This window comes from Pleurodeles waltl, chromosome 2_1 (genome assembly GCF_031143425.1).
Source record: "Pleurodeles waltl isolate 20211129_DDA chromosome 2_1, aPleWal1.hap1.20221129, whole genome shotgun sequence".
NCBI classification, from domain to species: domain Eukaryota; kingdom Metazoa; phylum Chordata; class Amphibia; order Caudata; family Salamandridae; genus Pleurodeles; species Pleurodeles waltl.
The window spans coordinates 724,960,379-725,537,094 of NC_090438.1; positions in this window are offsets into that span (position 1 = coordinate 724,960,379).

The window sequence follows — 576,716 nt, forward strand, 5'->3', positions numbered from 1 at the left end:
CACCACTTTATCACTGACCTTTGCTCTGGTAGATTTGTGTATGTGGCTGTATTCTGTCGGATTGGTGTGTGTGTTGGCGGCCGTCAGCATGGCAGTAAGCGGGATTTACAGCAAAAGTCATAATGAGCGCCATAATCCTTTAGGTACACTGCAAGTATCTACCATCACAACAGTTCCCTACTGATCAAATCTTTTCCAGCAAAGAGAATGACATTTGGGTATTTTAGCGTGTTCCATCACAATATCAAAGTTTTAATATCAACCTGTTCTTCTATCGACTACCAGCTTACTGAGGTAGAAAGCAGATGTGGAGTCAATATTGTTAAAAGTAATGGTAAAGGTATGCTTTCTTATGTGCATTAACTTGACAATATGTTAGAAGTCAATATTGTGGATGCAATTAATGTGCAGGTCGATATTATGGACCTCCATATTAGGACATACAACCCTATTTGGATTACACCACAAATGGCTTTCCTGATCATTCAAAGCACGCTTTGTTTATTTTATGCTATTGGCAATGAGTCACTGAAGAATGCTGGAGACGGACATGCAGAGTACAAATCCTGTGAACCAGAAAACATTTAATAAAAATGATAACTGCTGGTATAGGTGTATATACAAATGGGAGAGGAGAAAAAATTGTAAGAATGTAGCACACCTCTGTAAATAAAAAATTAGGTTGTTGGTTTATGAGCAGACACTGTGTGAGTGATGTGATGTGTGAGCCATGTCACGGTTTCATGTGTAGTGATTGTATGTTTTGCGCATCACTACCCAAAAAATGTTGAACACTGAATCTGTGATTAGGTCTCTGAAAATACATTACACTCAGTTTATATTCAAATTTCTAAGCCAGTGTTTGATCGTGAAATTTGATAGCTGCCGTGGTAAATACTTAGAGAGGGACTAGGCATCAATTAAAACAAACACTGGCACCACCAATCTGCCTTAACTTGCCAATGCTCAGAGCTTACGACTACTGGCTCTGCAATGCCGAATGCTTATAACATTACAATAGCACTGGCAAAGCCAGTAGCTGTTGCTGGTTTTGTTGGGTTTGTATTTGGTGTACTTCAAATATGGATTATACACGCTATTTGATACCCCTCCTGGAAGCATTTTTAATACAATTCCAAGATGGCCGCATATGGGTGTTGGCTTTGCCATTGCAATGAAATTTCAAAAGCATCCAACACTGGAAAAGCTAATGGCAGCAAGTAGCAGGCGATGGGCAGCAGTAGAGGGGTGGTGGCAGAAGAGCAAAAATGTGTTCCTACAGCCAGCAAGCGGCATCATATGTAGGAATGGCTGGATTAAAAAAAACTGGACAGTTGCGCAAAGCAATTTTGTCAAATCGTAAAATACCCAGGCTTCTAAAATGAGACATGATTCAGGATGCATGTCACACACAACACCATCTGGCATCAACTGAGCCTGCATTGCACCGTGATACATTTCCTTCCACAAAATTATTTTAGAAGAGTAATCCAGGAGCTGAGCATGTTCACAGCAACACTGTCTTGCTCGATGTCCCTGCAAAAGCGCCTGGTCCTTAATAAGTAAACTTACAAGGGGACGCGTATAGGCCGATGAACCTTTTGGATCGCATGGAGTATCCTAGTCATGTAGTGACCAGAGTCATCAATGTAATCAAATGATAACCAGAGAATCATTAGTCAATCGGTAATTATAATAAACAATTCATGAATAACCACAACTCGATAAAGAGTTCAACAATTTTTATTTCCCTATTAGTTACAATTCTAATGCATAAGGTTAATTCAAACTTTATTCATTCTGTTCAGAATTAGGGCCAGATGTAGCAAAAATAAAAATTGCGACTCGCATTCTGCGAGTTGATGCGACTCGCAAAATGCGAGTCGCAAATTGGAATGCCAGAAAAAAAAGCGATCCGATTTTGCGACTCGCAGCCGGACTCGCAACGCTGTGTGCGAGTCCGCAGTTTGCGAGGTCGCTGTTTGCGAGTGTGCAAAAACGAACTCGCAATTAGCGAGTGGGTGTCGCAAATTGCGAATACCTTCAAAATTGCTTGCAGATGCAGCAGAACACTCCAGAAAGCATACCAGAACACTCTGGAAACACTTCCTGGCACATGATGATGGCATCACAGCCAGGAAGTTAACAAATACACCTGGGAGGAGGGCTCAACAGTGAGCAGTGTCTCTGCCACTCACAGTAGGGTGCTGAGGAGTGGTAGGCACAGCACCATGGACGCAGCAGGGACCAGCCAGGCTGGCAGGAGGGGCATGAGATCATAGATAACAGCCAGGACAGATTCATGTGGCACATGGCGTTAATGTGCCACATGACTGGTTGGCATTTTCCTGCCCATGGACAATTTCAACTTGTATATAGTTTCTTCATGACATTAATAAAACAGTTATTTTTGTTCCACTTAACAAATGGTTAATAGGTGAGTATGGTGGGAGTTGACACATACCGTCCAAAATATTGCGTTGCAATGTGGTCCCGTCTCAGTCTGCCTTGATTAGCTAGACTCCTATCCCCATGATGGCGATGTGGTCGTTCTTGCTCTTCATCATCAGGATCTGGGTCTGCAGGGGTGAGAGGTAGCCCACGTCGGGTGGCTATGTTGTGGAGGATGGCGCATGCGACCACAATTTTGAAAGCGGTAATGGGGGTGTATTGGAGGGCGCCTCCACTGCGGTGGAGGCATCTGAATCTTGCCTTCAGCAGTCCGAAGGTGCGCTCGATCAGGTTCCTGGTCCTCTTATGCGCACTGTTGTATTGCCTCTCCGATTCAGTTCTGGGTGTTAAAAACTGAATCATGATCCAAGGCCTGAGAGCATATGCACTGTGACCTGTTGGGCACAAAAGTACACGGTCAGGAAGTCCAGATTGTCGTGCACAGTGACCTGTGTGTATGTCTGCAAGTGTCTGTGGCTCTACCTAGGAGGTAACCGTCTCCAAATTCCCCACGTTCCAGGCGTTGATGTATCCCACTATGCCTAAAAATGTATGAGTCATGGGTACTGCCAGGAAACTTAGCTACGATGTCCGTGATGACATAATGGGCATCACAAACAACCTGTATGTTGAGTGAGTGGGTACACTTTCTGTTGCGGAAAATGTGTTCCAGATTAGCAGGGGGGCATATTTGAATGTGTGTCCCATCTACACACCCTATGACATGAGGAAAGAGGACAATGCGGTAAAAGTCCAGCTTGGTGCTGTTAATTTCTGCCTCATTCCTTGGTAAGTATATGAAGTGAGACATGTGCGTGACTAAGGCATCTAGGAATGCCCTGAGGAACCTTGACACTGCACTTTGGGATACCCCACCTGCCACGGCAATGACCCCCTGATAGCTCCCTGAGGCCAAGAGGTGCAGTGCGCATAGCACTTGCACATGCGTAGGGATGGCGCAGCCACGCAGAGTCTTGTGTTCTAGCTGTGGTTTCAGTAAATCTATTAATTCTAGAATGGCTGCGCTGCTAAGGCGGTATTTGTCATAGATCTCCTCTTCAGTTTGCTGAAAAAGAGTCTGCCTGGTTCTATATATCTTCTCCTGTCTGTGGCCCCTCCTCCTCCTCTGCTGGGCTGCGTAGACTCTCCTCCTCACTGCTATCAGGTATATCTCCGCCATCTTGAGTAAGCCAGATGCCTTCTGGGTCCCCTTTTATACTTTGGTAATGGTTACCACCTGCTCTGAGTTAGTGGTAAATGCGACTTGCAAACTGGGCTTTTTGCGACTAGTCGCAATTTGCGAGTTGCAATTGCATAAGGTTTGCGACTCGCAAATTGTGACTTGCAATTTGCGGGTCGCAAAATGGGGTCGCAACGGATGCGACTCGCAAACGGGTCCCATCGCTTTTTGCGAGTCGGAAATGGGCTTTTTGCATCCCATTTCCGATTTTGCACTGTCGCAAATTGCGAATCGGCCCGTTTGCGAGTCGCAAACGTTTGCTACATCTGGCCCTTAGTTTATTAGCGACCACCAATAACACAATCTAATCAGAACTTGAGAAAATATGTGATCAAAAGTTTCAGCGTAAGTCAACAAAGATGAATATATTGCCATTAATAGCACAATTCAGCAATCAGTTTGTCAATCATTTGTCACTGTCAACGTCACCTTTAGGAACCCTACCTAACCCAGGTTAGCATCAGCATGTGGGACTTCATGCAAAAACAATTTAGAAACATGAATTTGGAAAAACATCTAGCTAAGAGAAAATGTTTATAAACAGCACAGTTGGTACCTAGAAAGAAAGGCACAAAGTTAATCAGTCACATTGTCATAGCTACCTATCCACGGAATGGATCAGCAACAAAGTCAGTCTTCATCTTCAGTTCATCAATAGATCAGCAACGCATCAGGCTCTCAAGAGCATGAGCCCAATGACAGAATCTCGAACTGCGTCTCCTGACTTCAGCATCTCGGCCCTCTCATCTGATGTTTTTAGCCCCTTGTCATGACTTTTTATTAGAGTTTTTCAGTCCATCCCCCTAATTCCTAATTGGTCAATTAGTCCTCCATATGTGAGGTTACCCAATACATTTTATTCTACATATCTTTGAGTTCTAATATTTCGTCTTTCTCAGTTCATGGATTGGTCCACTGTACGATGTCTTCATCATCCAGCTCTTCAGGTATCGATAATGTTGCATGTTCCTCTTCAGTCAGTGCTTCTGTTGTTCAGGTCCTGGGAAAGTACATTCAGCCTACTCTACACATAATTGTATCAAATTGACTTCATAATCTCTTGTTGTTCGGTACATTGCAGAAAATTCTAGTTAAGCACACAGTTCACGGTCAGTTCATATGCACCAGTAACTTCTGCATTGTGCGTTTATTAATTCTGCTTCTGCATGAGGCCTGGCAAGTAGGCCACGACTTCGACTAAGTTGGCTTCTACGATATAATGCAAAATATAGGTTATACATCTCATTATGGCACATTACTAGATTATTATTACAAATTTCTATTATTTCACGCATTTTTTAAAATCATTTTAGTATAAATTTGTATAAGTGCCTGAAATACCCCGGTGGGCACATTTTCAAACATGCACATTATTTTCTCTACAATTAATTTCTCTACAAACATTTTGTTAACCAAAACATATAAATATTCATTACTAATTTCTAATTAGCATATCTGCTTTAACAGTCCCTACTCTGATGACTAAATATGTCATCACATCTTTCATTTACCAACATTTCATAATTCTGCTTCAGCTGTATTTTGTTTCCTTCTCAAATCTTCCCTATAAATTCTTTCCCTGTTTCGTTCTTCCCTCCTCAGATTATTTTTTAGATTTTATAAAGTTTAACTTTTGATATAATTTACATATACCCCATAATCCTAATATGCAAGCAATCACAATTAATATTCCCTGTATGATTTTTAATAATATCCCATTCCAAATGTTACTAAGCCAATTTCCCACTGAAGCAAATCCTTTACCAACTTTCTCCCAAACACCTGGTTCCTTCAATTCCTTCAAACCCTTACTTGAGTTAGTCAGATTAATGAGTAGGGGCCAGATGTATCAAGCCTTTTTGCATTCGCAAAAGGTGCGAATGCCCGTTTGCGAATGCAAAAATGCCTTTCAGTATTTATGAAAGGCATTCGCAATGCAAATTTAAGGAATCGCTAAAATAGCGATTCCTTCAATTTGCGAGCCTGTTTAGAAAATCACAAATTGCGATTCTCTAAATAAGAAATCGCAAATAAGGAATCCTTATTTGCGATTTCTAAACCACATATAACAAGCAATTCCTTAATGCGAATTGGGCATTAAGGAATCGCTATTACCACCAGGTTGAACTTGGTGGTAACCATGTGCAAAATTGAAAAATGCATTAAAAACGCATTTTTTAAATTGACATGTAACGCACACAATGCCCCTTTGGCATGTGTGCGCCTTACATGTCCTACATTATTTTTTTGGGGTGCAGCAGAGGGGGCCTTAGGTACCCAGCACCCTGGGGTTTGCATTTCCCAAATTGAAAATTCCAGTTAGGAATTTGCAATTTGTGAAATGCAAAAAATTCACCAATATGGGCCTCCGGGCCCATAGGTGCAAATGGGGTCAGAATCGCTATTTGCGATTCGGTAATAGCATTTGCGATTTTTAAGAAATCGCTATTACCGAATCGCAAATATGATACATACCGTTTTGCGACTCAGAAATAGCGATTTCTTAAAAATCGCTATTAGAGAATCGCAAAGTGGATTCTTCATACATCGGACCCTAAGTCTTTTATCTCTCTATCGTTGTTCAGAATATACGAACAACAATGCCTAGCATTAATCATCCTACAGATTCTGCTGTCTTTCGCTAAAAGAATGTCTAAAGCAAGCCAATTTTGAAGTGTCACAGCTCTATCTGGGGCTAATTCAGTATCTATCAGGAGTATTGCCCCTGTAAAGTTTGCCAGCATGTTATTCACAATTGTAAACAATTTTCGTATCTTGATCGAATTCAGAATGACTCCCACTGAAGGAATCACTGCACCAAAGATATCTCCCACAATTGCAGAAGAGGTTTCCCTCCTCTGTCACTTATGATGCAATTCAGTCAATTTCGGAAACTTTTGTAATTCATCTATCTGGTAAATTTTAGGGAAAACTATCCCCAAATAACATGTCTCATACCATCCTCTTGGAAGACGGTAATAAGCATTAAGTCCACAAATAAAATAGATCCCATGAATTGCAGGGTCCTGACCATTCAACATAAAAGTCAATTTACTTTGAAACAAAAACACATGCCTACATTCACTTGTTCCCACAAATAAAGTGTCAGTGCATGATTTTGGCCTATATGTACAAAGCTTCCATACATGTAATGCATCTAATGCTAATTGTCCTTGCGTCTTAATAGCAGTGTAAGCATAATCGTTCTTGTATGTCCCTTTCTCTAGACCTTTTTCTAATTTTTCATTTTATGCTTTTCTCCTATCATCAGTGTGCCCTATAAAGCTCTTCTTCGAAGGTGTAAGCAAGCACGTTAGGTTGTTTTTCTGTGCATATGCAGCTCCAAATGTTAGTGTTGGCTCAAAGAGTCCTCTAACTAGCACTATATCATGCTCTCTAGCTACTTTACTCAGATATCTAATAAAAGAAACAAACAAATAACACCCTGTCATAATTGGAATAAAAATACTGCATATAGTCTTGATTATAGAATCTTGTTAGTAGCAAACTACAGCTTACTCTTTATGTTAGTGGAAGACTATGGTACATAACCCCTTCTTATACTGATGAAGGAATTTGCGTACACACAAGACAATTCCTCGCATCCATTGTTTCAACATACTCACTCAACAGGCGATAGAAAACATTAGAAGAAAGCTCTCCTTGAGCATTAGAATAGTCATGCAAGTACTTCTCATCTAGCTTTAACTTCTCTAAAGCTGTTAGTGTGGTAGTTTCAGGAGCAGAAGTAATAGTAGCTCTTTTCATATCATGAACAGTCATTCCCACAATCATCACTATAAACATTACTCCACACATAATTGCCAATCCAACACTCATGTATCTACAGCGCCTAGCAATTCTATCTTGATTATTTCGCTCAAATTGTCAAATCAGGTTATCATTTCAGTTTTTATTTTCAAAACAGTCTCTTAGTTAGGTTTTCCAGATTAGCTCAACAATTCAGCTTCCTGATCACCTTCAGGTTACATCAAAATACTGACTCAGAACTTCTCTATCAAAACAAAAAGACATAAACTCGTGTTGCCATTCATTGGTAGTTGCATACACCCATTCAGTACCTGCGTAGCGTTGACTTGCTATTCTCTTTCTTTTCAATCTTCGGTCACCACTTAATTCTCCTTCACTTAAATCTTCCTTTCTCGTAGAGTCCGCTTCTTCCTCTATTGTTTCATTTATGACTAGTTCTTTTTTCTTCCCAATCTGCGCTTCAGGCCAATTATCTCCCTTTCCAGTTCCTTCTGTCAATATTCTTCTCAGGATTGGACTCTTCTCCTTCTCTTTTTCTATGGTGTTTCTCTTGATGGACCTGCAACGGGTTCCGGAGGAGTCAGATCACTTTGGCTTTGATCTGTCTCCACTCTTTCACCCTCTTGGTCTGGTACTTGCTCTGTCTGCTTTTCAGCCCCGTCTGTTTCTAGAAGAACCTCTGCTGAGCTAGGCTCTCCTGCTGTATCCAGTGAGATTGGTTCTTGCACACTCTCCTGTAATTCTTCACTCTTGTCTCTTACAGGGGTAATGGAACCATCTTCCACCAGCTCTGGTTCAACTTCAGGCTCTGCTGGCTCTTTTTCTGGCTCAGGTGCAGGGACCTGTTTACCTGTTGTTGGTGCCCTCAACAACACTTCTTCATGATCTGGTGGACATACCACTCTCTTTGTCTGACTCACGTGCATCCAGTTCAGGAGTCCTGCACACTTCACAGCTGTCGTAGTTGTTAACACCACCTGGTAAGGGCCCCTCCAACGCAGCTCCAAACAAGTCTTGCGAACATGCTTTCTGACAACGACCCAGTCACCGGCTCTAAGGTTGTGCCCTGGATCGTGGATGGGTGACAGGGTTGTGGCCTGCACCTGCTGAGAGAAAGAGCGAACCACATCAGCCAGACCCTTGCAGTAGTCCAACACCATATCATCTGTAATGTTTACAAGTGCATTGGCTGGAACTGCTGGTAATCTCATTGCTCTGCCCATGAGGATCTCATGGGGCGACAGCCCTGTCTTCCTGTCAGGTTTGTTTCTCATCGACATCAACACCAAAGGCAACACATCTGGCCATTTCAGATTTGTGGCTGCACACATCTTTTCAATTCTTAATTTCAAGGTACCATTCATCGATTCCACCAGTCCTGATGCTTCAGGGCGATAGCTACAATGCAACTTTTGCTCTACGTTTAGTGCTGCACATAAGAATTTAATCACCTTGTTATTGAAGTGAGTTCCCTTATCTGATTCTAAAGAGATCAGAAACCGAAACGTGGTAGCAACTACCTTTGCAACAGCTTTGCTACTGTGAGACTGTCATTCCCCCTTGTAGGGTATGCTTCAACCCAGGGACAAAAAACACACACAATCACCAACACGTACTTCAAACCGCCACACGGAGGCATTTCAATGAAATCCAGTTGCATTCTGCTGAATGGACCTCCTGCTCTTCCGATGTGGCTCAAATTCACCACTGTCCCTTTTCCCTTTAGTTGCTGACAAACTATACAGCAATGACATACTGCCTCTGCTGCCTGTCTGAACTTAGGGTTAAACCAGTCAATCTTGAACAATCTAACCATGGCATCCCTTCCAATGTGCGCCTGGCCTTGATAATAACAGGCCATTTGCAACAATAAACTATTGGGCAGGACCATCTGACCCTCGTCAGAAACCCAAATCTCATCAGGACGTTGAACACATTTCAATTTAGCCCAGAGACGTTTCTCTTCTTTGTCAGCATTACTTTGCAAGGTTTTCAACTCTTCTAGAGTATTGATCACTTTCATTGCAAAACTTGTACATGTGTTGTCTTCTTCTGTCATCAGTTCCCATTTGTCTTTGAACGATATACAGTTAAATGCGCAAAATCTTGCGACTTGATCGCATATCCATTTCCCAGTGATATGTAATCTTGGGCCTTTTGATGTTCACTACATTTTACCACAGCAATTTCTTCAGGTATCTGTATTGCATACAACAACTCTTTTATCTTGTCGCCATTTCTCACTGGTGTACCAGTAGAGGTTAGGAAACCTCTTTGCGACCACAATTGACCAAAATCATGAACAATTCCAAATCCATATTGACTGTCAGTATAGATTGTGACTCTCAGTCTCGCAGAAACATGGCATGCTTGAGTAAGAGCTACCAATTCTGCCACTTGTGCAGAATATACACCTCGAAGCCAGGAAGCGTCTAATGTACCTGTGATCCTGCATACAGCATATCCTGCCCCTACTATCCCTGTACCATCTCTGAGACATGAGCCATCAACAAAGACAATTTGATCATTCTCTTCCAATGGGGTATCTCTGATATGAGGCCTTGGTTTTGTACACAGTTCAGTTACCTCAAGACAATTATGCTCAATGTCTTCCTCTTTTTCAATTTCAACAGTATCGATTGGAAGTAATGTTGCCGGGTTCAACACTGTACATCTTTTCAATGTTACATTTGGAGCACCTAATATGCTCGTCTCATACCTTGTCAGTCTTGCACAAGTGAAATACTGTGTTTTCGTTCATGTCAGTAAAATCTCAACAGAGTGAGTTACCATTACCGTCAAAGGGTATCCCATCACTACTCCCTCACATTGAGAAAGGCTTTGACCAACTGCGGCAACTGCACGCACACAATCTGGTAAAGCTGCTGTGACTGGGTCCAAGGTAGCTGAAAAATACGCTACTGTGCGATAAGCACCTCCATGGACATGTGTCAAAACAGACAATGAACAAGCATCACGTTCATGACAAAACAATGTGAAGGGCTTTGTGTAATCAGGCATTCCCAACGCTGGAGCTCTGCACAAACTCTCTCTCAACTCAGTGAATGCTTTCATTTGATCCTCATCTAAAGTAATGGGGTCCGTAACCTCCTTATGTGTCAGTTGCTGCAATGGTTTGGCAACCTCAGCAACATTTGGAATCCACTGATGACAATAGCCTACCATTCCTGGAAACATTCTGACATCTCTCTGTGAAGTCAGAGGACTTCTCTGCAGAATCATTGTAATCCTCTCTCTGGAAATTCTCCCTGACCCTTTCTCAATCTGGTGTCCCAAGTATTTTACTGACTTCTGACAATACTGCAATTTCAAAGGTGACACTTTATGTCCAGACTTTCCCAAATGATTCAACAGCGCAATCGAGTCATACTTACACTCGTCCCTTGTCCTGGATGCAATCAGCAAATCATCAATGTACTGCACTAGAGTCGATTGGTACGGTAGTTCCAATTACTCCAAAGTCTTTTTCAGGATCTGATTAAACAGAGACAGTGACTCCGTATACCCTTGAGGAAGTCTGCACCGGCTGTAGACTCTGTCTAGGAATTTGAAACTAGAAAGAAACTGACTATCCACATGAAGAAGCACAGAAAAGAAAGCTTGTGACAAGTCAACCACTGTGAACCACTCTGCATCGCATGGAATCTGAAACAGTATCACTGCTGGGTTTGGCACTACAGGGCAACACTTGACCACCATGTCATTCACTTTTCGCAAGTCTTGCACAATGCGTACTTTCCCACACGGCTTCTTCAAGCCCATTATCAGTGAATTACATGGACTGCTCAACACTTCTTTCAGAACCCCTTGTTTCAGAAAATCTCCAATTACCTGCGCCCCTTTCATCAGAACATTTTGTTTTATACTGTGGAAGCTGCGGAAACACTACGGGCCATATTTATACTCCGTTTGCGCCGAAATTGCGTCGTTTTTTTTGACGCAATTTCGACGCAAAACTAACGCCAACTAACGCCATATTTATACTATGGCGTTAGAGGCGAATAGCGCCAAAGTTCCCGGAATGTGCGTCATTTTTTAGCGTGAACCCCTTCCTTGCGTTAATGATATGCAAGGGAGGCGTTCCCGTCTAAAAAATGACTCCCAGGCCTTTACGTGGTATTTATACTCCCGGGCAAAAGAGACGCCCGGGAGTGGGCGTGGCTAAAAACGGCGCATTTGCGCCGCTTTTTAACGCCTGGGTCAGGCATGGCGTTAAGGGACAAGTGGGCTCAAAATGAGCCCAGAGTGCCCTCCCCTGCCCCCAGGGACCCCCCCTGCCACCCTTGCCCACCCCAGGAGGACACCCAAGGCTGGAGGGACCCACCCCAGGGACATTCAGGTAAGTATTTTTTTTATTTTTTTTAAATAATTTTTTGTGGCATAGGGGGGCCTGATTTGTGCCCCCCTACATGCCACTATGCCCAATGACCATGCCCAGGGGACAGAAGTCCCCTGGGCATGGCCATTGGGCAAGGGGGCATGACTCCTATCTTTACAATGATAGGAGTCATGTTGATGGGGGATGGGCGTCGAAAATAAATGGCGCAAGTCGGGTTACGACGATTTTTTCGACGTAACCTGACTTGCCCCATTTTAAGACGCCCATGCGCCATTTTCCCCCTACGCCGGCGCTGCCTGGTGTACGTGGTTTTTCTCGCGCACACCAGGCAGCGCCGGTCTGCTTGCGCCGGCTAACGCCATTCCATAAATACGGCGCCCGCATGGCGCTTCAGAATGGCGTTAGCCGGCGCAAAACTTTTTGACGCTAAACTGCGTTAGCGCAGTTTAGCGTCAAAAAGTATAAATATGGGCCTACATTCGGCTCCAGAATAATCTTAATTGGCTCTACTCCTTTGATCAAACCCACTCTTTTACCTGTCAGGTCCCACACATTTTCCTGTACTGGTCCCTGTAAATCTGCATGCAATTCTTTCACAGTAAACATCGGGAAAAAATCAATCAACGGGTACCCTTCATTCGCATTAGCATTTGCAGTTTCAAATGTCTGTTCTTCCTCATCATCACTATTAGTCTGAACCTCTATTCCTGAATTTGAGAAACTATTGGAACATTTGGTCTTACATAACAAATCCCTTCCCAGTAGAGATACTGGGCTTGAGTCGCAAATTACAAATGTATATAGTCCCTGGAAGTTGATAATCTCAACCCGCACTGGATCTGTGATCGGATTTGTCAAATGTCTGTTTGCTACTCCCACATCTTGAACTGTTCTGCCTGAGAGAGGTAAGTTCGGAACTTCTGCACTTCTCACTGTAGAGCGTGTAGCTCCCGTGTCCACTAGAAATTAAACTCTGTGTCCCATCACCTTTCCCTTCACAAATGGTCCTCTCTGATCTACCTCCAAAGACGCTTCAAGCATATATGGCTCTTAATCAGAACTAATACTCATCCATTCATCGTTTAATTCATTCTCACTATGTAATGGGAATTGGTGCACTGTGTCATTACTTCTGTCTTGTCTCTGACCTGTGACCCGCTGAGTAAGCATCATCTGATGCTGTTCCATCTGGGCTTGAGGTATCTGCATTTACTATCTAGGTACCATGGAAACCTTCTGCTGCATTGGTTGTAACTGTGTCACTTGTGCACCCGGCACTTGCACCTGCTGCATGGGTTGGAGACTCTGCACTTGATTGTGAACATTCGGATTAGGTCCTCTCACTCTAGGGACTTTCACAGTTTGAAATGTATTGACATCACCACCTTGCTGAACAACACCATCCTGCACCATCAATGGACACTCCCGCTTCCAGTGTCCCACGTTTCCACACAGAGGACATGGTAATATATTTTTTATCCCTTGCATATCATTCTGAACCACCACAGTACTCAAATCCGGACCACGAGTAATATTGACTCCACGACCCCTACCTCTCATCTGAGGTTGGAACATGACATTTCCCTGCTGCTGCGGCATCTGTTGTATTAAAGCTCTTTGCGCTCCTCTCTGAACTGCCTTTATCTGCATCACCATTGCTTTCTCCTTCAAATTTCTCAGCTTCAACTCAATCTCATAACTACAGTATTTTGCATCCTGCAACACCTCATCAATTGGCTTTGCTTGCCAGCAAATCAAGTGACTCTTAATCATCTGCCCTATTTCAGGTCTCAGCCCTTCAATGAACCTGAACACAAAGTGCAACATTTCTTTCAGCTCAATTGTTTCTTTACCACTGTTCTCCTTAAACGCTTTCAGCAATCTCTCATAATAGGTATGTATCGACTCTTTCACCTCCTGCACTGTCCTGTTAATCCTCTGCCAGTCAATATTTTTAGGAGAAATTCTCGTCTTCAGGAACTCAATTACCTTATAGTAATGCTTCATCACTTCAGGTGATGGTGCACCTGTAACTCTATCTCTTTCTGGTTCACTTGTCGGCAAATCCACTGCTCTTTTGCACTCAACCCACAAATCAGCTGGAACCACTTTTTCCAACAAGGTATTCAAGTCTTCCCACAGACATTTAGAAAGCTTTACAAATCTATCTTTCTGCTGATGCTACTCAACCGGTTTCTCTCTCAGCTTTGGGTAATCATTTGTGAATGACAGTATATCACTCCTGTGCCATAGGACATGAACAAACTGCCCTCCTGGAATTTCCCTGATCTGTAAAATCTTTACTGGGTCCTTTTCTTTCTGAACACTTTCAGACCCTTCTTGTGAATCGTGTTTCAGTTTATCCTTCTTTTTGCCCATCTAGCGTCCCATTTTTCTAATGCTCCCCAAATCTGAGCATTCTGCAATAAATCTTTTAGATGCGCCTTTATCCCTGCTGACCTCATACGCTCGAAATCTTTTGCCTCAAAATCTAACCTGTAACTCCTTTGTCTGCCAGATCTGCCAATTTCTGATGTATCTTGCTCACTTCCCTTGTAATCCTTGGACAACAAGTACCTCAGCTCTTCTGTGTAGGATTCTAACCTATTCACTCCCATCATTCCTTCAACTAACTCAGTAATTTCTGTGGCCAATCTTACACGGTTGATCTGCTCTTCACCCTTAGATGTATTTCAAGGAGTATTCAAACTATCCAACCATTCGCTCAATTGCTGTGCCGTTAATTCCTGCAATGAGATATTACTTGCATTTGGTAATGGCACCTGCTGTACCACAACACCTGGAGTTTGCTGTGTCAACAGCTTCAAGCTCTGACTTGCACTCGGGCCATTTACCACATCTGGAAGCACAACAAATGGACTAAGATCCATTAACGGTCTAGATCAATTAAAGGTCTGACCCATAGACAATATCATCTGCACATCATCATTCACTCCCCTCCCCACGAGGCTCTGTGACATCTCAGCCTGTTCTCCTGCATTTGATTTCTTCTGCGCAAACAATGGTACCACTGGACCAACTGTAATCGGCAATGATATTGCATCTGGTGCTGTTCTGACACTCGCATTTTGTGGAAGGGCTACTCCCATACTCTGATTCATCACTTGTGTCACATCTGACTGTGTCCATGTCATTGGCGTAAACTGCAGCAAACCCTGTGACTGTGCCTGAGGCAACAACATTGGAGTCGGATCAGTCTGAACTAGCATTGGCCTTGAGAGCACTTGCCCTGACGGCACCACTAAGTTCGAAGTTGTCTCAAAAACTGGTACATCTGGATAAATTATCTGTATCAATGGTGGGTGCATCTGCACTTGGACCACCGAAGTAGTCACTGCATTAGAAGTAATCTGCACTACCCCTTGTACCTGTCCATTATCGGCCTGCACTGGTCCCACTACTTGAGCTGGAGCAGTTGGAGCAGAACTAGTGCTTGGACCCCCTTAATGTGCTGCATATGGCAGAGGTGGATCCCTCAATATCTGTGTAATAAGATCCTCAACATCTGAATCTTCTTCGTCTACATAAGTCTTTTTCTTCTTTTTATTCCCTGAACTCTTGTCACCTTTGTCAGTATCCTCGCTTTCTTCTGACTCATCTTCTTTTGCAATAGCGGGAAACAATCTAACACCTTGTAACGTTGTCATTCTCCACTTCTTGTGTTCCCAATCCCATCTTGCCTCTGCCAAAGACTTCTCTACCTTCCTTACTCTCCTCTGAAATTTCATCTCTTGCTGCTGTCTGGCTACAAGTTCCCAAACCGCTAAAGCCTCAATCTGTGCTGGTCTCGGAAGTTGCTTAGTCTCATATAATGTCACTCGCAACTGATCCAAAATTCTCAAATTAAACGTTCCATGCTCTGGAAATGCCAAAGCTCCCTGTTTCTCTGTCAATTTGCACCACTGCTTTAACCAATGACATGGTGCGACACCTCAATCTTCCATCACAATATATGCCGGAGAATTTTCCAGTGGGGTAGGCTCCTCTATAGTTGCCTTAATGTAAGAATTACCCTTCATGGCACTTCTGAACGCTTTGAAAAACTTCATTTTCGCTATCTTTTGTGTATTTGATTCAATAAGGAAAGTAATTTTACTCCCAAGATTCCTTTCATCCGCTTACTCAACAAATTGCCTCCTGCGGACGGCTGCCAATCCACTCGTGACTCTTCTTACTAACCACCTATCCCAGTGCGGCTCACTCTGACGTCACACTAACACACTGCGGCTGACAAAGTCTTGCAGCTTGTCCTCCTAATCTTCGACTCACATGAAACGAATGCAAATTTATTGCGAGCACTAACCAAAAAACAATATCCAAAACAAACCTTCTGGTTTATTACAGGAGGGTACACAATCGCTTCAGAGACCTTATGGATTTTCACTGATGGCACTTGCGCTCATGCAGCTATTCCTCCTTCCCAGTCCCCCACATTTGCAAGTGAAAATCGACATGCAAATTTCACTCTTAACTGATCAATTGGTCCGTCCTGGTGCACATAGGACTCACCAAATCTCAGTCCAAAACTTTCTGTTACTCGCTTAACTCACATACCGACTTGTTGACCACAGCTGATAAACCTACTAAACCAGACCGATGATTACAACATATAACCAAGTGTCTTCTACACTTGTCAATATACTCCGGAGCCTTAGACCACGAAGGGTCCATGCATCACCAATAACCGCGTGGACAATTTTTGAGCACCCAGCGCCTCACACATATGAAGTTCAACGACTTACCTACTCTCATACTGCGGGGTACGCACACTCCTACTAAACTTCAACTGGAGTACACAAACTCCCTACTTTACCTCTCATACGTCACAATTCACCTGCAATTTGCTTAAGCCTTTTCAAGCGCAACCTACCACTTTCATACTATCACAAGAACGTTGAGAACATACCCATCTTTACTAGCGGGATCCAGGAACTGGAAAAGTCATTTCTGGGCTTAAGGGGACATCATCTTTGCTACAATTGCCATTTCAGAAAACAAAATTCATACCTCATAAAAAAATAAACAACTAACCCTAACTTAAACTACCACCATAACCACTAATCACCACATAAGTAGTTCTCCAAGAAAACTAACCATCAAGCTGCTACCAAAACTGCAAACGCGCCTGGTCCTTAATAAGTAAACTTACAAGGGGACGCGTATAAGCCGATGAACCTTTTGGATCGCATCGAGTATCCAAGTCACGAAGTAACCAGTGTCATCAATGATCAATATAATCAAGCAATAACCACTAAGAGAATCATTAGTCAATAGGTAATTATAATTAACAATTCATGAATAACCACAACTTGATAAAGCGTTCAAAAATTTTTATTTCCCTATTAGTTACAATTCTAATGCATAAGGTTAATTCAAACTTTATTCATTCCGTTCAGAATTAGTTTATTAGCGTCCACCAATAAAACAATCTAATCAGAACTTGAGAAAACATGTGATCAAAAGCTTCAGCGTAAGCCAACAAAGATTAATATATCAACAATAATAGCAGAGTTCTGCAATCAGTTTGTCAATCATTTGTCACTGTCAATGTCACCTTTAGGAACCCTACCTAACCCAGGTTAGCATCAGCATGTAAGACTTCATGCAAAAACAATCTAGAAACATGAATTTAGAAAAACCTCTAGCTAAGAGAAAAAGTTTATAAACAGCGCAGTTGGTACCTAGAAAGAAAGGCACAAAGTTAATCAGTCACATTGTCATAGCTATCTATCCATGGAATGGATCAGCAACAAAGTCAGTCTTCGTCTTAGGTCATCAATAGATCAGCAACGCATCAGGCTCTCAAGAGCATGAGCCCAATGACAGAATCTCGAACCGCGTCTCCTGACGTCAGCATCTCACCCTTCACATCTGAAGTTTTTAGCCCCTTGTCATGAATTTTTATTGGAGTTTTTCAGTCCATTCCCCTAATTCCTAATTGGTCTTCCATATGTTGCATTACCCAATATTTTTTTATTCTACATATCTATCAGTTCTAATATTTTGTCTTTCTCAGTTCATGGATTGGTCCACTGTATGATGTCTTCATCATCCGGCTCTTCAGGTATTGAAAATGTTGCATGTTCCTCTTCAGTCAGTGCTTCTATTGTTCAGGTCCTGGGGAAGTACATTCAGCCTACTCTACACATAATTGTATCAAATTGACTTCATCATCTCCTGTCCGTCTGTACATTGCAGAAAATTCTAGCTAAGCACACAGTTCACGGTCAGTTCATATGCACCAGTAACTTCTACATCATGCGTTTATTAATTCTGCTTCTGCATGAGGCCTGGCAAGTAGGCCACGACTTTGGCTAAGTTAGCTTCTATGATCTAATGCAAAACGTAGGTTATACATCTCATTATGGCACATTACTACATTACTATTACACATTTCTATTATTTCACGCATTTTTTAAAAACATTTTAGTATAAATTCGTATAAGTGGCTGACATACCTCGTGGGCACATTTTCAAACGTGCAAATTATTTTCTCTACAATTAATTTCTCTATGAACTTTTTGTTAATTAAAACACACAAACATTCATTAATAATTTCTAATTAGCAGATCTGCTTCAACATCCCCATCTGACCGCAGAGAGTCATTCTTCATTAAAGATCTCAGAAAACTTAGAGGACTCTTGTGTCTGTTTATATCATGTTCTAGGGCTGCTACACTCTCCAAAGAGCAAACAACAGCACCTCTGAATACCTGTCCTCGGCGTGCACCAGTATAGCCAGACAAGAATTTCAAGACACACAGGGAGGAAAAGCTCAGGGGGCATATTTATACTCCGTTTGCGCCGAATTTGCGTCGTTTTTTTCGACGCAAATTCGACGCAAAACTAACTCCATATTTATACTTTGGCGTTAGACGCGTCTAGCGCCAAAGTTCATGGAGTTAGCGTCATTTTTTTGCGTGAACACCTTCCTTGCGTTAATGATATGCAAGGTATGGCGTTCCCGTCTTAAAAAATGACTCCGATGCATATGCGTCGTATTTATACTCCCGGGCAAAAATGACGCCCGGGAGTGGGCGGGTCTAAAAAACCCGCATTAGCGCCGGATTTTAACGCCTGGGTCAGGGCAGGCGTTAAGGGACCTGTGGGCTCAGAATGAGCCCAGAGGTGCCCTCCCCTGCCCCCAGGGACACCCCCTGCCACCCTTGCCCACCCCAGGAGGACACCCAAGGATGGAGGGACCCACCCCAAGGACTTAAGGTAAGTTCAGGGAAGTATTTTTTTTTTTTTTTTGTGGCATAGGGGGGCCTGATTTGTGCCCCCCTACATGCCACTATGCCCAATGACCATGCCCAGGGGACAGAAGTCCCCTGGGCATGGCCATTGGGCAAGGGGGCATGACTCCTGTCTTTGCTAAGGCAGGAGTCATTTCAATGGGGGTTGGGAGTGAAAAAAAATGGCGCAAATCGGGTTGAGGCGATTTTTTTGCCTCAGCCTGACTTGCACCATTTTTGGACGCCCATACTCTATTTTCCCCCTACGCCGGCGCTGCCTGGTGTACGTCGTTTTTTTTAACGCACACCAGACAGCGCCGGCGGCTAACGCCGGCTAACGTCATTCAATAAATACGGCACCCGCATGGCGCTTCAGAATGGCGTTAGCCGGCGCTAATTTTTTGGACGCAAAACTGCGTTAGCGCAGTTTTGCGTCAAAAAGTATAAATATGGGCCCAGATGTCTTGACATTTCCTACCATGCTATGCAAGTGCTACCATCCATTATTTATTTTAAAAAAGAGTTCCAACAGCACTTCATCTGCTTCTGCAGACTACCAGTGCTATCAACCATTTGCAATGTTATGCCCCACCTCTTGAAGCACCACTTGAAGCAAAACTTCCTATCCATGCCACCCTGTCTCTCCATCTTGCTACATGCTGCCCTACTCGTCATCACGCCTACGCGCTTCTGTTACTTTGAAGCTCTCTTTTGTTCAGATCTCTTTATTAGTTTTGTATACAGTCATTCATTACATAACCCTCATCTATCCATTACTGCACAGAGTATGCATGGCACAGTTCATTCTTAAAGATCTTTCACCTACTCATTAAAATAACAACATTCAACGCTTTGGCATTGCATTTGTATACAGTATTGTTTGTATCTGCTGGTGCTGTGTACATTGAAAGCCTAGTACACGTAATTACTATATAATATAGTAATTACGTACATTATTTAAATAGTTTATTTTGTCTTGGAGGTCTTGAAGGTAGGTCACCTTCCTTTGTAAACTAGAGTAGCACTGCACCCCATAGGTGTGACCGACCTTCTGATATGGTTCTCATAGTCTTGGTGTGGATAGTGAACCCTTTATGTTAGGAAGCCAGGCAGCTTTCCAAGCAAGGCAATTTGTCTCTTAGCTATAAGCATAAACAAGTCTGTAAACTTAAATTCTACTGATGTAGATCTAGGATGAGGATAAATCCCAGTAAACAATGTATTGAGCTACTCAGTCCCCCTTTACCCGTTACATCACCTACTAGTGTAGTGACCTAACCAATAGGTCTATAGCTCTGAACAGCCCAATCCCATATGAAACAGATCAGGAATATTCTGTCTGACATATAGGGCAGCAGTCCTGCACACTCAGGTACAGTTTATGCAGCCAAATGTCGAATGCCATGAGTTTCCAGGCTTCGTACAGTTGACCCACATGAGTAACTCTCTGTAAGTACCAATGGTTCCTTGACAAAAAATCTTTGGGTTTGCATCAGATTTGGAAGAGCATCACAGAGGCAGCTCCGATGTATAAGCTAGTATCAGTGAGCCCAAATCTTTTTGGCAATGATAACGCGCCGGTCCTTAACCCCTTCGCTGCCAGGCCTTTTCCCCTTCTGTGCCGAGCCTTTTTTTGCCTATTTGGGGCAGTTCGCGCTTAGGCCCTCATAACTTTTTGTTCACATAAGCTACCCACACCAAATTTGTGTCCTTTTTTCCAACATCCTAGGGATTCTAGAGGTACCCAGACTTTGTGGATTCCCCTGAAGGAGACCAAGAAATTAGCCAAAATACAGCAAAAACTTCGTTTTTTTAAATAAAATGGGAAAAAAGGGCTGCAGAAGAAGGCTTGTGTTTTTTCCCCTGAAAATGGCATCAACAAATGGTGTGTGGTGGTAAAATCACCATCTTCCCAGCTTTCAGGAACAGGTAGACTTGAATTAGAAAACCCAATTTTTCAACACAATTCTGACATTTTACTAGGACATACCCCATTTTTACTATTTTTTGTGCTTTCAGCCTCCTTCCAGTTAGTGACAGAAATGGGTGAGAAACCAATGCTGGATCCCAGAAAGCAAAACATTTCTACAAAGTAGATAAAATTCGGAATTCAGGAAGGTGTAATTTGTGTAGATCCTACAAGTGTTTCCTACAGAAAATAACAGCTGAAATAAAAGAATATTGAAATTGAGGTGAAAAGAACAGCCATTTTTCTGCACGTTTTACTCTGTAACTTTTTCCTGCGATGTCAGATTTTTTTAAATAATATACCGTTACATCAGCTGGACTCTTCTGGTTGCGGGGATATATAGGACTTGTAGGTTCATCAAGAACTCTAGGTACCCAGAGCCAATAAATGAGCTGCACCTTACAATCGGTTTTCATTCTATACCGGGTGTACAGCAATTAATTTGCTGAAATATAAAAAGTGAAAAATAGGTATCAAGAAAACCTTTGTATTTCCAAAATGGCCACAAGATAAGGTGTTGAGAAGCAGTGGTTATTTGCACATCTCTGAATTCCGGGGTGCCCATACTAGAATGTGAATTACAGGGCATTTCTCAAATAGTCGTCTTTTTTACACACTGTCTTACATTTGGAAGGAACAAATGTAGAGAAAGACAAGGGGCAATAACACTTGTTTTGCTATTCTGTGTTCCCCCATGTCTCCCGATAAAAATGGTAACTCACTTGCGTGGGTTGGACTAGCGCCCACGACAGGAACTGCCCCAAAACACAACATGGACACATCACATTTTCACAAAAAAAGAGCTGTTTTTTGCAAAGTGCCTAGCTGTGGATTTTGGCCTCTAGCTCAGCCGGCACCTAGAGAAACCTAGCAAACCTGTGCAGTTTTGAGAACTGGACAACTAGGGGAATCTAAGATGGGGTGACTTGTGGGGCTCTGACCAGGTTCTGTTACCCAGAATCCTTTGCAAACCTCAAAATTTGGCCAAAAAAAACACTTTTTTCTCTCATTTCGGTGACAGAAAGTTCTGGAATCAGAGAGGAGCCACAAATTTCCTTCCAGCCAGTGTTTCCCCAAGTCTCCTGATAACAATGGTACCTCACTTGTGGGGGTTGGCCTAGGGCCCGCGACAGCAAAAGCTCCAAAGCACAACGTGGACACATCACATTTTCACAAAGAAAACAGAGCTGTTTTTTGCAAAGTGCCTAGTTGTGGATTTTGGCTTCTAGCTCAGTTGGCACCTAGGGAAACCTAGGAAAGCTGCACAGGTTTGAAAACTAGACACCTAGGGGAATCCAGGATGGGGTGACTTGTGGGGCTCTGACCAGGTTCTGTTACCCAGAATCCTTTGCAAACCTCAGAATTTGGCCAAAAAAACACTTTTTCCTCTCATTTTGGTGACAGAAAGTTCTGGAATCAGAGAGGAGCCACAAATTTCTTTCCACCCAGCGTTTCCCCAAGTCTCCCGATAAAAATGGTACCTCACTTGTGGGGGTAGCCTAGCGCCCGCGACAGCAAGAGCCCCAAAAAACAACGTGGACACATCACATTTTCACAAAGAAATCAGATGTTTTTTGCAAAGTGGCTAGCTGTGGATTTTGGACTCTAGCTCAGCCGGCACCTAGAGAAACCTAGCAAACCTGTGCAGTTTTGAAAACTGGACAACTAGGGGAATCTAAGATGGGGTGACTTGTGGGGCTCTGACCAGGTTCTGCTACCCAGAATCCTTTGCAAACCTCAAGATTTGGCCAAAAAAACACTTTTTTCTCTCATTTCGGTGACAGAAAGTTCTGGAATCAGAGAGGAGCCACAAATTTCCTTCCACCCAGTGTTTCCCCAAGTCTCCTGATAACAATGGTACCTCACTTGTGGGGGTAGGCCTAGGGCCCGCAACAGCAAAAGCTCCAAAACACAACGTGGACACATCACATTTTCACAAAGAAAACAGAGCTGTTTTTTGCAAAGTGCCTAGCTGTGGATTTTGGCTTCTAGCTCAGCTGGCACCTAGGGAAACCTAGCAAAGCTGCACAGGTTTGAAAACTAGACACCTAGGGGAATCCAGGATGGGGTGACTTGTGGGTCTCTGACCAGGTTCTGTTACCCAGAATCCTTTGCAAACCTCAGAATTTGGCCAAAAAAACACTTTTTCCTCTCATTTTGGTGACAGAAAGTTCTGGAATCAGAGAGGAGCCACAAATTTATTTCCACCCAGTGTTTCCCCAAGTCTCCCGATACAAATGGTACCTCACTTGCGGGGATAGCCCTAGCGCCCGCGACAGCAAGAGCCCCAAAAAACAACGTGGACACATCACATTTTCACAAAGAAATCAGATGTTTTTTGCAAAGTGGCTAGCTGTGGATTTAGGACTCTAGCTCAGCCGGCACCTAGGGAAACCTAGCAAACCTACGCAGTTTTGAAAACTAGACACCTCGGGGAATCCAAGATGGGGTGACATGTCGGGCTCTGACCAGGTTCTGTTAGTTACCCAGAATCCTTTGCAAACCTCAAAATTTGGGCAAAAAAACACTTTTTCCTCTCATTTCGGTGAGAGAAAGTTCTGGAATTAGAGAGGAGCCACAAATTTCCTTCCACCCAGTGTTTCCCCAAGTCTCCTGATAACAATGGTACCTCACTTGTGGGGGTAGGCCTAGGGCCCGCAACAGCAAAAGCTCCAAAACACAACGTGGACACATCACATTTTCACAAAGAAAACAGAGCTGTTTTTTGCAAAGTGCCTAGCTGTGGATTTTGGCTTCTAGCTCAGCTGGCACCTAGGGAAACCTAGCAAACCTGTGCAGTTTTGAAAACTAGACACCTCGGGGAATCCAAGATGGGGTGACTTGTGGGGCTTGCACCAGGTTCTGTTACCCAGAATCCTTTGCAAACCTCAAAATTTGGCCAAAAAGACACTTTTTTCTCTCATTTCAGTGACAGAAAGTTCTGGAATCAGAAAGGAGCAACAAATTTCCTTCCACCCAGGGTTTCCCCAAGTCTCCTGATAACAATGGTACCTCACTTGTGGGGGTAGGCCTAGGGCCCGCGACAGCAAAAGCTCCAAAACACAACGTGGACACATCACATTTTCACAAAGAAAACAGAGCTGTTTTTTGCAAAGTGCCTAGCTGTGGATTTTGGTCTCTAGCTCAGTCAGCACCTAGGGAAACCTAGCAAACCTGTGCAGTTTTGAAAACTAGACACCTAGGGGAATCCAAGATGGGGTGACTTGTGGGGCTTGCACCAGGTTCTGTTACCCAGAATCCTTTTCAAACCTCAAAATTTGGCCAAAAAAAACACCTTTTTTTCTCATTTCGGTGACAGAAAGTTCTGGAATCAGAGAGGAGCCACAAATTTCCTTCCACCCAGCGTTCCCCCAAGTCTCCCGATAAAAATGGTACCTCACTTGTGGGGGTAGGCCTAACGCCTGCGACAGCAAGAGCCCCAAAACACAGCTTGGACACATCACATTTTCACAAAGAAAACAGCATTTTTTTGCAAAGTGGCTAGCTGTGGATTTTGGACTCTAGCTCAGGCGGCACCTAGGGAAGCCTAGCAAACCTGCGCAGTTTTGAAAACTAGACACCTAGGGGAATCCAAGAAGGGGTGACTTGTTGGGCTTTCACCAGGTTCTTTTACCCAGAACCCTTTGCAAACCTCAAACTTTGGCCCAAAAAACACTTTTCCCTCTCATTTCGGTGAGAGAAAGTTCTGGAATCAGAGAGGAGCCACAAATTTCCTGTCACCCAGCGTCCCCCCAAGTCTCCCGATAAAAATGGTACCTCACTTGTGGCGGTAGGCCTAGCACCCGCAACAGGAAAAGCCCCAAAACACAACGTGGACACATCACATTTTCACACAAAAAAGAGCTGTTTTTTGGAAAGTGCCTAGCTGTGGATTTTGGCCTCTAGCTCAGCCGGCACCTAGAGAAATCTAGCAAACCTGTGCAGTTTTGAAAACTGGACAACTAGGGGAATCTAAGATGGGGTGACTTGTGGGGCTCTGACCAGGTTCTGTTACCCAGAATCCTTTGCAAACCTCAAGATTTGGACAAAAAAACACTTTTTTTCTCTCATTTCGGTGACAGAAAGTTCTGGAATCAAAGAGGAGCCACACATTTACTTCCACCCAGTGTTTCCCCAAGTCTCCTGATAACAATGGTACCTCACTTGTGGGGGTAGGCCTAGGGCCCGTGACAGCAAAAGCTCCAAAACACAACGTGGACACATCACATTTTCACAAAGAAAACAGAGCTGTTTTTTGCAAAGTGCCTAGCTGTGGATTTTGGCTTCTAGCTCAGCTGGCACCTAGGGAAACCTAGCAAAGCTGCACAGGTTTGAAAACTAGACACCTAGGGGAATCCAGGATAGGGTGACTTGTGGGGCTCTGACCAGGTTCTGTTACCCAGAATCCTTTGCAAACCTCAAAATTTGGGCAAAAAAACACTTTTTCCTCTCATTTCGGTGAGAGAAAGTTCTGGAATTAGAGAAGAGCCACAAATTTCCTGCCACCCAGCGTCCCCGCCAAGTCTCCTGATAAAAATGGTACCTCACTTGTGGGGGTAGGCCTAGCGCCAGTGACAGGAAAAGCCCCAAAACAAAAAGTTGACACATCACATTTTCACAAAGAAAACAGAGCTGTTTTTTGCAAAGTGCCTAGCTGTGGATTTTGGTCTCTAGCTCAGCCGGCACCTAGGAAAACCTAGCAAACCTGTGCAGTTTTGAAAACTAGACACCTAGCGGAATCCAAGATGGGGTGACTTGTGGGGCTTGCACCAGGTACTGTTACCCAGAATCCTTTGCAAACCTCAAAATTTGGCCAAAAAGACACTTTTTTCTCTCATTTCAGTGACAGAAAGTTCTGGAATCAGAAAGGAGCAACAAATTTCCTTCCACCCAGGGTTTCCCCAAGTCTCCTGATAACAATGGTACCTCACTTGTGGGGGTAGGCCTAGGGCCCGCGACAGCAAAAGCTCCAAAACACAACGTGGACACATCACATTTTCACAAAGAAAACACAGCTGTTTTTTGCAAAGTGCCTAGCTGTGGATTTTGGTCTCTAGCTCAGCCAGCACCTAGGGAAACCTAGCAAACCTGTGAAGTTTTGAAAACTAGACACCTAGGGGAATCCAAGATGGGGTGACTTGTGGGGCTTGCACCAGGTTCTGTTACCCAGAATCCTTTTCAAACCTCAAAATTTGGCCAAAAAAAACACTTTTTTTTCTCATTTCGGTGACAGAAAGTTCTGGAATCAGAGAGGAGCCACAAATTTCCTTCCACCCAGCGTTCCCCCAAGTCTCCCGATAAAAATGGTACCTCACTTGTGGGGGTAGGCCTAACGCCTGCGACAGCAAGAGCCCCAAAACACAGCTTGGACACATCACATTTTCACAAAGAAAACAGCATTTTTTTGCAAAGTGGCTAGCTGTGGATTTTGGACTCTAGCTCAGGCGGCCCCTAGGGAAACCTAGTAAACCTGCGCAGTTTTGAAAACTAGACACCTAGGGGAATCCAAGAAGGGGTGACTTGTTGGGCTTTCACCAGGTTCTTTTACCCAGAACCCTTTGCAAACCTCAAACTTTGGCCCAAAAAACACTTTTCCCTCTCATTTCGGTGAGAGAAAGTTCTGGAATCAGAGAGGAGCCACAAATTTCCTGTCACCCAGCGTCCCCCCAAGTCTCCCGATAAAAATGGTACCTCACTTGTGGCGGTAGGCCTAGCACCCGCAACAGGAAAAGCCCCAAAACACAACGTGGACACATCACATTTTCACACAAAAAAGAGCTGTTTTTTGCAAAGTGCCTAGCTGTGGATTTTGGCCTCTAGCTCAGCCGGCACCTAGAGAAACCTAGCAAACCTGTGCAGTTTTGAAAACTGGACAACTAGGGGAATCTAAGATGGGGTGACTTGTGGGGATCTGACCAGGTTCTGTTACCCAGAATCCTTTGCAAACCTCAAGATTTGGACAAAAAAACACTTTTTTTCTCTCATTTCGGTGACAGAAAGTTCTGGAATCAAAGAGGAGCCACACATTTACTTCCACCCAGTGTTTCCCCAAGTCTCCTGATAACAATGGTACCTCACTTGTGGCGGTAGGCCTAAGCCTGCGACAGCAAGAGTCCCAAAACACAGCGTGGACACATCACATTTTCACAAAGAAAACAGAGCTGTTTTTTGCAAAGTGCCTAGCTGTGGATTTTGGTCTCTAGCTCAGCCGGCACCTAGGAAAACCTAGCAAACCTGTGCAGTTTTGAAAACTAGACACCTAGGGGAATCCAAGATGGGGTGACTTGTGGGGCTTGCACCAGGTTCTGTTACCCAGAATCCTTTGCAAACCTCAAAATTTGGCCCAAAAAACACTTTTTTTCTCTCATTTCGGTGACAGAAAGTTCTGGAATCAGAGAGGAGCCACAAATTTCCTTCCACCCAGCGTTCCCCCAAGTCTCCCGATATAAATGGTACCTCACTTGTGGGGTTAGGCCTAAGCCTGCGACAGCAAGAGTCCCAAAACACAGCGTGGACACATCACATTTTCACAAAGAAAACAGCAGTTTTTTGCAAAGTGGCTAGCTGTGGATTTTGGACTCTAGCTCAGGCGGCACCTAGGAAAACCTAGCAAACCTGTGCAGTTTTGAAAACTAGACACCTAGGGGAATCCAAGATGGGGTGACTTGTGGGGCTTGCACCAGGTTCTGTTACCCAGAATCCTTTGCAAACCTCAAAATTTGGCCCAAAAAACACTTTTTTTCCTCTCATTTTGGTGACAGAAAGTTCTGGAATCAGAGAGGAGCCACAAATTTATTTCCACCCAGTGTTTCCCCAAGTCTCCCGATAAAAATGGTACCTCACTTGTGGGGATAGGCCTAGCGCCCGCGACAGCAAGAGCCCCAAAAAACAACGTGGACACATCACATTTTCACAAAGAAATCAGATGTTTTTTGCAAAGTGGCTAGCTGTGGATTTTGGACTCTAGCTCAGCCGGCACCTAGGGAAACCTAGCAAACCTACGCAGTTTTGAAAACTAGACACCTAGGGGAATCCAAGATGGGGTGACATGTCGGGCTCTGACCAGGTTCTGTTAGTTACCCAGAATCCTTTGCAAACCTCAAAATTTGGGCAAAAAAACACTTTTTCCTCTCATTTCGGTGAGAGAAAGTTCTGGAATTAGAGAGGAGCCACAAATGTCCTGCCACCCAGCGTCCCCCCAAGTCTCCTGATAAAAATGGTACCTCACTTGTGGGGGTAGGCCTAGCGCCAGTGACAGGAAAAGCCCCAAAACACAACGTGGACACATCAAATTTTCACAAAGAAAACAGAGCTGTTTTTTGCAAAGTGCCTAGCTGTGGATTTTGGTCTCTAGCTCAGCAGGCACCTAGGGAAACCTAGCAAACCTGTGCAGTTTTGAAAACTAGACACCTCGGGGAATCCAAGATGGGGTGACTTGTGGGGCTTGCACCAGGTTCTGTTACCCAGAATCCTTTGCAAACCTCAAAATTTGGCCAAAAAGACACTTTTTTCTCTCATTTCAGTGACAGAAAGTTCTGGAATCAGAAAGGAGCAACAAATTTCCTTCCACCCAGTGTTTCCCCAAGTCTCCTGATAACAATGGTACCTCACTTGTGGGGGTAGGCCTAGGGCCCGCGACAGCAAAAGCTCCAAAACACAACGTGGACACATCACATTTTCACAAAGAAAACAGAGCTGTTTTTTGCAAAGTGCCTAGCTGTGGATTTTGCTCTCTAGCTCAGCCAGCACCTAGGGAAACCTAGCAAACCTGTGCAGTTTTGAAAACTAGACACCTAGGGGAATCCAAGATGGGTGACTTGTGGGGCTTGCACCAGGTTCTGTTACCCAGAATCCTTTTCAAACCTCAAAATTTGACCAAAAAAACCACTTTTTTTTTCTCATTTCGGTGACAGAAAGTTCTGGAATCAGAGAGGAGCCACAAATTTCCGTCCACCCAGCGTTCCCCCAAGTCTCCCGATAAAAATGGTACCTCACTTGTGGGGGTAGGCCTAACGCCTGCGACAGCAAGAGCCCCAAAACACAGCGTGGACACATCACATTTTCACAAAGAAAACAGCATTTTTTTGCAAAGTGGCTAGCTGTGGATTTTGGATTCTAGCTCAGGCGGCACCTAGGGAAGCCTAGCAAACCTGTGCAGTTTTGAAAACTAGACACCTAGGGGAATCCAAGAAGGGGTGACTTGTTGGGCTTTCACCAGGTTCTTTTACCAAGAACCCTTTGCAAACCTAAAAGTTTGGCCAAAAAAACACTTTTTCCTCTCATTTCGGTGAGAGAAAGTTCTTGAATCAGAGAGGAGCCACAAATTTCCTGTCACCCAGCGTCCCCCCAAGTCTCCCGATAAAAATGGTACCTCACTTGTGGCGGTAGGCCTAGCACCCGCAACAGGAAAAGCCCCAAAACACAACGTGGACACATCACATTTTCACACAAAAAAGAGCTGTTTTTTGCAAAGTGGCTAGCTGTGGGTTTTGGCCTCTAGCTCAGCCGGCACCTAGGGAAACCTAGCAAACCTGTGCAGTTTTGAAAACTAGACACCTAGGGGAATCCAAGATGGGGTGACTTGTCGGGCTTTCACCAGGTTCTGTTACTCAGAACCCTTTGCAAACCTCAACATCTGGCCAAAAAAACACTTTTTTCTCTCATTTCGGTGACAGAAAGTTCTGGAATCAGAGAGGAGCCACAAATTTCCTTCCACCCAGCGTTCCCCCAAGTCTCCCGATAAAAATAGTACCTCACTTGTGGGGGTAGGCCTAGGGCCCGCAACAGCAAAAGCTCCAAAACACAACGTGGACACATCACATTTTCACAAAGAAAACAGTGCTGTTTTTTGCAAAGTGCCTAGCTGTGGATTTTGGCTTCTAGCTCAGCTGGCACCTAGGGAAACCTAGGAAACCTGTGCAGTTTTGAAAACTAGACACCTCGGGGAATCCAAGATGGGGTGACTTGTGGGGCTTGCACCAGGTTCTGTTACCCAGAATCCTTTGCAAACCTCAAAATTTGGCCAAAAAGACACTTTTTTCTCTCATTTCAGTGACAGAAAGTTCTGGAATCAGAAAGGAGCAACAAATTTCCTTCCACCCAGGGTTTCCCCAAGTCTCCTGATAACAATGGTACCTCACTTGTGGGGGTAGGCCTAGGGCCCGCGACAGCAAAAGCTCCAAAACACAACGTGGACACATCACATTTTCACAAAGAAAACAGAGCTGTTTTTTGCAAAGTGCCTAGCTGTGGATTTTGGTCTCTAGCTCAGCCAGCACCTAGGGAAACCTAGCAAACCTGTGCAGTTTTGAAAACTAGACACCTAGGGGAATCCAAGATGGGGTGACTTGTGGGGCTTGCACCAGGTTCTGTTACCCAGAATCCTTTTCAAACCTCAAAATTTGGCCAAAAAAAACACTTTTTCTTCTCATTTCGGTGACAGAAAGTTCTGGAATCAGAGAGGAGCCACAAATTTCCTTCCACCCAGCGTTCCCCCAAGTCTCCCGATAAAAATTGTACCTCACTTGTGGGGGTAGGCCTAACGCCTGCGACAGCAAGAGCCCCAAAACACAGCTTGGACACATCACATTTTCACAAAGAAAACAGCATTTTTTTGCAAAGTGGCTAGCTGTGGATTTTGGACTCTAGCTCAGGCGGCACCTAGGGAAGCCTAGCAAACCTGCGCAGTTTTGAAAACTAGACACCTAGGGGAATCCAAGAAGGGGTGACTTGTTGGGCTTTCACCAGGTTCTTTTACCCAGAACCCTTTGCAAACCTCAAACTTTGGCCCAAAAAACACTTTTCCCTCTCATTTCGGTGAGAGAAAGATCTGGAATCAGAGAGGAGCCACAAATTTCCTGTCACCCAGCGTCCCCCCAAGTCTCCTGATAAAAATGGTACCTCACTTGTGGCGGTAGGCCTAGCACCCGCAACAGGAAAAGCCCCAAAACACAACGTGGACACATCACATTTTCACACAAAAAAGAGCTGTTTTTTGGAAAGTGCCTAGCTGTGGATTTTGGCCTCTAGCTCAGCCGGCACCTAGAGAAATCTAGCAAACCTGTGCAGTTTTGAAAACTGGACAACTAGGGGAATCTAAGATGGGGTGACTTGTGGGGCTCTGACCAGGTTCTGTTACCCAGAATCCTTTGCAAACCTCAAGATTTGGACAAAAAAACACTTTTTTTCTCTCATTTCGGTGACAGAAAGTTCTGGAATCAAAGAGGAGCCACACATTTCCTTCCACCCAGTGTTTCCCCAAGTCTCCTGATAACAATGGTACCTCACTTGTGGGGGTAGGCCTAGGGCCCGTGACAGCAAAAGCTCCAAAACACAACGTGGACACATCACATTTTCAAAAAGAAAACAGAGCTGTTTTTTGCAAAGTGCCTAGCTGTGGATTTTGGCTTCTAGCTCAGCTGGCACCTAGGGAAACCTAGCAAAGCTGCACAGGTTTGAAAACTAGACACCTAGGGGAATCCAGGATAGGGTGACTTGTGGGGCTCTGACCAGGTTCTGTTACCCAGAATCCTTTGCAAACCTCAAAATTTGGGCAAAAAAACACTTTTTCCTCTCATTTCGGTGAGAGAAAGTTCTGGAATTAGAGAAGAGCCACAAATTTCCTGCCACCCAGCGTCCCCGCCAAGTCTCCTGATAAAAATGGTACCTCACTTGTGGGGGTAGGCCTAGCGCCAGTGACAGGAAAAGCCCCAAAACAAAAAGTGGACACATCACATTTTCACAAAGAAAACAGAGCTGTTTTTTGCAAAGTGCCTAGCTGTGGATTTTGGTCTCTAGCTCAGCCGGCACCTAGGAAAACCTAGCAAACCTGTGCAGTTTTGAAAACTAGACACCTAGGGGAATCCAAGATGGGGTGACTTGTGGGGCTTGCACCAGTTTCTGTTACCCAGAATCCTTTGCAAACCTCAAAATTTGGCCAAAAAGACACTTTTTTCTCTCATTTCAGTGACAGAAAGTTCTGGAATCAGAAAGGAGCAACAAATTTCCTTCCACCCAGGGTTTCCCCAAGTCTCCTGATAACAATGGTACCTCACTTGTGGGGGTAGGCCTAGGGCCCGCGACAGCAAAAGCTCCAAAACACAACGTGGACACATCACATTTTCACAAAGAAAACACAGCTGTTTTTTGCAAAGTGCCTAGCTGTGGATTTTGGTCTCTAGCTCAGCCAGCACCTAGGGAAACCTAGCAAACCTGTGCAGTTTTGAAAACTAGACACCTAGGGGAATCCAAGATGGGGTGACTTGTGGGGCTTGCACCAGGTTCTGTTACCCAGAATCCTTTTCAAACCTCAAAATTTGGCCAAAAAAAACACTTTTTTTTCTCATTTCGGTGACAGAAAGTTCTGGAATCAGAGAGGAGCCACAAATTTCCTTCCACCCAGCGTTCCCCCAAGTCTCCCGATAAAAATGGTACCTCACTTGTGGGGGTAGGCCTAACGCCTGCGACAGCAAGAGCCCCAAAACACAGCTTGGACACATCACATTTTCACAAAGAAAACAGCATTTTTTTGCAAAGTGGCTAGCTGTGGATTTTGGACTCTAGCTCAGGCGGCCCCTAGGGAAACCTAGTAAACCTGCGCAGTTTTGAAAACTAGACACCTAGGGGAATCCAAGAAGGGGTGACTTGTTGGGCTTTCACCAGGTTCTTTTACCCAGAACCCTTTGCAAACCTCAAACTTTGGCCCAAAAAACACTTTTCCCTCTCATTTCGGTGAGAGAAAGTTCTGGAATCAGAGAGGAGCCACAAATTTCCTGTCACCCAGCGTCCCCCCAAGTCTCCCGATAAAAATGGTACCTCACTTGTGGCGGTAGGCCTAGCACCCGCAACAGGAAAAGCCCCAAAACACAACGTGGACACATCACATTTTCACACAAAAAAGAGCTGTTTTTTGCAAAGTGCCTAGCTGTGGATTTTGGCCTCTAGCTCAGCCGGCACCTAGAGAAACCTAGCAAACCTGTGCAGTTTTGAAAACTGGACAACTAGGGGAATCTAAGATGGGGTGACTTGTGGGGCTCTGACCAGGTTCTGTTACCCAGAATCCTTTGCAAACCTCAAGATTTGGACAAAAAAACACTTTTTTTCTCTCATTTCGGTGACAGAAAGTTCTGGAATCAAAGAGGAGCCACACATTTACTTCCACCCAGTGTTTCCCCAAGTCTCCTGATAACAATGGTACCTCACTTGTGGGGGTAGGCCTAGCGCCAGTGACAGGAAAAGCCCCAAAACACAAAGTGGACACATCACATTTTCACAAAGAAAACAGAGCTGTTTTTTGCAAAGTGCCTAGCTGTGGATTTTGGTCTCTAGCTCAGCCGGCACCTAGGAAAACCTAGCAAACCTGTGCAGTTTTGAAAACTAGACACCTAGGGGAATCCAAGATGGGGTGACTTGTGGGGCTTGCACCAGGTTCTGTTACCCAGAATCCTTTGCAAACCTCAAAATTTGGCCCAAAAAACACTTTTTTTCTCTCATTTCGGTGACAGAAAGTTCTGGAATCAGAGAGGAGCCACAAATTTCCTTCCACCCACCGTTCCCCCAAGTCTCCTGATATAAATGGTACCTCACTTGTGGGGTTAGGCCTAAGCCTGCGACAGCAAGAGTCCCAAAACACAGCGTGGACACATCACATTTTCACAAAGAAAACAGCAGTTTTTTGCAAAGTGGCTAGCTGTGGATTTTGGACTCTAGCTCAGGCGGCACCTAGGAAAACCTAGCAAACCTGTGCAGTTTTGAAAACTAGACACCTAGGGGAATCCAAGATGGGGTGACTTGTGGGGCTTGCACCAGGTTCTGTTACCCAGAATCCTTTGCAAACCTCAAAATTTGGCCCAAAAAACACTTTTTTTCCTCTCATTTTGGTGACAGAAAGTTCTGGAATCAGAGAGGAGCCACAAATTTATTTCCACCCAGTGTTTCCCCAAGTCTCCCGATAAAAATGGTACCTCACTTGTGGGGATAGGCCTAGCGCCCGCGACAGCAAGAGCCCCAAAAAACAACGTGGACACATCACATTTTCACAAAGAAATCAGATGTTTTTTGCAAAGTGGCTAGCTGTGGATTTTGGACTCTAGCTCAGCCGGCACCTAGGGAAACCTAGCAAACCTACGCAGTTTTGAAAACTAGACACCTAGGGGAATCCAAGATGGGGTGACATGTCGGGCTCTGACCAGGTTCTGTTAGTTACCCAGAATCCTTTGCAAACCTCAAAATTTGGGCAAAAAAACACTTTTTCCTCTCATTTCGGTGAGAGAAAGTTCTGGAATTAGAGAGGAGCCACAAATGTCCTGCCACCCAGCGTCCCCCCAAGTCTCCTGATAAAAATGGTACCTCACTTGTGGGGGTAGGCCTAGCGCCAGTGACAGGAAAAGCCCCAAAACACAACGTGGACACATCAAATTTTCACAAAGAAAACAGAGCTGTTTTTTGCAAAGTGCCTAGCTGTGGATTTTGGTCTCTAGCTCAGCCGGCACCTAGGGAAACCTAGCAAACCTGTGCAGTTTTGAAAACTAGACACCTCGGGGAATCCAAGATGGGGTGACTTGTGGGGCTTGCACCAGGTTCTGTTACCCAGAATCCTTTGCAAACCTCAAAATTTGGCCAAAAAGACACTTTTTTCTCTCATTTCAGTGACAGAAAGTTCTGGAATCAGAAAGGAGCAACAAATTTCCTTCCACCCAGTGTTTCCCCAAGTCTCCTGATAACAATGGTACCTCACTTGTGGGGGTAGGCCTAGGGCCCGCGACAGCAAAAGCTCCAAAACACAACGTGGACACATCACATTTTCACAAAGAAAACAGAGCTGTTTTTTGCAAAGTGCCTAGCTGTGGATTTTGCTCTCTAGCTCAGCCAGCACCTAGGGAAACCTAGCAAACCTGTGCAGTTTTGAAAACTAGACACCTAGGGGAATCCAAGATGGGTGACTTGTGGGGCTTGCACCAGGTTCTGTTACCCAGAATCCTTTTCAAACCTCAAAATTTGACCAAAAAAACCACTTTTTTTCTCATTTCGGTGACAGAAAGTTCTGGAATCAGAGAGGAGCCACAAATTTCCGTCCACCCAGCGTTCCCCCAAGTCTCCCGATAAAAATGGTACCTCACTTGTGGGGGTAGGCCTAACGCCTGCGACAGCAAGAGCCCCAAAACACAGCGTGGACACATCACATTTTCACAAAGAAAACAGCATTTTTTTGCAAAGTGGCTAGCTGTGGATTTTGGACTCTAGCTCAGGCGGCACCTAGGGAAGCCTAGCAAACCTGTGCAGTTTTGAAAACTAGACACCTAGGGGAATCCAAGAAGGGGTGACTTGTTGGGCTTTCACCAGGTTCTTTTACCAAGAACCCTTTGCAAACCTCAAAGTTTGGCCAAAAAAACACTTTTTCCTCTCATTTCGGTGAGAGAAAGTTCTTGAATCAGAGAGGAGCCACAAATTTCCTGTCACCCAGCGTCCCCCCAAGTCTCCCGATAAAAATGGTACCTCACTTGTGGCGGTAGGCCTAGCACCCGCAACAGGAAAAGCCCCAAAACACAACGTGGACACATCACATTTTCACACAAAAAAGAGCTGTTTTTTGCAAAGTGGCTAGCTGTGGGTTTTGGCCTCTAGCTCAGCCGGCACCTAGGGAAACCTAGCAAACCTGTGCAGTTTTGAAAACTAGACACCTAGGGGAATCCAAGATGGGGTGACTTGTCGGGCTTTCACCAGGTTCTGTTACTCAGAACCCTTTGCAAACCTCAACATCTGGCCAAAAAAACACTTTTTTCTCTCATTTCGATGACAGAAAGTTCTGGAATCAGAGAGGAGCCACAAATTTCCTTCCACCCAGCGTTCCCCCAAGTCTCCCGATAAAAATAGTACCTCACTTGTGGTGGTAGGCCTAGCGCCCGCAACAGCAAGAGCCCCAAAACACAGCGTGGACACATCACATTTTCACAAAGAAAACAGCTGTTTTTTGAAAAGTGGCTAGCTGTGGATTTTGGACTCTAGCTCAGGTGGCACCTAGGGAATCCTAGCAAACCTGCGCAGTTTTGAAAACTAGACACCTAGGGGAATCCAAGATGGGGTGACTTGTCGGGCTTTCACCAGGTTCTGTTACCCAGAACCCTTTGCAAACCTCAAAATCTGGCCAAAAAAACACTTTTTTCTCTCATTTCAGTGACAGAAAGTTCTGGAATCAGAGAGGAGCCACAAATTTCCTACCACCTACCAATAAAAATGGTACCTCACTTGTGGCGGTAGGCCTAGCACCTGCAACAGGAAAAGCCCCAAAACACAACGTGGACACATCACATTTTCACAAAGAAAACAGCTGTTCTTTGTAAAGTGGCTAGCTGTGGATTTTGGCCTCTAGCTCAGCCGGCACCTAGGGAAACCTAGCAAACCTGTGCAGTTTTGAAAACTAGACACCTAGGGGAATCCAATATGGGGTGACTTGTCGAGCTTTCACCAGGTTCTGTTACCCAGAACCCTTTGCAAACCTCAAAATCTGGCGAAAAAAACACTTTTTTCTCTCATTTCAGTGACAGAAAGTTCTGGAATCAGAGAGGAACCACAAGTTTCCTTCCACCCAGCGTTCCCCAAGTCTCCCAATAAAAATGGTTCCTCACTTTTGTGGGTGGGCCTACTCCCCGCGAAATGAAATGCCCCAAAACACTATCTGGACACATCAAAATGATCAAATACAAAACTCCCTGTTTTTGCGGGGGCACCTGCGTTTTTGGTCCTGGGCCCAGCAGCCTTCTAGGGAAACCTACCAAACCCAGACAGTTCTGAAAACTAGACACCCAAGGGAGTCCAGTGAGGTGTGACTTGCGTGGATCCCCCAATGTTTTCTTACCCATAATCCTCAGCAAACCTCAAATTTTGCACAAAAAATAAAAAATTTCCCACATTTCTGTGTGGGATCACCACACTGGGACAAATTTCATACCACCCAATGTTCCCCTCAGTCTCCCAGTAAAAATGATACCTCATTTATGTAGGTGGGCAATGTGCTTGTGAAAGGGAAGAGCCAAAAACATGTTGATATTGAGGAGGAACCAAAGGAGGTCCAAAAGGGCAGTTTGCAAAAAAACATTTTTAGGCTGGCAAGTGCAGCAGAATTTTTATCGGTATAGATGAGACAATGCTGGGTGATAGGAATTTCGTGGATTCCTGCAGATTCCGGAAGGTTCCATCACAAAAACGTAAAAAAATGTGTGATTTCCAACAAAGTTGGAGGTTTGCAGGGCATTGTGGGTACAAAAAATGGCACGGAGTGCATGTGAAACACCACCCTGGAATCACCCAGATGTTTAGTTTTCAGATGTGTTTAGGTCTTGTGGATTTTTCTACATGGCAGGGTCCCAAAGTCCATAAAGTGTTGCCCTCACCATTCCAAGTGGGACGATTTTGAGAGTTAGCCAAGCTCTCATGGCCCAAATGTAAAACCAAAACCCCAAATAATCAACTGTCTTCTTACTTGCTGTGGGATAAGATGTTTTAGAGTGCGGGGGAGAGCTGAAAGACTGTTACCCCCTTCAGTTGGGGTGGGGGCATAACCAGGCCCATACTGGTTGGTAGCCACCAACCCAATATATATATATATATATATATATATATATATATATATATATATATATATATATATATATATTTTTTTTTAATTCCCTGGCATCTAGTAGACTTTCTGCCACCCTGGGGTGTGGATCAGGGGTAATTGCCCTATATGCCCACTGGTGGGCAGAACAACTTTGGCCCCATTTATTTGGGGTGGGGGTATGGCCATACCCCCACCCTCTTATTTTGGAAGACAAAACTTCCCTGCTCTCTGGCTGACTTTCTGCCCCCCTTAGGGGCAAATGGGCCTTCCAAAAATAGGCCCATCTGCCACCAAGGGGGGCAGATATGGCCAGCAGTAATGTGCCCCCATGGGGAGTGACCCTTACCCAAGGGGCTGCCCCCTAAAGAAAACACACGTATACACACACACCAATCCCTGGTGTCTAAGTGATCCCCAGTGCCTAGTGGTTTCTGCCCCCCTTGGGGCAGATTGGCCTAACAAAAATCGGCCCATCTGCCCCCAAGGGGGCAGAAATGGTCTAAATACAATGTGTCTCCAGGGGAGTGACCCTTGGCTAAGGCTAAGGGGCTTTGCATTTCTCTTCCGATCGCGCTGGAATCTGAGCTTCCAGCGCGATGGGGAAGAGGCCTCTGATGAGGTGAGCGCGCAAATGTGCGCTGACATCATCAGACGTCAATGGGGGGGTCAGCGGGGCTCAGAGATTGAAGGGGAAGGGCTTCCCCTTCCATCCCTGCCTTGGGGGGGATGGGAGGGAAGCCCACGGAGGGAGCGCTAGCGCTTTATTTATTTAATATTTATATTTTTCAATATAATGAAAATTACAAGGAAAAGAGAGAGGATTAACGAAGAATCATTCAAGAACTAAAAGTTGTTTGAACTTATTTTCTTCCTGATAATCTTTTATTTTCTAACGGTTTTCTTTCTCCACGCAACTGTCATTGCATTATGCAGTATGTCACGGCTCCTCCATTCTTCTTGGCTCATCCAGGTGAACCTCCTATAAAGTGGGCAAGATGGAAAAAGGTATTTGAGAGATATTCAAGGGTTTGTGGCACCTCGTTGAGTGCAGAAAGGAGGACAGCTCTTTTGCTTCACTGTCTTGGAGCTGAGGGTCAAGAAGTGTTTGATAATCTCCCAGATGTACCTGATACCGAAGCGGTGAACTTGAATGAATATGAAATATGCATGAGGAATTTGGACTTGCATTACTTGCCTAAAGTAAGTACCATTTTAGAAAGGTACTATTTTGGAAAGAGAGTTCAATGTGAGGATAAATCAATAGAAAGTTATATTACTGATTTACGACGCCTATCTTCTTCTTGTAAATTTGGCAACCTGACTGACAAGAGACTAAGGGATCAATTTATGCTTGGTTGCAGTATTTAAAAGGTTTGTGATGAACTTTGGTTAAGAGATGAACCATAGTTAGAGGAGGTTCTTAATGTTGCCAGAAAGGTTTAACATTCATTAAAATGTGTGGAGATAATGAGGAATTCTTCTGATAAAATGGGGAAGGAGCCTAACCAGGAGGTGTTGGCAGTCAAACAGGAAAAGAAGAAAGATCAAAAATTCTTCGCCTTGCCGGACAAAAAAGGGAGCGGCGAAGTGGTGTTTCAGGTGTGACAGGGAAGGACATTTTGCCAACAACAAGTGTTGTCCTGCCTTGAAAGCGATTTGTTTGTTTTGTAAAAAGAAAGGTAATTTTTTAGCTGCCTGCAGGGTAAAGAAAACGAGGCAGGCAGTGAATGAGGTCTCTGTACATGACAGTGAGCGGGAGGATGACACTGAACTTGGTTACGGGCAAATAATTTTGCAAGTGGGGACTGGGAAAGGTCCTTGTGATTTTATTGAAGAGGAAGGGAAGAAAACAAATGTTCTGTTTGACTCTGGCACAAGTATTATTATCATTGCAAACAAGTTTTATCAAGATCAGTTGAAAGGGAAGGTCAACTAAATGAAGCCAGACATTAGGCCCTGTGCTTATGACAGAGAGCCTATTGAACTCCGTGGCTACTTCATAGGCCTTATTGAGTATGAGAGACGTTATACCACAGGGAAGGTCTATGTATCAAAAAAAGGGGATAGCATAATAAGCTGGATGCATCAGAAGGATTTTAGTGTAATGTTAGATCCCAATAGCTCTCCGCCTATCATATTGAAATAGAGGCTTGATGTTAAATTGTTGAAAGATGGGGAGGATGATGTGTCTCTGCGGGACAGATTAAAGGCAGAGTTTCCTGATATTTTTAGCAATAAGCTAGGCTGTTTGAAAGGCTATAAATATAGGATTAAGTTATTCCAGCATGTTCAACCTGTATGTAGTAAAGTGCAGAATATTCCCTTAGCGGTTAGGCAAGAAGTGAAATCTGAGTTGGAGAAACTCAAGGATAAAGGGGTCATTGAGAAAGTGGAGGGTACACAGTGGTTGGCTCCAATCGTTGTTGCCAGGAAAGCGAATGTGAGTGTGAGGTTGTGTGTTGACCTCAGGCAACTTAACAAATGTGTGGTTGGTGATAAGTATCCTCTACCTAATATTTAGGAAATATTGATGACGTTGGGTGGGGCGAAAGTTTTTACCCCTATTGATCTTGCCTCGGCCTACCACCAGATTCAGTTGGAAGAATCCTCAAAAGATCTCACTGCCTTTGTCACTCCGTTTGGTACTTTCAGATATAGCAGGCTACCTCATGGGTTAGTTTCAGCAGCTTCAGTTTTTCAGCGTGTCATGGAAAACCTGCTTGGTGAAATAAGTGGCATAGGGGTGTACTAGGATGACATACTGGTACACAGTAAGAATGAGGTGGAGCATGTGGAAAGAGTAAGGATAGACCTTGGGAGGTTGCAAGAGTACAACCTCACTGTTAAGATTGATAAGTGTAAGTTTGGTAGTCACACTATTGATTACTTGGGCCACACATTAACAGGGGGTGGACTGATGCCCAAAGCAGAGTTGGTGGGTACTATTCAGAACTTGGTGCCTCCTGTAAACAAAGAGGAACTTATGAGGTTTTTGGGAATGGCAGAGTATTACCGTAAGTGAATCAGGAATTTTGCTGATGTTACTGTAAATTTACGACGTTTGTTGAAGAAAGGGGTTGAGTTTGAGTGGGATGTGGATTGTGAGGAGTTTGTGGAACTGAAGAGCAGATTGTCGCTGGCTCCCAAGTTGAAAGACTTTGATTTTAGGAAATGCTCAATATTGACCACAGATGCAAGTTTGAAGGGACTGGGGGCAGTGCTCCAACAAGAAGATGGGAAGGTTGAGAATACAATCATGTTTATTTCTAGGAGTTTGAAAGGGGCTGAAGTGCGTTATTCGGTCTAAGAAAGGGAGGCTTTGGTGGTTTACTGGGCCATCAGAAAACTCAAGAAATTTTTGTGGAGTAGGTCGTTTGTGGTACGGATGGATCATAAACCGTTATGTGAGGTATTTAAATCTAAAGGAATTGATGCTGTGTCCAGTAGAATTACTCGATGGATTGTTGCTTTGCAGGAATATGATTTTGAGGTGAGGTATACAGTATTCCGGGGGTGGAAAATGTTTCTGCTAATACTCTGTCTATGTTGGTGTCCTCTGAATGTATTGACACTCAGGAATGTTGTGATGAGTCTGATCAGGAGGAGTGTGTTTGTGAAGTTGGATTTGAGTGTATATCTGAACAACGTTGGTGAGATGAACTTACTTCTGATAAAACCATATGCGCTGTGAGGGGTTTGCTTGAGTCTGGGTGGAAATACAAGGGCCAGGGTGGTTTGGAATATAAAGACTTTTGGCTGGTTGAAGATCAACTGGCGTTTGAGAAGGATTTATTCTTCAGGGTTACCAGACTGATCCCTCCCACTAGTTTAAGGGGGAATTGTTAGAACAAGCACATAAATCTCATTCAGGTATTTCGAAAACTAAGGAAAGGTTGTGAATGTTGTATTGGTGGCCTGGTATGGATAGCCAGACTGAAAGGTTGGTAAGGAACTGTGTGCAGTGTTTTCTGAGCGATAAGTCTTTGAGGGCTAGAGTCCAACCCATGGTGTTGAGGAAACATTGGGGGTCATTACGACCCTGGCGGCCGGCGGTAAGTTGGCGGTAACACCGCCAACAGGCTGGCGGTGTTCCGCCAGCTATTATGACCGTGGCGCAATAGCCACGGCCATACCGCCGGCCCCTCCACTATACCGCCAGGCTTCCTCCTCGCGGTCATAATCCCCAGGGCAGCGGTGCAAGCATCGCTGCCCTGGGGATTATGAGTCCCCGACCGCCAGCCTGTCCATGGCGGTAAACACCGCCATGGAAAGGCTGGCTGTAAGGGGACTTGGGGTGCCCCTGGGGGTCCCTGCACTGCCCATGCACTTGGCATGGGCAGTGCAGGAGTCCCCAGGCATAGCCCTGTCGCGCATTTCACTGCCCGAATTTCGGGCAGTGAAATGCGCGATGGGTGCTACTGCACCCGCTGCACATCAGCATTGCCGCCGGCTCTATTACGAGCCGGCAGCAATGTTGATGTGACTTTTCCGCTGGCCCAGCAGAAAAGTCATAATAGGGAGCCAGGAATACCGCCGGCAATGGCAGTATTCTGGCTCCCACAGCCTCGGCGGTCTTTTTAAAAGACCGCCGAGGTTGTAATGACCCCCATTGTGTTGATCCTTGGCAGGATATAGCCTTAGACATTGTAGGGCCAATATGTAGTGGTAATTCTCAAGATTATATGATTGTGGAAATGGATATCTATTCCAGATGGCTGGAAGTACATTTTGTGGGAGGTGTTGAAACTAAGGCTGTCATAAAATTCTTGAAAAACTTATTTTCAAGGGAAGGGATTCCTGAAACGTTGTTGATGGATAATGGTGTGCAATTGGTATCAAGGGAGATGGAAGAATTTTTGGGTGGCTGTGGACTTGTTCACAAAAAGTGTGCATTATATCATCCTGAGACCAATGGCACAGTGGAAAGGGTCAATCATGTTGTGAAATAAACTATATCTCTGGCTAAGGATAATCACATGCCTTGGAAGGAAGAGGTGTTGGGAAAGGTGTGTGAGTACAGGTTTACGCCCCATACGGTCACAAAAGAAACTCCATTTGCTCTGTTTAGGGGTAGGCAACCCAATACCATTTTGGAACCATCTTGGGTTAATAGATACTTGAGTAATAGAGGGAAGAAGGTGATCTCAAAGGATTGGTGTGCCAAGGAGGAAGCTGTCAGAGAAGCTGGAAAGAGGTATTTTGATAAAAAGACAGACTGTCAAGGTGACAGAGGTTAATGTAGGTGATTGAGTTAAGATAAAATTACCAGGTGTGAAGGAAAGGGTGAGTAAGTGGTCGAGATGTATGAGAGTGATTAAAATGTTCAAAAATGCTGTGAAAACAGAAGATCATCACATCTGGAATTTGAACAGATTTGTGAATTGCAGCAGTTTGATGGGTCGAAAGAAAGATGGACTGTTGCCGGAGCGAAGCATCTCTCAGGAGAAAGGACTGGAGATCGTCAAAAGGTGCTCTGGAAGGATCAGTGGAAAGCCAGCTCATCTTATGGACTATATTTTAACATAGTAGTTTGATAGTCTTAAAGTTTCCTTTCAGTAATTTATGTACAGTTCTTTTTATTGAAATTATATTTCTTATTGTCTGGGTTGAGTGTTATGGAAGGGAGGTGTGTGGTAGTCTCCAAAGCCCTGGAAATAAAGAGGGCTACGGCACGTGAGAGTGGAAGGGATAGACGCGTGTGGTTGCCATGGTTTGCGGGGTTCGAGAATGTGAAGACGGGTGGTGGATCTGGATGGGTGACACGTTTGTACGGCGTTTCCTCGTCAAGAAAATAAACCGTCTTTATTTATACAACTTACTTGGATTTGGAGTCATGCATTTTGGATTTTACACTTGTATCACAATACATTCTAGAGCATTAGTGCAGCTTGATAATAAAGTCAGCTTCAATTTTTCAACACTGTCCATAAAGTTCAGCAAAACAGTCTGTCAAACATTTGTCTCTGTAATCTGTCAATCGTCAAGTAGGGAACCCTCATCTAACCCAGATTAGCATTAGCATGTGGGGCTTCATGCAAAACAATTTAGAACATGAATTTTGAAATCATCTAGCTAAGAAAAACTAACTAAGACGGCGCAGTTGGTACCTAGAAGGGAAAGGCACAAAAATACATTTCAGTCATATTGTCATATCTACCTATCAACGGTATGGGTCAGCAAACAGAATCACTCTTCGTCCTCAGGTCATCAGTCGATCAGCATCACATCAGGCTCTCAGTCAGAGAGTAATGAGCCCAATGACAGAATCTCAAATCTCTTCTTCTTCTTCTCAATATCGCATCACAAAATCGGAAGAAGGTCTGAGGTCTTTTCCCTCTGTCACGTTGTTATTTCAAAGTTACCCAAACTATCCCCTAATTTTCAATTGGTCAATTAATCGTACGTTATTACTCTATCCACTGAATTAACTGTCCCAAATCTATGAATTCTAATATTTCTTCTTTCTCATGTTGTTGATTGGTTTGCCTTACGGTGGTCTCGTCATCCGGCTCGTCAGGTATCAATTTTGTTGCATTTTCCTCTCCAGTCAGTGTCTTCATTGTTAGTGTCCTGGGAAAGTACAGCTAGCACATATTACCCACAGTATGTTGCATTTCTAGAAACATCATCTCCTGTCCGTCGGTTCCCATAGAAAGCTTCAGTTAAGCATTTTATTAAAACAATGTGCATTTCATAGCTAGTTTACTCTGTCAGTATTTTCTAATAAATGCTAAGAAATACAGCTTCTGCATGAGGCCTGGCAAAACTAGGCCAAGACACTCGCTAAGTTAAGACCTACAATTAATAAGCAAGAACATATTTCATAACTCTCAATATGACATATTACTACACTAATCTAATACATTTTCAATATTTCATATGTTTTTGTCATTTATTTAGTACATTTTGTGAACACTGGTGGCCATTCTCCGAGGTCTCAATTTCAAATGTGCACATTATTTTTCTACGTTATTTATTTTCTACATAAGTCATTTTTTAAAATACATAAACACTCATTAAACATTTCTAAATAAGACATCTGCGTTAGCAGGCACATCTACCAGGCATGACTAATGGTTCCTCCTGGCTTTTTAAAACAATAATGGGAGTAATACTCCCTGCCTCAGCAGTCTCTGGTACCATTTTGCCACTCATTGAAGCTGGGCAGCTAGAATGCAGTTCTCCATGTCAGGCACTAATAGGTCTCCTTCCTAAATCGCATGCGTAATGTTCACTCGATCAACTGTCGTCTTCCTCTCATTCCTCGATATGTGTAAACAGAAGCAAATCTACTTTGCAAAAAGACACATTAGACAGCCATAAGTTTATGTTTGCAAAGTAATATAGCAGTCTGGGTAAAACTATCATTTTGATCAAGGCCAGCCTATACATTATAGAAGAGATATGGAGCGTATTCCGTAGTGTGCTAAACCAGAGCCCATCTATGGTTACCATCAATCACATTCTCTATCAAACTATACATTCTAACATACAAATATTTAAACATCTGTGAAGGCCATTAAACCCCACTGGAAGTGAGGAGTTGTTCAATTTCTCTAATGGAAACAATAAGGATTTTTCTTTATTCATTTTTAGGCCTAAGCAATAATCACATTTGTGAAACATCATCATACTTTTGGTGAGCTCTCTATCTGTGGATCTGACATATACTGGAGTATATCATGTGCATATAAGAATATCTTTTGTGTTGGTGTTGTTTCATTAATCTTAAGACCACTGCAGTCAGGTTCCATTGAAGTGGAAACTTAGGGCACTCCTGAGAAGTGCCCCCTTAAATCTCCCAGCTGTGTGATATGGTTCCCCCAATCCTTACTCTTGCTGACATTACAGTGTACAACAATTTCACCTATTTAAAAAACTGGTCCCCAAGAGTCATGTGTTTCAGGGTATATCTAATAGTTTTAAGTGATTTTACTCTGTCTATTGAAGCTACCTTAAAGTGCTGCTCATCTCTGGAGACATTCTGAAAGACATGGAAAGTTTACGCAGTTTGTGTGAGGTACTTCAATTAAGAATGAACTCCGAGTGGTCAAGATAGGCCAGGCTAAGGAGAACCAATGTGAGTCTAGTAGGCAACCATGCTCAGTGTTTGTTGTTGGTGTTTAAAACTAGCAAAGGACAGTGCAAGATCTCCAGTGCCTCTCTGTCTGGTTTTGGGGTAACACTATCAGTGCCTCTCTGATGGAGTCTGGTAAAGTACCTCTATCACATGAAGCATTATAAAGTTCCAATAAATATGGAGTAAGCATTCCTGTACCTAAGGACCAGGACTCAGCCGGTAAGCCATCCATGCCTGGGGTTCTCAGAATGCTCAGTGAGACTATAGCAACTGGTTTTCCGTCTCCCTATTGTTGAGGGACAGAGATGGTGGACTCCTCTCTTCATGAAACCTTGCAGGTGTTCCGGGCAGTGTGTCATAGGGGAAGCCTATGAAGGCACTCAACAATCTACACTAATCTTATTTATTTCCATTTGTACCTTCTGTCACGGATAACGGTGCCCCATTCCTTTCCTGCTTTATCAGGTGTGTCAGTATAAATGCAACTTGCCACGGTCTGCATGTAAGTGATAAGTGTGTTCATAATAATTAAGGGCACTGTACCTTTTCTGCACCAGTGAACATTTTCTTTGATTGCCAGCAGATCACTGTCACAGGAGGAATCGTGTGTCATCCTTTTCTCATTTTTTTCTTAAAGCTGTCTCCTCAGATACCACTTCTTCAAAGAACACCATCCTTACCCCACACACTTTCCTCGCACATACCTCATACCACCATCTTCAAAGCCTTCAAAAATACTCTCTAATCCAAACAAACATCGTACATAAGGTTGTTAATTATAGCCTTTTTGACTGTAAGTAACCTCCAGGGTGGCATATTAGACTGCTCTCTAGCCCATGTTACAGTATATAATAGTGGGGAGTGATTTGACATTGTCAATCCCAGGTATTCAATATTGGCTGTCTGTCCAGCTAGATGTTTTCATTGCTAAATATGTAAATTCTAGTATGTTGGGAATGTAGGTGAGTGGTAATATGAGTATACCAAAGTGAGCAAGTGTGCATCGATCCAGGTATCTCAGGTGCCCAATGAATCCTCTTATTGGAGAAGTGTTTTGCCAGCTCGATGCTAGGTGCCCCTAAATAGGAGCGAGAAATCTGTCATAATATGGTCGGCAAACAGGTGAATTCCTCTCCTCATCTGAGTCTTTTCTTGTCATCCATGGTCAAGCCGAACAAGAGTTGTTTCGAAATATTACTAGAACTAACTTTGGGGAATATAAATATCAGCAATGTGAGAGGAGACCAACCTAGTATGCCTCACAGAAGGAGACATCTGTCTTTGGAGTCCACCATACCGTTGGTGCAATCAAAGCTGACTCCCTTCTAACCCGTATCAACACCCCTCTGCAAAATGCTAAGGGCCATATTTACAAGCATCTTGTGCCCCTGGTGTGTAACTTTTTTTGACATACTGACGGCTCAGGCTGCAGGCCCATATCTACAAGGCCACGCAAAGCAAATTTGCGTGGCATTTATTGGCCTTGTAAATATGTAGTAAGGCAATGCAGCACAAGTCACTGTGTTGCCTTACTCTTTGTCAAAGAGGCATTCCAATGGTGTTATGGAGGGTGTTTCCACGCAACACCCATGGATTTTGATGCATTTCCACATTTACAAGGATGTGTAAACCAGGGAATGCGTCAAAAGCCTATGCCTTGCAGGTTAGGTGTAAGAAAGGCACAACGAAGAAAAATACCTTTATTTCTCCTTGTTTTTTCTTTTTTTCTATGAGTGCTGCATTCTGCAGCACACATTGAAAGAGGAAAATACCTCTTATGATTGTTTTTGTAAAGAAAGATGTCCCTTGCTGCACAAAAACAATCATCCCCCCAACACAAACACCCTTGCGCCATGGTGCAAGGGTGCCTCCATTGGCACATGGCCGCCCATTGTGTGCCAGCACTGAGGAAAAGGACAGGAATGCGCTGTATCTTGTAGAGTTGGTACATGATGCATGGCAGTGCTTCCAGAAGGCTTGCGGCACTGCCCTTTGTCAAAAGATTGTAAATATGCCCCTCAGTATTTATTGCTACATAATTCTGTATTTTCAGTCCCTCTTTTGCAGTTATGTGGTTTTCCTGACGAATAGCAATGAGCTATGTGTCTCTTGGCTGAGCTTACCATACCTCTGGAGTTTCAGGCTAATAGCATGTACTTAGCCACTAGCCAGCTTATAAAGTGGAGATCAGACAGGAACAGATTCTGTTTTTGCATTTGTCGCCCCAAGTAGGAAGGGTATGCCCAGACGTGGGTCCCGTGCTTGCTATGCCACCATTTTCAAACTAGCCTGGCTGATGAAGGGTATTACCCTGAAACCGGTCCCAGGATGCTTGTTTGTGGTCCAGGGACGACTTGGCCTGGCAGTTCGGGCTGGACTGTTCCTAGGGGAGCAGGGTCAAGACTGATTTGGATATGGCTGTGTCTGAACTGGAATGACATGTCAAGCAAAAAAACTGATGGATTAAACCCAGATCTGTGACTGGGGGTGAATGTTTGATTTGTTCTGTATTCTGTCCATCTTCTGTTGTTTTTGCCTAAGTATTTAGTGCCACATAATTCTGTGGTTCCAGTCCCTCTTCTCCAGTTATGTGGTTTTTCTGAAGAATAGCAATGAGCTATGTGTCTCTTGGCTGGCCCTACCCCTGGAGTTCCAGGCTAATAGCATGTGCTTAGACAAAAGCCATCTTATAAAGTGGAGATCAGACAGGATATTCATTAGTATGGCTCACGAAAATGTTCATCGAAATGAGTTAGGCCCCAGTTTCTGCAGCAGTGCCAACACATAACGATCACCAAAAATCCTTGAGCAGAGTCAGGTATTGCCCCACTCATATGATATAGAACTGAAATAATAAAAAAAACTAAAGTTGATTAAGGGTAGTGCTAGCTGTTGTGGCACGAGGACTAATAAAAATATAGGGGCAGCTAAAAAGGGGTGTAAACAACAAGGTGTGCCTTATATTTTGTAAGGACCATAACAATATATCAGCCACATTGTTCCTTCAAATCTACTTCAAAGGGGGTATTACTAATCATGAACTTAATAAGATTACACATTCTGTAGTAATTGGCGTAATGATAAGTCCACCACGCCTGCTTTCCTGAGATGCAACAGTGCAAGCATTTGATTCAGCATTAGAGGAAATGTTATGTTATGTTAAGGACATTTGATATAGCACACAACTCACCCCCAAAAGGGTATCACAGCGCTGGAGCGCAGTCCAGAAGGCGCAAGCGATCCCTAGAAAAGCCATGTTTTAAGGTGCTTTTTGAAGTGCACCAGATCCGGACAAGCTTGAAAATGCAGGGGAAGTTTATTCCAGAGGTGTGGGCTGAGTTAAGAAAAGGCCCAACCTCCACATTTCATCACCCGCACCATCTGAGGGCACAGCAGAAACTGATTTTTACAACATAAATTTCTAACTGGACACTAGGTAACTAGCTTTTGTCGACCGTAGGTGGGGCCTATCCCAGAATAGGACTTAAATACAACACATAAGAGTTTAAAGATGGCTAGTTTTTAATGGGAAGCAAGTGGAGTGATCTTAAAGTGTGTTCCAATGGAGTCCGAGGGGGAAGGTTGCAGACCATATGGGCTGCAGTGTTCTGCACCACTGCAGTTTGGCTAAGATAGATTGATTTCCCGCTACCAAGATGACATTGCCATAATCCAGGTGACTGACTACCAATGCCTGAAGAGGGGTCTTTTTTGTGTGAAGTGGAAGCCACAGAAGGAGTGCTATGCTGCTCTGCTGCAAGAAGGACTGCTACTCTGCTGCCATGCTGCCTTGGTGAAAAGGATTGTACCTGCAACTTTAAACAAGGACCACCAGAGTGACACCCAGGGCTAGTTGTCTGGCCTTCTGATCAGAGCCTTAAACCCAGCACCTGGACTCTGTCTGCTGTGATCCTTGCACCCCAGTCCTGGGCCCTTGGAAGTGGGCCTGGAGGTCCTCTGCCAGACCAGATGTGGCTTTTTGGGCAGAACAGATGAAGTGAGTTGCATCTCCTTGCAGCTCTGCATCGGAATCGCTGCTGTGCAATGCATCTCTGATTCATTACACCGCATCGCAGCCTGCAGCTCCTTGGAACCGCCACTTCACGATGCATCGTTGACACATCTTCCTCACATCTTCAATGCTGGACTTCACATCACAAGTCCACGTCAACGGCAATCTCAATGATGTTGCAGAATATTGCATTGCAGCTTGCAGCTCCTTGGAACCGCTGCTTGCAATTCATCCTTGACGCAGATTTCCCATTGCAAGCTTCCATCGACAGCATCCCAAACATTGTCATAGGACCTTGCATTGCAGCCCCGCAACATCTTCATAACTATTGCAGCGTGCCGCATCCTTGATGCAGGATCTCGCAAAACTCTGGAACCAGGATTTAAGGTAATTTGTTGGGTGGGCCTAACTTGCTCCCTGTAACCGGCGCACGCTCCATTACAGTTGGCATGAACTTGTGGCTTTGCTCCAGTACGGTGTGGCCAGAAAGCCACAGTTAAACACTTTCAGGTTTTAGGTACTACTTTCACTTAAATCTTTAAATTGCATATCTCCGATTATACCAATTTGATTTTTGTCATTTTGGTCTCATGTAACTTATTGCATTTTACTCTATTTTTCTAAACTGGTGTGGGATTTTTCTCATGTTAAGTTTAACTGTATTACTGCTTGAAGTGGTGCATGAATAGTTTGCACATTGCCTCTAAGTTAAGCCTGACTGCTTTCTGCTAAGCTACCAGGGGGCTGAGCAGCGGTTAATTTGGGGTCTGCTTGTGTTGCACCCTGACAAGAATTGTGCTTGCTGCTTGAATAGGGTTTCACCTCCTCAATCAGAAACCAAATTTCCCACACCAATTAGGGCCCAACTGAGTGGGAACGGCATTCAGTTTCAAACGCACTTGCACCTCTGCCCGTTCTGCACCTTTCTTTGCATTGTAAAAAAAATAGGGCTTGTCTGTGATATAGCACCTTGAGCTTTGCATGACATAATAACCTAGTTTAGTCACATTTCTTGCCAGGCTTGTTGTGCCTCCAGATTCAAGCTTCATAACTAGTAGGGTGACAATGCTAGAGAGGGATGCCCCTAAAGTGAGGCCTCGATGCCCATTTGAAGGAAGTCGATGGAGATGAAGCATGTTAACCAACCATGTAAGAGTTTAATTATTCCCCTGGTTATTTTATTCGTATCCACTGGGAAACGCAAGTCCACCAAGGAGCAGTTTTAACAATTTCCCTCCCTTCTGCATTTAGAAATTATCCCCACACCAGTTGATTGAGTTACCATCATTTACAGTAGCTGTTCTCCTGCTTTCCATCTTTAAGAGCTCACCTGTCCATTTAGGGTGCAGCCCACATTAGTGTTTTTGTCCTGTCAATGTGAGGAGGTGCCCCATTATGAAACATGTCACCTCTAGGTGGATGAAGGCTCTCATCTATAAGCACTGACTGTCTTCTTCACTATTTCATGAGGTCCAGCTACCATTTCATGCATAAGGCATTATTTGTTTTTATCTACTATTGGACTACATTGAAGTGAGCTCCTGACAATTGACAATGCCAATGATTGTTTCTAAAGTCCTGAGAATTCCCAGGATGCCTGGAAATCCTCAATGCCAACAGAAGGAGATGGTCTCACAGAGTCAATATGTGCGGGTTCCCTGCTGTGTCCGAGAGCAATCTGTGAAAAAGGGATCATTCTCGGCAAATCCATTTTAAGCTAGAGACGAAAAGGGAAACATACTGAGGCTGGCTAGGAAGTGGTCTTCCCCACTAAGAAAGTCCAGAACCAAGTTGAGAGAATCATCTATAGAGGAGGAACATATGACTAGGACTCCGGGTTTTATGGCATTTACGTCTTTGACATTTCCATCTGTTTTTATCTATCTTTATTTTTTTCATAATTATAAATGTATTTATCTGTATTTATTTTTTGTTTTGTGAAAATATTCAGCTGAAACTAGTATATTTCCACACTTACGTAACCAATAAATGTGCACTTATACTTGAACACCTGACAGGTATCAATGACATGAATACCCATGTATGATAAATAAATCCACTGGTATGAAAGCATTTACATTTTAGTATCAACTGTGTACACATCTAGAGCTGTTCAAGCATCACTAAGAAACTTTTTCTCTTTTTTTACTCCATTACCTGTCAATCCGCACAGCTGCTATTTAGAAGTCATGACTGAAGGCATTCAGAATCACTCAAAAAACGATTTTCTGTTTTTATTAATTTTTAAATATGAATACAGACAAGAAAATCAACCGTTTTCTGTCTATATATATCTGTAAATGTCAGTAGAAACTGAAAACTCGGAGCCTTACATATAACCCACTGTCCTACTGAGACTAGAGCAACACGTTCAAAGTCACTGCTTCCGTATCCGACTGCCAACTGAAGAAATGTAGGAGCTTGAAATTGAGAATGTAGGCAAACAGACATAATTAAACAAGACCTCAAGAATGGTCAAGAAGAAACAGACCTGCTTCGGAGCCCAGGAACCCTTGTCCTGAAGGATTATGGAGTTTCAATATGCTATTGGATTTTGATAGCCCGGAGAGATATTTTACTTGGCTCATAATACATGTGTCTGGAAAAAATAGCTAGAAATCTCTTGCTAGCTCTTCAAGCCTCTTTAATCCAAATTTCCCTAACTTGCTTTTATTTGTTACTGCCAACATACTGTCCTTATGTAAGCAGCCACAACAATTTATATCTGTCCCTCAGCAAAGGACATTACAAACAGTTACACATTAGTTATATTTAACTGACTTTTATTGGCTAACATCTTGCCCTCTTGCCTCCTGTGGGGAACTCTGTACACATTTTCCCCTTATTGTTTATTGACCTTGCTGGTGTCAAGACTAAGGAGTTGATTTAGATATTGGCGGATGAGTTACTCCATTACAAGGGTGACGGGTACCCATTCCACCAAAATCTAAATCCCATTATGTCCTATGGGATTTAGATTTTGCTGGACGGAATATCCGTCACCATTGTGATGGAGTAACTCGTCCACCAATATCAATATCAGGCCCTTAGTACTTTGATGTATCAATATGGGTGACCAACCAAACCAACTCCTGCAATGCATGTTGAAAAAGAAAAACTGGCAGTGAGTTTTCCGAGATTTTTAGCTGTAAACCACTGAAGTGCATGGAAATATATCCGGAATGTATCCAGATAGCTTTTTCATAACCTTGCTTAAGCTCCTGAGCGGAAAAATGAAAGTTTGAAAACAGAGTGAATCTGTTTTTCAATCATCTTACAGTTTTCTCCCTAAAGATGAATTGACATTTCCACCAGCTCTTCCAACAAACATAGAAATTGAGCATTTTTTGAGTTGGATGAAGCACTGACCTATTTGTAATTGTGGGTGGAAAAAGAAAAACCGGTAGTGAGTTTTCTGAGATTTATAGCTGTTTACCACTAAAGTGCATGGAAATATATCCCGGAATGTATCCAGATAGCTTTTTCATAATCTTGCTTAAGCTCCTGAGGGGAAAATTTTTAAAACAGAATGACTCCGTTTTTCAATCATCTTACAGTTTTCTCTCTAAAGATGAAGTGACATTTCCACTAGCTATTCCAACAAACATAGAAATTGAGCATTTTTTGAGTTGGATGAAGCACTGACCTCTTTGTAGTTAGTGCAAACTGTAGTTCTTGGTGGATTGACATATCCCTTTCAACTTGTTGCACCAAAATTCATACGCTCTGAGAACTAAGTTGTGGACTAGATAAATTATCATCCTGATCTCCTGCGATCTGAAAAATGCAAAGATTGGCTTTTTTTTATTTTGGTGATTAACTACGTGACTGAAGACTGCTTGAACTAAAGTGTATCAATCTGATATTTTGCCTGGTCCTACACAAACAACAGATAATACCTATCAATTGTATAAATCAAAACATGTAGTGGGCAACTTTGACATCTACTTTTACCATTCAGTTTGGTAGAAGCAGGAAGTCCTTGAGAGAATGAATCCTTTTTATCTGAAAATGTTTGGACAGGACAAACACATTTAGAAGCTGAAATATACCATGCAGCAAAACATTTCCTCCCATGTCCTGATGAGAATTAGATTGCTGACAAAACAGAGGTAGAACACAAGTTCTGTTGATTGCCCCTTTTTCTAACTACTTCTAAACATCTTGCTGAAATAACCCCACACTTGTCTGTAGACAAAACTTCAGTATGGAGATGCAAACTGAATTGGTTGTGAATAACTCTACGCCAATAGACTTGGTGACATCATTTTGCAATGCCTTAGAAAATAGCTAAGCCAGTCACCCAACCTTCTCTGGGAACAAAAGTTTAATTGAAAACAAATCTACCATTTTTATGGAGGGATTGGCATTATGCTTCCATCACATCCACGCCTTTGCTTTCTGTATAACAATCGAGCCCTTGTGAACATCTTAGAGCTGAAAACTCTTCCAAGGTTTTCTTCAGTGTTGTTTAAAGCTGTGAAATTATAACTGGAATGTACATTTTCTAGATCCTTTCCCCTGTTTTAATCAGGCATATCCATTACTTTTGAGTCAGTGTGCAGGTAGACTTTTGTTTTCTACCCCTTTAATATCGTATGAGTAACAGGCAGGCCTACACAACTGCCTCATCTGTTATTTTAAGAATCAAAGGACTTGGAGTAGCAAGGAGCTTGTTCTGACATGATTTTTATCAATGCCCTTTGTTTGGGGCCATCTCTTTCTGGACGAGGAAAACCCCTAATGATTGATTCAATTTCCATATATCTGCCATTTTAACTGTGGAGGTGAGTATTTGCAGTTTATTTTTCCCACTGTAGAGACAGTGGGAAAAGTATCAGAATTTGGCTCATTAGGAAAGGAGGGAGCAATAATAGCACATAATTGGTAGTGGGGCAACGGATTACAGATTGTCAATGTTGTTATCTTCATTGAACCTCCAATGCCTCTTCAATGTAATGTATTTTAATTACATTTTTTTCAATTTTGTTATATTCTTAAAATGTATGGTTTTCTGTCTATCCTTTAAAAATTGTTACTTGAAATGTAAGTGTATTTTATTATGATTTTAATATATGTTTTGAGTGAGAGTAGCACATTTGTACGACTCCAAAGTCCAATATTTTCCCATAGGTTATTAAGTTTAGATTTGGAATAGCAAATCTGACCCCATCCAAGCAGTCCAAAGTGTTTCGCAGTGTGGTTAGATTTGAGTGGGAAGAGTAGATCTGGCCCCCAAAGTCCAACACTTACCTTAATGTAATTAAATTTAGAGTTGGAATAGTAAACCTGACACACATGATAGACTTCTGAAGTTCTGACTTGCTATTCAGTCCAAGAAAGGGAGCCTTTTGTGAGATGTGTGGATTAGAGAGTTGTAGCTGTGCCCTGAATATTGGCTGCACTACTAACACACCCAATATTGCCATGCACGAAAGGAAATAACAAACATTGGCAAAGCCAAAATGTCTCGCTTTAATGCTCCAATGCTTGTAAACATACCCATTCAGAAATGCTGTTTACATATGTTGGGTGCACAAATTGTGCTTTTCACATTAAAGCTAGCCCTCCTGGCTTTGTAAGTGTTGTGAAAAGCAGCACAGAATTATTATTTTATGTAAATATTGCACACACAAGAGAAATACTTGCATTTGAAAACTACATTTGAAAAACAGTATAGTAATCGAGTGTGCTTTTCATACGTAAAATAGTTCCTTGTGCATTATAACAAAATCGATTTCTAGCAGCTCATAGAAATGAGGTGGATGAAGGCGATATTCCTCTGGGTGGAGCTAAGATCCATTTCAAAGCATTGGTAGCAATGGCTCGTCCAGATGCTGACTGTAAAGCCAGACCTCAAAAACACACCCTTGCACACAAAAGGCCTTGCCAGAAGGGGCAAGGAAATGGCTGGCATGTACAAGCAAAGGATAAGCAAATATCACTGCACCTTAAATAAGAAAATGCAATCATAAAGCTATACAAAAAAATGAAACAATATGTCAAAATAGGTCCTGAGCAACACACAGCAATTTATCTAATCTGAGCAACAAAATAGAGGAAGTGACATAGTTAGCAAGGAGTTTCATAGACGAGCCTGCATGCTCATAGGTGGATCGTTCATTGTTTTTGGACTTTAAAAAAATCTATAAAAAGAGAAGCCCTTTTCTTGTGCATTCATTTTTTTGCCTGTTTTTTTCTTAACTTATGCTGATCACTAAAGTGATTATGAAATAACTGAGCCCCTTTTTTCTTCCAACACAATATCTGATTCAGAAGGACTCCAAAGATGGCATGCGTGAGAAAATAAAGCAGGGACACATTGCAGTATTTTATTGTTGTGTGTTAGCGAATGATGTAAATTGACTGCTGGATTCCCAGTGACAATAGATTATTGTATAAGGGCAAAAGGTGAATAAGTGGATTGCCAAACCATATTGGTAACTATATATATTACACAGTAAGATCATAAAACAGTTTATATGTGTGAAAGTATTTTAATAAAGAAAGTGTAGTCTTTTAATGCTTTTAAAAGTAAATAAAACTGACTTTGCACTGATTGTTGCATACGAATTGAGGCCCATATTTATACTTTTTGACGCAAAAATGCGCTAACGCAGTTTTGCGTCAAAAAAATTTGCGCCGGCTAACGCCATTCTGAAGCGCTATGCAGGCGCCGTATTTAATCAATGACGTTAGCCGGCGTTAGCCGCCGGCGCTGCCTGGTGTGCGTTGAAAAAAACGACGTACACCAGGCAGCGCCGGCGTAGGGGGATATGGAGCTTGGGCGTGAAAAAATGGGGCAAGTCAGGCTGAGGCAAATGTTTCACCTCAACCCGATTTGCGCCATTTTTTTCGACTCCCAACCCCCATAGAAATGACTCCTGTCTTAGCAAAGACAGGAGTCATGCCCCCTTGCCCAATGGCCATGCCCAGGGGACTTCTATCCCCTGGGCATGGTCATTGGGCATAGTGGCATGTAGGGGGGCACAAATCAGGCCCCCCTATGCCAATTTTTTTTTTTTTAAAAAAAACACTTACCTGAACTTACCTTAATGTCCCTGGGATGGGTCCCTCCAGCCTTGGGTGTCCTCCTGGGGTGGGCAAGGGTGACAGGGGGTGTCCCTGGGGGCATGGGAGGGCACCTCTGGGCTCCTTCCGAGCCCACAGGTCCCTTAACGCCTGCCTTTTACAGGCGCTAAAAAATGGCGCAAAAGCGGCCGTACGTCATTTTTTTTTACCTGCCCACTCCCGGGCGTGAATTTTGCCTGGGAGTGTAAATACAGCGCACATGCCGCGGAGTCAATTTTTTAGACGGGAACGCCTACCTTGCATATAATTAACGCAAAGTAGGTGTCCACGCTAAAAAATGACGCTAACTCCATGGACTTTGGCGCTAGACGCGTCTAACGCCAAAGTATAAATATGGAGTTAGTTTTGCGTCGGAATTGCGTAAAAAAAAACGACGCAATTCCGGCACAAACGGAGTATAAATATGCCCCTGAATAACCAACAAATTGACAGTCCCTCAAATTGAGAACCATCTTTCACATCTGAAAAATAGACAAAATGTATTATATGGCTTACCAATCACCAGCATACAGCAAGAAAGGGTAACATTATTTAATCTATTTTTGCCATGGTTCAAGGCTTTAGTTTAGAGCAAATCCTTTTCCTCTGTTCCACAGCACATTTATCAAAGAAACGGTGCAAATTAATGTGCCTTTTTTGCAGCAGCAGTGCACTTTTCTAGTGTGGCTGCAAGAGTGCTTCTGAGTCCTCCAATGCACAGTGAGATTAAGTGTCACTTCATCAAGGACGGTACATGTTTTGCAGTGCTATACAACAAATAACCCCGCTAGACGAACAATTATTCTCCTATTCAGCAATGTGTTAATGTTGCTGCTTTGCTGAACTCTGGTTTTCCAAAGAGGCGAGGCAGGCAATGATTATTAGGCCTCATTGACTCCGAGCCCCCCTGCCCCTGTGCACACATGCTGCGGAGTGTGGGAGCATCGCAGGTGGCTGACCCTGGAGACTCACGCTGAAAGGATGGCAGCTGAAGGCGGCCGAGGCCCAGCTGGAAAGGGGCAAAACATCCGCAACTAGCCGCAGATGAAATGGTGTATGAATTCTGGGCACGGTTGCCCTGCCTGTAGCATCCCGGAACAGGCCGCTTTGAACAGAAAAACACAGAATCTGTGGGGTGACAGCATCATACGAGTTAATAGTCTGATTGTCATGGAGTCGTGGGCTTCAGCTGCATGTTAGTTATCTTTATGAAATGGCTGCTGCTCGTCGTGAGTCTGACGGCTGCCCTTCATGCTGGGCGCATACAAATGACTAGATGTGCTGCAGAGATTGAAATATGCTGTAGTACTGTAAAGGCCCACCTGACTCTTTGTGGTTTCCAAAAAGCTCGAAGGATGGCACGCTGGAGTGAATGGATAAATAGGGGTCAAATGAGCAGTGTAAAACACATAAATTTCCACAGTCGGGTAGCGAAGATGTCTTGGACCTGGTGCAAGCTATGAAAATGGCCCCTTTGACTGCTTTTAAGGTACTAAAAAATAGCATTGTCAGGGTTCTATTGTCCCCGGTACCACTGCACCTGCTGCACTAGTGGTAGCTGTGCCCCTGTTTGCAAATACTGGCCTCTTTGGCAGCTTCCGGGTCTGAGCTAGTGGGTCACAACAGACGTTTTGCCCTCGAGCAGACAGGCAAGCAGAAAAACAGTCAGGCAGTGATGGACAGACAGACGGGCAGTCTGTCATGCAAGCAGGAAGCAGAACAAACAGACAAGCAAGCACAGAGACAAGCAGGGCGACATGTAGACAAACAGCTATTCAGGCAGAGATAGTGGAGTAACAAAGGCCCCCACAGCCCTTGCAGTGCAGGGTGGAAGGGTGGGTCCAGGGGGGCCCCTCAGCACAGCACCTGTCCTGAGTGAGTGCGGATGGGGGGGCCCCTTCATGTTCTTTGCAGGGGGTGGGGGGCTCCAGTTTCGTTACACAACTGGGTAGATGCAGAGGCAGTCATACTATAAGACAAGTAGAAGAGAAATGAGTGAAGGATGAAAAACACTTCCACAACTTTCTGAAATAACAACTCCCATGGAGAAGGGTTTTCCAGCTTCTGTTTGAAATTCAGAGAGAGACCAAACTCCTTTGCTTTATGAAACACCAAACCACAGACCTCTTAACTTGAACGCCCAGTTGCAACCAAAGCAAGAATCTACTGAATACTTATTTCCATCTCTTTCTTATGAATAACACGACCGCAAGACCCCAAAACCTGTTTAAATGGTAATCGAATCACATACATTGTGTTCGCTCCACTACTTGTGTTCTGTTTTATTTATGTTACTCTCTGGAGTGACAACTGTGCTTTTTAAATAGCCCTAGTAAAAGTAATATAGATCAGCAGACCACAGAAAGGCATGCAGAGAGCAGGCAAGAAGCACTGGACAGACATATGAACTTTTGGATGTCTTTTGGACAGAGCACCACCCCAATCGGGGTAGTGTGGCGTTTAAGACCCGGGGCCACTGTGGCCCGGTCCTTGGCGCCATTCTGGTGTCACGCTGGTCAGGCAGCTTTCAGCCCCATCACCTCACAAGACAAGGGGGCGGAAGGAAGTAGGGAGTCGCGTGGAGGCGCGTCACTTCCGTCCATCGCCGCCTGGCCAGTAGTGGTATTTAGGTGCCCCCTCTGCTAGCCTCTGCCTTTCTTGCAGGGTCTACGGCAATGGCTGGCGTAGACGATCAGCGTCACCCACTCTCCCATCCCTATCTTGAAGTGGGTTTTCAACTACTAAATTCATCCCTAGGCAGCGGAGGGGCCCCTCAAAGCAGGGTACCCTGGACAACACCAAGGGAAGGGTCCAGGGCACCGGGCTTCAGCTGGTGGCCACCTCAGCTCAACCCCTATGGCAGCTTGGTGTTTAGGGGGCAGAGCCTTTGGCATGGTGACAAGGGACAGAGAGGTGGGGACTGCCCACCATGGATGCAGGTGAGTGGTCTCGCCTGTGTGGTCCAATGGAATATAGGAATGCAGGAGGTGCCTGGTGCTGTCAGGGGTATGGTATGTTCGGTCTGATTTATTCTCCTGTCTGATGTTGCTCTCACTGATTTATTTACTTATCTGTTTTATTAATTATGTTCTTTACAATATTTAGCTATAGTTGACTCAATTGCTTCACATACGATAATGTTTATTTCATTTGTTCAATAAAATGTTCCACTCACAATCATGGTATACGTTGTCAGTGTTTCGTTGGGGTTGTGCTATGGCTAGGGGCAAAATCAGGGGCATCTGGGTCCTATGTTCTTTCCACCAAGGCAGTGGTGTAACACAAAATGGTAGAGTCCCCCTGCAGAATGTGATGGCCACCAAGTCTCTCATTTCTCCTAGATATTCTTTGGCCTTGGTCTGAATGGGGCCCCTTTTGAAGGGTTGGGGGCTGCAGGGACTTGTGTTACACCCCTGCACCATGGGTGGGCAAAGATGCCCTTGTGGGGAGGCATTCTTGATGACACGTTCTGATATATAGTTATTCTTTACTATTGGGATTTCCACAACATATGCTGGTGCTTACGAAGGCAACAGTGTCAGAGTCCATAACAACGTGAGTGCCAGAAAGACCTGTTCATGTACAAATACTGGATATCTTCTTCATCCAAGGATATTTTAAACTGATTGCGGCTCATCATCATTTAAGGATGATGACAACAGGCGTGTCTCTAAATATGTGTTAGCAACAGGAGTAGAATTGAAGAACAATTACTATTGTGTGGGTCATAGATAAGGCCCTGACTATCTCACTGTGATGTTCCCATACCAGCAGGCAGAACCCCTGCCATCATCATAATAGACAAACAGAATTCAGGGTGATACCCAAAAGTGAAACAGATCTCAATAAAGATGGTAAGCACAAACACAAGCATAATTAGCTCTCACTCTCCTTTGTTCCACTCAGCTCATTAGCACTGCTACAGACTGGCAGTTATGTCCATGCCACCAAAGCACTTCCCTCATAGACACACTACATTTACACATTTTTTTCCAGCAAAAAACTATATTTTACATTCCTAAACATCCTATCTCTTACACGTGTCTCTTTACTATGCACAAAGACACAGGAACAAAAACATAATAAGACCACAGCCCTGGTCCTCACAAGAAGCATTAAAACCAGGTGACAGGCCACACGACAGACAAACAATTTTCCACTCTTGCACAGTAATGTTCTAGACCACCCCAAATGAGCTTCAGTGTCTTCTCAAATATATAAATTAAACTCCAATTCTTTAACTGTTCCATTTTATTTGAACCCATGACGCATCCTAAAATTATTTCCCAGATACTGTATGGTGGGGCTGCCTTTTTGGGGGGACTCAGACCTGCAGTGGTTTTAAAGGGGGAGAGAAGCAGATGTCCCACAAATAAACATAAAACTATAAAAAGTCAGTAAGCATTCCTAGTGCCACTCTGGATTGGTGACTTTCTCCACAATCTCTCAGCATTGCAGTTTTAAAGGCCTTCATCACAGCAGGTTACTGTATGTTCTGTGCCATGTACCAACCACATTCCAACTAGCCTGGCCGATCTTCAGGTTTATCCACAGTGGAAACTAAATAAAGGTAACACTGGGAAACTGGGCAGTAAAACAGCAACAGTGGCCAATCATGTTAGAAATCACTGTCCACTGGTTTCGCAGTGGACATCAACCTTCAAGTCTAGTGTCATTAGAACTCGGAGACCACCAGCAGGCCCTCACCCCAACACCGGATATACGCAGACCGACAAACTTATTTGTTGGAAGAAGTTTTATTTTAAGTTTTAACTTGTTACTTTCATAACACACATTTTAGCCGGCTGGAACCAGATCGGCGGTCCTAGCCGCAACGTTCCCCTCCTACAATTACTTCCACCCCCACACTTCGGGAGGTGTGAGGGCGGAAGTACCTGGCCAGCCTGACCCACAACTAGTGCAAAGGGGTTAGGGCCACGGCGGCCCCGATTCTTAAGGGGCCGCGTTCCCCCGTATTGGGTGGGGGGCGCTTTCCCCTTCTTGGCAGTCTCCAATGGCCAGTGCTATTGGGCCTCCATATACTTGGAGACACACAAACCAATTTATGTTTCCAGCTACAAATTGAAATGAAGCTAACTATATAAGTAAGAATAATGTATACCAATGTACAGTACCTCGAACACCTTGCAAGCTACAGCCCTCTAAATGGGAAAATCTGTGAAACGGAATGATAAACAGAGATTTCTTTCCTGTTTTATTCGCCTTCGATGACGAGTCTCCGTGCCCCATTCCTTACCACGTGAGGATGTGTTATGCAGCGTAATCGGCCTATAAACACTGCAATTCCCTGGTCCATTTATTCTTTAAGTAAGGTACGCGAAAGTCTACACTTTATGGCCCAATGTATTTCCATATTACTTATTATCATTTAGTTAGTCGACATCTCTGAACGTCTGTGAGCAAACTGCCAAATCACAACACTATGGCAACAGTATCCCCCGTGAAGCGGTTTGGATGCTTATCGTCATACTAACTGCTACAGACGAAGCAGCTCGAGGGCACGCTTTGATTTTGTGCCAGTGTGGGTACCACCACCCAGCCCTGCATCCCCATTCTCCGAGGAGTCAGGCAGGGTGTTTATCCTGGCTCCCCGAGGACGCCTGCATGTATTGATGTGTGTGTGCCTGCGTGCATCTGTGGCAGCCCTTCCTTTCTCTGCCGCGACCATGCAGCCTTCTGCATAATAGGGACAGGGACGAGGCGAGCGTGCCCATGTAACAGATGCAAGGTTCCCGTGCCCCGGTTCAGCTGGAACTGCACGCTTTAATGCAGAAATAAATCACACAGAACTTGCTGTCACTTTTCGGGCTCTACCTTCGCGGCAAAGTCCTCAGACGCTGACGCATGACTGGCTCGCGCTGCCGTAGCTTTTAAATGAAATCTGGAAGACTGGCATGTAAAGCGCTGCCTAATTTTTAGCTAATACCTCGGTGGCTTCAGCGTTCGCATCTGGCCGGCGCGCTCCCGCTGAGCATGATTATAACAGGGCCGCCGCTTTTTCGCGAGCAGGAAACAGGGCCACCGCCTCTGACAGACTAAACAGGGGCCTGTTCCAAACACAACAGCACATTGCAGCCAGCCAAGGGGTCCGCGGGAGCGGGGCTTCTCCCAAGGCAGGAAAACAGAAATGTGTTAACAGTGCTAACGGTGCCAAGTAATATGCTTCGTTAAAAATTTAATCACCTGCAAGTGCAAAACAAGTGCAAAGCAATCATGTTGTAATTAGCACAGCAATTAACACCTCCATTTCCGATAGCACTTGCATCCTATGAAGTGCGCAACTGAAAGTGTTTCAGATTTTGGCATAGGAAGTTTCCTGTAGAGAGGGGGATTGCTTTTATAGATAGCATTTTGGCATTCAGTTATGAGTTTATGAAACCACAGAGCCAGCTGCCATGTTGGAGTTTATGTCAAAGGCGGGTGACTATACAGCGTCACTGACAACTTGACTAGGCCTCTGTTTGCATGTAACAGGAACACTGTTAGGGTTCGTTTGTTTAACTGTATGCGCAGCAGAAATGGTCAAGCCAAACGAGCAAGGTGACTTATGCAGTAATGGTCGAAATGTCTTAAGCGTACATTAATAACGTGCATTTCTAGAATGGACATTTACAAAGAGAGCATGGTAGAGAAGAAAATTAAACGTATGCACTAAGAAATGAAAAAAATATTTTTGGGGAGATCGTTTGCCTTCTTAGACACCCATAATAGGAAATCTAGTTGACCAGTTACAAATGGTTTCAGGACTACAGAGGTCCAACAGCAAACAAAGGAAAATCATACTTGCTTAATTAAAACAGCAGCATAATCGAATAAACACTATTAAACACACAATTAAAAGATGCAGCTAAATCAAACTTATTTTTTTCCTGTTGAAGTTCAATAGATGTCTAAAATCTATATGCAGCTACTGAATTCTGAAGAAACCATTTGTATCCGCTGAGATGTAATTTGTAACTGATCTGGAATTAACCAGAGGGTGTTAAGTGTGCTTAGCTGAATGTTTTGGAAAATTACCAGATATTCAATTTCTTCTCGGATGTGAGAGCATTTCCATTGTCTCCAAGGCATGAAGTTTACCAAATCTTCCCAACACCTTACACACAAATAGGATGGACAACATGGATTTATAAAGGTATCTGATTTATGGGGTCAGTGTTTATTTCTTGTTTTTGTTTTTGATGTACATTCCGACCGGTAGGTGTCATTCAAGCCTCTAATTAGGGATTGTATATTGAGCCAGATAGATGGATCGTCGATGGCAAATGTGAGTTTTTTTTAATTTGAGTGAAATAAGTGTTGGCCTTTGGATTTCTAACCTATATTTTAATTTTTAACTTGTAACCCAACATGAATGAAAGCACTATCTTCCCCTGCAAATTGAGCTTTTGGTTATTTTTGTGTGCAGTCATTTTTATTGGCAGTTTAGATTGTGCCAATATTAATATCTTACTGAATCATACAGTGAAATCCAGACATCATTCCACAGATTTAGCTTTCCAGAATCGATTTGGCAGATTTTCTTAGGTGCAGTATATTAAAGTCGAATAAAAAGCATAACTTTTTTGAAATTCTGTCTGATCCGGCGCTCTATAAGATAATATCTGTACATTAGGGGCCATATTTATACTTTTTGACGCAAAACTGCGCTAACGCAGTTTTGCGCCAAAAAAATTAGCGCCGGCTAACGCCATTCTGAAGCGCCATGCGGGCGCCGTATTTATTGAATGGCGTTAGCCGGCGTTAGCCGACCGGCGCTGCCTGGTGTGCGTGAAAAAAAAACACGTACACCAGGCAGCGCCGGCGTAGGGAAAAATGGCGTTTGGGCGTCCAAAAATGGGGCAAGTCAGGCTGAGGCAAAAAAATCGTCTTAACCCGATCTGCGCCATTTGTTTTTGGCGCCCAGACGCCATTAACATGACTCCTGTCTTAGCAAAGACAGGAGTCATGCCCCCTTGCCCAATGGCCACGCCCAGGGGACTTCTGTCCCCTGGGCATGGTCATTGGGCATAGTGGCATGTAGGGGGGCACAAATCAGGCCCCCCTATGCCACAAAAAAAAATAAAAAAAAATACTTACCACAACTTACCTTTTCTTCCCTGGGATGGGTCCCTCCATCCTTGGGTGTCCTCCTGGGGTGAGCAAGGGTGGCAGGGGGTGTCCCTGGGGGCAGGGGAGGGCACCTCTGGGCTCATTCTGAGCCCACAGGTCCCTTAACGCCTGCCCTGACCCAGGCGTTAAAAAGAGGCGCAAATGCGGGGTTTTTTGCCCCGCCCACTCCCGGGCATCATTTTTGCCCGGGAGTATAAATACCACGCACATGCCTGGGAGTAATTTTTTAAGACGGGAACGCCTACCTTGCATCTCATTAACGCAAGGAAGGTGTTCACGCAAAAAAATGACGCTAACTCCATGAACTTTGGCGCTAGACGCGTCTAACGCCAAAGTATAAATATGGAGTTAGTTTTGCGTCGAATTTGCGTCGAAAAAAACGACGCAAATTCGGCGCAAACGGAGTATAAATATGCCCCTAGATTTTTGAGATAATGGCCTACCAGAAACTTAGTAGTGCAGCAGTCCATACTGGGATTTCAGTAGTCATTAGAAATACAATTCATACTAGCTTTCTCAATTTTACGGTGAATTCTCGGTGTATCACAGGTTCTTGGAGGGGAGCTAAGAAGAAGATGCTTTGTAACAAGAGATAGAAAAATAACTTAACCTCTCACAGACCAATTACATTATAGAACTTTACCGTTAAGAAGTCTTCTAATTTGGCCTTGGTCAAATTAAAAGATTGGGTGGATGAGAATGTAATTTATTTGAGATAATGTAAGAGTTTCTGTCTTTGCCCTAGTGCAGTACACCAGGCATTTGCACCATGGGAACTGTTTACGAATTTGATAACCTGTGTGCTTTGTCAAGACCAGGACTGCGGTTGACTTGCTTTATTTCTAACTTTGTAGAAAATGATTGAATTGTGGCTGTCCCCGGGTCTTTTATCAATTCATAACTATCTGCACAGTAGAAATACAACTCATTCCCAATTGTGGGTGGATGTCATGTGTACCTTCAAAAATCCCTACTGGTAATATTTTAAAGCAGAATTTAATTTTACATTACTACTTTATAGATTACTATTAACTACTTTATCTGCTTAACTGATTACATTGAAGGGGTTTCAATCAAAGGTTGGGAGTTTTCCTATAAAACTTTAACATACTTACATGATGTAATACCGTTTGATAAAACTTTATTTGGCAACCAGTGGCAGTCTACGAGCAATATATGCCTATCAATACCAAAAGACACAGGTGTTTGTCTTTAGGAAAAAAAAAATGGATATGCCTGGTGGCTATGTGGGAAACAAATGACTTGTCTGCTCACAGAATACCTTTTTCTCTGTGTAAATTTCAGCAATCTATGGGTTACACACATTTAAACATAGAGATAAGTGGTCCTCCGTTGTGTCGAATTGTAAGGTTTATTTTAGGCCTGGACGAAATGCGCAGAGTCACGCTACGCGGGACTCCGCAGAGTGGCAAAAAAACTGTTGCGCTAAGAGGAGTTCCGCGGTTGGACGGAGTTCCTTGTTGCACCTGTTCGCATTGCGTTTTACATGAAATACAATGCAAAGTATGCAATCATTTTCAAAATCACAATCCAACTGCACCACTTGGTTCGCAGGGGAGCGACCATATTGTTTTTCACTCTGTTTGTGGTGCTGGGCCTGTTTTTTTCATCCCTTAATAATCTTTTCAGTACTCCACCCTCCTACTTAATCTACCCCTCATTTTTATTTTTTATATTAGTGTGTCTTTTTGTGCCTGTGTATTTTTATGTTTTTTTCATTTTTTAGTGTTTTTTTCATTTTTATTTTTCTCTGTTCTTCCTTTGGTATTTATTCCTTTCTTTTCCTCATTCAATGGCAGAGCAGGACTGTGCCGGCGAACAGGGGTGTGGCAGCACCAGAGCCCCCCGGACAGGCAGCACCAACCGCCTACCTTGTGGGCCACAGCGCCACCAATGGGTGCAGCTCTGGCCCGCCATTTTGTGAGGAGAAGGGGGCAGCACAGGTTTTCTGCATGCAGCGCCACCTCCCATTCCTGTTGGCAGCTGGTGGCAGGCCTGGAAGTGGTTACCCCCTTCAAGATCGTTGGCTGCGTTGGGCTACGGTGCGCAAGTATGTTCAGGCACCACCCAGGTCCAGCGCACCACCCACTAGCTGATGCACCACTGGGTGGATACCATCGACCATGAGCAGGACCTGCTTGATCTGCTAGGCATGGAGATTCCAGAGGCTCGTTGAGTTTTAACTATATTATTGTGTTTGTGTTCTACACTGCTAACTTTTTTATTTCCTGAATAACATGCTGCTCACATTCAGAGGTAAGTTACATTTAGTTTACATTAAGAATATTATTTATTATGTGATCCAGCTAGAGCTTGACAGGTGCTCTGTGCTACATCATCATTCTAGTAGGCAATCACTTTGGCTGAATATTCAAGAAGCCATTGCAATGCAGACTCTTCTTTCCTCCTGTCACCACAGAGAATTAGTGATATCAGTGAGTTAGCGTTCTCTGTGACTTTCTTTATGTAGCTCGTACAGTCCCAAGCAATTTCACAGCAATGTGTAGTACTAATATGCATCTATGCAATGCAAAAAAGGGAGTCTGAGTTGGTCCATTAAGGGGGTTGAGAGACGCGACTAGAAACAAAGATCATTCATTGCAATTCATTAGTTCCAAATGTAGCTTTCGTTCAGGAAATTTGGAATAGGGATTTTAGGAGTATAGCCAACTCAACAATAATCAATCATACTAGAACCATAGGAGATCTCATTTAAGTTCAGTGTTACTGCATTTGCCTGCCATATATTAATTCTGTGGAGATAAACTATAACACTAATCTAATCTATTTTTTATCTTCTTGATTTCTTACATCAGCACCAAGGGGCAAGAAGAGGGGCACCACAGAGGCCGGTCTAGCAGGAGCTGGGGAGGTACCGACCACCAGCGCCAAAGTTGAGGGCTGTGCTCATCCCAATGAGTCCTATTATTTAATAGTCTTATTCTTTACCTAACTTTGACTTTTGCCCACTATTATACTACTTTGAATTTTACCTTGTTTACTTTTCATACTGCCTCCTTTTTTCCAACTCCCCATATCTAATTTTTGTTTAATTCCTGTTATACATGCATTATCTTTTTTCTGTTTTTCATTGACCATTTTAATTCCACCCCTTCACTGCGCTTCTATGATTCTGAGTAATCATCATAGGCTATAGCTCTGCCCCTCCATTATGCAAAATATTTGGTTGGCCTGACTACCTGGCTTTTTCTAACATTGTGAAGCAAAATGCCCAGAGTGATATTTTTGCTAGAAGATACTACAGTGCTTACTGAACTCTAACAATGTCTTGCGGTAAAAATAAAAGATGATGGATGGAATGCAGAGCAAATCAAACATTCACCCCCAGTCACAAAGATCTGGGTTTAATCCATCGTTTTTTTGCTCACCACGCCACCCCAGTTTGGACCCAGCCATATGCAAATCAGTCTTGACTCTGTTCCTCAAGGTAACAGTCCAGCCCGAACTGCCAAGCAAGGCCCTGCCTGGACCAGAAACAAGCATCCTAGGTCCGGTTTCAGGGTATCACCCTTCATCAGCTAGGCTAGCTTGAATCCAGTGGCGCAGTGAGCACGGGCCACGTCTGGGCATACCCTACCCACTTGGGGCGACAAAGGCAAAAAAAGAACAGATGATGGACGGAATGCAGAGCAAATCAAACATTCACCCCCAGTCACAAAGATATGGGTTTAATCCATTGTTTTTTTGCTTACCACGCCACCCCAGTTTGGACCCAGCCATATGCAAATCAGTCTTGACCCTGTTCCTCATGGGAACAGTCCAGCCCGAACTGTCAAGCCAGGTCCTCCCTGGATTGGAAACAAGCATCCTAGGACCGGTTTCAGGGTATCACCCTTCATCAGCTAGAATAGCTTGAATCCAGTGGTGCAGTGAGCACGGGACCGACGTCTGGGCATACCCTTCCCACTTCGGGTGACAAAGGCAAAAAAGAACAGATGATGGATGGAATGCAGAGCAAATCAAACATTCACCCCCTGTCTGGGTTTAATCCATCGTTTTTTTGCTCATCATGCCACCCCAGGGTCAAGACTGATTTGCATATAGCTGGGTCCAAACTGGAATGGCATGGGTGGCAAAAAAACTATGGATTTAGGCACAGATCTCTGTACTGGGGGTGAATGTTTGACATTGTTCAGCATTCCGTCCATCACTTGTTCTTTTTGCATTTGTTGCCCCACGTGGGAAGTGTATGCCCAGACGTGGGTCCCGTGCTTCCCATGCCACTGGAATCAAGCTAGCCTGGCTGATGAAGGGTGATACCCTGAAACCAGTCCTAGGATGCTTGTTTCCAGTCCAGGGAGGACCTGGCTTGGCAGTTCAGGCTGGACTGTTCCCATGGGAACAGGGTCAAGACTGATTTGCATATACCTGGGTCCAAACTGGAATGGCATGGGTGGCAAAAAAACAATGGATTTATGCCCAGATCTCTGTACTGGGGGTGAATGTTTGGCATTGTTCAGCATTCCGTCCATCACTTGTTCTTTTTACAATGTCTTGCGGTTTCATTATTTTTATTAAAAAATGAAGGGGAGGTGTACTTGGCATCTAAAATTGTTTAATTTTTTCTCGCCACATCGACCACCAGTGGAGCCAGCTTAAGTTCCACTGCAGGAGCAGATGGAGAAGGGGGAGAAACGGCGGCAGGGACGGACGGTGGTAAGTCACATCGCTTTCTTATTGGTAATTACTATTACTCACTAGCTACAAGAGCATCGTTGTGATCGTGACTCAACCCTACTTATTACAGCTACAGCAGTGGTTGGGTTAATTATGGTGCCTTCTATATGCAACTCAGCAAAAGCACACATAATGTACACTAAAAAATAAATGATGGCTTTATGGAAATGGTAAAGAATGGAAGGTTAAAAGAAATGAATGAAAGGAAAGGATGGATGGGTGGATGGAAGGATGCATGGGTGAGTATTGGGGAAATGGGTGAAAGGATGATTGAAAGAAAGGGTGGATAGTGGATACTAAATGGATGGATAATGGATTGTGAATTTTGGTGAAAGACTGGATGAGATGAAGTAAAGTTTAAATCATGGTGGCTATGGGTGAATAGAGTAGGAAGAATGAAAGAATGACTGAATAATTGCTTGGATAGGTAAACAAGGGAGCTCTTCAGTAGAGAGGCATTCTTGGCATGTGCCACAGTTTTATGGCTACGTGAAGTGTTTCCAAAAATATAGTTCATAATTTCCCATAACAGATTTATGATACGCCTCTTGTATTTTGGAACATCCCTTTCAGAAAAAGGAATGAAAGGAAAGAATTGTTTTGTAGCGTGGATGAAGTAGTGTGGCACAGGTGTACTCTTTTGACTTGATAATGTCATTTTGCAGCCTTGCATTACAAGTTAAGTAACAGCTTAGGCAATCAACCAAGGCATGAGCTTCTGGGTTTTTGTTCACACCTCTGAGTGTGAACCTTTGAGGCACCATCTATAGTTGGTCCAGTATCAGATTCAACAACATGATAGCTTGACCCATCGTCCTGTCCTCTTTGCTAACTTATTGTCTGAAAACCTCAAAAGGGAGCAGCAGGCATTTGACTATGCCCCATTTGTCTGCAAAATGGTCATAGCTTTCCCAATTGCTTCCCATTCTTAGAATGACAGTCATTGATCTGTCTGTACTGCTCAAACAGATGTTATAACATAAAGTAGGTTGCGTTCCAACGTGTTGGCCCCTTCTTTACCAGGGCTTTAACTGGTACTCTGTAACCTACCTGAATAATCCACAACTGTTTCTGGGCTTTAAAAGAGTGGCTGAAATGAGTGCAGATTTGACTGCGGGGTGGTCAGTATGTTGCTGACTATGTCTTCATTTTTTAGAAAGTCTTGCACAACCAGGTTAATGCAGTGAGCCAAACACAGGACTCTGAAATAGCCACCATCTGCCAAGGCCTTGACTATGTTACTGCCATTATCCGTGGCAATAAATCCAATTTGGATGCCTCTGGGTCGCAGCCATTCAGCCACCTTTTTATTAAATTTGTCCAAGGTGTTACCAGTTGTGTGTGATTTCTCCATGGCAACCATGGCCACAGTTGCATGCCTCCAAACACTCTTAAAACTTCCTTCAGAGCCATGATCCATAGATAGCTTTTGTTTTACCCCCCCAAAAGAGATCCAGTGTGCAGTGATGCACATGTAATCAGTCACCTGACAACGTGTCCACATGTCTGTCGTCAGGTGGATAGTGTGGACAACACTTAATTGCAAAGCCTGTCCAACCAGTTGAGCACATCATGATGCAGCACTGGAACAGCAACTCTGGCAAAATAAGTTTGACTCAGAACCTTTCATTTCAGGCAGATGGCTGTCACAAACTGAAGAGAAAAAGAGATGAGGTCCAGCGATAACATTTTTGTCAGCTTCCCATTTGTCATTGGGTGGTTGCGGTTGTAGGGCCTCTCCTGCCTAAACATTCCCCTAATTGTAGCCTGGATTTTCTTCTTTTGTGGGGCCACTGACGCAGGTGACTTTTGAGATGTAGATAGTGGTAGACTCAATGTCCATTGTGGTGCAGTCAACGTATGCCGTGGTGTCTCTATCTGACACTGAGTCTTCCTGTGCCATTGTGAGGTCATTGAGGTAGGTGATTTTGGTAAATTGCTAGGGACAGGGCTGCTTTGTGTGTGGATGTCAATCTCTTTTTCCTCACCTTCCAACATGATTTGACCAGTTGTAGCTGATGTTTCCTGGCTTTCCTCACCTTCACCACTGCAACCATGTTCAGCCATTTTTTAAGGTGTTCATCCTATTGGATTGCATGATGTGTTTTCATATGGGTCATCTGGCCTCCTTTACCATATTGGGAACAAGGCTTACCTCGACAAATACTTATGTGGAAAATGGAGCACATCACAATGTTCTCCTCCTGTTTTCTAAACAAGAAAAAGTCCCCAAGAGCTGGAGGTAGATGCGTGTGTCGATTGCCTCTCTGCAGTGCATACTTCTACTGAGGCATGGGTTGCTGCAGTTCTCTGCTTGGGCCCTACAAATATGGGAGCTGGTGGTGCTGCCTGTGCCACATCACTCAGAGCAGGTTGGACAGTAATGTCGGACTCCTCTGTGCCAGCTTCCACAATGATTGGCTCATCATCATCATCCTCCTCATCATCATCCCCTTCCATGATTCTTAGGCTTTCTGGAACTTTTCTTTTCCCTTACCTCTCCTGCGATCTCCTGAACTCTGCCAGGGTCCACTCCATATCCCTATCATCAACATCAGTAGTGGTGCTTGGAGAACAAGATGGAGTTGTACATTTCCTTTTTCTTGATGGGCATCTGGGAGCCACTGATTATGAAAGAGGAGGCGCTTGCTTGGCAGGAAGCTTGTTCTCCTGTTCTGCTACAACTTTGGGAAGATATACTAATGCTGGCTGCAGCTGCTGTCCACTTTGCTCTGTTTCCTGAAACGATTGGGCACTACTTTACGAGAGGGACAAATCCAATTCAACATCACTGCTCGTCGGCTTCACTATGATTGCAGTGGCTGCCTCACTTATGGACATGGTCTTGGGCTTACTTTGGGGTGGTGCAGTTGATGCAGTTATGATACTCCCAGGATCCCGGTGTGACAGGCACACGTCTCCTGAAAATTTGTTGCGGTTGGCACATCACTGGTAGAACGCTGCTTCTTCTCACTGACCACATTCTTGGGAGCAACTTTGTTTGGGGTTATCTTACGCTCCAAGTTGGCAGCGGCACTAAGACGCACAAGCGTAAGAGTTTGGAGGACCGAAGTAACTGTAAGGACTTCTCTTTGGCAGTACTGCGGGTGATGTGAGGTCTCTTCTCTTGTGCACCTCAAAGCAACCAAGCAAGTAAAATCTGAAATTAGTGAAATGTGGTATTGTTGCAGGTTGAAATAGTATAGACAAATGCAATCTTAGTGTGGTTGGTTACTTATTTAATAAATATCAATTTAATCAAACATTGTAAAGTCAAACCATACCACCACACCACAAAATTTCATTTTAAATCAGGCAGCACAACAAGCATAGGTTTTTGCTTTATCTCCTTCTGTTCTAGAGGAGACACCTGGAGTAGTCAGATAGAGGTGCATGAGTAAATGGAAAAATCCTTTAAAAACCCTTTAGCGGCAAGGTGGTCCAGGGGAAATGGAATGATCATTAAAAAAATAATTATGCTGCTGATCTATCTGTATGCGCCACAGGCAGGGTGTACAGGAGGTAATGAAATTATTGTACACCTAAAGAAACTGAATACTGTAGTGCTGCTGAGCGCCTTTTGTGGATGGATAGATGGAGGAATGGATGTGAATGGATGGATGGAGAAAGGCAAAATGCTGAATGAAATAAAATGAAATAAAAAAATTAAAAACATTAAAAAAATCTAAAAAATGTTTTAAAACAAAAATTAAAATGAAAATAAAAAAAACAAGAAATTAAAAAATTAAAACTAAAAAAGAAACTAAAAGAATCAAAATAAAAAATAAACAATTAAAATAAAACATTGAAATGAAACCTAAAGTAAAATATATAAAAAAAAATAGAATAAAAAAAATAAAAATAGAAAAAAATAAAAATTTAAATGTAAACTTTAAATGAACAAATGATCAATAATTAACAATATTTGTATGTAAGCCTATGGCAAAGACACACTGGGTGGATACACAAAATGGCTGACAGCCACACAGTAAAACAACAACCAGGAGCAAGGAGACTTGGCAAACAAAGAAGACAGGCAAAGGAACACTGGCTGCCTGTACAAAATGTCCACCAGCCACATGGTTAAACTACAACAACAAGCAGCAAGCAGGCATGGCAAACAAAGAGCACATCAAAGCCTATGCTAAAGGAACACTGGCTGAATGCATGAAATTGCTGCTAGTCACTTGGTCAAACAGCAACAACAAGGAGCAAGATGGCATGGCAAACAAAGAACACATGCAGGCCATGCAAAGTGACACTGGCTGGATGGAAAAAATGGCTGCCAGCCACATGGTCAAACAGCAACAAGGAGCAAGGAGGCATGGGGAACTTAGAAAGAACAGATGCAAGCCTTTGGCAAAAGAACACTGGCCGCATGTACAAAAATGGCCACCAGTCATATGGTCAAACAACAGAAATAAGGAGCAAGGAGGCATTGGAAACAAAGAAAGAACACATGCAAGCCTTCGGCAAAGGAACACTGGCTGCAATATTGAAATATTGGTGCGTGCCCAAGCAAACATACAACACCCTTATTCAATGGTTTTGGAACTTACTTGTGTGATTTCACAAAAACAAAGCCCTTAAATCTAAAGGTATATCCAGGAGTGTTCCTTCCACATCGAAATCCAAATGAAAAGTGACAAGGAGATGGACAAAGCCCTGGAAGGAGCCTGCTGGACAGGAACAGGGAGCTGACATTTCTGGCGCACTTCCTTCCTGTTTGAAAAAAAATGGCTTATCAATCTAAAAACAACTTGAAGGGTCCATTGGAGAAGAAAATCAACTCAAAAACACTTTTTGACTTGTGCCTGAATTCTGCAGACTCTGCCGGGGTAGCTGATTTCTACACCCGGGCCTAGTTTACTTATGTAAGTTTGTCCAAGTTGCATATTATGGAACCCAAGTCTATTTTTTTTTGGCAACAACCCACAATTTAACAAAATGGAAACTGTTGGGACAGAAAAGTCTCTTGCAGGGTAGTAAATATGAACACATGCTCTGAGTGCCACAGCTGTTGTGTATCTGTCTCACTGGTAACAAATCTGTGGTATGGAGTGAACACAGATCATGCACGTATGCCGTGACCTAGACCTGTCTCATGGACTGCAGTCTCATTAGACCGGTAGGGGTGCACCACATGCTCCACTCATAGCATGGGAGGTTTAACACCCTTACCGGGTGTTGAGTAACACAAGTATAGTGGTGGCAGCATACCATTTTCATAGAGAGTAATATGACCAGACCTTTTTTCCTGTGTCGTGGGAGTAGGACCTACTTGCCAACTCTTTGAAAACTTTGCTGCTATGTGCTCAGTTCAACCTTGGCCTACATCAGGATAGCAAATAACACATATATGTTTGAGTGCACCGCAGTGATGTGTACGTGAGCCAGGGTGTGCTACATTACCTGGAAGAAGGGCATGGATGTTGAAGGGCAGCACGTGAGCAAGAGGTGTATGTGAGCAAGTGAGTGCTACAGCACAAAGATTCAGTGCATGCATGTTTATAGATATCACACTGGAATGCATGTTTGCCAGGAAGTGTTAAAGTACATACTGTATGTAAAGGGCTACAAGACTGCTTGTGTGTAGCACTAAGGATTCGTAAGTGGCTGTGACTGGTACAGTGCACAAAGGCCTGAGGATCCTATATTTGGAACCCCAGGGCTTGCTGGAGAAAACACATGGAGGTGAAGGAGCCCCGCAGACAGATTTGTTGATTTCTGCATTCCTGAGAAATAGGTGGGATACACACTGTGGGAAGGAAGAGCCAGGCTCTTCAATACTCTTTGAAAGGACTCTTTGATTCTGAAAGACTGTTCAAAGGGGCCTGGCAACATCTCAGGAAGGAGATGGGGCATATATGTGAATCAAAAATAGTAGGTCTCTGGCCTTTGAAATCTTTCCATGCTCAGAACCTCCCTATGCCAGGTGAGGGCCATGGTGAAGTGTAGAGCTATTTCGAGATGAGAGACGTTGCTCAGGGCAGTGTCATAATCTGGAAGCAGCCGTCACACTGTGTGCCTGTTACAATTCCCATAAGTCAGGACGGGGCCAAGGTGAAGTGCAAGGGCCAGCGCTCTGAACCATCATGAAACCATGAAGAAGTGGGTTGTGACCCATAAAGTAAAGAGCAATGATGCAACTCCCCAAATATGGGAGTACCCAAGACCTGACAAGGGGCACAGATAGAGACTGACACATGACTGGAGAAACGCCATGGACATCTTTGGCCTCCACAACAGCATCCCAACTTGTGCTCAATTCATAGATGCCACTACGAGAGTGGGTAAGGCTAACTACTGGGCCATCATGCCCTGGGGGTGTTTGCTCTGATTGATGCCCTATGGCATGGGAAATTTTACCTTTGCAAACCCTTCAAAGCTCTTCTAAGAATTGAACTTACCAATAGGGCCTAGCTTGGATGTCACTGCTCATGAAGGGGGAATAACATGATCCATAAAAGGGGAAGTGGGATTCAAAAGCTGACCCAGGTAACGCTAGCATGCCTGCCTTATGAAGACTTTTTATATTGAATGTGATGTTCCATATCGTACTTTGTGTTAGTAGATAAATACTTTTCATAAATGCAAATATTGGACCAAACAGTCATGTATTGGGGTTGCTGGTTATATTCTGGGTTGTGAGCCTTTGTTTGCCCTACACCTACCTTTTCTCTAAGAAGCCTTGGACTGCTTGACCCATGCTAATCATGGGAATTGGGTGCTGAAGAGGTACTGGCCCAATTATTGAGAGCCCATAGTAGCTGACGCTCCGGGATATCAGGGATTAAAAGCCTCAGCTATCAGGTTGGACACAGTAATGCCTCTTTGCATCGTGGTCTTGAAAGTTGCTTTGGGGATCCTTAAATGTTTGGTAGCGCATGACTTTAGTTTAAAGCTAGTGATGTGTTCCTTGGAGAGCGAGGCAAAGATTTCTTCTCTCAAGATTCTGGAGAAAGCAGAGTGGCAGCCTTCAGTCTGAATTACAAGAGTATGCTGGCATTAGTTGAAAACAGGAAACCGAATTGGAGCTTTCAAGAAGATGTAAAAATTGCTGCCCTTTGCACTAAGTTTTATTCCTAGTTTTAAACATTTGGAGGCAGATTTGGGGAACGTGGTGCTGCACCCAGTGCACTCTCCCCTTAGTGTCCCCTACCACCACGATGTGTGTGCCATATTTATGTTGCAGGGTTGGGGCTATAGCGTCATTGTTTTTACGCTATTGATATACTCTGCAAGAGTAGCGCCAAAATGTTGGTGCTACTCCTGCAGAGTAAATAGAGGCCCATTATAAATAATGGTATGTCCCCTTTTAACACCTGATCTGAGCAGGCATTAAAAGTGCCCAAATAATTGGCCCAAGTAAATCTCTTAGATTTCCTTGCTCCATTTTTCGACCCCCCTAATGGGAGAAATGCTCCTCTTGCATGCATTATGCCTGGTGCAGGCATTATGTGGCGCAAGGGTTTAGAAAGTGGCGCAGTGCATGAATTGCACCACTTTGTAAATATGGCACAGGGAAATGGCACTTTAATGTCACCTTAACGCAAAAAAAAGTACGCTATGGAGGTACTTAGGGGCTCTTAAATCTGCTGCGTGGTGCTCTCTAATCCAATGGTCTTCCCTCTAGTAGGTCCATGTCACTCCAAGCTAGACAGGCCTAGGTCAGGATATTCTAGACAAGTGAAGAAAATGTTTTCTGCCTTGAGGGTCCCAAAGCATGGACAACATAAACAACTAGACCTTCAGGAATAGAAGCAACATCACAGACTCCACACCAAGTTCTTTCGGTTGATCAACACCTTGGATTTCTTGGACAAAACAAGGATAGACCTGGGAATAACAGCCACATCTTTCAATAAAATAAGGCTCCATAAAAGCTCACTGCATGTCAACTCCTGTCTCTTACATAAAGCGGTTTGAGAATGCAAGTTAACTATACATCAATTGGAAAAACACTTGATTGCTATCTATCTTGTTTGTGCGATACATACGAAATTGCAAATACATACTTCCAAAATAAGATCATTCAACTTGTGGGGACTATCCTGGCAAACGATTCATAACAACCATGCCAAAATTTAATCCAAATAAGATTCCCTAAGGGTATGTTGCAGCTCACTTGCTAAAATTGTAGCATACCTGGCCAATTGCTCAAATAATTTGCAAACCATAAAATAGTTGTAAAAATATTTGTGAGTGTGAAAATGACAAGTGACAATGTACTAAAAATGCTAATCGATAGGTCTGCAAATAACAAAAATAAAGTGATTTGCTAATTACAAATTACAAACTGAATATTCAAAATATTTAGAAATTGTGAATATACATAAAACCAGCCAAAAACAGAAAATAATGAATTAATCTCTCACGTAGTGATAACAATACACAACCTTCAAAAAGGACACAGACATTCAAAATGGGAGCCCTTCATTCTATGTTATGTGGGATGAGGATGTAAATCACATAGGAAATGATGGGAGAACACGGGAGAAGATTTTAGGCAAATAGCACATCTCTCGTAGAACAGGAGGAGGAGGCAAATTGCTGCTATAGACACTGCAGGCAAGTATTAGGTTTACTGAAAGAGCTGGATCCTTTCCTACGAGAAGACACGCTGCAGTGTTGTGCAAACAAATCAAAGGCAGTCGATCCTCAGCAATCCTCATTTAGTTAAAACACACACACACTCCCTGAAATCAAGACGCTTTACCCTTAGAGTATTCATAGATCCTATGTGTTCCACCTTGGAGCACTTCATATACACCTCTATTGAAGTGAACTTAGAGGTGAGTGGTTATCAAGTGACACTTCACCACACTCCCCATTCTACACCACTGTGCATATTCCTTGCAGCACAGACCATATTAAGTTTGTCTAAATATAAAAGTAGCTGTGCCATTTGTGGCTAGACCCCAGTGCTCAACTTGTAAAATAATGAATGCCTGTACCCCAAGTGCTGCTCAAAAACCAGGCCGGCATGACTAAGGGCCTGATTACGAGTTCAGCGGATGGGATTGCCCATCTGCCAAACTTCTGGCGGGGAGGCTGCCGTCATACTTGCTACCTCCCCATCGGACCCATTACAACTTTCCTGCTGCGTTGACGGGCAAAAACCTTCCATCCGTCAGCCCAGTGGAAAAGTGGCAGCAGCATTGTCACCGGCTCGTAATCGAGCCATCAGCGATGCTGCCGCCCACTGAGGGGACCAGCACCCTCGCAATGCTCACTGTCTGCACAGCAGACAGTGAGCATTGGGAGGGTGCTGGGCAGGGCGATCCCTGCACTGCCCATGCCAAGTGCATGAGCAGTGCAGGGCCCCCTCTGTGGCCCCCTCCACCTGTTCTCTGCCAGCCTTTTAATGCCAGTTAAACACCATGAAAAAGATGGCGGAGAGCCATGTCCTAATCAGCAGGGTGACGCTAACTTCAGCGTCGCTCTGACTTATTCCGGCCACCGTCACTTGTTGGGTTCGGAGATCCCGGCGGAGACGGTGGTAGGTTGGCGGGGCAGCCCGCCAACTACGTAATGTGTTGGTCGGACCGCCACAACTGCAATGGTCTGACAGCCACCGGGAATGTGGCAGTCCGAAGACCACCACACTTGTAATCAGGCACAATATGTCAAGGCGACAAATATGAAGCTGAGGAGTCCTGAATCCACCTCAGGCTTCTTTATTCCTTCGTCAGACACTGCGTGCCCCTATATTTCTCTCTTTAAGGATCCTGCTTTCTTCGTTTGTGACTTTTTTCAGTTTTTCAGTGGCTCCTTCTTTTCCCTTCGGTGTTTTCCCTCTCTTGCTGTCGGAAATGTCCGATGAGGAAAAATAAGTGCCAGTCCTCAAAAAGTAGTGCCAGAGGCCCACACTGGCACCCACCAGCTCAAATTAAGCACTGCTAGACCCCCACAGACTATAGTAACCCCCAGGCAAAACATATATATAACACATCATATTTAGTCTGTGGTTGAGAAAACACTTGGCATAATAAAATGAGATCAGATGCCTGCATAAGAGGGGAGGGGTAATGCTGTAAGTATTTAACTCCTTGCCTGTAATGCTGAATATTTTAATTTGGAAGGATCCTAGTGTCGAAATGAAAGACAACATCTCATATACTGAGCCCACTTCCTCCTCTGCAGACAAGAAAGTGTGTGAGCCCGAAAGGGAAAAGTTTGTTGTGACAATGACAAAAACAGCTACTTAATTTTCATATAACAATTTAGTAAAGTGCTAATATATTCAATACCTAAATATAATTGGCAATCATAATAAAATTATCATTGTAACAATTACACAACAGTTTTAAATAATTTTAAATGTAGTGGGATGGGAGAACTGCTACAAAGTGGCAATTCTTCTGCCACACCTAATTTGCAGCCCCTTGGCATCATTGAGAGCTAGGCAATTCTTGACTGACTGCAGATGAAATCAAATAGGTCAATACAAAGCAGAAATACATTCACCACAGGGTTGACACTGGTTGTTCATTGGGAGTCTACCCCTTTTAGAACGGTCTTTAATTTTTTGAGTTTCCCTTCATGGGTCTGCAATGCCATAGCAGACCTAGGCAGCAAATAATGGACCCAAAAGCAGGGCGGAATCTACCTGCACTTGAAGGCCAATATGTTTGTCACAAGCTTCCACTTTGAAATTACTATCACAAATATGATCATCAGCTATTCCTAAATTATTTCAGAGGATTGGTAAATTTATTTCTGAATCTGCTTGGGTGTGTATATACCGTAAAACTTGTAAGTCTGTTGCTGAAGCTCTGTTGAGGCAAATCTGTTTTTAGACGTGATGGATTTCTGCCACATCTACACACATCTCTATGTAAATTCTCAAAATGATGACTCCGGAAAGGACAATAATCAAATTCCTTGTGCAATGCATTTATTTTCGTGTTAGTCAAACACTTGTCGGATAAATTACTTATCACGCTTTTATAAGGGATGGTCATTGTATGATTTTTTTTTTTCCAACTTACTTGCATTTCCTTACACATAAGGGGTAGGATTTATTATGTTTGCTTTGTTTTTGCCTGAGTTCACATTTGTACTACGGTTTTTACATTTGTTTCCCTCCTAAATGGGTCTTTCAGTCCGAATTTAAGAAAAGCGGCGTTGCTTCCAATGCAGCAACACTTATCTTGCAGCCCCCTGCCCTCCCCTAATGCTACCATGTGTGCACCATATTTATGATACTGTGCACCAAGGCAGTATTAGGAACAATAGTGTAAAAATGTTTTATGCTAATGTGGCACTTTGCTTCACTAGCGTCCAAAATGTTGACGCTAGTAGAGGAAAGTGCAAGAAGGCCCATTGCTTACAATGGGTGGATCCTTTTAATGCCAATGATGGCAAAAATGGTGCAATGAAATCTTGTAGATTTTATTGTGGCATTTTTGCGGGCCTCCTTGTGCCGTACCACCCCCTTTGCATACATTATGTATGGTGCATGCATAATGTGGTGCAAAGTGTTACAAAGTGGAGCAACGCATGCATTGTGTCACTTTGTGACTATGGTGTGGGCAAAGGCTACCGTAGAGCCACTTAGCATCAAAAAAATTACGCTAAAGAGGTGCTAAATTGGTGCAAGGGGCTCTTGAATTTGCCCCTTCGTATCTTAGCACCTGTTATTTTTTCCTATAATTAATCTCTTCACCTCTTCTAAAGAAAAAGCTATACTAAGACTATGCGACAACTACTGTTCCTTAGGGAAGTGAAGTGCCTATTACAGGTGACCCACAAGCTCCATTTTGAAAACTGTTGTATGTATAAGCCCTATATGCTTGAAAGGCAGCATGCAATGTGTAATAATGTTTGTTGATAATATAAAAAAAGAAAGCTGGTTTAAAAGAACAACTTTCCCAAACACAATTTGTATGAAAAACTGTGCTTAGATGAACAAAAACGCATTTTTGTCTACCTTTCAGTCCCTGCAGAAGGAGCTAGGGTCTGTGTATTTGGAGTTGTCTTCTTGACTTAGTTTGCAGCAAGGAATGAAATACATTAAGTTCCTGATTTACATATTGTCCATTTATGGATACTCCGTCAAAACAGCAATGGAATATCCATACCACCAAGACTGTGGTCCGCCCACCAGATTTATATGCAGGCGAATCTTTGGTTTAATCATGGTGGAGACTACTCCGTCTCCCCTGTGATAAAACCCTTGCAATGGCCTTACAGAGTAAGGGCTGTCAGAGGCACATCTCCACCTAATTTATATGGGCGACATTAGAGGTCAGTTTTCACTGCCAATCACCCCTAGGGAAACCTGGGAGGTAATGAGCACAGAAAACTACAGAATGCCCCCTTGCCATGAGATATAGCTCCTATGGCGAGATTAGCTTTTTCTTTTGTATTTTCAAAACCAAAATCCCTCTTTGGGCCTTTCTTTTTGAAAATAAAAAATAAAACAGTTTAATGGACAGCTCCATCATGCTGATGGAGCTGTGCACTAAATTTTAAAAAGCATTGATAGGAACTGCTGTGACAGTGGTTTCTGCCAATGCTTTAGAAATGAATGTCAGTTTGGCGGTCATTTCTAAATTTGGCAGGCAGAGATCTCTTGGCCTTGTCGATGTTACGTCCTCTACCAGGCAAATGGAGATTACTCCTTCCTCTAAATTATAAATTAGGCCCTAAAGCTCCTTGTGTCACACAAGCCCCGTTTCACGGTAAGCTGTGAAAAATGCCCCAAGGGGCATATTTAAGAGCCCCTAGCACTAACTTAGTGGCGCAATTTTTTTACCCTAAGGCGGAGCTATTTTAACCACAGCTTATTTACAAAGGGGCGCAATACGTGCATTGTGCCACTTTGTAAACCCTTGCGTCACATAATGCCTGCACCAGGTATAATGTATGCAATGTGGGTGTTCCCCCTTTAAGGGGACTGAAACAATGGCACAAGGAAATCTGACAGATTTCCTTATGCCATTTTTTTCGCCACTTTTAACACCTACTCAGAGCAGGTGTTAAAAGGGGGTATCTCATTATTTATAATGGGCCCCTATGTACTCTACAGAAGTAGCCCCAAAATTTGGTGCTGCTCCTGTAGAGTATATCAGTCGCGCCAGAAACAATTACGCTATTGCCCCCTACTCAGTGCCATGGTGCGCTGTATTTTAAGGGCCTTATTTATACTTTTTGGTGCAAAACTGCACTAAGGCAGTTTTACCCCAAAAAGTTTTGCACCGGCTTGCACCATTTTTTAGCACCAGCTGGGCACCATATTTATGGAATGGTGCAAGCCGGTGCAAAGGGTAGGCTAGCTTAAAAAAAAATGACGTTAGGCAGTTTTGAGTCAAAATAAATGATTATGACCAGATTAGCATCATTTTTTGACGCTAAGGGACATATTTATACTCTGTTTTCACTGAATTAGCGTAATTTTGTTTTTACTCTAATTCAGTGCAAAACTAACTCCATATTTATACTTTGGTGCTAGACCCGTCTAGCACCAAATTTATGGAGTTAAAGTCATTTTTTGGAAGTGGAAACCTACCTTGCCTTAATGAGATGCAAGGTAGGCGTTCCCGTGCAAAAAAATGACTCTATGGCCTTAACACCATATTTATACTCCCATGTAAAAATGGTGCAAGGGAGGGAGGAGGGGTCAAAAAATGGTGCAAAGCTTGCTTTGCCCCATTTTTTAAGACCAGGGTCAGGGCAGGCGTTAGGGGACCTGTGGCCCTATTTCCATGGTGGAACACCATAGAATAAGCCCAGAGGTGCCCTCCCTAGGCCCTAGGGGCACCCCCACCCACACTAGAGGGACTGCGAGGATGGGGGACCCCATCCCAGGTAAGTACAGGTAAGTGCATTTTATTTTTTAAAGTGCCATATGGGGCCCCGAAATGGGCCCCCATACATGGCACAGGGTGCAATGGCCATGCCCAGGGGACCCCTGTCCTCTGTGCTGGCCACTGGGGTAGTAGGCATGACTCCTGCCTTTTCTAAGGCAAGAGTCATGTGGCATGGTAGGTTTAGCACCATAAAATGACGCTAATCTGGTTAGAGTCATTTTTTTTTACTCTAACCTGCCTAAAGCCATTTTTTGGTGCTAAACCCTCTTCTTCTATACTGCCAGCCCCACCCGACTAAAGTCATTTTTTTAAACTCTAGCCTACCCTGTGCACCGACTTGCACCATTCCATAAATATGGTGCCCGGCTGGTGCACAGAAATGGTGCAAGCCGGTGCTAAACTTTTTGGTGCAAAACTGAGTTAGTGCAGTTTTGCAGCAAAAAGTATAAATAAGGGCCAATATTTTGTAAGTTTGCGCCACTTTTGCGTCATAAAATGACGTTAATGCGGTGCAAAAAAAGTTTAAATCAGGGCCATGGTGCTAGATGGGTCTAGCACCAAAGTATAAATATGGAGTTAGTTTTGCACCGAATTACAGTAAAAAAAAAATTACACTAATTCGGTGCAAACAGAGTATAAATATGTTGCAGAGTATAAATATGCCCCTAAATATGGCGTTAAGGCCATAGAGTCATTTTTTGCACGGGAACGCCTACCTTGCATTTCATTAAGGCAAAGTAGGTCTCCACTTTCAAAAAATGACTTTAACTCCATAAATTTGGTGCTAGAGGGGTCTAGCACCAAAGTATAAATATGGAGTTAGTTTTGCACCGAATTAGAGTTAAAAAAAATGACACTAATTCGGTGCAAACAGAGTATAAATATGCCCCTAAATACGGCACACACATGGTGGTGGTAGAGGGCCCCAAGGGGTGCAAGAAAAGTGATGCTGCACTGTGCAGCACCAATTTCCTCAAATATGGCCCCAAGTTTCTTGAGACTGGCTAAGGCCTCATAATCTAATTTTTAAGAAACTACAGGAACTCTCTCTTTTTTTCTAATCTGTATGAATATGCATAATCACTGCACTAATCCTACTTTTGGTAGAGAACAAAGAAAAGAAGGTCTTTTCACAAGGAAACCTAAACCTCACGCCATGACCTTAGTTTATACACACTTAAGCAAGACCCCAGCTTCAAAAAAGGTACCACGTGACACGAGGGTTAAGCAGTTCATTAAAAAAACATTCATGCCCATTAATGGGTTGATTGCAATGCATTAAAGGGACTCCTTTCTCTACCACTTTTCTTTTCTCCCCTTTTTTGTCACTCAACCTTCATTACTTTTCCTCCTTCAAACCTTTCTCTCAAATGTGATCCACCTACACTCACCTTCTATCTTTCAGTTTACCCTAGCCATCCCTTTTAATATAAATTATGCCCATCACCCACCTCATTGTCTCCTATCTATTCTACTTTCGCTCAATTATGCCCACATTACTCACTGCTTACCTTTCATTAGCAATCCATTTTGTCTCTTTGCTTTCCTTCTCCTCTCACCTCCTACCTCCTTCATCCTATCTCTCTCTTTTCTTCTCCCTTCCTTCGTTTATCATGTCTATTTCCTCCAGTCTCCCCTACACTGATGTATAATCTTTCCTCCACCCCTTCAAAAATCCCCTACTTTCTCTCATCTCTCGTACTCTTTCAGTCCATACCCTACGCTTCTTCCTCTCTCCGTTCTTTTCTCCCCCTCATTTCCATTTCATCTTCGTTATCTCTTTCCCTCCCCATCCCACTAATATCGTCAACTCCCTCTTTCTGTCCTAACCACTTTCTTCCTCTGTCTCCTTCTCTCTCTATAATCCATTTGCCTTGACCATATTCTTCTTCTAACCTATTATCATCTCCCCAGCCCTCACTTTCAACCACATTTCCACTTATCACTGTTACTAAAAAAAATTATCTTTTTATTATTTCTCCTCCTCCTTTGCTACTTCCTTATCCTTTCCTACTTTTACATTCTCACTTCTCAACAATCTGCATCTACCTAACCATGCTTCCCCACATACTTTCTCAGTCCTTTTGACTGCTCCCTTGCTCCCTTGGACCCTATCCTGTGTCCACCATTTGGTCCACCACCCACAATCTGACTCTCCTCTCAATCCACAACTTATTTAGATGCCTATCACCTCTCTTACATCTGACTCTCCCACACTTCTCCAGTAATGTCTCAATTCCCCACTTACCACCAGACACTTCACACTTCACAACTTAAGTCAACCACAGGTGCACTCCATCCAGCTTGCAATCTCTTTTCAAGTCCCTCAACAGTTTAGTGTGACTGTGTTAACATCGCTGTACTTATCAGTGCTAAATCATTCTCTAAAATGGTCTCATTATGCTGCTCATGGAACACTGCACCACAGATGTTTCTTGCTCCTTCGTATAGTTTGGCTTTTTTTCCCCTTCTCCTCTGACCAGTTAATTAGGAACAGTGTGCACTCTCTTCTAGCCTATCACCGACTGCAGCAGGAAAGACTGACATCAAGATGCAAAGCCATGAATCTTCTGTTGAATGCTCCTCACAGATCTGAGTTAACACTGAACTCTCACAAGACCTGGAAATATTATGAGAGCACAAAACACAGGACAACAATCTGCAACTAAGCATGACTAGATAGTCAGACTTATGGAAACATGAGCACTCTGCAGCATGACTTCAATAGATGTGACTTGATGGTGCTTCTTTTCTACTGTAGCACCTTTTCTGAACAGCTAAATCTCCCGCTTGACGTTCCAGCTAAGTGTGTGATTGGTGGGTTTGGGGTCCTAAGTAACCAGGCTAGTGTGTATCTACATGAGAGAGTATATTCTTGAATGAGGGGTTGTAGCTGGTTGGAATATTGGGAATATTGAGTGGTGTCAACAGTGCATTGTGAACAGTGACATTCTCTGCTGGAAGCAAGGCAGTGGCTCCCTCAACTCAGCGGAGTTCTGCATATGCCAGCGAGCCAGATCATGAATCGAGGTCACGGAGCAAGGCACTGCAACCTTTTGGTGGAGGTTGGGGTGGTATTGGCTGGCCGGAGCATACCATCTGAAAGCACTGGCGTGCGTCCAGGGTCATTCCCAGCAATGCAGCGTCCTTGCCCTTTAAAAGGTGCCATGAGGTGGCGAGCAGGTCTCTTATCCCGCTCAACAACATGAAGGACACTTGGAAAGATCCCCCTTCTCAGTACTCCTGCATTGTTTCTGTTTCATTTTATTTGCAGGAATCCAGAACACTCCTCTATGATCTCTGAAACCACAGCTCCCAGCAGGTGCGTCAGGGAGCTGCACAGGTTTGAGAGCTTTCTCACCCAACCTGAGCTGCATTGTTGGTTCCCTGCACTCATTGTCCACTCTGTGGGGTGTTCAAGGGCTGTGGGGGTGAAGGAGGTCCAGGGGGGTCTGGCGTGTGGGGTTTTCTAAGCTCTATAAAGTTTGGAGATTGTACTTTGTTGTACTGGGCTTTTGCTTGCTATCCCTTAAGGTCAGGGGATTTGTTTGTCACTTGGGCCTTTGTGAGCTGAAGTTTTATTGGGTACTTGCTTCAAAAGAATAGTCTGTGAACTTTTTCATTTGTTTGGTCAAGTTGGGGCACATGCTTTGGGCCTTCTCTCAGTGCTTCAGACATTGAAGGGTCTTTTTTCTGTGCTCTGCGTGCTGGGAGTTGATGTGCTGTGGTGGGAACTTTAGGTTTGCGGCAGCTATGCATGTATTTAGCCTAACCTGAAGTGTATTTGGTGCCTGTTTTGGGGGCTTTTGGCTTGTGCTGAATTCCTATAGGCAGGTCACTTGTAGTGCCTTGTTGTGATATTGATTGGGCTGAGTTACAGACTGAGGCAGAGGACTGTGTGCAGCTCAAGTTTTCTCTGGTGCCCTGGGCATTGTTACCTTATAGGTTTGCATCCAGCCTTGACAGCCAGGGGCGAGGTGTGCAAAGGTACGTGGTATGGTTTGTAATCTAGGTCCTGTAGAAGGATGCCGGGTGGCACGAAGAAGGGTTCCAAGCAAGCACGGGCAGATGTTGATATAGAGAGTGCGTGAGATGGATTAAATTGATGAGATTTGGCCCTGTTGCACTCACAGGCCCCAGGAGGCAAACTAGTGAACTGGTGGTGCTGACAGTGAGGCTGAGAAGACCAACGGAGCACCTAGAGTGGCATTCCCTTAGTCATGAAATGGGTAGAAGTCAGGGACCTCGTAGGAAAGAAAGTATGAGTACTGGTTTCCCCCCGCAGGTGGCGTCAGTGGGCAATGCCAGCGATGTGGTTGCGCATGGTGGTGTTTTTGCTGGGATGGTGCCAGCATGAGTGGTAGCATTGATCAAAACTGAAACAATAGAATGGTGATTATGGTTACACCTGTGGGGGCGTTAGTCAGCCTGATTTGGTTGCTAATTTAGCCAGTGTTTTGCCTTGGCTTTCTAAAGTTGGGATGTTGTCTTCTCCTTTAATGGGTGGCCCACTGGCTGGCATTGCTGACGATGATAATGTTGAGAGGGCCAGGAGGTTACTGGCCCACCTGGATGGTTCAGGGGGACAGGAGGTGCCAGCAGAGGTGCAGGCAGACTGCGCTTGTGTGCCAGAGTCCACTGAGGCATTCCACAATAGTCCTGCGGTGCAGGGGACTGCAAGTCCTGGTACCTTGCTCATCAGCTGTGTGTCCCTCACGATGCTAGCAACAGCAGGGACTACACTCCCTCCTCAGGAGGTATGGGGGCATCATTGTCGGGCAGTGGTTAGGGGGATGTGCATTCTTAGCATGATCAGTTGGAAAGACACGTTTCACTGGATGTAAAGGAGAAATTTCAGAAAGGAAGTTATGTTCATATATGCAAATTGATTGTGGATAGGCTTAAAAGGGATGAGGACAAGCAGTGCAAGGAGTGCTCCCATTCTAGGGATTGCATCCATTGGCCTTACAAAAAGAGTGCTGAGAAGGCATTGTTGAACTGGGTAAAATGTTTTATGATTTTCCAAGCAATCATAGTGAAGCGTTTTCCAAGCTTGTGGGCTCAACTGACATGCGATAAGAATTGAATAGTGTGCGCTCATGATGAGTTTGTGGGCTTGTTATGGAGGGACTATGACAAAGAGTTTAGAGGGATTAGGGCCAATAGACCCAAGATGGCTTGGGATTAGATTGATGTGAACACCTAACTATGCTTTATCAAGCCTCAGTGGTGTGAAGCTACCCCCAGTCAGCCCATTGAAGAAGGCACAGGTCAAGCAGCAGGCCGGGAAGCAGTGAGGGAAAGGGGTCATGTTGGTATTTCAATAGAAGATCCTGTACCATTCCTCCTGTGACATGCAAATTCAAGCTTTGCTGTTCCTTCTGCGACCTGCCATCACACTTAGAGGCAAAGGGTTTAAAAAAGGCTAAGGACGGAGGCGCCAAAAATAAGGAGTGATTCCCCCTTCTGATCAAGGCCCTCTCCCTGACTAACTGGCAGGCAATGGTGTCATTTTTCAGTGTCTATATTAAGCCCATAGCAGCACAAGCACTGTATGAAGGTTTTAAAGAGGGTTTTAGAATCCAGGGTGTGTACGTGTCCGATAATGAAAAAATCAACAGTAACTCAGACCTAATCATAGCATCGCTGGGGCTTAGATGCTCAAGGAAAGGAACCTTGAGAGGGTGGCAGGTCCCTTTGATTCTATCCCACCTGAGAACCTTTTCAGTTCCCTCTGGGGGTAGTCTCCAAAACAACAGAGCCTGGATAGTACAAGTTGATTCACAACCTATCAGCACCTAAGGGTTAGTCTCTGAAGAAGCTATTGACAGGTCTTTATGCTCAGTCAAGTGTGCCTGTCTTGATCAAGTGATCAGGATGCTTCAGGAACTTGGGCCTGGGACTCTGCTAGCAAAGTCAGACATGCAATCTGTCGTCTGGTTCCTTCCAGTGCACCCGAATGATTTCCACCTGCTGGGTTTCCAGTTTCAGGGCTCATTTTACTTTGAGAAGTGCGAACCCATGGACTGCCGTTCTCCTGTGTCTATTTCAAGAAATTCAGCACTTTCCTTGAATGGGTGTTCAGGCAGAGATCAGGGTACTGGTGGCTGTTGCGCTACCTGGATGACTTCCTAATTCTGCCCCTCCCGAGCAGGTAGTGTGCAGGGGCCTTACAGTTTTTCAGGTACTGATGGGGATCTTCTGAGTACCCCTGGAGCAGGTGGGCCAGCTACAACTATTGAGTTCATAGGAATTGAGGTGTACTCAGTGGGGGTGTATCTAGCTGCCCCCTGGAGAAAGTTAACGCTTATTTCCAAGCTATGTAGGTATATCTGATGGCTAGGAGGGTGACCGTATATCAGTTGTGGGTGGTGTTTGGGCAGTCAGTTGAATTTCACTCTTCTCATCATTCCCATGGGCTGGACATTTTCCCAGTCAAGTGCACAAGCCATATCTGGCTTGAAGGCGAAGCACCACCATACCAGGTTGTCATGTAAAGTCCACCAAGATATGAGGAGCTGGGAGGCATTTCTGAGGGATTTCAATGGGACAGTAGTGTGGCCCAGCCCAGCCAGGGCCAATGAAAAGATATGATTCTGTGGTCTAGTCCCATATTGTGTACTCAGCGGTGGCCAAAGGAGTGGGTGGAGTTGGGATTGGTGACAAATATTTGCTTTCTCAAACTCTTTCCCATTCTAGTGGCCCTCATGGTTTGGCCAGAGCAGTTCCGCAACCAGTCAGTAATATTCTGTTCAGACAGCATGACTGTGGTGGATGCATTATCCAACAAGCAACAAAGTGCAGGATGATCCTTAGACTGTTGGAAGAGATTATATTACTGTGTTCAAAGTTGAATGTTATTTTTAAATCTAGACATGTGCCTGGATACTTTATCTTGTTTTAAGATGCAGTCCTTCAGGTACCATCACCCAAGAGCAGCAGAGTTCCCTCATCCATTCCCGGAGCAACTGTAGTTTACCAGTCATTGTGGCAGCCAGTTTAGCACCCAGGATGAGGATTGCCTATGAGGGGGCATTTTGTACATATTACACGTTTCGGGGGCACACTGGTGTGGGGGACTGGTTCATTTCTGAGTCAGTCATAGCATTTCTGGGGTCCCTAAGAGATGAGGGACGAACAGTAGTTACCATATAGCTGCTATGCAGTTCTTTGCAAAGATGCTGGGGCACATGGATGGGACAAAAGCTTTCCTGTTCCAGAGGGCATTGAAGCGTTGGCAGCATTGGTAGGGGGTCTAGTCGGATTCTAGGCACCCCATTGACACCGTTAAGCTACCCACTATACCCACTATCATGTCAAACCTGGGGAGCATTTACAGATCACAGGAGAAGGTCTGTCTCTTCAGGGCAGCCTTTGCCCTTGCATTTTATGGGGCACTAAACATAAGGAAGCTAGTGGCCAAAAACAAAAGAGATACAAATGGGGGGTTGCAGTGTGCTGACATTCAGAGGCCAAATGGCTCCCTCGCAATCACTATTACCTGTTCAAATATTGACCAGATGGGTAGAGACAATCACATTCTGCTTCATAGGGCTCCTGTAAATGACTGTTGTCCCCTGGGGAATTTGGAGGCGTTTCTGGCCTACCAATCTGGGGAGACTGTTGGCACCCTGTTTGGTGCATAAAGATGGGATACCACACACTAGTTTTCAGTTCCATAGCATGCTTAGCAGTGCCCTGAGGATATGAGGTTTGGACCCTACTGGGTATGGCTCACATTCCTTTAAAATTGGGGCTGCTACCACTGCAGCAGGCTTTGGGCTAGCAGGGTCAGTAGTGCAAAGAATTGGCAGGTGGCAATCTGACTGCTACAAGCGCTATGTGAGATTGAACCTGTTGTAGGAATCGGCCTCCATTTTCTTTTGTTCTTTTGTATTCTCCTGTTGATGCAGGTGGACGGCATGAGGATTTGAAATACCCACTGGATACTGTAGTGCCTTGTGTCAACGCGGGAGGGAAGGGGGTTAGGGAGGTGTTCGTCCACTCATACATGAGACGTGTAAAGGTTTTCTATTCCACAGATGGCTGTGCAGCAAAGGCATAGGAAGCACAATATCGGCCTACTTTTTGTGTTCAAGGAGGGCTGCATTTGGCCCATTTGAGAACTGCATAGAGCAAACTATTTCCCCAGGGGTATACACGCCTCAGGGATTATTATTGTACATAATAACAATAATAAGCAATGACTTATGTACATAAGGATTATTGTACATAATAATAACAAGCAATGACTAATGTACATAATAACAATTGTAAGCAATAACTTAACAGAAATCAGAAGAAAAGACTTGTTTGATTTGGTAATCCCAGAGATTATTTGGCTTGTGAAGAAGTTTCCTGAAACTGTGACAGCATTGCCAAACAATGTCCCCAGGTTGAATGGCAGAGGTGGTAAGTGGATCAGAGCCATCAATAACTCTCTGTCAAGGGTGAACAACAAGATTAGTAAGTTGTTTAGGTCAGCTAGGTTGTCATCTATACCTCATGGTTGCATCAAGGGCAAGTGTTATTTCATTCAGAATGGGATCTACTTGTCTAAGGAAGGTAATGAACTGTTTCTTGAGAATTTGTTGGCATGGTTAGTTTATCACCAGCTCTATTGTCCAGAGGAAGGGCAGATGGTATGTGAACTATGTTGGCCTGTGTTGGGTGAGCTCATGATTGGTGGGACAGTTTGGGTCCATGTAAGGCATCCTTAAATGACAGCGGCATCATGGAACCCTCCAAGGTGTGCTAGCAGCAAGTCAAAAGGAGATCGCAAGGGTGGGGGCAGTCACTGACACGCGGTCCTTACTTGGTAACTGCTCACACAGGCGTAATAGGCACAAGCTAGTACAGGCCTTTGGGGGGAGGAAGAGGGGTGTAGAGGGTGCCTGAGGTAGGTGTCCTAGGGGGCAGACACGACCCTTGCACAGGAACATCCTGGTATGGGAGGTCAGTGGGTGGGGTCCTCCCATAAGGAGGGCCCCATCTATGTCCATTTTATTGGGCAGGGGATTTTAAGAGGAAGGGACACTGGAATCACTCATATTCTCACTCGAAAAAGTATGTTTTGAATGATGCATAAACAATCTTAGCTGTGTTTAGTTAACTCCTATGTACTAGCATCTCTGTTAAGGCTAGGCCTTAATTTCTGTAGGCGAAACTGAAAAATTGTGGGTTACTGTGCATAAAGTGATGACAGTCTGTTTTGTATATATGTGTAAATAAATGCGTCCAAGTGTCTTTCGACCTCTAGTCCAAAGAACTTGATTGGTTTTCTTGTCAGTGACATGGGTGTTTTGGGGTGGTTGTGGGTGGAGGGTTTGTCCAAGGGAAATCGGTGATTACCTGGCCATATATTCTGGCAAGTCGAAATGGTACTTCAACTATGCGATTGTCTTGTACTTTTATTATAGGTGAACCTTAATGAGCCTTCCATTTTGACCATGTGCTGAACATTGATGACCGAACCTGGTTGATGAATGTGCACCCACTCCCTTGTCTGAATTTGCCCGACCATGTAAGCGTGATTCTAGAATTCAGAGCTCACAGCATGTACGAAAGTTTGCCTAACTTATGACTCTGAGGCACGAGAAGCAATCATAGGGGTCTGGTGATTCGGGGTTCTAATACGTCCAGTCAAGAAATCTGTGCTTGACTTTGTGGTCAGAAGTTCAAGTTCAAGTGGGCCCAATCATCTTCTTGAGGTTACGAAAATGAGATCCATTGAATGAGATATCAACATCTGTTATTCAACACTAAGAAGCCTTAAAGTTTTCATGTCTGCTTTGCATGCAGGTGTTACGTGACTGTGGCACAATTAAGCGGACTTACGCATCAGTCACGAAGGCTTTCAATGTGAAATTGTTATTACTTTACCCTGGAAATTACAGTGTCATTTTCTGCTGACAGAGAATGTGCTCCTTTGGTTTTTTTTTCAGATGATGTTCTTGATGAGTTCTCTGCATGAATCTTTTTCCTGTGTCTCATCACCTTGACTTGATGTTTAGCATGTCGCAGTTTCATTTAAGAGTCTGTGGAATTTGAGCTCTTTCCCTCTACTCCATAGTCCATAATGCTGTCTGTCGTACCAGCTGGGTGTTGTCTTCTGCAGCCACTTATTTTTTTTAGCAATGGGTGTGACTTTGTGGATTCTTTCTTTTGTGAGCCCGCTGCTTCACAAGTGTACGTCTTTATCAGTCGTGCCTACTGCAGCATATTTGCTCTATACTTCGCTAACATATGATTCGGTATTGTATTGTAACATATATATAACCCTTACTACCCATGTAACCACGGGCCCTGAAGTGCTTGGCTGTGTGACTAGTATGCTACACTGTGTAACCGGTGTGTGGTTGGAAAGGAGATGCCTTTTTACACTAAGGGGCATATTTATACTCAGTTTGCGCCGAATTTGCGTCGTTTTTTTCGACGCAAATTCGACGCAAAACTAACTCCATATTTATACTTTGGCGTTAGACGCGTCTAGCGCCAAAGTTCATGGAGTTAGCGTCATTTTTTGGCGTGAACACCTTACTTGCGTTAATGAGATGCAAGGTAGGCGTTCCCGTCTTAAAAAATGACTCCCAGGCATGTGCGTGGTATTTATACTCCCGGGCAAAAATGACGCCCGGGAGTGGGCGGGGCAAAAAACCCCGCATTTGCGCCTCTTTTTAACGCCTGGGTCAGGGCAGGCGTTAAGGGACCTGTGGGCTCAGAATGAGCCCAGAGGTGCCCTCCCCTGCCCCCAGGGACACCCCCTGCCACCCTTGCCCACCCCAGGAGGACACCCAAGGATGGAGGGACCCATCCCAGGGAAGAAAAGGTAAGTTGTGGTAAGTATTTTTTTTAATTTTTTATTGTGGCATAGGGGGGCCTGATTTGTGCCCCCCTACATGCCACTATGCCCAATGACCATGCCCAGGGGACAGAAGTCCCCTGGGCATGGCCATTGGGCAAGGGGGCATGACTCCTGTCTTTGCTAAGACAGGAGTCATGTTAATGGCTTCTGGGCGCCAAAAAAAAATGGCGCAAATCGGGTTAAGACGATTTTTTTGCCTCAGCCTGACTTGCCCCATTTTTGGACGCCCAAACGCCTTTTTTCCCTACGCCGGCGCTGCCTGGTGTACGTAGTTTTTTTTCACGCACACCAGGCAGCGCCGGTCGGCTAACGCCGGCTAACGCCATTCAATAAACTGTAAATTATGTTCCTTATGTTGAATGTTTCAGTTTAGCGATTTTAAATGGTGGTGGGTAAGGTTGATTCGTTTGGCTAATTTTGCAAGAGATTATAGTGTTTTTTTTTTGTACTGTGTCTGGTTGGTCTAGTCTCCAATCTTAATAGTTTCCTATTACGCTTTCGCGCGATTGAACTAGTCATGTTCACATCGGTGCTTTTTTGCACTATTCGCAGAAGTGCATCAGGCATTGGTGTGTACTCACCGGGAAGCATGGTCACATTGCACACACAAAAATATTAGCTAGGGCAGTTTCTATGTAGCGGCCATGGAAACGGAATGCTAATTATGCTGCTACCGACAAAGTAGAAGTTTTTCAGAAATATGTAGGGATGCCCTTCCGATACTTACCTAAGCATGTAAATTACACCTGTTCGTGTTATGGTATAAAAAGGGTAGGAATAGAGGGCATTCTTGCCAACCAGTCCTTTTGTTTTCAGTATGTAAGTAATAAGGGATTCCATTTAGGAAATTTCTTTTTTACAGGAAGGGCATTTGAAATCAACATTTTTACTACTCAAGGCTGAAACGAGGAAAACTTGATCACACAAAGTCACATACTGAACTTGAATGACGTTAATATACACATGTACATTAAATCATGCCAAGATAAGAAATCAGTAGCACAAAATATGCTAAAACCGCAAAAACTGTAGTAAAGAATGCTGCCTTTGTCAATCTGGTTCTCGGAATTCTTAATGGATGTAATTTAAACTAACGAATTTAATTGCTTAATACTAGGCATTTGAACAACTGGTAAAATATCTATTTCAGCAATTTGGTTGGAAAAGCGTCAGGAAAAGGAGACAATAACTTACACAAAAAAAACACGGTCCTAACTATAACTACCTAGTGGGGGCCGCCACTAGGGAATATACATATGTGTGAGTGTGTGCATATACATATACATCTTCACAACATTTTCCCCAAAAAGTTCCCCAGTGATTCTTGTTGTGCATGGAAAGTTTTGGGGTGATCCATTAAGTGGGAGCTGAGAAAAAGGGGGGGGTCAAAAAAGATGTTTCCCATGTTAATTCCCATAGGACCTTTAGACATGACTACCGCCCAAACCGTTCAACAGAATGACATCAAATTTGGCAGAAAGCTAGGTTTCGGTACGCAGATTGTGCTTTTGCTTCTTTGGTTTAAATCCATTCAGTAGTTTTTGAGAAATTAAAGGGGGAAAAGAATGTAGACATCTCTGTCCGCAGCTACTTTGTGAGTATTTTGTGAATATTTCATGAAAATTCGTAAAGTTTCATGAATGCGCACGTAAAAGGTAGCACTGTAATTGGCTGACCGCAACCTAACTAGAAAGTTGCAGCCACCATTTTATTTCATAGGACATGGTCCACAGGGGTGAAAACCCTAAATGAAAGTGGCATTAGGGGTCAGGGTGAAGATACCCTGACCCCAGGGTTGTGATATAGGTGTGTTTTAGTGGCAAATTAAGGGTTACAATAATTTTGCATCACCATGCATGATATTCATGAAAATTCATGAATGTTCACGAATTTTCACAAATTATTTGCAAAATATTTGAAAGAAACACGAAACACATTCATACACTATTTAACTCATTCATACATTCACTCATAGACTCATGCGGCCACTCACACACCAACTCAGACACTCATGCGCCCACTCAGACCCACTCATAGACACACACACACTTTCAGACCCACTCAGACACTCACACACCCACTCACAGATACACTGAGAGAGACAGGCCCTGTGGCCAACCTGCGCTGCGCACGGCCAAAGACTGTGCGTGGCGTGGGTTTGGGAGGTTATAAGGGCTTGGCTGCAAGGACTGGCTACAGGCCAGGCCTTGCGACCAATCCCTGCCTCGCAAGCCTTTGGGCTGGAATAACGTATGGTAATTAAAATTACTTTATGTTAAAAAACTGGGAAATTCACTGAATAAAACAAAGGTTACATGGACATTATAGTTAGGTTCTGAATGTACTCGTACAAAACCATAGAAATTCAGCAGTTATAGCTAGAGTTATTACAAGTAACTATAACTCGTGCCCTAAGGTAACTATAACCTGTGCCCTTGTCATGAATAGTTTTCTTATCAATAGTTTTATTGTAAATGTTGCAGTGATAATATCAAAGATGCCATATAATATCTCATCAGTGATGTAATAAGTGGAGTAATTAGCTGTGCAATGCAAAGGCATGAGTTATAGATACCTTAGGGTGCAAGTTATAGTTACTTGAAAGAACGCTAATATGAAATTATGCATATATATATATATATATATATATATATATATATATATATATATATATATATATATATATATTCATATTCACCGGCTAAAACAAAGGTTACAGGGACGATATAGTTAGGAAATAGAATTTTTAAAAAACATAGAAATTCACTGACAAAACCAAAGGTTAAAGGGCCGTTATAGTTAGTATCACATTTTAAATGTACAAAACCATAGAAATTTACTTGTAATCATTAGAGTTATCTCAAGTAACCATAACTTGTGCTCTAAGGTAACGATAACTCGCGCCCGCACCATGCACAGTTTTTCATCAAAGATTTAACTGCAATATTACGTTTTTATTATTAATGATGTTATAAAAATTTAATGAGTGCAGTAATTTGTGAAGTAATTAGCAGTGCACGGGGAGGGCATGATTAACCCTGTAACTTTTGTTTAAAAAAAAATTAATTTCTATGTTTTTTTAAATTGTATTTGCTAACTATAATGTCCCAGTAACCTTTGTTTTTTCAGTGAATTTCTATGTTTTTTTGATGCAAAATATTTTCATTTCTGTTTGTTAATCCAACCACTACCGTGCATGGCCTTCAGCAGAAGGCCCCCACAGTCCCAGCCAGCTCCCCTCATCCTGTGGGAGCAGGCATTTTTATCACAGAGAGGAAGCTGCTTAACATGCTCCCTCTCTGTGAGATCAATGGTTTCCTCTTTTTCCCTGCTTCCATCTCTCCTTGCAGTGAAACAGATAAAACCTGCCAGCAAGTGAGAGCTGTTTGACAGCTCACACTTGCTGTGAGCAGAGTGTTTGCTCTGACTTGGTTGGAGATGTCAAAGCTCCTGTCAAGTCAGAGTGAACAGAATTCTCCTGGGGAAGGACACCTTGGGACAATCCCAGAGCTCGTGCTGGCTGTCCCCAGGGCATCTATGACTCCTCAAGAGGGAGTGTGGGACCCCCTCCCCTGCAACTTAAACAGCCCTGGGTAGGCAGTGGTCTCTGGGAGTCCATGGCAGACCCCTTTGATTCTTTAAATTCAGCCCGGGGAGGTGGTGGTCCCTGGGGATCTGGGAGGGGCGGGGCGAGCAGCCCCAGGCATACAATTCTATTTTTGCCCCAGGGAGATGGCGGTCCCCAGGGCTGTGAGCAGGCCACCTGGTCCCCTGCATACCATTTTCTCTTTTCCCCAGGGAGGCGGTAGTCCCCAGGGCTGCGGGGGGCTGTGGAGGGCTGCATGGCCCCCTGCATACATTTCAAAATTTCCCCTTGGGAGGTGGCAGCTCCAGGGGCCTCAGGGGGTGTAGTGTGCCCCCACATACAATTCTATCTTTTCTCTGGGGAGGTGATGGTGCCTGGGGCAATGGGAGGCTGCCTGGGCCCCCTGCATACAATTCTATCTTTGCGCTGGGGAAGTGGCAGTCCCTGGAGCTCTAGGGAAGGCCATAGCCCCTCCCCCATGTAAAAACATTGTTTTGTCCTGGGGAGGTGGCGGTCCAGTTCCCTGGAATATTACAAGCCATAGAGAGGGGCACCATGCAACCCCCTCCTTTTACAATGCCCCTGGTACCTAGCCTACCCAAGGGCTGTTTACAAAACAAGCGCAGAAGAATGCTCTTAAAAAAAAAAGAAATTGACTGGATCCGTGGATTATTTGTGATTCTTGGTGAACATTTTTTAAAAATGCTTTATTGCTTTGGGACGGCCCTCTGGAACCCCAGCACTAGAGCTAAGGGGTCAGGGTGTCCTTACCCTGGCCCCTTTTCTTCTTATCTATCTTTTTTGTGGGACTCAGCTGAAGGTGAGTCCCAAGATGGCTGTCAACACTTCCTTGTTGAAGTGTTGGCAGCCAATCAGATCTCAGCACGCGATCGGGACGGTTCGCAGAACCTTTTTCTTTCCTATATAAACAAAGTTTTTTTTTTTTTTATTTCTAAAAATACTAATGAGTGGATTTACACAAAAGAAAAGGGCACTTTCTGGATCAAGAGCTACCTTCCTGCCAACGTTGGTGTAAATCAGTACTGTGGTTTGGCAGCAATTACTGTTCAAAAGACCAAAGGAAAAATGCATGGGGAAAAAGCTTTTTGTGCCCCCCCTTTTTCTATGCCCCTGCTTGACGGATCACCCCAAAATGTTCCAGACGGCAGCTGACGTGAGCATCAAATGTTTTGGGAAAACGTTGTGAAGATTCATTAAATGGCGCCAAAGTTATTAGCAAAGCAAAAAAAAAAACTTTTTCTATAGAAACTGGGTCCTAACTATAACTAGCTACTATATATATATATTTCCTAATGGCAGTTGCCAGTAGGTAGTTGTAGTTAGGACCTAGTTTCCATAGGAAAAGCATTTTTTATTTTGCGAATAACATTAACTTTGACACCAGTCGAAGAATCTTCACTAAATTTTCAAAATTAGTATGCCACTCACTTAAACTACTTTTTTGAACGTTTCAGGGTGATTCATCAAGAAGGGGCTGAGAAAAAGGGGGGATCCCAAAATACTGTTTCCCCAGGCATTTTTCCATTGGGTCTTTGGACTACAGCCTGAACCACTGAACGGAATTACACCATATTTGAATCAATTTGTACTTAACTCCAATCTACCCCACTCCATTCTATGTTATTCCACTTAATGCCACTCTACTCTATGCCACTCCACTGTACGGTATTGCACTGTATGCTACTCCACTGTAAGGTACTCCATTCTACACCACTCCTCTCTACCCAGCTCCACTCCTTGCACACTCCACTATGCTCTGCTCAATGGCACTCCACTCCACTCAACACCAGTCTTTGCTCCACTACTGTAACACACTGTATTCCACTGTACAACAATGTACTCCTCTGTACGGCACTGTATAACACTATACAGCACTCTTACTTTACTGTAGGTCACTTTACAACACTCTACTCCACCCTATGACACTCTATGCAACTTCCTCTATGCTGCTCCACGTCAGTTAATGTACTCTATTCTATGAGACATTATCCCACTGTACTCCACTGTGCTCCATTGTACTCCACTACTGCACTCTACAACACCCACTGTTTGCTGCTCTATGCCACTCTATGCCACTCCACTCTACAGCAGTCTATACCACACCACTCTACCATGGTGTACCACACTCAACTCTACTACACTCCAATTCACTGTACAACATTTTAATCCACTCTGTGACACTTTACTCTACTCCACTCTATGACACTTCACAACATTCGTTGTCGGGAGGCGGTCTCCGAGGGTAGGTCCGAATACAGGACCAGTGACTGAAAATTGTCACCATGAGTCCTAGAGACGCCTTACCCATGGAACCTGTTCTCGAGTAGGGGGTGGGTACCTGTACTACCAGTCAACTTAAGTAAGTGACCGGTTTCCATGTATTTTTAAAGAGGTCTGTTTACTTAGTTACGTAGGTCCTGATGAAGCGTCAGTGGATCTGTATAGACCAATAGACGCGAAACATGTAGACCATAACATAGAGGTGCCTTATAATTTTAGGTCTCTCTAATATATTTATTTTTTGAAAGCTGTATGAGCATAATCCTCAACCTTACTTTCAATTGTTTTTAACCTTGGTCTTCATCCTTGTTACATTTGACCGATTAAATGATGAAGTTTATGGATGAATAACCAATTTTAAATCTTCTTTTTTCCTCTTTTTTGTCTTTGACGGTGACTTATAGCACCCTTGTTTTGCACTATTGAATTTTTTAGTCACCATCTCAGAATTCGGCTGAGAGCCCCCATTCCGGGGTGCCCACTAGGCATTGCAGCGCCAGCCTAGTGAGGAGCGATTCCCGATGATGATGATGCTAGTCGTCCAGAGTGATGCTTGAGGGCTCTTGCTCCTGAGATTATAGGTCTTCCCTGTTTTCAATTTCTCCTTTTTTCTACTTTTGGAACAGTGTACCTGTATATAGTTACTATTAGAGGGAGATTGTACACTGGACCAGCAACACTCCCAGTCCCTCCTTTTGTGTTAGCACTTCACAACATTCTACAGCACACCAGCCCACGCTACTGCACCACACACCACTCCACTGTACAATGTTCTACTCCACTGTATACTACGCCACTCCCCTCTACTCAACTCCGTACCACTGTACTGTAGAGCACGCAACTCCACTCTTTGCAACACCACTCCACTGGACTTCATTACACTTTACTCCACAGCACAATACTTTACCGAACTCTATCACACTGTAAAAAACGACGTACCCTACTGTAGCACACTCTACTCCACTTTATGCAACTCCACTCTTCAACACTCTACTACACTCTGTGCCACTTAACACTGTACTCCACCCTAACCCCCTACACTGCACTTTACTGCCCTCTACTCTGTTCTATGCCTCATTACCCCAGTCTATAACACTCTACTCCACTTTTCATCACTTACAAAAATTCTACAATATAGCAGTCTACTTGATTGTATTGACTGAAATGTATAACAATTTACTCAACTCTACACTATGCCTGTCTACTCCAGTGCACTCCATGCCACTGCACTTTAAAATATGCCACTAACCATAGAACAATGACTCCATTGTATGCTAGGCCACTCCACTGTACTCCACTACACATCACTCTACTCAACACTACTCTATTCCACTCCACTCTACACCACTCCACTCCACTGTACCCCACTTCACTGTACACCACTTCACTCTACTCCACTGTACACCACTCCACTGTACGCCACTCGACTGCATCACATTCCACTCCACTCCACTCCATTCTATTCCACTCTATGTCACTATCCTCAACCACAGTGCACTGTGCAACACTCTCCTCCACTCTATTGTACCACACTCCACTTGATGACACTCCACTCAATGGCAACCAACTCCAAGTTTTAAAACACATTTTATTAAATGTAAAAATTGATATTCAATGAAAAACCCAAAGGTTAATTCTGTTACAGTTAGTTAAACTTTGTTTATTCTTTCTATAGAAACCAAACTTAAAATACACAAACATTACAATTTCTTCAGTTATAGTTATAACTTAAATTTATAATTTTCACACCACCTTTATATTAATATCACTATATTTATTCTTTGCCTACAAACCAAACTTAAACTACACAAAAATGTAAATATCAAAACGTAGACCTATAATGTACAATTTATACAACACCTTTAAATTATTATAACCAGCGCACACCTCCGCGCACAGTGTATTCAGCTTGGTAGCCACATTACATTAACTATAACTCGAACCTTATCCACGCTCTGCTTATATCTTTTTATAGTATCTCACTTATATCATGTAAAATGATATTATTTACAAGATCAGTTATGACATCACAAATCAAATATTTTGTGAGAAAACAATGCATGGTAGAGTGATGAGTTATAGTTAGTATAGTGTGGCTACTGAGTTGAATACACTGGGTATGGAGGTGCATGTGTTTTAATAATTTGAAGGTGTTGCATAAATTATGAATTAAAGGAATAAAAATAGGTTTAGAATTGTATATGCATAGAAACAATTTTAAACTTTACCTTTTATTATATATATATATATATATATACATATATATATATATATATATATACATTCACATACGTATGTGTGTGTGTGTGTGTGCACGCATGTGTGTCAATAGAAGGATGGGCAAAGATAGAGCTATCTACAACGTGCCACCTGATTGGATTAATAAAATCTTTTTTTTAAAACAGGCAGTGTAATAAGAAGAGGACATAAGACAAAATAAAATTTTCTCCAATAGCACCACTGAAATGCCCTTCAGGTTTGCCCAGAACCTTTCACAAAATGGATGGAAAGTGGGGAGCTGAAGCTTAAACATCTCAATAAAAAAATGACAGGAAAAGGAAAAGATTAAAGGTTTACAAACATGGGTGAAATAATTCCACTTCAACCCTCTGGCTGAAATCCAATATATTGAACTGTGTTGCCTTATTATGAAGAAGAATGTTTGCGGAGGGAAGGTGAAAACACATCTAAATCTGCTTTGTGCATGGTCCAAAATAAGAACAAAAATATAAAAGTATATATAGTTTTCTGAATGTGGTGAACCATAGGATTTGAATGTGCTGGACATGGATATTTTCAATCTTTATGCCATGTATAAAAGGAGTTGTAGATCACAATGTGAAAACAAAATATTTGCTTTAAGTGCGATATTTGAAATGATATAACAAGACAATATGAAGTCCTGAAATCAGCGTGAGTGCGTTGCATTTATGGCACTTCCTGGATAAAAAAAAATGTTAGAAACAAACAGATTCTTTAAAAAAGCCCGCCTTCCAAATCCCCAAACATGTAAACAAAACCTAAGGTTAGCGTGATGGACATAGCATCAGTCAATTCCCACTCTGCTTCCAAATATATATTTGCATTTCACAACCTACTGGAGAAAGAGGAACATCACACCCCCGAGCTGGCAGAGATTTGCTTTTCTGTTATAAATGTATTCATATTCAATTAACTCTTTCAGATGGGCTACAAAATCCTCCATGAAAACGAAACTCTAGAGCAGTAATGTGGCAAGTGGCAGTGATTCATGCAATGGGTCTATGCAAAAATCACAGTGTTCCAGTTAGCTACTTGCAAATGCTTGATAACTCCATACTAAACTACTTCAATCCCCTTCTTTCTCCGAGTTGCATTCCTTAATGACAGGATACAAGCCACATCTTTCCAGAGGCATTTCTAAATATGGCCTTGTTTCTGGAAAACCATTGCCAGTTTGTGTGCGTAATGAGCAATTTCAGTCTATAGGTGTTTTCACCTGGTAACAACCAAGCTGCAGAGTTATTTGTAAATTACCTATACATGGCGTTCTTGCTCTGCTAATTCCACCCACCACCAATAACATTATACATACAAAGAATCTACGAGAAATCTGACGCATCGGCTCAGATGCGTTACATTTCTTGTGCTGCCCTACAGCCCACTAATGATGCCATGGATGCAGTGTTTACAATACAGAGCTCCAAGGTGCATGTTTCCACAGATGCATCAGAAATTCTTCCACATCTATGGTGCTAAACTCACGCATTGCTGGACTAGCATCCAAAAAATGATGCTACTCCAACAGTGCCTGGAGGCCCCCATTGAGAAAAGCCCTGTGTCACTTTTACGCCTGCTTTGAGCAGGCGGTAACATTCTGAAGCAGTGAAGTCACAGAATGACACAAAGAAATGTAAATTTCACTGTGTCAGTTCTGATTGGCTTTTCCAGTAGGAGCGCCTACCTTAAATACATTCCACCTGGCACTGGCATCATGTGACATAAAGTTTTACAAACTGACGCATTGGGCCCACTGCGTCCGTTTGTAAATGTGGAGCAGTGTAGACCACTGCTAGAGCCACCATTGCATAAAAAAAATGTACAACAGTGCTGCAAAGGCCTTGTAAATGAGACCCCGAGTTTTTACACAGGATATTGAGATAGTCAAATCGGAAATCAACCCCTAAACGTAGTTGTTTTATCTCATTTGATCTAACCAGAGCAAAGGAAATAAAAGCTTTTAACTAAAGTTCACAAAAATTAGTAATTGTAAAAAGTAACTTCAAATGAGAATTACAGTACCTATGGTTCCCTATACTTGCCCTTTTTCCAATAACCTATGGATGTTGGATATAATATTATGAATAGACCTAGGCCTTTGTCTTATTTCTAGTCTGGATAGTGGGGGTTATTGCTGGGTTACTCATGTGATAGGATTGCCTTGAATATATGGAATGGAGGAAAAAAAAATTGGGATGACTTTTTGGCATATTACACAGTCTTGTTTCTTCAGGACAGTCAGCCAGCTACTCCCTTCCGGAATGACACCAGAATATAGGGGGTCATTACAACCCTGGCGGACGGTGTTAAAGCGGTGGTAAGACCGCCAACAGGCCGGCGGTAAAAAATGTGGAATTACGACCGTGGCGGAAACGGCCAACAAAGACAGACACTTTAACACTCCGACCGCCACGGCGGTACAGACAAAAAAGCGGCGGTAACGCCAACAGACAGGCGGGAGACAATGTACCGCCCACAGTATCACAACCTACCAATCCGCCACCTTTTCCGGGGCGGATTCACAGCGGATAAAAACACGGCAGAAACAGCCATTTCAAAGGGAAACCGCTCACCTCTACACACCCCACGAGGAAGGAGGGCACCATGGAGCCAGAACTCCATATCCTGCCAGCGCTAGTCTTCCTGCTCCTATACGAGGATCATCAACGCCGGCGGCGAAGACCACGGTGAGTACTGCACCTACGACATAGGGGAGGGGGGAGGCAAAAACACAGGGACACACACAGCCAACATCCCAACCCCCACCCCGACCCTCACCCACTACAACACACACACCAATGCATATCTATACATTACAGTAACACCCCCTAAACCCCCCGGAAGAATGCAAAGACAAAAGGAAATGAGTTGAACCATTGTAATATATCAAAATACAGGAAGCAAATATATATATACACAATAAACAAAATATACACCATGATTAGTAGTGCAGGTATTGCACCATTCATAGTCTGTGGACCACTGGGCCCAAAATGCATGGGCGAGGCCCACACTCAATACCCAATCAAAACGGAGAGAACACTGCAGGGGCATCAGATCGAAATACAACAGGCACCTCAGGGGGAAGGGAAAGGGGGGCACCTCAGCCGGATGAGTGCACCACGCCAGATCCACGAGGGGGCTCCATACCCGTTGATGTTTCCTGGGGAGTGCAAAGCCACAGTCTCTCAAGTCTCTACAGTGGGTGGTTTGCCCACTGTTCAATCCTGGGGAGTGCAAAGCCACAGTCTCTCAAGTATCTACAGTGGGTGGGTTGCCCACTGCTATATCCTGGGGAGTGCAAAGCCACAGTCTCTCAAGTCTCTACAGTGGGTGGGTTGCCCACTGCTTTATCCTGGGGAGTGCAAAGCCACAGTCTCTCAAGTCTCTACAGTGGGTGGGTTGCCCACTGCTTTATCCTGGGGAGTGCAAAGCCACAGTCTCTCAAGTGGATGCCTTTCTCCACTGGTTCTGGAGGGGGACTGGTGCCCAGAGTGCTTCATCCTGCCAAGGACAGACGGAGTGGATGCTGTTCTCCACTGGTTCTGGAGGGGGACTGGTGCCCAGAGTGCTTCATCCTGCCAAGGACAGATGGAGTGGATGCTGTTCTCCATTGGTTCTTGAGGGGGACTGGTGCCCAGAGTGCAGCACACACCCCGTGACGTTCCCAGTTGCGTCACTGCCCCTGCCGCAAATGGGCTAGCGGTGCATTCCATGGCGGTCTTTGCCCTGTTCAGCGGTCCTTGGCCTGTTCAGCGGTGCTTGAGTTGCCAGTGTCAGACCTGTTCAGCGGTGCATTCCATGGCGGTCTTTGCCCTGTTCAGCGGTGCTTGAGTTGCCAGTGTCAGACCTGTTCAGCGGTGCATTCCATGGCGGTCTTTGCCCTGTTCAGCGGTCCTTGGCCTGTTCAGCGGTGCTTGAGTTGCCAGTGTCAGACCTGTTCAGCGTGTATTCCATGGTGGTCTTTGCCCTGTTCAGCGGTCCTTGGCCTGTTCAGCGGTCCTTGGCAAGGCGGTCCTTCAATGCCCAGCAGGCCTGTGGCTGGCGGTCCTTCATGGGTCAGCTGGGCTGTGGCTGGCGGTGGCTTCCTGGGCAGTGACTCTGGCAGTGGCCTCCTGGCCAATGACGATGGGGCTGGCGGTGGCCTCCTGGGCAGTGACGATGGGGCTGGCGGGGGCCTCCTGGGCAGTGACTCTGGGGCTGGTGGGGGCCTCCTGGGCAGTGACTCTGGGGCTGGCGGGGGCCTCCTGGGCAGTGACGATGGGGCTGGCGGGGGCCTCCTGGGCAGTGACTCTGGGGCTGGCGGGGCCCTCCTGGGCAGTGACTCTGGTGGTGGCCTCCTGGCCAGTGACGATGGGGCTGGCGGTGGCCTCCTGGGCAGCGGGGATGATGGCGGTCTTCTCCGCCGTGCTGCTCCTCCCAGACTTTGGAGATTTCTTCTGCCTCTTCCCCACCTTGGGAGGAGTCACAGCTGAGTGGGGGGGACTGGCTGTGCTGTGGCTCCATGCCACACTGGCTGGCCTGGTGGCCGGTGCACTCCACATTCCTGTAACAACAGGCACCACTGGTCCCGGAGATTTTTTGGCTGAGGTGCTAGTACGGGACCTATGAGTTGGAGGGGGGGGGGGGTTGGGGGTGAAATAGGTTAAGGCTGGACAGGAAAAGTTTTTGGGAGACACTAGGACGGGTAGCTGGAGGGGGTTTGGGAGTGGAGGAAGAGGTGATGGTTGTTGGAGGAGTAACTTTTGTGGATTTGGGTGCAGGTGCATGGGCTGGAGGCTGTTGTGAGGTGGATGGCTGTTGGGTGGGTGTGTGCCTGTGTTTGTGAATCTTCGGAGGGGGCGTCACAGACACACTGGGAGAGGACACAGGGGACGTGGAAATGGTAGTGGGGGTGGTGACTGCACGTGAGCGGGGTTTGGTGGTGGGTGTGCTGGTGCAGGACGTAGTGGCTGTAGTGGCAGTGCATGCAGGTGTGAGTGTAGACGAGACTGGGAGGGAGGAGGGAGACGAAGAGGAGGGGGACACAGTGGAGGCAGTGGATGTTGGTGTGACTGTATGTGTGTGATGCTTGCGTGAGTGCCTGTGGGATGTGTGGTGCTTATGTTTGCCTGAGCTTCCCTTGTGTGGTAAGGTGTGTGCAGGCTGGTCTGATGGTGTGCTTGGGATAGGCTGGGGTACAGGGGATTGGGTCTGGGTGAAGGAAGTTGGAGGGGGGAGGCTAGACACAGGGACAATGGCTGCCATCAGTGCTGAGGCCAGAGTTTGCAGGGTTCGATGAAAGGCAGCCTGACCAGAATGAATGCCCTCCAGGAATGCATTTGTGTGTTGCAATTCCCTTTCTACACCCTGGATGGCATTCAAAATGGTAGACTGCCCAACAGTGAGGAACCTGAGGAGGTCAATGGCCTCCTCACTGAGGGCAGCAGAGGTGACAGGGGCAGGGGCTGAGGTGCCTGGGTTGAAGGTGATGCCCACCCTCCTGGGTGAGCTGGCACGGGGCGAAGGCTGAGGGGCTGCTGGGAGGGCGGTGCTGGTAGGGGGGTTGGCAGCTGTACCTGTAGAAGTGGGGGGCACAGATTTTTCCGCCACCACAAGGGAGCTCCCATCGGAGGATGAGTCTGTGTCGCTGGTTGCAGATCCTGTGACCGCCGTGGTGCTCCCCTCGCCCTCCGTCCCACTGGTGTATTCTGAGTCCGTGGTGTGGCCCTCCATGGCCATGGGGGATGCAGCTCCCTCGTGCTCCCGTGCCACTGTACCTCCGCCTGATGATGCTAATGCACACAAGAACAGGGAGACCACAAAAAGCGGGGGGACGACAGAAGAAAGACAGGTTGAGTGCATGGCTTACCGCTACCGTTGGTGGAAAATACAGACACAGCAGCCCCCTGCACTACGTCGCACTGTTGGGCTCTACAGATGCAATTCCTGGGATATGGGCTACATGGCTATGGACGACATTTGCACACATAGATGACACAGGGGCATTGATACCTGTACTTGGCACGCTACAGAGGTGGGGTGGGGTGCCACATGGCTGCATTACGGAGGGGCCTAGCCTACGGAACTCGCCCTGGCCTAGGGAAACCCACAGCCCTCCTCCCCCACCCAGAAACCTTCACTGTGCGCAAAGTCCGCTGAATGATGTTGTACTCACCCCCTTGTGTCTGCTGTGATGCCCTCAAGCGCCCATCCAACTCAGGGTAGGCCACAGCCAGGATCCGGAACATCAGGGGGGTCATGGTTCGACGGGCACCCCTCCCACATTGGGAGGCCATCCCCAGCTGAGCCTCCGCCGTCTTCTTGCTCCAGCAGCGAATGTCCTCCCACCTTTTCTGGCAGTGGGTGCTCCGTCTGTGGTGGACCCCCAGGGTCCGGACGTCCTTGGCGATGGCACGCCAAATATCCTTCTTCTGGTGGCCACTTACCTACATGACATGTACAGGGGAAGAAGAGAATTCATTACCAACTGCACCGTCTAAGTGAGTGACCCACATCCCTACCCTTGCCATGTGGCACATGCATTCACAGTCCTTCAAGCACGCAGAACTGTGCCCCCTTCATTCGTACAACCAGCCCTCTCCACACAGGCATAGCAACATGCTCCTCTGTACTTAACTGTTGGTCTGGAGGACCGTAGAGTAGCGTGTACTGGGGAAGGACCCCGTCGACGAGCTTCTCCAACTCCTCTGCAGTGAAGGCAGGGGCCCTTTCCCCAGACGCACGAGCCATTGTCTCTTCCAGACCGAGGTCACAGCAGCACTTGCAGTGTAGGTCCTCTCCTGTCGAAGATCAGGTATCGAGTGATTAAACAGTTAGAAAATGGCGGTCACGTCCGCGGCGGTGCGTACCATCACCGCCGGCGTACATCGTCATTGGCTCCTGGGACCCATAGGGTCCAATGTTAACCAATGCAGCATTGCACCGCGGTCTTCGACCGCCTACCGCGACGGTGTACAACGCCAGCGCAGTTACCTCACATCCCATTGTCCCAGTTTAGAGGTCAGGCAGCCGCCATTTCAGGGGCCCACATGGCCTAATTACCAACTGTATCACACATACTTAGGCCTTGTCTCACAACACAAATAAGGCCACATTTTGTGTATGAATGGTGTTCTGTGTAGACTGTGGGTACATACCTCTGAGTTGTTTGACTCTGTGGTCTCTGTTGTCCTTCCTAGGCACCGTCCGCTGGGACATGTGAGGAGATGGCGGAATCCTCCGGTGTACCGACCGCTGGTGGACCTGTCGACAATGGAGGAAAGAAGTTTGATCATCACCTAAAGGTTTGACCGTGCCACAATCCAGGAACTGTGTACTCAATTGGAGCCTGACCTGATGTCAGCAATCCGCAATCCCACAGAAATCCCCCCTCAAGTGCAGGTGCTATCAGTGCTCCATTTCCTGGCAAGTGGGTCATTTCAAACAACAGTGGCCATGGCATCAGGGATGTCCCAGCCTATGTTTTCCAACGTGTTGTCCAAAGTGTTGTCTGCCTTTCTGAAACACATGCAGAGCTATATCGTTTTCCCTCAGGTGGAGGACTTGCCTACAGTGAAAGGTGACTTCTATGCCCTTGGACATATCCCCAACATCATAGGTGCCATTGATGGGACCCATGTAGCTCTGGTCCCCCCCACAGGAGTGAACAGGTGTACAGGAACCGGAAGAGTTAACATTCCATGAATGTACAGATGGTATGTTTGGCAGACCAGTACATCTCCCAGGTAAATGCCATGTTCCCTAGCTCAGTGCATGACGCCTACATCCTGCGGAATAGCAGCATCCCTTATGTGATGGGTCAACTCCAGAGGCACCGGGTGTGGCTATTAGGGGACTCTGGTTACCCCAACCTGTCATGGCTACTGACCCTAGTGAGGAATCCCAGGACCAGGGCAGAGGAACGCTATAATGAGGCACATGGGCGGACTAGGAGGGTGATCGAACGCACCTTCGGCCTCCTGAAGGCCAGGTTCAGGTGCCTCCTTATGACAGGTGGTTCCCTATTCTACTCACCAAAGAAGGTGTGCCAGATCATCGTGGCCTGCTGTATGCTTCACAACTTGGCTTTGCGACGACAGGTGCACTTTCTGCAGGAGGATGGTTCAGATGGCGGTGTTGTGGCAGCTGTGGAGCCTGTGGACAGTGATGAGGAGGAAGCAGAGGAAGAAGACATTGACAACAGGTACTCAGTTATCCAGCAATATTTCCAGTGACACACAGGTGAGAAAACATTCCTGCCTACTATAAGTACTTTAACACTTCTACCTCTATCCTGTCTGTCGATTTCAACCACTATATGGTCACTGAGTAGTACATTTCCCTTACGGTTTCACAGGTGTGGTTTCCAACGTGTGTCATCTGCTTAGATTCCTCATGGACTTGAGATGTGTGACATAGGTATGTTGCCATTACATTTGAAAAAGCATTTTGTCACTGTCATTGCTAATATACATTATCGAAATCACAGACTGACTCCAGATTGTTTTGTGCTTCAAGGGTGTTTATTGAAGTGCTCAATATTGGAGGGGGTTGTAAAATGTTGAGGGGTGATGGTGGAGAAATGTCCATGGCAGAGTCCAGTCTATTAGTCTCACAGGTGCATTGCCCATATGGGCATAGAAAGTGGAGCTGGGGCAGTTCCAATATGGACAGGGTTACAAAGTGGGACAGTGGTTTGACAATCAGGGTGGTCTCATTTCTTGGCGGGGGTCTTGGCATCGTGCTCTGTCTTGTTCCTGGATCTCAGGGACCGCTTGCGGGGTGGTTCTCCGTCTGCAGGGGTTGGGGTGCTGGTGTGGTGGTCCTGTGGTGGTGCCTCCTGTCCACTAGCGCTGGCGGAGGTGGTGGGCAGTTCATCGTCTATGCTAGTGTCAGGGGCCCCTTGGAGTGCCACAGTGTCCCTCCTGGTGTGAAGTATTTCCTTCAGCACCCCTACGATGGTGCCCAGGGCGGAGCTGATGGTTCTGAGTTCCTCCCTTAACCCCAAATACTGTTCCTCCTGCATGCGCTGGGTCTCCTGAAACTTGGCCAGGACCGTTGCCATCGTCTCCTGGGAGTGGTGGTATGCCCCCATGATGGAGGAGAGGGCCTTGTGGAGAGTGGGTTCCCTTGGCCTGTCCGCCCCCTGTCGCACAGCAGCCCTCCCAGTTCCCCTGTGTTCCTGTGCCTCCGTCCCCTGGACCGTGTGCCCACTGCCACTGCCCCCAGGTCCCTGTTGTTGTTGGGGTGGTGGGTTATCCTGGGTTCCCTGTAGTGGTGGACACACAGCTGATTGGGCCCGCTGGGTGGGTGCTGTGCTGGTGTTACCAGAGGGTGGAAGGTCTGTGGTGGGCTGTGCCTGTGTGAGGGGAACCGACTGTCCCGAGGCACACGATGGTCCGGGCTGGTCATCTGGATCCAGTTGGACAGAGCTGCTGTCATCACTGTGGGCCTCTTCTGTGGGTGGGGTGGAGATTTCTGGACCCTCCTGTCTGGTGACGTTGGGTAGTGGTTCAGCAGGGGTGTAAAAGCATGATTATTGCATCTGTGTGTGTCATGGTGTGCAATGGGTGGGTGACTGTGTACCCCAGTGCTAGCATTCCTGTGTGTGGGCTTGTGTGATGATGGTTGAGGGGGGATGTTATGGGTATGTGCAGGGGGCATGCTTTAGTGATGGGTGTCCATGCTTTGTTGTGTCATGCAGGGCTTGGTGTTGGGATGTGTGGTTTGTGTTATTAGTACATTTGTGAGGAGTTGGAGTGATAGGGGAGGGGCGAGGGTGCGGGTCTGTGATAGCATGCAGGTAGGGTGGGGGATATGATAGTTAAAGGTTTGACTTACCAGAGTCCATTCCTCCACCGACTCCTGCAAGGCCCTCCAGATGCAGAATCGCCAAGACGAGGCGAGGAGGTGGGGGTCCGCCGCCAGTCCGCTGTACAGCCAGGTGGTGTCTGGAGACCACGGAACGCACCTTCCCCCGTAGGTCGTTCCACCTCTTCCTGATGTCCTCACGATTTCTTGGGTGCTGTCCCACTGCGTTGACCCCGTCGACTATTCTTCGCCATAGCTCCATCTTCCTTGCTATGGAGGTGTGCTGCACCTGTGCTCCAAATAGCTGTGGCTCTACCCGGATGATTTCCTCCACCATGACCCTGAGCTCCTCCTCCGAGAACCTCAGGTGTCTTTGCCGTGCCATGGGGTGGTGTAGGTTATGTGTGGGGTGGTGTGTGTGGTGATAAGTGTGGTGATATGTAGTGGTGTGTGGTGTTTTGTGCGTGGAAGTTGTGTGGGTGATGGTGTTGAGTGCCTGTGGCTGCTAGTTTGTGGAGGTGGTGTCTCTCTATGGCCTTCTTTCGAAAAAAAAATGGTGGTAGGGGTTTGTGGGTGATGTGGGTGTGTGTTTTATATTGTAATGGGTGTGTGGGAGTGGTGTGTGTATATGAATCAGGTGTGTGTCTTTCGAATTGTCCAATGTGGCAGTGTTTTGTATGTGTGTGTGTATTTTGAGCGCGGCGGTGTGTACCGCTAATGGAATACCGCGGTTGAAAGACCACTGCGTGGATTCGTGGGTCGTGATAGCATGGGCGTATTTCTGTTGGCGTGACGGTATAGGTTTTGTTTTCGCCAGTTTATCACTGACCTTTGGTGTGGCGGACTTGTGTGGGTGTCTGAATTTTGTCAGATTCCGAGATGTGGGTCTTAATAGCTGTGGCGGAATTCCGTGGCCACCGCGGTGTGTTGGCGGTCTTCTGCACGGCGGTAAGCGGCTTTTACCGCCAATGTTGTAATGACCACCATAGTTGCCTAAATATTTCCTGACGAAAATATTGTCTTCTAAATATCGTTTACAAAAATATCGCCTCTTTGGAGTCAATAACAAAAAGTGTACATGGAATGGAGTGATATTCTTGCAATCAATATTTAATTAATAATATTTATATTAACAATATTTGTGTTATTGATATTCAGACATACAGCTCTCCACAGCATCCGAATGACTATTTCTCTTTTAGTACTAATGTCAGAATATCACTAAGAGGTTGTTCCCCTAGGTGTGTAGTGACTTATTTAAGCCTTATTGAATGACAATGTTACATCACTGATAAGTATAAAGAGTAAAGAATCTGACGGTTAAGAACAAAAAGGAATGTTTGACATAATATTGTTAAACATATATTGGAGGCCTTTATATTTAAGGACAAAAACATAGCAGTTGGAGGATATTTTGAACAAGACATCCTTACTCCTTGATCCATTTTCCAGTGTACGATCTTAATAGTGGGTAAAATTTAATGCTAAAAAGTTTAAAGGATCATCTTGATGAGGATGAGGACAGTTGTATTGGTGAAGTCTTTGGAATTCTTATAGCTAGGTTTTATATACCTAAAAATTAGCATGGGAAACGGCAGTCATTATGAGCCTCCATGAAACTAGATTATGGGCCTCATTAGGACTTTGGCGGTCTTTGCGGAAGACCGCCACTGTGGCTGCTGCCAAAAAGCCACCATATTGGTGGTAATTAGACCCCATGTAAGAGTCACACACTGGAGACCGCCACTAAACAGCCACAATTCCAGCACCGCCAAGACACAGGTGGGCGGGAAAGAGGCGGTTCCACCATCAGCACCACCAGCCCAACACAATTCTACCCACCAGATTACGAGCCACAAATCACCACAGCGGTTCTACTATGGTGGCAAAGCACTGGCGGTGTGAACCGCCGCTCTCACAAACCCACTTCAGACAGAACACAACACCACATTGGTCAGTTCAAATACCCCACACCTGACACTTTGCAACTAAAATGACAATCGCATTCACCGAGAGCAGGCAAAAATTGACATATACCACCATTATACAAGAGGCACACATACATGTCTCACTCAGCACATACCATACAACTGCACAAACAACACAATACACACATAACAAATACACGCAAACACCACAACCAACCTTTAAATACTACTAAACACCCCCACTCCACCAAGCACCCACAAAACCCACCCCCACCCACAACACAACCACCACCATGTCCCTTCAAAAGCACCCACGCTTAACAGACGATGAGTTGAGAGTCATGGTCAATGAAATTGTCTGGGTAGAGCCACAACTGTTGGAAGCACAGGGCCAGCAAACATCCATTGCCAGGAAAATAGAGTTATGGCAGAGAATTGTTGACAGGGTAAACTCAGTAGGCAACCATCCACACACAAGGGAGGACATCAGGAAGCAGTGTAATGACCTTAGGGGGAAGGTGCATTACATGAATTCACAACACCAGATTGCCATCCAGAAAGCTGATGGTGGGCCCCCACCTCCTCCCCCTGAGTTCACATTGTGGGATGAGGTCTTGGACATCCTGTACCCAGAGGGTCTGACTGGAATACCGGAGGACTGGACTCTGGTACGTAACTACCAGTTCCCTGGCACACATTTGTCCTGTCGAGAATGCTTCCAAACCACCCAAACACTCCCCAATACACTCTATCTCCCACTACACCTCCAACCTAATCACCTATTGTCTCTCTCCTGCATGCCACACCACCACCCAATGCCCACACAGTCCCTGGCAAGTGCATGGATAGCCTTGCCAAGAACAATCATTATAACTCCCATAATGCACTAGCCTATCAACAACAAAACCTGCAATGTGCACTTCACAGCACATCTCTTTCATGTATGACTGTTGCACTAGCTACACCAACTTTATGCATCGACCAAGGACAACTACATGGCAATGAGAGTAATGCAATGGCACCACACAATGGCAAACAAGGGCAAACACAGCCACAGCACTGTCACCAAACCTAATGGCCACTTATCCAGATCAACAACCCTGAAATGGGCTGATCATGGGCTTGAACGTAAGAAGTAATACTCCATGCACCAAATGCACAGACAGGACAAGCTACCATGCATAGGACAAGCTACCATGCATACAAACATACCCTCCTCCCACTTGGACACCATGCTGCAATGTACAGCCAACCTCACTCACCTGATTTGCCACGAGCTACCATGGCACACCTGCCATGTAAACCATCATACAGGGCCTGAATCCACCCACCAAGCATAAGTTACCTAGCCTGATTGACACCTACCTCAATGGAGCATGGTACACATGCCACAATCCACTATCCGCAAACAATGTTTGCAGTGCTGCATCTGTCATTGCCATTGCTGGGAATCATGTCAAACCACTGTATGCATCAGACAAAGAGATAAACAATCACATGTCCACAACTTAACCATCTCTCATTCCATCCACAGATACCCCTGCCTCTGCTACCATGGAGAGGATATCAGAGATGGACAGCCCTCCTCAGGGTGAAGGCCCCAGTGAGGACGACGCCTCTGGATGTCTGGACATTGACAACTTACCTGGCACATCTGGGACACCTGGTCAGTCCACCACTCCATTCCTCACCCTGATCTCATCAATCCCCCCACCCTGTGGCATCAACATCACAAACCTAAACCTGTGTCCCAAGGACAGTAGTGTGTCCCACAGTACAGGGACCTGAGGCAACCCCTCACACTTAAGACAATGAAGGTCCTGGTAACACTGGGGGAGGCACAGACACATGGGGGGGAGGGGGCGTGGGAGGGAACCTGTGGGCCAGAGGATGGGGTACCCAAGGGAGTCAATTGACAAGTAAACCATCTCCCAAGTCCTGGGAGCATAACAACAACCCCAGGACAGGACTTGGGCCACATCATTACAGTGTTGGGGGAAATCCAAAGTCTGCAAAGGAAATAGCACCAGGAGGTCATGCAGCAGTGGCAGGCCCACAATGCCACCATGGCCTGCATTGCAGGGGTGCTTAGGGACACCAACACCACCATGCATGCTTCCCCCACCCTCCAGCAGACCCTTTCCACTAGGCACATCACATCAGAGCCTTCCACATCTGCGCAGCCAGTGGAATGGAACCCCTAGACCTCTGACACCCCTCCATCTGTAGCTGATGAACCCCCTCTCAAAAACATGGACATCCATCCAGACATTTGGCTGGAGCAGATGCCAAGACCAAACCCACTGCCAGGAAGTGATACTATCCTGATTTCACTCCCTTCTGTGCCACTGAGACAGCCTGTTGACTGTTCAGTTAGATGACTCAATATTCCCATGGCCCTTGGACACTGGATCTATGCTACCTACAGCTTTGCACCTACTCTGATAAACTACCATGACTCCACTCGTCACCTGTTTGTCACTGTACGCACCATAGATTTTATTTTTCCTCTGTATGCCCAAGAAAGACTATTCATCACAGCAGTAGCATATATGTGTTTATTTGAACAAATACAAATGTTGTGTATGCAAAATGTTATACAGGTATGGCCCCCTAAACCAACAGGCAGTGTAATTGACAGTAGAGGGAGACATCTGTTGCAGGAGACACAGTACAACAGATATATCCCAGGGCAGATGTAAGGTAGTCACTATTCCAGGTACACACTTCAGTGTATGCACTCATCCAACCTCCAAAAGAGACCATGATAGAGCGTTACATCAGTGTAGAAGGCATGGTGCCACACAAAGCAAATATGTAGTACATAGTTGTCCAGCCCAATGTAGATTGCCATCGAAGCAAGGCAAAACAGAGAACATTTCTACATCCCCTGTCACAGGAAATACATTACAATACACTGTAGCTGACATCTGTCATGTGCAGAACTCTGTTCTGTAAACAGTTAGCAAAGGCTAAAGAGTATGAATGCCTCAAGCCATAGGTATCAGCTTTTCAGTCAGTCAGTTGGTGGAATTACATGAGAACAAGAGAACACAGGGCACATAGCTCAGCACACGTCTGACCGTAGGAGATGTGAAACTAGCAACCTGCAGTGAGTACATATGTAAGACAAAATACTTGTAAAGTCTGCACCTTACATTCAAGCAGTCACCTCCCCAAAACACATAGGGATAGGAACACATTATATTACCACTGATGATTCTAATCAGGAGGACCATTGTCACCAATCAATGTGGATATACATGACTTGCAAATACAGTTAGCATTCCTGTATGTTGCTGGAAATTCTGATTAATGAGCTCAGTCCTAGAGTCAGCTGCACCATCCTCATCTGCTTCCTCATTACCTTTCCATGTCTGCATCACCAGCACTAGTCTAGCTGCCTCATCATCATCAGCTAGCAGCTAGCAATAGTATCTGACATCTCAGGACAAGATTGTGGAGCATGTAGCAATCAACTATGATCTGGCATAACTTTTGGGGAATGTAGAGACGTACCTGGCTTTCAGAAAGCTAAATGTCCTTTCGATTACACACCTCATCCTGCCATGGGCCTCATTGAAATGGAGTTCCCTTCCGTGGCAAGGTTCCTTACTGGTGTCAAGAGCCAGGGAAGGCTAGCCAGAGTCACCTGAGTGCATAAAGGTAGGAACTGTTACAATACAGTTACAGCCACAGTAAAGAATTTGATGACAGGTGCCATAACAGATGCATACAAACCAATGAGCCAAGCCCTCTGTGTGTGAAGTTGTATCATCATTTGTGGGACATTGCTGTTCCTCAGAATGTAGGAGTCATGCACAGATCCAGAAAACATGGCTGTCACCTGTGCGATATACTGGTCTGCTAGACACACCACCTGAACATTGATTGAGTGGTAGTTTTTCCTGTTCCTATACACCTGTTCATTGGCACTGGGATGGACCAAGGCTATACGGGTGCCATCTATGGCCCCTATCACATGAGGGATGTGTCCCATAACAGAGAAGTCTGCCTTCACATAGGCCAAATCTGCACGTTGGGAGAACTTGATGTAGCTGTCCAGGTGTTTCAATAATGCACACAGTACATCCTTCAATACAAGACTGAACATGGGCTGTGACATCCCTGCTGTCAAGCCCACTGTAGTCTGAAAGGACCCAGTGGTAAGAAAGTGTAGCATTGACACGACTTGTACTGTGGGAGGGATGGCATAGGGATTAGATCAGACTTCATCTGGGCACATAAATCCATGATGGTCTGATGATTCAGGTGCTAGGTCTGGATGATAAGCCTGTTCTTCATGGTTGCAAGGACAACTAGTTGTGGGTACACTGGTTCATGTCTCAATCTCCTCATGACAGGGTACCTAGGATAGAGAGAAGAAAATGTACTAAGTGATAAGTACTTCAGACATGTAAGCAGAACATGTCATCATCGCACACACCTAACACTGTATACATGTGTCGCACTGCTGATATACCATTATGGGCATGCAGAAGTGTCACTGTTACAAGCATGTCACATGTATTATCTAAACTATGATGTCACAACATAGACCTACTCCTCAGTTTGTAAATAAATGTTTATGATGCACTAACTTAGGGACAGCAAGGCATGATATGTGCATAATATGGCAGCCGTCTGGCCTGCTGCACAGGACAATTGGAAGTGATCTAAGTCCGCCGGCGTACGTCATCATGACGGTAGGCAGTCACAACCGCCGTGGAACTTCTCATTGGTTAACCTTGCTGCCTATGGGCAATTGGAGCCAATGACAATCACCGCCGGCGGTGACGGTCCTATACGCATCTGCCTGCTTTGCACATTTGACTCCTGACACTCTTGCAAGCAAAACCTCCATGATGTGAGCTGCTGTGTACTGTCCATAGGAGCCATCATGCCACATCCTGCAGGTGATAGGGCCCCGGCCCTCACCCCAGAAGAGCTGGTGAAGCTTGTGGGTGGGGTCCTACCCCTGTATGGACAGCTGTATGGGGCACCAGAGGAACAGGTGAGCCCAGTGCCATTGTTATGTGTGATAGGGGTGTGTGTGATGGTGTATTGGGTAAGTGTACTGGGGAGAGAGTACATGCACGCAGGCGGCTTGGAGTTGAGGCATGTGAGCCGAGAGAAAGGTCATGTGTGGGCACTTGGTGAGTCAGATGTGTATTGTTCAATGCTGTCGGAATGGGACATGTCTACCTGTCTTTCTCCTTTTGTTTGTATCATCCATGCAGGTGAACGCCCATCAGAAGAAAGGGATCTGGCTTGCTATCAGCAAGCAAGTGCGGACCACAGTCGGTGGAGCACCCATTGCAGAAAGCGGTGGGATGACCAGAGACGTTGGGCCTGGAAGACCGCTGAGGCCCAGTTGGGATGTCCTCCCAATGAGGGAGGAGTGCCCATCGGACCCTGACCCCTCTAATGGGCAGCATTTTGGCAGTGGCCTACTGTGAGGTAGATGGGCATTTGAGGACAGCACAGCAGCCACAAGGGCATGAGTACTGACTGTATCCTGGCACTTGGCTGGGCTTAATGGGGATTAGGTGCCTCACTGCAGGCAAAGTGCCATTGTTGTAATTATATCCTGTGTTTTGTCTGTTGGAAATGGGTATTATGCACCCTGACTGAGCATAAATGGTGAACGTGTCGGCATGGTTTTCTGTCAGTGGATGTACATCTCCCATTCCTAGACCTCTCCATGTCTGGAATGTGGAGATGGTCTAATGACATAGGCACATGTGTGAGACTGTCCTGCCTATGCAATGGATGTGAGTATTAGTATCACCCTAAGCATTGACTATGACAAGCTCCATCCATCTGCATTTGTGGCTCTGAGGTGGCAGCCCACTCCCATCTGTGTAGTAAACCTGTATAAGCTACTGTGTGATTCTAGTTTTATCATAGGGACTAAATAGATCATGTACTGGTAATGGAAGTGATAATGTGTGGCTGCCATTACAGTTCCACAACAGATATGGCCTTCATGGGACTGGGTTATTGATCTGATAGCTGTATTGCCACATATAGGTGATCTGCTGACTGTAGGGTATTTGAAGTTAGGCAAACTGGGATACTGATACATGTACAATTGGTGAGGTCTGGTTGCAGATATCATTTATTTCTAGGTACTATACTTGTGGGGATGTAACCGTTAAACCAATGGTATGGTACTATAGGTGGTAAGTTCCTTAGCCAGATCTCTTATATGTCACCTTTGCATGTATATGGGATGTATGAGAATGACCTCACTATGGATATGCTACAGTGAAAAGTTGCTGCCTACATCATGCCCTAATGGAAAGTTGGGGGGCACATGTAATGTACTGGGACTTTTCTGCTTGCCTTGGCCAAGCTGAAGTGGCAGATTAGGAGAGATTGGCCTATTGAATGACACATGGCATGTAGATGTGAATCTATTGTTGCATTTAGTCTCCCCAGGCTACCATCTGTAGTAGTGGGATGTGTAAGTGGTGTACAGGAAGTGGTGTTGGTCCATGTGTGCCCAATGCATCCGAACATTAATCGTTTGAGATGTGTGTTGTCTGAGCTGTGTGACAGGTATTATAATTTCTGGAATGATGTGTGAAGGTGGTGTCATGTTGTGCAGTCTAACAGGTGTAACCGCATGTGTTGTGGCATTGCAAGTGGACTATGATGTAATATATGTGTACCTGAAGTACATCTGTTGTGAAACTGCACTAAGTGATTGAGCATGGATGTGTTATGTGTGATATATGGGCCTTTGTAGATGCAACTAGCAGTATGATCAGTTGTGATATGTGTGTTTGGTGTCTGTTCATCTGGCTCTATGATTGGGTCAGACTATTCAAATGGCTATAACACAGACTCATTTTTTACACCTATGATGTCAACTGTTTGGGCGTCTGACTTGTAATGGCAAAATCAGTGTTGATTTCTATATAGGCATTGCTGTACAGAGTGTTTGGTCTGGCATGTAATGTGACAGGCAGGTGCTGTGTGCCCTGTGAGTGGAGTTGTCTTCAATGTAATGTATATGTTGTAGAGGGAATTGTCTGATTGGGTATTGTAACTGTAGTAGCCAGAAGTATTTTGTTCAATCAGCTGGATATCCAATGGGTGATAGGGGCATGGAGAGGTATGATGTGTATTCAGGCATACAATTGATACTGCATCCAGGGTATGCTGTGCCAGCAGAAATGGCTTTGGTAGTCAACATGTGGATGACTCCAGTTGTGCTGTCCAACTAAGATATTGATGTAGGTGTGAGGGTTGGCATACAGGTGTGGGTAGTAGTGACTTGTTGTGACATGATGTAGGTAATGTGTATTGACACCTGCGATAGCCTAGCCAGGATAGGTATTGTAACAGATGTGCTTGTTAACCAGTGTGTATGGGAGCTATATGAAAACCCATTTTTGTCTGATCGCTCTCTCTCTCTCGCCCTCTTGTATGCATCAGCATCATCAGGAGAAGGAGAATGGGCAAAGGAAAGTCGGGAAGCAGCAGCCCACGGAACCCAGGAAGCTGTAACCAGCAAGGGACCCAGTGGGATGGAGGGCGAGGGGAGTGCCACAGGGGAGACCGGATCTAATGCCTTTTCTTCTGCATCTTTCTCCAGTGAACACTCCCTGGCGGTGGCAGACCCATCTGGGACCACCTCAGCGCCATCTTTTTCCACAACCCCCTTACTAGCACAGCCCTCCTTGTAGCTCCCCACCCAGCTGTCTGTGCCTGCCCACCCAGGAGGGAGGGCATCTCCTTCACCGCAGGCACCTCTGCTGCTGCCCCAGTCAGCCCTGCTGCCCTCAGTGAGGAGGCTATTGACCCCCTGAGGTTCATCTCTGTGGGTCAGTCCACCATCGTAAATGCCATCCAGGGACTGGCAGCTGAGGTCTAACAGAGCTTTGCCTGCCCTAGCTGGCTTCCAGAGATCCTTTCAGGCTCTGGCCTCCTAACTGATGGCAGCCAGTCTCCCTTTGTCTACCGTCCCCCCTCCACCTACCTCTTCCCAATCCCAAACCCCTCTCCCCAAACCCATCCAAAGCACAAATACACACAGGCATGCATTCACCTCAATAGACAAGGGTACCACTGGCAAGCACAAGCACCACAAGACCCATCAACTGCATGCATACAAATAACATCCACCTGCAGACACAACAACATCTGCTATCTACACTGACTCCCCCATTACCCCCTCCACTACACCAGATACACCTGCATCTACCACAACATAATTTGTGGATCCAGCCACAACACCTGTCTTACCCACAGTCACCACAATATCAGACCCGCTGACATCTACCCCAGTCACCACATCCACACCCGCCACAAACACTGACACCCCCACATGCAGCACATTTCCCATACCTGCACACACTACCCCAACAGACAGTCACCCATCCGGCATGGCATCTCCCTGCACCTCCTCCTCCCCACCTCCCAAGACACCTGAATGCCCGTACTCACCCACCCCACACACACCCAGCACCCACAAGCATTCCACGCATGCACTTGCACCCAAGACATCCACACGGATACATCTTACAACCACTCCAGTTCCCTCCACTACCAAACCCTTTTGCCATGACCGCCACCTTGTGTCTAAGAAGCATTTCCTCTCAGAGTTACCCTTGTTCCCTACTCCTCTCCTACCCCAAAGTGTTCTTTGTCCCTCGCCAAGTCCAGACCTTACACCTCAAAGTCCTTCCCTGCCCTTCCTGCTGTGCCATTGCCCCTCTCCCTGCCAAGAAGACTGCCCCTTCCAAGCCTAGGCCCAAGGGCCCCCTCCCAAACCCAAACCCAAGCCCAAAGACCACACTCCCTAATCCATGAGGTGCCTGTCTGCCCCCTTGATGCCCTACCCTGTGGAGGTCATTTTGCAGTCAGTAGTCAAGTTGAGGCACTCTAAGGTGCCTATGGCACTTTGGACTGGCCATTGGCCATTTATTTGTTAATATATTTGTTTTTACATATTTTTCTTACCTAATACATCTGGCCCAACATGTTGTTGGATTCAATGTTGTCATACTTGTCCTGCCTTTCTTTCAACATGGCTTTTTAGTGTTTGTGGGCTTTGGTTTGTGCATTTGTGATGTGTGTGTGTTGGTAGTGCCAGCTGTTGTGCCTGGGCTGCATGTGTGGGTGTGGCCCTGCCATTTGACCCACTGTCATTGCTGTGTTAAGTATGTAAGATATGTTTGAGTTTGTCACATGCATGTATTTTACAAAACTGTGTTGTGTTTGTCTAGAGATGTGTTATGGTGGTGTTGTGTGCCCTTGTGCGGTTGTTGTGTGTGCGTCCATGTGTGTGGTGATGGCTATGTCATATGCGTTGTGTGTGGTGTGACGTATGCTTCGTTGTGTGGCCGTGTGATTGTGTATGTTGGTTGTCTGGTGTTGTTACGTGTTGTTGTTAGTATGTGTTATCATGGGGAGGTGTTCAATTACATTGCTTGGCGAAGCGTTTGTAAAGTTGCGGTTGTGATGTTTTTGAGTGCATCTGTGCTGTTGTGGATGGTTGTGTTAAACAGTGCCGGTGGTCTGTGTCTGCAGGTTGGTGTGTATGGCAAGTATGTGTTGGCTGTGGTGTGTGGTATGGGCCCTGGTATGTATAGTATTGGTCCACTGTGTGTATGTGGGTTTGTGTATGTGCATATGGGTGTGTGGTTACGTGTGTGTGTCGCCATCGCAAGCAGTGTCGGATGTGTTTGTTGTGTGTGCGAGTATTGTGTGGGTTTTCCCTACAGTGTCAGGTAGGTGTGTGTACTCATGGTTGTTGTCTTCTTCGCTGGCTCCAGAGTTGTTGTGCAAGCAGGAGCAGTGTGAGGACTTCCAGTTCAGGTTCCATAGCATCTCCAGGCAGGTATGTGTTCAAGAAGGTGGGTGTTTCCTTTTATAGAGTTGGTTTCCGTCAGAGGTTTCGGGGTGGTGCGACCACTGCAAAAACCTTGGCAGTTTGCAGCCTCGTAATATGTCCAGCGGGAATATGGCCTCTGCCGGCCTGAAGGTGCCTACCGCCATCCGTGGAGGCATGTCTGCACTGGCGGTACTGGTGGTTGTTTGGCTGTGTTCTGTTGGGAAGACGGTCATGGACATAATTTGGCTGTCTTTACTACTGGCCCATTGGTGATATGACTTCGGCTGCCAACATGGCGGTCCTAGGACCACCAAACTCGCTATGACACCTATGTCTGGTGAGTGGTGTATGAGGAAAGGATCTCAAGCATTTTGCATTTATATTCATGACTGAAACATGGTTGCTATTGATTATTTTTTCATTAACACTGAAAATTATTCTGTGACTAGAAATTGATTTTAAAGTGCTGCTTCAAGAGGAGGGAGATAATGTACCTGTTTTTGTGTAAATGTTGATCTTTCCCTCTGCCACACATAATGCATAAGTTAAATTATTTGAACTTTAATCAGAAATTACAAATTTGCTATGATATGATCATCTCAGAAATATCCTCAATATTGAAAATGAAAGTCATACGAATCATCTTGTTTTTGAGGAAGGACGTAGTGCTTACACTGAGCTGACATACTGTTCAATATTATTTCTCACCCATTGAGATCTAATCCTGAAACAATAACCATCTGTGGTTTAAAGAACTGTTAGTCCTGACAGCCTTAGTGTGGCCTTCCCCCAAAGTTTTGCCTACCTATCTCTATTTTTTCTGAACTATATTTTTGCTGGTTTTAGGACTCTGAGCATTTTACCATTGCTGACCGGTGCTAAAGTGTTTGTGCTTTCTCCCCTAAACATAGTAACATTGACTCATACCCAATTGGCCTATTTAGTTTACCTATCAGTCCCTAGTAAAGTGCACTGGATGTGCCGGGTCTGTAAATTAAATGTTGCTAGTGGGCCTGCAGCACAGATTGTGCCACCCACAAATGTAGTCCCTTAGCAATGTCTCAGGTCTGGCATTAACAGGCCTGTATGCAGTTTCACTGCCACTTCGACTTGGCATTTAAAACTACTTGCCAATCCTTACATTTCCATTTTCCTACATATGTCACCCTTAATGTAGGCCCTATGTAACCCATAGGGCAGGGTGCTATGTAAGTAAAAGGCAGGGCATGTACTTGTAAGTTTTACATGTCCTGTGAAGCCTGCTCCTCTCATAGGCCAGCAATAGAAATTCCCTTATATACTTTTAAGTGGTAAGTATGGTTGGACTTGTAGTGAGAAATCCTACTTACTGGTGAATTTGGTTTCTACATTACTATTTCAGAAATTACACTTTTAGAAAAAAATGCATTTTTTCTGCATGTACTGCTATCTTTGCCTTACAATCCACATCTGGTCTATGTGGTTGACAGCTCGCCTTGTGCATTCTACCCTGACAACTATAAACACAGGACACTCAGCTTCATCTGCATTCATCTGCATACTGATGGGCCTTCCTGGGCAGGAAGGGTGAAGGGTCTTTCACTTACACTTCAAAGGCCAGTGGCCTTCCCTCACACAAAGGACTGATAACCCCCCACAAGGCTCCTGGCAGACAGGGCTGGGTTGAAAGGGGAACGTAAACACTTCAAAAACACTCTTTCAAGTTTCTTCCACTTCAAAGGCAGTTGTGGGTATACATATTGGGTCTGTTACCACATCAAATCAGACAGTTCTGGCCCTACAACTGGAATCTGTCAGAGGGACTTCCTGGCTGCCCAAAGGTCACATCTGGACTGATTTGCTGGAAGGATTAATAGCCTTATTGTTGCCTTGCTGCCTGCTGACCGCTGACTCTGCTGGCAGGACTCTACCTTCCAACACAAGTGCTCTCCAAGGGCTTGAATTGAGTTTGCCTCCTGTTCTGAGGTGTTAGGGCTATCAAAGTCTTCACCAAAGAGAAGAAAATCCAGAGCACTGGAAAATCTATGCAACTGCTGCAAAATTTGATGCAATGCCTGCCAGGTCAACACAGCGCCTGTTGCCTCTTCTCAACGTGTTCTGGATTTTCCACACATCGTCCCTGGGTGTCAAAATATCCCGGCATCACAGTGAGGTACAAAGGCTGTTTTCTGGGACACTGATGCATTGCCTTGCACTCTTGTGAAGAAATAATGCATCACCTTTGTTGTGCTGGAAAAATGAACACATCACTTTACTTTTCAACGTAGCTCCTCCTCTGCGGCCCTCTGTGTCGTTATTTTTGGTGCATCCCAGGTACTGTGTGTTAAAAGGATACAACCACTGATTCTTAAGGATTGAGACTCATGTAAACCTTTAAAAAGTGATATCTTGACTGGTGCTTATTGGATTTTTGTCGCTTTGGTCTTAGTTTAGTCAGATAAATATTATCTATTTTTCTAAACTGGCGTGGAGTACTTTGTGTGGTGTTTTTACTGTGTTACTGTATGAGTTATTGCACCAACGCATTGCCTTCTAAGTTAAGCCTGCCTGCTCTGTGCCAAGCTACGAGAGGGTGTGCACAGGATAATTTAGGTTGTGTTGTGATTTACCCGGACTAGGATTGTGGTCCCTACTTGGGCAGGGTGCATACCTCTGCCAACTAGAGACCCAATTTATAAGAAGAACAATATGTAAAGATTCCCAGGTTGCAAGAAAACTATTGAGGCTCTGTACTCAGACTCATGCAGAAAAGAATCTAATGGAATATAATAATCAAATCAAGCCTTCAAAAACTGTTGAGATAAGGGCATAGGGACTGGTTGGGCATTGATTGGGAAAGTCACTTGGGAAGGGGATTCAAAGCACTTTTGGCTATTAGTAGTCAAATGCTCTATTGCCTTCTCTTTTATTTGAATCTTCATGATTTGAATATTTCAGAGGGAGTCTGGATTTCACACTCTACAAGGTTTTATAATCAGCAAGGTGAGGGTTTGGATTATCCAGGACAAAAAGCTAAAGCTAGCACCTTCAGGAAGGACTTTTCAGATTCCAAACTGTGAAAATAAGAACACTACTTCAAAAAAGCCAGGCCAAGGGCATGGATGGTATTCCATATTAGGTAATTAAGAAAGCCCTCTAGTATTCGGCTAAACTCTATTGCCCATTATTTCAATTTGTATGCAAGTCCACCTTTTTCCTGGAAAGACTCTACTATAAAACAGAGCTTTAAAAAAGGAGATAGAGGTGTAAGCTTAAACACCTTTGCCAGTATTTTGCTGATTTTGCTACATCACCTAAAGGATTGGGTATGTCATAAAACAAACAGAGTTTAGGCCCAAAATGAGAATGCTGAGCCATGTATTTGCCTTTAAACATTGGCCCGGAACACAAAAACGTATACTAAGATAGCACCACTCAAAAATGTCTTGTAATCCACCCCATAATACCTATCTGTTGCAAGGGTGTGTGATATTTGAAGAGATTGAAGTTAAAAACATTGAGTCACCGTGAAAGTTCTCTTGTCTGTTCAAGTGCCTATTTTTCTTTTTTCACTACACTACTGGGAACAAGAGGTGTAAGGATTTCTCAATAAATTTCTGTATTTCAGAGGTTTTCTTTAGTCCGTTTGACATAGTCTTAATATTCAAAATCAGTATAAAATCTCTCTCAAGTGGTGTTCTTTCTACACTTCCTCATCTTGTTTCTTAGCCAGTACTATTCCTTTCAGTTCTTCCTGTGTATGTTTCTGTTGAAGAAAATGGTTGACCATCAGTGCCATTGTTACCTTACTCCTGATATTGATGTTTTGTTATATAGCTCTTTTTTTCTCTTCTGCGGTGTGTTTTTCTTCGAGTCGAGTAGATTGTAAATCTTGGAAGCCTAATTGCGACTGTATTGTAAGGCGACGTTTCTCCCAAAAAGATTTGTTTAATTATGCTAATTTTATTATTTTATTGCACAACAGAACATGGGCAGATGAGTAAACATAGCATAATTCAGATCTCAGCCTCATTGGGTGGCTCACAGTGCACCTTAAAATGAAGATATAAAACATTAGAACCAGTGGACTCAACAGAATTCTCCAATTACACTCTTTTCTTTAAGAGGCAACCAACTACATAATATTTGGCGGGTGTAGGATAGTAGCTCTTTTGAGATGGTTAGCCCCCACATTTTGCCTGCTATTTCATGTGGTTTCAAAGTTGTTAGTGCCCTGGGCCCCTGCTAAACAGGTTCCCGGGGCCACATCTCTTTCTCAAAACTGTTGTGATGCATTGGTACTATTAGAAACATCTTTAGATTCCCCTATAAATCCCTAGTAAATGGTACTAAGGTACACATGGCATGAGGTACTAAGGGTAGGCCCCTGAGAGCAGCAACACAGCTTGTGCCACCCTCGGGGACCATGCATCCAAGTTCACCAAGTCCTGGCATTGCAGGCTAAGTGGTCTGGTGCAATCCTAAATTGCAAAAATTACATGGCACACAACATGTGTCCACTACACACTGCATGCAATATAGGTAAGTCATGCCTCTGGCAGGCCTTCCAGCCCTACGGCAGGGTGCATGTTCCTGCATGTGTGGGCATAGATGCATGAGCATTATGCCCAAACTGTGTCCCTGCCAAACCTGGGGCATAGTAGGTGAACTGAGCAGCCATTTCACATGCATGTGCTAGACACTAATTACAACGAGTTTCACAGCAACATGATGGCCACTTTGCACCCTCAGTTGTTTGGTATCAAACAACGCAGAATGATAAAACCAAACTGGTACCAGTATTGGATTTATGGTAAATTGTACCCAAGGGTCACCTTAGACATGCTCCGTGCAAAAGCTAACTATCCTGACATGGTTGCTGGCCAGTCACAAATACCCTGCCATTACCAGAGAGGATTCTGGAACCCTGGAGTGAGAGCTTGTGCTCTCTAGGTCCAGAGAACAAAGCCCTTCCTGGGCAGAGGTATTACACCTCCGCTTGAGGAATGTGCACAGTCCTACCTGCAAACTCCAAAGGGCTTACCGCCCTCGAAACTTGACCCCCAGCCCTGCTGCTAACAGCTGATGGCTGCCCCCACTGCGAACCCACACTTTTGGTGGAAGCAAGGGAGGGAAAATGCATAAAGGACAGGAGGAGTAGCCACCCCCAGTTTGCAGCACCCGTAAGGTGTTGCATGCGAGGTAACCTCTCCATTTTAGTTCCCCCCACCTTTCATGGAAGGAAAATAGACTATTAAGGATAGGGAAGTGACCTCTGCCCACAGGAAGTGGTCACATAGTGGGGGAAGCCACCGCAAGGTAGATCCCATTGGTAACTACTAGGTACTCCCCAAAACATCAACTAAATGCAATATTTAGTGGGACACCTACACCTGCAGATAGAATTTCAAAAACACAAGAAGACCAGCAACTAAGAAGACCCAAGGCTCGAGAACTGCATTCCTGCTGCACAAAGAAAAGGCGCCAAACCCTGCCTGCTGCACCCAGCACTTGACAATCACCACTGAGGAGTTGTTCAGAAAATGGGCAGACTCTAAAAATCCCCAGAGGACCTCCACTCTTCTGAAAATTGCCAATGATCTCTCTCCAGAGTGAAGGCATCACTCTTTTGCATCAAATACCAAAAGAACAGTGAAGTTCAGTTCAAGGATCCAGATGCTGCAGCTGGACCAAATACCACCTGACGGACCGTGAGGACAAATCCTGCAAGTGTGCTAAGTTTGGTGGCACTGCAACTTCCAGTGGCTGAACCGTGCAATAACCCATAGTATTGGTCACTCAACAACAGACACCAAAAAGAAAAGTCCATTCTGGACTCCAAAAGAACCAGGAGGAAGCCCCAGTCAAAAGGCTTCAAAAGCCACCAGAACCACCCACCAGAGTGGCCCTGCTGACCTGCAAGCAACCCTCAAAGTGATCTACCTCCTTCTTCCAAGGGCACCTTTGTGCACAACTCTTGGCTCATCTATCTGCCCTGCATTCGGCCTCCCTGTGCTTTGCACCAGAGAACCAGCTCTGTTCTAAGGGTCCTCCACCCCTTGAGACCTCTACATTCCAAGGGCACCCACTGACTCACTGGAAGTCCACCTGTGCTTTGTTTGTCCAAGTGGTCCCCCGCAGTGATCCAAGGGCTTTTCAGCAGCTGGACCTGCCAAAACCTGGAACCACCTGAACTCCTCCAGCTGGCCCACAGGACTTCTTGATGACCTCGACCTATATGCAAAAGGAGATATTGGTAAACGCATTGCCTGATTTTATATGCATTTTAAAACATTTCTCCCACTGATTCCTATGGTGCGTAATTGCGCACTGAAACACATTTTATAAACTTTGAAAAATCATAACTTAAAAAGTACTTACCCAATGTAGATTTTAATGATCTTTTGCCAATTTTTTTTTATAACAATCTGAAGTATTTTTCTAAATTGGTCTGAAGTTATTCTTTTGAGCGTGTGTCTTGCTTTATTGATTCTCTAAGTACAAAAATGCTTTGCACTTCTCCAAGATTGGCCTAACTGTTCAACCAAGCTACCATAAACATTAGAGCATTAGGTGGTCTAGTGTTTACCTCTGTAAACCAATGTGTGGTTGCCCAGACTCTCTGGACAGTGTTCCTGGTTTTGCACACTACATAGAGAGCCAGCCTCCTACAGCAGGCCAGTAGCAGCATGATTATACCTAAAGAAGAAAGAAGAATTATGCACAAATATGGACTCAAAGCAGGTATTGGTGTCTGGGATTGCCTCTTCAACCACACACTGCAATCTGTATGGGTTGCCAGTGGGAGCAGCCCAAGCAGGGAAAGTAAATGTGAGATTCCTTATATACCACGCCTAGAGGCATATTTAGAAGCCTCTAACACCACTGGAGCATCACTTTTTTTTATGCTCCGGTACCGTAGTGTGCTAGCCCATATTTACAAGGCTACGCAAAGCCACCTTGCATGGCTGTTTATGGCCTTGTAAATATGACCCACTTTAATGCATTACTCTGCGTGAAAGGGGCGTTCCATGGGTGTTGCCAATTAACCCCCATGAAATCTGATGCATTCCCAGATTTACAAGGCTTGAAATGTGTCAGATTCCTATGCCACCCCAAGGGTACTGTAAAAGTAGCACAGCAAAGAAATAAAGTAGTCGGGTAGTACCAACATCTTAGATATCGACACACATCCCAACAGGGACAGTGGCAAAGATGTCCAGAAGGGAAGGCATTTGTGGACCGTGGCCGGGGCGCCCTATCAATATTGCCCTCTCTAAGGTCATTTGTTGCATGGTTAATTTGGCTGGCCAGGTATTTAGATGTAGTGTAAAACCACTGATTTCGATATCCCATTAAGGTCCCCCACTCATGTTCAGAGACCGGGGCGAGTGGGAACAGGCACGACTTAGCCCAGTTCACCCTGAGGCTGGACATCTCTCCAAAGTCTTCCAGGGTCGGGAGCAAGGGAGTCACATCCCCCAAATACACTAGCGCATCAACCACATATAGGGATAAAATGTGGTGGTCATTATGTGCTGGTGTCCCCCATTGTCACGCACGCCACTGCAAACTACAGGCCAGAGGTCTCAAGGCCAGGGCATAGATTAAAGTGGATAGGGGACAACCCAGCCTGGTAGCCCTCTAGATAGCAAAGCTATCAGTGATTATCAGTCCTGTTCAAATCGCACTGTCAGATTCTTGTGGAAGGCACGGATCCAACCAGAGTAATTCAGTGCCATACCCTCCACAGAAGCTAGTGAGTAATTCCACCACAGGGTATCAACTGCCCTTTCAATGTCCAACAACACCGCAGCCTGTCTGTGGGTGCTGAGTGGGGTAATCCCCACCATGCAGAGCAGCCTGTGAATATTCAGGAAGGTGCTGCCCTCAGGTGTAAGCTCAGACTGGTCTTCATACACCAGGGCACAGATAACAGGGAGTAGCCTGTTGGTCAACATCTTCTCCAGTATCTTATAATCTATTTTAAGATAATGGGTGGTAAGAATGAATGTCTAGGGGCTCAGGTTCTGGTTTGGGAAGTACCATGATTAGCACTTCCCAGAGAGATTCCAGAAGCTGGCCTAGCTGCCTGGTCTCATTAAATACCTCTAAAAATTTTTGAGAAAGGTGTATGCCAAATGTGGTGTAATATTCCCTCAGGAGCCCTTTTGTTCCTGAAATTGTATCCTAGGCAATCTGGTTTATGGTAGTCTGTATCTCCTCCAGTGTGAGGGGCAAGTCCAGGTCAGCTCATTGCAACAGCAGCAGTCTGAGTAGTGTTAGATACCATAGGAATCCCATATTTGAACAAGAATGGGGCATTTTCTGCCATATATAGAGACCTGTAATACTCCTTAAAAGCAGCATTAATGGCAGCTGGAGTATTCACTCCAGTGCCATCAGCCAGTTAAATGGCTCCCATCAATGGGTGGTGTTGATCTTCTTTCACCAGCCAGGCCAAGAGTCTGCCCGATCAGCCTCCATTTGCATGCAAAAGGGCAATTTGACATTTATAGTTGTGTCCCTCCAATCATGATTTGGACTTTCTATGCTCCTTACACAAGGTACTGAGTCATTCTAGTTCAGCAGGTCATTGGGCCATCTTGGATTCGAGCACCCGCATCTTTCATTCCAAGATGAGCAACTCTTCATTAAAAACCCATTGGATCCCCCACATCATAGTCAAGCAATGTCCTCATATGATCACCTTGTGGGCATCCCACTCCAGTACTCTGGTTTGGGTGGTGTCTTTATTCAGATCAACATAGCTAGCAATATGTGTCACTAAGGCTTCCCTAAAGGAGGGATTCAACAAGGTCTCAGTTTGAAGTCACCAGGTAGGTATCCAGGGGTGCGATCTTCCCCATTTGAGTGTTAGCAACAAGGGACAGTGATCAGACAAGGTGCATGCCAAGTACTCTGATCCTGCACTCTGCACACCTAATGAGTTGTTAAAGAGAAAATGTCCCAACCCATCCATTTCTGCGAGGTGCTGTGAGGTGTGAACACAGGAGGCACCCGGAAGGGGAGGGGGGCAGAACAGTCCCTGTTCACATCTGGTACACAGTTAAAGTCACTGCCCCATTACCCAGGTGCCCGCGTATCCCGAGAAGCACCTGACCTAGAGTGTCAAGAAAGGCTGACTGATTAAAGTTGGAGGCATAAAGGCCCACCACCTTTGGGGGTGATCCATCACAGTGGCCCACCAACATCACATATCTGCCTTTCTCATCAATCCTATGAAAATCTGTCATGAACAGAACACTTGGGGCAATCCAGATCAGCACCCTCCTTTCATAGGCCAAGGATATGGTACCATACACCTGCCCTCTCCACTTCGTACACACCTTGTCTCGCTCCCCCTGTGTGGGATGTTTCTCAGTTAAAATCGTGTTATGTGCGTGGTGACATTTTAGATAATAATTTTTCTGCTAATGTTTAGCAAGGCTGGCCACACCCAGCACATTCCATGTCAGTAACATATATTGCACGACTGGGTCCTGCATTGGAGTGCCCATGATTTATTGTGTAGTGTAAGAATCAACAGCCTCCCCACCACAGGTGCCTGGCATCCTTTTAATGTGCGGGAATGGCCCATGTCCGTCAGAACCCTCCCTTCACAGTGTATGCATATGACTCCACAGACAATACATTGAAAAAAGAAACATAACACACTCAACCTCTCAGGGCAGGTAAACAGCATTTCTCCGGCCATACCTAGTCAAACAAATACCCTCATTGATAACAGAAAAAATACCACAAAACAAACAATGTCTTTATTTGAAATCTTAAGGGTCTTGGCCCACAAGCAGCTGGAGTTCTCCATCTGTTGGGCCTGCTGTAGTTCCCGTATAGTCTGGCCCTTACTCAGCAGGAGCAACAGTCAGTTCAGCATAACCTGAGCAGCAAACTCTGTCCATTGCCCAGGAAAAAGAACACCCAAGACCCTCACAGGAGATCATATCCAATCCTGGTGTCAGGCCTGGACCCTTGACTCTTGGCCATCTCCTCTGACATATTTTGCGAGCTCCCTGTGTCTGAGCTTGTGTCTGATGACTGGTCCAGCCGTAATGTCTCAAATGGGTTCTTGTCAAGGTGCAGAGCCTCTGCTACCACTGGTGCCTGCTCCCTCAAAACCTGCTCCTGATTGGGGTGATTTCCAGTCCCCTTCCACCTCCTGGGCTCAATTTGTGGGGTAAGCCATTTGCTAGTCCTCTGCTCTATGTTGACATTTTTCACTAGACCCTTGATATGGAGCCATGTTTACACTTCCTCAGGGTAAGAGATAAATGAGTGTTACCACCTTCAATTACCTTAAGCTGTGCTGAGTAGAGCAGCACTTATTTGTTATTTGAAGGCCAGTTCTTGAAGTCGTTGCTTAACCACAGTGTGGGAGTTGCATTGTTGTTGCACTTCTGCTGTGAAGCCTGGATAGGCCACACAAACCTCCAGGGGCTCTTTCGATCTGAAAAACTGTAATTTCAAGTCTCTGTCTCGATAGTTCAAGAACAGGGCAATAACTGGCCATGAACAGGATCTCGGAGGGAGTGGTCTGCCTGCTATTGAATGTGCCCGCTCCACAGAAAAAAATGTGGTACCTTACCCCAGCACCGTTTTTATCAGCCAATCTTCCAAAAAAAGTTCCATGTTTGGACCTTCAGAGCATTCGTGAAGCCAAGGAAACATTCATTGTTTTGTCGCGATCAGCCCTGGGTGTCCTCTGCTTGACAGGGAAGGAAGGTGAATTTCTCCCAGAAATCTCACAACTGAGTCTGTAGGTCTTGCAGTGTGGGCCACATGATGTAAGAGTGGACTCAGCATCTTTCACCCGCACTGTCAGCTTCCGATGATCCACACGGAGCAGCCCTTCATCAAGGGAGTTTGTTTCAATTTTGGTTTCCAGCATGGTTTTTGTGATGAAAATAGCCTACGGCCCTTTTTCAAATTGATCGGAATGGCTGTGTAGGGTGGCTTCCAAATGAGTCAATGTGTCTAGATTAAGATTCAGTGGATCGTCAGAGTTGCGACACCTGTGGGTCTGACCTTTGGCAGGTTTGAGTTTCACCATCACGATGCCTGTGATGTCTGAAGCCTGCAGGAGATCCAGGACCCCTCCAAAAGTGGACTGAAGGTCCCTCGATAGAGTCTATAGATGACCAAGGGCCACTATCCACTACCCAACGGTAAGATGCTTGTGGCCCCCAGACAACTAATGTTGTGTAAGGCCAGCAAAATGAACATCACCTCGGGGTATGAGACTCAAGGCAAACAACAGTCAATGGGGCAGAGAGGGCTGGCCACTTGAAATGAAGAAGTGGCTACAGTAGGAAGAGAATAGCACTCCGAGGAAGCCAAAGACGGTCCCCACACCACTCCCTCTGCATCAACATCGCGCACATGCACTCTAACCAGGGAGGGTGAGCCTCTATGGTCTGTCTCTGCCATCCCTCCAATACAAGGTCACTGAAATAGACACCGTAGACTTACCACGTGGTCCAGCAATATTCCAGGCCACAGCGCAGGCAGGACATGAATGATGCCACCTCCTCAAGGCTCTGGAGGCTGCTCCGAGCAGTTCATGACATTTACGGGCAGTCTACTCTTTACAAGAGAGTTTATTACGGAGTCCCCCTCCTTGAGGTCCCAGTGCTTTCATTTTCTGTGGTGGTCCCAGGCTAAGTATTACTCACTCATTGCAGCCTGCATCATGTAGTCTCCAATAATGGGCTTCTTTTCTTCTATAGGCCTTGTTGGTGTACAACCGGGCTCCGCCAGGGCAGAGGGGTCAGCCCAGCGCTCCACCGGTCGCACCGCTCTGCAGCTTCTTGTCCTGCTGGACCCCAAAAAGTCTGTTGATGTGCTGCTCCCCTTCTCTCTGTGAGCCAGGCAGTCTCAGGAGTGTGGCACCAATGTCGATGTGCTTTGCCACCTACATGTGCACTGCAGCAGCCACTGCATCTCTTAGGCCCAGACGGCATCAGTTTTCACTTCAGTGGTGTCCCTGGCCACGTCCCTCACACATTACAGAGCAATTTCGGGCTGGATCATGTGGATAATGAAGGATGATTAGCGGGCCCTGGACATAGCTCACAGGATCACGATGTAGTTGCAATCTTGGCCACAGCCCCTTCTCCAGTAAGGATAAAGTAATAAAACAGAAAAAATTGATTCCACCCAAATAGTCTTGGAGGCAATCTACCCTTTGGGAAGGTTCTTAGAATAAGGCAGAACAATTCCCATAAGAAAGAAAACATTGATAATTTGGATGTCCAATTGAAAAACGCAAAAGACACTGGTTAACACAAGAAGCTATTGAAGAATGCATGCAAGAGAGCCAGGTTCATGCTGAGAGACAAATTGTTAAAGCGAAAGGAAAGTTGTCTAGAAAATTGAATGCATGTGTCACACCATATAGCACAAGTGATGTCTAGCAAAAGCACCAACAACTTTAAGAGAGTCATAAAGACCACCCAGAAATCTTTGATTGGACAAGAGTTGTTTTCTGTGTGCACATTTAGAAAAGAAAAGTCACTTTAACTTGTGTACATTATACCCTTAGCTGATTCAAGTACTGTAGATCATTAGCTCTGCATCAAATTTTGATTTTTGTGGGCAAAGTACTATGTTAAAAAGGTATCATGTTATTTGAGGGGAACAAAGTACTTGGATTTGGTGAATTTGTGCAAGTGCTACAGATTTACCCAGTGATACATGTGTAACCTCACCTCACTGTATTAACATGTTATACCTTTATCACCCCATTTAAAGGTAACAAGGTCAAAATGGGAACTAATGGGTGAATAATGATTTACTGTATCCAAAAGCTGCATTTCTGCGCTTTACTGACCTGCTGTCTAAAAGGTAATTGAAGAATTTTGACAGGAAAAAAACAGAGGAGCACATTTACAAGGAAGTTGCACTGACGCAGTGTCATTTATGTTGATGCAGCAGCGGTGCATTCAGAGTTCCATATTTACAAAGTGATGTTAGAGGCCTCTAGCTTCACTTTTCTCACTATTGCAGCAATTTTTACTATCCCTATATCTGGCTGCATCAGATAATGGCAAAGATATGAAAGGTAGGTGTCCCCTCTTAAAAAACTTGCAGAATTGACTCAGACATAGCTACAAGGAAATCTCCAAATGTTGCTTCTTCTACAAAAGATGCGCAGTCTCAATAGCATAACAAAATTAATGCATTGTCATACGTGGCGTTAAATGATGCATTTGCACTGGTACATAAGGAGAACATCCCCAAAACACCATGGCCCTACTCCTACTTCACCTTGGAGCCCAAAAAGACCACCATCACCACCACCACCTCCACCATCACCACCATTATCACCACCATCTGCACTACGGATGCAGCACAGGAGAAAAAAGCGAACATGCCGGCAGAGAATTACTCTCATTGGCCTCAGGGAGGAGGAGGTCATTGCCCATTACAGGCTCCGGAGGGAGTCCATTGTCCAGCTCCTGCATCAGATTGCACCAAGGCTGGGCACAACATTACAGCGGTGCACCAACAACCCTCTGTAGACCAAGCAACTGGCTGTACTACACATGTTGATGTCTGGTACATTCCAACCCACCACAGCCAGAATGGCAGGAGTATCCCAGTCATCCTTCTCAGCATTCCTCCCCTCTGTTCTGGATGCCGTCATAAGCCTCACGCCCAGTACCTCATCTTCCCCAACACACTGCAGAAACAACAGGAAAACAACCAAGGCTTTTATGCCATTGCAGGATTCCACATGTGTTGGGAGCAATGGACTGCACCCATGTGCAACTGGTGCCTCCTACAGCTACAGCCCACCTGTACAGCAATCAGAAGCACACACATCCTATGAATATACAGGCAATCATGTAGACCATCAGGGCCTCTTCATCAATGTCCTTGCAAAGTACCTGGGCACTGCTCATGATTCCGTCATCTTTTCAGATTCCATCATAAATGAGCAATTCCAGAATGGGAGATATGGGAATGATCTACTGGTAGGTAAGTACATTTGAAGTACATGACTGACCTAATAACAGTAAATAATGTATAATAAAATAGCTATCTCTGTTTTTGGTGACTGAGACAGGGCATGCGTAGCAGGTGTGGGCCTACGAACTTGCACCATACTACATGGCACATGTGCAACACAATCTAATAAGTCATACACGTTGAGACTTCCTACACCACTGTGGGCCACATTCACAAGTGGATGGCGTGGCTAGAGTATCAATGTCCATTACTCTCTGGTGGAGCACGTCCCCAATATGAGCCAATGCTAAATCAGCCTGCATGCCCTTGCATGGCCTCATAGATATGGGGTGAGGCAAGCCAGACCAAAGTGCAGAGATGCGTCACCCTACATCAAGGATGTATTTCACGGCCTGCGGTGGGTTTTCCCATTCAACACCAATGATGATCTTACACATTTTCACAGAACCAATGATCTGTGACCCTGGGACTGTTTGCAATTAGTGTGCCTCCCAAGGGGAGTTGTAATGAGGACATGTCTCCTTACCATTACTAATTTCTATGTTTGCTGCATTCTGTGGGACACATAGAATGAGGAAATTGCATAGCTTGTTAGTTTTTGGTGCAGGAAACTGTCCCATAAAACAAAAATTATTCAAGGGCACAATGCTGACAGAGGTGCACCATGGTGCAATGGTGTGCGTTTAGCGATAGTCACCAATATGGGGTGGTGCGTATGCAGACGGACCATGGGTGTGCTGAGTGTCAGTAATATGTGTAATACTATACATTTGGAAATTAAGCACAGAGCCCATTGCGTCTCTATGTTACATTGACTCTTACAGTTGTCACTTGAGGAAGCGATGTCCCTTGTATAAAATACTTTGACCCCCTGGTCCCTAAGTACCCGTGGGTTTCTCTTGTCTCTTTAAATATATATGTATGTCATTAATATGGCATAGTTCAGCCCTTCTCTTTGTATAAAGGGCAGCACAGCTAAGTGACATCCTGTGTTGACCTGTGGCAACAACTGGTAAATGAGGCCCTGTGTGTGCATCCAAATGTTTCAAAGATCCTCACTAATGCTGCACTTTGTGAAATAGTGTTCCCAAACACTGTGTTGAATGAAGGGACTCCCTTTCTATTCTCTGTGTGTTCACAAATAACTCTCATGGTACTGAGGCATGTCATGAAACTGAGAAATATAGTCCTATTGTAACCTCTCAAGATCATGTGTATCATGCAAAATTACATTTGTCATCATATACACACATCCCATCCAATGTGCTCACAATTTTGTGGCACATAATCCACTCTATCAGTCCTCCAAGGCTTCAGACTGTGAAACAAGGTATAGCCTCATGCACTAAGTGCATCTCACTGGACAGGCAGCCACACAGTCACCTTGGGAATAATGTGCCTGTCTTGGAGCAATGCTGCACATTGCCTGACAGTGCATGCAGCAAACCTGGGACACTGAATCATGTGGAAAATATGTCCTATACTGTCCGCAATCAGTGTGACAGTGTAGTGTGGTTTGTGTACCAGTTGCACTGTAAAAAGGACAGTTGATGGACGGAATGTAGACCAAATCAAACATTCACCCCAGTCACAGATCTGGGTTTAATCTATCAGTTTTTACTGCTCACCATGCCATTCCAGTTTGGACCCATCCATATGCAAATCAGTCTTGACCCTGTTTCCCATGGAACAGTCTAACCTGAACTGCCAGGCCAGGTCCTCGCTGGACCAGAAACAAGTATCCTGGGACCAGTTTCGGGCTATCACCCCTCTTCAGCAAGGCTAGCTTGAATCTGGTGGTGGGGTGAACATGGGACCCATGTCTGGGCATACCCTTCCCACTTGGGGCAACAAATGCAAAAAGAACAGTTGATGGACGGAATGTAGACCAAATCAAATATTCACCCCCAGTCATAGATCTGGGTTTAATCCATCAGTTATTTTTGCTCACCATGCCATTCCAGTTTGGACCCAGCCATATGCAAATCAGTCTTGACCCTGTTCCCCAGTTGCGCTGTACAGCACAAGACTCCCACATATCTCAAACTCGTTGTGTACTGTCAACATATTAGACATAGTTGCACTGCCATGGGTACACTAGCATCCAACCACGGCCCTCCCCATGGCAGTAGCTATTGAACAACAGTGACTCCAACTCTCGCTGCCAAATATGTGTGAATGAGGTACCCAACATCACCAGACCCAGCTACAGGTAGAAAATTCTGTCCAGAAATGTCAACTGTAGTCATAAACAGAGACAATAGATGAGTGTGAGAGATTTGTCTCCCCAGTGGCTAATTGGCTCACCTTACTGGTGACAAATCATCACCTTTGTGGCATTGGCACTGTGGAACTCACAAGTATGACAAATAGCAAGTGTACTACAGAGGACAATATACCTGTATGTGTAGTAGAGTGTCAGTCAGTTCTAAATTCAACTTGCGTGTATTCCAAACAAGGTCACAGCAAGTCTCATACTGTTGGCGCAGTGTATGAGCCAATCAGGACAAATAACAGAATGTATAAGAATTACCTGTTGTGAGTATTTACAAATTTTACCCCTACTTTCTTTGCAGCTGACCTGGGCGTTGACTCCTTATAAACACCCCCAAAGGGAAGCCCGGCGGACCTTTAATCATCCCCTAAGCAGGACCAGGTACAAAGTAGAACAGACTTTCGGAGTCCTCAATTCCCCCTTCATGGCTCTGGATATGTCTGGGGGGGCGAGTGCTCTACTCACCACCAATGGTATGCAAAATCAAACTCTTGTGCAGCACATTGCACAATATTTGTGTGTGGACAAATGTACCATGGGCTGATGCCAGTGAGGAGCAGGAAGTGCCAGACAATGAGGATGAGGAAGATGAGGAGCAACAGCAAAAAGTCCCATCAGTAGCAGCAACATGGCAGAGGGACAATATAGTGCAAAATTATTGCACCAATGAATGAGTGACTTTCACAATGTCACCGAATTATGATCAGATGAAATGTTGTACATGTATGAAAATAAATATATGCGCACTACCAGAGTGTAAGCAAGTTAACTTCATAGTCACAGTAAAGATCTGAACACACATCACATCTGCTAGTAATTGCCACACAAAAAACCTTATGTAGCTATATGTGACAAACAGCCCAGAGCAGCATCTGGTACATCCAAAATAGTGTGCATGGGAACAACCAGTACCAAATAGTCCTCTATTGCCAACCACAATGCATGAAGTATTAATGTAGATAGTGTGCTCTTACTGTGTGTGTCTCTTGTACTGCTAGCCATTTGTAGCATTCTTGTGGAGGATAGTATGATGACTGTGAAGTGATCCATATAGTATATGCATGAGACCACGGTCCAGCCCCTACATACTACCTATGAAACATACACACATGCAAACACATATTATATCCATTAGGAGGCCTCATATCACACATAGAAAGGCTAAATACTATACTTTGCCAGTGCAAGAGTGTCTACCTAGTAACAATATGCCCACATTTGCCCCACAAGGCCAATATGCCAATGGAAAAAGCAGTGAAGTAGCCTACCATGTTGGTGTGTTCCATTCACATACAAACAATGGCTTCACTCCCACGAGTACAGTCTTTAGTGTGAATGATATGAAGACACAACACCAAGAATCTGAGCATGAACCATCAGAAATCGCAAAAAGCAAGATTCATCCAACCAAGGTGCCAGGCACTGATGCATTCCAAGATATAGTGGTTAAATGTGGCTTGAAATTCACAGGTGAACATCATGTTTAAATGCATACCCATCACCCAACCCCAATCAATCACACTTATAGGCACATGTTGTTACAGGTTCAATGGTAAACACATATATGATTGGACTTCACCTGACTAGTTATGTCTAGACAAGCTGGCCTTGTGATCCACAAATTATAGAGTAAGCCTGTGGGCAAAGACAAGGAGCTGTTGCAATGTGAATGTGCAACACATATTCTCCAAAACATAAGGCCATACAGACAGTGTTTGTGTAGTTCAACATATTATGGTGTGTGTTTCTGAAGGCTTTATGGTAACCGTTGGTAAGCTCATATCAACGTGGGTCATTAATGCCACCACACATGCATAGCAGATGTAGAAAACCAGTTTGTCTTGTGCATGCCACTTACACTGTAGAGTGGGTGAAACACACAATGTCAGTAGTTAACTGAGAGGGTATACTGCAACCATAGGCACCCTAGGATAACAAGTTAGACACATATGGGCATAGGTACCACAGGCCTGTGATGCTAGTGTCACACCACTCTTGGCCCATCTGATGGCACAAGCCTCTCAACAATATTCATGAGGCTATGCAAAGTCCATCCATGTAGCCCATCCTGGACTCATAACTATGGAGAAAACAAAGGCACCCCAAGAGGCTCCCTAGTGTTACTCTGTGGAATGGGTGTATTGCAGGGGCATGGGCGGTGCGTTATTGCTGGACAACCCCCATGAATAACCAGGATGACTCATGTAAACTTATGGATGCCAACATGGGGCCCATATCTCCACCCAATCTTCTTGCAACTTGCATTACAGTTCTCTCAACACTTCCTTGCACATAAACCATTCATGGACTGGTCCTACATGGCCAATGTGAGCAACAGATGCAGGACACATGGAAACAGATGAGCCAAGTTCACATCAGTTTATACATCCTTGTTCAGGCTCTACTGGGGATGTCTGACAAGTTTGGAACCGTGCCAGGTCCGCGTGAGTCTCATTACCTGTCACAGTGTCAAACTACATAGGTGTTGCATATGAAAACCCATTGCTATGCACAAGCAAACCACCTTGATACAGAGTGTAGTAATGGTGTGATGTGCGCTGCATTGCTGTACCCAATATTTCGAAGGTCACACCAAGGCATACATGGTGGTCTAGTAGTGCACCATCGGCATGAGTGAGGATCATGTGCCCCCCTAAAATTATGAAAATGTGACAATTCTGGGCACCTTCACATGCTAGCCAAATTGAAAATGGCAGTTAAAGTGCCACAGTATTAACACGTGGTGCTGTTTGGTAGAAGTGTTGCAGGTGCACAATGGGCTTTTGCACACACTTTGTGTTCCCTCAGGGTCCCTAGATATGCCTGCAGGTGCTTCACATGCTTGTGCCAATATTCATGACAAAGCTGTGGTGCAGGGACACTTATACTTGCTGTGGCATCAGCAGAGGGTGCACCCTCTTGTACAGAGGTGCGTGGGCCCATGCTAATGTGAGAATCACTGTGATTTAGACCCTACGCCATATGTAAGATGCGGGGCCAGAAGCAAAGTCAGTCTCCGTAGGTGCACAGGTAGTTCACCCCCTGATAGGAGCACCCTGGAGGGTGGAATGGGGCTATGTGGCCCCATCCATACATCCCCTTCCAGGTGGGTCCAGCCAATCACAGCACTTGCCTGCAAGGGAAACTGTAGCCCCTCCCTCCCCCCAAGTTGCCCGACAGCCTGCTGCCTGCACTGTGGTACAAAGCACAGATTGGCAAAAGGCTGCACTGTCTTAGATGAGGGTGCCCTGGCCCCATGCCAGTGCAAGTTTGCGATATCCCTGGGGGTATGTCAAGCAATGTAATTGGGTGGCAATACTTATTTGGCACACAGGGCACCTCTTGTAAGGTGTGCCTTAGCGCTAAAAAAGTGATTGGGCCCTATGCATCGTATGATCCCAGTAATGCATGCACTCTCACATATGTATACTGTCAACACACACATTACACAGTTGCAAAGACAGTAAGCAGTTCACCTCAATTATTCACAGGCAGCCCAGCAATCCCTGTAAATGCTTACATGCATTGCATATCACGCTATACAGAAAAAGACACATTTGCACCATTGCATCAAAAATAAAGACGCATTAGCCTAATGCGTGTTCTTTACAGCCATCGTGTCAGTCGAAAATGACACTTCCCACCGGACACATCTGACTTAGTGCATGGTGCTTTGTCAGGGCTTATGTGAAATCCGCACGTTGGCTGGAAGTGTCAAAAACATTTATGCATCAGCTCAGAACATGACGTATCCACACAATAAGTGATACAATGGATCAGCCATGCTGCACATCTGGAACTATGAAGTTACTTTCATTTTCACTTTTACTCACAGTCCACCCATCTCTACTTGTGAGAGGGTGTGCTTTGGTTGTGCTGGAGAGAAAAGTGGTGTTTTCGAAGATTGCTGTACTGTCTGCTATCCCTGTATTGTTCCTAATGTGTAAATTGTCCTTTGTAATTGCCTATTGTACTGTTTTGTGCTTTGTTTTGTCAGGTGTATGTCTTTAGGGGTATCATTGTTGTTAGGGGTAGTTGTGGGTATTCAGGGGGTTTTTGGGTTTGTTTTGTATTAGATTGTGTTTGGGGAGGGACATGTCGGGGAAGGGAAGGGAAGGGAAGGGCCTGCCCCAGAACATCTGCTAACTTGCAATGCCATGGGGTACGTGCTTTTTGTGGAGCTGTTCTAATTTATTACACATCAGTTGTTCATGTTTCATTTAAATGAGGGCCAGTATATATCCATAGGTCTGACAGGCAGAATTTTACACATCTGAAGATATCTCATAAATGATGGTGTTCAATTTCCAAAGAGTAACCTTTGGGAATGCACAGGACATCTATGGTCAATGTCTAGAACTATGTAGCACTCACAGATTCTGATCTCTGTTAAATGAAGGAACAAGGAAGCCTAGTGTGTGATGTATATATGTGGTCTGTCAGTTATTAAGGTGCAGAGAGTCATGAATGTCTATTACCTTTGTGAAATGTTGGAGTAGTGAGTTGTTTTAACTGGTTCTGCAATGTGCCCACCTGATCCATGATTTGGCTCATCTATGTGTGTACACATCAGCCTGCCTTACCACTATGTATTATTGAGACATGTCACATGAGTCATTTAATTCGTTACAACTAGAAGTATTACGTAGCCAACTGCTATTTAAACGTACTGTGCTACACTTGACCACAGTGTATGTGTTCTACAATCAAAGTGCAATGTATCATGTTATGAATTGTAGGTGGACCTGAGCCTTACACAGCCAGAGAGATGGAGAGCTTCAAGGATACGGAGGTTACCAGTAAGTATTATCCAGAATGCTTACTGTGTAGGTTAAGGATTGTGTGTGATGTTGGAAGCTCTGTGCAATGCCATGTTTAATGTGCATCCCTTACACTAAAAAACATATCTAACATAAACATTTGGACAGAAATGTAGATCTTAATTGTTGGATGTGCACTCACCTCTGACTAATGTCAAGGTGGATATATTTGCTATCACTGAGGGACCACATGATTGATGGTCTGACCGAAGAGCAATGACCACAATGCCATAGTCTGTGAACATTTATGGTAGTGGATTCATAGGTGAACAAGGCTGGGGATGGCAAACCTAACAAATGCATTTCAGATGCACAGATCTAATCCACACAGGAGTGGGGGGAGGGGTTCACACTACAGTAATGATAGAAAGACTATGGCCCTCAAGACCGCCAAGTGTTAATTTGGCAGTGTCACCGCCAACAGGCTGGTGGTGTATACCGCCACATTGAGGATTGCTAACCCGCCACATCTCCACTCATATCGCAATGGTGGTATGAGCCACTGGGCCGGAGATGTTCATCTCTGCCCCGGCGGTCCAGAGAAGACCACCGGCGGCATTATAAGCCAGCCTACTGCCATGCTTTCCACGGCAGTAGCACAGCTATAAACCATGGTGGTAGGGCTATCGGTGACAGAGAATCCCCTCCCTGTCACCTGTAGATGCCTCCCCCCCAGCAAGCACCTGATCCCCCACCCTACAGTCACAGGGCCCTATCCCCTCTACTCACATGTCACCCCCTACACACCTAGTGCCCGCCAACCTCCCTCCCTGCCTACAGACACACGCACCACGCATACACCCATTCACTTCCACTTTCAGACACTCATCCACTCACACTCATTCATACATGCATTCACTCGCACTCATCCATACACGCATTCACTCACACATACTCAAATGCATTCACTCACATGCATTCACTCACGCATACTCACACTCATACACAATGACATGCAGACACGCACTCACTGCAACATCAATACATGCATTCACTCACACGCATACAACCACGCATACACCACAACAGTCATAAGATGCATTCACACATGCACACACATTCATACACACAGGCAGATGCCACACACAACACCCTCCTCTCCTGTCGGACACCCGACTTACCTTGTCCAGCAAGGAGGATATCCAGCAGGGAGCGGAAGGGGTGCTGCTACTGTCCTCAGCGCCCCGCCAGCAGGACACTGCCAGGCTGTATTAATGGTCTTAATATGGCAGGCAGTGTCCTTATGGCGGGGCGGTGCAGGTGATAGCACCTCCCAGGTACCTACGACCACCAGCATGGATACTGCCGGATTTCCACCCACAGTGTGGCGGAAATCCAGCAGTACCCATTATATGGTGGGCGGAAGAGCGCCAGCACTGGCGGTCTTCTGGCACCCTTGCCTTCGGTGGTTTTAAGAGAAGATTGCCAAAGTCATAATGAGGGTCTATGAGCCATATTCACATGGTCACAACAAGCATGCAGGGTGGCTTCATGTAGTCTTTTAAATATGGCCCTGATGTGAGCACCACATGACCCCCCCAAAAAAGTGAGGGTCTGCTGGGACTGGGGGACTTGTGAATGAGCCCCTAAGTGAAGCAAAGAAAGATGTAAACATTCCACACATGATATTGCATTTGAAGGGCTCACTCATGTTGTGTAATGTCCCACACTCTATGGTAGACACATCAACATTCCTATCCCCTGTCATCTTCCCAGGTGTGGCAATGTGTGTTAGACTGGAGGGATGTCTACACAGCATAGTCATCTAACATGACAAAGCCTAATCCATGTTCACATTGTCTGGGCCATGATGGTTTCCAAATTTCATCACAAGCAGGACCACGCTTTGGACAGCAATAGCTATTCACATTGAAAGATACCTGTGCCTATGAGATGTAGGGCATGCACCCATCATGTGGATATTCTGAGTGCTGGTGTGCAGCAAGGTGACATTAATATCTGGCATGCAGGGACAGACACTAGACTGTGTACTGGGACACATGCTACCACACTGGGAGTATGTAAAGAGTTGTAGCAAATCAAATCAAATCTGGATTTACAGAGCGCAACTACTCACCCGTCAGGGTCTCAAGGTGCTGAGGGGTTTGTCCTCTGTTCTTCAGTTGAAGAGCCATGGTTTTAAGGTCCTTCCTAAATTTAGGTAACAATTGTGACTGTCTGAGGTACAGGGTGTTCCAGCTTTTTGCTGCGAGGTGGGCAAAGGATCTGCCTCCAGCCGAGGTCTTCCATATGCAGGGTACGGTGGCTAGTGCTTGTTGGGAGGAGTGGAGAGGTCAGTGGGGGAGTAGAAGGTCATGCAGTGGTTGCGGTAGGCAGGTCCTAGGTCATGCGTGGACGAGGAGTTTGAAGTTAATTATTTTCTCTATAGGAAGCCAGTGGAGGTCTCTTAGGTGATTGGTGATGTGTTGGCGGCGGCAATGTCCAGGATGAGTCTGGCAGAGACATTTTGGATCTGCTGTAGTTTCTTCAGGTTCTTTTGGGTGGGTCTGGCGTAGAGGGAGTTGCCATAGACAAGTCTGCTGGTAACCAGGGCATGGGTTACAGTTCTGTGGCAGTCCTTCGGGATCCATCTGTAGATCTTCCGGAGAAGTCGGGATGTATGAAAACAGGAGGATGCGACTGAGTTGACTTGGTGGGTCATGATGAATGATAATCCAGGTTGAAGCTGAGGTTGCGTGGTCTGTTGGGATGGGAGTGGGTGCAGAGGGTGGATGGCCACCAGGAGTTTTGTGGAGGTCACCAGGATGAAGATCTTGGTCTTGTCAGAGTTGAGCTTGAGGCAGCTGTCCTTCATCCAGGCGGCAACGGCTTCCATCGCATTGTGGAAATTGTTCTTGCTAGTTGTGGAGTTTTCAGGCAGTGAGATGTTAAGCTGGGTGTTGTCTGCGCAGGAGATGATGTCCAGCCCGTGGTTGCTGACGATCGACGTGGGTGGAGGCTCAGGGAGAAGCCCTGTGGAACTCTGCAGCTGATCTCCATAGGTTCTGACAGGTAAGGCGGGAGTCTGACTCTCTGTGGCATGGTCCACCATCAACTTACAGGAGTTCATATACAAAATGTTTCATACATCTCTGTGTGATGAGAGTGAGCTATCCACCCTCCATTGTTACATCTAATACCTGGCACATGCTAAGTCTAGGTAGCAATGTATCCAGATATGTGTCCTTGCATATCAGGCACCCAATATTGTGACACAATGCATGCACTTTGCAGACCATGATCATCTTAATTTGGCTAATTCCAATGGAATCAAGGCCATTGCAGGATGCAGAAAGGACACTAATGATCAGTAAAACATGAAATGTTTACCATCTCATGGTTACAAAACAGCATTGTTTCTAAGCATTCTCAATACTCACATTGTCCTGCCTAGATGTGGCAAGATGGTGCATTTGTGTTAAGCAACATTTTCTTAGCCTTGGTACTTAAACTATAGTAAATTAGGAGTTGATAGATATGAGGCAGATGTATGCTCACTTTGAACTTCAAGAAAGTTTTGGGGTATAAGAAGTGCAACATATGATGTTTATAGATAGATTTAATGGATCATGATTATTGTACCAGTTCCTACTTACCCTTTGTTTTCTTTCTGATTAAACAGACAACATGATCCCGGAGCAGAAGAGGCAGCACTTTATCCGGGAGGAAAGGTACCACCACTTCCATCTTGTCAACAAAGGCCATCGGGCAATGAACAGCAAATTTGAAGTAGAGAAGGCATCAGGCAAATGGTGTGACTTCCCGCAGGGAGAACGTACAGTGGGAAGGCCTACAAAAAGTAAGATGGTTGCAGTAAACCAGGGTGGTTCTGCAGAACTGGTTCTGAGCACATCCACCAGCAAACACACAGGACAACACATATTCCATGCTCCACACACAGGACCCACTGGCACCTTTGAGAAGGATATGTGGAAAGAAATGTCAGATCTTAAGATGGACAGTGTGATTCTGCTACTCATTAAAATCAAGCAGGCTGTGGAAAGACAATCACACCCCAAACGAGCCACAGGGATCGTTTCTTCCCTTCCCCTTGCATATAGTTTTTCAGTATAAGATATTTTTATAGCTTAGTTTAGGCTAATTGCTGTAGAATAGGGTAGGCATAGTAGTTTATAGGTTTTAGGAGGGTGGGTACAATTTTAGGGAGCATTTAGCTTTTTTGTGACTTGGGGCCAGATGTAGCAAAGGTTTGCGAGTCGCAAATGGCCCGAATCGCTATTTGCGACTGCGCAAAATCGGAAATGGGATGCAAAAATCCAATTTCCGACTCGCAAAAAGCGATGCGAGCCGTTACCGACTCGCAAAATGTGCGACCCCATTTTGCGACCCGCAAATAGGAAGTCGCAATTTGCGAGTCGCAAACCATATGCAATTGCAACTCGCAAATTGCGACTAATCGCAAAAAGCCCAGTTTGCATGTCCCATTTGCCACTAACTCAGAGCAGGTGGTAATCATTACCAAAGTATAAAAGGAGACCCAGAAGGCATCTGGGTTACTCAAGATGGCGGAGATATACCTGATAGCAGTGAGGAGGAGAGTCCACGCAGCCCAGCAGAGGAGGAGGATGAGCCAGATACAGGAGAAGATTTACAGAACAAGGCAGACTCTTTTTCAGCAAACTGAGGAAGAGATCTACGACAAATACAGACTTAGCAGCGCAGCTATACTAGAATTAATTGAATTACTCAAACCACAGCTAGAACGCCAGACTCTGCGCGGCTGCATCATCCCTGCGCATGTGCAAGTGCTATGCTCACTGCACCTCTTGGCCTCTGGGAGCTATCAGGGGGTCATTGCTGTGGCAGGTGGGGTATCTCAAAGTGCACTATCAAGGTTCCTCAGGGCATTCCTAGATGCCATACTCACACGTCTCACTACATATACCTACCCAGGAATGAGGCAGAAATTAACAGCACCAAGTTGGACTTTTACCGGATTGCCAACTTTCCCCATGTCATAGGGTGTGTAGATGGGACACATATTCAAATATGCCCTCCTGCAAACCTGGAATATCTGTTCCGCAACAGAAAGTGTACCCACTCACTCAATATTCAGGTTGTTTGTGACGCCCATTATGTCATCAATGACATTTTAGCGAAATTTCCAGGCAGTACTCATGACTCATACATTTTTAGGCAGAGTAGGATACACCAACGCCTGGAACGTGGGGAGTTTGGAGACGAATACCTCCTAGGTAGAGCTGCATACACCTTGTAGACATACACACAGATCAATGTGCACACCAAGCAGGACTTTCTAACAGTGTACTGTTTGTGCCCAACAGGTGACAGTGCATATTTACTACGCCCATGGATAATGACTCCGTACTTAACACCCAGCAATGAATGTGAGAGATGATACAACAGTGCACATAAGAGGACCCGGAACCTGATTGAACGCACCTTCGGATTGCTGAAAGCACGGTTCAGATGCCTCCATCGAAGTGGAGGTGCCCTCCAGTATACCCCCATTACGGCATTCAAAATTGTTGTCGCATGCGCTATCCTGCACAATATTGCCACCCGACGTGGGCTACCTCTCACCCCTGCAGACCCAGATTCTGAGGATGAAGAGCAAGAGCAACCACATCGCCATCATGGGGATCATCGCAAATCAAGGCAGACTGAGACGGCAACACATCGCAACCCAATACTTTGGAAGGTACGTGTCAACTTCAACCATACTCACCTATTGACCAAAAACTCCATTTGTTAAGTGGAACAAAAAAACTATTTAATATGTGCAGAAATTGAACTATTTACAATGACAAACTGTGCAGGGAGTTCAGAAAGCCAACCATGCATGGGGCACATTGCCGTCATATGCCCCAACATCAGGGACAGTGTTTAGTTTATGACCTACGGTGGTCTCTGCCAGCCTGGCTGGTCCCAGGTTGTTCAGCAGTGCTCTGCCTCGTACTCCCACTCCGGAGCACCCTGGTGTCACCAGCAGAGACACTGCTCACAGTGGAGCCCTCTTCGCTGTCCTGTGGGGTGTCCCCTGTACCCCTGGACACATGCCGTGCCTCCATTAGATCGATCACATGGGTGATCCGGCCCAGGCCTCTTGCCACATCCCCTGCAAAGTGGCCCATTTCCACCTGGAGGCCGACTGTCCTTCTTGACAGCCCAGTGGTGTTGACTGCCAGTCTGCTAATTGATGAGGCCATCCTGTCTAGCCTCTGGAGCAGCTGGCGGTCCCTGCGCAGCCCACCCTCGCTCTGTGACAGCAGTCCAGCCACCAGTTCCCGCATGGACAGGGCTAGATCCCCAGTGTTGTTGCCTATGACGTCCAATTGTGCATGGAGCTGCTGCATGCTGTTCTCATTGCTCCTTACAAAGCGGTGCAGAACCCCACTAATCCTCCCTAACATTTGGTTCTGCAAGCGCTGACCACGTAGCAGTTGTGCCTCGGTCATGGTGGTGGATGGACGTCCGGACTCTGCCTGCAGCCCTGCTCTCCTCAACCTGCGTCGCCTGCGCAGCGGTGGATGCCCTGTGAGATGTACCGTGGCACTCCTGGCTGTTGCTGGTGCAGCCTCCGGAACCACTGTTGCAGCTGGTGTTGTCATCAAGGGGATGGTGTTGGTGGTGCAGGTGGGAGTGGTGGCAGCTCCTGTGCTTTCCTCATGGGGCTGGCTGACTGTCGGCACCTGGCTGCTGTGGCTGGTGGTGGGGTCTTGTGGGAGACCTGTGGGACATGGGGAACAGACTGTCAGTGTCTACTATCTGTTACACACTTCCTAATAGACATTTGCCTATTGACTGCCTACTTGACTACATTGCCCATAATGCATCATTCTGGTGTTTGCTACCCTGAAATGGAGATATCTTGGTTGTGCATGCCCCTGTGTACATGGTGGGTGGGGGTATGGCATTGATGGGGGTACAGGCATATCACATGGTACTCACCGGTTGATGTTGTGGGCTCAGAGGTGTCCAGATCTCCGAATCCTGTAACAGCCTCCTGCTCCAGGGTCTCCTCCACCCTTTCCTCCAGGGGTGCGGGTGGTGGTATGGATGATGGTCCCCCTTCTGTGCCTCTCATCTCCCGGAGCCTTTCTGCCACCCTCTCCTTGGTCCGGGAGCGGAGGTCATACCACCTCTTCTTTATTTCATCCACACTCCTGTGGCTGACCCCCAGGGAGTTCACCTTTTCCTGAATATCCAGCCAAATTTGTTTTTTAGTTGAGTCTGGCACATTGAGGGCTGCCTTCTCAAAAAGATCATCATAGTGCTGACAGCATTCCTCTGTCAGCACCTCCAGCTCCTCAGAAAATGTTAATTTCCTCTTTCTGGGAGTGTCTGCCATTGTTGCTGTAGCTCTGTTTGCAGTTCTGATGTTAAAAAGGGTGTGGTCCCAGGTGTATTAGTAAACTTCCTGGCTGTGATGTCATCATCATGTGCCAGGAAGTGTTTCCAGAGTGTTCTGGAGTGGTTTCTGAAGTGTTCTGCAGCACCTGCAATCAATTTACATGTTAATCGCAATTTGCGACACCCACTCGCAAATTGCATGTCCGTTTTTTGCGCGGTTGCAAAAAGCGACCTCGCAGACAGCGGACTCGCTATCTGCGTTGCAACTCCGGGTGCGAGTCGCAATTTGTCCCCGGATATTGTACCTGCATTCCATGCTTGCAAATTGCGAGTCACTAATTTTTTTGTACCTACATCTGGCCCTTGATGTGTAGTACATGTTTTTATAAAAAGAAATACAAAAAAATAACACTTAAAAAAAAATCATTACAAAATATATTTGTTTAGGACTATGGGGGTGATTCTGACCCCGGCGGTTCCTTACCGCCGGGGCCAGGGTCGGCGGGAGCACCGCCTACAGGCTGGCGGTGCCCCGCAGGGCATTCTGACCGCAGCGGTTTTGCCGCGGTCATAATTGGAAAACCGGCGGTCTCCCGCCGGTTTTCAGCTGCCCTGGGAATCCCCCATGGGGGCGCAGCTTGCTGCGCCCCCATGGGGGATTCTGACAGCCCATACCGCCATCCTGTTCCTGTCGGTTCTCCCGCCAGGAACAGGATGGCGGTATGGGTTGTCGTGGGGCCCCTGGGGGCCACACATTGTATTTCAGTGTCTGCATTGCAGACACTGAAATACGCGACGGGTGCCACTGCACCCGTCGCACCTTCCCACTCCGCCGGCTCAAATCTGAGCCGGCGTCCTCGTGGGAAGGCTCTTTTGCACTGGGCTGGCGGGCGGCCTTTTGGCGGCCGCCCGCCAGCCCAGTGCAAAAGCCAGAATCACTGCAGCGGTCTTATGACCGCGGAGCGGTGTTCTGGAGGGGGGAACTCTGGCGGGCGGCCTCCGCCGCCCGTCAGGGTCAGAATGACCCCCTATATGTGTAGATAGTTGATGGATAGATGTAGTTTCTGTTGTCTTTACAGATGTGTTTTAAGGGGGTGGGGGGTGATGTTTATCATGTTGTGCTAAATGTCTAGAGTAAGGTAGGTACAGTTACGGTAGTTGTAGATAGTATTTAGCATAAGGCACAGTTGGTTAGGTTAGGTTATGTTAGAATAGTTAGGTTTTGTAGGTTAGGTACTTTTAGTCATATGAATTTTTAAGGTCTCATTAAATATCACTGTTTGCTACATACAAGTGTACATCATGATTTACTGTGCAGGAGTGAGCATCCCTGCTCAGGTAACGTTAAGTACATGCCTTTGGCTTTCCTAGCAGTTTTTTGCAACATGTGTGACTAAGGGGGTCATTCTGACCCCGGCGGTCATGGACCGCCAGGGCCAGGGTTGGCGGGAGCACCGCCAACAGGCTGGCGGTGCCACGCAGGGCATTCTGACCGTGGCGGTTTGGCCCCGGTCAGATGCGGAAAACCGGCGGTCTCCCGCCGGTTTTCCGCTGCCCATTAGAATCCTCCAGCTCGCTGCGCCGCCATGGGGATTCTGACAGCCCATACCGCCATTCTGTTCCTGGCGGTTCTCCCGCCAGGAACAGGATGGCGGTATGGGTTGTCGTGGGGCCCCTTGGGGCCCCTGCAGTGCCCATGCCAATGGCATGGGCACTGCAGGGGCCCCCGTAAGAGGGCCCCACTTTGTATTTCAGTGTCTGCTTTGCAGACACTGAAATACGCGACGGGTGCCACTGCACCCGTCGCACCTTCCCACTCCGCCGGCTCAATTCTGAGCCGGCGTCCTCGTGGGAAGGGTGGTTTGCACTGGGCTGGCGGGCAGCCTTTTGGCGGTCGCCCGCCAGCCCAGTGCAAAAGCCAAAATACCCTCAGCGGTCTTTCGACCGCGGAGCGGTATTTTGGAGGGGGGAACTCTGGCGGGCGGCCTCCGCCACCCGCCAGGGTGAGAATCACCCCCTAAGTGTTTTATCTATGGACAGGTACCTGTCAGGTTGGCCATGGAATCACATGAGCTATCTACAAACATTGTTGAGCAGTGTACATGGCAATCTGGATGTGAATAGATACACATCCCAACACAGGTATTCACATACAGTGGTGGGTAAGTCATGTGACATGCATTGGAGGGATGTTGTTTTTAAAGCATTCTTTCTACTCCAAGGATTTTTAACTCACACGCTGTTGCCTGCCCCTTACACAGTCACACTTGCATCATTTGCTTGTCACAGCAATGTTGTTTGGTTGCTGTTATCCATGGGTAGACCAGTCACCTGTGAGGTGACTTAATTCACCCTTAACATTGACTGCACGACACCTGTTGCAAGCTTGAGTTAATGCTTGCCAGTCAACATAAGCATCATGTAACCAAATTTGTTTCACTCTGTCTGTGTAGCTTTATCCCCAGCCCCAATTCACACATGTCCCTTTGGCAAGTAGTTGGCGTATTTGCCTCACACAATGCACCATGTTCAACTTAGTGCTGACTCAAACACACATACAACACACAGGTTGTACTAAGTGCTTTTATTGACATGCAAATAATTAGGAGGTTCACAGGAACAGTTCACAGGACAAAAACCCCAAAAGTTGTATAGAGCCAGTGACTGCCCATACAAAGTCCATGGGGGAACATGTCATGGGACATGTGGAGGAGAGGAGTACTTCAGTGGGGAGGAGGACCACATTTCCATTAGGATAGAATGGCCACATTGACAGTCCACAAATGTGTGAGGTCAACAGTGGGAGAATGATATTGAGGACAATGCCAGTTGATTTACACTAGCATGTTCATGAGCATAGGGCAAAGGAGAAACTGGGTATGTAGCAAAGAGAAATGGTACCGGATGCTTTTGAGGGTGAAAGAGGTGCAGTCCATATCTTCCTCCTCTGATGTGTGTGGGGCCACCTGTGAGAGGGGTGTTGTTGATACTGGAGTTGAGGTAGGCACACACATGCATCAGGGGTGGAAGCTGTGGATCCTGGGTCCACATCAGCATTTCTCTGTGGCAACACATAAGACAGCATAGCAGCACGGATGATCCACTGGTTTTGCAACACAGCAGCAATGTCACTGTGGTAGGCAGCCATGGTAGGAATGAAGGAGTCCTGCTTCCGCTCCATGGACTCCAAGATGGTTCTGATTGCCCCCAGCTGGTTGGAAACCTCGCTGGTGCCACTTTGGCAGCGCATTTACTCATGCCTCTGCCTCATGATACCAACAATGTCAGCCAGGGACTGCAGGAGGTCATGGAGCGGAGAGTAGGTGCATTTTATGGCTGCAGAGTTGTCCTTATTTGGACTGAGACACATATGGACTGCCTCTAGGGTGCCTGCCATGGTCTCCATCCCTGCCCGTACCGGATCTGCCAGCTATAGCTGGACTCCTACCGCAGTCTGTTAGAGTGGTATTTGTGGGTCCTTGGAGTACAGGACTCTGAGTGGGGTGGAAGGTTGTGTCTGCTCGATGGTAGGCAGATCATCTGGAGACCCCACAATGTTGTTGAGCCACCCCGCGACCGGAGATGTTGTTTGTATGGAGCCCAGAATTTGGTGGAGGGTGTCTGTGTTTAGGGTTTGCAGCTCGTCATCCACATTATCACTGAAATCTGGGACATTCTGCTGGTCAAGAGGTATGGGTTCATCTTCTGCAATGAGATAGAGAAATGGTAATAGTGATTTCTGTCAGATGTTGACGTGAGTAATCAGGTTGACAATCAAGGTTTCAGATTTAGTACTTTACAGTTCAACAGAGATGCAGAGGACACCTGTTATGCATGGGTATTGATGGGAAATAGCACTATAGTTCCCTTACAGATGTCAGTATCTCTGCATTGTTCTTGCAAGCACTGTGTGCCTGATCTGAGGGAATGGCCCTCTCCTACTGGGTAGATTAAAACCACTGACATTTACCCCATTTCATCATGATCAGAGTTGGTTATCTGCAGAGTGTCACACGTCATGTGATTCAGTCTCACACCATTGTATGTGTACATGTCTCCATTGATTGCCCACTTTTGGGCCCTGGGGCACGTTTTAGTGCCACACAGTGATGCTACCCAGATCATACATTCACTCTCATATGTCTACAACACATAGATTAGGCATGACCATATCCAATGGAGCTACATGTTGGGTTGTTATTGAGGGCTATGAGTCAGACATCAACCCACATGGAAGAAGTGTGGGAAATAGTGTCAAGTACCTACCTATGTTTCCCACATAACTAGGCCCACCCACTTCAGCATGGGACCTCCCATGACTCTTGTCATTTGTGGTGGCTAAGTAGTCCTTACTATCCCTTTTCAGGTCCTTGTTTGACATCCTCCAACTTATACATGTTGGGCCTTGAGACAATGTTGCATCAGACTTCCTTTTGGCATGCACTACATTTTCTCCCAGGTTCACATGACATGTAAGATGCAGAAACCCCAATGGGCTGTTCTCAGCCATCCCTACCCAGCTGTGACACAAGTGTAGCATAGTCAGACACAACAGTGCTTGGGTATTGGTGAGGCTACCTTGCAGTATACATGGCCATTCCCATCTCCCTGGGTGCACAGTCTCCCCAATCAGACCTAGTGGCAGTTTTACGTGCACAATGTCTACAATGCACAGAACTAGCAGGAGCCCACCAGGCCCACACATTATCATTAGTTCGGACACACATGATCCTCTGGTGTGCATCTCCTGCATCTCGTCCCACACCCAGTCCGATTTAGTAGATGAGAGCAGTTCAGGTAGTCCCATCCATGGCAGCTGACACCTGTGTGCTCTCATCCTGCACGCCAGTCCAGCTGGGTGCAATATAGTTTTACACAGGATACTATAGACATGTCTCTTGCCATGTCCCTATGTGTAGATACTTCCCATGGCCCACACCTGACCACCCTCCTCTGTACTCCTCTGACACACCCAGTCCATTCTGAGGATTTATGATCTAGATTAGTGTTTATAGGCCCAAGTGAGACTGAGTGGTGCAAAATGGCCTGCATTGTCACAGTCAGGTTGTTCAGGGTAGCAGTGTGCATGCATGACGTATTGTTCCAGTCCATGTTTTTGCTTAGCATTCGGGGGCTTGTAGTTTTGGTGAGTGATGTTGTACATTTGAGTGCAAGTACCAGTATACTGATGCTGGACTTCACGAACTGAAAAGACGAAGCTGGACTGAGCTGTGCAAATTGTAACTGGTTGGTGCGAATTACATTTATTAGATGTTTAACCATAGATGACCCAGCATACTACCCTTTGGCCTGCAGACATTGAGATGGAGCGCTGGGATATAGCTGCCTGCACCTTACAACATTACCTAGTTGCCACATTGCCCCTCATTGCAACTTACCATGTGGGTCTTGATATTCATCATAGGCAGCACTGTCATGTCCCGGACTCCTGCCACCAACTCCTCTGGGATGACAGCTGCCACCATCACCCCAAACTCAACCAGCTGCTCCTGGGGTGCCGGACTTCCACCTCTGGTCTGCAATGCTGCCTTGGGGTTGCTGGCCAGTTTCTCCTTTGTCCTGTGCTTGCAATCTTGCCAGTGCTTCTTACAGTCAGTCACTGTTATTTTGATTTCTACCACACTGTTGACTTTGTCCACAATGGACTGCCATATGACCAATTTCCTCCCTAATAGCAATTTTGAGGTGACAAAGAGCTAGGGTTGGTGCTCTGTCACCTCAGTGATAAAGATGTTATTCTCCTCCTCACTAGACTTGCACTTCCTCTTCCTTTTCCCATACCCCGGGGAGTCCGTCTGGACATCCTGTCTGGTACTGGGGTTGCTGGGGTTGTCCTGAAACCTGTTGTGCGTTTTATCCTCCATGACTGCTTTAGAACAGTGTTCCTTTTTTCTAAAGCCCAATGAGGAGATTTTAACCTCTTTTTGATGCATTTGTCACTCAAAAGTGATGCGATCAGCCTAGCATCACTTTTGCAGCAGTAGCATCACATTTCCTAAAAACGAGGTGCATCACTTTTTTTGAAGCAGCCAGGAACCTTACACCAAGGTGTGCCGTATTATAAATACAGGGAGTGCAGAATTATTAGGCAAATTAGTATTTTGACCACATCATCCTCTTTATGCATGTTGTCTTACTCCAAGCTGTATAGGCTCGAAAGCCTACTACCAATTAAGCATATTAGGTGATGTGCATCTCTGTAATGAGAAGGGGTGTGGTCTAATGACATCAACACCCTATATCAGGTGTGCATAATTATTAGGCAACTTCCTTTCCTTTGGCAAAATGGGTCAAAAGAAGGACTTGACAGGCTCAGAAAAGTCAAAAATAGTGAGATATCTTGCAGAGGGATGCAGCACTCTTAAAACTGCAAAGCTTCTGAAGCGTGATCATCGAACAATCAAGCGTTTCATTCAAAATAGTCAACAGGGTCGCAAGAAGCGTGTGGAAAAACCAAGGCGCAAAATAACTGCCCATGAACTGAGAAAAGTCAAGCGTGCAGCTGCCACGATGCCACTTGCCACCAGTTTGGCCATATTTCAGAGCTGCAACATCACTGGAGTGCCCAAAAGCACAAGGTGTGCAATAATCAGAGACATGGCCAAGGTAAGAAAGGCTGAAAGACGACCACCACTGAACAAGACACACAAGCTGAAACGTCAAGACTGGGCCAAGAAATATCTCAAGACTGATTTTTCTAAGGTTTTATGGACTGATGAAATGAGAGTGAGTCTTGATGGGCCAGATGGATGGGCCCGTGGCTGGATTGGTAAAGGGCAGAGAGCTCCAGTCCGACTCAGACGCCAGCAAGGTGGAGGTGGAGTACTGGTATGGGCTGGTATCATCAAAGATGAGCTTGTGGGGCCTTTTCGGGTTGAGGATGGAGTCAAGCTCAACTCCCAGTCCTACTGCCAGTTCCTGGAAGACACCTTCTTCAAGCAGTGGTACAGGAAGAAGTCTGCATCCTTCAAGAAAAACATGATTTTCATGCAGGACAATGCTCCATCACACGCGTCCAAGTACTCCACAGCGTGGCTGGCAAGAAAGGGTATAAAAGAAGGAAATCTAATGACATGGCCTCCTTGTTCACCTGATCTGAACCCCATTGAGAACCTGTGGTCCATCATCAAATGTGAGATTTACAAGGAGGGAAAACAGTACACCTCTCTGAACAGTGTCTGGGAGGCTGTGGTTGCTGCTGCATGCAATGTTGATGGTGAACAGATCAAAACACTGACAGAATCCATGGATGGCAGGCTTTTGAGTGTCCTTGCAAAGAAAGGTGGCTATATTGGTCACTGATTTGTTTTTGTTTTGTTTTTGAATGTCAGAAATGTATATTTGTGAATGTTGAGATGTTATATTGGTTTCACTGGTAATGAAAAATAATTGAAATGGGTATATATTTTTTTTTGTTAAGTTGCCTAATAATTATGCACAGTGATAGTCACCTGCACACACAGATATCCCCCTAACATAGCTAAAACTAAAAACAAACTAAAAACTACTTCCAAAAATATTCAGTTTTGATATTATTGAGTTTTTTGGGTTCATTGAGAACATGGTTGTTGTTCAATAATAAAATTAATCCTCAAAAATACAACTTGCCTAATAATTCTGCACTCCCTGTACAGTGCATAAGAATCTGTTGTACCGCGTCACAAATTGTTTTCACGCATTGCTGCATTGCACCAGTGATTGGTCATTTCTTGTAAATATGCTCCAGAGTTTGTAATGTTTTACAACTTGGGGGCATATTTATACGTTTTGATGCAAAACTCCACTAACACAGTTTTGCATCAAAATGTTTAGCACTGGCTTGCGCCATCCCTCAGCGCCAGCCAGGCTCCATATTTATGGAATGGCACAAGCTGGTGCAAAGGGTGGGCTAGCATTTAAAAAAATGACGTTAGCCGGGTGGGGGTGGCGGTATGGGAGAAGGGGGTTTTGCTCCAAAAAATTACGTTAGGCTAGTTAGGGGCAAAAAAAAAAGGCCTCTAACCAACCTAGCGTCATTTTCTGACTCAAAACCATCCATACCACATGACTCCTGTCTTAGAAAAGACAGGAGTTGTGCCCACTACCGCAATGGCCAGCACAGGGGACCAGTGTCCCCTGGGCATGGCCACTGCACCCAATGCCATGCAGGGAGCCCCAAGTTCGGGCCCCAATGGCACTTTAAATTAAAAATAAAATTCTCACCTGTACTTACCCTACTTACCTGGGATGTGGTTCCCCATTCTTCAGTGTCACTCTGGTGTGGGTGGGGGTGTTCCTGGGGCTTAAGGAGGATGCCTGTGGACTCATTCCATGGTGTTTAATCATGGAAATGGGTCCACAGGTCCACTGGGTCCACTGGTTTGACCCAGGCGTTAAATAATGGTGCAAAGCAAGCTTTGCACCATTATTTAGCCCCACCCGTGCGTCATAAATATGGGGCTATGGGGTTAGCACCATTTTTTAGATGGAAATGCCTACCTTGCATCTCATTGACACAAGGCAGGTTCACGCATCTAAAAAATGGTGCAAATCCCAATATTTTGACGTTCGACGGGTCTAACTTCAAACTATAAATATGGAATTCGTTTTGCACCAAATTTGGGTAAAAAAAGTGATGCAAATTTGGCATAAATGGAGTTTAAATATGCCCCTCGGAATCTAATATATGGTGCAAATCCCAACACTTGTATGGATGGAAATGTCAATGAAACACACCAACGAATGTTACACAAGCTGCAAATAAAGGCATTTTTAAGTGTGTCAGACAGAGCACAAGTTTCAAAGCTGTAGTTGTGACAAACGACTCACCTTGGACTCTAATGGCTGTAGTTACAGGTATTGAATTATCGCATTGAAATCCCACCTGATAATTACCAATATTGCAAAGTTTGGTAGCTAGGCACTCCATTATGGATCCTGGTTTTGACCCTTCGAGCCATACCTTTGGAATTGGTGCACATTGATTTGTGCAGTTTAGCTCCTCATTCAGACACTTTTCTCCATAAACCTTGTAATCCAGATTTGAGTAGAATGTCCCACTTGCGCACAGATTCAGAAGTACGAGGGTCTTGTAACCAAGTCTTAACTAGTGAAATACCACTGTTTCTGTTCCCTCATACTATAGTAGTAAATCAAAATACAGGACCACCTAGTCGAAACATCTGTAAACCTAATTCCAAACACTGCCAAAAGTATTGTCAAGGCTCTTTTATAGCACCCCAGTAGGCTGAGACTGTGAGACCGGAGGACTAATTGTGCTGCAGGCAGAGAATGTCGTAAAATTCCTTGTCCTGGATTTTGAAAACGAATCCTTTTTATAAGCCCTGATAACTACGTTTATGGTATTATTATGGAAATAAATGGCTTTGCTTATGATAATAACGGATAACACGGAATTTTGCGTGTTTTTCAGTTCTGAGAGCAGAACAGAAAACAGAGCAGATAGAGGGATTTGTAAGGTCTCCTTCTGGTCATGGAAAGTGTCCGGATAGATTCGGAGACTCAAGCGCTTTACGCCTCTCAAGTTGTATGGAAAGAGCTACTTAAATGCCCTGTTCCATGGAAGTAATTGGATTGATTTCATTCCTCATATTTTTGGATATTTGTTGCCGTTTTCTGGTCTTGAAACGTCGAAAATGGGCTAAAAGCTGAAGCACTGAAGCAAACACAACTTGATACAAGCCTGCTACAAGCCTCTGATCGAACCCCAACTGTAATCGCTGGATCCCCATTAAATGACCAGACCCTTTTTCTGTGCAGGGCCGCAGTAGCATTGACTGGGACACACTTCGGGTTGTGAAGTCTTTATTAGTCCGAAGAGCCAGCAATTGAGGAAAAACACTCCAAGTCATCCTCTGCTCTCTTTCGATTGCTCACCACGCACGTTCAAAAAGAATACTCGCAGTAACATTCTAAAATGGCATGAGGCACATCAGGGATCTGAGTAGAAATATATCACAATAATTCACAATGACGATGACCCAACAAATACATCATCCCAAAATTCCATAGATCCCCCCTTTACAAAAACTCACTTGGAGAAAAGAAAAGAATTGGGCAAATATGAACAAGAATGGGGATACTGGGGAATATGCCTAAAGAGAAGCAAAACAAATTATTACACACTGTGGCCCTCATTTGGACTTTGGCAGTCAATTTCCCTGACCACCAAAGTCCAACCCGTCTGTGTTAATGAATGCGAGTGAGTGGGTGTGTCTGAGTGCATGTATGTATATGCTGAATGGGTGTGTATGTGAATTCATGCGTGCGTGAAAGGGTGTGGGGGGTATGTGCTTATGTGTGGATGGGTGGGGGGATGTGCACATGTGTGCAGACATGTGTGTATGTGTGTGCTGGTGACAGGAATGACCACCGGGTGCGTGACCGCCAGGGTTTTCATGGCGGGAGGCTGCCACGGAAAGGCTGGCAGTCTGCAGCCTCGTAATCCGGACAGCAGACTAGGGCCTGCCGCTGGGTTGGAGGTGCTCCCCGCCGGCTGCGGCCGTACAACCGCACCGGCGGCCCAGGCGGAGTTGTGGAGGCTTGGCATCTGCCAAGCCTCACAACTCGTAATGTGGTGGTCCTTACCGCCGGCTCTCCGGGTGGTAAGACAGCCACAGCAAGGCTGGCGGTCTCATGACCTCCAGCCTCGTAATGAGTGCCTGAGTCTAGACTCAGAGGAAAAGAGAACAACAGCACCTAATATGGACATATCAATCTCTTTTGGACAATATAACCTAGGGTTGTCAGGAAGCCTAATTATCCTGTTAGATTCTCTAACTTTGTCAAGATAAAGTATTGTGAACCCACTGGAGTCACACTAGAACCTCCATCATTTGTAAATGTAAATGTATTTATTAATTATCAATTACTTAAAATCAACATTACAAGTAAGCATCAAAACACAGCAATTTCTTGTACACCGTAATAGTAAGGGTTTAAAATTGCTTAAAAATTACGATCTATAAAAATTACTTCAAAAAGTAGCAGCATTAAATAGCCTTAAAATTCCTGCTCGTGTTCCAGTGCACTTGGGTCATCAGTACCAGGCTGACATTGCTTTTGTCCCTTTGGATGTTCGAGCTGAGTCTAGGACCCCGGGAAGGGGAGAAGAAGATGCCCACAAGGTGGGCGTTCACTCCCAATTGGTATGTTGGGGTATGGATCAAATACAGTCTGTAGGTTTCACTAGCTTTGCAGAAATCCAAAGTGCATTGGCAGGGAAGTGCCGGCTGGGAAGTGCAGTTGTCACCCCGTTTGGATGCTAAGGATTGCGGATCGAATAGTGTCAGTGAATTTCCACAACCTGTGAAGGGTTTGGGGTGAATTGGTAGTGAAGCACAGATCCGAGACTTCTCCACAGTGTCTGATGACGTTAGCCCAGCATAAAGGAGCTAGCAGACGGTGTTGACCACTGGCGAGTAAGGGACAACAGCACAGCAAGTGAAGCCCGGATTCTCTGTGAAAGTTACATAAACTGCAAAAAATTGCCTCATCATGCCGCATCCAGGCTGGGTATAAGTCGGCAATCGGCAGGGTAACAAGCCTCATGTGAATAATTTTCCTTCATGTCTGGGCTGAGAGGGATTTCTGAAAGTAAGGCTGGGCATTCCCCAGGTTACAAAAGGCGTCCAGTGTCGCAAGGATGTTTCTATGGCAGAGGCTTTTCATAGCCCGTTCAAATGAGATTTTCGTAACCTGCCCATTCACTGCTCTTTTCCAGGCTGAGAATGGTATGTCCCGATTCTGCAAACTGGTGGGCTCAGTTTTCAAACAGCTGGTTGCCACTGCAAGCTGTGAATGCTATGAGGTGCCCTCCTCTTCAAAGATTGTTTTAATTTGTGCTGTGAGGGTAGACTCGGGGCCCAAAGGGTCCTGATGTAGTATTTGACTAGGTTCCCGAGTTACATGAGATCCAGGCTCCTGAGGTCTAGCTCTAGTCTAAGCATTGCTCTTCTGTCCTGCAGAGAAGAATAAAATATTTTTTTAAATGCTGAGATTTGAAAGTTCATAGGGGCTGTGCCCGGTGTGCCAGGGAAGGTTAAGCAATCATAGTTCAGAGCTGGAATCCGCTTTGCACTTAGGACTTTTAACATTGGTTCCGTTGTTGGGCTGCATAGAAGGTGATTTAAGCATTTCCAGCTGTAGATGACCGCAGCAGCCTTGCTTCTAAGATGTTTAAGATGAGCCCCTGTTTTAGCCCCTTCTGTAATCCAGACACCTAAGTAATTGTATTCTGTGGTTGTTGTTATGTTTAGGTCTTCTAGATGCCATTGAGTTAATTGAGTTAATTTCTTGCGTGGGTTATTGCCAAAAATGATGATTTTGGTCTTTCCCTCTTTCTCCAAGAGTTAGTTAATTTGGTTGCAATTGTGAAGAGCATTAAGGGCTTTCTGTAAACCTACTCTGGAGTGATCCATTGTTTGTGGTTCTACCACTATTGCTTCATTTGTCTGAAGTCAATCAGGAGAATCAGTCACTAAATTGCAAGAATCATCTGGAAGAGAACTGTTCAGCTCCAGAGGCAGTCAAGTTCTCATCATCAAGTCAACAGAATGACTTCCAATTGTCATATATATCCTTCCACTGCTATGCCCATTAATCAGTTCTATTCACGTGCTACTTTTCTCATAACTTGCTTTCCTTAGGTTAACTCGAATTATGCTCTCACTTGGATACTTTGCTGCCATGCTACACCAAGACCCACTTTTAAACACATACTTGCACACACCCCTTGCACTGTGTTGGCCATCACAATAAGTTTTACATTTCAATAGTGAAGCTTTAATGTTTTTCTTTACGTGTGAAATTCACGGTACGATTCTACTGCTCTTCATCCAACCTGGAATATTCTTAGAATATGGAATGTATCCTCTCATTACTGCAAATGGGTTTTCACACATAAAGTCTAGATTAGTTAATCAGTGTACCTTTAAACGTTTTTTCTACCTCAGACATACAGTCCTTTCCAGCACCTCTTGCCATTTCGATGGTACCCTTTAGAAAGTAGCTGACTCCCTCCACAGCACCATTACCAGTTGAAAGATATCATGGGATTCATCTGTGTTTTATCGATAAAAAACCTCTAAAACCTCATTTATTTAATAAGGTGTGAACTGTTCTTCATTATCAGTCAAGATAGATGCAGGGAAATCTTCTTGTGCGAAGATCCCATTTAGAACATTGTCAAAATTGCCACACACTTGGAGTCAACGTTATCACCCGTCTTCATTTCAATCCATTTTGAAAACAAATTAATAAGAACAATTATGTATTTGTGTGAACAATATTCCTACGCTATTGGTCCCTTTACATCCAAAGACACATGCTCCCATGGCACTGTTGGCCACTCTTTAGGACACAAGGGTGGTCTTAGTTTCTTGATGCTAATCAGCCCTTAGACACCCTACACAACCTCTTACCAGGAGCATAGCTTTAGGGGGCTTCCCCCTCCTAATAATTGCGCTGCCATTTTTGAGCCAGCATATTCCGTTCTGCCGCCGGTAATCATGTGTTTATTAAGATTACCAGGACAAGGAGAAAGTAGTATATTCAAGGACCCTGAGCTCAAAGCACACATTTGCCAGAGCAGTGCTCCGCTCCCTGTCTGACACTCACTTCACTATGCTGCTGGTGCTGGGGCGACCCCTCATTAACCTAACTATAACTCATCCCTTTGCGCATTTGTCAGGGTGTGTGATAGCATTGGGGGGCCAGTGCTTGATTAGCATCGTAACATATATGATCTGCATGCCAGTAATTGTATCTGCAATTGGAATGGTGTGTGTGTTCAGGGAGGGCTGTGCTCACTCATGAGAAGGCAGGTGGGGGATACGGACTCTGTTTAAGTGTGCATTTTTAACATTTTTGTCTACCACAGGCCCCATGTGCACCTGCCATGTATATGTACTCAGCTTGTTCGGAAACTGCAAGATAGCCAACCCAAAATGTAGGTTTTAAATCGCAAGTTTGAATTTCTTAAGGCCATTCACTCTTAAAATATACTCCCTACTAGTAGAGATAACATGTCATCCCTACACCTTGTAATCCTTATTGTTTTACATTTGCTGCAGACTGATTTACACACGTATTATTCTCTGTATCTTTACAGTTTATGTGTGATGTAAAGTGCACTGACACCCCACACTTCTATGAATAGCATACAAAACAAATTAAGGCCCTCATTACAACCCTGGCAGTCGGTGTTAAAGTGGTGGCAATACCGCCAGCAGGCCGGCGGTAACAAAAATTAAATCATGACCACGGCAGAAACCGCCAAAACAGAGAGCCACTTTAACACTCCGACCACCACGACGGTAGCAACAAACACTGCGGCAGTAACCGCCAACAGCCAGGCGGAAGACAATGTACCGCCCACTCCATTACAACCCGCCTATCCGCCAGCTTTTCAAGGGCGGTACCAATGCAATCAACATGGTGAGTACTGCACCTAGCACAAAAGGGGGGGGGAGAGTGACACACACACACAACACGCAACGCCCCCACCCACACCCCTATGACCATACACACAAACACATGCAACAACATTTCATATACACCCCGTAACCCTCAGGAATAACACAAGGACAAAAGGAATTGAGTCAAATGAGTGTAATATTAGAAATACTTTGAAATACTTACATAAATAAATGAACAGTATGTACAATAAATACAAAAATAAATACAAAAATAGTCTGTGGCCCAATGGGCCATAACACATAGGCCAAGCCCACACACGACTCCTGCCTCAAAACAGAGAGAACACTGCAGGGGCATCAGGTCAAAAACACACAGGCACCTCAGGGGGACAGTGAAGGGGGGCACCTCAGCCAGAAGATGGTACTACGCCACTGCTCCTGGAGGGTATTCCATGCCCACTGCTTGGTCCTGGGGAGTGCAAGGCCACAGTATCTCAAGTGGGTGGTTTGCCAACTGCTTGGTCCTGGGGAGTGCAAAGCTACAGTCTCTCAAGTGGGTGGTATGCCCACTGCTTGGTCCAGGGGAGTGCAAGGCCACAGTCTCTCAAGTGGGTGGTTTGCCCACTGCTTGGTCCTGGGAGTGCAAGGCCACAGTCTCTCAAGTGGGCGGCTTCTCCACCGGTTCTGGTGGGGGCTTTGTGACCAGTGTGCTTCATCCTGCCAAGGATAGGGTGAGTGGATGCCTTTTTCCACTGGTTCTGGAGGGGGCTTTGTGCCGAGTGTGCTTCATCCTGCCAAGGATAGGGTGAGTGGATGCCTTCGTCCACTGGTTCTGGAGGGGGCTTTGTGCCCAGTGTGCTTCATCCTACCAAGGATAGGGTGAGTGGATACCTCTTTCCACTGGTTCTGGAGAGGGCTTTGTGCCCAGTGATGCAGCACTTGGGGAGTGCCAGGTCACAGTCCCTCACCTGGGTGTCAGAGCCACGAGATTTGCAGTGGCCAGGATGCATGAGACTCCATGGAGGCAGGCTACAGCTGCACAGTGGTGGTAGTGCTGGTGCTGGTGGGGGTGCTGCCAGTGGTGGGGGAGGCTTCAGCCCTTCCCCTGCAGCCTCAGATGGCTGCCCATTGGGGCTGCTGCTGCTGGCAGTGGTGCTACTTTCAGCAGTGACGGCTGCCCACTGGGGCTGTTGCTGCTGACAGTAGTGGTGCTTGCGGCGGTGCAGGTGGCGGTGCTGGCCACAGTGCAGGTGGCGGTGATGGCGGTTGTGCTGGTAGCCACGAGGCCTTCACTTGCAGGCTCGGATGGCTGAAGTGCCTTGGCCGGTGTTCTGTGCCCTTTCCTGCCCTTGGCAGATGGTGGTGCCTCCTTGGGTCTGCCAGCTGGAGTCTTTGACGTGGCCTTGCTGGGCGGGTGTGGCTCCTTCTCCTTGCTGGAGGCTGTCCCCTTCTTGACCTTGCCAGGTGGCGGAAACTTCTTGGCCTTGGCAGGGGTTGGTGGCACACTGGCTGGGCTGATGGGTGCCCCCTTAGAGCCTCTGACAGCTGCAGAAACCACAGCGGATGTGGACTTGGTGGCTGAGGTGGTGGGCTGGGTTCTGGTCACCCTGGCCCGAGATGAAGGACGGGGGAGGGGTAGGGAAGAGGTCAATGTTGGCTAGGAAAAGCTTCTTAGGGACATTGGGGTGGGAGGATGGAGAAGGTATGGGAGTGGAGGAAGAGGGAGTGGTTGTACGAGATGTCAGTCTGCTGTGTTTGGGTGCAGGTGCATGAGCTGGATGCTGTTGTGAGGTGGATGGCTGTTGGGTGGGTGTGTGCTTGCGTTTGTGTACTTTGGGAGGAGGGGTCTCAGACACAGTGGGAGAGGACACAGGGGACCTATGCATGGATGTGGGGGTGGTGACTGCCAGTGAGTGGCGTGTGATGATAGGCGTACTGGTGATGGAGGTAGCGGATGAGGATGCAGTGCATGCAGGTGTGAGTGGAGACGCTACTGGGAGGGGGTGGACGAGGAGGAGGAGGGGGACACAGTGGAGGCAGTGGATGTTGGTGTGTCTGAATGGGGATGGTGCTTGTGTGAGTGCCTGTGAGATGAAGAGTGGTGCTTGTGTTTGCCTGAGCCACTTCTGTGTATTGATTTGGGTGAATGCTGGTTTGAAGGAGTGCTTGGGATAGGCTGGGGTTGAAGGGATTGGGACTGGGTAGAGGAAGTTGGAGGGGGGAGGCGGGAGACAGGGACAATGGATGCCATCAGCGTGGAGGCCAGAGCCTGAAATGCTCTCTATTGGGCCGCCACGCCAGAGTGAATGCCCTCCAAGTATGCATTTGTTTGTTGCAAATGCCTTTTGACACCCTGGATGGCATTCAGTATGGTTGACTGCCCAACAGTGAGGGATCTCAGGAGGTCAATAGCCTCCTGAGGGCAGCAGGGCTGACTGGGGCAGAGACTGAGGTGCCTGGGGCAAAGGAGATGCCCACCTTCCTTGGTGAAGGGGCATGGGAAACACGCTGAGGGGCTGCTGAGAGGGCGGTTCTGGTACGGGGGTGGTGGCTGTACCTGTTGTTGGGGTGGGCACAGAGGTGTCCGCCAGGGAGCTTCCATCGGAGGTGGAGTCGCTGTCTGTAGTGTTCCCTCCAGTCTCCGTGTGGTGCTCCCCACGCCTTCCATCCCACTGGTGCCCTCATCGTCGGTGGATTCGGCCTCCAGGGCCCATTTGGGATGTAGCTCCCTCCGTTGCAGGTGCCTCTGCTCCTCTGCCAGATGATGCTAATGCACACAAGGACAGGGTGACAAAACAAAAAGGGGGGGAGAGACAGAGGATACACTTGGTCAATGCCACCAACAACACTACTGTTGGCGTACACAACACACAGGGAGCAGCTATTTGCACTAGGCCATGCAATACCAGTTACAAAGCTAGTCACCAGCCCATGGGGTACATATCATAATGCCATCAGCTGCACACCTGAAACAAACAGGACCCTGCCCAGTAGTAGAGGTCCACTAACACTATTGGGGTCGGAGTGCTTCAGAGCCTGACCAACAAGGGACCTACCCCTGCCATGTTCGCCCTGGCCTAGGGGCACCCACAGCCCACAACCCCCACCCAGGTAAAACCTTCACGTGCGCAAAGTCATGATTCTGATTCTGTACTCACCCCCTTGTGGCTGCTGTGATGCCTTCAAGCACCCATCCAACTCCGGATAGGCCACCGTCAGGATGCAGAACATCAGAGGAGTCAGGGTACGATGGGCACCCCTTCCTCGTCGGGAGGCCAGCCCCTGCTGGGCCTCTGCTGTCTTCCTTGCCCAGTGGCGCAGGTCCTCCCACCGTTTACGGCAGTGGGTGCTCTGCCTGTCAAAGACCCCCAGGGTCCGCACCTCCTTGGCGATGGCACACCAAATACCCTTTTTCTGATGGGCTCTGACCTGCGGGAAAGAGACAGCAGAAAAAGGATTAGTCGTACAGCCTGGACTGTCATACTCATGGCCCACCATATCCCTCCCATCCACTTACGCTCATACATTGACCACCATACATGCAGCACTCTGCCTAGGACCCCTCATCCCCCCCTACATGAGGCTGACACACACAGCACTCCAAACATTCATGGCCCACGCATCATGCTCACAGTGTACTCACATGTTTGTCTGGAGGACCATAGAGTAAAGTGTACTGGGGTAGGACCCCATCCACCAGTCTTTCCAACTCCTCCGAAGTGAAGGCAGGGGCCCTTTCCCCAGACACTTGAGCCATTGTCTCTTCCAGACACAGGTCACAGCAGCACTTGGAGTGTAGGTCCTCTCCTGTTGAAGGTCAGGTAGCAAGTAAGTGAACAGATAGAAAATGTCGGTCACATCCGCAGCGGTGCGTACCGTCACCACCAGCGTACATCACCATTGGCTCCTGGAACCCATAGGGCCTAATGTTAGCCAATGTGAAGTTGCGCAGCAGTCGACGACCGCTACAGTGCACATCGCCAGCACAATTTCTTCATTTCCTCAGAGGTCAGGCAGCTGCCATTTCAGGGGGTACAGGCATGGCACCTTTCTGCATCACAGCAGACATTGGCACACCAACTGACTCTCGAATTCACATAGGCCCTCATTCTGACCTTGGCGGTCTTTTCGCAAGACCGCCGAGTTACCGCCGCGGTGAAGACCGCCGACCGCGGCGGTATGCCGCTGTGCGCATTCTGACCGCTGGGAGCGTTCCGCCGGAAAACCGCCAGCAGCCACACTGGCGGTCGGCGGGAAAGTGGAGACTGGTCAACCTCCACCGCCACGCCAGCAGAACACCGCCCACAGAATTACGACCCACATTTCTGTGTGGCGGTCTTCTGTTGGCGCTCTTCTGTTGGCGGTCACCTCCCCATGGCTCCCGTCGCCTCCCGGAGGACCAACGCACAAGGTAAGTTGACCGTCCGTGAGGGGAGGGGGTGGGGGGGTGTTGTGTGATGTGGGCGTGCATGGGGGTGTGCGTGTGAGTGTGTAGAGGGGGTGTGTGAGTGCGTGTATGCGGGCGGGGGGTGCTGCTGTGTCTATGGGTAATGTGTGCTGTTCGGCAGGTGCGCATGTCTGCATGTATGTGTGCGGGTATGTGTCCCCGTTGTGTATGTGTGTAGGGGGTGTGTATATGTGCATGTTGGGGGTGTGTGCATGTCGGGGTGGGGGTGGGGAGGGGGTTCGTACCACCTCTGGGGGGCGGCAGGGGGGTGGAGGGTGTGGGGGGAGGACTCGGGTGGGTAGTGGGGGGTGGGGGAGACCCCTATCAGTGCCAGGGAAGGAATTCCCTGGCCCCGATAGTGCTTACCGCCATGGTTCGCACGGCGGTTCCCGCCCGCAAGAAACCGCGGCGGTAGGCAGGGTCATAATACCCTTGGCGGTCTTGGGACGACCGCCGGGCCGGAGTGCGCAAACTCCAGCCCCGCGGTCATGACCGCCGTGGCGGTCGGAGTGGAGAAGTGGCGGTCGGTCGCGGCGGGGACCGCCGCGGTCAGAATGCCATTTTTAATACCGCCGGTCTGTTCGCGGTCCGACCGCCGTCTCTCCGCCGACCGCCAGGGTCAGAATGAGGGCCATAATGTTTCTGTAAAGGAAGAAATGCATCATTATTTCAACAGATGTGTGAATATGACCCTCTGCTCACTGTTTTTCTCGCTAAACTTCAACCGCTGAGGATGAATATGAGATGGAGACATCCTCCCGTGTACAGACCCCTGGGGGACCTGGTGACAATGGAGAACAGACTCAGGCCCTCATTCTGACCCTGGCGGTCGGCGGAGAGACGGCGGTCGGACCGCGAACAGACCGGCGGTATTAAAAATGGCATTCTGACCGCGGCGGTCCCCGCCGCGACCGACCGCCACTTCTCCACTCCGACCGCCACGGCGGTCATGACCGCGGGGCTGGAGTTTGCGCACTCCGGCGGTCGTCCCAAGACCGCCAAGGGTATTATGACCCTGCCTACCGCCGCGGTTTCTTGCGGGCGGGAACCGCCGTGCGAACCATGGCGGTAAGCACTATCGGGGCCAGGGAATTCCTTCCCTGGCACTGATAGGGGTCTCCCCCACCCCCCACTACCCACCCGAGTCCTCCCCCCACACCCTCCACCCCCCTGCCACCCCCCAGAGGTGGTACGAACCCCCTCCCCACCCCCACCCCGACATGCACATACATGCACCCCGACATGCACACACCCCCAACATGCACATATACACACCCCCTACACACACATACACAACGGGGACACATACCCGCACACATACATGCAGACATGCGCACCTGCCGAACAGCACACATTACCCATAGACACAGCAGCACCCCCCGCCCGCATACACGCACTCACACACCCCCTCTACACACTCACACGCACACCCCCATGCACGCCCACATCACACAACACCCCCCCACCCCCTCCCCTCACGGACGGTCAACTTACCTTGTGCGTTGGTCCTCCGGGAGGCGACGGGAGCCATGGGGAGGTGACCGCCAACAGAAGAGCGCCAACAGAAGACCGCCACACAGAAATGTGGGTCGTAATTCTGTGGGCGGTGTTCTGCTGGCATGGCGGTGGAGGTTGACCAGTCTCCACTTTCCCGCCGACCGCCAGTGTGGCTGCTGGCGGTTTTCCGGCGGAACGCTCCCAGCGGTCAGAATGCGCACAGCGGCATACCGCCGCGGTCGGCGGTCTTCACCGCGGCGGTAACTCGGCGGTCTTGCGAAAAGACCACCAAGGTCAGAATGAGGGCCTCATTCTCCTAACCTACAGACTTGATCGGGCCACATTCCAAGACCTGTGTGCCCAATTGGAGCCGGACCTGATTTCAGCTATCCGCCAGCCCACAGGTATCCCCCATCTTGCGCAGGTCCTGTCAGTGCTCCATTTCCTGGCAAGTGGTTCATTCCAAGCGACAGTGGCCATGGCATCAGGGATGTCACAGCCTATATTCTCAAATGTGTTGACCAGAGTGTTGTCTGCCCTGCTGAAACACATGCGCAGCTACATCGTATTCCCCCAGGTGGAGGATTTGGCCACAGTGAAAGCTGACTTCTATGCCCTGGGACATATCCCCAACATCTTTGGTGCCATTGATGGCACACATGTAGCATTTGTCCCCCCCCCCCCGGAGGAATAGAAAAAGCTATCACTCTCTGAATGTGCAGATGGTGTGTTTGGCAGGCCAGTACATCTCCCTTGTGAATGCCAAGTATACTAGCTCTGTGCATGATGCCTTCATCTTGAGTAATAGCAGCATTCCATTTGTGATGTCTCAACTCCAGAGGCACCAGGTGTGTCTAATAGGTGAGCCCATGGTCCCCGCCCAGTTGATGTAGGTATATGGGTGTGGGGTTGTCCCTAAGGGTGAGTGTGTGGCTAACAGGTATCCCTCGATATTTACAGGTGACTCTGGTTACCCCAACCTCTCATGGCTACTGATCCCAGTGAGGAATGCCAGGACAAGGTCAGGGGAACGTTACAATGAGGCACATAGGCGAACAAGGAGGATAATTGAAAGAACCTTTGGCCACCTGAAAGCCAGATTCCGGTGCCTCCATCTGACAGGTGGATCCCTGTACTACTCACCCAAGAAGGTGTGCCATATCATCTTTGCATGTTGCATGTTGCATGTTGCACAACCTGGCCTTGAGACGCCAGGTGTCTTTTCTGCAGTAAGATGAGCCTGGAGATGGTCTTGTGGCAGCAGTGGAGGCTGTGGACAGTGAGGAAGAGGAGGCAGAGGATGAAGATGCGGACAACAGAAGATCACTCATACAACAGTACTTCCAGTGACACACAGGTAAGACACTGTAACTTCACTTTCCATTGCAGTTTTGTGTTGGACATTGTACATGGCAGCCTGATTTTCCATATTGTATGGCCACTTACTGTGCCCTTTGGCATCTCTATTTTCAGATCAGTGTGCTCCTGGTGTGTTCCCTGCTGCCCACTACAGGTCATACCTATTTATACATTACTGTACAGTTAAATTGCAATGTTTACAGCTTGTTAAACAAATACATATTTTAATCAATTGACATACTCCATACTTGTATTAGTTCCAAGGGTGTTTATTTATGTGCAAATAAGTGGAGGGGGTATTGCAATGGGATGGGTTGATGATGGAGGAAAGTCCAGAGTAGAGTCCAGTCTTTTGCCATCACAGGTGCATTGTCCAATGAGGCATAGGAAGGGGAGCAATAGCAGTTCAAGGTGGACAGAGTAACAGAGTGGGGCACAAGGGTGACAATCAGAAGAGTCTTATTTCCTGGTGGGGGTCTGGGCAATGTTCTCTGGCTTCAGCCTGGATAGCAGGGACCATTTGTGGGGTGGTTCTTCTTCTGCAGGGGGTGGGGTGCTGGTGGCCTGTTGGTCCTGTGGTGGGGCCTCCTGTCCACTAGCGCCGGCAGAGGTGGAGGGCTGTTCTTCGGTGTGGCTAGTGTCAGGGGCCCGTTGGTGTGCCACTGTCTCCCTCATGGTGTTGGCCATGTCAGCCCGCACCCCTGCAATGGTGACCAGGATGGTGTGGATGTATTTGAGAACCTCCCTGATGCCCAGGTACTGTCCCTCCTGCATCCGCTGGGTCTCCTGCAGCTTGTACAGTATCTGGCCTAATGTCTCCTGGGAATGGTAGTATGCTCCCAGGATCCCTGCAAGTGCCTCGTGGAGAGTGGGTTTCCTGGGCCTGTCCTCCCCTTGTCGCACAGCAGTCCTCCCAGCTTCCCTGTTGTCCTGTGCCTCAGTCCCCTGAACCGTGTGCCCACTGCCACTGACCCCAGGTCCCTGATTGTCTTGGGTTTGTGGGGTTGCCTGGGGTCCCTGTAGTGGTGGACACACTGCTGATTGACGTGTCGTGGGGACAGAGGGATGGGCCCGCTGGGTGGGTGCTGTGTTGGTGTTTCCTGAGGGGGGAGCCTCTGTGGTGGTATGGGACTGTGGCAGGGTAACCGACTGTCCAGAGTTCCCTGATGGGCCAGGTTGGTCATCCTGATCCAGGCGTGCAGAGCTGCTGTCATCACTGTGGGCCTCTTCTGGGGGGGGCTGGATGTTGGTGGCACCTCCTCTCTAGTGACATTGAGTGGGGGTCCTGTGGGGATGAAATGCAGTGTTATTGTATCTGCGTGTGCCATCTTGTGCATGGGTATGTTTCCCTCTATGGTTGTTATTGGCAAGGCAGCTTTGGCTTGTGTGAGTTGTGATTCAGTTGGCTAAGTGATGGTCCCTAGTGTGCATGCAGTGGTGATGGGTGTCTATGCAGGTCTGTGATGGGTGTCCATGCATTGTTGTTGCATTCAGGGCCTGGTACTGGGATGTGTGGGTTGTGATGGTGGGGTATATTTGAGGTGGTGGAGTGATGGGGGTGAGGGTAGGTTTGGGAGTTAGTGTTGGCATGCAGCTAGGGTGGGGGGATAAAGTAGTAAAGATTTGACTTACCAGATTCCAGTCCTCCTGCTACTCCTGCAAGGCCCTTAGGACGCATGATCGCCAAGACCTCCCATGTTGTTAGTTGTGGGGGAGGACGTGGGAGTCCACCGCCAGTCCTTTGTACAGCTACCTGTGTCTTGATACCACGGAACTCACCTTCCCCCGTAGGTAATTCCACCTCTTACTGATGTCATCGCTTGTTCTGGGGTGCTGCCCCACAGCGTAGACCCTGTCCACGACTCTCCGCCATAGCTCCATCTTCCTTGCAATGGATGTCTGCTGCACCTGTGATCCGAATAGCTGTGTCTCTACCCGGGTGATTTCCTCCACAATGACCCTCAGCTCTTCCTCTGAAAACCTGGGGTGTCTTTGTGGTGCCATGGGTGTAGTGTGAGTGGTATGTGTGAGGGTGTGTGGGGTGATGTGTTGGGGTGTGTGGTGTGAGGTGCGTGGATGGTGTATGGATGATGGTGTAACGTGTGGGTTTTGGCACCGCCAATTTATCACTGACCTTTGGGCTGGCGGACTAGTGTGGGTGTCTGTATAGTGGCAGATTTCTCTGTGTGGGTCATAATACCCGTAACGGTATACCGCCATGGTCACGGTATCTTGGCGGCCGTCGGCACGGCGGTTGGTGGCATTTACCACCAGGGTTGTAATGAGGGCCTAAATGCATTTGTGAGAGGGACTATGGAGAGATGAAGGGCAATGTTGGAAGTTTGTAGTGAGTAAATCTGTGGAGAAGGAGGCAATTGGGGCTGGGAGAGCCAAAAAAGATTGTTGCATCAGTCACCACCTGCGCTAAAGCTGTCCCTGGCATCGGAATAAGTTCCATAAACAAGAGACAATTAAAAAAAAGAGAGAATCACCCATTTTAAACTGTTTGTTTTTTAATTTGAAAATGTTGTTCTTTTGTGAAGCAGTGACAGGGGCGTGTCATCAAGGGGTTGTATGTGGTGGAACACTCCCCCACTCATTCTTCAGAATTGTATTAAGGAGGCCCTCATTGGATTTGTGAGGTGATGATCGAGTCCTTTCCTTCCCATCACTTCACTGTCAAAAGCAAGCTTTGGGAGGGTGAGCATTTGTCAGATAACTAGGGTACAAGTGCATGCATGTTCTGCAGTGGTCAGGGATAGGAATGCATTTGCTTTAAAATTGTGTACCCGCACAACAAACCGCTGCCTGTAACTTTCTCTGTATGGATGTCTTCAGTGTGATCTGATGAGCAAGGGCTAATGGCAGTGCGGGAGCTGTGTGCAATGCTTTGATTTCAGGCCACTTCTCTGCACAGCAGCCACTTGTGGAGTAGGATCTGATTTCACTCAGTGCACTTTGAAACTGCCTTGGTTCATCCCTAGACTACTGGGTCTACGTGCCAGTGATCATTGGTGACACCTGAGGTCGGGACATAATCAACGAGTCACAAAACACCTATGCTCTGGGTTTTCAAGCATTTACGCAGCATGTTGTGTCACTCATCCTTTCTGTATGTGAGGTTGTGCAGGGGCTCAGCATAGCCCATTCCTTAAATCACTTTCACCCTATCTAGGGAAAGGTATTTTGTAATCCTAAATCATTACTCTATGAATAATTAATTTAGATAGTGGTGCCTCATGCAGCAGTGACATTTGGAGGATCTGTAGATAAGGAAGATTTCTCATGCTTAACATATCTCAGTTGGTTAATGTGTCTATTACCAGTGCAGGTGTATTGAATATAAGGTTAGGTCAGATATTTGTATTCTTGGTTGGTTGCTGCTTTTAGTGCTGACTGACAACTTTTAGATAACAAGTTAGAGTCCAATTAAAATACCTCATGAGTTATGCACACTCTACAAGCAGCTGCATGTAACATGCAAGACAGAAGTTTGTATCCTTGCAGATTTATACTGACTTGATTCAGTTGGGTACCAACAAACACCATTCAGACACTTTATACAAGTTTACCATAGCAGTATTTCAGGGGGATAGCACTCTGGGCAATTACATGATCTTCCATGTTTCAGTCTGAAATTTTACCTGCAAATATTGGATCCTGTAATCTCAAGCCCTTAGAAACTGGACCCGAACCTGATAGAGATGTTATTGAGGCTGTGGGCAACTGCAGCACCTTGGCCTCTTACTCAAACAAGAGGGAGCACAAAATGCCTCCCCCGGATCTTTCTTCTACCGATGATCTTCCCTCCGCCCCATACTATCTTCTACCTCCATCATGAGGCAAAACAAACTCCACATCCATTTATCACCTGCTTAAACTGGTAAATGGATGTAGATGTGGGCTCATTTTTTTAAGGAATGGGGAAAACACACACAGAGTAGGACCCAGTATTCCTGTGTATATGCGTTATTTCCATTTTCTGGGGAAAAACACATAATCCTGCATTTTAGAGCATTTTAGAGTTGGCAAGGCCAGTTCTCAGTATGCCTGCAACAAAATACCAGGAACCCAATTTAAGGGCGTAAATACCAAAAAGTCAGTTTGTATTGTACTATATAAAAGGTTATTATTAGTGTATAGCACATAAGCATGTTTCTATTGACTGCATCCAGTTCCTCGCCCCACCTGTCTCCTCCATTTGCATGTGGTCCCTAAGTGAACTCCATCTAACGTCTAAACCTAGGGAGTGGGAGGTGAGGCTGATCACACTGCCATGGTATTAGGGTAGGCCTGCTCCTTGTTTAACCAGCTGTTGCTTATATATTTGAGCAGCAGGGTGAGGATCTGTGGTCTACAGTCTGACTTATCCTGTTGGAGGTAGCATGAATGGGTGTTTCTCCTGCTCTGTGGCACCGACTGAACTGAAGTTCCTTTCCTTAGTTTTGTCCTCTTCCTCCTCTTGCCATATGATTGTCACCCTCCAGCGCATGCTCTTATGAACAACAACCAAGGCTTCCCATCAGCATTTGAAATGGAAACTAAAAAACCTGGTGAGGGAGGATTGGTGTCAGGTGGGGTGGAGTCATGAGGAGTGAACCACAAGGATCTGAATCAGCGACATGCGATGGTCTTTCAGGACATATGTATTAATTGCACACACTCTGCCCCGAAATAAATTGAGGAAGAAAATGTGGTAGTTAATCTGTTTTGCCTTGCTCAATGAATAACAAACTCAGTTTTAAGATACCTTAGTGGCTTAAAGAGCCTATTGCAGATCCCTATATGTAGCCAGAAGTTTCAGTTTATAATAGTTGTAACATAGCTCAAGTGCGTGATGCACTAAATAGTGAAATCTACGTGTACACAGAATAAATACGATTATTGTGTCTACTACAGAGTATTGTATGCTACATGCAGATTACATATTTACACTAGGTGTAATAGTTCAGTAGATTAATGCGGTTGTTGCAGAGATCCCTGTGCATCCAGCAGGAGACCAGTCATAAAAGTAATAAAGCAGCTCAGGGTGGTTTAGCTATCTGCAAACAATTGCATTTAATATTCAAAATAATGTAATGTTTTGTATTCATAAGGATGTTAAAATTAGTTCAGCTGAGTGGTATTAACTTATTAAAGTTTGTAAGCTGGTGCCTTGGTTTGACCAGCTGAACACGTGATCAAGAAACATGCAGTGATCTCCAGTTATCAATGTCAAAGACATTCCATCCTTCTGAGGTCGAGACTGGTTTACTATCTAATATCTAGTTCAATTGCTTGCCCATTAACAGGATAATAATGACAACTCTCATCTACAGCGGTTAGAAATGCAACGGGTGTACTATATTAAAAATAAAAGTGCCCATCTATTTGTTTCTTACAATGTATGTGCTGACAGTGTATTTTTGTACTGCCTGGGGGAATTATGAGAATCCAGTTTGACTCTCAAGTTTCACCTCTAAGACTTGCTGTCAGCCCAGGAACACCCTTGATAAAGAGAAATGTGATTTCCCATGACGATGGGCATTTGCATCCTTGTCATGACAGAGGTAAAAATGGACCTCTCTGCTCCCTGCAGGCTGCTTCTCCATACAATAGAGATACATTCTATGTGCGGACACAGCCGAATGACACTCTTCAGACAAGAATCAGGACTGTCTCCATCTTCACCAACACTGCTTCCTGTCACATGCGCAACCCCTGTTCTTCTGAATTGGATGCGCCATAGTGCTTGTTGGGAAATCTTAGACTCACAACCCACCTCCAGCAATATTGATTAAGCTGCGCCCCAGCCTCTTACAATCCTCTACATTTCTAAATCAATTCCAGGCTACCAACTTCTTGATTCTTCTTTTTATCGTAACAATTCCCAAATGGGCTTCATGGCATATAGCAATGATCTTCTCCCTTAATTTGGCAGCAAGAATAACTCTATTTCCCTCAATAAAATTGTGCACCCTTGCGACTCATTTCAAACATCCCAAAGTATTTTCAGACAGGAGTCAGATTTACAATTTGTGTCCCATCTAACAATGAAACATCTCACATCCATTAATGTATCATTAGACTCATATGCTACACACCACTCTTGTTAAAAAATTGCTTGCTTACAATCCGGAAAGTCAGATACTCATCTAATACAGAACTCATTCCAACCTTCGGCATCTACTTCTACATAGACATCATGGCAAGAAAATCAGCTGCAACATTTTGTACTCCTGGCAACCACTGAATATGAACTTTATACAAGTAATCCTGAAGGTACAACCTAGCAATCTGGGCAGAAGGCGGCTTGGAATGTTTTTCCCCGATTTTCTGGCTAAATGGATTAATGAAAACTTCACAACTGGAACTGCGTCCAAGTCCACACTATGAGCACCTGACCTGTTGGTTTTGCTAATACCTGTTTGAATATACTTTCACTTGTAATTTTTGTATCCACACAGATATGTACTGTATATGTGTTAAACTATTTGCATACATCAATTTGCTTATTATGACCTGAGTTTAGAATAACAAGTAAAATAAGGAGTAACCCACATTGCTGTACTGTGTGAAAGGGAAAGGACAAGAATGCACTGTATTTAACATTATAAGGCGCATTCATGTCTTTTCCCAGCACTGGCGCACAATGTGCTGCCTAGCGCCAACCGTGATGCAAGTGTGCCTGCTTTGCAGGCAGGATTGTTTTTTTGCAGGACGGGACACTTTCCTACACAGGAACAATCCCCTAAGGTATTTTCCTCTTTCTATGGGTACAGCAGAAAGCAGCATACATAGAAAGAGGAAAAAACTAGGAGAAATAAACATATTTCTCCTCCTGACGCATCACCTAGTGAGGCGTACCAGTTTGGGTGCATTTCCAGGTCTACCACTTCTGGTAAATTTGGGAATGTGTCAAAATCCATGTGCGTTGCTTCTGAACACCCACACACCACCCATGGAATGTCTCCCTGGGGCAGAGTAATGGAATGCAACAATTTGCGCTGCATTGCGTTATTCTGGACTTATCAAGCCACTCAGGGCTCCGCAAGGTGGCTTTGCGTGGCTTGTTAAATCAAACTTGAGGGTTGCGTTGCTTTTGCACCCTATTGCATGGCACAAAATCAACACAAACCTTTCATAAATCTGCCCCAAAATATTTAAAATCATGGTATTTTAGGTACTTTTCCATTACAGTTTACCCTGAAAAGAGTGCTTTGTATAGAGCAATTTAATATTTTCCAACACTACAGGCATCAAAATTTATCAAATACAATATGAAGTACCCAGTTTCAATAACTTCCTGATAAGTGGGGCTTAACAGGTAGAGCCACCATTTCCCATTATCTAACTGGTCTTTCCACCTGGTAGATTTTAGCAAGTTTCGCAAGCCAAAATTTTCCTGAGGAAAACTAGAGTGGGGCGGTGTGGTGCTTACTTCACAAAGCAGAATTGTTATAAGTGTGATAACAAGAATTAATACACATATCAGAATTAATTGGGTTAACAGTAATTGGTTCCAACATCTTTATTTATTTATTAATATATTTGTTACAATGTGTGAAGAGTGCGGCCTAACCAAGTAACACATTTCCCCTAGTAGGCATGAGATTCTTCAGACATCCGTACAATTCTACCAACCCTAGCAGTATTGCTATGGGAGAGGAGTTCCCACTTTTTACCTCTGGCCTTTGTGAACTGGGGATCACGAAAGAAATTCATAAAATCTGTAGACTCAGAACTGGGTTTATGATTGCTCAGCAATCACTTCAGCAGGTTTGATGTGCTACAGTTCGAGAGGCCAGAATATAAACTTCTAAACAATTGCTGTGAGTTCTGGATTTTAAATAGTGGATCACCTAGGTAAGTGTTCCTCACTGTGGTATGCTTCACCACCTTCTGTGCATCCACATGTTGCTATCTGATTATCTGATGTGATAATGCCTGGTAACCCAGCTACCATGCATATTTATGACTAAGCTGCAATAAACTATTTCTATATGTTACTAGGAGCTTCACTGAAATAAAATATTACCATACATTACCAGGAAGTGTGCTGTCATACTCAGTGCCTGGGCAGCCACCCTCTCCACTTCCCAAGCCTCTTAGGGAGGCCAGTTGACGCCCTGGAAGAGTGCAGAATTGCTGCCTTCACTCCAAGTTCATAATGTCAGTGATAGCGCGCCTGGTCCTTAATAAGTAAACCTACAAGGAGACGCGCATAGGTCGATGAACCTTTTGATTCGCATTGAGTGTTCTAGCTACGATGTGACCAATGTTACTCATTAATTAATGCACAAAATTAACTACCATTAATCAAGTTATTAATCATCAATTAATAACTATCACACCGTGACCTTCCAGCCATGAATAACCCTAACTCAATATACGTTTTAGTAATTTTATTCCCTATTAGTTACAATACTAAGTTATGAGATTATTTCAAACTTTATTCAATTTCATTAATACATTAGTAACCGCCAATAACATAACCTAATCAAAACTTTCATCAGAATTAATTCTAAAACATTAGCATAAGTCAACAAATGCATCAAAGGTGAATAAGTCAACATAAGTAGCAGAGTTCAGCAGATCAGTCCGTCAATCATTTGTCTCTGTGATTGTCAATGTCATAGGGTAGGAACCTCATCTAACCCAGATTAGCATTAGCATGTGGGACTTCATGGGAAAAACAGTTTAGAATATGACTTTGGAAAACATCTAGCTAAGAGAAAAAGTATTATACAGCGCAGTTGGTACCTAAAAAGGAAAGGCACAAAAGGTAATTCAATCACATTTTCATAGCTACCTATCCTCGGTATGGATCAGCAGCAAAGTCAGTCTTCATCTTCAGGTCAGCAATTGATCAGCATCACATCAGAATCTCCTCGAGAGAGAGAGTATGAGCCCAATGACAGAATCTCGAATCACCTCTATGGTCTCACATCTAACATTTCTCCATCAGATCTGAAGTCTTCCCCCTTTGTCATGTTGTTATATCAAAGTCACGCAGACTATTCCCCAATTCCTGATTGGTCAATTAATCACACGATTTTACTTTATCCAATAATTTTCGTAACTCAAATCTATGAATTCTAATATTACACAGTTCTGAGGTTGTTGATTGGTTCACGGTACAATGTCCTCATCTCCCGGCTTGTCAGGTATCGAAAATGTTACATCTTCTTCTCCAGTCAGTGTCTCTATTGTTCAAGTCCTGGGAAAGTACACTCAGAGCACTTTACACACTATTTGCTACATTCCAGTTCCATCATCTCCTTTCCGTTGTTTCATGCAAAGGTTTCAGCTAAGTAAATGTTATCAAACAATGAGCAGTTCACGGTTAGTTCAATTTGTCAGCATCTTTTCATTGAATATTAATATTCAGCTTCTGCAAGAGGCCTGTCAAAATTAGGCCACGACTTTAGCTAAGTTAAGCTTACAATATGTGTAAGCAAGCATGTGAGAATGTTTTTATGTGCATATGTGGCTCCAGATGTTAGTGTAGGCTCAAAGAATCCTCTAACCAATACTATGGGTCGACCGCAAATATTTGACTGCCAGTCGGCCGCCTATGCAGCCAGGAACCCGCCGGCCGCATTTGGACATCCCTGCTGGGCCGGCGGGCGGAAACATAGTTTCTGCACGCCAGCCCGGCGGGGAGCAGGGCCATAACATTGCTGCCAGCTCCTAATGGAGCCAGCGGCAATGTGGGCGTGCGGCGGGTGCAGCAGCGGATTGCGCGATGGGGCTGTGCCTGGGGGCCCCTGCACTGCCCAATGCCAAGTGCATGGGCAGTGCAGGGGCCCCCAGGGGCACTCCGAGTCCCCTTACTGCCAACCTTTCCATAGCTGTGTTCACCGCCATGGAAAGGCTGGCGGTAAGGGGAGTCGAAATCCCCAGGGCGGAGCTGCCCTGGCGGATTAGGACCACAGGGACCACCATGGTGGTATTCTGTCGGTCCCGGCAGTATGACCGTCAAAATACGCAATGTAGTACCGCCAGCCTGTTGGCGGTACTACCGTCACATTTCCCCTGGCGGTCACCGACCGCCAGGGTTGAAATGAGGACCTATATCATGATCCTTAGCTACTCTACTCAAATACTTAATGATAGAAACAAATGAAAACACTACATCATAATTAGAGTAAAAATATTGGATATACTCTTGGTCATAGAACCTTGTTCATAGTAGTCTACAACTTATTCCGTAGGTTAGTGGAAGACTGTGGTACATAACTCCTTCCTCTACTGACGAAGGAATTTGCGTACACACAAGAAAATCCCTTGCATCCATTGTCTCAACATACTCACTCAACAAGCGATAGAAAACGTTAGAAGAAAGTTCTCCTTGAGTATTAGTATAGTCAAACTATTATTTCTCATCTAACTTAAACTTCTCTAAGGCCGTTAATGTAGTAGTCTCAGAAGCAGAGGTACGATTGGCTTCTTTCACATCAAGGACAGACATTCCCACAATCACCACTATAAACAATATCCCACACATGATTGCTAATCCAACGTTTATTTATTTACAACGCCTAGTATTCCTAACTTGATTACTTAACTCAGCCATGATCTGTAAAGAATCAGAAAGCAGAAGTAACTCTTATAAAATGCAGCAAAAATCAAAAATGAAATGTTTCTTCTTTCACAGTTCAGCCTCGCATCAAGGAACCCCTTTTTCCTTTGTCAAAATCGATTAACAGCTTGTCATATCCGGTTTTCAATGTCAAATCAGGTTTAATGTCTCTTCCAGTTTATTTTCAACAGTCTCTTTTCTCAAAATTATTTTCAGATTGGTCTGACAGTTCAGCTCCTTAATCACCTTCATGTAACATCAAAATACTGACTCGGAACCTCTTAATCAAAACAAAAAGACATAAACATGTGTTGCCATTCATTAGTAGTTGCATGCGCCCATTCAGGACCTGCGTATATTCGACTAGCTATTTTCTTCCTCTTTAACTTTCGATCACCACTCAATTCTCCTTCACTCAATTCTTCCTTTCTTGCAGTATCTACTTTTTTCTCTATTATTTCATTTATAACCACTTCCTTTCTTTGCTCTACTTGCGATTCAGGCCAATTATCTCCTTTTCTCGATCCTTCTGGCAATATTCTTTTCAAGAATGGACTCTTCTCTTTCTCTTTGGTGTTTTCTCTTGATGGACCTGCAACAGGCTCAGGAGGAGTCAGATCACTTTGACTTTGATCCGTCTCAACTCCTTTCCCTTCTTGGTCTGACACTTGCTCTGTTTACTTCTCAACATTGTCTGCTTCTGGGAGAACCCCTGCTGAACTAGTCTCTCCTGCTGTATCCGTTGAGATTGATTCTTCCGCACCCTGTAATTCTTCACTTTCGTCTCTTACAGGGGTGTAGAACCATCTTCCACAGGCTCTTGTTCGATTTCAGGCTCTCTTTGTTCTTTTTCTGGTTCAGATGCGGCAATCTGTTTAGCTGTTGTTGGTGCTCTCAACAGCACTTGTTCATGATCCAGTGGACATGCCACTTTCTTCGTGTGACTCGCGTGAATCCAGTTCGGGAGTCCTTCACACTTCACAGCTGTCGTAGTTGTTAGAATCACCTGGTAAAGCCCTCTCCAACGTGACTCCAAACACGTCTTGGGAACATGTTTACAGACAACAATCCAGTCGCTGGCTCTCAGGTTGTGCCCTGGATCGTGAATTGGTGGCAGTGTAGTGGCCTCCACCTGCTGAGAGAAAGAGCAAACCACATCAGCCAGACCCTTGCAGTAGTCCAACACCATATCATCTGTAATATTCACAAGTGCATTGACTGGAACTGCTGGCAATCTCATTGCTCTGCCCATAAGAATCTCGTAGGGCGATAATCCTGTCTTCCTGTCAGGTGTATTTCTCATTGGCATTGATACCAAAAGCAATGCATCTGGCCATTTCAGATTCGTAGCTCCACACATCTTAGCAATTCTTGATTTCAAGGTACCATTCATCTGTTTCACTAGTCCTGATTCATCTGTTCCACTAGTCCTGATGCTTCTGGGCAGTAGCTACAATGCAACTTCTGCTTAATGTTTAGTGCTGCACACAAAAGTTTGGTCACTTCGTTATTGAAGTGAGTTCCCCTATCTGATTCTAAAGAGATCGGAAATCCAAAACGTTGTATCAGCTCTCTAAGTAACAACTTCACTAATGTGAGGCTATCAATTCTTTTTGTGCGGTATACTTCAATCCAGTGACTAAAAATAGACACAATCACCAACACATATTTCAAACCTCCACACGCAGGCATCTCAATGAAATCCAGTTGCATTCTGCTGAATGGACCTCCTGCTCTTCCAATGTGGCTTAAATTTACCACTGTCCCTTTTCCCGCATTCAATCGTTGACAAATAATGCAACGATGGAGGCTACTTCTGCTGCCTGTCTAAACTTGGGATTAAACCAATCTATTTTGAACATCCCTCCCAATATGTGCCTGACCATGATAGCATCTCACCATTTGTGACAATGAACTATTTGGCAAAACTATTTGACCCTCTTCTGATACCCATAGCTTATCCTGCCTCTGGACGCACTTCATCTTCAACCACAATTTCTTTTCCTCCCTGTTGACATTAATTTGCAATGTTTTCAATTCCTCCACTGTGTCAATCACCCTTAATGCAATCCCTATACATGTAGTGTCTTCCTCAGACATGAACTCCCATTTATCCTTGAACGATATACAGTTCAATGCGCAAAACCTTGCGACTTGATCTGCATATCCATTTCCCAGTGACACGTAGTCCTGTGATTTTAGATGTGCACTGCATTTTACCACAGCAATTTCTTCAGGCAACTGTATTGCATACAGCAATTCTTTTATTCTGTCGCCATTTCTTACTGGTTAACCAGTAGAGGTGAGGAACCCTCTCTGCAACCACAATTGACCAAAATCATGAACAATTCCAAATCCATATTGGCTATCTGTGTAGATAGTGACTCACAATCTAGCAGATACATGGCATGCTCTAGTAAGAGCTACCAATTCTGCTACTTGTGCAGAATATACGCCTTGAAGTCAAGAAGCTTCTAATGTACCTGTAATTGTGCACACAGCATAGCCTGCTCTCTGTGTCCCTGTACCGTCTCTGAAACATGAACCATCAACAAAGACAATTTGGTCGTTTTCTTCAAATCGTGTGTCTCTGATATCAGGTCTTGGTTTTGTGCACAACTCTGTTACCTCCAGACAATCATGCTCAATGTCTTCTTCTTTTTCAAATTCAACAGTATCACTTGGAAGTAATGTTGCCGGGTTCAGCACTGTACCTCTTTTCAATGTTACATTTGGAGCACCTAAAATGCTTGTCTCATACCTTGTCAATCTGGCACCAGTCAAATATTGTGTTTTCATCCTTGTCAGTAAGATCTCAACCGAGTGAGGCACCATTACCGTCAGAGGGTATCCCATCACTACTCCCTCACATTGTAAAAGGCTTTGACCAACTGCGGCAACTGCACGCAAACAACCCAGTAAGGCTGCTACAACTGGGTCCTAGGTAGCTAAAAAATAGGATACTGGGCGATAAGCACCTCCATGGACCTGTGTCAAGACAGACAAAGAACAAGCATCACGTTCATGACAAAACAATGTGAATGACTTTGTGTAATCAGGCATTCTCAACGCTGGAGCTCTGCACAAACTCTCAACTCAGTAAACGCTTTCATCTGGTCCTGGTCTAATGCAATTGGATCTGTAACCTCCTTATTTGTCAGCTGCTGCAATGGTTTGGCAATTTCTGCAAAATTTGGAATCCACTGACAACAATAACTTACCATTCCCAGAAACATTCTGACATCTCTCTGTGAAGTCAGGGGACTTCTTTGCAATATCACTGTAATCCTTTCTCTGGAAATCTCCTTGACTGTTTCTCAATTTGATGTCCCAGATATTTCACTGACTTCTGACAATACTGCAATTTTAAAGGGGACACCTTATGTCCAAATTTCCCCAAATGATTCGACATGGTAATCGAGTCATATTTACACTCGTCCCTTGTTTTGGATGCAATCAGTAAGTCATCAATGTACTGCACCAGAGTCGATTGATACAGTAGTTCTAATGACTCCTGGGGCCAGATGTAGGTACGTTGGGTTTTGCAACTCTCAAATTGCGAGTCAGAGCGACTCGCAATTTGCGAGTCACAAAACCTTATGCACAGCAGTGTCCCTGACACTGTTTGCGACTCCCCTTGAGAATCGCCGCACTCACAGGGATGGTGGCCTATTTTGCGATTTGGTAACCAGGTTACCGAATTGCAAAACGGGGTTTGAGCTCTGCGATGTGCTTTTTGCACATCGCAAACAGCAGAATTCGCTGTTTGCGACGTGCAAAAAGTTTAGTACATCTGGCCCCAAATTCTTTTTCAAAATCTGATTGAACAAAGACGGAGACTCCGTGAACCCTTGAGGAAGCCTGCACCAGCTGTAGACTCTGTCTAGGAATTTGAAACTAAAGAGAAACGGACTATCCTCATGAAGAGGCACAGAAAAGAAAGCTTGTGACAAATCAACCACTGTGAACCATTCTGCATCGCATGGAATCTGGAACATTATTATTGCTGGGTTTGGCACCACGGGACAACACTTGATTACCATGTCATTCACCTTTCGCAAATCCTGTACAAGTTGCACTTTCCCTCAAGGTTTCTTCAAGCCCATTATTGGTGAATTACATGGACTACTCAGCACTTCTTTCAAAACCCCTTGTTTCAAGAAATCTCCAATTATCTGTTCCACTTTCATCAGAACATCTTGTGCCATGTTGTACTGTGGAAGCTGTGGAAACACTACATTCGGCTTCAGAGTGACATTAATTGGCTCCACTCCCTTGATCAGACCCACTTCTTTACCTGTCAGGTCCCACACATTTTCTGTACTGTTCCCTGCAAATCTGCATGCAGCTCTTTTACAGTAAACATCAGGAAAAACTCAATCAACGGGTACTCCTCACTGGTAGTTTCATTCTCAGTTTCTGGAGTTAGTAATCGAACATTTGGTCTTGCACAGTAAGTCCCTTCCCATTAAGGATACTGGGCTTGAATCACAGACTACAAACTTATGCAGTCCCTGGATGTTGCCAATCTCAACCTGTACTGGATCTGTGATCAGATTTGTCAAAAGCTTATTCGCTACCCCCACTACCTGAACTGTTCTTCCAGAAAGAGGTAAATTTGGAACTTCTGCAATCCTTACTGTAGAGCGTGTAGCTCCTGAGCCCACTAAAAATGAGACCTTATGACCCATCACGTTCCCTCTCACAAAAGGTCCTCGCTGATCTACCTCTAATGATGCTGCAAGTATACATGGCTCCTCATCCAAACTATCACTCATCCATTCACCATTTATTTAATTTTCGCTATGTAATGGGAATTGGTGCACTGTGTCACTACTTCTGTATTGTCTCTGACCTGTGACCTGAGTATGCATCATCTGTTGCTGTTCCATCAGGGCTTGAGGTATCTGCATTTGCTGTCTAGGTACCGTAGGAACCTGCTGCTGCATTGGTTGCAACTGTGTCATTTGTGCACAAGGCATTTGCACCTACTGCATGGGTTGCAAAATCTGCACCTGATTCATGTTATTCTGAAATTTTGAATTGAGACCTCTCTCTGGAATTTTCACACTTTGGAATGTATTGACGTCACCACTTTGCTGAACAACACCTTCCTGTACCATCATCGGACACTCCCGCTTCCAATGCCCCACGGCTCCGCAAATGTGACACGGTAACATCTTCTCCATCCCTTGCACATCATTCTGAACTACTACAGTACTCAAATCCAGTGTGTGATTCATATTGATTCCACGTCCTCTCACCTCAGGTTGGAACATAACAGTTCCCTGCTGCTGCGGTATCTGCTGCACAAAAGCTCCCTGCACTCCTGTTTGAGCTGCCTTAATCTGCATGACCATTGCTTTCTCCTTCAACTTCTTCTGCTTCAACTCAATCTCATCACTACAGTATTTCGCAAACTGCAACACCTTATCAATCGGCTTCGCTTGCCAACAAATCAATTTACTCTTAATCATCGGGCTTATTTCGGGTGTCAGTCCTTCCACAAACCTGAACACAAAGTGTAACATGTCTTTCGGCTCAATTGCTTCTTTGTCATTGTACTTCTTGAACGCTTACAACAATCTCTCATAGTATGCATGTATCGACTCCTTTACCTCCTGCACTGTCCTGTCAGTTCTCTGCCAGTCAATATTTTTAAGTGAAATTCTTGTCTTCAGGAACTCAATCACCTTATGATAATGTTTCATTACTTCAGGTGATGGTGCACCTGTAGTCCTATCCATTTCTGGTTCACTTGTTGGCCAATCTACTGCCTTTGTACATTCAACCCACGAATCAACTGGAACCCCTATCTCCAACAGAGTATTCAGGTTTTCCCACCAACATATTTAAAGCTTTACAAATCTGTCTGTATGCTGATACCATTCAACCGGTTTCTCCCTCAGCTTCGGATGATAATTTGTGAATGACAGAATATCACTCCTGTGCCAAGGAACATGAACAAACTGCCCTCCTGGAATTTCTCTCATTGGCAAAATTTTCACCAGATCCTTTTCTTTCTGCACACTTCGGGAACCTTCTTGTGAATCTCATTTCCATTTATCCTTCTTCTTCACCCACCTGCCTTCCCACTGCCCTAATTCTCCCCAAATCTGGGCACTCTACAATAGTTCCTTGAGATGTGCCTTCATTCCAGCTGATCTCATGTGTTCAAACTTGTTTGCTTAAAAATCTAACCTATAGCTCCTTTTCAGATGCTTTGTTTTCTAAATTTCTATGTCATGTTTCTCTGTCAAGTCTGCTAACCTCTGATGTATTTTACCCACTTCTCTTGTGATTCTCGGACATAAGTATCTCAGTTCTTCGTCAGTATAGGATTCTAATCTATTTACTCCCATTGATCCCTCGACTAGTTCAGTTATTTCTGCAGCCAGCCTCACACGATCAATCTGCTCTCCACCCTCGGTGCATTCTGTGGGGTATTCAGACTATCTACCCACTCATTTAACTGCTGTGCTGTCATTCCCTGTAATGAAATATTACTTGTGCTTCTCAATGGCACCTGTTGTACCATTGCACCTGGAGTTTGCGGTGTCAAAAGCTTCAAGTTCTGACTTACACTCGGGCCATTCACAACATCTGGAAGTGCAACAAGTGGACTAGGATCCATTAATGACCTAGATCCATCATAAGTCTGACCCATAGATGAAACTACCTGAACATGTTCTCTTACCCCCCCCCCATAAGAGGCTCTGTGACATTTCACTCTGTTCTCCTGTGATCGGCTTCTTTTGCGCAAATGATGGTACCACTGGACCAACAGTAATCAGCAGCGATTTTGCATCTGGTGCTGCTCTGACACCCGCATTCCGTGGAAGGACTACTCCCATGCTGTGATTCATCACTGGAGTTACATCTGATTGTATCCCTGTCATTGGTGGAAACGTCTGCAACCCTGTGTCTGTGCCTGAGGCATCAACATCAGAGTCGGCTCAGTCTGGACTAACAATGGTCTCAGAACCACTTGCTCCGTAAGAACCACTAAATTTGAAGTAGTCTCAAGAATTGGTATCTCTGGATAAATCCTCTGTACTGGTGGTGGGTGCATCTGTGCTTGGACTACCGAAGTAGTCACCGCATTAGGAGTACTCCGCACTACCCCTTGTACCTGTCCATTATCTACTTGTGCTGGTCCCACTGTCCCCGACACTTGTGCTGGGGCAGTTGGAGCACAACTAGTACTCAGAGCCCCCTCATGCACTGCATGGTGGAGGTTGGTTCCTCAGCACCTGAGTAATAACATCCTCAATATCTGAATCTTCTTCTTCTATGCAGGCCTTTTTCTTATTTTTACTCCCTGACGAACTCTTATCACTTTTGCTAATATCCTTCTTCCCTTCTGACTCATCTTCCTCTGTGATAGCAGGAAACAACTTAAGATCCTGCAATGTCATTGTTCTCCACTTCTTCTGTTCCCAATCCCATCTCACTTCTGCTAAAGATTTCTCCACCTTTCTTATTCTCCTTTGAAACTTTATCTCTTGCTGCTGTCTCGCTATTAGCTCCCAAATTGCTAATGCCTCAATCTGTGCTGGTCTCGGAAGAGGCTTTGTCTCATACAACGTCATCCGTAACTGATCCAAAATTCTCATATTAAACGTTCCAAGCTCTGGAAACACTAAAGCCCTGTCAATTTGTACCACTGTTTAAACAAAGACATGGCGCAACACCTCGATCCTATAAGATAAGCCAGAGAATTTTCCGGTGGGGTAGGCTCCCCCACTGTCGCTTTAATGTATGTATCTCACTTCATGGCGCTATTAAAAGCTTTGAAAAATGTAATCTTTTCTATCTTTTGTGTATTCGAATCAAATCAGGAAATGACTTTTACTCCCAGAATTCCCTTCACCCCCTTTCTCAACCAATTGCCTCTCACAGACGGCTGCCAATCCGTTCACGACTCTTCTCACTAACCAACCTATCCCAGTGTGGCTCTAATGATGTCACAGTCACACACACTGCAGCTGACAAAGTCTTGCGGCTCGTCCTCCTAAACTCTAATTCACACAAATCTAATATAAATTATTGCGAGCACTAACCAAAAACCAATCCAAAAAACAAACCTGCTGGTTTACTACAGGAAGGTAACACAATTGCTTCAGAGACCTTACGGATTTTCACTGATGGCCCTTTTGCTCATGCAGCCATTCCTCTTTCTCAGTCTCCCACATTCGCAAGCAAAATTCGACCTGCAAATTTTACTCTCAACTGATCAATGGGTCTGTCCTGGTGCACATAGGAGTCACCAAATCTCAGTCGAAAAATTTATCTTACTCATTTAACTCGCACACTGATTTGTTGACCACGCCTGATCAACCTACTAAACCAGACAGATTACAACATATAACCAAGTGCCTCCTACATTTGCCAATATACTCTGGAGTCTTAGACCACCCAGGGTCCGTACATCATCAACAACCACATGGACAGTTTTTTAGCACAAAGCGTCACACATGTGAAGTTCGACAACTTCCCTACTCTCATACTGCAGAGTACACACACTCCTACCAAAACTTCATCTGGAGTACACAAACTCCCTACTTCCCTCACATACGTCACAATTCACGTACGATTTGCATAAGCTTATGCAAGCGCAACCTACCACTTTCACACTATTCATTAGAACGCTGAGAACATACCCAACTCTACTACCAGGATCTAGGATCTGGGAAAGTCATTTCTGGGCTTAAGGAGACATCATTCTTGCTACAATTGTCATTGCGAAAAACAAAATCCAAATCACAATAATAAAAATGAACAACTAACTTAACTCAAACTACCACCATAACCATCGGTCACCACATAACCAGCTCTCCAAGGAAACTAACCATCAAGTTGCAACCAAAAACTGATAGCGCTCCTGGTCCTTAATAAGTAAACCTAAAAGGAGACACGCATAGGTCGAGGAACCTTTTGATTCACATGGGAGTATTCTAGCTACGATGTGACCAATGTTTCTCATTAATTAATGCACAAAATGAATTACCATTAATCAAGTTATTAATCATCAATTAATAACTATCACACCTTGACCTTCCAGCCATGAATAACCACAACTCAATATATGATTTAGTAATTTTATTCCCTATTAGTTACAATACTATGTCATGAGATTATTTCAAACTTTATTCAGTTCAAGCAATTCTTCATTAATACATTAGTAACCACCAATAGCATAACCTAATCAAAACTTTCATAACAATGAATTCTAAAACATTAAGATAAGTCAACAAATGCATTAAAGGTGAATAAGTCAACATAAGTAGCAGAGTTCAGCAAATCAGTTTGTCAATCGTTTGTCTCTGTGATTGTCAATGCCATAGGGTAGGAACCTCATCTAACCCAGATTAGCATTAGCATGTGGGACTTCATGCAAAAAACTGTTTAGAACATGAATTTTGAAAACATCTAGCTAAGAGAAAAACTATTATGCAGCGCAGTTGGTACCTAGAAAGGAAAGGCACAAAAGGTAATTCAATCACATTTCCATAGCTACCTATCCTCGGTAAGGATCAGCAACAAAGTCAGTCTTCGTCTTCAGGTCAGCAATTGATCAGCATCACATCAGACTCTATAACTAACACTGTTGCGTCAACCGAGCCCTGAGCCCTGTGGTATCAAGTGTTCCATCTTGCACATCTCTCATACTACATCCATGTCTCCCAAATTGGATATCCTTATTCTGTGTTGGAGTCTCCTTCCCGTTTCCAACCTCACCCCCACCCCACCCTTCTTCCCACTCCCCCCCTTACGTGGTGACCTGCTCGGGGCCAAAATAAACAGAAGCACAGGAGCCTACGCTTCAATTTAAAAAAAAACGTTTTGCAGATGCTTCAAGCCTCTAGAACCCCTCTGGGACCCCACCACCTGCACCCTGGCTTCTTTTCTTGTTTTTACATCTTTTTTCTGGGACTAGACTACCGAGTCCCAAGATGGCTGACAACACTTCCTGGGTGAAGTGTTGACAGGCAATCAGATCTATGCACAAGATTGGGAGGTGTTGCGAATCCTTTGCGGCCTTATATGCACATTTATTTTCCCCTTAATTTCCCCAAAACTACTGAACAGAATTACACCAAAACAAAAAAGTTTGCTTACTGGAGCAGGACCTACCTTTCTGCCAAATTTGGTGCAATTCTGTCCAGTAGTTTCAGTACTATCGCAGTTCGCAATCCCTAGGGAAAAATAAATGGCTAAAATGTTTTTTGGGACCTCCCTTTTTCTCAGCACCCTCCTCCCCCTGGATGGATCACCCCAATACTTTTCAGACTGCCAGCTGGCGTGACTGGAAAATTGTTTTGGAAAGTTTCATGAAAATTTGTTAAGCGGCATCAAAGATATAGGCAAGTAGGTCTTTGGGGTAGACTTGGGGTAGACTTGGGGTAATTTGTCAAGTAAGGGCAGAGCAAAAGGGGGTCCCAAAACACTTTTTCCCTGTGCAATTTTCATAGAGATTTTTAGACACGACTACAGCCTGAAACTGTGAGCGCGCCTAGGCTTATCTGTTTAGTTATAGTAACTTTTAAGCAGATGAGCCCTAAGGCCACTGAACCTTTTGACTTGTTTAAGATGATCGTACTCTATGCAGCTTTATCACATTGTTCTAATGAAACTAGAATGCTAATATTCTGAATTTATGCCAAAAATGGGGCATATCTGAATGCAATCTTGATGGAATTGGAATGGAAAATTGAAAGCATTTTCAACTGAGGATACTGCAGTAAGTGAGGAAATTAGGGAGCTTCAGAACCAATTAGCCTCCCGAGATGGCCACCAGTGAAAAAGAGCCCAAATGTAGCATAAATATCACCCGAATGCAGCCCAAGTGTAGCTCAATGACAGAAGGGTGCAAAACACAAATAATTTTTTTTTTTTTGCAGTTTTATAGAGCCCCAACTTGACCCGATGTTCTTGGAGTGACTTGCATGAGTATCAGTTACATTACACAAGGACACATTCATTTTGGTTTTAGGCATGGGGAGATTAAGCGATTTGCCCAGATTCACAGGATATCACGTTGACGCTGAAACTCAATCCTGGTTTCGCAGTTGCACAGTCTACAGCTTTTGCCATAGCACCACATCCTCTTCCCTAAGTGTGATATATAATCAAGTGATAAACTGGATAAAAAAACATAAAGATAGCAAATAATTTAAAAGTGCTTTGTCATTATTTTAGAACTCAGAAAATATGTCCTCATTTTAGTTTTTTAGAGCACTACCCATAGTTTCTATGGGAATAAGACACTCTCATTTTTTAATGTCTAAAGGAAATGCTTTAGATATTACAGGTTTGATTACCTCAAGATGATGTCAGGTGTGCTACACTTTTGTAATAAATATAGAATGTTAGAAATCTAGTTTTTCATTAAATTACAGTGGGGAGGCTGAGGCCAGGGGCACGGACTCAGATAATTGAGGGCAAGGAGGTGGGTGCAGAGGCAACAAGTTGAACACGCTGGGCAGGCGCGAGGGGCAGTGGCAGCACAACGGACCATGGAGGGCAGGGAAAAAGGTGGCAGGGGCAGCAAACCAACCATGCAGGACAGGCAAGAGAGGATGTGGAAATATAACAGACCAATGTGGCGCAGAAGGAAGAGGCAGTGGCAGCACACCTATATATACCAACAGACCAGATTCATACAGGAGACTCTCAATGTTTTAAGTCCAAATGGCCTTTTTTATATCTGTCTCCTGCCTAAAATCCTGTCTTTTTCAATGGAAGTCAAGGGGACAACCAAATCCCCAGGTTCTTTTTTTAAAATCTTCCTCTTACCAAGTTCAAAATGTTAGCAAGTATGGATTAGGGAGGGTAGGAGGAATTGGGTAGGGACATGTATTCTGATAACAGACGGCAGGAGGAAGATAGGTAGGGGGGCACCTCACTGATCCTACAGGCTAGGTGTCCGGGGTTGCAACAACACAATAAACCACACAGGGCAAGCGGGACGGCAGTGCAGCACAATGGACCATAGAAAGCAATGGGGGGTTCAGGAGCAGGCACATGGACAACAGAGAGCAGAAGGGAACAAGGCAAGGGCAGCAAGCTCACCACATCGGACAGACAGGAGGGACAGTGCCAGCTTAACCACGAAGGGCAGGAGACAGGGGGCAGGGACACGACACCGGCCCAGACTAGGCAGGAGGGAGGGAATAGGGGCCTGGAAATGGTAAACAGAGGGCAGGAGGCAAAGTGTCAGGGCAGGAGCAGCAAGCTGACAATGGAGGGCAGGCAGGATGTGCACTGAAAGCACAACACACCATGGAGGTCAAGAGTGAGACTATAATGGCATAGACATAGACAAAGGAGGGAAGATGGGGGAGGGTCAGGGGCAGCAAAGCTGACCACACAGGTCAGGTCAGGTGGGAGGGGCATCACAGAAGACCATTAATGGCATGCAGGAGGATTAGTGGCAGAACAACGGTCATGGTGGGCAAAAGGGAGGGGACAGGCATGCACAAAAGACCATGGAGGACAGAAGAGAAGGGCAGGTGCTGAACACAGACAAGAGAGGGCAGGGGAAGGGCATTCACAACAAACCATGCAGGGCAGGCAGGAGGAGCATTTGAGGCACAACAGAGTATGGAGGGTAGCAGGGAGTGGCAACAAAATGGATCATGGAGGACGGGAGGGATAGGGTGGGGCATGGAACCTGGACAGGAAAGTTGGAGGTGGCAGGGACAGGTGCCAGCCATCTGACCATGCTAGTTAGGTGGGAAGGGCAGTGGCAGCTACACAGAGTAGACAGGAGGGACAGTTGCAAATCCATGGAACATGGTGGGCAAAAAGGAGGGAGCGGGGCATGCACACAGACAGCAGAGTGAAGGGGAAAGGAGGGTAGGGGCAGCATGCTAAGTACAGAGGTTAAATAGGAGGGCAATGATGGGGCATAGAACTGGACAATAGATTGCATGAGGAGTGGGCAGGGGCATCAAGCTAAATGGAGGGAAGTGGTAGCACATCGGACCATGCAGGACAGGCAGGAGGGTGCTTGTGAATGGACTAGGACAACAGAAGGTAGGAAGAAGGTGGATGGGGAGGCAAGCTAACTGTTCAGGGCAGACGGGAAGGGCAGAGGCAGAACAATGGCCATACAGGGCAGTAATGAGGGATCAGTGGCATGGACGTGGACAATAGATGGCAGGGAAGAAGGTGGGGCAGCACAATGCCAGGCCAGGCCCTACATTCAACCACCATATGCATTGTATTTGTCATTTAACTTAATGTTAAAAAAAACCTTAGAAAGTCACTGAAAAATCTAAAGGTTACAAGGAAGTTATAGTTATTAGTTTTCTCAACAATTATTGTACTACACGTGTTACAGTGGTATTATCGATGATGTCATAGAAGATATCATGAGTGATGTAATATCTGGGGTAAATAGCAGTGCATGGCAAGGGCATGAGTCTAGTAACCTTAGGTCACAAGCTATAGTTACTTGAAATATCTCTTACTATATCAGTTGAGTTTCGATGGTTTTGTGCATGCAAAATTTGAACCTAAATATAATGTTCCTGTAACCTTGGTTTTTTTAATGTATGTATGTATATATATATATATATATATATATATATATGTATTATATATGTATATCTATCTACATCTATCTCTCTCTCTCTCTCTCTCTCTATATATATATATATATATATATATATATATAATATATATATAAAGATATATTACCTACTGGCGGTTCCCAGCAGGTAGTTATAGTTAGGACTTAGGCCCATATTTAAGAGGACCTGGAGCCATCTAATGAAACATCAGCGTAGTTTTTTTACGCTAATGTGGCATTAGATGGCCAAAAACACTGTGCCATATTTACAAAGTGGTGAAATGCATGCATTGTGCCACTTTGTAACCCCATGCGCCACATTATGCCTGCGCCATGGATAATGAATGCATGGGGGCTTTCCCCCATAGGGGGGGGGCGCAAAAATGGTGCAAAGAAATCTGAGCGATTTCTTTGCATCATTTGTTCCTGCATGTTAATGCCTGCTCTGAGCAAGTGTTAAAAGAGGGCACACCATTATTTATAATGGGCCCCTATGTACTGTTCAGCGTTAGCGCCACAAAACCACTGAAATTCACCAGTTATAGTTATGTCAAGTAACTTTAACTGTCATGGAGCTGACACCTGGTGGAGAATCTTTGGCTATGGATTGGACCTGATACCTAGATCTTCATGGTTCTTGGCTGCCAGAGATATAGTGCACTCCCCTCCAGTAGCCACATTGTTGTCAACCCAAAGGTGCCTAGGCAGAAAAGTGTCTTTAGGAATTGGCCCCAGTGGGTGAGGAAAAAGCCTGAGTGCAAAATTCTTCCAAGATGACTTTAAGGTGCTGAACAAACTTCAAACCTGGATTGAGGGCCGCTATAGGGAACAGAGGATGGAGAAGGATCCAGACCAACAGTAGACAACAGGGAAGCAGTGAGAAATTCAGGAAAGAAAGCAGCCACGTCTCAGAGAAAACCCAAGAAATGACTGAAGTGCTGGATCACACCACAGGAAACCTGAAAGCATTGAGACACATGGACTGAGCAGACAACCCCTCCATACATAGGTAGAAAACAGGAATACCTCACTAGAAATAAGGCCACTAAGGCTATATGGATAGGTTCCATTGGAATCAATGTGGGAACCCCCTTGCTTGGATTGGGCAGTATAACCTATCCCAGGAATCCTCTCAAGAGAATTCTGGAAAGAAGGCCCTCTATGGAGATGCCACAGACATGATAGGAGTCCCCAGAAGTAAGACAGGTGCCCCAGAATACATCCGCAGGCTGACCACCTTGAGGTAAGTGTACTGAGGGACTGTGGCAGCCAGTTCCCAAAGGAACACTTGCACTGCCTACAAGTCATGGCCTCGGCTGCAGGCCCCGGGCAGGTCAAAATAGTATGTCCCCCCTCCTTCAGAAGCTTCAGGTTTATCCGAGAACTGATTGAAGAAGCAGCAGACCAATACACAGGCATAAATTGAAGTAGCAGGCTCCCAGGACCGTTCACTAGCAGGGTGACCTTTCATACGGATCAAAAATTGCAATTATCTATGAAAAATCTGCGAATCACAAATCTCCTTAACCTTGTATTCCGATACATCATTGACCAAAGTAGGAGAAGGCAAGGAAAACAAATGCTGAAAAAGATCAACTCAGTATGGCTTCAATTGAGAGTGTTGAAATGCAGGGTGGGTCTTCCAATGAAGAGGTCATTGTACTTCGTAGGCAACTGGATTGATAATCTGTACACCCTTAACAGGCTTATAGAATCAGTGTTTGAATTTATTGTAGGAGAGATGAGTAGGTAAATACTTTAGAGGTGAGCCAGACTTTCTCCCTGATTTTGTAGGAAGGAGAAGAGATGTGGCAGGTCTGAGTGTAAACCTTCATTTGTTTCTTCGAAAACTAAAGATCATGTGAAATATTCCATCAAACAGTTTATACCTGTTGGATAAAGCTGGAAGCCGCAGGCACCATAACAAAACTCGGAAACCTAGAAGAAAATGTTCAAGAATGCAGACCTTGGAGGCAGAATAATGGGGGTCAACTGGATAACACTATGGACTGAATTGTTAGAGTAACATTCAGCTAAGGCCAAAAAGGAAGACCATTCACTTTGGGTAGAGTTACAGAAACATCTGAGATATTGTTCCAGCCCTTGGTTCAATCTTTTGGTCTGACCCATTGTCTGGTGGTGAAAACCAGAAGATAAGGCCACATCAGTCTGAAGAGATTTGCTAAATGATTTCAAGAAATGGGAGATGTACTCCTGGCCTTGATCAGAAACAGTAAACTGGTGCAAACCATGTAAACAAAAAAAATCCTGTACAAAGATTTGGCCCAAATATTTAGCAGAAGGTAATTTTGTGAGGGTTGTAAAATGTGACATTTTTTAGTAAGAGTCAATGGTGGCCATAAGGACCGAATTCCCTTCGGAAGGAGGCAGAGCAACCATGAAGTCTGTAGAGATGGTGTGGCATTGTTGTGGTAGTACAGGTAAAGGTTGCAAGAGTTATGAGGGAGAGGAAGGTGCAGATTTACCATTAGCGCAGAGAGGACAGGCCCCAAAATACAGCATAGTATCACCCCAAACAGATGGCCCCCAAAAGGATCAAAGAATGAATTCCAAAGTGGACTTCATTCCCCTATGACCAGTTATAGGAGAATTGTGACATATCTTGAAGTCTTCTGCTCGAAGGTCTTTGGATGGGATGAAAAGGGCTTTTCCATTAAAGACAAGAGTGTCCTTTTTATGTATAGACACAGGCATGTCTTCCCACTCTTTCCTAGTGACTCTAGAATAACTGCCTCAAACCTTTACAAGGAATGATTGAGCAACTCCTACAATCCTCTGTGGTGGTGTCACGAGCCACTCACCTGAATTTCCCAGTTTGTTCCGATGGGGTGAGTCTGGCCCCAACTCCCTCTAGGGCCTGGCCGTGATTCCAATGATCCTTTTAGTTAAGCGCTGCACAAGATGAGGTCCCAAAGGGAAGGGAGGTTTGGAGAAGAAAGAGAGAAAAAAATGAACCACTCAGGTCTCAGCACTCCTTCTTATCGAGGCAGGTACGGGTGGCTAGGATGTGTTGTGATGGGCACCAGGCCTCATTGGTTAGCTGGATTCAAGCATGGGAACAGGTCTGTAAAAAGAGGCACAATCAGTTTACTAGCATGTACGCTTTTCTGAACACAGCTTTAATTTTATGCCACAAAATATAACATTTCAAAGGACGCACAGGTTAGAGTACCTGAAAAAGTACCTAAAATAGAACAAACAAAGTTCTCAAAGACAATATACGTTAGTCTTTCACCAAATCTTGGCTCCTGTTTCTTCACAGCAGCCAAGAAAGTATTGGTTACCGATAGTGATCAATTACTTTTTGAAACTTATAAAATCAGGAATTTTTCAAGAGTCAATTGTTTGCAAGCAACATAAAACAGCAAATTGAAGTGCTCTGGGTTTCTGGTACTACTCAGTCTTTCTTGCAAGAACTTCACCAAAAATTATTGCTTGTTATGCAGTGGATAATTTTCCTAAAAAGGACCAAACAAGCCATAATTGTTTGTGTTGGGTAGTTGTTCATCAAATCGCCCACAATGTGAGTCCACATATTTGTTACAACTGAGTTGTTGTACCTTTTCCTTTTTCCTGCAGATCGGGAGGCGTGTCGGTAGAAGCTTCGCCCAGGGAACCAATGCTGAAGAGGGATGCCAGTTGAAGGAGAAAAAGTCTGTTGGCAGGCTACAGGAGGCTGGAGATTCAGGTAAGGAGTAGCAATGAGGCCAAGCACAGTCACAATGAAGCACTTGGTTTAAATTGTCTTGTTGGGGGCGTGAGTCCTAGGGATGAGTCATTATTTTTTTGCAATATGTACATAACACGTGGTGGTGATTAATCAAGGATGAGTCATGTTTTATTCCACTTGCTGTGATTAATCAAGGATGAGTCATGTTTCTTCCACTTTGCTGCGGTGTACCTAGGGATGAGTCATCATGCCATGTGCTCATTGTGCTTGGTGATTACTTAGAAAACAAAACAAAGTTCTTTCACATCATTTGGTTCAACCGACTGTGCATTGACATCTCGAACAAAGTGAACCATAAATACTCACACCCTAGTGCAAAAGGGCACCATGGAGAAACACAATGTCATGACTCCATCAAATGCATGCACACCTTAATTCGTGAACATCACAAGCACATCCCATTGTACAGCAGCATTGTGCGTGAGTGTGCTATAACAGGATGGAGTAGGGTTGCAGCAGGTGGAAGGACATAATGACCAAAATTTGCTGAAGTTTATGGATATCTTTATGAGAGGGTATCAGCCAGGATAGTATTAGGACTAAGCTTCTGAGTAATAATGAAGTCAAATTGGTTGAAAAAGTAAGCCTGGGCAAGTTTGTGACTATTCCTGCATTGCATGTTCCTGATACATTGGAAGTTGCAATGGTCAGTGTGAACTTCAAACAGTTCTGGTGCTTCCATTAAGATTTTTCTCCATTCCAGGCAAGCCTTATTCATGGCTAGTAGTTCTCTTTCCAGGACTGAATATTTCCTCACAGAATTTGACAGAAAATTAGAGAGATAGAAGACTGAATGCTCCAAACCACCTTCTTCTTGAAGTTGTACAAGGACTGCTCCAATAGCTTGGTTGGAGGCATCAGTGGCAACAATAAACTTTGTAGTTGCATCAGGTAAAAATGGAGTTTGAGTAAAGGTATGCTTAAGTGCCCAAAAGTCTTGCTCAGCTAGAATCACATTTAAAGTCAAGGTTGATCATATCTCTGTTAAGTACAGAGGTGATGTTGCAGGTTATCAATGAACTTGCCCATACCAAGGAAGCCTTGTGTCTCTTTGATGCTAGAAGGAGAGGGCCAATTAAAAATGGCTGACACGTTAGTTAATTATGCTAATTATTACGTTATTACATTTTTCAAGCTTGCAATAGAGTTACAGCGGAGTCTGGTTAATATTTGACTGACATGCTTGTGGTGTAACAGGGGATCTTTGGTGCTTTCCAATTTATTGTTGAAGTATGCAATGACAAATTGATTCAGCAAGTCAGACATTTTGTGATCCATATAGCACTGAAAAATGGGGTGTGCATTACAGAGGCCAAAAGGCATTACATGGCATTCAAAGTGGCCCAACAGTGTTCAAAAGATGGTCTTCCATTCTTCACCCACTTTTATTCGGCAGGCTCCAAGAAGAACTAATTTGATTAATATTTGGCAACGGTAAACAGCGTCTGGCTACGGGGACAGAGTCCGGCTCCGGGGAATTCCGTGGAGTTGAAAAAAACTGGAGTGTAATTCCGCAGAGGAGGAGTTCCGTGACCGGTGCAGTCCTCTTGAATGCGCCCATCTCAGAAGCGCTAAGTAGGGTTGGGCCTGGTCAACCAGGCCTGACCCTGCTTAGTGCTTCCAAGATCTGGCACATTCAGGAGGGCCGTAGGCAGTGAAAGCTGTCATTTCAGGCCTCTTGTGCATCGGCCTGTCCCGTGTGTAGTACAGTCGTCTGTCAGCGATGAGTCTTCAGCGGCTGCTTCCCTCGGGCATCTGCTCCTGTGCACACTGTAGCCCAGTTATGGGCTGCACAGCGCAAGCGCAGACTGTCTGCTCTTGCACTATGCAGCCCATACTGGGCTGCAGTGCGCACAGGGTGAGCTTCACTCTGCTGGCTGGGCTAGCAGAGTTTTTTTGTATCACTCCATGCTCCAAGCGAAATGCAGAGTTTCAAAAACTCCATTAGGTTCGCTAGAGGAGCGTAGCTGCCCACACATGCCTAACTTCTTGTTGACTCTAAAATATCCTTCATTAAAGGTAGAGGATATGTGTCAATTATAGTGACCTTATTTAATCCTCTAAAGCATATCCAGGGCCTTAACTCCTTAGATTTCTTCGAAATAAAAACAGTGATGCTCTGGTGTGAGGGGTAGACCATTTTATTAGGCTGATTTGCAGATGCTTTTACATATATTCCATTGGATCTTCTCCTTGGACTCTGACAGAAAATATACTCTTCCAGAAGGCGCAGTACCTCTGGGTTCGATAGGGATAGCACAAGCAAACTCTCAGTGAGAAGGTAAGGATATTTCTTGTGCTTTCTCAAAAAGGTCAGAAAAAGAACGATATTGAGTCACAACTTCCTGGAGAAGATTTATCACACTCAAATCTTGTACTGAAATAGTTTATTTTGGAGTCCAATAGTCCTCTGAAGAATAGCAATGTTTATGGCAAAATTGGGAAGAATAGAAGATGGCTGTAGTTTCCCAGCTGATGTATGGATTATGCTGAGTTAGCCAAGGAATGCCCAGAATAGCTGTATGATTAGATGAGGATATGAGAATAAAAGAAACTGTTTCCTGATGTTCAACCAGCATCATTCTCATAGACATGGTCATTTCTGTGACTGGCCTCAAATTTAAGGGTGTACTATTGACGGTCTGCACTTGTTCTGGAGATACCTTTGTAATCCTTGGCAATTTATTTTTTCTAGCCAGCTCTCATTAATGTACAAGCCACTTGCTCCACAATCTAATAATGCCAGGATTCTTTCTCTCTTTCCATTAGGAAAATCGAAAAACACTGGTAAAAGAAAAAGTGAAACCAGAGCATCACCTGATATCCCAATGAAAGGTGACTCTCCATCTTCTTTCTACAAAGGACATGATCTGGCTCCTCCCGAAGGCCTTTGAGGGCAGATCCTGCAACCTGGATCAGATGTTTGGGGCTCTATATTACATATATAGGCCTTTTTTTTCTCTTTTGGACACAGAAAAAGAGCCCCGAACTAAGTCTATTTGCATTGCTTTCTTCATTGGGGGTTGAGATAGGGTCTTCAAGAAGAACTTCTGTCTTCTGATATGGAAGACTGGACCCACCAAGGCCCGAAGAAGGATGGACCCTTCGTCTTTCTGCTTGGCTCTCTCGTAGGTGATGTTCAATCTGTAGAACATAATCTATTAAGGTGGAGAAAGATTCTGATTGGCTGAATGGAAAAGCTCATCCCTAACTTCTTCCTTGAAACCTCTACAGAAAAGAGTTCATTCTACATGACGTCTCAGCTGACAGAAGTGAGTTATATATGTCAAGACATCTTGATTACCCTGCTGGATTTCACACAGAGATTCTCCTGCAGAATATTCCAGATCTGGTCTTTCGAACATTTGTTTAAAGGCAGTCAAGAACATTACATAATTAGTAAGAGTGGAAACATCCTCAGCCACTAAAGGGATCATCCCTAGCTAACGCTTGTCTAGATAACACACTGATTACATTTCCCACATTGGCAGGGTAAAGGCAAAGAAGACCATCAAAGAGTCAATGAAGTCCATTAATTTATTTGGATTCCCCTGAGAGCCTTTGGGTGTTTGGAAATACCATCAGAACATCAGAAACTCTGGACGCTCAATTGTTATAATTAAAGCATCTGCTGCTCAACAGTCTGAACTAGGGCCTGTACTCCTTGGAGCAGAACTGGGTCTGGTGTCATGTTTTCCAGACCTGGACTGGAGTTAGGGCATCACAAACTGTCACAGAGCTGATGTCTGGTGGAGAGTCCTTGGCTTCAGGTTGGACCTGATGCCCAGGTCTTCACAGTTCTTGATTGCCAGAGATAGAGTAGCCACTTTGCTACCAGCACAGAAGCACCTAGGCAGAAAGTGCCTACAGGAATTGGCCTCAACTGGGAGGAAAAAGCCTGAGGGGGAAAAAAAAACAAGATGACTTCAAGGCGCTGGGTGAACTTCAAGCAAGGATTCAGGACAGCTATGGGGAATAGAGGATGCAGATGGATCTTAGCCAACAGGAGACCACAAGAAAACTACGAAATTCAGGAAAGAAAACAGCCAAATCCCTGGGGAACCCCAAGAAAGTAATGGAGCACTAAAACATGTTGCAGGAAAGCTGGAAGCATTGGGACGCAAGGATTGAGCAGGAAACCCCATCTTAAATAGGTAGAAAACAGGCAATACCTCACAAGGAATTAGGCCTCCATGTTGGATTGGGACGGTTCTATGCAGTATGCAGTTCCTAAAAGAATCGAAAAAGGAAACAGAGCGAGCGGTAGGTTGGGATGGGGCTGAGCAAGCAGGTCGGGGATATCTGATTGCTGAGAAGCAAGAGCACTCACACACCTGGATCGGTGTCATGTTTCATCATCGGCAGCTCCTCGTTAGGCTGGCGCTGCAATGCCCCAAAGGCCCCTCAAGGGTGCTTTTTGCCAGAGGTCTTTTAGCATAGGACTCCGTGATGAAGAGCAAGTGGGGGTGCTGTGTGTGTGGATTGGTGTAAGTATGGTATAAAAATAACTAAGAGAGGCCCTGAAAGTTTTAATACATGGGACCTATTCTTATAAATAAAAACAAAAGGTGGCTGTGTTGGAGACAATGATCTGGTACATCTCACAAAAAAATGACAATTCTGGTCAACATGTTTCGTGGCATGTACAGTCCCTGAGGATCTCGGCATTTCGTCAGGATCATATAACCTAATCTATCAATGATTAGGGTTATAGTAATGGTAATTAGCAACAATACTCAATCTCAAAAACCACCCTCAAAGCTTAGAGTATACTTTATGATATCTAAAATCAGACACGTAATGGAAAGGAGACATGTAGAGAGCGAGAATCAAAAAGGGTATTCAGCTGGTCATACCCTATTGTCACATAGCAATGCATCAGGCAATTGTAGAAAAAAAAAATGCCATAAGCGGGATCACGTTTGTCAGTGAAGGTGCAAATACATATAAACAAACAGATAAGTCAACAAGCAGGTGATAAGCATGTGACATTTAACACACACACATATAAGCCCTAGGAACCACATAAATGAGTGTGGATAACCATTATTGTAGCCAAGCTGGTAGGCCCAAATGCAGTAAAATCTCACATACGCTGTAGATCTTGCCCAATTTGAGCAAGTAAATGGCCCCTTATACCCCTTAGGTGATGCAGGGACTGGCCTAGCTGCGGAGTGAAACTAATAGAGAGAAGTAACAGTCAGTACTGGAATAGTGGAGAACAGTACATAAAGAAAGAACTATTCAAAGTACTCACATCATCCAACACCCTAGGAAATCTGTGACCTATCCATCTCTGCCATCCTAGAGGAAATGAGGGAGCAGAGGAGATGGTATATCTGCTGAAGCGAATGATAATTATCACTCACAGGTGTGATGAAGAGTGTGGGCTTTCAGTGCCAAGCTAGATCATAAGTTTGATGCGCAATGCTCCAAGTATGCAGCCATCTTGGGGAGATCATGATTGAAATTTCACAGTGGCTCTTAATAGTAAAATGCATGAAGGTTCCTATTCAATGGTCAGCGGGTGCTGCGCGGCCTCTCAGTCTCCTCGTCCCTGCCAGGTGCTTAGGGGAAGGAAGACATCATCAGTTCCCGTCATAAAGTAAGCGGTGTGTATTACTAACTAAGAGTAAGCCCTGCAACAGGGGCAGCCATATTGGAATGGTCTCTGTGGGGAAGAATGAAACAGAGCCATATTTGAAATCAAAATCGAAAGAACACCATAGAGGTCATCTCTTTGATAAAAGAAGCTGAGATCCAAAAAATTGAAAGGATCCTTATATTCAAAATGAACACAATTAGGACATAATAGGACAGGTTGGTCCTGTATAGAAATTGTTAACAGAAGTGTGTGGGTTGGGGAATATCGACAAAAAACGGGGGGGATGCAAACAAGTGTAGTTCCTCAGTATATATACATATTTGAAGGTGCTGGCTTGGAATTCTAGCAATTATCTAGAGAGAGAATATGGCCTCCGTACTCTAGTCAGTGGTTGGTAGTATGGGTCCACCGCAAAAAAATGGTTCCCAAGATCAAATGATAACAGGGCTCAGGATTTAAAGAGCCTATGGTGATATGGCAAATGTAAATAAAGGAAGGATCTTGGAGGCAAGCCATATATGCAGTAATAATGTACGTGAAGTACAGGTGCATATGTATGGGACCACATATATGTATGGGACTGACAAAAGATTAAAAAACACATCAACATGTATTTAGGTGTTTCTTTGAATCTTTTTCAGGCCTCAAAGTGCAACCATAGAACCCACCACAAAGGGGCCCTGCACTTCAACTGAAAAGCATAAACCAGCTCAGAGTACTTTAAAAAATATATAATAAGCTCTCCTGGGGGTCATGCATTTAATGACCCAGGAGACTTTGTTTTTGATGCTGGGGGGGGCTGCGCTCTCTGCAACTGCCTACAGCATAAAAAAAAAATCCTTGGTAGTCCCCTGCTCTTTCTAGGGACACCACAAGGATCCAAAAATATAAGCAAATAGCCCTTACAGTGACTTACAGGGCGTTCTTTGTCTGGAGCAGTGAAAAATAAATAAGGTGCTGACAGGAGCTGGCTCAGTGACTTGCTCCAGCTCTGGAGGGAGCAGTTTCTTTGTCTCTGTGTCTCCTCCTGCCTGGCCTGGAGCAGAGTTGTGTTTCTTGCCTAGGAGAGTGGCGGCAAGGTATGCCAGCCGTATGCTGAGCAGGAAACTGCAGTGTCCATGGGGATGGGGTTCCAGGGACGCTGCTTGGATCTGACCCCTGGGATGGGGTCCTCAGGATTATCCACAGCTCAGGGAGGAAAGCCTGACACCCCTCCCCTGTAAATAACTGGCCCCAGGGGATGGGGTCACAAGTGATTCAATGATTCTAGGGCAGAGAGCTGCATGCTCCCGCCCCTAAGCATCAGGATTAGAACCCAGGGGATGGGGTCCAGAAGACTAACTAAGGCTAAGGGAGGGAAGCCACATGCCTTCCCCCCTAAATTGTGTATTCAGTCCCAGGGTATGGGGTCCCCATGGCCTCAGTGAAGATTGTGGAGGGGGGACACATCTCCCCTCCCATACTTATAAAAGACTGTCCTGGGGATGAGGTCCCGGGGTCCTGACTAAGGCTCAGAGAGGGGTGCTACATGAGCAAGGGGAATGCGAATGAGATGAAAAAGCCATGAACCCATATGTCTCATTAATGTTTTGGAAATAGTCATGAATAATTTGATAGTACAATTTAAAAACCTATAGATGAAGGAAAGTAATATGATTTCACACTTGCAGGTTGTTTTAGAAACAGCCAAGGTGTGGGTAAGCAAGTCTCCTGGCTGCAGGTTATCATTATGACTATGTTAGAAATAGTCCTTTTGTATGTAGTATTGTTGATCTCCAAACCCTCATTACGATTTGGCCAGAATTTAGTGAGGGGAAACCAGGGGGCGGGACTCTTTGATTTTGGCCAGTACCCAGTGGGAACCACAATTCCAGAAGAGGGAAGTCGGGAACAATGAAAGTGGAACAATGCTTTTGTTAACCACGACTCCGTTCTTCTGAGCCTTTACCATGTATGTGCGCACATGCGTGGTTAAGGCACAGAAGAAAGAAGTCGACTTCTGAGGAGGACGCAGTCAGGTAAGTGGGGCTGGGGCCATTTTAGGGAAAGGGTGGGGGTATTTTTAGTTTTTAGGGGTGGGGTGGGGGGTCGGTGTAGTTTAGGTTTTTAGGAGGGTTGGGGGTCGTGGTAGTTTTAGGGGCTGGGTGGTGGGTCAGGGTATTATTAGTTTTTAGGGGCAGGGGTGGGGGGTCAGGGTATATTTAGTTTTTAGGGGCGGGTGAGGGTTTGGGATAGTTTAGGTTTTAGGGGGTTGGGGGTCACAGTAGTTTTAGGGGATGGGGTGGGGAGTCGGGGTAGTTTAGGTTTTAGAGGGATTGCTATAGATTTAGGGGTGGGGTGGGGGGTCAGGTATTTTTAGTTCTTAGGGGCAGGGTGAGGGGGTCGGGTAGTATAGGTTTTAGGGGGTGGGGTGGCAGGTTAGTCTATTTTTAGTTTTTAGGGGTAGTTTTAGGGGTAGGAGTGGGGGTCGGGGTAGTTTAGGTTTTAGGGGTGTGGGGGGGTCACAGTAGTCTTAGAGGCGGGGTGGGGGTTGGGGTATTTTTAGTTTTTTAGGGGTGGGGGATCGGGGGAGTTTAGGTTTTAGGGGGTCACAGTAGTTTTAGGGGCAGGGTGAGGGGTTGTGGTATTTTTAGTTTTCAGTGGGGAGGAGGGTCTCGGTAGTTGTAGGGATGGGGTAGTTTAAGTTTTAGGGGTGGGGTCAGGGTAGTGGTTTAGGGGTAGAAATGTTTTTAAGGGTGGGATGCGGGTTGGGGTACGATTGTTTTAGGTGTGGGGGACTGGGGTGGGGGGAGTCGCATGCTGGAACCACGCATGCCATTTCACGCATGTCTTTACCAGGAATGCCTTTACAATGAAAAATTGTTGTTAAGGCATTCGTGGTAACAACGCGGTCATTGTTCCGACAGCATCGTTTAGGCATGCGTGGTTCCAGCATTCATGCTTCCGACTTATAATGGTATCCAGCACAATGCTCCACCTATTCCAAGGAATTTCTCCAGAATGGGGAATAACTGCTCAAACGGAGAGATATCAATTCCTTTATCTGGCAATGAGAAGGCCTTCATACAGTGAAGAGTTTAGAGAAGACTGGGTGGCTTTCTGTATGGGTGGGTGAAGCATTGTCTGCTCTCATGTAATGCTGCAGAGGTCGAGCATGAGGCAATCTGTGCTGCTGCCTTCAGCCCTGCAACAGCAAAATCAGGTCTAGTTTCTCCAGTACTAAATGATCAGGGCTGAAGTTTCTGAACCAGATAATTCTGGGCACTGAGCAACCTGAAAATGTATAATTGTCCAGAGTGGTATCCCCCCGGGAATACTTCTCAAGGAAAGTCATAATGAGGGCCTAAGTGTCTTTTGACAAGGTTTATTAAGGAAACTTTGTTTAGTCATGGAATGAATGAGAAAGGACAAGGGCTTGTTAAAAGTGATTAAATACCTACTCCAGGGCAAACCTGTAGGGGTCAGATATGCTAAGAAGGTCGAGTGCTGGAACAACTTTGCGATGAGCCAGGGGTTCCATAAGAGTTGTGTGCCAGTGCCTCTTTTATTTAGTGTATTCATAAGTGGTGCGACAGAGAAGGTTAAGTCATTGGGTAAGGTTTTCTTTAGATTATCTGTGAGAGAAACATTGATCGTGTAAGTTGCAGGTGATACTGCACTATTTTTTGGAGCAGCACACGTTGTTAAATGCTTTTGAAGACGTATGTTTTCCGCTGTGGTGTTTTACCAACCTACAGAAAATAAAGCTTATGTATGTAATTACACTGGGTAGGGTTAAAGTTGGTTGAATTATTTTAGGCATTTACACCACAGGTATTTGCTTTTCAGATGGATCTGATTGTCTCCGCAAATACTCAGTTTAGCAAAGCACTGGCAGGACTACATAACATGAACACTAGAAAAATGTAGAGTGCAGGCACTCTTATCCGCCTTGGATGTGATAGCCTAAAGTGAAAATATATTTTCAGAAAGATTCCACTGGTCCATCTTCTATGAAAACTGGGTCAAACTGATATCACATTTGCACCTGAATTCGGGGCACATATGTGTATCTACTATGAAACTTTAAAGAGTAGTTGTCAAATACTTTATTTGGATTCACATGAACATAAAAATTCAAATTCAATTTTAAATTCAATGCCATTAGAGGAGCACCTGGTTATGCCAGTTTCCTATTGTTCAAAATGCCATAAATATGTTCAAATCAATTTTCCATCATACTGATGAAACCAAGTCTGTTACCAAGTGAAGGTAACACTGTACTAAAGAGATCTATTGGAATCAGGTTTGAGTCAGTATATTGAACGTTTTGGTTTGTTCAAGCTTAAAGACTAATTATGTGACTGTGAAGTCAGAAGATAGAATTGAGAGCTACCTAGATATTATAAAAGAAGATTATTCCTAGATTCAGTTTGGGCATTTACTTTCTGCTATAATTCACCTGTGCCTGAGGTGGGTTCTGAGAGTCAGCTAGGGAACTTAGGGCCAGATGTAGCAACTGACGAATTTGCGAGTTGCAAAGTGCGAGTCCATGCGACTCGCAATTTGCAAATTCGTATGCAGTACGGTGTCTCAGACACCGACTGCAATCGCTATGGGGTCGCAATGACCCACCTCATGAATATTCATGAGGTGGGTCGCAAATTGCGGCCCCATAGCGAGTATAGGCACTCGCTAACATGGAGGCCTGCTGACGTCAGCAGACCTCCATGTTCGTGACCTGCTTTTAAATAAAGCAGTTTTTTTTTTTTTAAGTGTAGCCCGTTTTCCTTACAGGAAAACGAGCTGCACTTAAAAAAAAAAACGAAACCTTTAGTTTCGGTATTTTTTCAGGGCAGGGAGTGGTCCCTTGGACCACTCCCTGCCCTGAAAAAATATTTTTGGGTCCAGTCACAAACTGGAAGGGGTCCCCTTCCAATTTGCGAGTGGGTTACCATCCACTTGAAGTGGATGGTAACTGAGATGCCATTTGCGACTGCGTACGCGGTCGCAAATGGTATTGCATCCCACTGCGAATCGCAAATAGGAAGGGAACACCCCTTCCTATTTGCGAGTCGGAAATGCATATTGCGGTAACGACTCGCAATATACATTTCTGCATAGCAAACCCACGTTTGCGACTCGCAAACGGCGATTTTCGCCGTTTGTGAGTCGCAAATGGTTTGCTACATCTGGCCCTAAGACTCTTACCCATGATATCAAGGGCACAAATATTGACAGGTAAGTATGTATAGATTTTCTATAGCTAACACCACATATATGTAGCTTGATGGTATGTAAAACAAGCATTTGCAATACAATGGGTCTTGCCTTTTTTCGCGTAAACGCTATAAGCGCTGTAAACTCCTAACCGGACTTTCCTTGCCACATAAACAAAACATAAAACTGTTTCACATAAGTGAGCCGACGGCCGCCATGAGCGCAAAGTGAACACACAAAAGGAAACAGAAGTTCGCTCGGAGTGAAAGGTATTGGCAAAAGTGCAATTATCCATGTAACCAGCAAAAGTGCAAATATCCATGTAACTGGGTCTATGTCATGCAAAACGCACGACGACCGCCCAGCGAGATCGTGCTGCCTTCGAAATAAAGAGAAAAAGTAGTCCATAAACCATACGGAAAACATGGAGCCTTCTATGTTTTCAGTAGCTGGACGGTGCGCTCGAGGCGGCTAAACACCAGAAAAGGCATGACGCATGCATGCCTTTCACTAATAAAATGAAGTGAATTTTAAAAGGCAAGCCCACGAACCAACCAAAGTGACGGGCCTGACATGGGCGTGGTTACAAGCCTGTGGCGAGATAAGAATAGGGACAGAGCGCTTTGCGCTCAACCCTAATAATGAAGGTACCCAGATGCGGAGTTAGGAATAGTATATCTATTGCACTGTATTGTATTGTAATCGTATTTATATAGCGCTTACTACCCCTGATGAGGCATCAAAGTGCTTTTCGGTGAGTAGCACGCTACTCTGGAACCCAATAAAAATTAGTGATGGATTAGTATCGGGAAATAATGAGTACAGTTTTAGTATTATTATGTGTTAATTTGAGCCGCGGATATGAGAGTTTGTTAGTTAGATTGACTGGAGTAATGGAGGGGTGGAGGAGGAAAGAAATCCAGAAGTGTTAATTGGGAGTACATCCTTAATTTACTCAACCCAAAGGCTTGGGATGAGTAAAGGGGGATGGAGGAGGGAAGAGTATATGGAAGGGTAAGGGAGGGCATAGTAGCAGGGTGAGATAAATGCGGGAGAATTTAGTAGGGTTGTGTGGGAGGTCACGGTAGTAGAGTGAGGTTTGGTGAGTTAGATGTGGAAGTGGAGGGAAGAGCTTAGGCAGAGTTATTTAGGAGATGAAAGTAGTAGAAAGGATTTGGGATGAGTCAGAGTGAGAATGGAGGATAGTTTGATAGAGACATGACATATGATGCTGGGTAGATAAGTGTGATAAGATGAGAGCAGGAATTCATAGATATCTAGGCCCATTTTTATACTTTTTGACGCAAAACTGCGCTAACGCAGTTTTGTGCCAAAAACATTAGCGCCGGCTAACGCCATTCTGAAGCGCCATGCGGGTGCCGTATTTATTGAATGGCGTTAGCCGGCGTTAGCCGACCGGCGCTGCCTGGTGTGCGTGAAAAAAAACCACGTACACCAGGCAGCGCCGGCGTAGGGAAAAATGGCGTTTGGGCGTCTAAAAATGGGGCAAGTCAGGCTGAGGCAAAAAAATCGTCTTAACCCGATTTGCGCCATTTTTTTACGACGCCCATCCCCCATTGAAATGACTCCTGTCTTAGCAAAGACAGGAGTCATGCCCCCTTGCCCAATGGCCATGCCCAGGGGACTTCTGTCCCCTGGGCATGGTCATTGGGCATAGTGGCATGTAGGGGGGCACAAATCAGGCCCCCCTATGCCACAAAAAAAAAAAAAAAAATACTTACCTGGACTTACCTTTTCTTCCCTGGGGTGGGTCCCTCCATCCTTGGGTGTCCTCCTGGGGTGGGCAAGGGTGGCAGGGGGTGTCCCTGGGGGCAGGGGAGGGCACCTCTGGGCTCATTCTGAGCCCACAGGTCCCTTAACGCCTGCCCTGACCCAGGCGCTAAAATCCGGCGCAAATGCTGGTTTTTTAGACCCGCCCACTCCCGGGCGTCATTTTTGCCCGGGAGTATAAATACGACGCAATAGCATCAGAGTCATTTTTTAAGACGGGAACGCCTACCTTGCATATCATTAACGCAAGGAAGGTGTTCACGCAAAAAAATTACGCTAATTCCAGGTACTTTGGCGCTAGACGCGTCTAACGCCAAAGTATAAATATGGAGTTAGTTTTGCGTCGAATTTGCGTCGAAAAAAACGACGCAAATTCGGCGCAAACGGAGTATAAATATGCCCCTTAGTATATAAAAACCCACCCAGGAGCCATGCAATGACCCACAAACATGCCAAGCACAGAAACAACATATACACATACATACATACATATGTATATATATATATATACACATACACACACACATGAATACACACACATATGCACATACAATACATAATTAGAACCATGGGTAAAACATACTTAGTCAAACAGATTTAAAGAGTGTGTGTGTATTTTATTGTTATGACATAGTAGCGATACATATATTCTAAAGAAACTATACATAACTAGAAATATACACATAATCTGAAAAAAATATTTATCAACATAGGCATATGCAGTTCATAGTTGTTTGAATATGCTGGTTATGAAGGAAAGAGCCAACTCTTGAGTAGTTTTCTGAAGACAAGAAAGTTATCTGTGGCTCTTATAGTTGGGGGTAATGAATTCCATAGTTTGGCTGCTTGAACGGAGAAGGATGTACCACCTATTGTCTTTTTCTTGTATGGTGGTGTTCCAAGGCGGGGTGCCAATCTTGAGCGGAGGTTTCTTTGTTGGATGTTTTTGGTTATTTTGTTTCTGATAAAAAGTGGTCCTGTTCCATGTATAGCTTTGTGGGTGATACAAAGCAGCTTGAAAGTGCATCTTCTGGCAACAGGTAAACAGTGTAGTGCTCTCAAGGCAGGGGAGATGTGGGCTTGCGGCTTTACATGTAATAGTAGCCTGGCTGCAGAATTCTGGATACGTTGTAGTTTTTTCATTACAGATAGAGATGATCCATGGTATAATATCTATTTTTCACTACATACACTTACCTTTCAATATTTTTGTCCTCAATATTTGGCAATGCTAGTACGGTATAATGATGTCCCCTACTCACTTTTTTTAAAACATAACCATGCCTGGGACCTGCCAGAAGTAACTATATCAACTTGAAATATTTATAAAGACATAATTGAGCCTTTTCATTCATTCAGCCACTTATGTAAATCTCTGCGATTCGTCTAGATAAAGTCTGTTCCTTGTAATTACTATATCAAAGGAAATGAGAGTAGGCGGTATGGACCGCGGATACACCTGTATTTAAAATGCTGCGTGCCTACTGGACCCAGTGATATTTATAATAATGATTGGGTGCATTTCTTAGATGCAAAGGAATATTTTGTGGACAGCAAGTAACAAATCGGCAGAGGTTTTAGCCCTTTTAGCCATGTCTGTTGAACTCGTGAATTTGTATTCTGTAGTCCCGATAAAGTAAATTCACCAAACTGCCAGGGGTAGTGGAATGGAAGTGACATCGCACGCACATCACGTGCCCTTTGCCCTTACATTTCACTCACACACGTGCTTCCACACAAACTCACACCTACATACATTCTCTCATGTGAACACGCACCCACCTGCAACCACGCACACAACATACATTTAAAAGCATTTTTTTAAATGTGAGCTGCCACTGTGTTCCAGGCATTGACTTTGCCACTTTTGAGACCAGGGGTCGCAAATGCAGGGTTAGGGGTCGCAAGGGCAGCCAGGGGTCGCAGATGCGACCCCTGGCGACCCCTAAATGACGACTATGTAATAGTCCATAGGAAACATTAGACAAGAGTGAAGATTTTTCTTTAGGTTATTCAACTTTTGTCTACCATTTTAAGCTAGTGTTATATTTTTTAAATAAACAATTTTCATAGTTCATCGAGTTCGAAATTAAATATACATTACCATGAAAGAAAAACATTTAAAGAAAAACAAGAACGTAAAGAAACAGAAAACAAAGCAAGGCAAAAATGAAAATATGACATGGAAATATAAATGGCTCAGTTGTTAACAGGAACTTTGATGCTGCAAATTTACAATTAGCACAGATTACCTCTGTACCAACACTAAAACACTCACTTTACTTGCTGGCTGGATTTGCTGAGTCGTCAATTCTCCTTTTCTAATAGTGACCCTAGAGCCCAGATTTACAAAGTCCTTGTGTTGGCTTTGCATCACGAAAGGCGGCAAAAGACAATGCAAGGGCTTCAGTGAGATTTACTAAACTATGCAAAGCCACCTTGCGTGGCTCTGTGTGGGTTGGTAAATCTGAAGTACCACACGGAAGCTTAAATCACTGCCTTGCCTTACTCTGCCCTGGAAAGGCACTCCATGGGTGGAACGTGAGTGTTTGCATGCATTCACCCATGTATTTTGGCACATTCCCAGTTTTTCAAGACTAGTAAACCGGGCAATGCACCAAAATGTGTTCCTTCCCAGGTGAGGCGTAACATATGCTTATTTCTCCTTGTTTGTTCCTCTTTCTACATGTGCTGCTTCTTGCAGCACACATAGAAAGAGGAAAAAGCCTCAGAGGCTTGATGGCCTCTGATGGATCCTAGGCATCGCAGTACCAGACACAGTACTGTCTCGGAACCCACAACAAGAGGTGCCAACGAGACCACTGAGCCCTCAAGTGGAGTACGCGGACGTAGAAAGTAATTTTGAGAGGTACAGGGGACTTGCATATCATGTAGCAATGCAGTGATACTATGATGCTAATAGTGTGACACTGTAACTAGTACCTGTTTTTTTACAGTGCTTACCTATGTCCTAATCACACATATTACCTGAAATCAAGGCAATAAAGATGCTACATAAAGGTTAACCTGGTGTTGTCATTACTTACATCATAAATAGTTGCACATCTTTGTCTGCCCTCTGCTGCACTGGTTCTGTCTGCTGGCTGAAGGGGTGGCAAGGGATCGTCATTCTCATCAGAGTCAGGCTATGTGGGTTCCACCGGTATGCCCCTCGTTGTTGCAATGTTGTGCAACATGGGACATATAACCGCGCTTTTGCAGGTGTTTTCGGGGCTGTGTTGCAGTGCACCACCACTCTTGTGCAGGCATCTGAAACAGCTCTTCAGCAGCCCGAAGGTCCTCTCTACAACAATGCGTGTTGTCCTGTGTGCTGCATTGTAACAACACCTAAAACCTACTGGTATAAAAATGTGATCCATTGGTCCTTGAAGTTAGGGTAAGTCTGCATGTCAAATACCTAATAAAACAGTTTCTACCTTACATACCAACACAGACAGACAAACGCACACAGACACATTGTGCAGTAGGTGCCTTATCCCTCTAGGTCATTATGCTGCCATTTGAACCTATAACCTAAAATCTGTTGCACTCAGACCACAGCAGCAGACACTCAACCCAGTGAAGTAGCAGGGGTGGTGTCAGGGTGGTGTCTCTGGCCAAAATGCTTCCCTTCCTCAATGTCGCATTGCCTTTGATGATGTGTACTGCATCTTGCAGCACACATTAAAATGCCATCTCAGCAAAAATAGCTTGTACATGTGCAGGACGGGACACCTCCGGACACATGAACAAATCATCACTTCATAGCAGGCACCTCATCATCATGCTGCAACAAAGCCTGTGTTGGTGTAGGGAGTATGAATCTGTGCAGGCGCAGGGGGAATTGCAGGGCTGAACTGTATTCAAGTAAATATGGCACATCGCTGCGTATCTAAACTACTGCAGTGTACTGCAACACATCTTGCAGCTGCCCTGAGCCATACCAAATGAGAAAAATCTGCCCTAAAGCTTGCAGCTTGGGGAACACAACCTACACAGGACGATCCCACAGCAACCCACACACAACGATATGCGTCATATGGGAATGGCCACAAAATTAAATGCATACAACACATTGTGCATGTATGTGAACATCATGTGTGCAGCTGTAAAAGTGGCTGCCATCTCACCATTTGACAAGATGGAGGACCAGAAAATGATGGTGCGTGCTGCTGTGCAAAAATAGGCAGCATCACGCAACGTCATTTTCCAAACGCAGAGATGCACCATATACATAAGAATACACCACACCCTTGTGTACCCCCCTGCGCAAGTGGAAGTCAGATGTTTTGCACCAATGCAGCTAGCCTTGCACCATAGTGCAAGGATGACTGCGTTGAGGGGGAGAATGTTTATATGCAGGATGGAACACAGTCTTGCACAACAACAAACTTAAAGTGTAATTTTTTCTTAATCTGTGTGCAGCAGACTGCAGCACACATAGTAAATGCAAGAAATCCAGTAGAAATTTAAGCATTACTCCTAGATTTTTCTATGCTAAACACATCCCTGAGCTGGTGTCAGATATTGGCCCAGCGAACGGTATACAAATAGTCCAAATTCTGAGGCAGTGTCAAAATGCAATTGGTGTTGCTGTGGCATGCCCACAGCAACACCCATTGCACACACCTTCCACGCAAAGTGCTGGGTGTGAAGAGGCCAAATATACAAGTTGGCATCAAGGCACTAAAAGTGCCTTAATGTCACCTAGTACATATGGGGCAGGGCATTGTGCCTCCTGAGCCCCATCAAAAGTGACACTCAGGTGGCACTTGAGGCACCTACATATGCCCCAAAGTACCTAGGGGCATATTTATGAGCCCCAAGTGCCATTGGTGCATCACTTTTCGTGATGCACTGGTGGCACAATGCCCTGTGCCGTATTTACAGGTGGCGTTAAGCCACTTTTTGTGGCTTAACACCACCTTGTAAATACGGCACCTTCACACGAAGCCCTTTGCGTGGGATGGGCGTGCAATGGGTGTTGTTGTGGGCGTACCAAAGCAACACCCATTGCATTTTGACACTACCTCAGATTTACGGGTTTTAATAAACTTGAGGCAGCACCTAAATCTAACGCCACCCCAGGGGTGGTGTTTGCAAGGAGCAAAAAGGAGGTATATTTTTATTCCTCCTTGTTTTTTGCTTTCTCTATGTGTGCTGCATTCCGCAGCAGGCATAGAAAGAGCAAAATACCCGACATGATTGTCAATGTGTGAGAAGGTAGCCCTTCCTGCAAATAAAATATCATTTAAAAATTACACTTTGGCACTACTTTGTGGGCCAAATCGCCAGTAGTGATTATATATGAGCAGGAAGGGACACCATCCCACACATAAACAATCAAACCTTTCAATGCAGACATCCTTGCACGATGGTGCAAGGATGCCTGTGTTGGCACTAGGCAGCTCAATTTAGCACCAGCACAGGGGACAACACAAGGGTGTGCTGTATATAAATAAATAAGGCACATCCCTGCATTGTGAAAATAACGCATCAGGTCGCTGTCACTTTTAGCGCAGCATTGCGCTCTGTCATTTTGCGTTACTAGTGAGTTTGGCCCATGTGTGACGCACAATGCTACACATAAGTACAACCACAACCTTGTGTCAGTGACATGTCACTGAGCCTCCAGTGGCAAATACATGATTTCCCATGTCAACAGCTAATGCAATTGAATATTGATTTTACACTATCTCATTACAGAGGATGATGGCTTACCTCCTGCCGACCTGCATGTCCTGGATTTTTCTGATGACATGGATGACCAGCTGCCAACCATCAATAAAGAGACTCTCCAGGATGTCCTATGATCACTCCATAAACCACCTCCAGTCACAGGGAGGAAACACAGTGTTGAGGGGTCTCCACATGAACCACTCAGTCACCAACACACGCCACCAGCCAGTACTCACACAGCCCTGGACTCCAAGGACCAGAGATCATTTTTCCAAAGACAGTGGTAGGAGTCCTGAGGGAGTTAGCCAAGTGGGTGCATGTGGGGATGGAGACCATGACAGGCAGCCTAGAGGGAGTGCAGACATGCCTCAGTCCAAATAAGTACAACTCAGCTGCCATCAGAGGCACCCACTCCCCGTTACATGGACTCTAGCAGTCTCTGGTGGACATAGCATGAAGGAGAGGCTACAAATATTGCCCTCCCTAACTGCCAGCAGCATGCAGAATACTCTGGAGTCCACACAGTGGGAAGTGGCCTCCCTCAGGGAAAACATGGCTGCCTATCACTGTGATGTTGCTGCAGTGTTGAAAAATCAGCAGTTCCTCCTTGCAGCAGTGATGCCTTATGTGTTGCCACAAGTGGCAGCTGCTGGGACCTTTGACTCACATCTCTATCCCCTGAAGTGTGTGTGGCCCCATCTACCTCTACAACAGCATCAGCCAAGGCACAGGAGACACCACACACATCAGATGAAGATGTGGAAGGAATCACATTCACAAGGAAAAGCGCCTGGTAGCACCAGTCTGTGCCACATGGACAGTTTCTCCTTAGTTCTAGGCTTAAGATCAGATCATGCTAGTGTTGTGACAGTAGGAAATGTGCCCGCTTCACCTAACCGCTGTTGAATTGTCTGATATGTGCTCTCATTGTCTCTTCCGTACTAATTGGCAATTTTTTTAACTCCTCACTAACACACACTACTCCTAACCATGTCTCATGACATGTCCCTCAACTATGCACTCCGATTGTGCTACATATTGCTAATGTTCACTCATGGGGTCTGTGAAGTGGATATTGTATAGAGATCACTATTACAATTGCCCCTGTAAATAAAGCACCTTGTACACATGTCGTATTTCTACATTTACTGTGATCCATCTTCTCAGCTAAATGTGTACAGAATATCATGTGTGCATGAGTGCATGCCTGTCAGACACTAATCCACACACTAGAATCCTAACATGAGAAAGCTGAATGATAGTGTTGTCGGCTACAACCAACTTGCAGTGTAAACTATATGATTTTGAACCAACATCCTTTGAAGTAGACATAGTGCATGCATGGCTCTAAACCAAATCAAAGGTAATTTACACAGATGGTAATACCAGTACCAGTACCAACCAATACCAGTACAAATACCAACTTGTTTGTGTGGAACAGGAAACGCTAACCTTATCAGTAATGGCCACCTGTCAGTGTTGTAGGATACAGTTCCAAATTTGCCTGTTGTCAGATGTACCAAACTTGCCAACAATGAAATTGCAGGACCCCACCAATGACAGGTGAAGTACGATATTTACCTGTACAAGTTAAAGTATACATACACATTGTGAATGGCTGGAACATTGGAGGGCAAATGTATGCACTAGAAGACAGTATGTAGCAGCCATTCTGACAGCTATGTGGTCATAGGGGATGCACATGGGAAACCTGGGAAATCAAGACAGTAAGCATACCCTAGGCCATTTCCCCAACTTGTCCAGTGCACTCATGAGAACCCCCAGACACTCAATCAAATTACAACATTTTTAGGCTAAGATGAACAGGATTTATTTTAAAACCATATACCAAAGGAATACCTAAAACCTACCCTATGCTAAACTAACCTATACAAATTATGCTTAATTAACAACTACACCTATCTAACCTAGACTACACTTATATTACACATGTAACACCACACTGTAAACATTGCCCCCCCCACCCCTCCTAAGAGACAAGATACAAGTAGGACAACATAAACTATGAATACATGTACTAACCTAACCTATGGCCTAAACAAATATATATTCTTTTGGTATTTTTAAATGTTTATATATATATATATTTTTTTTTTATACACAAATACCCCAACATAACCCCACACCCAACCCACAACAAAATAACATGTAGAAAAACCCACCCTCCCACTATACTTAATCTAATCTATGCCTACCTTACACTAACCTAAAACTACCCATCTAAAACCCATTTTAACACTATGTAAAACAGTAAAACGGGGGATAAGGAACTGGGAGGTTGCACAACACAAAAAAGTTAATTTCCTGCTTTTCTTCATCTTCTTGATGTATCGCAACATCCTACGTTTCTCTGCTGATTCCTCCTCCAATTTTTTAAGTCTGGCTAAAATCTTGCCAATGTCTCTTCTCATGTCTTGTTCAAACTGGCTCAGGACAACTGCAGCAGGTGACTGATCTGGTGGATGGGTTATGACTGGTGCAGCTGACATGGAGGACCTTGGTCCGGCTGTGGCCCCCTGCACCCCTGATGATTTTGCTCCAGTGTCCTTGTGTGGCTGCTAAGGAGGTCTACCATGTGCAAATGCTCGACATTCCCCTGATGCTTTCTTACTGCGGAACCTCCTTCCCATTCAGCGTTATCCGGTCTCAACCTCCAATAAGTGACTTTAGCGTCCGGCTCTCTTGTGGAAAGCTCACCTCTGATCTTGTGTCATGTTGGCAGCTGAAATATGAGGAGAAGCAAGCATCAGTATCAGCATTGGGAGGAGGTTGTACAGCCATATTATGTACACTGCAACTGCAGATAACACATACAGTCCAACACACATTCCTCAACAATGACTTACTCCTCAACTATAACTATTTCCTACCAGTCATCAATAATATCATGTACAAGTCACTGGGATGATGGCAATCCAACAGGGCCCAGAGCTGATTGGACAAAATTGTCCATGATCAAAATGTGTGTCATCTAACTTGTTAGGATCACTTGCCACATCAAGTCTGTATTTCCTAAGTTCCTAAGTCCCTGTGCATAAGGGGGGCTGTGCATGCAATCCATCACCTCGACACCCCTAGTGAAACATCAAGGCTTGCTTAGTCATCATGGAGGCAAGGTGAGGGCCATATGATAGAGGGTCTGGTAACTTTCCACCTGCTACGCTAAGGTTTGGTAAATCAACATTCATGTGTCCTGGTGTAAGACCTGGCTTGAGTATATGTTACAAGGGGGCACACCAATGCTCATGATGTGCCCACATGTACAACTGATGCAATGTTCCCAGAAAGTTGAGCTGCACATCAAAGTTGTCAACACATTACAGAACGTAATCCCCCTACCTGTGCTATGTTGTGCTACATCTGTTAAACAGCACACACATGGTGGCTGTACGGGTGCCGTTAGGCCCATAGTGAGTTTGGCACTGCACTGGGTGCTGCAACAGTATCCTGATACAGTGTACATCATTTGCCCATGCATGTCATACATCATCAAAGTACCAGGTACGCACACAGCATTCACATTCATCATGGTGGCAGGACCATGTTGTGAAAACTGCTGAGATCTGGCATGGGAAGAATCATAGATTTTTCCCACAACCATCTGGAGCTGAGTTGTCTACTTATTGTGTACACTACTGACTGTTGTGCAGCACAATGTGGCTCCTTGCAGAACTACCAACTCATTATCTCTGAAAGGTACTAAGGCACCTGTGGTGTATATGTCTACTACATAAGTCCCCTATAGACCTCTGTAGATATAACCCACATCTGTACCGTCTTGTCAGTAAGTATAAGCTATGGGTGGCATATAGTACTGACAATAGTGCTGTGACAAAGTGGTTGTCAACAGGCATGCATGGACATAAGCAGCTTCCCTGAGACCTATTATGGTAGACATCAATTAATAAGTGGCCAGCCATTGCAATTCCTATTTCACACAATTCCGTGCCATTGCACGTTGCCTCTTGAACTACAAGCAAGCCATTCTCATTGCACAACATTCCAACATACATGAAATCACTATCCAGTCTCCAATGATATCACATCATTGGTCAGGCAAAACGATCTTTCATAACATTCCACACTTCAGACTGACTCACACCAAACCCTGGATTAGCCCACATGATGCACAAGATGACACTTACTGGATGCATCAGGGTCTTCAAATCGTACAACCTCTCCTACGATGTTGGGCGCAGGTCAACCTTCAAGGCATGAATGGAAAACATTGCTTTGTGTAATTTGTACATATCAGTTAATGGACAACATTGCTCACTGTCAACTTGTTAGGCTGAGTGAGCAAGTCATTCAAGTGGTAGATCAGAGCGCCTGACAAACATCTACGATCAGTCTATCACACATAATATCAGATAATGTAGACCCATGCACCTACAAACTATCACTGACCCTGACACTTATGTGGTGCTTCTCACTGCACCATTTATGCATGACATTTGCATGCAGGTGCCTCTTAGCTCTACACCTCCATGACCATATGGGACTGCTTGACACTATAAAATGCATCTGAGGGGTATGCAATGGTTGTTGCAGTGGTTGTCCCATTGTGACACCCATAGGATTTGAGCCTGCCTCAGATGCTGTAGACATCTACCTCATTGTCACAGCAAACTGACAAACTACTGCCCAGGGACTGTGTGGGTATTCTAAGGTGTTGAGAAATGCTGTGACACATCCTTCAGTGAAGTAAGTAATATGTGTGTGCCATCACAAACTTCACAAACAAAATAATAATGTTATAGGAGTTTACTCATGTGAAGATAGTTGTGCCTACCTGCACATTGACTGATTGAAATCATGGATGTATTGCCAATAGTGTGGGTCTAGCCATTGTTGCTATGGTATACCATTATTTGTCCAGGGAGGGATGAGAACATGGGCATAGAAATATGCCTCAAAACAGACACACCTGCTCTGTGGTCCAAGGATGCATTTGTTGATGCAGGTTACTGAGTAATGTGCCAGTGATTGAGCAGATGCAGGACAGCCCCATACTGCCAGCGAGAAGCGGCAGGCCTGTGGAACTGACTCTGCACATGTGTGTGGTAATGAACATAGTATGGGATGTAAGTGATAGACAATGAACTGGAACAGGGAAGTGCTAGTAGTCTGGACCCAGTGTATGGTCAAGCTCACTTACATGGCCTCGTCCAATGACACAAAGGGGCCGATAGAACAACAGTGGTGCAGCACCAATTGCATCAATACAGTCTTTGTGGCCCTCATTGCACCCTTTACACCCACCATGTGTGCGTCTATTGAGAATTAAGGCACAGCATGAAGTAGGTCCAACTGCATCTTTTATGTGTAGGTAAATGATGTACTCAGCAGGAGTTGCAACAAATCATCACGACTTCTGCTGAGTACATGGAGGCCCGTCTCATACAATTATATGCCCCAATATCACACCTGCTATCAGCAGCTGTTCAGAGTGCATGAAAAATTGAAATAAGGGATTTCTCATTTTTCCCAGTGGCTTATACATTTGCCTCCCAAACAGGTTTTGGGACACTCTTCCATACATGATGCATTGTGCAGGTCTCATTTGGTGCTGCTCATTACCGAGTTTCCCTATGCATGCATCACAACACTTTGTGATGGTTGTGCAGGGAAAATGGTAAATCTGCCCTGCATTGGCGTCATTATTATACATTTGAATTGCAGGTGGCATTGGGACTCTTCATACTGGTAGCATACGACATGTCTAGATCCACAACCATTACATGTAGCAGTCAACCGTTTCTGCAACTGTCATGCACATGCTAAAGAAAAGACTTAGGCCCTCATTATGACTTCAGCGGTCGACAACGTAGACTGCCGAAGTCCTGCCAGCCACAAGACCGCCATATTATGACTGCTGGCGGTTCTCCTCCATAAACTGGGTGGAGAGCTGCCAGGAGCCATGCTGGTGGTTGGCGGTGCAGTGGAGGTTGCTCCGCTGGCACCGCCACATCAACACAACACTGCCATGCCTAATATGACTTAGTAATAGGTGTGGCGGGGATGGGGCACTTGTGGCAGAGGCGGCGCCATTGACCCCGTTCCCTCCTGGATGACCACCGCAACCACCAGGTAAGGTGATCGACCGACGGGGGGGTTGAGTGTTGTGTGCATGAATGGAGGTGTGTGTTTGTGTGAATGGAGGGTGGGTGAGGGGTGCTGTGTGTCTTTGTATGCATGTGTATGCAAGTGTATGTGTGCCTGTGTGAATGTGTGTATGTGGGAGGTGGGGGTTTCGTAACTGTGTGCATGTGTATGTGAATGAGTGTGCATGTATGTATGTATGTGTGATGTGTGCCTGCGTGGATGTATGAGGGTGGGGTTCGGAATGGGGACCACGGGCGGAGGTGTCACTGCTTCAGGGGTGGAGGGCTTCTAATGGGGTCAGGGGATGGGGAGGGTCCTTCATGGAGGGGGGAATTGGGGAGTCTTGCAGTGGTGACAGGAATGAGATTCCTGTCGCCAGTATCGTTATCGCCAGGGATTTCATGGCAGGGCTGCTGCCAAGGAATCCCTGGCGGTAAGGATGCTCAAAATACCATGGGTGGTGTTAGGTGGACAGCCGAGGAGAAGGTGGTCAACCTTCAGCCAGGCGGTCCTACTCCCTTGGCAGTATAGGCGGTGAACTGGCTGCAATACAGCCAGTTCACTTCCGTTGTCATAATTTGGCCATCCTGCACCACCGTGCTGTTGGAGGTCTGCCCACCACCGCTGGCGTGGCAAAGCAGGACCGCCAGGGTCATAATGACCCCCACAGTATGGAAATGGGAGTCTTACCAACTGCTCCACCAATCTCTATGCCCAGATGATCCAGCAGAACTTGCTCCCTTGTAACGAGGTCTGCCCAACGGTATTTGAGTTGGTGGTCGTTCCTTCCTATCCCAAAGATCCATGTTAAGTGGTGGAGCACCTTGCCCCACTGCAGCCTCCTTGCCTCTGTCGGGTAGTCAAGAATGACACGGGCACCCAGTTGCAGCATCATGGGGAGGTAGTACTGAACCAGCCATATAAAACCCCCCAGCTTATTGGCCAACATCCACGCCATCCTCCCTTTCCCAGACATACTGGATTGCAAATGCAGTTCACCCAAAACAAAAAATAAATATACCTAACACCTAATCCAATTACCCCCAACAACTATACTACCCCAGACAAACACCCCACAATACACAGACAGAAACAGTACACTTACAATACAAAAGACAAGTCTGAAGGCAAATAAAACACAACACCTACAGGATACAGCACAATAAACACTGCATACACACAAAACTCCTCCAGCACCAGCTCCACACCCCCTCACACAGTCACAGACAATGAGACTATGAAGTGAAACTGAACTCACTGTACCATGTTTGCAGGCAGGATGTCATGTTTCATCACTTTCTGGGTGTGTGCGTCATGTTTCCAGTCATGCGCTGTCTTTTTTGAAGCATGAAGGTCATGAGTCATTTTTCTCACTTTTTGCGTGAAATTGCCTGTGGACATGCAATAGACGTTCAGGGGCTAGGCGTCTTTTACCTTAGGGGAATTGTATGCTATATGCATATGCATGAAAAATTTTGATGCATGATTGTTGTGGTTTGATTTTTCACCATGGTGAGTAAAAAGGCGTGTGAACATGTGATCGCTGTTCAGGGCCCAGATGTCATTTTACTTACATTTCAGTGTGAAGATAATGGGCTAGCGTCATTTTTTTTACGCATGACGGAATTGCGTGGATTTGTGCATTGTAGGCCTTGAGTGCACCCTAATTCATTCAACATGTCACATGGGCTGTGCTACAATGTTGTATATGTGGTATAGCTAAATGTGCGTGACTTTCCAGTAATGTCATTACAGTGACATTGGTATGTCAAATTCATAGGTTTGTCTATAAGTCTGTTACATGCAATTACTCATACCTTGTGCATATGTGCATGTGTAGCTACACTGTGTCCACACACATGTGGGAACATGTGTGTTATGTGTGTACATATGTGTAAGAAAACTAATTTTTGGGTAGGCTACATTGTTATGTCTGATGTACAAATGTACACATAACTACTGCACAATATATATGATGGCCTATGTCCAACACATGGTAAGGCATGTGACAACAATGACAATTTGCACTCAGAATATTCAGTGGACTTGGACTGCATAGACATCACGTTACCCCTGGCAATTTGCGTGTGCATGTGTGTCCAGTCTGTGGTATGTTGTTGGATTTTACTTCATGATGCTCTGCTACACGTGTGCCATTTGGTTCCCCTTGCCTCCTATTGCAGGAGATGTTATGTACACGTGTTAGTGAAGGGTGATATATGCCGTGTGTGTAAAGACATGTGCAGTGTAATTTCTGTAACATATGACAACAGTGGTGTGTTCATGGGACGTGGCACCTTACATTACTATCTTCCTGCATGGATACATGTTGGCATTTTACAAATCCATGTGTAGCCACATCAGTGCCGCCTATGTTTCAATATGTCGGAATACATATGAAGGTAATTTCTTTCAGTCACTGATCTTGTGATACCTATGCCCTTATTTTTGTGCTAAGTTGCCTTTTATTCAGAATCCATACACATTACCATGCCTGAGCCATTATAGTGATACATGTGTGCTACGAAATGTGGTATATGTGTGCATGCTTCCATCTGGGCACTCACATTTGCCAACATCATGTTTGTTATGTCTGTCACATACAATGGCATACCACTGAGTAGCAGTGTTGCAGTCTGGCATAGATGCCAGCCTACTCATCATCACACTGTGGGAGTTTGTATGGCAACACAAACCCATGGTTGCATGTGAATAGGCAGGTTAATGATGCGCCAGTTTACTCAGCCCCCTGTGCACATGTATCAGGCCCCTGACAATGTCATACGTTAATGTAGCCAGAGCAGCGGTGTGTGGGCATATTGAGCGGGGATCTAGACTCTTCATGATTGCTACTCAGCAGAACTATGCATACTCCCTAGCAGACAGACACATGCACAATTGTGGTCATAGAGACTAGGATATCACATTTTCCTCTGCAGTAGGTACTTGATGTCAGCCTTCCCCTCTCATGTGCAGAGCTCGGGTACTTGCACATGTAGGACATGTCTCATTATTTGATGTCCTTAGTTGCACATGTAGGAAATGTCTCATTATTTGATGTTCTTATTTGATGTCCATGGGCAGCTTGTTTAGGGGTTGTATATCTGTTGTGACTTCAATATTGGAAACGTGCCAGGGTGTAGATGGTGTTGTCTGTCACTGCCTCCTGTCATGGTGGCATGCGATGGGCAAATACAATGGTATGCCAGTGGCCAACATGACTGGGATATGTACTGGCCTGGCCAACCTCTCTGTACATGTGTTAAATGTTGACATGTAGACATTGATGTGTTGTTCAGTCAGTTCAGTATTGGTCTATGTGTGTCCCTTCTCCATGTTTTCCTGCCTTACTGGTAAGGTATGTATTGTCTCCTACATTCTATAGGCTGATTGCACCTTGTGCTCATCTTCTACAGCAACATTGTCTGTCATACATGGACATGCTGCAACATGTGACATGTGTAATTTGTAGATGTACACATCTCCTACTACTGGCTACTTGATAGTTACAGTTCTATTGACGGTGATAAGTGCCACGCACACATGATATTACACCTGCCACTGCACTTGTATTGTCTCCAAGTGACATCATGTGTTGTATTTGAAAGTATCTGTGGGTGTCTCGAAGCTGTTCATCCACATCCTCAGTTGAACATGGGTATGCATTTCTTCCAGCATGCCACAACCTAGGTAACTCTTACCATGACTGAATGATGTTGAGATGTGAAATCATCTCAGTGCTGTACTTTTCATTAGCCAAATGCCACATAAATGGCTAGGTCTACTCTCACTCAGTTTAATGTTGTGTCTCTGACATTATTAAACAATGCTGGACATAGTAGCACATACCACACCTGATTGCGATGTTGGATCCCAAAATATGTATGGGATAAATTGTTACTGTTGTTACCATGCACTTGTTCTGTCATATGAGTGACAATAAGTGGTGTGTATTGCTATGTGCTGTGTGATGTTGTTATACAGAGCATTCTAGGTAAACATGCTGACACATGTCAAGCATTGTTGATCCTGTTGACATACACCCGTACATCAGTCTTCACATGTTTATCTGGATTTGCTCTAGGCATGTGTCAAGACAGAAGATTTGTGTGACAAGTGTGCAGCTCATGTACATAGTGAGAGTAAGACACTCTGCCTACATTCGACCGAGACAATTATTTGGTGGTGCATTGTCCTATTAAATTCTTAGATTCTGACAATGGGTCATGAGTTTGGATAGTGATTCTGCACCCATAGCTGCTTATTTTGTCTGGCAACCCATTGCGCACTCCACAGCCAATGTGTGTGTGCCATGCGTGAGGTACAGTCCACCATGTGTCAGGGTTGTGCCCAATGGCAGTGCCAGGACATTATCCCATGGATATACTGTGCAGGCTCAGCATCAGAAATTGGTTCCAATCCCTGGACAATTACTGGAGGTCCATAGTTACCAATGATGTCTCACCCTTGTCACACATGTACCATGCAAGCAAAACTGCAATCACAGTGAGTTGTGACAGTGTTCTGTTCCTACAGTACTTAATATCCATTTGTTGACAGCCCCTACCTTATGTGTGCCCCTCTTGCATACATCCTTATAGGCATGGTGTTGTTGTGGTGAATGGGCTAGGTATTAGCACCTTGACCACTTGAAGGCACAATAAATGTAGTGGTGAATGGATCTAGGCCTTCAGGAGTCACATGTCTGTGGATTGCATGAACTGATATGTGAGATGGAGGCAGAAGACCCTCTTACATCATAAATGATGTTGCTACCATACTTCTCACCTTTGTGTTTCTTACCTGCTCCCTGAGGTTTGAGTCACAATCCAATGGTATATGTAGTGGAGAATGAGTAGACCAAGGAGAATCGGGTGCAAAGTATTTTATTTGTGCTATTTACAATGTGATGTTGTTAGTCCAGTGATTATGTGTAGGAGTTCTCAACAATGTGGAGTCTCCTGCGTACTCCTGCAGCAGTGTTCTGTTGTTCACCCTCAAATGATCATCATCCTCCTCGTTGGGTACATCAACCTGATCATCCCACAGGACATTTGTTCTGACCCAGATGTTGTGGAGGATTGCACATATCAGAATTATTTTGCAAATGAGTGGTGGAACATACAAGAGGCTTCCTCCTGTCAGGGCCAGGCACCTGAACCTTGATTTCAGGAGCCCAAATGTCCTCACCACCACATTGCATGCTTTCCTGTGCCTCTCATTGTAGGCCTGCTATTCCACCAGTGTGGGATTGGAAAATTGAGTCATCCCCCACAGCTGTATGATGTACCCTTGATCAGCTGCAAAGGAAAGAGAGAAGATGTATTGGTAAAGCTTGATAGTGGTTTGGAACACACTATGGTAGTTGTTAGTTTTAGTTGGAGTGGTGACTTATACTTGCTTATGGCATAATGTATTTTCCTGTTCTTGTGAAATGGTTTCATTGGACTGTGTTGATGGACATGACAATCTTGGGTAGTGGCTCAAGGCCCTGGGAATTGTAATGTTGATCCCAAAATGATGGCTATAATTTATGAAAATGTGTTGTGTAGTCCATATTTGAAGAAGTGCTCTATTGTTAAATGGAACCTACCACTTCCTTGCACCACAATGGTGTCAGACGGTGATACACCATAGTTGCCCTACAAAGCCAGGCTGTGCTGTCCATGTTACCATGTGGCACTAAGCATGCAGTGTGACACTCTCAGACCCTTTGTGGCAGATGATTCTTGTGGCGGCCATCAAGTGTACCAGGGTGTGTATCATACATTAGTAGGATGATGTAATTTGGTGTAGTAGTATCTCCTAGCTTCCAGCACATGATTTCTCACAGATACTTTCTACACATGCACAGCGCAGGTTTTGGGAGGGGGCACAGCTATTTTACATATGGGTCCCTTAGTAAGGTGCATGATAGGTCAGGTATGTCCTCTATACTCCTACTGAGTCCTCCTATGACATCCATGATTGTTACAGTTTTTTCACAAACTCTGCACCATGGTAGACCATTACTGGTATACGGAACAGACATGGTGTTGTTAAAGGGCACTAGGGGAGCATGTGAGGTGGCACTTGAGTAGGTGATGTCCCATTTCTCATGATTCTGCCCTATTGTCTTTAATGGCAGATAATTTTGTATTAGCATGTGTTTCAACACAATGCAGCAGACAGGTGTATGTGCATGTGGTAAGTGTAGATGAAATGTAGTTGGTTATGGCATCACTTGGTGGCATTCGATTTAGGTTCTGCCAGAGCCTTGCACACCATGATTTACGTGGGACTGTGCCTATGTGTGACTTTTTTCAAAATTACCATGGCCTATGCCATTGACATGCCTGGGCGCTTCTTTATTTGGTGTAATGTGTGTGTGATCTATATTTAATTGTCAACCTGTGGACACTTGTAGTGGTTTGTGTGCAGCTTCTGTATACAAAGTGGACTTAGATGCACCTATCCAGGTGGTGTGCCAGTCAGGGTGTGGCTGTGTTATGTACATGTGGGTAAATGTGTTTGTGAAGTTCATTGTACGCAGTGTAGTGTGGCTTGTTGCATATGTGTTGTTTCCTGTACATCTATGTAACCCTGCCCATGTATATTTAGTGTGGTGTTTTTCTTGTTTGTCCTAGATGGTCGGTGTGTTGTGTGTGTGTTATGATTGGTATGGTGGCTTACCTATGAGTAGACCATTGCCATATTGGACATCCTGGAACCGCTCGTTGATGGTGCAATGGCGAAATATGTATGCATCATGGAGGCTGCAGGGATATTTCAGAAGGATGTTGGTGAAGAGCCCACGGTGGTCCACAATGGCCTGCACATAGATTGAATGTGTGTGCTTGCAGTTCCTATATAGGTGTTCCGTTGCTGCAGGTGGCACCAGTTGCCCATGGGTGCAGTCCATTGCATCCAGCTCATGTGGAAACCCAGCAATTTAATAGAAATCTTGCTTGGTCTCCTGCTGCAAATGCTGGGTGTTTGGGAAGCAGATGTGGAGGGGTGTGAGGTGTATGATAGCGTTCAGGACCTTAGATAGGAGGAACTAGAAAGATGGCTGCAAGATACCAGCCACTTGTGCATCCATTATCTAAAAAGATCCAGACTCCAGCATATGGAGGACAGTGAGGAGTTTAGTCATGAGTGGAATGTTAGTGGGAGTTTGGACCCTTGTTGCAATGTGTGGCGCAATATGGTGCAGCAGGCATACAATGGACTCCCGGTTCAGTCTCTACATCAGGATCACATCTTGTTCCCTGATTTAAAGGATGGTTGTGTGCTGTCTGAGGAGCCTCACCCACCTTGTTTGCTGCCTTTGTGGCTGGTGTGGTGGTGTTTGGGGTTGCTGTGGTGGTGGAGGGACCTGCTGTCTTCGCTGACGTCTGCGGCGTGTGCCAAGCAGGAGCAGTAGCACTTCCATGTTGTCATGGAGGTATCAAAAGCTCCTTCTGTGTGTTTCCCTTGAGTGGTGGTGTGTAGGCCTCTTTTTAATACCTGGTCTGAGAAGGTATTAAAATTTGATGCTTATCGGACTTAGCAACATTTTTTAAGTCTGCTTCCTTGGTTTGCGTCGCTAGAGGGCTAGCGTAATTTTTTGGGGAGGGAACGCCTACCTTGCATCTCATTGTCGCATGCTAAAATTTTAATCAATCCAGTAAGTAAATACTTTATGATATAAATAAAAAAAATATGTTTTACTGCCCTTGTAAACTAACAAATAGTTTTTTTGTTGCAGGTTTCTGAAATTGTGAAAAGATAATTTGCTGTCAGTGAGTAAAAATGTCTACTGAAAAAAGATGTGAATTTGTAAATATTAATGAAGAGTTTATATCTAGTACACAAACTGTTGGAACTGAGATTGATTGGGATCTGTGTTTATTGTGTCAACAAGACTTGCCAGATGTTTTAGTATCTCCAGCTAATAGTAAACGTTTGATAAAGAAATTGAGTACAATAGTTTGCTTGATGATCTGCTAGCTTTTGCTGAAATAAAAGGACTTCCATCAATCATCAAGACAAAATTGTTAAAAAATCATGATGCAGTTGAACAACTGTTAAATGAAAACTGTGGAAAATTCAATAAAATATGTAGAAACAAATTTGGCAAACACAAAATTGCAAGGTTATCGAAAAATCCTAAACTAGATTAAGACAGTTTTCAAGAGAGTACTTCAAGGAGTATGTGTGCTTCATTTATAGTTGGTGAATTGAAGGATATGGTTTTCTTCTGTGACGAAGAGTCAGGGACAGAGCTTATAAATGTGCGTACACTTGAATTAAGTAATCAAGTTCGAGATGCTGCAGTTGCATTAAGTGACTCAAAAGTACTTGCCAAGTTACGCGGTGGTGATACGGCTGTGAATTAAGCAAAAAACTTTCTTGTTCATTTTTATAATTGGCTTTGGCAAATACAGAACAAAGAAAAAAGCAAAGACAACAAATTGCCATTAATCTGTGTCATGGTATTAGGTGAAATTGTAAACTATCCTGAAGATACATTTCAAAATTTTGAAGTATCATCAGAATGTATTTTATCTAACAACAAATCACTGGTAGTTCATCGTATGACAGAAGTAGGTGTAGAAAATACAGACAAATATGTACAGAGCACACAATTGAAAGAAATGATTCTTGGATTCATACCAGAACTTACAGCTGAAGAAAAAGGTAGAGATATTCTTCTAATAGGCTAAAACGTTATAGGAGAAAATATATTCAGTATCTGTAAACAAAATGCTCTTTAGGATGGTGTCTGCCTAGCCAATGCAGCTGCTATTATTAAACAAGCATTTGCAATGCAATGGGTCTCACATTTGGTCGTGTTAGAGTTCTTAGCGTTGTAAACTCCTAATCCGACGTTTCTTGCCACATAAATTGAAAATGAAAAGTAAAACACTTTCACATAAGTGAGCCGATTCAAAGCACCACGCCATGAGTGTGAAGGAGACACACAAAATAAAAAAGAAGTTCGCTTGCAGTCAAACGTATCAGCAAAAGTGCAATTAGCCATGTAACAGGGTCGATGTCCAAGGCGGTAACCAAACCGCCCCAAGGAGGGACAAGTGTAAAGTATTTACCAATGATAACAAAGAATATTTGAAGGGCAAGCCCATAAACTAGCGATAGTGATGGGTGTGAGGTAGGCGTGGTTAAAAGCCCAAATAGATAACAACACGTCGGAAAAGCAGCGCTTCGCACTGCGATGGTCAACCTAAAAATGCTCTCTTGGTCTCAAAAAGCTATTTTACAGCAGCGTAACATCTGTTTGCCTACTAGCTAGCTGTTTTCACCCAAACATTGGTCACCAATTACTTCAGCTGCTGAGACTACTTTAGAGAAAAAAGATATGGGCTCTGGTCAATTCTTCCAATCAGCAAATCAGAATGCAGCAAAGGGTAAATTTCCTTTCTATACCCAATAAGTAGTCAAACAGTATCTAGTTAATAATCTTTAATTTAGTTAATAGGCAATCACACTAAAGGAAAGGTGGGCTCAACCTTAAAGGATGATAGATTTATTCTAAAAACCTAATAGTCAGTCAGTCAATGGATGATCACACATACGTTTTCATGTACGAATTTTGGTGTGTGTTTTCTGTTGTTCCCAGATGAATACAAAACTACCCCACATGGATGCATGAGATATAAAAGCAGGACATTTTTGTCCCATTGGTTCAATCGTCTTAGTTATTCTGATAATATATAAGGGGGAAGTATCAGATGAAAGCCAAGAATTTATCTCAGTGAAATGGACAGACAGATGTGCATGAATTCACTAAAACTGACTTTATGTAATGGTGCATCAAGATTTACCACTACTGCTACAACCATTTACATAATCTAACCTTTGTTTAAAAGAGAAGGTCTTGAATATGTAAATTAGTTAGTCCTCTATCATATGGTAATTGCATTTAAACCACTGAAATCAGTAGCAAAGGCCACCTTATCCAGCATAGGCAAACAAGAGTACATTTGTGTGTAATCTGTCGCTTTTGACTAAAATGAACACTATTCGTAAATTATGGAATGAATATGTATTGTAAAGTATCGTAACATTTATTTAAGAATGATGTGTTACAGTTTTGACGTTGTTTCGACTGTTTTTTGGAGGTCCAGATGCTTTCAAATAAAAGTTCAAACCAATCAACACACCCAAAGCTGTGCGAATTATAATATAGTGATAAGGCTTTTCCAGTCAGGTGTTCTGCAACTGCAAGGTTTGTGATGGCCCGCACTGGACTGCTTGCAAGGTGCCCTACAACATTTTTGTTTTAGATTAGGAATCTGCACTACAATAAATGCTGATTTCCGTCATGCAGATGATTTGAAGATATTTCACTGTACAATTGCATGTCATCACAGGAACGGGTTCATAAGAGGCAGAAGGGCTGTGTGGATATTAATGAAAAAGTTCACGCACAATGCCAAATTCACATTGCATACATTTCTTGGATTCAGAAACTGAAAATTGGTGTCATACCTTGGTGGACGTTTTGGCATAAAATTGTAAAAAATCAGGGAAGACTGAAGAATTGTTCCAGCTGTATATTTACATTTAACATGTACATTTAACATGAAGAGAGTGAGTTCTCAGTGAGTGTGTCCTAAATAATAATTAATCAATAAGAAAAATAAAAGACTAGGTCCATTTTTAGTACTGACTTCTAAGATCTAAAACACTGCACTGACCTACTCATGTACTCACCTATTCATGAGTGAGTCATTTTTTTAAACCATTTGTTGAACGCAAACAGGTACTGCGAAAGTAGTGTTCCGGTGCTTCTGAGAAAACGTAGTCGGAAAAAGCTCTCCAATTCTAAAAGAAACTAGGGCAATTGCGCTATGTAAAACACAGCGCGAATGTGCTGTGTGGAAAATAAAAAGATAAAGTAGTCCGGAAATCATGCTGAAAACATGGAGCCTCGTATGTATTCCATAGTTGGTCAGTGCGCTCGAGGAGGGCAAAAACACCAGAAAAGGCATGACGTATGAATGCCTTTTACTAATGAAATCAAGCGGATTTTAAAAGGCAAGCCCACAAACCAATAATACTGACATGCATGACATGGACGTGGTTAAAACCCGAAAGAGAGATTACAACAGGGACAGAGCGCTTGTGCGCTCGACCCTAAAAAAAAATGTTTCAACTTGCAGTAGATCCATTTAGTGGACAGTTTGAGTAAAATTGCCAAGAAAAGTCAATAGGCACTGCTATGCTAAATCTAATATGAATGTTAATGGAAGTTTTTACCATTTCGAATGACAGCACTTTAAATGATAAGAGGAGTGCAGCTTTGTCAGTCTCACAGCTTGCTTTCTAGTGTAGGTAGGCAAATCTTAAAGGAAACATCCGCCACAAAAAAGATAATGAAACTCCACAACCTCTTTATATTTGATTAATGGTGCATGCTAAACAATGGGAATTAGTTGACAAACTGCACAAATTGGGCATATGCGTGTCATATGAGCGTGTTTGAGAAGTGTCAGCAACAATAACTACCAAACAATGTAAGCAGTTCTGCAATGTCGGGCTTATTTAATACACATACTTCACAAATTGAAATGAGTAGACTTAGTATTTGACTGTTACATAAAAGGGGTCTTTAAAAAAGGAACAAAGAAATAGGTGAGGTTTTGGTGCACGCTATTATGTAAAAGATTCAACAAAAATACCAAAAAACTGTACGACTTTTCTACAAAATGAAGATAATAAAAATTATTTGTTCCAATTCTTGACTTCTAACTTTTTGGCTCTTGAGATACCAGAGGGTAAAATAGTAGTACTGACAAAGGATGATCGCGTGGTGAATATTCCAGAAAATCTGAATGTATCTGAACTCAGACCATGTTATCAAGAATAAGCTGATACCAGAATACTATTAAATGCAAAACATGCTAGTAAAAGTTGCCAGAAGTCTATAACTATATGTACTGTTAATTCCAATGTAGCAGTTATTCCTCTCTATGCATTTAGCAGCTTAAATCTTTTAAATTTGGGAATTGATTTTGGTATTTGGAAACATCAAAGGCTACTGCCTATCCATGAGAATGCTAATAAACTTGGCAAAAGTGTTTGTGATGGTATTTTATTTTTCCATGCATTTAAAGGTTGCAACACTGTATCTGCATTTGCAGGTCGTGATAAGAAAACGAGTTAGAAAACATGGCAACATTTTCAGGCTGTCACAGAAACATTTATTGAGCTCTCTCATTGCCCACCAGATATTTCAAATAACAGTTTCAGTCAGCTTCAGCAATTTGTAATTAGATTATACAATAAGAACATTAAAATAGAATCTGTTAACCAGTTTCGAAGGATGATGGTGACCAAACTTAATCGCTTTCTAGAAAATGTGCTACTAAGTGAGGCTGCTTTTTACAGCACAGCAAGAGAGCTTTTTTCCAAGTGGGTCATGTGTGGTCTCAGTGGTGGAATGTTTGTTCTGATATACCTGATCCAGTTCAGTGGGGATGGAAGAGGGTAGATTCTGGATATGAACCTCTGTGGTAACTTTTGCCCAAAATACTGCAAGGAACTTGTTAAGTGTGGATGTAAAACATTGTGCATCCATGCATATAAATGTGAACAATTGTCTTGTCCATATACTAGTCTTTGTGTTTGTGATGGACAATGCAATCAGGAGGACATGTTTTAGATGACTGACCAAATGATAACCTTTAAAAAACTGTTGACTAAAATAACAATAAACATTAATAACAAAATAATTTGTATCTTCATTCTGTTACTAAATACGTTTTTATATTATAACCACAAATATAGCAAAAATATGTGACAACATAAACAAGAATTTTTTTGATGGACCATGATGTTTGTTTGAAATTTCTATCTTTAGCTGTTCAAAAGGTATGAGGGGTGAGCAAGTTATGCGGAAAACGCTGTATATCTACCTTATATCTACATACTTATCATAGGGGATTATGAGTCAATTAAATTGCAACATTCTTTAAATCCTTGGTTAAAAAACCATAACAATTATGTGCTTCAAGACTAATATTACATTTATGATTATTTACTGACCCTTGTGGCGGCAATTTTGTATTATTACATCACATGCCTAAAATGGGGGGGGCGATTTTTGGGATCTATATAAAAAATCAATGTCATATGACTACCTAACACTGTGCCAAGTGCCATATTAGTATCACATTTTGCACGATTCTACTGGTTTTTTACTCTAAGCTACCTCACTATTTAAAATATTTGGCAGAGGCATTAAGCACACATCTAATCAGAAGCCAGAACCAGGTACAGTTTGGCACAAGGCAAATAAGACTCAAGAAGCATTTGACATAAGGGCAGCTCAGTAAAAGCAGGACAGAAGAAACATGGCAATTATTCTAAGTTCTAATTGATAAGCAGGCTAACATGGGCACTGCTCTCAAAAAGGGTCAAAAGAAAAATCTCTGGAAATAATCCAAAGCACTAAGTAATAAATGCTTGATGTAAGGTCTCCCTCTAAGGTAAGAAAGGGAAAATCATGGCTTGATTTCCAAATGGGGAGGTTTTATACACTTTTAGGCAAAGATACTGTGCAACCACTGATGTTTGATGAAGAAAGTAACATTGAGCAATCCAGTAGTAAAACAGAAAACACATCACGTGGTTTAATGACAGTTACTTTACATCTAATCAATAATGCTGTATTATGTCTTGCAAAGAAACCAATACCACATTCAAAAATATAAACAACGCCTAGGTTCAGTCACATAAGCAACACCTAGGAGCAAGCAAGACTGTCAAACAAACTGAGTTTCCTATAATTAATCAAGGTCACATTTGAGTTCTCCTCTTGCACAAACAGAAGGGAGAAAACAAGTTAGTTAGTGCTAGACACAGCACTTCTCATGCATTAAAATGTACAATTTGAAAACATGAGTAGACAGATTAATTGTCAAGCTTAAAATGCTTGTAATATCTAACAAAGTTAAAACATTGCATTTGCTACTCTCTGGTATAACTAAATGCACAGAATTAATTATTGTGCACTCTGCTTCAGGACTTATAATCATGCGGGTGGGTTTATTGCATACAAACATGCAGTGGTTCTGCTTTGCTTAACTAATAAAGAGGGAATGAAATGAAAGGGAAAAGACTACCTGTAGTGAAAAGCTGCTTTTGTAGCAGTGGAAAAATAAGAGTCAATGTCATGTTTCCTCACATCATTCCCACGCAGGTTGTGGGCACCTTTTTAAAATGGTTCTTCTGTCCAGTCAAAAGAACCCTACGATGATTTAAGGCTCAGCACAATGAAAAGGGCAGCCATGATATAACAGACACCAGCTATTCTCCTTGGCAAAGAATTTGCTGTATGATTGATAGACTCTGCATACACTTAGTAGCATAAGATAATATAATTAGAGAAATTAATATAAACAATAAGGGAAAATAAGTGGGAAAATAACAGATAATTCCTCTCCCATGGACTGTGGAATATTTTTTCCCCTTGCTTTAAGAACTATGGCCCTCATTACAACCCTGGCGGTTGGTGTTGAAGTGTCGGTAATACTGCCAACAGGCTGGCGGTAGCTACCGCCAAATTATGACCATGGCGGAAAGATCTCCGAAAGACAGCCAATGTACCACACCGACCACCAAGGCGGAAACAACAGCCACCACGGCGGAAGCCGCCTACAGCCAGGCGGAAGTCAATGTTCCACCCACCATATTATGACCATGCAAACCGCCACCTTTTCCGGGGCGGTCCCAACGACATCAAAAGCCTGGCGGAACCAGAACACAAAAATCAAAGGACTCACCATTGGAGATACAGGGAACAACCACGCCACCAAGGAGCCTGAACTGCATGTCTTCCCCATGATCTTCTACGTTCTGCTCCACTACGAACACCAACGCCGGTGAAGACGGTGAGTACAGCCGCCTAGACCACAAGGGAGGGAGGGAGGTAAACAAGAGTGACACACACACGCACAACACACACACCCCCAACACCATACACACAATCAGCTGCATTACTAAAACAATTTTACCCCGTAACTCAGATGAATAATGCACGGACAAAACAATTTTGCAAAAGTTAAAGTAATCAGATCAACAGAGCATAAAAAATAAGTTAGGCAAGATAATAGATATATACATATGTACAGAAAAAGGGAAACAGCCCAGTCCACTATTTGCATAGTCCACATGGCCACAGGCTAAAGTCCAAGGCCACACATGTCACCTGCTTCAACACGGAGAGAACTCTGCAGGGGCATCAGTTGGTAGATAGGCAGGCACCTCAGGGGGACGAGGGGCACCTCAGCGGGGAGATGAAACAAGACCACTGGTTCTGTAGGGGGCAACATGTCCTGTGCTTCGTCATTGGGAGCGCAAGGTCACAGTTTCTCAGGTGGGTGTCTCACCCACTGGTTCTGGAGGGGGCATTGTGCCCTGTGCTCTTGGTCCTGGGGAGTGATGGGCATGGGTATCTTGCCCACTGGTTCTGAAGGGGACATCGTGCCCTGTGCTCTTGATCCAGGGGAGTGATGGGCATGTGGGTGTCTTGCCCACTGGTTCTGGAGGGGGCAGCATGCCCTGTGCTCTTGATCCTGGGGAGTGTTGGGCATGTGGGTGTCTTACCCATTGGTTCTGGAGGGGGTATCATGCCCTGTGCTCTTGGTCCTGGGGAGTGATGGGCCATAGTCTCTCAAGTGGGTGTCTTGCCCTCTGGTTCTGGAGGGGGCAACCTGCCCTGTGCTGTTGGTCCTGGGGATTGCAAGGCCACAGTCTCTCAGGTGGGTGTCATACCCACTGGATTTGATGGGGGCAGGCCACACAGCAGCCCATGGAGGCAGGATTACATACCATCCGCCGGCGGTGACGGCTTCACAGTGGTAGTGCTGCTGCTGGTGGGAGGAGGCTCCTGCCCATCCCCTTCAACCTCAGACGGCTGCTCAGTGGTGGTGCTGCTGCTGGTGGGGGGAGGCTCCTGCCCATCCCCTGCAACCTCGGACAGCTGCTCAGTGGTGGTGCTGCTGCTGGGGTGGGTAGGCTCCGGCCCATCCCCTGCAACATTGGACAGCTGCACAACCATGGTTGGTGGTGGGGGCTCCATCATAGTTCCTGCCCCAGGCCCCTTGGTCTTCCTGCCTGCTGGTGCAGGCTCCTTACTCTTCCTGGCAGCTAGGGTGGGCTCCTTTCCCTTCTTGCCTGCTAGTGCAGGCTCCTTTGTCTTCCTGGCAGCTGGGGCAGGCTTCTTTCCCTTCTTGCCTGCTGGGGCAGGATTCTTTGTCTTCCTGGTAGCTGGGGCAGGCTCTTTTCCCTTGAGGCTGCCTGGTGCAGGCTCCTTCACATTCAGTACATGTGGCCTGGATCCTTTTCCACCACGAGTGGGTGTGGTGACGACTGGGCCCATGGACTGTGTGGCTGAGGTGTTTGGCTGGGTTCTTCCTACCCTCCCCATACATGCAGGACAGGGGTAGGGGTAGGGAAGAGGTCAATGGTGGATAGAAACCGTTTTTTAGGGACATTGGGGTGGGAAGAGGGAGAAGGAATGGGAGTGGAGGATCAGGGGGTGGTTGGTGGAGGTGTCTGTCTGCTGCTTTTGGGTGCAGGTGCATGGGCTGTATGCTGTTGTGAGGTGGATGGCTATTGGGTGTCTGAGTGCTTGTGTTTGTGTACCTTAGGAGGGGACACACACACAGTGGGAGAGGACACAGGGGAAGTGTGCATGGCTGTTGTGGAGGTGTCTGCCAATGAGGTGTGTGTTCTGCTTGGTGTGGTGATGATGCTGGTAGTGGATGATGGTGTAGTGCATGCAGGTGTGAGTGTGGATGGAAATGTGAGGGAGGTGAAGGAGGAGGGGGGAGACAGTCGAAATAGTGGATGTTTTGTGTGTCTGCATCTGGATGGTGTTTGTGTGAGTGCCTGTGGGATGACGTGTGGTGATTTAGTTTGCCTGTACCACTCTTGTGTGTTGTCTTGGGTGCATGCTCATCTGGCTCTGTGCTTGGGATGGGTTGGGGTTGAGGAGAATGGGACTGGGCAGTGGGAGTTGGAGGTTGGAGGGTAGAAACAGGGTCAATGGCTGCCATCAGAGAGGAGGCCAGAGCCTGGATCGATCTATGTTGAGCCGCCAATCCAGTTTAAATGCACTCCAGAAATGCATTAGTCTATTGCATCTGGGCTGCCAGCCCCTGGATGGCATTCAAAATGGTTGACTGCCCTACAGAGATGGAACTCAAGAGGTCAATAGCCTCCTCACTCAGGACAGAAGGCAAACTGGGGCAGGGCCTGAGGTGCCTGGGGCGAAGGAGATGCCCACCTTCCTGGGTGAGCGGGCACGGGCAACTCGATGCGGGGCTGCTGGGAGGGCGGTGCTGGTACAGGGGGTGGCAGTTCTACCTGTAGCTGGGGTGGTCACAGAAGTCTCTGCTACCACCAGGGAGCTTCCATCAGAGGAGGTAGCTGTGTCAGAACTGTCCCCTCCAGTCTCTGCCGTGGTGCTCCCCTCGCCCTCTGTCCCACTGGTGCTCTCAGCGTCAGTGGACTCTGCCTCCTGGGTCCTGTGGAATGCAGCTCCCTCTGTCGCCGGTGCCTCTGCTCCTCCACCAGTTGATGCTAATGCATATAAGGACAGGATGACAAAACCAAAAGGGGGGGAAGAGAGAAAGGATACACTGGGTCAATGGCTGCACCAACACCACCGTTGGCATACACAACACCCTCACACACAGGGAACATGCCTACTCAATATGCCATGGCAGAGAAATAGTTAACATCCAAGGCATGGGGAGGGGCACACACCGCCAAATGCAGAACACCTGGCACCCACGAAGCCCTGACCAGTTGTGGATGCCTATGAGCTAGGTAGCAAGATTTTCCCTTTGAACCCTAGCCACCAGGGGATCTGAGCTGCAATGTCAGGCCTGGCCTAGGGGCACCCACTGACACACATCCCCACCCGGATACCACCCTACCATGCATAAGTTGTAATGATGGGCATTGTACTCACCCTCTTGTGGCTGCTGTAATGCCCTCAAGTGACCATCCAGCTCAGGATAGGCCACCGCTAGTATGTGGGCCATCAGGGGGGTCAGGGTTCGACGGGTACCCCTTTCTCGTTGGGAGGGCATCCCAAGCTAGGCCTCCGCCGTCTTCCATGCCCAGCATCTCGGGTCCTCCCACCGTTTGCAACAGTGGGTGCTCGGCCTGCCATAGACCCCCAGGGTTCGTACCTTCTTGCCGATGACACACCATATATCCTTCTTTTGATGAGCGCTGACCTGCAGAGGCAATACACACAGGAAAATAGAATTAGACAAACAGTCCTGCCTGTTACACTTATGGCCTGCCACACCCCTTCATATCACCATTTACACATACATGGCCCAGCGCACAACCTATACACCACCCAGAGGACATCCACCCACCCCTCTTATATGAGGCCTTCACACATACCACTCCATGCATTCCTGACACATGCATCATACCCACACTGTACTCACCTGTTGGTCTGGAGGCCCATACAGCAGTCCGTACTGGGGTAGGACCCCATCCACCAGTCTCTCTAACTCCTTGGAAGTGAAGGCTGGGGCCCTTTCCCCAGTCACACGGGCCATGTAGGTTCCAGACACAGGTCACAGCAGCACATGCAGTGTAGGTCCTCTCCTGTGGAAGATCAGCTTGCAAGTGAGGGATCAGATAGAAAATGGCAGTCACGTCCATGGCGGTGCATACTGTCACCGCCGGCGTAGATCACCATTGGCCACTGTACCCCATACAGCATAATGTTAACCAAAGAGGAGTTGCATGGCGATTCCCGACCGCCTCCCGCAACGGAGCACAACGTCAGCGGAATTACCTCACTTCCACCTGTCCCTCCACACAGGAGGGAGGGGAGGCATTGGAAAATTGCTCTGTCACCAGTGAAATTAGGAGATACTGGACATATCACACTGACCCATTACAAGTTAACAGCATGCACAGTTCTGTTGTAGCTCCATTGTTCAGTTTGTGACTGACTCCTCACACTTTTGCCCCATAGATTCCAACCACTGTGGATGAATAGGAGATGGAGACATACCCCTGTGTACAGACCCCTGGTGGACTTGGCAACACTGGGGGACAGGCACATAACACTCACCCATAGACTTGACAGGGCCACAATCACAGAGCTGTGTGCCCAATTGGAGCCTGACCTGATATCTGCTATCCCTTACCCCACTGGGATCCCCCTCTTGTGCAAGTTCTATCAGTGCTCCATTTCCTGGCAACTGGTTCTTTCCAAGTTACAGTGGGCTTGGCAGCAGGAATGTCACAGCCAATGTTCTCAATAGTGCTGACAAGAGTGTTGTCTGCCCTGATTAAACACATGTGCAGCTACATCGTTTTTCCCCAGGTTGAAGATTTGGCCACAGTGAAGGCCGAGTTCTATGCAATAGGAAATATCCCCAACATAATTGGGGTGATGATGGAACACATATTGCATTTGTCCCCCCCTGTCTGAATGAACAGGTGTTCAGATATCAGAAGAGTTTCCATTCTATGAATGTTCCGATGGTGTGCTTTGCGGACCAGTACATCTCCCACGTCAATGCTAAGTATCCTGGGTCGGTGCATGAAGCCTTTGTCCTGAGGAATAGCAGCATCCCAAATGTGATGGGCCGACTCCAGAGGTACAGGGTGTGGCTAATAGGTAACCCTGGTTCCCACCCAGTAGATGTTGGTGTATGGGTATGGTATGGGCCATATGGGATAGTGTGTGGCTAAATGTTGTCCCTCAATATTTGCAGGTGACTCTGGTTACCCAAACCTATCATGGCTGCTGACCCCTGTGAGGAATGCCAGGACAAGGGCAGAGGAACGTTATAATGAGGCCCATGGGTGAACCGGAAGCATAATTGAAAGGACCTTTGGCCTCCTGAAGGCCAGGCTCCGTTGCCTCCATCTGACAGGTGGATCCCTGTGCTACTCACCCAAGAAGGTCTGCCAGATAGTGGTGGCATGCTGCATGTTGCATAACCTGGCCCTCAGATGCCATGTCCCATTCCTGCAGGAGGAGGGGGCTGGAGATGCCCGTGTACCAGCAGTGGACCCTATGGACAGTGACGATGAGGAGGCAAAGGATGAGGATGAGGATAACAGAACATCAGTGATCAGACAATACTTCCAATGACACACAGGTAGGACAGTGTTACTTCACATTTCAATTACATTTATTTGAATTTCTGTGGCACTGGCATGCTAATATTTTCCACTTCTATTCCCAATTATTGTTCCCTCTAGCAATTCATTTTGCAGATGTTGGTGACCTCACATATACTCCTGGTGTGATCACTGCAGCCAGCTGCAGATCATTAATCTATGCTCATTTTCTCTACAGTTGAATTGCAATGTTTGTACCTGTTTCAATGAATACATAATTGATAAACATGACATACTCCACATGTTTTTTTTCTTCCCAAGGGTGTTTATTGAAGTGCTAAAATATAGAGGGGCAAGTGCAATGGGATGGGGTGATGATGGAGGAAAGTCCAGGGTATTGTTCCAGTCTGTTTGGAGCACAGGTGCATTCTCCAAGGGGACATAGGAAGGGGACCAATGGCAGTTCAAGGTGGACAGGGTGACAAAGTGGGACACAAGGGTGACAATCAGGAGAGTCTCATTTCCTGGCGGGGTCTTGGCAAGTGTCTCTGACTTCTGTCTGGATTGTAGGAAATGGCGGGGTGGTTCACCTTCTGTAGGGGGAGAGGTGCTGGTGGCCTGTGAGTCCTGTGGCGGGGCCTCCTGGCCACTAGGGCAGCATAGGGGGAAGGCTGTTCAGATGTCTGGCTAGTGGCAGGGGCCACCTGTTGTGTGACTGCCTCCCTCATAATATTGGCCATGTCTGACAGCACCCTGCTGTAGAGATCAGGGTGTTGTTGATGGCCTGCAAGTCCTCCCTGATCCCCTGGTACAGCCCCTCCTGCAGCCACCTGTTCTCCTGCACATTGGCCAGGATCTGGCCCATCATGACCTGGGAATATTGATAGGCTCCCATGATCTCTGCAAGTGCCTCCTGGAGAGTCAGTTCCCTGGGCCTGTCCTCCCCCCTGGCACACAGCACTCCTCCCAGTTTTCCTGTTAGCCTGTGCCTCTGTCCCCTGAACCGTGTGCCCACTGCCAATGACCTCAGGTCCCTGATTGTCTTGGGTATGAGGTGTGGCCTGGGGTCCTTGTAGAAACAGACACACTGCTGATTGACGTGTCCTGGGGACAGAGGTTTGGGTACGCTGGGTGGGTGCTGTGGTGATGTTTCCTGATGGGGGAGGCTCTGTGGTGGTGTGTGACTTGCCCTGGGTAACCGGCTGCCCAAAGGTCCCTAATGGGCCAGGTTGGTCATCCAGATCCTGAAGACCAGAGTTGCTGTCATCACAGTGGGCCTCTTCAGTTGGTGACTGGATTTTGCTGGCACCTCCTCTCCTCTCCGCTGACATTGGCTGGGGTACCTGTGGGGATGTAAATGATGTGTTATGGTTTCTGTGCCTGACATATTGTGAATCAGTGGCTTGCCCTCTTTGGTTGTCTTTGCCCTGGCAGCTTTCACATGTGTATGTTAATTTATGGCTGGATTGTTAGTTTTCTCTGATGTGCATGCTTTAGTGAAGAGTGTCCATGCAGGGCTGTGAGGGGTGTGCATGCATTAGTAGAGCATGCAGGGCTTGGCATTGAGATGAGTGAGTTGTGATGGTGGGATGTGTGGGAAGTGGTGGAGTGATGGGAGTGAGGGTGAGGGTGGGGTATATGATGGCATGTAGGTAGGGGGGTGATAGAAGTAGAGAGTTGACTTACCAGAGCCCAGTCCTCTGCTTACTCCGGCCAGGCCCTCAGGATGCAGGATTGACAAGAAATGCTCCTCCCAAGCTGTAAGTTGTGGGGGAGGAGGTGGGGGTCCACAGCCAGTCCTCTGTACAGCAAGCTGGTGTCTTGCTGCAATGGAACGTACCTTCCCCCATAGGTCGTTCCACCTCTTCCTGATGTCATCCCTAGTTCTTGGGTGCTGTCCCACGGCGTTGACCCTGTCCACGTTTCTCCACCATAGCTCCATTTCCCTAGCTTTTGATATCTGCTGCACCTGTGCTCCAAATAGCTGTTGCCCTACCCTGATGATTTCCTCCACCATGACCCTTAGCTCCTCCTCTGTGAAACAGGGGTGTCTTTGTGGTGCCATGGGTGTTTTGTGAGGTGTGTAGGTGAGGGTGTGTTCGGTAATGTGTTGGGGTGTGTGATGTGGGGTGCGTTTGTGGTGTAAAGGTATGTATCGTGTGTGGCTCTGGTTGTGTTGGTGGTCTTGATGTCTCTCTGTTGGCAATTCTTAGTATTCGTAAAGGGCTGTGGTTAGTGTGAGTGTGTGTTTTATAGTGGTGTGGGTGTGTGGGTGTGGTATGTGTATGAGTGTCAGGTGTGTGTTGTTTTATTTGTGTGTGTCCATTTTGAGCGTAGCGGTATGTACCGCCAATGGTTTACCGCCATAGAATGTCCGCCATGGTTATTCGTGGGTCATAATGTGTTCTGTGTAATGAGTTCTGTTGGCATAACGGTGTGGGTTTTGATACCGCCAGTTTATTACTGAAGTTAGGTGTGGCGTATTTGTGTATTTAACTATATACTGACAGATTGGTGTGTATGTATCATAATATGGTGAACGGATATCTGCTGCGGTGGCAGTCAGTGTGGCGGTAAGGGGGATTTACCACCAATGTCATAATGAGGGCATGTAGGGAGTTGTCTCTGTGTATACTATCTCAAAGTGAGAGATAGTGTGCACAGAGTCCAAGGGTTCCCCTTAGAGGTTGATAGTGGCAAAATTAGATAATACTAATGCTCTATTTTGTGGTAGTGTGGTCGAGCAGTAGGCTTATCAGAGGGTAGTGTTAAGCATTTGTTGTACACACACAGGCAATAAATGAGAACACACAGTCAAAGACTAAACTCCAGGACAATAGATTTTTATATAGAAAAATATTATTTTCTTAATTTATTTTAGAACCACAAGATTCAGAATGTAGGTAAGTACATAAATTGTAAGGTACTTCACACAGGTAAGTATGGAACTTTGAATTAAAACAGTAGTACACACAGTTTTGGCAAAAATGGCAATAACCTATTTTAAAAGTGGACACTGTAAAAATCAACAGTTCCTGGGGAGGTAAGTAATAGTCAGTTTCTCAGGTAAGTAAAGCACTTACAAGTTCAATCTCCTGGGCATAGGCAGCCCACCACTGGGGGTTCAAGGCAACAGCAAAGCCACCGCTCCAGCAACACAGGGACGGTCAGGTGCAGAGGTCAAATGAGGGCCCAAATAACATAGATGCCTATGGTGAACAGGGGTGCTTCGGTTCCAGTCTGCTAGCAGGTAAGTACCTGCGTCCTTGGGGAGCAGACCAGGGGGGTTTTGTAGAGCACTGGGACACACATACACACAGGCACACAAAACACACCCTCAGTGTCACAGAGGCGGCCGGGTGCAGTGTGCAAGGAAGGTGTCGGATTTGTCATTGAAAACAATGGAGGGACCTGGGTGTCACTCTGGCGGTGCAGGTAGGGCACAGGGGGGCTTCTTGGGCCAGCCACTGACTGGGCTAGGATGAGGGATGCCTGCTGGTCACTCCTGCACTGGTAGGTGATTCCTCTCGGTCCTGGGGGCTGAGGGTCCAGTGCTTGGTTCAGGCATCGGGTTCCTTTGTTACCAGGCAGTCGCGGTCAGGGGGAGCCTCTGGATCCTCTCTGCAGGCATCGCTGTGGGGGTGCAGGGAGGTCGACTCAGAGTATCCACATCAATGGAATTGCCTGGAAGTCCTCTCTGCAATGTTGGTTGTCCTGAACTCGAGCCAGGGGGCGTTGGGTGCAGACTGGGAAGACTCATGCTTCGGGAGGGAAGAAGGAGTCTCTTTAAAGTTGCTTTCTTTGCTGTTGTTTCAGGACAGAGCCACTGTCCTCTGGAGGTTCTTGGTTCTTTAGGTGCAAGCCAGTCCTCTGAGTCCTCAGAGGTCACTGATCCCACTGGATGAGTCGCTGTGCAGGTTCTTTGAGTCTGGAGACAGGCCAGTAGGGCTGGGACCAAGTCAGTTCATCTCTGCGGGGCTTTCAGGTCAGCAGTCCTTCTTCTTTCTTCAGGATGCAGGAATCTGATTTCCTGGGTTCATGGTCACCCCTAAATACTCAATTTAGGGTTATGTTCAGGTCTGGGGGGCAGTAGTCAATGGCTACTGTCCAGGAGGGTGGCTACACCCTCTTTGTGCCTCTTCCCTGAGGGGAGGGGGGCACATCCCTATTCCTATTGGGGGAATCCTCCAAAAACAAGATGGAGGATTTCTTAAAGCAAAGGCCACCTCAGCTCAGGACACCTTAGGGTCTCTCCTGACTGGTGGGTGACTCCTCCTTGTTTTTCTCATTATCTCCTCCGGACTTGCTGCCAAAAGTGGGGGCTGTGTCCAGAGGGGCGGGCATCTCCACTAACTGGGATGCACTGGGGCGCTGTAACAACAGGCATGAGCCTTTGAGGCTCACCGCCAGGTGTTACAGTTCCTGCAGGGAGAGGTGAGAAGCACCTCCACCCAGTGCAGGCTTTGTTCCTGGCCCCAGAGTGACAATGGCACTCATCCCATGTGGCCAGAAACCCATCTAGTTGTGGCAGGCTGGCAGGAACTGGTCAGCCTAACACTGGTGTTTGGACTGGTATACAGGTGGCATCTCTAAGATGCCCTCTGTGTGCATTTTTCAATACATCCCACTCTGGCATCAGTGTGGATTTATTGTGCTGAGAAGTTTGATACCAAACTTCCCAGATTTCAGTGTCGCCATTATGGAACTGTTGAGTTTGTGTTTGACAAACTCCCAGACCATATACACTTTATGGCAACCCTGCACTTACAATGTCTACGATTTGGCTTAGACACTGTAGGGGCATAGTGCTCATGCAACTATGCCCTCACCTGTGGTATAGTGCTCCCTGCCTTAGGGCTGTAAGGCCTGCTAGAGGGGTGGCTTACCTATGTCACATGCAGTGGGTTGAGGGCACGGCACTCGGAGAGGAGTGTCATTTTCTCCCCATCAGCATACACAAGCTGTGAGGCACTGTGCACATGCTGAATTAGGGGTCGCCATGGTGGCATAATACATGTTGTAGCCCTTAGAGACCTTCTCTGGCCACAGGGCCCTTTGTTCCAGGGGTACCAATTACAAGGGACTTATCTGTGTGCCAGGTCTGTGCCAATTGTGGGAACAAAGTTACAGTTTAGGAAAAGAACACTAGTGCTGGGGCTTGGTTAGCAGGATCCCAGCACACTTTCAATCATAACTAGCATCAACAAAAGGCAAAATGTTAGGGGGTAACCATGCTATGAGAGGCATTTTCCTACAGAGGGCCTATGTGATATGTCTTTACTTTCATGAACCAGTTAAAAACCTGTATCCAACCTTATTCCTGGCTCTGCAATTGCCTTATCATGCTTTGTGCCCTGAACACTACACCCTACAAATCACCTTAAATAGAACCAAATACAACCATAAACATAAAGAAACAAAACTATTCATATTGTGGACATATTTGATGTGGGGCACTTTTGGTGCTTTTCAGAGCCAAACGTCAACAACATGAAGCCTTAGTCATCTGGCTGGATTCTCCCACTGCAGCTGACCCCCACACTAGTCCCTGATAACCCCACCAACTATTGGATCATCACTTGCCTACCCTTCATCAACAAAGGTAATTGAAAAAGCAGTCTACAGACAATTCCAAGTCACATCAATGCCCATCTTCTGCATGACTACCAATCCCGTTTCAGATTTCACTGCTGCATAAAGACAGCTACATTATAATCATAGACAATGCCTTCCTGACCATGGGCAAAGGTAACCCCTGCCTATTGAAATTCCTAGACTTCTCAGCAGCCTTTGACACGGTTGATCTCCACACCCTGAAGACTCAATTGTGATTCACTAGCAATATACTTCATTTGTTTTTCTTCTCCTATCTAAACAACATTCACATGGGCACCCCAGGTCACAGACAATCCCCATTCCCTGCAGAGTCCCTGAGGATTCCATCTGTTCCCTTGTCAGACTCAGCCTTTACTGGCTCCACTTGCCAGCTCCCTACTACATTCCCATCTGTAGCAGGTCTCCATCAACCAGAAACATAGAAGGACAAAAAAGAAAAAAAGAGGTTATGGCACTTATTTACTCCATTTTTGTGCTCATGATCTGGAATGACATTCCTGTATCCAACAGGAACACTCCAATCCTCCTTCAATTTAGGAAAGAGTTGATGACACACCGCTTTACAGAGGGCTACATTACATCAATATCCAATATCCAATATCCACTCTTAAAACCCCACTTCCTTTCCAATCAATCATTGACTGCATCTTTGCCTTTGAGCCAGTACAACACTGTGCAGTCCTTTAGCTAGCTACATACGATACAAACATTATCTACATACATGAATATACCTGAGAGGAAATGCTGTTCTTTTGAACCAGCTTACTAAAAAAAAAAGGCAAAGCTAGTGACCTCCTGCAGCATTTACAGAAAGCAACAAATACAGTCACAGTTGTCTGCGTGGACATCCTTTTTATGGTAGTCATCCAGTTCATGTCATGAAGCATCACTGCATCTAGCCATATCAACATCCAGGCCACAAGAAAACTGAAAAATGAAAAGATATTAATTATGAACCATCACAATTCCATGCAAGGGGGCAGCATAATAGGACACATTTTAGAAAACTACTTCACCAAGCATTAAGGGGTAATTTAGGAGGGCGTTAGAGGGAAAAGAAAGAGGTTCCTATTCATGTTTTATACTAAATCTCCAAAGTCATTCTGCTGCTGAAGTCACAAATGGCAGTGTAATGATCCCAATTGCCAAAATCGTTCTCTTTCTCGCTATGGTGTAAACATTGTTCAAAGCACCCATTATTCTGAGCATGCTCATATGGGAAGCATGTGAGGAAAATTGGCTTTCTCCTATTCATTATATATCTGTGAAAACTGTGCACTCCCGGATATGCCAGGGAGTTTACCAGGAGCGGTTTCAGAGCAGAAATCCCGTTCTATTGCTCATTTGCAGAGAGAAGCACAAACTATTGTGCCTAATGCATCTCTCTCTCATCGGCAGTCTTGAACAAACTCAAGGCAGCACCTCCCGGTTTTCCTTCAGCATTCCAGAGGAGACTAGGAGCACCACATCTCTCTTTTTCCTTATGGTAGCCCTATACAGACCTGGGGGAGTAGCTTTGCATGCCTGGTATAGAAATGTCCTTTGTACGCAAAGCAGACACTGTACATCACTGCTCATGAACTGCACGACCATGTTGCGGCCGTGGTGTCTCAGTCTTCTGGATGTCCGAGAGCACTGGTACTTTGCGTAGTTCTGCAGCTCACGGGCATCATAAAGTACTGCAAGAGGTATTGTAAACACAGGCTGTGGGTCTCACTTACCACGGGGCTGCCTTCTCTCATACTCCCGGTCTCCTGGTTACTGCCCCTCTAACTCCAAAATGGCAATCACCTGTTTGAGCGTTTGCAGCTGCCTTTTCAAGCACTTCTGTAGCTAGTCCAGTTTAAGTTCTCATTCTCTTTTCTTTTCTTTTTTTTTCATCATAGCTCACTCTTCCTTTATTTCTTCCTAAATTTCCCAATCCATTATGGTTGTGTTGTGTTGTTTGATGTCATTTACTTTTCCCTTGCTTGTTTCCTCTAGCCCTGCACTTACTGATTCTGACTGCTCCGTAAGAAATTGTCTGTTTAAGTCCTCAATTCTGGTTCCCTTCAGTCCTTTGAAGTCTTCATCCAGCAAGGAGGATTTTTATGCATATGGACTTTTCCTCCAGAAAAAGTAGCAGCTTCTCAAGGGCAAATGCCTACCACATAATATACTGTGTGGTGACATTGTTGATTCAGGATGAAGACACCCCTACCTCGGACAGCAGAAGACCCAGTTCTGGATTGCAGATAGAAGTTCAGACGTGTAGAGACTACTGGAGTACAGATTAACAATACCACCCCTAATTTAGGGTTGTAAATGTATAGCTAAATTTTAGCATTTACAAGTAAGCATCAGTTAGATCCCTCAGTGAGTGAGCTTGCTAACATCAGCATGCCCCATCACTATGCCCACATTACTCACAGGAACCAATGAATGACAGAGCATTAGGCACACACCCACTTCTTTGCTATGGGAGGGCTAGGAAAGAACTGCAAACACATCTCCATTTGCTGTCTAGCATTTCTCCACCCATCTGGTCTCTATTCTGAATGAGGACCAGCAGGCTTCAAAAGTGTTGGTACAAATGTGTGAGAGGCATATTGCTGTTGGCACATATGCAGTCCCAGCTTCGTGAATTGAGACCCAGTGCTTTTCCCCATTTTCACTCCCTGGAACTTGATTCTAAATATACTCATCAGACCCTTTATTCTGCAGGTGGCAATTCCGAAGGAGGTTGCTCATGACTGTAAATTAGGAGTTTAGACGGTGTACTCCTTCATGCTACCTAAAGGAGGGCATGGTAGAATTATGTTTCTCAATCAACCCCCTTGATTACAGAAGCTACTATTACTGGGTTCACTCCGATGTTGTCAATCTAATTACAAATGTAATCACAGAAGATTATCACACAAAGTATACTTTCTTTCCTAGGTGTGCTGAAGCATAAACCCTGCCGCTCTTCTTTTATAGACTTTTTTTTACCACATTGGTCTGCATTGTACCTCTCATTTTGGCCATACTGCTATCATTAGCTGTGCCGTAATAATTGTTTCTGAAGAAAAGTTAAGAAATGTGCAAAGTGTTTGGTAGCAAAATTAAATGCTGTTTTAACTAACAGTTAATAGTGCTTACTGCTGTGTGATTGCAATTTTAATTTTTTTACTGTAGCTAATGGCTTTTTGATGGCTCGAATTCTCCATAGGGATACTAAATCATTACAATAAGGATGAGTGGTTTTATTGCACAATGACTGATTGGTACAATATAACATGTCACACGCTCATGTTTAATCTCTAAATTAAATCTCAGAGCACAAATTGGGGAGTGAAAACTGGGATCTGTGCGATTGCGCTCTGCATAATCATTGTATACATCCATGTAGAAATGCTAAAAAAAATGCAAGGTCTCAAAGCTAGGCGTGGGCCCTTTAAACATTACATAAAGTTATGTACTATCTCTATATTTTTGTTGCACTTCCCCCAGTGTACTGATCGCTAGATAATACGTATATATACCATGTTGAAGAGATAGGAGGAGCAAACCAAAAAGGTTTTTTTTCTTCTGGTTTTCAGATATTTTTATGGCATATTGTGTTACCACATAACCTGCCTACACATCTTCCCCATTCAATTGGGGGATCTTAAATACTAAGGGCTTGATTTACTTTGGATAGTAATAGAAACCCCATTGAGTTTCGGAAGAAATGATAAATCCATGGGTAAATCCACAGGCTGGATTTCCTGCACCATAAGGGAAATTGGATAGAGGAACAACATCTGGGGAATTCTTCTCAGCATTTAGTATGCCTCAAGAAGTCAAAATAGGGTAGTGGTTTCTGTTACCATTAAACTTTGAAAGATGTGCAGAATTTACACTGCAAGATAACATTTGCTTCTACTAATTTAAGATATGCCCGTAATGGGACATTTATCTCTCAGACAGGGATGTGGATGTCGAGGTCTTACAGATTTTATTACAAGACAGGAGGCTCACATTGTGCCTTACTTTTCTTACTTTGTTGAACAGCAGCCAAGAACTACAAATCCCAGAATCCCTGGGAAAGAAACTACAAAAATGCATCACAATGGGGCTAACCAATCACACAACGAGCCCCTTGATAACAGTCTTGACTGAGAGCACCAAGCCCTCTTTTCTTGCTGCTCGCAGTCAAGAAAAGTGCCCTGCTCGCATTTCATACATATTGTCTAGTTGTTTGGGTTTAATTATATGTTTTATTATATGTTTTAGGTTTCACTGTGCTTATATTTATTCATATTTATTGCGCTTATTATCGCGCTCTGTTATTTCTGTATGCGCGTTTGCGCACCCTGTTTTATGCGCTCTCTCGCACGTGCTGCCCATTTAGAACGTTGTCAAACCTTCATTCTGAGTCGCCTGAGGTCTTACCTCGCATTCCCCGTTTGTTATTTTCCTCGAGAAGCGGTTCTTGCATTCTGCTTCAGCACAACGGGCGATTTGTATGCTCTCTCTGCCTGGCGGTGAGGGATTTCCAGGAATCTCCTTCCTCGTCTTGCCTTCCACACTCATAACACACCCCCGGCCAGCCCCTGTAGAGGCGGACACTACCCCTCTCTCCCACCCTCAGATTTTAACCCTTTTTATTCTGGTTTTCTCACGTTTGACAGGTTCTTGCCTGTTATTTGACATTTAAATATTTTTTCTCCCCTTTTTTCTAGTTAATTCTAACTTTTGCTTCTCATTATGTCAGAGGATGACCAGACTCAGTCCATTAACGACAATTTGAAAAATTTGAAATCCTTTATCAAGGATTCAGTCCAACATGATGTTTCAGTGTCTATCTTGGATATATCAAAAAACTTAGAAGCCTCCATATCAAAGATGACTCAGAAACCTAAGGTTAATCCTCCTTTGAGAGGAAGGAAATGCGTAGCCCATCCTCATGAGCTTTCCAAAGGCGTTTCTTCCAAGTTTGGGCCTCCAACCCCAGAGAGGCGAATTCTTTGGGGCTCCCTTCCTCCCCCCGTAATATTTTACATTTACGGGACACAGACAGTGATAGGGATGATGTCTTACAAGACACTTTTAATGATGACTTATATGATGGGCCTCCGGTGAAAAGGCGTAAAATGTATCCTCATGACAGTTCCCCCCACTTAGTGCTCGAAGATCTGGTCGATCCAGATGGTGATCTCATGTTTGACCCCACATCTATTCACCATCCCAATTCCTCCGAATGGTTTCCCTCCGACCATGTTTCAGACTATGGGGGTCATTCCAACTTTGGCGGGCGGCGGAGGCCGCCTGCCAAAGTTCCGCCGCCAGAAGACTGCACCGCGGTCAAAAGACCGCGGCGGTCATTCTGGCTTTCCCGCTGGGCTGGCGGGCAACCGCCAAAAGGCCGCCCGCCCGCCCAGCGGGAAAGCACCAGCAACGAGGATGCCGGCTCCGAATGGAGCCGGCGGAGTTGCTGGTGTGCGACGGGTGCAGTTGCACCCGTCGCGATTTTCAGTGTCTGCCAAGCAGACACTGAAAATCAATGTGGGGCCCTGTTAGGGGGCCCCTGAATTGCCCATGCCAGTGGCCTGGGGACTGCAGGGGCCCCCAGGGGCCCCACGACACCCGTTCCCGCCAGCCTGGTTCTGGCGGTGAAAACTGCCAGAACCAGGCTGGCGGGAAGGGGGTCGGAATCCCCATGGCGGCGCTGCTTGCATGTCCATGACCGCCAGGGTCGGAATGACCCCCTATGTCTCCTTTTATCTTAGACATGCTCTTGATAAGTCATCCAGAAGCAAGCTGAAGTTCGAATGCCCCAGGCCCTCCCTTCCTTTTAAGGTGGCTGATACCCCTGCCATTGACCCTAATATGTTATTCTTTTTCACCAAATTTGTGAAAGATCCCAAAAAAGGGGTTGATCGTGCCTGGTCAAACTGTCAAGATAGACTTCTGGACCTTGTTGGACCCCTCACTAGAATCTTTGATCTTGCTGAAGAAGCGAAAATGGAAGGTTCACAAGTTGATCCGGAGATGCTTTCTAACTGGGCTCAACAGGCGATTTGTATGCTGGGTAATGCCAATGCTTACATTACGCAAGAGCGACATAAGAGCCTTCTTCTTAGGATCGATCCAAAACTCAGCTCATTAGCCTCCAACAAGGAAGACCCCAATGCCGATGGCCTCCTTTTTGGTGACTCTTTTATTGAAGAGATGAGCTAATACGTCTCTACTTTCAACTCCTTGAACAAAGCCCATTCCTCTATGTAGAGAATTTTTTCCAATCGAGGTTTTGGAAGGGCTGGTAAAGGAAGGAGTTGTTTTGCCAGCCGCTTCTCAGCAAGAAGGCAATCCCTCAACAGAGGCTCCTACTCCCAAGGCAATCAGCTCGATGTCTACCAGGGGTACAAACCCCAGTTCCATCCCCACTGGTTCCGACGAGACCGCAACAGGGGATACAGAACCCAAGGAGAACAAATTGCAGGGAAGAACTTTCGGTTCTGGCCTTCCTCCTGTAGGAGGCAGACTAGGTTTATGTTTAAACGCTTGGCTTTCTATAACCTCCGATACTTGGATAATTCAGACTGTTCAAGGTTATTGCATAGACCTATACCAAGCTCCTCATCAGTCCTTTCTTCCTCATCCTCTCCTTTTTTCTCGCAATTAGTTTCGCCTCGTTGATGACGAAGTACAATCCTTATTGTCAAAGCAGGCTATCAAGGAAGTGGTTTTCGACCCTTCCGGATTTCTCAGCAACATCTTTTTAGTTGAAAAGAAGAACAAAACACATCGTCCAGTCATAAACCTAAAAGAGTTCAACAATTTCGTAGTTTATCATCATTTCAAGATGGAAACTATCCTTCATCTCAGAGATCTCCTCCTTCACAATGACTGGTTGGTCCTCATAGATCTTCAGGACGCCTATCATTCAGTACCTGTCCATCCTTCTTTCAGGAAGTTTCTTCATTTCCAGTGGGAAGATTCTTTCTTTCAGTTCAAAACTCTTCCCTTCGGTCTTTCATTGGCCCCTTGGTGTTTCACCAAGATCCTCAAACCAGTGGTGGCCTTCCTCAGAGCTCAAGGGATAAGGCTCATTGTTTATCTCGACCACTTCCTTATCATGGCTCAGGACAAATATTCCCTTGTGACACAACTAAACCTTTGTTGAGACCTTCTGTCTCGGCTGGGCTTCCTCATAAATCTTCAAAAATCTGCTTTAATTCCTTCCCAATGTCTCGAGTTCCTGGGGTTCCTAGTCAACACTTCCAGTCGCTTCTTCAGCTTCCACAACACAAGGTTTCCTTGATAAAGAAGGAGATTCGTCATGCCTTATCTCTCCCTTGTTCTTCTCTCAGAGTTCTAGCTTGTCTCGTAGGCCTTCTTTCTTCCTCCATTCAAGCCATTATTCCGGGGCCCCTTCATTACAGAGCCCTCCAGAGGTTGAAAATCCGTCACATTCAGAAAGGTCTCGCCTATTCGGATCAGGTTATCCTAGATTCGGAGTCCAGGGAAGAACTTACATGGTGGATGAGTCATTTAGACGCCTGGAACGGGAGAAGAATTTTCTCTGCCGCCCCAGATCTTGTCTTAGAGTCTGATGCAAGTCTGACAGTTTGGGGCGTAAGATGTGGTCCACTCTCGACAGGGGGTCCATGGTCCGTTCAAGAGTCGTCACTGCACATAAACTGTTTAGAGATGCTTGCAGGTTCCTTTGTCATCCAGTCTTTTACAAAAGACAGGGTAAAGTGCTCCATTCTTCTGAGAATGGACAACCTATCGGCTGTAACGTACATAAATCGCCTGGGCGGAATAAGATCCAAACCTTTGGCGCTCTTGGCCAAGAGTCTCTGGGAGTTGTGTCTCCTCAAAAACAATCTGAACGTAGTGGCCGATTGGTTCTCAAGACATTCCCAAGATTCAAGCGATTGGCATCTTCACCCTTCCATATTCAAACTCCTTTCTTCCATCTTCGAAACTATGTCCATAGACCTTTTTGCCTCATGGCTCAATTCTCAACTCCAAACTTTCTTCAGTTGGAGACCAGATCATTTAGCCTTGGCTACCAATGCTTTCCTTCAAGTTTGGCCTCCTTCTCTCCTGTACGCCTTTCCCCCCTTCCTATTTATTGCTCGAATCCTTGCTCACGCCCTCAGACAACATTCTTCTCCAGTTCTCATCACTCCATTCTGGCAGTCTCAACCTTGGTATCTGACCCTCTCAGAACTCTCTTCAGATCTTCCAGTCCTGATTCCTCCCTTCTCAGATCTTCTCTTGAACCCTCAGGGTCTTTCCTCACAACCTCATATTACAAGGTTCCCTGTATCTCATAGCCTGGAGGATTTCGGGGCTTCCTGGAGAACCCCAGGAATTTCGGAGGTAGCTGTCCAATTCGCCCAACAATCCTGGGCTCCGGGTACTTCAAGAGCCTACCGCTCCGCTTGGTAGTTACCGTGTAGCTGGTGTGTGGACAGGAATTTCAATCCCGCTTCAGCAGATGTTACCTTAGTGGTAAATTTCCTAGCTTCCCTGGCTTCTCAAGGTAAGGCGTACCGTACTGTCAATACCTATAGATCTGCAATCTCTTCAGAACACGTCAGGCTGGATGGTAGACCAGTGGGAGAACACTCTTTGGTTTGCCGTCTTTTAAAAGGAGTACGTTTTTCTAAACCTCCAGCTCCCAAATACAATACCATGTGGGATGTGAACTCCGTCCTTCGTCTTCTTATCTCATGGCCCAACAATGCTGATCTATCCTTGAAACATTTGTCTGCTAAATTGACCATGCTCCTCTGTCTAGTATCTATCAAACGTGTTTCAGATGTTAAGGCTCTGGATGTTTCTCCTTTCATTTTTCCGCTTTAGGTGTGTGTTTTAATGTCTTTAGACGTACCAAGACCAATTTGTCTTCTGTCCTTTATCACCTTTTTCCCTCTCAACCTAAACTGTGTGTGACTTACGTTTCACGAATTGCAGATCTCAGGGTTCCTTCCTCATCTCTGTTACTTATTTCTTTCCAGAAGCCCCACAAACCTGTTTCAACCCCCATCTTGGCTCGTTGGGTGAAGTGGCTGATGTCTTTGGCTGGGGTTCCTACCACCTCTTATGACACCCATTCCGTTAGAGGAGCTACGGCTTCTCGTGCTTTTTGGGCTGGAGCTAGTTTACATCATATCCTCAGATCTGCAGATTGGTCAAACGTTAGTACGTTTAGAACCTTCTATTGTAAACCTGTCGATCATCCTTTACAAACTGTTATTTCATTGCTTTAAACAAGCATAATATGAGCCTTCTGTCTTGTAATATAATTTAGATTTTCCGAGCCTTGGTGTCAGAAAGGCTAGATTTTATTAATGACACGGAGGCGAGTATTATCGCTCCTCATCTAACCCTCCCTGTTCTTTTTTGCAGTTGCCTCAACTTCAACCAATACCACAGCTTCTGGCTGATCGACTCTCAGCTACACCTGGTTTGGGATCTTCATATGAATCCTCCTGTTCTTCTATGGTTTCTTATCCATTCGTTAAGGACTTCTGCAAGGACTTCCTCGCTGCCTTTTTGACTCTTTATTGATTATTATGGTTCTTTTCGAATTACTCTTTTGACTGATTTCCACAATAAAAGAGGGCTTGGTGCTCTCAGTCAAGATTGTTATCAAGGGGCTCATTGTGTGATTGGTTGGCCCCATTGTGATGCATTTTTGTAGTTTCTTTCCCAGGGATTCTGGGATTTGTAGTTCTTGGCTGCTGTTCAATAAAGTAAGAAACGTAAAGCATAATACTCGCCTCCTTGTCTTTAATAAAATGTAGCCTTTCTGACACCAAGGCTAGGAAAATCTCAATTATGGAGTAGGTCTTCATTCTGATCCTCACCTCAAGAGGTGACCAGTGTAAATTGATTAGCTGGTGATGATGCGGCCAGGCATTTTTACAGCAGTAAATGTAGTTTGGGTATCTGATGGTTTACGCTTGTTCAGCACCTTTTGTGTCCTGAGGAGCTGTTGCTGAAAGGAGGTCCTGTGTACAAATAATGCTCACCTGATCAGCTTCAAAGCTGTGGACCTTGTGTCATGTCAGCTGCCGATCAGGGAAATGCTTTAATGGCGATACATATAGGTGATTTTGGAACACCAGCCACTGTGCCATAGTCATGTACTTTTTTTAAAGTATCATAGTATGAGTAGAAGATCAGAAATGATTATTCAAGGTTTTGGGTTTCAGTTTCCAATAATTGTGAAAGACAGGTTGTAATCCCAGCAATGTGTTGTTATGTCCAGGCGATGAGGTGTTATGTCGGATGTTGTTCATGGTGCATCTCAAGGATCTTACATTTGGGACAAAAGAATGAGAGATTCCACGTGGTGAGAACTCTATAGCAAGGGCTGAACTGGTGAGGTTTGTTTTTCAAATATAGAAAGAGTAAATCAGTTTTAGATAGGTTCACTTTAACAGGGTTTATCTTGTTTATCAGAGGCTATATAAGATTTAGTTTCTCAGGTACAGACCGTGCTGACCAAGGGAGTACCAGAAAATTAACACAGCCTCTACTGTGAGCCATACCCCTAATGCCACTGACAGAGTGAAACCTAACCCTCCATAAAAAAATAATTTTCATCTAATCATCTATGCATCTATCCATTCATTTATTATCTTTTCACCCATTTACCCCTTCACCCTCCTATCTAAGCCTACCATTCATCTTTTTACCCCTTCTACTGACCACCCATCTATCCGCACTTCTATCCATCCTTTCGCCTTTCCACCATCCACCCATTATTTCATTATTATTCCCTTCTCTCAATCCATCAATATCAATATTTCCATCCATCCACCATCCATTAATCATCCATTGTATCACCCATCCATCCTTTCACGTTTCTGTCCACTAACCCATCCATCCGTTTACTCTCGCTCCACCCATCATTTAATTCATTCATCCATTCACACATCCATCCATCCACCCTCTCTTTCCATCGATTCATTCATCCAACATCTATCCGTCTGTCGATCCATCCTTTTCCCTCTCCATCTTTTTACCTTGACATCCTCCCTTTCACCCTTTCATCCATCAATACTTTCACGCATTCATCTATCAATCTATTTACCAAATCATTCTTTCATCTTTACAACTTTCTTGGTAACCCTCCCTCCTTTCACCTATTTATCCATCCGTTCACCCTTTTATCTTTCTAGTTCACATTTTGACACACTTTAGCTGCTGCTCAGTTTGTTAGTAAGAAGAGATGGTATGGTGGGTTGCGTTTCATTTCTACTACCTCAGTTTCTTTCTTCTGAAGTCCCTTGGCCATTTTCGTCCGATATTCATTGGCCAGCTTTTGCTCCTGGAGGAGATTAACTACCGCTTTTCTGAGTCTCGTATCATAAACGTGTAGACACAGGATACCTGAGAGAAAGCTAAAGTTTTTTCAAAGTTTTCTTGAAATTTCCCCCTTCTCCATGTATTCATCGACAGGCAATCAAGTTCTGAATTAAAAGCATGCGTGGTGGTCCTGCTTTGGACCCGATTACTTTTTTTCCAGATCGGCTGGCATCTGGTCTCGATATTCCCGTGCTTTGTACTGCAAGTTGCTTCCAACTGATTTTTTCTAAAATGGCGATATTTCAACATGTTATGTGCGTAACATTTTCCAGTCAAAAAATGTCTTTTTGGAAGAATTATTGCTATCCCGAGGTCATAATTTAGATATTTTTTGGTTGATTTTGATTTCCTTAACATTTCAGTAGCAAGCCATTCAGTCCAGAAGTAAAGTGCACTGCCACCTCTCCACTGTACGGTCGAATTGCCAACCTTTAAAACGACAGCCAGCTCCACCTTAATATTTGTCAGGTATCGCACCTCAGGGCTACTTTAAAATTTGGTAATGTGGTCAGGAGTCACCCTCGCCATCCTCTTCTTTCCAACTTTTCTGAAGGCATGTGAAATAACAAAAGGCAGATTAAATCAACAAACGTGTTTTTAAGTTATGTATTGATGGATGTTTAACTTGCCATGAGGAGCGTAGAAATTACGTGTATCACAGTATGTTAACACGTGCACATATAACACGCTATTTGTATTAATGATTGCGATTTTGTTTTTGTACCTGTGGAAGTTCGCTGAAGGTTTTGCTTTATTGCACGTTTACATGTAATTTAATCTACTGACATTTTGTTATCCTGATCGCAGCCTCGTTCTTATGTTGGCACATCAAAGCTAGGCTTGAAAAAGCATTAGTGTCAGCATTTTACTCCAAAAAATTGCAGCAGTCTTCCAAAGGCTTCTCGCATTCTTCTCACTAGTGTCTGTCTGTAGGTTTCTGTCTGTCACTGTTACTGCTCCCAGTCACTTCTACTGAGAAAAAACGTATGAATATAGCTAGTTGCTGCTCACTACGCGGTGAAGGGGCGGGGCGGGGCGGTGGGCAGTAGGGTAGGAACAACAAAATAAATAAAACAATTAAATTAAAAAGATAAATAAAGTTACCTGACTCCCGAGTCCACGCAGCAACACCGGTTTTCAGGCTGCACTGCAGGCACAGACTTCCAGCCTGCCCTGTGGCCAATCCTAACGATGCTCTCATGCTGCTGGCAGCATGAGATCAGTGTTAGGATTGGCCAGAGCGCCCTGACTTGGTGCACCCAGGCAGACTGGGAGCCTCTGCCTGCTCTCTCCAACCCAGGAACACAGTTGAAGAGAGCTCAGTGCTTATGTGTGTTTGCCATCCTGAGACGGCCGGCCAAACACACATGCGCACTGAAGGGAGCGCACACCACTCTCCCTCCGTGCTCGTCATCCCCATGGCCCCTCCTGTTAAAAAAAAAGGTAATAAACATTGTTTATTATCATTTTATGTTTAAAGATTTGCAACTGCTGCTGGCGGGGGGTTGCTCTTCGCCATAGCGGAGGAGCTGCCGCTGAATATAGCAAATGTATAGATTTTAGCATTATATGCTCCAACTAAGCAGAGGGCGAACCTCTGGCCTCTTGATTTGCCATTTTTGTCTTTGCTTATTTTAAGCTTGCTGGCTATTTTGTTTCAAACATGTTAGACAGCTATGCGCTATCTCGAGTGCATGTGTTCTCTTACACTATGCTCCACACATTAAGTTATGTATCCTAAAAATAAGATGAGTTAAAAACTGATAGAAAATATGGTAACAGTTGAGCATGTAAAAAAAATAATAATAAACACTAAGGTTCAAAGAGATCAGAGATTTCGGGATCATTTTTTGAAATGTATATGTTCCAGTTAAGTTCAAGTATTACTATCAGAATGTGCTACTTTGATTGAGATAGGTTATGTGTTTTCTTCCATAACATGATTTCGACTGATTTATCAGGTTTCTGAATAGCAATTTTCTGCATTACGCATAGCAGGAGCTCAGATTTTCACCAGGTGGCTCAGAAGCCTGAACTTCATTTGGCAGAAAACTAAGGTCTGCTATGTTTAGATCACATTTCTTTGGTGTAACTAATTGATCTGAGATGTGTTACATATAAATAATATCATATGCTTGAACCATATGCTGAGCTGAGTTGCGCTTTGAAATCTGAAACAAATCCATCTAGGAGAGCAGGATAAATTCTTGATTTTGCAGTGATCGTTACCTGCCTTAAGGGAAAGTGGAAGCTCTTTGCAAGTTTTCATTTGGCAATGAGCTCTACAAATTACAATAACAAAAGAACAGGAAATTGTAGATTGATCCCACCATGGTAACAGTTTTTTTTTTACTGTGTAAAGCTATTGTGCACGAAACTATATGCTCTGTTGTGTCCTAGCTACATAAATAGAAATTAAAATGATAATATATGTAATTTGGAAGTTACATGCTAGTTCTTTTACCACTGTGAAAAAATAAAATTTCACGTAAATATCGGTATTGGAATAATAAGGTAAAAATCAATTGATTCGTGCAATGTATCATGTAAGTAACTTCAAAGAAATTCCAAAGTTGGATAGGAAGCACATGCATGGGCCCTAGAGCATGGATCATATGTGCTAAACTGATAACATCAAGGACAGGCCTTGACACTAAATCTGCTCCTTCTGCAGTAATTTGACAGGAAAGTGTAGAAGATCAATATATGTTTTATTTGTCAAGCCTTGATAACGCAGTCACGCTAATCAATTTTTTTCTTCCTGGTTAGAACATATGTTTAGCAAGTATTGGAGAAGCCGATAGGTCTGCATTGTTTGTCAGCTACTTGGCAATCCTTGTTTGGATTTGTCATGTTTTTTAAAAAACTTTATTGTTTGGGAAACTGCCAGGTATTCCTCAATCTAAAAAATAAAATAAAGGCACTACTATTTTTTGTCTAAAAAAACAACCATTACCATAGTACTGCCTGGCATTGAAGGGAACTACTTTGTGTGTGGATGTGCTCCTTGTGAAAGGGCAGCATGCAGTAACTCACAGTTAAGTTAATCAGTGACTGAAGCAAGCTGACGCACTGCCCCTTCATGAATGCTCAAGTGGGTGGGAGAAAAATGTGATTGACACAACCTCAGACAAATGGATGAAGTGTGGCTGAGAAGTAACTATGTCATACACATAATTTTAGTGAAATCAAGTGGTCTTGGCTAACACAGGCCTAAAACATCCACTCACTCTGCCATTGGGTGCCAGTCATTTGTCATTGAGAATGAAGGAAAGAAAGAAAGAGAGAAAGAAAGAAAGAAAGAAAGAAAGAAAGAAAGAAAGAAAGAAAGAAAGAAAGAAAGAAAGAAAGCAAAGAAGAAAGAAAAAAAAGAATTATAAGCACTGCAAATGAAACCGGATAAAGGCTGATTTTCATCCTGAGCCAAGTTTATTTAACAACCATTGGTGACATTGAGTCAAGAATAAGTGTGTGTTCTGAAGCTTTCCCTTTGCATACTGCATGCAAAGTAAAAAGAGGATAACAATACAGAACAGTTTCAAATTAACGCAATCTGTTATGCTGTGAAATACAAGCAATCTCAGAAAGAAAGGACAATCCAAAATTAATTTACAGCAGTATTGGCAGGAAACAGGAACTGATAAAGGGCAGAATGTGGCCTGTGCCTACATCTGGTAGAAAGCATCCGGCTTTAACCTCATACTCTAAAGTCAAAAGCAACATTCAAGTAATTATAAAGCTAAAACAAAAACACTGGCGCTGAAAGGAACTGCCTTGTGTGGATGTGCTTATTGTGATAGAGCAGCACGCAGTCACTCAAAGTGAAGTCAACCAGTAGCTGAAGTAGGCTGACCCATTGCCCCATGCTATCTGTTGTAGTGAGTAGAAGCAAAATGTGAGTGACGGTACTCCCTTTAAGTCACAATATTATACATATAATCTTAGTAAAATCAAAAGGTCTTGGCTGACAACAAACCTGAAAAGGGACATAGTGATACTTCAGCAATTTGAAAGTTGTCTATAACACGGCATTGATTTAAAGTTCTATTTACAGTGTTGCATCAAGGATTACTTTATTACTCAAGGATATGGACATTGACAAAGAAGCTCCCAGGACTCATTGGGCAGTCTCGGCAATTATCTCTCATTTGTAACCATTGTTTTTTAGATTGGCTTCTATCCTGGCATTGATCTGTAGCTGGCACTCAGTAAGAATGAACCTTTGAGAGCCACCTTGACCAAAGCAAAGTGAAACTGAGTATCAGTGGCACAAGTGAGGAAGTGGAGATGGTGGTTGTGATTAATATTATTTGGTGGAGACAGCTAAAAAAGTAACCAGAGTTATTGTCACTAGCTATGGGAGATAAAATAACCTACTCTGATTCCCATTATTGTCTACAATTCACCACCCAAGTCTGTCACCCATGTAATTAAATCCTAGAGTATTCGCTAAGGAATGCAGGATGTAATAGGGGAGAGAGGAGGTTATCGGGTTCCTTTGTCACCACATTTGATAAAAACATTTACATAGAGCAGTATACACCATTGAGCCTCTAAGCACTGTAGAATTCACAGACAATGAAAAAACAGGAATTGTAAGTCTAGTGCAGCTAGATCCCTGGTGTCTAGCTTAGGGATCCTGGTAAAGTTCAGATGTCCACAAGAAAAATCCCTTCCTCCAAAACAAATTTTCCTGAAAATCAGTATTTCAAAAGGTCAGGTGTCAGATGAGCAGAGCATCATAGGGCCTGATTTAGAGTTTGGCATATAGGTGCCGGATATCCCATTGGCCGTATTACAATTCCATTATCTTCTATGGACATCGTAATACGGCAAGCACGATATCCATCACGTTTGTGACGAAGTACCCTGTCTGCCAAACCCTAAATCAGTCCCTATGAGGCCAAAATCGGTGTGCCAGATTTACAAAGTAGCACAATGCATGCATTTCGCCCTTTTGTAACCCTTTCTGCGCCAGGCTAACAGATTTCTTTGCATCATTTTTTTCAGCATTTTTAATGCCTGCTCAGAGCAGGTGTAAAAAGGGGATATGCCATTATTTTCAATGGGCCCCTAAAAAATGTTCAGGGTTAGCACCAACATTTTAGCGCTAATCTTGAACAGTACATCAAAAGCATCAGATATTTTGATGCTATTGCCCCCTACCCTGCGCCATGGTGTGCCGTATTTTAAATATAGCGCACACATGGTGGCGGTAGTGGGGCGCTAAGGGGCGGAAGGAAAGTGGCGCCAGACCAGGTGCAGTGCCACTTTTCTTAAATCTGCCCCTTAGATTGTTAGTTCACGCTGGATGGACACTATACACCTGCACAGATGCAATGGGAAGATTGACTAGGCCTTCTGGTTCTTATCAAGTGAACAGTTCAACAAGTGTGAAGTAATCATCTGCTTTACTGATATCAAAAATATCACAGACCTTTGCTATTCGGACTTATTTTACATTTCTTTACCATTAATGGTGACACCCTCCTGAGCGGGATGTATAGAAAAAAACATGCAAGACCTCATATGTCATATTGTTTTACCTACAATGTCATTTTAAATGGCCAAAACCCAGTCATCTGTGCTACATGTTGCACGCCCAACTCATCTGCAATAATGCATAACAGTATTACAGGGCTCTTCTCTGTGGCACAAACTGTACATTTTGACTGCCTGGCAGCCATTTGTTGGCCTCTCTTGCATTCTTTTGATATACATTTTTAGAAGAGGGTCAGTATTGTTGAAATGTAATCCTTCCCATTGCTGTAGAATGAAGTTAAATATATCCTTTGATGGTTTGTAGTCTGTGTCTAAATTCTCTTAATTTTTTATATTTCCACACATCAATCAACACCTGGAATCAGCATGTTTTGGAGAGCGTACCACCAGAACTATATGTTCTTTTACACGGACTGGGAACCCATCTGATTAAGTACAAAAAGATATATCCAAATCCTGCTGCTACCCTCTGTATTCCAGGTGACCAGTTTTCTGGGCATCCATCTTGTTTGGTAAGATCGGGTCTACTAAGCACAATCCCCTGGTGGCACAGCTCTTTGGTCTCTGTTGAGCTCTTTCACCAGCCATACGTGTACGCCTGTTAGACCTGTCAGCCTTAGGGTGGTATTTCCCCAAACGTTTTGCCTGCTTGCCTTGAATTTTGCAGAATTATTTTTTGTTGGCTTTAGGATTTTGTGCACTTTACCACTGCTAATCAGTGCTAAAGTGCCTGTGCTTTCTCCATAAAACATGCTCTGGTTGTTATATATCTAATTGGCATTTTAATATACTTATAAGTCTCTAGTAAAGTGCAGTACATGTCCCCATGGCCTGTAAATTAAATGCTACAAGTGGGACTGAAGCACTGCTTGTGCCCCCCAATTAAGTCGCACTTTAAAACATGTCCCAGCCCTGCCATTGAAGAATGATTGCAGTGTTACACTACCATGTCAACTTGGCATTTAAAATCCCTTGCAAAGCCTTAAACTCCCCTTTTATTACATATAAGTCCCCCCTAAGGTAGGTCCTGGGTAGCCCATGGGGCAGTATGCTGTGTAAATAAAAGGTAGGTCATATATGTTTAAGTTTTACATGACCTGGTAGTGAAAACCCCCCAAGTTCGTTTTTCACTACTGTGAGGCCTATCTGTCACATAGGATAACATTGGGGATTCTATATTACGTTTAATAAGCTATGATTCCTAATTGAGAAGGAGTGTATATGTCATGATTAGTACCTATGGAATTGTAATAATACATCTTTAATGGTAAAGTCAGATTGTTTGTTACAATTTTGAAAATGCAGCTTTAAGAAAGTTGGTATTTTTCTGCTATTAGCCCTGTGTGCCTGCACCCTGTTTCCAACACACTTTTCGGGTGGGTGACAGCTTGGCTTTGTGCATTCCCCCTAGACAACCACAAAGGGAGCTTAGGTGTGACTGATGGGCCATCCACATCCTGATGGGCCAACCTGGGCAGGATGGGAGGGAGGAGTTGGGTACAGACTCACACTTATGCCTGAATAGGCTGGGTCCTGTCCCCACACAAACAAATGCTTAACCACCTGCAGTGAGTTTGGAGCCAGGGCAGAAATGGAGGACCTCTGTGCACTTCAACGTTCTTATTTAAAGTCTCCCGCACTTCAAAGGCACCACTGAGTATAAGAACAGGACCTCTGACCCTAGAAACTCAGTACACTTCTGGACCTGTGGATACTGTGCCAGGAAGAAGGACTGTTGTGCCTCTACAAGGACTGCCATTCTGCTGGGCTGCTGCTGTAGAAGAACTGCTTTCTTTCAGTGCTGACCTTCTGCCCTCCTTACCCAGGTGAGAAGGAGTGGAACCACATCAATTGAACCCAACACCCATGGTGACTCCAAGGGTCAGTTGACTGGTCTCCTGTTTTCTGAAGTCTCAGGAACACGAAAGGCTTCCAACTTTCCTACTACAGCACCTGTACTCTGCTATCTGTGAGTCTTGTCCTGCCAAACGGTGCCAATCCAGCCCTGAGCCCTTGGAAGTGGGTATAAAGTGCGGCTTCAACCAGAATACCCACATCAATGCAGTTGCGCCACTCAGAACCGGCACATCTCTATCGGCGCTGACACATCGCTGCTGCTGCAAGGATCGAGTACAATGCATCATGACTGTGCAGTGCAACACTGCCCTTTCTGATGCATCTCCAACTTTGAACAGTTCAAAGCTGATGCATCGCCTCCATCCCAAGAATTGACTATGACGCATTGCCTCCTCTGCTCCTCACATCTACCTCAGCGTCAACACAAACAAAGTACTTTTGTAGCGGGCCCATCTTGGTCCCTGTATCCATCCTGCAATCCAATTTCAGATTTGGTCCAGTATAGTGCATTCAGATAGCCTCGGTTTGGCACTTTATGCTTTTAAGCACTACAATTCAGTTTATTTTAAAAAAATTCATATCCCAAGTTTTACTTATTGACTATTTGTTATTTTGGTGCTTGTTTTGTTCATTAAATTAAGCTCTATTTTTCCACACCTGGTATTTGTGTGGTTTTGTCACTGTTTTACTGTTTGAAGTGTTGCACAAATACTTAACATGTTGCCTCTTCGTTAACCCTGGCTGCTCTGTGCCAAGCTACAAGGGGGTGAGCGCAGGTTAATTTAGGGTGTGTTTGTGGCTTACCCTGAATAGGATTGTGGTTCCTGCTTGGACAGGGTGCACATCTCTGCCAACCAGAAACCCAATGTCTAGTAAGAAATTGTTGGACTATGGATAAAAACATCTACGTAAGTGTGCTTCTGGATAATTCCACAGTGTTTCAAAAATATATTGCAGTCCAAAACATTTGTATCATTCAGCATGAGACTTTAATTTTTTGTTTCAAATTTTGTCTGAGTGATATTTCTGTTTACAGTGGCATGATCTTGTGTCACTTTGGAAATGTCATGTTATGCTTATGCAAAATTCCCCAAATTATGCCATTATGTCATATGGTGTAGTTATGGAACCTTTATGGTAAAAATTTAGAACAGGAGCAATGTGAATGACCATAAAGCAAGTGAATGTTATTCACAGAACTAGTGATTTTTTTTTTTTTACAAAATGAGTCCTCACATTTAAAATTGACACAAGGACATATTACACACTAAAATATAGAGATAAATGCTGGCATTGCATTTTACGTAATTTCACATAAATCTTGCAAGCGTTCACATATCTATACAAAAACCAAACTATGCAAAATTTCAGACACCCCTAAACTATTACTGATCGTGGTATTATTAAGAATACTTAAGCTTATAAAATTATATCTTATTCAAAGTAGTGGAAGTTTACTGTATAACAGAAAATAAGTTGCACACATGCATTTTAAGAATAACCCTGACTTTAAATGATAATGTAGGAGTTGTTGTGGGCCCTGGGAACTTTTAACCTATTGGCTAGGAAGGGGCCAGAAGTCACCTCCACCCACAGGCGTGTACCAGGCAAACATGTGGCACCACAATACCCTCCTCAAAACACTTTCTAGACCTGTGAAAGAACAGTAGAGGACTCCACCCACACTATGTAATTTGTGGAGATCCTGAATATTGGACCTGCACTCCTTTTTGCCTCCAGTGCAAAAAAGTGGACTCTAAGGGTCATTAGGCTATTCTGTTTGGTCTACAGGAAGACAACATGTTACAAGAGGCCTGCAACCAACCAGCTGACCAATTCTAATTGAACCTGCCCTGGACACTGATGCTGGCTTCTGCTGGAGTGAGTCTTGATCCTCAAGTGCTGTTCCCAAGATCCTGAATCCTTAGCTAGTGCCAAAGTGTACATCTCCTAACTTCTCCAGGGACTTAGGACATAAATGCTTGTTGGTGTCAAAGACCTCAGAAGAGCTGGGATTAACCTGCCAAACCAGTCAGATAAAAGGGTGTGGCTGCTGGGTGAAAGATTCAGCTTGCTTCCACTCAGAGCTCTTCGGCAGCAGCAAACTCTATTTAGCAGGAGCTCAGGGAGAATGTATCCAGCCTAGTGGAACCCTCTTTGGCTACAGCCTGAAGCCTTTCCCAGTTGAAAGAATCTGTGCTCCAACTCCCAAAATGTGGCTTCAGTCTGAAGGTAGACATCATTACTTGGCAAGGGCATGAAAAGTATCTGCCTGGCAAGGGACCTTCTCAGGGCACAACATTTTAATTTCTCCTGCCAGAGCTCTCCTGCCAAAAGTCAACTGCTTCACTGGGACCTTGTCCAGGAGCTGTATAATGATGTGGAGCCTTCTTTGCCCAGAGCCTTCTACCTTGCCACGCTGCAGATTTTTAAATTTCTTTTCAGAGGTAAGTCTGAAGGTAAAACTGTAGACCAGGTTGAACCTGGGCCCTTACCCGACCATCGCTCTATTGCAGTAGGCCTTGACTTGTGCCTAGGTACTGGTCAAGGGCAACCAGATGACCACAATTGGTGTTTAATGTTTATTATTAATACATATGGATTCACAGACATATTGAGCCAACATATCCATAGAAGAAACATATTGGAATGTATATGTGGAAATATTTCCAAATACACATATATTCACATGGAAGACATTTCTCTTAAACCTAATTGTCTGTATGTTCTGTACATTGCACAACAATCTGCATGTGTAGTGATAATACAATTTTTCTGCTTATGTATATGATATATTTTGTTAGGACTCGCACTCACACATGCACGCTTCTTGCTGCACCCTCACAAAATAAATAAGCATGTATGAAGAACAATGAAACATGTCATGAACGTGTTCACAGCACAGCACTTCTCTGTAACTTGTGAGGAAAACTACACTGCATGTTTGTTTATATTGATAAAAGCAAGTGTTCTGTTTGTGAACTGTGCACCAAGTGGTTTATGGAAACATCGAATTCCTTCATATAAATCATCAGAGGTGTTTGATGACTCATCACCAGCATGTGTCTGATGACTCATCACCAGTCTATAAATAGAACTGCTAAGGTGTTTCTTGTGCGTGGCTTTGAGTTTTCTCTCGCTCGCAGGTGTTCCCGGTTCAGATGGAGTTTCCGTGATTCTTTCTGGAGTCGTCATTTCAGTGCGAGGCTTCATCGGAGCTTCCCTCTCTGGAGCGGATTACTTTCTCAGCGGCTGGAGAATTTACAAACAGTATTCTATCTCTCTCAAATAACCAAAAAAAATCCAGGAGAAGTTGGTTTGTGAGTAATCTCCCTCTCGGTCCCCTGTTTTCAACCTCCTCAAGGTTAGTGACCTTTTGGTGCACTGTGAAAAACATTTGTCGGTGCTGAGAAACCTGTGATACAAAGCTATTTTCCAAAGACAGCTTGAGAAGTATTTTTAAAGGTAGCATTGAAGTTAAGTGTTGTGAACTCCTGAAAGCATAGCTCGATATCTTTGCAAAATTAGACGTTTATTCTGATTATTTCTGGAGCGGGTCTATTGTGTGAAAACAAATAACAAAAGACAAATTCATAAGTTTTATTTTATAACAATTTTGTTGTGAGTTACAAAAGCGTGTTTAATAGTTGAGCATTCAAGTGCTAATAATTATTGTGATTTTGCTGAAAGGCTTGGTGATTGCTCAATCGAATGATAATAATTATTGTTATTTTGCTGAAAGACTCCGTGATATTTGTAGTTCTTTTGTTTTTGGTCTTAGAAATTTCGGCACCAAACCCTGAGGCAACTTTCTTAGAACAACAGTGACGCTCCTTTGTGAACCAGTGTGTTTGTTTCTCTTCCCTTCCCGAATCCCTGTTCCCTATTCCCTTTCCCCCAGAGATTATTTGATTGTTCCCTGTTTTTTCAGATACCAGAGAATAGTGTTTAGGGGTGAGGGTTTTTTTCTCTTCACTCCAGCGGAACCTGGAATTCAGGTGAGTGGACATGGTCTTGTCATATTTCTACATACATATATATACAGGGAGTGCAGAATTATTAGGCAAATGAGTATTTTGACCACATCATCCTCTTTATGCATGTTGTCTTACTCCAAGCTGTATAGGCTCGAAAGCCTACTACCAATTAAGCATATTAGGTGATGTGCATCTCTGTAATGAGAAGGGGTGTGGTCTAATGACATCAACACCCTATATCAGGTGTGCATAATTATTAGGCAACTTCCTTTCCTTTGGCAAAATGGGTCAAAAGAAGGACTTGACAGGCTCAGAAAAGTCAAAAATAGTGAGATATCTTGCAGAGGGATGCAGCACTCTTAAAATTGCAAAGCTTCTGAAGCATGATCATCGAACAATCAAGCGTTTCATTCAAAATAGTCAACAGGGTCGCAAGAAGCGTGTGGAAAAACCAAGGCGCAAAATAACTGCCCATGAACTGAGAAAAGTCAAGCGTGCAGCTGCCACGATGCCACTTGCCACCAGTTTGGCCATATTTCAGAGCTGCAACATCACTGGAGTGTCCAAAAGCACAAGGTGTGCAATACTCAGGGACATGGCCAAGGTAAGAAAGGCTGAAAGACGACCACCACTGAACAAGACACACAAGCTGAAACGTCAAGACTGGGCCAATAAATATCTCAAGACTGATTTTTCTAAGGTTTTATGGACTGATGAAATGAGAGTGAGTCTTGATGGGCCAGATAGATGGGCCCGTGGCTGGATTGGTAAAGGGCAGAGAGCTCCAGTCCGACTCAGACGCCAGCAAGGTGGAGGTGGAGTACTGGTTTGGGCTGGTATCATCAAAGATGAGCTTGTGGGGCCTTTTCGGGTTGAGGATGGAGTCAAGCTCAACTCCCAGTCCTACTGCCAGTTCCTGGAAGACACCTTCTTCAAGCAGTGGTACAGGAAGAAGTCTGCATCCTTCAAGAAAAACATGATTTTCATGCAGGACAATGCTCCATCACACGCGTCCAAGTACTCCACAGTGTGGCTGGCAAGAAAGGGTATACAAGAAGGAAATCTAATGACATGGCCTCCTTGTTCACCTGATCTGAACCCCATTGAGAACCTGTGGTCCATCATCAAATGTGAGATTTACAAGGAGGGAAAACAGTACACCTCTCTGAACAGTGTCTGGGAGGCTGTGGTTGCTGCTGCATGCAATGTTGATGGTGAACAGATCAAAACACTGACAGAATCCATGGATGGCAGGCTTTTGAGTGTCCTTGCAAAGAAAGGTGGCTATATTGGTCACTGATTTGTTTTTGTTTTGTTTTTGAATGTCAGAAATGTATATTTGTGAATGTTGAGATGTTATATTGGTTTCACTGGTAATAATAAATAATTGAAATGGGTATATATTTTTTTTTTGTTAAGTTGCCTAATAATTATGCACAGTAATAGTCACCTGCACACACAGCTATCCCCCTAACATAGCTAAAACTAAAAACAAACTAAAAACTACTTCCAAAAATATTCAGCTTTGATATTAATGAGTTTTTTGGGTTCATTGAGAACATGGTTGTTGTTCAATAATAAAATTAATCCTCAAAAATACAACTTGCCTAATAATTCTGCACTCCCTGTATATATATGAGCACTCGTCCGGCGTGGTCGAGTGCTCTTACTTTTGCCGCTCCGCCCCCGCTTGTTGATTAGTAAGCTAAAGATGTACTGCCCAGGCATCGTGTGGACCCGCTGTTGAGTCGGAGGACCCAGGAGTAGGGAAGATCGAGACCAAAGGTAAGCACAAGTACATTTATTTGCAACCATAAAAGAATTTACATCAGAGACTAATGGATGTGTAAAAGTGGCACAAGAGCGTTGGAATTGCAGTTTATTTCATCATTTTGAAACAAAGAAGATAATGGCGAACAAAATTCATGGTTTATGTGATGATAGAAAGCAGAGAGACTAAATGTTTTTTTCTAAATCTATGAATAATATGAAAATATTCAAACATCTGAATAAGAACAAGGCAGCACAGACATCTACAGTTTATTTAGAGATCTGGAGAGACTCAAGAAAAAAGAACTAAATAATGGTGGGAGAGTGAATCCTTACAAAGATATCTTGATGCGGAAAGAACCCAGAGAGGTTTAAAAATTATGATTACACCAAAATATGAAGATCCTAATCCTGAAAAGTTAAAAGAATGGGCTATTCATAATGCGCAGAGCTCAGCCAATATGATGAAAATTTCGATTAAGTATGCAAAAATAGATAGAGATAAAATTATTGAAAATATTGAAACAGTAACCACCAAAATTGATTCAGCTCTGATACAGATGGAGACGAATCTATGAGGATGAAATTGCATACCACTCTACAGGAAGAATTTGATTTTTTACGGAGAGACTGAAAGACCAACCACAGACCATGGCGAGGCATGGGCAGGTCAAGAGGAAGAGGCAAAGGAAGAAGAGAAGAGGTAGTAAGAGAAAAATAATTTCACAGAGACGAGCAAGAGAAAGAGACTCACAGCACCAGGCTTTACTAATAGAAAACAAAACAGTATGTAATTTATCGCACTTAGAGCTGAATGAAGAAGACATAAAAAATCTTTCATTGGGCCTGTCGTACTGTGAAGCAAATTTTAGTAGGATAGATCTCTTTCTCTTCGTGAGGAATCTCAAATTGATGAAAATCCATAAAATTAAAAAGAATAAGCTAGTCAGAGGAATAGAAAATGTGAAAGAGAGCGATCATGATCATCTATTAATTGAAGACATTTTTTTTTTATGAAAGAACTTTGGGAATTAGAAGAAACTGCTGTAGAAGCCATTGATGAAGCCAAAGTAGTTGAGAGATTACAGGCAGAAGGAATACAATTGGATGAAGAAGGAGGTTCACATTTAAAACCCAGATCCACAACTATTCCTGCATATTGTGGAGATTTGATTGACCAATTTGCGGAGACAGTGATAAAAGATCTAAAAAATTTAAGGTGTAAAGAAATGAAGAAAGAGACAGAGTTAAATAAGAGTTATAGAAAAACATTAGAAAAATTGGCAAATAACTCAGATTTGGTAATTAGAAGTTCGGACAAAGAAGGCAATATTGTAATTTGGCCATTAAATGATTATATGGAGGAGGAATACAAGCAATTAAATGATAGAGTTTGCTACAAAAGAGTCAGTATGGAATATGTTGAGAATGTAAGAACAGAATTTGTTCAAGCATTATTAACATGGAAAGATCAAGGTTTAAACAGTGAGGAAGAATACGGTATATGAAGGTAGATCATCCTAAACTACCAGTGTTCTATATGATTCCTAAGATACATAAAAGTGCTGAAAAAACTCCAGGAAGACCCATAATCGCAGCATGAGGAAGTTTGTTTGAATTTGTGTCACAATATATAGATACATTCCTGAATCCTTTGGTGGGTAATTTGCCTTCATATCTGAAAGATACTACAGAATTTTTACAATGAGTATTTGATGTGAGCTGGGAGCCAGATATGTTACTTATGACAGGAGACGTTACAGCATTATACACAAGTATTCCCCATGAAGCTGGAGCAAGATCAGAGGAACATTTTTTGAGAGCTAGACCTATAAGATTTTAAAACCATAGTGTTATATTGATCATTATGATCAGTTGGTGTCTTGAACATAATATTTTCTTATTTAACAACAAGATCTTTGAACAACAGTGTGGGACTGCTATGGGTACATGTTTTGCTCACAGCTGTGCTAATCTGTATATGGGCTGGTGAGAGGAGCAGGTCCTAAATAGTCCACCTTTAGATGTTTGGAATGATCATATTGAAATGTGGCTGCGGTATATAGATCACATCTTTGTGACTTGGGAAGGAAATTTGGAGCGTGCCAGAAAGTTTATAAATGACATTAATGACAATGATTTGAACTTGGAATTCACTGGTAACATCAGTACTCAAGAAAATGAGTTCTTGGATGTTAAGGTTACAATAGAAAAAGATAAGTTACAGACCACGCTACATAGGAAACCCACAGCAGGTAACGGTCTATTGCACACAGCTAGTTTTCACCCCAAACCATTGAAAGAGAGCATCCAATATGGGGAGTTATTATGAGCAAAAATAATCTGCAGCACTGAGAGTAATTTTGCTGAGGTCCAAAAGGATATGATGAAAAGATTAAAAGAGAGAGGATCTTCTAATATGACATTAACAGATGCTAGTAGGAAGATAGGTCACCGTTCGAGAGAAAGTATTTTGTTTGATACATCAGAGAGCAAGATGAGAAAATCAGATAAACAGCAAACCTGTCGCTTCATAACCGACAGGTCGCTATGGCACACACACAAGTAAGAATGATGTTACAAAATCACTGGCACATGTTGAGAAGTGATCCTATTAGAGGAGGAGATATAAAGAAAAATCCACAAATCACTTACCGGAAAGGGAAATCTATGCAGGATGTGTTAGTAGGGAGTAATATCAAGCAGAGTGATAAGAATAAGACTTGGATAAATCAGAAAAATGTTTTTTTTAAATGTGTGAAATGTAAGGCATGTAAGAATGGTGAAAGTATTAAAACAATTGGAATAAAAGGTAAAGCTATACATATGATCAAGGGAGTATACACTTGCAAAAGAGATTATGTAATATATACTTTGAAATGCAGTTGTCCCAAAATGTATATAGTGAGTACCAAATCAGAAGTCCATAAACGCATCCTACAACATATAAGAGCAGTTCAAAATAGAGATGACACTTATACAGTAGCCAGACATATTCAGGAGACACATGGTGGAGATGTGAAGGACCTCAAACACAGTGTAATAGATGGAATACAGAAGGATTCAAGAGGAGGAGATAGAGAGAAAAAGTTGAGGATCCTAGAGTCGAGATACATAATAACATTTGATCCGAAGGAACCAAATGGATTGAATAGCAGTGAGGAATTATATATACATTTGAAAAGTTAAAATGATTCATAATAATATGTTAAAGAATATAAGAAATTATATTATTCTACAATCTAACAGTGAAGTATATGCAATAATTCATGCAAATTAAGGGAATAAATTTCATGTAGTTAATGCCAATTGGAATAGAAATATTGTCAGATTATGAAATCTTGGTTGATGTGGCCAGTTGATGAAAAAAATATTATAAATATGAAATTATGTTATTTCTCAAACCAAACATAAATAGGTTTAGTATGTGCAATAAGTTACTGTAATTATGGAAAGTATAGGTATTTATCAGAATATGAATATATCAATATTTATTTCAGGAATCATGTATTCAGAACTCTGATGAATGAATAACGAATTTATTGGCATACATTAGACGTTGATTATATTGGGTAGCTTATGCGTTTAATTAATTAAAGAGTAGGAACTCTTTAGTTTAAGAGGTTATTTATATCTGTTTTAGTAAAAATGAATGAAGAATGAGTATATTGTCACTAATTAGCTGTTAGGTATATTCTGAAGGTATCAGCATCACTAGGATTCTTTTAGAAGTGGTTGCGAGCACAGATTTTTCATATTGATAATGATTTGGTGAATGAATAACGAGTATATTTGCACAAACGATTGGTTGTTTTTGTTTGTATTGTGAAGCTTTCATTGTCATTTTGACCTTTTCAGATGTATTTACGAACGATGATTTTTAACTTTGATAAAATTTAAATGAATACTCATAACATAAACACAATGATAAATGTAACCAAATGTCGCCAATTTTGTTTGAAATTGAATTAGAGAAATGCTATTTCATTGAAAATGCCTAATGATACGATCATGTGATAGGTATAAAATGTAAACAAACATGGCGTCCTACAGGCCGATGATGGCGGAGATGCCGAAAAGTGCTGATACTCTTTGTAGAAGCAGGGGGAAAGTGTTTAAATATATATACACACTGTTAGACTTTTCATCCTTGGCGTGGTCTCCCTTAACATTTTGCCTCTGTTTCCCAGGTTGTTGATGTTTGCTGGACTCTGTTTTTGCTGTTATTGTTACTCTGGGCACTTTACCACTGCTAACCAGTGCTAATGTGCAAGTGCTCCTGTACAAAATGTGTATGTAATTGGTTTATCCATGATTGGCATATTTGATTTATTAGTAAGTCCCTAGTACAGTGCACTAGAGGTGCCCAGGGCCTGTAAATCAAATGCTACTAGTGGGCCTGCAGCACTGGTTGTTCCACCCACATTAGTAGCTCTGTAATCATGTCTCAGACCTGCCGCTGCAGTGTCTGTGTGTGCAGTTTTACCTGTAAATTCGACTTGGCAAGTGTACCCACTTGCCAAGCCTAAACCTTTCCTTTTCTTACATGTAAGGCACCCCTAAGGTAGGCCCTAAGTAGCCCCAAAGGGACGGGTGCAGTGTATGGTTAAGGTAGGACATATGGGTACTCATTACAACCTCAGCAGTCTTTCCTAAAGCCCGCCGAGGCTGTGGGCGCCAGAATACCGCCACTGCTGGTGGTATGTCTGGCTCCCTATTACGACTTTTCCGCTGGTCCAGCGGACGGTAACAGTGTTACCGTCCGCTGGCCCAGCGGAAAAGTCACATCAACATTGCTGCTGGCTCGTAATAGAGCCTGCGGCAATGCTGATGTGCAGCGGGTGCAGTAGCACCAGTCACGCATTTCACTACCCAAAGTTCGGGCAGTGAAATGCGCGATGGGGATATGCCTGGGGGCCCCCAGGGGGACCCCGAGTCCCCTTCCCACCAGCCTTTCCATGGTGGTTTCTACTGCCATGGACAGGCTGGCAGTAAGGGGAGTCGAAAACCCCAGCAGCGCTGCCCTGGTGGATTATGACCGCCGGGACCGCCATGGTGGTATACCGCCGCGGTCAAAATAAGGTGACTAGTACCGCCAGCCTGTTCTCACCGACCGCCAGGGTTATAATGAGGGCCATAGCACTGTGTTTCATATGTCCTGACAGTGAAATATTGCTAAATTTGTTTTTCACTGTTGCAATGCCTGTCCCTCCCATAGGTTAACATGGGGGCTACCTTTAAACCTGATTAAAGTGTATATTCCCTTTGGGAGTGGATGGGCATGTGGAGTTTGGGGTCTCTGAGCTCACAATTAAGAAATATATCTTTTAGTAAAGTTGATTTTAAGATTGTGTGTTTGAAAATGCCACTTTTAGAAAGTGAGCATTTTCTTGCTTATACCATTTCTGAGACTCTGCCTGTTTGTGGATTCCCTGTCTGGGTCAGTTTGACAGGTGGGCTGGTTGCACCTCACCCTAGACAGTGACACAAAGGGAGCTGGGGTGTAGTCTGTATTTCCTGATGAGCCATCTGTGCTAGGAGGGAGGGGAAGAGTGGTCACTCACACCTGAAAGGGCTGAGCCTGCCCTCACACAATGCAGTCTCCAACCCCCTGGTGAGTGTCTGGGGCCTGGCCTGGGCAAGGCAGGATTTCACAATCAAGAGAGACTTGACTTTGAAGTAGGCTTACTTCAAAGGAGAAAATGGGTATAAGAAGGGCACCCAAAACCACAGACTTTAGAACACTTCTGGAAACCAAGAGGAACCTCTGCCTGGAGAAGAGCTGAGGAAGAAGAGCCACCCCGCCTGTGACTGTGCTTTGTGGAGCTATCCTGCTTCTGCCTGTGCTAGAGAGCAAAGTCTGAACTTTGTGTGCCTTCCATCTTGTGAAGAACTCTCCAAGGGCTTGATTTAGAGGTTGCCTCCTGTTATTTGAAGTCTCAGGGATAGCAAAGACTTTTCTCTGCACGCACCTGGAGTCTCTAGAGAGACTCCTACTCTGCCAAGTGACGCCCATCCAGTTCCTGGAGCCCTGAAAGGAGAAGATGGCAGCCCAAGAGTGAGAAATCCAAACACAGAATGCTGTGCGGGGAAAAGATCGAAGCAACTCTGATCTGCGGCTGAAAAACTTACTCGCTGCTGGCTTTGCGGCTGAAAATCGACACTTGCCTGCAACATGACCTGAAGATCCATGCCCGGAGCTGGAGAAACGACGCACGGCATCGCTGATGGAGGCTGGTGAGATCGCAACCCGTGCTGCGTGGTTTTTGGATCATCGTGCGGCTGGATTTCCGATGCAAACACTGCTGGGCATGTAAAAATGACGCAAGGCCTGCCCGGACCTGAGAGTGCTGACCGGATCGACGCATCGCTCTCCTGCAGAGAGAAGAAACGACGCACACCGACCTGACGAAAGGAGAAATGATGCAAGGTCTCACTCGTGAGTGAAATCGATGCATCGCAAGCCCTTTTTGATGCACACTCGCCCGAGCTGGGTTATTTTTGATGCGCCTAAGGTACATTTTCATGCTAACAGCATTACTGTGTGTTTAAAATCACATGAACATTCTTTTTGCATTTTTAGTGATGACTTTTGTATTGTGGATTTTTTTTGTTTTGGTCTTGTTTTGTTACGACAAATATTTCTATTTTTCTAAACCTGTGTTGTGTCATTTTGTAGTGTTTTCATTAAGTTACTGTGTGTGTTGGTACAAATAGTTTACACCTAGCACTCTGAAGTTAAGCCTTCTGCTCATGCCGAGCTACCAAGGGGGTAAGCAGGGTTTAGCTGAGGGTGATTCTCTATTACCCTGACTAGAGTGAGGGTCCTTGCTTGGACAGGGGTAACCTGACTGTCAACCAAAGACCCCATTTCTAACACACACCTATATACAGACACCTATGTTCACATACATATATACAGACACACCTATATATCTTTCTCTCTCTCTATATATATATATATATTTTACATATATATATATATATATATATATATGCAAAAAAGAATAGAGAACTCTGGGTAGTTCCCAAGTTTAGGTGGAGAGCAGCTCGAGTAAGGAGCACCCTGCAACACCAGAGACACCCTAGATTTGCTTACCTCAAATGTCTGTTTATCTAGCAAAGTTTTTAAGCACATTCTATTCTTTTTTGCATAATTTATGCGTCACTCTAACCCTGAAAGGCATTTGTTTTATATATATATATATATATATATATATATATATATATATATATATATATATATATATATGTCATTGGCGCTCCAATATGTGATGTCATAAACAGGGGTCCAAGTTAGCGGTAGCGCAGTGAGTTATAACTGAAGAATTGCATGTTTTTATTTGTTTTTTTTTATATTTATATATATATATATATATATATATATATATATATATATATATATATATATATATACATACATACACTGAAAAAACAAAAGTTAGAGATTTTATAGTTAGGTTCTGAATTTCCTCGCACAAAACCATGGAAATTGAGCCATGAATTTCCACCCGCGTAAATGGCGTCATAGGCAAAAGTGGCAGGTAGCGGGACTCGAGACAGTTTTACAGCTGAGCCAATCACTGTGTGCCTTCCTGCCAATGCAAATGTGGCGGATAAACCTGAGTTGGTGGATTGGGAGAGAAAAAAGGATGAAACATGCCGTCTTTCTGAGTTTTCTCATTTCCTATCATCATGAACCCGGTCGTACAAGTCCTGAGATCGCTGCTGCTCATGGACCACTAAGAAAATCAACCACATCGTCGCCGGAGCACAAGGAAAATCACTGCATTACCTTTTATCCTATGAATAGTCATTGTGCATTAGCTCTGGACTTGTACATGTTTAATAAATACTTGCAAGCAATAGTACAAATATGTACAATGCATATGCCTGCAGTATCATAGTTAGGAAAATGCTTAAAAAGATACCTCAATATATCAGAAACTCACCATTCTTGTACTAACGGCCTTCATGGTAATGGACACCTATGCAAAAATTCACATCAATCCCAACTCAAAATATGTCCATACAGGTGTGTGCAATAATTTTCCATAAACTATTATATCATATACATAAACAGTATACCCAATAGGAGATACATAACTCAATAATAATGAAGCAATTGCACTGAAAGTGCTACAAGTGAGTGTACAATTTTCCCTCTAAACTGCAAACATGTCAGAGATATATGAAGGTTACATATCCCCTTGGTTTGTGCAATTTATGACAAACATTAGATATCATTTAACTTTAAGGTGTCAGGTTCCCTGTGTAATGCATATGTGTATATTATTGACTCATCATGTTAAAATAAACACACATGTTTTCCCCAGTCATAAAAACAGAAACACGTATAATTTTGGTGTGTGTGTCCAGTAACATGATGAATGTTTGCACCAAAATTAACATGTCCATCACAAATGTACAACACTTATGTATGCATTCTAAAATTATCTAAACAAAATAAAACCTGTGTTTGTCACTTTCACATATGAGAGTAAGTACATGGCATACACATTAGCAGAATAACATTATATGAAAACAATTAGTAACAATAAAAAAATAAGGCCAAGACAAAGGCATTGACAAAGAAAAATATATTTTTTATGAAAATGAGATAATTCTCTCAAAATTAAATTTCATAAGAAATGTAACAACAAAGGGTCAAAACCCAAATGTCCCAAGCCTGGGATGCATGCCTAGAACTTGCCTCCTATTTGCACTGCCACATTCAACCTCCTCCTCAAGGGGCATCTATTGGGCAGAGAGCACGCACCTTAATGATCTTACTTTGGGGGGTGTAGTGCTTTCCTCTTATTTAGTTTCTAAGCACTAACATAACACAACAGAAATGCACTTCTGAGGTCAAAGAAGACTTTTATTGTTATTTTATTCTTCCCCAACCACAATGTTTATGAATGAATGACGAATTAGTAGCTTTCAAGTCCGCGTTAATCAAACAAAATATATCAGTTTGCAATATACACAGCAGGTTATATTTATAAGATATTGTATGCAAAGCAAAACAAATACTTCACCGTGTGGGAACTATTCACAGCTTCATCTTTCTAAGGTCTGCAAGCTGAGGACCCCTGTCAACCGCGAGAAAGAGAGATTCATCTACCCACACGGGATTGCTGGCAGCCTGCGCCAAGCTCCAGCACGAGGTCCGGCAGATTCGAATCTGACTCTCTGCAGCCTGTTACATTCGTTACAAAGGTGTGCCCCCTCCTCTCAGACCTGGGAAACTGAGCAAGCCTTTTTGGAGACTGGCCAGGTCTCCAAGACTACTCCTGTTCCCAAGCTCAAGGGAAGAGAAACGACGCCCATGTACTCTCTCTTATCAGGTCTAGTCTACTGTGAGAGCAAAACATCTTGGTTCTCTGGTGCAAAAACACAGCTTGGAAAAATACAGAACTCCACGTTAAAGGCAATGGGCAGCTAACCTAAATATCAAATGCAATGTCATGTTAAAGGCAATAGGCAGCTAACCTAAATATCAAATGCAATGTCTAGTGTCATGTCAAAGCCAATAGGCATCTAAGCTGAATACAAAATACAATGTCTTATATCATGTCAAAGCCCATAGGCAGCTGAGCTGAATACAAAATGCAATGTATAATATCATGTCAAAGCCAATAGGCAGCGGAGCTGAATACAAAGTGTAATGTTTAATATCATGTCAAAGCCAATAGGCAGCGGAGCTGAATATCATGTCAAAGCCAATAGGCAGTTAAGCTGAATACAAAGTGTAATATATGATATCATGTCAAAGCCAATAGGCAGCGGAGCTGAATACAAAATGTAATATATGATATCATGTCAAAGCCAATAGGCAGAATATCTAATAGCATGTCAAAGTCAATAGGCAGCTAAACTGAATACATCATGTCAAAGTCAATAGGCATGCAATGTCAAAGCCAATAGGCGGCTAGACTGGATACAGCATGTCAAAGCCAATAGGCAGAATACAGAATGTAATGGCTAATGCAATGTCAAAGCCCATAGGCGGCTCAACTGAATACAGAAAGTAATGGCTAATGCCATGTCAAAGCCAATAGGCACAATACAGAATGTAATGACTAATGCAATGTCAAAGCCCATAGGCGGCTAAACTGAACAAAACATACCATGTGCTACTGGTGAACATTGAGCAACTAATATGCGCAGTGGTGAAACACAAAGTCATTGGTCAAAACAAAACTTTATCAAATGGCAGGACATTCCGCCCTTTGACCAATGAATTTTTGTTTCACATATCTCATATTTCAAACAAAAAAAAAAAAAAACATCAGCACAAAAAAACATTATGATCAAAGCAATTCCTGTAAAGCAATAGAAGTGAATTAACACATTGATTTCATAACCTTTCACATCAGATACATCTACATAGAAAAGACTGGGCAATTTTTTTTTTTTTTTTTTTCTGAATGAGTCTCTAATTCAACAGTGTTAGCAATTTGATGTGGCATGAGTTCTACTCATGTAAAGATGCACGGTCCACCTGAAAGGTTTTCTGGAAGGTAAGCAAAAGTCAGAGTTCCAAACGAGAGGCAAAAAAAAAAAAAAAAAAACACAGCAAACAAGTTGAACTTGAACTGAAGGCGCAGTTTGCGCAAAATGGATCCATGGTGCTGGCACTTTACTCAGCCAGGTTCAGGTTGGGGATTCGGTCCCTTCCCCGACCCCACACGCACACACCGGAAGGGGGACCACACAGCGCACTCAGGGACAGTGGCGAAACGTGGTCGGATCTGCAAAAGAAACAAGTATGACTTTTCTTGCAAATAACATTTTTCATTTAAACTGCACCCTTCCTCTTTCTTTCCCTGTTTTATAATCAGCAGGACGTTTTTGGGGCCCTTTGTTATATTTTCTGCAGGTTCTGGAGGGTCACTTGGGGCTTCAGCCCACACATCAGTACTGAGGTTTTTATCTGCTGCGCCACAGCTTCCTTTTTCTTGCACTGTCAGAAGGGCTGGGGCAGACTCATTCTTTACCAAACCTCCATTCACTGCACTTTTGTCAATTTGGGCCATTCTGTCTCCAATTTGTATGAATGAATCAGATTCTTTTCTAGGTATCAGCATAATTTCGATTTTTCCTTGGTAATTTGCAGCAATCACTCTCCCTAAAACCTGATCAATTTGCCATTTCTGTTCTGGTAACTTTCCTCTCCCCAACTGCTCTGTGACTGCTTGCATGACAGATTGCTTTTGTGCGTGCTGCACAGTTTTTATCAAATCTAGGGGAATGTGCATCTCTCTCATCTCTGCCCACCTGTAAGTGGCCTTTTCACATTTCTGGGGCACCCACATAGCTATCCCCACTAAGGCAGAATTCTGGGTGAACACTTCTCTCTCTGCATTTTTCTCATTAACATCTGCAAGGTAATTGAACCAGTTAGGTGCAAGCCATGTGGCTAAAACATTATCAAAGAACCAAAAATCAGCATAAAAATGACACATCTCATGTAGCTCTTGCTTTAAAATCTGACACACATTATACAACGCTGTTCCTTCTACTGTGCCAGAAAACAACATTTCAGTCAATGAATCATTAGTAAAACAAACATGCTTTTTATCTTCAGTGGACACGAATTCAAATGGTGCACACAATTTCATTGATAATTCTTTTATCTGTGGTACTCTAGCCCTGTCTTGCAAGTACCAGATCCATTGTATGATTCTAGCTAGGGGCACTATTTTCTTTCCTTGTTCATGATTTAAATGTACATCAGTTTTTCCTTCTTGCACTGCGCAGAAACCTAAAGTCTGCATTATTTCATTTGCCAAATCACAACCGCGCAGCTGCATATTATTTTTCACAGTGACCATGTACAAAAGTGTTAGGATTTCTCTCAAATGAGGGCTATTCTTTTTCCAAAAATCAAACAAGCTAATGAAACTCGGGGTGTCTTGCTCTAAAATCTTTCGTTTTACTTGTGCATTTTGCAACGGTAACTCGTAAATCACATTCTGGTCTCTCTCCTCCGTGTTATCAGTTAAGGAATGCATTTTGGCTGCCAAAAACCCTGGCTCACACGGAAACTCAGTGCAGCTCGGAGCTGTCTTAACCCCCTCATTACTGGAATGGGACAAGAAAGATTCTTCATTTTTATAACTTTCAGCATTATTTTGAATTATTGTATCCTGGCTAATTTGCTCACGTAAATTCCTATTTTCATGTTCCAACTTCCTACATTTCTCCTGCATTTCTCTGTAAGCAGATAAAGGTATCCAGACCTTTCTGTCATCATTACTTCCAAAACACACGTTTTCTACATATATACAACGGGAATTATTTCTCAAAACAACATCAGGCATTTTATCTACACATGTATTTTCTTCTGTAATTCCCCAAACAGAAAACAATTCACAGTTTTTCTTAGCACCATCAGGCAGTTCATCAACACATGTATTCTCAGACATGGTCTGCCGTGCTACTGTGATTCTCCAAACAGAAACCAATTTCTGTAATTCTCCAAACAACAAAAAACAATTACACTTTTAAAGTGTGCACTTAGAAATCTACTAACTCGTCAAACCCCTTTAATCACTTCTTAATGACCGACCCCACTTCTGGTACCAATTGTAGTGCTTTCCTCTTATTTAGTTTCTAAGCACTAACATAACACAACAGAAATGCACTTCTGAGGTCAAAGAAGACTTTTATTGTTATTTTATTCTTCCCCAACCACAATGTTTATGAATGAATGACGAATTAGTAGCTTTCAAGTCCGCGTTAATCAAACAAAATATATCAGTTTGCAATATACACAGCAGGTTATATTTATAAGATATTGTATGCAAAGCAAAACAAATACTTCACCGTGTGGGAACTATTCACAGCTTCATCTTTCTAAGGTCTGCAAGCTGAGGACCCCTGTCAACCGCGAGAAAGAGAGATTCATCTACCCACACGGGATTGCTGGCAGCCTGCGCCAAGCTCCAGCACGAGGTCCGGCAGATTCGAATCTGACTCTCTGCAGCCTGTTACATTCGTTACAAAGGTGTGCCCCCTCCTCTCAGACCTGGGAAACTGAGCAAGCCTTTTTGGAGACTGGCCAGGTCTCCAAGACTACTCCTGTTCCCAAGCTCAAGGGAAGAGAAACGACGCCCATGTACTCTCTCTTATCAGGTCTAGTCTACTGTGAGAGCAAAACATCTTGGTTCTCTGGTGCAAAAACACAGCTTGGAAAAATACAGAACTCCACGTTAAAGGCAATGGGCAGCTAACCTAAATATCAAATGCAATGTCATGTTAAAGGCAATAGGCAGCTAATCTAAATATCAAATGCAATGTCTAGTGTCATGTCAAAGCCAATAGGCATCTAAGCTGAATACAAAATACAATGTCTTATATCATGTCAAAGCCCATAGGCAGCTGAGCTGAATACAAAATGCAATGTATAATATCATGTCAAAGCCAATAGGCAGCGGAGCTGAATACAAAGTGTAATGTATAATATCATGTCAAAGCCAATAGGCAGCGGAGCTGAATATCATGTCAAAGCCAATAGGCAGTTAAGCTGAATACAAAGTGTAATATATGATATCATGTCAAAGCCAATAGGCAGCGGAGCTGAATACAAAATGTAATATATGATATCATGTCAAAGCCAATAGGCAGAATATCTAATAGCATGTCAAAGTCAATAGGCAGCTAAACTGAATACATCATGTCAAAGTCAATAGGCATGCAATGTCAAAGCCAATAGGCGGCTAGACTGGATACAGCATGTCAAAGCCAATAGGCAGAATACAGAATGTAATGGCTAATGCAATGTCAAAGCCCATAGGCGGCTCAACTGAATACAGAAAGTAATGGCTAATGCCATGTCAAAGCCAATAGGCACAATACAGAATGTAATGACTAATGCAATGTCAAAGCCCATAGGCGGCTAAAATGAACAAAACATACCATGTGCTACTGGTGAACATTGAGCAACTAATATGCGCAGTGGTGAAACACAAAGTCATTGGTCAAAACAAAACTTTATCAAATGGCAGGACATTCCGCCCTTTGACCAATGAATTTTTGTTTCACATATCTCATATTTCAAACAAAAAAAAAAAAAAACATCAGCACAAAAAAACATTATGATCAAAGCAATTCCTGTAAAGCAATAGAAGTGAATTAACACATTGATTTCATAACCTTTCACATCAGATACATCTACATAGAAAAGACTGGGCAATTTTTTTTTTTTTTTTTTTCTGAATGAGTCTCTAATTCAACAGTGTTAGCAATTTGATGTGGCATGAGTTCTACTCATGTAAAGATGCACGGTCCACCTGAAAGGTTTTCTGGAAGGTAAGCAAAAGTCAGAGTTCCAAACGAGAGGCAAAAAAAAAACACAGCAAACAAGTTGAACTTGAACTGAAGGCGCAGTTTGCGCAAAATGGATCCATGGTGCTGGCACTTTACTCAGCCAGGTTCAGGTTGGGGATTCGGTCCCTTCCCCGACCCCACACGCACACACCGGAAGGGGGACCACACAGCGCACTCAGGGACAGTGGCGAAACGTGGTCGGATCTGCAAAAGAAACAAGTATGACTTTTCTTGCAAATAACATTTTTCATTTAAACTGCACCCTTCCTCTTTCTTTCCCTGTTTTATAATCAGCAGGACGTTTTTGGGGCCCTTTGTTATATTTTCTGCAGGTTCTGGAGGGTCACTTGGGGCTTCAGCCCACACATCAGTACTGAGGTTTTTATCTGCTGCGCCACAGCTTCCTTTTTCTTGCACTGTCAGAAGGGCTGGGGCAGACTCATTCTTTACCAAACCTCCATTCACTGCACTTTTGTCAATTTGGGCCATTCTGTCTCCAATTTGTATGAATGAATCAGATTCTTTTCTAGGTATCAGCATAATTTCGATTTTTCCTTGGTAATTTGCAGCAATCACTCTCCCTAAAACCTGATCAATTTGCCATTTCTGTTCTGGTAACTTTCCTCTCCCCAACTGCTCTGTGACTGCTTGCATGACAGATTGCTTTTGTGCGTGCTGCACAGTTTTTATCAAATCTAGGGGAATGTGCATCTCTCTCATCTCTGCCCACCTGTAAGTGGCCTTTTCACATTTCTGGGGCACCCACATAGCTATCCCCACTAAGGCAGAATTCTGGGTGAACACTTCTCTCTCTGCATTTTTCTCATTAACATCTGCAAGGTAATTGAACCAGTTAGGTGCAAGCCATGTGGCTAAAACATTATCAAAGAACCAAAAATCAGCATAAAAATGACACATCTCATGTAGCTCTTGCTTTAAAATCTGACACACATTATACAACGCTGTTCCTTCTACTGTGCCAGAAAACAACATTTCAGTCAATGAATCATTAGTAAAACAAACATGCTTTTTATCTTCAGTGGACACGAATTCAAATGGTGCACACAATTTCATTGATAATTCTTTTATCTGTGGTACTCTAGCCCTGTCTTGCAAGTACCAGATCCATTGTATGATTCTAGCTAGGGGCACTATTTTCTTTCCTTGTTCATGATTTAAATGTACATCAGTTTTTCCTTCTTGCACTGCGCAGAAACCTAAAGTCTGCATTATTTCATTTGCCAAATCACAACCGCGCAGCTGCATATTATTTTTCACAGTGACCATGTACAAAAGTGTTAGGATTTCTCTCAAATGAGGGCTATTCTTTTTCCAAAAATCAAACAAGCTAATGAAACTCGGGGTGTCTTGCTCTAAAATCTTTCGTTTTACTTGTGCATTTTGCAACGGTAACTCGTAAATCACATTCTGGTCTCTCTCCTCCGTGTTATCAGTTAAGGAATGCATTTTGGCTGCCAAAAACCCTGGCTCACACGGAAACTCAGTGCAGCTCGGAGCTGTCTTAACCCCCTCATTACTGGAATGGGACAAGAAAGATTCTTCATTTTTATAACTTTCAGCATTATTTTGAATTATTGTATCCTGGCTAATTTGCTCACGTAAATTCCTATTTTCATGTTCCAACTTCCTACATTTCTCCTGCATTTCTCTGTAAGCAGATAAAGGTATCCAGACCTTTCTGTCATCATTACTTCCAAAACACACGTTTTCTACATATATACAACGGGAATTATTTCTCAAAACAACATCAGGCATTTTATCTACACATGTATTTTCTTCTGTAATTCCCCAAACAGAAAACAATTCACAGTTTTTCTTAGCACCATCAGGCAGTTCATCAACACATGTATTCTCAGACATGGTCTGCCGTGCTACTGTGATTCTCCAAACAGAAACCAATTTCTGTAATTCTCCAAACAACAAAAAACAATTACACTTTTAAAGTGTGCACTTAGAAATCTACTAACTCGTCAAACCCCTTTAATCACTTCTTAATGACCGACCCCACTTCTGGTACCAATTGTAGTGCTTTCCTCTTATTTAGTTTCTAAGCACTAACATAACACAACAGAAATGCACTTCTGAGGTCAAAGAAGACTTTTATTGTTATTTTATTCTTCCCCAACCACAATGTTTATGAATGAATGACGAATTAGTAGCTTTCAAGTCCGCGTTAATCAAACAAAATATATCAGTTTGCAATATACACAGCAGGTTATATTTATAAGATATTGTATGCAAAGCAAAACAAATACTTCACCGTGTGGGAACTATTCACAGCTTCATCTTTCTAAGGTCTGCAAGCTGAGGACCCCTGTCAACCGCGAGAAAGAGAGATTCATCTACCCACACGGGATTGCTGGCAGCCTGCGCCAAGCTCCAGCACGAGGTCCGGCAGATTCGAATCTGACTCTCTGCAGCCTGTTACATTCGTTACAAAGGTGTGCCCCCTCCTCTCAGACCTGGGAAACTGAGCAAGCCTTTTTGGAGACTGGCCAGGTCTCCAAGACTACTCCTGTTCCCAAGCTCAAGGGAAGAGAAACGACGCCCATGTACTCTCTCTTATCAGGTCTAGTCTACTGTGAGAGCAAAACATCTTGGTTCTCTGGTGCAAAAACACAGCTTGGAAAAATACAGAACTCCACGTTAAAGGCAATGGGCAGCTAACCTAAATATCAAATGCAATGTCATGTTAAAGGCAATAGGCAGCTAACCTAAATATCAAATGCAATGTCTAGTGTCATGTCAAAGCCAATAGGCATCTAAGCTGAATACAAAATACAATGTCTTATATCATGTCAAAGCCCATAGGCAGCTGAGCTGAATACAAAATGCAATGTATAATATCATGTCAAAGCCAATAGGCAGCGGAGCTGAATACAAAGTGTAATGTATAATATCATGTCAAAGCCAATAGGCAGCGGAGCTGAATATCATGTCAAAGCCAATAGGCAGTTAAGCTGAATACAAAGTGTAATATATGATATCATGTCAAAGCCAATAGGCAGCGGAGCTGAATACAAAATGTAATATATGATATCATGTCAAAGCCAATAGGCAGAATATCTAATAGCATGTCAAAGTCAATAGGCAGCTAAACTGAATACATCATGTCAAAGTCAATAGGCATGCAATGTCAAAGCCAATAGGCGGCTAGACTGGATACAGCATGTCAAAGCCAATAGGCAGAATACAGAATGTAATGGCTAATGCAATGTCAAAGCCCATAGGCGGCTCAACTGAATACAGAAAGTAATGGCTAATGCCATGTCAAAGCCAATAGGCACAATACAGAATGTAATGACTAATGCAATGTCAAAGCCCATAGGCGGCTAAACTGAACAAAACATACCATGTGCTACTGGTGAACATTGAGCAACTAATATGCGCAGTGGTGAAACACAAAGTCATTGGTCAAAACAAAACTTTATCAAATGGCAGGACAGGGGGCCCTTGAGCTTGGGAGGAGTGTGTTTGGGTTCGGGAGGGGTGGGTTTGGACTTGGGAGGGGTGAGTTTGGGTTTGGAAGGGGTGGGTTAGGATGTGGAAGGGGTGGATGGGGTGTGGAAGGGGTGGCAAGATGTTTGGGAGGGGTGGAGCTATGTTTGGGAGGGGTGGTTTGAGATATGGAAGGGGTTGGCTCTGTTGTGAAAGGAGTGGAAAGATGTTTGGGAGAGGTAGATTTACATTTAGGAGGGGTGTTTGGGGTGTGGAAGGGGTAGGATGGGGTGTGGAAAGGGTGGCATGATATTTGGGGGGGTGAATCTATGCTTGGGAGGGGTGGTTTGGTGTGTGGAAGGGGTTAGGACCAGGGCAAACGAAAGGTCATCTCGTGGAAAAGGGGTATGATTAGTGGCAGGGATTTGGGCTTGGGAGGTAGAGAGAGTGGTAGTGTCTGATGTGCATGTATCTGTTGATGGTGCCGGTATCTGTGGGTCTGGTGTATGTGATATACATGTTGGTTTGTGTCTTTTACTGGATATCTGTTGTTTGTGTGAGAATGGGCATTTGTGTACAGTGTGTGTAATGTGCAATGTTTGTTTGTTTGTTGATGGGTGTGCTCTGGATTTGATGCGTGTGGTTGTAGTGCCTGTGGATGTCCTGGAGCATGTGTGTGTGGTGGTGGGCGTGGATGTTTGTGTCATGGTGGGTGTGGCGTCTGCAGGTGTGGTGGTGGTGATGGATTTGGATATTTGAGTCATGGTGGGTGTTGTGTCTGTGGGTATGCTTATGGTGGGTGGAGTGATATCTATCTGTTTGTGTGCGTGTCTATGTTTCTTGCTCTGTTTGTGTGTATGTGTGATGCGCTGCTGGTTTGTGTTTGAGTAGGTGCATGCAAAGCAGTGAGTGTGCTTCTATAGGGATGAGAAGAGGGATTTGGTATGGGGAAATGGAGGGAGATGGTGCAGGAGGTTGGGATGAGTAGGAGAGTGCGGTCACTGAGGATGCCATACTCTGGAATGATCTCTGTAGGCCAGACACGGCACTGTGAATGCCATTTAGGTAAGCTAGCATCTGTGTCATCTGACCACTAGTCCACTGGATGGCATTCAGTAGTGCAGACTGGCTTCCAGACATAGGCTCTCATTACGACCTTGGCGGTCAGAGATAATGTGGTGTTAATACCGCCAACAGGCTGGCGGTAACTATTGCCAAATTATGACCATGGCGGAAAGATCTCTGAAAGACAGCCAATGTACCACACCGACCGCCAGGGCAGAAACAACAGGCACCAACGCGGTAGCCGCCTACAGCCAGGCGTTGGTCAAAGTTCCACCCACCATATAATGACAAGACAATCCACCACCTTTTCCGGGGCCGTACCAATGACATCAAAAGCCTGGTGGAAACACTGCACAGAAGTGAAAGGACTCACCATTGGAGACACAGGGAAGAACCACGCCGCCATGGAACCAGAACTGCAAGTGTTCCCGATGATATTCTACGTCCTACTCCACCATGAACACCAACGCCGGTGAAGATAACGACGGGAAGTACAGCCACCTAGTACACAAGGGAGGGGGGGAGGAAAACGATAGTGACACACACATGCACCATACACACCCCAGACACATACACCGCACACACAACCAGCTGCCCAAGAAAACAAGTAAATTCCCCGTAAATGGGCTGAATAATTCAAGGACAAAAGGAATTGACTAAAGTGATTGTAAAAAGATCAACCCAGTATAAATAATAATTTTGCCAATGCAACAGATATGTATAAATGTACAGAAAAGGGACACTGCCCAGTCCTCAGTTCACGTGGGCCACATGGCCAAAGGGCAAAGTCCACGGCCCGCTTGTACCCTGCATCAATACGGAGAGAACACTGCAGGGGCATCAGTTGGCAAATAGGCAGGCACCTAAGGGGGAGGAGGGGCATCTCAGCTGGATGCGGAAACAAGACCACTGGTTCTGGAGGGGGCAACATGCCCTGTGCTTGGTCCTGGGGAGTGGAAGGCCACAATCTCTCGGTGGGTGTCATCACCACTGGTTCTGGAGGGGGCAGCATGCCCTGTGATTGATCCTGGGGAGTGCAAGGCCACATTTTCTCAAGTGGATGAATACCTCACTGGTTCTGGAGGGGGCAACATGCCCTGTGCTTTGTCCTGGGGAGTGCTAGGCCACAGTCTCTCGGGTGGGTGTCTTCCCCACTGGTTCTGGAGGGGACAGGCCACACAGCAGTCCATAGAGGCTAGATCACATTGCGTACGCCGGCTCCTGCTCAGCCCCTGCACCCTGCGATGTCTGCACTGTGGTGGTGGTGGAGGTAGTGGGAGGCTCCTGCTCAGCCGCTGCACCCTGCGATGCCTGCACTGTGGTGGTGGTGGAGGTAGTGGGAGTCTCCTGCTCAGCCCATGCACCCTGCGATGGCTGCACTGTGGTGGTGGTGGAGGTTGTGGGAGGCTCCTGCTCAGCCCCTGCACCCTGCGATGGCTGCACTGTGGTGGTGGTGGGGGTAGTGGGAGGCTCCTGCTCAGCCCTGGCACCCTGCAATGGCTGAACTGTGCTGGTGGTGGAGGTAGTGGGAGGCTCCTGCTCAGCACCTGCACTCAATGAAGGCTGCACAATCACGGTTGGGGGTGGGGGCTCTGTGACAGCTGCTGCTGCAGGCTCCTTCCCCTTCTTGCTTGCCGGTGCAGGCTCCTTCCCCTTTCTGCTGGCTGGTGCAGGCTCCTTCCCTTTCTGCTGGCTGTTGCAGGTGCATTCCCCTTTCTGCTGGCAAGTGCAGGCTCCTTCCCCTTTCTGCTGGCTGGTGCAGGCTCCATCCCCATTCTGCTGGCTGTTGCAGGCTCTTTCCCTTTTCTGCTGGCTGTTGCAGGCTCCTTCACCTTTCTGCTGGCTGGTGCAGGCTCCTTACCCTTTCCGTTGGCTGGTGCAGGCTCCTTCCCCTTCAGGATTTGTAGCCTGAAATACTTTCACCACGAATAGGTGTGGATGGAAGTGGGCCCATGGACTGTGTGGCTGAGGTGCTTGGCTGCGTTCTTGATACGCTGGCCATACGTGCAGGACAGGGGTAGGGAAGAGGTCAGTGGTAGAAAGGAAAAGCTTTTTAGTGATTTGGGGTGGGAAGAGAGAGAAGTAATGGGAGTGGAGGATGAGGGTGTGGTTGTTGGAGGTGTTTGTCTACTGGATTTGGGTGCAGGTGCACGAGCTGTATGCTGTTGTGAAGTGGATGGCTATTGGGTGTCTGAGTGCTTGCATTTGTGTACTTTAGGAGGGGTGGGGACAGACACGGTGGGAGAGGACACAGGGGACGTGTGCATGGCTGTTGTGGAAGTGTCTGCCAGTGAGGTGGGTGTTCTGCTTGGTGTGTTGATTATGCAGGTAGTGGATGATGATGTGATGATGTAGTGAATGCAGGTGTGAGTGTGGATGTAACTGGGTGGGACATGGAGGAGGAGGAAGAGAGGGAGACAGTGGAAGTAGTGGATGTTGTTGTGTCTGCAACTGAATGGTGTTTGTGTGAGTGCCTGTGGGATGACGTGTGGTGCTTGTGTGTGCCTGTGACACTCTTGGATGTTGTCCTGTGTGCATGTTCGTCTGGCTGTGTGCTTGGGACAGGTTGGGGTTGAGGAGCATGGCACTGGAAAGTGGAGGTTGAAGGGGGGATGGTAGAAACAGGGACAATGGCTGCCATCAGAGAGGAAGCCAGAGCCAGAATCAATCTCTGTTGGGCCATTCCAGTGTGAATGCCCTCCAGGAATGCATTAGATTGTTGCATCTGGGCTGCCAGCCCCTGGATGGCATTCACAATGGTTGACTGCCCTACAGAGATGGATCTCAGGAGGTCAATAGCCTCCTCACTCAGGGCAGCAGGACTCACTGGGACAGAACCTGAGGTTCCTGGGGTGAAGGAGATTCCCACCCTCTTGGGTGAGCGGGCACAGGAAACTCGCTGAGGGGCTGCTGGAAGGGCAGTGCTGGTACCGGCGTGGCGGCTGTACCTGTAGCTGGGTTGGTCACAGAGGTGTCCACCACCACCAGGGAGCACCCATCGGAGGAGGTATCAGAGTCTGTATTGACCCCTCCAGTCTCTGCCGTGGTGCTCCCTTTGCCCTCCGTCCCACTGGTGCCCTCAGCGTTGGTGGACTCTGCCTCTTGGCTCCTGCTGGATGCAGCTCCCTCCATCGCCGGTGCCTCTGCTCCTCCCCCAGATGATGCTAATGCACATAGGTACAGGATGACAAAACAAGAAAGGGAGGAAAGAGACAAAGGATACAATGGGTCAATGACTGCACCAACACCACCGTTGGCATACACAGCACCCTTACACACAGGGAACAGGCCTATGCACTATGCATTGCACCACCAGGGATATTTCTAGCCACCAAGGCATGAGGAGGAGCACACACCACCAACTGCAGCATACCTGGGACCCACGCAGCCCTGCCCAGTAGTGGATGCTAACAAGCTAGGTAGGCAGTAATTCCCCTTTAGACCCTTAGCCACCAGATGACCTACAATGCTATGTCTGGCCTGGCCTATGGGCACCCCAGGACACACATCCACCATCCGGATACCATAACACCAGGTGTAAGCTGTGATGATACCCACTGTACTCACCCCCTTGTGGCTGCTGTGTTGCCCTCAAGCGCCCATCTAGCTCTGGATAGTCCACTTCCAGGATGCAGGCCATCAGGGAGTTCAGGGTCCGACGGGCACCCCTTCCTCATTGGGAGGCCATCCCTAGCTGGACTTCCGCGGTCTTCCATGCCCAGCATCTCAGGTCTCCCACCGTTTGCGACAGTGGGTGCTCTGCCTGCATAGACCCCCAGGGTCCGCACCTTTTTGGCGATCACACGCATGTACCCTTTTTTTGATGGGCGCTGACCTGCAGAGGCAATACATACAGGAGAACACCATTAGACAAACAGTCCAGCCTGTCATACACGTGGCCCACCATAACCCTTTCTATCACCATTGGCTCATACATAGCCCAGCTCACAGCATGTACACCGCCAACAGATAATCCCCCCTTACACAATGCCTTCACCCACATCTCCATACATCCATGCCACATGCATCGTGCCACAATGTACTCACCTGTTGGTCTGGAGGCCCATACAGCAGTCCGTATTGGGGTAGGGCCCCATCCACCAGTCGCTCCAACTCCTCTGAAGTGAAGGCTGGGGTCCTTTCTCTGGTCACACGGGCCATGGTAGGTTCCAGATGCAGGTCACAACAGCACTTGCAGTGTAGGTCCTCTCCATAGCAAGTGAGGAATATGATAGAACATGGCAGTCACATCCGCAGCGGTGCATACTGCCACCGCCGGTGTAGATCACCATTGGCCACTGTAACCCATAGGGCCCAATATTAACCAATGAGGATTTGCACAGCGGTTCCCGACCGCCTCCCGCCACCGCGCACAACATCAGAGGGATTACCTTACTTCCACCTGTCTCTCCACACAGGACAGGCAGATGCCATTTCAGGGGGGTGAGCCCTATGGAATAAGGCTGCGTCACAGGAGAAATAGGCCATACTGGCCAAATCACACGGACCCATTACATGGTCACAGAATGCAAACAACTATTGTGGCTCCGTTGTTCAGTTTGTGACAGGCTCCTCACTACTTTGTCCCATAGATTCCTACCAATGCGGATGAATAGGAGATGGAGACATACCCCAGTGTACAGACCCCTGGTAGACTTGGCTACACTGGAGGACAGGCACATAATACTCACCTATAGACAGGACAGGGACACAATCACAGAGCTGTGTGCCCAATTGGATCCTGACCTGATATCTTCTATCCATCACCCCACTAGGATCCCCCCTCTTGTGCAAGTGTTATCAGTACTCCATTTTCTGGCAACTGGTTCTTTCCAAGTGACAATGGGCTTGGCAGCAGGAATGTCACAGCCAATGTTCTCAATAGTGCTGACAAGAGTGTTGTCTGCCCTGATAAAACACATGTGCAGCTACATTGCATTCCCCCAGGTTGAGGATTTGGCCACTGTGAAGGCCGAGTTTTATACAATGGGACATATTGCATTGGTGCCCTGCCACCAGAATGAACAGGTGTTCAGGAATCGTAAGAGTTTCCACTCCATGAATGTGCAGATGGTGTGCTTGGCGGAAAAGTACATCTCCCACATCAATGCTAAGTATAAGTAACCTGGGTCAGTGCATGATGCCTTTGTCCTAAGGAAGAGAAGCATCCCAAATGTGATGGCCTAACTACAGAGGCACAGGGTGTGGCTTATAGGTGAGCCCTGGTTCCCCCCCAGTATATGTTGGTATATGGATATGATGTGGGCCATATAGGATAGTGTGTGGCTAAGTTTTGTCCCTCAATAATTGCAGGAGACTCTGGTCACCCAAACCTATCATGGCTGCTGACCCCTGTGAGGAATGCCAGGACAAGGACAGAAGAACATTATAATGAGGCACATGGGTGAACCAGAAGGATAATTGTGAGAACCTTTGGCCTCCTGAAGGCCAGGTTTGGATGCCTCCATCTAACAGGTGGATCCCTGTGCTACTCACCCAAGAAGGTCTGCCAGATAGTGGTGGCATGCTGCATGTTGCACAACCTGGCCCTCAGACGCCATGTCCCTTTTCTACAGGAGGGGGAGACTGGAGATTCCCCTATGGCAGCAGTGGAACCTGTGGACAGTGAGGATGAGGAGGCAGAGGCTGAAGATAAGGACAATAGAACATCTGTGATCCATCAGTACTTCCAATGACACACAGGTAAGACAGTGTAACTTTACATTTCAATGACTTTGGTTGTATTCTGTGTGGCATTGGTATGCTGGTAATTCCGAATTCAATGCCCAGTAACTGTTCCCTCTGGATATTCAGTTTGCAGATGTTGGTGATATGACAAATACTCCTGGTGGGATCGCTACAGCAAGCTACAGGGCATTAAATCTATGCTCATTCTATGTACAGTTCATTTGCAATGGTTGCACCTGTTTCAAACAATACATATTTGATATACATGACACACTTGAAATCGATGTGTGTCAAAGGGTGTTTATTGAAGTGCTAACATATAGGGGAAAAGTGCAATGGGATGTGGTGATGATGGAGGAAAGTCCAGGGTATTGTTCCAGTCTGTTTGTAGCACAGGTGCATTGACCAAGGGGACATAGGACGGGAAGCAATGGCAGTTCAAGGTGGACAGGGTGACTGAGTGGGACACAAGGGGGACAATCAGGAGAGTCTCATTTCCTGGTGGGGGGTCTTAGCATGTCTCTCTGGCTTCTGTCTGAATCACAGGGAACGTTTGCGGGGTGATTCACCTTCTGCAGGGGAGGGGTGCTGGTGGCCTGTGAGTCCTGTGGCGGGGCCTCCTGGCCACTAGCGGTAGCAGAAGTGGATGGCTATTCAGATAACTGGCTAGTGGCAGGGGCCCGCTGGTGTGAGACTGCTTCCCTCATAAAGTTGGCCATGTCTGCCAGCACCTCCGCTATGGAGATCAGGGTGTTGTTGATGGCCTGCATGTCCTCCCTTATCGCCTGGTACTGTCCCTCCTGCAGCCACCTGTTCTACCTCACGTCGTCCAGGATCTGGCTCATCGTGTCCTGGGAATATTGGTAGGCTCCTAGGATCTCGGACCGTGCCTCCTGGAAAGTCGGTTCCCTGGGCCTGTCCTCCCCCTGGCGCACAGCACTCCTCCCAGTTTCCCTGTTGGCCTGTGCCTCTGTCCCCTGAACCGTGTGCCCACTGCCACTGACCTCAGATCCCTGATTGTCTTGTGTGCGAGGTGTGACCTGTACAGGTGGACACACTGATGATTGACGTGCCCTGAGGACAGAGGTGTGGGTACGGTGGGTTCAGTGGTGGTGTTTCCTAAAGGGGGAGACTCTGTGGGCTTGGGTAACCGGCTGTCCAGTGGTCCCTGATGGGCCAGGTAGGTCGTCCAGATCCTGAAGTCCAGAGTTACTGTCATCACTGTGGGCCTCTTCAGTTGGGGGACTGGATTGTGCTGGCACTTCCTCTCCAGTGACATTGGCTGGGGCACCTGTGGGGATGTAAATGATGTGTTATGGTTGATGTGTATGACATATTGTACATCCCTGGCTTCCCCTCTATGGTTGGTTTTGCCCTGCCAGCTTTCACTTTTGTATGTTAGTGTATGGTGGGATTGTTATGCTGCTGTTGTGCATGCTTTAGTGATGGGGGTCCATGCAGGGCTGTGAGGGGTGTCCATGCATTGGTAACGCATGTAAGGCTTGGCATTGGGATTAGTGAAATGTGATGGTGGAGTGTGTGGGATGTAGTGGAGTGATGGGAGTGAGGGTGAGGGTATGTGATGGCATGCAGGTAGGGGAGTGATAACAGTAGAGAGTTGACTTACCATAGTCCAGTCCTCCTCCGACTCCGGCCAGGCCCTCAGGATGCAGTATTGCCAAGACTTGCTCCTCCCATGCTGTGAGCGGTGGGGGAGGAGTGGGGATCCACTGCAGGTCCTCTTGATAGCGAGCTGGTGTCTTGCTGCTATGGAACGTACCTTCCCCCCATAGGTCATTCCACCTCTTCCTGATGTCGTCCCTTGTTCTGGGGTGCTGTCCCATGACGTTGACCCTGTCCACGATACTACGCCATAGCTCCATCTTCCTAGCTTTGGATATTTGCTGCACCTGTGCTCCAAATAGCTGTGGCTCGACCCTGACAATTTCCTCCACCATGACCCTTAGCTCCTCCTTTGTGAAACAGGGGTGTCTTTGTGGTGCCATGGGTGTTATGTGAGGTGTGTTGGTGAGGGTGTGTTGGGTAATGTGTTGGGGTGTGTGATGTGTAGTGCATGAGTTGTGTATGGGTGTGAGTGGTGTGTGACCCTAGTTGTCTCTGTGGTCTTGGTGTCTCTCTGGTGGCAATGATTTGTAAAGGGTTGTGGGTAATGTGTGTGTGTGTTTTATAGTGGTGTGGGTGTGTGTATGTGGTGTATGTATGGGTGTCAGGTGTGTGTTGTTTCTATTGGCCAATGTGGATTTGTTTTGTCTGTGGGTGTCCCTTGTGAGCGTAGCGGTATGTACCGCCAAAGGTTACTGCTGTTGAATGTCTGCCATGGTGATTCGTGGGTTATAATGTGGTGGGCGTTGTTCTGATGGTGTAACGGTGTGGGTTTTGATACCGCCACTTTAACACTGATCTTTGGACTGGCGGATTTATGTATGTGGCTGAATTCTGTCAGATTAGTGTGCATGTGTCATAATAAGGTGAACAGATATCCGCTACCACGGTAAGTTGGCGGCCGTCAGCGTAGCGGTAAGCAGGATTTACCGCCAAGGTCATAATGAGGGCCATAGTCCGGTATAGGTCAATAGCCTCCTCATTGAGCGCAGCCTTGTAGACTGTGGGGGGAGGTGCCTGAGACAGACACCCATTTTGGATGGCCAGATCATATCAGACCTGTTTTCTTTTAGATTTTGACACCAAGGCCAATATGTGCTACTTAAGTTGCTCTAACTACATGTATATGTCTAGTAATAGAATACTGCTCTTCCTTCACATTGGCTAAATCTTCAATTTGTGTTCAGTGTAGGGATCTGTTGATGTGTCTCCTCATAGTTGAAAGAACTTTTTTTAGCACACCACTGAATGGTGGTTGTGACATTGGTCCAGATACTGCCATGGTGTCTTGTAGTGGTCATGTGGCCTCAATTTTTGTTAGTGCCATGATGTAGACTATTAGTGTTATCAATGTAGGATTCCTATTGTGAGGGCAGGATTTCAGGCTCCAGCTGAGGACACAAACCAATAATAGCTTGCCTACCTAATTTGGTTTTTGAAATATTCCCTTTTTTCTATAGTATCAAGGTTCTGGAGTGTCAACTTCTAAACGGCACAGATGGTTTGGCTTCTGCATGGTTTCTGAAAATCATTTTAGATTTTGTCACAGACGTCTTACTTACAAATGTATGACACCAATACATTGTTTCTTTTAGCATCTTTTTGTAATGGGAAACATATTACCAAGTTAGGGAATATGTTATTTGTTTTAGAATCATATTGTTTGACAGGTTTAAAAAATGATGGTGAACAGAAGACATAGAGAATGAATTACCATAATAAATATAACACAAGTCTTTGATTTTGTTTTATGTACATTTATTGTGAACAAACAATGTTGGCAATATCTTTGAAACCAGAATGAAAAAGAACAACAATAAAATACTAAAGTTCATCTTGGAGGATTAAACTACATTTGTTGAGCACAAATTGTTTGGAGACCAATGTACATAATACAACTCTCATCAAAAAAGGTAAATGTGTCCATAAAATAGTCCACAGAGTGAATTGTAGACACACACTGGAGGAAATGAGATTCAGCATCTCTTGGAGGTGGTGGGGGAGGTCTTGCCCTCCTCTCCTGGTGGCCCGGATAAACGTCCCCTCTGAGGGGGGGTGCACAGGTGCAGGGAATGGGGTGGGTAGATCAATTTCCTGCTGTGGCAGGGCCTCTCTGTCTGTGGCTGAGGAAGGTATATTTTGTACTGATGTTGAAGGACCATGGACAGGGGTAGATGGCACAGGAAAAGCCCTGCACATGTGAAGATAAGGGACAAACATCACCCCAGTCAAGGAGCACAAATTAGAGTTGTGATTCTGCAGCTCAAAAATGTGATCCCTCTGTAAGTGCTAAAGGTCCCGTATCTCTGTTAAGACCTGGCCCATCACGTCTTGGGGCTGTTGTAGTGCTCCCAAGACTTGGTCAATGGTGGTCTGGGTGACAATGATGCCAGTGGCCTCACTTTGCTGGCCCACTCATTCCATCCCACAACCCCTACACCACTACCCTGTGCTCTTGAAGCAGTGTGGCCAATCTCACTAGGTCCTGGTACAATTGGAGGTGGTGGTGGTTGCTCAGCAGTAGCCAGGACTGGGGGCACAGAGGAGTTGTGTTCCTCTGGACTCAGGAAGTAGAGGTATCTTTAGGCTGAATTGTTGTAGCAGGTGGGATGGGAGGTGTAGGTGTGGGCCAAGTGTGACTCACTGGGGCTGTCTCCCCAGACAGACCAGATAGAGCAGGCCTCCCCTTATCATCCAGACTTGCAGGAGTGGTGTCCTCACTGAAGGCTTAATCCTGGCCTGGAGATGAGGTGTCTTGAGTCGCCCACTGGCCCTGGGTGTTGGTCTTAATATGAATTACAAAAAATGACATTAACAGTCTGTAATGTACCTCAAGTGTGTCTTCAGCTACAAATGAAGCAAAATGAAAAACATATATAATTAATGGTATATTTAAGCCTCTGTGTGATGTTTTCTTTTTACTCTTCCAGGTTAATGTACAGAGATGTAAACTTCAGTAACAATGATGGAGATTAGAAAGAGTACATTACATGTACCAGCCATGCAGCTCAACACAGTAGAGAGGAGATTTGACGGTTGAGCCATTTGAAGGCCTAGCAGCCTCAAAAAAACTTATTGGATTAAATGGCATTGGTCATCATAGGAACACGGCAAAGCAAATTGTGTATCAATACTACTTATAATCCGAATGCCACAGAACATGAATGGAAGCCTTTGAATATAACAACTATGAATTATGCAAGCAGATAGATCAATTCAATGTAGTAGCAAGAAGGTGACAACAGACTGACACCTACATTGTGTTTTGACTTCTGTGCATATGTGGAAGGCAAGAGAGGGATCAAATTGCACTCATGTTTTGCAGAGACAATAGCAGGGCATCCTGGCAGTTGCAGTCATTTGTAAACACTATTGCCAATACTTGCTGAAGAGTGAGTTACACATACCTATATAAACTACTACAATTAAATGAACACACATGTATGATATGTACACATGTGTAATGTGAAAACACCACTTAAAAGCACTATGCCTTCATGTGCATATGGATGGAGTTTGGAACCTGTTTTATGAAGTACAACAACCTATATTGAAATATAGCAAGGGACTAGGCAAATGCAAGGGGTGATCAATGAAGAACAACATACAAGATGACAATAAATTATGTTCATCGTTAAAAAGGGGGAAACAACCATGATGCCACTAATTTGGATAGCACAAGATATTTTTCAAACTGAATTAAAAAAATATATGTTTTGATAGGTGTCTAGAAACATTCTGAACAACTTAGTTGAGGGCATGAACTCAATGTTTGATTAGTGTGACATACATAGGTGTAACCTATCACCCTCCACTCCATCAAGGATTCCTGTGAAGCATTAAGGATGCAGGATCTACAAGACCTTCTCCTCCCTGGGAAAGAGTGTAATGGGAGACTGGGAGAACCACCATCAGTCTTCTAAGCCAAGAGATGACACTTGGAGGCCAGGCAACAGACTCTCCCCCACAGGTCATTCCACCTCTTCTTAATTTCCTCCTCTGTACACAGATTGTTAGCTACAGCATACACTCTGTTGACTATTCTTTCCCACATTTTCCTTTTCTGAGATATGGTAGTGTTTTCTACTTGTGCTCCAAACAATTGTGGCTCTACTCTAATAATTTCATCCACCATGACTGTCAATTCTCCTTCTGTAAATCATGGGTTACTTCTCCCTGCCATAGTGTAAAACAAAGATATACTGGTGCCCCTGAAGTAATTTGAAAACTAATGAAAAAATGAAAAAGTGAAAGAAATGGAGGGAGAAACGAAAAAAGAAAATAACCTGGCTGTTCAGTGGCAAGGTCATTCTCAGATTGGTGGTCAGCAGTGGAATGGCAAAGGATTATGGTCTGAAAGGGAGTGTGTTTTATAGCGTGTTTTGAAGGTGTTCACAACTGTCCAATATACATCAGGTGTCAGCTGCTAGCATCCATCCAATAGCCACAGCCATAGTCCAATGCTGACTCCCGTTTCATGGGACCGCCACTGGTGCACTGCCAGTATGACTGTGTTATCTAAACATGGTTGGCACAATGCCGCTCTCCCGAAGGCGAAAGATTAATACTCGCCAGGAGTCCTCTGCGTCAGCTGTAGGTTTCAGCTAGCTCAACAGAGTACACTCCGCTGACGTGGATGGCGTTTGAACAGCCATACATCTAAATACAGTGGTCGGAACGCCATCAGCTTGAGGGAGTACTTGGGACCGCTGCTGCGGTGGACTGGGGGAATTACTTGTAAGATCTAAATCAGGCTCTAAGTCCCGAGTCAAGTAATGGCTGCCAGCAACATTTTTCTCAGGTTGCTTGCTGTCAATCAGAGAGCTTGCTCTTGTGGGAGTCTGACTCTGAGGCTCTCACAAGACCAATTGTCAAAATATACAATTAAATTGTACCCTCATTTCTCAAAACCTACTAAACAGATTTACACCAAATCACAAAAAGCACATTCTACGGACTTAGATTTAGCTTCCTGACAAATTTGGTGTAATTCCGTTCAGCAGTTTTTGCTCTAGCTGCTTTAAAGAAGTAACAAGTACTATCTTGTTTAACAACTGTTGCATGCAGTACTCTTAGTAGACTCTTTTGGATACTGTGTGGTGTATTTCCCATGAGAATGTCTCTGTTTCTAACAGTGTGGTATAGAATGAACTATGTTCACAGACCAAACACAGTTTACAGTACTCAGTTCTCTGCTGATATGAAGTTTATTAGTTTATTTCTTAATGTAACTTCAGCTTGTGTCTGAGGTTTGCTACAGATAAGATCTGTGACTAGGAGGGCATTTGCTTTGAAATTGCCTTTTATTATTTTAGCTTTCTTTGACCAGTTATATAGATATTGAACAACCTGTGCAATGAGGGTTTCCCATTTTTAGTTATCCATATACCTGTGTATGATTAATAATGTGAACTATGCTTTGTATAATGTTTGTTGTATAGGGTCAATGTTGCAAATAATGATTGCTTTCAGCACCTCAGGGAGATGTTTCTGTGCTCGTAGAAATGATGCCTGATCTTGCCCTGAGTTATTTTGTACTTGCCGTCATATGTGAGGTCATAAACAGTGCATGGCGGGAACACAAGTTAAAGTTAGTGCTGTTAACTATAACTGGTGAATTTCCGTGTTTTCTTTACTTCAAAATGTTGAAATTGTCACTGAGAAATTCACCTAACTATAACATTACTTTGACCTTTGTTTTTTAAGTGAATTTCTAGGTTTTTTTTCAAGTAAATTAACTATGTATTTGTGATGTCTATTTATGATACAATGATTTGGTAATATATTTTGTGCTTAGATATTATTTTGTAAAAAGAAGGTGTTTTATTAAATTTATCAGGGTATGATTTATACTTCGTAAAATGTTTGTAAAATATGTATGAGTATTTAACAGATAAATAATTCAATATTTCAGTAGTAAATGTATATTTGCTTAGTTCTTCCGCATACCTGATACCAGCAATCTATTCTTAAGGGTCCATCACTCACACTATTGCCCCTAACCAGTTAACTAAATCAGGCCTTTTCAGAGCTAGCCTCTGGTTTTATCATATATATTCTTTTGTAGTGTTGCTCTCTTTTCTTAATGATCCTAAAATCACTTGTGAGACTCTCGGGTTAGCCAGAGAATGCACCATAATCGGTGGCTCTCGTGACCCACTCGTGGAGCCAGGGAGGCATTTCCTTACGTGCATTGTGAGGGAGCAGTGCTTCTTGGTTTGCTCTTGCAAGTCTCTCACAAGATCATCTTTTTTGTAATTCCTGATGTAGTATATAAAATGTATATATGCCAGAATACTAACAGTGTGTTTAGTTTAATGGAGTACAATTCAATGTATACCAGTGGGAAACATAAATCACTTTAGATTTTTTTTAAAACACATATTTTATGTGCATGAAACTAACATTCATACATAGCACACATTAACACTCATTTATTTGCTTTAATCCCATTTATCAATATTATAAAAAGTTCACTCATTATATAGTTGTTATCCTTGGAAGGCCACATAACAACAATGAAAATTAACTTTAATGTTTTTGTGAATATTTTATAGCTATATGCATGTTTCTAAATATTGTTCCTGCTAGAACTTTGATTGTGGTAATATAAGATAGGAATTTGGACGTTTCCAGGGTAATCACTGCTTTACTGTAAGAGAAGCATCATCACATTCAGTCCAGCCAGATTAATTATTAAGGTTGACTGTGTAATGAACATAGTTGATAGAGTGTCCATGATGGAAAACAATGGCCACAGTAATGTGTGTTTTCTTCTGAATTTTGGTGATTTCACTATTGATTGTGCTACCATTGGCTCTGTATCTTTGTAAGATGAGAATAAGATATTTTGAACTGTGTCGTACAACCAATGTAGACAACAGTTCTGATGTGCACTCTGGACATGAGTTGCTCTATATACAACTTTCACAAATAGTTTTTGAAGTGACTCTGACTTGCAAAGAGTTACTGCAATGTACACAAATCACTCAGATTGAATGTCTGTTCTGCCTGAATAACGATAATTTACACATTCAGGATTCCATAAATAGTTTGTTCTAAAGTAATAATTAGTTGGTGTGCCCTCATTTTCTAACACATTTAGAAGTACCATTAAAAACTCTTGTGCGTCTTGTTGCATGTTCACCATGTACCACCATTACAGTGGTCAATCATATCACATGAATGCAGTAGAATTACATCTGTCTTTTTTCAGTGTGTGGTAAATTAAAAAGAGTTCTCAAAGCTTGACACAAAGGTTTCTCTTTTTGTTCAACAATGTTTTCAACCACCAGCTGTAGGTGAAATAAAACATTAACTACTAAATTACAGTCATATGAAACTCCAGAAGTGTTAGAAAATGGAAAACGTATAACATTACTGTCATCATTATTTTTTTTTTTAACTCTTCATAGGTACTTTAGTTTCTTTTTACATTTTTGTGAAATCTACACTCAGAGTTCTTTCATTTTCTGTAACTTGTATGCCTGTCAAAAATTAGACAGAAGCTCATATGAGGAGAATTGATATCTCTCAATCGATTGTACTGTATCACATATGATGAGTCAGCATTTACTCTGCTCTCATCAAAATCAAGAAGGTATAACCATAACAATATGATTCCCCGTGATAAAGCTATATAAAACATGTAAGGGGTCATTATGACCCCGGCGGTCGGCAGTAATATGGAGGAAAGTACTGCCAACAGGATGGCAGTACTTTCCTCTATATTATGACATTGGCGGATTGGCTGAAGCTAAACCACCAATGTACCACACCGACCAAAACGGTGGTAGCGGCCAACACTTGCCCGCCTGCAGGATTATGACCCCGCCTACCGCCATGGTTTTTGTGGCTTCCTTACCATGGTGGTAGGTACTATCAGGGACAGGGAATTCCTTCCCTGTCACTGATGGGGGTCTTCCCCACCGCCTCCATAGGTTCCCCCACCTCTTCAGACCCCCTTCACACACGCACACACGCATACACATACCCATTCTCACATTCATCCACGCATCCATATAACCATTCACACACACATCCACACACACTTACATATATACACGCAGACACACATTCACACTACTCAACATACACACACTCACACCCCCAAACATGCACACACGTACAACACGTAACACACCAGCATACACGCATGCACAGACATACACACACACACCCACACACAACACCTCCCACTCCCGTCGGAGCACCCACTTACCTGTGTCCAGGAGGTTCTTCGGCAGGAGACGGGATGGGGCGCTGCTGCCAGCAGCAGCGTCCGCCAGCAGAACACCGCCAGGCCGTATTATTCTCATAATACAGCTGGTGGCGGGCTACTGGCGTGGCGCTGCTGCCACCTTACCGCCATCTGCTGTCTTGGCCACATCCGGATTTCTGCCATCCTTCTGGTGGAAATCCGGCTGTCACAATTTGGCAGATGGCTGGTAGCCGCAGCGACGATCTTTTGGCGGCCATCGCCGCAGCAGTAGGTGGTTTTTACCACCGTGGTCAAAATGACCCCCGTATTCTTTAAAGGCTTAGTGACCTATATTTATCATAGTTGCATCTAGACTTAGGGGGTCATTCCGACTATGGTGGTAACTGAACCGCCACGCCTTTTGACCGCTGCCAGGGTGGCGGTGCAGACCGCCTGTGCCAAACCACTATTTACCCATTCCTACTGCCAGGACGGTTGGACCCACCAGGTCAGAGACGAGCATCTCCAACCCAGCAGGCCTCCCAATACCCCCCACCGATATTCTGCGCCCCCTTTCCACAAGGGATTCCATGGCAGTAGCACCGCCATGAAATCCCTGGCGGAAAGGCTACCAGCAACAGAAATTTCCATTCCTGTTGCCGCAAGATGACTCCCCCACCCCCACAATCCCAGTAGTGACCCCCTACACCCCTGATCCCCGTAATGAACCCTGCATACACACACGTACCCACAGACACGCACACCCTGACACACACACTCACTCACACTCACAACACCCATACACTCACGCACACACACACGCATCCCCATCACCACAATTACACACAGACACACATGCATGCACACACAAACACTCCCTTCCCACCCCCATTCATGACACGCATACACACACTTACACACACCCATTCACACACCCCACCCCTCTCCCCTTGCGGAGGACACTTACCTCGTCCGACGAGGTGCTCCTCCCCGAGGGGACAGGACCCAGCTCTCCCACCACCAACCTGCCCCGCCATCACGACTACTGGAGGATTTCCACCCATATTGACGCAGAAATCCTTCAGTACTCGGAATATGGCAGTGAAAGGACCGCCAGCACTGGTCCTCTGGGGCCTGCAACTTCGGCAGTTTAAGCAAAAGATCGCCAAAGTCGGAATGATCCCCTGAATCCTTGAAATTTATGAATGGTGACAGCGTGGCCCAAGCATAGAGGAAACTGTTGTCTTCTTACATACAGATATTCTACCAGTAGAAATCTGGCAGTGCACCTTCCAATTTCCAATTGTTTGTCCTTCCTCAATGTGATCAAATTTAATGAGAATGGAATAATACTCTGTTCTGTTGGGCGATGTAATTAAGTCTATTATATTCCCAGTTGCACCATTCACTAATATCTCCTTGAAAGATTTCGACACAAAATGATTCTGTAGTTTTTACAGAGGTTTAGATTATTCTCTAAACCAGCAGTAAGTGAAACTACTTTCTCTAAAGATTCCAGGTTCTTTACCCATGATTGATGTGGTAAGTTTAAATCTTGATGTTCCATTTTCTCTTTACTATTAAGAGTCACTATTTCCTCTTTCTCCAAATGAAGCATTTCTAAGTTAAATTGTGCACACTCATCCAGTGTTGGCATTAGGCACGCAATCTGTTTCTGAGTTTTCATAGTCAGTTCTGAAGACTCCTTGTATGCTCAGACGAATAAAAGCTAGCATAAAGTTGGATACCATGTTAACCTCATCAATAATCGGAACTTGAAATTTCTTGAGCACTCTAGATACCTCATGAGAAGCATCACCAGATACTGTTAGATATTCAAGTTTGCTGTAATGGTCTTCATTTTCCTAAACCTGTCTGGTTGGGTTCTTTTTTGTGGCATTATCTTTTTTTGAAGAAAGATATGATTTTTTTGTTAGATGTTGACATATTTTGCATTCTACTCACACATGTGGACGAAAGTGTACATGATGCTATTAATATTTTTAACAAAACATTTGAATTTTCTTTTACCATCACTTTCTTTCTCTGCATCTGCTTCATGTTTGGATAGTTTTCTGTAGTACTGTTGTTTTGTCTTCTTTCTCTTCTGTTGCTTTGTTGGCATCTTGATCTGACTGGAAACCCTATAGAAACAATAAACAACACATATTATTTATTCCCGCTTTTAAAGAATACTTACTAATAAATGAAAGGTAGGCTTTATGGTACTAAATTTCATTATGTTACACATTCTCTACGGTGCATTTAATCAAACACAGGTCGTATTTTACATGACCCTGCAACAGCAGTCTCTCTAAGTCACAACTCAACATATACCAACTGCTTAGTGTAGAAGGCCTTTGAGGGCTATGACCTCCTGTACTGCATGGCTTTATAAACAGTAAGGTGTCTATTAATATTTCTGACCACAGTAAACAGTGTGTCTAAACAGCCTGGAACAAGCACTAGCCTCTCTGCTACTACATTTTACCATAGGGGAAATCAGGGATAGTAAAGCTCGATGTAAAATGAGAGATTTATTGAACAACTGCATACAATGCAATTAGGTCACTTCTATCAGAACATTCATTCTCTACTAATAGGTCTGTACAAGTTAAAGGTTGGGTATAAATGGTTTTAGTGAGTAATTCACCCCTGCACAAAGACATTTCCTCTGAGTGGACATTGTGTATGAATGGGTTGACAGACAGCCAGGTCACCTCGGAAGTAAGTAAAGGGTTAGTGTAAAAGGTTGTAGGCAAGCACTAAGTCCTCTGCTAGCAGATTTAAACAGGCTACACTTTGCTTATGTTCTGTTTCATGAAACAGTAACTCCTCTATTTTACAAACTCATACAGAGTGAATGCTTCACATTTATAGCAGCACACCATCTCTCTTGACAGCCTTATACAGGTTAGACAATGGGTCTGAAGGGATTTAGCAATAGACCCATGTTTCTCAACAGATACTTTCTCACAATAAACAGGGTGTTTGCTTCAGACCAGAAAGAGCTATGTGTATACTAACACTGCCCAAGAGGATAAGGAAACACTAGGCTTTTTTTTATCAAACTTTAACAATTCACAGAGTCTCTATGGTTCAGTTTTAGGAGAGAGGTGCTCCTTTTCTCATAAGTGTATACAGGCTAAATGCTTCTTTCTTGACAACATAGCCTCTCTGTTAAGACATCTGTTCACAGTGAAGGCCATTGTAGTACAATGTTCCCACCGGTCAGACCGGTAGGAACATTGTGATAGGGCGGATGGGTACTCCCTCCGTGAGTTTGGCTGCCCCGCCGCCAAACTCATAATGACTTCACAAATGGTTCACATTTAAAACATTTAAAACAATACACCTTGGTGGTCATTATAACCTTTGGGGGGTGGCATGGGTGGTGGGGGGGTAGGGGACGGAGTCAGGGTGGGGATCGGAAGTGGGGGAGTCCCTGGCACTGATCGGGCTTACCGCCTGGAATTCATGGCGGTTCCTACCGCTGGAAATCCACGGCGGTAAGCCGGGTCGAAATACCGGTGGCGGTATTGTGGCGGCCGCCGGGCTGGAGACCCAGGTCTCCAGCCCAGCGGGCGGAACGGTGATGCGGCGGATGAACATGGCGATAACCGCCATGGTCATAATATGCAAAAAAAGACCGCCGGCCTGTTGGCGGTCTTACCGCCGCTTTAACACCATCCGCCAGGGTTGTAATGACCCCCCATGTCTCCTGACAGCCCTGTACAAGTTAGACACTGAGGGGGTCATTACAACATTGGCGGTATAAGGTGCTTACCGCCGTGCAGAAGACCGCCAATACACCGCCGCGTCCGCGGTAGACCGCCACAGCTATTATGACACACATCACAGAATCCGACGAAATTCAGACACCCACACAATACCGCCACACCAAAGGTCAGCGATAAACATGCGGAAACAAATCCTCCACCTTCACGCCAACAGAAACACGCCCATGCTATTATGACCCACGAATCCACGCAGCGGTCTTTCAACCGCGGTATTCCATTGGCGGTACACACCGCCGCGCTCAAAATACACACACATCTCCAAAACACCACCACATTGGACAATTCCAAATAAACACACCTGATACACATACACACACCACTCCCACACACCCAACACAATATAAAACACACACCCACATCACCCACAAACCCCTATGACCCAAAATTTGAGTTGAAGGCGACAGAGAGAGCGCAGCAATAGACAACCCCACCACACAGAGGCACACAACACCATCACCCACACAACATCCACGCACAAAACACCACATACCACTACACTCACCACACTCGTCAACACATACACCACCCCACACATCACACACACCACCCCATGTCACGCCAAAGACACCCCCGCTTCTCCGAGGAGGAGCTCAGGGTCATGGTGGAGGAAATCATCCGGGTAGAGCTACAGCTATTTGGCTCACAGGTACAGCACACATCAATAGCCGGGAAGATGGAGCTATGGCAAAGAATAGTCGACAGGGTCAACGCTGTGGGACAGCACCTAAGAAATAGGGAGGACATCAGGAAGAGGTGGAACGACCTACGGGGGAAGGTGCGTTCAACGGTATCCAGGCACCACATCGCGGTACAGCGGACTGGCGGCAGACCACCACCTCCTCCCCTCAACTAACAACATGGGAAGAGCAAGTCTTGTCCATCCTGCATCCTGAGGGCCTCGGAGGAATCGGTGGAGAAACGGACACTGGTAAGTCAAATCTTAACTATCATAACCCCCACCCTACCTGCATGATATCACACACCCCCACCATCACACCCTCCCCTATCACCCCAAATCCTCACCTATCTACCCATTACACCAACCACCCATCCCAAACCCAAGCCCTGCATGACATAACTAAGCATCGACACCCATCACCAAAGCATGCCCACTGCACAGACCCAGAACACCCCCCAACCATCAGCACACAAGCCCCCCCACAGGAATGCCTGCACTGGGGTTCACGCACACCCAACCATTGCTCACCATGAAACACACACATGCAATAATCATGTACTCATACCCCCACAGGAACCCGAAGGAACGTCACCACACCAGAGGGTCCAGACAACACCACTCCACCCCCAGAAGAGGCCCACAGTGACGATAGCAGCTCTGCCCCACTGGATCTTGATGACCAGCCCGGACCATCGTGGGCCTCGGGACAGTCGGTTCCCCTTGCACAGGCACAGCCCAACACCGAGCTGCCACCCTCTGGTAACACCAGCACAGCACCCACCCAGCGGGCCCAAACCTCCCTACCCATGACACGTCAATCAGCTGTGTGTCCACCACTACAGGGCACCCAGGGTAACCCACCACCCCAACAACAACAGGGACCTGGGGGCAGTGGTAGTGGGCACACGGTCCAGGGGACGGAGGCCCAGGAACACAGGGGAACTGGGAGGGCTGCCGTGCGACAGGGGGTGGACAGGCCAAGGGAACCCACTCTCCACGAGGCCCTCTCCTCCATCATGGGAGCATACCACCACTCCCAGGAGATGATGGCCACGGTCCTTGACAAGTTGCAGGAGACCTTGCGTCTGCAGGTGGAACAATATTTGGGGTTCAGGGAGGAGCTCAGGACCATCGGCTCCGCCCTGGGCACCATCGTAGGGGTGCTGACGGACATTCAAAAGACCTTGAGGGACACCGTGGCACTCCAAGGGGCCCCTGACACTAGGCAGGACGACGAACTGCCCACCACCTCCGCCGGCGCTAGTGGACAGGACGTCCCGCCACAGGACCACCACACCAGCACCCCACCCCCTGCAGACGGACAACCACCACGCAAGCGGGCACTGAGATCCAGGAACAGGACAGAGCAAGATGGCAAGACCCCCGCCAGGAAATAAGACCACCCTGATAGTCCTCCCACTATCCCACTTTGTTACCCTGCCCAAATCGGAACTGGCCCAGCTCCACTTCCAGTGTCCAGATGTGCAATGTACCTGTGAGACTAATAGACTGGCCTCTGCCATGGACATTCCTCCACCATCACCCATCACCATTTTACAAACTCCCCCTTCATTTTTGTACACTTGAATAAACACCTTTCAAAGACCCAAAAAAATTGAGTCAGTCAATGATTTGTAAATCTGTATAATCAATTACAGTTGCATAATGGGTTACCCATTGGAAGGCTAACATACCTATGTCACACATCACAAGCCCTTCAAGGATGCAAACAGGTGACACGTAGGTTACCACACTTGTGGAACTGAAATGGAAGGGGACAACTCAGTTAACAAATAGTGAGTGAAATTGAGGTACAGGATAGAGGTAGATGTGTGAAAGTGAATGTAAAGGAAAAATAGAAAATGTGCTCACCTGTGTGTCACTGGAAATATTGCTGTATGACTGACTCCCTGTTGTCGTTTTCGTCTTCCTCAGCTTCATCCTCATCACTGTCCACAGTCTCCACAGGCTCCACAGCTGCTACAACACCGTCATCTGGATCATCCTCCTGCAGAAAAGGCACCTGGCGTCGCAAAGCCAAGTTATGGAGCATGGAGCAGGCGATGATGATGTCGCACACCTTCTTCGGTGAGTAGAATAGGGATCCACCTGTCATATGGAGGCACCTGAATCTGGCCTTAAGAAGGCCGAAGGTGCGCTCAATAACCCTCCAAAGTCCACCCATGGGCCTCATTGTACCGTTCCTCTGCCCTGGTCCTGGGATCCCTCACTGGGGTCAATAGCCAGGAAAGGTTGGGGTAACCAGAGTCCCCCAATAGCCATACACGGTGCCTCTGGATTTCACCTATCATATCAGGGATGCTGCTATTGCGCAGGATGTAGGCATCATGCACAGAGCCAGGGAACATAGCATTTACCTGGGAGATGTACTGGTCTGCCAAACAGACCATCTGGACATTCATAGAATTATAACTCTTCCTGTTCCTGTTCACCTGTTCACTCCTGCGGGGGGGACCAGAGCTACATGGGTCCCATCAATGGCACCTATGACGTTGGGGATATGTCCAAGGGCATAGAAGTCACCTTTCACTGTAGGCAAATCCTCCACCTCTGCGAAAATGATGTATCTCCTTACGTGTTTCAGCAGGGAAGACAACACTCTGGACAACACGTTGGAAAACATAGGCTGGGACATCCCTGATGCCATGGCCACTGTTGTTTGAAATGACCCACTTGCAAGGAAATGGAGCACTGACAGCACCTGCACGTCAGGGGGGATTCCAGTCGGATGGCGGATTGGTGACATCAGGTCTGGCTCCAAATGGGTACACAGTTCCTGGATTGTGGCACGGTCAAACCTGTAGGTCACGATTAAATGTCGCTCCTCCATTGTCAACAGGTCCACCAGCGGTCGGTACACCGGCGGATTCCACCATCTTCTCATATGTCCCAGCTGACGATGCCTACGAAGGACAACAGCGAAGAAACAGTCACAATTCTTCCAGGTATGTACCCACAGTCACACACAAGAATACCCCAGACGATAAACCCTTCCTGTATGTGTGTTGAGTGTAGGCCTCAGTATGTGTGACGCAGTTGAAAATGAATCCATGTGGGCCCCTGAAATGGTGGCTGCCTGACCTCTAAACTGGGACAATGGGATTGTGGGGTAACAGCGCTGGCGTTGCATACCGTCGCGGTAGGCGGTCGTAGAGCGTGGCGCAATGCTGCACTGGTTAATAATGGACCCTATGGGTCCCAGGAGCCAATGAACAGGTGCACCGGCTGTGATGATGCGCCCCGCCACGGACGTCACCGCCGCGGACGTCACCGCCATTTTCTATCTCTTCAATCACTAGATACCTGGCCTTCGACAGGAGAGGACCTACACTGCTAGTGCTGCTGTGACCTCGGTCTGGAAGCAACGATGGCTGCTGCGTCTGGGGAAAGGGCCCCTGCCTTCACATCAGAGGAGTTGGAGAAACTTGTGGATGGGGTCCCCCCCAGTACACGCTACTCTACGGTCCTCCAGACCAACAGGTTAGTACACAGGGAGCACGTTGTAGGGGCTAGGCCTGGGTGGAGAGGGCTGGGTGGAAGAGGGAAGGGGGCAGAAGTCATACTACAGTAAAGCATGGGAATAAATGGGCCACATGGTCAGAGTATGGAGGAGGCCACACACATTGATGGTGCTATTGGTAATGACTGTTCCTCTTCCCTTGTGCATGTCATGTAGGTCAGAGCCCACCAGAAGAGGGACATTTGGCATGCCATCGCCAAGGACGTCCGGACCCTGGGGGCCCACCAGAGACGGGGCACCCACTGCCGGAAGAGATGGGAGGACATTTGCCGCTGCAACAAGAAGACGGCGGAGGCTCAGCTGGGGATGGCCTCCCAACGTGGGAGGGGTGCCCGTCGTAATATGACCCCCCTGATGTTCCGGATCCTGGCGGTGGCCTACCCGGAGTTGGATGGCCGCTTGAGGGCATCACAGCAGACACAAGGGGGTGAGTACAACATCATTCTGCGGACTTTGCATGCAGTGGAGGTGTCTAGGTGGGGGAGGTGGGCTGTGGGTGTCCGTAGGCCAGGGCGAGTTAGTTAGGCAAGGCCCCTCCGTAATGTAGGCCATGTGGCACTGTACCCCACCTCAGAAAACTATCAAGTTGAGGTATAGTTGCCCCTGTGGCATCCATTTGCGCAGATTTCCAGCATTGCCATGTAGCCCATATCCATGAAATTGCATGTGCAGAGGGCCGGAGCGCGGCGTTGTGCATTGGGCTGCTGCATCTGTCTTGTCCGCCAACGGTAGCGGTATGCCATGTACTAAAACTCTCTTACTTCTGTCTCCCCCACTTTTCCTGCTCTCCCTGTCCATTTGTACATCAGCATCAACAGGCGGAGGTACAGTGGCACCGGAGCACGAGGGAGCTGCATCCCACATGGCCATGGAGGGCCACACCACAGACTCTGAATACACCAGTGGGACGGAGGGCGAGGGGAGCTTCACGTCGGCCACCGGATCACCAACCAGCGACACAGACTCGTCCGCCGATGTGAGGTCCCCTGTGGTGGCGGCAACATCTATGCGCCCCACTTCTACAGGTACAGCCGCCACCCCCCCTACCAGCACCGCCCTCCCAGCAGCCCCTCAGCGTTCGCCCCGTGCCCGCTCACCCAGGAGGGTGGGCATCACCTTCGCCTCTGGCACCTCAGGCCCTTCCCCAGTCACCCCTGCTGCCCTCCGTGAGGAGGCCACTGACCTCCTCAGGTCACTCACTGTTGGGCAGCCTACCATTGTGAATGCCATCCAGGGTGTAGAAAGGGAGTTGCAACACTGTAATGCATTCCTGGAGGGCATTCATTCTGGTCAGGCTGCCCTTCAGCGAACCCTGCAATCTCTGGCCTCAGCACTGATGGCAGCAATTGTCCCTGTGTCCAGCCTCCCCCCTCCAACTTCCTCCACCCAGACCCAATCCCCTGTATCCCAGCCCATCCCAAGCACACCTACAGACCAGCATGCAGACAAGTCAACACACCCAAGTAGCTCAAGCAAACATAGGCACCACACACGCCACAAGCACTCACACAAGCATCACACCCATACAGACACAGCAACATCCACTCTCTCCACTGTGTCCCCCTCCTCCTCTTCTCCCTCCTCCCTCCCAGTGTCGTCTACACACACACCTGCATGCACCACATCTACAGGCACTAGGACTGGCACCAGGACACCCAGCACCACACGCCGCTCACCTGCACTCACCACCTCCACTGCCATTTACACGTCCCCTGTGTCCTCTCCCAGTGTGTCTGTGACGCCCCCTCCCAAAGTACCCAAACGCCACCAATCACTCACCCAACATCCATCCACTTCACGACAGCCTCCAGTACCTGCACCCAAAACAGCTAAAGTGACACCTCCTACAACCACCTCCTCTTCCTCCACTCCCAGACCCCCTCCAGCTACCCATCCCAGTGTTCGTCAGAAAATGTCCCTCTGTCAAATTGACCTTTTTGCCCCCACCCCCCCCATCCAATTCATCAGTCCCGTCGTAGCGCCTCAGCCAAAAAGCCTCCAGGACCAGTGGTGCCTGTTCAAGGTTTTTGGAGTGCACCGTCCACCAGGGCAGGCAGTAGGACCCAGAGCCAAGGCACAGGCAGCCCACCCCCTGTAAAGGCTCCGAAATTGGAGAGTGGACGACGGGACCGTGGCAAGACTCCTGGTGGGACAACAAGTGAAATGGGATCGAAGGCGATTGGTGAGTCAGCTGTAACTCCAAAAAAGGTGGGGAAGGTCCAGAGGAAGTCTGCCCAGCCTGTTGTGAGTGTCACGGCGGAGAAGTGCGCCATCATTTCCGGCGGTCCAGACACAACCGCCAGCACCGTCGTCACTGGTCCAGAGACCACCGCCAGAGTCACAGCCCAGGAGGGCACAAGTATCGTCGCTGGTCCAGAGAGCACCGCCAGAGTCACAGCCCAGGAGGGCACAAGTATCGTCACTGGTCCAGAGACCACCGCCAGAGTCACAGCCCAGGAGGGCACAAGTATCGTCACTGGTACAGAGAGCACCGCCAGAGTCACAGCCCAGGAGGGCACAAGTATCGTCACTGGTCCAGAGAGCACCGCCAGAGTCACAGCCCAGGAGGGCACAAGTATCGTCACTGGTCCAAAGACCACCGCCAGAGTCACAGCCCAGGAGGGCACAAGTATCGTCACTGGTCCAGAGACCACCGCCGGAGTCACAGCCCAGGCGGGGCCAGGATGCCACAGCCCCGCTGGGCAATGATGGAACGTCATGCCACACACCAATGTCCAGTGTGGAAATCGTCATGCCACACACCAATGTGCAGTGTGGAAATCGTCATGCCACACACCAATGTCCATTGTGGAAATCGTCATGCCACACACCAATGTCCAGTGTGGAAATCGTCATGCCACACACCAATGTCCATATCAGAACCGCCATGTCAAAGCACCGCTGAACATTCCTGATACGCCATGTCATAGCACAGTTGAAGAGGGCAAAGACCGCCATGTCATAGCACCGCTGAAGAGGGCAATGACCGCCATGTCATAGCACCGCTGAAGAGGGCAATGACCGCCATGTCAAAGCACCGCTGAACAGTCCTGAAACACCATGTCATAGCACCGCTGAAGAGGGCAAAGACCGCCATGTCATAGCACCGCTGAAGAGGGCAAAGACCGCCATGTCATAGCACCACTGAAGAGGGCAATGACCGCCATGTCAAAGCACCGCTGAACAGTCCTGAAACGCCATGTCATAGCGCCGCTGAAGAGGGCAAAGACCGCCATGTCATAGCACCGCTGAAGAGGGCAAAGACCGCCATGTCATTGCACAGCTGAAGAGGGCAATGACCGCCATGTCAAAGCACCGCTGAAGAGGGCAATGCACCGGGTAGGAATGAATGGCCCACCACATCAGGCATCCTTATCCCATGAGCAGCTGGGACAGTGACAGGACACTACCATTCACGGGGAGACTCATCCAGTCTGGGCACCTGTCACCCCCCAGTACCAGTATGGACCTGCATCAACTTGAGAGACTGTGGCTTTGCACTCCCCAGGATGTGACAGTGGGCAAGCCACCCACTGTATAGACTTGGGAGACTATGGCTTTGCACTCCTCAGGATGTGACAGTGGGCAAGCCACCCACTGTATAGACTTGAGAGACTGTGGCTTTGCACTCCCCAGGATGTGACAGTGGGCAAGCCACCCACTGTATAGACTTGAGAGACTGTGGCTTTGCACTCCCCATCATGTGACAGTGGGCAAGCCACCCACTGTGTAAACTTGAGAGACTGTGGCTTTGCACTACCCAGGATGCATCAATGGGCATGGAGCCCCGTCGTGGATCTGGCTTGGCGTTTATGTGGCTGAGGTGCCCCCCCTTCCCTTCCACCTGAGGTGCCTGTAGTGTTTCTATCTGATGCCCCGGCAGTGTTCTCTCCGATTTTGGTCAGGTATCTATTGTGGGCCTCGCCCATGCATTTTTGGACTGTTTGTGCACGGACATTGTGTACATATCTGCACTACTTCTCGGATTGTATATATGTAAATGAGAGTGATTTTGGTATACATATATTTTTTTATTTTTGTATGACATGTATATTGGCACATTACAAAGTTTGACCGAAATTTGCTTTGTCTTTGCATTCTTCCGGGGGAATTGTGGGTTGTTACTGTGATGTTTGTGACTGCATTGGTGTGTTGGTTGTAATATGCGAGGGTGGGGGTGGGGGTGTTTGGTGGGTGTCCCCCTAACTTTTGCCTCCCCTCTCCCCCGTGTCGTAGGTGCTGTACTCACCGGTATCTTCTGCGCCTACGTCGCTGTTGGTCGTGAAGGAGCAGAAAGACAAGGGCAGGTAGTATATGGAGTTCGGGGTCCATGGAGTCGTCATTCCTCGTGGGATATGTTAAGGTGAGCGTTTTCCCATAACAAAAGCTGTTTCCGCCGTGTTTTTATCCACGGTGAATCCGCCCCGGAAAAGGTAGCGGATTGGCCTGTTGTGATACTGTGGGCGGTACATTGTCTCCCGCCTGTCTGTTGGCGGTTACCGCCGCGCTGCTTGTCTGTATCGCCGTGGCGGGCAAAGTGTTAAAGTGGCTGTCTTTGTTGGCGGTTTCCGCCAGGGTCATAATTCCCTTTTTTTGTCCGTCTGACTGTTTGCGGTATTACCGCATCTTTAACACCGTCCGCCAGGGTTGTAATGACCGTCTGAGTGTGAAGGTATTTAATAATAGACCCATGTTTCTCAACAGATGTTTTCTCAAAGTCAACAGAGGGTTTGGTTCAGATCAGAAAGAGCTATCTATGTGCTGACACTTCTGAACAGGAGAAGAGATAAATGTAGAAGGATCTATGGAAAATGACATCTCACATCTTAACAAATCGTACATTATATATAATACATTTTCAAGTGAAATTAGCTCCTTTTCTTAAAAGTGTATGCAGTCTAAAGGCATTACCTCATAACAGTAAACACTACACTAACAAGATCGCTTCTCTACTGACACCACAGCACATGCTAAATGCAGCATGCAAAACACTGCAATATAATTCAAAACAGTACAAGTCAAACACTGTTCTAATAAAATGGCCTACATACTGAAGCATCTCAACATGATAAATGCTGGTTGTAAAACAGTTTTACTATAAGCTTGTCCCTCTATAAAATCTTTTTCTTTCAGAAGACTGCCTGTATAAGTGCTTTCTGAAACGGTACCCTCTTTCATCACACTGCAGAATGCAATACATTTTAAGAATCTTAAGATTAAATAAAGTGCAATTTGATAAAACATTCAATGTGCATTATACAATATTATAGACTAAGAATGCTTCACTTTAATGTTAACATACACTCTGTACAAAATACCTTTGTACAGCGTGAAATCGCAGAGGTAAACACTATAGAAAGCAAGTTATCCATTATCCAAACATATTTTCCCTTACTGACCTGAATCTATGGCTCAATGCACTTAGTGCACACCCTTTACTGCAAAAACACTCTACTATATATTGAACTATATTTAGGATTACCACTGTCAAAAAACTATATACAGTAAATTCTGTAGTTAGAATATACATCAACCATGATTGGGAAACATCTTGATCCTAAGTTAAAACTATCTCCATAGAGAGCTATAAACTGAACAATATCTGAAAAAATGCAATCAGCTAAGGTTCAATAGCAAGCACTTTTAATTTCTTTTGAGCATTTTAAAAATCCAAAGTATTAGTACTGACACAATTAACAAATATAATAAAACTTATTTTTAAATAAATTATTTTATTTTAATTATAAAAACAATTTTATTATAAATATATTCTTTTATTAATTTTATTTTATTTATTTTAAATATATTAGTGTATTTTAATATTTAGTGACAGGCTTGATAATTAAATTACAGTATATTGTTTCTTACCTGAAAATAAAGCTGTGTCTTGAAGGTAGCTGAAGGCATCAATCACTGTTATTCAAAAGTCAAATGACCTCTGCTGAGCAAAAGTTAAAGAGATTACACCTGCTTCCCCTCCAAACCACGAAAGGCAATCTCAAGTGTCTAAGTAAAGGAGCCCCCAAGCCTTACAGCCAACCACGTCAAAGCATTTTTTTGAATTTTGAGGAGGGAAAATCAACTATTTGGTGACCCTAATATGATCTCATGCTTGGATTCTTCACAGAAGCAATGTATCTGTTTCACAGTACATGTACTACATGTACCATAATCCCCTGTAATAGCGTGTGTGACCTTTTATTTTACCTTCGTAATTCATCTTGACTATTTGTGCTTTACTTCTATTGCTTTATGACGGCTTCATCCAGTTAATGCCACTGGTACCATGGAAATACATGCTCTTTTCTCTCCCTGTACAATCTGACTTGTGAGACTCTTGCAAGATCGAAAGAAAGACCTCTTGCCAGGGTCACCTGGTCAAGCTCCATGCGACTCTTGTGATTGTTTCATAGGATTGTACGAGGACCCCTTATAAAGCTTGTAATGACTCTCGCAAGACTCTCGCGGGATCGTACCACAAGTTGAAAGTCAGCCAATAGAAATGTTCAGACTATGCACCAGACTGTGCGCTATACAGACCGCAGTTGGACACAACCTAACTTATTTTTGTAACTGCCAAAAACCTACCAGTTACATTTATAATTTGGCCAACATTCCATTTTTTTTCTGTCCTCATACAACTCCATATTGTTGCTGATGCTTACTCGTTCTGCTGAGCACTCCGCTTGAGACTCAGATCCCCATGCTGCCCCATGGTTCGCCTCTGATTTTGGGAAACAGTTTCATCCACTAGGTTAGAGATTATGCCATTAATTGTGGTATTAACAAGAATCTTGGATTTCCAAACTTGGACATAACTTGGATTGGCCATAGTGGTATAAAGTGGCATCAATTGTTACCAGTGGTTGAGAGCATTTTGGATTGTGAGCACCCAGATCCTATGATAGTGCACTGTGGTGGCAATGACCTAGGAACAATCAGAGGTGTTTCATTTAAAATCCAAATGAAGGAGACCTTTTCTCAATTGATACCTCTCTTTCTTCAAATTGCCTTTGTATATTCAAATATATGACAAAGGCAGAAATGTCAATGGTCAAAAGATGTTTGTCCTAAAATTCTAAAGTCACGGCAAAAAATGTCAATGAAACAGTTTCTACATTTCTTCATGACCATGGCATGGGCTCTATATATTACAACAATATCCTGTTTGATATGGCAGATGTCTGTAGGAGAGTGCACTTCACTGCGGGATCTTCCTCAATAACATTATTGAAAGCATCCAGTTCTATGTGTATCTCAACACTCCATGCTACTAACATATTTTTTGATTGCCAGAGCCTCCCTATTCTTACATAATGAGATACTCTCATCTTACAACTCCCTCTTCTTTTGAAATAATGACACCCAAGAGAGTCTTGCAAGAGTGGGGGCACCCAAACATCTTCTTCCACTCGTGTATTTACCTGACCCTTGTGAGAGGCTCAGAAGCTCAAACATTTAACATATATTACAAGGATAATAGCTGCGCATAGTAGAGCATCAGTACTACAGTGTGCAGATACACAACGCTCTACAATGAAACCTTTCTCTCTTGGGAAATATTTTCTTTACCCCAGTACTTTCCTGTTTTCTTTTTTCTAATCCCACAAGACTCTCACGAGTGTGGGATCACCCAAACGCCTCCTTGCAACTGGGTATTTCTCTGTATCGTCTGAGGGTCTTGCGAGCTCGAACACATCTCTCTGGAATGACAGACATCTCTACTAACATATAAACACAGATATAGTAGACCTCTCTCTCAGATAACAGGTGTATGCAGTAGGGTGTTCAAAGAGACACTGCCCTGTCTGCTGAGACATTTCGCTGAGATGACGGGTGTGCCTATTAAAGTGTGTACATGGACTGACCTCTCTTGTCAGACCTCTTTCTCAAATAATGGGGGTGTGTAGTAAGGCGTATATGGGAACTACCCTCTCCTTCCAGAAATATCTTTCAGATGGTTGGTGTGCATTTTAGGGTATATAGAAAGAGAATGCCTCTTCACTAAGCCATCTCTCTCAGATGCCAGTATGACATATTAGGGTGTGTACATGGACTGGCTTCTTCTGCCACACCTCTGTCTCAGATGATGGCTGTGCACAGTAGGGAATGTGTACATGGACTAGCCACTTCTTCCATACCTCTTTCTCAGATGGCGGAAGTGTGTATTAGGGTGTGTAAATGGACAAACCTATTCAGTGAGACCTCTTGCACAGATAATTAGTGTCCATAGTAAGATGTGTACATGGACTAACCTCTCCTTCCAGATCTCTCTCTCAGATGACAGGTGTGCATAATAGGATGTGTGGAGAGAGACTGCCTCTCCACTGGGATCTCTCTCTTGGATGACAGGTGTACGAAGTAGAGTGTGGGAAGAGAAACTGGCCTTTCTGCTGAGACATCTCTAAGATATTAGAATGTGTACATGGACTGGCCTTTCCTGTCAGACCTGACTCTCAAATGGTGGGTGTGAGTATGAGGGTGTGAACAGGGACTTCCCTCTCCTTACAGACCTCTCTCTTAGATGACAGATGTGCATGTTAGGGCGTATGGAAAGAGAATGCCTCTTCACTAAGTCCTCTCTCAGATGACCAGTGTACATAGTAGGGTGTGTACAATCGACTGGCATTTCTGTCAGACCTCTGCCTCAGATGATGGCTGTGCATCATAGGGTGTGCACATGGACTACCCTCTCCTTCCACACCTCTCTCTCAGATGGTAGGTGTGCGTACTAAGGGGTGTACATTAACTTACTTATTCTGTGAGAGCTCTCAGTTCATTAGTATCCAAATTATGGTGTGTACATTAACTGACTTATTCTGTGAGAGCTCCCAGTTCATTAGTATCCAAATTATGGTATGTACATGGACTAGCCGCTCCTTCCAGACCTCTTTTGTAGATGACGGAAGTGTGTAGTAGAGTGTGGGCAGAGGAGGATGTAGGAAGTTGGCTCTGTAAATACTATTTCAAAGTAAGAAATAGTGTGCACAGAGTCCAAGGGTTCCCCTCAGAGGTAAGATAGTGGCAAAATTAGATAATTCTAATGCTCTATTTTGTAGTGGTGTGGTTGAGCAGTAGGCTTATCAGAGGGTAGTGTTAAGCATTTGTTGTACACACACAGGCAATAAATGAGGAACACATACTCAAAGACTTACTCCAGGCCAATAGGTTTTCATATTGAAAAATATAGTTTCTTAGTTTATTTGAAGAACCACAGGTTCAAGATTTACAGTAAACACTATAAATGTAAGGTACTTCACTTAGGTACTTTAGGAACTTTGAATAAAAGCAATATCATATACAGTCTTTGTAAAAATGGCAATAAGCTATTTTCGGAGTGGACACAATGCAAAAATCAACAGTTCCTGGGGGAGGTAAGTAAAGGTTTTATTAGGAGGTAAGTAAAACACTTACAAGTCTTAGTCCTGGGGCATAGGCAGGCCACCGTTGGGGGTTCAAGGCAACCCCAAAGTTACCACACCAGCAGCTCATGGCCGGTCAGGTGCAGAGGTCAAAGAGGTGCCCAAAACACATAGGTGCCTATGGAGAACAGGGGTGCTCCGGTTCCAGTCAGCCAGCAGGTAAGTACCTGCGTCCTTGAGGGGCAGACCAGGGTGGTTTTGTAGAGCACTGGGGGGGGGACACAAGTAGGCACACAAAACACACCCTCAGCGGCACAGGGGCGGCCGGGTGCAGTGTGTAAAGCAGGCATCGGGTTCCAGGTAGAAAACAATGGAGGGACCCAGGGGTCACTCTAGTGGTGCAGGCAGGCACAGTGGAGGCTTCTCGGGATAGCCACCACCTGGGCTAGGCAGAAGGTCGCCCGGGGGTCACTCCTGCGCTGGAGTTTGGTTCCTTCAGGTCCTGGGGGCTGCGGGTGCAGTGTTGGCTCCAGGCGTCGGATCCCTTGTTACAGGCAGTCACGGTCAGGGGGTGCCTCTGGATTCTCTCTGCAGGTGTCGCTGTGGGGGCTCAGGGGGGTCATCTCTGGTTACTCACGGGCTCGCAGTTGCCGGGGAGTCCACCCTGAGGTGTTGGTTCTCTGAATCTCGAGCCGGGGGCGTCAGGTACAGAGTGTGAAGTCTCACGCTTCCGGCGGGAAACGTGCAGTCTTTGAAAGTTGCTTCTTTGTTACAAAGAAGTAGCTGGTTTTGAATAGGGCCGCTGTTCACAGGAATTTCGTGGTCCTTTAGTCCAGGGCAGTCCTCTGAGGCTTCAGAGGTTGCTAGTCCCTGTCGGATGCATCGATGGTTGCAGGTTTTTCGAAGTTGGAGACAGGCCGGTAGGGCTGGAGCCAAAGCAGTTGTTGTCTTACTCCTTCTCTGCAGGCTTGTAGGTCAGCAGTCCTTCTTGTTTATTCAGGTTGCAGGAATCTGATTTCCTGGGATCTGGGGTGCCCCTAAATACTGAATTTAGGGGTGTGTTTAGGTCTGGGAGAGCAGTAGCCAATGGCTACTGTCCTTCAGGGTGGCTACACCCTCTTTGTACCTCCTCCCTGTGGGGAGGGGGGCACATCCCTAATCCTACTGGGAGAATCCTCCAAAACTAAGATGGAGGATTTCTAAAGGCAGGGGTCACCTCAGCTCAGGACACCTTAGGGGCTGTCCTGACTGGTGGGTGACTCCTCCTTGTTTTTCTCATTATCTCCTCCAGCCTTGCTGTCAAAAGTGGGGGCAGTGGCCGGAGGGGCGGGCATTTCCACTAGCTGGGATGCCCTGGGGTGCTGTTACAACTGCCAGGTGTTACACTTCCTGCAGGGGGGAGGTGTGAAGCACCTCCACCCAGTACAGGCTTTGTTCCTGGCCACAGAGGGACAAAGGCACTCTCCCCATGTGGCCAGCAACATGTCTGATGTGTGGCAGGCTGGCAGAAACTGGTCAGCCTACACTAAAAGTCGGATTGGTATTCAGGGCACATCTCTAAGATGCCCTATGGGTGTCTGTTACAATAAATTGCACACTGGCATCAGTGTGCATTTATTGTGCTGAGACGTTTGATACCAAACTTCCCAGTTTTCAGTGTAGCCATTATGGAACTGTGGAGTTTGTGTTTGACAAACTCCCAGACCATATACTCTTATGGCTACCCTGCACTTACAATGTCTAAGGTTTTGCTTAGACACTGTAGGGGCATAGTGCTCATGCACATATGCCCTTACATGTGGTATAGTGTACCCTGCCTTAGGGCTTTAAGGCCTGCTAAAGGGGTGACTTACCTATGCCACAGGCAGTGTGAGGTTGGTATGGCACTCTGAGGGGAGTGCCACGTCGACTTAGTTATATTCTCCCCACCAGCACACATAAGCTGTGAAGCAGTGTGCATGTGCTGAGTGAGGGGTCCCCAGGGTGGCATGAGACATGTTGCAGGCCTTAGAGACCTTCCCTGGCATCAGGGCCCTTGATACTAGGGGTACCATTAGCAAGGGACTCATCTGAGTGCCAGGGTTGTGCCAATTGTGGAGACAAAGGTACAGTTTAGGGAAAGAACACTGGTGCTGGGGGCTGGGTAGCAGGTTCCCAGCACACTTTCAAATCAAAACTTAGCATCAGCAAAGGCAAAAAGTTAGGGGGTAACCATGCCAAGGAGGCAATTCCATATGGAGGAGAAACTGGCCTCTCCACCAAGTTCTCTCTCTCAGTTGATGGGTGTACATATTAGGGTGTGTACATGCACTGGCCTCTTCTGTGAGACCTCTGCCTCAAATGATGGCTGAGCGTAGTAGGGTGTGTATAGGGACTTCCGCTCCTCTCAGACGAGATGTTCCTCTCAGAAGATCAGTGTGCGTGTGAGGGTGTGTACATGGACTGGCCTCTCCTGTCAGACCTCTCTGTCAGATGACAGGTTAGAGTAATAGGGTAGCTGGAGAGAGACGGGCCTCTCCACTGAGAGCTCACCCTTAGATGACAGGTGTGCATAGTAGTGAGTGGAGAGGGACTGCCCTTTCCTGTCAGACCTCTCTCTCAGATGACAGTTGTGTGTATTATTAAGGTATATACATGGACTGGCCTCTCCTGTTAAACCCCTCTCTTAGATAACCGATCTGTATAGTAGGGTCCTTTCTAACCTCTCTCTCAGGTTGCGGGTGTCTGTATTAGGGTGGGTACACGGATTGGCCTCTCCTGTCAGACCTCTCTTCCAGATAACAGGTTAGTGTAGAAAAGTGTGTGCATGGACAGAACCCTCCTTTCAGATGTCTCTCTCTTAGATGAGGGGTGTGCATAGTATTGTGTGTGGAGAGAGACAGGCCTCTCCACTGAGACCTCTCTCTCAGATGACAGATGCCATTAGTAGTTGGTGTGCATAGTAGGGTGTGGACAGAGACTATGCCCTACTCACAACTCTTACAAAGCTAATGGGCATAAAGAGTACACACGACCAACACCATCTCCAATAATAATACTTCCTACAGTAGCAAGTGTGCATACTAGAGTCTATTCAATGATCACCTACTCCTTTCTACTGTTCACAATCCTGCGAGAGTCTCACAAGTTTGTAACTTTTTCTGGAAAATAGGAATTAACCATCTATTCATCACAGTACTTATCTCTTACACACTTCCTCTAAAACAAAATAACGACAAAAGGCATTCCGACTAATGGAGTGTATTCAGAACTCATCTACCCCCATTTTTTCACAGTACTTACCCCTTAGAACCTCCTCCTCAAACTTAGGACAGCATGTCTTTCTTCTGCCCCCTTTTACAGCTCTTTTATTTCATTCCCACAACCCCTCAAATTTTTCACAGTAAACAGTAATGGTTGCCATTTCATTTCTAACATTCCAACAGCCACTAATTCAGAGCACTTGCTCTCAACACACTCAAGCCTCTACCTCCCGCAAGAGCATGAACGCTCATGGGGAAGAATAAGCCTCTCAACCAATCACAGGCCTCCATTTTTAAACCTGTGCTCCTGCGGGACTCCTGCGGGACTCTGGCAGTACTTTCATGAGCCCAACCATCCAAATATACAATTATTTTCCTCCCTTAATTTCTCAGAAATGCATGAATTGATTTACACCAGACAATGCACAAACTGCAGATGAAGATCTAGTTTCCTGACTAATTTGGTGTAATTCCGTTCAGCAGTTTCTGTTGTAGCCATGACTAAAGATGTATATGGAAAATGCATGGGAACTCTATGTTTTGGGACCCCCCCCATTTTTCTCAGCCCCCGCTTGATGGATCACCCAGAAACCCTTCAGAAAGGAGCTGGGGTGGATGAAGTTTTTTTTTGGAACGTTTTGTAAAGATTCTTCAAACAGGGCCAAATTTATTAGCAAAGCAAAAATTATCAGCCTAAGGAAAAGCCAACCTAAATATACATATATATATATATATATATATATATATATATATATATATTGAAAAAATTATGTATTGGATAAAACCAGAGTGGAGCATTCAGATATAGTTTGCTCACTTTTCTTCAATGCTTACGTTTGTACCACTCCCTTACAAATTAGCTCTTCCAATATATTTTTGAATAATAATTAACACCCTCAAACTTAAGGGCTTCACCCACAAACGTATTATAGTCATAATATACATTGACTGTGAAACTTGAAGTTAGCTGTGCAAGTCCCTTGTCGTTGGTCAATGACTAAATATTTGAGGATTTCTCTCACCTCAAATCACACCTTTTGTGACACAGAACCTGCCATTACAGGTGGCCTAGAGTTGTTTGATGTTGGTGACTAGATCTTCATGAGGCTCAGTGTTGAGGATGAACTCGATGGAGGTGTAGTGATACTCCAGAGTACTTCATAGTTAATGTGTAGCTATGAAATCTTGAAATGCCTATCTGGACCAATTTGTGTTGGTTGTAGGCACAGAATGAGTATCAATAATGTTCTGTGTCCGTGATTCCAAACTATGGCCCTCATTATGACATGGGCGGTAAGTACCACTTACCGTCATGCTGACTGCCGCCAACATACCACCGCCGCATCGGATTACCGCTACCCATATTATGACACACACCTAGTAATCCGGCACTATACAGCCACACACAGAAGTCCACCAGCCCAAAGGTCAGCGATAAACTGGCGGTAACAAAACCCACACTGTTACACCAACAGAACTATGCCCACGACATTATGATCCACAAATCACTACGACGGACGTTCAATGGCGGTAAACCATTGGCGCTACATACCGCAGTGCTCAAAATACACATACACTAACAAAACAGCACTACATTGGACAATTCAAATAACACACACCTGACACCCATACACACACCAAACCCACACCACTATAAAACACCCACCCACATTACCCACAACCCTTTATGACTACAAACAAGTGCCATAAGAGAGATAGCAAGACCACAGACAAGACCACAGCCACACATCACCATCACCTATACACCATCCACACATCTTACATCACACACCCCAACACATCACCCTACAAACCCTCACCCAAACCACTCTCACTACACCCATGGCACCAAAATGACACCCCAGGTTCTCAGAGGATTAGCTAAGGGTCATGGTGGAGGAAATCATCTGGGTAGAGCCACACCTATTCGGATCACAGGTGCAGGAGACATCCATTGCTAGGAAGATGGAGCTATAGCGGAGAATCGTGGACAGGGTCAACGCTGTGGGACAGCACCCAAGAGCAAGGAATGACATCAGGAAGAGGTGGAAAAACCTACGGGGGAAGGTGCGTTCCGTGGCAGCAAGACACCAAATAGCTGTACAGAGGACTGGCAGTGGACCCCCACCTCCTCCTTCACAACTAACAACATGGGAGGGACAAGTCTTGGCAATCATGCATCCTGAGGGCCTGGCAGGAGTAGGAGGAGGACTAGACTCTGGTAAGTCAAATCTCTATCACTATCATGCCCCGTACCTGCATGCCATCACATACCCCCGCCCTTACCCTCACTCCCATCACTCCTCCACCTCCCACACACCCCACCATCACAACCCACCCCTCCCAATACCAAGCCCTGCATGCAACACCAATGCATGGATCCCCATCACAGACCTGCATGGACACGCATCACTAAAGCACGCACACTAGAGGGAAACAGCAAGCCCTCCAAATAACTACTCACACAAGGCAAAGCTGCCAGGGAAATAACAACCATAGATGGCAACACACCTATGCACAAGATTTCACACGCAGAAACAATAACAATGCATTTACATCCCCACAGGTCCCGCAGCCAACGTCTCAGGAGAGGAGGTGCCAGCAACATCCAGCCCCCCCCAGAAGAGGCCCACAGTGATGACAGCAGCTCTGGACGCCTGGATCTGGATGATCAACCTGGCCCATCAGGGATCTCGGGACAGTCAGTTACCCAGGCACAGTCCCATACCACCACAGAGCCTCCCCCCTCAGGAAACACCAGCACATGACTCATCCAGCGGGCCCATACCTCTGTCCCCAGGACACGTCAATCAGCAGTGTGTCCACCACTACAGGGACCCCAGGCCACCCCACAAACACAGGACGATCAGGGACCTGGGGTCAGTGGCAGTGGGCACACGGTTCAGGGGACAGAGGCACAGGACAACATGGAAGCTGGGAGGACTGCTATGTGACAAGGGGAGGACAGGCCCAGGGAACCGACTCTTATGGAGGCACTCACCAAGATCCTGGGAGCATACCACCATTCCCAGGAGACGATTGCCCAGATACTGGACAAGATGCAGGAGAACCAGCGGATGCAGGCTGGACAGTATCTGGGGATCAGGGAGGACTTGAAGGACATCAGCACCATCCTGGTCACCATTGCAGGGGTGCTGGCAGACATGGCCAACACTATGAGGGAGGCAGTCGCACACCACCACGAGCCAAACCGACGAACAGCCGTCCACCTCCACTGCCGCTAGTGGACAGGAGGCCTCACCACAGGAACAACAGGCCACCATCACCCCCCTGCAGAAAGAGAACCACCCCGCAAATGTTCCCCGCAATCCAGGCAGAAGCAAGAGACTATTGCCAAGACCCCCACCAGGAAATAAGACTCTCTTGATTGTCACCCTTGTGTCCCACCCTGTTACCCTGTCCACCTTGAACTGCCATTGCTCACTTTCCTATGCCCCCTTGGACAATGCACCTGTGATCCACATAGACTGGACTCTATCCTGGACTTTCCTCCACCATCACCCCAGACCATTGCACATCCCCCTCTACTTATTAGCAGTTAAATAAACACCATTTGAAAAAATAGTATGGAGTCTGTCAAATGATTGAACTATGTATTCATTTAACAAGCTTTAAACACTGCAATACAACTGTACAGTAATGTTTACATATGAATGACCTGTTGTTGGCTGCAGTCAACACACCAGGTGCGATAGTGAGTCACAAATATCCGCAAATAGTGATGCCAAAGGGTACAGTAAGTGGCAATGGAAGTGGGAAAATCAGCCGGCCAGTGACAATGTCAAACACAAAACTGTCAATTAAAAGTGAAATTGCACTGTCATTTGAAGTATTGATAAATGATAGGACTTATATTGTCCTCATCCTCATCCTCTGCCTCCTCATCTTCACTGCCCACAGGGTCCACTGCTGCCACACGCCCATCAACAGCCTCATCCTGCTGCAGAAAAGGCACCTGCGACGTAAGGCAAGTTTGTGCAACATACAGCATGCCACGATGATCTGGCAGACCTTCTTAGGTGAGTAGGACAAGGAACCACCTGTCAGATGGAGGCAACGAAACCTAGCTTTCAGGAGGCCGAATGTCCTCTCTGTGATTCTTCTTGTTCGCCCATGTGCCTCATTGTAATGTTCCTCTACCCTTGTCCTGGGATTCCGCACTGGGGTCAGTAGCCATGAGAGGTTGGGGTAACCAGAGTCACCTGCAAATATCAAGGGACAATTGTTAGCCACACACTAACCCTTAGGGCCCACACCAAACCCATACATCAACATTCACTGAGTGGGAACCAGGGCTCACCTATTAGCCACACCCAGCGCCTCTGGAATTGAGCCATCACATATGGGATGCTGCTATTCCTCAGGATAAAGGCATCATGCACAGACCCAGGATACTTTGCAATGACATGGGAGATGTACTGGTCCGCCAGGCACACTATCTGCACATTCATTGAGTGAAAGCTCTTGCAATTTCTGAACACCTGTTCATTTCTCCAGGGGGGACGATTACAATATGTGTGCCATCAATAGCCCCAGTAATGTTGGGGATATGTCCCATTGCATAGAAATCAGCTTTCACTGTGGCCAAATCCTCCACCTGGGGGAAAATAATGTAGCTGCGCGTGGGTTTATTGAGAGCAGACAAAACTCTGGTCAGCACTATTGAGAACATTGGCTGTGACATTCCTGCTGTCAAGCCCACTGTCACTTGGAAGGAGCCAGTTGCCAGGAAATGGAGCACAGATAGGACTTGCACAAGAGAGGGGATCCCAGTAGGGTGACGGATAGCAGATATCAGGTCAGGCTCCAATTGGGCACCAAGCTCTGTGATTGTGGCCCTGTACAGTCTATAGGTGAGGATAATGTGCCTGTCCTCCATTGTTGCCAAGTGCACTATGGGCCTGTACACGGGGGTATGTCTCCATCTCCTATTCATTCGCAGCGGTTGCAATCTAGGGGGCAAAACGGTGAGCAGCTGGTCAGTATCCCATATTTCCAAACACTACAATTCATTGCATGTTGTGATTGTAACAGTATATTGTTGGATATGCCAAAATGGTGCTTATGTGTACTGTGACGCAGTTAAGTGCCTTGGCCTGCCCCCCCCTGAACTGGCGTCCGACTGTCCTGTTAGGAGGGTCATGTGGAAATGAGGTAATTCCGCTGACGTTGTACACTGTTGTGGGAGGCGGTCGAGAACCTCCGTGCAACTCCTCATTGGTTAACATTGGGCCCTATGGGTTACAGTGGCCAATGGTGATTTACCGCAACAGTGACGGTACGCACCGCCGTGGATGTGACTGTCATTTTATATCTGTTCACTCACTTGTTACCTGACCTTCAAGAGGACAGGACCTACACTGCATGTGCTGCTGTGACCTGTGTCTGGAACCGACCATGGCTCATGTCACAGGGGAAAGGGCCCCTGCCATCACCGCGGTGGAGTTGGAGAGACTGGTGGATGGAGTCCTACCCTAGTATGAACTGCTGTATGGGCCTCCAGACCAACAGGTGAGTACCCTGTGAGCACGATGCATGGGGCATGAATGCATGGAGTGGTGTCTGTGAAGGCCTCGTGTAGGGGGGGTTGGTGGAAGGGCCCTGGGCCGCGTGCTGCATGTATGGTGGGCCATGTCTCTGCATAAGGGGATGTGAGGGCTATGGTGGGCCATGAGCATAACAGGCAGCATGGTCTGACTGATACCTTTTCCTATGTGTATTTCTCTGCAGGTCAGCGCGCATCAGAAAAAGGGTATAGGGCATGCCATCGCCAAGGACGTGCGGACCCTGGGGGTCTATGGCAGGCAGAGCACCCACTGTCAGAAACGGTGGGAGGACCTGAGACGCTGGGCACGGAAGACTGTGGAGGCCCAGCTGGGGGTGGCCTCCCAACGAGGAAGAGGTGCCCGTCGAACCCTGACCCCCTAATGGCCAGCATACTGGCGGTGGCCTATCTGGAGCTGAATGGGCACTTGGGGGCCATCACAGCAGCCACAAGGGGTGAGTACAGTGCCCCAATATACTACTTGTGCGTGGTAGGCATCCGGGTGGGGGATTGTGGGCCTGTGGGTGCCCCAGGCCAGGCCCGACATTGCAAGGTAGGTCCCATGTTGGGCAGGGTCTGATGTAAACTTCCTCCAACCAAGCTAGTGGGCATCCACTACTGGGCAGAGGTCAGTGGGTCTCAGGTATGCTGCAATTGGTTTTAGGTGTCCCTGTCCATGGGCTGGTGACTAGCATTGTGACTGTTAGTGCATTGCCTAGTGCGTAGGGCTGTTCCCTGTGTGCGTGTGTGCGCCAACGGTGGTGTTGTTGCTGCCATTGACCAAGTGTATCCTTTGTCTCTCCCCCCCTTTTTGTTTTGTCACCCTGTCCCTATGTGCATTAGCATCATCTGGCGAGGAGCAGAGGCATGGGTGATGGGGAGAGCTGCATCCCACAGGGCCCAGGAGGCCGAATCCACCGACGGTGAGGGAACCAGTGGAATGCGAGGGGAGCACCATGGCAGAGGCTGGAGGGGACAGTTCGGACAGTCATACCTCCTCCGATTAAAGCTCCCCGGTGGTGGTGGACACCTCTGTGCCCACCCCAACTACAGGTACAGCTGCCACCCCCGTACCAGCACTGCCCTCCCAGCAGCCCCTCAGTGACTTTCCCGTGCCCGCTCACCCAGGAGGGTGGGCAAATCCTTGGCCCCAGGCACCTCAGGCCCTGCCCCAGTTAGCCCTGCTGCCCTGAGAGAGGAGGCTATGGACCTCCTGCGATCCATCTCTGTTGGGCAGTCAACCATTGTGAATGCCATCCAGGGTCTGGCAGCCCATTTGCAACAGACAAATGCATTCCTGGAGGGCATTCTCTCTGGCATGGCGGCCCAACAGAGATCAATCCAGGCTCTGGCCCCCTCCCTGATGGCAGCCATTGTCCCTGTTTCTAGCCTCCCCCTCCAACTTCCTCTACCCAATCCCATTCCCCTCAACCCCAACCTATCCGAAGCACACAGGCAGACCAGCATGCACACAGGACAACACACAGGAGTGGTTCAGGCAAACACAAGCACCACACAGGCACTCACACAAACACCATCCAGATGCAGACATACCAACATCCACTGCCTCCACTGTGTACCCCTCCTCATCGTCCACCTCCCTCCCAGTAGCGTCTACACTCACACCTGCATGCACTACATCCTCATCCACTACCATCATCACGCCTATCACAACACACCCCTTACTGGCAGTCACCACCCCACATCCATGCACACATCCCCTGTGTCCTCTCACAGTATGTGTCTGTGCCCCCTCCTCCCAAAATACACAAAGGCAAGCACGAAGACACCCAACAGCCACCACCTCACAACAGCATCCAACCTATGCACCTGCATCCAAAATCAGCAGACAGACACCTCCTACAACCACTTCCTCTTCCTCCACTCCCAAACCTTCACCCTCTTCCCGCCCCAATGTCCCTAAGAAGCTTTTCCTCTCCACCGTTGACCTCTTCCCTACCACTCCCTCCATCCTTCACATCGGGTGGTCAGAACCCAGGCGAGGACCTCAGCCACCCAGTTCACGGCCTCAGTAGTGTCGACAGCTACTGCAGGTGGGAGAAGATCCGGGGCATCAGGCAGCCACACTGAAAGGGTGCCTGCACCAGGTGCTTCACGGAAGGGCAAGGAGGCCCCACCAGCTGCATCTAGGAAGGGCAAGGAGTCACCACCAGCTGCATCTAGGAAGGGCACGGAGGCACCCCCAGCTGCTACAGGGAAGGGCAAGGAGGTACCCCCAGCTGCTACAGGGAAGGGCAAGGGGCAATCTCCGGCTGCTGACAGGAAGGGCAAGGGAGGCAGGAAGGACAGGAGGCATGGTGCTGGGACACATTCGGAACCCCCACCACCAACCATGGTGGTTCAGCTGTCTGCGGCTGCAGGGGATGGGCTGGAGCCTCCCCCCACCACTGGTCACAGACACACTGGGAGAGGACACAGGGGATGTGTGAATGATAGTGGGGGTGGTGAGTGCACGTGAGCGGGGTGTGGTGGTGGGTGTGCTGGTGATGGACGTAGTGGCTGAGGATGTAGTGCATGCAGGTGTGAGTGGAGATGAGACAGGGAGGGAGGAGGGAGACGAGGAGGAGGGGGACACAGTGGAGGCAGTGGATGTTGGTGTGTCTGCATGTGTGTGATGCTTGCGTGAGTGCCTGTGGGATGTGTGGTGCTTATGTTTGCCAGAGCTTCCCTTGTGTGTTGAGGTGTGTGCATGCTGGTCTGCTCGTGTGCTTGGGATAGGCTGAGGTACAGGGGTGTGGGTCTGGGTGGAGGAAGTTGGATGGGGGAGGCTAGAGACAGGGACAATGGCTGCCATCAGTGCTGAGGCCAGAGTCTGAAAAGCTTGCTGAAGGGCTGCCTGACCAGAGTGAATGCCCTCCAGGAATGCATTGGGTTGTTGCAACTGCCTCTCTACACCGTGGATGGCATTCAAAATGGTAGACTGCCCAACAGTGAGGGACCTGAGGAGGTCAATGGCCTCCTCACTGAGGGCAGCAGGGGTGACAGGTGCAGGGGCAGGGGCTGAGGTGCCTGGGGCGAAGGTAATGCCCACCCTCCTGAGTGAGCGGGCACAGGGCAAAGGCTGAGGGGCTGTTGGGAGGGTGGTGCTGGTAGGGGGGGTGGCGGCTGTACCTGTAGATGCGGGGGGCACAGATGGGGCCGCCACCGCAAGGGAGCTCCCATCAGAGGAGGAGTCTGTCTCGCTGGTGTCAGTTCCTGTCCCCGCCGTGGAGCTCCCCTCGGCCACCGTCCCACTGGTGAATTTGGAGTCTGTAGTCTCGCCCTCCAGGGCCATTTGGGATGCAGCTCCTTCCTGCTCCGGTGTCACTGCTCCTCCGCCTGATGATGCTAATGCACACAAGTACAGGGAGACCACAAAAAGGGGGGGACAGAAGAAAGACATGTTCAGTGCATGCAATACCGCTACCGTTGGCGGACACAACAGACACAGAAGCCCCCTGCACTACGCCGCGCATTTGCGGTCCACTATTCAATTCCTGGGACATGGCTTACAAGGCTATGGACGATTTCTGCACACATGGATGTCACAGGAGCCTGACTAGGTGTACTTGGCACTCTACAGAGGTGGGGTGGAGTGCCACATGGCCTGCCTTATGGAGGGACCATTCATACTAAACTCACCCTGGCCTAGGGGAACCCACAGCCCACCTCCCCACCCAGACCCCTCCACTGCGCGCAAAATCAGCAGGATGAGAGTGTACTCACCCCCTTGTGGCTGCTGTGATGCCCTCAAGCGCCCATCCAACTCCGGGTACGCCACCGCCAGGATCCTGAACATCAGGGGGGTCATGGTGCGACGGGCACCCCTCCCACGTTGGGAGGCCATCCCCAGCTGGGCCTCTGCCGTCTTCTTGCTCCAGCGGCGAATGTCCTCCCATCTTTTCCGGCAGTGGGTGCTCCGTCTGTGGTAGACCCCCAGGGTCCGGACTTCCTTGGCGATGGCACGCCAGATGTCCTTCTTCTGGTGGGCGCTGACCTACAGGATTTGTACAGGGGAAAAGAGAAGTAAATACCAACCGCACCGTCACAGTCATTGGCCCGCATGTACTCACCGTCATTTCATGCACGCCTCATTCTCACCCCCCTATCTTTCATCCACCCCACTCCACACAGGCATTGCCCATACAGCATGCTCACAGTGTACTTACCTGTTTGTCTGGAGGACCGTAGAGTAGCGTGTACTGGGGGAGGACCCCATCCATGAGTTTCTCCAACTCCTCCATGCGGAAGGCAGGGGCCCTTTCCCCAGACACACAAGCCATTGTCTCTTCCAGACTGAGGTCACAGCAGCGCTTGCAGTGTAGGTCCTCTCCTGTCGAAGATCAGGTATCGAGTGATTGAACAGATAGAAAATGGTGGTCACGTCCGCGGCGGTGGGTACCGTCACTGCCGCCGTACATCGTCATTGGCTCCTGGGACCCATAGGGCCCAATGTTAACCAATGCAGAATTGCGCCGTGGTCTTCGACCGCCAACCGCGACAGTGCACAACGCCAGCGCAGTTACCTAATATCCCCCTGTCCCACTTTACAGGTCAGGCAGCCGCCATTTCAGGGTCCCACATGGCATTATTTTTTACTGCGTCACACATACCAAGGCCTTGCCTAACCACTCATACAGGCAAATTTAGATTTATGAATATTTTCAGAGTAAGCTGTGTTTACGTACCTCAGAGTTGGTTGACTTTCTGTTCGCTGTTCTCCTACATAGGCACCGTCCGCTGGGGCATGTGAGGAGATGGTGGCATCCTCTGGTGTACAGACCGCTGGTGGACCTATCGACAATGGAGGAAAGACATGTGATCATCACCTACAGGCTTGATAGTGCCACAATCCAGGAACTGTGTGCCCAGTTGGAACTATACCTGATGTCACCTGTCTGCCATCCCACAGGAATACCCCCTCAAGTGCAGGTGCTGTCAGTACTCCATTTCCTAGCAAGTGGGTCATTTCAAACAACAGTGGCCATAGCATTAGGGATGTCCCAGCCTATGTTTTCCAACGTGTTGTCCAGAGTGTTGTCTGCCCGCTGAAACACATGCGGAGCCACATTGTTTTCCCTCAGGTGGAGGATTTGCCTACAGTGAAAGGTGACTTCTATGCCCTGGGACATATCCCCAACATCATAGGTGCCATTGATGGGACACATGTGGCCTTGATACCCCCACGCAGGAGTGAACAGGTGTACAGAAACCGGAATAGTTACCATTCGATGAATGTACAGATGGTGTGTTTGGCAGACAAGTACATCTCCCATGTTAATGCAAAATTCCCTGGCTCAGTGCATGACTCTTACATCCTGCGGAATAGCAGCATCCCTTATGTGATGGGGCAACTTCAGAGGCACCGGGTGTGGCTATTAGGTGAGCACATGGACCCAAATCAGTGGGAATAGTTGTCTGGGTCTGTGGATGTCCCTATGAGTCAGTGTTTGTCTAACAGTTGTCCCTCGCCATTTGCAGGTGACTATGGTTACCCCAACCTGTCATGGCTACTGACCCCAGTGAGGAATCCCAGGACAAGGGCAAGGGCAGAGGAACGCTACAATGATGCCCATGGGCGAACTAGGAGGATTATAGAGCGGACCTTCGGCCTCCTGAAGGCCAGGTTCCGGTGCCTCCATATGACAGGTGGTTCCCTATTCTACTCACCAAAGAAAGTGTGGAAGATCATCGTGGCCTGCTGTATGCTTCACAACTTGGCTTTGCGACGGCAGGTGCCTTTTCTGCAGGAGGATGGTCCAGATGGAGGTGTTGTGGCAGCTGTGGACCCTGTGGACAGTGAAGACGAAGAAGCAGAAGAAGAGGACATCGACAACTGGGACACGATGATCATGCAATACTTCCAGTGAGACACAGGTAAGAAGACAACACTGCCTGCCACATCTGATTTTAATCCACTACCTCTCTACTGTCTGTCATTTTCACCCAGTGTATGGTCACTGAGTTGTCACTTTCCCTTACAATTTCACAGATGTGGGTCCCACAGTGTGACATCTGCTTCGTTTCCTCATGGACTAGAGCTGTGTGACATAGGTATGTTGACATTTGAAAGAGCATTTTGCCACTGTAATTGCTAATACACTATTTCGAAATCACAGACAGACTCCTGATTGTTTTGTGCTTTAAGGGTGTTTATTTAAGTGCTCAGTATTGGAGGGGGTTGTAAAATGGTGAGGGGTGATGGTGGAGGAATGTCCATGGCAGAATCCAGTCTATTAGTCTCACAGGTGCATTGTTCAAAGGGGCATAGGAAGTGGAGCTGGGGCAGTTTAAGGATGGACAGGGTGACAAGGTGGGACAAAAGGATGACAATCAGGGTGGTCTAATTTCTTGGCAGGGGTCTTGGCAATGTTCTCTGTCTTTGTCCTGGATCTCAGGGACCGCTTGCGGGGTGGCTCTCCATCTGCACGGGGTGGGGTGCTGGTGTTGTGTTCCTGTGGTGGTGCCTCCTGTCCACTAGCACCGGCGGCGGTGGTGGGCAGTTCATCGTCCAGGCTAGTGTCAGGGGCCCCTTGTTGTGCCACAGTGTCCCTCCTGATGTTGAGGAGTTCCTTCAGCACCCCTACAATGGTGCCCAGGGTGGAATTGATGGATCTGAGTTCCTCCCTGAACCCCAAATACTGTTCCTCCTGCAGCCGCTGGGTCTCCTGAAACTTGGCCAGTACAGTTGCCATCGTCTCCTGGGAATGGTGGTAGGCTCCCATGATGTTGGAGAGGGCCTCGTGGAGAGTGGGTTCCCTGGGCCTGTCCTCCCCCTGTCGCACAGCAGCCCTCCCAGTTCCCCTGTGTTCCTGGGCCTCTGTCCCCTGAACCGTGTGCCCACTACCACTGCCCCCAGGTCCCTGGTGTTGTTGGGGTGGTAAGTTATCCTGGGTTCCCTGTAGTGGTAGACACACTGCTGCTTGACGTGTCCTGAGGACAGAGGAATGGGCCCGCTGGGTGGGCGCTGTGCTGGTGTTTCCAGAGGGGGCAAGCTCTGTAGTGGCCTGTGCCAGTGTGAGTGGAACCGACTGTCCCGAGGTCCCAGATGGGCCGGGCTGGTCATCGAGATCCAGTTGGACAGAGCTACTGTCATCACTGTGGGCCTCTTCTGTGGGTGGAGTGGACATGTCTGGACCCTCCTGTCCGGTGACGTTGGGTCGGGGTCCTGCAGGGGTGTAAAGGCATGATTATTGCATTTCTATGTGCCATGGTGTGCAATGTGTGGGTGACCCTGTACCCCAGTGCTTGCAATCCTGTGTAGGACCTTGTGTGATGATGGTTTAGGGGGGTGTATGGGTATGTGCAGTGGCCATATATTGGTGGTGGGTGTCCATGCTTTGGTGTTGCATGCAGGGCTTGGTGTTGGGATGAGTGGTTTGTGATATTGGGACATGTGTGAGGAGTAGGAGTGATGGGGTGAGGGCGAGGGTGGGGGTATGTGATGGCATGCAGGTAGGGTGGGGGATGTAATAGTAAAGAATTGACTTACCAGAGTCCATTCCTCCAGCTACTCCTGCGAGGCCCTCAGGATGCAGAATAGCCAAGACCTGCTCCTCCCATGTTGTTAGTCATGGGGGAGGAGGTGGGGGTCCGCCGCCAGTCCTCTGTACTGCGATGTGGTGTCTTGAGACCACGGAATGCACCTTCCCCCGTAGGTCGTTCCACCTCTTCCTGATGTCATCCCTATTTCTTGGGTGCTGTCCCACTGCGTTGACCCTGTCCACTATTCTTCGCCATAGCTCCATCTTCCTAGCTATGGAGGAGTGCTGCACCTCTGATCCGAATAGCTGTGGCTCTACCGGGATGATTTCCTCCACCATGACCCTGAGCTCCTCCTCAGAGAACCTGGGGTGTCTTTGCCATGCCATGGGGTGGTGTGGGTGATGTGTGGGGTGGTGTGTGTTGTGATGTGTGGGGTGATTTTAGAGGTGTGTTGTGTGAGGTGCGTGGATGCTATGTGGGTGATGGTGTTGAGTGCCTGTGGATGCTATTGTTCTTTCTGATGGTGTCTCTCTCTGGCCTTCTGTCGGAATTGTTGTCGTAGGGGTTTGTGGGTGATGTTGGTATGTGTTTTATATTGTATTGTGTGTGTGGGAGTGGTGTGTGTATGTGTATCAGGTGTGTGTATATCGAATTGTCCAATGTGGATGTGTTTTGTATATGTGTGTGTATTTTGAGATTTTGAGCGCAACGGTGTGTACCGCCAATGGAATACCGCGGTTGAAAGACCGCCGCGTGGTTTGTGGGTCGTGATAGTGTGGGCGTATTCCTGTTGGTGTGACGGTGGAGGATTTGTAATCGCCAGTTTATCACTGACCTTTGGTGTGGCGGACTTGTGTGGGTGTCTAGATTTTGGCGGATTCCGGCCTTTGGGTCATATTGACCGTGGCGGAATTCCACGCCACTGTGGTTTTTTGGCGGTCTTTTGCAGTGCAGTATGCGGCTTTTTCCGCCAATGTTGTAATGACCCCCATAATCTTACAAAGCCACCACCTCGCAAAGTACATTTGCTAAAAAAAAGACAGCTAAATGGAAGTGCACAGAATGACAAGCACCCAATTAACAATGTGTCTTTTAAAGTGTGAAGTTCAATGCACATCAAACCACAGTCTGGCCTGACAATGCATAACAAAACAATAGGATTAGTAGAACACTAACCAAGGACCCATTGAATAAACGAAGGGAACCTCAGTATTTACACTAAAACAATCATTACAGATATTAGAAAGGTGTTCAGTACAAGTGATGCTAATGAATCCAGAAACACAAAGCGCATCATAATTTAGGACAAACAGAAACCATCATTAGCCAAGCCAATTGATCTGGCTATCCGTTAGGACGATGTTTGGTGATAATTGTGAGACTTGGAGTGTTTTGACCCTGTCTGTCCTAGAAAGAAAGTCCTAAAATGAAGAAACCTCTTCCACTACAACAATATCGAAGCTGGAAGAAGGGCGTAGTTGCTCAAAAGACTGCATTGCTTAAGCTTTACCCTCAACGAAGAAAGTTCAGAAAAGGTGTCAGGAGGTGATGCTTGCATTGGCTTTACTCTGTAAACAATAAAGCTATACGTCCATATCTTGTTGTCATGACTGCAAAGTAAAACAAAGAAATATGCAAGTGTGATTAGCTCATAGAACTGTGCCTTAGTGACAGGTTAAAACCATGAGAAGCGCGCACACTACTTAATCAAGCCTTGTATGCCCTATTAAAATGTTGCATTACTAATGTAAATACAGTAAGTACACCCATGAGCTATCATTTACAAGATGCACATCATTTTGCATCCGCATTCTAACAAAAGGACTTCTTGATGCCCCAGCAGCAAAACATAATTGAAACATACGTGGAACACTATACCCTCCCCAAAATCACATGCCCTTGATGGACAGCATATCCAAGCAACGGAGCATAGCTCAGTCAGTGAGAGTCGAGAGTGTGAATGTCTCAACTACAAAAGCAGTGGTCCTCAGGGTGAATGTGTGAAGTGCCCAAGGTTTGAGGTGAAGTACTTAAGTTGATCACAGGGCTGATTTAGAGTTTGGTTGCAGGAACTCCTTTGCAACAGCAATGTAGCACCATGTCTGCCAAAATCAAGGTACACCCACCCGGTTATTTAGTTGTGCAGACCACATTACACACATGGAGAAGAATTTACTCTATCAGGGTAAAACTTCCATGACAGCACCACGGGGCAAGTGTTATATGGATTTGTAGAGTGCAGCTAATCACCCGTGAGGGTAGCCAAGCACTGAGTAGGGCAGGCCTGCAGGGGTAGGAATAAACCATGCCACATTCTTCCAGAAGAGCCAAGTCTTGAGTTTCCTTTGGATGTATATGAGGGATGGGGAGATTCTGAGGTGTTGTGGAGGGTCATTTCAGGTCTTGGCTGTGAGGTGTGAGAAGGATGTTCTCCGCTTCTGGTCTTATTAATGGAAGGGAGGTGTGCTCTTGCCTAGGATGCATATCGAAGGTGTCTGGTGGGTTGGTAGAAGTTAAGGTGGTGGTTGAGGTACCTAGGACTGATGTTGTGAAAAGCTTTGTAGGTGTGGCAGAGTTGCTTGAACTGACATCTTTCTTGGACTGGGAGCCAGTGTAGATTGTTGCGGTGTGGAGGGTTGGCGTTATTTCAGGGGATGTTCAGGATGAGACTGGCAGAGGCGTTCTGGGTGGTTTGGCATAGAACATTGGTGGGATTCCAAAATAGAAAGTGTTTCCATAGTCAAGTCTACTTGTGATAAGAGCCTGGGTGGCCATTAGCCTGGTGTTAAGTAGGATCCACTTATAAATCTTGCATAGCATTCCCAGGATGTGGAAGCATGATGAGGCAACGGCGTTGATCTGTCTGCCCATGGAGAGGTTGGTGTCCAGGATGCTCTCAAGGCTCTTGGCATAGTCCGCAGGGATGGGTGGGGGGCCAAATTCAGAAGGCCACCAAGAGGCATTCAAGGGGGAGTGGCTGTTGTCAAAAGATAAGGACTTTGGTTTTGTCTATATTGAGCTAGAGGCAGTTGTTTTTCATCCAAGCAGAGAAGTTGCTCATGCAGTTGGCAAAGTTTGCTTTGACAGTGCTGGTTGAGACGGTAAGGTAGAGGATAAGATGTGTGTTGCTAGCGCGCCTGGTCCTTAGTAAGTAAACTTACAATGGGATGCGCATAGGTCGATGAACTTTTTGATTCGCATGGAGTATCCTAGCCATGTAGTGACCGTTGTCATCAATAATCAATACGCAAATCAATAACCATTTAACAAAACATTAATCCGCAGTTAATAGCGTCAACATTTCTTGAATAGCCACAACTCAATATACGTTTCAGCATTTCATCAGGCTCTCAAGAGCTTGAGCCCAATGACAGAACCTCCAGTCTCTTCTCCCCCAATATCGCATCAATTTTGGAATAATATCTCTCCTCCGACATCTGCCCCTAACATCTTTCCTCTCCCCTTCTGTCATGTCATTATATTAAAGTCACCCAGACTATCCCCCAATTTCCAATTAGTCAGTTAATCTCCAGTTATGACTCTATCCAATAATTTTGGTTATTCAAATCTATGCATTCTAGTATTACACAGTTCTCAAGGTGTCGATTGGTTCATTGTCTGATGTCCTCATCATCTGGCTCATCAGGTATAGAAAATGTTGCATCTTCTTCTCAAGTCAGTGTCTCTATTGTTCGCGTCCTGGGAAAGTACATCCAGTCTGCTTTACACCCATTTTGATATATGCTCTAGTTCCATCATCTCCTGTCCATCTGTTCATCGCAGACAATTCTAGCTAAGCAGACTTTATTAAACAATGAGCAGTTCAGGGTTCAATTCAGCACATTAGCTTCTCTATATTGCTTTATTATTCAGCTCCAGCATGAGGCCTGGCAAAACTAGGCCACAACTTCGGCTAAGTTAGCTCTACAATATAATGTCAAACATACGTTATATATCTGAATATGACTTACTACTACATTATCATTACACATTTTCAACATTTCACATATTTTTTTGTCAATTTTAATATAATTAATGAATTTTGGTGACCACTCTCTGTGGGCACATTTTCCATGTTATTTATTTCTAAGTTTTTCTCATTATTCAAAATTCATAAATGCCCATTAATATTTCTAATTCACATATCTGCTTCAGCAATCCCTCCTCTGATGACTAAATATGTCATCACACTACTATTGCCATCAACATTTTCACAGCTCAGTTTCTTCAGTATTTTTTCTACTTCTCAAATCTTCTCTATACATTCTTTACCTGTTTTGTTCTTCCCTCCTCTGATTTTTTTTAGACCTTTTCAATTTAATCGTTTGACACAATTTACATGAACCCCATAACCCTAAAATGCAAGCAATCACAATGAATATTCCCTGTATGATTTTTAATAATAACCCATCCCAAATGCTACTAAGCCACAACTGCAGAAGAGGATTCCCTCCACTGTCGCTTATGATGTAATTCAGTCAATTTCAGAAACTTCTTTAAGTCATCTATCTGATAAATCTTTGGGAAAACTATCCCCAAATAACATGTCCCATACAATCCTCTTGGAAGATGGTAATAAGCATTAAGTCCATAGAGATAATAGATACCAGGAATCGCAGGGTCCTGACCATTCAGCATAAAGGTCCATTTACTCTGAAACAAAAACACATACCTACATTCACTCGTTCCCACAAATAAAGTGTCAGTGCGTGATTTTGGCCTATATACACAAAGCTTCCCTACATGTAATGCATCTACTGCTAATTTCCCTTGCGTTTTAATTGCAGTGTAAGCATAATTGTTCTTATAAGTCCTTTTCTCTAAGCCTTTTTCTAGTTTTTCTTTTAATGCTTTTCTTCTATCATCAGTATGCCCCATGCAGCTCTTTTCTAAAGGTGTAAGCAAGCATGTGAGGGTGTTCTTGTGCGCATATACAGTTCCAAATGTTAGTGTTGGCTCAAAGAATCCTCTAACTAATACTATATCATGATCCTTAGCTACTCTACCCAAATACCTAATAATAGGAACAAATGAAAACAACAGATCATAGTTAGAAGAAAAATACTGTATATACTCTTGATTATAGAACCTTGTTAGTAGCAGACTATAGCTTATTCCATAGGTTAGCGGAAGACTGTGGTACGTAACTCCTTCCTCTACTGACGAAGGAATTTGCGTACACACAAGACAATCTCTTGCATCCATCGTCTCAACATATTCACTCAACAAGCGATAGAAAACATTAGAAGAAAGATCTCCTTGAGCATTATAATATTCATGCAAATACTTCTTGTGTAACTTAAACGTCTCTAAAGCCGTTAGTGTAGTAATCTCAGAAGCAGAAGTACGATTAGCTTCTTTCACATCAAGAACAGACATTTCCACAATCACCACTATAAACAAGATCCCACACATAATTGCCAAACAAACACTCATATTTACAGCGCCTAGCATTCCTAACTTGATTATTCAACTCAGCCATGATTTTTAAAGAATCAGAAAGCAGGAGTAACTCTTATATAAAGTGCAGTAAAAATAAAACAATGAGGAAAATGTCTTCTCTCACAGTTCGGTCTCACATTCAGGAACTCTTGTTCCTTTTCTCACAATCGATTAGGAGCTTGTCACATCCGGTTAATGTCTAATTAGGTTATCAATGTCACTTCTGGTTTATTTTTGACAGTCTCTTTAAGGTTTTTCAGATTGGTTCAACAATTCAGCTTCTTGTTCACCTTCAGGTTACATCAAAGTACTGACTCGGAACCTCTCTATCAAAACAAAAAGACATAACTCGTGTTGCCATTCATTAGTAGTTGCATATGCCCATTCAGGACCTGCGTAACACCGACTTGCTATTCTCTTTCTTTTCAACTTTTGATCACCACTCAGTTCTCCTTCACTCAATTCTTCTTTTCTCATGGTATCTAGTTCCTCCTCTATTGTCTCATTTATGACCACTTCCTTCCTCTTCTCCACTTGCGATTCAGGCTAATTATCTCCTTTTCTTGATCCTTCTGTCAGAATTGGACTTTTTTCCTTCTCCTTCTCTGTGGTGTTTTCTCTTGATGGACCTGCAACGGGCTCAGGAGGAGACTGATCAACTTGACTTTAATCCGTCTCAACTCTTTCACCCTTTTGGTCTGGCACTTGCTCTGTTTGCTTCATAGCACTGTCTGCTTCTGGGAGAACCCCTGCTGAGCTAGGCTCTCCTGCTGTCTCGTTGAGAATGATTCTTCTGCACCCTCCTATAATTCTTCACTTTCGTCTCTTACAGGGGTAATAGAACCATCTCTTGTTCAATTTCAGGCTCTCGGTTCTTTTTCTGGTTCAGGTGCGGCAACCTGTTTCACTGTTGTTGGTGCTCTCAACCACGCTTCTTCATGATCTAGTGTACATACCACTTTCTTCATATGACTCGCGTGAATCCAGTTCGGGAGTCCTGCACACTTCACAGCTGTCGTAGTCGTTAAGACCACCTGGTAAGGCCTTCTCTAATTCAGCTCTAAACACGTCTTGAGAACATGTTTTCGGACTGGCTCTCAGGTTGTGCCCTAGATTGTGGACAGGTGGCAAGGTAGTGGCCTGCAGCTGCTGAGAGAAAGAGGGAACCACATCAGCCAGACCCTTTCAGTAGTCCAACACTATATCATCTGTAATAGTCACAAGTGCATTGGCTGGAACTGCTGGTAATCTCATTGCTCTGCCCATGAGGATCTCATGGGGTGAGAGGCCTGTCTTCTTGTCAGGTGTATTTTTCATCAACATCAACACCAAAGGCAATGCATCTGGCCATTTCAGATTTGTAGCTGCACACATCTTAGCAATTCTTGATTTCAAGCTACCATCCATCTGTTCCATTAGTCCAGATGCTTCAGGGCGATAGCTACAATGCAACTTCTGCTCAATGTTTAGTGCTGCACACAAGAGTTTAATTACCTCATTGTTGAAGTGAGTTCCCCTATCTGATTCTAAAGAGATCAGAAACCCGAAACGTGGTATCAATTTCCTAAGCAACAACTTTGCTACTGTGAGACTGTCATTCCTTCTGGTGGGGTATGCTTCAATCCTGTGACTAAATATGCACACAATCACCAACACATACTTCAAACCCCCACACGCAGGCATCTCAATGAAATCCAATTGCATTCTGCTGAATGGACCTCCTGCTCTTCCAATGTGGCTAAAATTCACCACTGTTCCTTTTCCCACATTTAGCTGCTGACAGATTATACAGCGATGACATACTGCCTCTGCTTCCTGCCTAAACATGGGATTGAACCAGTCACTTTTAAACAAACTGACCATGGCATCCCTCCCAATGTGTGCCTGGCCATGATAATACCTGGCCATTTGTGACAATCAACTATTCGGCAGGACCGTATGACCTTCCTCAGAAACCCATATCTCATCAGGCCTTTGAACACATTTTAATTTGGACCAAAGTTGTTTCTCTTCCTTGTCAACATTACTCTGCAGTGTCTTCAATTCTTCTAAAGTGCGATCACTTTCAATGCAAAACTTGTACAATTGTTGTTTACTTCTGACATCAGTTCCCACTTGTCTTTGAATGATATACAGTTCAATGCGCAAAACCTTGCGACTTGATCCACATATCCATTTCCTAATGAAATGTAGTCCTGTGACTTTAGATGTGCACTGCATTTCACCACGTCAATTTCTTCAGGCAACTGCATTGCATGCAGCAATTCTTTTATTCTGTCGCCATTTCTTACTGGCGAACCAGTAGAGGTCAGGAAACCTCTATGCATCCACAATTGACCAAAATAATGAACAATTCCAAATCCATATTGGGTATCTGTATAGATGGTGGTCTAGCAGATACATGGCACACTCTAGTAAGAGCTACCAATTCTGCTACTTGTGCAGAATATACACCTCGAAGCCAAGAAGCTTCTAATGTACCTGTATTTGTGCACACAGCATATCCTGCTCTCAATGTTCCTGTACCATCTCTGAGACATGAGCCATCAACAAAGACAATTTGGTAATTTTCTTCCAATCGGGTATCTCTGATATCAGGTCTTGGTTTTGTGCACAACCTAGTTACCTCAAGACAATCATGCTCAATGTCTTCTTCTTTTTCAGTTTCAACAGTATCACTTGGAAGTAATGTTGCCGGGTTCAGCACTGTACATCTTTTCAATGTTACATTTGGAGCACCTAGAATGCTCGTCTCATACCTTGTCAGTCTGGCACTAGTCAAATACTGTGTTTTTGTTCTTGTCAGTAAAATCTCAACAGAGTGAGGTACCATTACCATCAGAGGGTATCCCATCACTACTCCCTCACACTGAGAAAGAATTTGACCAACTGCGGCAACTGCACAAAAACAACCTGATAAGGCTGCTGCAACTGGGTCCAAGGTAGCTGAAAAATAGGCTACTGGGCGAAAAGCACCTCCATGGACCTGTGTCAAGACAGACAAAGAATGAGCATCATGTTCATGACAAAACAATGTGAATTGCTTTGTGTAATCAGGCCTTCCCAACACTGGAGCCCTCCACAAACTCTCTCTCAACTCAGTAAACACTTTCATCTGATCCTGGTCTAGTGTAATGGGATCTGTAACATCCTTATGTCAGTTGCGGCAATGGTTTGGCAATCTCAGCAAAATTTGGAATCCACTGACGACAATACCCTACCATTCCCAGAAATATTCTGACATCTCTCTGTGAAGTCAGGGGGTTACTCTGAAATATCATTGTAATCCTTTCTCTGGAAATTCTCCTTGACCCTTTCTCAATTTGGTGACCCAAATATTCACTGGCTTCTGACAATACTGCAATTTCAAAGGTGACACCTTATGTCCAAATTTTCCCAAATGATTCAACAGGGCAATCGAGTCGTGTTTACACTCGTCCCTCATTTTGGATACAATCAGTAAGTCATCAATGTATTGCACCAGAGTTGATTGGTACAGTAGCTCTAATGACTCCAGATTCTTTTTCAAGATCAGATTGAACAGAGACGGTGGCTCCGTGTACCCTTGAGGAAACCTGCACCAGCTGTTGACTCTGTCTAGGAATTTGAAACTAAAGAGAAACTGACTATCCTCATGAAGAGGCACAGAAAAGAAAGCTTTGACAAATCATCCACTGTGAACCATTCTGCATCGCATGGAATCTGAAACAATATTACCACTGGATTTGGCACTACAGGGCAACACTTGACCACCATGTCACTCACTTGTTGCAAATCTTGCACAATGCGTACTTTCCCACGAGGCTTCTTCAAGCCCATTATCGGTGAATAACATGGACTGCTCAACACTTCTTTCAAAACCCCTTGCTTCAGGAAATCTCCAATTATCTGCCCCACTTTCATCAGAACATCTTGTGCCATGTTATACTGTGGAAGCTGTGGAAACACTACATTTGGCTTTAAAGTGATCTTAATCGGCTCCACTCCGTTGATCAAACCCACTTCTTTAACTGTCAGTCCCACACATTCTCCTGTACTGTTCCCTGAAAGTCTGCACGCAATTCTTTCAGAGTAAACAAAGGGAAAAACTCAATCAACGGGTATTCTTCATTAGAGATTTCATTCTCAATTTCAGGAGTTTGTTCATCCTCATCATCACTATTCATTTGGACTTCTATTCCGGCAGTTGAACAATTAATCGAATATCTAGTCTTGCACAATAAGTCCCTTCCCAGTAGAGATACTGGACTTGAATCACAGACTACAAACTTATGCAGTCCCTGGAAGTTGCCAATCTCAACCTGTACTGGATCTGTAATCGGATTTATTAACTGTCTATTCAAGCTCGGAACTTCTGCACTTCTCCTTGAAGAGCGCATACCTCCTGTGTCTACTAGAAATGACACCCTATGACCCATCACCTTCCCTTTCACAAAGGGTCCTCGTTGATCTACCTCTAATGAAGCTGAAAGCATACATGGCTCCTGGTCCGAACTATTACAAATCCATTCATCGTTTATTTCATTCTCACTATGTAATGGGAATTGGTGCACTGTGTCACTACTTCTGTCTTGTCTCTGACCTGTGACCTGATGAGTAAACATCATCTGTTGCTGTTCCATCGGTTCTTGAGGTATCTGCATTTGCTGTCTAGGTACCATAGGAACCTGCTGCTGCATTGGTTGCAACTGTGTCAATTGTGCATAAGGTATTTGCACCTGCTGCATGGGTTGAAAATTCTGCACTTGATTCATGTTATTCTGGAAATTTGGATTAAGTCCTCTCATTCTAGGGACTTTCACAGTTTGAAATGTATTGACATCACCTCTTTGCTGAACAACACCATCCTGCACCATCATTGGACACTCCCGCTTCCAGTGTCCCACATTTCCACAAATATGTCACAGTAGCATCTTTTTCATCCCTTTTACATCATTCTGAACCACTACAGTACTCAAATCCGGACCACGATTCATATTGATTCCACGACCCCTATCTCTCACCTGGGGTTGGTACAAAACAGTTCCTTGCTGCTGCGGTATCTGCTGCACAAAAGCTCCCTGCACTCCTGTTTGAGCTGCCTTAATTTGCATCACCATCGCTTTCTCTTTCAACTTTTTCTGCTTCATCTCAATCTCGTCACTACAGTATTTTGCATACTGCAATACTTCATCAATCGGCTTTGTTTGCCAGCAAATCAAGTGGCTCTTAATCATCTGACCTACTTCAGGTCTCAATCCTTCCACAAACCTGAACACAAAGTGCAACATGTCTTTCGGCTCGATTGCTTCCTTACCACTGGACTCCTTGAACTCCTTCAACAATCTCTCATAGTATGTATGTATCGACTCCGTTACTTCCTGCACTGTCCTGTCAGTTCTCTGCCAATCAATATTCTTAGGTGAGATTCTCGTCTTCAGGAACTCAATCAGCTTATAATAATGTTTCATCACTTCGGGTGAAGGTGCACCTGCAACTATCCCTTTCTGGTTCACTCGTTGGCCAATCCACTGCCCTCTTGCACTCAACCCACAAATCAGCTGGCACTACTATCGCCAACAGAGTATTCAGGTCTTCCCACAGACATTTTGAAAGCTTCACAAATCTATCTGTCTGCTGATACCATTCAACCAGTTTCTCCTCAGCTTTGGATAATCATTTGTGAATGACAGAATATCACTCCTGTGTCAGGGAACATGAACAAACTTCCCTCCTGGAATTTCCCTCATTGGTAAAATGTTTACTGGATCCTTTACTTTCTGCACACTTTCAGACCCTTCTTGTGAATATTGTTTCCATTTGCCCATCTGCCTTCCCACTTTTCTAACGCTCCCCAAATCTGAGCACTGCAATAATTCTTTAAGATCTGATTTCATCCCTGCTGATCTCATGTGTTCAAAATCTTTTGCCTCAAAATCTAGTTTATAACTCCTTTTCAAGTGCTTTGTTTTCCCAATTTCTATGTCATGTTTATCTGCCAGATCTGCTAACCTTTGATGTATCTTACCCACTTCTCTCGTAATTCTCAGACACAAATATCTCAGCTCTTCTTCTGTGTAGGATTCTAACCTATTCACTCCCATAGATCCTTCAACTAGATCGGTTATTTTGGTAGCCAGCTTTACACGATCAAGCTGCTCTTCACCCTTGGATGTATTTCGAGGGGAATTCAGACTGTCTAACCACCCATTTAACTGCTGTGCTGTCAATCCCTGCAATTAAATATTACTTGCATTCGGCAATGGCACCTGTTGTACCACTGCACCTGGAGTTTGTGGTATCAGAAGCTTCAAGCTCTGACTTATACTCAGGCTATTTACGGCATCTGGAAGCGCAACAAGTGGACTAAGATCCATTAATGGTCCACATCCATCAAAAGTCTGACCCATAGCTGAAACCACCTGCCTTTTGCTCTATCACCCCCCTCCTCAAAAGGCTTTGTGACATTTCACCCTGTTCTCCTGCAATCGGCTTCTTTTGCGCAAGCAATGGTACCAGTGGACCAACAGTAATTGGCAAAGAGTGCCTCAGGAGGCGAAGAAGATGCAGTCCACAGGGGTACCTTCGCTCTTGGGGAAGGCAAGGTCTTAACTCCTCCAAATTGCGTCAGCAGGACCTCAGGACAGTCTATGTCGATGATGTCCACCCTCTGTGTCCTTAGGAGCATGCTCGTCACTGTGAGAGGAGTCCCAGGGTACTGGTCGTCATCTTGGAAGGTGCCTGCTTGGAGCAGGGGAGTGACTCCGTCACTCCACAGGAGATTTCTTCGGTCCTTATGGTGCAGGATGAAGACAGGGAGTCCCCAGAGCATGCACACCATGGAAACTGTTGCAGTTGCTGACTTGGAGCTGAGGTTGCTGAAGAAAAGTGTCTCTTGTAGACACTTTGTTGCAGTTACAGCGTTTCTTGGAGCAGGCTGAGTTTGATCCGAGGTCAGAAGAGTCTGAAGTTGTTGCAGGAAATTCCTGAAGGAAACTTGCAAGCAGAATCTGATGAGAACCCACAGGAGAGACCCTAAAGAGCCCTGAGAGGGGGATTGGCTACCTTATCAGGTATGGACCTATCAGGAGGGGTCTCTGACGTCACCTGCTGGCACTGGCCACTCAGAGACCTCCAGAGTGACCCCACACCTTGCAAAGCAAGATGGCTGAAGTCTGGGACACACTGGAGGAGCTCTAGGCACAACCCCTTTGTTCAGTTTCCTGCCAGAGCAGGGGAGAAGGGGTCCCTGAAGCAATGTAGACTGGTTTATGCAAGGAGGGCTCCATCTGTGCCCTTCAAAGCATTTCTAGGGGCTGTGGGAGAATACCCTTCCCCAGCCTGTAACACCTGGGTGTAACACCCTGCTCTCAGAGGAAATGCTTTGTTCGGCCTTCCTGGGACTGGGCTGCCCAGACCCCAGGAGGGCAGAACCCTGTCTGTGAGGTGGCAGCAGCTGTAGCTGCAGTGCAAGCCTCAGAGAGCTGGTTTGGCAGTACTGGGGGTCCATGGTGGAGCCCCCAGGATGAATGGAATAGGCTCCCCAATAACAGATTTGGAATGGGGAGACAATTCCATGATCTTAGACATGTTACATGGCCATATTCGGAGTTACCATTGTGAAGCTACATAGACCTATATGTAGTGTACGCGTGTAATGGTGTCCCCGCACTCACAAAGTCTGGGGAAATGGCACTGAACTATGTGGGGGCACCCTTGCTAGTGCAAGGGTGCCCTCACACTTACTAACTTTTCACCTAACCTTCAGCAAGTGAAGGTTAGACATATAGGTGACTTATAAGTTACTTAAGTGCAGTGAAAATGGCTGTCAAATAATGTGTGCGTTATTTCACGCAGGCTGCAATGGCAGGCCTGTGTAAGGGTTTGTCTGAGCTCCCTATGGGTGGCAAAATAAATGCTGCAGCCCATATGGATCTCCTGGAACCCCAATGCACTGGGTATCTAGGCACCATATACTAGGGACTTATGAGGGCGGTCCAGTATGCCAATTTAAATTGGTAAATGAAGTCACTGGCCTACAGTGACAACTTTTAAAGCAGAGAGACCATAAGCACTGAGGTTCTGGTTATCAGAGCCTCAGTGGCATAGTTGGGCACTACACAGGCATACACATTAGGCCACAAACTATGAGCACTGGGGTCCTGGCTAGCAGGATCTCAGTGAGACAGGCAAAACACACTGACATGTAGGTTTTTATCTATGAGCACTGGGGTCCTGGCTAGCAGGATCCCAGTGACACAGTAAAAACACAGTGACACACACTCACAAACAGGCCAAAAGTGGGGGTAACCATGCTAGAAAGAGGCTACTTTCCTACACACACACCCCCAAATGAAGGACAATAAGGCTAACCTTGGCCAGTTGAGACTTTATTGTCTAAGTGGTGATAAGTGGAGAGTAGATCTGCAATAGAGTGGTTACTCCCTTTATCATCCACTATATGGTTATTTCCCTGTGGGATGTAAACCACCCTGTTTGGAGATTTTTACCTAATGAACAGTGTGAGTGTAAATTCTCAGAGTTCCTATGAGTATGCTTTAAAGTTGGGCAGTGGGATTGGTCCACTGGGCCTATGTCAAATGCAGGAAATGCTAGACAGGGATGCTGTCTCAATAAAGCCATAGCTGGGCAAAAACTTTGTCCATATGGCAGTAAGAGAGAACAGGGTTGCTGCTTGTCTTGAGTTGAAGCTGGGCAAGGCTGCTGTCCTTTACGTTCCACACCAGGACAGGGCTGCTGTCTTAAGTGTTTAGAGGCAGTGCAGAGCTGCTGTACTAAGGTTTCTCTGGGAGGGTTGGAGGGATGCTCCATATTTACTAAAATGGTGCAGTTTTGCACATCTGGATTAGTAGTTCCACAGAGAGGTACTTTTACCTCTGGGAGTCCAGCAGTGGTAGCTGATGGCTCCTTTGGTACAGGTTCCACCCCAGGAGAGGTTTCTCCCACCACAGGAATGGTATCCTTAGCGGCAGGGTGGGAAAGGGATACTTTGATGCCCTCTTTACCTGTTGGTGGAGAGAGATCCTGAGATTTCAGGCCTTTTTCTCTCCTTTGATTTTTCATTTCACCAGAAATGAGAGGAAGCAATTCCTCAGGGATACCCAACATGGATGCATGGGTGGTATTAAACTCTACCTCAGCCCAACCTGAAGCCTCTAGGCCATTCCCTAAGAGCCAATCTACAGGTAAGCTAGGTGCACCTGCTTAGGGCCAGTAACTCCACCCCAACTAAGTTGAACTTAGTGGAGTTATTGACATCAGTATTTTGGTACTTCTGTCCAAGGAGGTGTTGTGCACTTGACACTAGATTTTCAGTCACCAAAGTGATACTGGCACTTGTGTCCCTGTAGGCATGGGCCTCAACACCATTTATTAAGATTGACTGCCTGTACTTATCCATGTTAAGGGGACAATCAGCCAAGGTGGCAAGGCCAAATCCACCAGGTGTGACAGAAACTGCCTTGGTACTGTCTACCCCAGTTTCTATTATGGTCCCAAAAGTGAACCCAACTACACCTTTAGTTTGACTATTGCCAGTAGCCTCACCAATATTACCACTACTGCTAGGTGCACTAGAGTCTGATGTCATAGTGGTGGTAGGCTCAGGGGCTTTGCCTGTGCAGGACTTATCCCCTGGCCAATGGCCTTTATTTCTACACACATAGCACCAAGGTCTTTTTGATTGTGTGAAGAGTTTGAAGAAGATGAAGAAGTTTTATCCCCACCCCCAGAGGAGTGTTTTGGACCTGAAGAAGGATATTTGTGTTTATATTCATCCCTATGCTTGTCCTAAGATTTTTCACCATCTTCCTTCTTGCCATCCGTGTCACCCCCTGTATGAGCTTTTCTGCTCACCCTTGTTCTGACACATTTGTCTGCCTTCTTTCCCAATTCTTGGGGAGAGATCAAATCTGAGTCCACAAGATACTGATGTAAGAAGTCAGACACACAATTATTCAAGATATGCTCTCTAAGAATCAAGTTATATAGGCTTTCATAATCAGTCACCTTACTGCCATGTAACCAACATTCGAGAGCCTTCTCAGAACAGTCCATAAAGTCTGTCCAGTCCTGTGATGACTCCTTTCTGGTCTCTCTGAACTTAAGTCTGTACTGTTCAGTGGTTAAGCCCAGACCACACAAGAGTGCATTTTTAAGAACATGGTAATTATCTGCATTATCCTCTCTGACAGTAAGAAGTCTGTCTCTACCCTTGCCAGAGAAAAATAACCAAAGGATAGCAGCCCACTGTACATGAGGGACCCTCTGAACTTTACAGGCCCTCTCAAGTGCAGCAAACCACTTGTTGATGTCCTCACCATCCTTGTAAGGAGGGACAACTTTGTGCAGATTCCTAGAATCAAATGAAGGTTCCCTCACATTTGTATTCCTAAAACTGCTGCTGCCACTATAGGGAACTAACCCCAAACCCTGCCTCTTTCTCCACAGCCAGGAATTCCCTGTCTAAGGCCAACTGCTGATGCATTAACGTCACTCTGGCCTCCTCTAACCTCAGCTTTCTGTGTTACCTATCTAGGGACTGGTCCTCAGGGTTAGAATTATGTAAAGCCTCTGAAACAGAGGTAAGACGAGAGTGTGCAGAGGCAGACCTATCTCTAACAGGGGCCACCCTAGTGACCTGGCCTCTAGGGGTGAAGGGAGCCCTATTTGAGTGTGAACCCTTATCACTACCAGTTATACTAGGGGGCTTGTTGACAGATAGGTCTGTGTACCCTCCCCAGGATTGTCATCTTGCTCCTCTGAGCTGTCCTGGTTGGAGGTATCCTCTACCTCGTCCTCAGTGCTGATTCCCTGATCATCCTGTAGGAGGAGATTTAAGAGGTACTCCTTATTGGGGTTCTTCCCAATTCCTAAATTTCTTTCAATGCAGAGCCCCTTCGAGCTTTTATAGTTTAAATTGTCATAGGTAGTCTGGACAGCTCTAGGGGTGGCTTCTACAGAAGACATATTGAAAGAAAAAAAAAGTTTAGGAAAGTGAGAAAAAAGTTAGTAGAATAACTGAGTTAACTTTTTAGAGAAAAGAAGAAAACTTTTCAGAACTTTTTAAAAACTTTTGCAAAGTTTAAAGAACTTTTAAGAAAGTTAGAAAATTGTTTCTAGATATATATTATATATGCTCTAAATATTGGAACAAACTTTGCTTATGAAAAGCACAGGTAACAAAGTGGTAAAGCAATTGCAAGTACTTATCCCATCGCTGCACCACCAATGTAGGAGGCTGGCCTGGTTTGTAGTGGGTACCTTGGGTACTTACACCTTACACCAGGTCCAGTTATCCCTTGTTAATGAATGAAGTAGTGTTCTAGCAGCTTAGGGTGATAGAGGTAGCTATAGCAGAGAAGCTTAGGCTGAACTAGGAGACATGCAAAGCTCATGCAATACCACTTATAGTTACACAGTCCTTATACACAAGTAAAGACAATACTCATTGTTACCAAAAATAAAGGTATTTATTTGGGTGACACAGTACCAAAAATATCTTAGAGACAATACTCCTTCTGGAGGTAAGTATTATACACAAAAAATACACTAGACACCAAAAATTAGGCAAGTAAATAGTCATAGAACAATGCAAACAGTAGGACATCCCATAGAATGCAATGGCAGAAAATAGGTCTAGGGGCAACACAAACCATATACTAAGAAAGTGGAATGTGAATCACAAATTATCCCCTAGACCAGTGTAGTGTCTGCAGAATCACTGGGAGAGTAAGAATACACTAAACGTAAGTAAATTACCCCACCCCAGAGCCCAGAAAAGCAGGAGTAAAGTATTGCAAGTTTCCTTAGGACACATGCACCTAGTTTGGGGGATTTTGCAGCAGCCAACTGTTAGACTTTTTGCCTTACGCAGGGTCATCCTTAGTCTTTTGGCCTCCTTCCTCCTGGTTTTTCTGACCTTTCGCTGTTGGCTGTAGGACTCTGAGCACTTTATCACTGCTGACCAGTGCTAAAGTGCAGGTGCTCTCCCATCTAAAGTTGGTATGATTGGCTTATACCTAATTGGCATATTTAATTTACCTATAAGTCCCTTGTACAGTGGTATCTCTATACCCAGGGCCTGTAAATTAAACACTACTAGTGGGCCTGCAGCACTGCTTGTGCCACCCACTGAAGTAGACTTTCAAACCTGTCTCAGGCCTGCTAGCGCAGGGCCTGTGTGCGCAGTTTTCTGCCACAGGGACCTGGCATCTAAATTTACTTGCCAGGCCCAGAACTCCCCTTTTACTACATGTAAGTCACCCCTAAGGTACGCCGTAGCTAGCCCTATGGGCAGGGTGCCATGTATGTAGAAAGGCAGGACATGTGCCATATTGCATGGCCTGTCCTAGTAGTGACAAACAGCCTAACTTGGTGTCTCACTGCTGTGAGTACTGCCTTCTCATAGGATTGCATTAGAAATGCCCTGCCTTATGTGTAAGGGGTATTGTCTGATTTATGAGGGGTAGCGTAGGCGTGTTTGGTATGGTTGTGATGGTGATAATAAATGCTTTCTTACTGGTGTGGATGTATTTTTTATTACTATCACAGAAATGCCATTTCTAGAAAGTGTGCATTTATCTGTGCTTATGACTCTGGTGTTTTGCAGCTTGACTCCAATCCACGTCTAGGCAGAGTGACAGTTGGGGCTTTGTGCATACTTTTCAGACACCCTGTACACAGGGAGGGTGGAGGTGTCACAGAGGTGCATCTGCATACTGAATAGTTTTCCTGGGCTGAGAGAAGGGAGAGGCGGGGCACACCTGCATTTGTAAAGACTGTGTCCTGGCCTCACACAATAGGGTCGTTAACCCCCCATTGATGTTTGGAGCCTGTGCTGAAAGGAGAGAGGGGGCACTCCCAGAACCAGTTGTAACTGGCTGGAACCTCCTCTCCCTACCATTGTAAAACACTGTAAGAACTAACTATAAGTACAGGGGAATTTTCCCCACAATTTGAACACTCTTGGAAATTGAACCTGGACACAAGATGCTGCTGAATGGACTCACCAGGAAACCGCCTTGGACTGCTGCTGCTGTGCTAACCTGTGACCTGCCTGGTCACTAGGAGGAACTGCCATCATCTGCACCCCTTGTGCTGGCCTGTAGCTGGACCCATCAGCCTTGTGCTCCTTCCTGCTTCATTGTTCCCATGGGAAGGGTGCCGTGGCCCCTGACCCCCGTAACTTTTCCCTGCACGAGGAGTGCTGCCTTGATATCCCCTTTGCGCTGAGAGAGCGCTCTTCTGTGCCCTCAGGCACTTCGAGGCACCTGTTTCATGCTGGAATCACCGCTGCAAACCGGGCTATAAGTATGGCCTTAGCGCTTTGAAAAGCGCTTCCTGGATGGCCCCCAGTAATCACGGTCCCCGGAGGGGCCCGTCAATGGTCTAGAGGAGGTGCGTGCCGCCCTCTTCTCCTCAAAAGGATGTCAGAGGCCCCCCTTTTGCGCATAGGAGCGCTGGGGGCCCCATTGTTCATCTTCTAGGCACTGGAGGTGCCTTCATCAAGCCAGGTACTGTTAAAGGAACAATATATAGAACATAAGTTCTTACTAGAGACTTCGTCTGATTTATATGTTGCCTACCTGTTTTTTATGGTGTTTCATAGGCATATGCAAATGTTCCTTTTATGGGGATGACTTGCTAATATGTTTCCCTAACTTGCCATATTTTTTCTAATGTTCCTACTATGGGCGTTTTATGATATTCTTATGACAAGTATTCTAATGTGATAACGTGTTTCCTGACTACTGCTTATGTTGCAGAATACTGAGTAACCTGTGTGTTATGTGTGACTCCTGCTAATTTGCAGAGTAACTAATGTGTAACGTTCTGACAACTGCTAAAGTAGCAGGATAGTACTGATATGTGATGTTTGGTCTGATAATTGCGTTGTGTACAATACAGTATATTTTCATATAATCTGGTGTTGTGTTTCCTTTGTGGTGGGGATATTGCATCACATGTGTTGTGTGTGTTGTGCAAATGCTTTACACATTGCCTCTGGGTTAAGCCTGACTGCTCGTGCCAAGCTACCAAGGGGGTGAGCAGGGGTTATCTTGGACGTGTAACTCCCTTGCCCTGACTAGAGCGGGTAAGTTCTGCCTGGCTGAGGTGCATACCCTAGCCAACCAGAAACCCCATTTCTAACACCAACCATGTCTGCAAAGAACAACTGCTGGATTATTGGACCTTAAGACCTGCAAAGGAAAGTGACCAAGTCCAGAAGTCATAATAAGTTCAAGGAAGGACAGGAGCCCCTGCCAACCCAGAAGAGGGTGCAAAAGAAGAGTCCCTGGTTAGTCGAAGATTGCAGAAATGTACCATAGGATGATGCCAGCAGGTTCCCTCATGATGCAAACGATTTCCCAAGGCGCGAAGATCGTTGCAGATGAGATTTCGTGTTGGAAGGAGCCAACAAGCCTTGGCTACAACAAAAAAGCATTTTGCATCAAAATGCGCTGGATGGACCTAGGAGGGACCTGGGGGCCTCAACTCTGTGTGAGGAGGACGAGAGGGCTCTCAGCACTTTAGAGAGCCCTCAGGATGCCAGCCAGCAGCCCCAGAAGCCGCAGGATCCGGTATCAAAGGAGGTGCAAAACACAGTTGATGCAGCACAGCAAAAGAAGGTCCCAGGCTGCCGGAGAACAATGTAGCGAGTTGAGCGTTGCAGAATGGAGTGCTGGGGACGAGGGCCAGCCTGTGCATGAAAGAAGTTTGCAAAGAGTGCACAGAGGCCTCAGGAGGTGAAGACACAGTACACAGGGGTACCATCGCTCTCGGGGAAGGCAAGGTCTTAACTCCTCCAAATTGTGTCAGCAGGACCTCAGGACAGTCTATGTCAATGATGTCCACCCTCTGTGTCCTTAGGAGCACGCTTGTCACTGTGAGAGGAGTCCCAGGGTACTGGTTGTTATCTTGGAAGGTGCCTGCTTGGAGCAGGTGAGTGACTCAGTCACTCCACAGGAGATTTCTTCGGTCCTTCTGGTGCAGGATGAAGACAGGGAGTCCCCAGAGCATGCACACCATGGGAGCTGTTGCAGTTGCTGACTTGGAGCTGAGGTTGCTGAAGAAAAGTGTCTCTTGTAGACAACTTGTTGCAGTTACAGCGTTTCTTGGAGCAGGCTGCGGTTGATCCGAGGTCAGAAGAGTCTGAAGTTGTTGCAGAGAATTCCTGAAGGAAACTTGCAAGCAGAATCTGAAGAGAACCCACAGGAGAGACCCTAAATAGCCCTGAGAGGGGGATTGGATACCTTATCAGGTATGGACCTATCAGGAGGGGTCTCTGACGTCACCTGCTGGCCCTGGCCACTCAGAGCCCTCCAGAGTGCCCCCACACCTTGCAAAGCAAGATGGCTGAAGTCTGGGACACACTGGAGGAGCTCTAGGCACCACCCCTTTGTCCAGTTTCCCGTCAGAGCAGGGGAGAAGGGGTCCCTGAAGCGATGTAGACTGGTTTATGAAAGGAGGGCACCATCTGTGCCCTTTAATGCATTTCCAGAGGCTGGGACAGGCTACCCCTCCCAAGCCTGTAACACCTATTTCCACAGGGAGAGGGTGTAACACCCTGCTGTCAGAGGAAATGCATTCTTCTGCCTTCCTGGGACTGGGCTGCCGAGACCCCAGGAGGGCAGAACCCTGTCTGTGAGGTGGCAGCAGCTGTAGCTGCAGTGCAAGCCTCAGAGAGCTGGTTTGGCAGTACTGGGGATCCATGGTGGAGCCCCCAGGATGAATGGAATTGGTTCCCCAAGAACAGATTTGGAATGGGGAGACAATTCCATGATCTTAGACATGTTACATGGCCATATTCAGAGTTACCATTGTGAAGCTACATATAGGTATTGACCTATATGTAGTGCACACATGTAATGGTGTCCCCACATTCACAAAGTCTGGGGAAATGGCACTGAACTATGTGGGGGCACCCTTGCTGGTGCAAGGGTTCCCTCACACTAAGTAACTTTGCACCTAACCTTCAGCAAGTGAAGGTTAGACATATAGGTGGCTTATAAGTTACTTAAGTGCAGTGAAAATGGCTGTCAAATAATGTGTGTGTTATTTCACGCAGGCTGCAATGGCAGGCCTGTGCAAGGGTTTGTCTGAGCTCCCTATGGGTGGCGAAAGAAATGCTGCAGCCAATATAGATCTCCTGGAACCCCAATGCCCTGGGAACCAAGGTACCATATACTAGGGACTTATGAGGGGGGTCCAGTATGCCAATTTAAATTGGTAAATGAAGTCACTGGCCTACAGTGACAAATTTAAAAGCAGAGAGACCATAAGCACTGAGGTACTGGTTATCAGAGCCTCAGTGACACAGTTGGGCACTACACAGGCATACACATTAGGCCACAAACTATGAGCACTGGGGTCCTGGCTAGCAGGATCCCAGTGAGACAGGCAAAACACACTGACAAATAGGTTTTTATCTTTGAGCACTGGGGTCCTAGCTAGCAGGATCCCAAGTGACACAGTAAAAACACAGTGACACACACTCACAAACAGGCCAAAAGTAGGGGTAACCATACTAGAAAGAGGCTACTTTCCTACACAACCCAACCCCAAATGAAGGACAATAAGGCTAACCTTGGCCAGTTGAGACCTTATTGTCTAAGTGGTGATAAGTGGAGAGTAGATCTGCAATAGAGTGGTTACTCCCTTTATCATCCACTATATGGTTATTTCCCTGTGGGATGTAAACCCCACAGTGTGAGTGTAAATTCTCAGAGTTCCTATGAGTATGTTTTAAAGTTGGGCAGTGGGATTGGTCCACTGGGCCTATGTCAAATGCAGGAAATGCTAGACAGGGATGCTGTCTCAATAAAGCCATAGCTGGGCAAAAACTTTGTCCATATGGCTGTAAGAGAGAACAGGGTTGCTGTTTGTCGTGAGTTGGAGCAGGGCAAGGCTGCTGTCCTATAAGTTTCACACCAGGACAGGCCTGCTGTCTTAAGTGTTTAGAGTCAGTGCAGGGCTGCTGTACTAAGGTTTCTCTGGGAGGGTTGGAGGGATGCTCCATATTTACTAAAATGGTGCAGTTTTGCACATCTGGATTAGTAGTTCCACAGAGAGGTACTGTTACCTCTGGGAGTCCAGCAGTGGTAGCTGATGGCTCCTTTGGTACAGGTTCCACCCCAGGAGAGGTTTCTCCCACCACAGGAATGGTGTCCTTACCGGCAGGGTGGGGAAGGAATACTTTGATGCCCTCTTTACCTGTTGGTGAAGAGGGATCCTGAGATTTCAGGCCTTTTTCTCTCCTTTGCTTTTTCATTTCACCAGAAAAGAGAGGAAGCAATTCCTCAGGGATACCCAACATGGATGCATGGGTATTAAACTCTACCTCAGCCCAACCTGAAGCCTCTAGGTCATTCCCTAAGAGCCAATCTACAGGTAAGCTAGGTCACCTGCTTAAGGCCAGTAACTCCACCCCAACTAAGTTGAACTTGGTGGAGTTATTGACATCAGTATTTTGGTACTTCTGTCCAAAGAGGTGTTGTGCAGGTGACACTAGGTTTTCAGTCACCAAAGTGATACTGGCACCTGTGTCCCTGTAGGCCTGGGACTCAAAACCATTTATTGAGATTGACTGCCTTTACTTATCCATGTTAAGGGAACAATAAGCCAAGGTGGCAAGGCCAATGCCACCAGGTGTGACAGAAACTGTCTTGGAACTACCCCAGTTTCTATTATGGTCCCAGAAATGAACCCAACTACACCTTTAGTTTGACTATTGCCAGTAGTCCAACCAATATTACCACTACTGCTAGGGGCACTAGAGTCTGATGTTGTAGTGGTGGTAGGCTCAGGGGCTTTGCCTGTGCAGGACTTAACCCCTGGCCAATGGCCTTTATTTCTACACATATAGCACCAAGGCTTTTTCTGATTGTGGGAGGAGTTTGAAGGAGATGAAGAAGTTTTATCCCCACCCCCAGAGGGGTGATTTTTGGACCTGAAGAAGGATCTTTGTGTTTGCGTTTATCCCCATGCTTGTCCTGAGATTTGTCACCATCTTTCTTCTTGCTATCTTTGTCAGCCCCTGTATGAGCTTTTGTGCTCACCCTTGTTCTGACACTTTTGTCTGCCTTCTTTCCCAATTCTTGGGGAGAGGTCAGATCTGAGTCCACAAGATACTGATGTAGCAAGACAGACACACAACTATTCAAGATATGCTCTCTCAGAATCAAGTTATATAGCCTTTCATAATCAGTCATCTTACTTCCATGTAACCAACCTTCTAGAGCCTTCACAGAACAGTCCATAAAGTCTGTCTAGTACTGTGATGACTCCTTTCTGGTCTCTCTGAACTTAAGTCTGTACCGTTCAGTGGTTAAGCCCAGACCATCCAAGAGTGCATTTTTAAGAACCTGGTAATTATCTGCATCATCCTGTCTGACAGTAAGAAGTCTGTCTCTAACCTTGCCAGAGAAGGATAACCAAAGGATAGCAGCCCACTGTGCATGAGGGACCCTCTGAACTTTACAGGCCCTCTCAAGTGTAGCAAACCACTTGTTGATGTCATCACCATCATTGTAAGGAGGGACAACTTTGTGCAGATTCCTAGAATCAAGTGAAGGTTCCCTCACATTTGTATTCCTAAAACTGCTGCTGCCACTATAGGAAACTAACCCCAAACCCTGCCTCTTTCTCCACAGCCAGGAATTCCCTGTCTAAGGCCAACTGCTGCTGCATTAGCTTCAGTCTGGCTTCCTCTAACCTCAGCTTTCGGAGTTCCCTATCTAGGGACTGGTCCTCAGGGTAAGAATTACGTGAAGCCTCTGAAACAGAGGTAAGATGAGAGTGTGCAGAGGCAGACCTATCTCTGACAGGGGCCACTCTAGTGACCTGGCCTCTAGGGGTGAAGGGAACCCTACTTGAGTGTGAAGACTTACCACTACCAGTTATACCAGGGGGCTTGTTGACAGATAGGTCTGTGGAAGGACCCTCCCCAGGATTGTCATCTTGCTCCTCTGAGCTTTCCTCGTTGGAGTTATCCTCTGCCTGTTCCTCAGTGCTGATTCCCTGATCATCCTGTAGGAGGAGATTTAAGAGGTACTCCTTATTGGGGTTCTTCCCAATTCCTATATTTCTTTCAATGCAGAGCCCCTTCGAGCTTTTATAGTTTAAATTGTCATAGGTAGTCTGGACAGCTCTAGGGGCGGCTTCTACAGAAGACATATTGAAAGAAAAAAAAAGTTTAGGAAAGTGAGTAAAAAGTTAGTAGAATAACTAAGTTAAGTTTTTAGGGAAAAGAAGAAAACTTTTCAGAACTTTGTAAAAACTTTTGCAAAGTTTAAAGAACTTTTAAGAAAGTTTGAAAATTGTTTCTAGGTATATATTATATATGCTCTAAATATTGGAGCAAGCTTTTCTTGTGAAAAGCACAGGTAACAAAGTGGTAAAGCAATTGCAAGTACTTATCCCAATGCTACACCACCAATGTAGGAGCCTGGCCTGGTTTGTAGTGGATACCTTGGGTACTTACACCTTACACCAGGTCCAGTTATCCCTTGTTAATGAATGTAGTAGTGTTCCAGCAGCTCAGGCTGATAGAGGTAGCTATAGCAGAGAAGCTTAGCCTGAACTAGGAGACATGCAAAGCTTATGCAATACCACTTATAGTTACACAGTCCTTATACACAAGTAAAGACAATACTCATTGTTACCAAAAATAAAGGTATTTATTTGGGTGACACAGTACCAAAAATATCTTAGAGACAATACTCCTTCTGGAGGTAAGTATTATACACAATAAATAAACTAGATACCAAAATTAGGCAAGTAAATAGTCATAGAACAATGCAAACAGTAGGAAATCCTATAGAATGCAATGGGAGAAAATAGGCCTAGGGGCAACACAAACCAAATACTAAGAAAATGTCATGTGAATCACAAATGATCCCCTAGACAAGTGTACTGTCTGCAGAATCGCTGGGAGAGTAAGAATACAGTAAACGTAAGTAAATTACCCCACTGCAGAGCCCAGAAAAGCAGGAGTAAAGTACTGCAAGTTTCCTTAGGACCCCGATTCTACATCCATGGCTCCTGGCTTAACAAATTACCACAGTGAGGACCTTTTTGATGAACATAGCAGCCAGGCAAGATCTCCCCAGCAGGCTTATGAGAAGGCATGGCCGTACCATTATTTCAAGATGAACCTCAGCCCTAAAGAAGTCAGACACAAGAACGGTGTAAGAGTATAGCGACGAACACTGGTAGAAGTAAAAACAGGAAGCAATGATCATTTTCTGCCCAGAGTACTCTTCAAGAGGGAGCCACAATATACTAAATACGAGTAACATAATTTACCTCATAACTCACTGCAGGGTTTGCATAATGTATCAACTAACGACCTGCACTCTGTAAGATTTACACAAAGGAAAGGGCCGACTAATGGAGAATCTACTGAAACAGTCTGGAGCTCTGCAAGGATAGCAAATGAGATTCTGAGTCATTCCATCATGATGAAGACATGGGGAATAACAATATGTACCCCGCAAAATGAAACATATTCCTCAAAAGAACACAAATACAAAACTTGCACAGCAACTACGAGACCAAGGAACCACTTGGTTCAGTACTGCAGGGGGCAACTAGCTCTATTCAACAACTCCCCCAATGGCCAGATTTGAGTAAGATGAGGTTTTGTCTGTTAGCAACTATGCCAAGAAAGAATTCTCGCCAAACAGCTGAGTCACAAGTCCAAAATTCACTGGCAGAACCACAGCAGCGTAGTGGGTAGCAAATAATGGATCCCGCAAAAATGAAAGAAAACACAAGACATTAATTAAAAAATTTAAAATTGAATATCTTTGGTTTAAAATATAAGACTGAGGACAAGGTTTGGATAGAATTTATTAAACTGCAAGACGTTAGTTGTTTCCAGGAAACATGGTCTGTAAATGTCATTGACTTAGACAGTTATTGCTCTTACTATACACCGGCTTTGAAACGATGTAAAGGCAGGCCAGCAGGGGGCCTGACAATCTGGGCTAGAACATCATTTCTTGAAAATGTCATAGTAACTCATACTGTTTTAAGCAACAACATGCATGTACTATCAATCGAAAACGAGACATGGTCACTTGAATTTGTGAGTGTTTACTTTCCTCCCTCCAGCTTGGCCCAAGTCAAGCCAAGAGTGCAACTGTTAAAAGAGTATATCTTAAGGAGAAGAGCAGAAGACCAGGTGAAATGATCCATTGGAGCTAGAGGTGGGCACCCACTCCAGTCTTGCAGTAATGTTCTGTTAAGATGCTGTGAGCTTAACATCAATCCACATCCCATAACAGGGGACGAGCTGATATTAGAAGAAGACAATGCTTGGAATATTCCATATCCACCCACAGAGCGATGCCAAAGCTCAAAAAAGGGAGAGCTAATTTTCAAGGCCTTAATTGAATGTGGAATGCGTACTTTAAACGGAAGAACTAACTCAAAGTACTGAAATCTACGTTTCGAGCTGGTAGGAGGCAAAGTACTATTGATTACATAGCAATTAACATCGAAGCCTGGCATCATATCATGGATATGAAAGTTGAGGCCAGGATTGAAAGTGACCACGATCCTCTACTATTGGAGATTACGCACTCAGGTATAGGCCACCCGAAACCTGTATCAGCGTATAATGGAAATCATCCAACAATCACCCTGACGTCAAACAGGAAAAATATTCAATCAGTAGTCGAGGGTGACCTTTACAATTTCCCCCCAAGTGAAACCTGGTATGTATCATATACTACAATCCTAGATATGCCCAGCGATGATGCACCCTTTTGACTCCTAAAATGTAATGATCTTTTGGAACAAACATCAAAGGAAAGAGCTAAGATTCTTAGAAACATCTTGCTGGCCAACCAAGGGTGGTTGGTTTAAGGCAAATGCCTAAAATTAAAAAAAAGTCCCTCTCACAGGCTCTGTAGAATCGACATATGAGCAAGATAAACGAGCAACAATTCTTAGATTGCAGGTATCCATACAAGAAATTATTAAAATATAAAAATATCTTCCCACACAAGCTCTGGGGAGAACTTTTGGACGCCATCTCGGCAGGAAATTCAAGAGCATTTTGGGAAATAATCAGATGGGGACGCGACGGACCACCAAAAAATATGGAACTGAATATCAACCCACAGCAATGGGTTGACCACTTCACTGCCCCGTATCAAGGCGATGACAAAATAGCAATGGAATTCTTTACGGGACAAAAAACCCTTTCATAGTCCAATATCAAGGAGATGACATGTTACCATCAGAACTCATTATGGACCCAAAAGGGCATATCAAAGGCTGGTAGAAAGCAGAGTCACCATGCATGAGACAACGAAGCTGCCAAAGAATCATGAAACAACGGTCCAACGGTTCAAAGCTTCAATAAGTCAATTATTCGATCAGTCAGTTTGCATTAACAACTCTCAGACCAAGCCTGGACATCTGACCTATGCTATGCCTTGCATCAACACGCTAGTGTACAAATTAAATGAAAAAGAAGTCAGCAAGCCATCCTCTCACAAAAACCACATAAGGCAGCGTGTCCAGACAAAATACCTACAGATACTTATCGTAGCCATCTAGCCCTATGGTTAGCAGTTTTAACTCCTCTATACAATACTGTCTGGGGTCTCGAGGAAATCCTGCCGTCATGGACAAAATCAATAATAGTCCCAATACACAAAAAGGATCCACAAGATAATCAGTGTAATTTTAGGCCAATCTCTCTGCTCGACAGTGCAGGAAAAATCTTTGGCAAGCTGTTGTAATCGCGCATAGCGCTCTGGCTAAAAGAAGGGGATTTATTATACCAAATGGGGTTCAGGAGGGGCCAAAGCACAGTGGATCAACTCTTTAGAATGCCTTTGATTTGTTCCAAATATGTCTCTCTAAAGAATACATTGTTGTACTTGGTATTTGTCGACCTTCAGACTGCATTTGACAGTGTGGACTGCCCGAAATTAAGGCACCTTTTGTCAAAGATGGGTATCTCAGGAAAAATCTTAATGTTGCTAATTTTATTACACACTGGAAACTCCACAAGGGTTAGATATAGTATGCGAAATGAGCTCACAGCAGGGATACCAATCCAACAAGGGGTCAAACAGGGGTGCGTTCTCACCCCACTTTTATTCAACTGCTGCATAAACGAGGTGGGCCAAAAACTGAAGAACCTAAACCTTTATGTGCCGAAACTTGCAAACAAAAGTATACCTAGACTGCTTTTTGCAGACTATGCTGTACTACTAGCACGAACTGAGGTAGCAATGCATCATTTAATAAAGGGTCTAGAGGGCTTCTGTGCATCAGAGAATCTGACGATAATTGTATGTAAAACAAAATATATGATCCTTAATCAAAAACAGAAACTGCAAGCAACTTTCAAGGTTAGGAATAGGCCTCTAGATCGTGTTATGACCTATGATTATTTTGGCTGTCGGTTTGATGATAAAACGAACTGGAACCCTCAGGTATATAAAAACAATGTCTCCTTAACACAACAAGCTGGAGCTGTATTAAGATTTGCTAAAGCCGTGGAGAACCAATCTGTAAACTCTGTAATACGTATAAAAGGAAAGCAAGGGCCGCAGCATTGTATGGCGCGGAGATCTGTGGATTTAAAAAGATCCCAGATATACAAATAACTGAAAATCATTTCATTTGTCGCCTACTTTGCCAAGGCCGTGGCACTCCAATAGATGCCATAAGACTAGACTTACAAATAGAGAAAACTGAAGACCACGTAGCACTGATACCAAAGGGATACTGGTTCCATGTTCGATCCAAGTAGGATCTAACACCATACAAGACGCGCTGATAGACATAATGAAACTACAAAACTACCAAAAGTTACCTTGGTTTAATCATGTCTCAATGACACTGGCGCCCTTGGACTTAGAAGATTTCTGGTTACACCCAGATAAAATTAGGATGGACATTCTTTCTGCAGTAATAAGGACTTACTGGGTCTATAAAACACAGAGGCTCCTCATCTCACCTGGCCCCTTTTAAGACATTACTTATCCTTTAACCCAGAATGTAAACCAGCTACCTTTAATGACACTATGTACCCGGGGACAAAATATCTCTTTATTTTAAATTTCGCATGGGCACGCTACCAGTGACCTCAGTGACCTCAGTGACTAAGAAATGGCATATTGCTGAGAAAGGGAGGTTGGCCCGCTGTCCCTGCCACTTGGGGGGCCAAGAAACACTTTTCCACTTTCTTCTATTATGCTACTTTACAATTTCACCGCACTGTCTGTTTTTACGTCCACTTTTAAGAAAGTATGGTGTCAGGATTTGCAAGGAAGCTGAAGCCCTGTGTATGAGCAGTAATGACAAAGATATAGGTGGTCATTTTGAACCTGGCGGTAAAGACTGCACCGCCAGCCTTAACTACTGCCAACAGGCTGGCGGTCCAGATTGCCACATAATGAAGCAAATGAGAAACAGCCAGGGGTCCATCCACTCACCGCCATTTTGGGAGCGCCAACGATGACGGCGGAGGCCATCTTCAGGCCGGCAGTAAGCCCTTACACTGCAACCATATTGTAGACCACCACACTGCCATCAGTTCTGGGGTGGGAACTACCGCCACGCAAAGTCTGACGGAAACAACCCCTATAAAGGGAAACACTCACTGGAGGACCACAGAACACACCAACGCCGACACGGAGCGAGAGTTGGAAATAATGCCAGTGCTTCTCCTTGCCATATTTCTCCAGGACCGTGACCGCCAATGAAGACGAAGACGGTAAGTGCCGCAGCCTAGCACACATGGGAGAAAAGGGCACAATTGCACACCCACCCACTCCACCCACACCGCAACACACTCCCACCCCCTCCCACACCACCAAGTCATACATACCCTATCAAAATGTAGTTACCAAACTCATGCAAACATATATCAGAACCAGTGCACACACCTGTGTACACCACTCCCCCACAGTGAAACGCTGCACAACGGGGCAATGTTGCACCTACAGGTCTGCTGGGCAATAAAATTTATTGTATAGAAACAAAAATATCTGCCCAGATAAGGCCATAGGCCAGCCATATACAAGTCCCGGAAGGGAAAATATAGGACACATTTCACTCCTACGGTGGAAAAATCCTCCATTGAGAAAGGGGCATCAATGGGGCAGACATGCACCTCTGGGATGAGGAGCAGGAGCTGGTGGGGGGGGGGGATTCAGGTTTGGAAGAAGGGGTCTTGGGCATAGGTTCCGGAGGTGGAAAGGGTTTGGGCTTGCCCTCAGAAGGAGGTGGAGTGAGCCAGGACCCGGGGGTGGCAGAGGGACCAGGGGCAACACCGGCTTTCTTCCTCCCTGGGGAAGGGGCATGGGAATGGGATGGGCGAACTGGGGAGGACTTTGAAGAGGGAGGAGTAGACTTGGTGAGGCCAAGGGAACGCTTAGGGATAAGAAAGGGCGGGCTAGTGGGTTCAAACAGGTCAACACAGAAGAGGAAAAACTTTCTAGGTGCATCAGGAGGGGTGTTAGAGACAGGTTTGGGAGTTGAGGTAGAGGGAGTGATGGTATAAAGTGTAGGTGTGCTGGATGTGGATGCAGGTGCCTGTTTAGTATGCTTATGTGTGGTGAATGTATGTGGAGTAGATGAGTGTGAGCGTTTGTGTGTTTTGGAAAGAGGGTGGGTGGACACAGTGGGGGAGGTGGATGTTGGTGTGTCTGCTTTGGTGTGTTGGTTGTGTGCCTGCATGTGGTGAGACATGTGGTGCTCGTGTTTCTCAGTGTGCCTCATGTGTGTTGATTTGGGTGCATGGCAGTCTGCATGTGTGCTTGGGATGGGTGAAGGGAGTGGGGTGTTGGAAAGGGTAGAGGTGGTGGAAGGGGGGACGGAAAGACCAGGGACACTAGCTGCCGTCAAAGAGGAGGCAAGAGCCTGAAAAGATCTCTGTAGGCCAGACATGGCACCCTGAATGCCTTCCAGGAATGCATTGCATTGCTGCATCTAGGGTGCCAGCCCCTGTATGGCGGATTAGTGTAATTTTTTTTTTTACGCTAATCCGGTGCAAACTTAACACCATATTAATATTTTGATTCTAGACCCGTCTAGCGTAAAAATTTCATAGAATGCGTTATTTTCTAGATGCGTGAAACCGCCTTGCGTCAATGAGATGCAAGGTAGGTTATCCTGTCCAAAAAATGACTCAAACACCTGTGCGCCATATTTATCCAACCAGGCAAAAATTACGCTAGGGTGGGAGGCGGACCGGAAAAATGACGCAAATCCTGATTTGCCTCACCTGGGTCAGGGCAGGCGTTAAAATGGGGCAAACTCACCACTACTTAAGGAAAACTCACACAAGCAACATCATTGCTTAAGAAGGACAACATGGAGTTGATACTCATGCAGCATGCCAGAAGACGCAGAGCACAGGAACAACAGCAGCAGCTACCACCACACCAACATGGACCCCAAAGGAAACACAGAAGGCAGGAAAGGCTATTCAGGACCAGGACAACCCTCCTGGACCTCAGGGAACATGATATCATCCAGAGGTACAGACTCAACTGGCAAGCCATACAACAGCTGCTGTGCCAAACTGAACCACTGTTAACAGCCAGCTTGCAGACACCCCACATTATTCCATCGGAGACCAAGCTGCTAGCTGTCCTGCACTTGTTGGCAAGTGGCTCATTTCAAACTACTGGTGCCCTGGTTGCTGGGGTCTCACAGCCCTCATTTTCCGACTTCCTTCCCAAGGTACTTGATGCCATCATCTCCCTCACACCATGCCACATCAGCTTCCCCAACACACAGCAGAAGCAGCAGGAGACCAAACAGGAGTTTTACTAAATTAATTGCTTCCTGCACGTGCTTGGTGCCATTGACTGCACACATATCCGGATTGTGCCACCTGCTGCAACTGAGCTCCTATACCGCAACAGAAAGCACACCCACTCCATTAATGTGTAGGCCATTGTTGATCACCAGGGATTGTTCACCAACATCATGGCAAAGTATCCTGGGAGTGTACATGATTCCGTCATCTTCCGCCACAGCACCATCAATCCACACTTTCAGGATGAACGATATGGCAATGGCCTTCTTGTTGGTAAGTCCAGAAACCTAGTAATAGACACACAGCACAGAACCTCTGTAGGACACACAAGACATACACCACTACATTGACACGTGGGCAGGAAGACACTGAGGTGTGACACTGGTAGTTATGTTTGATATCCTGACCCAATGGGATTCACACCTATGGACAAATGACGGTTGCCAATAACAATAGATGCCACTCTAGAGCCACAAGGGACCAATTTAAAACCACACAGTGACAATGACATGGCCTTAACTGGCAGTACAACTTGGAAGATTAACCATTCAATATCACATAAGGCCACAGTCAACCCCAAACCCTTCCAAGCAATACGTCGTGTGTAAGGGGTATGCAATGTGAGTTGCTGCAGGTCAAACACCATGAAACACATAGCATGATGACGCTGACTCAAATAAAGGTGACATGAAATTATTGAGGCAGTACCAACATCCCACATCACTCCTGGGGTTACACTGCCAGCTAGCAATAAGGAAGTGGACTGCGCAATGAAAACATGTTGAGGTGATACTAATGCAAAGTGCACATTGCCACACATACTGAAAGAGACAATTCCCATCTACATAACAGATGTACAGGGAGATGGACCTTCCTACACAAAAACATCCACCCCCACAACCAAGTCAGCCAGCTCACCTGGAGCAAGTTCAGTAGTGTAGGTGCACGGTTGCACATGAGCCAACTGGGTGAGGGAACAAAAACAGGTTTGCATAGAACCTATCACACATGGGATAATTGTGCATTGTCAATACTGAACACCTCAGTGCTCCCAACTTATGGAGATGTGTTGTGCATTGTCACCCAGCCAAACCAAAGGGCCTCACTGTTGCATTTCACCTGCAATTACATATGTCTAATTGGATGGGATGTCCAGGCCATGTAGTGTAACCATGTTACCACCACAGTGGAATCTATTGTGGGGGTGGAAGTATCATGTCATCTCCAGTGAATGCACATGGACACATTTTTCTCACTACATAATGCATACACACTGAACTGCAAGTTTCAAAATATACCAGAGATATCAGGTCAATTAGTCAAACACCAGTTTTCCTATTCAAACAACTCAATGCAGAAAGAACCTCACAGAAGCCTAGGATCCCACACAATACCACAAACACATATGAGTCACAGACAACACAAGATAACAACTGCCATGCAAAATGACATTCCCGGTGCAACCAACAACAAAATACTTACCCCTATTTTCTCTTTCAGCTGATCAGGGTTACAGGATCTAGCCATGGATCATGACCCCATTTGCCAACCCAAGCTCAGCAGCAGAGCATGCCTATAATGAGGCACATCGGGGGACACACACCACAGTTGAATGGACTTTTGGCATCCTGAAGTCCAGATTCGGGTGCCTGGACATCAACGGAGGCAGCCTCCTATATTCCCCAGAAATGGTCTGCAAGATCATTTTGACCTTTGCAATCCTGCACAACATTTGTGTTAGGAGGAACATTCCCCTATATGAACCTGAACACCAACTGCCTGAAGAGGAGGAGCAGGAGGAGGATGCCGTCTGGGAAAATGAGGGGGAACATCCTAACACAGCTGCAGGAATGCGTCGCAGACAACATATAGTACAAAACATTTTCCAACAATAGTCACTATCACCACTTTGTTACGATATGGAATTAAACAGCTCACTTTATCACTCAATCATGCTCTGGGTAATTATTTATGCATCACATGATCTCTAGGAATTATAATCAGAGTATTACCTCATGGAGCATTGCAGAAAGACACATTTGCATTCTTCAGATGCCACATCACATTTGAGGACATGAATGTACTGCAAACATCACACACAGTTTTTATTAAATACATCCTGTCTATTTCACATCTGAAGGCGAATTGCATAGGACCAGAGCTATGAGACACATCCATGTTGCCAACTTGGTCCATTGCAGCATATGACACCCAACTAAGACACCATCAATCATAAGGTAAAAAAGTGCATCATACATGAGGCAGTGGATGTGAAATTGCATTGGTAACAGGAATGTATGACCAGACCCTTGACAGCAGTAAGTGTGACATCAGCTATCTCTGCAAGGAGCATGTGTGACAAGAAGTGCATCAAACCTGAAAATGGATAGCACGAGTGCCCTAGGTATGCCAAGCAATGCTCACAAGACATGCCCTGCGCACTCCATTCCCGGGTAATAAGTCCTGCCACTGCCATGTTTTAAGTCTCTGCCCACCCTTCTCTAGGGGGCACTGTAAATGGACTAGCTGCACCCTGGGAATAATCATCTACACTCCATTCCGACTCCTGTGTGCTTCCCTTTTCAGTATGGCATGCCATAGTTCTACTTTATCAGCCTGCATGGACTTTAGGTCCCATAATGCACTGCCTGGTAGTCGGTAAGACCCGTAATCTGCTTTCCATTGCTTCACATGTGAAAAGTCCTGTTGGCCCCTTATACTGGATTATCAACTCCAGGACTTGTGAGAGACTAAAGCTGCACACACCTGTGAGCACTCTCATGTAGCCCAGCCATTTGACCCTGCCATGCCCTTGCTGCTGCCTGGAACTGCTTAGAAGCTGCCATTTCCTGAATCTCCCTCTTGTGCATTGGAGTACAATCCATTTGTGTACCAGAGCCCTTGTTGGATTGTGTTACAGTGCTGAGTACACCTGAAACTGCTCTTTGTTCACACAGTGTTGTTCCTGCTTGTTCCAGTCAGACTCTGCTCACTGTTTTTCTGCCTTGTTCATGTTTGTTCCTGATAGAGCCTGCATCCTGTTAGCCAGACTGGTTCCAGTCTTTGAGTTAACCAGAGACGTTCCCTGTGGCTACATTTGCCTCATAGTTGGTTTCCATGCCCTCCGTTTCCTCTTGGGGTATTGTGTCTGGTAGGTCTACGATCAGACCTCAACAGTATAGAATAGTTTAATTTGTTTTCTCATTTGTTTTGTACCAGGACATGTTTTCCAAGGGGCGAATCCAGCCCCCATCCCTTTTGCATGGATTTGTTAGTGCCAAACAGTGACAGTGTGCTATGGCTGTATGCCTGGATTTGGTACTGTGCCTCCAGCCCAACAAACAAGGGCTGCTAATGTGTATGTAAGGGCAATGCATGTTTGTGCCCCGATGGTCCAGACACCGATTCACTTCTGCCGCCACCTTTTAATGGGGCTTGCGTGGTAACTAGCTGTGAGATTAATCTGCACAGAGGCACTGATGTTCCCTGTTGCTGTGGGAATTTCAGAGCCCTACCCTGTGTACAAAAGTAGTGATGAAACCTGCCTGTTTGTCTATTACTTATCCATAACATATTTGACCACAACAAGGTTGCTCTGTCATAACCCTTCTGAAATTTCTGCTGTACCATAGCTGCCCTATCCCCTTGTATGCCGTTAGCTGATTTTTGGCTTTAGGTCAAATCTGCTTTTAGGGGTACTCGGTTAATTCGAGTGTTGGTTCCACAGACTCTTGACTAGACCTGCACGTAACTGTTACACCATGGAGGCCAATACTGGCACAGGGTACACATGGCCACACACTTGAACTGGACACTTTTGTGCAATGAACCACTGGAAATATGTGAACACATGCAGCATGGGCTGCTGGTCCACCACAGCCAGAGGAGGAACATAGGTTATTTACATTAGTCAAACTGAGGTGACTATAACAATGTTATGATTGGATTTGAGACACTGTGTCACAAACACTTTACCTACCTAGCATGTTCAAATGCCTGACTCATGGGTAGTATACACACAAGTGACCATGAAGTGGTAGCCAACATTTCATGAGATGTGAGGGGGTAACATATCTGACATGGCCCTCATCAGCCATCCTAAATCTTTCCTGTGTATTGTTTGTCATGGGAAATATATTGTCCCCAAAGTCAAGCAAGTACACACAGCAAGAGAGGCAACAGATATTACAAACACATATCATGACTGATGTACCTCATTGATTGGCATCTGGTGGTGATACCCATTTGTAACACATTCATACATGAACAGTACGCCAAATGTTTTGCATGCCGTTCCCACAGAGGCACACAAATAATTTTAACAGTCAATTCACACACAAAACACACAGGCCATGAATCATTTTTTTGTAGCATAGCCATGCTGTCCTCTATTGATGCAACACCTGCGCAAACTTGAAAAGTCCATTTTAATTTCCAAAGTTTGTGCTGCTGTTGCATCAGTTAAGAGAGCTAATTCTGCACAACGATATGAGTATTATGGGCTGCAGTGGTATGGTCTGCCACATGTGCCCAAACACTAGAACACACACTGCAGGTCATAAAATTCTATCTTTGTCTAGTTATAGGCTGCATGCATGTTAAAATTTGAAAAATGACACAAACACAGTTTCAAACAGATTTTTTTTACGTCAAAAAATGACGCTAACACACATTATACATCAATGGGTCCCTAGCGTTAATTCCACAAGTGCACCCCAGGCATACAGATATCCATTGAAAATGTATTGATCCATGAATACATGGGATTTTGACGCATATGCGTCACAAAATGTTGCCGCAAACTCCGTAAACGTCAAAAATATACACGCAAGACAAAAAACAGGCTGCAAATGAGAAAGGAAGTGATGTAATAGGATATCCTGTTTACAGAAATGGTACAGTGGGTGTACTTTCACTTTCACTTTGCTCTCTGTGATTATTCTAGACTCTGTGGCTGTGTTTTGGATTGTCTCTTTGTGGGTTTTGTGATATTGTCTCCTGTGTGATCTATATATTGTCTTTTGGTGTTTGGTAAGTGTATTTTGTATCCTGTGTAAGTGTATTTGTGTCTTTAATTGTAGTTTGATTTGTATTTGTACTGTTGGGAGTCTGTTTGTGGGTAGTATTAGTTTTGGGCTGCCATTGGGATAGATAAGTTTCCTTTTTCGACCTCCTTTCCCTATTTGTCCCTATTTGTCCCTCTTTACTTTTGAAATACTGTTTTGTGTGATGTCAGGAAGGCCACAGATGGGTGAGGAGGAGCTAGGGGCATTTGTGTGGCTGGTGTGCCACTTCCACCCCCTGATGTTGGAGGCTGGGGGCCGTGTGATACAGGGGTATCACACGGAGGCAAGACAGCTGAGGTGGGCAAAGGTGCTGTTCCACCTGAGGTGGGTTTTCAACACACAACGTAATGATCACCAGCTGCAGCATCGCTGGGCTGTCCTGGTGGCCCGAGAGCAAGACCTGCTGGACCACCTGGGTGTGGTGATTGGTGGCCCTGTTGGTGAGTACCAAATTGACAAATGTGTACAGTACAATGCTCTGGAGTGACAGTAGCAGAAGTTGTGACATGCTGCATGCAATGTTTGTGGACATGTAGAATGCAAGTTGAACAAACTGTAAGTGTACCAGGAATGGGATGTATTACACATGGTAATACATGGTAACAATGCAGTCCACAGTTTTGTTGAACCATGTCCAAACAGTATTCAGGGCCATACGTAACTTTCACTATTATCTTAGTCCCATATTTCTACTTTGTTCGCACTCCATTTGAGTAATTTCTGGATGCAAAAGTAGAGCACACTTGCTACATACAAATTTCATTTGTTAATTTGCGCAGCTGTTGCATCAACAAATGAAGCAAATGCAACACAAACTAAATTAGACATCTGGGCCTAAGTTCATTGTTTCTGTGTGTTTGCGTCAGGACAAATAATCATTCACATGGCCAAACCCAAATGGGCCGTTATGCTACCAGATTGCACTATCACAAGACAGGGTCATCTCGTTACATTTCGGATTAGGCGTTGAAATCCTGTCATTGAGTAGCAGGGCCCTATGACATTTTTTGCCTGGGCACAATTGCGGGGACTGAGCTATTGCAGTTACCATCTGTGTCACATTGGTGCCAACCCATTTTCGAAAGTGAAAGGGTCAGCATGGGATCCCTACTCTTTGTGAATGCATGGTCACAAACTATTTTTGAGCATGATGTTGTGCAAGGGCCCACTGACTGCTTCCATAATACTATGTTTGTGAAGAAATAAGTTGGTAAATTACTTTCTGTACACCCCTGCTGAAATATTGCAGCATTTCTACAAATGTAAACTTCTCAGTATGAAGGAAGTCTTTGACATGGTGGTCTGCTGAGCTCAGCAGGCCAGCATTTCTGTGAGTGCCGCCATTCCCAAGGTGTTTTCAAATAGAGACCTACCTCATCATGATTGAAGAAGTAGGACATTTGCTACCCCATTTTTCATTAGCAAACAGTGTCATTTCGGGTGTACTACCTCTGATCACCCAACTTGCTGATTGTAAGTTGCTGAATCTGGCAATGTGTGATTCACAATACCTGATATAGTTACACATGGCCCTGAGGGACACATTTCAGGTGCAATGACTACACCTGTGCTCATGCATTCTGTCAGCGATGATCAACTAAGACACTGTCAGCATACATCATTTTTGAAACAGAAAAGTGGCCAATCCAGGTTTAGTGTAACATTGTCATCAATTAACACACACGATCCCTGCCATCATGTTGTCATAGGGGGCATATACGACTTAGGGTACACTGCCAATGTGGCATATGTAACCTACATACAACACTGGCACACCTATTATGGACCACTGAAAGCACAATAATTCCTGAAAGCAAATCAACCCACATAACCATCACACAGTTACTCATTGTCCCTTGATGCACAAGCCACAATACCTGAGTCACTGGTATTGCAGTGTACCAGGAATGTGGCATTGCATGTGTCTCCCAATTGCAAAAGATGAAATGGAGTACCATCTGGAATGTATTATCCACAAAATTGAGTAATCATGTTTGGCACCACATGATTGTTAAGGCCAGTGCATGTGTGCATATGTGTGTCTATCACTCACTAGAGTCACAGTGTCAATGCATGTTTGCAGTGATATGTCTGTTGGGGTGTCTACATGCCTGATGTGCAGCTCTATCATATAAAATGTCACACACAGTGATTTGTTGTTCCGACATTTGTACAGTGAGCAGACATTGAGCATGTTTTACAGGTGGACCAGCCCCCTACACCATAGGTGAAGTGGCTCGATTCGAGGACCCAGACGTATCCAGTAAGTGTGAAAATGTTTGTCCTGTGTTGTGTTTGCAGCTGTTGTGTGATTAATTCCTGTGTGTGGGACTCATTGCAAGATATGATGTGTTGGCACATGATCTGATATGTGATGTGACAGGAGGTTGACATAGTGTTCCATGGAACCGTTAGTCATTAACTGGCAGCGAGTCATATAATGGGAGTCTAGTGCTGTGCAGTAGGCATGGGCAGCTGAAAAAGGTGATTTGTAGCCACATGTATGCCCACAATGGATTTGGAGGTGGCCAGTGTCATAATTTAGTCAGCAAGTCATACCCTAATTCACACAAAACAGTGATGCATCATTTTACACACCAACTTGTGCATCCCTGTAAAGTGATGAACATGTAGGACTGTATGGGTGACTGTCCCACAGCATCTAGTCCCACATGTTGTATTTCATTTACCTGGCACTTGAGTGATTTGTTATAGGCGTGCATGCAGTTCAAGGCCAGATGTGTGCTTGCATCAATGTGGTTGATTTACGAAATGTGTCAGTGAGATCAGATGTTGATGATTGTCCACAAATGGAAACATGAATGTAGATGTGATTGTCCAATGGCTGGCTCACTCCTAGTTGGCAGGCCTCCTTACCTGTGTCACACTGACTAAATCCATGTACGGCTGGACAAATCTTCGTGGTTGTCCTTGATGGTTGAAAATATGTATTGCATGCCCATCCCCCCTGAGGCACAGGTTAGGGGGAGAAAATATATGTAGCTAGGTGTGATGGTCAAATGTAGATGACAGACATGTAATTCAAGCATTCATGTGTGCTAAACTACAATGCCCCCTTATGATTAACAACTGCATACCATCCTGCCAGTTCCATATACAAATCACAGGTCTTGTGTGCCCTGAATTTGATCCAGAAGATAGGGATTAGTTGGCCTGGCACATGTTGAGTACTTGCAGCATTTGTTATGTGACCAATAGCACTACATATATGCACAGATCAGTTAATTAAGCACAGACCTTATTGTGCATTGGTGTGCTGTTAGATAGTTGATGGGTAGGCTGTGTTGGCATGTCATTCCTCAGGGACATTCTATCATCTGTATTGTGATTTGGACTGCATGTGCTATTTGTGAAGAAGTGTTAGATTATCATCTGTACATGTATCACACAATGATGACACTAATATTTGCCTGTCTCTTTTTCATAGCTGCTCACATGAATGCACAGGAAATCCGTGAATTTCAGAGGTGGGCAGTGCGGTACAGGCACATCCTCGATGTGGAGGCTGGGTATCGCATGATGGGTAGCCGGTGTTGTCACGAGAGAGCCACAGGTGCATGGAGGGCTTTTAGCCAAGGGGGGCCAGCATTGGCTGCAACAGCCGCCACCACACCAACTGCAACCACAGTGGATACTGGGATAACAGACACTCCAGCTGGACCCTCAACCTCATCAGCACAAGGCCCAACAGCAGCACCATCTATACCACCACCTCCAACCACGGTTCCAACACCTGCAACATCGAGTGCAACACAGACCACCACAGCAGGAGTTATGGACATGCCAGCATTGCGCCACCTCCAACGTGACATGCAACATATGATGAGGCACATGGACAGTCTACAGCAAGAGGTGACCCGCAACAGCAGGAGACTGAGGTCGATTAAAAAAATACTGAGGAGGGCAAATCTTTGAGTTGATTGTTCCTCATCCCTAATTTCATCCCCTCCCTCCTCTTTCCTCATACTGTTACTGGGTTTAGGGGGGTTAGTGATAGGTTAGAGTAAGGTGTTAGTTTAGTTAGGATAAGTGGGTTTGGGGTGGGGGAGTTATATTATTACATGTTGGTTTGTGGGTGGGTGGGTGGATGTTGATGTTGGGGTTTATATGTATTTAAAAATATTGATATATATATATATATATATCTTCACACCAGTTTGACAATTAAGTAAAAAATGCGGCACTCACAGGATTACAGCAGATTGCTTTTATTACATACCAGGACCCCAAACAAACTAACACCAACGCGTTTCGACCTTCCCGGTCTTGGTCACGGTAAAAAAATACAAAAAGATATATATTTGTTTAGGATTAGTTAGTATGTGTTTAGGTTAGTATATGTTGTCTTACTCGTGTCCCGTCATATAAGGGGGGGGGTTGATATTTGGAGTGTTTAGTTACATGTGGTAAGTAAGTTTATTTCAGGGTAGTTAGGGCCAGTTGTAGGTAATGTATAGTCAGGATAGGTTAGGTTAGTTTAGGTGTTTGACATAGTTTAAGTTTCCTTTCATACATATATAATAAAGTTTTATGTACTCCTTTACAGTGTGTGTCATATGCTTGGGGATCAGTGCCTTTGCATGAGTGTACAGTGTCAAATTTGTGTTTGCCTGTGTGTTCCATCCTACATCCACATCCCATTCTTGACATGGTTATTCCCACTTCCAAATGAGCTGTCACATTGGCAGCTACAACAAAGCTACTTCTCTATGCATCTGCCATCCTTTGTACCCACCATTCAAGGTGACTATGGTTCTCAATGTATTGTAAAGGTACGTGTGATTTTAAAGCTGTCATCGTTTGAGTCCTGTGTTGGAATCTTGGGCACTGTGGGACGTCTGCCTGCAGCCTGATGTTCATGTGAACTCTGATAAACTGAGTGGTAATCTTATGAAGTGCAATATACATAAATCACACCTATGATGTATTACATTGTACTCCCAGGTGACGTTATTGTCCAAACACTCGTACACATCCATTCCTGCTGTATGATGTGGGATTAAAGTTTAGAGTCATATGTCACATACACAATGATTGTCTTGTAGGGGATGTGGGCAGCATTCAGTTTCATCTTGTAGATACTTTGGGCCTGACATATACATTTCTACACAGCAGTATACTGTTTGTGATGCTTTAACTTCAGAAATAAGCCACAGGCAGCACAGATGATGATAAAATCCAGACCTTTGAGCAAAGATATCAACCCACATTCTTTCTACACTATTAGATTGACATTCTGTGGCCATTGACATGATACATGCATCACAAAACTCCTGCGCAGTTGAGGTGTCACATTACACAGAGACAAAGTGGTTGTGTAGGTGCTGTTTATTTTAAAGTGCTGTAGTGCAATATTTACATAGTCCAGGATTGTAAGTCCATTAGTGTGACGCATTCTATTGTGACACAACACAAGTGCAATGGTGAGGGACATGTCATTGGCGGTGTGTCATTCAGTGCAGAGGAACATGAATTGCGAATTAGGTAGTGAGAAACAATTGCAGTCCATAGTGGTAAGGTAAACAGTGTGTTGTAGGACAGTGCATGTTACCAACTGTAGCAAGACTGGCATGTTATCAAGCACAGGACATAGGAAAATCACTGCCCATGTGGCATGGACTGGTGCTACCGGGTACTCCTACGGGTGAAGGTGATCTGTTTCACGTCTTCATCTTCTGATGTGTGTGTAGTCTCCTCTGCCCTTGGTGGTTGTGGGTTTGAGGGGACAACACACACTTCGGTGTTTGGAGAAGTGGACTCTGAATTCCCGATAGCTGCCAACTGTGGAACTATTAAGGGCATAACTGCAGCAAGGAGGAGCTGCTGGTTATTGAGTATAGCAGCAACATCGCTGTGGTAGGCAGCCTGGTCGGACCTGAGGGGGTCATGATTGTAGTCATGCATGCAGTGAAATGTTTGGGATGCCAGGTATTGTGGCAACTCCCTAACTGCTGTGGTGAAGTGGGTCATACACTGTTGTAGTCCTTGCAGTAGGGATTGTTGGACTTGCATTGCTGCTGACTGTTCTGCGGATGTCATCATGCACATGCGCATCCCCTCAAGGCTGGCTGCCATATTTTGTATCCACCCGCACCTCCTTGGCCAGCTCCCGTTGGACTCCCACAACTGTCCTCTCAAACGTGGTCTCAGTGTCATCAGAGTCCTCAGCTGCCTTTGAGCTGGCAGGTCTTACTATTGGGGTGGTGGGTGGTTCCTCTGTGATGGCTGCTACATATGTGCTCCTACTTGCGACTGAAGGTGGGGTCTGGAGGGTTCCCAGGCCATCTTGGAGTGTTTCCTGGCTAATGGTTGTCAGCTCATCATCCATGTCATCAGGGTAGTCCAGGACAGGCATAGCCATAATAGAGCCATCGTCCTCTGCAATAAGATATTGTACAATTAGCGTGTCTGTGTTGTGGCAGTTGTAATGTGACGTCACTGACTTCCTATTAGTGGAACATTGTAATCTTGATTCCTGTTCACTGTGCCTGTCCTTAATATTAGCATTCTCACAGGCCTATGCCCCACCTGCATGTCACATGTAGTGTGGGCAGTTTGGGGAATTGTCTTCGTCACATCCTCTAGGTGTAGGTTCTGTCCAAATTGTGTCTTGACACCTTCTTGTCCTACTCACCCCTCCCTCTACTTCCATTAGCATGGTGAGGCCTTTCAATGCCTGTTTGTGTTCTGATGCCACTTGCACCACACATAACAATATAGGACTGACCCAGTCTATGATATTTCACATACGCCTATACGTTGCTGAGACCTAGCACATACCATGTATTGCATTGGCATTACACGATACAGGTGTCAGCATTGGTAGTGCGTCATGTTGATGCCTGCCAATGTGTGCTACATTGGACTGCACTGATGGGCCTGGAAGTGTTCCATTTCCTCTTATGACTGTGCGGGTGTGTTTCACTAGCTAGACACATATGTCCTCCCCCTCAATGCTGTTGTCTTAGCAGTATGACAGTTGAGATGTTGCAAGGGATCATTGCAGCTATTGTAACACAGGCACGGGGTAGGCCCTGGAATGGGCAGCATGGGTATGACATTATTGCTGTGTACTTCATAATGTAAGTAACAATACATTATGTTTATTGTGTCTATAGACATGAGCATTTGACAGGATTTACACTTTGTTAGGAATTGAAGGGGATTGATCACGTCGTCATCCTGAACCCTCTATTTTGGGTGTGTTTGTTCCATGGACACCTAACTGCCATTTCCTAATTGACCAGCACACACAGCACAGGTGATAGTGGCAACTGTTGTCAATGGTAAATGCTGTTTGAGGAAATGGCCTCAGGCTGGGCATTGTCCCCTAGTTCACGTTCTGACAATACCAGCTGTCCTGTGACAGCAGACCAATTTTACGTTCAACTCTACCCTCCTGGTCTGCTACAACATTTCCAGCAGCCTTGGCATGGCGGTGTACCCCCATGCAAAGGTTGTAGGTGTTGTGATGTGCTGTGCCTCTGAATGCCCCTGCACAGCCCATGCACCCGTGCCATCCCCCTTCCCCCTTTCCACTGCCTGATTCCCATGGCTGACATGCATTGTGTAGTAGGTAGGTACCTCCCCCTGCTTGCAATTAACATTTAGGCATTTTGGACCCCCATGCAACTTACCCTGCATATGTGTTGTTTCCTGGTAGACTGCGCTGTCCTGTGATTCCTGTGATGACCTCCTCTGGGATGACGGCTTCTACCATCTCGTCCAGGGCCTCCTGCGGTGCTAGACTTCCACCTCCAGTCTTCAGTGCTGCCTTCCAGTTCCTTGTCATTTTTTCCTTTGTCCTCGGTTGCAGTCATGCCAGCGTTTCTTGCACTCTGTGATAGTTCTCCTGAACTCTGCCACCCTGTTTATCTTGTCGACAATTTGTTGCCAAATTGCCTCTCTCCTCCCAATTGGCAATTTTGAGGTGATCAAAAGTTGATGCTGGTGCTCCGTCACCTCTCTGACCCGTATTTCATGCTCCTCTGCACTGAACCAACACTTCCTTTTCTTCTTATCTCTCCCCTGGGTCTTGTCTGTTTCCTCCTAGCTGGTTCCTGGTAGATTGGGGTCTCCCTGGGGTCTCTCCTGGGATCCATTTTGGGGCTCCTTAGCATTGTTTGCTGCATTTGTGCCACTTTTTGATGCTAACGCAGTGGAAGATGGCACATATCCGGTTTGCTACATCGCAAACTGGATTAGAGTAATTTTCCCTGCGTTAATGTCGTTTTGCTTCACGACGCTGCTTTAATGGTTAGAGTAAAAAAAATGACTCTAACCCGTGCTTTGCGCCACTGTGTGTCAAAGTATAAATTTGACGCACGGGTTGTGCTAAGAAATGGCGTTAGCCCACGTAAAAAATTTTGATGCAAAACTGTGTTCGCGCAGTTTTGCGTCAAAATTTGTAAATATGGCCCTAAGTGTTGTGGTGTCCCTTACCAGTGATGCTGCTACCTTATGAATGAAGAAACAGATGCGTGTTACAGCAATGGAATGTACAGTGTGACATACTTCAAACACAACAGTCTGTTAGACCCTCTCATGCAATTAAAGTGGCAATATGATGGAAACAGGCTAATGCAAACACATTAACATTTGCTTGCTGACATTAAATGAGGCCAGAGTTTTTGTGTGTACAAGAGTATATATTTAAAGATTAAACATACATGAGTGATGGGACAGTGGAAGGGAGTAGGCACATGGTGAACAATATACTCAGGTACATTTCCACAGCTGTTGGTTGCAAAGGGCCAAAGTGCATGAGGCCATTGGAAGATGGTGAAATGGCAGTGGCATGTTAACAAGGTAGCTCAGTGGCACACAAGGGAGACAGTTCAGGGCAGAGTCAATTCCTAGCGATGGGCTTGGTCCTGGCTGGTGTTTGACTGGGATGTCTGGGTCTGAGGCCACGTTTGGGAGGGGGCACCTGGGTTGCAGGGGAAGGGGGGCTGGTGTCCTGTGAGTCCTCTGGCAGTGCCACCACTCCAATAGCTACTGCAGATGTTGATGGCAGGGCTAGTGTGAGGGGCCTGCAGGTGGGTGGAAGAATCAGGCTGGGTGTTGGTCTAGTCCTGCAGCACCCCTGCAATGGAGGCCATGTTGGCATTGAGCTGTTTCTATTGCTCCATGGCCTCCTAGTGGTGTGCTACCTGCAGCCTCTGATTCTGCTCCAACGGGGCCAGGATCTGGCCCATCCTGTCCTGGGTATGCTCCCAGGACCTCAGCGATGACCTCCTGAACAGCAGCATCCATCCTTGGGCCACACCCATGGGCCACTGATACTCTCCCACTGACCCTAGCCCCCTGTGCCTGTGTCCCCTGCACAGGTCTGGCAGTGCACTGGGCCCTTCATCATCCTGCCTGGTGGTGGGTGGAGACTCGGGCCTCTCTACATGTGGTCAGCCAGTCCGTGGCCTGGAGACACTGGTGTGGGGGCGTTGGGCCAGAGCTGATGGTGGTGGCTCAGTGGTAGGGGCTTCAGTGGTGTCCTGGGTCTGGCTTCTGGAAGGTGACTGTCCAGGACTGTAGGATGGGCCAGGGATTTCCTCTGTGTCCAGACATCCCTCTGCGCTCTCCTGAGTGGGGCCTTCATCTTCAGGTTGAGGACTGGCACTCCTTGACGTCTCCATCCAGGGGGCATTAGTGGTGGTACTTGTGTGTGAGAGAATCAAGATGTGGGTGTCCTGCACTTTCTTGTCCCTTGCACCACTGCTCACCAGTGATTGGTGGTTACATTCCCATGTAGTAGCAGGCAGGGTCCCTTCGTGAACTTTTTGAATCATTAAGTGAGGGGGTGTTGGTGCATTCTGGGTGTTGTAGTGCTCCTGACATTACATGCATGGGTTGGTGACTGTGCACAGGGGGCTTTGTGTGGGGGGTTGTGGGCATGCTGGACACATGGATAGGAGTGTCTGGGTGTTGTGGTCTGGGTAGGGGATGGGGGCATGGTGGTAGTGGGAGGGATGGGGTAATACATGCATTACAGGTGTTGTGACTGTGAGTGTATTGTTGTTGACTCACCCGAGTCCAGTCCTCCAGTGAGGCCATCCGGGTGCAGGATAGCCAAGACCTTCTCCTCGCAGTCAGTGTATTCGGGGGGAGGAGGGAGAGGACCACCGCCAGTCTTCTGTACTGCGATGTTGTGTTGTGATGCCATGGAGCGCACCTTCCTCCACAGGTCGTTCCATCTCTTCCTGATGTCATCCCTTGTGCGTGGATAGGTTCCCACAGCGTTGACCTTGTTGACGATCCTCTACCATAGCTCCATCTTCCTGGTCAAGGGCACCTGCTTCACCTGTGCCATGAATAGCTGTGGCTCGACCCTGAGCATCTTGTCCATCATGGTCCTTAGCTCCCTGTCGGTGAAGCGAGGTGCTAAGTGGGTGCAATGGTGTGTGTTGTAGGTGAGTTGGTGACTGTGCTGTTATGTGGTTTGTGATGGTGAGTGTGCAGTGTTTGTGTTTTAGTGGTGATTTTGTGTGTGTGACTTGTGTGATTGTTTGTTCAGTGTATGCATATTGGGTTGTCAATATGTGTTGTGCTATTGGCGTAGAAGAGGATTGTGGGGTGTGTATGTGTGTGTTTCATAGTGGTGTGGATGTGTGTCAGGTGTGTGCTTTTCAAATCGGCCAATGTGTGCATTTGTTGTTGGAGGTTCCCACTGCTGAACGCGGCAGTTGGTACTGCCAATGGTCGTTCTACTTTCACTCTCTGCCGAGCTGATTTGTGCATCATTATTTGGTGGGTGGGGGGTTTGCATGCATGGCGATGGCAGGGTGAGGTTTCCTGCGTTTCTGCCATCGTTGGCCCTGGTGAGGGGTGAAGGATGACAATTTATTGGTGAGTTTCATTTTTGCCATCTTTATATGGCGGTCTCTTGTTGGCCGTCTGCACGGCAGTCAGAAGTGTTTGCCACCAATTTCATAATAAGGGCCATAGTGTTGGCTGTCTCAGCATATATTCACGAGGCATGGAATGTAAGAGCCTTAAACTATGTATAGTTTTGACCGTATTTAGTCCACCAAGACTACAGATTGTTAGTACAGCTAGGCTAACAGATCTTTGCTGAGAGATGGTTGGGGTCACTTCTGTTCTCTACCATCAAAGCAATTATTGCAGATAGGGTCAAAGTAGTTAAGACAGAGGAAGTATTTGCAGGATGTTAGTAGCATAGGGGCCAAGTATATGACTATACGTAGTAAGCCTCAGGACAATTAGACCCACTAGCTTAATAGTTATGCGAGTGACAAGGGAAGGTTATTAGTATCAGTAGCCATTTTCTGCAAATGATTCAGCTGTGTATGGTGCCACAAGGACTGTCTGAAAACAAGTGAGTTATAAGATACTACTAAGGTATAGTGCATATTTTTATTACTGATTTTAAAATATTGTGCTTTAAATGTTTCTAACTTGTAATTTTGAAATTGTTATGGTCGGACAGGCTGACAACAATAAAGGTTGGGTTTGGTTTGGGCTTTGGGAGCCTAGCGCCAATGAAGATACCATTGTGCCATAATGCGAGGTTGTCTGCATTATGGTCAGGATAGTTTTGTGCAGGAAGAGGTACCTAGTGGAGGGTTTTTCGTCCTTTGTGTGTGTGTGCTGCAGAATGCACCCCAATTGCAAAGTGAAACAAGAAGTAATAAAGATGTTTTTCTGCATTTTGCCAGCCTCAGGCAGGTGAACCATTTTGGCACAAACCTATGCCTACACCAATTTGTAAATATGGGTTTGCATCAAAATCAATGTGTGAATGCACGAGAACACTCATTGGAAGAAGACTTCCCACATAGCCATCAATATGGATTTCCAGGCCTGGGTGTGGCAGAATGTCACCTCACATACGGATTCGGGAATTCTTTCACCAGCTTGCAGACTGATGTACATCAAGGGGTAAACAGTCATTGAACACCTACCTGATGCCAAGTAATGCAAGGCAGTGCAATGCACTGCATTGTGTTACTTTTTCTCATGAAGCCATGCAAATCGACATTTGCATGGCTTTGTAAATACCACAATAGAATTTGTATCAGTGCTGTGTCAAAAAAGTGATGCAAACCAACGCAAAATCTTTGTAAACCTGAGCCTAAATATAGTTAATTTCCTAATCCCAAAATTGAACAAGTTAAAACATCTTTGTGAAATCAAGATTAAAACAAAAACCAACAGACACAGCAGAGCCAATTTAGGCCTCAAGCCCCAACTACCAAGCCAAGAATGTACTTATTTGGGAGGTGCTACACCCCAGACACTCCTTCCCAAGAGGTTATACACCTGCCAGGCAATGGGTTTCCATTTAAAACACATGGAGGCCCATGCGTGAAGGGGGCTGGCCTGCTCTCTCTGTACTTCTTCTTGTACATTTTTGAAGGACTGATGACAAGCAGTTGTCAGACAGCTTGAGGTGTCCATAGCCAGACCCAAAAATGATCTCTGTGAAACTACGTTGTACATCCTAAAGATGTGTTTTGTTCTTTTTAGTTGCACTGTGTGCTTTGCATGTGGGCGAATTTAAATGCAGTTTTGGGGTAATTTCTGCTTAGGGTACCACACATGTTTATATTTGTTTTGGTCAATGCAAGGTGGAAATAGTGCTTTGCTAAATTTGCTAAGCTAGATTGAATAGTTCTTTATACATAGCAGGACCTGATTTACTCCCATTTGAAATACAGTAATGTTGATGGCTGATGGTGGATTGATGATATTCAGTGGATTTCACCGACTGATTTTCTTTTAGCATTTATTTTTACTTTGCAAATTATATGTGGTAACATATGTTGAAAAATGACTGACTCGAAAATACTGCCTTATACGAGAGGAGAGCCATGTAGATAAGTTGAGAAAAAACAAGGAACCAAAACACAAACATAGCATTATATGATTTATCATGAATCTACCTTACATTTCCTAGCATCAAGAGAAATCCATCCATTCTGTTTTTGTCAAGACAGGCTATTTTGACTTTTGTTAGCGCGACTGGACCTTAGTAAGTAAACTTACAAGGGGACGCATATAGGTCGATGAACCTTTTGGATCGAATGGAGTATCCTAGTCATGTAGTGACTACTAAAATCAGAACTCAACATAACCAATCTTCAATATAATATTAACAACAACTGTACCATCTATTCATGAATAACCACAACACGTGGAAAGTTAAACAATTTTATTTCCCTATTGATTTCAATATCATCTGTTAGAACAATATCATTTGTTCATTAATGAACATCAATAACATAATCAAATCTGAAATTTGAAGAAGCATATGCCTGAATACTCCTGCACAAGCTAATAGAAGATTTCCAGCATCAAATAGCAGAGTTCATCAGTTAGCTCGTCAGTCAGTTGTTACCGTCAATATTACCCCTAGGAGCCTCCCTAACCAAGATTAGCAATAGCATGTGGGACATCATGCAAAACAATTTAGAAAACATAAATTTGTAAAAACATCTTTCTAAGTGAAAATCTATAAAAAAAACAGCACAGTTGGTACCTAGAGGAAAAGGCACAAGTTAGTCAGTCACATTTTCATAGCTACCTATCCACAGAATGGATCAGCAACAAAGTCAGTCTTCATCTTCAGGTCATTAATTGATTAGCTACGCATCAGGTTCTCAAGAGTTTAAGCCCAATGACAGAATCTCGAACAGTGTCTCCTGACGTCATCAATTCACCCCCGGCATCTGAAGTTTTAGCCCCTTGTCATGACTTTTTATTAGGGTCTCCTAGTCCACCCCCCAATTCCCAATTGGTCAGTCAGTCAGCAGATATGACTTTAACCTATAATATTTGTTTACCAAATATACAAATTTGAATATCAGTCCGTTCACAAGTCGCGGATATAGTCCACTATATGATGTCCTCATCATCTGGCTCTTCAGGTATCGAAATAGTTGCATGTTCCTCTTCAGTCAGTGCCTCCCTTGTTCAAGTCCTGGGAAAGTACATTAAGGGCCTGATTACAACCTTGGTGGAGGGGGTTAATCCATCCGAAATGTGACGGATATCCCGTCCACGTATTACGAGTTCCATAGGATATAATGGACTCGTAATACGGCGGGCGGTATATCCGTCACTTTTGGGACGGATTAACCCCCTCTGCCAAAGTTGTAATCAGGCCCTTAGTCTACTCTACACATAATTGTATCAAAATGTCTTCATCATCTCCTGTCTGCGGTCCATTGGACCACTGCCTGCTCTGAAAAAACATTTATGGCAACATTCACAAAGGGGAAGGGGTCCCACGGGGACCCCTTCTCTTTTGCGAATGGGTTACCACCAGTGTGACACTGGTGGTAACTGCGAATTGCTTTGCGACCGCGTTCGCGGTCACAAAGCAATTTAGCTTTGCGGTGCGAGTCGCATATAGGAAGTGGACACCCCTTCCTATTTGCGAGTCGCATTCCCATTTTGCGAGTCGGTACCGACTTGCAAAATGGGAATGAGCATCGCTGTGCGCGTCTTGCATGACGCAAACTGCGATTTTCACATCTACATTCCTACATCTGGCCCTAAGTCCCTTATCTCTTCACTATTGTTAGGTATGTACAAACAACAATGTCTAGCATTAATCATCCTACAGTCGTCTTTCGCTAAAAGTATGTCTAAAGGAAGCCTATTTTGAAGCGTCATAGCTCTATCCGCAGCTAATTCTGTACCTAACAGGAGTATTGCCCCTGTAAAATTGGTCAGCATGTTATCCACAATAGTAGACAACTTTAGTATCTTTATTGCATTCAAAATAACTCCTACAGAAAGAATTACTGCACCAAAAATATCTCCCACAATTGCAGAAGAGTTTTCCCTCCTCTGTCGCTTATGATGTAATTAAGTCACTTTCGGAAACTTCTTTGATCATCTATCTGATAAATTTTAAGGACAACTATCCCCAAATAGCATGTCGCATACCATCCTCTAGGAAGACGGTAATAAGCATTCAGTCCACAAATATAATAGATCCCAAGAATCGCAGGGTCCTGACCATTCAGCATAAAAGTCCATTTGTTACGAAACAAAAACACATGTCTACATTCACTCGTTCCCACAAATAAAGTGTCAGTGAGTGATTTTGGCCTATATTTGCAAAGCTTCCCTACATGTAATGCATCTAGAGCTAACTTTCCTTGCGTTTTAATAGCAGTGTAAGCATAATTATTCTTATAAGTTCTTTTCTCTAATCCCTTCTCTATCCTTCCCTTCAATGCCTTTCTCCTGTCATCAATATGGCCTATAAAGCTCTTTTCTAAAGGTGTAAGCAAACATGTTAGGTTATTCTTGTGCGCATATGCGGTCCCAAACGTTAATGTTGGTTCAAAGAAGCCTCTAACTAATACTATATCATGTTCTTTAGCTACTTTACTCAAATATCTAATAATAGGAATGATTAAAAACACTACGTCGTAATTAGAGTAAAAGTATTGTATATACTCTTGGTTATAGAATCTTGTTAGTAGTAAACTACAGATTATGCCATTTGTTAAAGGCAAACTATGGTACGTAACTCCTTCTTCTACTGAGGAAGGAATCTTCGTACACACAAGAAAATTCCTCGCATCCATCGTCTCAACATATTCACTCAACAAGCGATAGAATACATTAGAGGAAAGCTCTCCTTGAGCATTAGTATAATGATGCAAGTATTTCTCATCTAGCTTAAACCTTTCCAAAGCTGTCAGTGTTTCGGAACAGAAACAATAGTAGCCCTTTTCATATCATGAATAGACATTCCCACAATCATAATTACAAACACTATTTCACACATAACTGTCACTCCGACACTCAAATATCTACAATACCTAACATTCATAACTTGATTATTTAGCATAGCTATGATCTGTAAAGAATCAGAAAGTAGAAATAACTCTTAAATAAGTACAGCACAAAAATTTGAAAATGAAGAAAAAATTATTTCTCACAGTTCAGTTTCACCTCCAGGAACCCTTTTCCTTTTGTCAAAATTGATTAGCAGCTTGTCACATCCCGGTTTTTCATTTGTCACATCAGGTCCTCAATGTCTCTTTTGGTTTTATTTCAACAGTTACTTTCTTAGATTTCTTAGATCAGCTCAACAATTCAGTTCTTCGATCATCTTCAGGTTACATCAAGATACTGACTCGGAACTTCTCCATCAAAACAAAAGGACATAAACTTGTGTTACCATTCATTGGTAGCAGCATATGCCCACTCAGGACCTGCGTATCTTCAACTTGCTATTCTCTTTCTTTTTAACCTTCGTTGACCACCTAATTCTCCTTCACTCAGTTCTTCCTTTCTCGTAGTATCCACTTCTTCTCCTATTGTTTCATTTATGACCAATTCCTTCTTCTTCCCAATCTGTGATTCAGGCCAATTATCTCCTTTTCTTGTTCCTTCTGTAAATATTCTTCTCAAGATTGCACTCTTTTCCTTTTCTTTCTCAATGGTGTTTTCTCTTGAGGGACTTGCAACAGGTTCAGGAGGAGTCAAATCACCTTTTTGATCCGTCTCAACTCTTTCACCCTCTTGGTCTGGCACTTGCTCTATCTGCTTTTCAGCATTGTCTGCTTCTAGGAGAATGTCCGCTGAGCTAGGTTCTCCTGCTGTATCTGTTGATTTAGGCTCTTGCACACCCTCCTGTAATTCTTCACTCTCGTCTCTTACAGGGGTGATAGACCCATCTTCCACAAGTTCAAGTTCAACTTCAGGTTCTGTTGGCTCTTGTTCTGGTTCAAGTGTAGTTACCTGTTTCGCTGTTGTTGGTGCTCTCAACAACACTTCTTCATGCTCTTGTGGACTCACCACTCTCTTTGTATGACTTGCGTGAGTCCAGGTCGGGAGTCCTGCACACTTCACATCTTTCATTGTTGTTAGCACCACCTGGTAAGGACCTTTCCAACGTGGTTCCAAGAAGGTCTTCCGGACGTGTTTTTGATGACGACCCAGTCTCCGGCTCTCAGATTGTCACCTGGGTCATGGATGGGTGGGAGGGTGGTGGCCTGCACCTGCTGAGAGAAAGAGAGAACCACATCATCCAGGCCCTTGCAATAGTCCAACACCATATCATCTGTAATATTGACAAGTGCATTGGCTGGAACTGCTGGCAATCTCATTGCTCTACCCATGAGGATTTCGTGGGGCGACAGCCCTGTCTTCCTGTCAGGTGTGTTTCTCATTGACATCAACACCAAAGGTAATGCGTCTGGCCATTTCAGATTTGTAGCAGCACACATCTTGGCAATTCTTGATTTCAAAGGATCATTAATTTGTTCCACTAATCCTAATGCTTCAGGGCGATAGCTACAATGCAACTTCTGTTCAATGTTTAGTGCTGCACATAAGCGTTTAATCTCTTCGTTATTGAAGTGAGTTCCCCTATCTGATTCTAAAGAGATCAGAAATCCGAAACATGGTCTTAACTCTCTAAGCAACAACTTTGCTACTGTGAGACTGTCATTTTGTCTTGTGGGGTTTGCTTCAATCCAGTGACTAAAGACACACACAATCACCAACACGTACTTCAGACCTCCACACACAGGCATTTCAATGAAATCCAATTGCATTCTGCTGAATGGACCTCCTGCTCTTCCAATGTGGCTTAAATTCACCACTGTCCCTTTTCCCTTGTTCAGTTGCTGACAAACTATAGGGCATATTTATACTCCGTTTGCGCCGGAATTGCGTCGTTTTTTTTTACGCAATTCCGACGCAAAACTAACTCCATATTTATACTTTGGCGTTAGACGCGTCTAGCGCCAAAGTCCATGGAGTTTGCGTCATTTTTTTGCGTGGACACCTACTTTGCGTTAATGATATGCAAGGTAGGCGTACCCGTCTAAAAAATGGACTCTGAGGCATGTGCGCCGTATTTACACTCCCAGGCAAATTTCACGCCCGGGAGTGGGCGAGTAAAAAAAAATGACGTAGGGGCGCTTTTGCGCCGTTTTTTAGCGCCTGGACAAGGCAGGCGTTAAGGGACCTGTGGGCTCGGAAGGAGCCCAGAGGTGCCCTCCCATGCCCCCAGGGACACCCCCTGTCACCCTTGCCCACCCCAGGACGACACCCAAGGCTGGAGGGACCCATCCCAGGGACATTAAGGTAAGTTCAGGTAAGTTTTTTTTTCTTTATTTTTTTGTGGCATGGGGGGCCTGATTTGTGCCCCCCTACGTGCCACTATGCCCAATGACCATGCCCAGGGGACATAAGTACCCTGGGCATGGCCATTGGGCAAGGGGGCATGACTCCTGTCTTTGCTAAGACAGGAGTCATTTCTATGGGGGTTGGGCGTCGAAAAAAATGGCGCAAATCGGGTTGAGGTCGAAAATTTTGCCTCAGCCTGACTTGCCCCATTTTTTGACGCCCAAGCTCCATATCCCTCTACGCCGGTGCTGCCTGGTGTACGTCGTTTTTTTCCACGCACACCTGGCAGCGCCGGCGGCTAACGCCGGCTAACGTCATTGATTAAATACGGCGCCCGCATGGCGCTTCAAAATGGCGTTAGCCGGCGCTAATTTTTTTGACGCAAAACTGCGTGCGGCAAAAAGTATAAATATGGCCCTATGCATCTATGGCATACTGAATCTGCTGCTTGCCTAAATTTAGGATTGAACCAATCAATCTTGAACAATCTATCCATGGCATCACTTCCAATGTGCGCCTGCCCATGATAGTAACGGGCCAATTGAGACAATAAACTATTAGGCAAGACCATCTGACCCTCCTCAGAAACCCAAATTTCATCAGGTCTTTGAACACATGTTAATTTAACCCAAAGTCGTTTTAATTCTTTGTCTGCATTGTCCTGCAATGTTTTCAATTCTTCCAATGTATCAATCACCTTTAATGCAAAACTTGTGCAAGTATTATCTTCTTCAGGCATCAGTTCCCACTTGTCTTTAAACGATATACAGTTCAATGCGCAAAACCTTGCTACTTGATCCGCATATCCATTTCCCAATGAAATGTAATCCTGTGTCTTTTGATGTGCAATGCATTTTACCACTGCATTCTCTTCAGGTAACTGTATTGCATAAAACAACTCTTATATCTTGTCGACATTTCTCACTGGTGTACCAGTAGAGGACAGGAAACCTCTTTGCAACCACAATTGACCAAAATCGTGAACAATTCCAAATCCATATTGGCTGTCTGTGTAGATTGTGACTCTTAGTCTTGCAGAAACATGGCATGCTCTAGTAAGAGCTACCAATTCAGCCACTTGTGCAGAATATACACCTCGAAGCCAAGAAGATTCTAATGTGCCTGTGATTGTACATACTGCATATTCTGCTCTCAATGTCCCTGTTCCATCTCTGAGACAGGAACCATCAACAAAGACAATGTGGTCATTTTCCTCTAATCGCGTGTCTCTAATATCAGACCTTGGTTTTGTACACAGTTCAGTTACCTCGAGACAATCATGCTTTGTGTCGTCCTCTTTTTCAATTTCAACAGTGTCACTTGGAAGCAATGTCGCTAGATTCAACACTGTACACCTTTTCAATGTTACATTCGGAGCTCCCAATATGCTCATCTCATACCTTGTCAGTCTTGCACCAGTCAAATACTGAGTTTTCATCCTTGTCAGTAGGATCTCAACAGAAGGTGGTATCATTACCGTCAAAGGGTATCCCATGACTACCCCCTCACATTGAGAAAGACTTTGACAACTGCGGCTACTGCATGCAGACAACCTGGTAAAGCTGCTGCGAGTGGGTCCAAGGTAGCTGAAAAACAGGCTACTGGGCGATAAGCACCTCCATGGACCTGTGTTAGAACAGACAAAGAACAAGCCTCACGTTCATGACAAAACAATATGAATGTTTTCTTGTAATCAGGCATTCCCAATGCTGGAGCTCTGCACAAACTCTCTCTCAGTTCAGTGAACGCCTTCATCTGAGTCTCATGTGGGGTAATGGGATCTGTAACTTCCTTATGAGTCAACTGCTGTAAAGGTTTGGCAATCTCAGTAAAATTTGGAATCTACTGTCAACAATACCGTACCATTCCCAGAAACATTCTGACATCTCTTTGTGAAGTCGGGGGACTTCTCTGCAGAATCATGGTAACTCTTTCCCTGGAGATTCTCCTTGACCCTTACTCAATCTGGTGTCCCAGGTATTTCACTGATTTCTGACAATACTGCAGTTTTATGGGTGACACCTTATGCCCAAATTTTCCCAAATGATTTAACAGGGCAATCGAGTCGTACTTACACTCGTCCCTTGTCCTGGATGTAGTCAGCAAATCATCAATATATTGCACTAGAGTCGATTGGTATGGTAATTCCAATGACTCCAGATTCTTTCTTCAGGATCTGATTAAACAGAGATGGTGACTCTGTATACCCTTGTGGAAGCCTGCACCAGCTGTAGACTCTGTCTAGGAATTTGAAACTAAAAAGAAACTGACTATCCCCATGAAGAGGCACAGAAAAGAAAGCTTGTGACAAGTCAGCCACTGTGAACCACTCTGCATCGCAAGGAATCTGAAACAGTATCACTGCTGGATTTGGCACCACTGGACAACACTTGACCACCAAATCATTCACTTTTCGCAAATCCTGTACAAAGCACACTTTTCCACACGGCTTCTTTAAGCCCATTACTGGTGAATTACATGGACTGCTCAACACTTCTTTCAGAACCCCCTGTTTCAGAAAATCTCCAATTATTTGTGCCACTTTCATTAGAACATCCAATGCCATGTTATACTGTTGCGAGAATACTACGTTTGGCTTCAAAGTAATCTTAATCGGTTCTACTCCTTTGATCAAACCCACTGCTTTTCCTGTCAAATCCCACACCTTTTCCTGCACTGTTCCTTGTAAATCCGCATGCAATTGTTTCACAGAAAACATTGGGAAAAATGCAATCAATGGGTATTCCTCATTAACGTTGTTGACCATTGTCTCTGACACCTGTTCTTCTTCATCATCACTATTAGTTTGTACCTCAATCCCAGTGTTTGAACAACTAATGGAGCATTTTGTGTTGCACAGTAAGTCCCTTCCCAGTAGGGATACTGGACTTGAGTCACAGACTACAAATCTGTGTAGTCCCTGAAAGTTACCAATCTCAACCTGCACTAGATCTGTGATTGGATTTGTTAATTGTCTGTTCTCTACTCCCACAACTTGAACTGTCTTGCCTGAAAGAGGTAAATTTTGAACTTCTGCACTTCTTACTGTAGAGCGTGTAGCTCCCGTGTCCACTGAAAATGAGACCTTGTAAACCATCACCTTCCCTTTCACAAAAGGTCCTCTCTGATCTACTTCTAAGGATGCTGCAAGCATACACGGTCCTTCATCCAAACTGTCACTCATCCTCACTATGGAATGGGAATTCGTGTACTGTGTCATTACTTCTGTCTTGTCTCTGACCTGTGACGTGCTGAGTAAGCATCATCTGTTGCTGTTCCGTTGGGGCTTGAGGTATCTGCATTTGCTGTCTAGGTACCATAGGAACCTGCTGCTATATTGGTTGCAACTCTGTTAGTTGTGCACGCGGCATTTGCATCTGCTGCATGGGTTGAAAATTTTGCACTCGATTCTGAACATTTGGAATAAAACCTCTCATTCTTGAGACTTTCACAGTTTGAAATGTACTGACATCACCACCTTGCTGAACAACACCATCCTGCACCATCAACGGACACTCCTGCTTCCAGTGTCCCACGTTTCCGCACAAATGACACAGTAACATTGTTCTCATTCCCTGCATGTCATTCTGAACTACCACTGTACCCAAATCAGAACCACGTGTCATGTCAATTCCACGACCTCTCATCTGAGGCTGGAGCACAATAGTTCTCTGCTGTGGCATCGGTTGTACTAAAGCTCCTTGCACTCCTGTCTGAGCTGCCTTTATTTGCATCACCATTTCTTTTTCCTTCAGCTTTTTCTGCTTCAATTCGATCTCATCACTACAGTATTTTGCATACTGCAACACCTCATTGATCGGCTTGGCTTGCCAACAAATCAAATGACTCTTAATCATCTGTCCTATTTCTGGTCTTAACCTTTCGACGAATAGGAACACAAAATGCAGCATGTCTTTCGGCTCAATTGCTTCCTTACCGCTATACTCTTTAAATGCTTTCAGCAATCTCTCATAGTAGGTATGTATTGACTCCTTAGTCTCTTGCACTGTTCTGTCAATTCTCTGCCAATCAGTATTTTTAGGCAACATTTTCGTCTTCAGGAATTAAATCACCTTATAATAATGTTTCATCACCTCAGGTGAGGGTGCACCTGTAACTCTATCCCTTTCCGGTTCACTTGGTGGCCAATCCACTGTTCTCTTACATTCGACCCATAAATCAGCCAGAACCACTATCTCCAACAATGTATTTAAGTCTTCCCACAGACATTTAGAGAGTTTTACAAACCTATCTGTCTGCTGATACCATTCATCTGGTTTCACTCTCAGTTTCGGGTAATCATTTGTGAATGAAAATATATCACTTCTGTGCCATGGGACATGAACAAATTACCCTCCTGAAATTTCTCTCATTGGTAGCATTTTTACTGGATCCTTTCTTTCTGAACAACTTCAGATCCTTCTTGCAAGTCTTGTTTCCTTTTATCCTTCTTCTTTGCCCATCTACCTTTCCACTTCTCTAAAGCTCCCCAAATCTCAGCACTCTGCAACAATTCTTTTAGGTGAGCCTTTATTCCTGCTGACCTCATGTGCTCAAAATCCTTTGCCTCGAAATCTAACCTGTAACTTCGTTTCAAATGCTTTGTTTTCTCAATCTCGATATCATATTTTTCTGCTAGCTCTGCCAATTTCTGATCTATCTTACTCACTTCCCTTGTAATTCTTGGACACAAGTACCTCAGCGCTTCTTCGGTGTAGGATTCTAACCGGTTCACTCCCATTGTTCCCTCAACTAGCTCTATTACTTCTGTAGCTAACCTTAGACTCTCCCTTGGACGTATTTGGAGGTGTATTTAAACTGTCCAACCATTCACTCAGTTGCTGAGCTGTCAGTCCCTGTAATGAGATGTTACTTACATTTAGCACTGGTACCTGTTGCATTGCTGCACCTGGAGTTTGCGGTGTCAAAAGTTTCAAACTTTGACTCGCACTCGAGTCATTTACTGCATCTGGAAGCTCTACAAGTGGACTAAGATCCATTAACGATCTAGATCCATTAAAGGTCTGACCCATAGATGACATCTTCTGCACAGGATAATTCACTCCCCTCCTCACCAGGCTCTGTGATATTTCACTCTGATCTCCTGCACTCGCTTTCTTTTGTGCAAATAGAGGTACCACTGGACCAACAGTAATCGGTAGTGATATTGCACCTGGAGTTGCCCTGACACTCACACCTTGTGGAAAAGTTACCCCCATAGCCTGGTTCATCACTTGTGTGACATCTGACTGTGTCCCTGTTACCGGAGTAAAGTTTGGCAAACCCTGTGACTGTGGCAATAACATTGGAGTAGGCTCAGTCTGAACTAGCATTGGCCTCGGAAGCACTTGTTCCGATGGTACCACTAAGTTTGAAATTGTCTCAAGAACTGGTACTTCTGGATAAATTCTCTGTATCAATGGTGGATGCAGCTGGGCTTGGACCACAGAAGTAGTCCCTGCATTAGGAGTACTCTGTACCACCCTTTGTACCTGTCCATTATTTGTCTGCGCTGGTCCCACTGTCCCTCATGCTGGTGCTTGAGCAGTTGGGGCAGAACTAGTACCTGGACCCCCTGGATGGGTTGCATATGGCGAAAGTCGATCCCTCAACAGCTGTGTAATAAGATCCTCAACATCTGAATCCTCATCGTCTACATGGGGCTTTTTATTTTTCTTTGTCCCTGTACTCTCATCTCCCTTAACAGTATCTTCTTTCTCTGACTCATCTTCTTCTGCGATTGTAGAAAATAATTTAATTCCCCGTAGTGTCTCTGTTCTCCACCTTTTCTGCTCCCAATCCCACCTGGCTTCTGCCAATGACTTTTCCACCTTCTTTATTCTCTTCTTAAATTTCATCTCTTGTTGCTGTCTGGCTACTAGCTCCGAAACCACTAAAGCCTCAAACTGTGCTGGTCTCGGTAATGGCTTGGTCTCATATAATGTTATTCGCAATTCATCCAAAAGTCTCAAATTAAACGTTCCATGCTCTGGAAATGCTAAAGCTCCCAACTTCTTTGTCATCTTACACCACTGTTTCAACCAAAGACATGGTGGGACACCTCGCTCCTCCATCACAATATACGCCGGAGAATTTTCCAGTGGAGTTGGCTCCCCCACTGATGCCTTAATGTAAGAATCACACTTCATGGCACTTCTAAACGCTTTGAAAAGCTTCATTTTGTCTATTTTAAATATTTCAATTCAATAATAAAATGACTTTTACTCCCAAGATTCCTTTCACCCGCTTACTCAACCAATTGCCTCTTACGGATGGCTGCCAATCCGCTCGCAACTCTTCTTACTAACCAACCTATCCCAGTGCGGCACACTCTGACGTCACACTCACACACTGTGGCTGACATAGTCTTGCAGCTTGTCCTCCTAGACTTCAACTCACATAAACTAAGGCAAAATATTGCTAGCATTTACCAAAAACCAATAACCAAAACAAATCTGCTGGTTTACTACAGGAAAGTACACAATCGCTTCAGAGACCTTACGGATTTTCACAAATGGCCCTTTCGCTCATATAGCTATTCCTCTTTCTCAGTCTCCCACATTCGCAAGCAAAATTCGACCCGCGAATTTCACTCTCATTGATCAATGGGTCTGTCCTGGTGCATATAGGACTCGCCAAATCTCAGTCGAAAAAAAATTCTCTTACTCATTCATCCCACACACCGATTTGTTGACCACGCCCGATCAACCTACTAAACCAGGCAGATTACAACATATAACCAAGTGTCTCCTACACTTGTCGATATACTACGGAGTCTTAGACTACGCAGGGTTCGTACATCACCAACCATGTAGACAATTTTTTAGCACAAAGCTCCACACACATATGAAGTTCGACAACTTCCCTACTCTCATATTGCGGAGTACGCACACTCCTACTAACCTCAACGGGAGTACGCAACCTCCCTACTTTACCTCACATACATCACAATTCACCTGCGATTTGCTTAAGCCTCTGCAAGAGCAACCTACCATTTTCATACTATCACAAAACATGCCGAAAACATACCCCTCTTTACTAGCAGGATCCAGGATCTGAGAAAGTCATGTCTGGGCTTAAGGGGGCATCATCTTCGCTATAATTGCCATTTCAGAAAAACACAATTCAAACCTCATAAAAATACGTACAACTAACCCTAACTTAAACTACCACCATAACCAGCAATCACCACATAACTAGTTCTCCAAGGAAACAAACCATCAAGCTGCTACCAAAAACTGTTAGCGCGCTTGGTCCTTAGTAAGTAAACTTACAAGGGGACATGTATAGGTCGATGAACCTTTTGGATTGCATGGAGTATCCTAGTCATGTAGTGACTACTAAAATCAGAAATCAACATTACCAATCTTCAATATATTATTAACAAGTATACCATCTATTCATGAATAACCACAACACGGTGGAAAGTTAAACAATTGTATTTCCCTATTGATTACAATACTAAATCATCTGTTAGACCAACCTTTATTCAATCATCTCAGTATTAGTTCATTAGTGAACATCAATAACATAATCAAATCAGAAACTTGAAGAAGCATATGCTTGAATACTCCTACATAAGCTAATAAAAGATTTCCAGCATCAAATAGCAGAGTTCAGCAGTTAGCTCGTCAGTCATTTGTCACCGTCAACATCACCCCTAAGAGCCCACCTAACCAAGATTACCATTATCATGTGGGACTTCATGCAAAACAATTTAGAAAACATAAATTTGGAAAAACATCTTTCTATGTGAAAATCGATAAAAACAGTGCAGTTGGTACCGAGAGGAAAAGGCACAAGTTAGTCAGGCACATTTTCATAGCTACCTATCCACAGAATGGATCAGCAACAAAGTTAATCTTCATCTTCAGGTCATTAATTGATCAGCCACGCATCAGGTTCTCAAGAGTTTTAGCCCAACGACAGAATCTCGAACAGCGTCTCCTGACGTCATCATTCTCCCCCGGCATCTGAAGTTTTAGCCCCTTGTTATGACTTTTTATTAGGGTCTCCCAGTCCATCCCCCTAATTCCCAATTGGTCAGTCAGTCAGCAGATATGACTTTAACCTATAATGTTTGTTTACCAAATCTACAAATTTTAGTATTAGTCCTTTCACAAGTCGCAGATTGGTCCACTATACGATGTCCTCAACATCTGGCTCTTCAGGTATGGAAATAGTTGCATGTTCCTCTTCAATCAGTGCCTCCATTGTTAAAGTCCTGGGTAAGTACATTTAGCCTACTCTACACATAATTGTATCAAATTGTCTTCATCATCTCCTGTCCGCTGGTACATTGCAGAAAATTTCTAGTTAAGCAACTTCAACATCGGGTGGATCAAGGACAGGTCATACATCCAGCTTCTTGTAACGCAGTTAATATTTCAGCTCTCTGTGTGCGAGGCCTAGGAAGACTAGGCCTTAAATTCAGTTAAGTTAGCACTACAAGTTAATACAAAACATAGGTTTTACATTTCGATATGACATATTACTACATTATTCTTATACATTTTCATTATTTCACAGTTTTAGTTATTTTATTACAGTATCATATAAATGTCTGACATGCCCCGAGGGCACATTTTCAAACGTGCACATTTTTTTCTCTACGATTAATTTCTCTATCATTTTTTCATTAATCAAAACACATAAACATCATTAATAATTTTCTAATTAGCATATCTGCTTCAGCACTTTCTAATACAATGTCTGCATTTTCAATAAATTACATATGTTCTTGTTGCATTGATATCTTTACATTCTACATTTATGAGCCTACAAGTGTATTTATTTATTAGAGACATGAACAAAGTATGAACAAAGCCATATTGGCAGTGAACTGGTTCTACGGTAAGGCAAAATATTAAGAAGCCAGCTAGTGTGCCACCAGCTTTGGAAGAAGATTTCCCAGAAAGCCATCAATATGGATTTCTAGGCCTCGGTGTGGCAGAATGTCACCTCACATAGGGAGTCAGAAATACTTTCACCAGCTTGCAGAGTGCTACATCAAGGGGTAAAGTGTAAAACAACATTGTGGCACGATGAGTAGATTGCCTCTGGCAGAAGCTAAATTGTTGTACTTTTTAATTCATGTTGATTTTGATGGTATGTTTATATTTGATGTTATGTTCGATTTATTATATATGCACCAATCACAAATATTTTGTTATAAATAGGTTTGACAAATTCTTACTGAATTCCAGGAGAAAGCCACTATTTGCTGGCTAACTCATGGCTAATTCCTGAAATCCAGGAGTAAATCAAGAGTTGAGCTCGGCGTTTGATGCTATTCAACAGCATACGACAGACACTGATATGAGAGGAAGTCTTAAAAGTCACGCTAACTTATGTGTGTATGAACCAGGGCCGTAATTTCTCCGAGGTTATTTTCAGGCACCAGAGCTTACTTCTGACGCCTTGTCGGACAGAAATTCTCTATTTTTTATTTGCAGGAAATGCCATATGTAGGACTCTTGTTCAGGGGCAGCTACTCCGCAATGGCGGAGGAGTGTTCCCCCCAATGTTGTCCCCCCCACCCCAGCCAGCAGCAGCAGGAGCTTAAACCTTTAGAAATAACACAATAATAAACGATGTTTATTATCGTTTTATTTTTAAAGGGGCGGGGCCATGAGGGTGAGGAGCAGTGACAGGAGTACACAGAGAACTCCCCTCAGTGCACATGTATGTTTGGCCACCCGGCTCGGGCTGGCCAAACACACATGGGCACAAAGGCTCTCTCCAATCTGGCACTGTGTTGCCAAGTTGGAGAGAGCTGGCCCAGGCTCCCAGTCTGCTTTGGAGCACCCAGCCAGGGCACTCCTCATTATCATAACGCTGCTCTGAGCAGCGTCATGATTGGCGCGGGGCAGGATGGGACCCTGTGCCTGAGTGCTGCGGCGGTGTGGCAGTGACCAGGTAAGTTCCATTTTATATATATATATATATATATATATATATATTTTTTTTTTTTTTATTTTTTTTTTTTTTTTTGCTCCCCTGCCCCACCACTTTGCCCAGTTACCAGCCGCGACTGCTCTTGTTACATTAAATATATGGCAATCAAGATCAGTGTTCTGCTATTCAGTGTCAGCAGCTACCTTCCCACGGAAATGGGGTGTTAAATGTGATTCCAAGCATGAACCCTCCCCATCATCAAAGAAGAAAGAGTGAAATCGAATTAAAGAACGAGTAGAAAAAACACTTTTGTCATCTGGTGCAGGCTGTCTTGGTGAAAAGCTTGCATCTGAATTCAAATGTTTTCTATCAGGGGCTTAATGACTCATTTTATTTTCTCCCAAGAGGTTCAGAGTAACAAAGTCATTATATTTTAACACGAGAATACCTCATTACCAAGATGTTTTATGTATGAGTACATTAGGATTAAGTTTCTCTGATATCAGAAAAATTAAGTTATATTAGCTAGCTTATGGTTTCCTTGCCATGCCTCAGTGAAAGGCATCTTGTGTATAAATTGATAGTACTTTAATTCTCTTAAATAAAAGCCTGTGTTTATTCTCTGCAGATTCAATGACAATCAAAAGCATGGAAGGGAATATTAGCATATGCAAAGCTTCTTCCTGTTGTTTTAATCTAGGGAGAAATCCCTGGATAAGGGATTCCCAGGGTTGGCTCCACAGCGTGAATTTTATGAAAGAGAAAGTTACTCTATAGGGAACATTACAAGGGATAGTTTTCAAATGTATGTTACTTGCTCCCAACCTAGCTTTATTACTGATAAATCGGGCAACTATGCCAAAATCAGGAGTCCCAAACAGGGTGAAAGTTGACTGTGATCTGTGAATGTTTTTGAGAGATGTATGTGTTAGCTGATCAAGTCACTTTTTTGTCTTCAGATTAGGACATTATTCAGACGTTCAGATCAGAATTTAGTTTAAGATCAAAAGTGGCTATTGGACTATGTACACCTCCTATCTGCTCGTCTCAGAATGTCGACGCAGGGTTGGGTAGGATCTGGGCTATTGGGATGTTGCACTCAGGGAAGACTTGTCACCTGGCATGATCAGAGGTTCCAGCTACCTAATAGTTAAATGACAATGCTGGCATCGGGCCAGTACCAGACTTGATTGGGAAGATGTTAAGAGTCAGGAAAGCTGGGACAAAATCTGGACTGGTGCAATTTGTCAAGAAGTACTCTCTGGCATATTTAAAGATCCTCCAGTCACATGGTCAGATAACCATTATGCCAAAAATAAAATCTTATCATCACCTCCTGTCCTCAGTGGAGTGCCATCTTTCACTGCCTCACACAATAACATGTGCTGCAATGACCCACTCCACAAGTCTAGCAAGACAATGGCCCTGATTTATACTTTTTGACACTGATCTGCTCCAAAGCAGTTCAGCGTTAAAAAGTTTACTGCGGCTAGCGCAAAACCAAGATGCCAGCCGGGCGTCATATTTATGTATGACGCTAGCCGGCGGTAATGTCCGGCTAGCATCCTAGAAAAGGATGCTAGCCGGGTGCAGGAGGCGTAGAGGGAACAGGGGTGTAGAGTCAGAGGATGACGTTAGTATGGGCAGAGGCAAAAACATGCCTCTGCCCAGACTAGTGTCATTTATTTATGTTAAAACCCCATGGACATGACTCCTGTCTCAGTTAAGACAGGAGTCATGCCCCGCAGCCCAAAGGTCATGCCCAGGGGACATTTGTTCCCTGGGCATGGCCATTGGGCGCAGTGCCATGTAGGGGGTCCCAAGTTAGGCCCCCCTATGGCACTTTGAAAAACAATTAAAAATACTTACCTGGACTTACGTGGGATGGGTCTCCCATCCTTAGGTGTCCTCCTGATGTGCCATGTAGGGGGGGGCCCAAGTTAGGCCACCAATGGCACTTTGAAAAAAATAAATAAATACTTACCTGGACTTACTTGGAATGGGTCCCCCCATCCTTAGGTGTCCTCCAGGTGTGGGTGCGGGTGGGTGGGGGGCCCCTGGGGGCAGGGAAGGGCACCTGTGGGCTGTTTCCATGGTCTCTGACCATGGAAAAAGACCCACAGGTCCCCTAACACCTGCCCATACCCAGGCATTAAATAATGGTGCTAAGCAGGCTTAGCGCCATTATTTAAGGCCCTCCTCCTCCCTGCGTGATTTTTGCACGAGGGGATAATTAAGGCGCTAAGGTTTAGAGTAATTTCTTTGCCCAGGAATGCCTACCTTGCATCTCATTGCCCCAAGGTAGTTTTCCGCAGGCACAAAATGACTTTAACTCCAATATTTTGGAGCCAGACATGTCTAGCACCAAAATAAAAATATGGAGTTAAGTTTGCACCGGATTTGCGTAAAAAAAATGACGCAAATCCGGTGCAAACAGAGTATAAATATGCCCCAATATGTTTATATTGCAATGTACCACTCTACCAATTAAGTAAAAAACTAATCTCCATGTAGCCTCTAGCTTAATAGAAGAGCTTGAAGATTTTGCTCGGAGACCATACATATTTTCCCCCTACTGGGTCAGAGTCTGCTCCCAATCCAATATAATTCTCTGGGAGGTTTTGTCTTTACGGAATTTCCAATCAGAGGCCTGTTTCATCCTTCAGGGCTCTTCCACTTGCCCAACCATCCATTTACATTATCTCTACCTAGAAACTGAATAATTTAAACTCATCATCTACCCCAGATCCCTCAAACAATGCCAGAAGAACTGCAAACACAAATTATTTAAGGAATTCCCACAAACACTTATCACCAACTAATATTTATGTACAATAAAAGGATACTTAAAGTCTGACCTGATTGCCACCTCTCTCAGCTCGTCTTATTGGTAAAGCCTCTTTCTCAACTATCTAGGTGTGACATGAACTATCATATGTTTTGAAACTCTCTGTATCGAACTCTACCAAAGTGGATGTGTCAAACTCCATTTAAATTAATAGCAACATTATTATCCAAGCTTTGGGAACTATGGGAGCGGAACCCCGAATCCCAGACACCCTGAAATTTAAATCACCCAAAAATGTACCTCCAGTGGTTCAGCTCTGGGGTTGATTTTGCACCAAAATGCGCCCTCCACCACATCAGGCCCAACATTGGTTAGCAGTGTTGACTAATTTGTACCCCTCAATAACTGAGTTCAAGGTCAAGGAAAAGTTAAAGGGTTTTATTACAAAATCTCAAAATCAAGCTGTACAGAATAAAAGTTAAATACCAGGACTCCTCAGATACAGAGAACATAGTCAGAAATCAGAAATAGTCTATCTCCCAAATGAACAGCAAAATTATAAAGAAGTTGCATATAGACTTCCTAGCTGTAAAAAGTTTCTGGAAAATCCCTTAAGTTGCCTGAGTCCCTAGTAGAGCAGGAACGCCACCTCAAAAATGTGTCTCACCCCAGAATCAAGGGGTTCTTATGCTTGCATAGAGAATTAGGTAAACCACAGATTCAGCATTGTATGATCTCATGTTTATTTTCTTTTGACAAATAAGAGAAATCCACGCCAATAACATTATATGTAACCACTATCCCATTTTCTAAGAAAAAGTCTAGAATCTTCTGTAACGTTATCATAGGAAGTTCAACCAATACAAAACATTTCTGAATAATGCACTATATACCAGCTGAAGAGTGCTAAGCCCAGTAACAGAACAGTGGAAGAACATTGAACAGTTGCAATATTTAGGAACACTAGAAACTTTATTCACATGCACATTAGGAAAAGGACTATTACATCAGCTTGTCTTTGCTCTGCAGAGCTTCTAAGGGGGGAAGGTACACAGGGGGGATGGATGGGAGGGGAAAGAGCAGGAGCATCCAAACAGCATCAATTTCTACTAATTTGGTGATTTAACTGCATTAATAAATACACTTCTGCACATCATATTAAACTCATTTAAACTAAAATTGCATTATTTCAGTAACTGTATTGGATTCAACATGAACATCACTATTTATTCACAAAAAAAATATATGTCTAGGAAAAAAACTCCATAACAATAACAGCCTGAAATGAATGTGTAAAATCAGAGGAATGAAGTGTGGTGCAGTGGAATCTTTCCTTGAATGTGATGTAAAGGCTAAGGGCTACATGCACGTACATTTTGTGATTCGGTAATTAGTTGCATTGCTATTTGTGACAGCGGAAATGGCAAAATGGTATGTACAAATGTAATTTCCTAATCCTAAATAGCAATGCAGCCAATTACTGAATCACAAAATTTTGTGAGTGGATTTTGTGAGTCGCAAATAAGCAATCACAATTTGCGACTCACAAACCATATGCTTAAGGCAGTCACAATTAGCGTCTAAGGCCAGTTGGTACATCCAGATTAGCGCTGATTCCAAACAGGTGGTAAGCAGATTCAAACTTTAAAAGCAGACCCAGAATGCATCTGGGTTTTCCACAATGGCTGCATTCTACATGATTGCACTGAGGAGGCAATTCCAGGCTGCCCAGCAGAGGAGGAGGCGAAGACAGGAGAGGATCTACAGAACCAGGCAGTCCATATTTCAACAGACAGAGGAGGAAATACATGAGAAATACAGGGGTAGTAGCAGAGTGATCTTGGAGCTGATAGAACTGCTCAAACCTCAGCTAGAAAGTTGTACTCTGCGCAGCTGCTCCATCCCCACAGATGTGCAAGTGCTGTGCTCACTACATCTTTTGGCCCTCAGGTGGGGTGTCCTAAAGTGCTTTGTCACATTTCTTCAGACGGTTGTTAGATGCCATCATCTCACACATGTACTACATTTACCTTCCCAGGAATGCAGAGGAAATACACAACACCAAACTGAACTTTTATAGGATAGCCAACTTCCCCCATGTGTTAAAGTGTGTGTGGATGGGAAACATGTACCCATCTGTCCTCCTGCACATCTAGAATATGTGTTCCGCAATAGGAAAAGTACTCATTCACTTACCATCCAGGTGGTATGCGATGCCCACAATTTCATCACAGATATAGTGGCTAAATACCCAGAAAGCACACATGATGCATATATCTTCAGGCACAGTGGAATACACCAACACCTGGAACACGGTGAGTTTGATGATGGATATTTACTAGGTGAGGTGTGGTTGTAAACCTAAATTGCAGATATGGGTCAGTGCATAACCAGGTAATGTCACGCTCACAATCACATTTTTGTTACACAGGTGACAGTGCATATGCGTTAAGGCCATGGATACTGACCCCATATCTATCCCCCGCAGATCAGGATGAGAGGCGCCACAAAATAGCACATTGGCGCACCAGAGTCATCATCGAAAATACCTTTGGCACGCTAAAATCATGTTTTGAAGGCCTGCACAAAAGTGGAGGTTCACTCCAGTATGCCCCTGAGATTGCATGCAAAATTGTGCCTACCTGTGCCATCTTACATAACATAGCCACCAGGCATGGGCTACATCTCAACATAGATGACACCAATTCAGCGGATGGGGAGCAAGAGCCACCATTACGACAGCCAGGGAATGGTAGCATAGCAGTGGTGGGTAGACAGTGACAGGATCACATTGCAGCTCATTACTTTGCTAGGTAAGTGATGACTGACACTGCCCTCACAAATATTAAACACACATATCCAAGTTGTCCAAATCAAACAACCTTTAATCCCAGGATATCCTTTTTTGTGAATGTGAATCAGGTGGCAAGTACAAATAATGTTAAGGATATGGAATTACATAACCCAACATATTTTAGCAATGTGCATTAGTAAAAAATCAAAATGTTGGTCTATCACACCCTTCTATGGCTACAGCCACCAAGGCCTGCGCCTGGTTGGTCTGCAGATGTGTGTTGGGCACTGCTATACAGCAGGATGCGGGCATCAGAGGCTGAAATGCTGCTCACACTTGACATCTCCTCACTGTCCTGAGGAGTTTCTCCATTGCCTTTTGCTGCCTGGGAGGTCTGTAGCAGCTCAACAGTTGTGTTAATGCGGGCTAGTCCCCTGGCCACATCATCAGTAATATGTCCCAAATCCACCTGGAGTGTGACTGTGCGTCGTGACAGGTATGTTGTTGTGGCCAAACATCCTATGGACTGACTCAAGCAGTCCATCCTTGCAGCAGGATGGAGCCTTTCAGGGGCACGGTCCACCACCGTTTCCCTACATAGGTCATGGATGGCAGTGGAGAGGCTGACTATGTTGCCACTCATGGTGGCCATATGTGTCCCCATACTGCCAAAGCCCTGTGTCAGAGTCTGCTGCATGTGATGCAGGTTTGTGTTCATCATGCGCAACTGTCTGTTTTGCAGGTGTTGATTGTGAAGAAGGGATGCCTCGAGACCCAGGAACAGTTTTGTGCTGCCTTCGTCCTCACCAGCATTATGCGCCTGACGATGCCTTCTGCGCCCACTCCCTGCAAGTCACTGTGGATGACTCACAAATTGTCTGTGTTTGTGAACTAAGAGGCAGAGTAACATCATTGTGGTCCATTTCTGTGTGCTCTGTGGGTTCTGGGTCAGTACAAGTATGGGGTGGTATGTTGAACTCCTCTATATCAATGGGGACTGCTCCTATGCTGCCATGTTGGCATCATCCACTCCCTCCATACTGGTGTCCTCAATGGGTACCTGGGGGAGATGTGTGGGACATAGGAGATACATTGTAAATACCTATGTGATGTAGTGCTCAATAAAGTCATATTTCAGCCCTGAGGTGACTACTGGAATACATTACCCATAATGCATTGTACTTGCAATGGACTTGTAAGCTTGGACATTTCTGACTGATGCATGTTTTTTTAATCTATGTTTGTGTGCATGGTACCTTGAGATGTGTGAAAAGGTAATATATGCCACTTACTTTTGGAGGTTCCTGATGTTGAACTGTCAAGGTCCCCGATTCCCACGACAGTCTCCGCCTCAAGTGGTCCGCCACCTGTTCCACAAGACTCTTTCAGCCACCCTGCAACCTTCTCTTTGGTCCTTGACCTGAGGACATAACACCTCTTGCGTACTTCGTCAATTGAGTGGTAGCTGACTCCGAATGCATTTATTTTTTACTGTATTTCCTGTCATATTTATTTTTCTGGGAGTCAGATACAGTCATTGCTGCCCTCCCAAACAACACATCGCGCTGCAGACAGCACTCCTCATTGAAGACTTCCAGCTTCTTTTCAGAAAATTTGTCTTCCTCTACCTCCCTGCTATCTTTGTGTCCTTTGTTTGACTGGCCATGGCTGCAGTCGCGCCTCTCTGCTCGGTGAGCCTCTGCTGTGTCTGCTGGCTAGACTCCTCCCACACTCATGGGAAGCCTTCCTGGTTCAGGGTTCATTCCAGAGCTCCAGGAAATGTAGTTTTCCTGTTATTGGATCCCATTCGATATTTGCGACTCACAGTCACAATTTGCGAGTCTGAGTCCCATTTTGCGATTCAGTGACCAGCCCATTCGCAATTTAGGTGGTCGATTAGTGATAATGCAAATTGTGGTGCAATTGTGTACTGAATCACAAAATGGGTGGTCCTTTCCTACCTACATTCCAAATTGTAGTTTGGTAATTGCAATTCACATGGATTCACAAATACAGACTTGTAAATTTTGGATTACATACATGTGGCCCTAAGGTTTGTATTTAATGCAATCTAAAAAAACATATGACACCACCACAAGCCAGGCGTGGGTACAGTTTCTGCAATGTTTATGACTTTGAATTCTCCGTCCTTTTGTGTTAATTGAATATATTTCATTTAAGGACTCTGGCTCAAAAGTGGCTTCATTTCATAAGGTCCTGCTCACAGGCTGAACAATTTCCGATTTGCGTGTCCTTGTACAAGTACTAGAGGCTTTGTTTTGAGGGAGTTACTTCAGTATGAACAAACACATTTTCTTGTTTGGATATCTAGCTGTTCTGATATTTCAGGCAGATAAGTTAGCTGAGGTGCAGGGACGAAGCCAGTTGCTCAATACCACATAACTTTATAAAGTAATGAGTCTCAAAATGCAACATATTCCAAAAACATTGGTCCTGATTTAGATTTCAGCCAATGGGTTAATCTGTCACAATGGTGACGGATATCCCGCCCGTTGAATTACAAATCCCATGGGAAATAATGGGATTTATATTTCGGTGGACTGGACATTCGTCACCATTGTGACGGAGTAACACGTCTGCCGAAATCAAAATCAGGCCCATAGTTCTATTATATCCAGGTCACAACTCATAACTTCCAACCACCCGTTTAGTAAGTAGAATGAACTGTACACAGAAAAGAGATGGGGGAGTGAACTCTACAGAGCCTAATACATGAAGTGTCTTGTGAATATCTTACAATATAATTTGTGATGGATGGTGGCTGATTCAGGTGGCTGTTATCTACTGGCTCCTTCAATACTTTACCAGTCCTAAACCATTTAAATCAATCTCCTTCTTTATTTTATGACTTTCTGTATTTCCTTGAAGCTTTTCTGTTATAATCATTGAGCTCACAAGTCAACACACAAAGCATTATGAATATTTAAATTATTTTAGTTTGAATCTGAATACACTAAAAAACAAACAAATGTTATTGTCTTTTAGTATAGTCATTGAAAGCAAAGCTTACATTTCTCAGTCATCTCACCTTACTCCAGCATGGTCGTAAAGGTGCAAAAATGTATTTTTAGTTTTTTTTAACCAATTTCACTATCCATAGATTATTTGTACCTCTACATCCAGAATGTTAATACATAACGCATGCTTTCTAAACTCATTTATTTTGGCCTGCCACATCCATGTTAGTATTTTTTTCTAAAATCAGCATTGAGGTTTGAATCTCTAAAAACTGCACTAGATTATATAGATTTAAAAAATAAGACTAAAATAATTAAGAACAACAAGCAATACTGGTACAGGACCATGGCAACCACAGGGTTCATGACATTCACGCTTCTAAGCCTTTTGGCTATCCCACATGCTGATGTTCAAAAGAAGAACCTGTGGATGTCTTTTAGAATTTGATGGAACAGTGCTTTTATCATAAAACAAATAAAGAGATGTTCTGCCAAACTTGACGCTGCTCCAGTCCTAATAAAAAGTTGAAGAACTACTGGGTTTCTATCAGTGGAACCTCAGCAGCTTCCGTTAGCAGACTGCTGTTGCCAATAATGCACCTCTGATGTGGAAGTTAAATGTTGCGTGTGAGCTGCAGTATGCACTTACACTGCCCACATATATGATAAAAATGTATGCCCGCCAGGACCATCACTGTTCTCTGGCTACACGTCACTTTAAATGTCCTGCCATAAGCAATGACAGGGAATAGCCTATTTTTTATATTTATAAGTCATCACTACACTTTCCCTTTTAAATTTACTGGACAGTGTTCTAACATATAAAATTAGTGCACACTGCAAAAAGGTGTTAGTCTGCTCTTACAGTAAAATAAATCCCAACAACTAACTATACTGTGGAGGCTTTGCTAGGCTTTCCTGATTACATGGTAAAATCATATGTTTGATGATTTAGGTGGAGAATTAACTTTGTAAACAGTTAGTTTATGATGCCTCAGTCAAAATTTGCATGAACCAGTTTTGCATTGTAGCACTTTCAAAATAGGGATAACATTCCTTGCTTGCTGACACATGGGAAGAAAGCTGTTCTAAACAGAGGAGTGCCTAAGGATTTGAAGAAAGGCTGACCTGGTCGCAGATGGGTTCTACCTGAAATAGGAAATGGGGACATTAAGAAAATAGTTAAGACTGAGGGCCTCATTACGACATTGGCAGTCCCAGGACCGCCATGTTGGCAGTCGCACTGCCAATAGGCTGTCGGAGAAGACCGCCATATTATGACCATGGTGGTATTCCTTACAGAATACAGCCAAAGCACCACCGGCACGCCAGTAAGGTCGAGCCACCACTGACGACTGGAGACACCCGCAGGCTGGTGGAGACCATGTTTCTACCAGACAGATTACGAGGTTGCACACCGCCAAGGTTTACGCTGCAGTTGCACCACCTCTGAAACCAACTGTATAAAAGGAGACACTAACCTTCAGGAAGCCATACTTATCCGGAGCAGCCATGGAACCAGAACTACACGTCTTCCCGCTGTTCCTGCTCGCCCAGAGGCATTAGAATCAACACAGAAGATGACGAGGGCAACTGTAAGTACACACACTTAAAGTTACTGTGAAAGTAAGTATGCACACACAACACACCAATCAGGAATGGGTGGCAAGGGCCACACACATACGTAACCTGACACTGACACCCACAATCACAAACAGCCACATACACATGTATCATGTTGTACTGCATGTGCATCCACTCAGCCATCTGACTTTCCAAACCACATGAGTATATTTGTAGCTTGGGATCTTTGATCTGTGCCCATTATATATAGGTACTCAGCTATAGCTGTGTTTTACTTGTGATGTTAGTGTGTGTGAGCCCTTGCACTGCTGTCATTCCACCGTTCCACACTAGCACAATCAAGATGGGTTAAATTGGATATTGGTTTGACATGCGTGGTAATATTGGTGCAATGTACTGGTGTTAAATATGTTGGAATTTTGCATTCTGGGAGTTGTATTGCAGTCACTATCCAGTGCTTCAAGCGCCATTTCCAAGGGCTGTGGGGCTAAAAGTGTTTAATAGACATGTGGATGCCAGGGAGGGGTATTAGGTAATTAAGAGAGAGTTGTAGTGGGTGGAGGGTTAATTGGGGTGGGTATAGGTGGCGAGGGAGCATGCAGGACAAGACAATTGTGTGACATGAATGTTGTTGGTAAATACCAGTACTTACCAGACTCCACTCCCCCCAGGTATTTCTGTCAGGCCCTCAGGATGCAGGATGTTCAAGACCTTCTCTTCCCAAGATGTGAACTTTGGGGAAGAGGTGGGTGCCCACCACCAGTCTTCAGTACCACGAGCTGACGCCTGGATGCCATGGAACAGACCTTCCCCCTGAGGTCATTCTACCTCTTCCTGATGTCTTCCCTTGAGCGTGGATAACTGCCTACAGAATTTACCCTGTCGACTATACTTTACCACAACTCTGTTTTCTTGGTAATAGATGTTTGTTGTACCTGTGCTCCAAACAGGTGTGGCTCTACCCTTACAACTTCATCCACCATGATCCTCAACTCCTCATCAGTGAAACATGGGTGTTTTTGTGGGTACGTGGTAGTGGTTGTGCGGACGGTGTGGTTGTGTGCTAAGTGAATGGGTTCAGAGTTTGTGAGGTGTAGGTGCTGTGATGTGAGTGTGTGTCATGTGCTGTGGATTGTGTGTGGTACTGATGTATGTGTTAGGTATGTTGTGCAGGTGTGTGATGTTTGTGTAGTGAAGTGTCAATGGGTGCCTATACTTGCTATTTTAACTCTCGGGGATGTTGGTTGTCTGTGGTTGGGTGTGGCATTTTGATTGCAAAGGTGTGGGTTGTGTTGTGGTGTGTTATATAGTGCAGTGAGTAGGTGTGTCTGATGTGTGGATGTGTATCAGATGTGGGGTATTCAAAGTTTCTAATGTGGTATGGTGTTCTGACAGAAGTGAGTTGAGACCACCGTGGTTCGCACCGCCATATGGTTTTCTGCAATCATGTTGTCAGCTGTCATGATTTGTGGATTGTAATCTGATGGGTGGATTTTTTTTGTTGGGGGAACCGCCTCTTTTCTGTCCTCCTGTGTCCTGGCGGGTTCAGAAATTTGGCTTTTTTTGGCCGACTTCACAGTGTGACTGTTAATACGGCAGTCGGATTACGCCCAACATGGCGGTCTTTTGGCTGCTGCCACCACGGCGGTCTTGCCAAAAGACCACCAAAGTCGTAATGAGCCCCTGAGTGGTAGAATATTGTCAATCACTGGTTGACTGTTAGTTAGTCGTTTTTTCCAACTTTGGAAGACCAGATCAAGTTACTGAGCATTGCCTTTGGAGGTCGCACCCAAGGCAGACAAGAAAAACAGGTTTATACGGCTCTGAACCTTATGCCATGCTGGAAACTGGTTCAGCAGGACATAGAGGCAAAGGTATTAAGCCTCTAAGAACATTGCCCTGCTACAACTTGCAGTGTAACTTCACTGAAGGATTTTGACTTCTGAAAAAGTGAACAGATCTGAAGGTAAAATCTTGTACTAGTGCAAGGGAGAAAATTTAACTGACCCACAAAGCAACCACAGTAGGTATGAAATCAAGGTTTCTGCCTCTCAGAGGCATCAAACAACCAACTCTTTCAGCTGGAGCTCGACAACAACAAATCCTGCTTTGACGATCCCTCGCTGACAACAGCCTTGGGCTTTGCCCCGCTTGGATAATATTACCAATGTAGATCATATAATAAAAACAATACAAAAATGCATAATTGTTCTTAAAACATTAAAAAAGTCAAACACTCTACATATAATTATTAAACATATGTTATAAACATGCATTATTATTCTCATATATGTAATTGAATAAACATTTGAAAAAATAATTTTTAAAAACAAAACACAATTTAAATAAATAAAAGAAAAGCAATACCTTTAAAAACACATACATATAAACTAAATGCACTCCAAATATGTATTAAACAAAATATGAATGAAATAAAAAACAGTAACAAATCTCCAAACCAAAAATATTTTCAAAAAAATATTCCCGTATGCTACTGTAAGTACGATCTTATAAACAGCAAGAAAAATGGCCACATGTTGTAGAGAGAGGAACAAAATGTACTACTCTAAATCCAAATTCAAGAGACATTAATGAAAATACATGTGCTGGGGGATGTGAAGTGGTCTTTTGTAACAAACCTGTGGCGGTGCATACGTAGGGGGGGATTCAGATGCATTATTCTAACACCAGTCAAACCAACAGTGGGGAAAGTGCATACTGTGGGTGCAGGAGGACGTTTTAGTACTGGAACTCCAATCTAACAAAATTGGGGAAAGTGCATGCATTGGGGAGGTCAGACTTTCTATTCTAATGGCAGTCCAACAAACACTGGGGAAAATGTATACATTGGACGGGGTGCAGATGTACTATAATAACTCCAATCTAACAAACATTGATGAAAATGCCTGTCTGGGAGGGTAGGTTACTATTCTAATTCTGGTCCAACAAATGTTGAGAACATGCACATATGGGGAGTGGTCAAATTTACAATTCCACCTCCAATCTAATAAACTTTAGGGATAGGACATACGTGGTAGGGGCGGATGTACTGCTCTGTCTCCTGGCTAATAAACATTGGGAAAGTTCATACTCAGAGGAGGCAGATTTGCTATTTGAAAGCCTGTTTAACAAACATTGAGGATATTTTATTGGGGGAGAGTCAGATTCACTATGCTACCACCAGTCTAACAAATTGGGAAGGAACATAGATTGGCAAAGAGTGGGTAAGACTTGCTATTCTAACTTCAAACTAACAGACACTGGGGAAGTTGCATATATTGGATTCAGGGTCATGTTTACTATTCTAACTCCAATCTAATAAATGTTGCGGAAAGTACATACATTGGAGAAGGCAGTTTATTATTCTAACTCCAAACAAACACTGGGGAAAGTGCATACATTGAGAGAGATGGGTCACTTTTACATTTTCAATTCCAGCCATGCAAACATTGGTGAAAATGCATAGATTGGGGGAGACAGATTCCACAATCTAAACTACACTCTAAGAAATATTGGGATAAGTGAATACAGTCGTTGAGGGGGTCACATTTACAAATCTAACTAAAAACTAACAATCATTGGGGAACATTTATAAATGTGGGTCACATTCACTGCACCCAAATAATATAATTTCCCCTTTAAAACATTAGAAAATAATAAAATAAATCTTTGAAATGTATCACTTAAAAAAAAGAAAATCTATTTTTAAATGACATAAAATAATACAGATATTAAATAAAACTAATTAATATTATACATCAAGCCCACCCAAAAAAACATACATTCATTAAAACAATTATATATATTGGGAGATAATTACTTTCAAAACAATGTTTTTTTTAAAAAAAATTAATAAATATAAAAATTACATTAATTACAAAATAAATGTAAACAGAAACAATCATATTCATAAAATACCACTTAGCCCAATAATAAAAATAATTTTATTTTTAAAACTATATAAACCAATATTTGTAATGTATATGTTTGTAACAATGCAATTAATGGCTTGACTATTTAAAAAGTAGTATAATTAATACACAAATCCGTTAATCTTACTTTTTAAATATTTTATTTTTTTAAATGACCCACCCAATCCCTGAGTAACCCCAAAATTGAAAATCTGAAACACTACTTAACCAACTGTTAAAATGTAAACAAATAAACAGCACTTTAAACTTTTTAAAAAAGAGTAAACATATTCATTAATTAACCTAAATTAATATAATTTAAAACAACTACCTACTTAACGCCACAATAAACCCCACAATCCATATTTGAAATATAATGCACAAGAACAAAATAGTAAACATTTAATCAAATAATGACAATAAAAATGTATAAAATATTAGGAAAAAATATTAATTAACAACATAATTAATAAAATATGCTCTACCCACTCAATCACCCAACAACCTCAAATAAAATGTAATACATAATTAAAAATGTTTTAAATATTTACTCAAAAAGTAACAATAAAAAGATAAAACATGTTAGAAAGTGCCTCTTTTTGTATGATCACCCTCGAAATTTAAGGACTGCAGTGCAACCTGTTGACCAGAAACTGTCGAGTAGGTTCTTATTATCCTAATGAGACTACTGGATTCGGGCTGCAGAATCACTTGTACTGCGTGGGACTGAGTCGGATCCCGCACCATGTGACACCTGTCAGCCTAATCCGGGTTTGTTCCGGCTAACTAGCAGTGCCTCATCTTCACCCAAGGGTAGGGATGATTGGGGAAACCGGGCGCGTGACATAAATGACTGCTCAGGGGAATCGTGGTCACTCAGATCTCATCCGTTTCTCTCAGTTACATTAGTTTCACAGATGAAAGGACAATCAGAGGCAGATTAAAGCTCAATAAGGTTTTAAGGTTTTAATGAAATATCTGTATCTTAGATAATAAAGCATGAATTGCAATAACTAGGACGATAAAGCACAACAAGTTTAAAATTGTGACAAGGAGAGTAAAACACAAGAATAACGCTACCATACTGTCACTAAGGATTGTAAGGATAATTCCTACCTCAGCTATGTTAGAGCACAGCATATTAAGCTCTAATTCTGTCCTTCAGGTTCCCCCTGGGAAGACATCATCCCTCATACCTGAGCAAGAGACCTGTAGTCTACATAAGCAGCTGTAGCGAAGCAATCAGCATACAGTGGTGGTCATCTGGCTGGAATCTCCCTCTAATGTACATGGGTCAAAGTAGTGTTTTTATAATAAAACAACTGATCTCCACGTAAGTTTGTATGTTTCTGTGAACATTGGAGACAAAGCGCACCACTTTTCCCTGCACCCTATCTTTACTGCAGCCTTGAGAAAAGCACAGAAAGAAAGAAATGTCTTGTTTAAGAACACAGTGCTGACCTAGGCGAAGAACAGCTAGATAGAGAAAATAAAACAAGACTTCAAATGTGGTTAATGTTAAAATAATATAATGAAGCAAGATAAAATATATCTAGGTTAAAGTGCACAGCGGCAGGCCGAGTTGGCTAAAATAACATGTATAAAACTATAGCTAAAATGGCTACACAACACCCTCCCCTTGCCGGTTCAAAGGTGGTTCAAAGTCAAATCTAACATATATATAAGCCACTAAAATGCATCCTAAGCATAATGTCAATAATGACAAGTCACAATACACTTGAGCATGTATTAAAAGGACAATTTAAAATTTTAATTGTGATGTCTTCATAAGGCCAAATTTCAAAAGTCAGAGTAATTTTTGAAGTCGCCAATCGAATCTGGGAGTATTGAAGATAGGAAATCTTCCACTTCGGCAGGTGCTAAACTAGGAAGTTCATCGCCAAGGAAAACCAAGGAACATTCCTGTCCAGCCAATGCTGTAGCATTCCGTGGTGTGCCCAACAGTGAGTTTGAAGCTGCATGATCCACAAAGGGCATCTCATAGACAGCTTCCCGTAGCAAACGCACCCTCAACGCAAATGTCTGGTAATGAGCACTCAGCGAGAACATCAAAAGATCAGTGTCCAATAAAAGCAAGTGCTGCGTAGAAAATCAAACTTTCAGTGCACATTCAAAAGGGCACCAGAGGCACCGAAACATGGGCTGCACACAATGCAAAACTGGTCTGAATGGTAGAGACCAGGCACACTCCAATTGCTCCAGAATTGGTGCTCCAAAGTACTGCATCATGTGTTCACGGCACAGCTGCACTGGTGGAAGCGCTTTCAGTCCTCCCTGTTGTAACAGGACAGCCATTGCGCATAAAAAGTAGCAACAGCAAAATGCCATCTATCATAGCCAAAGTTATCGGAAATCCCCTGAAAATACTTGAAAATATTGAGTGGGTGGCTGAAGGTATTAAGCCAAATATAGAGGAGAAGGTATGAATGAAACCAGAACCAACAGCCTTAAAGAAATTCGCAATTCCAGAAGTACTGGAAGAGTTAAATATCCATCCCATGAGTTCACCAAAGTGTCTCGGAAAGTTAGTACTTAAAAGGGACTATATCTCTGTGGATGACCTTGCAACCTGAAGCGCATAGGTCTCATGTGCAGATGTAAGCACCACATGTTTTTGAAACAATAAAGTCTTGAGCCTGCTCAACTTGTCAAAATTCACATTTCAAGTAGTGATATGGGGCCAAATCTCAGCTACATCCCTCTGTTTTGTAGAAGGAAAAAGTACATCCCGGCAGCATGTAACAATTTTAGAGACCGAAATGACATTAACTATTCTGGCTCGCATCCCACAACAGCTCTCACTATTGAGGAGCACATAGCTACCATTCAAGAGCACCTGGAATGCAGGTCTAATCAAAGGGACTGGGAGTCCCTTCAGATAACAAGCCAATTTTGCTGCCAAAGCATTGTACACCCCTTGCAAGGACAGCTGTTTACAAACCATCGAATGGCTGACAGAAGTCTTGCATTCATTACCGCTAAGAAAGTTCTCTTTCATGCCTCTGAGACATTTGTTTGAGAAGGGTAGCTCCCACACCTAGGCCCATATTTATACTTTTTGACGCTAAACTGCGCTAACGCAGTTTAGCGTCAAAAAGTTTTGCGCCGTCTAACGCCATTCTGAAGCGCCATGCGGGCGCCGTATTTATGGAATGGCGTTAGACGGCGCAATCAGACCGGCGCTGCCTGGTTTGCGTGGGAAAAAACCACGTAGACCAGACAGCGCCGGCGTAGGGGGAAAATGGCGTATGGGCGTCTTAAAATGGGGCAAGTCAGGTTACGTCGAAAAAATCGTCGTAACCCGACTTGCGCCATTTATTTTCGACGCCCATCCCCCATCAACATGACTCCTATCATTGTAAAGATAGGAGTCATGCCCCCTTGCCCAATGGCCATGCCCAGGGGACTTCTGTCCCCTGGGCATGGTCATTGGGCATAGTGGCATGTAGGGGGGCACAAATCAGGCCCCCCTATGCCAAAAAAAATTATTAAAAAAAAATAAAAAAATACTTACCTGAACTTACCTGAATGTCCCTGGGGTGGGTCCCTCCAGCCTTGGGTGTCCTCCTGGGGTGGGCAAGGGTGGCAGGGGGGGTCCCTGGGGGCAGGGGAGGGCACTCTGGGCTCATTTTGAGCCCACTTGTCCCTTAACGCCATGCCTGACCCAGGCGTTAAAAAGCGGCGCAAATGCGCCGTTTTTAGCCACGCCCACTCCCGGGCGTCTCTTTTGCCCGGGAGTATAAATACCACGTAAAGGCCTGGGAGTCATTTTTTAGACGGGAACGCCTCCCTTGCATATCATTAACGCAAGGAAGGGGTTCACGCTAAAAAATGACGCACATTCCGGGAACTTTGGCGCGATACGCCTCTAACGCCATAGTATAAATATGGCGTTAGTTGGCGTTAGTTTAGCGTCGAATTTGCGTCGAAAAAAACGACGCAAATTTGGCGCAAACGGAGTATAAATACGGCCCCTAGTTTACGTAACTATCTCCTAGCTTTTCTTATCTGCCCACTGGAATGTGTTTTAAGCAGGATGAGAATTAAAGTGTTGAAATAGGCAGATTGATGACCCCATGTATCAACAACTTAGCAGATGGTCTTTCAGCCACAGTAAAAGGCAACTTTTCTAACTTCTCAATATTTAACATGACATAAGTTGCTTCTGTTTTAGCCATTAGTTGTTGTTGTCGCATTAAATTAAATGCGGAAAATATGTCCCTCATGCTGCCGTGTTGCCAGGAAACGAGACCTGCTTTCAGTGTTTGTAGTGTCCAACCTAACTGCATAATGGATCTTGGTTGACTCTGTCCATGGTGTAAAGAGGACATGTTGCTCTGTACGATGTCTTTTGCAGAGGAAACGATGTTGTTTAAGGTGTATATTCGGTCAGACAGGGTATTAATCCCATTATCTACAACAGCTAATGCTTTCTGTAAATTTTCCTGATCTATTTGCCTTAACCGGGCAGCAGCTTCTTGTTGAGAAAGCTTCCAAATTTCACTATAGACTGCATATAAGAAGCACTTTCTGCTTTGTTTTCTGGGGCCTAACAGGAAATCCTGTAAATCAGTATTATTAGACAGGAGACCGAGGTGTTCTTTAACAGCATCTAGTAAGGATCTCTTCAACCACTGTTGGCATAGTTTCCCTAGACTGTATGTTGTTACTATACCCGCGTGTTCAGATGACACATAGCGAAGGTCAGGCCTACTTGTTCTAAAGCCCTCTGTGGAGTTTACAAAACATTTATGACACCCATTGGTATCTATTGGCCACAGTGACCACCCACCAGCATGTGAAAGTGAAGCATTAAACGTGCCATTTTGGACACATTCATCGAGCTGATCTTCAGTTGCATTTATATACTTTTGCAATTTGTAAACTTTTGCAGGGGCAGGGATACTGGGTGCATTCAAATCCTTAATTTTTGCTAAGTCTAAACAGCATGTATGTTGTACAGTTTCATTTAAAAATATCATTTGAACAGGTATCAGGCATGCTCTAAACAAAGCTTCCTTTCCCTTTATTTGCCAATTGTTTTGTTCCCCACATACTTTTTAAGTCAATCAACCTCGACCAATATTTATAGTCTTCTCTAGCCACCTGGGAAACAAAGGAATCTGAGTAAATGAATTTTGTATCTGTCAATAATATATGTACATTTTCCATAAATGGCAATTTGAAATAATAAAACCCAGCATTTGTAACATTGTGCCCAGAAAAAATGGAAATTTACCAGAATATATTTTAGAACTTCCTTGTGGAGGAGTTGGACAGTGTTCACATTGTGTGTAATTAAAAACAGTCTTCGGGGGTACTTGCTCTGTGAATGAAGTGGTGTCCATAATAATTATAACAGAACATGTCTCCATAATTCTCTTTGGATTGATAAACATCCTCACTTTCAAATACATTAAATTACTGCAACTCAGTCATCATAGATTCAACTGTTTTCACATCCCAGTCATCTGAAACAGCTCCGGGTATTATTACATCATTCATAGAAAGTTCAAACACATATGGAATTTTAATTACCTCCATCGTGCCGTATATAGAAAAAGTGACTTTATCCCAAACAATCCCATCAGGAATCGGTTTAGCGGAAATATTCAAGAAGGACAAGCCTCTGCGGACTTTGTACAAAGGAAAATGGGATTTTAGGACCTCATCCACCAATTCAACTGTTGGTCGTTCAGGAAGATAATTACCATGTATTAATAGAAAGAAAGTAATAACAAAGCCAATCCAAAGGAGAAAAGCTAATATAGTCAAGGAAAGCCACACATAGTTCCCTGGGAAAACATGGTAATTTTTTTGAGCCAAATTATCAGCTTACGTGTTTTTGACAGTTCAGATGTAGAGGAGGCATATGAGTCTGAAAAGGTGTCTTTGATGTTGGCAAAGTACCCAGAAGCAGTTCATGCAAAAACTGGAGCCGTATTTTGAAGAGGAGAACTAACAGTGGTCTCCCACGGTGGTTCCTAATAGATAATGCCATCCGCCTGTGTAGAATTTGAGAGTGATCGGTCAACATTTTCTGTGTTGCTTCTTGTAAAACATGCTAGTGGAACTAATGAAAGATCATTTTCCACCATCCCCAAGCTCGGAGAGGTGCCAGCGTTGCTACTCAAAACTTGTAGAGGGACATCTTGACCAGTAGTGAGAGGGATTCGGGTACTACTGGTTGTTCCTCTTGTTCTGCTGTGCTTTAAATCTCAGTTTCGTCGCTCCACAACACTATTTCCCTCGGGATGAAATGGAGACGAGTAATAGAGTTGGACCCCTAACAAAGCAACAGCATCCCTGAATGACTTGAGGCGAAAGCAGGGCCCTGGTCCGAGTGGAAAGTCGTCACTGCACATGTGCCGATAAAGACTTGCAAATCTTTAATAACAGTCTGCGCGGCAGCCGAGCGTTTTGGCCACACACATAGAAATCTGGAGCAGGAGTCAACAGCGACTAAGATATATTTGTATGCACTGTCAGGTGTCAAGAGACCACAATGGTCCAAGTACACACATTGTAATGGTTTGTTTGAAATTAGGAGAGGTGTCTGCGGTGGGCGTTTGACGGTGGACCCCTTAATTTGTTGGCACATATCACAACAAAGGACATACTGCTTTGTCTATTTGTATAGACCTGGCCACCAATAACGAGCTTGCAACAATGATATTGTAGTCACCACACCAGCATGAGCAGAAGCAACTCCCTCATGCGCTGCTTTGATCAACTCTGGTCTTCGATCTTTGTTGGGAATATTGCGATTACTCACACCTGGTATTATAGCTATGGCGGAAAAACAAGTCTGACACCCGGTAGCAATATTTAGCACAAAAAAGCTTTTGGCAAGGGCATGCCTTCGGCTGGGACTGTCACGGAGCCCATATGCCATCGTCCGGTTTCGTCCTAGAACAATTTACTGCAGCAACAGAAGCCGTAGCTATTGTTGATTTGGCTGCTTCATCAGCCAGTGTATTTCCAGCAACGTGTATTCCAATGCATTGGTGTCCAAGTGTATGTACAACATGGACATTTGGTAGCATCTCCTTCAGATCCGCTACTTTCCCCCACAGACGTCTGTATTTGATGGTGGTACCTTTAGAATCTCTTAACCCATTCTGGTGTCAATAATGCAGATATTCATTGAAGGACTGGACACAATAATACGAATCACAATCAGCATTAGCTGGTCAGGATCCGTGTTTTCCAGTGCCATCAGCGGCACCTTTAGCTCTGCTAGTTGTGTAGTGCAATCTCCTTAGGTTTGCCTATAGGTATGCAGTGGATAGAATTTATTACCCTCCATATAGCCGCTTACGACTGTGCAAGCAGCGGAGTATTGATGCTTTGTGCCTATAGCAGCTTGTGCTGAGCCATCGGTGTACATGTCTCTTTGATATTGATCAGTAGGCAATGTATTTGCCGGAACTGGGATTCTAGTTCATATTGCAAAAATTCTTGAGTTTGTAACTTTGGGTCAAAAATATAGTCAACATCAGTGGCTGTCAGAGATATTGCCCATTGGATCCAACGTGGATGTAATGCTTTAGCGTTTGGAATGCTGGCTTTCATAACAGCCTCAAGGGCTAGGATTGGAGATACAACAATAATGCGTTTCCCCTGGGCTAATGGTCTTTCTTTAATGACAGCCATCTGAACAGCAATGAGAATTTTCTCAGTGAGAGCAAAACGCTGCTCTGCTGTTGTGAAACCAATGGCACCAGCAATTACTCTGATGACCAGATGTTTTTTATTGTCCCTTGTGTGTAAGTGTTGTGCTGCAAGCATGTCTTGTTGCAATGCTCTGAGAATGCGTGTATGTTCGACTGTCCAGAATTTACTGGAAAAGTCAGGACGTATCGAGTCATGTAAGGGTTTGATGCGTGATGCATAATCTAGAATGTAGGTTCTGCCAAATTTTGGAAAACCCAATAGTGATTGTAGTTTTTTAATGGTATTTGGAGGCTGTAACTGTGCACATTTTTATAAGAATTGTGACTCTAGGCTCTTCCATTTACTTGATAATTCGTATCTCAGGAACAGAACTCTAAGGAAGGCTATTTTTGTTTTTTGAAAGTTTAATTTATAGCCGAATTTGGCAAATCCTACAACAATGCGGGCTACCCGTCTTAGATGTTGCATTAATTCATAGTTTGTGAGGTAGATCTCATCTACATAGGACAATGCTTCAGGGTCAATGTCGTGCAATATTGAAGTTACACGAGCCGCGAACAGTCCTGGACTGTTCTTGTACCCCTATGGTAAACTACAGGATTTTTTCTGTGAGCCTAGTGCACTGAAACTTGTTAAGTCTCTACTCTCAGGTGCTATATTTTGGCAGAAGAAGCCACTGGAAATATCCAATGTTGTTTTGTATTTTTGGCGCACTATGTTGTTCATAAGTGCTGTGTAATGAGAGTTTTGTATAGCGTATGTGCGTATATGACTGTTTAAGTGTCTGTAGTCTGAGACTATTCTGTATGAATGGTCCGGTTTAGCTACAAGGAATAAATGATTATTCATTGGTGAGACACAGGGTTCGATAACGCCCTGGTACTCTAGTTGTGTGAGGACTTCCCTCACAGGTGCTTTAGCATTATGTTTTATTCGGTACTGGGGTTGAGGTTGGGGTTGATTTTTAGTTGGAATTACATGATAGGGGGAATCTTTATCCCACCCTATGTGGTTGCGGTATAACACAGGTGCCTGTGCCAATGCCCAATCAATGGCATAGGATTCTACAAGCTTGTCTGGAACAAGAGGCGAGAAAGAATGTTTGATAATCTCTTCCCCATATGGGCAAGTGCAGACAAGTTCAGGTGGCCAAACCTTTTCGGCCAGTAAAATATCATAAATGTTAACGATACGTCCCAAAAGATTGTGTCAATTGTGTGTTCAGTGTCTCCTTCTAACTGTATTATTACTTTGTACACCCTGTCAGGCGTGGAGACAAGCATGTCCGCAGTTTCAACTTGTAAGAAGTCATCAGTTGCTTTCACCTCCAGATGCTCTTGAAGATTCCGGTGAACTATTGTGACCTCTGCTGCGCTGTCTAGCAGAGCTGGTGCCCAAGTCTTGTTCCTCAATAGAGCCTTCTTCTTGAGTGGCATGAGGAACTGCAACTGCTGTCACTTTTTTCTTTTTAAATTGGGGTTTTATTGGGTAAATTTCTCTTCCTTTTTAATAGAAACGTCTGTAGAGCCCTGTGATTCATGTCTCGGTTTCATGTACTCAATTCTCTGCTCTGACTGCCCACCTCTCTCACTGCGTTTTTCCAGTAAGTCCTGAAAGGAACAAGACTGTATCAGTACATCAGTATATTGATATCTGTCAGGCGTTTTTTTATTACCTCTATTTCTGAGATTATATCTATTCTGTGGGGTCTCCATATGCAGAAATTCTCCCCTTTCTTTTTTAGGTGTTTGTTGTTTTTTATTCCAGTGTTTTTTAGAACCCTCAGGTGCTTGTTTGGTAGAATCTTTATTAGATTTACCCGGAAACTGTGGTTTCATGGGTCTGGCAGTCAGACTATCTCGACCAATACTAGAGTAGTCTCCGCGATAATCTTTGGTAGCTCACGTTCTTGATCCTTTCCAGGAACGTCCCGGAGCTGCATACGCACTGCTAGTTCTACTGCTTCCTCTTTAAGATTACTCAATATAATGGAAGATACAGTGGCAAAATTGCCCATAAGTTGCATCCCCAAATCTAGGGCCGGAGCAGCCCCGTATTCTTCTTAAATTTGTTTTAACACTTCCAGAAGATTGGCAAGTGTTGGTGTACCGTGTGCGGTAGTATAGAGCGTGGCAAATACTGTGCCCCAAGTATTGTAGTTATCTACTGTGGAAACCATCCCAAATGGCAAGCACATAGGTAATAATCTCTGCTTATCCTGAGGTCCTGTATGGGGAAATGCTGCATCCAGTGCATTTATTTTTTGAGCTAACCAAAACAGAATCTCTTCATGTTCACCGGGTACCTTACCCATAATCAAATGTACAGTCTCAGGATTAATACCTGCCGTTGCTGCATGTGGTTACACCGGGATGGCAGGTGCTGGGTTTGTGTTTAATGTTTACATCACAAACTGTACTAAAAGTCTGTACATTGCCGTAAGTTCAGCATATAAGTGGCAAACCTCAACTACTGTCAAGATTGATGCATCAGGGTGCAGTATATATGTGGTCAATAAAAGCCAGGTAGGACCATCATTACTAAGAGGCCCTAGCCTAAAATGATGAATTGTATGTGGTAGGGCACCACCAAGCCAATTATTATGGTCTGGATAATATAGAGATATTTCTAAATATGCATATGCTCTATAATGTGCAGGTATGTTTGTAGGTGTATAGAAGTGAAATGTATTTGTGTTCCCATCAACTGCTGGAAATGTGACCCAAGAATAGAAAATTTCTGTTCCATAGGATGCACAAGGTTCAACAACAAATGTTACCTGACCCCCCTGGGCCGTTAGGCCATGTGCCAATAAATGTGCAGTAAGGGGTGGTCGCATAATGACTATAATTGCTACCCGTTGTGGGTGCGCCATAGTGAATGGTAAATTTAGTTCAGAGTTAAGTACACCAATTGGGGATTACCATTTAGAGTTCAAGCTTGAACAACCTACAGCGTTAGTTAGGTACTCCCTACTTAGCTGAGGAGGAAAAAATCCTCCAAGCCACGGACGTCTCCATAAATAGTACTAAGGTGTCTTTGCATGTAGTGTGACAGAGATACTCAGGAGGACCCGAAAATTAGTGCCTGACCAAACATTGGCGGCGCCATGTCGCATAGGTTCTCACTATCCTAATGAGACTACTGGATTCAGGCTGCAGAATCACTTATACTGTGGGAAACTGAGTCTGATCCCGCACAATGTGACACCTGTCAGCCTAATCCTGGTTTGTTCTGGCTAACTAGCAGTGCCTCATCTCCACCCAAGAGTAGGGATGATTGGGGCAACCGGGTGCATGACATAAATAACTCCTCAGGGGAATCGTGGTCACTCAGATCTCATCCGTTTCTCTCAGTTACATTAGTCTCACAGATGCAAGGACAGTCAGAGGCAGAGTAAAGTTCAAGAAGGTTTTATTGAAATAACTGCATCTTAAATAATAAAGCATGAATTGCAATAACTAGGACGATGAAGCACAACAAGATTAAAATTGTGACAAGGAGAGTAAAACACAAAAATAACGCTAATGCTGTCACTGAGGTTTGTAAGGATAGTTCCTACCTAAGCTATGTTAGAGCATAGCATGGTAAGTTCTAATTCTGCCCTTCAGGTTCCCCCTGGGAATACATCATCCCTCATACCTGAGCAAGAGGCCTGTAGTCTACATAAGCAGCTGTAGCAACACAATCAGCAATCAGCATACAGTCGTGGTCATCTGGCAGTAATCTCCCTCTAACATACATAGGTCAAAGTAGTGTTTTTATAATAAAACAGCTGATGTTCCAAGAAAGGATCCCACGTAAGAGTGTGTATGTTTCTGTGAACATTGGAGACAAAGCGTACCACTTTTTCCAACAACCTATCTTTACTGCAGCCTTGAGAAAAGCACAGAGTGAAAGAAATGTCTTGTTTCAGAACGCAGTGCTGACCTAGGCGAAGAACAGCTAGATAGAGAAAATAAAACAAGACTGCAAATGTGCCTAATGTTAAAATAATATAACAGAGCTAAATAAAGTATATCTAGGTTAAAGTGCACATCGGCAGGCCTAGTTTGCTAAAATAACGTATAAAACTATAGCTAAAATGGCTACACAACAAAACCAGTACATGTCCTCTAATCCCTCAAATGTGTATGTGAAATTGGCTGATCCCTGATTGGCATAGTTGGCTTACCTAGAAGTCCCCAGTATATCCCAGTATATGGTACAAAGTGTATCCAGGGTTAGTAAGACAAGTGTCACTAATGGACTGCAGCACTTATTGTGCCACCACTGCAGTGACAAGGTGAAACCATGGCTCTAGATCTGCCACTACAGCATAGTTGGGCAGCTTTTAAACTGCCAAACCTTTTGCTAGGTAAGATCCTTCTTTTTTTTAATATTTATTGGTCAACCCTAGGGAAAAGAAGGATGTTTCTTTTATGTTAGACATGTCTTAACAATGAAAACTTAACATTCTCATTTTCACTGTAGCAAGGCTGTTGGTCCAATTAGCTAACATGGAGTTTCAGTGTACACTCAAAGTGCTCAATTCCATTTGGAAGCACCAAATATAGTACAGTAAAGTATCAAATGAATTGGTGCATTAAACCCCATTTGTTACTGAAGTCAGATTTAAAGTAACTTTTAATATAAAGGTGACTTTGGAAAGTCACTACTTCATTGCACAAAAGTCTGGTAGCCTTTTGTGCTCCACTACAACAGTTGTCACCCAAGACAACCTGCTGCTCTCCTGTTGGGAGGTGTGAAGTGCTTCCAGGAATTGGGGAACAAAATGGACTATTGGTGGGAGATGGGTTGTGAAGTCCTCCAGCAGGCTGGCTAGAGGGCAGTGGCCACAAATGGCACAGCTTCAAAGGGCTACCGCCTCTGTGAAGCTAATACAAGTCATACCTTAGCCTGCCTGTTCCTTTGTGTAGAAATTGACCTCTTCTCCAGAGGGGAAAACCCCATTGCAGAACTGTTTTTAAGAGGTGGCAGCGAGATGCACCGTGGCATTGTTCGGTGTCAACCCCACTGGAAATGATTTAGGAGAGGGTAGAGTTGTCCAATGGGAATTGTTGCCTCACTGGCTAGGGAGTCCTTCCCACCCACAAACTCGAAATTGACATAAAACTGGCACCCCTGGCTTCCAGCCTCAGAAAACTGCTGAACTTTGAAAGAAGAAAAGAGGAACTGCACCCGGTGAACCAAGACAGGACTTCAGAAAGAGGAGAGCTGCTCTTGCTATTGACTATGTGGAGTCTGATGCCCAATTGTGCCAGGGCCAGTAAGTGGACTCCAAGGGCTAGTTAACTATCTCCTGTTAAGTTGAAGAGACACAACAGCTAAAAAAGCCCTGCACCTGCAAAGTGCCCAGCTGACCAGTTACCAGTTGCCACGGACTCCTCTGCCCCTAAGAGGTGCCTCTCATGTCTTGGACCTTTTGTTGGTGCTAGTGTAACCTTTCTCCCCCAAAAACGCAACTTACAAACCAAAGGCAAAAGATACAATTTTTTAGGCATTGAGTCCAAGTCTCATAGAATACCGCAACCTGCCAGTTCAAGGGTATCCTCAAATGATGCTGACAATCAAGACTTCACCGGGCCGCTGGACTTCACCAGTCCATCAACTTTCAGCTCAACAACAGCCTCAGGCTGCAGACGACCCTGCTAACCTCACCTTCAACATGAAAAAGAACCAGAAAAGTCTCTAAGTGCAAACGTAAAATCAACCAGCATCTGATCCCAAATTCCACCTCTGTCAGCCTGAAATTTTGACTTTGCCCCAGACCACCACGTTCGAGGCTCATACACTACTGCTAAGAGTGAAAAGCAGTGATGTACAAAACTTAGAAACTTTTTTAAAAAGTTTTAGAGTGAAAAACAGTGATTTACGAAAATCCTAACTCCAGTTCCCTTCATCTGATAATTGTTATTTCAGTGTCTATCAAAAGAAAAAATATATACTACTGTTATAAATTGGAGTAGTATTTTATTGTGTTGTGTTTCATAATTATTGACTGCTCTGGTACTGATAAATGCTTTACGCTTGTTATCTTTGAGTTAAGCTTGCCTGCTCTGTACCACAGCTACTCAGGAGTGAGCTAAGGTTTGATTTAAAGGAATCTAACTGCACCTGATACAGAATAGTGACATTATTACTAGGTGGGGTCTAACAACTACCCCGGCTAAAATTCCGCTTTCTCACAAACCATAATTAACAAATTAATTGTTGATGACATTCTGCAGCATCTGACCAGCTGTGTCAACAAGCTACTTTGAAACGTCTGCTATAAAGCCAAGGGCCTTCAAAGTAGTGTAATGATGAGGAAATGCACTGCATCAAGTACATTAGTATGGACACAGACAGCACAGGAGTATGCACTTAGTGATGATAGCTCAATTTTCCGATCCCTAACCATATCTAGGATATTATATGGTGGAAATCAATACCTGCTTGCTGCATCTTTGCCTGGATCCATTGCCTGCATCCCTTCTCCTTACATCTACTTCTGAGTCTAATAAATAAGGTGATAGCCATAATGCTGATCCTTCAAAAGCTGTTAAAACTTCCAAAGGGGTTCCGGTTTCTCCTATATCTTTGACTGGGTTGGATTGGTGTGAGACACAACTGCACCGGCAGAACTGAATGGCTTGCTTGCGTGCCACGTTGATGCAATCTGAGTGGTTATTATGCATTTTAATAGGTCAAATCAATTCTGAAAAAGTGTATATATATTAATTCTGAGACACTGGTAGTGCATTGCTATTGTATACCTTTGCCTTCTTTGTAAGTAGTACTCTCTATGTCTGTTCCTGCTCATACTCCCCACCATGCACTTCTGTGTCATCGACAATCCCGTCTGGAATGGACTGTCTCATGAGTCCCAATTTACTACCTCCTTCCTTTTCCTACCTGCCCCACAAACTCACCCAAACACCCCAAAACCATTAAATTGCTTTCCTCTCTGTACCAGCTCCACTCAGAGTATTGTTGCTAATGTTTGGCTCCAAACTGCACTGATATCTTGTCACATATTGGATCACCCGGTATGTCCATTCAGTGCGGCCACATCAGCTACCCTGTAAAGTCATCCATGACACATCCCTACCCCCAAAGCCAAACACTCACCTGGCCTGCACACGTTTTCCGCTGAAGCTTTGACTCCAAGCCAACTGCATTACTGTTCCAATAAGCATTTCGGCCATGCCTGCCTGGTAGGCAGAGGGTCCCTCCCTGCCCAGAGCCACATCTGCAACTGATCTTGATGTATGTCGATGAAATGTGAGAGAACATTTAATTTTAAATATGGCATATGAACACTTTATCGTAATACCGGGAAATGCAATTGTTTTTATGACTGTGAATGGATTATTTTTTAAGATTGAAGATGAAAGGATGAAAGATGATTTATTTTCTCTGCAGCTTCTGGACGTCATGCAATGTCTGGTGCTACGTTGCTATAGAAAGCAGTGTTAGTTATTTAGATCGTCCTGATGAAGTAGACCGTTAGTTACAGGGAAGCCTCAAACGTTAAGAACATAAAACACAGCCAGAAAAATAAAATAAAAAATACTAATGGAATTAACAGTACTGGATTGCTAATTTACTTTCGCCAAGATTGTGAAGGTATTTATTCAAGTAATCTATTGTCAGATCCTCTGGTAGGGCTGTATTTTCTTTGAAGCAATGTATTGGTTAACGATAAGGAATTAGTATTTACCTAAGATTGAAAGATACAGTATGATCATTTTTTAATGTTTTTGTATAACAAAGTGATCAGAAAACGTATGCATGTTTTTCTATATGTCGGTAAGTATCGTGGTATGTGCTCTGCTAGAGCTGTGTCACTTTAAGACAATTGTTTATAGGTTGAAATTAAGTCTTATGCATTTATGTGCAGTGAAGTCTGAATTTTGCTCCATAAAAGTGATACGATAGAAGATACTGAGGAATGGGGGCAGATTTTGACATGTATATTCTTGGGTGCAGAGCCACAATAGCAGCCAACCAACAAATGCTCCTGGACATTGCCCTATTTCCTCCAGACCCAAAGTCTCATGCCCTAGTGCTTCTGATGTTCCCAGCTTCGTTATGCACAGAAAGCAAAACTAAACACGGAGCTCCCCTGCTGCAGTGTCCACACATGACCTGGCTGCGATTGATGGAAGAAAATGTGAAGGAGAGAAAAGATCCAAACCTAATGGCAAGCAGATACCATCAGAAATTTGAGTGGGTAAATGATTGAGGCACGATCCATGTAGTAGCATGGGTGCAATAGGCCCTAATGTAAGCAAAGAAAAGAAACATCCATTATTTCCTTTTACGGTAGTAGAGATTACCACAATTGGAATTTAGTGGGCCCTTAGCATTAATAATTATGCGCATCTACGTCTTTCATAGTTCTACTTTCCGCACCTTTTCCCTCACTTCCTTACCAAAAATTCAGAAAGCTAGTTTACTTTACTATTCTATGAATTTACAGCTCATGGCCCACTGGCCTGAAACATGAATGCTGTACACAGAGATGCTGCTAGAGTAGTGGTCAGAAACTGGCAGCATAGGCAAATCATGAAATCTGTGCCCCACCCCAATTTTTCCACTGAATGTTTTCTAGTTTGTTTTTTTCCTCAAATTTGGTGACCCACAAAGGAGACCACCTAGCCTGCTTTATTTATAAGCCGCACCTCACTCCTTTCGGCACTCAAGAACAGGGTCTTTGGCAAGCCTGGTAGATCTATAGGTGGCCCCTTTTCTGGCTTTTTGCAGACCTGTTTTACGGTCTGCTGGATTTCTTTTTACTGCTGATTCCCCTCATATGAAATCAAACATTTCCTGCAGCAAGCTCAAATCCATGCAGTCATCCATTCCTTTCAAAACACTCACACAGCTGTCTTTAGTTCAAAACTACCTCAATTTACAACCTTTGGCCACTATTTTAGCATTCTAATTCTCTGAAGGGGGCTACTTTTATTTTGGTACCTGAGTCTATTTTTGTCCCAGTCCACAGGGATGTAGATCCACGGGGGTGTTTGGTGTGTGCCACCCCCAAATAAATGCATTCTAGGCTTTGTAGTGGGGACTGGGGGCCTTGAGTTGGGTCTGCTATATCTGTGTCCGTTTTTCCACCAAGAAAAAAAAAAACAGTGAACTTTGATGTAAAATAGGAGAGAAGGAGAGAGGGAGAGAGAGAGAGAGAGAGAGAGAGAGGGAGAGAGAGAGAGAGACACCCACCTCGTGGTTGAATTTCAAAATGTGAAACCGTATAACCTGGAATCAATACATGCTTCACAACTTTGTCCAAATTGTGTGATTCTAGGAAATAATTGTATTTCTTAGAGCCTCATATTTCTTCATTATCACATATGAGAGCATTTTTAAATAGTTGAGTTCAAGATATGCAGTGTACAAGTACGTCTCATGTTTGAATTAATAGACTACAATGTTGCTTCCTCTATAATAGGAATCCAGACCATATTTCGGGATTACATGACAATTGACTAGGTCACTAATGGGTTTGCCATTGGAGAGAGAGACATTAATATTTCTAAGTTCATGTTAAAAAACTATCACTTTTAAAAAATGTCTGTCTTAGCAGTGACATTATCTGATGTACTAAGGTGAAAAGCTTCAGTGTAATAAAGAAATACACCTTTTTGAATTTTGATTAATTCTGAGTAGACTATCACATTTTTACATTATGTTTGTGGCACAATATACATCAAATGCTTAAATGTCTGGCTTGTGCATGGACTCTTAGCTCCAAGCCACCATGCACGAGGCCACAATTCACTTGATGAAATGAACTGCAAAAAAAGGTGATGATGGAAATGCGGAGCACTGCCCCTATGCATCGATTTAAGAACTTTACTATAAGGGCTTCTCATAGAAGAGACTAAGAAGAGTATGTGCGATGAAAATATATTTCAAATAAGTGATCGCAGGGACTCCAGGCCATAGCATAGTATGTGACCACAGTCATGAGTTCACAGGTAGAAATCATGCCCATCCCACCAGGCCCAGCTTTGTGGGGGGATGTTTGGCATGTGACAACCCCAAATGTATTCTGGGTTTGGTAGTTCGGTTTCCGGGTCATGAGTCAAGTCTGCTTTGTCTGTATCAGTTTTTCTTGCTGATATCATTTGACTCAGAGGTTTTAACTTGTTCATTTTTTGGAGCAGAATCTTACATATATAGAGGGACTGGATTACCAAAATATAATCAATTTGCACCCACAAAGGTATCCGTTGAATGGGTGCAAATATACTACATTTTGGACTTCACAAACATTGGCAATAGTAGGCTTGGAAAGCTGTGCCAATCTCAGGTTTTTATGCGTACTACTGGCAATAAGGCACCAAAAAGGCGATAGAATGAATGCTGACAAATAGTTTCCCTAGTGGCTAGCATTCCTACCTATTATTTTTTCACTCACTGTGCCACTTTAGACAGAGGCCCACCTAAAGCAAATCAGTACTGACTCTTTTCCTAATGGAAACAGTCCATTTGGAACCATGGTCATCTCATCACTCCATCCTGCAGCCCACTGCTTTTTTAGTTAGGAAATTTGAGATTCACACCCCCTGAAGCTCACTGATTACTGTATGCCACCACCAGTCCGATCCTGCTCAGGAACTTTCACATCAATCTCAACTGTATTTATAGGACTGTGAACCAAAATGGCATTCTTTGGTCAAGAAGTCCCTAAATTTTGACTATGTATGTTATAGGGTTAATGTGGCGGTATCACTGCCAATAGGCTGGCAGTGTATAAAGCCACAGTATAAGTGTGGCGGGTTGGCTGCAGCCAACCCACCACATCACCACTCATACCGCCATGGCCCACACATGACTGCCAGCGGTATAATGAGCTGGCCTACCACCATGGGTTTCGCTGCAGTACCACCACCACAAAAACCATGGCGGTAGGGCTACCGGTGACAGGGAATTCCTTCCCTGTCACTGGTAGAAGGCTCCTCCACCCTCCCCCAGCAATCACCTAACCCCGACCCCCTCTAGAATCACAGCACCCCCCCTAGCCCCCTACCCCCTCCAATCACAGTGCACCCCACCCCCTGCTCCCCTGGAATAAAAGTGCCCCCACAACCCCCTACCCTCCCTGCAATCATGCACATACCCACAATCACCATGCATGCACCATCACTGCCATTCATGCATTCACCCACACTCATCCATACACTCATTCACTCACACATACTCACACATACTCACATGCATACACAGTGACATGCAGACACACACTCACTGTATTATTCATACACGCATTCACTCGCATGCATACCACCACGCACACACCACAACACTCACAGACGCATACACACACACACATTCATACACACATGCAGACACCACACACACACACACAACACCCCCCACCCTCCCACCTCCTCCCCTGATGGACGCCCGATTTACCTTGTCCGGCGAGGAGGTTGTCCGGCAGGGAATGGAAATGGGCATTGCTACTGCCATCAGCGCCCTGCCAGCAGGACACCGCCAGGCTGTCTGTGTGGTCAAAAGACAGCTGGCGGCATCCTACTGGCAGGGCGGTGCAGTTGGTAGCACCGCCCAGGAGCCTCGTCCGCCAGCATGGCTACTGCCAGATTACCACGCTAAATGTGGTGGGAATCCGGCAGTATCCATATTATGACAGGCGGAAGACTGCCAGCACTGGCGGTCTTCTCGTGCCAATGGCATTGGCGGTCTTGGTTTGAGACCGCCGAAGTCATAATGAGGGCCATTGTCTGTTATGGGTCTGGCACTAAAGGAAGCAATTAATTTTTCATAGAAATAGTTTTGCATATTAATGTCCACACATTTAATGCCATTCTGGTTTATGCATTGTTTATGCAGTGCTCAGTCCGAGTTCGATCCATTAATAGCTGAGGTCCAGGGACAAACTAACAGTAATGATTTCACAACAGCAAACAGAGGCCGATATTAAAACACAGCCCTGAAGGCCTGACACGCCGTGTTTATGTTGATCACTCTTACTATGCGAGGCAATGTTATCATATAATTTGCAAAGGATGAGTCAGTGTCAGTGTCATAATCTAATAACATAGGGAACCTCAGAGAAAAATCACTGTCTGTGGTCAGGCATATCAACGCTGACGTAAAACACGGCATAAAATTAATGAAAACGTAAACCTAGCTTTTCTTTCCTACTGTGTGTGTTCCCTCTAGGCCTTTTGCAGCCTATTTGAAACAAGTACCAGCAGCACAGTCCCTTGAGGTTGATTGTGGGTTTTTTTCTAGGAACAACTGTTGCAGGGTACTGCTTGGAAATGTGGAATAATAAGATGTGCAGGTTGTAAGTGTATCCGAGACTCCATCACCAAGCATTTGCAGGATCAACACAGCTCTGTTTTGCTTAAAGCCCTACTCAATTATGTTTTGCGTTTTTTTAAATCATGCTTTCTTTTTCTGATTCCCTGCACTGACTGGTAATTAGAGTCAATAATCTTTTGCTGAGAGAGCACCTTGTCCTCGCAGTGTTTCTATCATCATCAAAGACCTGCCTTAAGGCCCTGTCGTGTTAATAATTTAAGGTGTGCACAGCCTAGTTATAGCAGGAAGCCTAGTTATTGAGTTTGTAAACCAGCTGATGATTTATGGGAACACCTTGTATGAGTCACGCTCATTAAATAAAATACTTCACTTTAATAAGGAACTTGGGGGTAAACAGCTCTTCCGCTACAGCGTGAGCAGCCAATTAACAATGGTTGAGTTTCATCACCGGTTTTGCCATTGCTGCTCTGTCTTTATTGTAGTGGCAAGGGGAGTGTGTACAAACTTTGCTTCTGCCTTGTCTTCATTTGGTATGTGTTATGTGTGTAATGTGTGCAGGCTGAAAATAAGTAGTTGTGCCTCATTTTATTTTATCGATGCCTTCTTTTAACGCCAGCCGTTTTTTCTGGATAAATGTGTTTATTTATGTATTTACTTACTCCATGACATATACCTTTGTTCAACTAAATTTCTGTATTTTATTTTACTTTTTTCAAAAAAGAAGACCCGTAACCTAGGTATCTAGTGGAGGTGGGGTCCCTCCTGATTGCTTTTCCTTCTGGCCCTGCCCTAGCATTTCCCATGTTCAGGAGTAGCGAATATAAATAGGACTTAGCCCAGTTGATATGTAGCCCACACGCAAGCTACAATCGTTTCAAAATATTAAGTGGGGTGTACATGTCTACTTTTGCATCTTTACCATAGAACAATAGATTATCTACATATAAACAGGGCCACTGGAATTCTGGGATGGTGCGGCTGTGGCATATTTACCATAATTATAGATTTGCCACATGTGCCACACAATCCATCATCTACTACATAATCTGTAGATTTTAGCTAAAAAAATTGTTTCTAGCCCAAGCAGTTCAAATATAACTAAGAATACAGGTACACTTGTTGCCGCGCAATGAAAGGCCCTATGTGAAGGTTGACTGGTTACCTATCTGTTGCTTATTGCTATATTGATGAGCTTAACTGGTACTAATGAGGTGTAACCAATGCCCATATATTGTTAACAAGTGTAAAAATTACAAAATAATGAAATAATACTATCATATAATAGGCAATATTATGCATTTGCCTTTTGTTGCTGCGTACTCAAACCTGCCACACAATTTAGCCTTCCTCTGCTGCATAGTTCCAGTGACCCTGCATACAAGGAGATTATCTGCATGGCATTTCCCCTCGGCATGCCCTATGCATCCCAGCACACCATATCAATAGAGCAAGCGTTTTTCTTGTCAGGGTAAACAGTATTGGCAAGACTGAACATCCCTGGCGTATGCCCTTCTCGATAAGTTATTGGGCCGAAATCAAGTCCCCAGTTTTCACTCTTAACATCGGATTAAAGTATAATAAAGTGAACTATCTAACATGAAATCGCTCAGCCCATACACTCTAAGTACCTAAAAATGGTATTACCATTCCAGGGAAATGAAAGATTTCCCTAGATCAAGGGCCAGGACAGCAGCATTGGACCAGTCCATATACAATCCTTCCATTATTTGGAACAATGTCCTGATGTTTTGGGAAGTGCTGCTGTCAGGTATAAACCTGGTCTGGTCAAGGTGGGAAAAACTGTCATATGGGGAAATAGTTCAGGGGTCAATATTTTCCCCAGAATGTTATAATCCATGGTTAGAATGGATAACAGGAGATAGGACGCCTTATCCAGTCGGTGATGTTTGGGCTTAGCTACAAAACTATTATTGCTTCCCTCATGGTAAGAGACAGGCTGCCTCTTTTACAAAGTTCAGCCTATATTGTGTGGCACCACCATCTCTAATTATAGATGATAAAGTTTCTGGGGGGGACAATCCATCCTCTGGGCTTTTGTTGTGGCCAGTTCTAGCAGTGCAGCTTTAATTTCAAGGCAGAAACTCTGCCCTGTTATCTATATCTATGTGACCTATTCTGCCATCCACTACTGTGATAGCATAAAGCATGACAGTAGGCCAACTATAGATGCCTGACTGTGGCAGTTAAAACACTTTAGTTCAACCCTTTAAAAAACTCGTTTGACAGGTCAAAACCTCCCTTGTAAATATAAGTAAGATCCCCCCACCCACACACTCACATATGAAGGCCTTGTAGCCCTCAAGGCAGGGGGCAATTGTATTCAAAAGTAGGACAAGTAGAAATTTAATGTTAACCTTTCCTTACAGTGACTAGTGCCCAAAAGCTATTTTTCACTATGGCAGGCCTAGCTGTCTTATGTAGAAAACAGAACACAGTTAAAAATCCGAATACTCTAGCTGTATGTCCAACTTCTCCCAGCCAGTGATTAGCATTGGAATAGGTGTGAAAAAAGTGTGAACTGTCTCCTAGTAGCAAAGAATAGTCTCACCTGAATGGGTAGAGATTACTCTTCTGGACCTCGCAGGTTGTGCTGGGTGGGGACTGTGGCCATCCGTTTGGACACTACAAGATCAAATCCTGCTGCAGCCTAAATACTTGACAGTTCTGCTTGGTTTTACATTGGTCCGATGACCATTGACTATCATTGGTGCTTGCTGCTTTTTGGTGCTATTTCTACTTTTATTGTCTTGCATTTTGACTTATTACTGTTTTGATATTGCATAAATACTTTACACATTGCCCTAAGTAAAGACTGTCTACCCCTTTCCATAGCTACCAGGGGGCTGAGCTCAGGTTAATGTAGTGACTTTGACAATGGTTGTGATTATTCCTCTAGGTAGGTGATCACCCATCCCAAATAACAATCCAGTTGCTTACAAGAGTGGATTCTGTTTACGACACCCAATTACATAGTTACACTGAACTTTGCAAAGAAGACCTACTTTTAATGCCAAGGATTCTGATTTTGTCTCAAGCTCTTCCCTGGAGGCTCCTGTGAACTCCAGTATCCAGTCCAGCTTGTTTGTGTCTTGTGCCATAGTACGATGATCTGTATCAGATGAGTTGTCACAGTTTAATGTTGTCTTGAAATGTCTCTGTTGCATTACTGTATCTTCTGTTTGGCTTTAGTTTGCCAGGTGTCTCTCAAACCTCGCCGGGCAAGGTGTAGGGTGTCAATTGTGTAATGTCTTACTCCTAGGCTCTTAAGCATTCAGCACAGACTTCCCTCCTCTATGTGAACATTTTCTAGGGGGACATAGAAATGGCATGAGCAGCAGGGCCTCCCAGGGTCTCTGGGACATACGGTGCACTTCTCACAGAGTTACCAGTGGCCTCTCAAGGTTTTCAAATTTCAGGTGTTGGTTGATTTGTGTTCAGCCGTCACTACCTTTCTCTGTCTTGTGGTGAGAATGCAACATGCATTCTTCCCCTGTTGGACTGCCTCTAGGCATTTCCTCAGCCTGCCCTGGCCCAAATGGATCCCGCTCACATGAGGTTCCCACTGCAGTGCTCCTGTGCAGTCAGCAAAAGTGGAGTGTGCATTCAGTCACCCTAGAGAGGCCCACCCAGAACTTCCCAGATGCAGGCAGGGTGTATGGTAACACAATGGGAAAAGGACTCTTCTCTCTCTGCCAGGGCCACAGCTTCAGTCCTCTTCTTAAAGCTGCATAGCCCCTACTCATATTTCAGCAGAGGAGACCCCATAAATCAGGAATAGTCTCAGCCTGGGGTAGTCCAAGTGATCAGTGAGTTTCCCTAGTGACGTCCATGTGCTGTTGGCATTAGGACAGGGGAAGGTTCTGTCTGCTTCTCCAGGATCCCAGGCCTGGGCTTGTCAAGGGTGTAACAGGGAGGAAGGTTCCAGAAAATCATGACCTGCTGCTACCTTTCAAGTAATCATTGTTGAACATGGTCCTGCGTCCTGGGGCTTGCAACCCACTTTGGGTCTCTCATCCTCCAGGAGAACATAGGGGTAGGGAAGGGAGGGTACTGCCGATCGCCTGCACCCACTCACTCATGCAGGTTTAAAAGCCCTGTCAAAATTTCACAAACTCCTGTTGGAGGCTGATTTCAAAGGAAAGAGAGTTCTAGATGGCAGAGTCTTGCAGATGGTAAGATATTCCACTGAGAAGTTTATCTATGGGGAATTTGCAGATAAGCAGTTTCAAGGAGGACAATCTTAGGTTTCTTATTGGTTTTTACTTTTGGAAGATGATGGTTAAGTAGACTGGAGCTCTTTAATGCATGGCCTTCTGAATATCTGCAGGAATGTTAATTGTGCTATTTTAGTGATAGCCAGCAGAGGGCATTTATTGCTGAAGTGATAGACTTAATCGATGAGCTCGGGATGAGTGAGTCACCCTGGTTTTGAGACCTTTTCAACTTGTTGATAATTTTGTCAGATAGGCTGTAGTGTTTTGTATTACAATATTACAGACTTTAAATTGCTACTGCAAGCAAAAGTGGGGAAAGAGTCAGCATGGGCAATATATCCCCGAGGAGACATACGTGATGAAAAGCATTTTATCTACGTTGCTGACTTGAGGATCAAAAGACAGGGTGGAATAGAAAGTGTTTGTACTTTATCAGATGATAGAGCTATTATCCGCAGAGAAGTAAGCCTGCTAAGTGAGATGATAGGTATATACTGTAGAGAGAAAAGGGTCTTCCTAAATAACCGCATAGATTCTGGGCTTTAATACAGATTGGAGAGAGAAAATAGGAATTATAAGGGTACATTAAAACATCTGGTATTCCTTAACAATGAATTAAATTATTGTTTATCAATGTTCATGTGAATACATCATGATCGCCACATTACTTATTTTACTTCCCACCATAAAGAAGGTACATATTGCATTTTCTAGATACTTCCCATATATTATTTTCACATATGCATTCAAACATGTATAGAATACAGATAGAAAAAATACACTGACAAATGACTACACATATATATTCTATCCTTGATCCTCAGTGCATATTTTGAAGGGCACAAGTGTGTGTTAATGTATTTATTTAGTTCATAATCCACCTGGAGGTAGTCCAACATAGCAGGGACTGAGATAAAAATCTCTCCAATTGTGTACTACATTTACTACAATATGTACCTTTCGGATGGAAAGTCAAAAATTATTTTGAATTAGGTGACAATCATGATGTGTTCACATGGAAACTGATAAATGATAATTTCATTGTTAAGAGATAATATGAACAATCGGGCGTTTAAGCATATATAATACTCATTAGGTGAGAGGCAGATTAGGTTTTGGTAAATCCAATATACGGTGCTGCCTAGGTGGCATTCTGCTGTTGGTTGCCAGAGCTTTTCTGTAGTGCCAAATGCAACTGTCAGCGCTGTACATATTAGTTTCAATATTTTAACATTCAAGGATTTAAACCTGAGGTAGGAGTATAAATGTTCACTAACTAGTAAGAGTGCAGATACCTATGGTACCTCTCAAGTGATATAAGCAATGTTATAAATAAAGATGATACTAAGTTTCTCATTGGGTGGTGGTTTCCAGACAGCATGGGAACAAATTGAGAGCAGCCCCGCAGGTGCCGGGGTGCATAGCCAGACAGTTTATATGCAGTGTGTCTTTAAAAGTTTCAGTTGCTGGTGGGAGTTTTAGTACTCAGAGAAAACACTGGTCCATGGATATCAATTGTCATTCTCTGATGCTAATGTGCTGTGTAACTGTCGCAAGACTGTTCTAGTGTAGCATTCTCTAACTGCCCTAGAATAGAGATGGGGCACTAATTTTGGCTGCCTGTTACATTATAAGCTGTTGGAAATTGCCATTTTTGCAGGGTTACCCCCAAATGTTTTGCTTCTGACCTCCTGTTTTTGATCCTGTGCTTTATTTCGTTTTTGATGATTTTGGGACTTGTGACACTTTACTACTGCTGACCAGTGCTAAAGTGCAAGTGCTCTCTAAATTGTATTGGTAATTGGTTTATCCATGATTTGCATATTTGATTTACTAGTAAGTCCCTAGTATAGGGCACTATGTGTGCCCAGGGCCTGTAAATCAAATGCTACTAGCGGGCATACAGCACTGATTGTGCCACCTACATGAGTAGCCCTGTAAACATCTCACACCTGGCACTGGAGTGTCTGTGTGGGCAGGTTTCAGCTGCTATTTCGACCTGGCAAGTGCACCCCCTTGCCAGGCCCAAACCTTCCCTTGTACTATAGGGAGGTCACCCCTAAGGTAGGCCCAAGACAGCCCCATGGGTAGGGTGCAGTGTATTTAATAGGTAGGACATGTACTGATGTGGGTTACAAGTCCTGATAATGAAATACTGCTAAATTTGTGTTTCACTATTGCAAGGACTATCTAGCCCATAGGGTAACATGGGGATTGCCTTGACATTTTTTTAAGTGTAATTTACCATTGGAAGAAGATAGAGATATGGAGCTTGGGGTCTCTGAACTCACAATATACAAATACAACTTTTAGTAAAGTTAGTTTTTGCATTGTAAGTTTGAAAATGCCACTTTTAGAAAGTGGGCATTTTCTTGCTTAGCCATTCGGTGCTTCTGCCTGTCCATGGAATACATGTCTTGGTCTGGATGACAGTTGGGCTGTTTGTGAATTTGCTCTAGATGGTCACAAAATGTGCCCTCCTTTTCCTGATGGGTCTTCCTGAGCTAGAATGGTGGTAGGAGCTGATACTGAATAGTGTGTGTCTGTCCTCACACAAAGCATTCTCCAACCCCCTGAATTGTATCTGGGGCTGGGCAGGAAAGGCAGTTCTTGTGTACTACAAAGACTTCTCTTTGAAGTGTGCCTACTTTAAAGACAGAAATGGGTATAAGTACTGGACCTCTGACCCCACATAGTTAGAACACTTCTGGACTTAGGATACCCTGCCACAAAGAAGAGCTGGATGCTGTAGGAGGGACTGCCACTCTGCCTGTTGCTTTGTTGTACTGGCCTGCTGTTTGCTGCTTCAGTCCCGGGAGTAAAAGGACTGGATGTTGCTTTCAACATCCTGCTTTCCAAGGTTTTCCAAGGGCTTGAGCTGAGCTTGCTTCCTGTTAAGAAGTCTATCGGACATCAAAGCCTTCATCTGCCAGTGCCTGGGCTCTTTTGTTGAGAGCCCTGACTTGCCAAGGGATAGCAAATCCAGTCCCTGGGCCCTTGGATGTGTGAGCTGGTGACCTGAAGGAGAACGTCCATGCACCGACATGCTGCAGCAGACAAACTGGTGACCTGTTCTGCAGCTGGAGAACTGACGCAACACCTATCTTGTGGCTGAAGGGCTCGATCAACACTGCATGCCTGGATTTTCCACACATCATCCTTGGGGCGTCAATTTCTCATCGACCCCACACCCACAGTAAGGAACCGAGGCTGTGCATCCGGAAATCAACGTATTGCCTTTCCTGCGAGGAAAGAATCGACACATTACCTTCCCTGCCATTAAGGAACCAAAGCATCGCCTCTCCTGCGAGGAAAGAATCGGCTCATCACCTTCCCTGCGCAGAAAGGAACTGACGCATCGCTTTGCTTTTCGGCATTACACCTCCCCTGCGGCCCGCTTCGTCTTTGTTTTTTACGCATCCAAGGTACTTTGTGCTAAAAAGATACAACCATTGATTCCTATGGATTAAGACTCATTGACCTTTAATAAGCGATGCCTTTACTTGTGTATGTTGGATTTTTGTCATTTTGGTCATGTTTTACTCAGATAACTATTGGCTGTTTTTCTAAACTGGTGTGGAGTCCTTTTGTAGTGTTTTCACTGTGTTACTCTGTGTGTGTGTGTGTACACAAATACTTTACACATTGCCTCTGAGATAAGCCAGACTGCTCGTGCCAAGCTACCAAGGTGGTGAGCAGGGGTAATCTTAGCTGTGTGGCTTCCTTACCTGACTAGAGTGAGGGTCCCTCCTTGGACAGGGTGCAAACCACTGCCAACTAGAGATCCCGTTTCTAATATAAGCTTTGAAGCTTACCTGCCTCATCGGACTTACTTGGGGGGTATAATCATTGCTGATGTTTTGGGGAGGGATTTGGTACTGGCCTGGATGTCTCAGTAGTGCTACCTCCCCCAATGTTTTTCTGACCCATGAATACTTTTCAATTTGTTTTCTTTTCTATTTAAGGTTGTTTTGGCATCTTTGTCATTCTAGTTCCCAGTGCGTAATGGTATGGATTCCTTGTCTCTAAATTCCTGCTTCCCTTGTTCATGCTACTTTATTGTTCATCTCTCATTGGTCACATGTTATGCTTTTATTTTTGGGATAGACATTATTATGATTTTGCACCAAGAGTCGGGGTTTGTTTCTCCAAATCTATCTAGGCCTCAGATATAAAGTTATCTATTGTGATGTGTTTTGCCTGTCACCTCCCCTGCCACAAGACTGTCCCAGTGTATTTCTCGAGTTTCAAAGTCCCCCATACTGCAACCATCAGTGAGACTCTCTTCTATTTGTAATGACGCTCTTGAAACAGATGAGTATTTTAGTATTTATTTCATGTATAGCAAGCCCCACACACCATGAAACGTCCTTCTCTCCTCCGAGCTTCAACTGTCCTCGCACGAGTGTTCCAATTGGAACCCTGCACAATACATTCTAATCCAACCCGTCACTACACTATTCACCTCAAAAGTTTTCAGAGATACCTGAGTGAGGATAAATGGGGTTAGTAGATCCCAAAGGAAAATGCAAGCCATTGGGTGCCTCCACCATAAGACCTCTCAATTACAGTTCAAGTTATTCAATAGCTGATTTACATATACACATTTGGGACTGGTCTGAGCAATATGTACACAGTGCCCAAGGGGGTAGGGATGTAATATGGGAATGTGTACCACTTTGCAGTTGGTTAGTCTAGTTAGAGTATAGTCACAACAGATAAATATAATGCAGTGTGCTGAGGTCTCGTGTTGTGGTGAGGAATGGTGGGATGCAGTGCATTGTGATATAGTGTAAACATGATAATGGTGATGGGTGTGTTGTTTAGCATGTGGTGGCATGCTTTGTTGTCGGTTGAGTTACTGCCTTCTTCCTGGTGTGAGCTGTATTCTACTGTGTTACATATGTCTTGGTAGTTGCTTCCTTGGTCAGATCTCCTATAGTGTCACATCGATGCTGAGAGCTTACAAGAGGTGGTTTGGGCTCAGAGGAAGACACTGCACTTACCAAGGTGTCAGGTGGCATGTAGCAGGACGCTGCACTCAGCATTTGGCTGGAGACATGCACTGCTTATATGGTGCATGTACTTCCATAATTCCAAGGAGTATTGCTTTCACACTGACAAGGATCATCGGATGGGAAGGGCAGTGGTTGACCAGCGATGTTCAGCATTTGACAAAAAATGTCAAACTTGTGCTTTGTCATTGTATACCAAGCTGATGCCCTGAGCTGACAGAAAGGGGGTGGACAAGCCTTTTGAAATGCAATGTTCAAGACGGTGGTCTAATCATAGGATTCTGTAAGAGATTCACAATTCAAGCTGAAGCTGAGTCTTTTCCTATGATGACAGTTCCTTTTTGAGTCATATATAAGGAGACATTAATGAGTGAATTAAGCACTGCAAAGTATTTGTGCCATTATTTTTGCTGGTTCATTGTTACTATTTTTATCACTGATGTTTGCTCCTTTTGCAGTTGGATTTCCTCCAGTAGAGTATGGTGCCTAGCTTTTCTGCAGTTGCATTACATTTCTTCTTCAATCAAGATTGTCAAGGAGGTTTACTAACTTTCTGTCTGTTTTTGCCTCCCAACATGGACCTTTGAGGGAGACTCCTAGCATATTTTACATACATACCTAAGTTCGGAATGGCACCACGGCTAATGGAAGGAGTTGCACTTTCCTCAAGAGGTCAAGAAGGAAATATAACATACCTTTTTTGCATCTAGTCCTTGACAGCACCAACACCAACCCACTTCTTGTGTTTGCTCATACTCTGGATCCGTCTTAGGACCTAGAAAAAGAGTTTCAACTGCACCTTGCAGAGCTTTGCTTTAAGGGTTGCAAATATGCCAGTAAACCTTTCGTGTGGCCCATCATTTTCTGGGACTACTGGGAAGTTAAGATTTTCTAATGCTGCATTTTGCTTTACACCCTTACAGTTTATTCAAGGTTGTCTAACAATAAGTTACCTGATTCTCTGCTTTTCAAGACCTGCCTTGGCTACTCTTTAATATTAACTCCAGCTTCATAGTTGGAAGCTAAGAATATTTTGGATCATTTGGATGCAGAATATTCTACTGAAGAAGCCGGGTGTAGTATTCAGCAAGGAGGAATGGGTGCATTGACTTGTTAGACTTATTTTCTTAAATTAGCTGAAATTTCTTAGATTAAAAGAACCCAAATAATTATTTTTAACATGATTTGAAAGAAGCGATTAGAGATTAGTTGCTTCATTTGTAATGTGCTTCTTCATTTTGTGAACTTATTGACATAGTGGTATATACTGAACAGATTCTATGTGAAAGGATTTCAAGGAAGATGAAACGAAAGAAGGAGATCATAAGGAAGTCATTCTAATTTTCCCTGAGTTTCTTCATTTGGTCTCGCTGAATTTCCAGTGGATGTGCTACCTCGAAAAGTGCCAATGGAAGTGAAGCAATTAGGTCTCCCTTGAAAAGCAATGAAATGGAATTCCAGCCAAAGGCTGAGTTGTGTCTAAATTGTGATGAAACTGGATAGATGAGTCAGACTTGTGCTACATGGCCTCGGAAAACTGCTGGAAGAATCCAGTTATCTCTTGAGAAACAGAAAAAAACTGGATTTTATATTGGATTGTGTATGAATAATTATGATAATCATTTGTTCTTTTTACCAATAGCATTGAAAAATGAACAAGGCAAGACTGTTAAAGCCTCTACATTGCTGAATAGTGGCGCTTCACCATTAAATATAGTTACAATTCAGAAGGACTTTTTCCATTGGAGACCATATTAAATTGCTATCTTTTGACATTATTGCCTGGCCCAGGTATGCCATATTTTATGGAATTTAATTGTCAAAGAGGCATACTCTGTGTGTCATTTGGTCTACTAGAACAATATATTTGTATTCATTAGTTTATCATAATTATTATTATACTTTTGAAAGTTTCTGGTACCTAAAGATGAGATGAAGAATTCTGTCACAATTTGTGTTGGGTTGAATTTTTCATTGCTGCTGTTTCAGTACCATGTTTTCTCACCTGCTTTATCCAATCCTAAGTGCCCAATAAAACAATTGGACTAGAATGTAGTATTCACAGTCCCCAATGATCATCATTGGGTGAGATTAATTCAAACATTTCTTACATCACTTCCTATATTTTACAGTGGACACCTGAAGTGCTCAATGTGCTGTTGGATTCAAGAGATTGGACTAACACTATCTTTAATATGGCTTGGGTATCCTCAGTGGCGCAGTGGGCAAAAAGTGATGGACTAGAGTATCATCCCATTTGATTGCCTGTGAGTGAGATTCAGCCAAACATGTATTGCATCACGTTGTTGTTTTTTGTAGTAGAGCCTCTAAGTGCATCGGTATAGTCACACATAGACCCTGTTCTCACTATGCCATAGTACCCAAGCTTACTTCACTGTAACAGCCCCAGTAGTCTGAAACAGTGTCTAGAATTGCTTGTACTCCCGTCTGAAGCTGACCTGGCTGGGCAGTTTTGGTCTGGATTGTTCTCATTGTAATTTTGTCTATGGGTCCCACCTTGATAGGAAGATCCTGTTTTGAAAGATCAACAGGTATGTAGGGGTCTACAGATATTATATACAAAGTAATTAATGTCCAAAGTGATCCACCTAGAAGGGAGTATTCCACTACTGGAATATGAAGCTTCCAAAACAAGTTAATTAGGAGACCTGAGGTTCACTGAGTAGTTGCATAGGCATACTCAAAAGGTACCTAGAGGTGTGTCACATGATACCACACGTTTTCTCATGTAATTTAGGTAAATTACTTAAATGTAGGAAGTTTCTCCTAAGTCATTGGTTCAGTTGAATTTGTAAGGGGGTGATCCATACTTGGGAGCCTCCTTGACCTTTTGCCTTAAATGCACAATAAATGGGTATGCTTTGAAAAGGTGAAGCATTATACCAATAAGAAAAGGAAGTGCCATGGAAGAAGAGTAATGGAGTATAGAGCTAATTTGGTGGAGATAAAGCAGCCACTCCCTTCCCTTTGGATTTTGCATTAAAGGGACAGGAAGGTGTTAGATTATTTTTTTATTGAACTACATATTTGCATGTACACCACTTTGTTGCTGTATGAGTGTAAACAACATATTAGCATTCGCCTCTGTGTCTTGGACAATCCTCTCACACTGTTCAGGGAGAGAGTGTGCATTGTTCAAACAAATGTGAATGATGTTTATACATGATTCTACAAACATCAAATCTTTCTGTGTGTACCGCAAAAGCCATATTCATGACAGAAAATGTAATTTTGGCTTAATTGAGAACCTGATAAAATATCCTACTTACAATGCATTTATGCAAATAAATGCACCAATTTCAAACAGAATGAAGGCAATTAACATGCGCTGCAATGTTCATTCTGAAATTAACGTATCAGAGGTTACTATCTGTGATCTACCAAAATGTTCAGACAGTTTTTTTGAGTTAATTCTTGTTCTGCTTACGTTTCATCTGTGGATAGTTTTCATTGGGGAATCTCAGTAACCCCTTCACCGATCTTCCCTCTCACACTGTCCTATACCTATGCTATCATCATAGCCATCACACTTTCCTTACATCATTTTAGATGGCCATGATTTCTGCCCAGTAGTCCCAGACATATTTGTACCAACGGAAGTGGTAGGCGCTTGTTCCATAGTCTGGCAGTTCTGGCCCCCAGTACCTCCAGCCTCCCTTGGGCTCATACAACTCTGCAGGCTAAAATTATGATTTCCACCATGCTGGAGGCTCCTAATATGCTAGCAGTCATAGCTCCTAGAGGTCAAAATCTCTTGTGAAATTGTGCATGGAAATGTGCATGACCCCAACTTCACTCCTGATGTGTGAAAATGTTCTCGCAATGGGCGGCCTGAAGTTAAGGTAGGGAGCATGAGGGGGTGACCTCTAGACCATGGTGCTGTTCGCAAACAATTCGGCTTGTGTTTGTACTGCAGATATATGTCATGTAGTGAGCATTTGTATAGCGCATTCTGCCATTAGTAAGGCACTGCAGTGCTTTCATATTGTGGGTGCCCTTATCGTCTATTGGCACAGTAATCTGTGTGAGTAAGTAATGTGTGTGCATCAGTTTCTGAGTTTGCTTTGCAGCAGAGGAGAAGGCTTGGGGTTGGCTTCCGGTTGGCTTACCCGGTCCCTTCTTTTTTTTCATCTTTTTTAGTTCCGTAAATTAAATGCACTTCTCTCTTTCCATGATCAAGTCCACGAGGGGGCAATGGGAAGGATGGGACCAAGAACCACAGCAGAATTCTGTGAAGAGCTATATTTTAGTTTGTCGGGAATACCAAGTGATGTTGTAAAACTTGCTATTACTGATCATTATGAATTCAAAGATGTTAGTGTATTTTAATTGACCCCGTTAAGGGATAAAATGCTGACTTGTTAAGAGCCGTGCGCACCGTCCATTAGTAAATGAGTTTATGCTTGTTGGCGGCCTCCTCTTCAAATTATTTATGCACCTTGATGGATAATAAACGAGGGGGACAAGAATAGATCAAACTTTCAGAAGCGATTCCCCTCACTTTGCATGTGAGTGGCTTAATCTTCTGTCAACAGAGGTCTATGTAAATCAAGAGTGTAGAAAAGACACTCAGGAATTTCAACTCGTGCCCTAGCCATCGCCTCACCTCTTCTGTGAAACCGGTGTTTTGTTTTTTACAGAGTATCACAAATTGGAGAGCTACTGGTGTTTTTTGTTTAAACGTGCTAGGCGTTTGCCTCTTCCTGGTGCGTATTTTACGTGCATTCTCATTCTTCTAAAAATATGGCTTAGTATTTTGGGGTTAGAGCACCCCATCGGTGAAATGTAACATTTTGGAAATAATTTTCCCTCGTAATGTCTTTTTTTTTTTTTTTTTTTAACAAAAACGACATGAAAATCTCACAGGAGATATTTGTGGCCCTGCTTGACTGCAGAGACTGAGGGCGATATCCCACTTCCACGCGGAAATCTAATATATAACAAGATGATAATAATTATAAAGTATTGGGGAGGCAGCTGGGAAAATAATAAGCACATAAATTGCGTTTTCGATGGCGAGCCCTCGCTCCACATGCTCGGATGGTGCCCAGACAGTGCCTGTCAGGAATGTATGGCTGCCGAGCCTGCCTCCGGGCGAGAGACGATTTCTTTGCTGGAGATGCAATCAGCTCTGACCAATCAGTAATAAGGGTTAATCAGCTGATCGATTGGTCCCCGCGCTGCCCGGGCTCTGGCTCCTCTCTGACTGGCTCTAACCTGGCCTCGGGGCTCGAGGTTGGGAACTTTTAATTATCAGCAGCAGCTTACTCCGCTGATTGAACGGTCAACGGCTTTACAACCGAGGCGGCGCTGCCTGCATAATAATAGGAAACAATGCGCGCCCACAAGAGAGCAAACAGGGGGCCGGCCCGGCGCATGGATATGGAGAGCGCACGATAAGGGGGCACTTAATTACTTGGCAGGGACAGCCTTTTAGGGTCTGTGCTGAGAAGAATGACACGCTGTTAACGCCCCGTGTTTATAGCTGCCCGTGTGTGTCTTTGTGTCTGTATGTGAAGTGGTGCCCTACGTTGTATTCCGCAATTCCCCGTGACGCGAGAGAGAGCTCGTGGGCCTGTTTCCGAGTGGCAAACACAAGCCAGAGACGGTTTCTTAGATCGCATTTTTTCACACCTCATTAGAAGTTTCATAATAATACTGAAATCAAAGTAGTCTATGATCTTTGGGGCCCTATTTTAACATGCCTGTAGGTGCGTTTGTTTTAGTATGACTGTATCTCTCTGTGATAATTGATCACCTCTGCATAGAATGTACTTTTATTTAATGGCCGCTCAGCGCCTAGAGGCGCCTTTGCCTATGATGTGCTTTATAAATGTTTTCACCTTAGCCCAACCATTCAGCACCCCTACGTGTCGTTAAGATGCATTAATATATGTATAATTTAATTAGACACTACATCTTCGTTCGATGAGGCCGGAATGTGGAAACATATTTAACCTGTAGAAGAGACATAGTGATTTACCTATATTTAGCGCTAATTATACAAGCCAAGAACAACACAATTATTTCTCATTAATAAAAATGTTATAAAATCCGAAATATATTTTCGGATTTCTCGCGCCTCGTGCCGCTAGAAGAATGTTTCATTGCAACACGGCAATTTGAATTTGTACAACACTCACTTCGTCCTACTAATAACTTTGAAAAGCCAGCCAAGCGAAGGCTCCCTAAAAGTTCCCAAAATAAATAAGGGCAAATACAATAAATATATACATAATATCGTTTTATATAGCAGAGGGTACTTAAAACATAGACACCAACATCTCAAACGTGTGTTCATCTTACTGTCAGTGGGATATCTCTAAAATGGATATTTATCGTAATATAATAGTGCGTACAAATAATTAAAAAAACAACTCAAATTTCGTTTAAGTTAAATCACCGGGAAAAAACGTACAACACCCTAGTGCATTTAAGCAATAGTGCAGGGAAAGCAAGGAAAAGAAAGATGTACAATTGCAAATAAGACAGGAAACAACAAGCAAAACTACTTTAAAAGAGGCCCTGGAAAAAAGCCCACCACACAGAGTCAGGGAGCAGAAATTATTTTACTTAAGCCGACACTACCTAAATCAGTCTTTTTCCCCTTCCCTCGGATTTGCCATAAACATAGTGTTCATCACATTGAGCCAGCCTCATTACTATTTATATTTCTCTACACTGGCAGTGCGCAGTCAATTCATAATTGTCCAGTTTTTCTAATTAATCACAAAAGATTTTTTGTTTTGCCTGCAGCTAGTTCTGGGGTGACTCACAATGGCAAGCCAGAGATCATACATCAAACACAGGCCTTCTTTTACTGGAGCCTTCTGCTGGGGAATGCCGCGCGCGCTTCCTCGCCACTGAGGGCTTCACTGGGCATGCGCGGCCTGCGGCGGAGGAGAAGCGCTGAGATATGTCCTCTGCCGTGTGACTTGTTATTTTTATCTGGAGCTTGCATTCTCATCCCAAACCAGCTCCAGATTATCTCTGCTGGCAGAGCTTCCGGATTGTTACCATTTGACATTTTCCGAGGGTTTAAGACAAGCCTTTCTTGATTCTCTCTGTGCGTCTCCCTCTCTCCAGCAGCTGCCCATACTTCTTTCCTGCTTCATCTGCTCATCTCTGTAATTTACAGGTTTACTCTGGGTATAGCTGTCAAGTCTTCCCAATCAGCCGCGTTCCCTTCTTCTGGCTCGCTCATATTTTCTAATGTTTGCCTCTCTCTGTCTCTTTCTCTCTTACACACATTCTCTTCCACTAGGCTCTATCACGTCTGTCTCTCCTTAACCGCGCCCCCCTCTATTATTTTCTACACTGTGTGCTTGGCTTCCTCTCTTCCTGTCTCTGTGTATTCATCTCGCGGGCCGTTATCTGTCTTTTGCGCTTTCCCAGTATTTCTCCCGATCGCTCTTTCGTCATGATCGCTCTGCTCTGTCTACTTCCTTGTCCCCTGGCCTTAAAATACAGTCTAGGTCTGGCATGTGACACATGTCAAATTTAGCACTGTGCGGAACATAGACGATGAAAATTAGACCCACCTCAAGGGGTACTTTACGATATAGCGCCTAGCTCCCTGGGCCCATCAACAGAAGTACCTTTTCAAAACTGGCTTAAATTGTTTAAACTCAAGCACTTCTGGACCAGTTTATTACTCAGGGAAAACGGATCTGATTTTAGAGCTATTGTTTAACAGATGTCTTTTTTTCCATCTCACATTCTGGGATCTCCGTCTTGGTGCCCTGAAGCTACGAATTTACCTCTCTTTAAACACCTCCCCGACATCAGTCATTCTGATGGTCTGCCTTCCCTCGTTTCGATTGCCTCATTTCTGTCCCATGTATTGTTTATTATACCTCTTTCTACTTGCCTCCATCCTCTCACTCCGATTTCCTCATGTCCCCCTCCTGCGTCCCTCCCATTTTCCACCTTCTGTCCGCCCCTTACTGATCTAACTTGCATTCTTGTCTTGCAAAATAAATGTCTTATTCTGGTTGATGAATGTTATTTATTGCTTCCTCTTACTTTAGGTCTCATCACGCACTGATTCACCTGATTACTCTGGACCATTTTATACTTGAAGCATTAGAAAGCTGAGATCTCCATTGAGGACAGTGCAATGGTTCGGGCCAATAATGGCTCTTTAGACAGAATATGGAGTACTACACATTGAGTATCTGAACAATATTTACATCATGTGTTTACTTCACAAGTAAGCTGGTAAGTATAATTTCTAGCCCATACATGTATAGAGGTCTGTGTTCATTTTCAAAATGAATGTAACATTTCAACTTATATAAGTACCATATGTTGGAATTTATAATAAAAAAACAGTTAAAATGTTATGGTGTTTAAATAATTTTTTCAATTCAATGGTAATTCTTAAATTAATTTTACATTACCCATACCTAAACCTTAACAAGACACTCACCCACATATTTCTATGTGGCATGCTTCATCATCAAGTCCTCTTCCGGTCTAATGAAAAATAGTGGGTGGGGAAAATAATAAGTCCGGGCGGAATTTTTAATTCCACTGGTGGAATTGGAGTAATTTAGTAATTCTGCGTTACACATGTAATGCAGCATTGCTAATTGATTCTACCTCTCCACCGATTGAATTTTATCAGCAGTAAAACATTTTTTAAACAGAACTGGAAGAGGGAGCAGACCCTCTCTGTTTAAAAACCACTATAGCTAAAGTTTAATCTGTAGTGTTTTTTAAACATAGAGGGACTGCTCTCTCTTCCAGCCCTGTTTAAAGGTATCACCGCAGTGCTGTGCATACCCCTTGGTGCCCTTACATAAGTATCTAAGTGTGCTGAGTGGTATGCACTGGAGTGGATACCCCTAGGTGCCCTTACATACTTATGTAAGTGTACAGACGGGGTTTGCACTGCACTACTGTGCAGCACACAGCCATTGATGCCCTTACATAAGTATTTAAGGACACTAAGGGGTATACACTGCACTGGAGTGCACTGCATAACCTCAGTGACCTTACTTGGGTATATAGGGGCACCAAGGGGTATGCATTGGAGAGGATTTCCCTTGATGCCCTTACATACTTATATAAGGGCACAATGGGTATGCACTTTTGCGTCAAAAAGCTTAGCGCTGGCTAGCATAATGTTTTAGCACCGTCTGGGTGCCAAATTTATACCATTACGCTACCTGTTGTGCCTTGTCGAAAGGCAAAATGATGTAAATGCTGCAAAATGACTCTAACCTGTTTTGTGGCACATACATTTGTTGCGAAACGGATATGCACCATTTTTAACTGCATAAGCATCAACTCCAGACCCTAATGCAGAAAACAATGCAAAGGAGAGGCAAAATGGACCCAGAAAGCCAGGAGAGACCCCAGGGTGACCCCATTCAACCAGGAACCAGCCAGGAGGACACACACAAGTCCCACGGAAGGGAGAAGAAAAAAAGAAAGTGTTGTTTTAGTGAGGAGGAGCATGACATTCTTATGAGAGAGATGACGGAGCACCAACATCAACTCTTTGTCACCTCCAAATTGCCCATTCAAAGGAGAGAGGCAATCTGGCAGCATATAGTTGACAAGATCAACAGTGTGGCAGAGGTGAGGAGTACCGTAACTGAGTGCATGAAATGCTGGCATGATTGCAAGAGAAGGACAAAGGAGAAAATGGTAAGGAACAGGAAGGCAGCACTGAAAACTGGAGGTGATCGTCCAGCACCACTAGAGGACCTGGACAAGATGGAGGAGATGGTTGCAGCAGTCAACCCGGAGGAATTGGTCACTGGAATCTCAGGACCGCGCAGACTACCAGGAAACACCACAAATGCAGAGTAAGTTGCATGGGGGAAATTAATGCTAAATTGTCAAGTGCAAGAAGAGGGATGTATATAGGACACACTCAATGCATGTCAAGGGAGCCAGAGGAACACTTTGCACATGAAGCAAGTTGCACCATTCAGACGTAAGCAACACAGGTACCTACCCATTGGTAGTGCCATGCACCACAACACATACACAGCCTGGACATATGTCAATCACCAGGGCTAAATTCCTACATTTACATATGCAGCACATAGGATGGATGGCATGTCTAATGACTGTGCCTCTGGTTGTGTCATCACAACATCCCTTGCATATAGTCAAACAAACCCTACCAACACGACCAAGACATCAGAGACTACGAAGTTAGTTAGTACCATTCCCGGGGTTACATCATGGCGGTATCCTTTACAGTAACACCTTGCAACTGCCTTGTCTAATTGGCAGAACACATGTGTGCTGCATCTTACAGCACACAATTCATTGCAACCTTTCTCAACAGTACCCAGACGTGCCGGTAGCACCACCACTCCGCACATTAACAACACATTCACATGAGGCAGCCACCACTCCATCATGCAGTAAGGCTGCCCCTGGGTGCAGGGAGAAGTAATCTGGGCAGGTGCTGGGGTAATAGCAAGGTGGTCCTGTATCACAGGAAACATGCCACTACCCAGAGCAACTAAAGTGGTGTAGTGTGGTGCCACACATTTTGATGCTGATCAGAACTGTGCCAATACAGAAAATATGTACTACAGATTGCAAATTGTAGGTCACAACAAATACATGCTGAGTCCACAACTACTCTGACACAACCATGTGAGACACATAGGAGAGGGTAAATAACCACACACATACAACACATGGTGTATGACTGTGAACATAATGGTGTACAATTTCACATTGACTGGCTGGGGATGGTGCATGGGCAAGTCTGATGTTGGTAAGACTGCCAGTGCAGTGTACCATTTGCGACTGGCAGTATGAGTCACATGTTGGGATGGTGGGGATCTGTCTATTCATGGTAGCTCTGTGGGGCACTTAGCACAACATTGTTGATGGATCAAATAGAGTCAGTGCAAGTCTTGGGGTGCATTCGGTGTGACAGGACGTGCTGCTCTTAGCCCTGCAAACCAGGCAGTGGAAAGGGAAAAGGGGCAGGGCATGGTTCCCCTGCACTTCCCATGCCAGGTGCATGGGCTGTGCAGGGGCACCCAGGGGCACAACACACCACATCACCACCAACCTTTGCATGGGGGTTTCACCGCCATGTAAAGGCTTGAGGAAAAGCAGGAACATACCTGGAGGGTAGCACTGATCGTAATACTGGTCTGGTGTCACAAGACAGGTGGCATTTCCAGTCTTTAAGCTGCCGCCAACCTGCCAGTGCCAGGCCATTGGCCCATGGAGCATTCCCCATGGACAACATGTCCCACTACCACCTGCGCTGTTGGGGGTGGTCATATAGACAATGGCAGTCAGGTGGTCCCAGGACTGCTGGACTTTTAATGAGGGTCCATGTATGCACCAGTATGACTACCTGCAAAATCACCATCAAACTAGCTTGAGGCCCTGACCTAAGTTCAACTCCAGTTAACTGGCTATGTTTATAAACAAATTTACCATCAGGAACTGTCATGTAGAACGTGATGCACACAGCAACAAATGATACCCATGCTGCCCATCCCTGGGTCCACCCCTGTGCCTGTGTCAATTTGGCTGCAGTGCCATTATGCTACATCTCCTACATCATAGTGCAAGTATGGCTGCATTGAGGAGGAGACCATAGTTGTGTAGAAAGGAGCACCTTTCAGCACAGACAGAAGATGAAATGAAAATCTGATAGCTCCATGTGTGCTGTGCAATGTAGCACACATACACATACATCAACACAAGGAGCTGTCAAAGGACACAACAGTATAGTGTCTTGGAAATGCCATCCCTGGGGTGGTGTAAGGTTTCAATACCACCTGGGTGTATGTGAAACATGTAAGACTGGGGCAGGGACATATTGCCATGTGTGTTGCTGTGGCTTGATATCTGCAACATCCATTGCAAGGCTCTACCATGCAAATGGATGCATAGGGAGGGTTGACAATAACAAGATGGTGTCAAGCCACCAAAAGGATTTACATCACACCTAGTAGATATGACGCAGCCAATTGTGCCACCTGTGCTTCCCATTATGTGACACGCAGGTGGGGCAAGGGGCTGATAGACTGCAACCATGATGTACAGGAACACTGTTTGGGAAGTAAGATGACAATGAGCCTCCAATAGCACTTCCGTGACATGTCATGACATGTCAACTGCCACAACACAGAAAGATTGATTTTACGCCATCTCATTGCAGAGGATGATGGCTTTCCTGCTGATCTGCCGGTCCCCGATGACCTAGATGACCAGCTGACAACCATCAGCCAAGAGACCCTCCAAGAAGTCCTGGTATTCCTCCAGACACCACCTCCAGTCCCAAGGAGGACAAATAATGTAGCAGCCATCCCAGATGCCCCACCCAACACCCCAATAGTATGACCTGCCAGCACCAACACAGCTCAGGACTCCGAGGACCCAGGGACCAGGTTTGAGAGGACAGTGGTAGGAGTCCAGCAGGAGCTGGCCAAGCAGATGCGGGTGGGGATGGAGGCTGTGGCAGCTAGCCTACAGAGGGAATGTGCACGTGCCTCGTTACGGCCAATGAACACACTGTAGCCAAACGAGGCACATACTCCCCACTGCATGGAGTCCAGCAGTGTCTGAGGGACATAGCTGCTGCCATGAGGGGGATGCCACAAAAACGGCCCTCTCAAGCTGGCAGCAGCGTGATTGAGAACAAGATGGACTCCATTCACTAGGAAGTGGCCTTTCTCAGGGCAGACATGGCTGCCTACCACTGGGATGTTGCTGCTATCCTGAAAGATCATCAGCTCCTCCTTGCTGCAGTGATGCCATATGTTGTTCCACAAATGGCAGCTGCTGGGAATTGGGATTCCACATCTCTAACCACTGAAGTGTGTGGCCCCATCTACCTCCCCACCACCACCATAAAGGTCAGAGGAGACACCACACACATTGGAGGATGAATATGTGGAACAGATCAGCTTCACTCGAAAGAGTTCCTGGTAGCACCAGCCCACCCCCACTTAAGTTACAAGACACATGCAGGATAACATATACTAATACTACATAAATACTAACTAATTCTAAACAAATATATATATATATTTTTTAATATTTATATATTTTTTAAAAAAAATTTATTATAGAAAACACATAGATAACCCAACATGACCCCCACACCCACCAATTAACACATAGTAAGTAAAAAACCCACCCCCCAAAACCACTTATCTTATCTAATCTACATACCTACACTAACCTAACACGAACCCCCTAAAACCCACAATAAAACATAATTGGAAATCAGAAGGGAGGGGACAGAACTTGGAGGTGGCAGTTCACAGATGAGTCACATTTTGTCCTTCTTTAGTTTTTTTTAAATGTATTTCAACATATTGGTGTTAGCGGCCAACTCTTCCTCCAAGCTGTCCAAATGTTTTAGTACAAGGGATACGTCCCTCTGCAGATCCTGCTGCAATTGTGTGTCCATTGCAGCAGGTGGTGTGGGCTGTTGCAATGATGTTGATGCAGTTGCAGCCGATGTTGTGGGTGTGGTGCCAGCTGTTCCCCCCTGCACTGCTGGGGAGCTAGGTGTCTGCTGCGCCTTCTTAGGCAGTTTGGGGACCCCTTGTGGGAATGCCCGCCATTCCACTGTTTCTTTCTATGCATGGTAGCGGCGAGCCATTTATCTGAACCCCGACTCCACTGCCAGGATATGGCGGCACCTCACTGCCCTCTTCTGAAACGCACGCTGCTCATCATTGGTCATGTTGGCAGCTGTTAAATGGAGACAGGAAACCATCAGTGTCAGCATTGTGTGGAGTCCGTGCAGATTAGTAGCTTACACTGCTACATCTAATTACACATAAACTCCAACTCACATTCCAGAAAAGACAACGGCCCTGATAAATGTAACATCAACGCTGCCTTAGCATCATATTTTTTACACTAAAACGATGCAAACCGAGAAAATGAACCAAACTTTTGGAAGTGTACATTGCTTTTGCGTAAAAAAGAATAATGCAAAGGTAGCACTAACTTTACACAGATCAGGCCCAAAGTTCCTCATCATCTATGTCTATTTCCAACCATACATCACCAGTAACTTGAACATGTCATTGGGAGGATGGGATGCTGTTGGTAACCATAAGGGGTCAGAGCTGATAGGTACACATGCAAGCCTGATCAATACTGTATGACTGTCACCTACACTGTGAGCATCACATCTACCTACAAATTTTGTATTCCTCTCCCCCTGAGCCTAAGGGGGTTTGGCCGTGCAATCCATCATCTCAACTGTCCTTGACATCAACCAAGGCCTGCCCACTCATACACGGAGTCAAGGAGCGGACCATATGTTAGGAGGGCTGACAACTAGAAAGCTAGTATCTATAGGTATATCAAATCTACATTCATGTGTCCAGGTGGGTGTAGACAGCCATCAATACCAGATCTGCCACTACTATTACTTTCACACCCATTTCCATGCCAGCACACTTTTGGCCTGGACCTGCATGCAAGCCAATTACATTCCATATAAGCGTAAGTATTTATGGAGTGCAAAAGACAGAGGGGGTCATTCCGACCCTGGCGGTAAAATCCGCCAGGGCCGGGGACCGCGGATGCACCGCCAAAAGGCTGGCGGTGCATCCCTGGGCTGGGAATCCTCCACGGCGGCGCAGCTTGCTGCGCCGCCATGGGGATTCCGACCCCCTTACCGCCATCCTGTTCCTGGCGGTTTTGGCCGCCAGGAACAGGATGGCGGTAAGGGGTGTCGTGGGGCCCCTAGGGGCCCCTGCAGTGCCCCACAAAGATTTTCATGAAAATCGCGACGGGTGCCACTGCACCCGTCGCACCCTTTCCACTCCGCCGGCTCCATTCGGAGCCGGCATCCTCGTGGAAGGGGGTTTCCCGCTGGGCTGGCGGCCTTCTGGCGGTCGCCCGCCAGCCCAGCGGGAAACTCAGAATGACCGCGGCGGTCTTCTGACCGCGCAGCGGTATTCTGGCGGCTCCCGCCGGCCCTGCGGTTACCGCGGCCGTCGGGAGTCAGAATGACCCCCAGAGTGCCCTGCTGAGGGACAATTGCCAGCCCAGTCCTCAATCTTCATGACAATGCAGGGATGCACCAAATTGGGTTCAATATGGTGCATCCCTGTGTTGTGAAAATGATGGAGTGCGCCACTTCCAATATTCTCACAGCGTTGCACTCTGTCATTCTTAGTCAGATATGGCCCTACATGCGGCTTGTCACCACCTTGTGTACAAGATGCTGGCCATTTTCCACCACGAGCCTCACAAGATGTGACCCTCTGGTGGTACACGGGGATACTTTAAATGGGCCATAATGTCACCATCCAGCCTACTTTGATATCTGATCATTGGACAGCTTATCACATCTGGCATTGAATTCAACACACATGACTCACTCACACCAAACCCTGGATTAGTTCACAGGACATACATTATCACACTTACTGGATACATCTGGGCCTTCAAATCACGCCACTTCGCCAATCGTGTAGGGAGCTGGTCCACATGTAAGACATGAATGATAAACCATGCTTAGAGTCAAATCATAGTCACTGCAAGTGGGCAACACATTTCAGTGTGAACTAATTGAGAGGAGTGAGCCAGTTATCCTAGTGTAAAACAGTGCAACAGACACACCACTACTATCACACAATGACACAGACACTCACGTGAGTTAGAGCTACACATCTGAACACTAACACTGGGCAAGAGACTCATATAGCGCTACACCCTGCAACATCCATATGTGGCATTGTCATGCAGCTGTCTGTGGGCACGACACCTCAATTGCCAAATGGGACTGTTTGATCATGTCTTTTTCATCTGAGGGCCATGCTATGGTTGTAGCAGTGACAGGACCATTGTCACACTCATGGCATTTCTGCCTACCACAGATGTAGGTCACAACTATGTCATCATCATAGCTCACACACACACTACTACCCTGAGATTGTGTGGGTATTGTAAGCTGTTGCGGATTTGCATTACACACCCTGCAATGAACAGAGTTAAATGTGTGAGCCATCACAAGACAGATACACTTGAGGAATTGCCATGGCTGTGGACAAATGTGCAGTTGCTTTGTCTACCTGCACATTGACTGCATTGTGACATATATGTATTGCAAATACTGGTTGGCCTGCCACTGTTGCCATTGTACACTATTGTCATTCCAGTGAGGGAGAAGTACATGGGCATAGACAAAGCGTTCAACACAGACACACTTGCTCTGTGGTCAGAGGATGCATCTGGAGTTGCAGGTTAGTGAGTGAGGTGGCAGAGATGGAGCTGATCCTGTGCAGCCTCATACTGGCAGCGAGGAGCTGTAGGCTAGTGGAACAGGCTCTGCACATGTGTGTGGTATGGGGTGGTAGAGGCAGTCTGTGACAGAACATGAACTGGAACATGGAACTGCCAGTAGTCGCTTCCCAAAAATGTTCAATCTCTCTTACATGCCCTTGCCAAATGACACAAAGGGGCCAATAGGACAACAGTGGGGCAGCACCTGGGACTTGAATAATGAAAAGTGAGCGCCATCTTAGCATCATTTACCAATGCATATGCAATGCTAATTTACAAACTATGTGTTTAAGGTTTAATTTGTGCTGGTAATGTGTCACACAATGATGCATGGGCGGCGCTACCCTTTCATTATTCCTGCCCCTAGTTCTGCCCCACATGATGTGTGCCCTTTAGCACACTCCTGACAACTCATGGGTGGGCCATCTATAGAAGACGGCACAACATGGTATAAGGGGGTGTTATGTAAAAAAGCATGACCCTACCCTGGCACTTTGCAAGATTTATAACTCAGGTACTCAAGCTTGTCCTGCAAGGCACCCAGAGGCGCTTTGTGATAGAAATGCAGCTCAGTTTTAAGTCTGGAATGATCATGCATTGATTAATCCATGACTGATGTAGCAAAGTTGCCTAATGGTATCAAATGCCCCATATTCATTGCCCCTAAGGCGAATAAACCCCCTTTGGTAATATAATGGCTGGGGCATGGGTCATGTGCGTGAAATGTTAACATAGTTTAGCATTGCATGTATTTCACCACTTTGTTGCATCAATCCAGGGAAAATATGGTTGTTGCTTTTTGTATGGTAGACCTGCAGCCCTAACTACATATGTTCTCATACATGCTAACGTGCATACCGCAGATGTGTCCGTGCAATGAGTGAGTTCATGTTTAACCTATGTCAAGGTTGTGTCCCATGGCAGGACAGATTACCATGGATAGACTGCACTGGCTCAACTTCTTCCATTGGTTAACATCCCTGGGCAAGTCATGATGACAATAGTTACCAATGATGTCCCCCCTTGTCACACATGTTCCATGCAGCCATTACCACTCTCACACTGAGTTGTGACAGTGTTCAGTTCCAACATGACTTAATTTCTATTTTCAACATCCCCAACCTCAGGTGTGGGCCCCTTGCATACATTCTATTGGGACATGATGTAGCTGGGTGTGATGAACTATTGATTAGCAAATTGGCAACATGCATGTACAATATGTGTTGTGGTCCATGGATTGTGTCCACAGTTGTCAAATACCAGTGATCAGGCTGTAAGTGATGTATGTGATGGTGGCAGTACAATGTTACACATCACATATGATGTTAAGACATCACTTGTCAGATTAGTAACTATTACATACTCCCTGAGGTAAGACTCACATTCCTATGGTATATGTAGTGGAGATTGGATAGACCAAAGCAAGATTGGTTGTGTATTTGAAGTGTTTATTTACATATTGAACATGGTGATTTCAGTGATTATTATGTGAAAATGTTCTTGACAATTTGCTGTCTCCGGCGTACCCCAGCAGCTGTGTTGTGCTGTTCCCCCTCCATATTGTCAGCACTATCCTCTTTCTCAGGCAGGTCAACAACCTGGTCATATATTGGAAAGTACATTTGCACACGTATGTTGTGCAGAATGGCACATGTCAGGATGATTTTACACAATGTGTGGGGCATAAAGGAGGCTGCCTCCTGTCAGGTCCAGACACCTGAATCTTGATTTCAGTATGCCAGATGTCCTTTCCACGAAATTGTGTGTCTGATGGTGTCCCTCATTGTATGCACGCTCTGCTGATGTGTTTGGGTTTGCAAATGGGGTCATCAACCACAGCTGTATGCTATAACCCTGATCGCTGCAAAAGATAAAAGATGTAAGTTGTTGTTAAGGCTTGCAACAGGTTTGTTATGTGGCATGTCAGTTGTTATTTGGAGTTGGTTGTGTCTCAGATGTGTTTGCGGTGTGGTGTGAGTTCTTGGCCTTGTTCTAAGTTTTACTAGCGCTGTGTTTTTGAACATGACAATCTTGGGTATTTGCTCAAGGACCTGGGACATATAATTAGGATTCCTAACTGATGCTCAGTATGTACGTACCATGTGTTGTGTAGTGCAGCTTTGTAGCAGTGTGCTATCACTAGAGGGGACATGACACATCCTCGCAACACAATCGGGTCAGATGTGGTGACAACATGGTAGCCCTACAGAGTCTGGCCATCCCAACCATTTTGACATGTGTCATTACAAATGAAGTGCAACACTTAGGCCCATTTTAATGAGTAAGTGACAGTGCACAACACACCTCCAACACTGGCAGCGCTGTGCTGCATAATTTTCACTATGCAGGAATGCACCATGCATGATATGTTACTAGGGAACCCTTTGTTGTCCCCTGCTCCGGCGCCTAATATGCAGCCGTGCACCAACATTGCCAACCTTGCACCACGGTGCTTGGATAGCTGCCCTGTGGAGGTGGATGTATCTTGCAGGAAAGGACAGCCTTCCTATACTTATACTGTTTTCATGGCCAATTGGCTCTTTCTGTGTGTGCAGCATGCATAGGTGTCACATTCATATGAGGTCAAATCACAGTCTATTTCCTTATTGCAACCTGCGAACGGCACCTCTGGGGCGGTGTTTGATGTTGGCACTGCCCTGGGTTTTAGGTGACACCTACATCTGAGTGAGCGTCATCAAAATATGTATCTCGTGGTGACACACCTACAGTAGCACACATTACATGCCCCATCCATGCAAAATAAAGCGTGGGAGGGGGCCCTATTTCCAATTTGGCTTCAAGTCACAAAAGAGTGATCTTCCACCAACTTGTACATACAGTGCCAGCCATAAAAATGGCAGTAGGGGCTCTTACATTAGTCCCTTAGTGATTGTGAGTGGCAGCTGATGTTTGTCCCATCCATCAGGTGTCCAAGGCTGTGTTACCCATTGTTTCTGGATAATCTACATTACCACTAGTGTCTCTTCTATATTCCAATACATGAATCGTCATTTATACTGTCAACACATGCACAGTGCAGGCTATGCGATAGGGCTCAGCTACTTTGCAAATGTGTTCCTTAGCATGGTGCATGTAAGGTCAGTGATCTCCTAAATGCTGCTACAGGGTCCCACTATAGCATCCATGATCTGCACTGTCTAACAGTGACTCTGCCCCATGGTGGGTCATTTATCATTTACGGTACAGACATGATGGTGTTCTGGGTCAGTAAGTGGTGTGTGTGAGGTGACACTACAGTTGGTGTGGTCCCACTTCTTACAAATCTGGCACATGGTATGTGATGGCCGTTATATTGTATTCCTATGTATGTGACCCAATGCATCAGGCAGATGTGAATGCACACTACAGGTAATTCAGGTATGCATTGATGAGATGTAGTTGGTATTGGCACCAGTGTCTGGCATTGGATGTTTGTTCTGGCAGAGACTTGCACGGCATGAATTGAGGGGCCTCTGCTTATGTGTGACTTTCGTTACACGAGAAGGTGTATGCCATTGAAATTGCTGTGCTATTCTTTGTTTAGTGTAATGTGTGTGTGAAGTGTATGTAGTGGCCAACCTGTGGGCACTTGTAGTGGTTTGTGGACATCTTCTGTTAGCAAAGGGTACATATCTCCACCTGTCCTTCACGTGGTGTGCCTGTCAAGTTGTGGGTGTGTTACGTACATGTGGATGTATGTGTTTGTGCTGTCCACTGATTGTACTGTACTGCAGCCAGTAGCATATGTATTGTTACCTGCACATCTTTGTAACCTTGGACATGTGTTTGTGGAGCAGTGTATGTCTTGTGTGTCCTACAGGGTTGGTGTGTTGTGTGTATATTGCTAGGTTTGTTGGCTTACCCACAAGTAATCCATTGCCATATTGGCCATCCTGGAAGTGTTCTTTGAACCTGTTCTGACTGACTATGTAGGCATCATGGACGCTGCCAGGATACTTTGCTAAAATAATTGTAAATAGTCCACAGTGGTCCACTATGGCCTGTGTATGCCTCCTATTTCTTTATAATGCTCTGTTGCTGCAGGTGGGACAAGTCGGACATGAATGCAGTTTATTGCACCCAGCACATGTGGGAATTCAGCAAATTCGTAAAATCCCTGCTGTATTATCTCCTGCTGCATTTGCTGGGTGTTGGGGAAGCAGATGTGGCAGGGTGTCAGAGAGATAATTGCATCTAACACCTTTGGCAGGAAGACTGAGAAAGACGGCTGTGACATACCAGCAACCAGTGTACCCGTTGTCTGGAATTAGTCACTTGCCAGCATATGCAGGACAGCTAGCAGTTTTGTGACAGGTGATATATAATGTGGTGTCTGCAGGCTGGCTGTGATCTGTGGCTCAATGTGGTGCAGCAGGCGTAGTATGTGTTGCCGGTTGAGTCAGTATATCCTAATGAGGTCTTGTTCCCTGAGGCCAAGGAGGGTTGTCCTGTTCCTGATTATCCTCTCCCGCCTTCTGCGTTGCCTTTGTGGGTGCCTTTGTTGTGGTTGTGGTTGCTGCAGTACTGGTGGTGGTTGCTGTTGTGGTTGTTGTCCTCTGCGTCGTCTCCCGAGCTGGAGCAGTAGCACTTCCATCTTGTCCTGTGGGTTGCCACTGTTGCTTCTGTGTGTTCTCCTAAAGTAGTGGTGTGTGGGCCTCATTTTAACGCCTGGTCTGACCCAGGCATTCCGCCTCCCACCCGTGCGTCATAGTTGCATGGGTAGATAAATATGGCGCCAGGGGCTTAAAGTCATTTTTTGGAATGGAACGCTACCTTGCATCTCATTGAAGCAAGGTGGTTTCATGCATCCAAAAAATGACGTTAACTTCAATATTTTGATGCTAGATGGATCTTGCATCAAAATATAAATATGGAGTTAACTTTGCGCTGAATTAGTGTAAAAAAATGATGCTATTTCAGCACAAACTGAGTATAAATATGGGCCCTATTCATCTGTAATAAAAAAATGATGTAGCTGCACAACCCAAAACAATTACAGTTGAGTTCTGACATCACAATGTGTGCTGTCAAAGCCAGCATCTCAGCAGAAAGGCAGGATATAATTAAAGCAGCAGTTTAAAAAAACCAAAAATGAAACCTGGCTTTTCATCCTTCTGATCCTTTTTACTTCATGAGCAATGATATGCAAACAAGAGAGATTTATGGCAACATATTTCTTTTTGTGCGCTATAGGGAACTTTAGGAAAGGTGGAATGGCTCTGTGCATGTATACATATTCTGAGCTACAGCATTCTTTCAAATCCGATGTGTATGAAACTGACTAATATTTTTTTGCAACAAATATCTAAATTCTATTTGGTGTGTTTAATTTTGTGCTAGAGGTTTTAGCTAAATTTCTCCATATTTGCGAGCATCCTCTCTTTTTCATATGAGAAAGCAACATTTCAAAGATTTAAGTAGTTTAAGGGAAGGGTGATAGTGTAACCATGTATTATAATTATCCACAACATACATTATGAGGATATTGCAAGGCACACTGGAGTTCCACGACCTTGTAAAGAAACATAGCCTTTGGCTGCATTCCTCTATATTGTCATGGAGCTCCTTGGTGACTTGTAAGATCCTTATAATGTCCAGCAGGATGTATTTTATCCCATATATAATGTCAAGGTTCAGTGATTTAACTATTTTAAAAATTAACTTACCTGCAAAGTAAAGGTTTAAAAACTGTCCTTCGATGTAATGACTCCCAATTAACTCCTTTGATGCAAAGACTCCTCATGTGTGGTCTGCAAAGTAAAGGTAAAATACCGTATGGACCAACATTCCAATGTTTGTCTTTTTGTTTCTTCCTCTTTATTTTAGAACATTCCACCCTCAGCAGATATAGGGGGTTATTCCAACTTTGGAGGAAGTGGTAATCCGTCCCAAAAGTGACGGTAAAGTGACGGATATACCACCAGCCGTATTACGAGTCCATTATATCCTATGGAACTCGTAATACGGCTGGTGGTAAATCCGTCACATTTGGGACGGATTACCACCTCCTCCAAAGTTGGAATAACCCCCATAATGTATTAACAGCATTAGACCCCGTGTCTCGAGCCTACAATTCAGATTGGGCCTCTAACACCGTGTGGAGCACTCTACTGAAGGATATAATGCTATAGTATTTCATAGCCTTCTTGTATAGTGCATCCTTTTCTGCCCATTTGTTTTCTGAACTCCCTCTTTTAAGCATTGCATTCCATCCCATTTAATTATTGCTTATCATCCCTCATTCTGATTACCACCCTTCTCCCATTCTGAGTTCATCATGTGTCTCCAGATTTTCAGCCTGAATATATCCTGTCCCTCATTTTGATGTTCTTGGGGACCTCAACCTGAAGGCCTCCTCTGCCTCATTCACATTGCCCTCATTGCCTGCCACCCTGCAATTGGAGTGACTCTAGTGTCTCCTGTTCCCCAATCTGATTGACCTATGCACCTCATTTGGAATGCCTTTTGGTCCTTATTCATAGTTTTAATATTCCTCATTTTCCTCTCATTCTGATTGGCTCCTGAGTCTGTACTCCAGATTGCGTTCTAAGCACAACCTTATGATTGTTTCCTAATCTCTATCAAGCAGTATTTGCACCATCAAAGTTTCATGTAAATAGATAAGGGTTCCCTAATGCAAGTGCCATCTTAATGCATGCCTTCTCTATTACTCTCTCTCTCTCTCTCTCTTTCTCTCTCTCACTCTCTCTCACTCTCTCTCTTTTTCTTATTTTCTTTGTGCCCCTAACTTTTACTGTCTCACACATAGGACCCACTTACTTTGTCCTGCGTAATTTGTTTTTGTGCTATTATTCCATTTCTCCTCCAGGTTGTCTTTGTTTCTCTTCATATCTGTCACTCACTCTCTCCCCTTCTATCCCATTTTGCTTCTCCTTACCTCTATCTTTGCCTTCTTCCTCATTTAGCTTACTCAATGATTAATCGCTTACATTCTTACTCTGTCATCTGCGTAGTTTCTGGTGAGCCAGGAGTGGCACAGACAAGATGTTGGCTGTGGATGACTGAAGATTATGTGAGAAGAAATCTGGCTGGTAAAACATTGCAGATATGATGTGAGGTGATGTGATGTGTATGTGATGTGTATGTGACAGAATTGAGTACGTCCAAGAAGAAGGTGAGTACCACTACTTCGAATGAAGTGAAAGAGCAAAATCTATTGTTTTGGAAGCCCAAGAAAGATCTGGTTATAATAATCAAGTTTTGTCACAATTGTGACTCAAACAACAGTTTTCTTGTGAGTCATCAGAATGTACTGGAATCTCTTTTGAAGAGTGTTTAGAATGAAAAAAACAGACACAAACTGTTCTTGAGATGTGGTTTTCAAATAAAGAGGATGTTGATGTCAAAAATAACCCTAAGATTTCAGGCAGCTGGGGCAGATAAAGGTGAAATAGGAGGCTCATCAGGCCATTGTTAGAAATGGGGCCTCTAGTTGGCAGTGGTTTGCACCCTCTCCAAGTAGGAACCCTCACTTTAGTCAGGGTAAGGGAGTCACACAGCTAAGATAACCCCTGCAGACGCCCTTGGTAGCTTGGCTCAAGGAGTTAGGCTTATCCCAGAGGGAATGTGTAAAGTGTTTGTACACATACATACAACAAGACTACAAAAGGACTTCACAACAGTTTAGAAAAATTTATCTAAGTACAACAAAGACAAAACAACACAAATCCAACATACAGAAGTAAAGATATAACTTTTAAAGGTTTAAATGAGTCTTAGTCCATAGGAATCAATGGTTTCATCTTTTTAGCACAAAGTGCCTGGAGTGCGTCAAAATCAAAGACGATGCGGACCACAGGGGACGTGAGGTGCTGAAAAAGCAAAGTGATACACCAGTTCCTTACTGCTCCGGGGAGGTGAAGCAGCGCTTCTATCCTTGCAGGAAAGGCAATGCATTGATTTCTGGACACAAAGCCTCGGTTCCTTACTGTGGTGTGTGGTCAATGAGAAATTGATGACCAGGGATGATACATGGAAAATACAGACACGCTGTGTAAATTGAGCCGCGGTGAAAAAGGTGCAGTGTCTGTTCTGCAGCCACGAGGCAGGTGCTGCGACGATTCACCAGTGGCAGGACAGGCACTGCATTGATCTTTCAGCCGTGGCGGGTCAGTGCTTGGATTTTCTCCTTCAGGTCTCCTGTTTACACTTCCAAGAGCCCAGGACGGGAGTTGGCACCATTTGGCAAGTTAGGGCTCTCAGCAGAAGAGCCCAGGTATTGACAGGTAAAGTCTTTTATGTTCCTGAGAATTCTTAAGAGGAGGCAAGCTCAGGTCAAGCCCTTGGAGAACCTTGAAAAGCAGGATGTAGAAAGCAAAGTCCAGTCCTTTTACTCCCAGGATAGAAGCAGCAAGCAGCAGGCCAGCTTAACAAAACAACAGGCAGAGCGGCAGTCCCTCCTACAGCATCCAGCTCTTCTTCCTGGCAGAATGTCACCAGTCCAGAGCTGTTATAACTGTCTGGTGTTAGAGGTCCAGTACTTATATCAGTTGCTGTCTTTGAAGTAGGCAAACTTCAAAGAGAAGTCTTTGTAGTGCCAAGACCCTGCCTCTCTCTGCCCTGCCCCCAGATATACTTCAGGGGGTTGGAGACTGCTGTGTGTAAGGAAAGGCATAGCCCTATTCAGGTATAAGTGTTGCTGAAGCAGATGGCTTTATTAGAAATTATTAATGAATGTTTATGTATTCTGAATAATGACTTCTGTAGAAAATTGAATAACGTGGAAAAATAATGTGCACATTTGAAATTGTGACCCCGAAGAACGGCCACCAATATTCACGAAATGTACTAATTTATAATTAATCCATATGAAGTATTGAAAATGTATTAGATGAATGTAGTAATATGTCATATTAAGGGTTATGAATTATGTTCTTGCTTATTAATTGTAGGCCTTAACTTAGCGAGTGTCTTGGCCTAGTTGCCAGGCCTCATGCAGAAGCTGTATATTTTAAAGCTTAATGAAAAATGCTTACAGAGTGAACTAACTGTGAAATGCTCATTGTTTTAATAAAATGCTTAGCAGAAGCTTTCTATGGGAACCAACGGACAGGAGATGAGGTCTCTCGCAAAGTAACAATTCGTGTGTAAAATGTGCAAAGGGTTCTTTCCCAGGATGTGAACAATGAAGACACTGACTGGAGACGAAGATGCAACAAATTCGATACCTGACGAGCCGGATGATGAGAACATCGTAAAGCAGACCAATCAACGACATGTGAACTGTGAAATATTAGAATTCATAAATAAGGTATATGGACACTATTGGACAGAGTAATAATGTACGATTAATTGACCAGTTGGAAATGAGGGGATAGTTTGGGGAACTTTGATATAACAACGTGACAGAGGGAACTTAGACAGATGGCAGATTGCGAGACTAGAGATCTAGAGTGACGGTGGGAGAAGAGACTTAGAAGTGATTCGAGATTCTGTCATTGGGCTCATACTCCCTGATTGAGAGCCTGATGTTTTGCTGATCGATTGATGACCTGAGGACGAAGACTGATTCTGCTTGCTAACCCATACCATGGATAGGTAGATATGCCAATGACTGAATTACATTGTATGCCTTTCCTTTCATGGTACCAACTGCGCTGCCTTAATACTTTCTTTAGGTAGATGTTTTCCAAATTTGTGTTCTAAAGTGTCTTGCATGAACCCCCCCGATGCTGATGCTAATCTGGGTTAGTTGAGGTTAATCATATGACGACTGACGAATTGCAGAGACAAATGGTTGGCAGACTATTTTGCTGAATTTATGGATATTATAGCCTTGCTGAAATTAGTTTTACTAATGATTTGTGCTGATGCTTTGGAATGTCTTTTAATTCAAGCTGATCATGTCTCTTTCGACTTGTTGATTAACAAGCATAATTAATTTTGTTTGATTTGATATGATGATTAAGATTCATTACTTTAGTATTGTTAAAATAAGGGAAACAAACTTACTAAACTTTTACTAAAGGTGTGGTTACTCATGGCTGTAAAGTCATGCTGTGTGAAAATTACTGGCTCTATTGATTTGACTAATGATTATTGATTATTGTGTGTTGATTATTGTTTCTGTATTCGAACTATGATAAGAACATCTTAAACGAATCAAAAGGCTCATCGACCTATACTCGTCCCCTTGTAAGTTCACTTATTAAGGACCAATGCGCTAACAGTGATGGGAGCAGACTGATGGTTTGTTTCTTTAAGGGCTTGTCATAGGTGTTTGGTACAGAGTGACAGGTGTTAACAGTTATGGTGGGGAGACTGATGGATAGTCTCTTTAAGAGCTTGCCATAGGTGTCCAGAACTGAGTGACAGGGGTTAGCAGTTGTGGTCGGAGACTGATGGACAGGTGCCCCTAGTTATGGTAATAGTTTAAAGAATTGATCCGTTCGAGAATTCAGTATTATTGAAATTTGGATTTTGTTTTTCAAAATGGCAGTTATAGAGAAAATAATGATCCCTTAAGCCCAGAAATGACTTTCCCAGATCCTGGATCCTGCTAGTAGTGTTGGGTATGTTCCTGGCGTTCTAGTGATAGAGTGAGAGTGATAGGTTGCGGTTGCATAGCTTATGCAAATCGCAGGTGAATTGTGACGTATGGGAGGATTTAGGGAGTTTGCATACTCCAGATGAAGTTTTAGTAGGAGTGTGCATACTCTGCAGTACGAGAGTAGGGAAGTCGTCGAACTTCATATGTGTGTGGCGCATTGTGCTCAAAAATTGTCCATGTGGTTGTTGATGTACGGACCCTGCATGGTCTAAGACTCAGGAGTGTATTGGAAAAGTGTAGGAGACACTTGGTTATATCTTGTAATCTGTCTGATTTAGTAGGTTGATCGGGCATGGGCAACAAGTCAGTGTGTATGTTAAGTGGGCAAGGGCAAATTTCAACTGACATTTGTGGAGTCCTGTGGGCACCAGGACAGACCCATTGATCAATTGAGAGTAAAATTTGTGGTTCGAATTTGGCTTGTGAATCTGGGAGACTGAGAAAGAGGAATAGCTGTGTTAGAAATGAGGTCTTTGGTTGGCAGTCAGGTTACCCCCTGTCAAAGCAAGGACCTTCACTCTAGTCAGGGTAACCTGGTTCACGTGAAAAATCTCCGCAAAGAACTGCAGAGGAGGAGAAACATGGAAACAAAAGGGTGTTCGTCGATTTCTCGGACTACACACGGCAATACGTTGTTTAGTTTTCATGCAGGGTCGGCTGTGCTTCGATTTCCGGCGGTTGGTCGTGGATTCTCTTGGGTTGAGGGGTTTTCAGATGCCCCAGGGACGGTGTGTGGATTTCCTATACTGGCAGGACGAAGTCACAGGAGCTGCCTCGATCAGGTGAGCGTTGCATCTAACTTTCTACCGCACGTCAGGCGCTGCATCGATTGCTCTTGGGAAGTTGGGCTGCGTCGTTCCGGGTCGGCTGTGCGTCGATCCAGTGGGCCGTGCATCGAATTTCCAGTCGCTACACTGGCACTGCATCGATCTTCTCATTGCAAAGTCGGGCTGCGTTTTTCCGGTTCAGCGTGTAGTAAAATGTTTCACTGCGGTGCAGGCTGTGCATCGTTTCTGGCAGGCTGTGTGTAGAATTTTGCCGAACAAGGAGTCCTTCTTGAAGAGATGAAGTCTTTTTGGTCCTGAGACTTCAGGGAACAGGAGGCAAGCTCTATCCAAGCCCTTAGAGAGCACTTCTTCATCTCAGCCAGAGAGCCGCAAGGCAGCAGGGCAACAGACAGGCAGCAGTTCTTCACAGAAAGCAGTCAGGTGAGTCCTTTGGGCAGCCAGGCAGTTCTTCTTGACAGGATGCAGGTTCTGGTTACAAGTTTCTTCTCCAGGAAGTGTCGGTGAGGTAGAGTGTCTACCCCAAGAAGTGTCTAAGTTGGTAGGGTCAGAGACCCTGCTTAAATACCCAAATATGCCTTTGAAGTGGGGGGGGGCGTCAAAGAGTGGCTTAGAGGGGCACAAGGTCCCCTTTCAGTTCAATCCTGTCTGCCAGGGTCCCAGTAGGGGGTGTGGCAGTCCTTTGTATGAGGGAAGGCTACTGTCCTTTGACATGCAAGTGTCAAGCCCTCCACCCTCCCAGCCCAGGAAGACTCATTCAAAATGCAGATGTATGCAAGTGAGGCTGAGTATCCTGTGTTTGGGGTATGTCTGAGTGAATGCACAAGGGAACTGTCAACTAAACCTAGCCAGATGTGGATTGGAAGGCACAGAAGGATTTAAGTGTAGAGAAAAGCTCACTTTCTCAAAGTAGAATTTCTAAAATAGTAATCTAAAATCCAACTTCACCATTCAGTAGGATTTTGTATTGCCATTCTGGCCATATTAAATATGACCTTCCTACTCCTGTCAGATCAGCAGCTACCACTCAAACAATGTATGAGGACAGCGCCAATGTTAGGCTATAAAGGAAGCAGGCCTCGCAGCAGTGTAAAAACAAATTTAGGAGTTTTACACTACTAGGACATGTAAACTACACAGGTACATGTCCTGCCTTTTGCCTACACAGCACCCTGCCCTATGGGTTACCTAGGACATACCTTAGGGGTGTCTTATGTGTAGAAAAAGGGGAGTTTTAGGCTTGGCAAGTACTTTTAAATTTCAAGTCAAATTGGCAGTGAAACTGCACACACAGGCCTTGCAATGGCAGGCCTGAGACAAGGTTAAGGAGCTACTTAAGTGGGTGGCACAACCAGTGCTGCAGGCCCACTAGTAGCAGTTAATCTACAGGCCCTGGGCACATATAGTGCACTCTATTAGGGACTTATAAGTAAATTAAATAGTCCAATTGGGTATGAGCCAAGGTCACCATGTTTTAAGGAGAGAGCACATGCACTTTAGCACTGATTAGCAGTGGTAAAGTGCACAGAGTCCTAAAGCCAGCAAAAATGAGGTCAGAAAAAGCTGCATGAGAAAAAGGGCCGTCAGTGAAAATCTGTAAGGTTTCTGAAGCGATTGTGTTACCTTCCCGTAGTAAAACCAGTAAGTTTCTTTTTGGTTATTGGTTTTTGGTTAGTGCTCGCAATATTTTGTATTAGTTTTGTACAAATTGGAGTTTGGGAGGATAAGCCGCAAGATTTTGTCAGCCGCAGTACCTGTGAGTGTGACGTGCACAGATTGGCAGTCGTCCGTGAGAGGCAATTGGTTGAGAACGTGGGTGAAAGGAATCTTGGGAGGAAAAGTCATTTCCTGATTTGATTTTGAATAAATAAAAAGTAGAAAAGATTAAGTTTTTCAAGGCATTGAAGAGTGCCCTAAGGGGAGATAGGTAGATTAGGCGAATGTAGGAGAACCTATACCACCAGAGAATACATCGGCTCACTTTGTAATGGAGGAGCAAGGTGTCGCGCCATCACTTTGGTTAAACCAGTGGTGTAAATTGACAGAGAAAAATGGAAGCTTACCGTTTCCTGAGAATGGGACGTTCAATCTGAGAATTGTGGAGCAATTGCGGATGGCCCTAAATGAATCGAAGCCCATTCCGAGACCAGCAAAGTTTGAGGCATTAGCAGTTTGGGAGCTGGTAGCTAGATAGCAACAGCAATTGAAATTCGAGAGGAGAGTAATAAAGGTAGAGAAGTCCTTAGCAGAGAATAAATGGGACTGGGAGCAGAAAAGGTGGAGAGCAGAGACATTGCAGGGAGTTAAGTTGTTTCCAGCAATTATGCAAGAAGATGAGATGGAAGAAAGAAAGGCAAGTTGAAAGTCTAATAAAGGTCCGTCTGAGAGTAAGGAAGCAAGAAAGTCTTCCATAGTGGAGGAGGGGTCTGATGCTGAAGATCTTGTTACACAGACACTGAGAGATCGACCACCACCATATGTGGTGCATGATGATGGTCCGAGTACTAGTGTTGATAAAACAGCCCTGGCACAGGCGATGGAAACAGTGAGCACAGTGCAGGTTAATACTAGCCAGATACAGGGTGTAGTGCCTGGACCTAATGCGTTGACTACTCCAGTAGTTCAGGCACAGATGCATCCACCACCCATATAGAGAATTTATCCTGATGTGCCTGTTTTAGAGACAACTTAGTGGTGCCTACGGAGCAAGCGGTTCCAAGACCACCGTTGTTTCAGACTAAGCCGACTCTGATTTTGTTGCCCCAGGTACAGCCGTAAGGGATGCCGAGGTTTACACCAATGACAGGGACACAGTCAGACTTGACTCCGGTTATGAATCCGAGTATGGGAGTTGCTCTCCCATAATGTTCAGGTGCCAGAGCAGCCCCAGATGCAATATCGCTGCTGATTACTGTTGGTCCAGCGTTACTATTATTTGCGCAGAAGAAACCAAGCGTGAATGAACAAGGAGAAATGTCCCAGAGTCTAGTGAGGAGGGGACCAAAATGAGCAAGTTCAGGTAGTCTCTTCTATGAGTTGGGCCTTTGATGGGTCGAGATCATTGTTAGATCTCAATCCACTTGTTGCACTTACAGATGCTGTGAATAGACCTAGTGCAGGTCAAAGCTTGAAGTTATTGACACCGCAGACATCAATGCAGTGGTACAACATGTACCACCGATGGACACGAGTAACATTTCATTACAGAGATTGACAGCTCAACAGTTGACTGAATGGCTAGACAAGCTAAATACCCCACAGAATACTTCTAAGTGAGAAGTGTCAGACTGAGCATGGAAGCAGGTGAACTGGTTGAGGAACAATGGGGGTGAATAGATTAGAGTCCTACACAGAGGCAGAGTTAAGATACTTATGCCCGAGAATCACAAGAGAGGTGAGCGAGGTACAACAGAGATTGGCAGACTTGGCAGAGAAGCATGGCATAGAAATTGAGAAAACAAAGCATTTGAAGAGAAGTTACAGATTAGATTTCAAGGCAAAAGATTTTGAACACATGAGGTCTGCCGGAATGAAGGCACACTTTCAAGAATTACTGCAGAGTGCTCAGGTTTGGGGAGCATTAGAAAAGTGGGAAGGCAGATGGGTAAAGAAAAGCGACAAAAAGAAATGAGATTCTCTAGAAGTGCCGGAAAGTGTACAACAGGACAAGGATATGGGAAAGATTTTGCCAATGAGAGAAATCCCAGGAGGAAACTTTGTTCATGTCCCTTGGAGTAGGAGTGATGTTCTGTCATTCACAAATGATTATCCAAAACTGAGGGAAAAGCCAGTAGAGTGGTATCAGCAGACGGACAGATTCGTGAAGCTCTCAAAATCTCTGTGGGAAGACTTAAGTACCTTACTGGAAATAGTGGTTCCAGCTGATTTGTGGGTTGAATGTAACAGAGCTGTAGATTGGCCGACAAGTGAACTGGAGAGAGATAAGAGTACAGGTGCACCATCTCCTGAGGAAATTAAACATTACTATAAGGTGATTTAGTTCCTAAAGACGAGGATTTCGCCCCAAAACATTGATTGGCAGAGAATTTACAGGACAGTGCAGGAGGTGAAGGAATCGATACATGCGTATTATGAGAGATTGTTGAAGGCATCCAAGGAGTACATTGGCAAGGAAGCAATTGAGCTGAAAGATATGCTGCATTTCATGTTTAGGTTCATGGGAGGACTGAGACCTGAAATAGGTCAGATGATTAAGAGTCATTTGATTTGCTGGGAGGCAAAGCCGATTGATGAGGTTTTGCAGTATGCGAAATACTGTAGTGATGAGATTGAGTTGAAGCAGAAAAAGTTTAAAGAAAAGGCGATGGTGATGCAGATTAAGGCAGCTCAAACAGGAGTGCAGGGAACTTTTGTACAACAGATGTGGCAACAGCAGGGAAGTGTCATGTTTCAGCTTCAGATGAGAAGTAGAGGTCGCGGAGGCAATATGAACCGTGTTCCGAATTTGAAAACTGTAGTGGTTGAGAATGATGTGCAGGGAATGAAAAAGCTATTGCCGTTTCAGATTTGCGGAGCCGTGGGACACTGGAAGCAGGAGTGTCTGATGATGGTGCAGGAAGGTGTTGTTTAGCAAAGTAACTACGTCAATACATTTAAAAATGTGAGAGGACCGAGAATTAGAGGTCCAAATCCACATTTCCAGAATAATGAGAATCAAATGCAGAATTTTCAGCCCATGCAACAGGTGCAATTGCCCCCTGCACAAGTGACACAATTGCAGCCAATACATCAGCAGGTTCCCATGGTACCTAGACAGCAAATGCAGATACCTAAAGCCCTGATGGACCAGCAACAGATGATGCTATCTCAACAGGTCACAGGTCAGAGACAAGACAGAAGTAGTAACGCAGTGCACCAATTCCCGTCACACAGTGAGAATGAAATAAATCGTGACTGGATGAGCGACAGTTCAGATGAGGAGCCATGTATGCTTGCAACTTCTCTAGAAGTAGATCAGAGAGTACCCTATGTGAGGGGAAAGGTAAAGGGTCACAGAGTCTCATTTCTGTTTGACACCGGAGCTACACGTTCTACTGTGAGAAGTGTAGAAGTTCCGAATTTGCCCCTTTCAGGAAGAACAGTTCAGGTTGTGGGGGTAGCAAATCAGTATTTGACAAACCCAATTACAGATCCAGTGCAAGTTGAGATTGGCAATTTTCAAAGATTGCATTAGGTTGTAGTCTGCGATTCGAGTCCGGTATCCCTGCTGGGAAGGGACTTGGGGCCATATGTACGAACACATTTTCCCATTGACACAGAATGGGAAAAACCCTTTGCTACATCTGGCCCTTGCTGTGTAAGACAAGATGTCTGATTACTTGTTCAAACGATGAAATTGAGATCCAGACAAATAGTGATGATGAGGAAGACCCAGCCCCAGAAACTGAGTGTGAAAATACAAATGATGAATACCCCTTGATTGAGTTTTTCCTGATGTTCACAGTGAGAGAGCTTCATTTTGATTTGCAGGGAACAGTACAAGAAAACGTGTGGGATCTGACCGGGAAAGAAGTGGGTTTCAACAAAGGAGTGGAGCTGATTAAAGTTACTCTAAAACTGAATGCAGTGTTTCCGCAGATTCCCCAGTATAACACGCCACAAGATGTCCTGATGAAAGTGGCTCAGGTAATTGCAGATTTTGTGAAGCAAGGAGTTTTGAAGGAGGCGTTGAGCAGCCCATGTAATTCACCGATAATGGGTTTGAAGAAACCATGTGGGAAGGTCCGAATTGTTCAGGAGTTAAGAAGAATAAATTACAAAGTGGTTAAGTGTTGTCCCATAGTGCCCAACCCAGCTGTAATAATGTTCCAGATTCCATGTGATGCAGAGTGGTTCACAGTGGTTGACTTGTCACAAACGTTTTTTTCTGTGCCTCTTCATGAGGATAGTCAATTTTTCTTCAGTTTCAGATTCTTAGATCGAGTCTACTGCTGGTGTAGACTTCTTCAAGGGTACACTGAGTCACCATCCTTGTTCAACTAGATCTTGAAAAATAATTTGGAGTCATTAGAATTGCCTTTCCAATCGACCCTGGTGCAGTACATTGATGATTTAATTGCACCCAGGACAAGGGCCGAGTGTAAGTACAACTCGATTGTCCTGTTGAATCATTTGGGAAAGTATGGTCATAAAGTGTCACCATTGAAATTGCAATACTGTCGGAAGGTAGTAAAGTATTTGGGTCACCAGATTTTGAAAGGGTCAAGGAAAATATCCAGAGAGAGGATTACAATGATACTGCAAATAAACCCCCCGACTACACAGAGAGATGTTAGAATGTTCCTGGGAATGGTGGTCTATTGTCGCCAATGGATTCCGAATTTTTCAGAACTTTTTTGCAGAAGCTGACTCATAAAGATGTCACAGACCCCATAGTGCTAGATGAAGATCAGATGAAGGCGTTCACCAAGTTGAGAGAGAGTTTATGCAGAGCTCCAGCGTTCAGACCCAGTTGCAGCAGCCTTACCAGGTTGTTTGCGTGCAGTTGCCGCAGTTGGTCAGAGTCTTTCACAGTGTGAAGGAGTAGTGATGGGATATCCCCTGACTGTAATGGTCCCTCACTTGATTGAGATTTTACTGACAAGGACGAAAACCCAATACTTGACTGGTGCGAGGTTGACTAGGTATGAGACGAGTATCTTGGGTGCTCCAAACATGACACTGAAAAGATGTACAGTGCTGAACCCAGCAACTTTACTTCCAAGTGATACTACTGAAATTGAGAAAGAAGATGATGTTGAACATGATTTTCTCGAAGTAACTGAGTTGTGCACAAGACTGAGACCTGACATTAGAGATACCCGATTGGAAGAAAATTACCAAATTATTTTCGTTGATGGTTTTTGTCTGAGAGACAGCACAGGGACACTGAGAGCAGGATATGCAGTGTGCACAATTACAGGTACCTTAGAAGCTTCCTGGCTTTGAGGAGTGTATTCTGCTCAAGTATCGGAAATGGTCGCTCTTACTAGGGCGTGCCATGTTTCTGCTCGATTGAGAGTCACTATCTACATGGATAGCCAATACAGATTTGGAATAGTTCATGATTTTGGTCAATTGTGGTCGCAGAGAGGTTTTCTGACCTCTACTGGATCACCAGTGAGAAATGGTGAGAAAATAAAGGAGTTGTTACATGCGATTCAACTCCCTGAAGAAATTCCGTGGTGCTATACAGTGCACATCTAAAGTCACAGGATTATGTGTCACTAAGAAATGGATATGAGGATCAAGTCGCAAGGTTTTGTGCATTGAACTGTATATCATTCAAAGACAAGTGAGAATTGTTACCTGAAGAGGATGCAACATGTACAAGTTTTGCATTAAAAGTAGTTGACACTTTAGAAGAGTTAAAAACTTTGCAGAGTCATGTTGAAAAAGAAGAGAAATGGTCATGGAGCAAAATGAAATGTGTTCAAAGACAAGATGAGCTGTGGGTATCTGAGAAGGGTCAGATGGTTTTACCAAATAGTCTGTTGTCTCAGATAGCGAGGTACTATCATGGTCAGGCACACAAGGGAAGGGATGCCATGGGACGGTTGTTCAAAATTGACTGGTTTAACTCAAAGCTTAGACAAGCAGCTGAAGCAGTCTGCCATCGGTGTGTCATTTGTCAGCAATTAAATGTGGGGAAAGGGAAAGTGGAAGAACTGAAGCTGAATCTGAGCTTGTGGAAGATGGTTCTATCACTCTTGTGAAAGGCAAAGGTGAAGATCTCCAGGACGGTGCTGAGGAACCTATCACAACTGAACCAGCAGGAGAGCCTAGTACTGAGGGGGCCTCCCAGAATCAGGCGATTCCGAGAGACAAACAGAGCAAGTGCCAGACCAAAAAGGGGAAGGAGTTGATGTGGATCAAAATCAAGGAGATCTGACTCCTCCTGAATCTGCTGCAGGTCCGTCAAGAGAAAACACCACAGAGAAGGAAAAGGATTCAAGTTCAATCCTGAAGAGAATATTGATAGAAGGTTCACGAAAAGGAGATAAGTGGCTGAATTCACAAGTGGCGAAAACTAAAGAGGGGATTGTCGAACCAACAATAGGGGAAGAAGTAGATACTAGAAAAGAGGAATTAAGTAAAGGAGAGTTGAATGCTGATCGAAAGGTGAAAAGAAAGAGACTAGCAAGTTGAAGATGCGCAGGTCCTAAATGGGCGTATGCAACTACAAACGAATGGCAACAAGAGTTTCTGTCTTTTTGTTTTGATAGGGAAGTTCCAAGTCAATAGTTTGAGGTAACCTGAAGAAGATTAATTAACTGAATTGTTGAAACAATCTGAAAAATAGTGTTGAGAAAGATGCTGATGAAAGTTACTGGAAAAGACATTGATAACCTGATTTGACTTTTTGAAACCTGATTTTGACAAAGCTGCTAACGGATTTTGACAAGGAGAAGGGTTGCTGAAGGTGAAACTGAAATGGTGAAAGAATTGTCTGTTTTTGATTTTTGCTGCACGTTTTCTAAGTTACTTCTGCTTTCTGATTCTTTACAGATCATGGCTGATGTAGATAAGCAAATTAGGGACGTTAGATCCTGTAAATATATGAGCATTGGTTTGGCAATTATGTGTGGGATGTGGGTATGTCTGTTCTTGATGCGAAAGGAGCCAACCATGCTTCTGCTTTTGAGACTACTACCTTAACAGCCTTAGAGAGATCTAAATCAGATGGGAAATATTTGCAAGACTTTACTAATGCTCAAGGAGAACTTTCTTCTAATGTTTTCTATCGCTTGTTGAGTGAGTATGTTGAGATGATCGATGCAAAGGATTGCCTTGTGTGTACGCTGATTTCTTCATCAGTTGAGGAAGGAGTCACCTATCATAGTATTCCATTAACATACGGGATAAGTTGTCGTCTTTTACTAACAAAGTTCTATAACCAGGAGTACATTCAGTATCTCTACTCTAATCGTGTTTTCGTTTGTCTCTATTATTAGGTATTTGAGTAGAGTAGCTAAGGATAATGACATAGGTGGTCATTACATCCCTGGCGGTCGGTGTTAAAGTGGCGGTAAAACCGCCAACAGGCCGGCGGTAAAAAAAATGGAATCACGACGTGGAGGAAACCGCCAACATAGACAGCCACTTTAACACTCCGACCGCCACGGCGGTACAAACAAACACCACAGCGGTAACCGCCAACAGACAGGCGGAAGACAAGGTTCCGCCCAATGTATTACAACAGGCCAATCCGCCCCGGGGCGGATTGACCGCAAATAAAAACACGCTGGAAACAGGACTTGGAAGGGAAAATGCTCACCTCTAGGACGCCATGGAATCCGAGCTCCAGATACTCCCAGCCTTTATCTTCCTGCTCCTCTACCAGGAACAACAAAGACAGCGGTGAAGACCATGGTGAGTACTGCACCTACGACACAGGGAGGGAAAAAAAAGTGACACACACACGCACACGCAACACTCCCACCCCCACCCTCACCCACTACAACACACACACAAGTAAATATAGATACATTAAATTTACAACCCCACCCCCCCCTGGAAGAATGCAAGGACAAAAGGAAATGAGTCGAACGTTTGTGATCTATTCAAATACAGTAATAAAAAAAATATATATATATATATATAAATATTTACACTATAAACAAATATATACACCAAGAATACAAGTCAAAGGTAATCCAACATCATAGTCCGTGGACCACTGGTCCCAAAATGCATGGGCGAGGCCCACACCCAATACCCGATCAAAACGGAGAGAACACTGCTGGGGCATCAGATAGAAATACAACAGGCACCTCAGGGGGAAGGGAAGTGGGGCACCTCAGCCGGATGAGTGCACGACGCCAGATCCACAAGGGGGCTCCATGCCCACTGCTGTATCCTGGGGAGTGGAAAGCCACAGTTTCACAAGTCTTTACAGTGGGTGGGTTGCCCACTGCTTTATCCTGGGGAGTGCAAAGCCACAGTCTCACAAGTCTTTCCAGTGGGTGGGTTGCCCACTGCTGCATCCTGGGGAGTGCAAAGCCACAGTCCCAGAAGTCCTTCCAGTGGGTGGGTTGCCCACTGCTGCATCCTGGGGAGTGCAAATCCACAGTCTCTCAAGTATTTCCAGTGGGTGGGTTGCCCACTGCTGCATCCTGGGGATTGCAAAGCCACAGTCTCTCAAGTCTTTCCAGTGGGTTGGTTGCCCACTGCTGCATCCTGGGAAGTTCAAAGCCACAGTCTTACAAGTCTTTCCAGTGGGTGGGTTGCCCACTGCTGCATCCTGGGGAGTGAAAAGCCACAGTCTCTCAAGTGGATGCCTTACTCCACTGGTTCTGGAAGGGGCTTTGTGCCCAGAGTGCTTCATCCTGCCAAGTACTGAGGTAGTGGATGGGAAATTCCACTGGTTCTGGAGGGGGCTTTGTGCCCAGAGTGCTTCATTCTGCCAAGGACTGAGGTAGTGGATGGGAAACTCCACTGGTTCTGGAGGGGGCTTTGTGCCCAGAGTGCTTCATCCTGCCAAGGACTGAGGTAGTGGATGGGATACTCCACTGGTTCTGGAGGGGGCCTTGTGCCCAGAGTGATTCATCCTGCTTGTGGCGGCCTCAGTAGCGTCGGAAGCTTTGGCGCTCATTGGCCTGCGGTGCTGGTGGCGGCGGTGTCCTGTTCAGCGGTGCTGGTGGTGTCCTTGGCAGCGGTGCTGGTGGTGGCGGTGTCCTGTTCAGCGGTGCTGGTGGCGGCGGTGTCCTTGGCAGCAGTGCTGGTGGCGGCGGTGTCCTGTTCAGCGGTGCTGGTGGCGGCGGTGTCCTGTTCAGCAGTGCTGGTGGCATCGGTGTCCTTGGCAGCGGTGCTGGTGGCAGGGTGTCCTTGGCAGCGGTGTTTGTGGCGGCGGTGTCATTGGCAGTGGTGCTTGTGGCGGCGGTGTCCTTGGCAGCGGTGCTGGTGGCGGCGGTGTCCTTGGCAGCGGTGCTTGTGGCGGCGGTGTCCTTGGCAGCAGTGCTGGTGGCGGTCTTGTACGCCGTGCAGGTTTTCGCCGACTTGCCTGTTTTTCTGTGGCCCTTCCCCACCTTGGATGGTGGCGCAGCTGTCTTCCCACTCCCAACTGTACCCCTGGGAGAGGCTTTGGTGGTAGATGTTTTGCCTCTCTCCTGCCGGGCACTGGCCAACTTTTTGTGCTTTTGAGGTGGGGGACTGTCCGTGGCCTATCTCCTTGGCACACTGGCTGCCCTGCTGTTTGGCGCACTCCAGAAGCCGGTTACTACTGGCACCACTGTTCCCGCAGATGTTGTGGCTGATGTGCTCAGTTGGGACCTGGAAAGGCGGGCCCTTGGGAGACTGAAGGGGTGGGGGAGGTGAGGGGAAGAGGTCAAGGTTGGACAGGAAAAGGTTTTTGGACACACTGGGACGGATAGATGGAGGGGGTTTGGGAGTGGAGGAAGAGGTAGTGGTTGTAGGAGGTGTACGTTTGCTGACTTTGGGTGAAGGTGCATGGGCTGGAGGCTGTCGTGAGGTGGATGGCTGTTGGGTGGGTGTGTGGCTGCGTTTGTGTACCTTGGGAGGTGGGCTCACAGACACACTGGGAGAGGACACAGGGGATGTGTGAATGGTAGTGGGGGTGGTGACTGTACATGAGCAGGGTGTGGTGGTGGGTGTGCTGGTGATGGAGGTAATGGCTGAAGATGTAGTGCATGCAGGTGTGAGTGGAGACAAGACTGGGAGGGAGGAGGGAGACGAGGAGGAGGGGGACACAGTGGAGGCAGTGGATGTTGGTATGTCTGCATGTGTATGATGCTTGCATGAGTGCCTGTGGGATGTGTGGTGCTTATGTTTGCCTGAGCTTCCCTTGCGTGTTGACGTGTGTGCATGCTGGTCTGATGGTGTGCTTGGGATAGGCTGAGGTACAGGGGTTTGGGTCTGGGTGGAGGAAGTTGGGGGGGGAGGCTAGAGACAGGGACAATGGCTGCCATCAGTGCTGAGGCCAGAGTCTGAAAAGCTTGCGGTTGGGCTGCCTGACCAGAATGAATGCCCTCCAGGTATGCATTGGTCTGTTGCAACTGCCTCTTTACACCCTGGATGGCATTCAAAATGGTAGACTGCCCAACAGTGAGGGACCTGGGGAGGTCAATGGCCTCCTCACTGAGGGCAGCAGGGCTGACTGGGGCAGGGCCTGAGGTGCCTGGGGCGAAGGAGATGCCCACCCTCCTGGGTGAGCAGCCACGGTGCACATGCTGAGGGGCTGGTGGGAGGGCGGTGCTGGTAAGGGTGGTGGCGGCTGTACCTATAGATGTGGTAGGCACAGAGGGGCCTGCCACCACAAGGGAGCTCCCATCAGAGGAGGAGTCTGCGTCGCTGGTCTCAGCTCCTGTCCCAGCCATGGAGCTCCCCTCGCCCTCCGTCCCACTGGTGGCTTCTGACTCCGTTGTGTCATCCTCCAGGGCCATGTGGGATGCAGCTCCCTCCTGCTCCGCTGGCACCACTGCTCCTCCGCCTTATGATGCTAATGCACACAAGAACAGGGAGACCACAAAAAGAGGGGGGAAAACAGAAGAAAGACATGTTGAGTGCATCCAATACCGTTACCGTTGGCGGACACTACAGACACAGAAGCCCCCTGCACTACGCTGTGCACTTAGAGTTCCATAAATAATCACAGGGACATGGGTTACAAGGCCTATGCCCGATTGCTGCACACCTGGAAGTCATAGGAGCCTGACTAGGTGTAGTTGGCTCTGAACACGGGTGGGGTGGGGTGCCACAGGGCCTGCCTTAAGAAGGGACCTTGTCTACTAAACTCGCCTTTGCCTAGGGGACGCCACAGATCACCTCCCCCACCCAGACACCTATAATGCGCGCTGAATCAGCAGAATGAGAGGGTACTCACCCCCTTGGGGCTGCTGTGATGCCCTCAAGCGTCCATCCAACTCCAGATACGCCACCGCCAGGATCAGGAACATCAGGGGGGTCATGGTGCGACGGGCACCCCTCCCACGTTGGGAGGCCATCCCCAGCTGGGCCTCCGCCGTCTTCTTGCTCCAGCGGCGAATGTCCTCCCATCTTTTATGGCAGTGGGTGCTCCGTCTGTGGTGGACCCCCAGGGTACGGACTTCCTTGGCGATGGCACGCCAAATATCCTTCTTCTGGTGGGTGCTGACCCACACAAATAGTACAGGGGAAAAGGAGAGGATATAACCGTCTGCACCGTCACAGTCATTGGCCCGCATCCCTACCCTTGCCATGATGCACATGCACTTCCCGTCGTATCATGCACACCTCATTCTCCCCCTCCATCTTTCATCAACACCACTCCACACAGGCATTGCCCATTCAGCTTGCTCACAGTGTACTTACCTGCTTGTCTGGAGGACCGTAGAGTAGCGTGTACTATGGGAGGACCCCATCCACTAGTTTCTCCAACTCCTCCGTGCTGAAGGCAGGGGCCCTTTCCCCAGACACATGAGCCATTGTCTCTTCCAGACTGAGGTCACAGCAGCACTTGCAGTGTAGGTCCTCTTCTGTCGAAGATCAGGTATCAAGTGATTGAACAGAGAAAAAATGGCAGTGACGTCTGCGGCGGTGCGTACCGTCACCGCCGGCGTACATCGTCATTGGCTCCTGGGACCCATAGAATCTAATGTTAACCAATGCAGGATTGCGCCGTGGTCTTCGACCGCCTACCGCGACAGTATACAACGCCAGCGCAGTTACCTCATATCCCCTTGTCCCACATTACAGGTCAGGCAGCCACCATTTCAGGGGGCCACATGGCATTAATTTTGACTGCGTCACACATATCTAGGCCTTGCTTAAACACTAATATAGCCATATATCGATTTTCAAACATTTTGCTATAAAGTTGTGTTTACGTACCTCAGTGTTGGTTGACTCTCTGCTCGCTGGTCTCCTCCATAGAGCACGTCCGCTGGGGCAGGTGAGGAGATGGCGGCATCCTCCGGTGTACAGACCGCTGGTGGACCTGTCGACAATGGAGGAGCGACATGTAATTGTCACATACAGACTTGATCGTACCACAATCCTGGAACTGTGTGCCCAGTTGGAGCCAGACCTGATGTCAGCTATCCGCCATCCCACAGGAATCCCCCCTCTAGTGCAGGTCCTGTCAGTACTCCATTTCCTAGCAAGTGGGTCTTTTCAAACAACAGTGGCCATTGCATCAGGGATGTCCCAGCCTATTTTCTCCAACGTGTTGTCCAGAGTGTTGTCTGCCCTGCTGAAACACATGTGTAGCTACATCGTTTTCCCTCAGGTGGAGGATTTGCCTACAGTGAAAGGTGACTTCTATGCCCTGGGACATATCCCCAACATCATAGGTGTCATTGATGTGACACATGTGGCCTTGGTCCCCCCCGCAGGAGTGAACAGGTGTACAGAAACTGGAAGAGTTACCATTCTATGAATGTGCAGATGGTGTGTTTGGCCGACCAGTACATCTCCCATGTAAATGCCAAGTTTCCTGGCTCAGTGCATGAAGCTTACATTCTGTGGAATAGCAGCATCCCTTATGTGACTATTAGGTGAGGACATGGACCCAATACAGTGTGACTAGGTGTCTGGGTCTGGGGATGTCCCTAAGAGTTAGTGTGTGTCTAACAGTTGTCCCTCGCCATTTGCAGGTGATTCTGGTTACCCCAACCTGTCATGGCTACTGACCCCAGAGAGAAATCCCAGGACAAGGGCAGAGGAATGCTACAATGAGGCCCATGGGCGAACTAGGAGGATTTTAGAGAGGACCTTCGGCCTCCTGAAGACCAGGTTCCGGTGCCTCCATATGACAGGTGGTTCCCTATTCTACTCATCAAAGAAGGTGTGCCAGATCATCGTGGCCTGCTGTATGCTTCACAACTTGGCTTTGCGACGACAGGTGCCTTTTCTGCAGGAGGATGGTCCAGATGGAGGTGTTGTGGCAGCTGTGGAGCCTGTGGACAGTGAAGACGAGGAAGCAGAAGAAGAGGACATAGACAACAGGAACACGCTGATGCAGCAATACTTCCAGTGAGACACAGGTAAGAAGACAACACTGCCTGCTACACCTGATTTAATTCTTCTACCTCTCATCTGTCTGTCATTTTCACCCAGTGTATGGACACTGAGTTGTCACTTTCACTTTCGATTTCACAGATGTGGGTCCCACTGTGTGACCTCTGCTTTGTTTCCGCATGGACTAGAGCTGTGTGACATAGGTATGTTGACATTACTTTGGATATAGCATTTTTCCACAGTTATTGCAAATCCACATTTACGAAAGCACAGACTGACTCTAGATTGTTTTGTGATTTAAGGGTGTTTATTTAAGTGCTAAATAGTTGAGGGGGTTGTAAAATGGTGAGTGGTGATGGTGGAGGAATGTCCATTGGCGGTACACACCACTGCGCTCAAAATGCACACACATTTACAAAACCACGCCACATTGGACAAATCGAAATACACACACCTGACACACATACACATACACACACACTACACCCTCACGCTCATACCACAATAAAACACACACCCACATTACCCACAACCCTTTCAACGAACAAATTAGAACAAGCAGAGAGAGAGAAAAGCCAAGAGCACACCTTCACTCAGAGGCACAGAACACTATCACTTGTACACCATCCACGCACATCACAAAATACATCACAAGACATCACCCCACACATCACCTCACACATAACTCTCACACCACATCATGGCACCTCAAAGACACCCTAGGTTTTCTGAGGCGGAGCTAAGGGTCATGGTGGAAGAAATCATCCAGGTAGAGCCACAGCTATTCAGATCACAGGTGCAGCAGACATCCATGCCAAGGAAGATGGAGCTATGGCGGAGAATCGTCAACAGGGTCAACAGCATCCAGGAACCAGGGATGACATCAGGAAGAGGTGGAACGACCTATGGGGGAAGGTGCGTTCTGTGGTATCATGACACCAGATTGCTATACAGAGGACTGGTGGTGGACCCACACCTCCTCCCCCACAACTAACAACATGGGAGGAGCAAGTCTTGGCAATCATGCATCCTGAGGGCCTCGTAGGAGTAGCAGGAGGACTGGACTCTAGTAAGTCAAATGTTTACTACTGTATCCCCCCCACCCTACCTGCATGCCGTCACTAACTCCTACCCCTACCCTCACCCACATCACTCCACCACCTCACATATACCCCACTATCACAACCCACACATCCCAATACCAAGCCCTGGATGCTCCACCAATGCATGGAGCCCACATCACAGACCTGCATGGACACCCATCATCACACCATGCACACTAGGGAGACTCACCCACCCCACACAATCAGCAATCACACAAGGCCAAGGCGACAGGGAAAGCACAATTCTATAAGGGAAAGACACCCATTGCACAAGATGGCACACACAGATACAATAACAATGCATTTGCATCCCAACAGGACCCCTACCCAATGTCACAGGACAGGAGGTGCCAGCTACATCCAGTCCCCCCACAGAAGAGGCTCACAGTGATGACAGCAGCTCTGCACGCCTGAATCACGATGACCAGCCTGGCCCACCTGGGACCTCTGGACAGTCGGTTCCCCTGCCACAGTCCCAACCCACCACAGACCCTCCCCCGTCAGGAAAGAACACCACAGCACCCATCCAGCGTGCCCATCCAGCGTCCCCAGGACACGTCAATCAGCAGTGTGTCCACCACTACAGGGACCCCAGGCAACCCCACAAACCCAAGACAATCAGGGACCTGGGGTCAGTGGCAGTTGGCACACGGTTCAGGGGACAGAGGCACAGGACAACAGGGAAGCTGGGAGGACTGCTGTGCGACAGGGGGAGGACAGGCCCAGGGAACGGACCCTCCACGAGGCACTCTCCAACATCATGGGAGCATACCACCATTCCCAGGAGACCATGGGCACGGTACTTGCCAAGTTTCAGGAGACCCAGCGGTTGCAGGAGGGACAGTACATGGGGATCAGGAAGGACCTCACCAAAATCTACACCATCCTGGTCACCATAGCAGGGGTGCTGGCTGATATCGGCAAGACCATGAGGGAGGCAGTGGCTCAACAAAGAGCCCCTGACACTAGCCAAACCGAGGAACAGCCTTCCACCTCTGCCGGCGGTAGTGGACAGGAGGCACCGCCACAGGATCAACAAGCCACCAGCACCTCACCCCCTGCAGAAGGAGAACCACCACGCCAACAGTCCTTGCGATCCAGGCAGAAGACAGAGCATTGCCAAGACCCCCACCAGGAAATAGGACCCTCCTGATTGTCACCGTTCTGTCCCACCATGTCACCCTGTCCACCTTGAACTGACATTGCTCCACTTCCTATACCCCCTTGGACAATGCACCTGTGATACCAAGAGACTGGACTTTACCATGGATCTTCCTCCACCATCACCCTAGCCCCTTGCCCGTACCCGTATCCTATTTAGCACAAAAAATAAACACCGCTTAAATATAAACCATACTGGAGTCAGTGTAATGATTGGAAAAATTTATTCTTACAACATTCTCAAAGCATTGCAACGTCTATGTTCATTGAATTATACCAATGTATGACAGTTGGTGGGCAGCAGTACACATAGCAGAAGGCAGAATGGGGGACACAGATCTGAAAAAAGGAAAGCCAAAGGAAACAGTCAGTGTCCATAGACAGAGGTTAACAGGCTGCCATGTACAATGTCCTAAAATAAACTGGTATGTGAAGAGGAGCTACAGTCTCTTACCTGTGTGTCACTGGAAGTACTGCAGGATGATGTTTGTCCTGTTGTCAACATCTTTTTCCTCTGCCTCCTCTTCCTCACTGTCCACAGGCTCCACTGCTGCCACAAGACCATCACCAGCCTCATCCTCCAGCAGAAAAGGCACCTGGCTTCTCAATGCCAGATTGTGCAACAAACAGCATGCAACGATGATCTGGCACACCTTCTTGGGTGAGTAGTACAGGAAGCCACCTGTTAGGTGGAGGCACCGGAATCTGGCTTTCAGGAGGCCAAATGTCCTCTCAATAATCCGCCTAGTTCGCCCATGTGCCTCATTGTAGCGTTCCTCTGCCCTTGTATTCCTCACTGGAGTCAGTAGCCATGAGAGGTTGGGGTAACCAGAGTAACCTGCAAATATCGAGGGACAATTGTGAGACACACACTAACCCTAAGGGACAACCCCAGACCCAGACACCTACTCATACTGTGTGGGGACCTTAGGCTCACCTATTAGCCACACCTGGTGCCTCTGGAGTTGGCCAATCACTTAAGGGATACTGCTATTGTTCAAGATATAGGCGTCATGCACAGAGCCAGGATATTTGGCATTCACATGGGAGATGTACTGGTCCACCAAACACACCATTTGCACATTCAGCGAATGGTAGCTTTTTCTATTTCTGTACACTTGTTCATTTCTCCGGGGGGGAGCAAATGCTACATGGGTACCATCAATGGCACCAATGATGTTGGGGATATGTCCTAGGGCATAGAAGTCAGCTTTCACTATGGCCAAATCCTCCACCTGGGGGAACACGATGTAGCTGCGCATATGTTTCAGCAGGGCAGACAACACCTTGCTCAACACGTCCCTGATGCCATGGAGACTGTAGTTTGGAAGGAGCCACTTGCCAGGAAATGGAGCACTGACAGGACCTGCACAAGAGGGGGCATACCTGTGTGCTGGTGGATAGCTGACATCAGGTCTGGCTCCAATTTGGCTCACAGTTCTTGGATTGTGGCACGATCAGGTCTGTATGTGATTATGGTGTGTCTGTCTTCCATTGTCGACAGGTCCACCAGGGGTCTGTTCACCGGAGGATGCCGCCATCTCATATGCTGCCTCAGTGGTAATAGCCTATGGAGGAGAACAGTGAGCAGAAGGTCATTTACCACATAGATAGCACAACTGTGTCTGAACTAATGTTACAGAAGCCATGTGTTAAATCGGGAGTCAGTATATGTGCCAATATGTGCTCCCCTGAAATGGCGGCTGCCTGACTTGTGAGGAGGGACAAGGGGAAATGAGGTAACTGTGCTGGCGTTGTGCAGCATCGCGGTAGGTGGTCGAAGACCGCAGCGCAACTTCGCATTGGTTATCATTGGGCCCTAGGGATCCGAGGAGCCAATAGCGATGTACGCCGGTGGTGATGGTACGCCCCGCCACGGACGTCACCGCCATTTTTTACCCATTCACTCACTTGATACCTGACCATCAACAGGGGAGGACCTACACTGCAAGTACTGCTGTGACCTGAGTCTGGAAGCGTCAATGGCTACAGTGTCTGGGGAAAGGGCCCCTGCATTCACTGCGGAGGAGTTGGACAAAATGGTGGATGGGGTCCTCCCCCAGTATACACTACTCTACGGTCCTCCAGACAAACAGGTGAGTACACTGTGAGCATGATGCATGGGCAATGCCTGTTTGGAGTGGTGTGGATGTAAGCTACATGTTGGGGGGGTGGCCTGAGTGCTGCATGTGAGGTGGTCAGTGTATGTGCATGAGGGCATGGGTGGGAACTGGTGGGCAATGAGTATGACGGTCCGGATGGGTGAGTAATTAAATGTTTTCACTCTGTTAACCCTCTAGGTCAGCGCCCACCAGAAGAAGGGCATTTGGCGTGCCATCGCCAAGGAGGTACGGACCCAGGGGGTCTATCACAGGCAGAGCACCCACTGCCGCAAGAGATGGGAGGACCTGCGCCACTGGAGCAAGAAGACGGTGGAGGCCCAGCTGGTGCTGGCCTCCCAATGTGGAAGGGGTGCCCGTCACACCATGATCCCCCTGATGTTCTGCATCCTGGCGGTGGCCTATCTGGAGTTGGATGGGCGCTTGAGGGCCGCACAGCAGCCACAAGGGGGTGAGTACAGTTTCATTAAGCTGACTTTGCGTGCTTTAGGAACTAGCTGGGTGGGGGATGTGGGCTGTGGGTGCCCCTAGGCCAAGGCGATCATGCCAGGGTAGGTCCCTTGTTTGCAGGCTCAGAAGCACCCCTTCCCCAATGGTACAATTGGGCAACTACTAGTGTGCAGGTTCCTGTGGGTGTCAGGTGCTGGCGTTAGGCATTGTACCCCATGGGCTGGTGACTACCATAGTGAGTGGTTGGGCAAGGCCTAGTGCATAGGGCAGCTCAGTGTGTGTTGTGTCCGCCAACGGTAGTGGTGTTTCTGGCATTGACCATGTGTGTCCTCTGTCTTTCCCCCCTTCTTGTTTTGTCACCCTGTCCTTATGTGCATTAGCATCATCTGGCGGAGGAGCTGAGGCACCAGTGGGACGGAGGGCAAGGGGAGTGCCACGACGGGGACAGGAGGGGATACCAGTGACAGCAACTCCTCCTCTGATTGAAGCTCCCTAGCGGTGGCAGACACCTCTGTCCCCATCCCAACAACAGGTACAGCTGCCACCCCCCTTACCAGCACCACCCTCCCAGCAGCCCCTCATCGTGTTTCCCATGCCAGCTTACCCAGGAGGGTGGGCATCTCCTTCGCCCCAGGCACCTCAGGCCCTGCCTCAGTCAGCCCTGCTGCCCTCAGTGAGGGGGCTATTGACCTCCTGAGATCCCTCACTGTTGGGCAATCAACCATTCTGAATGCCATCCAGGGTGTTTAGAGGCATTTGCAACAAACAAATGCCTACCTGGAGGGCATTCATTCTGGCGCGGTGGCCCAACAGAGAGCATTTCAGGCTCTGGCCTCAACACTGATGGCAGCCATTGTCCCTGTGTCCAGCCTCCCCCTCCAACTTCCCCTACCCAGACCCAATCCCCTCTACCTCAGCCTATCCCAAGCCCACCTACAGACCAGCAGGCACACACATCAACACACAAAAGTGGCTCAGGAAATATAAGCACCACACATCATCACACAGGCACTCACACAAGCACCATACCCATGCACACATACCAACATCCACTTCCTCCGCTGTGTCCCCCTCCTCCACATCCTCCACCTCCCTCCTAGTCTCATCTCCACTCACCCCTGCATGCACTACATTATCAGCCACTGCCTCCATCACCAGCACACCCATCACAACACACTGCTCACGAGCAATCACCACCCCACAACCATTCACACGTCCCCTGTGTCCTCTCCCAGTGTGTCTGTGAGCCCTCCTCCTAAAGTACACAAACGCAGGCACACACCCACTCAACAGCCATCCACCTCACAACAGCCTCCAGCCCATGCACCTTCACCCAAACTCAGCATACGTACACCTCCTACAACCACTACCTCTTCCTCCACTCCCACACCCCCTCCATCTTCCCGTCCCAGTGTGTCAAAACAAATTTCATAGCCAACATTAACCTCTTCCCTACACCTCCCCCCCAGCCTTCCCCTAGGGCCAGGATGTCTAGATCCCAGCCCAGCACCTCAGCCACCAAATCTGCATCCGCTGTGGTCCCTGAAAGTCCAGGGGAATCAAAGGGGGCACCTTTCAGAGCTGCCAGTGTGCCACCTACAGATGGTAAGGACCACCCGATTCCGCTATCTGCCAAGGTCAAGAAGGGGCCGGCATGCAGCAGGGGAAAGTCACACTACCAACCCAGCAAGCCGTCATCCAAACACAAAGAGGATAGTGCCAAGGTCCCAGCAGCGACTACCAAGGTGGGGAAGGGACACAAGACAAAGGCCAAGTCACCTCAGGGCACGAAGCCTCCTGGTGAGGGGCTGGTGACCACCATTTCCCCAAAGATGCCAGCGACCTGTGCCACAGTCACCACCGCTGCAACGACTGCCACCTGCACCGCCACCTGCACCTCCGCCTGCACCACCACCTGCACCGCCGCTGCCACAACATCAGTCTGCAGCATCCTCCCCAAGGATCAGCCAACCAAGGCTGCCGGAGACGGTCTGGTGTTTCCTTCCACCACTACAGACACCTGCACCATGGACAGCACTGGCAGCATCTCCGCCGCAGCCACCGCCGCAGCCACCGCCACCTGCACCACCATCTGCACCGCCACTTGCCCAGCCGGTGCCACTACATCGGACGTCAGCAGCATCCCCAGTGGGCAGCTGTCCGAGGCTGCAGGTGACGTCCTGGACCCTGAACACACCACATGAGGCACCAGCACTGACACTACCAGCAGTTTGCAGCCTAAGTCGCCGCAGGATTGAGTGTGGCTCTGCCTCCATGAAGTATCATGCCCCCTCCAGAACCAGTGGAGAAATACATCCACTATCACTATCCTTGGCAAGATGAAGCACTCTGGGCACAATGCCCCCTCCAGAACCAGTGGAGAAATGCACCCACTCCCCCAATCCTTGGCAGGATGAAGCACTCTGGGTACAATCACCCCTCCAGAAACAGTGGAAGAAGCCATCCACTTGAGAGACTATGGCTTTGCACTCCCCAGGACCAAGCAGTGGGCAGACCACCCACTTGAAAGACTTGAAAGACTGTGGCTTTGCACTCCCCAGGACCAGGCAGTGGGCATGGAGCCCCCTCGAGGAGCAGTGGCATCATTCCATCTTCAGGCTGAGCTGCCCCCCCTTCCCGCTGAGGTGCCTGTGTTTTTTTGACCTGATGCCCCTGCAGTGTTCTCTCCGTTTTGAGGCAGGTGTCATGTGTGGGCTTTGCCATTGCTTTTTGGGACCACTGGTCCACGGACATTTACAAGGGACAGTGTACGGCCTTGTGTACATAATGTAAAATGTATATACTGATTATTTAAAATTCTATTGCTATATCTGAATGTTCCAATATATCACTGGTTAAACTCATTTCCTTTTGTCCTTCCGTTCTTCACGGGTGTATCAGTAATGTTGTTGGTTGTGTTAGTGTGTATGGTGTTGTGGGTGAGGGTGGGGGGTGGGGGTGTTGTGTGCTGCATGTGTGTGTCACTCTCTTTTCTCTCCCCCCTTCCCCTGTGTGCTAGGTGCAGTACTCACCATCGTCACCACCGCATTCTTTCTACTTCCTGGTGTAATGGAAGAAACACCAACATGGGGAGGATCTGCAATTCGGGCTCCATGGCGTCCTGGTTCTTCGTGGAGTGTCGGAAGGTGAGTGGTTCCCCTTCGATGTACTGGTTCCGCCATGCTTTTGATGTTGTTGGTATCGCCCCGGAAAAGCTGGTGGATAGGCCTCTCATGATAGGGTGCACAGTACATTGTCTTCCGCCTGTCTGTTGGCGGTGACTGCCGCGGTGTTTGTTGCTACCGCTCTGGCGGTCGGTGTGTTAAGGTGGCTGTCTATGTTGGCGGTTTCCGCCGTGGTCGCAATTCAATTTTTTGTACCGCCGGCCTGTTGGCGGTGTTACCGCTGCTTTAACACCGACCGCCAGGGTTGTAATGAGGGCCAGAATGTTGAAGAAATTGAACTGTAAAATTGTGGGTGGTAAATTTGGTCTGATTACATATTTAGCCATCAGAGGAGGGATTGCTGAAGCAGATGTCTTAATTAGAAAATATTAATGAATGTTTATGCATTTTGAATAATGACTTATGTAGAAAATTGAATAACGTAGAAAAATAATGTGCACATTTGAAACTGTGGCCTCGAAGAACGACCACCAATATTCCCGAAATTTACTAATTTATAATTAATCCATATGAAATATTGAAAATTTATTAGATTAATGTAGTAATATGTCATATTAAGAGTTATGAATTATGTTCTTGCTTATTAATTGTAGGCCTTAATTTAGCGAGTGTCTTCACCTAGTTGCCAGGCCTCTTGCAGAAGCTATGTTTCTTAGTGTTTAATGAAAAATGCTAACAGAGTGAACTAACTGTGAAATGCTCATTGTTTTAATAAAATGCTTAGCAGAAGCGTTCTATGGGAACTGATAGACAAGAGATGAGGTCTCTCGCAAAGTTACAATTTGTGTGTAAAATGTGCAAAGGGTTCTTTCCCAGGACGTGAACAATGAAGACACTGACTAGAGACGAAGATGCAACAAATTCGATACCTGACAAGCCAGATGATGAGAACATCGTAAAGCAGACCAATCAACAACATGTGAACTGTGAAATATTAGAATTCATAGATTTGGTATAGACACTATTGGACAGAGTAATAACGTAAGATTAATTGACCAATTGGAAATGAGTGGATAGTTTGGGGAACTTTGATATAACAACGTGACAGAGGGAACTTAGACAGATTGCAGATTGCGAGACTAGAGATCTAGAGTGACGATGGGAGAGGAGACTTAGAAGAGATTTGAGATTCTGTCATTTGGCTCATACTCCCTGATTGAGAGCTTGATGTTTTGCTGATCGATTGATGACCTGAGGACGAAGACTGATTCTGCTTGCTGACCCATACGGTGGATAGGTAGATATGACAATGACTGAATTGCATTTTTATGCCTTTTCTTTCTAGGTACCAACTGCGCTGTCTTAATACTTTCTTTAGGTAGATGTTTTCCAAATTTGTGTTCTAAATTTTTTTTCATGAGGCCCCCATGCTGATGGTAATCTGGGTTAGTTGAGGTTAATCATATGACGACTGACGAATTGCAGAGACAAATGGTTGACGGACTATTTTGCTAAACTTATGGATATGATAGCCTTGCTGAAATTAGTTTTACTAATGATTTGTGAATATGCTTTGGAATGCCTTTTGATTCAAAGTTTAATTAGATCATTTCTGTTGCGACTTGTTGATTAACAAGCATTATTAATTTTATTTAATTTGAGTTGATAATTAAGATTCATGACTTTAGTATTGTTAATATAAGGGAAATAAACTTACTAAACTTTTACTAAAGGTGTGGTTATTCATGGCTGTAAATCATGGTGTGTGAAAATTACTGACTCCATTGATTATTGATTTAACTAATGATTATTGATTATTGTGTGTTAATTATTGTGTCTGTACTGGAACTATGATAAGAGCACCTTAAAAAACCAAAAGCTTAATAGACCTATACGTGTCCCCTTGTAAGTTCACTTATTAAGGACCGAAGCGCTAAAGGTGTCAGCTCCTCCCACCACTCTAGCTTAGGAAGAACCATCAGGATATGCAAGGCACATCTCAGCTCCCTTTGTGTGACTGTCTCACAAACAGTCAAAATGTCGTCCTGACCCAGACATGTATTCCACAGACAGGCAGAGGCACAGAATGGTTAAGCAAGAAAATGCCCACTTTCTAAAAGTGGCATTTTCAAACTTACAATTCAAAAACCAACTTCACCAACAATGTATTTTTAAATTGTGAGTTCAGAGACCACAAACTCCATATTTCTTTCTGCGCCCAACGGGAAATTACACTTAAAAGATATTTCAAGGCAATCCCCGTGTTACCCTATGGGAGAAATAGACCTTGGAATAGTGAAAAATGAATGTAGCAGTATTTCACTATCTGGACATGTAAAACACACCAGTACATGTCCTGCCTTTTAAATACACTGCACCTTGCGCATGGGGCTGCCTTGGGCCTAGCTTAGAGATAACTTACATGTAGTAAAAGCAAAGGTGTGGGCCAAGCAAACGGGTGCTCTTGCCAAGTCGAAATGGAAGCTTAAAACTGCCCATACAGACAGTGCAGTGGCAGGTCTGAGACATGTTTACAGGGCTACTCATGTGGGTGGCACAATCAGTGCTGCAGGTCTACTGGTAGTATTTGATTTACAGGCCCTGGGCACACATGGTGCACTATACAAGGGACTTACTAGTAAATCAAATATGCCTATCATGAATAAAACAATCACCAATACAGTTTGGACAGTCAGCACTAGCACTTTAGCACTGTTCAGCAGTGGTTAAGTGCCCAAAGTCCTAAAGCCGACAAACATGAAATTCAGCACAGGATCAAAGACAGGAAGTCAGAAGCAAAAAGACAGGAAACAACGCCATGAGCTGGCAGGACTAACAGGTGTCGCCCCCAGCTGAAAGTGGGAAGAACTACCTAACCTCTTGGGAATTCTTATAATTAAGGCAGAAGAACCTGGAAAGACCATCAGTAGTGGTGTGTTCTGTTCCAGGGTGGTGTTCTACAGTAAAGTCTATTCCCTGTAAGGAGTAGGACCAACTCAACAGTTAAGGATTCTCACCCATTATCCGCATTAAACATCTGCAGAGCCTGTGCTCTGTCTGAACTAGGAAGTGAGTCCAAAACAAGTAGGGTCTTAGCTTCTTCAGAGCCCAGGCCACAGCAAAACCTTCCCTTTCTATTGCTCTTTACCTCTTGTCCTTGGGAAGTAACCTCTGACTAATGAAGACTGCAGGTTGATCTAGGCCCTCTTCGTTTAGCTCCCACACCATGCTCTGAGAAATCTATCTGCACCAGAAACTTCTTGGAAAAATCAGGAGCCTTGAGCACGGGTGATGTGCACATGGTCTCCTACAGGGTGTCAAAAGCGGTCTGGCACGCCTCTGCCCAGATAACCTGCCGTGGCTGCTTCATGGAAGTCAGCTCTGTCAAGAGGGCAGCAATGGTGCCATATCCCTTGACGAATCGCCTGTAGTACCCAGTGAAACCTAAAAAGGCTCTCACCTCTATCTGGGTCATAGCGGGCACCAGAGCCTATTTGGCACTTACTGGCCTTGATAGTGAGGCCTGCACTCTGCAAGGACCTCAACACTTCCTGGAGATGGTGCAAATGATCCTCCCAGCTAGAGCTGAAGACAGCAATGTCATCTAGGTAGGCGACACTGAAGTTCTCCAACCAAGCCAGGACCTGGTTGACCAGCCTCTGGAATGTGGCAGGGGCGCTCTTCAACCCAAAGGGCATAACATAGAACTGATTAAGCCCCTCTAGCATTGGGAACACTGACCTCTCTTTTGCCCCTTTGGTCAAGGCAATCTGCCAGTACCCAGACATTCGATCAAAAGTGCTGAGGAACTTGGCAGCTCCCAACCGGTCAATGAGCTCATCAGTTTGGGAGGTACATCAATTATGGTGGCGGCATTGAGCCCACGGTAGTTAACACAGAATCTCAGTTCAGATGTGACAGTGGGTGGAGCAGCCTTGGGGACCAAAACCACAGGATTGGACCAAGGCCTGTTGGAGTGATCAATCACCTCTAACTCCAGCACCTTGAATACTTTCTTCTTGATGCTGTTCCTCGCTCTATCAGTCAACCTGTAAAACGTGTGCTTAACAGGCAGGCTAGTCTCAGTGTCAATATTATGGGTACACCATTGGGAGGCTCCAGGGAGGAGCAAAAACTGCTCCAGAAACACATGACAGTCCCTCTCTGTTCTGGGGTTAGAGAAGGGGAGAGATTCACACCCTCCACTGACCCATCTTGCTCTTTGGAAGACAGGAGGTTGGGGAGAGGTTCACTCTTCTCTTTCACCCTACCATCTGTTACCAAGAGCATGATCAACTCAGACCTCTCAAAGTGTGGCTTGAGGCGGTTCATGTGCAGGATCCTCAAAGGGTTCCTATAAGCCTGCATGTCAACCAGGTTGGTGCCATTACTCTTGTTCTTATTCACATCAAATGTCCCAGATTAATGGTCTTGGGGAGCACGGGCTCTTCCAGGGCTATCACCCACACTTTCTGGCCACGCTGAAACTCCACCAGAGTGGGATTCTGGTCATACCAGTGTTTCGTGTTCTGCTGGCTACTGTCCAGATTCTCCTAGGTGAGTTTCCGGAAGAGGGCTGCCTGGTTCCTGAAGGCCAGCATATAACTGAATACATGCTGGGGTGGCTTCTTATGAGCTTTCTCCCAGCCCTCCGTCACCAAGCTGAGAGGCCTTCTCACAGGGTATCTATACAGAAGCTCAAAAGGGCTGAAGCCAGCCCCGATCTTTGGTACCTTCCCATAGACAAACAACAGGCATGGTAATAGGATATTCCACTTATGCCTCATGGATTCTGAGAGACCCATAATTGTATTGTATTGTATTGTATTGTAATCGTATTTATAAAACGCTTACTACCCCTGACGAGGCGTTGAAGCGCTTTTCGATGAGTAGCACGCTACTCCGGAACCCAACAAGAATTAGTGATGGATTAGTATCGTTTAATAATGAGTACAGTTTTAGTATTATTATGAGTTAATTTGAGCCGCGGATATGAGAGTTTGTTAGTTAGATTGACTGGAGTAATGGAGGGGTGGAGGAGGAAAGAAATCCAGAAGTGTTAATTGGGAGTATATCCCTAATTTACTCAACCCAAAGGCTTGGGATGAATAAAGGGGGGCGGAGGGGGAAGAGTATGTGGAAGAGTTAGTGAGAGCATAGTAGCAGGGTGAGATGAATGCAGGATAATTTAGTAGGATTGTGTGGGAGGTCACAGAGGTAGAGTGAGGTTTGGTGAGTTAGATGTGAAGGGAAGAGTTTAGGCAGAGATATTTAGGAGATGAAAGTGGTAGAAGGGATTTGGGATGAGTCAGAGTGAGAATGGAGGATAGTTTGATAGAGACATGACATAAGAGTGATGAGCAGATAAGTGTGATAAGATGTGAGCAGGAATTCATAGATATCTAGTATAACAACCCAAAAACCAGGAGCCATGCAATGATCCACAAACATGCCAAGCACAGAAACAACATATACACACATATATATATATATATATATATATATATATATATATATATATATATATATATACACACACACACACATGAATACACACACATATGCAAATACAATACATAATTAGAATCATTGGTAAAAAATACTTAGTCAGACAGGTTTAAAGAGTGTGTGTGTATTTTATTGTTATGACAGTAGCAATACATATTTTCCAAAGAAACTATAAATAAATAGAAATATACATATAATCTGAAAAAAATATTTATCCACATAGGCATATGCAGTTCATAGTTTGAAAAAGGTGGTTATGAAGGAAAGAGCCAACTCTTGAGTAGTTTTCTGAAGACAAGAAAGTTATCTGTGGCTCTTATAGTTGGGGGTGATGAATTCCATAGTTTGGCTGCTTGGACGGAGAAGGATGTACCACCTACAGTCTTTTTCTTGTATGGTGGTGTTCTAAGGCGGGGTGCCAGTCTTGAGCGGAGGGTTCTTTGTTGGATGTATTTGGTAATTTTCTTTCTGATAAAAAGCGGTCCTGTTCCATGTATAGCTTTGTGGGTGATACAAAGCAGCTTGAAAGTGCATCTTCTGGCAACGGGTAACCAGTGTAGTGCTCTCAAGACAGGGGAGATGTGGGCTTGCGGCTTTATATGTAGTAGTAGCCTGGCTGCGGAATTCTGGATACGTTATAGTTTTTTCATAACAGATAGAGATGATCCATGGTAGAGGCTATTGGCATAATCCAGTTTGGATAGTACAAGTGAGATAGTAGCTTGCACCTTGTGTGGAAATCCGAGGTGGGGGAAGATGCGTCGTAAAGTCTTTAAGGTGATGAAGCTTGTGCGTGCTAATTTGTCTACTTGGGCATTCATAGTTAGCTTGGAATCCATGGTGATTCCTAGGTTTTTAACTTCCTTGGATAATTGAGGAGGTGGTCCGAGATCGTCAGGCCAGACGCACAGACGGTCATAATTTTTCCAGTCACCACATATGAGTATTTCTGTTTTGGAGGTATTTAGTTTGAGATGGCTCCAGGTCATCCACTGATCAACGGCTCTGAGGCAACTGAAGATTTGTGAGTTTTCAATGTTTTGGGGGTCTTCTAATTTAAGTAGTATTTGTGTGTCATCTGCATAGTTGTAGCATGTGAGATGGAAATCATTGATCAGTTCTGGTAAAGATATCATGTAGATGTTGAAAAGCAAAGGTGATATGATTGACCCTTGGGGGACCCCTGCTTTTGTGAGGTAGGGTTCGGACGAGAAGGGGGGCGAGTGGATGATATTCGCTCTTTTTTGGAGATAGGAAGTAATCCAGTCGAGAGCAATCCCTTGTAAGCCGGCTTCGTGGAGTCTTTGAGTTAGGGTGTCATGGTCAACCGTATCAAAGGCAGCTGAGAGGTCCAAGAGAAGTAGTGCAGCAACTCCATTTCGGTCGACTGTGTTTTTAAGATCGTCCCAGATTGCCATGAGTGCCGATTCAGTGTTTCTTCCTGGGCGGAATCCAGTTTGGAAGTCTGAAAGTATAGAATTGTCTTCAATGAATTGTGACATCTGGGCGAATGCTGCTCTTTCTATCAATTTGCCCAGGAAAGGTCCATTTGTGATAGGTCTGTAGTTGTTGGGGTCCTGCGGGTCTAGGTGTGTTTTCTTTAATAATGGTCGTATGTATGCCTTTTTCAGGTCTGCAGGAAAAGTTCCTGAAGTTAAAGAGTTGTTGATGATTCTTCTTACAGGTGTGGCAGCAGAAGTAGATAGCAGGATGTTCTTGAAGATTTGTGGTGGACAAGGGTCAGAAGGGCAACCAGAAGGTCTGCTTGCTTTGACCAAATCCATAAATTCATCCTGGGATATTTGTTTGAAGGACTGTAGAGGTTGGGATGGTTTATTCTTAAAGGGTATTTTAGTAAAGGGGTTGGTGCTGAAGGTTTTTTTCTGTTTTAAATAGGAGTCCAATGTCTCTGCCTTGGTTGTGTAGTGAGTTGCCAATTTGTTTGTGAATTCTTGAGTGGTGGGATGACTTCCTTCCATGCATGTAGGTTTTCGAAATTCATTGAGAATTTTATAAAATTCCTTGGTTGTAGATTGAGCATTTTGAATTCTGTCTGAGTAGTATCTTTTTTTAAAGCTTTTTTGATTGATGATTTGTATATCCTGTTAAGTTTGTGTAGCTGCAGTTTGTCTTGACTGTTGTTTGTTTTGAGCCAGGTCCGCTGCAACTTTCTGATTTGTTGCTTTATCTTTTTAAGTTCTGTGTTTCTCCAAGGAGTTGGTTTTCTTTTGTCGTGTTTAGTTTTTCTGAGTGGTATTAGGACATCAAAAGCTTCCTGTAGCCACTCAAAGTTTTGGTACAGAATTAATTGTATCTAGATCTGTGTTTGCTGTTAGTTGTGTTTCTAAGTGATCCAAATTGAGTTTGCTCCATGGTCGATAGGTGTATGTATGTAAGTGGTTGTGGGGTGTGTTGATTTGTGGAGTTGTCTGTTGGAAAGTTATCAGATGGTGGTCTGACCAGGTGGTTGGTGTGATGCTATGAATAGTAACGAGTTCAGGCTTAGCAAAAATGACATCTAGGATGTGACCAGCGATGTGTGTGGGATTGTGTACAATCTGATGTAGGTTCCATGCGAGTAGGCCAGTGGTGATAGCTTTTGGATGAGGCATATTGGGTTTGTCAAACCAAATGTTTAGATCCCCAAGAATGCATAGATTGGAGTATAGTGTAATAAGGTTTGAGACTGTGTCAAGAAAAGCATCTGGGAAAGTGGAGTTGTTAGGTGGAGGTCTGTAAAGGAGGAGAAAGTTACAGGAGGAAGTTGGAGTAGGGTGGCATCTGGTAAGGAGGGCTTCACAACCTTGTATTGAGATGTTGTCTGTTTTACTGAGGTTTATTGCCTGTTTGAATATAATAGCTAGTCCACCTCCTCTCTTGCCTATATGGTTTTGTGTGATGGTTTGATAGCCCGGAGGAAGGGCTTCGTGCAACACTGGTGCCATGTCATCTCCCAACCAGGATTCCGTAATGAATAGTAAGTCAGGTTGTGTGTCTGTGAGCAGGTCGTAGATGTGGTGCTTGTTTTTTTAGAGTGATCGAGCATTTATGAGCTGGCAGTTTAGATAGGTTATGTTAGTGGTAGTGTTGTTTTGGATGTTATGGATGTGAATCCTGGACTGCCTTTCATCCATAACCTCAAGTATTGGTTGTACTTGATACTCCTCTTCAGAGGTTTTATGGCTTTAAGTTTTTTTTTGAAGTCCATGTTCCTCTGTGTATGCTGGCCTTTTTGGCTCCGAAGCAGGCTTTTTCGGATCGAAAAAAGATGATGCGGTTGATGCTTTCGGCTCTGAAAGCGATTTTCTAATTTTCGACTCCGAAAAATTATGTTTGCTGGAGTTGGACACAGAGCTCTTTGTTGCCGCTGATGTTTTGGGAGGAGTTGCCTTTTTCGGTGCCGAACTGGTAAGTTGGTCACCGGTAGTCTTTCTGTGGGCCGAGCCATGGCCTTCTGGCAGTGGCGTACCCAAGGCCTTATGTTTTTGCTTTTGTGTGGGTACATGGGCAGGCGTACTCACATGTTGTCTTGCTGTGACCGGTCTGTCTTCTTCTGATTCCTGTTCGGAGTCGGAATCTCGATCCCAGACCGCTGTTTGCATGATTTCTTCTTCCTCCACATTGAGATGTTCACTGCTTCTCGACGCCATTGAGTCTTTGTGCCCTCCTGTCTCGAAGAGTCTTTTTGGACTGGAAGGATCGACAGGACTCAATTTTCTTCCCAATGATCCAGGGAAAGGCAAAGACTGCAAACCAGATGCTGGTCTGTATACGGGTATTTCGCGTAGCACAGAGGACAGAACCGGAATGGAGTCTGATCCATGAGGCTTCCATGCAGTCGGCCAGAATGGGCCAGAGTTGGGCATGTGCGCCCCCAAAGGGCGAGTAAAGTTGTCTTCTCCAATGGTACCAATGTCTCGATGGAAGTTGTAAACCCGATCGATACAATACCGACAAAAAGAAAGTGTTTTCAAAGTTGTCCGAATCGACATTTCGGAGCGAGAGGAAACACGTCCGAACCAGACGGCAGAAAGAAAACAAGCTAACAATGGAGCCGATGCCCATGCACAATGAAACCGAAGAGGAGTCACTCGATCTTGTGACTTGAAAACACTTCTTTGAAGAAAAACAACTTGTAACACTCCGAGCCCAACACTAGATGGCAGAAGTAATGCACAGTATGTGTATCTGCAGCTACACATGCCACTGAACATATATATATGGAAAATAGCCCAGAGGTTAGAGTGCAGGTTCCCATATGAGAGGGCACCCCATGCAAGAGCAAAGGTGCCCCTACAAACTCCAGTTCCAATGCACTGGACTTTGTAAGTGTGGGGAGGCCATTTTTTCCGTGTACTGGCCACAGGTCACTCCCTATCTGTGGTCCAGCTACATAATGGTAACTCCAAACCTAGGCATGTTTTGTATCAAACATGTTGGAATAATACCCCAATACTGTTGCCAGTATTTGCTGTAGTATTCCATGCACCCTGGGGACTCATCAAGGACCCAAAAGCGTTGCTTCTACCAGTCTTCTAGGGTTTGCGGGCAGCCCACGCTGCTGCAGCCCCTCAGACAGGTTTCTGCCCTCCTGCTGCTTGACCAGCTCAAGCAGGGGAAGGCAGAGCAAAGGATTTCCTGTGGGAGAGGGATACAACACCCACTCCCTTGGATATAGGTGTTACAAGGCTGAGGAGGGGTAGCCTCCCCGGGCCACCAGCTTGCTTTGAAGGCCACATTTGGTGCCTTCCTTGTATAATCCGGTTTGCACCAGACTCCTGTCGCTGCTCTGGCGCAAAACTACACAAAGGAAAGGTGAGTGATCACTCCCCTGTCCATCATCACTCCAGGGGTGATTCCCAGTGCTCCTCCAGGTGGCCACTTGATTGTCATCTTGAAACCAAGATGTGCAGAGTCCCCAGGGAGCATCTAGTTGGTCAGGACAGGTGACTGACATAAGTGACCCCCTCTGATCGGTGGTCACCCTGCAGAGTAACCAAGCACCTTGTTAGGGCTATTAAGGGACTCCCTTGTGGGTGGATCCCCAGATTTGGTGGGCAAGACTCCGCCAGGACTCCTCTGCATCGACCTCTTCTGCTCCTGGCCACCGGAACCACTGCTGGACTTCACAGGATCAAAACAAGCCTACAACTCCCGAGACGACCTTGTCTTGCAAAATTGATTCTTCGGCTCATTCCAGTAATTGAAACATTTACACAGATGTGCATCCACTGGGTTCGTGCAAGACTTCAGCTGCACCAAAGAAGCAAGAAAGAATCTCCCTTCCTTAGATTGAAAGAAGTCACTCCTCTGCATCCGCAGGCACCTAAGCCAACCACGACCTGCTGCTGGGATCTTCTACCATCTGGCTCCAGGAATATTCTCCAACACAGGTGGTGATTCTGAATGATCCTCTTGGTCCTCTCTACCTGCTGTCCAACTTGGGACACGGTAAACCCTTGCCTCTCCTTGCAGGACAGTACCCCTGCGCACCTCGACTCTTGCAGCAACTAAGGCTTGTTGACTCCTGCTCCAAGAGATATTCAGACTCCAAGTAGCCCCAGCCTCAAGCACGTCATCATTGCAAGGACAGCCTCTCTTCTGCTGCTCCAGCAACATGGCACTCCTCTTCAAGCATGCAGACTGGGCCTCACTGCAACTTACAGTGGCTGCTGGCAGTGGGTTGCCTGTGGGGGCTGTGCCCGGACTCCCCTGGACCTTGCTGGTCATCTCTGCAAATCCTCTTCTGCTCAGATTTGCATCTGCAAAGGCTTGTTAGTGGCCCTCCTGACCAGTGACCATCTGCAACATGCTGAGGGACATCTGCATGACTCCAAGGACCTCTCTGCAGCTCCTGGGATCCACAGTTGATTATCTTCCCTCATCGACCCAGATCCTCATCCACAGAAAGAAGGGTAGTAGCTGCTGCCCCACCTGGACACTCCTGCATGGACTGGACTCTGTCCCCTTGTAGTCCTCTTGATCCAGAATCCACTGCTGGGTTCCACTGGACTGGTCCTGGTTGTGTAATCTTCCAAGTCCCCTTGTTAATGATTGTGAAGACCAGGTAACTTACCTCTGCTCTCCTGGTCCCTGGGAGTCACCTAGGTACTCACCTCTTGGGCTCCAGAGTTCTCCCAGCAACTACTACACAGCTTTGCATTTCACTATTTTAGTATAGGGGTTGCCCCCCTCCACCCCCCCTTATGGGGCCCCAGCTATTTTCTACTATTTCTTGCCAATGTGTATTGTTTCTACATGCCAATTCCCAAAATGTATGTTGTATATATCTGGTGCACTTCCCTCCAGTTGGGGGACTGCCTATAAGTAATCAAATTCAGTGTTACTGTAATAACGTACCTTTATTTTTGTATCACTGTCGTTCCTTTCATGTGTGATAAGTTACTGTGTGACTACTGTGGTATCGCAAGTGATTTACACTCCTCCTAGATAAGTCTTGGCTGCTCACCACAGCTACCACTAGAGAACCCTGGCTTCCTAGATACTTTCTCACTAATAGGAGTTTCCTGTACCTGGTATGAGGTGCAAAGACCATAGGTGTCCGCCACACACCAAACAAGCTTCCTACAAATCACCGTTTGAATGTCTCTTTGGCATTTTTGTTTTGTCTTTGCCTTTACCAGCCAGTAGCCCAGGTAGGGGTATATATGTATTTTTTCCTTCTTGGAAAGGCTGCAACTGCTTCTAGCCATTTTGTAAAAAACCTCGTGTTGACTTTGTGCCGAATGGTAAGACTGAAATGATAGTGTACTTTCAAGAGTACGAATCGTAGGTACCATTTGTGTGTTTGATTCATGGTTATGTGCAGTTAGGCATTCTTTAAATCTAATGCTGCCATATAGTCCACCTTTTATGGGGAGCATCATTACTGTGGTGTGGTGGGCAGATGAGCTTCTTTATGAACTCGAGATCCAGTATTCGTCTTAGGGTGAGGTCTTGTTTTGGAACCAAGAAGTAGTGTGAGTAGTTTCCTCTGTTTTGTTCCATTACTGGTACCTTTTCTATTGCTTCCTTTTCTAGAAGTACTCTGACTTCCCTCCCGAGTTGTATGATTTCCATCTTTTGATACCTTTTTCGTTTTGGTGAGATTGGTGTGTTTTTTTTAATTAGTTCTATGTAGTATCAACAAATTATATCTAAAATCTAATTGTCTGTTTCGATATCTGGCCAAAGCTCTGAGTAGTTTCCTATTCGGCTTCTGGTGTGTTGTGGGGGCTTGTTTTGGTTGTAGAGTCACTGATAGCTCCTCCTCCTCCGGAGGTTTGTTCCCTTCCTCTTGGACAAAAGAATTGCCTCACAGGATTTTGCCACTATTGGTATGTGGTCTGTTGCACGGCTTGTTGCTAACTGCTTTGGGCTTGGAGCTGCTGATGTTGACCTGATGGGAAGGATCCCCTGCCTGTGGGGCTTTCAAGTGTGTTTCCACCTCTCCTGAATGCACCTCTGTATTGTAAGGCTACCATTGCCTTAGCCATGTTGTCCTTTTTAGAGTGCAGCGCACAAACGCTCCGTCCCTGTTGTAATCCCTCTTTAGGCTTTTAACCACGCCCATGTCACGCCTGTCACTTTCATTGATTTGTGGGCTTGCCTTTTAAAATCTGCTTGATTTCATTAGTGAAAGGCATGCATAGGTCATGCCTTTTTCAGTGTTTAGCCCTCCTCGAGCGCAATGGCCAACTACTGAAAACATACGAGGCTCCATGTTTTCAGCATATTTTCCGGACTACTTTATCTTTTTATTTTACACACAGCACAATCATGCTCGGCTTTTTGGTTTTAAATTTCAGCATGATCGCGCTGCATTTTACATAGCGCGATCACGCTCTGTTTTGTTCTTTCAATTTGTGTGGCAAGGAAAGTCTGGATAGGAGTTTACGCCGCTAATAGCTCTAACTCGAGCAAATGCGAGATCCGTTGCATTGCAAATGCTTGTTTAGTTGTTACAAGGACTCAACCACCTGCCCTAACAGTGCCTCCCCTCTGAAAGGTTTGTTGATGGAGGCTTGTATCTCCTGCTTGAAACCGGACATTCTGAGCCAGGCATGCTTTCTTAATGTTGTGCTTATTTGACTGCTGGCAGTGTCCAGGGATTACTTTCGGAAGGTGTTGGCAATGTTCTTGCCTTCTTAGACTATTGCCTTGGCTCTATTCCTGTCTTTCTCTGGAAGTTTCTGCAAGAAAGCTTTGATTTCGTCCCATTGTTGGTGACCATATCTGTTTAGTAGCATGTTTGAACTGGTAATTCGCCATTGTGTTGCCGCTTCTCTCTCTCCATCTTTCTGCCCAGTGTCTAGCCTTTTGCTCTCCCTTTCTGGTAAGGGCCCTGTTAAGGTGTGTGCGTTCTCCTCCTTCTGGCCATAGTAACAAAGATGGAATTTGCTTGGCTGTTCTTCTGAATGTATCTGGGATCTTTGAAGGCTTACATTTCTATTCCAACCGAAGGGTGACTGCCTTGGTTGTGCCAGTTTCTAAAAAGGCTTCTTTGCCTTGGTCCAAAATGCTAGGATGCAGCGAGATGCTTAGGTTCTCCTTATTGGCAGGCATTAATGTCTCCAGGAGAAAACAGTAATGTAGGAAGTTGGCTCTGTATGCACTATTTCAAAGTAAGGAATAGTATGCACAGAGTCCAAGGGTTCCCCTTAGAGGTAAGATAGTGGCAAAAAGAGATAATACTAATGCTCTATTTTGTGGTAGTGTGGTCGAGCAGTAGGCCCATCAAAGGAGTAGTGTCAAGCACTTGTTGTACACACACAGGCAATAAATGAGGAACACACACTCTGAGACAATTCCAGGCCAATAGGTTTTTGTATAGAAAAATATATTTTCTTAGTTTATTTTAAGAACCACAGGTTCAAATTTTACATGTAATACTTTAAATGAAAGGTATTGCAGGTAGGTACTTTAGGAACTTTGAATAATCAAAATAGCATATACACTTTTCACATAAATCACATATAGCTATTTTAAAACTAGACACAGTGCAATTTTCAACAGTTCCTGGGGGAGTAAGAGTTAGTTAGTTCTTGCAGGTAAGTAAACCACCTACGGGGTTCAAGTTTGGGTCCAAGCTAGCCCACCGTTGGGGGTTCAGAGCAACCCCAAAGTTACTGCGCCAGCAGCTCAGGGCCGGTCAGGTGCAGAGGTCATAGTGGTGCCCAAAACGCATAGGCTTCAATGGAGAAGGGGAGCCCCGGTTCCAGTCTGCCAGCAGCTAAGTACTCGCGTATTCGGAGGGCAGACCAGGGGGGTTTTGTAGGGCACCAGGGGGGACACAAGTTAGCCCAGAAAGTACACCCTCAGCAGCACGGGGCGGCCGGGTGCAGTGTGCAAACACGCATCGGGTTTCGAATGGAAATCAATGGGAGACCAAGGGGTCTCTTCAGCGATGCAGGCAGGCAAGGGGGGGCTCCTCGGGGTAGCCACCACCTGGGCAAGGGAGAGGGCCTCCTGGGGGTCACTCTTGCACTGGAGTTCCGATCTTTCAGGTCCTGGGGGCTGCGGGTGCAGAGTCTTTACCTTGCGTCGGGATCTGGGAAGCAGGCAGTCGCGGTCCGGGGGTGCCTCGGGATTCCCTCTGCAGGCGTCGCTGTGGGGGCTCAGGGGGGGCAACTCTGGCTACTCACGGTCTCATAGTCACCAGGGAGTCCTCCCTGAAGTGTTTCTCCACAAGTCGAGCCGGGGGCGTCGGGTGCAGAGTAGCAAGTCTCACGGTTCCGGCGGGAAACGCAAGTTGTTTTAAAGTTGCTCCTTTGTTACAAAGTTGCAGTCATGCCCTTCAGGGTACAGTTGAACCTTTCAACCAACCTATTGCTTTGGGGGTGGTACAGTGTGGTAAACTTGTAGGTAACACCACACGCCTTCCACATGGCTTTCATATACAACAACATGAAATTGATACCCTGGTCAGATACGAACTCCTTGGGGACACCCACATAGGCAAAGATCCCCATAAGTGCCCTGGCCATGGCTGGCACAGTCACTGACCTGAGAGGGATAGCTTCCAGATACCCGGTGGCATGGTCCACCAAGACCAGGATAAACCGGTTGCCCATGGCTCTCTTGGGATTCAGAGGCCCAACAATGTCAATGCCCACCCGCTCAAAAGGGGTGCTCACGACAGGAAATTGTTGAAGAGTAGCATGCACCTCTTCCCAGATTGGTCACTCCCATGGCAGGTTTGACAGGTCTTGCGGAACGCGTTCATTTGGGGCCAATAGAAGTGGGTTACAAGCCTGTCAAAGGTCTTGTCCTGCCCCAAATGACCTGCCAGTGGCACATCATGAGCCAGACCCAGTAGGAGGGCTCTGAAACACTGGGGCACCACCAGCACACAGGCTGCACCAGGCTCAGCAACCTTAGGCTCACTATACAGGAGATCATTCTCTCAGTAGATCAGGTGAGACCTAGAGATGTCAACAGTTACATGGGCCTTGGAATATTTCTGAAGACCCTCAAGAGTTGGGCACTCTTTCTGCACTATGCAGAACTCCTCCCTGGTGGGGACTCCTGCCGTTTTCCAATGGGTCAGCTCAGGTGGGTCCCCCAGTTTGGCCACTTCTCGCCTTGGTAGGTTCCGGAGAATCCCCCTCAAATTCAGCCTCCTTCCAGACTGTGGCAATCTCAGGCGTGGGTTTTCTAGGCCCCTTAGCCCTCCTCCTCCTGGCAGGCACCTTGGCCACTGTTTCAGTCTCCAGGTCTTTCTGATCATCCTCTACAGCTGCCATGGACCATGTGGTCATGCATGCCCACTCTGGTAATCCTAACATTTCCAATTGGAACCTGAGCTCCACCCCCTTCCAGGAGGTATGCTCTAGGTCATTCCCTAGCAGACAGTCAACAGGCATGGATGGACTCACAGCTACCCTCAAGGAACCTGAGACCTCCCCATCATTCAAAGGGACCCTGACCTACCAAACAATGGTGCTCACTGTTGTCTACTGCTACAACCTGGTGGACCACATTAGGGATTACCTGCTCCTCAGACACCAGATGACAGGGTAGGTGTCATACTGGCTGCTGTGTCTCTCAGAGCCTCCACCCACCTCCCATTGATGGTCACCCTCTTCCTGTACTTCTTAGTGTTTGTCAGACATGAGAGATCTCTGGACCACCTCACCCTGGGAGACTTGGGTCAACTCAGCTGGTTCCCCACCACTAACCGGGGTCAAGTCCTTCCCAAGCACTAATCTGGCCACCCCTTGTGATTGCCCACCGGCGGGGTTGTGTCCGCTTGGGACGCTTGAGACTCCCCCTGAAATGCCCTTCCTCATTACAGGTGAAACACTTGAGGGGTCTTTTCCCTGCAGGCCTACCTGAAGGGAACCAACTTTTATTTCCAACTGGGTTGAGAATCCTTACCCTGGGAACTCATTTGGGGCCCTTTAGAGAACATCGTTCATCCTTGCCCCCCTTACTTAATCTGCTGGGGACCCTGCCAACCCTTGGATGAGACTCCCAAATACAGCTTCTTTTGGACCCGGATGCTGAGCCAGTTGTCCACCTTCTTGGGATGCTTCCTGGGGTCAGTAATCTTGCTGCCAATGAAGTGCTGGTGCAGTTCTGGAAAACAACAACTATAAAAAAGTACACCCAGGCAATTAAACTGTACAGTCCCTGATAATCTGTTTCCTTGTTGCCCTTCACCCAGTCATCCAGTGCTCTGCAAAAGGAATCAGTGTACTCCACCCAAGTTTCAGAACCAAGTTTAGTACTCTCCCTAAACTTTACCCTGTAACTTTTTTGGGTGAGACCATACCTCCTGGTTAGGGCTTCTTTCCTGGCAGGGTACCTCATCTGATCTTCTGGATCTAGTGCCAAGAAGGTGTCCCTCCCCTCTACTGTGAAATACTTCCACAGGCCTGCCCCCAATCTCTCTCAGGGACCCTGTTCATTCTCAATGCCACTTCAAAACCCCTGAACCACTGCTCTATGTCATCCTCCCCAACAAAATCCTTCACCACATCTTTGAGTATATGTACCTATCCCTCAGACTGCACTGTGGAACTGCTTCCACCATTTGTGCTGGACCTGCTTTTTATGTAGGGGTGGGCAAAAGATTACGCTCCGCCGGTGGAGTTTTCCCCACTCTGCACTCTATGTGGAGTGCAGAAAAACTCCGCGAAGTGAGGCAGAGGGGAGTTTTTCTCTCACTCTCACTCACCAACGCTGAGTTGGTGAGCACAAGCGAGAGAAATCACTATGTTAGCGAGCAGCAGTGAGAATTCTGAACACAAGCGGTTGGGTTAGGCTGCGACCGCTTGCGATGAGAAAGCTGCCACTCATGTTGAGGAATCTGCAGCTCGAGTAGAAAATCTACTCAAGTGGCAGAAATAAGTTAGTTCCCTATGGCGCTCCGCGTGATGCCATTCGCAATGATTTTACAGCGAATGAGAAACTCCTGTGCCGAAAATCAGTGCGAACAGTGTGCCTTACCCAAACTCTGTCGCTCGCAGAACTCCACATATTGTGGCAGAGTTTTTTCATCACTTCACAGAGTTCCTCGTTTTAGAATACTGTGAACTCCAACCAGGCCTATTTTTAAGTCCAGCTTCTTCAGCCTTAGCCCTTAAGCTAAAAGCATTTTCTTCTCCTCCATGGAAATGTTTTCCTTCTCTGCCTCCCTTTTGAGCCTGGCTGGTTCTAAGTGGAGCTCCCTTTCATACTCTAGCTTATGCTTCTCAAGCTCCATTCGGAACCTCCCATCTGTCCTCCAGCTCCTGTGGGGGTTAGACCTCTTGAGGAAACACTGCTGCTTGCCCTGGAAGGTGTCTTCCTCCCAGGTAGATCCTGATTATCCACAAAATCACCATGCAGTCCCTGCTTTTCTCTCTACACAAAAACATTCTCCTCCCCTGTGTGCTCACCAGCCTCCTTTGCTGCCAACCAGGCCCTCAGCGTCTTTTACAGCTCCTCCTTTCTAGTGTGGCCTTTAACAGGACATTTGAACTCTTTGCAGAACCTTTTGAGCTGAGGCACTGAATAGCTCTCCAACCTCTCCTGCTCAATCATCAAATCTGCAACAAGTGCTGATGACTTCCCATACTGAGCCATGATTTTGGATGAAGACTCAAAAGTTGCGAAGTTTAGAGATGGAAAAAACAAAACAAAAGGAAAATAGTACATTGTGGTGTAATGGTCTGCAATATGGAAGTAGTGTACGCCAATCACGGTATGTAAAGTACACATACAAGTCCTATCCTCACCAATAATCACCAGTGTTAGAAATGATAGAATGTTTGGAGCTCCGAAACCCTGGCCCTTTCCACAATAATGTCAGATCACGTTGTAGTATTTCATATATTGCTGCATTTGTCTTTTTATGGCATTGTCTCAGTGGCAGTTTTTCCTCTGCCCCTTCCCTTCTCCCTCCCTTGTCCCAGTGGGCCTATATCAGCTCCACGATACCTGAATGGTCACAGTGCGCTTTATAAATGTTTTAAATATATATATAATGAATTAATGGGATCTCTAGTTAGCAGAGGTTTGCACCCTGTCCAACTAGAGACACAGCTAAGATAACCCCTGCTCACCAACTTGGTAGCTTGGCTCAAGCAGTTAGGCTTATTTCAGAGACAATGTGTAAAGTATTTGTGCACACACACGCAGTAACACAGTGACCACACTACAAAAGATCTCCACACCAGTTTAGAAACATAGCCAGTATTTATCTGAGTAACAAAAAGACCAAAATGACAAAAATACAGCATACAAAAGTAAAGATATCACTTTTAAAGTTTTAAATGAGTCCTAGTCCATAGAAATCAATAGTTGTATCTTTTTAGCACAAAGTACCTGGGATTTGTCAAAAACAAAGATGATGAGGACCGCAGGGGAGGTGAGGCACCAAAAAAGCAAAGCGATGCGTCAGTTTCTTAATGCACAGGCAAGGTGTTGCTTTGATTCTTTCCTCGCAGGTGAGCTGATGCCTCAGTTCCTTACTAGCAGGGGAGGTAATGCATTGATTTTTCTTTGCGGGAAAGGTGATGCATTGATTCCTGGTCACACAGCCTCAATTCCCTACTGCGGTGTAGGGTGGATGAGAAATTGAAGCCCAGATACAATGCATGGACAATCGAGATGCGCTGTGTTGATGGAGCCGTGATGAAACGGGCACCGTGTCGATTGTACAGCTGTGAGCCTTGATTCTCCAGATGCAGGGCATTTTCTCCTTCGGGTCACAGCCTTACACTTCCAAGGTCCCAGAGACTGGATTTGGCACCACTTGGTAAGTCAGGGCTCTCAGCAGAAGAGCCCTGGCACTGGCAGATGAAGTCTTTGATGTCCCTGAGACCTCTTAACACAAGGCAAGCTCTGGTCAAGCCCTTGGAGAACCTTGAAAAGCAGATGAAGAAAGCAAAGTCCCGTCCTTTGGCTCCTAGGATAAAAGCAGCAAGCAGCAGGCCAGCACAACAAAGCAACAGGCAGAGTGGCAGTCCCTCCTACAGCATCCATCTCTCCTTCCCGGCAAATGTCCTGAGTCTAGAAGTGTTTTAACTATGTGGTGTCAGATGTCCAGTACTTACACCCATTTCATTCTTTTAAGTAGGCAAACTTCAAAGAGAAGTCTTTGTAGGGCACAACACCCTCCTTTCTCTGCTCTGCCCCCAGACACACTTCAGGGGGTTGGAGACTGCTTTGTGTAAGGACAGGTACAAATCTATTCAGATGTAAGTATCAGCTCCTCCCACCACTCTAGCTCAGGAAGACCCATCAGCATATGGAGGGCACACCTCAGCTCCCTTTGTGTGACTGTCTAGAGTGAATTCGCAAATAGTCCAACTGTCATCCTGACCCAGACGTGTATTCCACAGACAGGAAGAGGCACAGAATGGCTAAGCAAGAAAATGCCCACTTTCGAAGAGTGTCTTTTTCAAACGTTGTATTTGTAAATTGTGAGTTCAGGGACCCCATGCTCCATATCTCTATCTGCCCCGAATGGTAAATTACATTTAAAAGATATTTCCACGCAACCCCCTATTGGAGAGATAGTCCTTGCAATAGTGAAAAGCGAATTTAGCAGTATTTCACTATCAGGACATGTAAAACATACCTTCAAAAAACACTTCACCCTGCCATGGGGCTGTCTTCGGCCTACCTTGGGTATGACTTACATGTAGTAAAAGGGAAGGTTTGGGCCTGGCAAGTGGGCAGTTTAAAACTGCCAACACAGACACTGCCTTGGCAGGTCTGAGATATGTTTACAGGACTACTCATGTGGGTGGCACAATCAGTGCTGCATGCCCACTAGTATCATTTGAATTACAGGCCCTGGCACACATGGTGCACTATACTAGGGACTTACTAGTAAATCAAATATGCCAATCATAGAGAAACCATTCTCCAATACATTTTAGACAGAGAGCACTTGCACTTTAGCATTGGTCACCAATGGTAAAGTGCACAGAGTCCTAATGCTAGCAAAAATGAAATTGAGCACAGGATCAACAGCAGGAGGTCAGAAGTTAAAAAGACAGGGGAAACCACACAAAGAGCTGATAGGTTTAACATCCATAATGATGGATTCCAGATTGTTGCATCACCAAATACCAGTATTTTGATCTTTGATGTGTTCAGCCTAAGGGCTTTGGTGTGTGGCCATGGCTAAGATGGCGGATCTGCACTAAAGCTTTGCGACCTGGCCTAAAAATCCTCTTTAAATCAAAAGTTCTGGGGACCATGGAGGATGCAGCCAGCACAGAGAACGCTGCTGAAAGGCTGCTGGGTCCGAGAGTAGTGAAAAGCATGCATCTGGCATTTCTAGCGTTTGGCCTAGATGCAAGGTTAGAATTCGGAGGCCTGGCCGTGACAGGGGTTACCAGTGAGCCTGAGGTCACCCTTGCCCACTAAGCTGGGTAAGCACTTTGAGTCTTTCCTTGGGTCCCACTCACTACTGGTGCTTAGTGGTGGAGGCCTACCACCTGGGTCCCTATGGCTGACAAATCAGAGAGTGTGTGGTGGGGGCTTTCTGACACACACTAGCAGCAAAATATGAAAGAGTGAAGGCCCTTCACCCTGACAGTATCATACCAAATTATAAGAAGAACTCAGGTGGCAGGGGCTCCCAATGACTGGATAGCTCCCACTACCACACTTTTGGCCCCAATATAATACTGCAAAGTGAGGCACTTAACAGGCACCCTCTCTTGACCATGAAGCAGGTTCCATCAAAAGCTCATAATATGCTGCTGCAGGGGTGGGCATGGGTTAGAGGCACAAACATGGAGGAAGTGGTGCTGAATATAATCATGCTGCAATAGAGCGCTCCAAGTATATGTTACAGATCCAAATTTGACATGGGATTGGCTCAATTTGTTGGGTGCTGACCTCCCGATTAGAGTCCTGTGTGTGCCCACTAAACAGTACCTCAGAAGATACATCTACATTGATTCAATAATATATATCAGGCGCTGCAGGAGACAATATGTTTACAAGAGCAAAGGAGACTTCTAACAAAGCTCGCTAGTCGTTCAGCAGTGCTGACCACCAAGGCACACAGGCTACTCCGACAAAGGTGAAGAATGAATCAGACCAGCTAAATATTTATGGAGACACAATGGACACTTTCATGGAGCTCAATACCTGTCTGAAGTCCATCTTCAACAAAATTGACATTGTTACCTGTCACCTAGATCACTTTACCGAACAAATAGGACACCAGAAAAACATACTTGATGGAGCAAAGCATCACATTTACGACTTCAAGGATGGCTCCACCACTCCTCAAAAATTTGTTGCAAATGGAAACACAGTTAAATGCTATCGCAGGAAAAAATGACAATATGGAGGTGCGCTTCCTGCCCAATATTATTCAGTTTGTGGGTGTGGCTCAATCCACCAATATGGGCAACCTGGATTCTTTTTGTTGAAAACGTATTGATTGAACTATTTGAGCATCCTATCTTTTCCGTTGTGCTTTTGGTTGAGAAGACTCATCTTCACTCACACCCAGACCACTGTGGGGTCTCCTCTCCAGTCGACTGTAGCAAAACTTCTCAATTTTACCGAGCGGGACATGATCCTCCAGATGGTGTGGGAAAAGACCCCATTACATTACCAAGGCACAACTTTAATCATTTACCCAAACTTTACTGTGGTGGTGCAGGACCCAGACATACATTTACAGATGTAAAATGAGCCCTTTGATCTAAAGGTATAAAACATGCAGTGTTATAGCTGGCAAAACATACATTAGGCTTAGATGGGGAAACCCAAGCCTTCACTGATGCAATGGCAGCATTTACATTCTGCAACAGACACAGGAATGTTGAAAGATCATTGCAGACAACAGAGCTACCGTATTCCCTCTCCAGTGGTTGCAATCACTCAAACACACCCAGTATTGTGGAATATATGGAGTTACCATAGCAAACATCGCTTCTGAGACCGATAATTTGTAATTTTTCACAACATCTATTTAGTGTGATCCTTGTGACAGTTTATTTACTTGTTAGTCCTCATGATCTTTCAGGGTGCTGTTTTTTGGAGGATGTTGGACATGTTGCCTTTCAGTCAGAGCCTTGCAGGCCCGCCATAACCCTAGGTTGTACTACCACTGTACTAGTTTAACAACAGAGTACATTGGGAGTTGGGGGAGAAACTGGCAGCGATGAAAGCAATCATTTTGGGAGAGCGGTGGAAAGGTAAATGGGGAACAGTTCGATATGTTCAGGTTTCTCTGTTATTACTTGCATCCAAATGCCCATGCAAAAGTCCATCAAAACAATAATTTGTCTTTAAATGGCAGGTCTATATAAACTTCTCTAGAAAAGCACTGACATTGTAATATCAGACGCCTAAGTAATCCTCAGAAGGCCAAAGGGGTATGGTATACCTTGATAGACATGGCATGAATTTGGCAGAGATGCACTTGCATCCATGACACATTTATAGTTTTGCCAGGAAAAGGGGCAATCACAGATTTTCTTAGTGATTTAGAACATATCCCAGAGGAGTGTGTACTTTGGAGTGCAGTTACATTGACTTTAATCAACAAAACTGATGGCACTGGGAGTAGGTTTATAGCCGTCCATAGCAATCATTATAAGAAAAGAGTAGTAGATTTTAAATTAACTATAAATGTGGAGTTCGCTACATCTAGAGGCTTTGGTTCACAAGATACACAATCCAATGGCAAACTGCCTCAAACTATAGGTTTTCTAGATTTAATAGCTATATGAGGATTGAGATATTGAGAAACAGTAGAGTATTCATTTTACTTATCTGCCCATGGAGTGCTCGCACTTATAGATTGCTGGCTTATATCATAAGTGGTCGCACCCTGGGTGTTAGAGACTACCTATTTCCCTTCTACACTCTCTGGCCACTGACTGATAAAACTGATTTTATCTCTACTTTGCTCTATCTGGAACCACCCCAGTAGAAGTTTCATTTGTGGTCTCTCTTGGATGTGGGTTTTCAAGATGTTGCTAAACTTCAAGCCACTAGCCAGAATAAGTGTGAATGGCTTGACCTCTCCTACCTTGTCTGTGGCCAGGGGCATCAGACAGTGCTGCCCCCTTTTCGTTTCTGTTGTTTATCCTCAAAATGGACTCCATGTCCCACCAGCTCCAGGACCTCCACTCACAGAGATGGCTCTTTTTTTGATTTTGCTGTTTGCCTCTCTATATGTATGCAGATGATCCCCCTTTGTTTGCCACGAAACCATCTGATCACCTCTCCTCTGTATGAGAAAAAAATTAATTTGGCAGATTTCATGGAATATCCATCAATTGGACCAATCAAAATTCTAGACTAGCCTATTTGTTTGGTGGCAGCTCAGTCACATATCTAGTAGTGGTTCTGTGCAGAGGCACTGTATCTATGATCCTGATGAATTATGGCCCAGCAATGGATAAACTCACACACCAGATTGATAGTTGGGTTAAACTTCCCTGATCTATCACCAGCCAAGGGCCACTAATCAAAATGGTAGTCCTCCACAGCTTCTTATATTTCTTTACAAATACACCTCACCTCATGCACTGAACAATAACTTTTTCAAGATCTAAGAACACTGTTGACTAGATTAATTTTGCCAGATAAACAACTCAGAGTTTGCCGGAAGGTCATTACATTACCAAATAAGAAAGAGTGATTTGAGGTAATGGATCAAAAATGTATCATTTAGCTGCATAATGCCACTTGGCTAGGTATTTTAGGCAGATGCCAGACTATCCTTCCTTAATATTCAAAGAGAACAAACTAAAGGTACCCATTGGCTTCCCTCCTACAGAGAAGTCTGCTGAGACCTAAGAGGGAAATAGTCACTCTGGCTTCTAATAGCTGATTTGGAGAACTATTTGCCAAAAGACTGGACTCTCCTTTTAATACTCTGTGGCGATCCACATAGCTCAAAGTCTACTAATCACATACACAAAAGAAGATGGAATTATGAAAAGGTTATTTTAGGCCTGGCTGGCCACATTAGGCAATGTATATCCTCACTATTTAGTAATGTAAAATTATACATCATACCACACCCTTGTATGTGTTTGCTTACATCAGGTTGAGAGACACTATCCATGGAGTGATGCTGGGTTTCTCTGATGAGCCATGGGAATTTGAATTGGTGATGCAGATAATTAGATCTCCTATTCTGGTGGATTTGTAAGGCGCATGGCTACACCAGGCCTCCCAGTGCTGGTGCAGAGCTACCTAACAGAACAGCAGACATTAAGGGGGTCATTTTGACTTTGACGGGCGGCAGAGGCCACCCGCCAAAGTCCCGCCGGCAGAATACCGCTGCGCGGTCAAAAGACCGCCGCGGTAATTCTGAGTTTCCCGCTGGGCTGGCGGGCGACCGCCAGAAGGCCGCCCGCCAGCCCAGCGGGAAACCCCCTTCCATGAGGATGCCAGCTCCGAATGGAGCCGGCGGAGTGGAAGGGGTGCGACGGGTGCAGTTGCACCCGTCGCGATTTTCAGTGTCTGCTTGGCAGACACTGAAAATCTTGGTGGGGCCCTGTTAGGGGGCCCCACGACACCCGTTACCGCCAGCCAGGTGCTGGCGGTCAAAACCGCCAGAACCAGGCTGGCGGTAAGGGGGTCGGAATCCCCATGGCGGCGCTGCTTGCAGCGCCGCCATGGAGGATTCCCTTCGGCAGCGGGAAACCGGCGGCACACCGCCGGTTTCCCGTTTCTGACCGCGGCTGTACCGTCGCGGTCAGAATGCCCATGGGAGCACCGCCAGCCTGTTGGCGGTGCTCCCGCGGTCGTTGGCCCTGGCGGTCCATGACCGCCAGGGTCAGAATGACCCCCTAAGTGTTGAATAGCCAGGTCTTTAAGGCCTTGTAGAACGAGAGCTCACTCATCGTATCTCAAAAGGAAGAGTTTTCCAAGGTTTGGGGGCTAGATAGCAGAAGGACTGGCCTCTCCAATGAGCCTTCTTCTCTGTAGGAATCAGAAGCAGCTGAGGGAAGAAGATTTAAGGAGTCTATTTGGAATATAGGAAGAAGCAAAAGAACTCAACAGGGGATGAACTATCCTGTGAAAAGCTTTGTGCAAAATGTATAGGGCTTTGAATTGAAAATGTTGTTGAACTGGCAGCCAACGTATGGCCTTAAGGGCTTTCTTCATGGAGTGCTGTCTTGGCAGATCCGTCAGCAGTCTGGCGGCTGTGTTTTGTACCACCTACAACCTGTTGGTGACATATCCTGGCGATCCAAGATATAAGACGTTGCCGTAGGCGAGTGGTGAAAGGATAAGGTTCGGGATGATAATTTTCCTTGCTAAAAAAGGAAAAATAGAAAGGACCTGTCCCAGAAGTCTGAGTACTCCAAAACAGTAGGGAGCTAGCCTATTAGCTTGGTACTCCATGGTGATGTTACAATCTGGCCATATTCCTAGGCTTTCTACCACCTCCTTAGGACTAGGCAAACCTATTAGACAGGCTGGAGGAGTAGTAGAAAGTCCTTTGCTGAGGAGATTACCTAAAATCATAACCTCTTTTTTATCCTCATTCAGCGTAAGCTTGCTGATGGCCATCCAACTAGACATGGCTTGCAAACAAGCAGCCAAATTATGGTGACTGAAATGAGAGTCAGGCAAGAGGGACATCACCAATTGAGTGGCATCAGCATAAGAGACTAAGAACAGTTCAAATGAGCTCACAATTTGAGCTAGTGGTAGCACATATGAATTAAATAAAAATAGTGGGGCTGAGGGAGGAGCCCTAATGCACCCCACATCTTTAGGGAAGACTGTCTGAGTAGCAGTAGTGGTCAAGAACCTGAAAGGTACTATTTTCTAAAAAGGAGGATAGCCACTTCAAGGCAGAGCCCATGACCCCAACCTTATAGATTCTGTGAAACAAGATAGAGTGATCCACTGTGTCAAAGGCGGAACTCAGATCCAGTAGGATCAGAGCTGCTGCACCTCCAAAATCCATCAAAGATTTAAGTTCCTCAACTACCGTACGCAGAGCTGTTTCTGTACTATGTAGAGGCCTAAAACCCATATGTGAGGGATGAAGAACATTGTTCGCCTCAAGAAAAGATGAAAGATGCATGTTGACATGTTTTTCAAGAACTTTTGATAGATCCAGTAAGAAAGAGATAGGCCTGAAATTGCTTAGGCAGTCTGGATCAAGCCCTGTTTCTTTAGTAAGGGTTTGACTATGGCATGCTTCCAATGTGAGGGAACTTCACCCGAAGTGAGAGACAGATTCGGCAGGACAGCCAAAAGAGGGAAAATATGTTTGCGGCCCTGCTGCAAAATACATAGGGTGCCAGATCCAGTGGGGAGGCTGATTTAACTGAAAGTAGAAGATCAGCAAGGAGGTAAACCAATAATGTCGGAAAAGCTGCTAGGGTCTCCACTGACTGCGCAGTCCCTACTGACTGTGGAGATGCATGTTCAATGCCTGGTGTATTCACAACAGTGGGACTGTTAGGAAATGATGAGTAAATATTCAATACTTTTTTCCTGTAAATAAGCTGCAGGTTTATTGCTATTTTCAGGTGATGCTTCCCAGGCCAAGTACATGGACTTCGGTTCAGTGATATCTCCTAACTCTACAAGATAGGTATCCAGATTATATTCTGTAACGTCAATTTTTAAAAGTGGCCAGTTCTAAGCATAGTAAACAAGCCTGGGAGTTGGACATAGGGTTTGACATTACAGATGCCAAATGGGGTTACTGCTATTTTCACACTAAAAAGTGCATCACAAACATAAGCAGTATCATTTCAAGTTGTTACACAGAGCTTGTTTTATCCCTGAAAAACAGTTTAAACTAGCCCCACTCAGACCTCGTAATTATCCACAATATAAAGCCAGTCAAGCAGGCTTTATACATCTTTCTTGGTCTTGTCCAGCTAGCCTTTATTTTTAGCTCAAGATGCTTTCTATTATCTCTAACATAATTGGAAGTAGAATGAAGCTGTGGCCAAATGTAGCTTTGTTAGGTTATGTGAAACATATTCCACATGTTTGATGTTATATGGAGCTTTAACCAAGCGCAGAGTTACCATACGTTGATATAGACTTGCAGCACCCAAATAAAATGGCTGGCGGAAAGATTTGGTTGTATGCAGCCATTGATCTGAGGTGTATTACATGTTAAACCGCCAGCAAGCCTAGGAATATTTGAGGAGCGCTCACAACATACCTAGCACAATCGACTATGTCCAGCTCGTCTGGGATAGATGATCTACAGAAAACATTAATCCTGATATCCATTCAAAGATGAATTTGTCAGACTTAAGGGAATTGTGTGGCAACATCTCACCCCTCCTACCTCGATAAACAGACTGTTACATTTGCACAGGACTCATGGGGAGAAACCACCTGTTTTACAACAATGAAACGTTATGCTGGTCCAGATTATCTCATGTGCCTTCGTGAGTATGTATGTTGAGTATGCTTTGAAAGAAGAATGACATGTTTGGGAGTGTTCTCAAAAGGCATTGCTGATTGTATGCTCGTACTTAAGTAATGCTGCTGTTTGTGTTTTAAAATGCAACAAACATTGGCAAAGCGAATAGATCTTGCCTATGAGACGTATTGGGTGTTTTGTAGCCATGCTGAACAATAGTGTAGATATTTTGCAGTGTGTCTAAAATTAATTTGAAATGCACTATGATGCAGCCAAGGCTAATCCATCCATTTGCGCTGAAAGCATCATGGTCCATTTCTTTTTTTTTTTTTTCGCCAGGCTGCAAAGCAGCCACACTGCTATACAGCATGGATATAAATCATTGCCAAAGACAGCAATGCCCATGCTGTACACCATGAATAAAAGGCAATATCAAAGCCAATTGTCTCAATGGCAAGACCTATTAACTTTGCCTATGTTTGTTAGGTCCTGGCACAATACCTCTGTGAGTCTGAGTAAATCAGTTACTCTCCCAATGGGTGAAAAAGAAAAACATGACATTTGGCAAAAGATTCGATCACATAAAGAAAGCAATGGCGCCCATGTCCATTTCTTAGTGAAAATAAATTCGGGGGTAGATAACACCAGTTGTCACACTGAAAGCAGATAACATCTACTATCACATTAAACATCCATTTCAAAGAAGAAAAGGGCTTCTTTGACGTGAGTGTGGCATAGAAAAACACAGCTACAAATACCAAAAGGTTCAACAATGATTACAGAGAAGAAGAAAAATAAAAGTAGTACCTCAATCACAGTGCTATCAACGAAAGGACAGCAAACAAGCTGAAGGAACCAATAGCAAAGTAAAATGCAGCAGAAAGGACTGACAATGAAGTCAGCAAATTGTAAGAAATGTACAGTATCACATGTGAGAGCGCATGCAGCACCTGAACTGTCCCAGGAGAGACGAAAAAAATATTTTTTTTAAAGCCCAAGAAAATTGGAATTCAGCTAGGTGTCTGTGTTGCACATGCATAACTAATATACTTTGGCCCGTATTTATACTTTTTTTAGCGCCGCATTTGCGCCGCTTTTTGACGCAAAACGGCGCAAACTTACAAAATTCAATGGTATTTTGCAAGTTTGCGCCGTTTTTGCGTCAAGAAACGACGCAAATGCGGCGCAAAAAAAGTATAAATACGGGCCTTTGTGTTTGGGTCATGTAGCGATCCAATGTCAGAATGAATTGGATGTTATCAACGAATAAATAAAAAACAATTATGAAAGAATAGGTAGTGCTAGCAAGGGGAGAGACATACAGGCCCGTATTTATACTCCGTTTGCGCCGAATTAGCGTCGTTTTTTTCGACGCAAATTCGGCGCAAAACTAACGCCATATTTATACTTTGGCGTTAGACACGTCTAGCGCCAAAGTATTGGCAAATAGCGTCATTTTTTTGCGTGAACGCCTTCCTTGCGTTAATGAGATGCAAGGAAGGCGTTCCCGTCTAAAAAAATTACGGCGACGCAAATGCGTCGTATTTATACTCCCGGGCAAAAATCACGCCCGGGAGTTGGCGGGTCAAAAAACCCCGCATTTGCGCCACTATTTAACGCCTGGGTCAGGGTAGGCGTTAAGGGGCCTGTGGGCTCAAAATGAGCCCACAGGTGCCCTCCCCTGCCCCCAGGGACCCCCCCTGCCACCCCAGCCCACCCGAGGAGGACACCCAAGGATGGAGGGACCCACCCCAGGGACATTCAGGTAAGTTCACGTAAGTATAATTTTTTATATTTTTCAAATTTTTTGGGGTGGCATAGGGGGGCCTTATTTGTGCCCCCCTACATGCCACTATGCCCAATGACCATGCCCAGGGGACATAAGTCCCCTGGGCATGGCCATTGGGCAAGGGGGCATGACTCCTGTCTTTACTAAGACAGGAGTCATTTAAATGGCGTCTGGGCGTCGAAAAAATGGCGCAAATCGGGTTAAGACGATTTTTTAGCGTCAACCCGACTTGCGCCATTTTAAGACGCCCTAGCGCCATTTTCCCCCTACGCCGGCGCTGCCTGGTCTACGTGGTTTTTTTCCACGCACACCAGGCAGCGCCGGTCTGCTTGCGCCGGCTAACGCCATTCCATAAATACGGCGCCCGCATGGCGCTTCGGAATGGCGTTAGACGGCGCTAAATTTTTTTACGCTAAACTGCGTTAGCGCAGTTTAGCGTCAAAAAGTATAAATATGGGCCACAGATTGAACAGAGTTGGGAAAAGAAGGGAACGATGTGCGGTGTGACACCTGGGCCCGTATTTATACTTTTTTTAGCGCCGCATTTGCGTCGTTTTTTAAAGCTAAAACGGCGCAAACTTGCAAAATACCATTGTATTTTGTAGGTTTGCGCCGTTTTGCGTCAAAAAGCGGCGCAAATGCGGCGCTAAAAAAAGTATAAATACGGGCCCTGATGTCTCCAAAACAAGAGACCTCTTGAGAGAGGTTTATTAAAAAGAAGTAAACTGGACTACGGCACAGTTTCCCACACCCTCAATCATAACTGAAGTCACCCTGCCCTACTAATGATCTCCCATATAACAATCATTGATTATATGTGCTGATGAGATGACATGTTAAATCTTGAATGACATATTTTTGGCATAACTATATGACGAAGTCAGAGGATTTGCACACGAAACAAGGACACACATAGATTAAAGAAAACACTGTCATGTCCTAATTGATGCTATCAGAGAACCTTTCTGAAATGTGACTAGTATCCCAAAAAGCGATATCATTGATCATTTATTCGGTGTTGTCGTATGTGATCTCATAAGTGATGTTATCATTTATGTCCTTTGAGATGCCATCCGTGATGTCATGTGTAGTGCGTTGTGTGGGCACAAGTTATAATTTTCGTGGCTTACCATGACTGGTAAATTTCTGTGATTTTTGGTTTTGTTTCTCAACCATACCTTCATGTCAGCTGTTTTTTCCAGCTAATTTCTGAGATGTTTTTTAAAAATATGTTAGTTTCTCATGAGCAAATTAAACTGTAACAAAGTTACTTTCAATTAATTTGTGTTTAATTATGTTCTTTATCCACTTCATGTGCAGTCGACCTCCTACATACAGTCTCTCCCAAATCAAACGTCAGACATTATTGTGTTTAAAATCCAAAACGTAAGAAAAACACTGATATTCGTCTATTACAGGAAATCTACAGAATCCCAGATGATGTCATGGATTGCTTTGCCATAGATATCATCAATGGCATCACCTCTTTGAAAACAGTTAATGCGGTGCCATTTTTTTCTCCGCAAATAGATGCTCTTGAAAAAAATATATAGGAATGAAGGTTATACCCTACATCAGGATATGCCCCCCAAAGCTTAAAGAGCATAGACTCTAGCCGTGCTCTGCAGGATTTTGGGATATGCGAAATAAATTGTATTTGCAAAGTACGTTGAAATTAAAAGTTGCTGCACTCCCTCTCATTTGCAACACATATCCTCATAGATATTGCCTGTAGCTGAAAGACACTCTACTACTTTCAGCATCGAGATGTCCCTGCAGTGGTTACATATTAAACAAGTATTGGCAAAGCCAATAGTTCTGGTGTCTTCTTCCAGCCTTTTGGCAATTCTTGTTTTATTTTGTCCTGGTTTGTGCAAAACTTTATTATTGGAAAGCTGTTGGGTATTCGTCAATCTAAAAAAAACATTGATTAAAGGCAAAAATGATTTTTAGACTCAAAAAAGCACACATTACTATAGTACTTGCAACCCTAAAGTGAACTACTTTTTGTGTGGATATGCTCCTTATAATGTGCCAGCATGCTGTAATTCACTGCAATGTCAGGCAGTGGCTGACGTGGGGTGACATGTTGCCCCTTGACTCATGCAGAGAAGGAAAGAAAAAGGAAGGTAAGACAAAGGAAAGGAAAGAAAGTATGAAAACAAAAAAGAATGAAAGCACAACAGAATGAATGGAAGCAAGAAATAAGGTATTCAGGAATGAAAGCAAGAAAAAAGGGAAAGGAAGAAATAAAAGAAAGAAGAAAACAAGAAAGAAGGAATGAATGAACGAATAAAGGAAAGCAAGCAAGAAAGAAGGAAAGGAATGAAAAAAGGAAAGAAGGAATGAAAGAAAAAAGGACAGAAGGAATGAAAAAGAAAAAAGGAAAGAAAAAAAGACAAAATGTAAAAAGTGTGTTACAAGTGCTTCAAATTAAACACACTAAATGCTGGTTTTCTTCCTGGGCAACCTCTATAAAAGAACCATTTATGAAATTGAGCCGAGAATAAACGTGTTCTGAAGAATTATCTGCCTTTGAATTCACATGCATAATGTTGAAGCTTTCAACAATTTAATACAGAACAGTTGTATTTAATGTATGCAATCTGTTATGCTGTGAAATACCAACAGTCAGATAAAGGACACTCTGAGAGGAGTTTACAACAGTGTTGGCCACAAACAGCAACACATAAAGTGTGGAATGTGGTCTATGCCATCACCTGGTTCACTGGTGTAAAGCGCGCCCTGCGGTCACGCAAAGGGTACATCGAAGTAATAAATTAGCAGTAGAAGTACTAAATTAGAAACAAAAACATTGACACAGCAGGGAATTAGCTTGTGTGTGGACATGCTCCTTGGAAATCACTAAAAGTTATGTTATCCGTTGGCTAGAGTGGGCTGACCCACCTGCCTCATGTGGTATGCTGTAGTAGGCGAAAGCAAAATACGAATAATACACAGACCAATGGATGAAGAAATCTGGCTGCTGAAATCCCCTTTAAAAAATAATCATGTCACCCATGACTTAGTAGGTCAGGTGTAATATATTTAGGGGGAGTTATGGCTTGACAGCTCCAAATTAAAAGTGAATGCTAGTGGTTTCAAGGTTTTCAGTCATAGCCACAAAGTCTCATAGGTGAAATTTAGCACATGCTATTTTATGGTGAGAGTTAGGAATCATAACTTCCCCATAACTTTTTTTTTCTGTGACATCATTTTGTTATATCTTGTTATATAGCCAGTGTCTAATGCTCAATTGCATGAACAGATCCCCTGGACTTTGGGTTTTATATGATACGCTTAGGCCTCTCCCCAGCAGTAAAGCCATGAAGTCTCTGAGTGCTGGCCACTGCACTGATCAGTTCATTTGGTCATGCTCTGCACCCTGCTACCCTGCCTGCAGGCAAAGATTGTTAGTAATGACCAGTGTGCTTGAGATGCAGAGCATGCCGCATAGTCACAACTTTCAAACAACTTCTGCCTTCATGACAACCAGTTTTCATGGTGCTAGAACCCACAGGACACAATTGTTATCTTTGCCACGCAATGTATATGTGCTGGGCTTGGTCTTTGGCCATGTTCTTCAATTATCTTCAATGCAACCATAGCCCAAAAGGCACAGGTATAGCATAATTTGTGCCCTGCAGATTCTGGGCACAAGACATGACCTTTAGTCACAACATAAATTCAGTCCCCCCACTCACAAAACTCGCTGGGCATGGCCTTGGCCTATGGCTTGTTATCTCTGGGCACGAGGTGCAGTATCTGGACATGCACTGGGCCAGTGTTCCTGCCATGAGAACCCCGGGGTGGGGTTTTTGCAGTGCCCTCCATGTAGCTCCATTGTCACCTTATCTTATTTTTACCTTATGAATTTCTTCTATAGATTGTTTTGTTGTCACCAGGTCTAATTGTAATTTTTATTGCAATTCGCAAACTGCCTAGATCAGTCCACATACAAAATTTGGTTCATAAACCCCATGGTTCTTGAAACGATGGGTTGGTCTGCAAGCCATCTGTAGTTTGTTCTCATGATCGATCAGATACATGTAACTAAAATTTGCAAACAGGTTATTGAACCGAGGACCCAGTTAGCACACCTTGGACGAAGATTTACCCTATTGTTTAAAAAAAGCCAATAGATGAGCAGTTTGGCGGATTGCAGTATGTTTTTTTTTTTAGAGCACTCCTCAAGCAAATGTGGACATGTACACCTACTGCCAACGTTAGTAGACCCAGAAGGAGTAGGCAGTGCCTAGTTGCATATGTAACATAAGGCGGTCATAGCATGGAAAGCATTCAAAAGTGCAAAACATAAAAAACTCATTTTGATTTAGCAGACAGACGCACATTGCCCATGAAAACAGAGGTAGTGTGCGTTGTTTATTAGCCATTTTAATGGAATGACACAATCAAACCAAATAAATACCATAGTATTTTGCTTGATTGGATCGCACCTCGCCGCCAAAACGTGGAACACTCTTCCCAGCCACCTGCGCCAGACCAAAGACCTCCTTACCTTCAGGAAACTTCTCAAGGCCTGGCTGCTCGAGCAGTGGCAGCACCTCCCCCCCCCCGCCTCCTCCCTCCTCCCCTCCTCCCCTTCTGAGCACCTTGAGACTCTCACAGGTGAGTAGTGTGCTTTACAAATCCCTGATTGATTGATTGATTGATTGATTGATATTAAGATGTTAACATGGAAGCACAAATGTCACAAAATGCGCTGGTTAAGGGTATTACAGATCCCTACCGCTAAAGAAATTGTTATGACCTTAAATGAATGAGTGCTACAAAGAGTTGGTTAATAATTTCTTGAAAACTCCCGCAAAATGTTGTATTTGTGTCAGTGATGCCCATACTTTTCTTTGTATATGCAGAGGCCCTTCTACAGATGTTTGTACCTCTCTGTTTGATAACCAGTTATGCACATTAAGGACACAATTTTGGGCCTGATGTATGAAAGGGTTGTACCAATTCTGCCCCTACGGAGAAATGCGTTGATACCGAAGGGCCTTTGCTCACTTTTTTCTTGAGATAAACTTTTTTTTGTTTTGTTATAGCTCTGTCCCCAAACCAGCCTCATGGTAATAGTGTCCTTTCAATAAAGCAAATGAATTGTGGAACAACATAGCAGCTCTGCATTCCCTATTTACTCTCCTGAGATATGCTTAAAATAATTAATATCAATTAAAGTTTATATGGGTATATTTTCCCTGAAGTATGTATTGATCTTCGTATACTGAACATCATCTGTTCAATTATTTAGAGTTTCATTCATGCATCACTTGACAGCCAATGTCTTCCTCTACTCAAATGTCCTAATGTCCCATTGTCTTTTATTTGCTTCCATTTTAAAATGTCCCCAAGTAATTTGTGTATTTTGGTTGTTGCATGCTTCAAGTGTGTCCTGTCAGGGTTGACTATGGGTACGGGTTATAATTACATTTCCGTTGCTGAGTTTTGTCTGTGGCTAAATCTTCCTTTTTGTTGGTTTTGCACAGCCGGCTGATTCTCAGCATACTGCCATCATCTCTCTCAAGCTTCATCATGGATCAGATCTCTGACCTGTGAGAATCTCTTCATCCTTCAGACAGACACGCTTTCTGGCCGATACCACCGAGCACCGCTGTATCTGCACGTTGGGGAAGCGAATGTTACGTTCTCTGCCTTGAAGAAGCGACTGTAGTTCTGCAGTCCATGCAGAGAACACCTCTCCTGTGCCACATATGTCTACGGCAAGCATGTGTCTACGCAGGCATGTGTCTACGGCAGCAGGTCATGTCTACGGTCAGCTAACCAGGAAGTGATGTGGGTGCCCAAAACAACTTACGACCTAAATGTCCCTACCTGTGCCTCTACCCGCTGCCAAGGCGAAACTGCTAACCCCTGGTAGCCAATTTGTGTAAAGCCTGGCACCCAATCTGGGAAAGTGCGCATATAAAAAAATAACACTGCGCAGCAAATGATATTGATGTGGCCCTCCCCGGGCCAGGTATTAGCCCCCTCCACATACTGCTGGTGCCTCGCATTATGGGGTTGCCCTTTTATTCATCTTCAATTTCTGCTTCTAGAAAACAGGGTAAGGTCATAAGCGCTCTCAACCATTGTAGGTCTGGCAGGGGCATCCCTCTGTAGCACTCAAACCAGCATTGTTAGTTTGAGTTTTGTAACTCGTTGTGGAAAACACTTCTTTTTTGCTAACTCAAAAAGTTAACCAAAGGCTTTTCCATAAACTCCAGTCATTCTCTGTAGCTGAGATTCAAAATTTATTAACTCTTTTTTTCAGAACGAATTCAAAACAAGCTGAAACAAATACAAAGGCATGTTTTTGTGAGTCTAAAACATTAATCACAAATGTATGCACTTACTAGCGCTATTATAAAAAGAAATGATGGTAGAAAACATCTCAGCATTTTGCATACCTAGCCTACTGTGTCATTTATGTGATTCACTACCAACGTGCAGGCTGTAAAAGGAATGTGTAGGCCAAACTACAAATGCTCTCTGTACATGCTCATGGAACCACAAATCAACTATAATAACGAATTTACCTATCATTTTAGCCTTGAAAGCATATTCATCTTAAAGCCGAAAACTTTCCTTGTTGAATATATCTAAAAGGCAACACTTGAACCCAGAGAAAATGTCTGGATTTACTGTTTATAATCATTACTTCCAGATTAATTGATCATCAATGACAGCACCACCCAATCACTGCTTGCTCGTTTGAAAAAAAAGACATTTGCACCCATAAATGGCACGTACGTTCATTATATTAGTAAGTTGCACATCTTCATCCTGATTTTTTGCTCTTCTAAGTGAGACATTCCAACTGTGACAGGTATACCCAGACGTAGGTCCTGTGTTCACTTCACAATGGCACCTAAATTGTACATGGCTAAAGATGGCCAACAAGGCCAAAACTGGTCAGAGGTATGGGGTTACTTCTGTTCCCATCTTCAGCTGACCTGGCCCGGCAGTTTGGGTTGGTCTGTTTCTGTTTCGTTTAGGGCAAGATCAAGCCTTATTTACATGTGGCTAGTCACTGGAGTGGCAGAGTGATGGATGGATTAATTACCAGTACCTAAGATTAATTCACGTATTCCCTCAATCATTTTTTTATTTTTTCTAAGTGATTTTCTGCATGGTCATCTGTGTAGTCACTGAGATGTTGCATTTCTTTGTAATGCACTATATTTTTGTACATATTGCAGTCTCACTACAGGCAGCTTTTAGTCTCTGTTGCAGACAAGATTGTGACTAATACTTTAGGATATATTCAAAGTGGGATTCGGTGTGCCAATTGCTCATGGATAGATGGATTTGTTTTCTGGTTCAATTCCCTGCTCCTGATTCATTGGGTTTTTTCCTGATTCATCTTTGCCCCACCCCTGACGCACCCCTGATTTTTGTTTGGTTTAGTGTATTGTTCCACCATTGACGTCAGGGAACTGTTTTTCTCTCTACATTTTAGTGTTGCATTTGCGATGCAGCACTCAAGGTGAGGGCAGATCCTGCTCCATCACCTCTCTGTCTCTATCACTATCTCTCTCACACACACTCTCTCATTTCCCTTTCTCATCCCTTGCCCTGTGTCCTTGGTTCTCAAACCTAACCCCACTCCCTCATTATTGCTCTCCCCTTACTCAGCCCCCAACACCGGGCACTGTTGTTAGTGCTTCCCTGGTTACCCTCATACTCCTCTCTGGTCCTGCTCACCAGCTGCTAGTTGATGCTATTGTCTTTAAGAATTCTTGTAAAATTGGCAAAATTGGCAAAACAACCAGTGGTGGCCTACAATGGGGTAATGTTCTTGTTCATGATTCGAGGATAGCTGCAACATTGCTTGGAAAAGAAAAGCAGCAAAAAACAAGGAGGTTGAGATTGCCGAGAGTGAGATACAGAAGGCCGAATGTATTACGAATGGCAGAGGAATCACGAATGAAAACGTAAGTCTGTAGTCGAGGAGAGTAAATAAAATGCTAGACAAAGTGGCAGAGACCACTTTTTACACTTCTTCTAAATGGAGACTTTATAGGCAAGCTTTTCTCTTTGTTTAAAAACTTGCTGAATTTCTGCCTGAGGTGTTCAGACACACATGGAATTGGGACAGAAAAGAAGATGGTGTGGCACCATCAACAAGGTTTTCTGCTCTGCACTCACTTATGACACAGTTATTGATCAGATCCCGCTCTCGGCACAATCTTCTCTTTAATAATTTAAGGGCCTGTAGGAAGAGAAGAACATGGCCATCGACAGGGACATGCATGAATACAGCCTTAGATCTCCTTTGGTAATCTCTAGACTCACATAAAATACTACATTGTCCTGATCTAATCAGTACAGGAAGACGGAGGAGGTAATTTGGCTCAAAGTTCTCAAAAACGATTTTCCAACCTCTAAAAATAATAGGTTCTGGCTCTCTGAAGAAATGCCAGATATCAGCAAGAGCAGGAGTCCTGAACAGATGCATGGTTTCATCATGGCCAACTTGTGCTTGGCATGGTGCCCCCTCCTTGCGGAACACCAAGTGAGCCTCGACTGGGCCATTCTGACTGGCCAGTGAAGACCATTGGCAGGCTCTGGAGCTAGAGCTAGGGATCACTCCTGTAAGGGCTGTTCTTGGATGCTTGCCACACACTCTTTCAGAGTCCAACTCACAGAGGTGGCTTTGCTGCCCTTTTGGAGGCAGTAAAAGAGCAAAGATCAGGGTGCATCATACCGACTGTAGCCACGAATGAAACTCCTATGTGCTAGAGTTCCTCACTGTGCCCTTGTCTGTATGTCTGTTTCTGTCTGCAGTCCTCCTCTCCCCAGACAAGTGGAGCTGCACTTGGCACACTGTGGTCCTGCTGCTGGGTGGTGACAGGTGGATCTTCTCATGGCACACATGAACAGCTAACTAATACCAGAGGCTGCTCTCACGAGGGGTGGATACTGGGCTGCACTGTGCTGAAATTCTATATGTAGAATCTTCATCTCATCAGCTGGTTGAGTGGATTAACACTGTTGTGATGAGGACAACTGCCTGTCTTCCTTCCTTACAGTCTCCCTGCTTCCCATTGGCTTAAGCTGGAGGTCAGCTGAGGAGGTTTTAGTAAACTAAACATTATCTAGCCTCAGGGGCTCTTTGCGTACAAACTGCAGGGTCGATGGTGCCAATGTGTGATCTCCTTCTTTTCCATGCTGCGCAATAGATAATTGCAGACTTCTCTGTGTTCCCCCACAGGGCATTGGACTAAAGGGCATGGGAAGACTTGGCCAATAGGCGCATCTGGAGAGTACTCAAATATCAGGCCAATGATGTGAGCTAACACCGTTCTCTTAGTGTGGGATGTTGAACACCCCAAAGAGTGGTGATCATGGCCTGACATTTCCTCTGTACAATGAGTGGCTGATACCTGGCACTACGGCTGCATGGAGATGCCAGTGGGGACTGTAATATGCTACTGCTGAAGGTAGGGGCTGTTGCAATTATCTAGGGTCTGGCTAATGATGGATGCTGTATAGTTATACTGAGAAGATAATCAACTTTAATCTCTTTCCCAGCCCATACCACACTGCTTTGAAATGGGACAACCCACCATAGAGTAATCTGCATAATTGCCTTTGCATGCATCATGACTCTCCTTGGTGCCTACTGACCCTTGTTTCCAATGTCAGCTTTCTTTTTGGAGTATTATACAGCGCAAACGTGACCCATCAGTATTAGAGCACTTTATGAGCATCAGTTACATCACACATTCATTTTCTTAACCTGATGATCCAGGTCATGTTGCTAAGACCATCCATTACACACTGTGCTGGAGTCCAATATAGACACAAGTCTGCTAAACTTTAATTTACTACACTCTTACCTATATAAGTTGTTCAGGCAAGGTACCAGTGCAGAAGCTACTATTGGCGACCTGTGACTATGGTTGCAATTCTAAAGCAGCTCATAGAACATAATTGTCTACCAAAAAGTCCCTTTCATACCAATTAAATGATGCTAAAGAATGCTTTTGGAGCAACATCATGAAGGTAGTGGGCATGACTGAATACAAGGAGGGTCCAAAAACAGAGAACTTTCAATTCTGGATCTACCTGGACTTCTGTTGTTCAATTTATCATTACATAGACCTCATTATATTTCTAGCATAGACCATAGGCACTAAGGTGGGACACTATGACATAGGTCTGAGTTCACTAGTATGTATCTTATGCATACTAAACTAGTGGCCTAGATCAGTAGGCCATGGTGAAGCACGCATATTTGTAAGAGCACCACAGTGTATATTTTGCAGCATTACTGTCTCTGTCAAAGCCGAGCAGGACCATGGTAACCGAGGAACAGGTAGCATTTCTACACTCCTGGACAAGGACCAAGCTCAACAAGATCCAGCATGCATATACAAATTTGTGGAGGAGAAGGCACCACATGATGAGATACTGTGAAAAGTGGACATGGATGTCAGCACTGCCCTAGCTGATTGAACAGATAAACTTTGCAGATTTATATCTTAGAGGCATTGCAGGGCTGAATAAACAGTACCAAATTATGTTGTATCTAAAATGCTGCAATGAACATGTCTTTATTTCTTACAGTAGACCCACTTGCTCCGAGACTGTAGGAACTAAAGTCCATAGGAGATGGAGAGACACCCCACTGTATACATCTTTCTCCTCTTACAGAAGGGATGTTAAAATTTGGGTTTAGGGTAGGTAACACCCTTTGAATGAGATAACTTAATCGTTGTGGAGGGTATCTTTGAGAGTTATGTAATATTTGTAAATTATTGTGTAGTGTTTAGTAGCATGTGCATAGTAAATGTACTTCTCCTTTTTCTAAAGAATAAGGACTGACTGGGCAATTATTTATTGTGTGTTATTATTGAGTGCTAGTGATTGGTGAATAGCCCACACCACCTTCCTTGGGTAGGCCTTAAATTGCTCCATCTCAGTACCCTGTGAGTGTCAAGCGCTACAATGGGGTGTTTGGTTTCCACTGAGGACATTTGTGGAACTATTACTTGTGTTGGCCACACAATTAAATTTCAACCAGTCAGAATAAAATACCTTGTAAAACCATTGTCAGATCCCAGTCATCTGCTGCTGAGACGTCGCTTACATACACATCTTACTATGCCACCAACTTGATCACAGCTACCTATGCTGAATTATATGACATTTACAAGTTCTGTCAGGAACACCACACTTTTTAAGGAAACTTTAAGGGCCATATTTATACTCTGTTTGCGCCAAATTTTCATCATTGTTTTACACAAATTCGGCGCCAACTTAACTCCATATTTATATTTTGATGCTAGACATGTCTAGCATCAAAATATTGGAGTTTGCACCATTTTTGGGATGCGTGAACCTAACTTGCGTCAATGAGATGCAAGATAGGCGTTCCCATATAAAAAATGGTGCTGTCCCCATATTTATCCCCCAGTGCTAAAATGACGCATGGGTGGAAGGAGGGGCTAAATAATGGTGCAAAACTTGCTCTGCACCATTATTTAACACCTGGGTCAGACAAGGCGTTAGGGAACCTGTGGACCCATTCAATGGTTAAACTCCATGGAATGGGTCCACAGGTGCCCTCCCCAAGCCCTAGAAACACCTCCCCACACCAGAGTTTGGGGGACCCCATTCCAGGTAAGTAGGGTAAGTATGGGTAAGTATTTTTAAACTTTTATTTAAAGTACAATTGGGTGCCCTATCTTGGGGTCCCCTGCAAGTGCACAGGTGACACTTGTCCCCTGTGCTGGCCACTGGAGTGGTGGGCATGACTCCTGTCTTTCCTAAGACAGGAGTCATGTTTTTGGTGGTTGTGCATCAGGAAATGGCGCTAGTCTGGTTTGAGGCTTTTGTTTTTTGCCTCTAACCAGGCTAGCGTCATTTTTTGACGCTCAACCCCCTCCTTCCCTACCGCCACCCCCACCCGGCTAGTGTCTTTTGTGAAGACGCTAACCCAAGTTTAGTGCTCGTTTGCGCCATTCCTTTAATATGGCACCCATCTGGCGCTTTGGAATGGCACCAGCCAGTGCTATACTTTTTGCTGCAAAACTGCATTTGCGCAGTTTTGCGGCAAAAAGTATAAATCAGGCCCTAAATTTGGTGGGAGATAAATTAGTACAGTGGAAAGCATTAAAGATTTTGTTGTGGTATGTCATTAAAGAAGCTTTTTGTGGAGCCCTTATCATTATTTCTCATTTGACCATCCAACTGTTAGAAAGAAATTAGTCATTTGGAGTAACAAAGTGCAACGGATACATGTCTTAGTAACAAACCAATAGAAATTAGAACTGAATTCCTCAAAATGTAGGACAAGCCATTATGCCAGAATTGTAACGCATTTGACACTAAACAACATCAAGAAGGTGACAAATTAGGTGAACTAATGGCATGGATTCTTAATAGTGCAAATAAGAGAGTGGAGATGGCAGCGCTGAGCTTGGAGGATGCTTTCTTGATCTACTACTACAAGGTGATGCATGCAATTGTATCTGTATACTATGAGCTACTGTATTACCAGTCCCCACTTTTCACCTTAACCAAGCTGGTGAATTCTTACAAGATTTGTATTATGCATTTAATATCTTTATCTCCTATGCTATAGCAACTATCCATACAAGCTTAATTAGTGCAGAGATTCTCAACATATTTGTTTGAAATCCCCTGAGGACTGGTTTAAAATCCATGAAAAATCCATCTGAAAAATACTCTTACATGAATACCTCTGTTGTGCCCTGTGTGATCTACTTTGGATGACATATGTTTGGCTGCATATGCTTATAATGTATCAAATAACTAGCCCCAGTGGTGGGCAGAGTCTTCTGTTGTCATTAGCAGGTTTATTGGGGTATGTGATAAGACCACGCACTGCCTACAATCCAGGATCTGTTGTATAGCAAAGAACATGCCAATTATTCTAAGGAACATTGGTAAGTTTGGTTTGATGTCATGAAATGGAGTAAGTCATGCCTGCTCCCAATGTGTCTATCCACAAATGCAAAACTAAATGAGGTTGACATGTTGTCTTTGGTCTGGGCACACACCCACCTTTAAAACCCATGAGATATATCATAGGGATGGACTTCTTATGCAGGGTTATTTGGGCATAGCAATAAAGGCTCTCAGTCTATTGGCTTTGGGTAGGACAGCTTATCAAAGATGATAATCCTTCTTCCATTTCTGTATTTTCCTGTTGTTTATGAGTCAAGAAGGAGAGCTCTTTTGTCAAAGAACAGAACAACCAGCTTACCAAATTAGTGTTGTGGTAGATGGAGGGTTGTCCATGTTAAATTGCAGTTGCCTTTTCAGAAGGGTTGTTTTGGCCTACCTGATGTGTGTATTTATACTATGTTTGTATGTATGTATGTATGTATGTATGCATGCATGTATGTATGTATGTCCTTTGATGAGTCTATCTGTTTGAGTCACTTCTTTGTTGGGTATTTCATTTTTTTATTCATTGTATTCTTAGGGATCCTGATTTTCCCCTGTCCTCCTGCTGTTTTCTTGTGATCCTTCATTTTCTAGTGTACTGTTTTGGGATTACAACCCTGAATCCTCCTTGGATCCGCTGCTCAAGCTAGAAGAAAACACCATGTCAAGAACAAAGATGTATCCTAGATATGCACTGTTTATCCAGGAGAAGCTCAGTAAGTGCCAATTTACAATAGCACATTTAAAAGTCTATAAAAAATTAACATCTATCCGATAGCCATAAAGTGGGAGATTAAGGGCCTGATTTAGAGTTTGGCGGATGAGTTACTCCATCACAAATGTGATGGAGATCCCGTCCGCCGTATTATGATTTCCATAGGATGTAATGGAATCGTAATACAGCAGACGGGATAAACGTCATGTTTGTGACGGAGTAACCCCATCTACCTCCGCCAAACTCTATATCAAGCCCTAAGTCTCAGCCACCTTTTAAACTAACTAACTGTGAATTGTCTGCTTCATGGAATATTGTACTGCATAACTCATCAATGGCCCTACTATCAGCATCTGTTAAAGTAACCATTCAGAAAATGCAGATGCTTGAAACCAAGCTACCAAAAGAACTGGAACTTGTAAAGAAAGCAAACGTGACTCTGAAGTAGCACGCATACCACAAAGGATTGCAGAAGTAAAAAGGATATCTGTCAGGAATGCTTTTAAAATTAAATCTGAAAAACTAAAAGTAACCTGTTAAGATTTCATATACCTCCTCTTAACAACTCACCATTTCATAAATCATCCTGTTTTGGGAGATTCTCTTGTCAGTGTAAGTCCTGTGAGTAAACAGCATAAAACAGAAGGTTTATAAGACAAAAAAGACTGCACAGCATCAGCCAGCTACAACTCTTCCAGACATCAAACACAGTTATTGACTTAAGTGTGGACGGCTACTATCACCAGGTGAATTAAACCTCTTGAGCAAAGGCCCCTATTTCTGTCCTGTATCTAAGGACCATAATATGGCCAACATGGTGAGATACCTAAAAACCTTCAAAAGACGATGCAGGCATTCAGAATACTTTAACAATAATTCTAATGTTGATCTGCCAAGCTACCTTCAGCTCCATTTAAGAAGTTCTGCCATCCCAAATCATAGACTCCTCAATGTCGCAGAACTCCTTCATTTAATGCATGCATTTTATCCATCAACAAACTCATTAAGAAATCAACACCTAAAATGATTTTTGTTAACATTACCAGAGACGAACGAAAAGCTCTCCACCACCTTCAAAAGAGAATGGATATCACTGTAAAACCGGCAGACAAAGGTGGTGCAATGGTTGCCATGAAAGTATGTGATTATATTGAGGAGGGAATGAGATAACTAATGGACTCCAACACTTCCAAGCCTTTAGAAAATGTACTCTCAGAAGAATTGAACAAAGAAATTAAGAACAAGGTTGTATAATACAGTAGCTTAAACCTCATTTATGAAACAACAGCAGATATACTTCTTCATCCCAAACCAAGACCTGGGAGTTTTTATATGCTTCTCAAAATTCACAAAATGAGCAATCCTGGCCATCCCATCATGTCTGGCAATGATACAGCCACTAAGAGTCTATCTTTATTTGTCGACCTGCACCTCCAGCTCATTGTCGAGGAACTTCTATCATTTGTTAAGGTTATAATGGCCACATGGATGTAGCATTTTGCACATGGCAAACAGTGAATCAGGCCGTTTGCAATGTGCAAAATGCACTTTGGTATGTTCAGTCCCAGTTCTGCGATTCGGTAAACTATTTACAGAATCACAAAAAGGGATTGCGATTCGCGCTTAGGAAGGCGTGTTCCCTTCCTAATTGCGAGTTGCAGTCCCATGTATGATTGTTTTGTGACCACGAATGTGGTCACAAAGCAATCGCAGTTAGTACCAGTGTCACACTGGTGCTAACCCATTCGCAAACGGGAAGGGGTCCCAATGGGACCCCTTCCCCTTGTGAATGGCAGTGAAAAACATTTTTTCAGAGCAGGTAGTGGTCCTATGGACCACTACCTGCTCTGAAAAAATGAAAAGAAAACTTTTCATTTTTTGTTTTTGAAATGCATCTCGTTTTCCTTTAAGGAAAACGGGCTGCATTTCGAAAAAAAAAGAAGTTCTTCATTTAAAAGCTGTCACAGACATGGTGGACTGCTGTCACCACTTCATGAATATTCTTTAGGTAGGGCATTTGCGACCCCCTTGCGAATCGCAAATAGTGTCATTGACATATGGTGTTGCGACTCGCAAATCAAATCTTTCGTTCATGTATCCCTAAGTCACTTCCTTCAGATTATTGAAAAATTTAACCAGACCTACAAACTTGATGGTGACTCTCTTCTTGCTACATTTAATGTTACATCATTATACACCAATATACCACATGGGAATGGACTTATGGCATTACCTGAAGCTCTTAATTAAAGCACAGTGAAAAAGCCTTCAACAAACATGCTTATCAAGTTATCCTTAAATGCAACAATTTTACCTTCAATGTTAAACACCATTTGCAGATACAAGGAACTTCCAGGGGCACTTGGGTGGCTCCATCTTATACAACTATATTCATGGGCAAACTAGAGGACTATATACATGCTACTTCTAACATCAAACCACTGGTATGGCTATGATATATTAATGACATATTTAATAATATGGAAGGCATGTAGTGGAACATTGGGACAATTTACATCTTATATCAACAGTATCGATCCTACCGCCACATTCACCAGTAGTAATACTAAATAGAATAATCATATCCCTTTTCTAGATGTGTTACTCACCATTCATGAACAAAAAATGCTTAATTGTATCTAAACGGACTTTATGTAATTCATGCCATAGTAAATTCAGCAGCATCTATAGCCAAGCACTCAGAATAAAATGCATGTGAAGCAATGAGGACACCTGTAAAGACCATCTATTGGAGCTTGCTACATTATTTAGTAAGCAAGGCTATCCATAGCATATCAATCAGCAACAAACCGACAAGTCTTTGTAGTTACCAAGGGAAGAACTCATTTGGAATACCAACAGCAGGAACAAAAGTGACAGAAACCCATTTGTGGTTGACTATCATCCATCAGCTCCGAACTACAGAAATATAATACAAAAAACATTTCCCTTATATCCAATTGTGAAAAATTGCAAAAGGATTTTCCAAAACTGCCAGTCATTGCTTACTGTAGAGCTCCCACTTTACAATTGCTTATTGTGAGAGCTGAACTCAAGCAAGCTGTAACAAATGCAGATGGAGGTGCATCACGTGTGAATACCTCTTACAAATATCATTAGTAACTAGCTCTGTTACAAAAAGGAACTTTTGAATAAGACACCATCTTACATGTTACTCAACATGCATTATTTATGTGATTCAGGACCAATGCCAATGTTGTAAAAAACAATATGTAGATCAAACTGTAAATGTCCTCCGTACACGATTCAGGAACCACAAATAAGCAATAATTAATAAGAAATTTAACCGGCCTATAGCCAATCATTTTAACCTTTTGGACCATTTACTATCAGAATTTAAGATTGTCCCTTGTCCTAAAGGAAGAACTAACGGACACCAGAGAAAACCTCTGGATGTACCATTTAAAATCACTGCATCCTGACAATGCTACCTGATTTCTGCATATCTCAAGAGATCTCAGGACTACATTGATTCCACATTATAAGTAGAATCTTCACTCATGATGCAGTGTCAGCTGGGAAGCCACTGAGGCAACTATCTTGTACTACCTGAAGAAGGCGGAAGCCGAAACATTGTATTGGAAATATATTTTTGCACTTTGGTGAGTCCATCTGTTTGAGTTACTTCTTTCTTGGAGATTTCATTTTTTTGTGACTCGTTGTATCCTTTGGGATCCAGATTTTTGCCTTGACTGGCTGTTTTTTCTTGGGATCCTTCATCTTCATATGTATGTATGTATGTATGTATGTATGTATGTATGTATGTATGTGGTATTTCTGTGGTGGACACTTAGCCAAAAGGCAGATGAGCACTGTGCATGGTCAAATACAACCATAAAGCGAATTAGTAATAGAAGAGGATGCTATATTGTCAACAATTACTGCATTGTGATCTAGTGTTCTTTAAAGATGTACGTCTTCAACTCTTTTCTAAACAGGAGCAGAATTGGGGCAGTTCTGTTGGATACTATGATTTTGTTCCAGATCCTGGTTGAAAAGGCCTACTGTCTTATTTTTTTTTATTTTGTACACTTCTTAATCCACAGCCTGATGGTGTTCCCCCTGTGGGTGTGCCAACTACCGTCAGAGATGTGATCATATTTCTTTATGCCTTGAATGAGACATGTTACAATGTGTAGGATGCTTTTTGGAAGTGTCAGTGGAGAGTATGGGAGGCCATGGAAAAGAGCATTACCACCATCCTGATACAAGGGTATGAGAGCTTGCACAGCAGTTCTGAAGTCGCTTTCTGGAAGAAAGGGTTTGACTTTCTTTAGAAGAGAGACCTGTTACAAGCCAGTCTTTGTTTTCTTGGCAATGTTTTTCTTGAGGATGAGGTTGGTGTTCAGGGTGAGTCCAAGTGACTTGGCATTTTGTGAAAATAGGGGTTCAAAGCCATCAAGGTTCATGTCGTTAAGCCAGGTTTGTACTGCTTTTTATTTGTTGCTTTTGGCACATAGCAGAATTCTGACCAATATTTCTGCAGATTCTAACATATGGCTGAAAGGCTGTAGGGAGATTTACTCTTGGGAAAAAATATTAGTTAAACAAATTTGGCTTGTGCAGTTGAAGGCAATGTTCTTCCACCATTGGAGCTCTGATGCCCCAACTCCTAGGCTTGTGGTGTCTGTGCAAACTACAGAAAGTCGAAGGGCAATAAAGAGATGATGTACTTCCCATGAGCCTCTTTGCAGGTGGTCCCCTCATTATCTGTGTATCAGAGTTTACCTAGGACAGCAAATCACACCGGAGGTGACCTACATGTCAAGCTTACATTTACAGAAACGGAAGGGTGTTTTGTATCATGCCTGGACAGTTTATTTTATCCAATGCATCACTACAGAATGCCCAGTTGACATGGAACAGGAGTCTCAGGAACCTGAACAACACCTATTCTTGCATACCTTGCTGGATGTATCATATGACATTCTTGATACAAGAACGGAAGCTAAAGCCTCTCTGGAATATGAACATAAAAACATGGGATGACTTAACAGTCGCTGCATTTGAAATAATACTAGCCTATCCCAGGACAGTCTCTCATATTGCCCACCTTAAATTCATACAATGTAAGTATCTCTACCACACACTAGAATCCATTGCTACCCAGATGAATTTATAGGAAAGTAGTTGATACCTGCACTTATTGTCCAAATGGCAAGTTGATCTTATTTATGTAGTCTGGTTATTGTTACTGGTCCAGTCCTTCTTTGACTGGGTAAGCCCCATGCTATAAACAAGACTGGGAGAATGAATCTCCATTGCTCTGAGGTTCATCTACTACGCCAAATGTCACATCCAAAGGATATGAAGAAAATGTACAGATTTGTTGGCTTAGTCCTGCTGCTGGTCAAACTCTCAATATCCATGGCATGGAAATCGAAGAAGACCTCATCATAGTATAGCTTTGTCATAGAGTTTTATAAACAGAGCATAGCAGCATGTTCAGTCCTTATAGATGTTGCCCCTAGGTTAGGCTCATCAGACCCAACGTTATTAAGGAATATTCTACTGCTTGAACTGTCCGGAAGCTCCGGTGATAGACCACCATAAATCATCTGGCATGTTTTGATCCACTAGATAGGAACTGCAGTGTTTTACAGATCTGATATTGGTATCTGAGAACTGATATGCAATGTTGTTAGGCCCTTTTCTGGATCCTTGCAAATACAGGTACTACTAATACCGTCCAGGGCAAGAGTTTTGATGTTCCATCCAAACAAGGACACTGCCTAGCAAGTCGCAATGTAAACCTCACTTGCCAAGTTCTTTGATTTGCAGAGTAGGCCTGGACGAGAAGTTAACGCTTTGCTCAAAGAAAGTGGAGTTTTGTTGATTGTAGATACCACCCATTTACATGTTTCACTAAAGATGTGACTGTCTAGTGAGCTTTGTGGGTTTTTCTGAAAACACAATATTTTATTGGTGTTTCTAAACAGATAACTATAGGTACAGTAAAAACGAAACACAAATACTAGTAGTATTGACAAAGCTAACAGATAGGCTTTGACATTAACAGGCAAGTTTTAATGTGTTGAACCTGTAGCATCTAGCAATAGCTGGGTCCTTTGAAAACTGAGGGGTATATTTAAAAAGAATTGGCGTAGGACAGCGCTGCAAATCTTTTTGCTATGCTGCTCTATGCCAATTCAAAAGGGCAGGAATGGACAGCATTTACAAGATCTGGTGCATTCTTGTTCTTTCAGCCTACGCCGTTGCCTGCATTGTTGGCAGGATTGTTTTTGTGCAGGATTGGACACCTTGCTGCACAAGAACAATCCATGGAGGCCTTCTCGTCTTTCTATGTGTGCTACAGAACGCAGCACACATAGAAAGAGGAAAAAACAAGGAGAAATAAAGATATTTCTCTTGTTACACCTTCCCTGGGAAGCCGTACACATTCACAGGTTTATAGATCCTTATAAATCTGGGAATGCATCAAAACCCACGGGTGTTACATGGAAAAACCCACCACAACGCCCATTGAATGCCCTTTGATGCAGTGTATGGCAACTAAGCGGCTTGGCCTGCATTGTCTTACACCATATCTATGGGGCCATGAAAAGCCATGCAAAGTGGTTTTGCATTGCCTCGTAGATATAGGTCTGCACTTTGCGCCGCCGGAGTGTCATAAAAAGTGATGCAAAGGAGGCACAACAGGCTAGTAAATAAGCCCCTCATTAAGTAAAAAGCATTGGCAAGGCCAATTGTTGGGATGGAAAAGTCCTCTGCATAGTTAACAACATGTATCCCTGCCCTGAGTGCCTAACTGTACTGGTATCTGGATCCCTAATGCTGAGTTTATGCCATAGATGAACTCATATCATTGATATAGGCATATCCCGTGGATTGCAGTCTTGTTGGACTGGGAGGGTGAAGTGAACAAAGACGGGGTGATCCACCACAAATGTAAGTTAAAACTCGTCTTTATTCGTTAGCGCGACCTAGCGTCCAGCCACTCCGGAGAAAACTGATTAAACTGTCATCTCCGGAATGCTTAGACCGCTTACGTTCTAAGGAACGCACTAAGAACCCACACACAACATATCCTCTTGTCTTCACATAAAACAACCAATAGAAAAAATGCTAAAATAACAATAATGTAATGAAGAAAGTAAATGACATAAACCTAAAATAGGAAACATCTTTAGCAAACAACTTGTTACATCATATACAGTCTTTCAAATCATTAGATCACGTATGAAATGTTGTTACTCCATAATATAGTCCTTCAAATAACTAGGACACTTGCGAGTCCTCATGGATTGTTCACGAACAAGTAACTTTGTTTGCGAATCCTCTCTCTCTTGAGTTGCACTGATACCTTGTGACACACACTCTCCAGCTTCAGGACAGGTACCATGACCTTCACCAGAAGTAGATGCTCCCACCCCACCCCAGAAGAAGGAACTAGGACATTCATCCTCCATCTGATTTAAAGCACACTTACCACCCCTCTGATACAAAGCCACATTTCTCACATTCCACTTCTCTCCCCCTTCAATCTCAACTTGGAATTTTCCCACCTTCTTCACACGAAAAGGGCCTCTAAATTTCGAAAGACCGGCCCTTACTCTACCTGACTTGACTTTGACCCAGTCTCCTACCATCAATCCATGTTCGTTCTGAGAGGGCACACTCATCCTGACTCCCCCAGATGCAACCCACTCCTGAAGCCAAGAGGGAATCAATTTCGACCCCATTGATCTCCCTCTCATCGCTCGGAAAGGAGATACCCCAGTAGCACTATGAATCGTGGAACGATAGGCTCGTACTACATCAATTATCATTTTCTGCACACAACAATGATTAGCCAAAGCTAATTGTACTGTACCTTTGATTAATCTGTTAGTTCTCTCAACAATTCCATTACCCTGTGGGTAATATAGGGACGTCCTGGTGTGTCGCACTCCACAATGCTTCAAAAATACACACATCTCATTCAAAGTCAATTGAGTGCCATTGTCTGTGATAAGAACCCTGGGGATACCTTCCTCCATGAAAATATCCTCTAAAACCTTTATGGTTGTGGTTGTGGTGACATCACGTACAAACTTAACCACTAACCACCTTGAGTGTACATCCACCACCACTACTGCGAAACGCATTTGAAACGGAACTTCCTTAAGTGGACCAATGAAATCCAAACAAATTGTGTGCCACGGTTTCCCAGGATCTTCAATATGTCCTTCCACCCTGCCCACTCCCACTTTCAACCTCTTCTCGCTCTCTTTGCATAATCTACATTGCTCCACCCAACACTTAACCTGTCCATCCAATCCTGGCCACCAAAAATACTCTTTCAATCTCCTACTCGTCATCCCTTGACCCAAATGACCTTCATGAGCTAAGGAAAATAATTTAAACCTCAACCCAACCGGTGGAACAAAACGTTCCCCCCGCATCAATACGCTGTCCCCACAACACGACAGTTCATCCAACACGTCCAAAAAGGGTCTGACAGACAACGGGAGAGTACTCTCTCTTCGAGTCCCTGAGGAGACTAGTTTAAAAACGCATCTCAGACAATCATCAGCTACCATCTCATTCTTCCATTCCTCCAGTGTAAATGTACCTAAACCCCATTCAACAACATCACAGATAGAAGCCACAGCATCATCCGTATCACAAGATTTAACCGACTGAGCATCCACCTTTTCCCAGTCAAGCGACAACTTAGACAGACAATCAGCCTGAACATTTTTCCAACCCTGAACATACTCAATGCGATACAGATACTCCTGCAACCTTGCAGATAGCCTAGCCAACCTCGCCCACCCCTTTCCCGCACCACCAGCAGATAATATCCTTAATAATGGTTTGTGATCACTCCTCAATGTAAACTCCAACAACCCCACACATACGTTCTGAAATATTCAGTGCCCCAAACAGCCGCTAAAGCCTCACGCTCAATGACAGAATAGTTTCGCTCCGTCTGTGTCAACGTACGAGAAGCAAACGCGACAGTCTTCTCCTGATTTCCATGTACCTGTGATAATACTGCTCCCAAACCAGTACCACTGGCATCCACAGTCAAGATAGAGCGTAAATTAATATCAAAAGCAGTCAAAATACCTGCATCACAAATCTCATTCTTAATTCGATTAAAGCAACCCACCTGTTCATCAGACCAACAAAACTTACTCCCCTTCCTCAACAACTTCCTTAAACCCTCAGTCTTGCTTGCAAACTTATCTACAAACTTGGAGTAGTACTCCACCAGTCCTAAAAAGGACCTCAATTGGTTTTTGTCTGCAGGTGCAGGTGCGAATTTGATGGCCTCTAAAAGACTTTTCTTTGGTTTAATGCTCCCTTTAGCAATAGAATACCCGAGGTAGTCAATTTCCTCAACCAAGAAAATGCATTTCTCCTTATTCAAACTTAGACCAGATTCTCCAATGATCTTGAGTACTTTCCTGAGCGTGACATTATGTTCATCAGCTGTTTCACCCATCACTAGTATATCATCTTGGAAAAATAATACATCCTTCAAGCTACCAAACATCTGACCCATCAATCGCTGAAATACACTCGCTGCGGATGCCAGACCAAAAGGCATACGAGTGAATTGAAAGGTACCTTCCGGAGTGACAAATGCTGTGACATGCTTAGAATCTGGATGAAGTCTAATCTGATGATAAGCACTCCTCAAATCTAATTTTGAGAAAAATCTACCATTTTTGACAGCAGATAACAACTCATTTATATTTGGTAAAGGATAAGTATCCACCACAATGTTCTGATTTACAGACCTCAAGTCTACACAGAGCCTCACCTTCCCATCAGATTTCCGCGTAATAACAACCGGAGAAATCCATGGAGAAACTTCAATGGGTTCAATGGTACCCTCCAACAACATGTTGCTAATCACTTTTTTGACTTCCTCTCTTACCACAAATGGTATCTTGCGAACTTTATGCTGAATAGGGTGAGCATCCTCTTTCAACACTATCTTATGCACATAACCTTTTAAACATCCTAATTCCTTCTTAAATACGTCCCCAGCCCCCTCCAAAATGTCTTCCAAATGCATGTTATCCACCAACAAAACTTGATTGGGCGCTCTAGGACTGATGACAATGTTGAGATCAAATTGATGCATCCAACCCAAAATAGGTGGTCCTTCAACTGACACATAGATTTTTCCAAGAACTTTCCTTCCCCCAAACTGAATTTCCTTACACATATAACCCAACAAATGAATCTCGACCCCCTGGTACCCACCCGGTGATATATCTTTTGGTAACAACTCTCCCTTCCCCCAATAACACTTAAAAAGGCTCTCAGGAATTATGGTGTACAACGAACCAGAGTCCACCATGAGGTTTAGTTGAACTTCCCCAATTAAAAAAGAAGCCGTAGGCCTAGAGCATCGACGATCACTCATATTCACTCTCACAGTTGCCTCATTTTCAATTACAAGTACCCTGTCCTCACAAGTAGATTCACAACATTCCTCAACTATATTTATGCTTGAACTAGATTCTTTGGTACAACGGTTATTTTCTCTGCACACACGGGCATAATGCCCTCTGCAACCACACTTACGACACTCCTTCTTGACAGCAAAACATTTCTTGGAGTCGGCTAAGTGTGAAGTACTACCACACCTATAGCACTCCCTCCCCTTACCACTGACAAACCCGCCTCTCTTTGGTGCAGTACCAGTTTCTGGACGTAATATTGTAGAATTACTGGATAAGGCCATAACTTCCACAGTTTTCTCTTTCTTTTCCAATTCCTTTATACAGCGTTTCGATTCTTCCATCACCTTTGCCAAGTCAATTGCTTCTTGCAACGTGGGATTCTTTGCTGCCCATAACCTCTCCTGAATCTTTTTATCACGGCACTGCACAATAAGTTGATCTCGTATTAACTCGTCCGTCATGGTGCCAAACCTACACTTAACAGACAATTCCCTCAACCGCGACACCAAATCATCAATAGACTCATGATGATCTTGAGGTTGAGTATAAAATTTGTACCTAGCTAAAACTAAATTAGTCTCTTTTGCGAACCTGTTCTCTAATCTTTTAATCGCTTCCTTATAAATAACATCCATAGGTTGTCCATTGGGCCCTAAATAAGGGGGAAGATATTTAAAAATCCTCTGGCCCTCCCACCCCAAAGTACTTAACAGGATAGCTTTTTTTCTTTGAGAAGAGTAACCCTGACCATCCAAGGCCACAATATAATTCTCCAGCATTTCTATCCAATCCTCCCAAGGAAGAACTGACATACCTGGGACTGGTAAAAATAAAGGTGGTGGAGAAATATTGGAGTGAGAACCCATCACAACAATACTCTACTAGTACTAAAAACAGAATGAACAATGCAATACAGTGAACAGAGAAATCGTTACAGATTACACAACTCCCACAGTGTCTATCTGCCCTTAAATGTTGATGCACAGCGTTATACCATCAGCACCTTCAAACTACTAATAATCCTCTTTTAAACCGATACACTTTACACAAAACAGCACATGTGTAAACACACTATCGGAAACAGAATAAAGTTCTCACAGTCTCTTAGTATCTTATTGTAGTTTGTAGTTCCTTTTGTAGTTCCTTTTATTGAGATACCATGCGAGTCTGTCTGTAAAAACAAAATACACAGAGCAATCTCCACCGCACTGCTCCTCCAATCCTCCAATGAAACACTTTGTTGTTTTTAAAAACAGGAACACTTCCGAGTTCACAGCTCCGAAATTCACTGCACAAGATGTGCCGGTGCCAGAAGGTTACTGCGCCAGCTCCAAAGGCGTCCGTAACTGTCGAAGGAAAACACGTGCCTCGTGCACCTGAAATACCAGCGCCCGTAGTGTAAACGCACACTGCCAGGGAAAATGAAGCGTGACGCGTTGTCGTGCTCACGCCGAAGAGACAAGCAGGAAAATCCTTGCCGGCCGAAACCGCCCTGAAGATCACCGCCGATGGCAGCAGGAACTGGCGGCAGGAACAGGATCCATAACAATAAACAGCAGGAACTGGATCTAGGGCTGACCTAGGTCGCGCCAAATTCTCGTCGCCAAACTGAAGTGAACAAAGACGGGGTGATCCACCACCAATGTAAGTTAAAACTCGTCTTTATTCATTAGCGCGACCTAGCGTCCAGCCACTCCGGAGAAAACTGATTAAACTGTCATCTCCGGAATGCTTAGACCGCTTACGTTCTAAGGAACGCACTAAGAACCCACACACAACAGAGGGACACCCAAAGCACAACCCTCATAGGGGTGGAAGGCTGCTGCCTTCACCAGGAATTAAGGAGTGCTCAGTAGTAGCAGCTTACCATGCAGTAATCAGTAATAGTGAACAGGTCCTTTTTACCCTGTCACTGGAGTGAGGCCTAAAGGCTCGCTCACCTTTCTGAAAGTTCTACTGCTGTGTGTTTAACTCACACTTGGCCTGCTTCAGTTAGTTATATAGAGTGCAGTGCTGAACAAGAGTAGTGACTGCCCTAAATGCATGTGTGCCTGGGAAGGGTACAGTATCATTATTCCTTTGCATGTGTAGAGTTAGAAATAAAAAACTTATTTTTCTCATAAAAGTAAGTGTTGGATTAGACAATGATTTATTGTTTGTACTGTGTGCACTTTGAGTTATGAGTTGTGCTCACTTACCTGTATCTACACTTTCCCCTGAAGGAGCCTTTGACTGCCCATCCACAGCTGCTACTGAGCGTCAAGTCCAGAAAAGGTACTTGGCCCAATTGCTCAGGATCGATAATAGGTTGGGCCTCTGGACATCAGGTGTAAAATGCCTCATCCACCATGGTTGGGCCCATTAGCCCTCGCATGTTCCATGGTCCTCTGAAAGGGGTTCAGAACTTGCCTGTAAAAAACTACACCTAGTGAGAGCTCAGGGAGACATGGAGATGCCCTCACACAAGAAAGTGGCAGTGGGGGACCAAGGGGAGAGCTGAACACCAATCCTGTGTAGTGAGAAACAACTTGTCTGACTCTGGAAAACAATGGAAAAAAACAAACCATGTTCCAGTCGATCTTGACTGACACAACAATCTCAATGGTACACCACAGGAACCAATGTGGCTTAGTGCTGAGGTGAGAGCTGGCTCCCAAGACTGACTCTCTGATCTGTCCCCTGTATTTAGAAAAAAATCCAATAATGCCCTTTGAGTTGCTGGGAAGTCTGTTCTCTCCTATGATCCCCAGATTCCCATGATTGATCCTTGTTTGCGAAAGTGCCTTGACAGTCACAAAGCAGCATTGAACTACTTGTATGCCAGGACCTGTATTCGCCTTAAATGCACTTATTTAGTTACCTCAAAATACTCCATGTGTATTCTAATGATCTAATAAATCTAAGTAAGTGCTAGGAACACTTAAGGTCCCTGTAATGAGCACTTTTCTGAAAGAGCTAATGAGCCTAATCCTGTATTGACTTATCTCTTCAAATGGTTCCTGCAGTGAGCGCCAATGCCCATCACCAGCAGTGATTCCAGTGTAAACAGGCACTGAAAAAACAGTTACACTTGAATGCGTAAAGCATACTTATAGCCATTTCGTATAGGCGGAAAGTAGACAAAGCAGAAATCATGCATCTGCATGAATCACAGAAGAGCCAAAAAGTGAAGAAGAAGCCAGGCAGTCGTTGGTTAAGACGGGATGAACGGCTGTCATGGGCCAAATGATATGCAGGCACACATGATGCATGACGTGTACGGCTCACTCTAACAATGGAACTGCAAAGCACCCCCAAACACTGGCATCAGATGGCAGAGGGATTCAATTGGTGTTGGCAAGGACGATGTGACATGGGGCTTGTGAGATAAACGTTGTGCTCGCCTCTGTGTTGCAGTGCTAGATACTGTTTCACGAAACAGAGCCAGATGCTCTCAGAAAAAGTGAAAAAGAGCGCAGCTGAGGAGGCATTCAAATGTGGACAAAACCAATAGGGTGTCTGCTCTAGCAACTGCTCAATGAAAGCTTTAAAAAAATCCTACAAAAAATTTACCCAGTATTCCATAGATAAGAAATGGCACCCAAATCCAGACAACCCAAGACACTGCAGACGTTCTCGCTCAGGGTTTTTCTTCTTATGCATGACTTGTTTAGGTTGGTCACAGGTGCATAAATGACTCAAATGTCTCTTCTGGAGTGTGAGAAGTGACTGATATCCTGGGTATCAATGCAAACCCATCATACATCACATAAAAGGAGCGCTGAACATGCCAATTCAAGACAGATTTCTGTCACAGTTTTGGGCTGACTGGTGTTTTAAGTAGTTGAAGAGCTCATGCAGAGGAATTTTAGCTTTTAGGAAAGTGTTGAATTGTTGTTTATGGCTGGAATTTTAAAGGAATGTAAACTTTTGACACAAAGCAAAATAAACTTCTGTATGGTCTGACGAATAGCGCGAATAAATGCGCTGAATACAAAGTTATCCAAATACTATAAAGTCCATCTATCGATTATTTATTGTTTGTAATCAGCAAAGTCTAATCATTTCCGTTATTTAAAATTATTATGCCAAATCCTTCACAGAAAATGTCCCTTCTTATAGAAGTCTTTCAAAGCAGCAGACAATTGTTTAGCGAGTTACTTCCCTTTCTCAAGGCTTGTGTTAGGTGTGTCATAAAACACCTTCCAATGAATAATGACTTATTTTATTAAAATCCTCCAAATGCATCCATCAAAAATTAGACCGTGATTTTGTGCACAGGCTTTTTTTCCGATAGTGCATTCAGCTATCTCAAAATACATAATTACCATATAAGGTAATCAAAGATTTCCAAAAGTGTGTTGAGAATACTGTCCATCTCAAAACTTCAATTTTGGGAGCTAATTTGTTTGTCTCTGTCCTTATCCATATTTGCTTTGCTTAAAAAGGCATGGCTGGGTTTATGGTGTGTATGGAGATTTGATTAGGTTGTTAACTTGTATCATAAACAACTTTTGTTATCACACCAAGTGCCTATGTGTGACTCCAATATCTGCTTTAGTTGGTTGGCTGGGGGATTTAGGTCCCTAATTTATTTCTGTGCCCTTTTTAACTAACTGTTTTAAGTATACCTAAATGTGTCTTTTCTCTGAAAAAACATCTGTGATGGTAAGAGATTGTTTTTCTTTAGCACTTAAGAGATAATGGGGAACATAAACAGAAGAATAAAGGTAAACCATTTGAACGATATCGGAAGAAATATATATGTTTCAGTGCAGAATAGACAACTTGGTGGCAAACAATATTGTTTTAATCTCCTAGAGAGTCCATAGAAACACTGGGTTCCTGTGACCGGCGTTTCATCCCTAAAGCATTCTATTCACCCCAGCTTTTTATGTATAGGTCCATCCTATCATGGAGACGCACTGCTACCTGCATGTATTGTGATGGAAGCTACCTATGGTGAGGAAATGTGAGGAGTTCCGTTGAGTATCTCTCATTTCCTACCCTCTGATTCGAGGCAGAAGAGGAGAGAATCTTTCTTGGATCCTCTTATTCTACCAGCATGTTCTGTCTCATGTAGCTGCATTAGGAGATTATGAAGAACATGTCATTGGCACTGTTATATGGCAAGACTTGTACAGCCTTTTTGAGATGAACACATGCCAGGATGAGAGTGAGTGATCCTGTTGAGTACTTCAGCCACAGACAAATATTCGAATCATATTTCTCATACTTGAATGAAGTAAGACTTTCAAAACACTTGATTAAATAACCAAAGATTTTTTCAGTGTGATAAATTCTATAATTGATTATTGTTTAAAAAAAAGTCTTGTGAGAGGGGAGCAATAGTGAAACACAAACATCAAATCTTATATTTATTCAAAATGTTAACCAAGTTATCTACGAAAAATCATGTATGTTTTTATACTGCAAGCTAATAGCCAATCACCAATGCTCATTTATTGATCTAATTTTCTTTCTCTGAGATGCTCCTGGATCTTGTTTGTGTGTACAAAACCACCCTTTTCACAGACCTTGACGGATTGCACTATACCTTTGTCATGATGACATGATGATCCTGTGGGGGACAAAACAGTAACAAAAAAGCTAAACCAAAAAAAGAGAGGTTGTGATCTTGTTTGTATGGTCGGTCCTATTATTCCAGTAATTGTGATGGAAGCTGGAAATTAGAACACATCTTGCAGAAAGAGAGACTTGTATTCTGATTTCAGAAGGGAGGCCCTGCCTCTTCCCACTAATAATCGGTTCACCCACTGTTGATACCCTAGTTGACCATTTCGTTTTAATTTAGGAGTGTACCATTGATGAAGTGATACAATTTCTCCTCCAGCCTCTCATTATGTTCTTGTTTTTTGTTTACGACAATCGTCATGCCACGTCAAACAAGCATGGCCCTGAAATTTCATGCTATTGTTTTATGTTGCAAATATAGGGCATACACTTAAATCTCATACCAAATGTCCTTTGGTCAGGATTCCCCATGCCTCACTGAAGAATAACATGAATTTAAAAACTGAAAAGGCCCCACATACTTTTTTTAAAAATCGCAATTCTTTAAGCACTCATTGTGTAAATATTTGTTGTTGTCTAAAAATATAAGTATGCTGTACAGAATTGTGTATCATTTCTATTTTAATTCGAAATTTGTCTGTCTTTGTGAATCTCTCAGAGGTGGGTGGGTATGGAAATGGTGCACAGATATGCTATAGGTTCATTTTAGGAGCAATTCAGGCTGGCCACGACCAATGTCAATCAATTAAATTGTGACCAATAGAGCTTAACACATAAAAAGACAGGAGTAGGGCAAGTAAGCAGGTTTGAATATGTGGTGCAGTATGGATGTCTAAATGACGTGGACCTGCCAATATCCTTCACTAAGGACATCTGTTTGTGGTACTTTGGATGTTAAAACCTTTATTTTAACCAACATAGCATAGAATCACTTCTTCAGAGTTTTACCTTCTTGTGTCCCTCCTCTTTCATACTTAAACACCCTCGTTCGGCATTTAAACGGAAGTTTTAAGAGACTATGGAGCTGAGTTGACAAATGGGTCTCCACCTTCATTTTATTTCTAATTATTCCTGGAAAGAAAAGCTACTTTGAAACATATTGCCCCAGCAAGAGAACACCATATCTGCTTGAGGTCTGCAAATTGCATGCTATATCACAGTCATTTAGTGTTGCATTGTAATTGCAATTATGTGGCATTTAATATCATTGACGCTGCTCCAGAGCCCAGATTAGTGATCCATCTAGTGGGTATTGACTATTATTGGTTACTGGGATTAGTTTTATGTTCTCAAGGAAATAATCCCTTGCATTTACTCTAGTTTTTATGGTAGATTTAAATAAAAGGTGTTGGGTGTGATCATTAGTGGAGGGCATGTGAATGAATGTAGATTGTTGGTTGCATTAGTAGATGAGCTAGAGGAGATTATGGCCCTCATTCTGACCCTGGCGGTCCTAAACCGCCAGGGCCACGGGCAACGGAAGCACCGCCAACAGGCTGGCGGTGCTTCAGTGCCCATCCGCGGTCAGAAAAGGGGATCCGGCGGTTTCCCACCGGATTTCCCCTGGGCCAGAGAATCCTCCATGGCGGCGCTGCTTGCAGCGCCGCCATGGGGATTCCGACCCCCTTCCCGCCATCCTGTTCCTGGCGGTAAAACCCGCAAGGAACAGGATGGCGGGAACGGGTGTCGTGGGGCCCCCTAACAGGGCCCCACAAAGATTTTCACTGTCTGCTAAGCAGACAGTGAAAATCGCGACGGGTGCTACTGCATCCTTCGCACCCCTGCAACTCCGCCGGCTCCATTCGGAGCCGGCTTCCTCGTTGCAGGGGCTTTCCCGCTCGGCCGGTGGGCGATCTTCTGGCGATCGCCCGCCGGCCCAGCGGGAAAGTCAAAATGACCCCCGCGGTCTATTGACCGCGGTGCGGTCTTTCGGCGGTTTTCGCCCGGCGGGCGGCACCCGCCGCCCGCCGGGCTCAGAATGAGCCCCTATGTATTGTTAGGTTGCAGAGGTTTGCCATCCAAAGAAGGAGAGGTTGTAATCTTTGTAATGAGTAGTGGGCAATTTTTAGAAATAACAAAAATTAGTCAAAGCATGCAGGAGTAGGATGTTTTCAGAAAGAGATGGCATGCAGAGGATAAATAGTAAGTATAAATCAGTATTAAAAAACAGTAGCAAATATTCTAAGACTATAGTTATAAAACAAGTATATTTTGTTTGTTTCGACTGATTTGAAAAAACACTTAGCACCCAAATTACTTTACAGTCTAAGAAAAGAGAATGTTTATGCTGTTCACAGAAGAATGATATATTATCTTTGAAAGTAAGGGGCATATTTATACTCTGCGCCAGATTTGCATCACTTTTTCTACGCAAATCCAACTTAACTCCATATTTTTTTTAACGCTAGACCCGTCTAGCGTCAAAAATATGGAGTTAACATTATTTTAAGGATGTGTGAAACCACCTTGCGTCAAAGAGACACAAGGTAGGTGTTCCCGTCCAAAAACAACCTCAAACCCCTTAGCGCCAAATTTATCCTACAGGGCAAAAATGACGCACGGGTGGGAGGCGGCCCAAAAAAAATGACGTTAACTCCGATTTGCATAAAATTTTAACGCGTGGGTCAGGGCAGGCGTTAAAATGAGGCAAACACACCACAACTTAAGGAATAGGACTCGGAGACCACCAGGTGGCCCTCACCCCTACTCCTGCTACACGCAGACCCACAAACTCATCTTTGTTGGAAGAATTTTTATTCATAACTTTTTTCAATTACTTCATGAAATACCGTCAGTAATAATTCAATTCAAAAAGGAATCTTCAAATCATATTTACAATCATTCATAGGACCATTTTAATGAGATGAATTCAATAACCATAAATCAATGTGACAGGATCCCTTCCTGTCCTGAACCTCCATTGGACCACACAGGTGAACCGAAACTCACCTGTATCCCTAGGGTGGGCGACTTTCCTGACTTCACTGTTCCTTGTCCTCATGCTCAGTGTTCCCCCCCTTCCCCAAACACCAATCTGCCAAGGGGGTGTAACAGGGCGGCCAGGAGTGGGAGCCCCATGGCCACCCCAGCGATCTGGGGTGGCCATTTTTAATATAGCTTCATGCACGTTAGTTTAACATACTAGGCCGCAGTGCACTTTGCCCTAGGTACATTTTGTTCAGTCTCGCACTGTTATTTTACAGTAACCAGTTTTACGGTCTTGTTTTTATTTTCTTCTATCAAACTGTTTAGCTTAGTTCAGCACTGTTTTCTCAAATAATGCATTCTTGATCGCCCTGTGCTTCAGTCAATGCTACAGTTTGGTACATTGCCGGTAAACGTGGTAGAAGTTTAGTCTCCAGTATTCGTAGAAAATACACATCCTTACGTAGGGACATTTTCTTAGAACATCTGCGTGTTAGTTATAAAAACACTTCCTAGTCCTAGTACAGGCCAGAGGGAGATTCCAGCCAGGAACCTACAACTAGATGCTGACTGCCTCCTTGCAGATGCTGATGCAAATTACAGGCCTTTGCTCAGGTATGAGGGTTGATGTCCTCCCGGGGGAACCCGAAAGGCAGGCTTAGAGCTTCACATGCTGTGCTCGAAATATAACTTAGAGAGAACATAATCTAGCGGCACTAAGATAGCTTTGTTCTTGTGCTTCACTCTCATCGTTACTATTTTAATCCTACTGTGTTGTGTAGTTCTGGTTATTGCAGCTCACGCTTTGCTATATAAAATGCAGTCGTTTTATTAAACCAATCTTTAAAACTAATACTGCCTCTGTCATTTATACATGAGCCCGCACTGTGTATGAGAGAACCGGTTGTGACCTGAGTGACCACGACTTCCCTGGGAAGTGCTAAGATGTCATGCGCTCGGCTGTCCAATTGTCTCCTCCACTTGAGGAGAGATGAGGCACTGCTAGTTAGCCGGAGCAAAACCTGAATTTAGAGTGACAAGGGTCCTTCACCGTGGGTTAGACTTAGTCCCCCACACTGCGAACGAACTTTCCGCTCAAAATCCAGTAGTCTCATTAGGATAATGAGAGCCTACGCGACAACCCCTTAAGCTGGTGTGTACATCCGCAGGTTGGTTCAGGACTTCAGGACCCTATCTCTGGTGTTATCCCGGGGCTCCAGCCTTGGGGACCCCTCTGTTGGTTATGGTTACTTTAGTACTTCTTTTCCAATCTTAAAAACAAAATCCAGTAGTCTCATTAGGATAATGAGAGCCTACGTGACATGGTGCCACCAACGTTTGGTCAGGCTCTAATTTTCAGGTCCACCGGTATATCTCGGTCTCATTTAATGTAATGACCCCTTGGTTCCGTATGCGGAGACGTCCGTGGTACTGAGGATTTCCACCACTGCCGTATAGCTAACCCTATTTTACAACGGGTGGTCGTTCAAGCTTGAACCTTAAAAGGAAAAAAACCCTGTCTTGGTGTGCCTTCTCTGAACCCTTACTGCTATTATAATGGCGAATCCCCAGGCTGTACAAATAGCTCTTAACATGAGACAACCACTTACGACACATTTACTAGCACATGGACTAACAGCACAGTGGGTAAAGTCCCAGCAAAATGAGAGGAGACTCCGTTTTGGCTGGCACAAAAAATGGATACGCTGGAGGCGGTATTTCCCCATACGGGACCTCAGGATAAACATAGAATATTAACTATGTGCTTGCCCTTTGGGATGATTCCCACAGTTGAACACTGTAATACATGGGGCACGGTATTTGCCGCGCTCTATACAACGGCACCCGGTACACCGACACTAGCCAACCTACCGGAAGTGCTTAAACAAATTCAAGATGAATACGGGACTGCCCCGGCCTTAGATTTAGGAATGCAACTGATGTGCAACTTTGCCACAGTTTCTTCAATTATCCTAAGTAATCTTAAAGCAGAAGCAGATGCACTTGCAGTGCGCATGCGTCTTCGTGACATTCCGCAAAAAGAGCAGGAGCGGGAACTGCCTAAAATAATAGCGGAAACATATTCCAGTATCGGTCGAGATAGCCTTGGGGCCAGACCACATAAACCTCAATTTCAGGGTAAAATTAATAAAGACAATACTAAACAACAACCTGAGGCTAATAAGAAACCCTGGGAGAAAAAACAACAAACACCTAAAAAAGAAAGGGGAGAATCTCCACACACGGAGACCCCACAGAATAGGTATAATCTCAGAAATAGAGAGAATATAACAATTCCTGATAGATATCAAAATACTGATACACGCCAATCTCGTTCCTTTCAGGACTCACCGGAAAAGAGAAATGAGACAGGTGGACGATCAGAGCGGAGAACACAGTACGTGAAACTGAGACAGAAATCACTGCGCTCTTCGGAGGTTTCTGGTAAGAAGGAAGAGAAACCAGTACAACAAAAACAACAATTTAAAAAGAAAAAAGTTGCGGCTCTCTCAGTTAGACATGCCACTCAGGAAGAGGGTTCTCTTGAAGAACAAGAACTGGGCTCTAGCACTGCTAGATAGCGCGGCAGAGGTCACAATAGTTCGCCGGAATCTTCTAGAGCATCTGGAGGTGAAAGCAACTGATGACTTCATACAAGTAGAAACAGCAGATATGCGTGTCTCCGAACCCGATAGGGTGTATAGATTAACTAGTCAATTGGTAGGAGGTATTGAACGCACCATACACGTAATCTTCTGGGATTGTGTAGTTAAAAATATATGACATTTTGTTGGCCGAACAAGATTGGCCGTCTGATTTTGTCTGCACCTGCCCAGCTGGGGAGGAGGTGATTATACCTTCCTTCTCGCCCCTTGTTCCAGAGGAACTCGCTGAGTCCTATTCTATAGAATGGGCTCTCGCACAAGCACCTGCATTAAATAGAAATCACGTGGGGTGGGACAGGGATTCTCCATACCATGTAAATCCCATTAAAGGTGAACCTCAGCCACAAGCGCAGTATCCCATAAAACATGAAGCCAGGGCACCGGTGAGAGAAATACTTACGCAATTAGAATACCAGGGGGTGATTGAACCCTGTGTCTCACCAATGAATAATCCCTTATTGCCTGTAGCTAAACCGGACCATTCATACAGAATAGTTTTAGACTACAGACATTTAAACGGACATACACGTACATATGCTATACAAAATTCGCATAGCACTGCACTAATGAGCAATATTGTGCGGAAAAAGTATAAAACAACTTTGGATATCTCGAATGGATTCTTCTGCCAGAATATAGCACCTGAAAGCAGAGACTTAACAAGCTTTAGCGCTCTAGGCTCCCAGAAAAAATTCTGTTGTTTGCCTCAGGGGTATAAGAACAGCCCAGGACTGTTTGCAGCTCGTGTGACTGCTATTTTACACGAGTTCGACCCTGAAGCATTGTCACCTGTGGATGATATATATCTCATGGATGACGAGTTACTACAACATTTAAGACGGGTAGCCCGCAATGTTGTAGGGTTTGCCGAACTCAGCTACAAATTTAACTTCAAAAAAATCAAAAATTGCCTTCCTCAGCATCCTGTTCCTGGGATATGAGCTGTCGAATGAAGGGAAGAGCCTAGCGCCACAATTTTTAGAAAAATATGCACAATTGCAACCACCAAATACGATTAAAAAACTACAATCATGGTTGGGCTTTCTAAATTTTAGCAGAACATACATTCCTGATTATGCTACAAGCATAAAACCTTTATGTGAATTGATACGTCCTGATTTTTCGAGCAAATTCTGGACAATTGAACATACACATACTCTTTGAGAATTACAGGCAGATATGCTAGCAGCAAAACATTTACACACACGGGACAATAAGACACATTTGGTCATCAGGGTGATAGCTGGGGCCATTGGGTTTACTTATGTCACATTTACTGAAGGTGAGACAGTCCCAATTGCATAAAAATCACACCTTTATTCTGCTGCTGAACAACGATTTGCACTCACAGAGAAAATACTTTCTGATTTACAGATGGCTGTTATTAAAGAAAGACCTCTTGCCCAAGGAAAACACATTATTGTCGTTTCTCCCATTCCGGCCCTTAAGGCTGTTACAAAAGTTAGCGTCCCAAACGCAAAAGCACTTCATCCAAGATGGATACAATGGGCTACGTTTCTAACAGCCACTGATGTAGACTACATTTTTGACCTAAAGTTACAAACTCAAGAATTTCTACAATATGAAGTTGAATATCCAGTTCCCGCTGACATCTTGCCAATTGATCAATATAATGTAGTCATGTACACCGATGGCTTAGCGCAATTAGCGATTTGAACTAAACATCAATATTCTGCTGCATGTGCGATCGTGAGCGGCTATATGGAGGGAGAGAAATTCTGCCCCCAACATACCTATACACAGACCTTAGGGGATTGTACTGCACAATTGGCTGAGCTGAAAGCCCTACTAATGGCACTAGAACATACAGATCCGACACAGTTCACACTGATTGTTTGTGATTCATATTATTGTGTCCAGTCTTTTAATAAATACCTGCATTACTGGCGCTTGAATGGGTTCAGAGATTCGAAAGGCAACACCATAAAACACAGATTACTGTGGGGGAAGGTAGCAGACCTGAAAGAGACGCTACCCAAACTCCATGTTGTGCATACACTTGGACACCAGTGTGTTGGGATACATGTTGCTGGAAACACTTTGACTGATGAAGCCGCAAAGTCGGCAGTGGCAGTTGCCACTGTAGCTGCAGTGACTCGTTCGAGTTCCAAACCAGACACAGACATTATGGCTGCCATAAAAGCTACGGTTGATGGTACGCCTTATCCTAAAGGATTTCCTAATAAATACCAATAATTGATGGTAAGTATGCTGAATGCTGAAGTTAAAATTCCAGGCGTAGGCGTACGTGACATCCCCAATAAAGATGTAAGACCACAATTGATTAAAGCAGCGCATGAGGGGGTGGCATCTGCACATGCTGGCGTGGCTGCTACGATTTCACTCTTGCAGGCCCACTATTGGTGGCCTGGTCTCTATAAAGAGACTAAGCAGTATGTCCTTTGTTGTGATATCTGTCAACAAATTAAAGTTTCCACAGCTAAGCGCCTGCCGCAGACACCCCTCTTAATATCAAATAGACTATTACAATGTGTGCACTTGGATCATTGCGGTCCATTAATACCGGATAGTGCATATAAATATATACTAGTCGCTGTTGATTCTTGCTCCAGATTTGTGTGGTAGTGGCCACAATGCTCGGCTGACGCACGGACTGTTATTAAAGATTTGCGAGTCTTTGTCGGTACATATGCAGTTGCGGCACTCCATTCGGACTAGGGCCTCAAGGACATTCAGGGACACCATGGCTTCATTGGGGGTCCAGCTCCAGTACTCGTCTCCATTTCATCCCGAGGGAAATTCTGTTGTGGAGCGATTAAACCGCGATTTAAAGCAATCCTTAACGGCCAGAGTCTTAGGTACGGGTCGTAGTTGGCTAACCCACCTGTATGGAGTTCAGAGAGCACTAAATAACCTGCCTAGAAGGTCCCTGGGGGGTCGTACTTCATATGAGTGCCTGTTCGGAACACGGATGTTTGTTCCGGATCTTGATGGTCCTGGTGCGGAGGCGGCGGAAATACCTTTTGTCATAAATGATCGTGTCACTGTTTTACAGGAATTACAGCAGTTCCGTGAAGATAACTCTTCTAAAAGTGCTGCCTCCACAGGAATTAAGGATGTGCCAGTATCACCTACCGGCTGGATTCCCAGAGCTGGGGATCTTGTGTGTGAAAAGGTTGCAGTGAAAAAATAATTTGGCCCTTCTTATCGAGCACCAGTCCCTGTGTTGGGGATACACGGTACCAGAACTGTTATCCTCCCAATGTTGCCAGGTGCCAAAGCAAACCGCTTTGTTTCTATTGACAATGTCAAGTTACAACATGGGGCCGATTCTACACAGCCGACCAAGAGGAACGTCCAGTAGTTCCCGAATCCCTCTCACTACTGGGGAAGAAGTTCCGCTTCAAGTTATCTATACTAACACTGATGCCTCTCTGAGCTTGGGGAGAGAAACATTGTTTAGAGCATGTCTCATCCCCGTTCAAATTATTTTTTTAAATGAAACAGTACAACAGACTAGTTGCTGAGGCTTAGCTACAATTAGAGAATTAAACATGCCCAGCATACCTGCCCCTGCAAACTTTAATAATCGCAAAAGTACACAAATGCAACTTTTAGTGAGCTTAATGAGTGGGTCCAGAATGGTACATTTAATACTTCACTGACACGTCCAGGCGGGTGGTTATTGTGGCCAGTAGATACCAACGGGTGTCATCAACATTTTATCACCTCCTCGGGGGGTTTCCGAACGAGTAGGTCAGACCCTCGCTATATATCACCAGAACATGCTGACATAATTACGACATATAGTGTAGGAAAATTGTGCCAACAGTGGCTAAAATCATCCTCACTAGATGCAGTTAAGACACATCTCAGTCCCCCGTCTCACAACACTGACTTACAAGATTTTTTGTCAGGCCCAAAAATACCACGTAGGAAGTGTTTCTTGTATGAGGTATACAATGAAATATGGAAACTTTCCCAACAAGAGGCTGCAGCCCGGTTAAGGCAGATAGATCAGGAAAATCTGAAAAAGGCATTAGCTTTCGTGGATAATGGAATTCACACCTTGTCCGACCGGATATATACAATTAACAACATTGTTTCTTCTGCCATAGACATTATACGATCTGATATGTCTTCTTTATATCATGGACAGAGTCAGGCCAGGTCCATTATGCAGTTGGGTTGGACGCTTCAGACATTGAAGGCGGGTTGCGTTCCGTGGCAGCACATCAGTGCCAGGGAAATATTTTTTTCCTTTAATTTAACGCGACAACTAATGGCTAAGAAGGAGGCGACTTATGTCATGCTCAACATTGAAAAGATAGAAAGATTGCCTTTTAACGTGGCTGAGATTCCCTCAGCAGAGTGGTTGATACACGGGGTCATTAATCTGCCTATTTCTACATTACAATTCACTTCTTGTTTGAAACATGTTCCGGTAGGCAGATATGAAAAGTTGGGAGATAGTTACATCCATGAGGTGTGGGAGCTTTTCTTCTCGTACAAATGCCTCAATGGCAAGAAAGAGGTCTTTCTTAGTGGCAGTGAATGTGAGACTTCAGTCAGCCATTCGATGATTTGTAAGCAGCTGTCCTTGCATGGGGCGGGTAATGCCTTGGTTGCGAACTTGGCTTGCTATCTGAAGGGAGTTCCAGTCCCATTGATTAAACGCACGTTCCAGGTGCTTTCAAACTGCAGCTACGTCCTCCTCAATAGTGAAGACTGTTGTGGCATGCGGGCCGGAATAGTTTACGTTGTTTCGGTCACTAAGGTCGTTGCATGCTGCGGGAACGTGCTGTTTCCCCCCACTAAAATTAGGGAGGTAGCAGATATTTGGCCTCACATTGCTACTTCCAAGGTGAATTTTGACGAGTTAAGTAGTCGAAAGGCTTTATTGTTTCAGAAGCATGTGGCCCTTACATCTGCACGTGAGACCTACGCACTTCAGGTGGCAAGGTCATCGGTGGAAATACAGTCCCTGTTAAATACAAACTTTCCGAGACACTTTGGTGAACTTGTGGGACGTATATATAATGCGTCCAGCACGGCTGGATTAGCACATTTTTTCAAAGCTGTTGGTATTGGTTTTGTTCACACCTTTTCCTCCATATTCGGTTTAATACCTTCGGCTACTCATTCAATTTTCGGAAGCATTTTTGGGGGATTTCCGTAAACTTTGGCTTTATTAGCTGGCATTTTGCTGTTGCTGTTCTTTTTTCGCAATGGCTGTCCCGCCGCAACAAGGACGAATGAGGGCGCTCCCATCAGGCAGCTGTGTCGTGAACGCATGATGCAGCACTTTGGAGCAACACTCCTGGAACATTTGTAGTGTGACTGGTCTCTGTCATTCAGACCGGTTTTGGATTGTGTGCAGCCCGTGTTTCGGTGCCGTCGGTGCTCTTTTGAACATGCACTGGACGTTTGTCTCTCACAGCAACGCCCCTCAGTGCTTGATGCTGATCTGTTGATGTTCTCGATGAGGGTTCATTACCAGACATGTGCGCTGCGTTTGCTCAGAGAGGCTGATTACGAGTTACCCTTCCTGGAGGAAGTTAATATTAACTCGTTCATAGGCACTGCACGGGATGCCGCCTTGGTTGATACAGGGGCTCTGGAACACACCTGCTCCTTGGAAGTTTTTGGCGTGGATTTACCGGTTCTGTCATCTGCCGAGGTGTAGAATCTCCTGCTTTCCATGACTAATGCTTGATTTGGAACTATCCTAAATTGACATTTTCATTTGAATTCTGCATTTGGCCGCATGCTCACTTTAAAATTGCAAAATAGTATGCTTGTGTGTCCTCTTAACTTGTTAAAGTTGAATAGGGTTTTAAATATATTTTAGCATAGGGCATTTTTAGGGGAGGTGTAGTGTAGCCATTTTTAATATAGCTTCATGCACGTTAGTTTAACATACTAGGCCGCAGTGCACTTTGCCCTAGATAGATTTTATTCAGCCTCGCACTGTTATTTTACAATAACCAGTTTTATGGTCTTGTTTTTATTTCCTTTTTATCACACTGTTTAGCTTAGTTCAGCACTGTGTTATCAAATAATGCATTCTTGATCGCCCTGTGCTTCAGTCAAGGCTACAGTCTGGTACAACGTGGTAGAAGTTTAGTCTCCAGTATTCGTAGAAAATACACATCCTTACGTAGGGACATTTTCTTAGAACATCTGCGTGTGAGTTATAAAAACACTTCCTACTCCTAGTACAGGCCAGAGGGAGATTCCAGCCAGGACCCTACAACTAGATGCTGACTGCCTCCTTGCAGATGCTGATGCAGATTACAGGCCTTTGCTCAGGTATGAGGGTTGATGTCCTCCCGGGGGAACCCAAAAGGCAGGCTTAGAGCTTCACATGCTGTGCTCGAAATATAACTTAGAGAGAACATAATCTAGCGACACTATGATAGCTTTGTTCTTGTGCTTCACTCTCATCGTTACTATTTTAATCCTACTGTGTTGTGTAGTTCTGGTTATTACAGCTCACGCTTTGCTATCTAAAATGAAGTTGTTTTATTAAACTAATCTTTAAAACTTAAACTGCCTCTGTCATTTATACATGAGCCCGCACTGTGTATGAGAGAACCGGTTGTGACCTGAGTGACCACGACTTCCTTGGGAAGTGCTAAGATGTCATGCACTCGGCTGCCCAATTGTCTCCTCCACTTGGGAGAGATGAGGCACTGCTAGTTAACCGGAGCAAAACACAGATTTAGAGTGACAAGGGTCCTTCACCATGGGTTAGACTTAGTCCCCCACACTGCGAACAAACTTGCCGCTCAAAATCCAGTAGTCTCATTAGGATAATGAGAGCCTACACGACAACCCCTTAAGCTGGTGTGTACATCCGCAGCGTGGTTCAGGACTTCAGGACCCTATCTCTGGTGTTATCCCGGGGCTCCAGCCTTGGGGACCCCTCTGTTGGTTATGGTTACTTTAGTACTTCTTTTCCAATCTTAAAAACAAAGGAGTGGGTGGGTGGGAGAACGCTGACTCCAGGGAACCACACGCCGACACAGCAGGGGGGGTGCTTAAATAGCCCCCCCAACTGGTGCGCGGAGGCTGAGGCCGGAACCAACCTCTCCCCAACGCATCCTCAATTAACTTCCGCCCCCACGCCTCGCTGGGTGTGGGGGCGGAAGTACCCTGACCAGCCCGACGCACAACTAGTGCAGAGGGTTGGGCCATGGCGGCACCGATTCCTAAGAGCCGCGCTCCCCCCATCTTAGGGGGCACTTTACCAAACACCCACAAGCAACATCACAGACCAACAGGACAGCATGGAGGTGCTGATGCAGCTTGCAGGACCACACCGAGCACAGGACCAAAGGCAGCAACACTACCACCCCAACGCGGTCCACAAAGGCAACGCAGAAGGCAGGAGAGACTTTTCAGAAACAGGACAACCCTCAATGGCCTCAGGGAACAGGACATCATTCAGAACTATTAACTCAACTGGCAAGTTATACTGCAGCTGCTGCGCCATATTGCACCACAACTAACAGCCAGCCTGC